Here is a 487,596-nt window from a genome sequence, read left to right as displayed (position 1 = left end):
AGCACGACCCTGCAAGCCTCATGACCCAGAAACCAGAGGCATCAGCTCATGACAAATTAGCACTGACTGATCCTCTTGTGAAATCTAGTTACTTTGACAGTTTCCTAATAAAATTCCAGTAAGAACAGCAACTGCAAAAGACCACACTTGACTCAGTGTCCTGTCTCCCCATTTCTGAAAGACAGAGTTTACCCACTGAGTCTGTGCATGAGTGACCCCCCCAAAAAACATCAAAAAGGAAAGAAAACTGTGTTTTCTCAAACCTAAAGTCTGCATATATTTAGTATCCACTTTTGTCAAGCACAAAAATACAGATAATCTAGTCAATATCCAGTGTGTCACCATTAACAACTCAGGCAGGTCAACAAAATGATAATAATTTTTATTATCTGGTATGTCAAAATCGGGGATTTCCATTTAAATAGGTGCTTTGGTTAATAGAGAGCTATCATGTACCCCTTTTGGAATAGGGATTTTAGGGGATTAGAATGCATGCAAATAATTATAAAGCTATGTGTAAGGTGACGTTAAACTTGATAATTTGGTAGGTGTGCCTTGACTTGGCTCATCCCAATGATGAGTCACCAATAATCAAACTTCCTTGCTCTATGGGTAGTCCTTGGGCCAGGGGAAGCTGGGTAACCCTTGCCACAGACCTATTACATCAGAATCTGCATTTTTATAAGATTCCCATTTAATTCATGTGCATGTTAAAATTTGAGAAACATTGCCCTAAAAGAGTAGAAGCCTTCTTTAAAGACCTGCAGTTGATAGGTAGTCAATGTAACCAGCTTCAAGTTAAATTCTACTTTTCCAATTATAGAGGACTCAAGAGATTAAAATAACTTTCCACTAACATTATCCCATCAGCAATAATTCTTCAAGATAGATGAGTGGCTTTGCCCATTAATTGGGTGTATCCCCTGTCACCCAGACTAGCCTTTGCAGTTGTTCTGCCCATTGACTCCTCTCTTCCCCGTGGCACCCACTCCCAGGCCCAGGCTTTATCTCCTGGTCCTCCTGGGTACCTTTATTTATTCTTTATAAATATTTTATTTATTTATTCATGAAAGACACACAGAGAGAGAGAGAGAGAGAGGTAGAGACACAGGCAGAGGGAGAAGCAGGCTCCATGCCGGGAGCCCGACGTGGGACTCGATCCTGGGACTCCAGGATCACATCCTGGGTGGAAGGCAGGTGCTAAACCGCTGAGCTACCCAGGGATCTCCACTCCTGGGTACCTTTAATGTGCCTGTTGGCACAGCTTTCTCTCACTGAATGCCTAGGGCACCTGACCCAGTGCCATATCACTGGTCTTCCCTCCCGTTCCTTCACTACCTACATCAAGCCTAATGGTTTTTCTCCCACTGTCTCTGGAGCAATCTCTCTATAGTTTCCAGAGACAGCAGGTAACATAGTAAACCAAACTGTCCCAAGGGGAGGGATTGTGGCCCTCCAGAGCCTACTCTTTTCTCCCCCAAAACTTTGAAATGCACTTTGAAATGACTTTCTGGGAGTATAGCTTCATCACTGTTATCTTTGCCAATTTTCTAATGGTAAAGAGAGAGAGGAAAGCACCTCCCAAGTGTGCAAAGTTCCAGTGGATAGAACGAGCCTGTTACCTTTCAGGAACCGAAAAACTAGTATGGCGATGGAAAGCGAGACCTGCCACAAGAAACAAATGGTCTGGTGAAAGGTTTAGTAATGATCCTCAAACATCGGGGCCCTTAAGATTCCCCTGGGGAGTTACTTAAAACCCAAATCTCTCAGATCCCACCACAAGATTCGGTGCCTATAGGGGTGGTTGGCCCAGGAATCTGCATTCTCCACAAATACCCTAAGAGAGTTCATGAATCACAGAGCACACTTGGACAAGTGCTGGTCCAGAACAGCTGTTCTCAACCCTGACTGCACATTGAAATGATCTCGGGGACTTAAAAAAAAAGTGCTGAGGCCTGTATCTCAATTATATGAGAATCTTGGAGGGAGGGATATAGGCCTCAACTTCTTAAGTGCCTCTGAGTTTGAGAAATACAGATCTCTAGCCCAGGGTACTCTGCAAAGGCCAGGACTGGGTGAAGCATGTTAGAAAGTGGAGAGACCAATACAGAGGATGATGGTTTAGAAAGGGAGAATGAGGGGATGGAAATTCCTAAAGACAAACTGCTCTGTTCACAATTTAACCACCCAGCCGACAAGCCTTTGCCCCTCTGGATGCCAAGTAAGGCCCTCGGTGCCGTAGGTCTCAGGCTCTTGCTGTAGCCAAAGCAAGGGAATCGGAACCGGAGATCCAGTTCTCTGCCCACACACCTCAAATCCCCCTCTTCAGTGGGTTTGGAGACAGCACAATCCTTTTTTCCCTTTCGGAAGATCTGGCCAGATACACTAAACCTTTGTGCAAATTATAAAACTGCTTCACTCTTCATGAATAAACATGAGAGATAATGCGTGGAGAGAAAAAACATTGATCAATTAAGTGTCTTCAAAACCTCCCAAGATTATGCAGTTTTAATGGCTGAATGATTTTGAAAGGGAAACTTGTAAATTGAGCTGCACCTGAACTCATAATAAAAAAGCCATTAAATTAATTGACTCTCTTGGCGCCTACCTGACAATGAGCCTGAGCTGTATATCCAAGTGAGGCCAGCCAAGATCTCAGAGGCACTTACCCTTATCCTCAGGCTCCTCCAGATGAGAGAAAGGCAGAGCAGACCAGTCCTCGCAGGGGAAATTATCTTCTTACACAGTCTTCATAATGGCTGAGCGTTCTGGCTCTTGAAGAAGGCCTTGCCATATTATTTTTGCCAGCTAGGGTTCCAAATTGGCTGGAGATGAGTCTCAGGGGACGTGGTTCAATCATATAGATTCCCCCGGAACTCGATTGCCCTTTTGGGGAGGCAACTCGTCAGCCAGCTCTGCTGGGAGCATTAGAGGAAGAGGACAAGCTGTACCCAAGGTCATGCTAAGCTGGGTAAGGCTCCGAGCAGACGGCCATGTTGGCCCCCACCAACCCCCTTCCCGGCTTATCTTTTTAATAGGAAGTGGAACATTTTGAGCACCTGTTTCTCCAGTTACTTTCAAATATTATCCCACTGAATCATTACAACAGCCCTCTGACACAGGTTATTATTCATTTCATTTTTTTCAGAAGAGGAAACTGCACCTCTGAGAGGCTAAGAGATTATCCTGTTAAGGGTGGGGAACATCTGATCAAACTTCACAAGAGGTGTCAAGGTCAGAAATCTCAAGGAGAGACGTGGAACAAGGAAGAAAAAAACTTGTCTCCATTTTTTGTCTTCTTTCTTTTCTTTCTTTCTTTCCTTCCTTCCTTCTTTCCTTCCTTCTGTTCCTGCATTCCATTCCAATTCCTTCAATTCCCTTGAGGAATTGAATTTCTGGGAAATACAGTGAGTATGTTTGACTATATAAAAATTGCCAAACTTTTTCAATATGGCTATATAATTTTGCATTCCCACGAGCAATGTATGAGAGTTGAGGTGTTCCACATCCTACTACTTCATATAGTTAGCCTTTTTCATTTGGCTACTCCAGAGGTAAGCAGTGACATATCATTGCAGTTTTAATCAGCATTTCCTCAGTAACTAATGATGTTGAGTGTGTGATTACTGGCCTTTTGTATATTTGGGAAAGTGTCTATATAATCTACCCACTAAAATTTTTTTGTCTTATTCTTGATTTACAAATGTCCTTTTCATATGTTGGATACAAGTGCCTTACCCAGTATGTTTTGAAAATATTTTCATTTAGTTCATGGCTTGTCTTTTCATTTTGTGAAAAGTGTCTTTTGAAAAACAAGTGCTTTTAATTTTGATGAAGCCCAATTTTTCAAATTTTTCTTTTGTGATTTGTGGGGTTTTTTTATGCTCTAAAAAACAGCTTTACCTGACCCAAGTTCTTTGGGTTCAGCCACAAGATGCCCCCACAGGAAAAAAAGGAAAGGGAAAAAGTGAGGTCAGGATTATTTTTCTTCTATCTCTTTCCATGCAAGGTCAGGAAAAACCAATGGAGTCTCTCAATGAGAAGTCACAGTTCCCGTCAGTCAGCCCTCTGTGTGTGGCTCTGTTTATTTCCAGGTTCTCATCCTTTCAGTGCCTTACTGTTACTAGTCTTGGGATCACTAGCCAATGATCTTTTATAATCTTCCTATACCCTGCCCACCTCAGTATAAACAATACTTTTATTAAATTCCCCACAAATTAACCAAATTGAGTGTGCCATCTTGCAATATTCACCAGGAAGTCTTCTTAGGTTCCACAAAACATTCAGACTCACAAAACCTTCACCAGCTTCATTCAGCACCATTCATTCAGAGATATATAAGATAGAAACCAAAGGCTGAGGCAATGCAATGTCACAAGTTCTGTTGCATTTGAATAGTTCTCGGAGCAGTCAACCAAACACTCTACACAGCTTCCCAGGCTCCTCAAATGACAGTTCAGGTGTGAAGGAATGAGACTTACATCTGACAGGTGTAAGAATCACACTGGCTTAGAAGCCCCATATCCCCAATAGCCAATCTTTTGTAATAACTTCACAGGTCTAGATTCCTGGGTCCCTGTAGAGACATGCCTGGATATTAATCATTTTTATTAATCATTTTACTTTAGGTGTAAACATTATAAAAAGTTCAGAATGACTACCTGCTACTGGGAGAGAGACAATGAGATTTGAGAGCTCTCTTTCATGTTGCTGAAGGCTGAGGGCAGAGCAGGAGAATTGAGGGCAAATTCTGAGGCAATCAGACCCCCGCCTCTGCTAAAGAGAAGGATTTGCATCTGTTTTTAAGTAATCTGAGACTGTGGTAAATAAAATCTAATGAAAATGATAGCAAATTCCAAACCCAGCTCAACTGCGGTCTTGATTGACTCAATCCTTCACACTAGTGGCCTGAAGAAGATATATGACCTATTCTGGGCATAAATACTACTTATTTTAGTCTATACCTTCATTTTACACATAATATCTGACATTCAATAAAAAACTAAAAGCAAGTGAAAAAGCAAGAACAGGTGACCTAACTTTAAGAGAGAAAATGGTTAAAAGAACCAGATGAAGAAACTACCCATGAGCAACGTAACATGCATGAGCAGCAGTGAAAAGAAAATTTAAAAAAAAATCTGAATACAAATGTTAGACATGAAAAACATGATAGGGAAATGAAGAATTCTTTCAATAGACGTATTAACAAACTATAATAGTGGGGAAATGAATAAGTGAACTTGAAGCCAGATCAATACAAAATGTCCAAGCCAAAGCACAAGAGAAAACAGTTAAGAAATATGACACAGAACTTTTCTGGTTATTACTGCTGTTAAAAAAAAAAATCACTGCAAACTTAATGGTTTAGGTTCATACTTCCACAATCAATTGACTTTCTGAAAAAAAAAATTGACAAAGTGATTCCACAAGGAGAAGAAAGTCTTTAGAAAATGGTGTTAGAACAAGATGTCAATTGCCAGTTGTTTGAACCTCAATCCCTGCCTCATACCACACACAAAAGTTAATTTCAGATGGACCGTAAGCCTAAAAGCAAAGACCAAAACTATAAAGTTTCAAGAATAGTTTCATGACCTTGAATTAGTCAAAATTTCTTAAACAAAATGCAGATGTACCAACTATCAAAGAAAAACTGATAAAGTGGGCTCACCAAAATTAAAAATATCTGCTTTTCAAAAGACATCAATAAAAAGTGGTTGAGCCACCAAGTGGCAAAAAATATTCATAAAACATGGATCTAACCAAGGAGCTATATCCAGAGTATATAAAGAATTCACACAAGTCATGATAAAAAGTTATGACAAAAAGAGAAACAACTGAATTTTCCAATATGGTCAAAAGACTCTAACAGATACTTCCCAGAGGAAGATATATTTATAATACGTCTATCTGACAAAGTACTAATGTCCAGAATAGAAGTATGTCCTACAAATCAGTAGTAAGACAACGGTCTGTTTAAAAATCAGGCAAACAATTTGAACATGTGCACATACATGTACACGCACATAGCCAAGAAACACAGAAAAAGTTCTCAACATTATTAGTTATAATAGAAATGTAAATTAATACCAAAATTACTTACCATCACACACTTACTAGAATGGCTAAAATAAAAAACACTGCATCAAGTAACAACAACCTCAAGTAACAATAACCATGCGGACCAACTTGGAACCCTAATATAGTGTCAGTGGGAAAATAAAATGATACAATCACCTTAGAAAAAGGCACAGCAGTTTCTTACAAAACTAAACATTCCTATTCCCTAGCAATTTAATTTCTAGATATTTACTCAAGAGAAATGAAAACATCTGTCCACCAAAAAAGCCTTGCACAGGTATACTCATAACAGCTCTATTTATAAAGGCCCCAAACTGAAAATATCCCAGATACCCATTAATAGGAAAATGGATAAACGAATACCATTGTATTACTTAACAATAAAAAGGAATGAATTGCTGGCACACAAGAGTTTGAAAAGAGTTTTTAAAACATGCTGAGCAAGGGGCACCTGAGTAGCTCAGTCGGTTCTGTGTCTGCCTTCGGTTCAGGTCGTGATTTCAGGGTCCTGATGTTGGTGTAGGCTCCCTGCTCCGTGGGGAGCCTACTTCTCCCTCTCCCTCCACCCCCTTCCCCTCGCCCTCCCTTACCTCTCCCTACTCTTGCTCTAATACATAAGCAAGTAAAATCTTTAAAATCAATCACTCAATCAATCATGGTAAGGAAAGGAAGCCTGACACAAAGGAGTACGTGCTGTAAGCCCTAGACTGAATATTTGTGTCCTTCCCATCCCTCACTCATATGTTGACACCTAATCCCCGGTATAATGGTATTTGGATGGAGCCTTTGGGAGGTGATTAGATCATAATGGTAGATTTCTCATGAATGGCATTATTGCCCTTATAAAATAGACCCCATCAAGCTCTCACTTTCTTTCTGCCACGTGAAGACACGGCAAGAAGGCAGCCATCTAGGAACCAGGGAGTGGGTTCTCACCAGACACCGAATCTGTGTCCTGATCTTGAACATCCCACTTTGCAGAATAGTGAGACATGTGTTTGTTGATTAAACCATTCAGTCTATGGTATTTTGGCTGCAACACTCTGAACTGACTAGGACAATATGTGATTCCATGAAGTTCTAAAACAAACAAAATTAATCTACGGTGATAAATTAGAACAGAAATCACTAGAATAGAGAGGAAATTGGTTGGGAGAGATATAAAAGAACTTTCTGGAATGATGGAAACTTTCTATACCTTGATAGGAGTCTGAGTTACTCAAGTAAATGTATTTTTCAAGACTAACCTACTTATACACTTAAAAATCTGTGCATTTCAATGTATGTACCTCAATTTAAAAAGAAAATAGTGCCCACTGCTGCCAAGGACTGGTTTATAGCTATCTGCTGGTCTGTAGGAGACAGACGAGTAACTAAACCAGGAGTAACTAAGCCAGCAACTAAGTTATCCTGACCAGTGACTGGATCTTTGAAAGCCATGGTACTATCATGATGTAGAAACTCCAAAAACCAGTTTAAGACAGTGTTCTGGATTAGAATCCCAGGGGCTGCTTAAAGGCTTGTGCAGAATGGAGCGAAGGGATCAGAGGAGGAGAAAGACAGGAAAACAAAACAAAAGACTTCAAAATGAGCCTGCAAACTAAGGTTTCAAATCACAGAGAGGCAGTCAACAAAATCAATACTCAGAGCATGAATTCATCTCAAGCGCAATTAATCCTTTACAGCAAGTGTAACACAGACATTAAAATAAGTATTCTAAGGATTCTCAGCAAGAGCTCTGAAGTAATCATATCTGTTAAAAATTAAACAACAAAATGCTTTAAAATGATATTTTAAAATGCTGATATAAAAGCAGAATGGAGGTGCCTGCGTGGCTCAGTCAATTAAATGGTTTACTTTAGCTCAGGTCATGATCTCAGGATCCTGGGGTTGAGTCCCAGAACAGTCTCCACACTCAGTGGGGAGTCTGCTTCACCCTCTCCTTCTGTCCCTCCCCCTGCTCATGCTCCCACTCACTTGCTCTTTCTCAAACAAATAAAATATTTTTTAAAAATAAAATGGATAAATGTGAAAAAAACTATTGTAAAAGTTGAAAAAGATTTTTGAGGTTATTGAAATTAACACACACACACACACACACACACACACACACAACTCAGTCAACTATGTAGTCTAAACTAGATACAAAGAATGAATTTGTGAATTTGAAGGTGAGTTTACTGAGAAAGTCACCCAGGATTCAGCATCCAGAGACACAGACTGTGATTTTTAAAAATATAAAAAGACAGAAGATAGAGGGTAGATCAAGGAAGCCCCTAAAAAAGGACGAGCAGAGATATAATAGCCAAAGAACTAATAAAATGGTTTTCCCAGGTTGAAAAAATATCCAAATCCTCAGATCAAAATTAAATTGCATGTACCAATCTAGATATTAAAAAATAAATTCACATCTAGACAAGAGTAATGGATCTGAAGACTATTAAAGATAAAGACAATCCTTAAATCCCTTAAAAGTCATCAGGTAGAGAGGACAGTTGGTCTGCTGCAGAGCAACAAAACTCCACCCAGATTCTTACTTTCCCACCATGGGTATCAAAAGACCATTGAAGAGCTGTCCCACTTGGACATGACATTTGGTGAAACTAGTCTTTGAAAGCGAGAGTAGAATGACATTCTTGTCAGACATGCAGAGCACAATACAACCTACCACGAATAGATCTTCACTAAAGCAACTTCTCAAAGATTGCTTCAGCAGGAAGAAATGCAAACCCAGGGAGGCGCCACAGGATACAACTAAACAGGGAGCACAAAAATTGATAAAATTTGTCAGTAAACTTTAACTATTGACCGCTATCTTAAAGTTACTTTTTGCGTTTTGAGAAAAACAAGGCAAAAGTTGTTGGGTTCGTTTTGCCTCTCCCTTTCAGCGTAGTTATGTCCCTCACTAAAAACACCCTTCAGTTCATGGGTTTTTGCTTGTATTCATTTTATTGACTTGTTTTGAGTAAGTGAAAAATTAACACGGTTCTCAAATTCTGTAGTATTTTCAGATTCTGAAGTACTCAAAACTGTTTACTCAAAGAAAGGTCCCTCCTCCATCTCATCTACCTTCTTATTCCTGCGTCTTTTCCACTCAGTTTTCTATCCACCTGCTGTAATTAACCACAATCTAATGGATATCTGGCTTATTCTTCCGGTGTATCTTTGTCTAAAAATGATCAGATACACATGTATATTCTTTCAGTGGAGTTACCTTAATCCATCAAATATGTTTTAATAGCTCTGAATCTCAGAGAGAGAAGTTTGAAATGCCAATCCTTTCCTTCTCAGAAGTCCCGTCGCGGGAAGGTTGATTTATTTTGCAGATTTGCCTGCCCTGACTTCAGAAACATTCAAATGCACTGACCAGTGGGAATTCAGGTATGACACCTGGGTTTCCTCCACTTGCAGAGGTAAGCTGTGACCTTATACCAGACAAAATGTCTTAAGAGGCTGCCTTCAGAAGGACTCATGATGAGCTCTGATTTAGATAATGGCTCTTACGGTGAGCTTTCCTAAGTAAATATGATTCAAAGCAACCTGATTTTTTTTTTATTGCTCTGAGAAGTCTCTAGGACGTAATATTCCTACTCTCTTATAGGTGGGCCCATCACTGCATATGAACAGGGAAAAAATCTCTTTAAATGGAGACTCTGTAATCCTCCATATAAGCTTCCTTCTCAGTCTTGTAAGAGCCACAAAGTTGAGAAACTCGCCTTCTACTTCTTCACCTAAGTTGAAAATGTTGAAAAAGACAGAGACAAGGGAAGCCCTCATCAGTTCTCCAGTGGAGACCTCCCTTCAGCATGGATTAGGAGCCATTAGTCCATACTCTAGAGCTATTTTTCTTCAACAAACCAGACACATCTCTGCAACATTACTATACTTTTATTCTCAGCCTCATCTTTCTTGAGGTGTTAACTATCTTCTAGATGGTCAAAAGTAAGAACAACTCTCATCATACTTTCTTTTTTGAGAGTGGAAATAGTAGCTAAGTCAATTGATCACAGAAATGAGAGGGAACATGCCATTATATTTTAACCAGTGTGTAAAGAAGGCTCTTATGTAACCAGCCAGCCCGGCTCTTCCCTCCAGAGAATTTTGTTTTTCAGCAAATTGCTGTTGGGATGAAGCTTTATAGCATTGGAGTCCTTGTAGCCATCTTCCTCTTGTGTGAGCGGCATGTCTTCGCTTTTCAGAGGTAACTCAATAGAATCTTAGGTGGTGGGGGTTTGCTTGTTTGCCCCACATGGAATCCAGTCAGTGCACTAACCTGGGAGCAAAATGTTAAAAGTTTGAAGGTCAGCTCTTTCAGAGATTTTCTATGTTGCCCTGATGAAAAGTACATTTCAGTGTAATAAGGATCTCACTAGATCTCACTAGATCTCTTTTTTTTTTTTTTTTGTTTTTCCTTTTCTGGCTCTAGTTTTATTACTGAGAGAAAGCTGGATGATACATATATTCAGGGGCTAGGGAGATTACAGAAATAGAAGCTTTTATAAAGGTGACTATTTACACTCTAACACATCACATGATTTACATTTTTTTTTTGTCTTCACACACAAAATATATTAACTGGATAATTTGTGTTAACTATGAATAACCTGACTATGGGTAACTATGAATATTTTCATCTTGTACATGGAATACAGGGAGGAGAAGGTAAAGGTATGAAATAGGTTTGGGTTGTGCGTGAGTATTTACGTGGAATATGAAAGGAAGAATAGTTGTGTTATAAAGAACACCTATGTGAATGTATCTAGTTCTTATTTAGCTTAGTTGAGTGATTCCCTGGAGGTTTTCCATCTCAACCACTTAGAAGAGTACAAATGAACTCCCATTCTAACACATAGACTATATGGCAAGTAGTTCACGCTGTGTGTCATATTGTGATTTATTACCTAGTGAACTTGAAAACGTTTAAAACTAATTTTGTTTCCTTTGAAATTATCTTATTTTTTCCCTTTGTTTTGCTTCTATGATTCTTCTCTAATCATCTCCAAGACAAATGCCTCTCCACATTTAGTGAGTAGTAAAGAGAGGAAGGACATATACCAGGGAAGGAAAATTCTTTCCAAAATACTTTCTTCTGGGGGACGGCGGGGGGGTCCTGGGCAGCTCAGTTGGTTAAGTGTCTGCCTTCAGCTCAGGTCATGATCTTGAGGTCCTGGGATGGAGCCCCGTGTGGAGCTCCCTGCTCAGCGGGGAGTCTGCTTCTCCCCTCCCCTGCTTGTGCTCTCTCTCACTATCTCTCTGTCTCTGTGTCTCTCTCAAATAAGTAACGAAAATCTATAGGAAAAACAAAATACTTTTCTGAGTCAGAAAGAGGCACAGGACAGCATTTAAGGAAACAGAGCTTGACTTGAGAGCCTGATGCTGTGTTTGTACATTATCACTGATTATTTTTTGTTCAATATGATTGTCAGGTGTCACACAACAAATTCCATCACCAAGTAACGATTGCTAATCAAAACAACATGTGAGTCAAATTGCTAGAATAACTGGTGACTGATGTCACTACGTGTTATCAATAAGCCAGATGACTATAATTTCTAAGGTCCTTGCCATTTCTAATATTTCATAACTTGGCAATTGGCTTTACTTAAAAGTAGGGGAGAGGGCAGGAGGAAAACTGATCTCAACATGTCCAGCTGGGTACTGTACGGCGGTATCATCCAGGAGAGGGGAAAAGGAGGGGACACATGGTTATCTAGCACCTGTGTCGCCTCACGCACTGGGCTCAGCACTTAGAAACATCATCTCATTAAATGCCTACAATCCTACACCCTGGGAATCTTTATGGCGATACCCAACAGAGAAGAAAACTGAGCCCTAGGAAGGATAAATCATTTGCCCCAAACCAAACAGTAAGTGTAGAGTTTGGATTCAAACCCGTGTTCACCTCACTCCCACCTGTTTCACTGCATAGCATTGGTTGTAGGATCTAGGAATTAGGAAGATAGCTCACTTGATGGAGGTCAGATTGAGTCACAGTGAGTTTGCAAAGAAGACAGGTGGTCCCGAGTGCAGCCTTGGGGAGAGGCCGGCTGGAAGTCCAGGGTCCAGATCTTCACCGTGCTGGGTCTTTGGTGGTGTGGTGCCAGCCCCTTGGCAGAGGCCGCAAGGCCCGGCCGGCCACCATCTGGAGCCTGGCATGAACTGGACTCCTAGATAAGACAGTCACTATCTTGGTAGTGTCACAAGCTCCACCAGACTTCACAAGACTGTCACAAGCTTCACCAGGTCACTTCAAAATGAGAAAGCACATGACAGTTTAGCGGATATTATGCCAATAAAGGATTTACACACAAACACACACAGACACAGACAAAGCAAAGAAATATGTGAGAATATTCCTTCATGCACAGCTTTTCTTACTATTTCTTGCTTCAGCATGTACTTTGGAGTCCGATCGATAACTCTGCTTGAAGAGAAGAATAAAAACATGCCTACATTTTAACCAGTCACGGGGTATTGAAAATACTGTCAATGTGTACTGGGAAAGGCCTAGCTGATAGCTGCAGCTTTGCGTGCGGACACGTACCTGACTCCACCACCCCCTCCACTAGAAAAAAAATCTGAACTCTTTCTGTGAGTAAAAAAATTTTTTTTTTTTAGCCAGCTGTTTCTGAGCTCTGCTTTTCCAGAAACAGCCTATTACTGAAGCTTAAAGAGAAATCCAATTTCATTCAGGCGAGAGACTTTGATGAATTATTTCTGGGGGCGAGCCCGTAACCCCTTCTAGAAAAGAGGCTGAAAAAAAATAAAAATGAAATGAAATGAAATGAAACGAAACGAAACGAAACAAAACAAAACAAAAAACAAAACAAAACAAAACAAAACAAAACAAAATAAAATAAAATAAAATAAAATAAAATAAAATAAAAAAAGAGGCTGTCGCTCTGGCTTTTCCCTAATGCTGTTCTCTGTTACCACTTTCTTGGCCTGACGCTTTTCCTAACAGCACTTGGTATTCAGGCAATGCCTTAGCAGCTGATTTGTAGGTGCATTTTGACAAGTCTCATCAGGCAAATGCCCCCGAACGAAAACAAGGACCCCCCCAAAAAAGGGGTTAAACGCGTGATCACCAGATGCCAGGGAGAAAGGCAGCAAACAAACACACGGAACCCAAAACAGGTCTCTTGCAAGTTGTCACTTGCTGTTAAAGACCATACAGTGTCAAGGGCAAAAATGAAATCCTGGCAGGAACCTCGCAACCAGAGAGAGGCATGCACTGTGTTGTGCTCTGATGACCCGTCAGGGGGGCTGTTTATTGGAAACAGGGCAGTAGGGGAAGCACAAGGGAGAAAAGGAAGGGAGGTGGGAGGGTGGAGCAGGCCTGCGGAGCGAGGCCTTCTGAACTATGACTAGGCCGCAGGCCTTGGCCCCTCTGTGGGCTTCACGGGTACCCGCCACCTGGAGCCCAGTTTATTCCCTTGCACTGAGGTCGCCCTCATATAACATTTTCATCTTAAACAACAGGGCACCAGGGGCCTTAAGACGCTGTAACACGTAAAACAAAATTGCAGCCTTGAGCTCAGTTCCATCGCTCAGAGGCGTCGCACCCGCTTTTCAAACTCAAAAATAACCTTCCAGAACCAATGGCGAGTGTGAACCTTCCCCTGGAAACTGTCGCTCAGGGCTGGAGCCTGATGAACACAATCCTGTTCTTGGAGGGAACCGTGTCGAGGCTCAAAATCTCCGGATCTGGCCCCACAGCTGCGGCTTATTAGTTGTGCAGCCTTGGATACTTTTTTTTTTTTTTAAGATTTTATTTATTTATTCCTGAGAGACACACACACACACAGAGAGAGAGGGAGAGAGAGAGAGGCAGAGACACAGGCAGAGGGAGAAGCAGGCTCCATGCAGGGAGCCCTATGCGGGACTCGATCCCAGGACCCCGGCGTAACAACCTGGGCCGGAGGCAGATGCTCCACCGCTGAGTCCCCCAGGCGTCCCTCGGGGTTTAGCTTCTTAGGAACTGTTCAGATTCCACTGCTGAGGAACTCTCCAGACCAGGGCTAGATGCATCTCTTGTGACTCCATGTCCCACCCTGAGGAATCTTGCATTCACTCCCACGTGTTCGTCCCCTGCAGGCGGAGCTATCTGACAGCATCTGAGTTACAACTACCCACCTGAAGTATTTCTTCTTTGGGTTTTAATTACTGTCCAGCCAACTGGAGGCCAGCCACATGCATGCTTGGCCTTCTTGGGAACAAGCCAGGCACCAGTTCTTGTGACTCTAAATTTGAGGAAGTATGTTCAGACTCTCCCATTACCCCTTGGAAGTCCTCCCTGCGAGGTGGGGATGAGGGAAGTAACACCCCCAAACTTCATCCCCTTTGGGAGAAGGGACACTGATAGAACTGCAACAACTTGCTCCAAAGAAGTGTTGTCACAAATCTTCTCCCTTTCTCCACTCTGACCACTTTTCATAGAATCTTTCTCATGAAGTAAGAGGACGTGGTCAGGAAACTGATCCTCAGAAACTGGGAGTTCTGCATACGGTGACCTCCCTGACCCTCATCCCATTTCCCCATTCTATTGTGTTGGCACTTGGGCCAAGCAGGTGGAGACAGGGAGTCCTGCTCGCTGCAGTTGGAACTTGCACACATTAATATTTTCTGGAACATGTTTACCCTCATCATTTTAGTCCTCGTATTTCCCAATTTATGTTTCCTGCATTTCTTTAAATTTTTTCTCCTTAAGAAAGAGGGATATAGCCATTGGGATAATACTTTTTTTTTTTAACCTGTGCTTTTTCTTTTTTTCTCCTTTCTGTTCATTAACTTTGGTCAAGTACTTTAGAGGAAGGTCCTTACCTTCTAATCAACACGACACTTCCTTTACATAGGACTGAAATTTAGCCTGTTTAGCAATGGAGACCTCACTGCTTTGTAAAAGGCGTCCCATTTCATTGTTAGCTTAAGTTGTTAGGAAATTCACTCTCAAACTAGGATTCACTCATAGCAGTCCCGACTTCATATCAAAATAGAGCTTTGAGTTCTTCGCTCTTTGGCTTGAAATATAGACAAGGGCCACAATCCTGACCCCAGCTTTTAAGACCCTTGGTGGTCAGGTCCCATCCTGCCCATTCATCTTGGTTTTATTTCCTGGTACCTCCCAACAGAAGCCCCATATTCCTGCCCAGCCAGATCCCTTGCTATTCCTTGAGCTCTGGTTTTGCTTTCCCACTTATGCATCGGCACTTAGGCCATTTCATCTCCAACTCGCTTGCCAAACGTCTACCGATCTCAGTCTAATGGCATCACTTCCCCTTCACTTTCCAGATCCTGCCCATCTCAGAAGTCCAGCTCAGAGTGTCCCCATTCTCTGATGACCTCAGCCCAAGTAACTTCTGACTTTGCATTCTTGTAACAGAGAATACAAACTTACAGAGCACTTTGCATGTTTTATCCCACATGATAGACCTTTGTATCCATTGTGGGTTAGTTTCGCCAGGCAGCAGCATCTAAGATAGACATTTGTGTGTAAGAAGTTGACTAGAAAGTGGTATTGGAACCAATATTTGTGCAGGAATTAAAGAAAGAGACCTGAGCAGAGGAGGAACTGGATAATGATGCAGTCACACGAAGCCCTGGGATCCCTAAAGCAGAGTCATTCTTGCAGAGTTATCCCAAACTGGGGCAAGGGCATATGCCTCTATAACCCATATCTATTAGACATTGGATGTGGACTGTACCTGGGAGGGGGCATGACCTTGCCAGCATAGCCTTCTTCAGTCAAGAAAAAGTCCTGGAAAGGGACTCAAGGAACAGCTGCCAACACTGGCAGACGCTGGGAAAATGATCTATTCCTGGATGGGTACCTCGGCAGCACAACGTGGCATCTCCTATGGTCCAGCCCTTGTGCCACTCAGATCAATCCACTTCAAATATAAGCTTGGGGAGCAGCTCCTCTGGGATTTCGGATTTTGCCCAGTTTTGCTGGAGGAAACATACGAGAGGAACATTAGTGGGATTCGCTGTACAGTCCACCACAGCCGACCTAGTCTTGAGACGATAACCAATACCCATCTTTTTTCCTTTTTTACAATCCATTCCGTTTTCCTTTCACCAGCAACTACTGTGGTCTAGGTGACTTACCTGGTGAGATGATCCAGCCTCTCACCTTTAAGGGTCTGAGCCTCCCATGACCATGCCCTTCTGGGCCATGACTATTGGACTAGTCTATACACGTCAACACGGGTTAAGGGAGTATTACAGAATGCCTAAGCTTATCACCTGTGGACCAAATACAGTCTTCCCGCCAGCTTAACTGTGCGAATGCAGCCCTTTAAAGCCTCCTGGTTATCCAGGTCATTTACCTCATCTGACATAACTTCTCTCTTGTGGGACAAGGAGAATGAAATGACTGGGTAGCAGCAACAACTCCCAGTTTAACAAAACTCTTGCCATGGCCCTTGTGGGAGCTTTTCTCTTCTGGGGACCAGAACTTTTAAATTTACAGAGCCACATTTGTAGATAGCAAGTAAAAATTGCCCTGATTCACCTGGCATGGTGGTAAATAAAGCCACTTCCACTTGGTTCCTGGAACCATGGATTCTAACTCGTGGAGACACCGCATCATATCATGATTATTGATTTAAAACTACATCCTGGAAGATGTTGCCCCTTTCCAAGCCAGCACCTCAGCTAATCCATTCTAATTGCTATATGAGGCTAGTAGCTTCTGGGTGGTGTGTGGGTATGTGCCCAGTGGATCCCACGGTAATGTGCCCATTCTGCGCCTCCCTTGTTGTAAAGTGGATCCCTTTTTTTTTTTTTTTAAAGATTTTATTTATTTACTCATGAGAGACACACAGAGAGGCGGGGGGCAGAGACAGAGGCAGAGGGAGAAGCAGGCTCCATGCGGGGAGCTGATGTGGGACTCGATCCCATGTCTCCAGGATCAGGCCCCGGGCCAAAGGCAGCACTAAACCGCTGAGCCACCTAGGCTGCCTGTAAAATGGATCCCTTAATCAGTTACAGTGTTGGGTGGGATCCCTTGCAGAGCAAACACTATGTAAGTCCTTGTATGGTAACACTGGTTGAGGCCCTGCAGGTGGAAGAGGCAAATACAGACCCAGAGTGGATGGGGACCAAAGTAGACCATTCCTCACCAAGTGGTTGTTTGGTCTCTTTGAGGAATGGTGCTGATTAAAGGGCTTGGTTTTGGTTTCTGTTGCTGGCAAGTTGGATGTTTGGCAACAACGGTTGCTCTTTCAATCTTGATGAGTAGCAACTCATCCTGTTGGGCCATGTGTAACTTTACCCCTGCCGTCATGTCTGTTCCATTCATGTGTCCTTTGTGCCGACACTGGTATGACTGTGACAGAGGCTGGCTGAAATCCACTGCCCAATTTTTAAAATTTTATTTACTTATTCATGACAGACACAGAGAGAGAGGGAGACAGAGACATAGGCAGAGGGAGAAGCAGGCCCCATGCAGGGGGCCTAATGTGGGACTCGATCCTGGGACTCCAGGATCACGCCCTGGGCCGAAGGCAGATGCTCAACTGCTGAGCCACCAAGGCGTCCCTCCACTGCCCAATTATTTTGTTGACATAGTTATTTAGTGCCTATTGTTTGGTGGGTGCTCTCTGTTATGTGCTACAATGTGATACTAAGGTCCCCCCACTTCCCTAGTCCCCCAAAAAGTAGACACCAAGATGAAATTAGACATACAAGAGATGTAGGGAGGAAAATGCTTGAGAGGAAGAAATAAGGAGGGGACAAGAAGAGGCTCTCAGCAGAGACATCAAACTGCGATGCAGGTTTAACCCCTGTGCAGGAGAAAGGGAAGGAGGGCAGGTAGACCACGGAAGGTTTATAGTGCAATTCTAAAAAAGGTTTTGCAAAGTTGATAAGACGGTTCTTAAGCTAATGTCATCCATCAGAAGAGCCCCTCATCTTTCAGTAATGAGCCTGCCTTGGCATCCCCACCATTTTCAGTTATTAGCTGGAAGCAGCCAGTAAAAACTACGGCCTTAGCATTAACATAGGGACAGAATTCAAGCAGAGCAGCTGGTGCCTTCCACCAATTACACATCTTACAGTTGGAGATCTTAGAGGTGTGTTCTCATGGCTACTCGATCTTCCATTAGTTGGTCATAATGGACTACCACATGTGGCACGTGTCAGTATGAGTGGAGAGAGGCATGGGTGTAACGGTAGTGGATGATGACATGTGGGTATGGGCCATCTGGTCATGCACCTCACCTGTGTCCCTAAATACTACTTGTGCCTGGTCCCAGATGAATCACTTTGGTCTCATGATGGATTTCTGATTGGCCTGTTCAACCTCATGACATGACAAGGGTATCATAGCATTTCCTATTGCTACTGTAACAGGTTAGCAAAAATGAGGGTCTTAAAATGGCATAAACTTATTATCTTACATTTCTGCAGTTTAGAAATTAAAAATGGGCCTCACTGGGCTGAAATCAAAGTGTCAGCCACCACTGTGTTCTTCTCTAGAGGCTTTGAGGGGAAAATCCACTTCCTTGCTTTTTTTCCCCGTTTCTAGAGGCCACCTTCATTCCTTGGCTTACAACCCTCCCTTTACCTTCAAAGCCAGAAAAGGCGAGTTGAGTCCTTTTTGTACTGAATTGCTCTGAACAATCCTTTTAGACCAAATCTCCCTATGCCTTCCTCTCTGTCTCCCATCTCTACTTTTGAGGATCTTTGCAAAATCTTTGGGGCTTACCCAGATAATCCAACATAATCATCCCATCTCAAAAGACCTAACTGTATTTGCAAAGCTGCTTTTCTCCTGTAAGGCAACAGGTTCACAGGTTCTAGGGTTCACACGAACATTCTGGGGGCCCTCACTGCCTACTATAGTATGATAGAACCCGGTCATGATGGGTGAGACTGGCTCCATGACCACTTGTTACCCATGGTCGGATATTCCATCTCTACCAGGGCCCAATAGCATGTTAGGAACTGTTTTTTGGATGATACATAATTCTCCTTTGCAGACATCATGGTCTTGCTGTAGGTCTCTACATTATGACTCTCCTGTTGGGACACACCAAAATCTCTACCTGGCATCTTTTCCCACCACAGATGCCTCTATTCTTTTATGGCCTGCCAGGCCATATGGCCCAAGAGACGGGGCTTCTTGTACCACATCCTGAACCTTTCGGCTCTGGGCCTCTCCATCATAAAGATGACAGTCTTTCATGTCACCAATTAATGGGTTGAAGCAATATATCTGAATGAGGTATATCCAGAACCCAGGATACTTACCAGGAATTATGTGCCTTTCTTCATCAGGAGAGATATAAAATCTTTTATTTTAATAAAATCCTTTATTTTGGAGGGAATTTCCCAGCCTATCCCAGATCACTAGACCTTTAAAATATCCCTAGCTTGACAGTCCCCTGAATCTTTACAGTATTACCCCCCAACACGCATACACACCCTTGGGAGCACATCTGTCTTACCAAGACCTCCAACACGCCTGGCACGTCTTGTTCATCTGATCTAAGATTCACATGATGTCCTTTACATAGTAGCCTGAGATATCCAGACAGGCTAGTTAGTGGAAAAATTAATTCAAGTCAAGGAAGACCCTAACTATATACGGTGTCTGTCCCAAGTAGATGTGAATTGTTTGTGATGCTTTTTCTCATGGAGATAGCTCGCTCAATAGCTGAACACCATATATCTATTAAGACTCTGCCCAGCGAAGAGATCACACTGAGCACTGTGGCTACAATTTGCTCCTATTTGGTAGTGTCTGATTGCCTACACACAACCACTAAGACCCATCTGGTTTTTGTGAAAGCCAGACTAATGAATTTAAAGTGGATTTGTGGCAACCACCATTCTTGCATTGTTAGGTCTTTAAGGGTGATGCTAATATCTGCCATTTCTCCCAGAATGCTTCTTTGTGTTTGCTTTTTCTTCCTTCTCCTGCTGAGCATGAGGGGGCACAGTTTCCCCTTTGGCTTTTCCCACTACGATAGCTCTTACTTTACAGGTAAGGACCTGATGTGGGGGGTTCTATCAATTACCGAGTATTCCATCTCGGTGTTACATTTGGGGACAGGGAAATGATCATGGGTGATCCACGGACCCAGGGCAGTGCCTCCACCAAGAGCTGGACCTAGATTTAGGGTTCCAGACTGCTAAGCATCAATGTCAACTTGGACCCTGCAAGATGACCTCAAAATGAGCAGTTTCCTTTCTCCAGTGTGTAGAGTTCCTGAGTACAGTTTCATAGGTTTCTTTAGGAAGGGACAGAGGAAGTCATGGTCATATGCCCTTTCTGTACTGTTGCAGGGTCTTTCTTTGTGGGGACTTGCCTCCTCACTTCAGGCAAGAGATTCTGGGTCTAGGGACTGGTCAACATCTGGAAACAGGGCAATGGATTATGACTCTGGATTGGCATAGCTGTCCTTAACTTCTCTCATATTCATCCTTGATTTATTTTGATTGTAAAGATTGAGCAATACTTTTGTTGGCTGCCATTTATCTTGCCCTGGGAACTCTATGTTCTCTTAACTAACTCTATAGCTTTCTGTGGGTCGAGTTCTTCTGGCTGCCACTCTGACCTTGTTGTTAATGAAAACAACTGAGCCCAACTTGTCAAAGATGCTTAAACACTGCCACCTGGCTTCTATCGTATAATGATTTCGTCATGGCCATCGCTATTGGAGAGCTCAGTTCTGTAACATCATCTCTTACTGTTAGCCCTCAGAATCTACTCCCACCTCTCCTCCTGGCCTCCTAACTGGTAGGTACGGTTAATTCATGACATAATCTGGCTGCACAAGTGCTGAGTATGCTAAAAAAAAAAAGGAAAAGGACTATATCCCTAAAGCCGTGCATTTGCCCAACATACAGAATTTGACATTCCAATTAGATCCTTGGGAGGTGGTGCTAAATGCTGCTAGGATGGTGTTTGGAAGCTGGTAGAAAACAGTGGCCTACATTTAATGAACTAGAAATGTCAGAGCTATTATGGCAGATGGTGAAAGAAAGGATAAAAAAGTCCTAGAACAGGACATGCTAGAATGAAAAGAGACTGACAAAAGACTAGAAAACCCACTGTACTCCCCTGATGGGCTCAGAGGACATTTGAAAACAACAAGGAATGTACTAGCAAAAGGGTCACTAGTGGTATAAGAAGCTTGGCAGTGGCTTTTTCATAGTTAGTATAACTTTCTAATAGCTTTCCCCCCTGATTAAGTAAGAGTTCTTTTTGGTTAATAAATAATAAAGGCATAAAATTGGGAAGAAAAACCTTTATTTGGATTTCATCACCCTGAGAAAACATCATTAACATTTTGGGGATCATTTTTTCATACATTTCTCTATACATTTATATACACCCTTGTTTAATTTTATACTCATTGAATACCGGGTCTCCTACCAGAACTATAGAGACCTTCCCTTTAAAAAACAATCTTATCTCCTCCTCCCATGTCCCTCACCTACCCAGTCTTTTAATTGTCATTCCCCATCATCCAGATAGATGTTAGCTATGTACTGCTTATTCATTCACCACTTTCTCCTCCTGATTTTAACACACGTAGTTTTCCTTTTTCTCATTTTTTTCTTCACAAAAATGGGATAATATTTTATTGGTTTCTCCATTTCTTGCTTCTCTCTTTCAGAATGTCATATAAATCTCCCGCAAGTTAACTGTTCTAAATCTAATTCATTCTTTATAATGGCTACAAAACATCCCAGAATGTGCAGACACTACCAGCATTCAACAATTCTGTTACTGAGAAGCATTCATGTGGTTTCCAGTAATTGTTACTACAAATGATCCTGCAGTACCTGCCTTTGAACATATTTCCTTAAGCACTGGCTGAATAGTGTTCACTAAAACTGTACCAGGGATTGACATAAAATTTCCTATTCTATTTTTCCTGTGAGCCAATCCTTCCCTCTTATGAAAATCAAGGCTCCACGGGCTTATTTCCAGAATTTAAAATCTTTTAATCAGGCTTTCTAAAATAAAACCACCCTCCACCCTGCTGTCAAAGTTATTCTTATAAATCACAAGGGATGTCCTTTTCTGAACTCCTAATTGCCTCTAAGACAAAGACCAGATTTCTCAATGTGCACTCAAAACCTTCTCTAGAGGAGGACGAAAATAAGTTTCAAATTCATTTTTGTTTAGCTATGATCCTATCCTACACTTGGCAACAATGAACAGCTTGCTATATCCCCAACAGCGCCTTTTTGTCTCCTGCCACGGGGCCTTTATATACTCTAACTTACTCAATCATCTCTTCCATAAAGCCTTTGTTAATAATGACAAGCGTAAGTTGCCATAATCTCTTTTGTATTTCCAGAGCTCTTGTTACATGTTTTTTTTTAAATACAATTTTTATTTGGAGTATTTTTAGATGTACAGAAAAGTTGCAAAGATATTACAGAGTTCCTGAATACTCTTCACTCAGTTTCCCCTTCCATTAGCACCTTCCATTACCATGTTATATTTGTCAAAACTGAAAATCCAACATTATCAACATTATTATTATTATTATTATTATTATTATTACCTAAACTCTAGGCTTTATTTGGTTTTCATCAGTTTTTCCACTTATGTCCTTTCTCTGCCTCAGGATCTAATCTAGGATACAATGCTGTATCTAGTCATCACATTGCTGACATTTAATTTATTGAATGCATTGTAATATAGATAGATAGATAGATAGATAGATAGATAGATAGATAGATAGATAGTTTTTGTTTTAGAGAGAGAGAATGAGTGGGAGAGGGAGAAAGAGAATCTCAAGCAGGCTCCATGCCCAGTGTGGAACCCAATACAGGGGATCGATCCTACAACCCTGAGAGCCAAAAATCTTGGCTCTCAAAAATCAAGTCAGACACAACCAACTGAGCCAGCCAGGCACCTCAAAGTCTAAGATTAGTTTTACTTTTTTTAAGATTTTATTTATTTACTCATGAGAGACAGAGAGAGAGAGGCAGAGACACAGGCAGAGCAAGAAGCAGGCTCCACTGCAGGAAGCCTGATTCAGAACTTGATCCCAGGACCCTGGGATCATGACCTGAGCCTAAGGCAGACACTCAACCCCTGAGCCACCCAGGCGTCCCCTAAGATCAGTTTTAAATAAAGAACAAAACATTTTCTTTGTGATTAAAAAATATATTTATTTAGCCCACATTTCAAAGACAATATTTGTCTAAAAATAAAAGAAAAACTTCTTTAAGTTAAAAAATGAGCTCCCTCTGGTAAATGCCACCAATATAGCTTAATTTTAATGTAAATAAAATTGTTCCTTAGAGGTAGAGTAGAAATTTGAGAATGCCATGGCTGTTAACAGATACCACATATATCTGCAATTCCTCACCTCACTGCTTCCATTCTCTATTTATCCAAATCTCCCTCATCTGCACAAATGGATGGAGAACTGCAATATGAGAAATGTTATTAAGAAAATCTTTTCTTTCTGATTAGGTGGTATGTAAAAATAAAGTCAATCCATGTTGATTCACACTAATCTATTGCCTTGGCTTTGCAAGAATTGCTAAGCAATTATTATTTATTCCCTAGCGAGCATTACAAGGTGGGAAGAAATATGACAAAGCAAAGGTGAGAAAACAAATTAAACCAGGTGTCAACTTAAAAAAGAATCTGTTGATGTAATTCATCACTCTAAGAGGTGAAACTAGAAAACTTCGTGCTCATCTCATAAAAACATGATAAAATCCACACCCATTCTTTATAAAAACTCAAAGCAGAGAGTAGAAGGAAACTTCTTCACCCTGATGAAAGGTACCTACAAAACCCTGCTACCAGCATCCTAATGGTAAAACATTATAAAGCTTTTCTTAAAAATTATGCATCATGCATATTATTTCCACTGCCATTCAACACTGTACTATAGATCCTAATCAGTGCAGTAAGGCAAGAAAAAAATCTATAAGCATTGAAATGAAAGAATCAAAATTTAATATGTGCAATTATAATGATTTCTTGCAAAGAAAAAAGCAACATTTCTACTTTAAAATGATCAAAACTACCAAGGGACCTGGATAGAAAAATCAATATATAAAAATTAATTTCATTCCTATACCTCAAAAGAAAGAACTAAGAGATGGAATATTTTACAAATCACCATTTATAAAAGAAAAAGGAAATTTCCTAGGATAAGTATAATTAAAAGTATGTAATATTTTTATGGATAAGATTATAAAACTTTTTTTGAACGTTATTTTAAAAAGGCCTAAACCAGTAGACAACTCTATCATATTAACGATAAGGAGACTCAGGAGAATACCAATTCTCCCAAATTATTGCTTTATAATAATACTAATCAAAATCTAAACCTTTTTCATGGAACATGACAAGCTGATTTTTAAAATTTATTTGGTAAAAATATACAAAATGAATAAAAATAAATAAATAAAAATAAAATTTATTTGGAAAAGCAAAATGTCAATACAAGAAAATCTCTAAAAAGAACTAGACAAGGGAGAGGGGAAGCACGAGCTTGTCCTGTAGGCTGTTAGGATTTAATAGGAATCTACAATCCCACAAATGAATGGTATCAGCCTAAGGATAGACAAGTAAATCCAAGGAACATAAAAGAGATCCAAGAAATAGACCACACCACATGAGTAAGGGTAATCCTTGATTGGCCTGTATAACTAATGCATCCTGAAATAGCTTTATTTGCCACAACAAAAGTTTCTCATTCTTCTCACCAATTGATGAAGCTATCCATCTCTCCCTGGTCCTCTCCTCCACCTTGGAGATCTGAACTACTTCCCTACTGTAACTCCCTTGATTCTCTGCTTCTAGCCCCAGGGTGAGAATACATAGCACGTAAAGACTCCCACCTGCTCTTAACTGTGGCACATCACTCCCCCCTCCCCATATTCCTGTTGCTGAGAACGCAGGCACAGGGTCTCAACACAACCACACAGAAGAATGGGGAATGCAGTGTTTTGGTGTATCCCCAGAAACGAAAAATGACATGATGAACAAGCAGTCTCTGGCAAAGAGTATGAAAACATATATGACAGAAATGGCATAGCTGATCCTGGGGAAAGTATTAGTGATTAACAAATGATGCTAAGTAGAAAAAAGCAACTCAAGGACTTCTTTCCAACGCACCCAAATAATTTTCAAATAGATTTAAAAATATCAATAAGACAGACAAAAGACAAAACTAAAAGACAACCTATTGAATGGGAGAAGATATTTGCAAATGACATCTCTGATAGAGGGTTACTATCAAAACTATATAAAGAACTTGTACAACTCAACACCAAAACAATAGAAACCCAAAGAAACCCCCAAATAGTCCAATTAAAAATGGGCAAAAGACATGAACAGACATTTCTCCAAAGAAAACATACAGATGGCTGACATATGAAAAGATGCTCAACCTCACTCATCATCAGGGGAATGCAAATCAAAACCACAATGAGCTATCACCTCACACCTGTCAGAGTGATAACAAGTTGGTGAGGATATGGTAAAAAAAAAAAAAAAAAAAAAAAGGAAGCCTCATGTACTGTTGGTGGGAACGCAAACTTGTGCAGCCACTATGAAAAACAGCATAGAGGTTCCTCAAAAAATTAAAAATAAAATTACCATATGATCCAGTAGTTCCACTATGTATTTATCCAAAGAATATGAAAATAGTAATTAGGAAAGATAATATACACCATTATGTTTATTGCAGCCTTATTTACAATAGCCACATTATGGAAGCAGCCCAAATGTCCTTTTTTTTTTTTCAAATGTCCTTTGATAGATAAATGGATAAAGAAGCTGTGATATGTATATATAAATATAAATATATATATTATATATTAGTCAGCCATGAAAAAGAATGCAGTCTTGCCATTTGCAACAACATGGATGGATCTAAAAAGTATAATGCTAAGTGAAATAAGTCAATCAGAAAAATAAATACTACATATGAATGAAATCATATGAAAAACAAATACCATATGATTTCATTCATATGTAGTATTTTTTTTAATATTTTATTTATTTATTCATGAGAGACACACACAGAGAGAGAGAGGCAGAGACACAGGCAGAGGGAGAAGCAGGCTCCATGCAGGGAGCCTGACATGGGACTTGATCCCGGGTCTCCAGGATCACACCCTGGGCCAAAGGCAGGCGCCAAACTGCTGAGCCACCCAGGGATCCCCTCATATGTAGAATTTAAGAAACAAACAAGTGAACAAAAGAAAAAAAGAGAGAAAAACCAAGAAACAGACTCAACTATAGAAAATAAACTGATGGTTATCACAACAGAGGTGGGGGGGAGAATGGGTGAAAGAGGTGAAGTGACTTAAGAATATATTTATCGTGATGAACACGGAGTAATGTATAGAATTGTTGAATCACTACATTATACACTTGAAACTAATACGACACTGTACATTATACTGGAATTCAAATTAAAAAAAAAGAAAGGCAAAAGTAATATAAGAGAATATCTTAAAGATCTAGGGATTGGGAAAAAGTTCTTAACACATAGGAAACCACAACTATAGATGGGAATGATAGATAAAAATATATCATAAAGAAAGAAAAAAGACAAACTGGTACAAGATATTTTCAATATATCTAACTGACAAAGGGTTAGTACCTAGATGATAAAAAAGAAATACTAGTCAATTTTCACAAAAGATAATTGGATGGAAATAACTCTACTTCACTAGTAAATCAGAAAATTAGAAATAAAATTGTAAGAAGGTTCCATTTCACAACCATTTGATTGGAAAAATTAAAAAGTCAGACAGCATCAAATATTAGCAAGAAGAAGCAATAGGAAATCGTTTCCACTGCTGGTGAAAATATGAAACTGGTACAAAAAGTTTGAGAAATAAAGCGGTACTATTCTATGAAATTAAAGTGTGTGTACCCCCCACCCCAAGATATAGCAATTCCACTTGTAGACGAATGCCAGCACGTGTGAACTATGGCTACATCCTTCAACACAGATGATAAACCTGAAAATACAATGTTGAGGGAGAAAAACAAGATACGGAACGATACATAGAGTGCACCGTTGTTACACGTTGTTACAGAGTTAAATGGAGCCAATCAGTCTAAGTGTAGCTTAAGAATCTACACATCCAAGGATCCACACGTGTGTTTAAGAATCCACACTGTAGAGGGACAGTAAAGGCATGAGCAAGGTGGAGATTTAGGGTCGTGGACACCTTTGGGGATGTGGCGGGGAGGCAGAGCTGAACCCAGGCCTCAGGAGCTTCAAGGACACCCTATAATGCTGGATTTCTTAAGTGGCCTAATGGGTTCCCAAGCACTCATTTAATTAATAAGCAAGCATTGACATAAACATTCCCTTATGCATCCAATATTGAATTTTTAAAATTAAAACATACCCAGGTGCACACCTGCACACACAGAAAAAAGAAGTAAGGGCTCCCATTCAAGAGAGTTATTGATCTGGCCGTTGTTCAGGAGCAGAAAGAATGAGAAAGTCTATGTTCTCTTTTTAACACTTAATCCACGGCAAGATCCTCTGTTAACAATTAAAAAGCTTGTTTCCTTTTCACTGGTCTAAGGTGTCCCATTTTCACTTTTTTACTTAACATCAAAATTCTGTTTTATTTTTTTCCCCAGTGGCCAGGTTTTATCTGCTTTTCCTAGAACCTCCAAGCAAGTGCAGATTCTGCGGAATCTTACTACAGCATATGAGGTAATTCCTTCTTCATTTATCTTTACACTTGACCCTTGAATAGCACTGGTTTGAACTGCATGGATCCACATACACACAGATTTTTAAAATTTTTTTTGAGAAATAGAGTATAGTACTGAAAATGTATTTTTCCTATGACTTTGTTTTCTTAAAGATTTTTAAAATTTATTTGAGAGAGAGCGTGCACAGAGGGAGAAGGAGATGCAGACTCCCCATGGAGCAGGGAGCCCAATGCGGGGCTCGATCCCAGGACCCTGAGATCATGACCTGAGCCAAAGGCAGGTGCTCACCAACTGAACCCCCCAGGCTCTCCTCCTTACGATTCTTAATGACATTTTCTGTGCCCTGGTTTGCTTTATTATAGGAACACAGTATATGAGGCACACAATATATGAGATACGTGTTCATCAACCATTTATGTTATCCGTAAGGCTCCAGTTAACAGTGGGCTGCTAGTAGAGTTTTGGTGAAGTCAAAAGTTATAGGCAGATTTTCAGCTGCATGGGAGTCTGCACCCCGACCCTACACTCTTCAAGGGTCACGTGTATATTGGCTCCATTATGTATAAATTTTGTGTGCCATGTTCTCTCATATGTTGTCTCACGCACACATATATATATATACACATATATATGTGTATATATATATATATACAGATATATATATACAGCTGGTATAAACTCCTCTTTTTAAAATTTGAGATAGAGCACGAGCAGGGGGAAGAGGCAAAGAGAGAGAGAGAATCTTCAGCAGGCTCCACACCCATTGCAAAGCCTGACTCAAGGCTCGATCTCATGACCCTGGGATCACAACCCGAGCCGAAATCAAGAGTCCGACGCTTAAGGAACTGAGCCATGCAGGTGTGCAGGTACCCCTAAACCCCTCCTCTTGTAGCCTCCTCCCCTTCCCCACATTTGGTTGCTAAAATCAAAACTTCTTCATTTGTGCTATTGGCCTTTCAGCCAAATTCATAATAATGATACGTAGATAATTCAAGTGCATACTTACGGAACACCTGGGTGGCTCCATGGTTGAGCCTGTACCTCTGGCTCAGGCCATGACCCTGGGGTCCTGGGATCTAGTCCTGCATCAGGCTCCCTGCAGGGAGCCTGCTTCTCCCTCTGCCTGTGTCTCTGCCTCTGTGTGTCTCATGAATAAATAGATAAAATCTTTTTTTTTTTAAAGTGTATACTTGCAAGCATGTTATGACAGTAGAAGCCCAATAGAACTTTGCTCATAAAGCAATGGTTTATAAAAGCAGCAAAACCATGAGGGAACATTTATCAAAATCTTATGCCTGGGAACCATCTCCGCAGAATGCTTACGGTGTAGAAAGCTGACAAGAGTTACAAAATGTCATGGTAGAAAATTGATGGCTCTCTATTTGTCAGTCAAGGTTCTCTAAGAAGCAGACGTCAAAACCAGATTAAAGATGCCAGAGAAGGGGACGCCCAGGTGGCTCCGTGGTTGAGCATCTGCCTCTAGCCCAGGTCGTGACCCCAGAGTCCTGGAATTGAGTCCTGCATGGGCTCCCTGCAGGGACCCTGCTTCTCCCTCTACCTTTGTCTCTGCCTCTGAGCATTAACTTCACTATTTCCAATGAAATAATAACAATAAAAATAATGACACCTGCCAAGCCTATAGCTAAGGGTAATTATAATAGGCAAAGGAAATGGGTGTGAAAGTGCTTGGAGAGAGCAGAGTCAAATCGAAAAAAAAAAAGTAAATATTATTGGAAGGCATGACCCAAAGTCCATAATTAGATTAAAGAAAAGCAATACTGACAGGATAATAATGTCAGTTCTTATTAAATTGGAATTTTTATTAAAGTCAACACTTAATGAACTATCTTTCTAGACAGAATTTCATTTCTCCTTTACACATCTGACATGCACAGTCGGCTCTATAATTGGGTCATAAATATATTCATTCACTCATTTATTCCAGTCTCACCAAATATTTATTGAGTGCCGTGTAGGTCCCAGGCTCTCTTTAGCAACTGGGGTTCCACAGAAGAATAAAACAAGCGCCCTGCAAAATAAATGTTTACACTGCCACATGCGGGAATGGTGACCCGTGGCCAGGAAATGTCCTTTTCATTTTTCCTATTGACACACTTTTATGGCTTTAGCCACAGAAGACAATGATGTGAACAAGTGTTTTTGTTTTTATCAATTTTCCCCTTGAAAATGCAGATTGTTCTCTGGCAGCCAGTAACAGCCGAATTTATTGAAAAGAAGAAAGAAGTCCATTTTTTTGTGAACGCATCCGATGTAAGCAATGTGAAAGCTCATTTACACGACAGCACCATCCTATTCAGGTAGGCATCATTCAATATGGATCGAGTAGCCGTTATAAGCAGCTATGATGCATTTTACCAGCAGATAATAGAACTGCTTCCTGGAAAAATAAACACATCGAACATGGCAACATGAAATCTCTGATTTCATGAATTCAGAGATTCATGAAATCTCTGAAGTGGCCTGGGGATGAAACCCAAGTGGCTGGAGCTCTTCGACCTTGGAGGAGTGGCTTAATCTCTCATGCCCTAGGTCCCTTATCTAGAATGCGTCAGACTCAGGGATCTGGGGAGCCTCTTATAGTTCCTCCTCATTCCTTCCTTCTCATAGTCCCTCCCTTCTGTGCCTAGACCTGAGGAACAAAATTTTCATTCATCTTAGTAGGTTTTGTTGGTATCTCTTGAAAAAGCAGCTGCTAAAGGGGATTTCTGGTTCCTTCCTTGCTTCACAAGGTCAGTGAGCATTCCTGAATGTCTGGCCCTCAACTAAACCTTGTATCAGAGGCAATTTCTGTTCAGACTCCATGTCCCCTTCCTTTTGGATTCTCCTGTCCCAAGCCTCCTTCCTGCATCCGCTACCTAAGAGCCAGTCTTCCGCCAGCCACCGTGGCACCTCCTGGAGGCCAGGCTCCCTTCTGTGTATCACCGGGCGGCCTTTGGAGAATAGGCCACGACCATTATTCACACTGTGTTATAGGTGCTCGCTGCCTCCCAGGAACTGTGCCGAGCCCTCCTACATGCTGCTTTGTTTAATTCTTATTTAGCTCTGTGAGGTACTATCCTCATTATGCAGATGGAAAAATGTTTCATAGGTCACAAAGGAATCTCACAAGATCACACCGCACACAACATAGCAGAGCTAAGAGTTGAACTCAGACTTTTCTCATGTCAAAGCCTTGCCTTTTATCTGTTGGCCTTAAAAAAAAAAAAAGAAAATGATACAAAAATGATAGTCAACACTCAAACCAGTAATCCCAAGTGACGGAACAGCTTAATTCAGTTAAAATGCTTGCGTAGTTAACAACGTGGCACTCGTTAAGAGAATTAAACAAGCTCTCTTTCTTTTTTTTTTTTTATTTTTTTTTATTGGTGTTCAATTTACTAACATACAGAATAATACCCAGTGCCCGTCACCCATTCACTCCCACCCCCCGCCCTCCTCCCCTTCTACCACCCCTAGTTCGTTTCCCAGAGTTAGCAGTCTTTACGTTCTGTCTCCCTTTCTGATATTTCCCACACATTTCTTCTCCCTTCCCTTATATTCCCTTTCACTATTATTTATATTCCCCACATGAATGAGAACATATAATGTTTGTCCTTCTCCGACTGACTTACTTCACTCAGCATAATACCCTCCAGTTCCATCCACGTTGAAGCAAATGGTGGGTATTTGTCATTTCTAATAGCTGAGTAATATTCCATTGTATACATAAACCACATCTTCTTTATCCATTCATCTTTCGTTGGACACCGAGGCTCCTTCATAGGTCAACAGATGATTTTCTGAAATCCAGAGTAACAAGGTATTATTCTACTTTCAGTGAAGGACCAAGGAGAAGCAGAAAACCTTTCCTTTTTGTTTTTCATTGTGACAATCATTGACCTGTACCCGATGCTCTGCAGAGCTAAGGACAATCAAACCTCTGGAGGCACAGGGAAAGGACCTCCCCTTTCCAGAGGTTTGATCTCTGCCTCCAGAGGTTTGATCGTCCTTAGCTCTGCAGAGCATCGGGTACAGGTCAATGATTGTCACAATGAAAAACAAAAAGGAAAGGTTTTCTGCTTCTCCTTGGTCCTTCACTGAAAGTAGAATAATACCTTGTTACTCTGGATTTCAGAAAATCATCTGTTGACCTATGTTAAAGACACCGATGAATCACAATAGAGGAATGTTGGTAACGGTGGGAAAAGGGGGAGGCCCTCCAAGATCCCACGTAGGAGCCACTTTCTCTCCAGCACCATGTGGCCCCTGAATGTCAGCACTGCTTGCTGCAGTGTCAGGGGTTATTGTGTGCGCCCTGATGAATTTTGGCTCAGTGGATTTCCCCGTGATGTTTTCCCCATGCGCACCTGTTGCTGTGCCTGCAATGGGCCACGGGAAAATGAGTCCGGTTTAGAAACCAGCTCTCCCTCTGGTTTTCCCCAGAGTCTTGGTGGAAGAAGTGAAAGATCTTATCCAACAGCAAACCTCCAACAACACCCTCAGCCCCCGGACCTCCTCCTCCTTCTATGAACGGTATCACCCACTACATGAAGTAAGTCATTACATTTCTCTCCAAAATTCCAATTTTCGTTTCATTAGCATTGCCATTTCAACCATGTGGGATATTATGAAAGAAATATAATTAGTGAAAGAGGGTTAAAAAAAATCATGATTAGGTTGATTATACAGTGGTAACTTATCCTCTTGTAAGTTGTCTTTCCTGAGAAGATTGCATCATGTTTGGTAAACTGCCTCTAGTAGGCTGTTTGTCCACAGCTGAGAGTATCTCTAACCACTAGGAGTAATACTGCATGCTAAGGAATAACCGGAAATTTAAAAATAGAGCCTTTTCATTGAAACTGCACAAAAAGTTTAACAATCCAATGAATCATGTCTTTTTGGACCATTACTTTGATTGTACTCTTACTGAAAAATTGCTACATTATCTCACTGAATTAAAGGAATTTATTCACTCGCATTTAGCACACTGTAAACAAGTGCATTTTATTCCCCCTTAGGAAGAATCTATTTGAACTAATAATAATAACAACACCTGTATTTTAATCTTTAAGAAGTTGATTTTTTTTTCTATCACTACTTACAGGTTCTAATTTTTCTAGAGGGAACCTAAGAAAGATGCTGGGGCTCAATTGACCAGAGTAAGCTTTCATGTAATACTCCATATTTGTTAGTTGAGAGGGTAAACTCCTTGGAGGACTTTCTTTTTTTATATATAGTATGCTCCAAGTAATAAAAATCCCTCAATACCTTTTTCTTTCCTTGGAGTATGCTGTTATACTGCTTAATATAAGCATTTTTATCATCTTTGGCTTGCTGCCCAGAAACTGTTGGGGACTATATCCATGTTTTTAAGACATCTAAGACTTAAGAATCAATTTTCTATTTAATCTTCAAAAGCATCTGTTCCTTTCCAGTTAGTTAAACCAGAACTCAGTCTGCTTCTCGAATCAATGTGCCTGGCTGATTGATGGGGAGCTTAAAATTGCATCCCCCTCCTTTATCTCTCCTCCCTTGTCTCTGTTCTGCTGCGACCTCTTCCCTCCAGGGTCCATTATCAGCCCTGCAGAAGCAAACTCGATGCCAGCAGTTGAGAAGCTCGGTCAGCATGATTTCCAAAATGGGGAAGATAAATATGTCACTGCTGTGCTGAATTTGGTCGAAAGACGGGAATGCCTTAAGAAGAAGGGTTTTTAAATATTTTTGAAGTATTTTTTAATTATTTTGTTCAAGAAGGTTACTTTTTCTTACCTTGTGTCCAGGACAGAGTTGGGAAGATATGGGGGGGGGGGGGGTGAGAAGGAGGGTGAAGGAAAGGCCATGGCTGTATTAGTCTGCCCTAACAAAGTGCCACAGGCTGGGTAATTTAAACCACAGAAATCTATTCTCTCACAGCTCTGGAGGCTGAAGGTGCACAATCAAGTTGTCAGCAGGGTTGGTTTCTCCTGAGGAGTCTTTCCTTGACTTGCAGATGCCTGTCTTCTCACTGTGTCCTCACGTTCCCTTCTCTCTGTATACACGTCCCTGGTTTTTCTGTGTGTGTTTATGTTCTAGTCTCCACTTCTTATGAGGACACCAGTAAGTTTGGATTAGGGCCGACGGTAACAGCCTCATTTTAACTTAATTACCTCTTTAAAGGCCCCGTCTCCCAAGATAGTCACATTCTAAGCTACAGGAGTTTAGAGCTTCAATACTTGAATTTGGAGAGGAACACAATTCAGTTCATAACAATAACATCGAAGAACACATTTTGGACCTCTCTTCCCTCCTATCCTCAATCCTTTAGGGTTCATAGGAACTGTGGCCATCTTCTCTCAGGAAATTCCAAGGCCTTCCTTCCCCTTCAGCATTGATCTCCCCTTCAGCCCCTACCACAAGGTCCCCTGGTGGGCAAGAGGTGTTCTTTTGTCATTGATTCTCACTAGGACACCTTAATCTACTATGGAAAGAAAAACAAATGGCAAAAAAAAATACTGCTTAAAACAAATAGCAAAAGAAGCAAGTTATTCAAAGGATGTTACCTTCATTACACCAGATTAGATTGTGAAATGAATCAAGGATTCGGTAAAGCTGCCTTCATCCAATGCCACCTCCTTGGTTGGAGGAAATCTACTGAACCATGAATACTGTGACACAAATGAATCAAGGATTCGGTAAAGCTGCCTTCATCCAATGCCACCTCCCTGGTGGGAGGAAATCTACTGAACCATGAATACTGTGACACAAAGTGGTTCCTTGTAGTAGATCTCTCAGATGTACTCATGCCTTAGAAGAGTGGCATGATAAACAGAGACCCATTGAGGAAATCTCTGATGGTTAGATGCCCAATACCTCAGACACAGACAGCATCGGTATTTGGTGACAGGTAGGCCTTCCAAGAGCTTCTTAATTCCCAGCACCGGACAACCACTCACCCTAGTTATATTACTCTAAGAGGATCCGTGGGCAAATGGTGTTGCAGTTCCCATCAGCTGGGATTGCAGTCTGAAATTACCTCTTGGTAAGATCCTAGAGATAAGGGCAAGGGTTGGTCATTCCCATTTCAGAAGATATAAAAATACAAGTATGGCCCTTGAGAAGTTGGTCTCCATTAAAACATGACTGAATTCCAACATTCAAACCCTGCTTTGAAGTGGGCACTACCCTAAAATCAGGGCCAGGAGGTTTTATTTTTTCCTTCCACTGTCATCTTGACAATCACCAGTACCACTAGACTTCCAGCCAAGAGAAAGTTTCTGAATCAAGCTTCTCAGAGAAAGAGAATATTTTTCCTCCAGATTGTCCTCACCCTTGCCTCCTGTCATTTTACGCATCTTGTTGTGAGTACACAGGTCTCTAGTGGGAAACAATGGCACTGCTATTTATCCTGTACAGAGAGAGCGCCCAGGACTACCTCAGGTTACCCTTGAAAAGTGAATATTAAAAAAAAAAAGTCCCATAGAAATGTGAATTCACAAATGAATGATAAAGAGGATATCACACACAGAGGCAGGGATTCAATGTAAGAGCCTTTAAAAATAACTTTCTGGAGATCTACTTTAAAGATTAACTTTTCCTACTTTGTCATAAGTTTCTTAGTCCTTTTCTTTTTTTTTTTTCCTTAGTCCTTTTCTACTCTTTCTTTAAACCTTGATGTTTTGAAAACCTTAATTGTATTGATTTTCCTAAATAGGCCCAACGGCTTTGGTTCTTCATTCTTTCTTTATACAAAACTTTTAAAGGGACCGCCTTGCCTTGAAGAAGTTGTCTGCTTCCTTTGGCCAGGGAAATGCCTTGAACTTGCTCTGTGACTGACTTCTGGTTTCTGTTGTGATAGATCTACACTTGGATGGAAATTATATCTGAAAACTATCCTGAGATGGTTGAAAAAATCCACATTGGATCCTCATACGAGAAGTACCCACTTTATGTTTTAAAGGTGTGTTGTGGGGAGACTCATTGATCTCTCAACCTTGGAGAACGTGTTAATTCTTTCCTGCTGTTTATTATAACTTGGATTTTTTTTTCTTTGAGCTATGGAAATATTTGTATTACAAGTGCTCCTCAATTTCAATATCCAGCTATTTGGGGATTGGTTTTTACCTTTACATTCTTTCCCTTACTAATGCAGCATTGGTACATGAAAACCCTATTTTTAGACTCTTCTCTGTCTCTGTTTTTTGTGACATAGATAAGCCATTTAACCTTCCTGAGTTCAGTGGCTACCTTCATAAAAGGAGGGGAGTTGTCTGGATTATTTTTCCACATTAAGTGGAATAAGGACTTTATTTACTATCATCGCCACCACCTCTGACTGGCTTACCTAGGGGGGAAAAAACAGATAGGAATCTGTTGTTAGACAAACACTGACACTGATGTAGTTTTTGGAATGAAAGAAATAATAACCAAACCCAGGGAAGGATAGGAACCAGGGCAATGTTGGGAGCCTTGGCAGTAGGGCTGATATGATAGCTTCTGCTCCAATCCCTATCCATTTGGTTATTTACTTTTAGTTGAATAAATTGACATTAGTAAAGGTCAGTGAATATGGCCAAAGAATTTTTGGGAGCCATGAAACCATACTAATTCCTGCTGTTAATTTCTAATTCTGCATCTCTTTTTCTAAGCAGTTTCCTCTGCTCCCCACGTCCACCAAAAAAAAATAATTAAGAAGTTCTAAAAAAAAAAAAGTGTCAGAAAAATACATTTGATTTAATAACACTTAATTTACATATAGTTTCCCAACATTATCTATCTAAATTGTGAGAGGAGAACCTCCTTAGTCATCCAAAGGTGAGATTTCAAGTTGGGGTTTCTGGATTTTCATCTGTTTTGACAAGAACCTGCCATACAAACTCAAGCTAGATGTATGAAACTCCAGGTCCTCTTGACAGCTGAGTTGGTCCATCAAGTTGGATCCATGCAATTGTGGTCTACCTGCCCATGACCTTTGCTTTCAGCCATATTGTGTGCACTCTTTAGAACCTGTGTTTCCAGGACCCAGATTTACACATTGGAAGATCATGCTTCCTGCGTACCTTAGCCCCAGTCTTACTTGACAAAGGATGTGTACACAACAGGAGTCTCTGGGATTCCTTCATCTTTCCAGCATCAGGACCAATACTGAGAGAGTTTGCTTGGCACTGTTAGAAAGTTGAGTCAGGAGACTAGTCCAAACACCTCAAGATTTTCTTTTACATTGAATAGATTAAATCAACCAGCTAGTTCTCATTCTGGGTGCTGTTTCACTCTTTGAATCCAAAGCCCTTTGACTTTCTCCCTTGCTTTCTTACTGGATTATCACTAGCTCCAGGTTAGTTTGGAACAAACCTCCCGAGTGCTGGAGAATGGCAATAAAAATTTAATTCTCTTTTTTTTTTCTTATTTTGGACTTTCAACTCCACATATTTGCTTAATTTTATAATACTCTTCTTCCCTTCCGTACCCTAATTGTGTCAAAACTAAGTTTTAAAATGAACCGTGACTCATTTTGTTTGGAAGTGTTTTTGCAAACACTTCTGAAGGTACCAAAGTCTATCATTGAGGACAGATTGGGAGTTCTTATTCCAGAATTGGCAGCTTGCACTAGCTCCCCATATCATGAATCAGAACAAGGCCTCTGTCCCTGGACCTGGTGGTAATAAGTTTGTGTGAACTGAGATGTGTGCTTCTTTTTGTGTGAAATGGGGAAATAGTCTAAACATAAGACGTATGCACCCTGGGGAAAATGGTGAGGGAGTCCAAGTTTATCTCTGGCACCACTGCCTTCCCTTTCCAAAACCCTTCTTTGTTCTGGTCTCCTGCAGAAAGCTGTCCACGCTACATATACCTATTTATCTCACAAAAGTGTCAAGATACAGCCTGAAATACTAGTGCTCTGGCCTTTATTTCTGTACTTTCACATGCAGCTCTGGTATGACTAGGTAATTGTGGGGGAACAAGAGGACATTAAATCAAAACTGCTTGCAAACCTCAGTCCTGACTCTCATCAGTTATGTGACCTTAACTAATATCTTTTAATCTTACCAGCTTATAATGTCCCTTGAAAACCCTCAAAGGACTGCAGGGAATATTATGTATTTTACAGATTTGTTGAAAGCATTAAATATAAGCACTATATACACGGAAGTTATTATCCTGAAACTTCTTGTTATTGTTGTTGGTTTTCCTTGGACAGGTTTCTAGAAAAGAACAAAGAGCCAAAAATGCCATATGGATTGACTGTGGAATCCATGCCAGAGAATGGATATCCCCTGCTTTCTGCTTATGGTTCATAGGCCATGTGAGTATTTACATTCTCTTAAGCCAGAGTTTCCCAATGTATGGCCTAAGACAACATGTGCAGAATCAACTGGACTGTTTATTAAATGCATTTTCCCAAGTCGCGACATCCTAGAATTCTCAACTTAAACTCTCTGGTGGCGAGGTTTGGTAATCTACAATGTTCACAAATTGCCCAGGAGACTTCTGTGCATATGAAGTTTGAGAACCATAACTTCAAGCATTTAAATTGCTCTAAAGAGTGCTCACCTTTTCCTTCCTACATTTCTGTCTAAGGTCAAACGCTGGAAAAATAATCAAGAAATATTTTGCAATTGTAGTATGTTTACTAAGAGCGATATACTGCCCTTGGGCATTGAACATGAAGTACAACATTATAGAGCAGATCATATTTTATCTCATGTTATAATGGGGGATTTTGCCCTGAAGAAGGCCCTGGCAGCAAAAAATCCATACATAAGACAAAGAGTATGGCATAAAAATGATAATGACCATAAACCTCTATAATAATTGAAAGCATAAAAATTATGCTTCAGTTCCCATATAATGGGGATAAATGTCCTTTCTATTGATTTATACAGAGTCTTTGCCACTGGAAGACTAACTTAAAATATGTGTCCTTCTTACAATGGTTCTTGTCACTGTAGTCACAGGTATACAATTATACAAATAGAGTTGTTTTAAAAAATTAAAGAAAAAAATAATAAAATAAAAAAAATTAAAGATAGCCACTTAGATTGATCTGTCTTAACAAATGAGGTACATCAAAGGTAAAAACATTTCTGCCTCTACTGGGTCTTATCAAATACAACTTCTCTACCTACCTTCTCCTACCTAGCCATCTTCTCTGTCTCCCTGATGGGAGCTATAGCACCCCTAGTCTTATGCAAAGTTCCCAGCCACCCATGGGTACCACCTCAACCAAATGAGGATAGCTCTCAACTGACTAGATCCTTAACATAGCCCCACCATTTAATAATCCTTCCCCAAGCTGGGTAGTTTTATTCATTTTATTCATTTTAGGCAGTGAATGGATCACCAGTTAGTGGAAGAAGAAAGGTGAAAAGTGGGCAAGAAAGAACTCTTCTTTTTCATTCCATCACTGACCCTGGAAAGGGCCAGAAAGAAACTCTAATTCGTATTGACTCTAATTCATATTGGTGAAGTCATCCTTACTTGCCATCCTTCTCAAATTGACACTTCTTCTCTCCTATAACACATGCCCTCCTCTACCCTTTCCACTTGCCGAACCTTTACAAGATTAAATGATTTATTCCACAAATATTTATAAATTGTCTAGGAGTTTCCAGACTCTGGGGATACCATGGGAAACAAGATACAGCTCAAAAAACTTACTGTCAAGTATTTTGCCCCAACAATGTTTATCTGGTTTTTGTAGCCCAAAGCAACACAGTCAATCAATTCCTTTTGATGAACATTTGAGAGAATCCATCCTTGCCTACCTAAAACTAATCCAGATCGTCTGCCTTTCCTAACAATTCAAACAACTGTAGTAGGAAAAATAAAATATTTAAAATTTTTGCGTGCATAGATTTTATATTTAAAAAGTAAAGAACCCAGATAAGAAGTCTTAGCTTTTAAGTCCCTATAAAGAAAATCTACACCATTCCTGTGTTTCTCCTTTCTTCTTGTACAACTACCAGAAGCACAACACTTCTGACACCAGATACAGGGGGTCATTCCCCATACCACGCAATTCTGTGACACCAGCTATATGTCTTACAATTTGATTCAATTCTGACACTATCTACCTGGAGAATGAGTCAGATGCTGTTGGGCAAGGGCTCAGTCCCACAAGACTATTCCCTTATTATTTCAGATACCAGTTCAAAGTCCAAGCTGTTATCTGTGGTGTTGACAGATCAGCTACAAATCAAAGGTTCCCACGACCTCCTCCTTAGGTTTGATTAATTTGCTAGAGCAGCTCAAAGAACTCAGAGGAAACAGTTTACTTACTTTTTACCAGTTTCTTATTGAAAGGGTATGATAAAGGATATAGATGAACATCTACGTGGAAGAAATGCATAGGGCAAGGCATATGGGAAGGGCCACAGAGCTTCCCTGTCCTCTCCAGATGAGCCACTCTCCCAGCACGTCCACATGTTCACTAACCTGGAAGCTCCTCGAACCTCATACTTTTTATATTTTTAAAAGAGGCTGCATCATGTAGGTCTGATGGATCATTAACTCAATTTTTAATCCCTCTCCCCTTCCTGGAGGATAGGGTTGGAATTGAAAGCTCAAAGTTCCTGGCTTGGTCTTTCTGTTGACCAGTCTCCTTCCAGGACCCCACCAGGAATCATCTCATTAGAACAAAAGACACTGCTCTCACTCAGGAAATTCCAAAGGATTTAAAAGTTCTGTGTCAGGAACCGAGGACAAAGACCAAACACTGGAACAAAGATGTCCTTATTGCTCTTATCATTTAGGAAATTACAAGATCTGTGCCAGGAACCAGAGTGGGGGGGGGGTAGAGACCAATATATATGTATATCACAGTCTCTCACTCTCTTCTCCAACTCAATATGATGCAGTCTCAGCTTAGGGAAACCCATTTCTCTACACTTTGGGCAGCCTGAAGCCAGTCATTTCTTCCTATGAGGCCAATTTTAGATCCCTTCTACTTCTGCAAAGGCAGGGGCCGAGGCTGGCTTTTGCATGACCGGGTCACTAGGACCAAACTCAGCATCTAGCACATCATAGAAGCCCAAGGAACATGTGTTGGGCATCACACCTTGCTCAGTACTTGGCCGGCCAACTGGCTTTTTCTCAGTGCTAACCTCCCTCTGAACCTCTGACCTGGAGAACTTTTGTGTAGCTGCACACAAAGTTGGCATCTGCAACCTCAGGGCCTCCATAGAGCTCCTTCTGCTGCCCTCACCTTAGCTGACATGTGGCTTGTGATGGACACTGCTTCATAGAACCTCTATCAAGGAGAGGAGCTGCCAAGGGATCCGAGGAGGGGATCAATGTTCCCCTGTCCTAATACAGGTTTCCCCTGCTTTCCAAAAGTTTGCAATATGTTGCTTCACTTTGATGAAAGCCCTCCATTCATATGGGAATGGCTTTCTTCATAAAAGCAAAAAAATGCCCTTCAGGTTTCTTTCAATTAGCAAAAACAGGTACCAATGTGAAAGTGTTTGGAAAGTGGGGGGCACTTTTCACTTTAAGCTGTGTTGGCTTCTGGAAAAGTCTCATAGGCACGCTCTACTTTTGGACAGCGTGGGAAACCTGTACTGCTGTTGCCTTTTTCTCCAAATTCCTGAAGTGAACCAGTTGAGCTACCCTTGTTTTCTTTTAACTGTCATCTAACGGCCTCCAGATAATTCCTTAGAACCTGGCTCATGGTTCTTTATTCTTTTCCAATGCTTGCCACTATCCTGGGTGAATTCTATCTAAGTCCGTAAGTGAGATCTATCCAAAGAATCATCTCAGCAAGTTGAACTCTACATCACTAAACCTAACCTCAACTCTATTTTAGTAAATTTGCTCCATGGCCATCCTCTAGATCTCAAAAGTAATTCTTTCCCTGACCTCTAGATCCAGAACATGGCCAAGGACGGTGACCAGAAATTATAAAAGGAACTACTTAACAATCTGACTTCTTAATTTCCTCTCCTTCTACTTCTGTCATTCCCCACACCTCTTCATCATCCATTCACCTGTATCTCGAATGGTCTTGTCTCCTTCAGGAGTTCTAACCTCAAACACCTCACAGAATTAATTGTCCTTCTTCTGAGCTATGTTGCATATCCTGATTTTATTATCATACTTAGAACACTGGATTATTGCTCTTTCCTTTCCAACTTAACACTTTTATCAGCTTATTAGGGACAAAAACATCTCTAAAATCAGTTTTTGTTGTTGTTACCCATAACTCAGTGTGCTGTTTGTTCCACAGAACCAGCATTCAGCATCCTCTTGTTATTTTTAAATTTTAAATTAATGCTTCAACTTTAGACTCAAATACAACTCGGGGCCAAAGAGTACCTAGCATTGTGCTAAATGCTTTATTGTCATTGTAGAAAAACTGGGACTTAACAGCTCTTTGCTGTGTTTCTTTTTTTAATTAATTTTTTACTTATTTTTATTTATTTTTTAAATTTTAAATAATTTTAAAATTCAATTATTTAACATAATGGACCATTGGTTTCAGAGGTGGAGGTCAGTGATTTATGAGTCTTACATAATACCCAGTACTCATTACATCACATGCCCTCCTTAATGTCCATCACCCAGTTACCCCATCCCCCTTCTTCCCCTCCAGTGACTTTCAGTTTGTTTCCTATGATTAAGAGTCTTTTATGGTTTGTCTCCCTCTCTGATTTCATCTTGTTTTTTTTCTTCTCTTCCCTTATGATCCTGTTTTGTTTCTTAAATTCCACATATGAGTGAGATCATACAATAAATATTTTTCTCTGATTTATTTCATCTATCATAATATCCTCTAGTTCCATCCACGTCATTGCAAATGATACTATTTCATTTTTGATGGCTGAATAGTATTCCATTGAATATATATACACCACACCTTCTTTGCTGTATTTCTAGTGGTAGTGGCAGTGATGGTTTATTTTAAAATTTTTCCATTCATAGCATCTTATATGCCTTTTTGTACTAATTTATTCTGTCAAATGGCTACTGGTTAATTTGTTGGCAGGTATTGTTGTTGTTGTTGTTTAGGGTCATTATAAAGACAAAGCTTTGGTGTATTCCAGGAAAATGTTGGTGAGTAATTATATGCCATAGGTAAAGCTGATAGGAATCAGACAAGCCTTTATCTCCCATCCCCTAATCTCTCACTCTTGTGTAGGCTTCTGAACCTTCTATTCTCATCTTTTCTCTCTTGTTTTTATACTTACATAGTTTTTATATTTGGACAATTCAACTATGTTACTTGTTGGTAAATCATTCCTTCAACAAATATTTATTTGCTGTCACTTGTGTGTCAGGCATAATTTCTTCAGCCAACTACCTCATTAAGGTAGTTGAATCACTATTCATTGACTAGATACAAAACCATGACTGTAAATATATTTATAAAATACCATGAAAACTCATTGGATAACACATGCTTGGAGAGCCCCATCATACACAAATTACAAATTAACAGTAAAGAATTATTAGATTCATAAGCATGTTTAATTTTGGTTGAAAATGTTATTTTAAAAAATCATGTCTTTAAACACAGGTGATATACCAAGTCAGAATTATAAGACTTATAGAATCTTAGAGGTTGTATTACTTCAATGATATGATTATATATCTAGATTATATGTTTTTGAAGTATAAATGGCTGGATAAATATCAAATCTGAAAATGTCTTAATGAGTAATAACATTATTTACAAGGTTAATTGAGAACGTTTCTTAGATTTCTTTATATCTGTGTAACTCTGCCCTTAATCCACACAATGCCTGGAAAAGAGCACAGGTTTGCCCAACTACCAAATACAACCCAATCTTACCCTCAGCCAATCAAGTAAATACCCAAAGTCCCGAGGAGGCTATAATACTAGCTAGCTGATCTGCTCAAGTCACCCTCCATTTTGGATTCACATCTCCTCTTATTGAAGAGGCATTGAAAAACCTCCTTAATGCACAATTTCCCTCTGTCTTTACTTCTCTGAAGCCTCTCCATTGAGGTCCTGGTTTTATCCTGCTATTGTTCTTCAGATCACCAATTCCCTAAATTTAAAAGCTAAAATTATAAAATTCTCAGAAGAAAGCTTAGAAGTAATAGATCTTTGTGACTCTAGATTAGGTAATTATTTGTTAGATATGATGCCAAAAGCACAAGCAACAAAAGAAAAAAGAGATAAATAGAGCTTTACCAAAATTACAAAGCTTAGTGCTTTACAAAGGATGTCATCAAGAACATGAAAAGACAATGCACAGAATGGGGGGAAATATATATAATAAACTTTTATCCAAAATATATAAAGAAATTTTACAAATAAACAATAAACTGACAAATAATCCAGTTTTGAATTGGGCAAAGTTTCTGAAGAGACAACTCTCCGGAGAAGATATACAAATGTCTTATAAGCATATGAAAAGATGTTCAACATCACCAGTCATTAGGGAAATGCAAATCATAACCATACTGAGATACCACTTCAGACCCACCAGGATAGCTAAAATTTAAAAAGGATAGTAACAAATGTTGGTAAGGATGTGAAAAAAATTGGAACCCTCATCTATTCCTGTTGGGACCGTAAAATAGTTCACCCATTATTTTACAATTTGGCAATTCCTTGAAAGGTTAGGCATAGAATTACCATATGACTCAGCAATTCCACTACTAGGTATACAGCCAAGAGAAGTAGACACGTTAGTTTACAAATGTTCAAGGCATCATTGTTCATAATTGTCAAAAAGCATGCCCATCAGTTTATGAGTAGAATAATGTGGTATATCCTTATAATGGAGTATCATTCACCAATGAAAAGGAATGAAGTAGTGACTAATACTACAAAATGGATGAATCTTGCAAACATTATGCTAAGTAACAGAAGCCAGATGCAAATGGCTACATATTTTACTATTCCATTTATATGAAATATCTAGAATGCAAAAATCCCCAGAGACAGAAAGTTAATGAGCGATTGTCAGGGCTGAGTGTGGGGATATCGGGATATCTGGAAGAGGAATAACTCCTAATGGGTAAGGATTTTTTTAGGTGGGGGGCTGATGGAGATGTTTTGAAGTCAGATAGTGGTGATGGTTGCACAACTCTGTGAAAATATTTTTTAAAGTCACTGAATTATACATTTTAAAATGATGAGTTTCCTTTTATGTGAATTATATCTTAATAAAGTTGTTGAAGAAAAAAAAGGGAAAAAAGGAACACCTGGGTGACTCAGTTAAGCATCCAACTCTAGATATCAGCTCAGGTCTCAATCTCAAGGTTGTGAGTTTGAGCCCCTTGTTGGGGTCCACAAGAAATTCTTGTTGGACTCTGACAAATGATTCCCATTAGCTCTGGAATTTCTGGTCCAAAAAGCAAGACTCCAAACAGAAGGAGTGAGTGAGGGTTCGGTTGTATGTTTCATAGATTTGTTGAAAGAATTAACATTAAAAATTTAGCTCCCCACGTTATGAGGACAATGTAGAAACTAGTCGTATCTGAGCATAGGACAAGGTTACTTGAAACTCTGATCAATATGGATAAATGAAAAAGGAGTGGGATTATATCTAGGTCTTGTTTCCTTAAATCTCTGAAATGAGCTGTATTACTTTAATAAAGAGTTCTTTTGCTTCTTGAAGAAAACTTTAGAAAATATATGGTTCTATTTTCTGCCTCCATTACATAAGCAGACCATTTTTTTCCATGTCCAAGACATTTGCCACCACTTGGCAGCGTAGCATAATGCCCTAAATTTAGACTTTTCAAGGAGTTAATACTCTTCCTGAAAGTTAAATACACAAATCTAAACATTCCAAATGACTCTTTTTTAAAAAAATAAAATATATAAAAGAAACAGACTAAGTTTAGAAGGAATTAAAAGAGGTATTATTAAACACACTTGGTTTAATTTGCAGGTAACTCAATTACATGGGCAAGAAATGCTGTACACCAATCTTCTGAGGCACGTGGATTTCTATGTGATGCCACTAGTTAATGTGGATGGTTATGACTTCACGTGGAAAAAGGTAGGTGAGGACAAAGAAAACGAAACATGCCCTATTTGGGGATACAGGATACACAGGCTGAAATACAGACTCTCGGATCTTGGCATAATGCTTTTGTTTAAAATATATATTTTTTAAATTCTTACTATGGAAAATGTCAAACATATGAATGGAAATAATTGCACGGTAAGCTCCTTTGTACCTATCACACAACTTCATCAATAATCAACTCATGGCCAGAGGCACATGGGTGGTGTAGTTGCTTAAAGAGACAATTCTTGGTTTCAGCTCAGGTCATGAGCTCAGAGCCTGTGAGATTGAGCCTTGCATCAGGCTCTGCACTCAATGTGGAGTCTGCTTAAGACTCTCTCCTCTCTGCTCCTCTCCCTGTGTACACACACACTCTCTCTCTAATAAATTATTACTAGGAAACTTACTTGCTCTAATAAATTATTACTAGGAAACTTACTAATAAATCTTTAAAAAATAAAATAATCAACTCCTGGACAATGTTTTCTTATGTATATCTCTAAACCAATTCTATCTTATTATATTATTTTGAAGTAAATCTCAGACACCATATCATTTCATCAAAAATATTTCAGGATGCATCTCTGAAAGAGACCTATTAAAAAACAGTACAATTATACCTAAAAATTAATAATACTTGGCATTATAAAAATGTCCAATCGATATTTAAGGGTGTAATTGTTTCATAATTTCTTTTTAAAATGATTTTATTTATTAATGAAAGACACAGAGAGGCAGAAATATAGGCAGAGGGAGAAGCAGGCTCCCTGTGGGGAACCCAATGTGGGACTCAATCCCAGGACCCCAGGATCATGACCTGAGCCAAAGGCAAACACTCAACCGCTGAACCACCCAGGTGTCCCTTGTGATTGGTTTAGATGTCTTTTAATTCTATTTTAATCCATAAATTCTCCTGCCATCTCTCTCTCTCTCTCTTTCTCTCTTTCTCTCTCAATTTTTTCTTTGCAATTTATTTATTAAAGGAAAAGTTTCTCATTGTATGGATTTCCTAATTGCATTGCCATGTTGCAATTTAACATTCCTCTGTCCTCTGCATTTTCTAAAACTTGACATTTGGATTATAGAGGATAAACCAAATTCAGGCTTGACTCTTTGGGCAGGACTACTTCATTGTGATTCTGTGTTCTTTATACTGTTTGGTTTTATTTCCTTTAGTGATATTAGCTGCCATCAATAATGATACCTAGATCCATCCATTCTTACTAGGAATGGATGCATAGCATTTTGATTTGTAAAATTATAAACTGCAAAATTTAGAAGAGCATCTTAACGACACTTGCATTCTGATAGAACTGCATTCTAATTAATATGTGAATTTAAGCCTTAGGACCGTTTAATTCAATGATGAGTATCTAAGTATGAGTAAGTTTCCTAGTTAATCTCATCTATACTGGAAACCATTATCAATGGTATTTCTAGCCCATCAACCTCATGATTCAGGAAATTTATTCAAGCAATATAAGTGCAGTCCTTTCCAATTTAATGAGAAGCACATAAAGCATAATTGAGCATATGTAAGTTCAGAAAAGCCTCCTTGAGCAGCACATGTAAACACCAAGGGGAATGAGAGTAATCAGAGTGATTAGAACATAGAGGATTAAACAGGAATTGTTTTAAGGAGGAGGTAATTTTTGCAGAAGAAATGAGAATGGAAAAGAGGCTTGATTGGAAAAGTCATCATAAGTGGAAGGAACGCTGTGAATAAAAGTTTGTAGGAAGGAGCAGGCAAATCCTGAACTCAAGAAATGAGAAATCCCTAGCATAGTACCTAACACAAATTTGTGTTCAATAAATGACCACATTTGGGGAGCCTGGGTAGTTCCATTGGTTAAGTGTCCAACTCTTGATTTCAGCTCAGGTCATGATCTCAGGGTCATGAGATCGAGCCCAGAGTTGGGCTCCATGCTCAGCAGGGAGTCTGCTCAGGATTCTCTCTCTCTCTCCCTCTGCTTCTGCCTCTCCTCGATCTCTCATAAATAAATAAATAAATAAATAAATAAATAAATAAATAAATAAATAATCACATTCATAGACTGATCTTATGATCAATTTATTCTTTCTCCTGAATCACACTAGAACTCAGCCACCCTTAAGATGTTGTTACTCCTTCACTGTCCTTTGTAACTTCACACACCAATTAGTCCCTGCAGTTTGAGAACCTAATTTCTCCAGGGCAATCTTTGCTTCCAAACCACAGATCGGGGGTTGGAAGGAGATTGGGAAGCTTGGCAGAAGGGTCGATGAGAGCAGGGGAAAAGGTGCCGCGTCATCCCAACCCCAGGATTTAAACAAAGCCTGTGCAACTAGGCATGATGAAATTTCCCAGTTTGCCCCAAGAACCCAGTGGGGGAATTAGCTTTATGTTTACAAATGAGGACTGAGTCAGTGAACTCAAAGGAATTATCAGGCTACAGGTGTCTTCATAGCTCCACCTCCTGAAGCTTTTAAATGAGAGAGTTGAATTCAATCAAAAGAGAACATTGAAATTCATGACTCATAGTTTTAATTTTAGTTGAAACACAAAGTTATTTTACTTTTCTCAGAAAGAATTAAAGTTAAAGCAAATGAGATTAAAGAAAACCAATAAGCAGCCTAGCAGAACCAAATGAAATTTCTGTTGGTATAGGTCAAAATTAATCAAATATTACCATTTCGTTTGGTTCAGATTGGAATAGTTTTGAGTGAACGTGATTGAGACCTGGATAGAAACAAGGGCCATGAGAAAGGAATGTGAAGATAGTAACAAGGTGGAGTGATGGGTTTGCAGGAGAGACACAACCCTGACCACGTAGGCCTTAGAAGTCGTGTCTCTGCTTGAATTGCAAACATGGCCATCCTGGTTATCACTATTTTGTTTATTTAGAATCGAATGTGGAGAAAGAACCGGTCCTATCATGAAAATAATCGTTGCATCGGAACAGACCTGAACAGGAACTTTGCTTCCAAACACTGGTGTGGTAGGTTATTTGCTTTATTTCTAGCAATGTTTATTCATTTAAAAAGGGATATTCATGAAGCGAGGCTCATAATTCAAAGTAATTCGAGGGGAAGCCTATCTGAATCAGGAATCAGGAAAATAATTTAATAAACTCTTTAGTTAAATGTGGTGCTGTGCAAGCACCCAACAACTCACCTTAACCTCTCTGCCCTGCCATTTCATCTTAAAAAACAAAACAAAACAAAAAACAAAAAAGGAAATTAGGCCAGTTCCTTTGGGTACCTTCTAGTTTCAAAATTCTAAAATTCTACTTTTCTAGAATAACAAGGAAGTGACTGTTAAAAATCCTACTTCAATGAACAAATGACATCTGTCATTAGGGTATCAAAGTAGAATTTGGGGTGGGTACCTCTCCTTTTTAATTGCATAGGAAAATGTTTACTTCTACATTTTCTTTGGTTCTCATTGTTTACTTAACATGTTTTTTTCTTTTATGAATATCATAAGCTTATGTCTAGCACTGTGGGAATTTATCATTCATTGATTTGAGTGAGTTAAAGTACTCAGGGAATATTGATTTAGGAATTCAAGGATATTGTCTGTTCTCAGGGAGGTAGGTGATGGTCCACTCTCCTCTGTGGTATTTTATGGTTACTACATTTAAGAAACAGCTACAAAACATAACTAAACCTAATTATGAACCTGAATCATTTTTATTTTTGGAAGTGGGTACATGTGGCTCTGTGGGCACTACAAAATATTACAAGTGTTGAAGCCACAAAAATCTGCTTCCAACCACCCCGTTGCCCTACACAATACTACGTACATGATTGTATGTATTTCCTTTAAAAAGATATAAAGAAGGGAAATTTTGTGATTTTGGACATTTCATCATTATCTCAGAGTACATACAAAAATTTCACAAGAGTACTTACCCCATTTCTTTAATTCTTCATCCTCTAGGTTAAAAACTTAGGGGTGGGGGTGACTGGGTGACGGGCACCGAGGGGGGCACTTGACGGGATGAGCACTGGGTGTTATTCTGTATGTTGGCAAATTGAACACCAATCAAAAATAAATATATTATAAAAAAAACTTAGGGAGGGAAGAGACCATTATTCACTACCTAATGCAATGCCTGGCATATGCAAGGTTCCCAGAAATTAATTAAGTGAATATAGAATGAATTAGTTCTTCTAAAAGAGCTGCAGATATAATAAGCAAGAAGAGGAGACAGCAGTTAATCCTGCCTGAGTTTTACTCCATTTGTTATTAAGGGAATCACCTAGTGGTTTCTCAGTGAGAGCCGTTCTTAAGATTGTCCAATAAAAGTGCCCACTGAGGCCCAAAGACTGCCATAGAAGTGATAATTGGGCAGGGAGTCAGAGAAGCAGCAGCAAATATAAAATAGGTCTGAATAGAGCTGATGGTTACATAAGTGCCGAGCTGTTTACATAGGTTTCCCCCTGGATCATTATCTATGTATCCCAGGTGGACAATCCCAGACTTAGAAGGCTAATCCCTTGCGTAAAAGCACAGACCTAGGAAGTGGCAAAGCTGGTAGATATAAAGCCACACTGACGGACTCCCAAGTTATTCCAATTCTTCTATGTCTGAGAATCACTCTTCTATTATACCTGCCCTTTTGGAACATCTTATTTCATCTTCATACCCTTATGGTTCTCCGTTTTTCTTAATATTTTTTATGGTGAAGTCAATACTACCCAATTTGAATGGCCAACATGTCAAATATATTCTGTTATTGCCGTCAAGACGTATGGTAGGCCCCTGTGAGACATGGCAATCTATTATTACCCATCACAAGAGTTAACGACAGAAACAGATGCAGCAAACATAGAGACAAAAGAGAGTGCCAAATAAAATGAAAAGTAATTGTAAGGAGTCTTTTTTTGACCAGGGCCCCAGTATTTCTTTAGTAAGCAAACCAGTAAGAAAGAATTAAATCTCATCTCTTCCTTGTCCCTGCAACTAGAATATGCCTTTATGATACTTTTCTTAAGAATCTAAAAGAGCACCTTACTTATTAACAGGAATTGACATATCAAACCTGTTTATTTCATGTTCATTTTCCTCTTTCTTTGTATTAAAATTGTGTGTGCATATGCGTACATGGGTGTGTGTGTGTGTGTGTGTGTGTTGGAGATGGGAGTGGGGGTGAGGTTATCTTAGACTGCTCAGGCTGTCATAGCAAAATACCATAAACTGGGTGGCTTCAACAAGAGAAATTCATTTATTCCAGATCTGAAGGCTAGAAATCCAAAATGAGAGGCCAGCAGGGCGTGTTTGTCCTGAGGCCTCTCTCCTTGGCTTGCAGAGGGCCACCTTCTCACTGTGTCCTCACATGGCATTTTCTCTGTGTGCACATTCCTAGTGTCTCTCTCTCTCTCTTCTTAAAAGGACACCACCCATATTACATTGAGGTCTTACCTTTATGACTTCCTTAAGCTAATTACTTTCTTAAAGGTGCTATATCCACACATAGTATATTGTGGGTGAAGGCTTCAACATACAAATTTTGGGGAAACAGAAGTCAGTCTGTAACAGGTAGTATTTTGTGAGGACCTCTAGTCTCAAACTTCCTGAGATGGATCCTCTCTTTTTCTAAATGTTAAGTTAAATAACAAAGTTTTTGTAACCAGTGTACAGTAGAAAATCATTTAGTTCTTTTCCTATGAGACTATGGTGTTTTTTCATTATTTTTCATGGTACAAAAATATATATAACATAAAATTGGTCATTGTAACCATTTTTAAAAAGATTTTACGTATTTATTTGAAAGAGAATGAGTTTGGGGGGAAGGGCAGGGAGAGAGACAGAGAGAAGCTGACTCCCCGACAGGGAGCCCGATGTGGGGATGGGTCCGAGGACCCTGGAATCATGACCTGAGCCTTAGGCAGATGCTTAACCACCTGAGCCACCCAGGCACCCCCGTTGTAACCATTTTTAAGTGTACAGTTCAATACATTAAGGCATTAAGTACATTCACAGTATGTAAAACCATCACCAATATCCATTTCCAAAATTTATCATCACCCCAAACACTGGCTTGTCTAATCACATTATTGGTCAAAAATTAATACAAATGAAGTACTTGGAAAAGCCTTGGATGTTTAGCACAACATTTTCTCATGGGGAAAAGAATGTTTAACAAACATTAAGGTTGTTTCTATTACAAACAAAAGGAAGAAAGCCGAGCAAGCTTGAGTAAGGCAGGCAGGCCCTGGAAGGATAATGGAGTAGCCCATAGAACTCAAGGACAAGGATGCAGCCGGGCCTCAGAAACAGCCTGGAGCTAGGCCTCAGCACTACAGCGTGCTCTGTGAGTCCATTCTCTCCCCATTTATTACTGTGAAGCACACTGGATTTTTTTTCTTTTTATTCCAATCCACATGATGACGGTGATGGCGACAAAGAGGAGAAACAACAGTCACTCAACACTTAGTATATACAAGGCACCACGCAAAGCACTTCATATGCATTAGCTCATGGAATCCTCATTAAGTTCTCATTAAATGTATAATTTTCCCATTTAGCAGATAAGAAACTCAAGGTATAGCTGGGTTTAAAACATTTTACCTAAGGCCATATAGCTATTAAATGGCAGCGCCAAGATTGGAATCAAGTGATTGGGTGATTAACAATATGCCTATGCCACTTAGCCTCTTATTGTAAAGGACCATTACCACCGAGAATGTTCATTTTGCATCTCCTGAAATAGCAGTATTTCCTTCATAGAGTTGCATGAGGATTACACAAGGTATTGTGAGTAAATCTTAGAGTTCGTGTCAACTGGTCATGTTGTTGGTGTTGTCTTCTTTGTTCTACTGAGCAGCTAGACAGACACTAGCATCTTCGTGTTCATTTCAAGTTATCAGTGGAGGGATTCAGATTGACAGAACACAAGCTAAGGACCCAGTCCAGGATTAATCAAATGTTCCCAGGAGGAAATGATGTGGCTCCGTGGGCCTCCATTTCTGTGCATTAAAAGGAAGAAAGGTGATGTGTTGGGAGGCAGACTACCATATGAAGGGATGGATATTTACTATAATCTCTCAAAAGGATGAATAAATATTACTCTGGCCCCCAAAATCACCATCTTATTCACCAGAATCTCTTTATTTAGTAACTTAGAAGTAGCACTGAAGGTAGACTTCTATATTCTGAATTAAGAAAATGGGGTTTCTAAAAAAAAAGAAAATTGGGTTTCTTTCTCTCACATAGCCACAGTTTTGGAGGCAGGGCTGGCTGGCATCTCTGAGACTTCCTTAGCCACTTTCACAAAGGGTGCAAGATGACTGCTCCAGGCAGCAACTGTTGGGGTGTTTGCTATGGAGGCATATAAATATTTACTGCAAAAGAAATATAAATATGTTCTTTATAGAATTCTATCTAATCCACTTCTCTAAAAATGTTGCACCATAGATAGACGATGCTTAGAATGCATTGTCAGAGAAATCACGAATTGCAATAGTTTATGCATCCCCTCTAATCCCGCTCTATAAATTTCACTTCAGAGGAAGGTGCATCAAGTCTCTCATGCTCTGAAACCTACTGCGGTCCTTACCCTGAGTCAGAACCGGAAGTGAAGGCAATGGCTAATTTCTTGAGAAAAAACATCAACCACATTAAGGCTTACATCAGTATGCATTCCTACTCCCAGCACATAGTGTTTCCATATTCCTATAATAGAAGCAAAAGCAAAGACCATGAGGAACTGGTAAGTGTTACTTAGTTTTTTTCATTAGCATTGCAAGAAATAAAATAATACCTAAGTCAAGAATCAAAAACTGTGGGGGGAAAATTTCTCCTTTGGAGGACAGTTGGGTAGATGCTTTATATTTTGGTCTACTCTACTGGGAGTCATCCTAGGTCAGGGTTCACTGAAGGAATGGAAAGAATGGGTTTTACCCTGTGGACATGGACTTTAGTCTAGCAGATGGGTCCCTAAGAAAATGCCAGACACACTGCTTGAAGATCAGAGTTGAACCATTCCACATGTAGCTGATCTACATAGAAAGCCAAAAGAACAAGGACAAGAGTCTCTGGAATTGTGGGTCTGTTTCGTGATAACTAGATTTGTACAAGGGCCTGACATAGATCAAGTCCTGGTACAACACTTATCAATTTGATATCGGCATTGGGAATTGTGTACACACTGACCTCTCTAACCCCCAGGGGTCTGGTCCTATTAAAAGCACCTCCAATGTCAAGATTGGAGCAAGAGCCCCCCCAACCTTTTTTTTTTTTTTTTTTGGAATGTAGTAGATACAGGAAGTTTGAAGAGGACTCACATAATCTGCTTGCCCTAACTACTTTTTGGTCCCAGCTGTTCTGTGTTTGGGTTGACAGCAAACGATGCAAGAGTTCTTGATGGGTCGTGGATAGGATTGGCCAAACTCTTACCCCAGTTGCTTTCCAGACAATGGAAGGGTTATGGTGACTCTTGCATGAGATCTGATCTTTATGTAGTGGTTTGTTTCTTACTGACCCCTTTTGTTTTGGTTCTCTTTTATACTCCCTCTCTCTCCTTTTATTTTTTTTAATTTTTATTTATTTGTTTTAGGTATTGAAGTATCATTGACATACAATGTTATATTAGTTTCAGGTGTACAACATGGTGGTTCTACAATTCTATGCATTACCCTCACCACTAAGTGTAGTTACCATCCATCACCATATAACATAATTATAATATTATTGACTATATTCCCTATGCTGTCTATTTATTCCATGACTTATTTATTTTATAATTGGAAGTTTATACCTCTTAATTCCCTTCACATATTTCACACATCCTCCCAAACTCTCCCCTCGGGCAACCACCAGTGTCTTATCTGTATTTATGATTTTGCATTCTTGTTTGTTCATTTGCTTTTTTTTTTTTTTTTTTAGATTCTACATATAAGTGAAATAATATATTTGTCTTTCTCTAACTTATATCACCTAGCATAGTACCCTCTAGGTCCATCCATCTTGTTGAAAATGGCAAGATCTCATTCTATTTTATGGCTGAATAATATTTCATTGCATATATATACCACATCTTCTTTATCTATTCGTCTATCAACAGGTACTTAAGTTGCTTCCATAACCTGGCTATTGTAAATGCTGCAGTAAACATAGGGGTCATCTTTTCTTTTCAAATGAGTGTTTTCATTTGCTCTGGGTAAATACCCAGTAGTTAAATTACTGGATCACATGATATATCAATTTTAATTTTTTGAGTAATCCCCCCTACTATTTTCTGTAGTGGTCTCACAAATTTGTGTTCCTATCAAACTATGCACAAGAGTTTTGTTTTGTCCACATCCATGCCAACATGTTATTTCTTGTATTTTTGATAATATCCATTCTGACAGGTATAAGGTGATATCTCATTGTGATTTTGATTTGCGTTTCCCTGATGTTTGGTGATGGTCAGCATCTTTTTATGCATCCTTTTGCTGTCTGTATGCCTTCCTTGGAAAAATGTCTATTCAGATCCTCTGCCTATTTTTTATTTAGATTATTTGTGGATTTGGATTTTGTTTTGTTTTTGTTTTGTTGTTTTGGTGTTGATTTGTATGTCCTGGTTCTCTAACAAGAAGAAACTATAGCCACATTAGGTGCTAGCAGCTGATGATGACAAATATAAGGTTATTTGCATTTTCTGAAAATAGCTCATTTAGAGAATAAATATACTTGATACTTGCAATTCTTCTTCTCAATGGAAAACCTCTAAGGAAAGTTCCCTTATTGGTGTTATTTTGGAAGAAATGAAAGATTATTTATCATGATTTGGAGATAGAATTATTCTGATTTCCCTTATTTTTGGATTGCTGTTATCACAAGTGTTTGTTGAGCATTATTTTGTATAGAATATTGTATTTGGTGGACATTAAAAGAAGCATTAGGTGGACCCTGACCTTTTAGAGAACGTGATATGGTTAAGAAGCTCAGCCATTAAAGAAGCATTAGGTGGGACCCTGCCCTTTTAGAGAACATAATATGATTAAGAAGCTCAGCCATTAGCAAATGCTATAAATAGCTATATTCTAAGTGCAGTAACTACTTAATAAGTGGCACAGATGGTAGACCTCAGTTCTGACTGGGATATCAAGGAGTGGCCTCATTCACTGACTTAGAAGGAAATGCTAGATAAGCTAGGGGATAAAGTCCCTGTCCTTGAGGAATTTATCATCTATTAAGGGGTAATACACTGTAAAGAAAAAAACAATAAAGGGCTACTGACATCGAAAAACAGATACATTTTTAGCCAGAAATGGAAAGATAGGAATTCTAGAGGCATACAGGAAAGGGAGGACATTCAATGCTGAGGAAATGTGTTGCCCACAGGAAGTGTGTTCAGGTTACTGAATGAAAGTAGAGGGTGACACCATCAGAAAGTAGACATGGTCTGCTTGTTTAAATGTTGGAATAAATGTGTATCTTATTCTGTAGACAAGGGGGTTCCATTAAATTTTTTTTGAACAAAGGAATGCTACAACTTCATATGCACTGATACTCCTCTGGGTTATGCAAGAGAGTCACAGTGAATACTAACATCAACCTCATAAGAGATCTGGATAAGCTAGAAGCAAATGTAGTAGGACAAGGGATTTATTTATTAGCCTGCCCCATACTGGGCACATAATCCTTTTTACCTGATGAGTCTTTAGGAGTTATTAGACATTTTGCACAAGAAGACAATAATAGCTTGTGAGAAGGAAATGATCTACGCATTAGGTATATGTAGTATTTAGAGAAGTCGCATTTAAAGTTTGGTGATAATTTTAGGGTGTCTGGGTGGCTCAGTCAGTTAAGCGTACAACTCTTGATTTTGGCTCAGGTCATGATCTCAGCGTAAATCTCATGATCTCATGATCTTATGACCTCAGGTTGTCATATTGAGCCCATTGTCAGGCTCTACACTCAGCGCTGAGTCTGCTCCACGATTCTCTCTCTCTCTCTGCTCCTCCCCCTGCCAAACAAACAAACAAACAAACAAACACATTAATTAGTTAATTTAATTTAATTCTCTAAAAAAATAAATAATGTTTGATGATAATTTTTTGTAGGATTAGGGTAACTCCAGGCTGTTTGCCTTGAAATACAGTTATACTTCATTTTATATGATAAATGAACTCCTGAAGCCAAAAAAGCATGTGAGAATTATTTTTCCTTCAAGTTAAATAAAATTTTCAGTGTGTTGGAAGAGTCTATGTGTAAAGCCACCCAACTGTGATTTCCATAAAGCAAAAAATATTTATTTTTTTAAAGATTCTATTTATTTATGCATGAGAGACACACACACAGAGAGAGAGAGAAAGAGAGAGAGAGAGATTGAGAGAGAGAGGCAGAGACACAGGCAGAGGGAGAAGCAGGCTCCATGCAGGGAGCCCAACGCGGGACTCGATCCTGGGTCTCCAGGATCACGCCCTGGGCCGAAGGCAGGCACTAAACCACTGAGCCACCCAGGGATCCCCAAAAATATTTATTTTAAAGTTTATTTATTATTCTAAATATGTATATTTTTCCTTTTTTTCCTAGCTCTATTGAACTATAATTGATGTATAGCATTATAGAAGTTTAAGGCATACAAGGTGATGAGTTGATACACTTATACACTGTAAAATGATTACCATAATAAACTTAGTTAATACCTCCATCACCTTACATAACTACAACTTTTTCTTTTGTTGTAAGAACACTTAAAATCTACTCTCTTAGCAACTTTCATGTATATAAAATAGTATTGTTAACTATAGTCACTGTGCTATGTATTAGATCTCCAGAACTTATTTGTCTTACAATTGAAAACGTATATCCCGTGATCAACATCTCCGCATTTCATTCACACCCCAAGCCCCTGGCAACCGCCATTCTACTTTCTATTTCTTTCTGTACATAATTTGATTCAATTAATAAATAATGGTTTTATTAAGAACTTCTACTTGTCCTGCTTTGAAGCTGCACATGAACTGAAATTCCATATTCTATTGATTTCAGTCCCTAGTGGCCAGTGAAGCAGTCCGGGCTATTGAAAATACTAATAAAAATACCAGATATACTCATGGCAGTGGTTCAGAAAGTTTATGTAAGTATTTCTTCTTAAGATCGTGGAGAATTGTGAGGTGCTAAAGAAAACCATGTGTTTGGTTTTTCTGTGTGGGTTTAATTTTTCTAAATGGACTCTTTAAACAAGATCACATGTAAAATAGTTGTATTATAACAATTAGAAATGGAGGCATAATAGCTATGAGAGCACTGAACAAGGCTATATTAATAAGTAGATACACTCAAAAGAAGCCAAAATGATATTTAAGATGTCACGTTCATTACTCTAGAGCAGAGATCCTAGAATTGGCATCACACTAGTTGAGTGACGCAGGAAAGGTCATAAAGGTTCAAGAGAATGTGCAAGATATCCAGGGTCCCCATGCAAAGTTGTGCGGGTTGAACACTATACAAATCCAGGGAACACTATTTCCATTAGATGCATTATAGTGACAGGCTGTGCCCACTAAAGTACACTATATAGTGAAATGTCTTTTGCTTGTATCGCACTGACAACAGCTTGTATATGGCAAACTCTTAAGAAATATTTTCAAATTTAATTTCTACTGGCAGATATTTATCAAGGGATCCTCTTTTGCTTACATTGTGATGGCAGACAATAATTTTTCTCTTTTGAAGCTGGAGGAGGAGGTGGCAAAAGAGGTTGCATGTTTATAGAAAATAAACATGCAACCAGGTGTCAGCAAACTATGACCCACAGACCAAATTCAGCCCACTGGTTTGTTTTTGTATAGCTTGTGAGATATGAATAGTTTTACCATTTTTAAATGATTTTATTTATCTATTTATTTATTTATTTATTTAAAGAAAAAGAAAGTGAGTGCAAGTGCGGGAGGGGCAGAGGGAGAGAGAGAATCCCAAGTAGACTCTGCACCTAGTGCAGAGCCAGATGGATCTCACGACCCTGAGATCATGACCTAAGCAGAAATCAAAAGTCCATCGCTTAACCAACTGAGCCACCCAGACACCCTCATTTTTCTATTTTTTTAAAAGGTTGAAAAAAGATTTTGTGACATGAAAATTCTATGAAATTAAAATTTCAGTATCCAAAAATAAAGTCTTATTTGAACACAGCCACATCCATTTATTTATGTATTGTCTATGATAGCTTTCACAATAGTAGAGTCAAGTGGTTGTGACATACTTTGTGGCCCACAAAGCCTAAAATACTTATTATATGGTCCTTTGGAGAAAAAGTTTGCCAATCTCTGATGTCAACAATGAAATAGTCAAATATAGTATAATTCCATTGACAAGTGAAGACAATAAAATAGACCCAAGGGTTTGTGAATGACTGTAGGAGAGAGGGGCTACTTAGTGAAAGTGGCCTAGGAGCTGTCTCTCTGTAGGTGACACTTCTGGGAGACCTACCTGATAAGTGTCTGCCAAACAGTGCTAGAGGAGGAGAACCAGGGAGAGAAAACGGCTTGTGAAACGGCCCTGAGACAATGTTCAAAGCCCCAAAGTTTTCTTTAACAAATGTGATCTACAGCAGTATAAAAACACATTCATCTTAATAATCGCATTCATATTATTTTCAATTCATTGCTTAAGCACAAGATGTCCTATTTATACAAAGTCCAGAATCTTCCTCTTCCCCCTCAACTACCCCAAAATATCTCAGAGCAAAGTGGGGCCAGCTTGGTCCACGTGAGATCTCTGTCACTTGGTACCACTGGCCCACTGCTGCCTTTGCTGACTCAGGTTCTTGCTCTATCAGAGAGGGACCCCAAGCTCCTTTTCACAATTTAGAACTTTCTTGATTTTAATCCTCTCCTCTACCATTGTTCCCCAAAGCATAAGCACAGCATCTCAGGGCTGCAGGAGCTTACAAAGCAACTTTCTGGTGTGATGAAATCAGTCTATTTCTACACATTCATTCATTCAGTATACATCTATGGGAATCTGTTCATAAGTATAAGAAAGTGGCTGGAAGAAGAAATGACATATTGATGGTGGTTGTCAGAAATATTTGCTGAATAATTCATTTAATCCAATGATGATGGATGTTTTCCAGTATTATAAACAAGACTTTGATAGACACCTTTGTAGTTAACGCAAGTATAGGTAATAGAAAGAGGCAAAAATGATCACTTTGAATGTTATATGATTGTCTACCTGGAAAACAGTAGAAATCAACCAAAAATATTAGTGACAATCGAAAGTTGAGTAAGGTAGCTGACTATGAACAAAATATACAGAAATCTAAAGCTCTCTTATATGCCAAAAATAATCAGGTAGAAAGTAAAATGGGAAAAAGATCCTACTGCCCCTCTATATGTACATATATACACATTGCACACATATATACCAAAGATACATATATGTGGATTCATTGTACACACACAAATCTATCCATATATTTATATGAGAAATCTAGAAAATTTTACTGATATACATGAAAGAAGATAGATAAAAGGAGAAACCTATCATGTTTTTGAGCAGAAAAGCAATATAAAAATGTGTGAGTTGCCCTATGTTAATCTGTATATTTAATACAATCCCAATGAACAGTTTTGAATTTCTTTTGAAAGAATAAATTTGATAGAAGAGCTTGTAAAATTTTGAAAAATGAGACTAATAAGAGAGAATTTGTCCCAATCCGATACTAAGGCACATTATAAACTTACAGTAATTAAGACTATGGAACTGAGCCAGGAAAAGGCATTCAACAGGAAGGAATCGTGAGAACGGAAAGACACTTAAGTATCTAAGAGCATCTAGCATCTCTTAAAAGAGGCATTTCTAAGAATGTTAGTTATTCAATTGAATACAGTTGGAAAACCTGACAACTTACTTAGAAAAAGAAATTAATTGATTTACTGATATATATTTCTCTAAAATAAATTCCAGATAGACAAAAATTTTTAAAATAAACACTCTGCCATAAATCAGGTTGAAAGCTAAATAACCAAATAAGAAAAAAATTCACATATTACACAAGGCTAATAATACTAATGTTGCTGTTATAAGCAACCTATAAAATCAATTGAGTAGAAAAATGAGCAAGGACAACTGATAAAAAAATATAAAGATGGACAATAAATATACCAAATAAAATGTTCAACTCAGTGGTAATCAAAGAAACAAAATAGAATGATTCAATATGATTTTTCACCCATAAAATTGTCAGATGCATAATGCATAATTCCTGTGGATGATATGGGAGAGGGAATTAGGCATATTTATACCCCGCCAATATGGAAATGTAAATTGGTTCAATTTTTTTGGAGGTTATTTGGCAACTTGTGGCATAATTGTAAGAAGTACATACTCTTAGGCTAATGAATCTACTTCTAGGAAAGAATATTCCAAGGAAACAGTAATTAGTAAAACCAAGAGAGGTCATTATAAAGTTGTTTATATTATTTAGAAATTAGAAAAAAAATCTAAAGATCTTCAAGTAAATAATTATTGAACTGAACTGTATGCAGCTTTACAATGTAGTGCTATGTGATCATGAAAAATTTGAAGTTGTTGATACATAGAGCTGGTCACATAGATTATGTGTAGAAATATTACAAAATGTGATGTGATGAGCACTGGGTGTTATACAACAAGGATATTGAACATAATCGTTGAACACTACCTCTCAGACTAATGATGGCTAATTGAATTTAAATTAAAAAAGAAATATTAAAAAACGGCATGTGTAGGATGACCTTATTTACGAAGGGAAAAATGAAGTATGTTAAAGCATGCATTGAGAAAAAAAAAAGCACTAAAATGTTAATGGTGATTATTACTTCTTGGCAGATAGAGGGGTTATTTTTATTTTCTTCCTTAACCTGTTTTTCTTCAATCTCCATTTTCTACCAAGAACTTAGGTTACATAAAAATCAGAAAAGTGCAGAGCTATTTTTATTTTTAGGGAAAAAAGATCCATTTTGTGAGTTAACTTGAAACACCTGTATTTCAAAGAGTAATTTCTTTCTTTCTTTTCTTTTTTTCTTTCTTTCTTTTCCTGTTTTTCTTCCTTTTTTTTTTTTTTTTTTTTTGTAGATCTAGCTCCTGGAGGTTCAGATGACTGGATCTATGACTTGGGCATAAAATACTCGTTTACGATTGAACTTCGAGATACAGGCAGATATGGATTCTTGCTGCCAGAGCGTTTCATCAAACCCACTTGTGCAGAAGCTCTCGCAGCTATCTCTGAAATAGCTGGGCATGTCATCAGGAATGTTTAATGCCCTTGATTCTTTCACTCTTCTTCCATATTTTGATTCTCTGGCTCCCACAACACCAAATCACTGTAGGTGCTCTAAAATTTTATCAGTAGTTTTGAGAAAAGAGTTTCCTCTTCCTTGGTTTTGCAAAAGAACAAGATAAATGCTACCTTAAAATTAAGGCGGGGAAAAAAATAAATGAATAAAAATTTTTAAAAAAAATAAGGCGGGAAGGGGCTCACATTTCTCTTTTCTAAAAAAAAAAATGTGTAAGAGGCTGGATACGAATTTGGATGCAGGATGTCTGACTACCCACCTCAAGCGACGTGAGCAACTAGGTTCTTGCAGACCCTGGGACCCCAAGGGGAAAGGTGGCTGGAAGCGCAGCAAACATCCCTGCTCCAGTTTCCATGGGCTGCTTGCGCCTCTCCAAACACCACCGCGTCCTCTTGGCTCCCCCGTTGCTAGGCAACCGCCTAGCCCGCCGGGCTGGGTCAGACCAGGACACCCCCCCGCCCGCGCCCCGTCACTGCTCAGTGCACATTTTCCGCGCAAATGAATGAACGGCTGTAGTTATTTGCAACAACAGATGCGCGGCATCGCCAACAGCTGTGGATTGTAAGAAATCATGCAATAAAAGGAAGAAACGCTTGCTCCCCGCTTCACTTTCTCGTGGAAGTTTTGGCTCTTCCCGGCTCTGGCCTCCCCTCCCTCCGCCCGTCCGCAGGCTCCGCGGCGAAGCCCAGACTCGAGGATTCCCACCGCGCCCCGCCCCCCCGGCGCCGCCGCACGAGCTGACGTTACGCACGGGGGGCGTGTCCTCCGAGGGGGCGGGGCCTGCGCGCTGACGACTAATCTGGCGGCCGGAAGCGGTCCGCTGGGGAATCAGGGCAAACACTTGACTTCCGGCGGCCTTTCGAGTGGGTCCTCCCGGCGGCCTGGTCGTGTTTTCGTTGCCTTTTCGGACCCTCCGCAGCGGCTCCTCGTCCTCTCTCGTCCTCCGGCTCAGGCTCGCCCGACCCTGGCGAGGCGGCGGGCGGGTTCTGCTTCCCAGCCGCCCCGGGGGCCCCTCGCCAGCGAAGGGCCGGTTCCCGGGAGCCGCGCGCGCACCTCCTTCTCCTGGTCGTCGTCTCCCCGGGGCCCGGCGCGGGGACACAGAGTCGCCTCCCCCGCTCCTCGGAGCGGTGGCGGCGGGAGCGCCTCGGGATTGAGCTTGCGACGGGAGTCCGGGGAGGAGGAGGTAAGCTTGAAGTCGGGGACTTGGTGTGGGTATCGGGGGGGGGGAGGCCCGGGGTGTCCTCCCCCTGCCCCCCTCCCTCCAGCGCCCTCGGGTCACGCCGGGATGTTGAGCCCTCCTGGAGCATCCCCCCGCAACTCAGCAGTAGCTGCCTGGGTTCAGGCCTCGTTTCTCGCTGTCGCTGTCATTCCGACGGTGGATGCAGACAAAGACTGTGTGTGTGTGTTGGGGGGGGGGGTCCCTTCCATTTGCGGGCTTTGCGCCCTATTCGCGTTTGTTTGCGCTGCAAGGGGTTGGGTGCTGGTGGGTGGGGTCGGTGGGCAGGAGCATGGTCTTAGCTGCAGAGGCTCCCTCTTCACGCCTCCCAGGCCTATTAGGAGAAATTGGCCCCTTGCTGTCGGTTGCATTTGGTCTTTTTGCTTATTTCCCCGGCAGTGCTGGTTGATCGGATCGACTCGGGTCCCGGAGGTCGAGGAGGGCTAGCATGGTTGCTTTTGGCAACCCCCTTGTGGGAAGCGGAGGAAGGTGGCGTGAAAGGAGAGGGGGTCAGCTGTTGAGCATCGTCTCTTCCTCCCTGGGTTCAAACAACCTAACGTGGGCTGCGGGGGTGGGGGGTGGGGTAGATCCGAAGTTGATATCCCTTGAGTGACACCGGTAGGATCTTGCGCCCTAACACACTGTTTTCGGTTATGTCGTGAAGTTCTTAGAGCATCCGAACCGCTCTGAAAATGGTAGGCCCACAGTACTAGCTCTTCAGGTCTTCGGGTTTCGGGAAGAACTAAAAGTCTGGAAAGTATCTTCACACCTCAGCTTTTGCAGACCCTGCTGCCGTCTCATCTGAATGTCCACGCAGTTACGAGCCGTGCCACGTGTGTATGGTGCCAGTGAGCGGAGTCTAGTTTTGTGATAATCTTTTTTTTTAAAGATTTTATTTATTTATTCATGAGAATACACAGAAAGGAGAGAGAGAGAGGCAGAGGCACAGGCAGAGGGAGAAGCAGGCTCTATGCAGGGAGCCCGACATGGGACTCGATCCCAGGTCTCCAGGATCACGCCCTGGGCTGAAGGCGGCGCTAAACCGCTGAGCCACCCAGGGGCCCTAGTTTTGTGATATTTAGAATTACTGGCTTTAGTGCCCAAAACGACAGTACTTCTTTTTTCCCCCACAAGAGTTTTGTGGGCAGATCTGTAGGTTTTCAAATAATTTCCACCTCCTTAATAAAAATAATTTAGGTTGTAAGGTGACAGTTTAAACAAGAGACTTAGAGCGTTGATGCAAGTATGTAGCAATTTGTGTCGGTAAAAAAATAGTTGCACCATGAAGCTTACTTAGACTTTTCCTGTGTGGACCTGGTGAGATCCAGTTTTATCAAATGCACGCCTCTTACTGGCTTGCTAATACTTGCTGATTCAAAAATGAATGTTGATTGCATATTTAAGATATGCAGATCAATGTACATATCGGTAAGCTAATACTAAAATCCATCAAGAGGATGCTATTTTCAGTTCTCTGCAAGTTGTTAGTTTTATTAAGTTGTCAGTGTTAGTTTTTATTACAGTATGCATTGGCAGTTATATATAGAGCAAAGAGCAAAATTGTGTAATTTACATTTATTGGAAGACTTGGTTTTCAGTGCGGCTTTTTAGTCTTCGCTGCTGCCTCCTCCAACCCTTGTCCATTTCATGTAGCGTTGGAGCTCTTTTAGTAGATACTTAGTAACAATTAAAAGTTAACTGATGTTGCTATTTAAAGCATCTTTATTCTTTTCGGGTAGTGTGTAGGTTACAGTTCTGTTTATTTCACTTTATAGTGGCTGCTGGCATTGGCTATTTTCTGTGCATAGTCTTTCTAACAAATTATTTTTTCTATCGTTCTATGTGCAGTCATTCATGGTATTGCCTTGCGCATAGTGGTATAGTCCATTTAGTTCTGTTAATTCTGTTTGGAATTCAATTTGGAATTGTTTTAGTCTGTCTGTATGTAAGTAACCTGGAAGACTGTTGTAGAAAGTTATTTTTTAAAAAATTCTCCCAGACTATGCATCAAATAAGCTTAATTTTTTTCTTTCAAAAATATGAAGCATAAATAGGAAGAGGCTTTATTTTTTAATACAAACCTTTTACCTTTAGAACTTCAATGGATAAGAATTTATTCTACTTTACAGCGCATTTATGTAGTTTTAATTGTTTATAATGATTTGACAGTTTTCCTAATATTATGCCGCAGCTTATCCAGATTAAAACGATTTATGCTTTCATTTGTGCTAGGGGAAGATGAGGCCTCAAAAAGATGTGGTTATGGATTAAAATGAGAATATTAGAGTTGATATGTTTTATTAGGAAGATTTTAGTAATTAGGTTTCAGGAATAATTGATCATTTAAAAAGAGGCTTCTGTATGTTTCCTGTTAGCCATATATATTTATAGTGTGTAGCTTTTAGTACATTGTGATAAAAATCTGGGGGTCTCATGACCTCCTTTTGTTGTATTTTTAAAAATTTAAACTCTTATGCCCCCTGTTTTTCTTTTCTCAGTTGAAAAGATATCATTAAAACCTTGATATCTATTTACTCTACAAGTAGAAGGGAAAATAGGACAGTAACTCCATAGACTTTCACCTGTGATACTTGGGCTTTGATAATAATGATGGTATTTGGTAAAGACATAATGATGTGGGTGAAAGTATGTTGACAATTTGAAATCAAAGATTAATTTGAAAACAAAACTGGGGGGAAAAGATTTAAAGTCTCTAAGAGAGGGAAGACTTTAATACTTACATTTTTATTTTATTGTTCCTAACTTTTCTCACATACTTTGAAGCATTTGCTTATTGAAGTCTGTTCAGGTATTAATTGGAAAAGGTTTTTCCCTCCTCATTTGAATCTATATTTTATTCGATTGTGGTATTTATTTGCCTTTGAGGACCCAAATTTTTAGATTGAAAATTCTAATTAAGTTCATTGGTAACATACTTTTAAATTAAGTAAATAAAATAAATAAATAAAAGTAAATGCTTTCCTGATATATTGTAGATTGTATATATTTAGACAAATAGGTTTAAAATAATTTTTTGTATTCTTTATAAGCATAAAGCATTTTATATAGGTCAATCATTAGTATTTCAGTAATAATATTTCTAAAACTTATTGTTGACTACTGATAGAGTTCCTAGATAGGTGATCAGAAGAATTCCTCTTCCCTTTCAATTAGAAGATTTTAAGTCCTACTTTTTCCCTTTTGCCACAGATTTTTTTTCCTGTCTACGACCTCTCTAATATAGACTTGGTACTTGAAGTCAGTGCAATTTTAGGAGGAAGTCTGTCTGACACTATTGGATGCTGAGAATATGACTTTTACTTCTTTGCTGTTTTTCCTTAAATTGGAAGACTCAACAGTAGCTAAAAGTAAAATTCCAGTGATAATAACTGTGTAGGTGAATCTTGAGTAGTTCTTGCTGTCACTGTTACAAGCAACTTTGTCTCTGTGGGAAGATACTTTTTTTTGTGGCAGTGATACATACAAGGAGGGGTATAAGATTCCATCATCAGTTCTCACTTGTTTGTCTTTGACATAGCAGTCCAGACCTTTGGAAATCTTGAAAGTTTATGTTAGTGATCCAGGATTGGAGAGAAGCCATGCCATGGTTTTCAGGGATAGGCCTGGGAAGCAGTGGAGTACTGATCCAAGCCACAGGTTATAGAGCAGAATGAGAAACAGTTAATATCTGGAGCCCTCAGAAAACAAGAAAGGAGATGCTAGATGACCAGTGTTTCAGGTATAATAGCTGTTGTAATTATGGAAAGCACTACCACTAACTTTTTTGAGGAGAGTGTGTTGGGAGTGGTGGCATGCTGGGGAGCAGAACGATTTCCATTGATAGTGGAGAGAAATATGTAAGGTTAGTTAAGGTCAGTCTTCTTGAGGCAGCATGGGGAGATGGTGTGCCTGTTTTCCACATTCTAAATAACTAATAATAGCTAATAAGGAATTTTTAGAACTCATTCAATTTTAAGTTTATTAATAAATGTTTAAAAAATTGAATTATGAATGATGATTATAGTGTACATCAGTATATTAATATATATAGCAACATAATGAAACTTTGAACATTTGTTTTTGTTCTAAACTATCAGTTTTTTGTGATATAGTCACTTTTTATTGACTCAGATATAAATTGTAAAAAAGTGGTTTTCTCAGTTAATTAAAGCTCTACATTTTCTAGAAGATCTTTTCCCAGTTCCATTTATTTTGGATTTCCTATAAAGAATTCTTCAGTTCTGTCAAACAAATGGGCATATGAAATTTTACCACATTTTAGTCTGTAAATTCACTTTTGGGCTGAGAATGAAATCAATAATAATACTAATAATACTAACTCACAATAGTAACTGCTGTGTGTAGAGTTGGCTGTGTAGTTCCTTATTTGGAGAACAGTTGATAAATATGTGGTTTTATGTTGCAACAAATTCTTACTCATTAATGTGACATATTAATGACTAATTTTCACACTAATTTTTAAAAATTTGTAAGTTCTCTTTCAACTTCTTTGAATCACTAAAAATTAGTTGCTAAAATTGTGGTATTTTATATTAAAAAATAAGAATACACATTTTTTCCCAGTTTAAAACTACCATATTATATCATTTCCTTTTTTCCTCTTGGTTCATTATCTTTGTTTATTTATAAAATGTTGTCCTTACTCTTAGGATTCTTTTAAAAATGTGACCTTAAAAGAAGTATCTAATTAAACCAAATGTCGTTTATAATATTATTAAACTTTTGATTTGGTACTATCAAGACTTAATTTCCTTTCAAGTGGTATATCTTTACTTTGAAACTACATTAAAGAGCTTTTTGAATTTGTGAACTTTATGGAGACCAGTTCTATATCAAATGGAACTTTTACTTCTTTAGCTATCATTCATTCTAGTAACTTTTGACTATTGATAAGATTTCAACTAATTGGATTATGTGAAATGTGATATGGTGTAGTGTTGTTGTCGTTTTTTTTTTTTTCTTTAGTTAGGCAATTCCTGCTCAGTTCCCGCAGTTATGTACTAATTTGTTCTAGATCTAGAATTTAATGTTTTTTTTTTTTTTCTAGCATATATCCTATTACTGTTACCTGTTGTTTTCATTTCCAGTTGAATCACCTGATTATATACTTGGATATATTGTGTTACGGTTTTAGTTTTAAATGTTTTATTTACTTTTGTAAAATATTTTTACAGTTTGTCTTTCTTGTTTCTAATAATGGTAAGATAGCCTGTTCGTCACTTTTAGGATCTTTGACTTTTATGTAAGTGTAGCATAAATTATAGAAACATCTTGAGCTCTAGTTCTATAGCCTATTATAGGCTGTATAGTCCTATTTTGAAAGAAAGTCATTTTATCAACATTGAATTTTCTTTATATTATTGGAAAATGAATAAATATCCTTGATTAGACTGTTCTTTTTTAAGCTCTGTTAAGATGAAAAAAAATTTAAATAGTTTGCACTTTTCTACTAAGCTGATTTTTAGAATATACCTAATGTCACAAACTGTTATAAAGCATAATATCTATCAATAAAATTCTTGCCTGATTTTATTTTCCCATTCTCTTTGACATGGCTTTCTTTTCCAATTAACTACCTTATGGAGGATGATAGCACAACTTTTCCTTAAAAGATAGTTAACTAAATTTTGTAAGTTTTATAAGTAACTTAGAAACTAAACATTTTTATAGTTTGTTTTCTGAGGCTGAATGTGCTTTGAAAACTGTGAATAGAATCTTATTCCTTCACTCTGCAGAAGAGTTAGGATTCTAGGCAACAGATTTCAAACTTGTTATAAGTTCACTAATGTGTGGGTTCGAAGATACCTTCTGTTTACCTGTGACCTCTCCTATGCCTTTTTTCTCCTGAGAAAAATTCCCCATAATTTTTTACAGTGTTATCTATAGCTTTATCTACATATAAGTTATGGGCAGTTAATTTAAAACTGAAGAATTTTACAGTTTTGCCTCTCTCTTTTTTGGTTAAAGTAGTACAAAATGTCAAAAATTAGAAGGAAGGTCACAGTGGAAAATACCAAGACCATATCTGATAGCACATCCCGAAGACCCAGTGTATTTGAGAGGCTTGGACCCAGCACTGGCAGTACAGCAGAGGTGAGTTGTCACTAGAACAGTCACAGGGGTTATCTTGTAATCCTGTTCTTGAATACTGATTTGTATCGTAAAAGTGAACAGGTTATTGTATTGTAGGAATGTTCAGTAAATTTTTAAAACTGAGTTTCATAAAGGAGGAGTGAAAAGAATTGTTATGTTTTTCTTTTCCTGATGTTTTTATTGTTTGGGGAATAATGTATCTCAGGGTAGCTGGAATTTTGGTAGCATTTGTTTTAATTTTGTCCCACTGGCATCTTTTTTCTAGAAATAAATATGAAATTTACATAGTAATATCTGTCTCTTAGACACAGTGCCGTAACTGGTTGAAGACTGGCAACTGCCTCTATGGAAACACTTGTAGATTCGTACATGGCCCTTCACCCCGTGGTAAAGGTTATAGCAGCAATTATAGAAGGTAAATTAAGAACTTTGAATTGTTCATATACTATTAGAAGATTATTTTGTAATTTATCTAGTATAAAAATCTGAAATACAAGCATATATTTGATCAGATTTTCTCTTTTGGTGGTGGTCTTATCAATAGTCAAAGATCAGTAAGATCTTTTTAGTTGTTAATTTCAAGATTAATAAAATGTATGCTTTAAAACTATTTGCTCAATATTTACTGTTTTTGCCAATAGATTTTTTAAATAATATATGTATGACTTACTTCCCCCCTACTCCTAGTTACATACTAAAATGGTTTAAGATTGCAGAACATCATAGATTGTTTTTACTGAGGAAAGACGGTTTTTAACCCTTAAAATTTAACAAGGATATAGTTTTAGCTTTTTAAGATGTTTTAAATTCAAATCTAAATGACATACGACATTCTGCTGCAAGCTCTGTATATTAAAATGCATTTGCCAAATCCCTTATCATAATGTACTAATGTAAATGAAAATATAAACTTGCTTACACATGGATAAAGGTACTACTTCCTATTTAAGACATCTTTTTGCCTTTAATAAAGGCAAAGCTAAATGAAAATCTCCTAATAAAGACTTTTTATTTTTCTTTCAGTTCAGTTCATGATGATTGTGTTATGGTATTTAAGTATGTAATATATGTAAAGGTTGTCACAAAAAACAGTTTAAAGTTGATTGGTAAACAAATAGTTAACCAGTTCCTATAATTGGATGTGCTGATGGCTTTGGTTATACCAATAGTATAAAAACTGAACAGTAGCATTTGTAGATTTTTTTTTAAATGGGTGAGTGTGTGTGTGTGTATAAATTTTGAAACTTAATGGAATTTAAAACTCAAACCCTTAACTGACTTCTTGTTCAATTAAACGTACATTTTAGTTTACTTGTGATGCTGTGAATACTCAGTTTTATTGTATTTAGATTGTCATCCTTGCCTTCTGTTAATGTGGGAAAACCAATTCTTACTGACATATGTTTAATTATCTGTACAAATATAACCTAGATAGTGTTTCAACAATTTTAATATTTTGTTCATATTATTACCACACTTTTAATACATGCCTAATTCATCTCTGAAGTTTGTTGTTAACTGACACAGAATTTTTATGCAAGAGGTAATTTTGAGGAAAATGGTCAGAGAATTTGTCTAAGATGGGAAAACATAGTGTCATTGCCAGACTTAGAATAAAGGATTTTTTATGTTATTTTGTGCATGTTTTTCCATTCGATAACCCCCTTTGGATTTGTCTTTTTTTCCTTTTTTTTATAGGGAAGAAAATACGGTTCATAATGTGATTCAGAGATGGAAAGAAAAGCAGTGTAATTCAGAAATGATTAGTCACAAGATTATTTATTAAGCATTCATTGTATGAAGAGCTCTGTTAGGCGCTGCTTAGGATAGAAACAAGTTCTTAATAAGTTGTTTTATTACATAAAGGAAACCAGGGCACATAAGATTAACTTGTATATCATAATTATAATTTAAAGTATTTAAGTACTGGTTTTTAATAAGAAGATACACTTTCAAGATCAGATTTAACTGTTTAAACATTTATATATTCCTATAAAATGTACATACAAATGTTAATGAGATCCTTTAAAGTGAGTTAACTGAAATTATATCTTCATTATGTGACTTGTATTGATTGATACAAGAATTGATTTGATTGATAACTATTACTTGAAATAGATCTAAATGTTTATGTGATTGTTTCTATCTTTAAAAAATACTCACACAGTGTTTTTTGGTCGCCAGTGGGGGACCTACCATTTTTTAACTTCTATTGCCCTTTTTAAAAAAGCTCCTCTAGGAATATTCTTTAAAGGCAGTGTGTTTTCCATATCTGCTTTGTTTTCTCACTTAACAATAGTGTAAAAATAATTGGGAGCCATTTGTCACATTTTCAGTATGAATTATGAAGGCTTACCAGGGTTGAACATAACTATGTATGATTTTCCTTGATTAAAAAGAAATCCACTGCCTAAACCTTGTTTTGAATCCTTTAACTATTTTCTATTCTGAAATAATTTCAAATTTAAAAAGTTATAAGAATAACATAAAACTCCTATATGTCCTGTGATTATTAAGATGGATAATTTTCAGTTGTTGATGTTGCATCCAGCCACATATATGTATGCATGATAATACTGTTGCCCCTTATTAATTTTGCAACATCGTGGTTTAAAACTTTATCTTCCTACTTTTTACTTTCAAATATAAGTAGTACATTTATGTGATTTTTAGAAAAACAAATGAAGCTGTTAATTACAAATTCCTTTTTCTTGGTTCACATATAGTTTCTTATTCATATCACCAGTACCTGCCACCCCATGGAATTTTATTGTATACATTTCTGATTGTTATGGGGAGAACACTTGTAAGTGATGCTCATATTTTTATATATTAATATTTAAGCTGAAGCAAATTAATTGTTTTTCTGAACATTAGGAGCCATGGACAGAAAAATTTTATTGAGATTCATCAGGTATTTCTGTAAATACATTCTTATAAATGTTATATAAATATAGATTTTTGTTGTTTTGTTTTGTTTTTTGTTTTGTTTTTGTTTTTTGGTTCAAAGGTCACCAGAAAGACCTACAGGGGATCTTAGAGAAAGAATGAAGAACAAGCGCCAAGATGTGGACACTGAGTCCCAGAAACGAAATACAGAGGAGTCATCCTCACCTGTTAGGGTAGGAATGAATTTCCCAAAACAAAGTTAAATTTCAGTAATGACTTACTATATATGTTCCATAATATTATGTTGTGTGCTAAATATATGGTAGATGTGAATAATACCACATTATAATGTTTATATGGATAGTGTAATTTAGGGGGGAAAAAAGTCCTCTGGGAAAACTCCTAATTCTCTGAATCAGTTCTTGGTGGTAATTAAGATGGAGGGAATTGGTTAGTGGAGCTTAAGTTCAACTTCATAGGATTTCTGGATCTTGATGGGCATCATAACTATCTAAAAGTATTCTTAAATCTTCAGAATTCAGCCAGCCATCATATCCTGCTTGTTTCCAAGAAAGGTTAAAGTGGATTATAGTAGGACACTTAGAAATTAAAACAATGAAAGCAAGGCATGGTGTTGACAAAAACTGAACCAGAGAATTTAGGTGAAGGAAGGCACATGTGACCACAAAGTTTAATGGTGGGTTTCCTGACAGTGACGCCAAAAGAGAAATCTTAATTTATGATATAGCTTATTGAATAAAAGAAAACGTCAGTGTTTCATATGTGGAAATCTGATCCTGAGCTTTTTTTTTTTTTCAAGAAACTGACCACCATCCCTAGAAGACCACTATGTCACTATAGATTTGTCTGTTCTGAATATTTCATATAAGTGGAGTCATGTAGTATGTGATTTTGTTTTTGATTTGTCTTTCACATGCCATAGTGTTTTCAAGGTTTATGAAAAATTATAGGATATATCAATATTCTGTTCCTTGTTTTTGCTAAATAATATTCCATTAATACATCACATTTTATTTATCGATTCATTAATTAATGAACATTTGGGCTGTTCCAGATTTAACTCTTATGAATCATGCTGCTGTGAACATCCTGAATAGTTTTTTGAGTGACATGTTTTCATTTCTTTGGGGTTTATATCTAGGAGTAGAATTGGCTGAGTGATATACTAATTCTGTGTTTAATTTTTTGAGAAACTGCTAGATTGTTTTCCAAAGCAACTGCACTATATTACATTCCTGCCAGCAATAAGATTTCCAATTCTCTCTTCGTCAGTGTTTGCTATTACAAACTCTTTGATTAGAATCATCTTAATGAGTGTGAAGTGGTAATCGCATTGTAGTTTTTGCATTTCCCTGATGGCTAATGATACTGAACATCAGTAATATTGAACAATAAGATGTGCTTATTGGCCATCTGTGTATCTTCTCTAGAGACATGTCTTTTTCAAATCTTTGCCCCTTTTTAAATTTGGGTTGTCTTTTTATTGTTGATTTGTAAGAACTTTCTATATATTTTAGATACAGATTCCTTATTTATGATTTGCAAAATTTTTCTTCTGTCCTGTGGGATTATCTTTTTATGTTCTTGATGATGTCCTTTACAGCACAGATATTTTTAGTTTGATGAAATAGTTTATCTGTTTTTGTTGTTTGTGCTTTAGGTGTCTTATCTAAGAAACCATTGCCTAATTCAGGGTCACAAAGATTCATGCCCCCCCCCCTTTTTTTTTTTTTCAAAGAATCTTGGAGCTTTAGCTTTAGCTTTGATCCATTTTGAGTTAGCTTACATTTATGGTCCAGCCTTATACTTTTTCATATGGATATCTCAGTTGTCTCATATTATAACCGTTTCATTAAAATTATTGAATTGTTTAAAGAGAAACTTTCTGATCATTTAAGCTGTATAGAAGCTTTCCTATGATTGTTGCTGATCCTCAATAAAACAGCTGCATTACCATTTTACATTATAGCTTGTAGAGATTTATCTTCAGGAACCTAAAGTAATGTACTTTTCAGTATGTAGCTTTCTAATGTCTGATGATAGATACATAATACTGCTTTAGAAATCTTAGATAGTAGTTCTCAGCTAGAGGTGTGTATGTATCAGAATTCTTTTGGAGGAGAGATAGTGTTTTGTGAAATACATGTTGATACTCTACCCCTGATCTACTGAATTAGAATTCCTGGGTAGGGGCTGGGCACAGGTATTGCATTTTGAAGTAACTGATTGCTCAGAATATGGAATGAACTCCATGAGTTGCTGGTAATGTTTAACAACCATTCAGGGAAAAAAGCTTTGCTTTATGGGATTTGCCAATTTCTTTAGCGTAAATACTACTATCATGGTCAGTTTCAAGCTGGCTTAGTGATATCACTGAATACAGATTTGGAAAGAGATACTCATTTTCACACCATTATATAGTATTTTTCACACATACACATAAATATGTATATGCACTCACATATAGTGTAATTAACTGCAAGACTAAAATGTACTAAAATATTTAGGAAGTGAATTTTGAATAACAGTTACCTTTGTTTTTTATTATTTGTGTAATTGTTAGCTTATATGATTTGATTTTTAATCATAGCTATGTTTAACACCGGCTTGCACAGTTCCTAAAGATTTAACAGTTGGTTCTTGTGAGTCAGTGTGAACTGACTCTAGCACACCACTAAATGGACTAGTTTAAAAGGCAAACATCTGGAATTCATATTCTGAAGACATTATTTTAGGAATTGTTTTTTAACTCTGTTGTCAGTTTCCTTACCTGTAAGTGGAGGCAGTAGCTCTATCAGTGTGTTGCTATGAAAAAAATATATGTCAAACAAGTAACATGAGTTGCTGGCTAATCCACGATGACTCTTTAATAACTGGTATGTGGGATCCCTGGGTGGTGCAGCAGTTTGGCGCCTGCCTTTGGCCCAGGGCGCGGTCCTGGAGACCCGGGATCGAATCCCACATCGGGCTCCTGGTGCACGGAGTCTGCTTCTCCCTCTGCCTGTCTTTGCCTCTCTCTCTCTCTGTAACTATCATAAATAAAAAAATAAATAAATAAATAACTGGTATGTACAGGGATTAGAACAGCTCTTGGCCTTTCCTCTCTAATATAAATTAGTGTTAGGCTCTTAATAGATAAACATCAGCGTTGGAGATTTAGGTTGTTAACAGATATCTAAATCTAAGTATATTGCTGATCATAAAGGTTTATATGTTTAGCATATTCAGCTTAGTAGACAGCAGAGTTGGCCTTTCGTTAAGAAATAAAAGCTTGGAGATCTCCGGGTGGCTCAGTGGTTTAGGGCCTGCCTTCGGCCCAGGGCGTGATCCTGGGGACCTGGGATCAAGTCCCACATCAGGCTTCCTGCATGGAGCCTGCTTCTCTCTCTGCCTTCCCTGCATGGAGCCTGCTTCTCTCTCTGCCTGTGTCTCTGCCCCTCTGTGTGTGTGTGTGTGTGTGTGTGTGTCTCTTATGAATCAATAAATAAAATCTTAAAAAAAAAAAAAAAGAAAAGAAAAAGCTTGATTCTTACTTTCCCTAGGTGAGAAAGCCCTCAGAGATGCTGAGTGTCATGCCTGCCTAAGTGTTATAGTGACAAGAGTGATCAGGTTTTAGGAAATTCCTGATCCAAAACTAGACAAAACTGTTAATAAGCTAGGATACCAGGGTGTTAATTATTTTGAGTGATCTGTCTGACAGGATAACAAATACTGATCATTTCTATGGTACATTCCTACTGCAACACATGTGTCTGTTGATCTTTACGTGATGAACTTCTATGGGAAAGTCAGATTTAGTTTAGGTAGGGGCAACTATAGGTTAGATAACATAAGATAGCTAAGACAGGTTAAGATACAAACATCAACTCTAGTGCATCTGAGTTGTGAGGTTGATAACACGTGATCTTGTGGGCATACAAATTCATAAGTAGATAAATTGTAATTCTGTAGAGTATGGTAGTATGACAGAGAGATACACAGAACACAGTGGAAGGAATAACTGGGGAACAGAGAACATTTCACAGAGGGAAATGACATTTGCATTGAGTGTTGGAAGGATAGGTGGGATGAAAGATGGGATGGTGAAAGTTTAGAAAGAGGAGAAAACCACAGGATTTTTACATCCATGTTCTTGAGAAATATTTCTAATTACAAGAAATATTGGTTTTTATACTAGGTACTTAGGTATTAGCTGACTTCTTAGTCAGGAAATAGTCTCTTTGCTTCTATTTTCTGAAAAAGTGGGGAATTGCTGTAATTTCTTTCTTAAATGTTTGATAGAATTCACAGAATCGATAGATGTGAATCCATCTGGAACTGGTGCTTTCTGTTTTGAAAGGTTATTTACCGATTCAGTTTCTTTAGCTTTTTTTTTTTTTAATTTTTATTTATTTATGTATGATAGTCACAGAGAGAGAGAGAGGCAGAGACACAGGCAGAGGGAGAAGCAGGCTCCATGCACCGGGAGCCCGATGTGGGATTCGATCCCAGGTCTCCAGGATCGCGCCCTGGGCCAAAGGCAGGCGCTAAACCGCTGCGCCACCCAGGGATCCCTGATTCAGTTTCTTTAGTAAGTACAGGCTTATTCAGATTGTCTATGAGTTTTGGCAGATTGTCTTTTTTGTAGAATTAGACAATTTCCTCTAGGTTATCAAATTTGTCATAGGATTGTTCATAGTATTGATTTATTATCCTTTTAATCTCTGGGATTTGTAGCAATGTCTCCTTTTTTGTTTCTGATACTACTAACTTATGTCTTTTCTTTTTTTTCTTAGCCTGACTAGAAGCTTATCAATTTTATTGATCTTTTTAAAGACTGGCTTTAAGTTTAATGATTTTTTTTCTTCTATTGATTTCCTGTTTTCAGTTGATTGATTTCATTGATTTCCACTCTAATTTTTATTACTTCTTTTCTTCTGCTTACTTTAGATTTAATTTGCTCTTTTTCTAGTTTTTCTGAAGTAGAATCTTAGATTATGGATATATTTTTTTAATTTTTTAAAAAAATTTATATATTCATGAGAGACAGAGGCAGAGACATAGGCAGAGGGAGAAGCAAGCTCCCTGCAGGGACCCTGATGCAGGACTTGACCCCAGGACCCCGGGATCACACACTGAGCTGAAGGTAGACATTCAACCACTAAGCTACCCAGGCGTCCCTAGATTATGGATTTTAGATCTTCTTTAGAAGTGCTGTACTTTATTCTCTAAACACTATTTTCACGGCATTCTATAAATTTTAGTAAGTTGTATTTCATTTTCATTTTTTAAAAGATTTTATTTATTTAGAGAGTGTATGTGTGAGTAGGGGGAGGGGCAGAGCGGGAGAGAGAATAAAACAGACTCTGCTGAGTGTAGAGCCCCACATGGGGCTTGATCCCAAGGCCCTGATTACAATGCAAGCCAAAATCAGGAGTCAGACACTTCAACCAACTGCCCTACCCAAATGCCTCTCACTTTTAGTTTGAAATATTTTTAAATTGCTCTTGAAATTTTTTTCTTTGACCCATGTGTTAATTAGAAGTGTGTTGTTTAATCTCCACATATTTAGGTATTTTCCAGCTATCTTATTGTATTGATTTCTAATTTAATTACATCGTAGTCTGAAAGCAGACATTGTATGATTTCCATTCATTTAGAAGTGTGTTTTATGGTTGAGAATATGGTCTGTTTTAGTAAATTTCCCATGTGAGCGTGAGAAAAATGTGTATTCTGCTGTTGTGGAATGAAGTAGTCTATAGATGTCAGTTGTATCCAGTAGATCGATGGTGCTTTTGAGTTCAACTATGTTCTTACTATTTTTCTGCCTGATAGATATGTCCATTTTTGACAGAGAGGTGTTAAAATCTCCTAACTATAATTGTGGATCATTTCTTCTTACAGTTTTATATTGGTTTTTACCTTCCGTGTTTTGACACTATGCTGTTAGGCATATATATATTAAGGATTGTTATGTCTTCTTAGAGAATTGACCCCTTTATCATTATGTTAAGCCCCTTTATGTCCCTGGTAATAACTTCACTTGCTTTGAAGTCTGCTCTGTCTGAAATTAATGTAGCTATTCCTCCTCTCTTTTAATGTTAACATAGTATATCTCTCTCCATCTCTTTCCTTTAACTCTATATTATCTTCATATTTAAAGTTGTTTCTTGTAGACGGCATGTACTTAGGTCTTATTTTTAGGAAATTTTTTGAAATTAAGAGTTCACTAATGATGTTAGTGTTTTGTGAAACGAAGTATATTTTTAGAGCAGTAGGGTTGGAATTTTTTTTTTAAGAATTTATTTATTTTAGAGATAAAGAGAGGGAGCAGCAGAGAGGAACAGTGGGAGAGGCACAAACGACTCCATGAAGAGCACAGAACCCCCACTCAGGGCTTGATCCCATGACCCCTGAGATCATGACTTGAGCCGAAATTAAGAATTGGACAATTACCCAACTGAGCCATCCAGACACCCCTGGAATCATTATTCTTTAAAAATAAGACATGAAAAAAAAATCCTTTGTATAAAACATTGAATGTTTAAAACTTGATATTCTTTAATATAATAATCATATTCTTTAATATAATAATTAGTACTATGATAATAGCTTTAGGCTAGTAATGGACGTATTTACATAGTTATTTTAAAGTAAATATTAGTACAAGGGGAGAACTTTGTTGGTATATAATTGAGTTAATCTTTGATTAAATGTTCTGTGATAATTTTTGTTAGTCTCAGAGTAAATTTCTCTAAGTAATTTTGGAAAGATGTAAGGAAATATATAAGATTATATGGGATAAATAGAAATGGTAGTTGAAGTGGATTTTTTTTCCCTTCCCATCTTTGTCTCATGTAATACGTAATAATACTGTTCCCTGTCATTAACAAAGAACAAACTTGTGTTAGGGATAAACAGACTTCATTTTAGGAACAAAATGTCATTTATAGTAGTATGGCCTAGAGTGGCTTCTTCTGACCAATGGTTGTGGATAAATCCAAGGGAAAATAGTTGGCTATACTTTAAACAGTAGGCAAAGTTTGATGTGATTGCTAAAGAATTGTTAGTCTCGTTAAGAATTGTTAGTCTTAACTTTCCCTTTCAGCATAATTGTGGACTATAAACTTTTAGGGTCTCCCACTACAGTAATACTGGGTCCTGGAAAAGTGACAACAAACACATTTTAAATGCATTGCTACTTTCTCAAAAATGCAAAACAGCAGCAAAAACAAAGAAATACGAACGGGGAATCGAAACCAAGGATTAAGTAGCAAATGTGAAAGCTAGTGGTGACCTTGAGACTTTACTCGTATTAGAGCTGTAAATAGAGACAAAGCCTTTGGTCCATCTGTGGAGAGAGAATTGTTGAATTAGAAGATGGACCTGAAGAACTTAACCAGAATACAGCACATAAAGACAGAGTTATAGAAAATGTTGAAGAGATTCAAAAATGTGGGGGAAATACTTAGAAAGTTTAATGTACCTTTAGTTGGAACTCCATGAAAAAATAGAATGTAGGAGAGTCAATACTGAAAGAAGTAGTGCTGTGAATTTTCTGTAATTGACAAGACAGAGCTACAGATACAAAAAGCACAATACATATCAAATAGAATGTTATTATGCAATTGCAAAATACCAGAGTTAGAGAAAATATTAAAATACCCCAAGGAAAAAGGCAAATCATCCTACAAAGGAGCAACAGAATGACATCAATAACAATGGAAGCCAAAAGACAGCGGGATAGTATTTCCAAAGTGCTAAATCTGTCAACCCATAGTTGTATACCCAATAAAACTATTTTTCAAGAATGAGGATATAATACAGACATTTTCAAATAAAATTGAGAGTGTTGAGTACTAGGAGACCTTCACTAAATAAAGAGTGTCTAAAAAGATATGCATCAGGAAGATAGCAGGATGACCTTAGAAGGAGGGTCTGAAATGTGAATAGTAAAGGTGAATAGGGAAAATGTTTACTAGGTTAGCCAGTCTGTTTTGTTATGGCCTTTGAAGTTGTCAACAGTGTGGCCTTGTACTTTGAAGAGGTGAAGTGTATTAAGAGTGTAGAGTAAATGGCTTTGAACTCCACAAAATCCACTCTATCACTTTTTCATTTTGTAGCTGCATTGTGTTTTCGGGGAATTGACCCCAGTTCACTGTTGGGGCCTGTTTAGTCTAATGCAGTCAAAATAACCCCAGTCTCCTTGCTGATTCAGGAACCAGGCCTAAGTCATTTCACCTGTGGATTACCTTAGTATTAGTTATTGATTGAGATGTGGTCATGTGACTGAAGTTGGCCTACTCAAACTGAAGGAAAGAATTCTTACTTCATGATTGAGGGAGAGGCACACTGGGAGAATGTAGATTGCTTCTTATTATGGTAAAAGAAATATGCCTTAATGTGAAGTCAACAGTAAGAATAGCAGAGCTGTGAGAAGGGAGAACCACCAGAAAGTTTGATCTCTAATGATTTCAGCATGTTACTAAATCACCCAGCCCTGAAGTTTGCCTTATTTTATGTGAGATTGTAGTTTAAATTTACAGTTTACAAACTTATAGTATCTTACTTAAGCTCCACCCAAAACTTATTCTCCAAAACAAGTTAGACTCGTTAATAAATCATAATTTCAGTTCTATACCAGAAGTAGAAGCCATGTGCTGTATACTGCTCTGATAAGAACAGATTAATTTTAGTTATTACATTTTATTGAAGTACATTGTCAAATTAATATGTTCAGGGAAGATGACTGAGTGAGGAAGAGTGTGAGAATCCTGAAATGTTAATATATGATCAATGTGAACTATTTCTTTGGCCTCATATAAGAAAATATTGAAGAGCTTTGGTAACAGTGTTTAAATATTTTAAAGGGCTGTCTCATGAAAGTAGTAGTATTTTTACACGATCTATACTTCAGAACTGATTCCAATCAGAAGGAATCCTGGAGAGGTATAAGAGAATTGTGATCAGTATAAAATTAGATCAGTTTTAATAATTAGAGCTGTCTGAAAATGGGGACAAGGGGATGCAACAGTGAAGAACTATCAGTGGAGATATAGGGAGTAAATTTTTTTTCTTAAGTTCTTCTAATAGGACTTTCATAAATATGTAATATTTAAAAATTTTTTTCTACATAGGGCAGGAAGTTATTGGATTATATTATTTACAAAGACCTGTAATATTTTATTATTCTAGTTACTAATCCAGTTATTGTAATATTGGTCTTCAACTCTTACCTTCAATATTTCTTTTTAAACCAAATTCTTGGTAATGCCTCCTTTCTAAGAATTCATAATGAATACTATCTATCCATACATATAATGTTAAAGGAATAAATGTGAATATAATATAAAATGAAAATAATTTAAAGTAGAAGTCCACAATCATTTATTGTATTCCTAAAATGTAAGAAATATTTAAAACCAAACATTTTTCCTAAGTTCAGCATAAACTTATTTGACAGCAAAACCTGATTTTAATTGACATGAAGCTAATTATAGTCTTTATGGCTCTGAAACCCTTTTTAACTAAATTAGTATTTGGATATTACATGATACCTGAAGTAGAAAACAATATATTTTTCAGTAATTTGGGGATAACTTCCTATAAAGAATTTTTGATACAACTTGTACTAATGTATATTTATAGTGAGTTTAATCCACAGAACACTCAAAACTTGCCTGGGGGACACCTGGGTGGCTCCGTTAGTTAAGTGAGACTCTTTTTTTTATTTTTATTTATTTATTTTTTTTTATTGGAGTTGAATTTGCCAACATATAGCATAACACCCAGTGCTCATCCCATCAGGTGCCCCCCTCAGTGCCCATCACCCAGTCACCCCCACCCCCCGCCCACCTCCCTTTCCACCACCCCTTGTTTGTTTCCCAGAGTTAGGAGTCTCTCATGTTCTGTCTTCCTTTCTGATATTTCCCACTCATTTTTTTCTCCTTCCCCCTTTATTCCCTTTCACTATTTTTTATATCCCCCAAATGAATGAGACCATATAATGTTTGTCCTTCTCTGATTAACTTATTTCACTCAGCATAATACCCTCCAGTTCCATCCACGTCGAAGCAAATGGTGGGTATTTGTAGTTGATGTCAGCTCAGGTCTTGATCTCTGGATTGTGAGTTCAAGCCCCACATTGGGCTCCACACTGGATATGGAGCCTAAAAAAAAAGTTACATGGGATGTAGATTGATAATCTATATCTATAGATTGATAATCTTTAGAATATATTTTATGAATAAAAATAGATTGTTCCTTTTTTTCCTTTTGTCTTATATATAAATAAGATCCTCCCTCCCTCCCCTCCCTCTTTTCTCCCTTCTTCCCTTTCTCTTTTTTTCTTTTGACCTTACCATTTTTCCATGGCTATCCAGTGCTTATTAAATATTTGCATTGTATATTTTAAACTCTTAGTTACTCCTTACTTCTACCAGATTGCTGTACTTTAGTAGATAGTTTTCTCATTGTGGTGCTATCCTGGAGTTTGTCACTTCTACTTAGTAAGTGATTATCTGCAACACAGCTTCTTTAATGAAACAAAGACAAAGCCAGAAATATTCTGTATTTCAGTAACCATCCCATAATTTTTAAAAATATAGTAATCTGTATGTTTGTATATGCTTTTTAGAAAGAATCTTCAAGAGGGAGACATAGGGAAAAGGAAGACATAAAAATCACTAAGGAGAGAACGCCAGAAAGTGAAGAAGAAAATGTAGAATGGGAAACTAATAGAGATGGTGAGTTTCAAAAATCTTTGTTTATATAGTCAGTTTATTGATTATTTGCATTGTAGATTTTAGGGGGATTCAAAACATTTCTCAACTGTGATCTCCTGGTTGTTTCAGAATCATCTTATTGCCTTGTTTCTACCTTACTGAGTTAGGATACAGAAAATGGCATATGGTAGTGGAACAAAAGCAGAGAATGCTGTTCACACTGCATTTTTCAACTTGCCCATCCTTTCCCCCCCTAGAACTTTATTGGGCACCATCATAGTCCTTTGAAATTATATTACTTTTCTAAATTTTTTTAGTTCCTCAATACCAAGGTGAAAAAAATTAAATCTAAATTTTGTTTGTCTTACATAAAATATTAAAGTGAGTTTTTTAAATCTTAAGGATCTGGGAAAGTTATTTCCAAGAAATTGTAGACTTTTTTCTTTCAGAAGAAATCCATTTCAGATAACTGAGACCAGGGATTTGTTGATGAAAAATAACAAAATCATCTTTGCATCATCTTAACAAATTAGTTTTTTTTTTTTTTCCACACCATGAATATTCTCTCTTCTTCACTTCTATGACCTTCTGAAAGTGAGCACTACAGCCTCACACTACCAAATACAGAGAAAGAAAACTCATATTTGTTGCTTTGAGTGTGCTGGGCATTTTTATGTAATTTATATAATATTCCTTATTAATTCAATAGCTTTGTATTTCTGCTAACAGATGACAGAATTAAAGAATGTAAAAATTTAAGCAACTTCCACAGCAGTAAACTAAAAACTTAGACCAGACGTTAAAAAACCATAACTTACGGGCCAGCCGGCCACCTGGTTTTGCAAGTAAAGTTTTGTTGGAACACAGCCATCCTCATTTGGTTACATATTTCCTGTGGCTGCTTTTTAGCTATAGTGGATGAATAGACATCTGTGAGAACCAAGAGCCTGTAAGCCTAAAATGCTTTCTGTTACATTTTAAGAGCAATCTCTGAAGACATATTCTAATAGGTGAAAAATGTGCTGAATGCCTCTCCGGTAACTTGAACATCAGTATTTTTACGAAAATCCATTCCATCTTTGGACATTGTTGTCTGCTTAAAACTTACTCCCAAGAGCACATAGGAAACTTTCCTATGATTAGTTTATAGGGATTTCATAAGCCAATTTTATACCTTCTACAAAACAGCAGTAGAAGCAGCTATGATTTCCCATTATAGTTGCCTAAGTAGTTAATATACTGAAACAAAATATTACAAACTTTGACTATTCAAGGTTGGATAGTGAACTTTATGAAGTATGAAGGGATTAACTCAGCATTTTTTTCCATCTTAATTATTTTTGGATAAAAAACACTCTGAAATGTACTGAATACTTATCTTTAAAAACAAAAATTTTTATATTCCCATTTAAAAGGTTTGTAAAAGCCTAAGACAGTTCTCTGGTTGTTTTCATAATAGCTATTTTAAACCCTCTCCTTAAATCTCCCAGTGGACCTTTCATAGTTCCTGTCAGCTGTTTACTATAGAGACGATACACTCACCATCTACTAACTTTCTAAGTGTGGTATCAAGAAGTTGATAAATTAGTCTTCTTTTCCCACCTGACCTTTACTCTTTCTCTTTTGTTCTGGGTAAGAAGCCTCCCTTCTGCTGTGTAAGATTGTATTCCCCTTTATTCTGGATTCACTTTCTTCCCAGCTCTGCAGTCTTGCTCATTTGACATACATTCTTTTTTATATCTCTAACATCCATCTGGATACACTTTCTCTTCTCTACATCTGACTCTAGCCATCACCCTGCTTGTCCCCACTTTACAATTAAATTCTTGAAGGAATTCTGTACCTTACTGTCTTTAGATTTTCACCTCAATACTTACTCAGTTTTCTGACCCATGTCTTCACTAGAACTGCTCTTCAGGGTCACTAATAACCTCCTCTTTGGTAAATAAATGGAGACTTGCTTGTCTCTCTTCTGTAATCTCTCTGCAACATTTGAGAGATTGTTGCTTTTCTGCAACAATCTCTCAAATGTCTGGAAGCACTTTCCCCTTCAGTTTCATCTATCTACCCCTCTTCAGGTTTTCTGTCTTCCTTTGAAACCCTTCAGTCTTGTACAGGGGTTCCTTGTATTTTATCTCTCTCTTAAATGTTGATTCCCAAGGCTTTGCTCTAGACTGTCATCTTTAAAAAAAACTAAAGTGATTTTACTACAAGAGGCTTTTCTGTACAAAGTTCTTTAAAAGGTGAGTAGATGCCTTCTATAGTAGATTTACATAGGAAATATACACATGGGTACTTATTACAGCTTCTCTTAATTGCAACTTAAAGATTTTGATTGTTTATATATTAAAAATATGTTTGAAGGAGGGGCACCTGGGTAGCTTAGTGGTTGAGTGACTGCCTTTGGCTCAGGTCATGATCTCAGGGTTCTAGGGTCGAGTCCTGCATCAGGCTTCCCGGCAGAGAACCTGCTTCTCTTTCTATGTCTCTGTTTCTCTGTGTTTCCCATGAATTAATAAATAAAATATTTAACAAAAAATATGTTTGAAGGAATACTGATGCGTGAATTTAGCCATTTTAATCCCAGGATAATGAGACTGTTAACTAGTTTAATAGACTTTCCTTCTACATTTTCAGTCTAAAGTAAATAGCAGGGATCCCTGGGTGGCGCAGCAGTTTAGCGCCTGCCTTTGGCCCAGGGCGCGATCCTGGAGACCCGGGATCGAATCCCACGTCGGGCTCCCGGTGCATGGAGCCTGCTTCTCCCTCTGCCTATGTCTCTGCCTCTCTCTCTCTCTCTCTCTCTCTCTCTCTCTCTCTCTCTGTGACTATCATAAATAAATAAATAAAAATTAAAAAAAAAAAAGTTTAAAAAAAAATAAAGTAAATAGCAATTTTAGCTAGATTCAGAAGAAATTGCTCTATATCAATATTTCTCAAACTTTTGGGTCTAAGGACACTTTTCACTTTTTTAAAGGATCTCAAACAACTTTAAGAAAAAAAAGATTTGAGAGAGGGAGGAGAGAGAGAAATAGAGCACGCGCACGCAAGAAGCAGGGAGGGGGAGAGGGAGAGAGAGTGTTAAGCAGACACCACACTGATGCAGGGCTCAGTCTCAGCCACCCTGAGATCAGGACCTGAGCCAAAACCAAGAGTCAGACACAACCAGCTGTGCCACCCAGGCATCCCCCTCCAAACATCTCTTAACTTGGTGGATTATCTGTTTCAATTCTTACTGTATTAGAAATTGAATCTGAGAAATTTTTAAAATACTTATTTATGAATTTATTTAATAAGGACAGTAATAAACCTAGCATATACTTTTATGGAAAATAGATATGTTTTGCAAATTAAAAATAAAATTATGGGGAGGGGCAGTGTTTTACATGTTTTTATAAATCTTTTTAACATCTGGCTTAATAGAAGACTTGTAGATTTTCATATCTGCTTCTGCGTTCAGTCTGTTAATGATATTACATATCATGTGACTTCTGGAAAACTCCACTACATACTCAAGAAGGAATAATAAACCAAATACTATAGTATTATAGAAATATTTTTGATCTTCTAAAACTCCCAGAATTGTTTTGGAGTTCCCCAGGAGTCCTCAGACCATTCTTTTTGAGAACCACTTGTTTCTATAAGTGGCTTCTGCTTTCAGTTGTTTTCCCTTTACCCTAGCCACCTTTTCCCAATTTTAATTTTTCCTTCCAGATGAAATCATGCTTTTAGGGCATCAGTAGCATCTATCTATTAAAGACTCCAGTATCTGAAGCTCTCAATTGAGGCATCCATTAAGGGATATCACTGAGTTTCTTATCTTGAGAGCAGTGCTTTTCTACTAGGTCCCTCAAAGCTAGGGAATCATTATTTGATACTTAGTCCCCTCAACCTAGATATTTATAGAGTCCCAACATTTCTACCTACTGAATATCTTTTAGAATCATCTATTTTTCTGAATGACTAGTAATATTTTAGTTACTAAGATACTTATTACCATCAAATATATTTTACCAGAATAACTTAACCTCATGCCTTGAGGTTAATCTTATCACCTAATTCATTCTCTACTTGAAAGTCAAAATAATCTTAAAAGAATTTTTTTTTTTACTATAGTATTCATTCAGAGGAGTGCATGATTCATGTGTGCAACTCATTGAGTTTTCACAAACAGAACAGACTTGTATAACCAGCACCGGAATCAATAAATAGGCAGTGATATCCATAACCTGCCTTGTGCTCCCTTTCATCACTACTTCTCAACTCCTGCCTCCCAAAGATAACTATTGCCCTGATTTCTACCACCATTGATTAATTTTATCTGTTTTTGAGCTCTATATAAATGGAATCTACCACAGTACTGTTTTTATGTTTAGCTTCTTTTACTTGAAATATCTTTTTGAGATTAAACCATATTTATTGCACATAGTTCTTTAATTATTATTGCTATATAGTATTATATGAATATACTGTAATTTATCCAATTTTGAGCTGAATAAAGTGCTAGTACTATTCTTAATCATATCTTTTGCTAAACATGTACCCATTTCTCTTTAGTTTATGCCTGGATGTAGGATTGCTAGGCCATGGAATTTGCATATGTTCATCTTTAGTAGGTGATGTCAAATTAAACACGGTTATTGTTTTTCATATGGTCTTTGTCTTTTTCATCTTAGCCATTCTGGAGGTGTGTGCTAGTATCTTATTGTGGTTGTTTTGTTTTGTTTTTTAAAGATTTTGTTTAGTTACTCATGAAAGGCACAAAGAGGCAGGGACATAGGCAGAAGGAGAAGCAGGCTCCTCACAAGTAGCCCAATGTGGGATTCAATCCCCAGAACCCAGGATCATGCCCTGAGCTGAAGGCAGACGCTCAACCGCTGAGCCACCCAGGCAACCCTCTTATTGTGGTTTTAGTGTGTATTTCCCTAATGGCTAATAAAAGAGAACTTTTTCACATTTATTGACCACTGTACAATCTGTTTTATAAACTATGTGTCCCAGACTTGCCTATTCTGTTGTATTAACTATTTTTAATTGTTAAGAATTCCTTATATTTTTTGGATATAAGATCTCTATCAGATACATGTATTCCAAATGTCTTCTTCCACTCCATGAGTTGCAAAATGCTCTTATGAGAGAATAAATGGCTTGACTTCATTCTTTTTAAAATTCAGATTTCCCAGGTTGCCTGGGTGGCTTAGTCAGTTGAGCCTCCAACTCTTGGTTTTGGCACAGGTCGGGATCTTAGGATTGTGCACTGAGCAGGAGTCCCCTTGAGGTTCTCTCTCTCCTCTCCCTGCTGGTGCATGCACGTGTGCTTGCTCTCTGTCTCTCAAATCAATAAATAAAATCTTTTTTAAAAAATTGGATTCCCATTTCCTTCAGGATCAAGTACAAATTCTTATTGTACGGAACTTTTCATTATCTTGTTGCTTTCTATATTTCCAATCCTTCACCCTCAAGTTTGTGTTTTTTATTTGGTTATTTAAATTTCCTTTTATTTATTTATCATAGGAACTAGTGTAGTACTGTGTGTCTAGTAAATCTTTAAAAAAATTTTTCAGACTTTTAATCAAATGTATATGTTAAAGACAAAAAGAAATATTTATAATCTTTTATTCATATGTATATACTTTTTATATATCTATGATTATTGCATAAAATAGATTACTGAAAGCAAAATTATTATATTAAAGGGTATGAGTCTTCTCAAGGTTTTTACTCATGTTGCCAAATTACTTTCCAAGATAGATATATGTCTAGTTTACATTGTTACCTTCAGAAAATGAACATACCTTTTATCTGTACCTTTGCTAATACTTAGTATTGTAATTAGGAAAAAATGACCCTTTAATACATGAAAAAGTCATATTTGTCTACCATTTGCATTTTTTTCTTTCTGTGAATTGCCTATTTGTTTCCTTGCTCATTCTCCATTGAATCAGTAAGAACTCTCTATACATAAAGAATGTCAGCCTTACATATTGTGTGTATTTTTCTATTTTATGTTCCTAAAAATCACTTCCTTAGGGTACTTGGGTGTCTCAGTCAGTTGAGCATCTGCCTTCAGCTCAGGTCATGGTCTTGGGGTCCAGGGATTGATCCCCAGTTGGGCTTCCTGCTCAGTGGGGAGTCTGCTTCTCCCTCTCTCTCTACCTCCCTCCTCTGCTTGTATGCTCACTCTCTCTCTCAAATAAATAAAATGTTTAAAAATTCAGTATGTCCAGTCATTTTATCTAGTAGAAATTTTATGTCCTTAAATATTTAGTAATTGCTTTCTGACTGAAAAATGTGATTTAGTCTATTTTCTGTATTTACTGAAAAATTATCTTCCAATAGCAGATGAGTAATCAATTTAGTTACACAGTTAAAGGCTGTGTAGCTACCCTCTCAGTTCCCAGACATAAAAATGGATGGATAGTTGGCATTTTAACATATTTGGTCTATGCATGACAATGATGTTCATTTTTTGTGTGCTTCAAGCAATCAAGTAGGACTATCTATTTTCATTGCCTTTTAGTTCTTCATTTTATTTCTTTACCCCAGGTTAAGGGATGGTGATCTTCAGTGCTAAAAGTATAGTTTGAGAGGGCACTTCAGTTCATAAGCAGTCAAGTCCAGCATTGTCATAGGATAGAACAATGATAGGAGACGAGTCACTGAAATTCCTTCCTCTAGATTTCATGGAATTATTTCAGAGGGTGAGAGGTGGGGTGGCAGTGTCAATAGCCACTGAAAACTCCTACATATTGTGATGAAATAGCTCTGCACACCATTCTTTCTTTTTTTGTTCCCTACTTAACCAGCTATCATATTTTTTTTCATTGGAAAAGGTGAATGGAAATAAAGACCTGGTATCAGATCTTTTGAGGAGATGGACAGTTTTAATCTGAGGAACTAGTACTCCTCCCTTATAATGGAAATGTTACAGATCCTTCAGACATTAGCTTCTATACACATTAATATTAAAATTACCAAACTTCAGTTTAGAAGCAAATCATTTGTGTCACTAATAAAGGAATATGGAAGCAATGTAGGACACCTAATGTAACCTTCATTTAATACTAATGAATCCATTAAAAAAAAAAGTCAAGGAGATAATGAAATCAGTCATACTTAGCATGAAATATTGAAGGCTTTGGTATCTTTAATATTTATAATTTACATGTGAGCTTTTAATTGTATCTTTTAAAATCCCATCTCCCAACCAAAATCCCAACCCCCAGGCAACTCAAAACCACTTTCAGAAAACTCAGAAATTTTAAAACTGTTGGGTTTTCATAGAGAATCAAACGATACTGATTTTAATCCTTCATAGAAACAGTATATATTTCTTTTATCTTTGAGAAGTATGTTATTCTTTTTTTAAATTTTTTTTATTTGACAGAGAAAGCACGTGTGCACATAAGCAAAGGAGCTGAGGCAGGAGTGGGAGAAGCAGGCTGCCCACTGAGTAGGGAGCCCGATGTGGGGCTTGATCCCAGGATCCTGGGATCCATGACCTGAGCTGAAGTCAGTTGCTTAACCTACTGAGCCACCTAATCCCTAGAAGTGTGTTATTCTAATGAAAGAATCTACCATTTTAATTTGTATAAAAAATTAGTGGAAAAAATTTCTCTAATTTTTGGTATAGAAAATTGATAGTTTCTGACAAGTAATGGAATTTTTATTTTAAAGATTCTGACAATGGAGATATTAATTATGATTATGTTCATGAGTTGTCATTGGAAATGAAACGTCAGAAGATACAGAGGGAATTAATGAAGCTAGAACAAGAAAACATGGACAAGAGAGAAGAAATTATTATTAAAAAGGAGGTATGCTATTTATTGAAATATATGTGATCAGAGAACTCATTAGCTGCTTGATCTATCTTAAATTGTATTAGGATATTGATACACTGATCAAATTATTGTATATCAACTATTTCATATATGTTAGTCATTTAATGTTCACATTATTTGGTAAATATTTTTGCTTTTGAACAGGTGATTAAACAGGTTGTCTTGTGTAGAATCACTAGCTAATATTGAACAGGATTTGAATCTATGTACGTCTATTTTTTTAAGCCTAAGATATTTCTCAAATACTTGTTTTAGAGATACAATTTATTTGAGTATAATATGTGATTTTTCTGAGGAGATTTTGAAGTTTTATAATTTTAGTTTACTTTATTGATATTATGTTATGGCAGTTATTTATCATATTGGTTATAAGCACATGTTTAGGAATCAGATTAATACATGGTGACTGTAATAGCCCATAATATTTCATCTGAAGCTTGGTATGCTTTAGAAATACCTGCTTTGTTGTTGATTATAACAGCCATAATTGGAGGAGTTTCCAAACTGACTTACTGAATACTTTTAAAAGGTTTCACCAGAAGTGATTAGATCAAAATTATCTCCGTCACCTTCTCTGAGAAAATCAAGCAAATCTCCAAAGCGAAAATCAAGCCCTAAGTCGTCATCTTCAGCAAGCAAGAAAGACAGGAAGACAACTGCAGTATCCTCGCCCTTATTGGACCAGCAGAGGTCAGTAGGATGGTAAATAATGTCAGAATGAAATCCCTTTTTCTGAAACAATGCTTAAAAGAATTAGTAGATTACAGAAGGGTACTTACAATACATTCAGTATTTAATGTAAGATTTTTCTTCCAAAAAACTATAAAGTGTTTCAATTCTAAATTAAGAAAGTTATACAGAACAGTAAAACAAAATGTCTGTGTCCCACCTACATATGCTTCAGAGCTTTTTATTTTTTAAGAATAAAACATAATACATATATATATCCTGTCTTTCCCTCTCAAATTTTTTGTTTTTGACTTTTGTACAAGTGTGTTTATAGTTTCATATGTATTATTTTTATTTATTTAATCTTAATACTTCCATAATAAAGCTTTGCTTCTGCAGCTTTCTCACTATTTTTTATATTTATATTGATGTATTTAGCCTTTTTTCACTTGAGTACTTATATATTTACTTTCCTATTGAACATTTCAGTTTACAGATATTCACTGTTACAAGTTACACGTAGTGAATGTTTTTTCTCCTTGTGCATGTAGTCATGAGATTAGATTCTTCATAGCATATACATAGCAGAATGATGATATTGTTTAGAATTATTCCAGTAGCCAGTTGAGGAAATAAAAATAGAAATGATGTAATATGATTACATTGAGGGACTAAGAGAGAAAGACTTCCATTTATTGTTATTCTGTACTATTTAAATTTTGTTTCATTTTATTTTTTTATATTTTATTTATTTATTCATGAGAGACAGAGAAAGAGAGGCAGAGACACAGGCAGAGGGAGAAGCAGGCTCCATGCAGAGAGCCTGATCCGGGACTCGATCCCGGGACTCTAGGATCACGCTCTGGGCTGAAGGCAGGCAGTAAACTGCTGAACCACCCAGGGATCCCTAAATTTTGTTTTAATTAAAGCACATACATGAATATTCTTCAAGACAAAAACCTAAACTAACCTCTTCCCGACATATTAGTTGGCAACTGTTTGAACCCACAATAAAACTCTTATTTGTCTTCTTCCTTCCTAGTTTTTAGAGGCTTTAGCCATATTTTAGACTCCAGTTACTTTCTGCCTAGATTATTATATCCTACTAACTTTATTTTATCCAATGCCCACATCCCTACACACATACACATTTTATTCAGCAACGCCAACCCATTCATCTTACAGATGTTGTGAGAGAAATCTTGAAAGAACATTAATATGCTATGCCATAGAAAAACTCAATGGTTTTCCATTCTGTTGAGTAAAATTCAGATTCTTTTTTAAAAATTTTTCTTAAATATTTTATTTATTTGAGAGTGGGCACACATGAATGTGTGTGTTTGAGTAGGGGAAAGGGCCAGAGGGAGAGAAACAGGCAGACTCCCCACTGAGCGAGGAGCCCAGTGTGGGGTTGCATTCCAGGACCCCAAGATCATGACCAGAGTCAAAATCAGATGCTTAACTAACAGAGCCACCCACGTGCTCTAAAATTTAGATTTTTTAAGATGACATTTATGCTTTGATCTTTTAGTCTTGTTAATATTTTTGTCCAGTCTTCCTTCTACTCTGTTGCACCTTTAATTTTTCAATGTCTAGCTCAAATTCTATCTTTCCATTAAATCTTTCCATTTATCTTTACTGAGCAAAATTTTTATTTCTTTTGTATATCTATCTAATTTTATTTATACCTCCCTCTTAATATTACTATTTGCTTTGTATTTTATCTGTGGCATACACGTATGTATGTATATCTGTTAAATTTAAGCTCCTTGAAGATTGGGATCTTGGTGGTTCATTGTTTTTTTCTCCCCACTGCACTTGCTTTGCATAGAGCTTTACATTTTAATAAGGCACTCTGTAAAGTTGATGTGATCCTCTCCTTTGCTCCTTGGATTAGGTAAATTAAATGTTGCAAAGAAATATGGAAGAAGTGAACTGTAGAGTGATGTGATCCACTCCATTTGTTCTTATTCTTTATCCTCTTGGCCAACCAATTATATAACCATCCCTGAATTCTTTCCATTTCTGGAAAAACAAAAAACAAATAATCTGAAAAACAACTTACCAGAAATATCCTTCTTTGGCTTTCTTATCCTTTCTTTTTATAAAATATTTGAAATCTAATCTCTTTGTAGAAAGTTCTTTTAACTGTTTAGATGAAGGCTTAGTTTTATTCGTCCTTTTTCATGCAGTCTTCTCTCACTGTTTTATTAGTAATTCATTTATTCTTAGTATTTAGCATGAATAATTACCTTGATTTAACTGCTACATTTCTTGTATTCTAGGATATTAGTGACTTTAGGATCCACCATTAATTTAATCATTGAAGTAGAAAAGCTTGGAAAATAGTACATTAGAGGTGCAAAGAAAACATTGAAGTATAGCATTTCTTTAGCCATACAGTTTACAGTGTGTAAAGTATGTCAGATCATTAGCTTCTGGTTTCATTGCTAAATCATAGGTAAACTGCTTGAAGGCATATTAAGCAAAAAGTAAGGATTAGAATTTCAGTTAAAATTCACTATGGTGGTTTAGACAATGCCAGTAAATCAACTGAGGTGACACTCAGGTAAACAGACTCCTTGGTCTTACATTGTTATCATATTGAGTAGACCGCGTAATTACAGACAAATTGGAACTCATACTTCTCCCTGACAGCTGGCAGTTTTCTTTGATGTTCATTGTGAGATATACCCTGATAGCAAGCTTTAGGCAGATATGTGAGATACAATATGGCTTTGAATTAGCAATGTGTTATCTGTCTGTCCATCTACTTGGTTTCTTAGTTTTTATTAAGTTTTTCTTTTTTTTTTTTTTTTTTGTTTTTTTTTTTGTTTTTTTTTAAAACAAACAGATTTTATTGGAGCATTAAGTTTTTCTTTATAGCTTTTTGTACAAAGATGTACAAAGGAAGTCAAAAGCTGTTCAAAAGAAATAGCTCTGAGGAAAGAGAAAGGATCTAAAAATGGTAGAAGTAGATAATTGAGCTCTATGACACAAATAGAAAGTAGGCTCGGTGCCACTAAAGAATAATTAGTTGATTCAAAAAAATGTTGAAAGATCGTGTTGACTTCAGGATGCATGAAACCAATCTTGCCCCCTGTAGTTAGAAGGTACTTGGAAACCCTATATTGTAACATAAGTATGATTTCTAACTACACCTATTTTTGAAGGTAAAGTGAAGAAATTCTGTACTTCAGTGAGTGTATTACTATAACCCTGGTTGTTGTAATAGCTTATTCCCAAAATGTGAGTTTAATGCTACAGAAGTTTATTTCTGTAAATAAATACATTTTTACTGAAGTAAAATCAAAATGGGTGTTTCTGATTAATAGGTTGCTCTCCTTTTTTTTTTTTTTTTTTAAAGATTTTATTATTTATTCATGAGAGACATAGAGAGTAGGGGGTGGGGGCATGGACAGAGACACAGGCAGGGAGAGAAGCAGGCTCCATGCAGGGAGACCAATGTGAGACTCGATCCCGGGACTCCAGGATCATGCCCCTGGGCAGAAGACAGGCGCTTAACCACTGAGCCACACAGGCGTCCTGGTTGCTCTCCTCAACATAGAGATGCAGTAAACTAGGCTCCTTGAGACATGGCTCCACTTGGGGTGTTACAGACATCAAAAAATTGAATGGGCAAAGAAAAAATTAATTGGAATATTGCTCTTATTTGGCTATACAGTTTACAATTGCCTGGAGTATGAGAGTCTTTTATTAGTTAGGCCTGGAAGTGGTGTACATCACTTTTACTCACATTTTTTGGCCGCAACTTGGTCATTTGGCCATACCTGATTTCAGTAAAGTCTGGAAAGAGTCAGTCATGGTTCAACACTGCGCCAATCACAAAATTTAGTAAACACCTAGCTAGTCTGTCATAGGAAGCAATGTGAAAATACAGTTTATATTAAGAGTTCCTCTATTATTTTATGTTTAAAATACAATAATTTTTGATAGTAACTATTGTTTTTGTTTTTTAAGTGAAAAATAGAAATGCAGGCATTTATCACTTACCTGATAGATACATTAAGAGTTTGAGTCATCTCATAAATATATAATAAGGTATGTGGTTAATATGGTTCCTAGTAGAGGACAAAGGTGAAAAATAGATTTGGTCATGCATTAGTAATTTTTGATTTGCTGCATGGTTAGCCCTCTCTAGGATAAAAAGAGATAGGGATAGGGCATCTGGGTGGCTGTCCATGAAGTGTCTGCCTTCAGCTTAGGTCATGTCATGATCCTGGGTCCTGGGATCAAGCCCCATGTCTGGCTCCTTGCTCAGTGGGGAGTCTGCTTCTCCATCTTCTCCTACCAGTCTCCCTATTTGTGCTCTCTCTCTCAAAAAAAAAAAATAAAATAAAATAAAATATTTATTAAAAAAAAAAAAAAAGAAATAGGACGCCTGGCTCAGCGATTGAGTGTCTGCCTTTGGCTCAGGGTGGGAACGTGGAGTCCTGGGATCAAGTCCCATGTCAGGCTCCACACAGGGAGCCAGCTTCTCCCTCTGCCTGTGTCTCTGCCTCTCTCCGTGTCTTTCATGAATAAATAAATAAAATATTTTAAAAAATAAATAAATAGGGATAAGGACTAAGAGAGCTAAAGTTTCTGAGTGCCCAGCATGGTCTGTTGATTTTATACTTTTATCTTTTTAAAATTTTGCCAGGAATTTTAAGGAAGATGCTGTCCATTACCTTTTCATAGCTAAGGAATCATGGGATTAGAGACCTCAGGGTTACAGGAAGCAAGTTCTAGGATTTAGACTGAGGTCATCATTTATCAAAACTAAAAGCGAAATGATTGGTGAAAACTTACCAGGTCCATGAAAATAGAGGGCTACTTCAAAACTCAGTACCAGACTAAACACTCAGTGTTGCAAAAAACAAGAACAAATTTAAATGATAAATTCATAATTTTAGTACAATTTGAGAGAATGATTGCATTGAGATGATGAGACAGTTGACACAAAAAGCAATCTGAACAAAGATATTTTGGGAGAAAAACAATTTTTAAAAAACTGAAAATAGCAGAATGAGATTCCCAAATTTAGAACAAGGAGAATGAATACTGCTTTTAAAGGAATTACTGAATTTGAAGACATATTTAGGATATTGGAAAGCAAAAGGAGAGATGGAAATAATAAAAAAAAAAAAGACATGGAGGAGAGAGATCCAGGAGATGCCTTAACTGTAATAAAGCTAACCAGAGAGACTTGGGCCATTTGGAGAATTGATGAAATAAAAATTTTTAAAAATTGAAAGACTTAAGGTTTCGGACTGAAATGGTTCACTGCATTCCTGAGGAGGTTAAAAAAAGAAAGAAAGAAAGAAAAGAAAACCTAGATATATCTTGGTGAATTTTTTAATTTCCAAGGAAGAATGTTTTATAATCTTCCCAGCTGAAAGACTGGGTAACATGCATGGGGGAAAAAATGGACACTCTGTATTTTTCATCTGCAACACTAAATGTTATAAGATATTGTAACTATTTATAGAGCTCTGAGGGAAAAGGATATTAATACTATATTCAAAGGACTGTACAGGTATGAGGTAAAGACAGACAATTTTAAGTATATAAGGGGCCAAAGTTACACCATTTGGATAAAATTATTTAAAGTGCCAAATCAAATACATACATAATAATCAATTCTAGGTAGATTAAATATGAAAGGTAAAATTCCTGGATTTTAGAGGATTGTTTTTATAATCTTAGAATTAAGATTTCTTAAACAAGATTCAGATTTAAATGTTTACTAACAGTGTTTAGGATTTCATTTATAAACGATGTAATTTTGGGTTTGTTATGATAAAACATGGAGGCCACCTAAAAAACTTAGCAATCTGAAACTGTTTAAAAGAAGTTATGGAGCATATCTATGCAATGAAATCTGAGACAACCTATAAAAATAATTACCTACATCCAGTTTTTGTCCTAGAAAAGAATTCCATGCTATGTTTAGTACAGAAACTTTTACAAAATATTAAAATAGGATTAGGGGAAGGGGAAGAGACATGGAAAAAGTATAGGCATGTGTTCAAGGTTAGCAAGGGTTATCCTTGTGAAGTGCAATTATACATGATTTTATTTTCTTCATCTACTTTTCTGTATAAGCTAAAAAGCATTCAGTTCTTGCAGTTGTCTTATTTTCTTTTTCTGAAAGAATCTCTTCCTACTTCACTTTCTCAGATAACTACCCTTTAAAATTATAGAAGTGGCAAGTTTAATAATTTGCTCATTTCTGTGTTTTTTTCTAGATATTGATTACTAACATAAAATAGTAAAAGGCAAGGAATGCTCCCATTTTTTAAATGTCCTTTGTTAAAATAAAAAAAAAAAATACACATTTGACCTTCCAAAAGTATTTGGACCCCTAATGATAGCTTTGTATTACCTTTAGGAATTCAAAAGGCAACCAGAGTAAAAAGAAAGGACCTCGAACTCCTAGCCCACCCCCTCCTATACAGGAAGATATTGTTCTGGGGAAAAAATATAAAGAAAAGTATAAAGTAAAAGATAGGATAGAAGAAAAACCAAGAGATGGAAAAGACAGAGGACGAGATTTTGAAAGACAAAGAGAAAAAAGAGACAAGCCAAGGTAAGTAGGATTGTCTGTTTTTTAACAATCTTTTGTAGAATCTAAAATACTCAATTTTCAGAAGCTTTTTTTAGTATTTTATTTTATTTATTTATTTATTTTTTTAGTATTTTAAAACTCTGTGTATGTGTATTTAATCATTCCCATGTTGAGTTAGGGACAATTCAGTAAACATTACCTTAAACATAATAAAAATAATGAAATTTTCAATCTTAATCGTTTTTAAGTATACAGTTTATAATGTTAAGTATATTCACATTGTCATGAAACAGATCTCTAGAACTTTTTCATCTTGTGCATCTGAAATTCATTTGAATACCCGTTAAACAACTCCCTTTCCCTCTTCCCCCAGCTCCCCAACCCCTAATAACCACCATTTTACTTTTTGTTTCTATGAATTTGACTATTTTAGATACCTCATATAAACGGAACGTGTGTGTGTGTGTGTGTGTGTGTGTATGACTGGTTTATTTCACTTGGCATAATATCTTCAAGATTTTTCCGTGTTGTAGTATGTGACAGCATTGCCTTGCTTTCTAAAGCTGAATGATATTCCATTGTCTGTATATCCATTCCCCTGTTGGACATATGGGTTACTTCCACCTCTTGGCTACTGCAGATAGTGCTGTGGTAAACACAGATGTGTAAGTATCTCTTCAAAATCCTTCTTCTGATACTTTTGGATATATACTCAGAAGTGTTGGATCCAGAATTGCTGGATCATGTGATAGTTCTGTTTTTAATTTTTTTAGGAAATTTCATACTGTTTTCCATACCACTTGCCTTGTTTTACAGTTGCACTAACAGTGTACAAGTTTCAGTTTCTCTGCATCCTCACCAGCATTTGTTTTTTGTTTTTTTTGGACAGTAGCCATCCTAATAGGGGTGAGGTGATACCTTATTGTGGTTTGACTTGGTATTTCACTGATGAGTGGTGATGTTGAGCATTTTTTCATATATTTGTTGTGTTATGCCCAAGATTGCGAATCCGAGAAACTACCAAGGAGCCGACACCGATGCAAACACATGAGGGTTTATTTACAAGCTTGAGCTTGGGTCCAAGTATACCTGACACAGCGGAGCAGGGACTTGAACCCCGAGACTAAGAGGCTTAGCAACTTTATAGGGGCCAGTGGCCAATGGGAATACGCAGAAAGTTGCACAGTCATGCTGGTCCACTCGCAGGTGGCCGATTGAATTACATTTTACCCTAAAGTATCCATTTGAACTGGCCTATCACTGAGCCGGATTTCCGGTTAGGGTGTGCCCTGGACTTGACTAGGGTGGGGCAGTGCCCTAAGCAATAAGCAGGTCAGCACAAGGCAGGTGCAGCACAAAATGGAGTCAGTCCTGCTCTGTTTGTCCAAGGGTAGGGGATTTTGTTAAATTTCCTGGGTCCCACAGTTGACCATTTGTATATCACCTTTGAAATAATATCTATCTAGTGGTCTACCCAATTTTTAATTGAGTTATTTGATTTTTGTTCTTGAGTTTTAGGAATCTGTTATATATTCTGAATATTAACCCCTTATCAGATATATGATTTGTAAGTATTTTCTCCCTTGTCATAGGTTGTCTTTTTATTCACCCTATTAATAATACCCTTGATGCACAAAAGGTTTTAGATTTATTGTGGTACCATTTGCCTATGTTATTGTTGCCTGAACTTTTGGTGTCATTTTCAAGATACTGTTGCCATCTCCAGAGTTATAAAGATTTTCCCCTATGCTTTTTTGTGGAGGGGTTTTATAGTTTTAGATCTTACACTTAGATTTTTAATCCCTTTTAAGTTAATTTTGTATATGGTATAAGATAAGGGTCCAGCTTCATTTTTTAGCAGGTAGATAATCAGTTTTCCCAGCACTGTTTTTAGAAAAGACTATCTTTTCTCCATTGAGTGGTCTTGGCACCCTTGTTGAAGATCATTTGGCCATAGGTGCAAGGATTTATTTCTGGACCCTCTCTAGTACTCCACTGGTCTGTTTTTCTGTCTTTATGCCAGTACCACACTATTTTGATTACTTAGCTTTCTAACAAGTTTTAAAATGAAGAAGTTTAACCCCCTCACTTTGTTCCTCTATATGAAAATTATTTTGGCTTATTTACATGTCCCTTGGAATTCTGTCTGTATTATTTTCTGTGTGAATTTTCGTGTTTCTACAAAAAATGTCATTAGGATTTCAATCATGAGTATGTCGAATCTATAGGTCACTGGGTAGTATGGACACCTTAACAGTATTAAGTCTTCTAATCCATAAGCATGGAATGTCTTTCCAGTGTTTTTATTTCTTCCAGTGATGTTTTATAGTTTTCAGTGTGTAAGTTTTTGAATTCCTTGGTTATGTTTATTCCTGAGTGTTATATTCCTTTTTTTGTTTAATTTTATTTTTTAAGATTTTATTTATTTATTCATGAGAGACACAGAGAGAGAGGCAGAGACACATGCAGAGGGAGAAGCAGGCTCCATGCAGGGAGCCCAATGTGGGACTTGATCCCAGGTCTCCAGGATCACGCCCTAGGCTGCAGGCGGCGCTAAACCGCTGCGCCACCAGGGCTGCCCCTAAGTGTTATATATTCTTTTTTTAATGCTGCTGTAAAACAGAAATGTTTTCATAATTTCTTTTTCAGATTATTCATTATTAGTGTATAGAAACAACTAGTTTTTTGTCTTGATTTTGTGTCCTGCTATTTGGCTGAATTTATTTATTCTAAGTGTGTGTATATGTGTGTGTGTGTAATCTGTAGGGTTTCCTGTATAGAAGACCCTGTCATCTGTGAATGAAGATAATTTTACTTCTACCTTTGCAATTTAGATGCTTTTTCATTTCTTTTTCTTGCCTATTTGCTCTGGTTAGAGTTTCTAATACCATGTTGAATAGAAGAGATGAAAGCAGGCATCCTTACCTTGTTCCTGATCTTAGAAGATGTTTTCAGTCTTTCACCATTGATTATGATGTTTGCCATGGACTTTTCATAAATTGCTTTGTTATGTTATGATAGTGTCTTTCTATTCTTAGTTTGTTGAGTGTTTTTACCATGAAAAAATATTGAATTTTGTCAAGTGTTTTTTCTGCATTTATTGAGATGATCGTGTGACTTTTGTTAATTCTTGAACCATTCTTGCATTCCAGGAATTAATCCTACTTTGTCATGATGTTTCATTCAATTTGATTTGCTAGGACTTTGTAGAGAGTATTTACATCAGTATTCATCAGGAATATTTGTCTGTAGTTTTCTTGCAGTGTTTATCTCAGGCTTTGCTATCAGGGCCTCATCAAATAAACTTGGAAGTATTCTCTCCTCTTTAGTATTTTTGGAATAATTCCAAAGGATTAGTGTTAACTCCTTTAAATAGAATTTGATAGAATTCTCCAGTGCAACCATGTGGTCCTATGGTTTTCTTTTTGGAGAAGTTTTAAATTACTGATTTAATCTTCTTACTCATTATTGGTCTGTTCAGTTTTATTGTTTCTTAAATGAGTCAGTCTAGGTGAGTTGTATGCCTAGAATTTATCCATTGTTTCTATTCAGTTTGCTGATACATAATTTTTCATAATACTGTAGTACAATTCTTTTCATTCATATGGCATCGGTTGTATTGACCCCACTTTCCTGATTTGTTATTTGAGTCTTCTCCCTTTTTGAAAAATCTACCTCAAGATTTGTCAATTTTGTTGATCTTTTAAAAAAATCCAACTTAGTTTGGTTGATTATTTCTATTGGTTTTCTATTCTCTATTTTGATCTCTGCTCCAATCTTTATTATTTAGTTCCTTATGCTTTGGATTCATTTGTTCTTTTTGCAGTTTTTTGAGGTGTCACATTAGGTTGTTGATTTGAGATCTTATTTTTATTTTTATTTTTTTAAAGATTTATTTATTTATTTATGACAGGCATAGAGAGAGAGAGAGAGAGAGAGAGAGGCAGAGACATAGGCAGAGGGAGAAGCAGGCTCCATGCACCGGGAGCCTGACGTGGGATTTGATCCCGGGTCTCCAGGATCACGCCCTGGGCCAAAGGCAGGCGCTAAACCGCTGCGCCACCCAGGGATCCCACTCTCTTCATTTTAAATTTAATAATTTTTTCAAAATGTAGAGTTAAGTTAGTACACTAACTAATTTAGATTCTTTCTCATAAACAAGTTTTTCCACTATTATAATAATAGTCCTTCTTAAAAATGTTTTCAAAACTGACAAATTACAAATTCTTGATTGTTAAAATTCACTTATTTAGTGCCACTTAAGAGCAGATTTCTTTTTAATTAACTTGAAAGTAATTCTGTGGTGCACAAGATTTATGAAACAAATTTAGTAGGGATGTCTTTCCCCATCCACTTTAAAAAATTAGTTTTCACATTTATCCTTTCATGAAATTAACATTTCCTCAAGAAAAAATGTAGCTTTAGAGGGCTCTCAGTCTCTGTTTTTCCTGAGTTACATTGTATTAGAAGATGCACAAGCCTTGAAGTTATACAAACAGGAACTTGTATCTTGGCTTTGCCAGTTACAGGGGGTGAGACCCTGAGTAAGTTTGTTTTCTCTGAGCCTCTATTTCTTCCACTGTAAAATATGCATGCTACTGCCTCGTAAGGTTGAGGTGAGGGTTCAGTGAGATAATGCTTTTAAAAATAAGCAAAGTACTTAATTAGATACACTCTGTCTTCCTATTTTAATGATAAATGACAGTGTAGTGATATTTAAAAATGCCTTTCCATTTGCAGATTTTCACTTAAGCTACATAGGTAATAGAATGTAACCGTAAAGATTTTCTTTCTTTCTTTTTTTTTTTTTTTTTTTTTTTTGATTTTTTTTATTTATGAGAGGCAGAGACACAGGCAGAGGGAGAAGCAGGCTCCATGCAGGAAGCCTGACATAGGACTCAATCTGGGGTCTCCAGGATCACACCCTGGGCTGAAGGCGGCGCTAAACCACTAAGCCACCAGGGCTGCCTTCTTTTTTTTTTTTTTTCTAACTGGTACTTTCACAGCATCAAATTTAGAATCAGCTGTTGGTAGTAAGGATTCAATGTGCGTGGTTGGGGGCATTGGGTGTCGGGGGAGCTTAAGTACAGAAAGCAGTAGTTTCCAAATTTTACAGCACTGTGGAAACTGCCTGAGAGTCTTTGAAGAGTATTTTTTTTTTTAACAGGAATTTTTTTTTTTAATTTTTATTTATTTATGATAGTCACATACAGAGAGAGAGAGAGAGGCAGAGACACAGGCAGAGGGAGAAGCAAGCTCCATGCACCAGGAGCCTGACGTGGGATTCGATCCCGGGTCTCCAGGATCGTGCCCTGGGCCAAAGGCAGGCGCCAAACCGCTGCGCCACCCAGGGATCCCCTTTGAAGAGTATTAATACCTGATTTCAATCCCCAGATATTCTTTCTTAGTTAGTAGGAGGAGCAGCCTTGGCGTCCAGATTTTTAAAAGCTCATTGGGTGACTCTAATGTTTAACAAAGTTTAGGAACCATAAATTGCGATTTATTCTCATTTAGAGAGAAGCTCAGAGGGAGGCAGTCCAGGACCTATATACACTGTTATGCAGAGTCATTGGTGATCTAGTACTGCATGCTTCACTAGAAAGAGCCAGCATCCACAAGCAGGGGGAGCAGCAGAGGGAGAGGGCGGAAACAGACTCCCCACTGAGCAGAAAGCCAGACAGGAGGCTCCATCCCAGGACTCTAGGATCATGATCTGAGCTGAAGGCAGATGCTTAACCAACTGAGCCACACAGGCGCCCCCATGCTTCCTTTTTCAAGGTTATCCAGTGGTTTAATATCACTACTGATGACTTAAGATTTTTCCATCCATAGTCCAGGCAGCAGAAAAATTACGAAGGGAAGAAAGCCTTATAATTTTCCTATTACTTCGTATATAGAAAAAATATGAACTTGGTTTATTTTATCTAAGGAAATGAAGCAGCAGAACTAGGAGTATGAAGAACTGCATAGGTACCTTACTTGCACTGGAGTTCTGAAGCCATATTTGACAAAATTGAATAAGGCATTTTGATTTAGGAGGAGTTAATTTAATTTCCAGGGTTTTTTTTTTTTTTTGAGGTGTTCTCTTATTTTAATATATTTCCATTACTTTGAAAGAGAACTTATTAATTCTAAAACCAGATACTGTATTAAGAATCTTCGTCATGCTTTCAGATTGATGTGTTATGTAATTAAAGATTAGCGTCAGAATTCCTTTGGAGAAAATTGTCCTTAAACATTTAGATTTTATAATGGGTTTATTCAGAATATTTTGGTTATTAGGATGTGTTGTGCTTAAGTGAAAGTATGCTAGTTCATTTATTTAGTTACTGGGTATAGGGTAGGCATTGTTCTAAAAGCAGGTGATAGAACAGTGAACAAAAATATTCTCAGAAGCTTTGTTACTACAGGTAGAAGTAATAAGTAATCATGTGTATGGAAAATAATATTTCTCTGAATATGGATTTTCTTTTTTTTTTTTTTTCTCCAAGTAAAATGTACCAGGCCTGTTGGATATAGAGGATTATTTACATTTATTTCTTAAGGATGGTTCCCTGTGGGCACCCCAGGTGGTTCAGCGGTTTAGCACCGCCTTCAGCCCAGGGCGGGATCCTGGAGACCTGGGATCGAGTCCCACATCGGGCTCCCTGCATGGAGCCTGTTTCTCCCTCTGCCTGTTGCCTGTCTCTCATGAATAAATAAATAAAATCTTTAAAAAAAAAAAAAAGATGGTTTCCTGTTTAGTTACTAGAAGAGCAGGCATATGTGTAGGACAGATGATACAACAAAATCATATCCTATGGCTTAAGTCCATTTCCCTGTCTTCTGTGTCTTAGTTCTGCAGCTTGATAGATCAGGGGCTCCTAACCTGAGATCCATTAGTATATTTCAGAGGATCTGCAGATTTCCTGATTTGTGGATAAAGTTTTGCCTGTGTGTGTTTTGGTAAAAGGGAGAGAACCTATTTCCTTCCAGAAAAAAAAAATCATGATTCTCTATCTGCCACTGATCTGGCAGTGAGATTTTTTTTGTATATTTTTTTATTGGAGTTCGATTTGCCAACATATAGCATAACACTCAGTGCTCATCCCGCCAAGTGCCCCCCTCAGTGCCCATCACCCAGTCACCCGAACCCCCCGCCCACCTCCCCTTCCACCACCCCTTGTTCATTTCCCAGGGTTAGGTGTCTCTCATGTTCTTTCTCCCTTTCAGATATTTCCCACTCATTTTCTCTCCTTTCCCCTTTAATCCCTTTTACTATTTTTTATATTCCCCGTATGAATGAGACCATATAATGTTTGTCCTCCGATTCACTTACTTCACTCAGCATAATACCCTCTAGTTCCATCCATGTTGGAGCAAATGGTGGGTATTTGTCGTTTCTGATGGCTGAGTAATATTCCATTGTATATAAAGACCACATCTTCTTTATCCATTCATCTTTCAATGGACACGAGGCTCCTTCCACAGTTTGACTATTGTGGACATTGCTGCTAGAAACATCGGGGTGCAGGTGTCCGGGCGTTTAACTGCATCTGTATCTCTGGGGTAAATCCCCAGCAGTGCAATTGCTGGGTCATAAGGTAGCTCTATTTTTAACTTTTTTTTTTTTTTTTTAAGATTTTTTAAATTTATTTATTCATGAGAGAGAAAGAGAGAGAGAGGCAGAGACACAGGCAGAGGGAGAAGCAGGCTCCATGCAGGAAGCCCGATGTGGGGACCCGACCCTGGGTCTCCAGGATCACATCCTGGACTGAAGGTGGCACTAAACTGCAGAGCCACCCGGGCTGCCCTATTTTTAACTCTTTGAGGAACCTCCACACAGTTTTCCAGAGTGGCTGCACCAGGTCACATTCCCACCAACAGTGCAAGAGGGTTCCCCTTTCTCCACAGCCTCTCCAACATGTGTTGTTTCCTGTCTTGTTAATTTTCACCCTTCTCACTGGTGTGAGGTGGGATCTCATTGTGGTTTTGATTTGTATTTCCCTGATGGCCAGTGATGCGGAGCATTTTCTCATGTGCTTGTTGGCCATGTCTGTGTCTTCTTTGGTGAAATTTCTGTTCATGTCTTCTGCCCATTTCATGATTGGATTGTTTGTTTCTCTGCTGTTGAGTTTAATAAGTTCTTTATAGATCTTGGATACTAGCCCTTTATTTGATAGGTCATTTGCAAATATCTTCTCCCATTCTGTAGGTTGTCTTTTAGTTTTATTGACTGTTTCTTTTGCTGTGCAGAAGCTTTTTATCTTAAGTCCCAATAGTTCATTTTTGCTTTTGTTTCCCTTGCCTTCATAGATGCATCTTGCTAGAAGTTGCTGTGGCCAGGTTCAAAAAGGGTGTTGCCTGTGTTCTGGCAGTGAGAATTTGAGTACCTTCTCCCACACCTTCATTGGCCGTCAACTTTGTTGATGAATCTGCTCAACTTTGTTAAAAATATACTCTGTTCCCAAAATATTTATTAATTTGAAAAGCACTAAGTTCTGTCATATTTGGAATATGGTTATTAGTTTGGAGGCCATGGTTATTAGAAGAATGTTTCTTTTTTTTTTTTTTTTTTTTTTTTTTTTTTTTTTTTTTTTTTTTTTTTTTTGGGGGAAAGAAAAAAAAAAACATCCAAAATTTATTCTCCAACAAGACAGACAGCATCAGCAGGTAAAAACTACAGGGGTTTCTCCACAGATCATACATTCACACGGGCATGATTTGCTTAACAGGGAGAAAGGCTCTGGTGTGTTCTCTGTAACAATATCCACTTCACAGTGTAAACAGGTACTAGCATTGTGTTCTCAACTTACAATTCCAGAAGGAAAGGCACAACGTGGCAAAAAAATTTTTGGATCCTAAAGTCAGGTGCAATAACACAGACCAACTTTTGTTAACAGTCTTGATCTACTTTTCCACAAAGAAGGAGATTCTCCACTTGGAAATTAAGGTCTTTCTTTCTCCTTCCTTGTTCAACCATCAGAGCATGTTTCATCATTACATATACAAAAAAGGGGGGGGGGTGAGAGTTAAAAAAAAAAAAAAAGAATCATGAAAGCATCGTCAACGTCCAGCTGCTCCCACCACACATCAACTCAGGTTTAAGACAGGGCGTCAGAACACTTCAGCGGTCATAAAATAGGAAAATAGACACTATGGCTACAAAAATAAAAAATAAATGAGGTAGATAAATTAAAGCTTTCACACCCATGACTTGCCCGTTTGAACATCGTAGCCTTCATGCAATACTCAAGAACAATCTTCATACTAACTTGGCATAAGCTGCACCAAGGACATTTTTTTGTACAAAGTAGTATGTGAACCTGTAAGAAATATGCCCTTTCCGTGAGTTTCTTCAAGAAGGAAAACCCGGGTCTTTGATCGAGTAGGCACTGGCGAACCAAATTAAGTCACCTGAGGGTCCCTGCTTAGGTGCCTAGCCCTCCTGGTGGCTCAGGAAGGAGGCATCTGGAAAGCGTAGGGAGTACATTGGCACTCTTGGGGCTCCGAATGAACTCTATTTAAATAAGCAGCAACACACATTGACTCCCTAAGGACTAAACCAGTCCATTTGAGGGTATCCTACCTAAGGTCCCAAGGTTGAAGGAATTTTGTAATTCTACAACCTTAAAGAAAAAAAAAAAAAAAGTACATTCAGGAACGAAAAAAAAAAAAAAAAAGGAAGGATGGGTACAGGGATGGGGGGGGGGGTGTCATATGAAACAGGTCCCTAAACAGATGCCAGATCTTGTCCATGTACCCGCATACAGTCACCAGGGAAGTATACAGTACCCCCTCCCCCAATTAGGCTAACAGTTGTCTTGTCCATTGTAGTTCAGTAAGTTCCAACTTGAAATAGGATAGTCTTTGGAAATAGTTACTCTTGGTTGTACAAAGGTTTTATGTATACAGTTTGTCGCAAGTAACAACGCTACTTTGCAGGACCCGCTTCTTTCCAAAATTAAAGAAAAAAAAATTCTAGTCTGTATATGTTTTAGTATTTTTTGTTTTTTCTTTTTCAATTTTTTTCTTTTTTCAATTTCTTTTCTCTTTTTTGATTTTTTTCGATTTTTTCAATTTTTTTTTTTTTTTTTTTTTTTTTTTGCAAAGCAGCATAACAACATCTGATTGTAGGACTTGCCTGAGGTTGTGATCACAACTGTAAACATCATTTGCACATCAGTAAGAAAAACAGGAGGAGATGGGTTCTTTTAACAAGGAAAAAAAAAAAGTAGAGTTCTAGAGGTCATTCTGCCTGCATTTCTCCCTCGACAAAGAGCTTAGCTGACTGCAATCTTATTTTCTTCGAGGAAGTGAGGGAATTGGTGTTTGGGGACACTGTCGGCAGCACCTGGTTTTTCCACTTCAGCACTGATGGCAGACTGGGAGCCATCCATCTTGGAGATAGTGGTGTTGTTCACGATGGAGCTGGCCCCCAGGGAGACTGGGAGGGTAGGAATCCCCCCACTCTGGATCACAGAGATCTCATTGGTCTTCATGGCCAGACCTCCATTGAGCATGGTGGTGTACTGGTTCCACACGACAGGGTCCATGTTCACCGAAGGGGCCAAGATTTCCTTTGGAAACATCTCAGGGACTCTCTTCCCATCAGTTCCTAACAGAGCCATGGTGTTCTCGATGGCCAGCTTCCTCCCACGGCGTGCCGAGCTATTGTTCGCCCCATGCGTCATATAGTGGACCTTCAAGTTGCCTTTGGTGGTAAAAGCTCGCCCACATATGTTACACACGAAAGGCTTCTCCCCAGTGTGAGTCCGCTCGTGAATTTGAAGAGCGCTCGCCGAGGAGAAATTCTTCCCACACCGTGTGCAGCCGTGTTGTTTGGCCTGTCGGCGTGGCTGGGCCGTTAGCAAAGGTGTCATGCCTGGGGACATGGTAGCAGGTCCAACAAATGCACCAGGGACTTCGACTTTCACATAGGTTGGCTGGGTTCGGATAAATGTTGATGGCAGACTGCTACGACCGCCTGGGCTGTGCGGCGGGTGGCCGAGCGCGGCCCCGGGGAACTCCTCCGGAGGCACCGGCCCCTCGCTGTCGTTCATGATGAGCACCGGTGGGGTTTTAGTGCAATTTTTCTTATGTTCTAAGAACTCCGAGAAGCTGAAGAACTCTGCACAGCATTTCTCACAGATGTGAGTCTCCTCCCGACGAGTCCTCTTTGCAGTCATTCCATCCCTGTTGGCTTCACTGCCGGTCCCCGGGTGGTTCATTGGAGCACCCGGCTCCCCCGCCGCCGGCGCCGCTGCGGCCGCATCTGCAAACTCCGGGGCCGGCTGCTGCGGGGGCTGCTCGCCCTGGTCCTCCTCCGAGTTGATGTGCTGGGGTTTCGCCTGCTTGCGCCTCGACATGGTGCGAGCATCGGGCCGCCTGGAGAGCCGCGGTTATTTGCCCACTCCGCCACAAATTCCTGGAGTTGGGAAATTTACCCCCCTTCGGCTAGAAGAATGTTTCTAATCAGTGTCTTCCCATTTGACGTAGACTTTACTGAGCTTTAATTTACTTATTTACGCATCATTGATCAAAACCTGAGTACCGCTGTTTGCCCAAGAAAAAAAAAAAGTTATAAATTTTATTACTCCAGTTTCCCATTACACTTTTGTAAAATAAACTTTTCATGACTTTGTATAGAAAATAGTAAAATCTTGATTACTTGGAACTCAACTAAATCATTTTTATTCTATAATTTGTTTTAGAAGAGGTGTAATATACAGGAAAATTAAGTTCAAATTAGGTATTTAGTGAGAAAACCACTTATGAAGGAAATATTTTGTATCAATATTCCTAACCTGTTATAGCTAGATAATTTCATGTGGATATTTGCAATGGTGTTTTTTAGTGGACCTGTAATATCTTCTTCATCAGTGAAAAATCCATATTCTATATACTTTGTTGAATTAGAAAAGTGAACCAAATTACCAGTGTATTTTAAAAACAAAGACTTAAAGAAGCACAAACTTTATGTATAACTTTATGTTAACCAGAGGAGTTAGCTAGCAATTTGTGTATATAGCTCATTCTACTCGACATTTAATTAAATATGGTTTTATTGATGGATGGTAATATGTTTTAATCAAAATGCTAAGATGCAGAATTTTGTGTTTAAGTGAGAAGATAATATTGAGAGCATAGCTATTCACTAAAAAAAAAAACTTCATTATAATTACCTGAATGTAGAAATATACTTCTTGATAGTATAAATGTCTGTATGATGAGTCTTACCCAGCTTTGAAAGACTGATGTGATCGTTTAAAACTTGCTGGCTTTGACTTCAATTTAGGAGAATAAGCAAATTACCATCAAAGTGACAGTCATGTTTCCTTTCAGTGATTGCACGTATTTATCAAAATAATTAAAATGTTTCAGATTGACAAAGAATATTATTTATTGGATTTATTCAGTATTCATGTAAAAGTACCATGATCTGGATTGCAGATCTTACCCTGTGGCCATGAGCCACAGGACAAGGAAGGATCCATTTGTGCACCAAGCATTTTCTATAGACTGAATTATGGTTTCTTGAGTAAATGTGTACTAATGCTGCTGGGCTGTATATAGAGGATGGGAAAATGTCACATTAACATTACAATTATTATGGAACATTTCACACATAAAAATACACTAGTATAATGACCTTTTTATACTCATCTTGTTTTGTGTATACTCCTATATACCTTCCCTTCTCCAGTGTTATTTTGAAGCAAATCCCAGACATTTTACTCTTTCATCCCTATAGTTTAGAATATATCTCCGAGAAAAATACACCTAAGAATATACAATCACATACCTCCATCACACCTAAAAGGAAAAAAGGAAAGCAGTATTTAATATTAAAATGGGACCTTTGTGTTCAGGTTGGAAATTGCTTATCTGAGACATTATCTTTTTTTTCTGCATTTAATCAAGCCCTGTGTGTAGACCTAAAAAGTATCCTCATGTGAGGACTGATTTAGGCTAGGGATACAAAATTAAGGCAGTTAAAATGTAACATAGCTGGATATAATTCTATAATACACTAAATTTATAGTAGACTTCTGTTAAAGAGGAGTTTTATTTATTTATTTGTATGTTTAAGCTGTACACTCAAAATGGAGCTTGAACTCATGCCCTGAGATCAGGAGTTGCCTGTGATACTGACTGAGCCAGCCAGGTGCCCCCAAAATGAAAGAGTTTTATAAATATCAAAATAACTCAGTCACATTGGGGGAAAATGAAGCAATTTCACAATAAGTCAAATTGATAAGTCTTGGGCTTTCTTTCATAGGTGATATTGGGAAAATTTGTTGAGCTATCTAGAGAATCTCTTGTTTTGCAGCCAAATCTAGAATGGTATTTATGTCCCTAAAAATTGTACTTTTACCTTTTGTCCAACATGCTTGGTGAAATTAGACTTGAGAGGGAGAACGACTTGTTCTCAAGTAGTTTCCGAGAGGCTTTTCAGCAGCAGGTGGTTGGAAAGTTTGATCCTGTTCCAGTAATTGCTACAATCAGAAGTGTATACCATGGTGTAAATGGAGGCCAGAAATTCCATCCAGTAAAAGTGTGGGGCTGCATTCTATGTAGTGAGATTAATGAAAGACACCCAAACTTGCACTAGCAAAATCCATCCCAACCTGGCTGTGGTTTGGTGCCATCTGGTGGTAATTTTTTGACTAACAGTTAGATCATGTGTGACGGGTGAGAACTTTTAGAACAGTGGCAAGGATTTTAAGAATCTGCCTTAATTTAGTTACCTACTTTGTTGGCCTTGCTAAGGAGATGTTATGTCTAGGAGATCAGTCCAGAGCCTTGAGAACTGTTCTTCACCTCCCTCCTTCCTAAGACTAGATTTTTGCTGTTTCTTGGTGTGGTCCCTCTTTCATCACCTCACAACCTCATCCCATCCCAGGAGAAAGTAATAACTTTAACTTGCTCCACCAGGTAGGGGATAGGAGCCAGTTGTCTTAATTCATGTTATGCTAGTGTGTGTTGTTTCTGGATTTCATTTCATTTGGAATACTGACTCTTATATTCCTAAAGTTCAAAAACAATCTTCCTCATATGTGCCACGGATACCAGGTACTTGTCTCTTCCGAATTTCAATAACAATGGTAGGTACAGTTTTTAGCTAAGTCATGTGATTGAGAAAATCTGTGTAAGGCTCTTGAACAAGATTCTGAAAAATTCTATTTATGGTAAATCTAGATTTGAATAACATTTAAGGATGTGTTGATTTGAGGGTTATCTTAACAGTCCTCATTCTTAAGGTTTTTGAAATTACTTCATTTCTATATAAATGCAAAAACAAAATTGTTAGAATTGTATTTGGGTTAGATTTACTCTTATGATGTCGAATTGATTTGTTTGCTTGAGTCAGATCTGTTTTATAAGTACCATTATATTTATGAGGAGACATCTTTCAGAAGATTCCTACAAACAAAAGTATTCTCCTGTTTTGATAGTTTGTTCACTTAGAAATGTTTCCCCTTCCAGAGAGTATTTATTACTTGCTTCAAAGGGACAGCAAACTCTAGGTTTAAAAAGCAATCATCACACAAAAGCATTTTCTTCCTCCATCTTAAATAGTTATTTAGACAGGTAAGATTTTTTTTTATTGTATACTTGACATAATGTTAGTTTAATTTTAGGTGTAACAGTGATTCAACATAGTGATTCAACTTCTGTATACATTATGCTATGCTCACAAGTGTAGCTACCAACTGTCACCATATGACGCTGTTACAATACCATTGATTATATTCCCTATGCTGTACCTTTTATCCCTATAATTATTGATTCCTTAACTGGAAGCCTGTATCTCCCACTCCCCTTCACCCATTTTGGCCATCTTCCCTACCCCTCTCCCCTCTGACAACCATTGGTTTGTTCTCTATATTTATGGGTTTGTTACTGCTTTTGGTTTGTTTATTCATTTGCTTTCTTTTTTTAGATTCCATATATAAGTAAAATTAAGTGGTATTCATCTTTTTTCAGTCTGACTTATTTTGCTTAGCATGATACCTTCTAGGTCCTTCCATGTTGTTGCCAGTGGTAACATCTCGTTCTTTTTTTTTAATGATTGAATACTATTCCGTTGCATATGTATACCACATCTTCTTTATCTATTTATGTACTGATGGACACATAGGCTGCTTCCATATCTTGACTATTGTAAATAATTTTGTAATAAACATAGGGGTTCATATCTTTTCAAATTAATGTTTTTGTTTTCTTTAGGTAAATGCCCAGTAGTGGAATTACTGCATCATATGATATTTCTATTTTTAATTTTTTGGGAGAACCTTCATAGTGCTTTCCACAGTGACTCTACCAACTTACATTCCCACCAACAGTGCATGAGGGTTCCTTTTTGTTCACAGCCACACTAATACTTGTTATTTCTTGTTTTTTTATTCTGGTCATTCTGACAGTTGTGACTGTGGTTTGGATTGGCATTTATCTGATGATTAGTGATGCTGAGCATCTTTTGGTTTATCTGTTGATGCCTTCTTTGGAAAAATACCTCTTTAAGCCCTCTACCCATTTTCAGTTGGATTACTTGTTTTGTTTTTGTTGTTGTTGTTTTGGGGTTTCTTGTTTTTTTTGTTTTTAGCTGTTGAGTTGTATAAGCTCTTTGTATATTTGGGTAACAACCCTTTACCAGATACGTCATTTGCAAGTATGTTCTCCTGTTCAATAGGTTGCCTTTTTGTTTTGTTGATGATTTCCTTAGCTGTGCAAAAAGTATTTTATCTTGGTGTAGTCCCAATAGTTTATTTTTGCTTTTGTTTCCCTTGCCTGGGGAGACATATCTAAGAAAATGTTGTTAAGGCCGATGTCAGAAAAATTATTGCCTATGTTTTTTTTCTAGTTTTTTGGTTCCAGGTCTTTAATCTATTTTGTGTTTATTTTTGTGTGGTAGAAGAGTGGTCAGGTTCCATTCTTTTGCATGTGGCTGTACAGTTTTTCCCAGCACCATTTATTGAAGAGGCTATCTTTCCCCCAGTGTATATTCTTGCCTCCTTTGTCATAGATTGACCGTATAATTGTGGGTTTATTTCTGGGCAGTTTATTTTGTTCTGTTGATCATGTGTCTATTTTTGTTCCAGGACCACACTGTTTTAATCACTATAACTTTGTAATATATCTTCAAATCTGGAATTGTGACACTCCAGCTTTGGTTTTTCTAGTCTATTTCTAGCTATCTTACTGTTTTTTGGTGCAGTTTTAAATGGAATTGTTTTCTTAATTTTTTTATCTCATTATTAGTGTATAGAAATGCAATCAATTTCTGGGTAGTAATTTTATATGTTGCAACTTTACTGGATCTCCACGTATTACTTCTGATAGTTTTTTGGCAGAGTCTTTAGGATTTTCTATATATAGTGTCATTTCATCTACAAATAGTGACAGTTTAATTTCTTCCTTACCAATTTGGATGCTTTTAATTTCTTTTTCTTGTCTGATTGCTGCAGCTAGGACTTCCAGTAATATGTGGAATAATAGTGATTAGAGCGGACATCCTTGTCTTGTTCCTGATCTTAGAGGAAAAGCTCTGTTTTTCATCATATCCAATGATGATCCAATTATTGTGGGTTTGTCATGTGTGGCTTTTATTATGTTGAGGTACGTTCTTCTAAAGCCGCTTTGTTGAGAATTTTTATCATAAATGGGTGTCGAATTTTGTCAATGCTTTTTCTGCATCTGTTGAGATGATCATAATGATTTTTATCCTTTGAGATCATGCTAAATTTTGAATGACACATCCCTCCCCCTAAAACTCACCAATGATTTTCTTCATGCTTATAATAAAATCTGGAGGAAAAAAAAAATCCAGACTTTACTGTCACCTACATGACTTCATATCATCTGGCCCCCGCCTACTCTCTGATCTTCCCTCATGTAACTCTTCACTTACAAATTGTAGTTATCTTTGCTTTCTGATCTTCTCGTATATTTTGATTCCTACTGCCTCCTTAGTGGTTGCTGAACCCTCTGCAAGGCAAAGTTCTTTCCCCACATTATCAATTTCTGGCTCAAATTTCATCTCCATAAAGGCCCTTCCTTCTAAGCATCTTAACATTGTCCCCCTAAGCTTTATTTTTTGGACCTATCAGTTTCTATTTTCATTACCGTTTTTACAGACTTCGTTGCATTAACTACCTGAAATTACTTTGCTTTCTTGTTGGTGGTCTTCTTCTAGACCATATAGTTAAGACAGACTGGTTTTCAGTCCTCTGTCTCAGTTATCTTAGGGTTGTTGTCATAAAGATGAAATGAGTTAATACATGTAGAGTACTTAAAACAGTGTCTTGCACATAGTAGCAGTATGTGTGTTACCTGCTGCTGTGTTATTGGTATTATTATTATTGTTACTATGTTAATGGTTTGCCTGTCTTCTTTACTTCTGTATTCTCAATGCCAAAAATATAATGCTAAGAGCATAGAAGACGCCCATTTAATATTTGCTCAATAAATTGACTATTTTATATAAAGATATGTTTATTATGTAAAATAACAAAGCCTAAATATTTCTGTAAAATCTGTATCATGTTATGTTGTATTTTACCACTGGGAATAGTTGATTATGATAGTGTCCATAGTCCATTCATTTGTTGTTGTTTTGGGTTTTTTTTTTTTAGTATTCTTTACATGATGATTTTAAATGTTATAAATGTTAGTTACACTATGAAGACATATTTTTGTATTTGAGAAAGAGAGACTACTGAAAGAAAAAAATGGTATTATAATTTTAAGAAAATCTATGGTAAACATACTGGTTTGTAGGTGAAATTATTGTATTTTGAATGAGAGAAGTTTTTCTTTATAACCTTCTTAACTGTCCCATGTTTTCCTCAAATGAAATATGAAATATACCCTGAATATTCTCATCCCACGTTTTGTCCTAATTGTAGCAGCATTAAAAAACTTTAGATTAGAATCAAGTCAGGCTAATGATTGGTGTTTTCCCTATGCTATAAACCACAGTGCTCTTGCTGATTATACAGATTTCTTTTTAACGTATTGAGCTTCTCATTATGCAATAAACTCTTTTCTTTGAGTGTCAAATGTCACCTCTTTTTTCCCCTCAAAGAAGAAACCAGCCAACTCTAAAGCCTAAGAATAGTTGATCTAAAATTACTGCTATTCTAACTGGAAGTGTATTTTAATATACCTCTGCAATAGTGTAAAAAACAACATATCAATGATTTTGGTCAGGTTTCAAGAGAGTTTTATTTTCTACCTTTTCTGAATGCAGAATGAACATAGACCCAGGCCCAATTATGTTGACATCCATAATTTGACACATCCTGTTTTGGTAACAGATTCTCTCTTTTTACTTTTCTTTTTAGTTATCAGACTTTTAAAAGAATAATAATAATAGGAAAATATAAAGATGCTGTTTTAGCCAACTTGGGCTACTTTTATAAAATACCATAGGCTAAGTGGCTTAAACAACAAACATTCATTTATCATAGCTATAGAGGCTAGAAAGTCCAAAGTCAAGGTTCCAGCAGATTCAGTTCCTGGTCCCTTCCTGGTTCATAGACGGTTGTCTTCTCACCATGTCTGCACATGGAGGCGAGAGAGTGAGCTCTGGTCTCTTCCTTTATTTATAAGAATACTAATCTCATAATGGGAGCCCTATGCGCAGGACCTCATCTAGACCATTTACTCCCAAATGCCCCCACCTTTAAATACTATCACGTTGAGGGGTTGTATAAATTTGGGAGGACATAGTCCATAACAGATGCTTTTAAATTAAACCAACAGTTCTCTTAACTTTTTTTTTTAAAGATGGGTAAGAAGAAAAATGCTGAAACCATAACTTGACAGTGCATTCGTCCTCTGACCTTAACTTGATAGGTTGATTATCCTAAGCTTGAACTGAAGTTTTTTACTCCATGCTATCAACACCAAACTTGATTAGAAATGTGATTGGACTGTATTGTGTCTTTTAAAGATAGTATCATGAACTATTTTACGTTTTGTGAACTAATCACCAAAGGGTATTGTAGACATCCTTGAAACAATTTTTGGTATGCACGATAAATAAAACTAACCAAAATGTCAATTCAATGGAGAGCCACATCTCTTCTTTTATCAATTTAGATATTTCCAAATTGACCAGAACCTGACAAAATTGAAATTGGGAAAAAACACACCAAACAATAATCATTCTAATTCTCAATCTTGCAGTATTTTTCTGTTCAGTTAAATGCATTTGAATCATCATTGATCATAGCTGGTTTTCCAATTTGAGTAAGATTCTTGAACATTTCTACTCATACCTCTAAGTAAATACATTTCTGTTCAGTCAGTTAAATTATAGTGGCTTATGGTTTTTTTTTATGAAAAGGAAATAATTTTTATGAAAAGCATGAAGGTTTAGTGGAATTGCTGATACCTAGTTTAGGTGAATGTAGTGATCTAGTTAGCTGACTTTTTTTAGTCAACTATTATCCAAAAGGTGTTTTTTATTTGCTAATATCTTTGTTCTGCAAAATTCTCTATTATATATTGCATCACTTTCCTGAATCAGTAACATATATTTTATGCATTTGAAGCTTTTATTGATAAAAGGTCTACTAAGGCATCATTTATAAACAACATAGTTCAGGGCAGCAGTTCTCAACAAGGATGATTTTGCCTCTCTAGGGACCTTTGGAAATGTCTGGAGTAATTTTTTATTGTTATGAATGGGAGTGAGAGGGAGGATGTACTAGCTTATGGTGGATAGAAGCCAAGGATACTGTTAAACATCCCATGATGTACAGGATAGCCTCCACTACAAAGAATTGCTGAATACAAAATGTCAGTACTGCCAAGGATGACAGACTCTGGTTTAGGATTAATAATGATTTTGCCACCATTGTGGAAATTAAAAAACATTTGTCATAGGTACTGAAGGTAATTTTAAAATACTTTGACTAGAAAAAATAAAATACTTTGACTAGGACTACAGAATGTTTTTGAACAAACATCTAGTCCTCAGAATGATTGAGGAATGGTACTAAATCCAGATATGTGGTGTCTGGAATGTAATTTTTTAAACCTTAGTCCTGTTTGTTTTTAGTTATTGCACAGATGTGTGTGTGTTCCAGCTTTCCATCACACACACATTTTGCATATTCAGTATAAACCAGGGCCCAGGATTTAACAGATTGTAGGAGTGATTCAGATGTACTTTGTACGGTTAGAAAAGGTAATTTGGAGGGCATAGAAGAAGCCATCGTTAAACCTAGACTTGTGAATTTAATCTGTGCTGGCTAAGGGTAAAGGCCGGTTATTTAAAATAAAGACAGTATAGCCTGTATGTCCTTTCCTTAACTGTGTCATTCTTTCCCCCTCGTAAATGTCAACCTAGACAGTGCAGACTTGAGGTTTGGCTTAGCTGATGAGGACTTTTCCCTTTCCCACAGCTTTGAATTACAGGCATTCTCACAGCCACTTTCTATCTAGATCTTATGAGTATGTTTTCTCTTTAGCCTCTTGTTTCCTGCCTCCAAGTACCTATTTCACACTGTAAGAGATTATCTCTGATAAGAGTGAATTCCATACTTTAAGTGAGGGTTATATTCTCTACCTGTGCTCAGGAAGAGTGCTTCTTGGAGCCAGAGCTTGGGAGTAAGGCCATATATATCTCATCTAGAACTGTTGCCTCAGGCTGACTTAAAATCAATGATATTTTAAAAATTACTATATAGCATTGTGAATTGAACTTTATCCTGGAATTATGACTCACACTTTTAGCTTTAAAATTCAGGGTTTTTTTTATTGTTGCTTTTCTTTACAGGTCTACTTCCCCAGTAGGACAGCATCATTCTCCTATATCTTCTAGACATCACTCATCTTCCTCACAATCAGGATCATCTATTCAAAGACATTCTCCTTCTCCTCGTCGGAAAAGAACTCCTTCACCATCTTTTCAGAGGACAATAACTCCACCTTTACGACGCTCTGCTTCTCCTTATCCTTCACATTCTCTGTCTTCTCCTCAGAGAAAGCAAAGTCCCCCAAGACATCGCTCTCCAATGCGAGAGAAGGGAAGACATGACCATGAACGAACTTCACAGTCTCATGATCGACGTCATGAAAGAAGGGAAGGTACTGTTCTTTATCTTGAATTTTTTTTTTTTTTTTTTTAGAGTTCTTTAAGTATTTTCTTTTTTGTTTTGTTTTGTTTTTTTGGTTTGGGTTTTTTTTGTTTGTTTATTTGTTTGTTTAATTTTATTTATTCATGAGAGACACAGATCGAGACGGAGAGAGGCAGAGACACAGGCAGAGGGAGAAGCAGGCTCCATGCAGGGAGCCCAGTGTAGGACTCAATCCCAGTACTCCGGGATCACGCCCTGAGCCAGAGGCAGATGCCCAACCGCTGAGCCACCCAGGAGTCCCAAGTATTTTCTTTATTAAAAAACTGCACGTTCAGATTTATTGTTATAATAAGAGAAAGAAGAGAACTATGTTGTATTAAATTTTCTATAACCGAGAAGAGTTCTTGAGGGCAATAGGAAGTGCTTTTAATGACACAGGAACATAAGCTATTAAATGCATGTAAGTGGGCATTTTTGTATATACCGAGGTAATGCTTTCTTCAGTGAAGCTATTTTAATTGAGTACTCTCAAGTTCTAGAAATTTTTGGCTATCTGATTCTTAAAACATCCTTCTAATTGCTTAGTTGATTCTTTAAAAAAAAAACAAAGAAGTGAAGGAAAGAAAGGCAGCAAACCAGGGGGTAGAGTTTGAAAGCATCAGACATGTTTTGATAAAGAGGTAAGGGCCAAGGGAACATTGAGAAGGTTGGTGTAAACCAAGTGATCAGTTTTCTAGGTGTAACTCAAAAAAGAAGTAAGCAAAGCAGTTTTCCTTTCAAGATCCCTGAGAATTAAGTTAATTTTGGATTTGCTACTCCCTGTTCAAGCTGAGATACTATTATTATCTGATAATATAGTCTAATAATTCTCATCTCTTTCTGTACTCATTATCCAAGCTTCTTGTCCTTATTTTTTTCCCCTAACTTCTCCTGAGTTGATGTTTAAACATAATGAGTACTCAAGAAATACTTGCCTACTTGCAACATTTCTGTTTAATATGCATTTTAGAATAAACCTCTCTGTGAGTATAGTATAGAAGTCTCCTGTGAAACATTTTGAATTTAGTTGTTCTCTTCCTATCAACAGCGCAAGCAATAATTAATCAAGTTCTTTTATTCAAGAAAATTGTGAATGCCCAGGTAGGGACCAGAGAGAGCATCTATTGTGTAGAATTATGTCTTGTGTACATGATTTTGCAACCAGAACAGCACAGCAGTATTTATGGAACATTGGTAAGATAGGAAAATTCCCTTAGCACCTATTAATTTTAATAAGATATTTAACTATAGTTGACTGGAAATATAGTGTACATTTCATGACTACTTGTTGAGTGAAAACTCTTTAGTGTGTTTAATATCTATGTTTTGAAATAATAATGAAGGGAAATAGTATACAGTAGTCTTAAAAGAATTTTAGTGTGCTAAGAGTGGTCTATATTACAAGAAGAATCCATTTAATAATAAACTATATGTGTTTCTTTGTAAAGAAGATGTTTCTTTAATCTTCTATATAAGAGATGTAGCAGATGTTTGTTCCTTTATTTAGATGTCATCATCTGAAATAAGAATAATTTTAGTGGAGGAGTGGGGAGGTAGGTAAAGAACAAAATATAGTAACTAGATGTATTTGTAAAGACAGATGGGAAAATCACGAAAAGGATCTGGTACTGAGTGAACATATTTTTCGGCACAGTTGGCATTGGAGAAGGACTGGAAGTTATAGATATGCACAAAAAGCAGTGGAAACTTATCAAATTTTTGCCTGGTGCTTCTGTTCTTAAATGGCATTTGTGGATATAAGTATATGGACATTGTAATTGTCAGGAGAGATGAGTTATTACTGTGAAAATATAGGGGGTCTTATGGATACTAGGTGTTTGGGAAAGTCTGAGACCTGAGAAAGTCTGTAGACCCAGCCACCTGAGACAAAGAGAAAAGAAAGTAAATTTACAACAGGCATAAGGTTACTTAATTGCTAAGGTAGCCTCAGATCTTGAGGCAGTTCCAGAGTTTCAGAGCAACACATGAAGGAATCTGGTTTAAAAACAAGGCAGTGTGTTTGTTTTCTGAGATTCTCTTGTTAATCCTTTGATTTCATATCAGATTTATGCTGTAATCAATTTATGCCTATTCTAGGCATATCTAAAGAATAGTTTCTATCCTTTGCAAATTCCCATTTGGTAAGGTGTTGCCTAAGCCACTTAGGTTCTGGGCCTCTTCTTCATTTAGACAGTGACAAGGTTGAATTATATAATCAGTGAGTTCGCTTTTAGCTTTTCAAAAACTAGAGTTCTTTCTTATTTTTCTTTGAAGTGATAGAACATGCTTTAAGGAGAGAAAACTTAAGAGAAAGGAGTAATTCCACTAAATAGTCCAAGAAAAGAGAGGGTAAAGAACAGTATCTCTTTACCAGCCAGGTTACTAACTGTAGGCCACTCTAAAGTGCTTCAAGTACATTTGAAGTGGTCATGGATGGTTTAGTCTGGGCTAATACTTGGTAGAGATCGCTAAAGTCGCTGTGTACCTCTGGATCTACAAGTAGTTTCTAAAAATAAGCCATCACTGATATGAGATCAATTTATTTAAGATCTGTAAGTATGGGTAAGTGGGCACACAGGAAGATCCTCTTCTAAGTTTATCAAGAACACGGTTATCCTGGTATTAATAAAATTACCTTTGGAATTGCAGCTTATGTATGGTTTTAATTTTCTTATTTGCCCATGTTTTTATTTTCTGCAAAGAATATGAATTACCTTTTTTAAAAAATTTTAAGCTCTCTGTATGTATTGTCTAGTTTTTCAAAGTTTTGTAAAAGGAATTCTAGTTGATTTCTGAACTTGCTTTACAGAGACCAGAAGCAAAAGGGATAGAGAAAAGGATGCAAGAGAAGAAAGAGAATATGAGCAAGATCAGAGCTCTTCTAGAGACCACAGAGATGACAGAGAACCTCGAGATGGTCGGGATCGGAGAGATGCCAGAGATGCTAGAGACCGACGGGAACTAAGGGATTCTAGAGACATTCGGGACTCCAGGGAGATGAGAGATTATAGCAGAGATAACAAAGAGAGCCGTGATCCCAGAGATTCTCGGTCCGCTCGTGATACCCACGATTATAGGGACCGTGAAAGTCGAGATACTCATCGAAAGGAGGATACCTATCAAGAAGAATCCCGAAGTTATGGCAGAAACCATTTAAGAGAAGAAAGTTCTCGTACTGAAATAAGGAATGATGCCAGAAATGAGTCTCGAAGTGAAATTAGGAATGACCGGATGGGCAGAAGTAGGGGGAGAGGTCCAGAATTACCTGAAAAGGGTAAGGTTTTTGACTTGTCAGTGAACTGTATCTTGTATGTTTATATAGAAATTATTAAATCTTTTAAGGTTTCTTTTCTAAATATATTCTTTTTTACATTCATTATCATCATTTTGTCAAAGTAATTTTCAATTAATTGAATTTTGACTTTTCCTCTAAGCTCCAAATAGAAATTGTTAAATTCCTAGGAATTAGGAATTTGCTCAAGTAGCAAAAGATAAATGGGTCCTGATTAAGATCCCCTGGTTAAATTATATCTAGTCATGCCTACCCTGTTGATTAGTGTGGAACACTAAGAAAATTACTATCAGACAAAAATGTAGAGTCCAAAAGAAATAATTTCTATGAAACAGGTCTATATATGATAAAATGATTATTAAAGTGAGACTAAAATGTGGGCTTTCAAAGTTGCTGGTATCAGAAATGACTGAATTCCTCAGTATACATGTGCTTGCTTCAGACCACCCCAGATACTTGCACATCACAATCTTGAGCCATTTTTCTTCTTCCCCTAAAAAGCATTTGCCAACACCTAGTAACTACCTACCAAAATGTATTTGTCTCCAAACTTCTTGGACTGGATTAGTTTTGACCTCCTTTCCCCTCCCCTCTTTTCTCTCCTCCCCCAAAATACTGCTGCAGAATTCTGAACATTGATTCATTCTTTTGGTCTTTTGGTCTATCTTGGGCAAAATTATAGCTTCACGCTAAGCCAAAGGCCCCTTGCATTCTCTTTCATAGTTGTCTTGGCTTTTCTTGGCCCTTTGCTTTTTCATATACATTTTTAAAATGAGTTGTTTTTTAAAAAATTTCATGGAAAAACTAGTTTTTTTATTTCAAATGCATTAAATTTATGAATTTCTAACTTTTTTCTATTAACGTCTTATATATGTATTTTATTCTTGGGTACCCAACATTTTTGGTGCTCTTGCCTATGATACTTTTAAAAGTCTTTCTCTTTTTAATAATACATTCACATGGTTCAAAATTTCAAAAATGTGAAAGAATATATTGTGAAAAGCCTTTATCCCTGACCTCATTAACTTTTTTTTTTCTTTTGCCAATTTTGTTTGTATCCTTCCAAGAAATATTCTACACAAGCAGATTTGTATGTCTTCTTGTTATCTCCCTCTGGTTTTACAAACATAATTTTTAAAATTGTACATTACTCTATACCTTACTGTTTTCACTTTTAAAATACTTTGGAGGTCATTCCAAGTCAGCTTGATAAACAAGTAACCCTTTCGGTGCACATTATCTATTGAAGATATGATATACTGTAAAGGTTTTTTTTTTTAAGTTTTTATTTAAATTCCAGTGAGTTAACATACAGTATAATCTTAGTTTCAGTGTATAGTGTAGTGATTCAACATGGCCATGCAACACCTGTTGCTTATCACAAGTGCCCTCCTTAATCCCCATCACCTATTTAACCCATCTCCCCACTCACCTCCCCTCTGGTAACCATCAGTTTGTTTTCTATAGTTAAGAGTCTGTTTTTTGCTTTGCCTCTCTTTTTTACCTTTACTCATTTGTTTTATTAAATTCCACATATGAGTGAAAAGGTATGTTTCTTTCTCTGACTTCTTCTGCTTTATTAGTGCAATAGTTTCTAGCTCCATCCATGTCATTGCAAATGGCAAGATTTCATTCCTTTTATGGCTGAGTAATATTCCACTGTGTGTGTGTATGTGTGTGTGTGTGTATGTGGTATGTATGTGTGTATGTGTGTGTGTGTGTATGTGTGTGTGTATATATATATATATATATATATATATATATATATATATATATACCTACATATATATATACATATACCACATCATCTTTACCCATTCATAAGTCAGTGGACACTTGGGCTATTTCCGTAATTTGACTTTGGTAAATAGTGCTATTGTAAACACTAGGGTGCATGTATCCCTTTGAATTAGTGTTTTTGTATCCTTTGGGTAAATACCCAGTAGTGCAATTACTGGATTGTAGGGTTCTATTTTTAAATTATTTTTTTAAGATTTTATGTATGTATTCATTAGAAAGGCAGAGACATAGGCAGAGGGAAAAGCAGGCTCCTCGAGGGGAGCTCAATGCGGGACTCAATCCTGGGACTCTGGGACCATGCCCTGAGCCGAAAGCAGACATTCAACCACGGAGCCGCCCAGGCATCCCTATTTTTAAATTTTTGAGGAACCTTATGTTGTTCTCCAGAGTGGCTGTACTAGTTCGTATTGCCACCACAGCAGTGCAGGAGGGTTCCCCTTACTCCACATGCTTGCCAACACCTGTTTCTTGTGTTGTTGATTTTAGCCATTCTGACAGGCATAAGGTAATACAGCATTTGTAGTTTTGATTTATATTTCCTTGATGATGAGTGATGTTGAGCCATCTGGAGGTCTTTGGAGACTGGTATCTGTATCTGTTGGCCGTCTAGATGTCTTTGGAGAAATGTTTGTTTATGTCTTTTACCCATTTTTTAATTGGATTATTCATTTTGCAATCCCTGTCAAAACGCTGTTGGTGTTTGCTAGAACAAATGATCATAAAGTGAATATAGTAGTTCTTCCTTATCTGCAGAGGATGTGTTCCAGGATAATGGCTGGATGCCTGAAAACTCAGATAATACTGAACTCTATATATACTGGGTCTTTTCCTGAACATACACACCTGTGATAAAGTTTAATTTATAAATTAGTAAGAAATTAACAATACCCAGTAATAAAACAATGATAATACACTGCAATGGAAGTTATGTGAACGTGGTCTTTCTCAAATTACCTCACTGTTCTCTACTCACCCTTCCTGTGATGAAGTGAGCTGATAAAATGCCTATGTGATGCGATGAAGCGAGGTGAATGATGTAGGCATTGTAATGTAACGTTAGGCTACCATTGACCTTTGAGGATATGTCAGGAGGAGGATCATCTGCTTCTGGACCCCAGTTGACCGTGGGTAACTGAAATTACAGAAGGTGAAGCCACAGATAGGGGAAACTACTGCAAATCATATATGGATAGATATTTAGGTATTCTAGTCTTTTTTGTTTTTGAACAGTGCTTCAATGAATAACTGCCTATAAGTGTCACTGAATATCTTTTTAAAGTAATTTATTTTCTACCACTTACTGTTGGTGTATGAAAATACTTGATATTTGAGTTTTGATAATTGATATTTGTATATTAATCATACATTTTTATGTTGCTGTAATTTCATTGGAGATATAATTAGATTCTCTTAAACATTTATGCCTGGGAACAGATTTGGCTCTTCTGATTATTGTTGAGCATCTGCTGATCTCTTTTAATATAGTGTTGAATATAGCGGTATAAGGGGCTTCTTTGCTCTGTTTCAGATTTTAAAGTGTTACTGTTGGCATTTTACTGTTAAGCATGGTATTTGTAAATTTTTAACATGTTTTTTATTGCATTACAGATGTCCTCTTATTTTCCCAACTTGGGGAACAACTTCTATCATGACCATTTTTTTCTGTATTTTGAGAAGGTCATGGTTGGTCTTTAGCCCCTTTTACTTATGTATTTCTTTAAAATTTAGAACTGGGCAGCCCTGGTGGCTCAGCGGTTTAGCGCCGCCTTTGGCCTGGGGTGTGATCCTGGAGACACCGGGGATTGAGTCCCACGTCGGGCTCCTGGCATGGAGCCTGCTTCTCCCTCTGCCTGTGTCTCTGCCTCTCTGTCTCTCTCTTTGTGTCTCTCATGAATAAATAAAATCTTTAATAAAATAAAATTTAGAACTATCCTGGAATTTCTAAGATAAATTTTTCCATTTTTTAAAGTTCTGGAATAGGTTAAAATTTGATTTTGAAGTAAAGTTTTCAATTAAGATTACATTTAATTAGTGGGATGATGGTAAATATTTAACAGCAAACTCTTCAGAAAAAGTCCTGGCCTTTAACTTTTGCCAATTTTCATGATATAAATACTATTGCCATAGCTGATTTTGAGCTACTAACATGAGAAGAGATGCACACAATTGACTCTTTGAAGCCAATGTGAACTGGTTCTAGCATGCCACTGCATAGTTCATTTTTTTATGTTCTTGTTTGGTTTGGGAATCAAAGTTATACTAGACATACAACATATGTTGGGTAGTGTTACTTCTTTTTTCCTCTGGAACAATTTATATATGATTAGTTATCTATTCTTTGACAATTTAATATTTGTCTATTCTCGTTTTCTGTTTTTCTGATGGTTAGAACTTTTACTCCAATTGAGTTTCTCCTTAAGAGTGATAGACTTAGATTTTTTTTTTAAGGTTTTATTTATTTATTCATGAGAGAGAGAGAGGCAGAGACACAGGCAGAGGGAGAAGCAGGCTCCATGCAGGGAGCCTGAGCAGGACTCGATCCCAGGACTCCAGGATCACGCCCTGGGCTAAAGGCAGGCGCCAAACTGCTAAGCCACCCAGGGATCCCAGATTTAGATTATTATAATAGTTACCGATTTGTTTTTTTCTTTAAAGCAGTGTGTAATAACTTACATTTTTCCAGGAAATTTGTTTTCAAATTTTTCATACAAAGATGTTCCAAAATTTCTTTAAAATCTCTGTTATATCTATAACTGCATTCCCTTGTTTTTCTTACTCAATCTTGCCAGAGATTTGTTTTGAGTCTTTTCAAACAACTAATCTTTGGTTTACATCCTTTTTTGTCTCTTTTGTTCTATTTTTCTACTCAGGTTTTTCTTTGTTATGAAATATGTGGTAATTGAATTAGTGACCATTTTAAATACCTTGTAAGTTCTAATATGATTTCTTCCTTGACTCATGAATTATGTAGAAATAGCTTTATAAATTTCCAATCTAACTTTTTAAAATAAATCCCCTTAATTTTAGTTGTTGTCAGAGAAGACTTTGAAGTCAGGTTAGCTGTGGCTCAGAAATTTACAGAAATGTTCTGTTGTGTGCTTTTAATTTTAACTGTTGGATGCAGAGGGCGTCTCAGATCAAATTCGTTATCCATAGTTTCAAATCTATATTTAATTATTTTTAGTCTGCCTTTTCTAACATTACAGAGAAATGAGTTAAATCTTTCACTGTCATAGTGAATTTGTCGATTTCATGTAATTTGATCAGTTTTTGCTTTAGATATTTTACAACTTTGCTGTTAGGTACACATAGGGCAGATTATTCCTTTTATCACTGTAGAATGTTCCTCTTTATCTCTAATAGTGCTTTTTATCTTGAAGGATATTTTACTAACATTTCCTCCTTTGTGTATATTTTTGTTTTAAATGTAACTCTGAACAGTATAGGTTAGACATGTTACACATATGTTGAATCTTCTTGTTGTATCTTCTCTGATTCTTAACTTTCAAATTTTCATGTCTCTCTTTTGTTTCCTGGGTCATATCCTCAGACATTCAGACATCTCTCTCTCTTTTTTGTAATTATCTCTTAGCAGCACCTAAGCTGTTACTTACTCATTGTTAGCCTTTTTATGTAGCTCATTTCTAGTTTTTAAAAAATGTCTTAAATTTCTTCTTTGGATCTTTAATTATTAAGATGTTTTAACTATTAAAATGCGTTAATAACAGTATGTAGAATTCTTTTTTAATTCTTTGTGGACTCAAAGCCTATTATGTATAGAGTGTGTGTAGCTCTGTGCATTTTTTTAAACCACTTTATCAGGGTATGATTGACATATAAAAAGCTGTACATACAGCTTGTATACAATTAATGTATACAACTTGATGATCTTGGAGATAAGCATATGCTCATGAATCTATCACTACAATCTGTGCCATAAAGATATCCATCTCCTGCAAGTTTCTTCTTGCTCTCTCTTTTCTATTTTGTGTGTGTGATTAGAATGCTTAATATAACATCTACACTCCTATCAAATTTTTTACTTTCTGATAAAGTATTAACTGTAGACACTGTGCTGTACTGTAGACCTCTAGGACTTATTCATGTTATACAACTGAAACTTTGTACCCTTTGACAATACCTCTCTGTTTCCTTCTACCTCCAGCCCTTGGCAGATAGCATTCTACTGTTTCTAGGAGTTCGACTATTTTAGATTCCACATATAAGTGGTATCATGTAATATTTGTCTTTCTGTATGTGACTTTTCTCATTCAGCACAATACCCTTCAGGTTTCTCTATGTTGTCTCAAATGGCAGGATTTCCTCTTTTTTTTTTTAAAGGATGAATAATATTCCATTATATGTATATACCACATTTTCTTTATCCATTTGTCTGTGAGAGGATATTTAGGTTGCTTCCTTTTCTTAGCTATTGTAAACAATGCTGCAGTGAACATGGGCTATCTCTTCCAGATCCTGATTTCAATTCCTTTGGATATATACACAGTAGTGGGATTACTTGATCATGTTCTATTTTTCTTTTTCTTTTCTTTTTTTTTTTTTTTTTTTTTTTTTTTGAGGAACCTCTGTACTGTTTTCCAGTAGGGGCTCTGTAGCCTTGCATTACCATTACTACAATCAAGATACTCAACTATGTATCATAGGACTCCTGCCCCTTTCTTTATAGCCACACTTAAACCCCCTCTTTTGTCTCCAACCCCTGGTAACCACTAATAGGTGTCCGGGATCTTATAATTGTTATTTCGCAAATGTTACCTAGTTAGAATCATGCTGTATGTATCCTGTTGAGATTGGCTTTTTCACTTGCATAATTTCCTTGAGGTTCATCCAAGTTGTTACGTGTATCAATACTTTGTTTTTTATAGAAGACATTTGGGTACTTTCCAGGTTTGGGCTTTTACAAATCTACTATATAAACATAAACGTTCATTTCCCACATTTTTTAATGAAAATTTCCAGGCACCACTTAATGTCAACAAAGTACCTTGGTTCTGTACTGGAATGTTTTTGCTATAAATTGTAATCAAAGCAATAATATATATCCATTTTTTTCATTATTTTCATATTTCTGTGAATTAGATATGAACAGATAATTTTCATTTTTTGTTTCATTGAGTTTTGGAGTAACTGAAATGAGTCTTTTTGCTTTATGATTCTGTTAAGACTTTTTTTTTTTATCAATAGAAAAAACTGGGACTTAACTTCCCCAAACCCATCATTAGACAACTTGGGTATTCTGAGCCAACGTTTAATATTCTTTTCAACGATGATTAACCATACTTTGAAACACCAAAACAAAAACAAAAAATACCAAAACAACCCAAAACACCTTCTTTATCTGTATGTTTTTTGGGAAGAAAGATTGTGACTGATGAAACTTGTTTAATAAAGTGTATGCGTTTAAACATTTGTGTGAATATCCTTTGTTTAGGAAGTCGAGGCACAAGAGGTTCTCAAATTGATAGTCACAGTAGTAGTAGCAACTATCATGACAGCTGGGAAACTCGAAGTAGCTATCCTGAAAGAGACAGATACCCTGAAAGAGACAACAGAGACCAAGCAAGGGATTCTTCCTTTGAGAGAAGACATGGAGAGAGAGATCGTCGTGACAACAGAGAGAGAGGTTTGTCAAATGGCTTATTACTAAATAATGGTCGACAGTGATTGGGAGAATTGTTTTTAAAAAACCATTATCAATTTACTTTTTAATATATCTTTTAAGACTTTCGCTTGTTGACACATTTGAAACTATTATATATACTAATATAATCTTCCTTATTTACTTATTTTAAGGGACAGTATGTAAATAACTAGCTATGAGAGTACCAGTTTGGCAACAGCATGGGTACTGGGGTGTAGAAAGTACTTGCGTACTGCAAGAACCTAGGTGCCCTACTTTATGTCCTTTGTCTTAACAAAGTAGCATACAACCCTTTAAAGAATGTAGATGTATGGGTACCCATTCTAGGCATTTCTAATTCAGGAGATACTTTCTCACCAAAGTATGCTGGCCACTCACTCACTAGCCGTGATAATAAACAGAGTTGTATACAGGCTGTCAGAAGAACAGAGAAAAATTGATGATGGTAGGGCTGCGGGTTGTTTGAAGAAACATTTTATGCATGTTCCTTCTTGAGAATTTACAATACTTGCATTAGCTAATTTTGTATTCTTGTATGTCTTAAGCTAAACATTTTTGGTTACTGTATTAGATCCTACTCTGTTAGATTTACTCTCTTAAATCAGTTTTAAAGCAAAATTACTAGAAGTCCTTTTAGAAGGGTTTATAAGTACTTTCTTTAACAAGCATTTATTGTCTATATGTATTAGGGCCTTTAAGCCCTTTAAGTCTTACTAACTTTGGTTATTAAAGTAAAGTTTGCTGTAATGCTGAGATTAATATAGTACAAAACTTGATTGAGTAGGGAATTGAATAATGATGCTTCGTAGTGGGCTAAATCACAAAGGCAATGGTATATGTTGATATGGACAATAAAGAAAGAACAAAGTCACTAAGACATCATGTATTTTGGGATTATAGGTCAGATTTGGTTGAATTGAGTTTGTTAGGCTAAGCCTCATGCATTTTAGGTTAAAGGATGTGCATGATTTCCTTAGTTACAGATGAGGCTAGAGTTTATATGTTGTGTGTTGATATCTGAAATTATATCTTTCCTAGCTCTTGATTCACCTCTCCTTAATCTAACACTATGTCCTCGTAACACTGTGCTTTTTTAATATCTCTTCTCTCCCCTCCCCCCTTAGTTGGATATCCTAGCTCAGGTTTATTTCACCTTATTCCTGAATTCAGTAGTAACATTTGGTTTTAATCTTACATTTAGTTCTCAGCCATACATGTATGAAGTTTCCAAGGAACTTCGATAGTTGTTTTATATATATTCCCTGACTTAATATTGTAAAAGATATTAAGATACTGTAAAAGATATTAACTCAGGAAATATATATAAAATAAATAAAATCTTTTTATCTTTTTTTTTTTTTTTTAAATCTTTTTATCTTTATAATATCCCCGTGAGTGTAGGTGTGATAAGAGAATTCACATTTTATAACTTTGGAGATTTGGGGTAGGAAAAGGATAGTGATTTTTCCACTATTACAGAGAAACTAAGTTCCAGAACTGGAATTCAAACTCAGATCTTCTGACTGCAAGTTCTTTCCTCTTTCTGTTTTACTTTTCTAGAATTACTTCAATAAATATCAGTTGTATGATTGAAATAGAACTATATTTTTGAGGTTACTGTATTTATTGAGTACTCATGCACTTTGCTAGGTTCTCAAAGTACGGTAGTTCTTGTGCTTATAGAATTTAACGAGAGGGAAGATACTTCTCCTTCCCCCCAAAAAGAGAAATGACTATTGAGTGCAATCAAGGACACAAAGAAGGTATCCAGATAGAATAAAGGATAAGAGAGGGACCTACTTTAGACGACTGTATGAAAAATTTAAGGAGTTGGCATTTATGCAGAAACATAAATGTAAGAGAAGCTAGCACTGTGAAGATTAAAAAACATTCCATGCAGAGGGAAGAGAGTGTGCCAATTCTCTGAGATAGGAAATAGCTTAATTACGTCCTTAAGTTTGAAAGAAGATCAGTGTGGCCAGAGTATGGTGAGCAATATGAAGATTGATAGAGGTTGAGGATAGAGATGTACCCAGGCACCTTGTTCTGTGCTCAGGAATCTCAGTATTCCCTTTAGTTCTTCACAGGCTGATTAGGATACACAGAGACAATTGGAGTGTGATGAATACTACTACTGTATGAAGTTCTGTAAGATGACCGAGGAGCAGAGTTCCAAGGAGATCAGGAAAGCTTCCTAATGAGTTTGCTAAAGGGAACAGTGGAAGATACATTTTGCAAGGAGAGGATATAGCATGTGCAGACACACAGGCCTAAAAGAAACATAGGCTTTGGAGTAGTAATAAATTATGGTGTTGGGAGTAGAGGTATGCCATAACTGGTAGACAAGGAAAGAAGTGGGGAAAAAGGATTGGTGAGAGAATGTAGGTCAGGTTCTAAATAGCCTAATAAATCAGGCCCAAATTTTTTATTCAGTTACCTTTTCACTGCCTACAAGACAACTGCTTTTAAGCAGTTTGAAAAAATAGAGTTTTCATGAAAAAAGTATAAGTGAGTGTGGGGAAGGACTGAAGACAAGGACACCAACCAGTTAGACTGTTGACATCATAGACATTTAAGAAGAGGTGATCAGAGTTTGTAAATAATACTAACTGTAGGGATGGAGAGAGAACATTGAACAAAGAGATAGTTCAAGAGTGAAATTGTTGGATAATTCAGAGATTTCCAGTTTTCTTGAATGGGTATGCCATTCATTAAGATAAGGAAATACATGAAAGAAATACATTTTTGAGGAATGTGTTCTGGGGAAAAGATAGGCAAAATAGTTTAGACACATTAGAGTGACGTTTTTATATCCTCTCCATTTCCTCTTAAATAAGAGACATTGTCTTTTTGGTTGGGGGAAAAGAGAATTTTTATTTGTCAAAGAGTGAAATAGCTTATTCTCTGACCTTGATATAACTGGAAATTTCAAATATGAATTACTACACGTTGCAGTATTGAATATTAGGTTGTTTTGTAATCATCGTGACATTGGTATGACCCCTAAACCAGGAATTAAACAGTCTAATACCATAAATAGAGTAGCATTTGGGGAATCAAAAGTGATTAGTAGACCATTTTAAGTTTAAGTTGGTTTCGGCAAAAGTAAAGAAGGGTTTAAGAGAATTGACTTCTAGTTCTGATGTCCTAACAAATCTGCCATCTCTGTGACTTTGGCCAGTCAACCCCTGGACCATAATTTCTGTGTTTTTAAGAAGAAAAGGGCTGGACAAGGTTTTGTTTCATTTTAGCTTTAAAAGTTTATGAACTTTCATATTGATCTGTAACCTCTAAAGAGTTAATATACATGTAGTTCTTGTCTTTCTCATCTGTGATAAGATAGGAAATTCAGCCTACTATATTGAACCCTTTCCTTGAAATACCCTAAAGTTATTCCGCTTAATAAGTTGATTTTAGATATTCAACTTGAAAACCTGTTCACCGTACTGTAGTATGACCTCTATGACTAACCCATCAACGTTACTACTTAATATGAAAATAGAAATGCTACAGTAGCCTAGATCCTACCACAGTGAACTACATTCAAAATTGGCTAGCTCTGTGGAAGAGTTAATGCCATTTTCATATACTTTTTTTTGGTCCCAGACTAATTTCCTGCTCCATGGGGCATTTGGGCAGCATGTATTCATTTTCTCTGTGTTTATATGATTCATGTATTGAAAAAAAAAATACTTATATAAAATGTGATGAAATTATCAGTTAACATTTTTAAGAAAACAGCTCTTCATCTGAGTGATCAGTTATACAATTAAATGAAACTTTTAATTTATCATAAATATATATCACTGAGACAATTTACATTTGATTACTTCAAGATTGCTAAGCATCAGTACCCTAAATATTCTAGATTGATAAATTAATATGCAGCGACAATTATTGATAGATGTTTTGTTCTATATTTTCCTCACATATAGCTGCACTTTGATGTGTATATATTTTGGCCTGAAATTAGAGGTGTGACTTACGAGGGAAATTTTTTTTTTCCTTCAGCTCCTATGTTCTACACCTCCTGCTGCCCCTATCCTTTGCCACCAGTGTTCTCAGGTCCTGCTGGGGGGACAGAGAAGATCAGAGGTGAAGGGTAGAGATGGCAGAAAGTGGGGTTGGAGCAGTGGGCTGGAGGTAGGGTAGGGAGCATGCAGAGAAAGCTCAAAGGTGGATCAGTGGGAGGTGGGAGGGGGGTTGTTGATGGGGAGCAGAAAACATGCTAGTTAGAGGGCAAATAAAACTTAACCTTTAAGAAAAAAAATGTATAAACATCTAGGGGTGATTATTTGGATGGTTAACTTAAAAGTAAATATAGCACCTGATTTATATTTGCTGCCAGTGTGACCCTATACACAGATAAAATTTAAGATTTGCCATTTTGTCTTACTAATAGGTTATCTGTCAAATTAATCACTGACAAAACTTGATTTTCATTGTAGATCAAAGACCAAGCTCACCAATTCGACATCAGGGGAGGAATGACGAGCTTGAGCGTGATGAAAGAAGAGAGGAACGAAGAGTAGACAGAGTGGAGGATAGAAGAGATGAAAGGGCTAGAGAAAGAGACCGGGAACGGGAGCGAGACAGGGAGAGGGAGAGGGAGCGTGAGCGGGATCGGGAGAGAGAAAAGGAGAGAGAACTGGAAAGAGAGCGTGCTAGAGAGCGAGAGAGAGAAAGAGAAAGAGAAAAAGAGAGGGACCGTGAGAGAGAGCGAGATCGGGACCATGATCGAGAGAGGGAGAGAGAGAGGGAGCGAGATAGGGAAAAAGAGCGGGAGAGAGAAAGAGAAGAACGGGAGCGAGAGCGGGAGAGGGAGCGGGAGCGGGAGCGGGAGCGGGAACGAGAGAGAGCCAGAGAAAGGGATAAAGATCGAGAGCGACAGAGGGATTGGGAAGACAAAGACAAAGGGCGAGATGACCGCCGAGAAAAGCGGGAAGATACCAGAGAAGACCGCAATCCCAGGGATGGACATGATGAGAGAAAGTCAAAGTAAGAATGAGAATCAGTTGTTTAAAGTTACATGTCAGTAAAGAGTTCAAGAAGTTTCATTTAATGCTTTTTAGTGTGCTCCTAATAATGTACTGTTAATTCTTTCGCCTCTCTACATTTTCCTATGTTGTATTATATATATTTGGTGTTTCATCTAAGAAGAAAAATACTTTCCTGTTCTGTTTCAATAGCCATGGATATAATTAATCATTCATATTAACTGTGCCATTTTTGATGTCATATTGGCTTATTTAACTTTTATAGGCTTAGTAAGGAATCCAACTAAAAGTGATAGAATCAAGAAATTTACATCTCATCATATCCACCTTATCACTAGTTAATGGAGTTGACCAGTCACCAAGAAGTATTTTCCTAATAATCTTTCATGACTTTTGTGTACTTAAAAGTCTGGAGTCACTACTCCCAGCGATGGGAGCATTCAGTGTCTTAGAACTGAAGAAAGTCCTGCAGTCACTTCATGGCTAGAAGAGAGATAGGAGTTGTCCTCTCTAAGCAGTGGAGTTATAGTAGGTTATTGGGATCAATAGATGTGTCATTATTTCAAATATCTGAGAGCAATTTCTCCTTTCTTTTTTTCCCTTTCTCTCTCTTTTTTAATCAAAAAGAATTTATTTGCTCAGGCGTCAGGAAGTCCATGGTTAGTGTTCATTTGTTCTGATGGGACTGTATTCAGACTTTCATACAAAGCATCAGGAATGCTATCTCTCCACTGTTTTCTTTTGTGTGAGTTCCAGCCTCAGAAAGGTTTTCTCCAGATGGTGGCTAAGACGGTCCCAGGGTATGCCTATCAGCTTCACAGCTGCCTCTGTATGTTGGGGCTCTCAGTAGTTGAGGAGGAGATAAGGGAGCTAAGTCAATCACTGTAGCCATGAGGGTTTTGGATCCGGTCAATTTTGAGATTTTACAGACTTAAAACCAACCTCGTTGCAGGTAACTGCCTTTTTTTTTTTTTTTTTAATTGCAGCTGGGATAAACAGTATGGTTAAGTTTGCTAAAAACAACTGTGGAAATAATTTATAAATTCAATTCTATTGCTTCTACCTCCAGTTCATTTGAATCTTGGTGAATATAGCTCCATGTTTTAGGATTTCTTTCATCATTGCTACTATAGATGATGGACAAAGAACAAAGCTCAGAACTGGAGGCTTCTTCTGTTAGGTGTTGGCTTCCCTTTAGTCTGCAGCCAGGGTTTTCTGTGGATGACCCACTGGCTTCCCTTTCCCCACTTAAAAAAAAAAAACCAAAAAAAACTTACATTAACATAAAATTCAGATACTATCTTTAACACATGTAGGCCCACAATACATATTATTTCTCTTCTCTGACCTTCTGCTCTCTAAAATCCTGAAATCTTTTTCATTATCAGTCCTGTGCTTTGATTTTATGTTTCCGTGATTCTGATCTCTGCTTACAGTGGCAAAAGTTTGTTCTGGTTCTGTGTGACTGCACGATCCAAACATTGCAAGGACCCCAGAAACTTAGGAGCCAGACAGGTCTATAATAGCTATATGAGATTAATATCTTGATGTTTTTATCAATTGTATTGTCATTTCAGTAGTTGAATTTATCCAGAACTTTTTTAACCCCTATTATGTAGAAGATTTTATTTGCTGAATTGCCATACTACTTATTTTACTCTTAATTTTGTTTCTGTAGGTATTTCCTTGAAGTTAAAAGTTCTTTTTTATATATTCTAGTTATTCACTTTATTCTAGTAAATCAGTTATCTCTTGCTGTATCAAACCACAGAAAAAGTTAGTTTAAAACAACAATCTGGGCAGCCCCGGTGGCTCAGCGGTTTAGTGCCGCCTTCAGCCCAGGGTGGGATCCTGGAGACCCGGCATCGAGTCCCATGTCGGGTTCCCTGCTTGGAGCCTGCTTCTCCCTCTGCCTGTGCCTCTGCCTCTCTCTCTCTCATGAATGGATAAATAAAATCTTTTAAAAAATAAAATAATCAACAAAGCTCATAATTCTGTAGATTAGCACTTTTGGTGCTCAGTAGAGCAGTTCTTCTGATCTTACTTGGTATCACTTATGTTTCCAGTCAGTCTAGAAGTTCTGCTGGGTCTGGGTGACCCAAAATGGCCCACTCCCATGTCTGGCGTTTGGTGCTGGCTGTTGGTTAGGGCATCTCATTTCTCTGCCAGTAGTCTAAACTTTACATATAACAAACGATAGAAACATACCCAGAGGGCAGTTGCAGAAGTTGCATTGCCTGTTGAGTCCTGCTGACTCTCCAAACTTAACACTGTTCTTTCACCACATCCTCTTGTCATAGCAAGTGAGTGGGCCAGCCCAGACTTAGAGTGGAGAGAGAGTTAGTGAGAGCTTTGGATAGGGAGTTGTACAAACTTAGGTCTGTAAGTTGTCATACTTATTTCCTTTATACCACCTGGTTACTCATCTGTGTAAATGAGCTGTCAAGGTGATAGGTGTGCTGCAGTATTTTTGCAACTTTTGACCATAGTATTTATAAACAATGTTTAAAAAAAAAAAAAAGTGGCCAAAATTTAGTGAAAAAATAGGCAAACACTGGAATAATTTAAATATCAGAGATAAAAATCACTAGTCGTTTATTATTTAACTTAAAGATCAAGATGTATAGTGAACACATGAATTGTTTTATTAACTTGCCACAAATTATTTATTCATGAGAGACAGAGAGAGAGGCAGAGACATAGGCAGAGAGAGAAACAGGCTCCCTGCAGGGACCCTGATGTGGGACTTGATCCCCAAGCCAGGATCACGCCCTGAGCCAAAGAAAGATGCTCAACCACTAAGCCACTCAGGTGTCCCAAGTGATTTAGCTCTACAAAGAGGGAAGGAACCAATTTTTCCAGTATACCCACAACATGACCAGCCTTGGGCTTATGATATAACTAATCTAAATTCATGTCTTTTTTACTCCAAGGCAAATACTAAGGTTTCTCATTTGGCTTCCCAACATACAGTATTTCTTTATCATAAAAATGTAAAATTAATAAGTTTTAGTAGATGTTGCATTAATATATTAATGCATCTGTTGTATGTTACTATCTTGTAGTACTTAAATCTGGTTATTTAATGAAGAACGACCTGTTGCCATGTATTTTAAGTCCACAATTGTGTTTCTAAAAGTGAGGAATTTTATTAAAGATACTGAATATCTTCTGTATGATATAGTTCTGACAATATTGCATTCTTAGAATTTTACATTTTAGTTATAGTAAAGAAATAATACTAAAAGCTAGTAAAGAAATCACTTTTACATCCCCTAGAAATTTATAAATTATATTTGTCCAACTTAGGAAGCGCTACAGAAATGAAGGGAGTCCTAGCCCTCGTCAGTCACCTAAGCGCCGGCGAGAACATTCTCCTGACAGTGACGCGTACAACAGTGGAGATGATAAAAGTAAGAAGAATCTAGTTTCTGTGTTTCTATATCCACATTCCTTTGTAACCATGAGACTATCCTTTGGCATTAGTGGAAAATGATGAAGTAAGATTTAAAATTATTCCTGCTCTGCTGCCTCTGAATATCTCCGTCTGACTAAAGTATATGTTAGAAATAGTTATTTTATCATACTGGCACTGTCCTCTCCTACTATTTATAACAAAGCCGTATTTTTAGTGAAATTATTGCCATTTTTAAAATTTTTAAATGAAAAGTGAGAGGTTGGGCTATTATTATTTCTGTGTAACATGCAATGTTGTTTACCTGGTGAAAGTGTGATTACTTTCATCTTTTTGTATAGATGAAAAACATAGACTCTTGAGCCAGGTTGTACGACCTCAAGAGTCTCGTTCTCTCAGTCCATCACACCTTACAGAAGACAGGCAGGGTAGATGGAAAGAGGAAGATCGTAAACTAGAGAGAAAAGAGAGTTCAAGGCGATATGAAGAGCAAGAGCTCAAAGAGAAAATTTCTTCTGTAGATAAGCAAAGAGAACAGACAGAAATCATGGAAAGCTCAAGAACTCGTGCACAAGACATGCTAGGACACCACCTGTCCGATGATCGAGACACATCTGATCGAGCTCATGACGAGAACAAGAAAAAAGCAAAAATTCAAAAGAAACCTATTAAGAAAAAGAAAGAGGATGATGTTGGGATAGAGAGGGGTAACACAGAGACAACATCTGAAGATGGTCAAGTATTTTCACCCAAAAAGGGACAGAAGAAGAAAAGTATTGAAAAAAAACGTAAAAAATCCAAAGGCGATTCTGATCTTTCTGATGAAGAAGCAGCCCTGCAGAATAAAAAGAAGAGAGGTCCACGGACTCCCCCTATAACAACCAAAGAAGAACTAGTTGAAATTTCCAATGGTAAGAATGGCACGCTAGAGGATTCTCAGAAAAAAGAAGATACAGCATTCAGTGACTGGTCTGATGAGGATGTGCCTGACCGTGCAGAGGTGGTCGAACCAGAGCATGCTGCAATAGCCGCTACTCCTGGGAGGACTCCTTCTCCGTCTTCGCTTCCTCCTCCTCCTCCTCCTGCAGCTGCTGCTGCTAGTACAACTGGCCCTGCCCTTGCCACTTCTGCTGCCACCACCTTCAGCACATCTGCCACCACCAGTTCCTCCTCTGCTACTCCCACCAACAACACCAATGAAGACTCACACAGAAAATGCCATAGAACACGAGCGGAGAAAGTAGAGACACCTCACGTCACTATAGAAGATGCACCACATCGCAAGCCAGTGGATCAAAAGAGGAGTAGCAGCCTGGGGAGCAATCGGAGTAACCGTAGTCATACATCCGGTCGTCTGCGTTCCCCATCCAATGATTCTGCCCATCGAAGTGGAGATGACCAGAGTGGTCGAAAGAGAGTATTGCATAGTGGCTCAAGAGATAGAGAGAAAACAAAAAGTCTGGAAATCACAGGAGAGAGAAAATCTAGGATTGATCAGTTAAAGCGTGGCGAACCCAGTCGAAGTACTTCTTCAGGTAATAAAATTGAATTATCATCTAGCCAAGTGTTTCCTGTCTTAGTATATTTTATACAACTTTATATTTTATACAAATTAAAATTTTAAAGTAAATGCTAAGTTAGTTACAAAATACAATTACCTTAAAGTTTAAGGAGCTTAAACATTTAACCATGCCACCAAAGTGTTACCTGTTATGACATTAATACCAACGTTATAATAGAGATACATTGAGTAATGTCCATCAGTTTAATATCAGGATATTAGTAAGTATATCTTGGTGGATGGGCTTATGTATTCAATTCCCTTATTGATGCTTAAAATTTTAACCTTCCTACTCTTCTTCCTGCAGCTAGTGTTTTTTCTTTTGACCACAGAAAATAAGGTAGGGCAAAGGAAGAGATCAGAAAATGAAGTGATCAGTTCTATTGATGCTTACCTATTCTGTGTATGTATTTCTTGGAAGGTATTCTGTGGTATAGTGGAAATACACGTTTCCTTGTCTTTTACATATTTTAATTGAGAGAGGTCAGTTTTTCCTTAAAATGAGTTCCTTGAGGGCAGCCTGGGTGGCTCAGAGGTTTAGCACCACCTTCAGCCCAGGGCGTGATCCTGGAGTCCCGGGATCGAGTCCCATGTTGGGCTCCCTGCATGGAGCCTGCTTCTCCCTCTGCCTGTGTCTCTGCCTCTCTCTCTCTCTCTCTCTCTCTCTCTCTCTCTCTCTCTCTCTCTCTGTTTCTCTCATAAATAAATAAATAAAATGAGTTACTTGAATAATTGGGAATATAGAAACTTCAAATTGTAAGATTTTCTTTTTCTTACCTCCTATTGAAGTATAGTTGAAATATAGTGTTAACATTAGTTTCAGGTGTATAACACAATGAGTTGACTTATGCTATGCTCACCACAAGGGTAGCAACAATGAAGCATTTTGTTCTGCATCTTCTCATGTGTTAACTTGTCTGTTTATTTTAGATCGCCAGGACTCAAGGAGCCATAGCTCAAGAAGAAGTTCTCCTGAGTCGGATCGACAGGTCCATTCAAGATCCGGGTCATTTGATAGCAGAGATAGGCTTCAAGAACGTGACCGATATGAGCATGATAGAGAGCGGGACAGAGAGAGGAGAGATACAAGACAGAGAGAATGGGACCGAGATGCCGATAAAGATTGGCCACGGAACAGGGACCGAGATAGATTGCGGGAACGAGAGAGAGAACGAGACAAAAGGAGAGATTTGGACAGGGAAAGAGAGAGACTAATTTCTGATTCTGTGGAAAGAGACAGGGACAGAGACAGAGACAGAACTTTTGAGAGTTCTTCTCAAATAGAGTCTGTTAAACGCAGTGAAGCAAAACTGGAAAGTGAACATGAAAGAGACTTAGAAGGCACTTCTCGAGACTCTCTTGCTTTGGATAAAGAAAAAATGGATAAAGATCTAGGATCTGTACAGGGATTTGAAGATATAAGCAAAGCTGAGAGAACGGAGAGTGTGGAAGGTGAGTGCCATACATTTTTGTCTTAGCTTCATTCCTTTTCAAATTACATAGGAAAACAAAATATTTTCTTGTGAAGGTGTTCTACTGATAGGCATGAGGAAAAGCTCTATGGTATTTGAAAAATGTGTTCCCCTGATTGGTACTATCAAGTTAGACTTGGTTCAAATGAGCTAAATGAAATAAACACTTAACTGCAGTGTCTGTAGATGTTAAAAAGTAGTTATCACTTCCTTTTCTTGGAAATTAAGAAAAATCATATAAATGGAAGTTATTTCTTGGTTTAGAGATGGACTAAATAACTATTAGTGATCCTGTTTTCCAGGGCAGTTGAGAACAAATACATGAAACAGTACACACTCCCTAAAGCTGCGTTTCCGCTCTGGCCCACTCAGAGCCAGCCTCAGCTGTGGGGAACATCATTCTCCACCGCCTCACTCTTTCTTCACCCCCAGTCTGCTCTACAGACTGACTCATGCCTCTGAATTCTCTGAAGGCGCTGCACACCAGCCGTCCTTGTACCCTGTCTTCCCATTGCCTGGTAGCTGTTTGCCCTTTTATCCTCTCTTACTCAAACGTCAACTCCCAGTCTGTACAGCATTGCCTCTGTGAAGCCTTCTCTGCTAACGGGACTGTTTCAGGTTGCCATAGCACCTCGTCTCTATAGCTTTTGCGGCATCCTCACACTGTATTACCTGGAGTTTTCTGTGGTTTTCTCCCCACGATGCTGTATTCCTTTGTTAGGGACCATAGCTTTTCACTTCTTTATCATCAAGACTATACCAAGGACATAGTAAATGGTTGATGAATGAAAATAGGTTCTCCCTCTGCACACATACCCTACATCTTATTTGTTGGCGAATTATAAGCTAGCTTAACAGTAATGGCTCCCCGGCTCTGGTACCAGCATTTATACCATTGTTCGGATATAACTTCTCCATTTCAAGTCTTCAAGAAACTTCTGGGATTACTTGTATATAAGTGGCAATATTTTACTATTCTTTTTATTTACCATATTACAACATTGGGCCCAGAGTAAAATTCACATTCTTTTGGCACTATAAACATCTTTGTCTGATTAGATATATTCCAATACACCATCTGTTTTATATATTTTTTTCTACTTGACAAACATTTCTCAGTGTTCTTCACATTACATTTTCATCTCAATTTTGGGTATAAATAGCCTCAAATCATGAGCCATGATACTAATGGAGGTACAACCTTGAGATATAATTGAATATAATTGAACTAATCATTATAATAGCTCTCTTGTGACTGGAGTCTGTGCCCTTCATCCTTAAAATATATTTTACTGGTCGTGATCACAGGATAACATAGCATAGAAATTTATAGGTGAATTATCTATGGTGAGATGAAAAATTTGATTTACCTAAAGTAGAAAAATGAGTTGGATAAACTTGAAAAAATAAAAATCCTATTATCTACGTTTATGCTTAGATGTATATTTATATAATGAAGGTATTAAAGTTGGTTACCTTAGAAGTGAATTGGTGGAGGTGTAAGATTATTACAGAATTTAATAGAATAGAAAATTATAGGATTACTAGAAACATCTCATAGTTTATTATGTTTTGTTTGCTGCAAATTTATACCTGTAAAGCAAAGTGTTGCATTTTGATAACTAGTGTGTGGATAACTGGTGATTAAAAATAATAAATTAAAAAAAATAAAAATAAATAAATTTATGGGACACCTGGGTGGCTTAGCAGTTGAGCGTCTGCCTTTGGCCCAGGGCGTGATCCCAGAGTCCCAGGATCGAGTCCCTCATCAGGCTCCCTGCATGGAGCCTGCTTCTCCCTCTGCCTGTGTGTCTGCCTCTCTCTCTCTGCCTGTCATGAATAAATAAATAATATCTTTTAAAAAAATAATAATAAATTTAGGATAATTTTCAATGCACAACTAACTCACCAGGTGACAAAGCTTATCCTTAGGTGGTAGTTGAGAAAAATTGATAAAGATAAATAAAATGTGCTTGTGGTACCAACAAAATGTTTTTAAATTATATTACAACATTCTTTTTAAAATTATGTTGGGATAGGGAAGATGAACCAGGAGATGGGCTGAGGATTAATGGCACTTTTACGTCACTGCTGTAAAGCTCTTCATATCATGAGCTAAATGTTATGAACTAAGATTTAAGTTTCAAGTAAATATTAATAAGTTTGCAAGCCTTCTAAGTTAATGAACTTATTTAGGTAAAGAAATAACTGCATCCTTTTGAAGTCAGTAAATCTGGATTTACTTGAAGTTTTATTATAAAAAATTAACACATAAGCAACATTTAATAAGTTATTGGTACCTTTTGTCATATTTTAATTGTAATCTTACAACTTGTTTTGATATTGCTATTCATACTGTGTTCTTGCCATTAAAATTGTTTTAAGTTTTCTCTTGGAATTGTCAAGTATTTTGAATAATTAAGAAATTTAGTTTTCTAAGGAAAAAAATACTTTTAAGATATTTTTAGTGTTTCCTTTTTGGTTTCACTTAGTTGTCCCTTAGATGTACTCTTTGACATGAAATTAATCTTTCCAAAGCAGGAGATGACGAATCCAAATTAGATGATGCACATTCATTAGGATCTGGTGCTGGAGAAGGATATGAGCCAATTAGTGATGATGAACTAGATGAAATTCTAGCAGGTGATGCTGAAAAGAGGGAAGACCAACAGGATGAGGAGAAGATGCCAGGTAATCATTTACAAGAGTGGCTGAACATAAAAATTATCTGATTTATGATATGAAGGTATTTTTTGTTTCCTTTCAAGCTGTTCAAGTTAATGAAAGGCAGTTAGAATTCTTCCCTTTGTGTTTCATCTAAGACTGAAAGGCCAATAAAATGAAAATTACAGTCTATATGCTCTGCTCATTTTTAAGTAGACATTGCCCATAAATTGGAAAGAGTCTCGTTTAAAATAGCAAAATTCTAAGATTTCCATTCTGCAGGTTAAGATTCATATTATATGACCTGGAATCTAACCAAATACTGATTGCCTAGCAAGGTTCTAGATAGTAGCTATATGGTTCAGAGCCTCAAAATTGTTGTGAAAGCCAATTTTTGAAACAATCATTTAAAATTTATAATCAATGAAATTATATTTAAACAGTATATACTTCTATCAGTTTTCTGAATTCAGTAATATTTTCCCTTATAGTATACTTTATGCATTGCTAGAGCTTATTCTAGTGACCACCATGAAGCAGCATCCCATCAGTGTTGCTGTTGAATCATCCCAATTAGTCTAATTGTTACAACTTTTTAAAAATCATTGTGAAGGTCTTTGCTTTATATGGGCATGTAAAATATTAAAATTTAATTGACTTAATTTGTTTATAAATTTCATAATTTTTTCTAATGTAGAAGGTATGTATGATTATCATTTTTATTATATGCCATTAAGTTCTTCTAAGTAGAACATTACTTTCATTTTTTTAATTGTTTCTGTTAGTGAATGGATTGTTTGTTCTCAGTATTAAATAGCCACTGCCTGAGTTATTTGTAGGAATACATTTGGGTTTTTGTTTGCTTAACTGTTTTCCTTTGGTGAGGTATATTGTAAAGGTCCATAGATTCTAAACGTTAGCCTTTATCTCAAAGCTTTCATTTTAAGAATAGGGTATTTTTGGTTCAAAACACTTGTTATTTAACTTGAAATTTAATGATTTCTATATTTTGCAGTGTGTTTCTCTAAAGATAACAAGAATGCTATTTCTTGGTGTTTTAAAAAAAAAAAATCCTGTTCTTAACTTTTTACAGATCCATTAGATGTGATAGATGTGGATTGGTCTGGTCTTATGCCAAAGCATCCAAAAGAACCACGAGAGCCTGGGGCTGCACTGTTAAAATTCACACCTGGAGCTGTTATGCTAAGAGTTGGGATTTCTAAAAAGTTGGCAGGTTCTGAACTCTTTACCAAAGTCAAAGAAACATGTCAGAGACTTTTAGAAAAACCCAAAGGTAATTCTATTCTACTTTGTACAGTGTCTGCTATAACTATTAATTTAGATGCCTTTGGAAAGGGTGATGTTCTTTTCTCAGGCAGCATTCACAGTAAGGAACTTTTTTCTTTCTTCCTTTCTTTTTTTTTTCTTTTTTTTTTTTTTTTAAGGACTCACTTATATCCTTTAAATCTTTGAAATTTTAAAAAGGAATTTTGACCATGAAAATTAAAGTCCACAGAAAAGTGGATGAAAATACCACAAATGATTTTTTTTTTTTTTTTAATGATAGTCACAGAGAGAGAGAGAGGCAGAGACACAGGCAGAGGGAGAAGCAGGCTCCATGCACCGGGAGCCCGATGTGGGATTCGATCCCGGGTTTCCAGGATCACACCCTGGGCCAAAGGCAGGCGCCAAACCGCTGCGCCACCCAGGGATCCCTGATCTTTCTTACCATAATTACTTTTTACAAGTAAGTTCAAATGTCAGAGCCCTCAGTGGTATTCCCTAAACCAAACAGAGCCTAGAGGAGTGGACTAGATATTTTTTTATATCTAAGAGAATTGAGCGTCTTGGCAACCCTTTCCCCCTGGGAAATGAGGAGTTCTACCCAAACGCAAATGTGTAGGTTGAACCTTTAACAAAGGGATAAAAACTTAGAAGTTGATGTCTAGGCCAGATAGTCTGGATTCCTCAATAGGCACACCGCTTCTTAGCTATTATTTAATCTCTGCGTTAGTGTCACCATTTAAGCTGGGGATAATTATTATTGACCATCAACTTCGTAAGACCTTTAGGAGGAGCAAATGAGGTAAAATACTTAAAATTCCTGACATGTAGTGACAATAAATATTTTCACATTGATTTTAGACTTTATGGCAAAACTTTTCTATAATTTTTTCTGTTTTCTAGAATATTCTTTTATTTATGCATTTTTTTTCTGTTCATCTGGTTCCTACTTTATTAATGGGAGGGAGATGATTAGATCATAAAAGAAAGAAACCATAAAAGCAACAACATTTAATTTTATATCATGTTTGTGAGAATAAAAAAGTTTAGTTAAGAAAATTAAGCTTTTCACTAATATAAAATTGAAAAAAAATGTTGAGCATTGGTTTTAACGTGTCCCAATAAACATAAAATGTATGTGCATGAAACGTATATAAATTATAATTGTGAATGTGTATTCACTTGACAAATGACCAATCTCTTGGGTTCCTGCTTCACTCTTCCTTGTTTGGTTGGCTTGTGACCTTAAGCAAATAAATCCTGTAAGTATAAAATGATGGAACAAAAGCCCTAAGGTCTTTCCCACCTTTGAAACTGTTTGCCCCTACGATTTTGCTAACCTATAGAAATGCAGTTTGGCCCTAACTTGATGACATACATTGTAAAGAAGGGTTGCTGCTTACCAATCAGATCTCTCCTATTTTTTGCTATGATAGCTTTATTAGAGAATGAGAGAACTGATACATGATGCTAAATATAAGTTTCCTAAGGAATAGGACTTAGTTTACTGCTGTATCCATTGTCTGATGATGTTAGACATTCTTAATAATTATGCTATTGCCACAACAGTACCCAACACACAGAGGTTCAATAAGTATTTGTAAAATAAAGTACTGATTTTTTCTATCCCATGATATCTTATTTCAGTGTCCCAATACTGAAGAAAGAATATCACTAGCCCCATATGTAATTTGTTTTTAAAGATTTTATTTACTTATTCATGAGAGATACACAGAGAGGCAGAGGGAGAAGCAGGCTCCCTGCAGGAAGCCTGATGCAAGACTCAATCCTGGGACCCTGGGATCACGACCTGAGCCAAAGGCAAACGTTCAACCACTGAGCCACCCAGGTGTCCCTGCCCATACGTAATTGTTTTAAAATTCTAAGGTTGAAAACCAAAAACTTTATATACTGAAATTTAAATTGTTTTCTGTGTGTAGAGTGATAGATTAAAAACAACTACAGGGGCGCCTGGCTGGCCCAGTTGGTAGAGCCTGCAGCTCTTGATCTCAGGGTCATGTGTTCGAGCTCCGTGTTGGGTAAAGAGTTTACGTTGCAGAAAAAGTACAAATAAAACAGGCTCTTGAATAATTTGATGGTAGTCATTTCAAAACCACAAAGATACTAGAAGTTTAACCATGTCTTACTTTCTAAGGACATGTGCAAGTATGTGTTTTGTATTCTGTTGTAAAAGCAGAAAATACCACAAATGATCTTTCTTACCATAATTACTTTTTACAAGTAAGTTCAAATGTCAGAGCCCTCAGTGGTGTTCCCTAAACCAAACAGAGCCTAGAGGAGTGGACTAGGCTTAATCCTTAATGATAAGGATTCCAATAAAAAGAAATTTATCATAATGACCAATTGCAAGGAAGAATGTGGGCTCAGTGCATATTCCTTTTGTATTTGTATCTATAGTGGAATGGTAGTTAATGTTTTAGGGGATTTTAGGATTTTTTGTGACTGTGTCATTGATTGGCTCAAACACAGTTATGTATTAATCACCTGAGGAACTGCCTTTGTTCCTAATGTTGTGTGCTGGTCCAACTGTGGACGTTCTGTAGATACGGTGGTAGGACCCTGGCACTGTATTTCAGAAAGCTCCTCAGATGATTCTGATAAACACCGACATTTGCAAACTGGTTCTGAGTTTTTTCTTTACGTTTGTTTATACTCGTCTTATATTCTGTACCTGTTGACAGGTATGTAAACCTATTGACCAGATACATTACATGAGACTAGTTTCTTGTTAATTATCTAATCTCGCTATACTTTGCAGCTCAGGAGATGAAAGTGAAATGTGCAGTTCCATTCATCCTCAAATGCGTCTGTTTTGTTTTTACTAGGTGTTACTTACTGTTTTCTTTTGTGGACTCTAACAGTGGCTTGTTTGATCATGTCATTCAGGCAGTTATCTGGTACCTTGGTACTTCTGGCTAGCTTGTAGAATGCTAGCTTTGAAATTACTATTCTGTTATATATATATCTGGATTACTGACTGGCCTTATTCTTTTCTTTTGACTGTTCTTTGTCTATTTTAACCTAACCTCTTTATTTTCCATTACACTTTGTAAAACTAAAAGAATTAAGGAGAGATTTAAGTGTTTTCTATCTTTGCATGTTATGACTTAAAACTAAGTGATTTTAATTTAATACATTGTTTTTATAGTGACCAAGTCTAGAATAAAATCTGCAGGTTGTCTAACACCTAATCACTTTCCTGATTTTTTTAGAGGTCACAAAATGTAGTTGTATTACTGCATTTGAATCTTGCTATAATAAAGTCCTAAAACCTATTCTAGAACTTTACATAATAGTTGATGGTAAGCAACATACTGAATTTGACTTCACTGATTCTAACTTGAACATTTCTTCCCAGTCATGAACAGGCACCAAAGTCTAAATTCTTTTTCCCTAGGCTGCTTGTGTTACATCTTCAAGTGGGTGTCTGAATATTTACTTTTGTTTGAGACTAGCAACATAACTACATGTTCAAGATCTTTCAGAGAATAGGTCTTTTAAATTTTTGCATGGAAGTATGATTAGCACTAAGTGTTATTGTTATGTTAGTTTCAGGTGTACAGCGTAGCGATTCAGCAACTCTGTCATGCTCTGTTCACCACCAATGTGACTGCCCTCTGTCACCATATGCTGTTACAATACTATTCACTATATTCTCTGTGCCATACCTTTTATCCCTGTAGTTTATTCATTCCATAACTGGAAGCCTGTACCTCCCACCACCCTTCACACATTTTGCTCATCGCCCACCCTTTTCTTCTCTGGCAACGATCAGTTTGTTCCCTATATGAATTTGTCTATAGCTTTGTAGTGTATCTCGATATCTGGGATTGTGATCTCTCCAGCATTGTTCTTTTTGCCCCAAGATAGCTTTGGCTATTTGGGCTCCTGTATGGTTCCATACAGACTTTAGGATTATTTGTTCTAGTTTTGTGAACATTATTGGTATTTTGATAGCAATTGCTTTGGTAGCATAGATAATAGTTTTCAGAGTATGGCCTCTCACCTCCTTGGTTAAATTTATTCCTATTCTTTTTTGGTGCAATTTTAAATAGAATTGTCTTAATTTCTTGTCTGCTACTTTGTTATTAGTGTATAGAAACGCAGCTGATTTCTGGATATTAATTTTGTATCCTGCAACTTTACTGAAATCATTTGTTACCTCTAGTAGTTTTCTGGTAGAGTCTTTAGGGATTTCTGGGCTAGGACTTCTAGTACTATGCTGAATAAAAGTGGCAAGAATGGAGATCCTTGTCCTGTTCCTGATCTTAGAGGGAAAGCTCTCAGGTTTTCACCATTGAGTATGAAGTTAGCTATAGGCTTGTCATATATGGCCTTTTTAATGTTGTATGTTCCCACTAAACCCACTTTGTGGGGAGTTTTTATTATGAATAGATGTTGAATTTTGTCAGATGCTATTTCTTCACTAATGAGGTAGGATTTTTATCGTTTTGTTACTGAACCATCCTTGCATCCCCAGAATAAATCCCACTTGATCGTGGTGAATGATCCTTTTAATGTATTGTTGAATGTGATTTCTTAATATTTTGTTAAGGACCTTTACATCTGAGTTCATCAAAAATATTGGCCTGTGGTTTTCTTGTTTTGTGGTATCTTTGGTTTTGGTATCAAGGTAATGCTGGCCTCACACAATGTGTTTGGAAGTTTTCTCTCCTATTTTGGGGGGAATAGTTTGAGGTGAATAGGTATTAGTAGCTTTTCTTTAAGTGTTTGATAGAATGCACCCGCGAATCCATCTGGTTCTGGACTTGACTTGGGAGCTCTTGATTACCAATTCAGTTTTGTTAGTAGCAGTCGGTCTCTTCAGATTCTATTTTTTTTTTTTATTCAGTTTTGACAGACTATATGTTTCTAGGAATTTATCCACTTCCATTCTGTCCAGTGGCATACAGTTTTTCATAGTACTCTCTTATCCTGTATATTTCTCTGGTGTTGGTTGTTTCTTCTCTCTCATTTCTATTTATTTGTGTCTTTTTTTTTTCTTGAGTAGTCTCAATAAAGATTTATCTTTTTTTTCTCTTCTTGGAGAACCACCTCTAGGTTTCATTGGCTTTTTTTTTCTTTACTTTTTTATTCTCTGTTATTTCTTTTTGCTCTGGTCTTTATTATTTCTTTCCTTCTACTCACTGTGAGATCTCTTATTTTTCTAGTTCCTTTAAGTCTAAGGTTAGATTGAGATTTTTCTTCTTGAAGCCTGTATTGCTATAAGTTTCTCTCTGAAAACTGCTTTTGCTGTGTCCCCAAGATATTGGACTATTGTGTTTTTATTTTCATTTGTCTCCGTGTAGTTTTTTGTTTTCCTCTTTCATTCTTTGTTGACCCATTGGTTGGTTTTAGTGGCATGTGGTTTTTTTCTTATAATTTCTAGTTTTATACTGTTGCAGTCTGAAAAGATGCAGGATATGATTTCAGTCCTCTTAAATTTATTTGTTTTGTGGCCTAACATAAGTATATTGCCTTTAATATAAAATAACTTTAACCAGTGTTATGGGAACTTTGATAGACTATGTGGACTACTTAAATGGCCAGTAATTCTTTGCTATTTTAGGAAAACTTAATGCCTGTTTGTTTTTATTGAAAGATGCAGAGAGTCTTTTTGAACATGAATTGGGGGCTCTCAACATGGCTGCATTACTACGAAAAGAAGAGCGAGCAAGTCTTCTTAGTAATCTTGGACCATGTTGTAAAGCATTATGCTTCAGACGAGATTCAGCAATCCGGAAGCAGCTTGTTAAAAATGAGAAGGTACTGTTGTTTCCTTGAGAAAGTATGCAAAGTATTGAATAGTATGAATGGCTTTTTTTTTTTTTTTTTTTGATTGCTTTAAGGTGAGATTAACGTCCGTTATCTGCTTTTATGAATTTGCTTTCTTAGTTTTGTACACATGTAAGAGGAAAAATTGTACTTACAAATAATTTTCATTTTACTTTAATAGTATTGATGAACATTTGTGAATGGCAGTTTGTTATTCAAAATTAGATGAAAGAGTTTATTCTTTCTGTGAAATATTTTCATTTGTGAAAAGTTACTGTTTCTAAGTTTTATTATCTAAACAAGATGGGAAATTTTCCAGACACAGAACAGTGAGGATATTTATAAGAAATAGTGTTTATGAAAATGTACCAAGTCAGAAGAAAGGGAAATAAATACAAATGATTATATTTAACCATTTACTTAAAGGGAATTGAAACAGAAGAGAAATAGAAATTTAGAGTTGGGAGAGATCTGATCATGAGAAATTTTGAAAATGTCTTAACTTTAAAAAAGCCTAAGAGAGTTGGTTTTAAAAGGTTAGAGAAACATTCATTAGCTTTTTACCTAGGGACATTTAAAGAAACCCTGCTAACAGAAAGTGTACTTCATTAAAGAAAAATACACGAAAAACCAAGGAATGAACTCAACTCCAGAGATTAACATGGAAACAGATATATAAGGCATACGAGGCTTTTAGTTCTCCCTGATTAAAGGCCTGGCTCAGAACTACTTTTGACAGAGTTGCTACAGTCATTCTTTGCATTCCCATTTCATATACTACTTCGTTCCCTTCATTCTATTGCTTAGGTACCCATTTCTCCTTGCAGCTTTTCTCCGTTGGAAATTTTTCTAAGATAATTAAATCCCAGTTAGCCCTAATAATCTTGTATGTAATGTATCACCTTCTGTTTTGTGTATCTAGAATGGTACTACTTCCATCGTCAGTATTGAGTTTGAAAAATAATCCATCACATCATTTTCTGTTGGCTTAAGTAGGGGACTTCAGTTGAGAAAGGCTGCAGGTTTTGCAGTCTCACCAGAATCCTGCCCCCTTTTTGTAAGAAATATTTTGTAACATTATCTAGTTCCTCTTCTAATATGCCATAATGCCTCTGAAAAATTGTGACAATCAAAAATACCCTTGTAAAACTCTCCTTGAGAACCTTGTAACCCTTCAGTACAGGGCACAGACCATTAACTAGCATGTGACACGTTATAAAAAGTTATAGTGGCACAGTATAAATGTCCTAAATGATCCATCTAAAGAAAGCAAACTGAAGAAAAATTTCAGATGCTAGAGAATCTCATGAAAAATGCTAAGAAAAATGAACAAAAACCTTTAAAATAAAAGTACAGAATAGGACCATTCATTGAAGAACGTGGTACTTACTGGATGATGAGGGAAAAAAAAAAAGAAAGCCATTAAACTCATATATAGGCATTGCCTTTATTTAAAGAATTAATTTTAAAATAAATAGATTATACTATGATATATCAGAAGAGATAGATGAAGGATACCAAGAGAACATTTAGCTGCTTTAAATGAGTGTAACTCTGATTTGGTATTACAGTATTGAAAATGTATACAGAACCTGTTGCAAGCTGAAGGAAAGAAATAATACCAACAATAATAGGAAAATAGAAGTAGTAAAAACCAAAATTTGACTCTGAAGAGATGAAAAAAATTGATAGTCCCCTACAAATCCTACAGATATTAAAAGGATACTATAAACCACTCTATGCATTATTAAGTTTGACAATTTAGAAGAAATGGATCAATTGCTCTGCAAGTCACAAAGCACAAAACTTCCTCAAGAAGTAATAGATAACATGAATAGTCCTATGTCTGTTTCATTGGGTTTTGTTTTTATTGGAAGAGAAGTCTCTTCACTGTCAGATGGTTTCACTGGCAAAATCTACCAAACATTTAAGTTAGAAGTAACACCAGTTCTACATAATTTCTTCCAGAAAATTGAAGAGACAGCATTACTCCCCACCTCATTGTATGATGCTAGCAGTACTCAAATGTCAAAACCAGATAAGGACATCACAAGAAAACTACAGATCATGAATGTAGACATAAATAATCCTCAAAATTCAGGCATCGGGCAGCCTGGGTGGTTCAGTGGTTTAGCGCGGTCTTTGGCCCACGGCATGATCCTGGAGTCCCGGGATCAAGTCCCATGTCAGGCTCCCTGCATGGAGCCTGCTTCTGTCTCTACCTGTATCTCTGCCTCTCTCTGTCTCTGATGAATAAATAAAATCTTTAAAAAAATCTTTGAAAAAAAAAAAAATTCAGGTATCAAATCCAGCAATATGTAGAAAAGACTATACCATTACAAGTAGCATTTATCCTCAGAATGAAAGGCTGGTTTAATATTCTAAAAATCATTCAGTGTAATCCCCATAGGAACAGACCAAAAAGAAAAGAAAATACCTAATCATATCAATTGATTTAGAAAAATCATTTGATAAAGCTCAGCATTCCTTTATAATAAGAATTCTTAGCAAGCTGGAATTAGAGTCTTTACTTTTTAGGAGGCATCTACAGCTAACATCATACTTAATATAAAAGTTTGAAAGATTTCCTGGAGAGAACAGGAAGAGGCATGATGCCCAGTCTCAACCACCCTACCCTGCATTTTACTGGAAATTCTAGCCAGTTCAGTAAGAAAAGGAAAGAAAAGGTGTACAGATTGGAAAGGAAAAAGTAAAACTATATTTGTTCACAGACAACATGATTGACTAAAGTTTTAAGGAATTTACCAGAAATACTCTTAAAACAGTCTGTAGAAGCACCTGGAAATTGAAATGAAGGGGAGAAATACGTTTTACAGTGGCTTCCCAAAAAAGAAGTACTTATGTATAAATCTAACAAAACATGCACTGAAACACTGATTTTTAAAAAATCAAGGAGGACCTAAATAATGGAGAGAGACATCACATTCATGGGTTAAAAGACTCAATATAGTTAAGATTAGGATTCTCTCCACATGGATCTACAGAGTTAACACAATGCATCAAAATCCCAGCAGGGTTTTTGGTTGGTTAGTTTTGTAGTTACAAACTGATTCTAAAGTCTATATGGAAGGTCAAAGCAACTAGAACATACAGAATAATTTTTTTTTAAAAGATGCATAAAGTTGAAGGACTCACAGTACCCAGTTTCAAGACTTACTATAAAGCCACAGTACTCAAGATAATGTACTTGCATCAGGGATGAGACACTTAGATTAATGGAACAGTCCAGAAATAAACTCACACAAATATGACTAGTCACCTGTGTGTGTGTGGGGGGGGGGGGGGGGGGGGCTGAAAAACTTTTAATTAAACTTTTTATTCTGAGATACTTGATCTTCAAAATTTTAAACTTCTATAAAAGCGAATGAGAATGAAAAGACTAGTATACTGGGAGAAAATATTTGGACATCACTTTTTGTAAAAAGGACTTGTATCTAGAATATATTAATTCTGAAAAATTAACAGTGAGAATCCAATTTTTTTAATGGGCAAGACTTGAATGGACAGTTCACCAAAGAGGATCTATAGATGGCTAATAACATAAAAAAATGTTTTAACAATATTTAGCCACTAGAGAATGCAGATTAAAACTTAAGTGAGATACCTTTGTGAATCTATTACAATAACTAAAAACCAAACAACAACAAACCTCGGGGTGAGAAGGCAAAATGGTACAGCCACTTTGGAAAACAGTTTGGTTGTTGTAAAGTATATACTTACTATATGACCCAGTAATCCCATTGCTAGGTATTTACCTTAGAAAAATGAAAACATATGTTCATGTAAAAACCTGTCCAGGGGCAGCCCGGGTGGCTCAGCGGTTTAGCGCCGCCTTCAGCCCAGGGCGTGATCCTGGAGACTCGGGATCGAGGCCCACGTCGGGCTCCCTGCATGGAGCCTGCTTCTCTCTCTGTCTCTCATGAATAAATTGAAATCTTTTTTTTTTTTTTTTTTTTTAAAGTCTACAAAAGCTTATAGCAGGTCTGTTCATAATCCAAACACTAAAAACCACCCCAGTGTTCTTTACATAGCTAATTGCTAAACTGGCAAACACCCATATAACGACGGATTACTAATTTATAATAAAAAATAACCAAACTGGCGGTACTGTCAGCGACATGGATTAATCTCAGAAGCATTGTGTGGAGTGAATTTAGAAAAGTCTCTAAAGCTTATATACCGTAGGATTCCATTTATTTGATGTTCTGGAAAAGGCAAAACGATTGAAGAGACCCTGTCATTGGTTGCCAGAGGTTAGAGCTGGGGAGGTGTTACGTGAAGCAGCACATACGTCTAAACTCAGAACAACACGTGAGCAATCAATTTACTGTATGACAACATATATTTTTTAATAGAGATATGATCAGGGACCCACTGCTCCTTTAAGGATCCCGGAAAGAAGACAAACGGCAGGGTGCTCGACATAGAACCCACGTTATTTCAAAATTTATGAACACACTTGGAGAACACTAAGCAAAACTTTCGGACAATCTCCAAAAATGCGAATGTAGCTTTAAGTTAGAGTAACAGAAATAACACATTTTAGCCGAAGGGAGGCTGTAGGGTCCCAGTACACCGCACCGATGGGCAGGCCCTTCTGGAGGACGTGTCCGCTTCCGTAGCCCTCATTTTCTGGGACAGTAACAGACCGGAAAGGAAGGTGAGTGTTCAGGGCTGCTCCTCAGAGGCCTGAGAGGTGGTCATGGGAGAGGAAGGTTGAAGCAGTGCGCGGCTAGTCCGTAGAAGAGACTTGACTTCAGCGAGCTCAGGAGCGTGCGGTGATGGTTTGTTCTGTCATTGGAGAGAACACTAGTTGGCTGACGGCAGGGACTGCCAAAGAGACCTGCTTTAAGCAGGGGACACCTTTTAAAGATTGCTCTCGTTTCTAAGGTTCGTTGAGTCTGAAAAACATTTCTTAAATTTGTTTTTAAATAGAAGTTAAAGAGAAGTTACCTTGCCTGTCTGTCCTACTGTCAACCAGTAACATACGTCTTTTACGTTTTGTTTTTGTTTTCTTCAAATCAGGGCACCGTAAAACAAGCTTATACGAATGCCCCAGTGGTGGACAACGAGTTGCTGCGATTGAGTCTTCGGTTATTTAAGAAGAAAACTACTTGTCACGCCCCAGGGCACGAGAAGGCTGATGATAATAAGCTCCCACAGCCCAGTGTCCAGCAGGAACTGTGTGTGTCTTAGGACCGGAGTCCAGTGACATTTTTGGTTCTGTGTTCCTTCAGAGTTACATACTCTTTTTTTCAGAGTTCTTTGGTTTTGATGGCAAACATCATTCATGACAAAGACAGAAAAGATTTATCAGCCGTGGTAAAAGGGTGAAGAACAACTTTGATATGAAGTTTAAAGACACTAGTTTTGGCTAACTTACGATTTTACATAAATTTTTACACAGTACTTGATATTCATGTGAAATAATGTGAAAACATCTAGATTCAGCAGTTTATCTTTTGTTAAAACTGAAGACTTTGGAAAACAGTTGCCACTGCTCTTGCAACCTACGAATATTTTTTATGAAATGGAGCCACTGATAGGTTTTGGATCATCCCAGCAGAAACTGATTTTATTTTATTCAGAAACCATGTGTTCGCAGACACAGCTTTGTGCTGTACGGAACTCTTGAAAGTGGATGCTGGTCCTGCATGCTGTCTGTGTTCGTGGGCAGACCTCCAGTAGGAGGGAGCCAAAGTCCTTTTCTGCTTTTCTAAAGTTCTAAAAAAAAAAATTACTAATGGATCTTTGTTTTTTTAAAAATATATGTGTATTGTTACAATGTATATTGGACGTATTTGGATTCCATATGGTTTTGTTTGTTACCAGAGACTGTCTACTGTTTTTATTTTTAATAAATGTACCTTTCCTTTCCTTGTTCTAGATTCACTTTGCTCTTCATTGATCTTATTCCTGATGTTCTGAAACATTTGTCATCAACATTATGTTTCATACTTCAAATATTATACTGCTCGATAATGCAATAGGAGTTGAGGATAGATTTTAAATACAGCTCAGTAATACTTGAAACAAACCGGGAGTTAACAAACCTTTGTCATCTGAGCTTTAAAATCCATAACCGTCATATTTTTCAGAGCTATAACCTTTGATTACATTGAACTGTCTAGCTTATAAAATGTAAAATGAAATTTTTTTTTAAAAAATTACGGTATTTGTTTTATTCTGTGAGTATATATGTAACTCATAAGTGGACTTTTAGAGGATTTAAAATGGACTCCAGGCTGCAGAATTTGTGGACAGACAGAGGTAATAATAAAGGAAACCAATCAAAATTAATTTTTTCCCCCATTGGCTCTCTCAGGTTTTGTTAAAACTGTAATCCTGTGTTACCTGTGTCAGTAGTTTTATATCCTCTAAAGGTAACAGTGTTACTGCTGTAAAATTTCTGCTCAAGAAACATTCACTGTATATGTAATTTATATCCGATAACTGACCCAGCACAGGAAATGGTCACATTTTCAAATGACTTTGAAAGCATGTATGATATGAGACAATGGCAAGCAGGGGTGGGGAGTGTAACCAGATTTTCCTGGTGTCTGTTTCTTTTTCCAATTGGTAGATATTTTAAATAATTAAAAAAAAAGTCTTTAACGACCCTGAAGAATAAATATCCTTTTAAAAACTACTTCCTAATCACGCTAGATAATATTCACTGCAGCACAAGCATTTAAAGTCTTAGAACTTCTAATCCTATTTCCCAGAATTGTGGAACAAAAATAATGGTTTTTCCTGTGTTGTCAGCTGACCTTAGGAATCTTTCACAAGATGTGTATTTACAGAATGAAAACGATTGAAAACGATGTACTTAAATTTGCCATATAGTCAAATTTGTTGCCTTTTCAGGTTTGAGTTTCTTTTTTGTTACGTCATCGTGAAAGAAGAGCTATGGGGAGCTAATCCTCTGAACACTGAGTCACAATATTCAGATATTCAGAGCTTAATGTTCCCAGTAGGAACATAGTGTTGTCAGGTTTCCTATTTTTTTTAATCCAAACATTCTATGTATTGCTAATCATAGACCCTTAAAATTCATTAAAGCAAATCTTAGTGAGTTTTCCATAAAAGCTCTCAGGCCATAATTAAAGTCTCAATGAAATCAATATTCCTGAAAACATCTGCTGGTCTAGAAGTTATTTGCTAGTACAGTTGAAGGTGTGTTGCCTCATAACTGACAGATCAAGTTTGTCCATTTCCCGTAACTGCACAACTGGACTCCAGCTGCTGGTAATAAAAGGGTTGGCAAGAATATGTCTGCAATCCCAAATAAATGCGTGTTTACATGGACCACTGAGTCACTTGTTGGATTTGTTTGGCAGCTGTCCTCACCATTTGGTTTGTATTAACCGACAATAGATAACTTTTTTATTTTACAAAAATTAGGGTATAGTTACATAACTTGGAACTTGATCTGCTGAAAAATCTAATGTGTCGCTTCTCTTGATCCTGTTCTGTAACTGCAGGCTCTCTTCCTCATCCTGCCCTGTGGCCACAATAGGATTCTGTGACTTGACTTCATTAACTTGAAGTTTTGTGCCATTAGCAGAATATCCCACATTATGTGTTACTGTTCACTTGGGTAAAGATTAGGGTTTATGTTATGTGTATGGTCAGTGATGCTTTCGAGTCTCAGAAGAGCCAGCAGCTGAGCCTCAACGCATTTTAAAAGATACGTGGTTTCCACTTCAAGATGGTAATAAAAGGCAGATCCTGAACTCAACCTCCTCCCACAGACACACCAAATCTGCAGCTACATACAGAACAATTTTTCTCTGAAAAACAAAAACAAAAATGCTGAGTGACTCCTACACATTGGGCAAAGACAAAAACCCACAACAAAGCAAGTGGGCTGAAATAAACCGCATCCTCGGGACAGAGACCCACGGTCAGGAGGGAACTCCCAACCCTGAGCCTCTCCCTGAGTTGTGAAGAATTTGAATCTCACGCCTTGACTTTTAAGAGCTGCACCTGAGAGACAAGGCCCCACTTTGTCTAGCTTTGAAAGGCAGTGGGGCTTCCATCCAAGAGGCCCCCCGTAGGGTTCAGATGGACTCCCCCGTCCCAGGGCCCACTGTAGAGGCAGCGTCTGAAGCATGTCCAGACTTTAAGAACTGTAAGCCTCTTTTGCATAAGGTTTGGGCCTAATTTAAAGTCTGTCTCGGGGCCTATGAAACACCAACCACGCAGCCCGGTGGGCACCATCTCTAGGAGTTCCTCTGCCTCGTCCCAGCTCACTGGTATCTCCTAGGAAGGAATTTGTACACTGGTCTGGCACCCCAACTTTCATGGCTGCTGCTCAGGAGACACCTCTTCATTGCTTGGCTCTGGTGGCCAGTGGGGTTTATTGTGGGTCCTACAGGGTTGTTAGAGATCCTACAATCAGTTACTAACTGGCTACCACTCTCAGGGCTCAGCACTGAGGCTCAGTCTTTCCGTGAGAGTGGCCCATGAGCTTATCTTGATAGCTGTGGCCTAAGGGACAGGATTCTAACTAAACAAATTTGCATTTAGGGGTCAACTGTAATCCTTTGCAGAGACCTAGACAGGGGTGTTCGGGGAACAGTTCTGACTCTTCCACTGCTGCGCTCCAGACGCTCCAAACAGATCTCCCAGAGAGTGCCCTGTACATATGTCTGGTGGCCTGGTTTTTGTGGTGCGACCCAGGGAAGCCCCTCGATTGCCTGGCTTCGATGGCCGTGGGACTTGCATTCCTGGGTCCTACAGGGCTACAGCAAATGGAGAAGTTCATCTTGGTTGGCTACTCACCGCCCCCCTCCCCTGCCCCCCAGCACAAAGCAGAGAGATAGCAGTCTGAAACACATGCCAAGTTGAGGCTTACTTGCTTGTCTTGGAGCTTCAGCCCAAGGGACAGGCTTCTGGTTTGGTGCATATCTAGGGGCCTAGTTAGGCACTCTCTGGGCATGGAGGCCACCTGTGGTTGTCACTTGTGCACTCCGCCTTTCCCTTGTGCCACATTGTGAATATGTCTGAAAAAGAAGCTTGTGTGCATATCTGGTGCCCTGGTTTTTGTGACTGTTGCCCAAAGGACATCCATTTAGAGCCTTGTTTTGGTGGCGATGAGGCTTGTGTTTACAGGTTCAACAAGACTATAGCAAAGAAACAGTTTTTTTCTGGCTATCACCTCAGGGGTCAGTGCAGAGGGAGTAGACAGAAAGCCTCATCTCCCAGTCTTCTACAGAAAAAGGTATGTTTACATATATTAAGAACCAGACCTGGGGGATCCCTGGGTGGCGCAGCGGTTTAGCGCCTGCCTTTGGCCCAGGGCGCGATCCTGGAGACCCAGGATCGAATCCCACGTCGGGCTCCCGGTGCATGGAGCCTGCTTCTCCCTCTGCCTGTGTCTCTGCCTCTGTGTGTGTGTGTGTGTGTGTGTGTGTGTGTGTGTGTGTGTGTGAGACTATCATGAATAAAAATAAAAATAAAAAAGAACCAGACCTGGTTCCCAATCAGCCTACCAAATAAGTGTCGCCAAGATCCCACTTGGGACACTGACAGGCCTTGGAATACCCTCAACTACTGGGAACCACTAAAAGTAGACTGCTTAGAAATTCACAAAGAGACAATCAAGCTACAGTGGGATCAAACGGCAGGTTTCATCCACACAAGACCGGTCCTTCAAGATTAGGAGGGGTGACCTTTACAGAGAGTTGAGGAAAATGAAGGAGCAGAAGAATATGTTCCCAGTGAAACAAGTAAACCCTCAGGAAGAGAACTTAAGGAAATGGAGATCAGTGCTTTCCCTGATGTAGAGTTCCAAATAATGGCAAACAGATACTCACTGAGCTCAGAAGAAGAATGGACAAAAAATTAAAAATTGCAACAAGGAGATAGAAAATATAAGAAAGTAGCAAACAGAAGTCACAGAGCAATAACTGAACTAAAAAAAATACAATAGTGGGGTTCAACAGCAGACTAGATGGAGAAGAAAGGATCAAAGTCAGGGCAGTAAAACTCACCCAATAAGAGTAGCAAAAAGAAACAAGAATGAGAAAGAGTTAAGATAGCTTTAGGGACTCCTGGAACAACATGAAACTAACCAAGATTCCTATTATAGAGGTCCCAGAGAAGAAAGAGGTGGAAAACTTTAACAAAGTGATGGCTGAAAATTTTCCTAATCTGGGGAAGGAAATGGACATCCAGATTCAGATCCCAGAGAGTTCCTAAAAGGAACCCAAAGAGACTCACACTGACACATTATAATTAAAGTGCCAAAAGTTAAAGACAAGGAAAAATTCCTAGAAGAGGCAAGAAAAACCATGTATAAGAAACCCACATAAGTCTGTCAGCAAATTTTTCAGCAGGAATTTTGCAGGCCAGAAGGGATTGACACAATATATTCAAAGTATTAGGGAGAAAATTTTTAAAAAGTCAACCAAGAATATCCAACAGGGGCTTCTGGCCCAACACAGTGACATAGGACAACCTTGAACTCACCAAATTACACCTATTTAAAGAGCAATTGCTCCTAAAGACCAGAGGGCCAACTGAACAGCTTCTGCACAACAAAAGAGGGAATGGAGAAAAAGGGCAGCAAGAGAAATGGGGATGGGGTACTGAAGGGAAACCCTACCCCCAGTGCTGCAAACTGTAGCAGGGAGGGAAAGTCCTGAAGGATGGGAACAGATTCCTCTGTCCTTGGGCAAGAAAAAAAGTCATGGTTTTTTTTTTTTTTCTTGTTTTTGTTTTTTAAATTTTGTTTATTTATTCATGAGAGACACAGAAACACAGGCAGAGGGAGAAGCAGGCTCCCTGCAGGGAGCCTGATGTGGGACTCAATCCTGGGACTCCAGGATCAGGCCCTGGGCCAAAGGAAGGTGCTCAACTGCTGGGCCACCCAGGTGTCCCAACCTTTTTATGGTTTTAAAAAGCAACTAGCATTTAAAGAGTCAGCCCTAGAATGCCACCAAATGGTGAGGGAGCTGCTAGAAATCTCTCTGGGTGGGAGGGCCGACAGACATCATCTATGCTCTCCCTCCACCTCAAAAGCACAGAGCATTGTACAGTCTACATGCCCTAAACAGCCTGCCTCCTCAGGGAGCCCCAGGCCCTTAGCTCATGACAGCCTCAGCCATCCCACCAAGGCAGCTGTGGGGTACACTTGGGGACACCCCTGATTGGTGCTCACTCTAGCTCCAGCCTTTGTGCCAAGGTGACACTGTGCAAAGCATCCTGAAATACTCCAGGCCCACACCACTTCACTTTCAGGCGGCTTGCTAGGGCACCTCTTGTGCAGAGTGCTCCAAAACCTCCCTGCTGACCTCTGTTTTGGAACCAGCTACCCTGCCAGGGTGCCCCTTGCCGAGGGTCCTGAGAACCCCGGGCCCATGCCTGTGTCCGCTTCAGCCTGCAAGAGCACCCCCTACATGGAAACCCCCCCACCTGTACCAGCCTCTGCTCCAGTCAAATGGCCAGGGCACCCACTGCCTGAGCACCCCAGGACACTTCAGCTTGCACCAAATTCACCTTCGGCTACACCACCAGGTTACCCTCACTCTGGGGAGTCCTGGGACAATCTGGCTTGCAGCCATTTCAGCTTCAGCTATCCTGCCAGGGCACCCAGTGCACGAAGAGCCCCAATCCACAACACCCACCGCTCCAACCAGCCAGCACAAGTTACCAAGCACACGAGGATGCCCATAAGCAAGACCATTCCTTCAAGTTTAGGAGAAGTATCTCTTCTACCTAATTTATAGAAAAGCACAGAAAGACAAGCAAAATAGGGATATGGAGGAAAATGCTCCAAAAGAATGAACAAGAACAAAAGGAAACAGAGATAATTAACATGCCTACTAAAAAATTAATAATCACAAAGATGCTCATGAAAGCTAGAGAGAGGAGTAGAAAAACTCAGTGAGATCTTTAGTGAAGATAAAATATATAAAAAGAACCAATCAGAGTTAAAGAATACAACAACTAGAAGGAAATTAAAAATACACTAGAGGGAATCAACAGATTAGCAGATGCAAAAGAATGTATCAGCGGTCGGAAAGACAGGGTAATGGAAACACTAAAACTAAACCGCAAAAAGAAAAAAGAATTTTAAAAGTGAGGATAAGCTAAAGGATCTCTTGGACAATATCGAGCAAACATTTGCATTATACAGATCTCAGAAGGAGAGAGAGAGAAAGGGGCAGAAAACTTATTTAAAGATATTTTTAAAAGTGGGGGGGGACACCTGGGTGCTCAGTGGTTGAGCATTTGCCTTTGGCTCAGGGCATGATCCCAGAGTCCCGGGATTGAGTCTCACATCGGGCTCCCTGCAGGAGCCTGCTTCTCCCTCTGCCTGTGTCTCTGCCTCTCTCTCTCTCTCTCTCTCTCTCTCTCTCTCTCATGAATAAGTAAATAAAATCTTTAAAAAAAAAAAAAGATTAAAAGATATAATACTAAACTTCCCTAACCTAGGGAAAGAAACAGATATCCAGGTTCAAGATGCACAGAGTTCCAAACAAGATGAACCCAAGGAGGTCCACACAACAACACATAATAATTAAAATGTCAAAAGTTAGAGAATTTCAAAAGCAGCAAGAGAGAAACAAAAAGTTATGTATAAGGGAAACCCTCTAAGGCTATATAAGCTGATTTTTCAGCAGAAAATTCTGTAGGGAGTGGTGTGATATATTCAAAGTGATGAAAGGAAAAAAAAAACCAACCTACAACCAAAAATACATGGCCAGGTTAGCATTCAGATTTGAGAGACAGATGAGTTTTCCAGATAAACAAAAGATAATAGAGTTAATCACAACTATACCAGCCTTGTGAGAAATGTTAAAGGTGCTTAGGTGGAAAATAAATGGCCATAATTAGACACGAAAATCATGAATAAGAAGATGTAAAATATGACAGCATACACATAAAATGTGGAGGACAGAATTTAAAAACAGAAGTTTCATTCTTTTTTTTTTTTTTTTAAGAATGTGTTTGAACTTAAAATAGGCTGCTGTATACTTAGGTTGTTATTTATGAACCTCTGAGTGACCACAAACCCAAAACCTGTAATAGATACACAAAAAATTAAAGAGAAGGATAACACTCAAGAAAACTATCAATCACAAAGAGCAAGAGAAGGAAAAAGAAACAGAGAAAGACTACAAAAACAACCAGAAAACAGACAACAAAATGACAATAAGTACATATCTATCAATAATTATTTTAAGTGTAAGTGGCCTAAATACTCCAGTTAAAAGATGTAGGGTGGACAGGGCATCTGGGTGGTAAGTCAGTTAAGCATCCAACTCTTGATCTTAGCTCAGGTCTTGATCTTAGGGATGTGAGTTCAAGCCCCATATTGGGCTCCACACTGGGTGGAGCTACTTAAAAAAAAAAAAAAAAAAGATGTAGGGTGGAGGGATAGATTAAAAAATAAAAGACCTGTTTATGTATTGCCTACAAGAGATTCACCTCAGACCTAAAAACACACACAGACTGAAAGTGCATTTACCATGCAAATGGAAGTGGGGGGCAGAGGGGGGAAGCCGAGGTAGCAATACTTATATCAGACAAAATAGATCTTAAAAGAAAGACTGTGGTAAGAGACAAAGGATGGAATTACACAATGATAAAGGGATCAATCCAACAAGAGGATATAACAATTGTAAATATCTATGCACCCAACATTGGAGGACCTAAAAACATAAAGCAAATATTAACAGAGATAAAGAGGGAACTTGATGATAATAAAATATTAGTAAAGGACTTGCACACCCCACTTACATTAATGGATAGATAATCCAGGCAGATTATCAATAAGGAAATAGTATCTTTGAATGGAATGTTGGACCAGATGGACATAACAAATATATAAAGAACATTCCATCCAGAAACAACAGAATGTACATTCTTTTCAATTGCACATGGAACATTTTCCAGAATAGATCACATGTAGAACATGCCTCAATAAATTTAAGAAGATTAAGATTATACCATGCATCTTTTTCCAACTACAATGGTATGAAACTAGAAATCAATCACAGGAAAAACATTTGAGAAAACACAAACATGGAGTCTAAACAACATGATAACTACATAACCAATGGATCAATGGAGCAATCAAAGAAATTAAAAAACAATACACAGAGACTAATGAAAAAGAAAACACATGGTCCACAATTTGGGGATAAAGTAAAAGCAGTTCTGAAAGAAAAATATTTAGCAAAATAAGCCTAACTTAAGAAATAAGAAAAAACTCCAATAAACAATCTAACCCTAAACCTAAAGAAACTAGAAAAAGAAAACAAAGCCCAAAGTGAGAGAAGGAAAAATCATAAGGATAAGAGTAGATATAAATAACAGATTTTTTTAATTAAAAAAAATCAATTTAACCAAGAACTAATTCTTTGAAAAGATAAACAAAATTGGCAAACCCTTAGCCAGACTCCTTAAGAAAAAAGTGAAAGGATCCAAATAAATAAAATCAGAAATGAGGGGCAGCCCTGGTGGCTCAGCGGTTTAGCGCCACCTTCAGTCTAGGGCCTGATCCTGGAGACTCAGGATCAAGTCCCACATCAGGCTCCCTGCATGGAGCCTGCTTCTCCCTCTGCCTGAGTCTCTGCCTCTCTGTCTCTCATGAATAAATAAAATCTTTAAAATAAAAAAAAATCAGAAATGAGAGAGGAGAAGGAATAACTGACATCACAAGAATACAAAGCATTATAAGAGAATACTATGAAAAAATTATATGCCAACAAATTGGACAACCTAGAGGAAATAGATAAATTCCTAGAAACATATAATTTGTCAAAACTAAATCAGGAAGAAATAAAAAATCTGAACAGATGATTACTAGTGACAAAATAGAATTGTTAATGAAAAAAAATGACCAAGTCATAGAAGTCCAGAAGCAGATGGATTCACAGCTGAATTCTATCAAGCATTTAAAGAGTTATTACTATATTCCCCAAACTATTCTTAAAAATAAAAGAGGGAACATTTCCAAATATATTGTATAAGGCCAGCTTACCCTGATACCAAAACTAAAGGTACCACAAAACAAAAAAACCATAGGTTAATATCCCTGATGAACATAGATAGCTAAATCCTCAACAAACATTAGGAAATCACATTCAACAATATGTTAAAAGGATCATTCTTCATGGTCAAGTTGGATTTATTCTGAGGATGAAGTACAGTTTAATACTTGCAAATCAATAAGCATGATACACATTTTTTAAAATGAGGGATTGAAATCATATGATCCTCTCGATACATACAGAAAAATATTTGATAAAATTTAACACCAGTTCATGATAAAAACTCCCAACAAAGTAGATTTAGAGAGAACATACCTCAGCATTAAAAGGGCCATGTATGACAAACCCACAATTAACATCATACTTAATGATAAAAAAAAAAAAAGAGCGCTTCTCCCCTAAGGAATAAGACAAAGATGTTCACTCTTGCCACTTTTATTCAATGTAGTATTGGAAGTCCTACCAACAGGAATTAAGCAAGAAAAAGAAATAAAAGGCATGCAAATTGTTAGTGAGAGGTACAACTATCACTCTTTGCAGATGGCATGATACTATACATAAAAAACCCTAAAGTCTCCACCAAAAATTTATAGGAAGTAATACATGAATTCAGTAAAGTTGCTGGATACAAAATTAATACCCAGAAATCAGTTGTGCCTCTATGCATTAATAACAAAGTAGCAGAAAGAGAAATTAAGAAACAATTCCCTTTACAATTGCACCAAAACAATAAAATACCTAGGACTATATTTGAAAACTAAAAGACCTGTACCCTGAAAACTGTAAAACATTGATGAAAAAAGTTCTAAATGACTCAAGTAAGTGGAAAGACGTAAATGCTCATGGATTGGAATAAATTGTTAAAAACGTCCATAGTATGCAAAGTAATCTACAGATTCAATGCAATCCCTATCAAAATACCAACATTTTTCTCTGAAGTAGAATAAATAATCCTAAAATTTGTATGGAACCACAAAAGACCCAAATAGCCAAAGCAATTTTGAGAAAGAACAAAGCTGGGGGTACCACAATCCCAGATTTCAAGATGTATTATTACAAAGCTGTAGTAATCAATATAGTATTGTCCTTGTGCCTGACACTAATAGAACACTGTATGTTAACTATATCAGAAATAAAATTTAAAAATAAAAACACAGTATGGTTTGGGAACAAAAATAGACACATGATCAATAGAACAGAATAAACAGTCCAAAAATAAACCCACAATTATATGGTCAATTAATCTAGGACAAAGGAGGCAAGAATATACACTGGGGAAAAGGTAGCCTCTTCAAAAAATAGTGTTGGGAAAAATGGACATCCATATGCAAAAGAATGAGACTGGACCCCTTTTTACACCATCCACAAAAACAACCTCGAAATGAACTGAGGACCTAAATGGGAGACCTGAAACCATAAAATTCCCCAGAAGAGAACATAAGCAGTAATTTATTTCTCTGACATCAGCCTTAGCATCATTTTTTTAGGTATGTCTCCTCAGGCAAGGAAAACAAAAGCAAAAATAAGCAATTGGGACTACATAAAAATAAAAAGTTTTTGCACAGTGAAGGAAATGAGCAAAAAACCAAAAAGACAACATACTGAATGAGAGGAGATATTTGCAAATGATATATCCAATAAAGGGCTAGTATCCAAAAATATACAAAGACTTACACAACTCTACACCAAAAAAAAAAAAAAAAAAGAATGATTAAAAAATGGGTAGAGGATCTGCACAGACATTTTTTTCAAAGACGACAGAGATGGCCAACAGAAATTTGAAATGACATTCAACATCACTAATCATCAAGGAAATGCAAATTAAAACCACAATGAGATAGCACCTCACACCCGTAAGAATGGCTAAAATAAATAAGAAATAATAAGTGTTGGAGAAAAAGGAACCCTCATGCCCTGTTGGTGGAGATGCAAACTGGGGCAACCACTGTGGGAAACAGTATGGAGGTTCCTTAAAAAGTAAAAAATAGAAATACTATATGATCCAGTAGTTTACCCAAAGAAAACAAAAACACCAATTCAAAAAAGATGTGCACCCCTATGTTTATTGCAGTATTATTCATGATAGCCAACATAGGGATGCAACCCTAAGTGTCCATTGCTAGGTGAATGTATAAGGAAGATGTGGTATACATAAATACATACACACACAATAGAAGGTTTCTCACTCAAAAAGAAAAAAGAACGAGATCATGCTATTTGCAACAACATGGATGGACCTAGAGGGTATTATGCTAATTGAAATAAGTCAGACTGAGAAAGTCAAATACCAAATTATGTCACTCATAAGTGGAATTAAAAAAAAAAAAAGACAAGCAAACAAAAAGCAGAATCAGACCTGTAAATATAAAGGGCAAACTGATGGTTGCCAGAGGGCAAGAGGGTAGAGGATGAGCAAAACGGATGAAGGGGAGTAGAAGAAATGGGCTTCCACAAGAATTAATAAACCACAGGAATAAGAGACACGCCACAGGGCATAGAGCAAATGATATACCATTGTATGGTAGCAGATGGTAGCTACACTTGTGGCGAGCATAGCATAATGTGCAGAGAAGCTGAATTATTATGTTGTACACCTGAAACTAAAGTAACATTTTGTGTCAACTATACTAAAAAAAATTTTTTGAAGAAAATTTTAAGAGTACTCTACCAACAAAATTTCTTTTCTTTCTTTCTTTCTTTCTTTTTTTTTGTTTTTGTTTTTTTTTTTTATAGAATTGAAGAAGAGTAAAGAGTTTTCCAGACAAGAAAAAGTTCATCACCCCTGGACTGCCCTGACAAGAAATAGTAAAGGCACTTCTTTAAGCTGATATGAAAGGGTACTGATTAGTAACAGGAAAACATTTGAAAGTAAAATCTCATTGGTAAAAGTAAACCTACAGTAAAATCCAGAACAATCCAATGTTGTAAAGGTGCTGTGTTAATCACTTATAAAGCTAGTATGAAGATTAAAAGGCCTAACTATATACTGTAATATATACATAGTATATACAACTATAATAATTTATAATGGATATACAAAATAAAAAGATGCAAACTGTGACATCGAACAAAATGTTGGGAATGGAGGAGTTAAAATGTAGAATGAGTTCTACTTAAGTTGTTATCAACTTAGACTATTGTAAATATAAGTCATTTTATGTAAGCTTCACAGTAACCACAAAGCAAAAACAACACAAAAGGTAAAGAGAAAGGAATCTAAGTACATTACAATAAACAACAACAACAACAACAAAAAAATCGAGTCACAAAGAGAGAAAGAACAAAAGAATTCAAAAGAACCAGAAATCAATTAAGAAAACGGCAATAGATACATACCTATAAATTATTAAGTGTAAGTGGACTAAAGTCTCTAGTCAAAAGACAGAGTGGCTTTGTGGATAAAAAAATAAACAAGACCCATTTATATGCTGCCTATAAGAAACTTACTTCAAATATATGAACACCTAGCCTGACAGTAAAGGAATGAAAAAAAGATATTCCATGCACATGAAAACCAAAAGAAAGCTAAGGTAGCTATACTTATCAGATGAAATAGACTTGAAGACAAAGACTGTAATAAGACACAAAAAAGCTCACTATATAATAATAGAGTTCAATCCAACAAGATGATATATAAATATTTATGCAACTGGCAGAGAAGCACCTAAATATAAGAGCAAATAGTAACAGATCTAAATGGATGAAATAGGTAGCAATACAGTAGTAGCAGAGGACTTTAATATGCTACTTTCATCAATGGGTAGACCATCCAGATAGAAAAATCAATGAGAAAATGACATTAGACCAGATGGATTTAATGAATATACAGAGCATTCCATTCTTAAGCAACATAATACACATTTTTTTCAAGCACACATAGAATATTCACCAGGATAAATCATGGTAGGCCACAAAATAAGCCTTAATAAGTTTAAAATTAAAGTAATACCGAGCATGTTTTCTGACCAAAGTGATATGAAACTAAAAATCAATTACAAGAGAAAACTGGAAAATTCAAAGTATGTAGAGATTAAACAACATGTTATGCACAACCAATGACTCAAAAAAGAAATTGAAAAGAGAAAATTAAAAATGCCTTGGGATGAATGAAAATGGAAATACAAGATACCCAAACTATAAGATGCAGCAAAGTGAATCTAAGAAGGATGTCCGTAGTGATAAAACCCTACCCTAACAAACAAGAAAGATCTTAGATAAAAACCTAACTTTGTACATCAAGGAACTAGAAAAAGAAGAAACAAACCCTAAAGCTAGGGAAGGAAAATTTAAAAAAAGATCAGAGGAGAAAGCAATGAAATAGAGACTAAAAAGACAATAGAAAATAACAATAAAACTAAGAGCTGTTTTTTTTTTTTTTTTTTTGGTTTTTTTGTTTTGTTTTTCAAGAAAAAAAAACATTTAGCTCAACTCACAGGAAGAAGAGTAAAATAAAAGAGTTCAATAAGAGTAATAATAAGTAAAATAAGAGTTCAAATAAAATCAGAAATGAAAGAGTGTATGTCACAACTGATACCACAGAAATACAAAGGATTATGATGCTACCTGAATAATTATTCTCCAACAAGTTGGAAAACCTAGAGGAAATTGGTAAGTTCCTAGAAACCTATAACCCACCAACACTGAGTCATTAAGAAATGGAAAATCTCAACACACTGATTACCTAGTAAGGAGAATGAGTAAGTCATCAAAAAAACTTCCAACAAAACAAAGTCCAGGGCCAGATGGCTTCAGGGATGAATTCTACCAACAATTAAATGAAAAGTAATACCAATCTAATTGAAACTCTTTCTAAAAATGGGTAGGGAACACTTCCAAACTCATTTGATGAGTCATTAATACCTGATACCAAAACCAGAAAAAGAACACCATGAGAAAATAGAATTACAGGACAATTCCTGGATGAACATAGATGCAAAAATCATTAACCAAATATTAACAAACCAAATTCACTGATACATGAAAAGGATCATATGCTATGATCAAATGGGATTTACTCCAGAGATGCAAGGATGGTTCAACATCTATAAATCAGTGTGATGCACCCCATTAACAAAATGAAGGATAAAATTCCTGTGATTACCTCAATAGATGCAGGAAAAACACTAGCCAAATTTAATGTACATCATGATAAAAATTCCTCAACAAAGCAGATATAGAAGGAACCCACCTCAACATAATAAAGGCCATATATGACACACCCACAGTTATCATCAAACTCAGTGGTGAAAAGCAAAATACTTTTCCTCTAAGATCAGAACTTGACCAGGATGCCCGCTCTCGCCACTTTTATTTGACATAGTACTGGGAGTCTTAGCCAGAGCAATTAGGCAAGAAGAAGGGGGTGGGGGAGTCATCCAATTTGAAAAGGAAGAAATAAAACTCTTTTTACTTCTTGCAGAGAACACAGTATTATATATAGACAACCCTGAACTCCATCAAAATATATTTATATTCTTTATATATATATATAAAGAACTGATCAACAAATTCAGTAAAATTGTGGGATACAAAAGTCAACATATAAAAATCTGTTGAGCTTCTATATGCTACTAGTAAACTATCAAAAAGGGAAATTGAGAAAACAATCCCACTTACAACTGCATCAAAAAGAACTAAGCACCTAGGAATCAATTTAACCAAGGAGGTAAAAGACCTGCACAATTTTTTAAAGATTTAATTTATTTATCTGACAGAGCGAGCCAAAACGGGCAGAGCAGCAGGCAGAGGGAGAGAGAGAGAAGCAGGCTCCTCACTGAGCAGAGAGCCCAAAGCGGGGCTCCATCCCAGGACCCTGGGACCATGACCTGAGTTGAAGGCAGATGCTTAACCAACTGAGCCACCCAGGTGCCCCTAGACCTGCACATTTAAACTATAGACATTGATGACACAAAAGAACAAATAAGTGGAAAGATACCCCATGTGGACTGATAGAATTATTATTGCTAAAATGTCCTTACTACCCGAAGCAATCTACAGGTTCAATGCAGACCTTATCAAAATTCCAATGGCACTTTTCACAGAAATAGAGCTTAGGTCCTAAGAGGCATGGTAGCCTTTTATTTGTTCTCTTAGATCACTTCCTGTGGATAAGCCAGCTGTCATGCCCAAGGACATTTTGAAACACTCTGGAGAAGTCCATGCAGTGAGAAACCAAGGCTTTTGGTCAATAGCCTTGTGAATGCGCCATCTTGGAAGTGGATCCTCCAGTCCCAGCCAAGCCTTCAAGCCTTCTAATTCTTTAGCTTAGGGTTTTTTAAATTTTGTTTTTGTTTTTAATTGGATTTGTTCCTCCATCAGAAGAGAGAAAGGATATGGCATTTAAGTCACACTTTTTTATGGTGTTTATTATCTTCCAAATAAGCTGGATCTAAAGATAGCTGAGATTTAAAGATTACTAGAACATAATTTGTACATTTTTCAACCTGCATCTCCTAATCATTCCAGATAAACTCTAATGGGAGGAATTCTTCTGTAGGTGCTGCTCTGGTAAGAAAACTTTGGATCGACAACAAAAAAAAAATTTTTTTTAAGAAAAAAAAAAAAAAGAAAACTGTGGATCAAATAAGAAAACTCCATTCAAATTAAATGAGATTAGCATGTAAAATTGCTGTGTAGACTGCAAAGTATAAATGCAAGATAACTGCAGCTATCATTTACATCTCACTAATTCTTTACAGAGCAGTAGTATGGGCTGAGTTGTGTCTCCCCCCTTTCCCCTTGCCCCAAATTCACATGTTGAAATCCCAATCCCAGGACCTCAGGGTATAATGTATTTGGAGATAATTAGGTTACAATTCATTACAGTGGGACCCTAATCCAATATGCCTGGTGTCCTAAGAGGAAGAGACACCATGGGGGTGAACTTGCACCAAGAAATAACCATGTCAAGAGGCAGCAAGAAGGATAACCATCTACCCATCAAGGAGAGGAGCCTCAAAGAAAGTCAGCCCTACTGGTACCTTGATCTTTGACTTTCACCCTCCAGAACTGCCTAAAAGTAAATTTCCGTGTTAAAGCTACTCAGTGTGTAGTAGCTTGTTATGGCAGCCCTAGTGAATGAACACAGGTGACATGTAGTGTGGTCACTTCTCCCTTCTGTACATGTTCACAGCCACAGTTCAAGCACAGATTCACAGTATTTTAAAAATACTTAAAGAATTAGGCTTTTTATTAAGCTTTGCATGCAATAACCTTTAAACGTACCACACGATGTATCTGCAATTAATCAAGCCCCACAGTAGTTCATTCTTGCAAAACCAAGAAATTAGGGCAAAATACTCTAGGACATATACAGGACACCTTCTTAGCACTTGCAAGTAGGGAATGGGGAGTTCTACCTTATTTCTGACCTCTATTGTGATTAAAAAAAAAAAAAAAAAAAAAAAGAAACACACAAACTCAGGAGACTTCTATGAAAGAATGATTAAGAAGAATGATTCTGATTTTAAAGCATATCATGTTTAGAAACTAACAAAAACATCAAAATGACACCAAAACGCCCGTTTACGCTAAATCCTAGATCTCATCATTTCTTGATTTGGACCATTCAACATCCTCCTGGCTGCTGCTTGTTATTCAGACACTCTCCCTCAGCCCTATCTTCCTAATCCGTTCTCTACATTGCCACCAGAATAATCTTTCTAAATTATCCTGAAATACAGACATGATTGACCTGGTTTCTAGCGGGGGTCCTGCCACTGTCTAGTAAATAAACTTAAGCAAATCACTTAATCTGAGTGTCATTTTCTCAATCTATAAAGTAAAGGAGTTGGGTTGTAGGTTGTTTTAAATTTCCAGGACTTTCTCTGCCACTCCTCTACTTAAAAAAAAAAAAAAAAATTCTGTGAATGCCTCCGTGTTCTAGGGGAACACAGTCCAGACAGAGCTTGGTCTGTGAACACCATTCACAATCTCACCCCAACCTACGTTTAGACCTATCTCCCTCCCGTCACCATTTCTCTTTCTTTTTATACCCAATAGAGCTCCAGGACTCTGTAGGCTTGTTCATCTTCTGTGAGATTGTCTTGGCTATTGTGCCTTATTTACCTTTGTGTGTCTAGAGTAGGACACTGACAGGGTTCTAAACACACTACCCCAGAACAGGGCACCTTGATGTATTGAACATTTTCAACTGAAGGAATTTGAGAAACAGCAGATGCGGGAAGATCTTGCTGACCTTCCCTCCTCCCTTGCTCTTGAAATACATCATAAGACCCTTGGGTGAGAGGTGTCCCTCCCTATCTTCAAGATGGAGGGATGCTGAGAAGAATCTAGGGTCTTGCAAAGAAGCTCCCAGTTTATTACATTTAGCTCCTACTCTTTTATCCTATTTTCCCACAACTTCTCATCTTCATCAAACCTAGCAAAACAAAAACAAAAACACTCAAGTTTAACAGTTTCTTTAGGTATTTTCTTATGAAGCCTCTTATGTTGCATAAAATTTGTATTAATTAAATGTGAATGTTTTTCTCCTATTAATCTGTCACTTGAATTTCCAGGCCTAGTCAGGGATCCTAAGAAGGCCGAGGAAATCTTTTTCTTCCCCTACAGCACGGTGCCAGACACGTAAGTAATTTCATAACATTGGATGTTGTTTCTCCTGCCTTGAATGACCACCTGCCTGCTCCTCGCTCCCATTCTCCCTTTATTTTATATTAAATCTATATTTATCCTTCAGATACAGTTCAAATGCTTCTTCTTTGATGAACCTTTTCTCATTCCAAGTTAAATGTTGTCTTCTCTCTGCAACTTGTTTTTGTCTCTCATAGCATCCCTCTACTGGACATTGGATTTATTTTTTATTTTTCCATTTTTAAAATTTAAATTCAATTTGCCAACATATAGTATAACACCCAGTGCTCATCCCGTCAAGTGCCCCCCTCAGTGTCCATCACCTGGTTACCCCATCCTCCCACCCACCTCCCCTTCCACAACCCTTTGTTTATTTCCCAGAGTTAGGAGTCTCTCATGGTTTGTCTCCCTCTCTAATTTTTCCCTTATAGTCCCTTTCACTATTTCGTATATTCCCCGTATGAGTGAAGCCATATCATGATTGTCCTTCTCCAATTGACTTACTTCAGTCAGTATAAGACCTTCCAGTTCCATCCAAGTCAAAGGAAAAGATGGGTATTATGGTCTCTATTCTGTTACTTCTCTAGTTACATTCTAGTTGGCTGGGTCTGTATGTGCCCAGCTGGTTTCCCAGACTATAAATAACTTGAATTCAGGGACTATTTTCAAGTGAAATTTTTAGTACCCATCTCATTCCAGCACGGTGAGCTCTTTGCCCTTGAACATAGGGCTACATTAATCAAACAAGGAAGCCGTTAGACCAGGTGATTCTTCCAATGTCTTAGGAAGCTTCCTAAGCAACCCCAAACCTAAGCTTGAAATGCCTCAAGGTTAAGAAACCAAAACCTAAGGAGAGCTAATCACAAACCGCCAACTAGACTTTCCCAAATAAGGCGAACACTCAAGCTATCACTGACCAGATCATTTCCTTGTTTTGCTTCCACCTCTTCTCCATAAAAGTCTTGGCCCAGGTGGGATGTTTTTTAACTCCTTCCACTGTGGCACTTCCTGTTTCCAATCTTTTTGCCCAGATAAACTCTTAAAATGTTTAAACGTGCTTTAGTTTATCTTTTAACAAAAGGGAACGCTCAAATGTTGGCTGAATCCGGTTGTGGAATAAATGAAATTTGTCTACTCAGTCATAAAATTTATAGAGTTTTTATTCCCCTTCACATTTATTCCTTGAAGTGAGGACAGGAGTTTTGTGATAGCATCATTAGAATTGGTCAGGTTCCAGTTAAGTTCACCTAAAACTTTCGTTCATTTAATGTAGCTTTTTTTTTCATATTAACATGTAAATATAGGTAATAAAGATTTCTTAGGCCTCATTAATTTTTACTCTCAATTTCCAGACTTCAGTTCTCCACAATATTTTTCTATGTTAATTAAATGACATCTGTAGCGATGGGGGGGAGGGGTGGGGAACAGACAAAATTATTTAAAATAACAAAAAAATTATTTTAAAAGGGAAGCTATAATACAGTTTTCACACTTGGGAAGCAGTCCGTCGCTATTGTTATCTCCATTCTTGCCCTCGGGGCCCCCCCATGGATAAATGCCAGTTCTTTCCATCTGTACTGGTGTCTCATGGGTAATATTCATGAATTCATTACAACTGTTCCAAATCATCAAGGGCAACTGAAGGCAGTGCTAAGCTTTGTTAAAACTATTACTGTGGTTAACCAGTGGCCTAAAACATCCACCACCATGGATTTAGCTTTAGGAAGTTAACCAGCAAACCTGTTAACCAATGTTGAGCAGTGTTACAGAGATTATTCTTAATTAATCTTTGTATTGTGCTAATAAGGTTGTTTAAATAGGTTCATCCTTGAATTTGTTCATAGAGAATATAAATTCCCTAAAGGGCAAATGTGGACAGACTTCCTATTAAAGCTAGCCATCCAAGCAAGAAGCTCTTTGAGTCATTTTGAGGTTAAAAGGGCTAGCAGGTAATTTCATAATAAGTTGATGACATTTCTAGTGGCTCTATGTGAGATATTATTACCGTCTCTCCTGAAGATCTTTGCCTCTTTGAAAGGAATCTCATATTACAATCCTTAAATAGATACTGGCTTTTATTTTCAATCAGACTCCACAGGGTATAGCATAAATTAAACTCCTAGCACTAATCTTTAACAAGCAGACTTTGGTGAAGATGGGAAACAGCACTGCCAGTGGTATCACTGTTCAATCAAGAATCCATTAGGTTAAAAAAAAATTCTATCCAAAGCTTCACATAATTAAGCCAGAGGAAGATCATGTTGGACAGGGATTTTTGTTATTGTTGTTGTTGTTTTGTTTTTGTTTTTCAACTGGGGGAGTCTAGTTGACTTCCCACTGGCTTGTCACGTGAGGTTCATATGTGGGCAGGAGAGATCATGTCCCCAGACCTCAGTGGATCCTGGCTGGTACTGGCACTCCGTGGACACTAGCCACTAGTTAATCCTTAGTGTGTCTCAGGACCTTGGTGCTGGCCTCCTCTCCCCCTGTGAAATGCGAAATAGACTAAATATTCATAGAGACATGAAGTTTGGGTGGGGTATGTGCAGGGAAGGAGAATTTATAAGCCCAGGTAAAGCAGAGATATCTATCTTCGAAGTGGCTGATAATTGCTGGCCATTCACACCATTCTCCTGTTTCCACCACCCCTACTCCAAAAACCATCTGTGTGGAATTTTCTTTCCTCTGTATCTCTCTGTGTGGGAAGAAGCAAATTCCTCTATTTATGACACAGAGGATGGGTAGGAGGCATTTCCTTGATCTAGAATGTGTTTTGTATACATAAATTGAAAGTTACTTCAATTATAAAGATGTTTTTTCCTGCTGTTGGTGCATAATGTTGAGTAAGCCTTTTTGGTATTTTAACTGTGAAAACAGCTTAAATACTGAGAATTGAAATGAACCTGCTGAGCATAAGTAATAAGTGATTTTAATGACTTTCACAATGAGGTCATAAAATACATTAAAACATAAGTTTAAATAATGAGCTCTCTGAAATCTAATTACGTAACATACTTTAAGCTGCAATTAGCTTAAGCCAGTTTAATACTTATTCAGTTGGAAACAGCTTTTAAACATTAAAAATTGTGAACTAAAGACATCTATGTTGAATCAAAAAGACTTTAAACTAACTTACCCACAAGTAGGCTGAAATTATATTTTGATTTGAATGAAAATCCCAAAAGTTAGGGGCTTTATAGATAACATTGGAATGTAGCTCATTATTATTTCATAACTCAGATTTTATTGTCCTGTGCATGATGCAGTGGTCTTAGATACACACCTTATCTACTACTTAGCATTATGATGTATTAAAATAGACCAGAGAAGAAAAAGTTAATTATTGGTGTCAATGGTTATTCTTTTTTGTGTTTCTTTAATTATATAGTCATTTTGCATAATTCTCAGAACCTGGTTGATAATGTTGAGCTTTGCCCTTTTGTGTTCCAGAAATGGCTTACTGCAAAGAACCGCCCTTCCCCACAAACTTGGGTAAGACTCATAGATGAACCCCTTGCTTGTCTATGACATGGCCAGACCCAGATCTCCAAATTCTCATTCTTGTCTCTTACATGATTAGCTGGACAGTTTGTCCCCACTCTCAATCTGTACTAAATATCTACTAATTTAACTTGACCAAACTTTAGTTGGGCTTCTCTCTTCTCCTAACCCCTGGATCTTGACCCATCCTTCAGGAGCCATTCCTCCTTATAGCCCCTTCAAAGAATCAGCGACTGCAGGGAAAATCATTCCCTGATCAACAGTACCCATTAATCCCATTGCCTACTCTTGTCCTTTCCAGCTTGTTGGCTCCTCCCTATGAAAGAAAAAAATTCTTTTGCTCAACCTCTGAGATGCTTGCAAATCTTATGATTGAGCCGTTCTCTCTATTATCATAGTCTCTCTCTCCTCTAATTGCAATAGTCCCTTTGCAAGTTTATAAAACCCTTTCACCTGTATTATCACACTTCTATCCCCTTCATGTGACCAATGAAAGAGGCATTCTGGATATGAGGAGAGAGAGCTCAGAAAGATTTGTTCAAGGCCAGTGGTAAAGCTAGGCACTTCCTCTTCTCAGGCACACTGCAATCCTATATTTTCCAGCCTCTTGACACACAGAAGTGATTCATATGACTTTCAGGCCTACCACCCACTAACTGCCATGAGAACACCCATACTCTCTTCGTTCAGCAGCTGTCTAGACCCAACAGAGAATTCATCAGGAGACATTGAGACCCTATAGAGCTGTGGCTTACAAGCTGGAAGGGCCCAGGTCCTTCCCCTGAGTCAGTGCTCAGGGGAAGGTCACTTGACCAGGGTGTTAAACTGCTGAGATTTGGGTCATTACAGCAACATACCTATCTTGGCTGAGAGAGAAGGTCAGTATATGAGTCAACAGAAACTACTCTTCCTGGTTTAAGCCAAAAAAGAATTTATCAAAGAATGTGAACAGACCAGAAAACAAGTTTGAAGTCTATACAATCAGGAGTGGGGCCCAAATCACACGTATGATCACTCCTGTCTGTAGCCCTGGACATGGACCCTACAGCTTGTCTCGGATGTGGAGGGCCTACGATGCTCCTGCTAGGAGCCCTGGTATTGCGGTCTCCCTCAGCAGAATAGAGACTGTGTCATAGCTGCTTTTCCCTTCCCTGAATGAGTTTCAGGTAGTCTCTCTGAGTCTAGTCCCATATCTGGCCCCAGCCACAACAGGAGGCTGGGAAAGGGAGTTTCTTCTACTTTGGGGGAAACATAAATTTGCTGGGCAGAGAATTCCCCAAACATAGGAAGGATATTCAAAGATGCTGAGACTAAAAAATGCAAAGATCCAAGATAGTCAAAATTCACTTTTGCTCACTGAATGTGGCACTGTTGTCAACGGACACTGGTTACCCTCAGCTCCAGAAGCATGGGCAGAGGAACTACCACTGGATGAATGATTGCTGTGTGCCAGGCAAGTTCCCAAGTTACAGGTTCCTTGTAAACCTGTAAGAAAACTATCAGCACCTCACAGTTTTCTCATGAAGAAAGGCACAAAACAATTACCTGATTGCCAAGGTCAAATAGCTCTATCAGGCTTCAAAGCACATTTTCAACCACTATGCTATCAAACTGTCATGTATGCAATATGCTTCCATTAAAGCAAGACCAGTGTCATAAAGAGAAGTTCAAATTTTAAAAGGATTCATTTTTGTGAAATTGTCATACAGATTCTGAAGTTAGTCTTGCCTTTCCTGTCTGGCCGTCAAACCCTCTGTTTCCCCCTCACTCACCCACTACAGTTCTCCTATTTACTCCAAATTTCCAGCTGTCTCTCTCTTTTCCATGCTTGCAGAATTTACCCTCAACTGCTTATCAGCTAATCCTCAATAAGGTATTAGCTGATAATTTATTGATCCTGTGAGAGTCATAAAGCCATTGACCCAAATACTTACTTAGTGCCCAATTAAGTACCAAGCAGTATTCCAGATGCTGAGAATAAAATGTTGACAAAGACAAACTCCCTATCCATATAAAGCTTATAATCCAGCAGTGTCAACAGATGAACAAATAAAACATTAATCATAAAATATATTTTTACAAAATAAGTACTATGAAGAAAATTAAAGCCAGGAGGAGAGCAGAGGTACTATCTTAGATAAGGTGGTAACCTCTCTGAAAATTAGAGACTTGAATATGATGAGGTTAGGTTACTTTGCAAAAATATTTCATGGATAGTATTGTGTGCTTCCAAGAAGCAGCATATATTGTCTAGATGTTTCTCTCTCTTTTTACAAAAATAAAATTTATTAAGATTTTATTCATTTATTTGATAGCACAAGCAGGGGAAGTAGCAGGAAGAGGTACAGGGAGAAGCAGACTCCCTGTTAAGTAAGAATCCTGATGTGGGACTCAATCCCAGGACCTTGGGATCATGACTTGAGCCAAAGGCAGATGCTTAACCAACAGAGCCACCCACCCAGGTGCCTCTAGATGTCTCTCTTTTTGTGATGGTAGCAGCCACTGATAATTATTGTCCACATCCATTGTTTTATTACATGATATGAAACAGTATGATTCTATCATTCTTTCTCCCATTTATAAACTAGAAGCTTTCCAAAAGAGGAATTTTTCCTCGTGAATTATTTGATGACCATGACGTGCAGTTCACACAGGAAGGCAAGATAAGCACTTATTTTTTCCTTCTATTTACCAGTCACCCCCAGGAGTAACTGAGTTTTTCAAATTTAGAACTCATGGATTTACACCAATTTCATCGTCTTCAATCTACTGCAGGTATTATTCATATTGATACCCCAGTTATACCATCTCTGGTCAATGGAAATCTTTTCAGGTTGGCTCCTAAACTTTTTTGGCACAACTCTTTTTTTTAAGCCTTCTTATTTTCTAGTATAAGAAGATATTTCAGGATTATTTTGTACATTTGTTGCCAAGACCTGGAATCAACCATTTCTCCAAAGATCCTTGTTTCTTTTAGTGGGAAATGACATTTATCGATCAAGATTTTTGTCTCTGGGCTTTTTCAAAGGACAGATCTATGAAATACATGTATTTCTTTGAAAAGGTTATAATAAATTATGAGATTATACTGATACAATTCAATTCAGAACTGTAAGTTTTTTACTAAATCTCTATCTTACACCAGTGTCTTCTTTATTTCACGTCAAAAGTTCTACTTCCTTCCACTCTTGCCATTTTTGTTCAACAAAGTACTGGAAGTCCTAGTCAGAGCAATTAGGAAAGAAAAGAAATAAAAGGCATCTACATTGGAAAAGAGGGGTGGCCTGATGGCTCAGTCATTAAGCATCCAGCTCTTGATTTTGGCTTAGGTCATGATCTCAGGGTTTTCAGATTGAGCCCAATGACAATCTCTATGCCCAGTTTAAGATTTTTAAGCCTGCTCAAGATTCTTTCTTCCTCTCCCTTTGCCGTTTCCACTAAAAAAAATTGGGAAAGAAGTAAAATGGTATCCATTTGCAGATGACATATTATACCTAGAAAATCCTAAACCTATAAAAAACCTGTTAGGACTAATCAAAAAATTCAGTAAAATTACAGAGTACAAAATCAATTTACAAAAATCTGTTGCATTTCTATACACTAATAATGAACTATCAGAAAGAAATTGAGAAAACAATCCTATTTACATCAAAAAGAATAAATGCCTAGGAATAAATTTAACCAAGAAAGTGAAAGACCTATACAGTGAAAACTGTAAAACATCCATGAAAAAAATTGAAGGCCCAAACAAATGGAAAGATATGCTATGCTCATGGATTGGAAGAAATAATATTGTTGAAATGTCCATACTACCCAAAGCAATGTATAGATTCAATACAATCTCTATCAGAATGCCAATGGCATTGCTCAGAGAAATAGAATTTAAAAACTCTAAAATGTGTATGAAACCACAAAGGACTCTAAATAGCCAAAGATATCTTGAGAAAGAAGAATATAATAATCAAACTATATTGCAAAACTATAGCAATCAAAGCAGTATGGTACTGAGTTCCAGTCCAACATGGCTATATAGGGAGAGCCTGAACTCATCTCATCCATTGACACACGCCAAATCTACACCTATCTACAGAACTGTAAGCAGATTGACCTGCACTGGGACACAGGAAAAAAACAGAAAAAGCTGTGGTTTAAAAAAACAACTAGAATATAAAAGATCCAGCCTTAGAACTCCACCAAATAGGAAGCTGAAGCTACTGCAACTCTCTAGGTTGGATGGGTTGGGAGGTGCCACGGTCAATGCTCACCCTCCACCTTGACAGTGCAGATAGGAGAGGGGTCCAGGCTCCCTGGCTGATCTGTTGCCTCAGGAAACCCTTGGGCCCTAGCTCACACCAGTCCCATGTGCCCTGAAGCACAAGGGGGGGAAAGCTGCAGTTTAAAAGAGCAACTAGAGTATAAAGGAAGCTGTCCTAGACCTCCATCAGTGAGGGAACTTGTGGCACTCTTTCTGGGCATGAGGGGCTGTTGAGTACCATGGTTTCTATTTCCTCTCTACCTTGACAGTATGGATGGGAGCAAGGTCTGGGCACCACAGCCTGCCTGCTTCCTCAGGGAGCCCTGGGCCCTTAGCCTGCACCAACTCTAACCATCCCATCAAGGCAGCCCCAATGCAGCACACACCAGGACACACCAGGTCAATGTTTACTATAGCTCCAGCTATTGCACTAAGGCAACACAGGACCAAAGAACCCTGGAACTCTCCAGATCTGCACTTCTTCATCTCCAGATGGCTTACTAGGGCATCCCAGGTGCAAAAGCACTCTGAGACCTCTTGGCTTTAGATACCCGCTTTAGATCCAGCTACCCTCCCAATGTGCCCCCTTCAGGGAGCACCCAAAGAATCCTTGCCTGTGCCTACCTTGGTTCCAACTGCCCCAGCAGGGCACACCCTAATGCCCTGACTCTAATCACCTCACCCGGGAACCCCTTGTTCTAAGTGCCCCAGTACTCACCAGTTTACATTCACTTGAGCTTCAGCTGTCCTCCCATGATGCACTCCATGCAGAGACCCCCAGGACTAATGTGACTTATGTTCACTTTAGCTACAGCTTTCTGCCAGGAGGTCTTCAGCATGGAATGCCCCAGGAGCCATAGGCCCATACCCCACCTCACATTCAGCAATCCCACTGAAGCTCCCCCTGCACTGAGCACCCCAGAAACCCCTGGACCACATCTCATCTTGTCTCCAGGCATCTTGCCAGGTTGCCCTCTGCATGGAGCATCCCAGGACACTAGCTTGCCCTCATGTTAGCTTCAGGTGTCCTGCTAGGTATCCTCTGTACAGAGAGCTCCAGGACTGCTCTGGCCCATGCTGACTTCAGCTCTGGCTATCCCACCAGGGAAGCCCAAGCCCATGCCAGACACAGCTCCAGCCAGCCAGCCAAAGTCATCATAGTCTATGCACATAACAACAATATAGAAGACCACTCGTTCAAGTTTAGGAGGGCAGCTGATCCACCTAATTCATAGAAACAAACACAAAGTCAACCAAAATGGGGAGACAGAAGAATATGCTCCAAAGGAAAGAACAAGACAAAATCCCAGAAAAAGAACTAAATGAAATAGAAATCAGCTACATGCATGATAAAGAGTTTATAGTAATGATAGTAAATATGCACATCAGACTGAAGAAGAATTCAGTGGAACCTTCAATAAAGATAAAATATTAAAAATAATCAATTAGATTTAAAGAATAAAATAACTGAAATGTAAAAAACACCATAAGGAATCAACAGTAGATTAGCTGATGCAGAAGAACAGATCAATGCTCTAGAAGACAGGATGATGGAAAGTAGCCAAGCTGAACAGCAATAAGAAAGAAAGGAATTTTAAAAAGGAGGATAGTTTACACAGATCTCTTGGACCAAGTCAAATGAACAATAATTTACATTATAGGGGTCCAGAGGAGAAGATAGAAAGAAAGGGCAGAGGACTTATTTGAAGAATTAGTTGCTGAGGCACCTGTGTAGCTGTCAGTTGAGCATCCAACTCTTGATTTCAGCTCAGGTTATAATCTCAGGGTCATGAGATTGAGCCCAGCAACTGACTCCATACTAGCCATGGAGTCTGCTTGGGATTCTCTCTCTTCCTCCTTCTCTCCCTACCCCCACACCTCTCTCTCATAAAATAATAATAATAATAATTGCTGAATAGTTCCCTAACCTAGAGAACGAAACAGACATCCAGTTTCAGGAAACACAGAGAGTTCTCAAAAAGATAAACACAAGAAGGTCTACAACATGACATATAATAATTAAAATGTTGAAGATTAAAGACAAAGAGAGAATTTTAAAAGTAGCTAAAGAGAAGCAAAAGTCCCATACAATGGAAATCTCACAAGTCAATCAGTTGATTTTTCAGCAGAAATATTGCAAGCTAGAAGGCAGTGGTGGGTGTGATACATTCAGAGTTGAAAGAAAAAAAAAAAAACTACAACCAATAATTCTCTACCTAACAAGATTATCAATTCACATTTGAAGGAGAGAGAGTTTCTAAGACAAACAAAAGCTAGAGGAGTTTTTCACTAAACAAGCATTGTAAGAAATGTTAAAGGGAATTCTTCAAATAGAAAATGCCATAATTGAAGGAAAATTATGAATAAAAAGATATAAAATGTGACAACATATACATAAAATGTAGAAGAGTAAAAAAACTCCTTAAGAATGTATTTGAACTTAAATGACCAACAAGCTGCTATATACTTAGGATGTTATGTAAGAACCTCATGGTAACCATAAATCCAAAACCTATACACAAAAAATGGAAAGAAAGAAAGCCAAATATAACACTGTAGAAACTAATCAATCACAACAAAGGAGAGCAAAAGAGCAGAAAAACCACCAGAAAATAACAAAATAATAATAAGTACATGCTCATCAATAATTACTTTATATGTGAATGGTCTAAATACTCCAGTAAAAAGACACAGAAGGCAGGATGGATTTAAAAACAAAACAAAACAACTCAAGATCCATCTATATGCTGTCTGTTGCCTATAAGAAACTCATCTCAGACCTAAAGACACACACAGAATGAGGATGAAAGAATGGAAAAAGATATTTCATGCAAATAGGAGGAAAAAAATAGCCAGGACAGCAATGCTTATATCAGAACAAAGTAGATTTTATTTATTTGTGGGGGGGTGGATTATATGTTGGTTTAAATTTAAATTTTTAAATTTTTTAAATTTAAATTCAATTAATTAACATAGTATTTTATTAGTTTCAGAGGGAGAGTTCAGTGGCTCATCAGTTGCATAGAACATCCTGTGCTCATTCCATCCAGTGCCCTCCTTAATGCCCATCACCCAGTTACCCCATCCCCCCCACCTACCTCCCCTCCAGCAACCCTCCATTTGTTTCCTAGAGTTAAGAGTCTCTTATGTTTTGTCTCCCTCTCTGATTTCATTTTATTTTTTCTCTCTCTTCCCCTATGCTCCTCTGTTTTGTTTCTTAAATTTCACATGTGAGTGAGATCATATAATTGTCTTTCTCTGATTGACTTATTTCGCTTAGCATAATTCCCTCTAGTTTCATCCATGTTGTTGCAAATGGTAAGATTTTGATTTTTGTGATGGCTGAGTAATAACCCATTGTGTGTGTATGTATACACACACATCTTTATCCATTCATTGGTCAATGGATATTTGGCTATTTCCATAGTTTGGCTATTGTGGACATTGGTGCTATAAGCATTAGGGTGCAGGTGCCCCTTCAGATCACTACATTTGTATCCTTTGAGTAAATACCTAATCGTGCAGTTGCTAGGTCATAGGGTAACTCTATTTTCAACTTTTTGAGAGACCTACATACTGTTCTTCAGAGTGGCTGTACCAGCTTGCATTCCCACCAACAGGGTAAGGGGGTTCCCCTTTCCCTACATCCTCACCAACATTTGTTGTTTCCTGACTTGTTAATTTTAGCCATTCTGACTGGTGTGAAGTGGTATCTTATCGTGTTTTTGATTTGTATTTTCCTGATGCTGAGTGATGTGGAGCTTTTCATGTGTCTGTTGGCCATTTGTATCAGACGAAGCAGACTTTAAAAGAAAAACTGTAACAAGAGACAAAGAGCAGTATGTAATGATAAAGGGATAAGGTATAACAATTTAAATACTGGACCACCTAAATATATAAAGCAAATATTAACAGACAAAAGGGAGAAATGGACAGTAATATAATAATAGGGGCATTAATACCCCACTTACATTAATGATAGATCATCAGGCAGAAATTCATAAGGAAACAGTGTCTTTGAAAAACACATTAGACTAGATAGGCTTAACAGATATATATAGAACATTCCTCCCCAAACAACAGAATACACATTCCTTTCGAGTGCGCATGGATTATTGTCCAGGATAGATCAAATGCTAGGCCACAACACAACTCTCAGTAATTTTAAGACAATTGAAATCATGAAATTATATCAAGAATCTTTTTCAACCACAATGGTATGAAACTAAAAATCAAACACAACAGAAACTTTTAGAACACAAACACATGGAGAACAAACAACATGCCACCAAGCAGCCAATAGGTCAACAAGAACAACAAAAATCAACCAGGAAATAAAAAGCACATGGAGATAAATGAAAACAAAACACAATTGTCCAATATTCTTGAGATGCAGCAAAAGCAGTTCTAGGAAGAAAATTTATAGCAATACAGTCCTACCGCAAGAAATAACACCTCAAATAAACAAGCTAATTTTATATATAAAAGAAAAAGGAAAAACAAAGCCCAAGGTTAGCAGAGGGAAAGAAATAATAAAGATTAGAGCAAAAACAAATGAAATAAAGACTTTAAAAGTAACAAAAAAAACTTGGGGGGAAAAAAACTCAGTATGCTCCTGACACAAAGATAGACATATAGATCAATGGAACACAACAGAAAGCCCGGAAATAAACCCACAATTACCTGGGCAATTAATCTTAGACAAAGGAGGCAAGAATATACAATGGGGGAAAGACAGTCTCTTCAATAAGTAGTACTGGGAAAATTGTAAAGCCACATGCAAAAGAATGAAGCTGGACCACTTCTACCATACACAAAAATAAACTCAAAGTGGATTACAGATATAAATATGAGATCTGAAGCTATTAAACTCCTAGAAGAAAACATAGGCAGTAATTTCCCTGACATCAGCTGTAGAAATATTTCCTTATAGATTCATCTCTGGAAGCAAGGGAAATAAAAGTAAAAATAATGAGATTATACCATAATGAAAAGCTTTTGCACAGTGAAGGAAACAGTCAAGAAAATGAAAAGGCAACCTACTGAGTAGAAGAAGATATTTGCAAATGATGTATCCAATGTTGGACTAAATATCTAAAATATATAAATAACTCAATACCAAAAAGCCAAACAATTCAACTAAAAATGGGCAGATAATCTGAATGGACGTGTCTCTGAAGAAGGCAGCCGGATGACCAACAGACACGTGACAAAATGCTCAACATCACTAATCAGCAAAATATGAATCAAAACTGCAACAAGATATTACACCTGTCAGGATGGCTAGAATCAAAAACACAAGAAATAACCTGTGTCAGTGAGAATGTGGAGAAAAATAAACCCTTGTACATGTTGATGGGAATGTAAGTTGGTGCAGCCACTGAGGAAAACAATATGGATTTTCCTGTAAAATTAAAAATACTATGACCCAGTAACTCCAGTGCTGGATATTTACCCAAAGAAAATGAGGATAGTAATTCAAAAAGGTATAATCACCCCTATGTTTATTGTAGCACTTATGAAACCTAAGATACGGAAACAACTTGTGTCCATCAACAGATGAATGGAGAAAAAAGTTGTGGTATATATACAACGGAATGTTACAGAGTCATGAAAAAGGAGGAGATTGTGCTGTTTATAACAACATGCATGGACCTCAAGGATATTATGCTAAAGTGAAACAGGTCAGACTGAGAAAGACAAATATCATATGACTTCACTTATATGTAGAATCTAAAATAGAAAAAACAAACAAAAAAAAAGCAGACCCATGATAGAACAAACGGATGGTTGCTGGGGGGCGGGGATGATGAGCAAAGTGGGTGAAGGGGACTGGAAGATGCTGGCTTCCAGTTATGGAATCAATAAGTCACAGGGATAAAAGAGCACAGGGAATATAGTCAACGGTATTACAATAGGGTTGTATGCTGACTTACGGTAGCTACCCTTGTGAGCACAACATAATGCACAGACTTGGTGAATCACTATGTTGTACAGCTGAAACTCTTCAACACTGTGTCTCAACAGACTCCAAAAATCAAGAAACAAAAAACCAAAACCATTATGGTAGTGGCACAAAAATAGACACATAGATCAATGGAACAAAATAGAGAGTCCGGAAATAAACCCAGGCATCTATGGTCAATTAAATTACAACAAAGGAGCCAAAAACAAACAATGGTGAAAGGATAGTTTTTTCAGTAAAAAACGTTAGGAAAACTAGATGGTCACACGCAAAAAGAATGAAACTGGATGCCCATCTTATATCATACATAGAAATCAGCTCAAAATGGATTAAAGACAAATGTAAGATCTGAAATCACAAAACTCCTACATGAAAACAGGTGGTAAGCTCCTGTTGGTCTTGGCTATGATTTTTTTTTTTTTGATCTGACATCAAAAGCAAAAATAAACAAGCAGGACTACATCAAACTAAAAAGCTCGGGTGTAGCAAAGGAAGCCATCAACAATATGCAAAGGCAACCTATAGAAGGGGAGAAAATATTTGCAAATCGTACATCTGATAAGGAGTTACTACTCAAGGCATATACTAAATTAATACAACTCAATAGCAAAAAGAAAAACAAAAAACAAAAAAAAACAAAAAAAACCCCACAAGCAATGAGATTTAAAAACGGGCAGAGAATCCGAACCGTCAATAGACAGTGAAAATGTGCTCAACGTTAATATCAGGAAATACAAACCAAACTACAGTGAGGCATCACTTGACACCTGTTAAAATATCTATTACCAAATAGGCAAGACATAATGAGTGCTGGCAAGAACGTGGAGAAAGGGGAACCCTTGTGCACTGTGGGTGGGAACGTACACTGGTTCAGCCACTATGGAAAAAACAGTGTGGAGGCTTCTCCAAAAATTAGAAACAACTGCCAATTAATCTATCAATTCCATTTCTGGGTATTTATCCAAAGGAGACAAAATAACTCTCTCAAATAGATATCAGTAACCCCACATTCATTGCAGTGTTTTACAATAGCCAAGACGTGGAAATGACCCAAGCGTCTGTCAGAGAAGGCACGGATAAAGGAAATGTAGTATGCGTGCACAATGGGCTATGATCCAGTGAAAGATGAATCATAAAAAGGAAGGAAATCCTGTCTTTTGCAACAATGTGGGGATCATGAGGGTATTATGCTAAGTGAAATAAGTCAGACAGAGCAAAACAAATACTATATAATCTTATCTATATGTGGAATCTTAAAAAAAAAAAAGAAAAGAAAAGACAACTGGACTCGCGGATACAGAGGACGGATTGCTGGTTGCCAGAGACACGTGGTCAAGGGTGGCAAAAGTAGGTGAGGGTGGTCGAAAGAAATACGCTTCCAGGAGTAAAACAAGTTCAGTCCTGAGGATGTGATATCCAGCATGATGATTATGGTTAATAATACCTTGTTATACATTTGCAAGTTGTAGGTCTGCAAAGTGTTCCTCACAAGAAAAAAAAAATTGTGACGTAAGATGCCAGCTAAACTTGTCATAGCAATCATGTCACAATTTCAACAAACATCGAATCATTACGTTGTACCCTCGAAGCTGATTCAATGTTATAGGTCAGTTATGTCTCAGTAAGAAAATGCTGCTTCTCAACATCAGCGTTAACTATTTATTTACCTTTCCCCACAAGAGCCCACACAACCACCTCGGGACAAGGACACCTACACCACTTAGCAACAGTAGGACTACAATTGGTTTGCCTTTTCTTTCTTTTTTTTTTTTTTTTTCCAATTTTTGGCCTTTTATTATCAACCTCACTGAATCTCTTGGTTTTAGGTATTATTTTTGACTAGAGCATAATTTTAACATGTGGCTTTTCTGTTATTCTGAAAACCTTTTTATTTTTTATAGGTGACTTAAGCCTGCTTGACCTCTCCTGCTATGGCTGACGTATTTCATATTCTTTTATTATGTGGCTCCCTGGCTTATTTATTCTCTGGAATATATCTTTTGTGTGTGGGAGGGTTTGTGTTTTTATCCAAAATTTAGCTTTATATTAATGCTATTTAATATTCTCAGTCCTGCTTTTTAGCATACCATCCCTTCTCTACTTTGAGCAATCCTGACAGTAGCAAGAAACCTCTTTTCTCCTCTCTCATCTCTATCCTCAGGAATTTAGTTCAAATTAATATTATTCTCTCACGGTTCATATTAGGAATCTGCCGATAAGCTTCTCAACCTTCCCTATATTCCCAAAATACTCCATAGCTTGATGGCCGAGCTCCGTATGCGTTGTGACTACCCCATCTCCCGTATTTGCATCAGGTATATTAGCTCCACAGGTCAGTCCACACTCAATGTTCACCACCAATGCCCGTGCCTCTGCTTCACCCCTCACTCGGCTGGAGCTCGTCTTTGTCAGGCAGGGCTCATGGGAAGGACATTCCCTGATTGCTAATAGGTTCATAACAATCCATCGGGGTCGTCATCCTCGAAGGTCAGTTGGCCTGGATACCCAGTCCTTGACTCACGTTTTCTCACCTTGGGTATTTAAAATTTCCTGCCCCTTACCTTCTGGCATAAAACACTGTCGTTCGAACATCTGATTTTCTTGTGACATTCTTTCCTTTAAAAATGACTTGATGGCCAGTTTCTGGTCAGTGTAGGATTTTGAAAATTAGCACTTTGCCTTGGTAGCCTGACAGCCCGAGGTGGGACCTGTGTTCCCACGCATGACAGCTGTATGGTCTGAGCTGTAAAGTGGGGGTGAAGCGGGCTGAGATCATTCTGACGACGGGACCAGGTAACGTCTATAAAGAACTGCAGCCCTTCCAGTGAAGCCAGCTACCACCCTCGGTTTCTTCTCAATGGTACTCCTTTTTCTGCAGAGAGGGACACATTGAAGGCTGCAGTGTGGGAGCGCCAGGCACGGGATGGTCAACGGCAGGGACTCGTGGTTCAGGAACTTAGTAAAATGCTTCTGGGATGAAAGCCCCCTTAAGGAGCGTCTAGCTTAGGGGCTCCCGGTGGCTGGGTTGGCTCAAGGTCCAGCTCTCCATTTCTGCTCAGGTCATGATCCCAGGGTCCTGAGATCGAGCCCCATGCTGGGCAAGGAGCCACCTTCAGACTCTCTCCCCCCATCTCCCTGGTTCCCCCTCCTCTCCCTCTTTGGAAAGAAAGAAGAAAGAAAGGAAAGGAAAGAAAGAAAAAGAAAGAGCATCTGGTATTAATATTGAAGAAAAATGGCAAATTTTTCTTTTTATTAGTTCCTGTTTTTCGTGAGGATTTGCATTTTGGTTTTTTGGGGTTTTTTTGTAGTTTTTTTTTTTGTTTGTTTGTTTGTATTGCAACTTTCAATCTTTGCCCTCTCCTGCTCGGGAGAGACGTCTCAGTCGCTTGAGTTCTTTAAATAATGCTTATCAGGTGATCAACACTTAGCCAGCTTTATCAGTTCTCTGGACAGGCCCGTTGACTAGTGCAACGGGCCTGTTAGCATGAAGAGCGAAGAACCACCTCGTCCTCCAGGTTGCAGCTCTCTCCCAGCATCGCGTACCGGTTCCCTACATTTGCCATCAGTGGGGCCCCCTAAGGATGCATTTCTAGGATTCAGAACAAGAGCCATCTGCAGATGTGATCTGGGCCCAGGAAAGACGCCAAACGTCCTGAGCTGCTGGCCATGGACGGGCCTCGGGGGGGCTGCGTGGAATAGTCTGAGGACCAGTCCTGGGGCCCAAGCTGGAAAAGCAGAGAGGAAAAGAGGCCCAATCCCAGATAGTGGCCCTTGTGCCCACTCTGGTCTTCTCTCCCCCCAGACCCGGGTTCTGGAAGTCCTCCCTGGAGCTGACCCTTCCAGCAAGCAGGAACCTCCTTGGCTCCTGGGCCGGGGCACCTGTGGCCAGGTAGCCTTGGTGTAGACCTCTCCCCGGGCTTGTGTCGGAATAAACTCCCACCCGCCCCAGCCTGTGTGGAGCCCCACACCTGTGGAGACGGACCTGGTTTTGATCAGTGAAACCTCTGCCCCTCCTTTAATTATCCAAGGAGCATCACGGGGTCACCGTCCCTTCTGCAAACACTCATTGCCCTGTCTTTCGTATGCACACCTAAACGTCGGAGAAACGTCCAGTGCGGTCATCAGATGGGGTTTGTGGCCTTCCGTGGTGCCCAGCAAGCTGTCTCTGCGGTGAACGGGATGAATGGGGCACACGCAGCACACCTCAGACTCCTGCTGTCCTTGGGGTTAGACTCCTGGCTTCTTGACCCCCCAGCAAGGCCCAGCTCGGTGATTCCATTTTTTTTAAAGATTATTTGAGACAGAGACGGGGGGGGGGGGGGGGGGGGGGGGGTGTGCAAGTACGAGCAGGGGAGGAGGAGAGGGAGAGGGAGGATTTACACTCCTCCTCCCCGCTGAGTGTAGAGCCTGACTTGAGGGACTTGATCTCAGGACCCTGAGCTCATGACTTGAGCTCACCTCTCCCCTCAAGGCCACAAGGAGAAAGAAACTGTCAGATTTAAGCAATCCTTCCAACCGCTTGGATCTTGACATGATTCTACTGAGGGCGCAATCACTCAAAAACCCATTTCTTGGGACGCCTGGGTGGCGCCAGCAGTTGAGCGTCTTTGCCTTTGGCTCAGGGCGTGATCCTGGAGACCCGGGATCGAGTCCCACGTCGGGCTCCCTGCATGGAGCCTGCTTCTCCCTCTGCCTCTCTGTGTGTTTCTCATGAATAAATAAATATTTTTTTTTAAGAAACATTTCTTGAACACCTACACTGTGTGGGGGGCACAGGAAATAGCAGAGAGCAAAGGGAAGAAGTTGAAAGACTTCAGGATGGCGCGGGGAAGGAGCCATCCACTGTTCATATTTTGGTGGCACTCCCGCAACTAATGTCTGAAATTCAGGGACTCCAAGTAGCCATGACAAGGTTCACGGAGGAGCATTAATCCACCAATGCCTCCCTGGCAAGGGGGTGGGGAAGCTGGAAACAAAGACTTTTTTTAAACGGACACATCAAAACTGCAATGATCTCGCCTCATGCTGGTCAGAAGGTCTAAAATTAACAACCTAAGGAACAGCAGGTGTTGGAGAGGATGTGGAGACAGGGGACCCTCTTGCACGGTTGGGAATGCAAACTGGTGCAGCCACTCGGGAGACCAGTGTGGAGGCTCCTCTAAAAATTAAAAATAGAGCTACTCTATGATCCAGCAATGCCACTACTAGGAATTTACTCAAAGAATACAAAAAAATAAAATAAATCTTGATTCGAAGGGATGTTTATAGCAGCACTATCTACAATAGCCAAACTATGGAAATAGCCCACTTGGGGTCCATCAGCTGAAGAATGGATAAAGAAGGGGGTGGTATAAAAAAGCATCAATTTCCACTCAGTCATTAAAAAAAAAAAAAAAGAATGAAATCTTGCTATTTGCAATACTAATTCATTAGTATTATGCTAAGTGAAGTCATCAATCAGAGAACAAATACCATATGAGTTTACTCAGTTGTGGATTTTAAGAAGCAAATGGGCAAAGGGGAAAAAAGAGAAAGGCAAACCAAGAAGCAGATTTTCTCTTTTTAAGACTATTGAGAGACAAAGAGCAGGGGCAGAGGGGGAGGGAGAGGCAGATTCCCCGCTGAGCAGGGAGCCTGAGGACCCGAGGTCCTGACATGAGCCTGAGCCGAAGGCACTCACCTGACTGAGCCGCCTGGTGCCCAAGAAGCGGCTGCTGTAGAGAGCAAGCTGGCGGTTACCTGGGGGGGGGGGGGGGGGGGGGGATGGGGAAACAGGTGATGGGGATGAAGGAGGGCGCTTGTGACGAGCACCGGGTGAGGCATGGAAGTGCTAACCCACGGTGTTGTACCCTCAAACTAATACAACAGCGTATGGTAACCAACTGGATTTTTTTTTTTTTTTAAGATTTTATTCATTCATGAGACACAGAGAGAGAGAGAGAGAGAGAGGGAGAAGGAGGCAGAGATATAGGCAGGCTCCATGCAGGGAGCCTGACGTGGGACTCGATCCCAGGACCCCAGGATCACACTCTGAACCAAAAGCAGATGCTCAACCACTTGAGCCACTCAGGCGTCCCCCAACAGGAATTTAAACGAAGACTTTTTAAAAATGGACATTACCCCAAATAACTAAAACAAACAAACAAAAAACCCTAAACAAAACAAGGGAAAAAACCTAAGAACCCAAAGCACAATGAATATGAACAGGGCACAGGCGCCCTTGGCAGATGTTCAGAGGCAGGCCCAGTACGCGCCCCCCGCCCCTCCGGGAGCGGACGGGGGCAGATGGGGCTTCATTGCCACCAGGACCCGAGGGCCCTTCCGTGAGAGGACTTTTGTTCAGACGTAATTTAATTACGATTAAGTTAAATCATAATTTAAGTTTCAAAAGCAGGTACAGAGGACCCAGAGAGTTCCGTCGGTGACAACATCCCAGGGGGCCACAGCACATTTCCCAAGTCAGGAAGGTGACGCTAGCGCGACACCGCTATCCAAAGTGGAGGCGCTTCAGCTTGTACGGGTTTTACTCCGCACCTGGGTGCACCTGGGCGCACCTGCAGGCCGCGGCCCTGGCACACCCGGGATGCGGAACTGCGGCAAGGGGTCTCCGAAGGGCACTTCTGAAACAGATCCCAGCAAACAGAGAGGGAGGACCCCGGGCGCCCAGGCCTCGGCTGCACCTGCCCCCCCCCCCCCCCCCGCCGCTGCAGCAAGGAGCATCAGACTTAATGTGGGGGGCGGGGGGGGGGGCATTTCCAACAGATGCTGCAAGGCGCTGGCCTCACCCACCCCGTCTAGGCCCCAAGTGGCTGCTCTACAAACAGCAGAGCAGACATGGAAAGCAAGGCCACAGCCCTCTGGCTGGGCGGGGGGGGGGGGGGGGGGCAGGGGCACCAGTCACGGGGAAGGGGACCCCACGCCTAGAGGCTATCATGCCGGGTTAGCGGGGACTAACCCCTCCTGGCCGGGCTCTGAGGGACACGAGGCCATCAGCGATGCAGATGTCCCCTTTGTCCTCCGACATCCCCGCACCAAATTACAGGGACTGGGCCAGATCACCAGCGTCAAACATCAACGTGAAAGGTGGGCCGTTCTCCGGATTTAGAGCAGGGAGGTTAAAACCCTCAAGGTCTCCCTTGTGTGAAGGCCACACCGTATTTGCTCCAAAGTACTGGCAAAGTATAATCGTTTTCCTTTGCAAAAGTTGGCTGAACGCTCAAGCCCGGACTAGGGCCTTGGGGCCAAGTGTTTAAGGAAAGCCCCAGAGGCCTTGGGGGAGAAGGGACAGCACGGTGCCCCGGTGGAAGGAGAGCTCAGGCTCGGGGCTCTAGCAGGGGCTGGGGGGTCCAGGTGACACCTGTTCGCAGGGCCCATCCCACGGCCTGGCCACGTCTGTCCCTGAACAGGATGGAGCAGACACAGCAGAGTGGGCCCAGAGGGGTCACGCACGGGGCCTCCTCTCATCGTTGGCAATAATGGGGACACTCTCTGTTCTGAATTTCCTCCCCTTGCTCTTGGGGGAAGGGCTGGGACTGCGTGGAAGTAGCCAAGAGCCCAGCGGTGGGACCAAGGGGACTTGACATCGGGACACGCTAGGTGCCCTGTCGGGTCTCCACCACAGCTTCCTCGGAGGGCCTCTGGCCTAAGCAGGAAGCCACTCTGATTACTCCCCACCTAGAGTCTGGGCGCAAACATCCTCCATTTCTCTGAGGACCTTGCCTCAAATGGTTGAGCCGTAGCTCCCCGGATTCGTCACCGCCAGCCAATACGAACACCATCGCCTCCACCCCCCGAGGCTCCGAGGACAGACGCGTGGCGAAGGGATGCTCAAGCCCCTACCGTATGAGGCCCTGCGCTAGGGACCGTGCCCATTGCACCAGGAAATCCTAATGAAAACTGCAATGGGGCTCCCACCCCCATTTCCTACCCAGGCAAATGGAGAAGGGGGGGCCTGAGGTCCTCTAGGACGCAGTCTGGGTTGGCCTGACTCCAGGGTCTGCATGCAGTCCCCCGCCGGGTGGCAGCTCTTGCCAAGACACTGCCAGTCATCGGGGGGAGGAGGGGACATAGGAGTAAGGGGACCCCTCAACTCACAGCTTGCCACTTTCCTCTACTCAGGTGTGTTCCTCCCCTACAGCCCTGGTCAGCGCGGGCACCTGCCAAGGGCACACGGACGGGCCTTGGGGCCTTCTGCTCAGGCCTCCATGCCAGCCCAAGAAGCTTCTTGCCGGCCTCGCTCTGTGGCCCACGGTGCCCCCTCCCCTCCCAGGTGCTCAGATTTCCAGCAACCTTCAGGTTTAATCCATCGAACAGCCCCAGAGGATGTTCCCCGTGACATGGAGCATGCCACCGTGTGGGGCTCAGCAATAAAAGGGGGGAAATTACCGGGCATTTAAATTCTAAAATTAATGACGAGAGGTCAGAGTCTTGAGAACATCTGTTTCTGGCATTTTCCAGGGGGCCTTCAGTCAGCGCCGAGCCATGCGGTGATGGGCAATTGAGTAGGACCCCGCACGGCTCCGTGACGAGGGCTGGGCCGGACGGTGGCACTGTGTCTACTACGGCTCAGGGCCCGGCCCCCGTGTGCAGGCTGCCGTGCCCTGGTCTGGAAAAGCCGGGGGTGTATTTCCCCCCAAGTCTAAGAGTTCTGGAACCTTCGAGGAAAAAGTCCTCAGGCCAAAGATGGGAACTTTGATGAGCCTGGTGGCTCAGCGGTGGAGCATCTGCTTTCGGCTCAGACTGTGACCCTGGGGTCCTGGGATCGAGTCCCCCATCGGGCTCCCCGCAGGGAGCCTGCTTCTCCCTCTGCCTGTGTCTCTGCCTCTCAGGAATAAATTAATAATTTTTTTTTTTTTTTAAAACAAGGAGGGAACCTAATGTGGCCTGGCGTCGCACTCCCCGGTACGGCAGCCCGTGGCCACCTGCGGCTCTTAAGCATCTGAAACGCGGCCAGTCTGAACGGAGATGTGCTTTAAGTGTAAAACACACGCTTGAATCTCAAAGGCTGTGTGGGTGGGGGGGAAAACGTCACTTTTTAGATTGTGTTGTTGAAATTAAAGTATCCTGGCTGTATTGCGTTAAAATAAAATATATCGTTAAAGTCCATCGCGGTTGTTCCGTTTTGCTTCTTTCCAGCACAGTAGTCGCGCTTGCCTTCGCGGCTCACGAATCTCGAAGGCGCTCTCGCTCTGGGGTTTCTGTAGCATGGTGTTTTGGGGCCAAGGGGGCCGTTATCAGCCCTAGAGCGCCACTTAGAAATTCTGGAGGGTTCCTCGGGGTCACCCTGACTGCCGGAGACATCAGTGACACACGGCGGGTCGTGGGCGTGAGGAAGGTGGAGAGGCCCGGCCCGCAATGACGAAGAGCCGTGTGGTGCAACACGACGGTTAGCCGTGACCCGCAGCACCGAGTCCCACCAGCCAGGATACGGGTGGAAAAATTGGTTATACCCACTGAAGCCTCGACTAAACCCCATTTAACATATAAACACAAGGGCTGGGGGGTTGCTTTTTTTTTTTTTTTTTTTTTTTTTTTTTTGGCACTAACTAGAGTTTCCAGGGACGCAGCTGCTGTGTAAATCGAGGAAAGATTGCACTTTGTTTCACTGGAACGTTACCAAATGTTGTTCATCACTTTAGAAATTCACAGCACTATTGGCAACGCTGCTCAGGGTATTGGGGTTGCCAGCGCTCACGCCGCCATCGCCACCAGGCGCCGTCATTCCCCGAGAGGTGTAAACTCCTGCCTGCTTCCCTGTGTCTTCTAGGGCAGTTGGATTTTTGAGCATTTATATAGGGAAACGCACAGCATTGTATTTAAATTCCTTTCCCTTTGTTCCTCCCATATTACAATTATAACTTGATACTGGATTTTTTTTTTAAAATGCATGTAAGTGAATCGTACTACCGGAAAGAGGTTCTTGACAAACTCCCCCCACCCCACCCCCGAAAAAGGCACGTTGCCTCTGATGGAATTACAAACCATCCCTTGAACGTGGTCATGCCCACTCTTGACTCCGGCAGGTTGACTCTTTGCCCCATAAACTTAACCCTTCTCATTCTTGAGGTGTCAGATGCAGTGGGCCTCCCTCAAAACAGTCAAAAGGTCACCTGCTGTACGCTCCCCCGCACTCCGTACTTCCCTTTGCACCATCCTTCATCCCGTGGACTGTCACTGTGCGCATTTATCGTCTTCCTCCCTGGACCGTGGGTCTCAAGAGTGGAGGAGCTGCGTGCGTTTGGTTCGTCACTACATCCTTGGTGCCCAGTGTATGACCGAGCCCCCTCGTGCGTGCTCAATGCTTAGTGAATCAATGAAAGGTAATGAGACAATGGTGGGATCTAGAGAGGCATGGGGGGACTGGGACTGCGGGCAGCAGCAGGGTGGGCATGGTTGGCAGTCCCAGGGGAGCCCAACATCTTGGATGTTGGTGCAATGGAAAGCCCCAAGTATGCAGAATAACGCACTTTGCAGCCCAGCAGATTTGGCTGGGAGTCCCAGCCCTGCGGGTCACCACGTTAGTCATCTTAGCAAAGGTCATTGACCTCTCTGAGGGAGTAAGAGTACTTGCCTCATTTGCTGAGGGGCTTGAGAACAGCTCGGAGAGCACTTACCACAGTGTCTGGCAAATAGCAGCAGGTCAGCAAGTGCTACCTGCTGTTCTGGTTATTGCAGCCCTTCCAGAGAGGCTGGATGCGGCCCTCACAGAAGGCCGGGTTGCCCCCATGTCGGTACCCACCTCCTGGAGGGAAATTCTGAGATTCAGTAGCAAACCCCCAAAATAGCCTGATTTAAACACAAGCAGAGAATCTGAGTAGATGTTTCTCCAAAGAAGACACACGGATGACTAACAGGTACGTGGAAAGGTGTTCAACATCCCCAAACAGTGAGCAAATCACGGTAAGTTGAAACCGCAATGGGGTACTACCTCAAGCCAGGAGGACGGGGTGGCTGTTAGACAGGAGGATCCCAAGTTGAGGACGTGGAGAAGAGGGGACCTTTGTGCCCTGCTGGTGGGAATGTAAACTGATGCAGCCACTGTGGAAAGACGTAAATTTTTTTGTATTTTGCATGTTTGAAAGTATCTTTATTTTGTCCTCCTACTTATTCACTAGTGTGGCCAGAATAGAAATCTGGGCTGAAAATAATTTTCCCTTGGGGTATGGAGGTTCCTCAAAGATTTAAAGAAAAAAAAAAAAAAAAAAAGAACTACCATAGGACTCAGCAGTCCTACTCCCGGGTATATACCCAAAGGAACTGCGAGCAGGATCTTGGGGAGATGCTTGCAGCGTTAGTCACAATAGCCAAGACGTGGAAGCAACCTAAACGTCGACTGATGGATATGGATGAACCGATAGAGAAAATGTGGCCTATACATACGACGGAATATCATTCAGCCTTAAAAAAGGAGGAAATCGGGACGCCTAGGTGGCTCAGCGGTTTAGCACCTGCCTTTGGTCAAAGGGCATGATCCTGGGGTCCCGGGATTGAGTCCCGTGTCGGGCCCCCTGCGTGGGGCCTGCTTCTCCCTCTGCCTATGTCTCTGCCTCTCTCTGTGTGTCTCTCATGAATAAATAAATAAAATTAAAAAAAAAAAAAAAAAGGAAATCTGGCATTTGCAACTACACGGACGAAACTGGAAGGACATTGCGCTACGTGAAATAAGTCAGACAAAACTAGGACAAGAGATACACGATACCTCTTATAGGAGGAATCTAAAATAGTCGGACTTCCAGACGCAGAGCGTAGAATGGGATTTTCTAAGGGCTGAAGAGGAGGGATATGTGGAGAGTCATTAGTCAGAGGATAAAAGGTTTCAGGAAGCATCAGATCCACAGGCTGAGTAGATCCCAGAGACCCACCGCGCAGCAGAGCGTCTGTAGCTAGCAATACGGTGTTGCGCCCTCAGCACTCTGGTAAGACGGAGGGTCTTACGTTAAGTCCTCTTCTCCCCCACATGGACACATGTGGTAGGAGGAGGCTTCTGGAGGCGATCAATACATGCATGGTCGATTATGCGGGTGGCTTCAGGGGTGTACGCTAGTCTCCAAACTCATCAGGTTATGTGCATTAAAGGGGTCAGCCTCTTGCAGGTCAACCATACTTCAGCAAAATGCTTAAGAAAATAAAGGCTCGTGGACCAAAAAATAAGGGGGGGGGCGTTATATCCACCAAAAACATCCCCAGAGAAACCCCCCAATAATGTTTGGTCAAACCTTTGGGCGCCCCGGGCAAAGTCAGGTTGACACGTAAGATTAACCCTCACGGTTTATAGGGACACGTCCCCACTCAGCGGGAGCAGCGCCGAGCTCGGACCCCCACGGTGCAGCACAGTCGCGGCAGGCAGCTCTGGCCCCGGCCAGAGAACTCCCACTTCTCCCACGCTGGCTCCCCACGACCCCGATTCCCGACTGGGGCTCTATCCCCCGTCACTGGCTTGTAGGCCGAACAGGAAGCCTGGAGGTGCTCCGGCCGAGGCGCGAGCCCGTGAAGCCCGGCGCGAGGCCTGGTGTTGGAGGAGCTTAGAGCCCCTGCCCGGTACCGACCGGCGCCCCCGAGGCCAAGAGGACAGCACGTCTCGGCGCTCCTCCCGCGCCACCCGCCGAGGGCCCAGGCCCCCACCTCGCACACCGGGGCCAGCCGGCTCGGGGACGCAGGTGCGCCCAGACATGATCGGACCGCACGCCGGACGCACGGGATCTCCCGTAATCGCCACAACAGCAGGGCTCTCCACACCCGACAGACCTAGAGCTGCAGAGAAGGGACTTGGGGACATGAACAGACGTGGGGCCCAGAGCCGCTGCTGCCTGGCCCGTGGCTCCCGGTCTCTCGGCGACCCCGCAACGCCTCCCGCAGGCGCAGCGGGACGGTCACGCTCATCTACCGATGGAAAGCCTGGGGCCTCCGTCCACGGGGGGTCTCCAATCTGCAGGCTGGTACGGGGGGCTCCCCTTCCCCAGCAGAGGGACGGAGCCCGGCTGCCCCAGGGCCTCCAGATGTGGGCGGCCCACTCTCCCAACCACCGCTGTCCACAGCTGGGGCCAAGGCTCAGACCAGTTTGATGCCCAAACACGGGCTGCTTTTCCCTGCACTTCAAGCCCACCTCAGACACGTTCCAGGAAAGGAGAGGAGAGGGGCTGCCCAGGAGGGGCCCTCTGCTCCCCTGTGCACGCCCGACCGGGCTGCCAGGGGGCCCCGCCGCTGGCTCTCCCGCCCACAATTCTGCTCTGGGCCAGGGAGCTCTGCTGGAGCTCAGCTGAGCCCGGCCTTGGCCCCTCGTCCCCACCCCCGACCCCCAGACGGCGCTTCACAGCCTACCTTCCCCTATACTTCTGACTTCACCTGCTAACCCCGGAGTTGGCAAACGGGTGTTGGTGGCCGGATGCTGCTCAGGGCCTATCGGTTTCTTACTGGGACCTGCCCAACCCTCCCCTTGCACACTTTGTCTAGGGCCGCTTTCCCTAAAATGGCACAATCGATAGTGGCCGTAGAGACCCTGATAGTCCACAAAGCTTAGACTATTTACTATCAGTCTCTTCACCAACCCACCCACCCCCCCAAAAAAACAAAACACTCCTACAAATGTTTGCCAGTCTGCACTAAACAACCCCAGGAAGCAAATGCAATACTATCAGGAAGCAAATGCAATACTATCATTTCCTAGTTACAAATAAAAAAATAAAAAAATAAAAAAATAAAAAGATAAAAAGATAAAAAGATAAAACCAAGTTGCTCAGAAAGCCTAACTGGTTTCTTAAGGACACAGAACCCATTGGCAGAGCCAAACCAAGAGCCAAATTCGTATTTAAGAGACGGGAACACAGGAAAGGTTTGCACCAGGGAGCAAGTCTCTGAGAATGCTTCTGGGCCCCATGACCTGGTCTTGGTGGGGGGAAAAAAAAGGGGAAAAAAAAAAAAAAAGAGACAAGTGTCTGTTTTTAAAACGTGGTGGACAGTCAATACCTTCTCAGCCCGTGGATCAAGAAAACCAGCCTTGAGCATGAGGCTGCGGGGTCTGCAAGGTCCTGGGATATTCAGAGTTAATATTTTATTTACTTTTTGGTTCTTGAGTCGAAGAACGAACACAATCCATACAACCCCTAGGTGCACGGGAAGTAAATGGGAGAAAGGAGCCCGTGGGGAAGGGAGCCCTGAGTTCTCCCCACGTACCCAGGGAAGCCGAGTTTTGGGGGGTCTCCTGCCTCTGGCCCAGCCCCTCACCCCACACAGAATTTGAATGGCCAAGGCAGCCACGCTCAGAGCCCCCCTTTGTTCACGCTGTCTAGAAGCAAGGTTAGGGCTCAAGGGCTGTTCTCGTGTTGGTTCCTGTTTATGACACAGGGACTTGGAGCCTTTCGTTTCTGATTAGAAAAGAAATATTGGGAAAGAAGTTCTCTCTCTCTCTCTCTCTCTCAAAGAAGATCTTGAGAAGGCACAAGCAGGAGGGGGGCAGAGGGAGAAGCAGGCTCCTTGCTGAGTAGGGAGCCCGATACAGGACTTGATCTCAGGACCCCGGGATCATGGCCTGAGCCCAAGACACCCAAGACAGATGTTTAACCGACTGAGCCACCCCGGCGCCCATGACATTTCCTAACAGCCACATGGCATCTCCTTACAGCTCCATCTCCCACAGCCTCCAGGTCCCAGGCCTCCTGGGGAGTTTAGAATGGTCCGGGCAAGGACCGGCTGTGGGGACTTGGCTCTTGGTCCTGAACACCAGGGGGCTGTGGAGCGCCAACCTGCGCAAGGGAGCCAGCCCCGTCCTGCAGCAGACGTGGGAGGCTGGAGTGCCTCGGAAGAACGAGAGAAAAAAAAAAAAAAAAAAAAGGCAAGGTCTGGGCTATGGAGGGGAGTAAGCCCCGGAGGAAGGAGGAAGGAGGCGGGAGGCTGCCAACAGGAGTCAACTTTCCTGGGCCAGGCGAGTGGTGGCCTCTGCAAAAGGCTCCTCCCGGATTGTGCAGTGTGCGGCCGTGCAACCATACACAGCAGCTCCGAGCACCACCACCTCGGCTGCAAAGATTCCAGAAATGGATTTTGGAAACCGGAGGTTGAATCAAGCTTGCTAGGTATAAATAGAGGTCTTTGGGTATAAGAAAGAGCGCAGCAGAATAAAAATAAGAGAAGCACATCCAGGCTCCTGGGGCCGAGCTGCATTATTCATGACCCCGGCCTTGCCGGGACGCCTCACCGGGTATTAAGGGGTCCGAGTGCGGGAGCAGGTCAAAGGCAAGCGGAGCAGGGAGGGCGACCAGAGGTGCAGGTTACCCCTGGCCCTCGGGGTGCCTCTCCCCTGACCAGAACCGGGAGTGGGGCCTGTATGTTCCCAGCCAGACCCATTGTCTGCTTCCACGTCAATATTTTCCATCAATTTCTTTCTAATGCCCCTAAAACCCAGATGTTATTAGCTGCAGCCAATTTTTTTTTTTTTCCAGAATTGAAGGAAATTAAATGCATGGCTCGCTGGGAGACAGGAGGGCGATGCTTCTGAAACGTGCAGGTGTCCCCAGAATGGCCCGGGGTGGGGTGGGGTGCTGGAGAACTCCCCTGACCCGGGGCCCGACCCCAGTTTAGGACTCAGTAGTTCTGTGCAGGGGGCCGGGAAAGCCGTGCTGCGGCTCGGGGACTGCACCCCGAGAACAGCTGGCTGATAAACCAAGAGGCTTGGCAGATGGGCTGCGGAGGCAGACCCCGACCCCCCGACCCCCACCCCCACCTCTGTGACCGGGAGCAAAGGACCCTACCTGCCTGGCGACCTCCGCAGCTGTGAGATAGTGCTCGACAGGGACAAGCTCGCTCACCAGGTGATGAGCCCCGGCGCAGACGCCCTGGGAGGCCATGGCCCACCTAAGCCTCCTTTGGGGGGGACAGAGGGGATCCCGTAACCCAGGAACACCCTACCACCACCCACCTCCAGCTGCTGGGAACCTCTACGTAGTCTCCTAGCTCTAGGATTGGCCTCGTCCAAGTGGAATCCCACTGCGTTGGTCCTCTTGCGTTTGTCTTATTTCACTTAGTGTGTCCTCAAGGTTCATCCGGGCCGTGGCGTGTCTCCAAATTCCCTTTCTTTTTAAGGCTGAATAACATTCCCCTGGATGCAGGGACCACGTTTAGTTCGATTCATCTGTTCCTGGGCACTTGGGCGGCTTCCCCCTTGGCGGTTGTGATACCACTATGATTGCTGTCGTACAGGTACCGGAGTCCCTGCTTTCAACTCTTCCGGGGGTGTACCCAGAAGTGAGGTTACTGGAGTACACGGTGATTTTAGGTTTAATGTTTTGAGGAACCGCTGTGCCATTTTCCACAAACTTGGAATTTAATCTTCCACCTCACACCTCAGAGCTGTTCACCAGAAACAGGGATGCTGACAACCTCGCCAGTATCCTCCCAAAGGGATTGGAGGCCAGCCTCCGCCACGGGGCTTACGGCTGGGTTGTTAGAGGCTTAACTAACCTCCACACTTATATATGCAGAAAACTAACACTGGCAGGGACCTCAGGGGGACCGTGACCACCCCTCACTCCACGAGATGAGCCAGGTTATAATCCAGAGACATGAGGCTGCTATATAGCTTTACTGGCTCTTCACTCCACAGGCCTCCGTCCCAATGTCACCTCCTCAAAGACCCCAGCCACCCCCTCCCCAGTCACTCTCTAGGCTTATTTTCTGCACATCAGTCTGGAAGTATCTTACCCGTTTGTCTCTTCCAAATGGATGTGAGCGCAGGTGCACGTATCCCCGTTTTGAAAGTTTGCACTACACTATGCTTTTATGAAAGACCCGTATTCATTCATACCTGTTTCCGCTAACATATCCAAAGAGGATTTTCAGTTTCAGGAGAAAAGCACAAAGTAGAAATAGTGCCCAGCACTTGCTGCACAGCAAGCCCCTGTGGAAGCACACACCCTGAGCAGCAAGCGGGGCACCCGCAGGCTCCTTCTCCAGAACCACGCTCAACAGCTCTGTAGTTTAGAACCATGTTTGTGAGTAGATGTGCTTTGTCACAACGTATGGCATACATTCGCTGGTGAGATGGGTCCTAAGGTATCAGGAAAGCGGAAGAGGTAATTTTTGGGGTCTGGGAATACTCAAAAAAAAGTTTTTCCATATGGATTAATGATAATTGCTTCTTTATGCCGTTGGTCTACAAAAGGTTTCATGGGAACACTAAGCTTTTGGACAGTGGGGATTCCTGTACCTTTTCTGTCTTAATCACAGCATAAATAAATAAATAAATAATATCACAGCATCTACAATTGTGCCTGGCATGTTGTAGGCATTTGGGTGCTTCCACTGAATGAATGAAATATAAATATCTTAAGATACACAACTCTGATATTTGCAAGAAAAACGTCCGGAGACGTTCACAATTCTCTCAAGTATATACTCTCTCAAAAAAGACAACCAGTTAGAAAGAAAGAAAGAACAAACACTGAGATGCTCCCTAAGTGACTGACTTCAGCTCATCAGTTCTTACAAGGAGCCCAAAGTTCAAAGGATAATTCCACAGATGCAAGGTCTCCACTCTTTCCACCGGTCTGAGATGGATTGGAAAGGACTAATATTCCATTAGAGAGTCAAGGTCTTTGATTACGATCGCACTGATAATTTCCTTTCCATTAAGAGGTTGAAGCATTGTGGATGTTTTAAGGAGGACGGTGATGCTTTTCTCAGTAATGGTCTCTCCTGGTATAAATATACTGTAGGTAATAAGACAAAGTGAGGGGTGAGTGGGGTGGGGGGAAGAGGGCCTTGGCCTCTCACCCCATCTGTATATGGGATCAGTGTTGCTATCCCTGTTTCTAAAGTTTTCATAGGAACATCACGTGGACCAGAGCAGAGTTTCCCGGAATGCTAGATGTGGTTTTATTATTTTTATATCTACTGTTTGAAAAATGAACAGAACAAGGGGAGACCTTGCCCTGAGCCTGAAGGAAAGCTAATTAGGGTAGGCCAGGAGGGGAGATCATGAACCATACACCCCAGACCACTAGAAAGTAGTACCCTATGAAAGTAGCTGTTTTTGTTTTGTTTTTAAAAGATTTTATTTAGAGACCTAGAGACCACTAGGTTCATGATGAAATTTCTGATTGTGGTTTGGGGCTTCCCTCCCCTTCCCTGTAGTCCCCACAGCCTATACCTGACACCCACTGCCTGGCTTTTCTCTGAGCTGCTTGTCTCCCACCAGGTGCAGCTTTCCTGTCACGGCAGTTTGATTAAAAGAGAAGAAGAGGCAAGGGATCCAACCCAGAGGAAGTCAGTTGGCAGGACAAGGGTGTAGCCTTATAGGGGTTCTACTCATGCCACTAGGTCCTACCTATCATACCTCCTATCTGGTATGTCCTCTCTACTCCTCCCTAGCAAGCTGTATCCCCCCACCCCCGCTCCTCGTAATGAATCACTCTACCTGACTAGGTCATTATCCTCCCTCTGAGTCACAGACTTGTATTTGGCAGGGGTCTAAGAGCTCATATGTCCATCTTTTTTTTTTTTCTTTTTTTAATCAGAGTGGTTTTTTTTTTTAAGATTTTATTTATTTATTCATGAGAGACAGAGAGAGAATGAGAGGCAGACACACAGGCAGAGGGAGAAGCAGGCTCCATGCAGGGAGCCTGATGTGGAACTCGATCCCGGGACTCCAGAATTGTGCCCTGGGCTGAAGGCAGGTGCTCAACCACTGAACCACCCAGGGATCCCTTCATAGATCCATCTAAGATGGGCCTAGATTCTTTGAGAACAGCATCTGCCTCTTCTGCTTCATCTTAAGTCCTTCCTGTATTTAATAAGTACAATGGGTGAAGGCTAGGGGATGGAGGCCCACGAGTAGCAGCATCAGAAGAGCTTAATGGGGGAGAGAAGCAACCAGAAGGGTCCTGGGGGACCAGAGCAATGGAGAGTTAAGGATGTTGATAGAGAGGGGAAGATGAGCCAGATAATGGAACTATGTAGAGACGAAGGAGAAGGCACCAAAAGGGAACATTTGGGTTCAAAAGTTAAGAGATCACCACAGAAATTGGAGAAAAGCAACTTTGGCATAGTTTCAAGGAAAAGCTAGTCTAAAAAACATTTAGTAAATGAAGGGCAGTACTCAGCATCGGTAAGATGCCCTTTCAAGCACTGCTCAAATGTAAACTGATGTGATGCTGTCGTGAGAGCTTTAAAAATTATTCCAGACATGGCATATAGACAAAGAGGTAGCATAAGAACTGTATCACAATGCTACTTATAATCACAAGAAAATGAAAGAAGAAATATTAATCATTACCATCATAACCTTTACAAAGTATAAATCACCTAGGATTACAATATCATATTTAACCAAACTTCAGAATATAAAACACTATATTCAGTAGGACTTAAATTTTGTAAAATAAAAAATTGGGTTAGAACCATCCATCCATCCACCTTATATTTTTGTATCTAGCTCCATAGATAAAAAGACTAAAAGGGAAACTTACTAGGACATTTAGTAGTCAATGGATATATCTACACTGTGGGCTTATGGGTAATTTTCATTCTTTTTTTAATATTTCATGTATTTTCCAAATTTCTGAAGTAAGAGTCATGCTTATAATCAGGGAAACAGAAAAGATTGCTTTTAAAATAGAATGAGCCTGTGGTGAGGAAGTAGAGCCAAGGATTAAAGAGTGTCTTTTAAAGAGTTCAGAAGAAGCAACGGGGTTTTGGTTCAAGATAGTAACATAGGAAGCTCCTGAACGCACATCCTTCCAAGGACACATTGAATCTATAACTACATATGGGAGAATTTCCTCTGAAAGAAATCTAGAAACTAGCTGAAAGACTTTTATACAGGCAAATGAGGAAAATCCCACAATGAAATGGATAGGAGAGGCTGAGAAGCAATTTCGCATAAAGCCCATACCCAACATGGTAACCTGCAACTAGAAAGGAACTCAGAACTCCCAGCTTCTTCCTGAGGAGTAAAGAGTTTGGACACCATACCTGGTACCCAAACATTTAAGACTTCCACCTGAGAGATGGGCTCCCAAAATATCTAGCTTTGAGAGCCAATGGGGCTTATTCAGAAGACCCACTGGGCTACAGGGAACTAAGAGTTCTTAACGGGGTTGCATGGGCTCTCACACACTCACTATGGCTGACACCTCAGGACCTACTAGAAAGGCAGCAAACAAACCCAGTCTTTCCATGAAAGAGACCTATTTGCTTATCTTAAAAGCTTTGGACTGAGAATAAGGCTACTAATTTAACACATATCTAGGGGATGCTGCAACACATTCCAGAGGCCAAGGATGCTATCAGGCACGATCTTTGGATTCTCCCTCTGCCTTGCTCCATGTTGTCGGGATCTCCCAGAAAGGACTTAACGCACATGTCTGGCATTCCAGGTTTTACATCTCCCACTCAGGGAACACTCTTTGATTGCCTGGCTCTGATGGCTAATGAGGCTTATGTTCATGGGCCCCACGGTTATAACAGAGAAACAGTACTTAACCAGGGATTCTCGAAGGACACAGCACAGGGGCAAACAAAAATACCCAACTCCCAGTCGTCCTGTGAAAGAGGGATATTTGCATACTTTTATAAGCTGCTGCCTGAGGATCTAGCCTGTAGTTAGCCAGCATCTAGGTGCTGACTGAGATCCTCCCCTTTGGGACACTCCCAGATCTCAACTACTGGGATCCACAAAGAATAAAGAAGGATGCTTGGTTAATCACAAAGATTTCAGAGACAACCAAGAGGTAGGGCATGGTTGAATGATTAGATTCACTTACACAAGTGAATAGTAAGACTATTTCATCAAGACTGGGAGAGATGGCTGTTTTATCTATGTATAGAAACCAACACAGGGTCAAGAAAAAGGAAAAACCAAAAAAAAAACAAAAAACAAAAAAAAAAAAACAAAAAAAAAACAAAACAAAAAAAAGAAAAAAAAAAAAAACCAGAGGAACATGTTCCTAACAAAGGAGTAAGATAAAACCTCAGAAAAATACTTTTTAAAAAGATTTATTTTAGGTGGGGAGGAGCAAAGAGAGAATCCTGAAGCAGATTCCCTGCTGAGTGGGGAGCCGGACACAGGGCTTGATCCCGGGACTCTGAGAACATGACCTGAGCCAAAAATCAAAAGTTGGCCATGTAACTAACTGAGCCACCCAGGTGCTCCCCTCAGAAAAAAACTTTAATGAAATGGAGATAAAGTGATATGCCTGATAAAGAATTCAAAATAATTGACAAAGATGCCTCATAAGGTAGTAAAATAATACATAAAAGTGAGAATTTCAACAAAGAGTATTTAAAAAGTACCCTAATGAAATCAGAGCTAAAGAATATAATAAAAGGTTCAAGAGTAGACTAAATAAAGGGAAAGAAAGGATCAGCAAATGGAAAAACAAGGCAATGGAATTCAATCAGAGGAACAAAAAGAAAAAAGAATGAGAAAATGGGGTTCTAATTCATGACAGTGATGTAGGAAGATTCTGAACTGACCTCTTCCATAGTATACATCAAATTACAACTATTATAGGACATAGAAACTACAAAATAATAAAACAGGTCAATGAAACCAGGAGCTGGTTCTTTGAAAAGATCAACAAAATTGATAAACCTTTAGCCACACTTATGGAAAAAAAGACTCAAAAAAAAAAAAAAATCACAAAAGAGGACAAATAACACTATAGAAACAATTATAAGAGAATATTATGAAAAACTATATGTCAACAGATTAGACAATTGAGGATAATTTCCTAGAAATATAACCTACCAAAATTGCAGCAGGAAAAAATAGAAAATTTTAACAGAGCGAACACAGCAAGGGGGCTGAATCAGTAATCGAAAAATCCCCAACAAATAAAAGTCCAGAACGAGACAAATTTTTTTAGTTTTGTAAGCAAATTCTACCGAACATTTAAAGAAGAGTTAATATCTATTTTTCTCAAACTACTCCAAAAAAATACAAGAGGAAAGAATACCTCCAAATTCATTCTATGAGGCCAGTATCACTCTAATACCAAAACCAGATAAAGATACCACAAAAGAACTAGAAGCCAATATCTCTAATAAACATTGATGTAAAAATCCTCAACAAAAATACTAGCAAACCCAATCCAACAATACATTAAAAAAAATCATTCACCACAACCAAGTGGGATTTATTCTTGGGATGCAAAGGTGGTACAAAAAACCAACAACAAACACAACACAACAAAACAAGAACACACACACACACACACACACACACACACACACACACACAAAAACCCAAAACCATTATAGGTCGATATCCATGAAGAACATAAATGATGTTCATGATGCAAAAAATTCTCAAAGTATTGTTGAACATTCTCAAGTATGTTGAATTAGCAAACTGAATTCAACATTAAAAAGATCATATACTATGATTAATTAGGAGTTATTCCAGGGTGTATGGATGGTTCAGTATCTGTAAATCAATGTGATGCATTAACAAATTGAAGGATAAAGATCATATCTTGATAGAAGCATAAAAAACATTTGGCAAATTTAACATCCATTCATGATAAAAACTTATAAGAAACTGTACAGAGGGAAAGTATTTCAACATAATAAAGCCATATATAAGCCCACAGATAATACACTCAATGGTAAAAAAAAAAAAAAAAAAAAAAAAAAAACAGCTTTCCCACCACGATCAATAAGATCCCATTTGTGCCTTGTTTATTCAATATAGTCCTGGAAGACCTAGCCAGAGCAATTAGGCAAGAAAAACTTAAAGGCATCCAAATCTAAACAGAAGAAGTGAAATTGTCTCTATTTGCAGATGACATGATATTATACATAGAAAATCTTAAAGACTCGACAACAACAAAAAAACATGTTAGAACTAATAAAGTTGCAGGAATCAAGATCAATGTACAAAAATCAGTTATACTTCTTTACACTGATAATGAATTCTCAGAGATATTAAGAAAACAATTCCATTTATAATTGCATCAAAAAGGATGAAATAAATTTAACCAAGAAGGTAAAAATCTGTATACTGACAACTTTAAGACATTAATGAAAAAACTGAAGATGATACTCAAAAATAAAGATATTTTGAGCTCATGAATTGGAAGAATATTGTTATAATGTCTATACTATCCAAATCTACAGAATCAATGCAATCCTTATCAAAATTCCAATGGCATTTTTTTCTATATAGCCAACAATCCTAAAATTCATATGGAACCACAAATGACTCAGAATAGCCAAAGTAATCTTGAGGAAAAAACGATAAAGCTTTTACAGTTTCCTGATGATAAAGCATCATACTTCCTGATTTCAAAGTCCAGCACAACACCATGGCAGTCAAAACATCATGGTGCTGGCATAAAAACAGACACATTGATCAATGGAGCAGAATAGAGAACCCAGAAGTAAACCCATATTATAGTCAATTCATTACAAAGGAGCCAAGATCATACAATGAGGAAATGCTAGTTTTATCAATAAATGGTGCTGGGAAAACCAAACAGCCTCATCCAAAAAAAAAAAAAATAATGTTGGACCACTAGCTTATCCCAAACGCAAAAATCCACTCAAAATGGATTACAGATGAACAAATATAAATCCTAAAATCATAAAACTCCTACAATGAAACAGGAGGGTAAGCTCCTTGACATCAGTGTTGGCAGTAATTTTTCAGATTTCACACCAAAAGTCAAAGCAACAAAAGCAACAACAAAGCAGCAGGGCTATAGAAAATTAACAAGCTTCTGTACAGCAAAGGGAACCATGGATAAAATGAAAAAACAAGCTACCAATGGAAGAAAATATTGGTAAATCATCTGATATGGGGTTAATTTCAAAATCTATGAAGAACTCCTATATCTCAGTAACACACACAAAAAAAACCCTGATTTTAAAATGGAGAGAGGAACTGAACAAACATTTCTCCAAAGATATCCAAATGGTAAGCAAGTACGTGAAATATGCTCAACGTCATTTATCATCAAGGAAATGCAAAGCAAAACTACATGAGATACCACCACACACCTGCTGGAAGGGGTGTTATCAAAAACACCAGTCAGTAAGAATGTGGGGGAAAGGGAACTCTTGGGCACTACTGGTGGAAATGTGAATTGGTACAGCCAACATGGAGAACAGTATGAAAATTCCTCAAAAAACTTATAAGCTGAGGGATCCCTGGGTGGCGCAGCGGTTTGGCGCCTGCCTTTGGCCCAGGGCGCGATCCTGGAGACCCGGGATCGAATCCCACGTCGGGCTCCCGGTGCATGGAGCCTGCTTCTCCCTCTGCCTGTGTCTCTGCCTCTCTCTCTCTCTCTCTCTGTGTGTGACTATCATAAATAAATAAAAAATTAAAAAAAAAAATTTATAAGCTGAGACTACCACATAACTCAGCAATTCCACTTCTGGATATTTATCTGAAGGAAGTGAAATCCCTACCTCAAAAAGATACTTGCATGCTCATGCTCATATCAGCATTATTTACCATAACCAAGACATGGAGACAACTGAAGTGTCCATTGACGGTTGAATGGATAAAGAAAATGTGATCTATTTATAGAACGAAATATTGAGCCACAAAAAGGAAGGAAACCCTCCCATTTGTGATGTCAATGGACTCTGAAACCCGAGTGAAATAATTCAAAGACAAACACCATACGATCTTACTTATATGTGGATTCTTAAAACAACCTGACTCATAGATGCAGAGAACAGGTTGGTGGTTGCCCAAGGCAGAGAGTGGGGTGGTTGAAACAGGTGAGGAGAGTGGTCAAAAGGTACAAAGTTTTAGTTAAAAGCTGAGTAAGTCCTGGAGGTAAAGTGTACAGCACGGGGGTATGGACTATAGTTTTTTCAATTAAAAAAAAGTTCAGTTGAAGTGAGGGGGAGAAAAAAAAAGTGGTTATTCAAGGGGCAGCAAGGTTTGGGAAGGATCAGTTAAATTTATTTTTTTAAGGCAGGGTAGAGAAGACCGTCCTTTTAGGCAGAGAAAAATGCAATATGGATGGTGAAACCAAAGACTCAAGGGCAAAAGTAACCCATGAGAATGACCACGGCCACGGGTGCAGAGCGGTCACTGGAGAAGAGGGTCTTAGAAGAATGAGGGACCCTTCACTCTTGGAAGGTTCCCAAGGAAAGAGGAGGGAGGGGAGAGGAGCCCGGAGCGTTCTTAGAGGAACACGGAGCATGTGCTTCCTTGGTACAGAGCATGGGGCCCATGGCTGGTGCTGGGCTTGGCCCTCAGAGAGCCAGAAGCACCCCACTTTGTCTGCATCTCCACACCTGGTACCAGGGTCCTTCTTACCTTCTCATTAAAATATATTCCAGCTACCCACAGCTCTGTGTTCCTACTGCTCTCCTTTCCACAAAATCTTCCTGAAGCAACCGACACACGGACGTAGTAGGTTCCTGCTTGGAGGTATAGTGCACGTGGCAAGTGGCTCTTGGGGGAGCACAGAGGAAATGGTGTGTCCTCCCGGAAGGTGCTACAAACTGGCCTAAAGCTGAGGCCATCGCCATCTGCCCAAGCCCGCTCCCCTCACAGATCACTGTTCTTCTCTTAAAGGCACTGATGACCAAACAGGGGGCTGAAAACCAGAACCATCTCGGGCAACCTCCCTCCTGAAGGGTCCTCTCAACTCTTCCTTATGGGGTTTTCCATGTCAATCCCAGGAATATTCTCAGTTCCACAGTTGGCCTGAGGTCCTGATCACCTCTTTGGAAGGAGGACAAAAATACCTGACAGATGGTCCATCTGCCTCCAGCCTGTTCCCACAGTGCCCCTCTCCTGCAAGGTCTTGCTCCCCTTGGCTTAGGGGCCTTGGACAAGGGACTCTCTCCCGGTGAAAGCCCCTACTACTGTCTTCTCTTGGCCAATTCCTAATTGTTTTCCAGACTCGGCTCTGACTCTGCCACTTGGGTCCAGACTCTTCCTGGCCCCAAGCAGACTTTGCTATGTAACCTTCGAAACTGTGTAAGGCCAGGCATGCATCCCTACTGGTTATCCCCGCACCCAAACTGGTCTCTGGCCCTTAGTGACTGTTGAAGGGCAACCTGAAGAAATGCATACCTCTCACAGCTTCGTCTACTCAGACCACCAGGGGATGGAAATTACATCCATGTGTGCTAGGTCTAATCCAGGCATTGTACCAAATACAGTATCCTAAGTGCTTTGGGTATACTCTTTCGGGAAGTCTCCTATCAACACAGGGAGGTAGAGGCTGTTATTTCTCTATTGCAGACGAGGAAGCTGGCTTAGGGACAGATGGAGTTGATTCAAAGGCACCCAGTTTGCACCACTGGCTCCAAAGTCCCTATAATCCTGGTCTATGTAGCATTACATTCTATCTCCCTCCCCAATTAGAGGCCCTCATAATTGCAAAGTTCAGGGAACTGGAAAAGCTACTCCTCTGCATTGCTTGGGGCTTCTAACAAATAACTTTACGTCATGCATGCATGCATCTTTAAATATCTATTTCTTAACTTCACATCAAGCTGAGAGGTCCCCACAGGCAGGAACTAGGTCTTATTCATCTTTTGTACGACCTATGGCTCTTGGCAAGCTGTACGTTATTTTGTAAATAATGACTGACGTGACTATCAATCAAATTATTTGTTGATTTATTAGGTGAAACTATGATGGTGAATTTTCTGGAGTCAGAACAGGAAGTATTTTTGAGCAGATGGCTCATTCCAGCACCCATCAAATTGCACTGGATGGGTCATGTTCTAAGCATGGGGCCAGCCCTGGGGATGTAGCTAAAACAAATTTAAATTCATGATGAATTCATTAAAAATTCCAGGGCAAGACATCTTTCAGGAGCGCTAATGACATCCACATTTAAGACTACATTCATTCTGTATGGTTTAAAGGTTATTAAAATGAAGTGCAAACAAACAGAATGGTGACAGGGCCCTGCCTCTGAAAAGGAGCCCATCGAGGGGCTCAATCATCCGTAGCTCAGCTGTTCTTTAATACGACTTGACATCTTCTATGTTGCATCATTTTTCTCCGGTGAGTTACCCAACGTCCCATTTATGGGACACTTGTCCAAACAACGCAGGGAGCTTGGGGAAGGCAATGCGACCAGAAGGCATGATCCCCGTGTTGTAGGTCTTGGCTGTGCCATGGGTGGCCTGAGAACCAGCATGCGGAGACTCGAGGCCACCCACTCCAGGCTATTACTGCCTCAGCCTCCACCTGGCGTGGCCAAGCAGTCTGCAGGGACCGGGCACTGAGTTTAGCTCCTCGGGCAACGGCCGAGGATGTCCTGGACAACGGCCCACAGAGTCACAAGCGAATCGGAGTTCCTGATAGGACTTCTCCAACAGCCCTCGTGATAGGTCTTCTCCCCTGCCTCCCGGGGTCTTCCTCTTGGATTTCTTGAAGACAGAACTCTCCAGAAGCTTAACAAAGTTCCACTCTTTTCATTTGAATGTACTCATCTGGCCTTACTCCCAGGAAGCCCCAAAAGCCCTACTCCACCCACCAATCCTAAAGGCGTGTGCCCAAGCTCCTGCAGCCCTCTGCCTGCACCCTGCCTTGACCTCCCCAAGTGTCCCCTCAAGGCATGCTGTGGACCTCCTCCAGGACCTGTGGGTAGTAAGCTTATTTCAAGTTCCTTTGTGGTCTTTTGCTGAACTTCTGCTTCCATCCCACACCCCAGTGTTCTACTGGATATTCATCTGACAAGGACACAACATAGCAAACAGCAGGGACACCTGGAAGCTTGTAGGGTCTCATACCACACCCCAGACCTCTGGAATCAGGATCCCCAGCTTAACAAGATCCGTAGGTGACTGGAAAGGTCCTGGAGTTTGAGAAGCACTGTGGAAATCTCTATGATTCAACTGGCCATGCAGGACTGACAAAGGATATAATTTCTTAATCTAAAACCTTCTCAATAAGGTCTGTCTCATACATATACCCCTTTGTTGGATGCCTTAAACTTGTGGAGGCATAATTGACCTAACATTGTATAAAGCTGGAGGGGAAGAGGCCTATCCTGACTATTAACTTCTACAATGTGAACCCCCCACCCCACTGCACTCATCATCTCCTTACCCTGATTTCCCCTATGACAGTTGTTCACCTTCTATCATAGGTCATACATTTATTATATAGTTCACGCTGCCTCCTGCTAGACTTGAAGTCCATAAGGGAAGGGAGCTTTGTCTGCTTTGCTCACTGGTCTACCCCAAGCATTACAGATTTGAGCTCTGCAAGGGCAGGGATATTTTTTATGGTCTTCTAGCCCCCAGCTCAGCCAGAGGCTAAGTACAGAACTAATGATTCTTAATAATTGGAGGAAGAAGTGGCTGGTGCTCCCAGGGCCCAAAGACCCTTCCGTAGTGCAGGACTTGCAGCCTGTCTTTTTGTTCTAAGTCAGTGAAGAGTAACCTCGCGTCTATACCTCATGCGTAGCAGGACCAGGACATGCAAACTGGAACCGCTTTGAGATTAGTGGTAGGGTGGGTAGGAGACTTAATTCTGCAGCTGCAACAGCTGTGCAGGAGGATGGTCTCAAGGAGCTGTGACCTTATTTACGGGGCCCACTCAGTTATCTACAATCCAGCTCCAGGAAGATAGATTAGAGAGTGGTCTCCATGGGAGTTCTCAAATGCGCTCAGATATTAATAATTTGTGGCAAGATAGTGCCACATTGCCCCACTGGCATTCCCCTGTGAAATAAAGTAGGTCAGCTAGATTGTAAACTTGTGTCTTGTTCCCACGGAATGCAATAATGCGGTTTTTTATTTGAAAGAGGGAAAATGGAGGGATCCCTGGGTGGCGCAGCGGTTTGGCGCCTGCCTTTGGCCCAGGGCGCGACCCTGGAGACCCGGGATCGAATCCCACGTCGGGCTCCCGGTGCATGGAGCCTGCTTCTCCCTCTGCCTGTGTCTCTGCCTCTCTCTCTCTCACTGTGTGCCTATCATAAATAAATAAATAAATTAATTAATTAATGAAAGAGGGAAAATGTAAACACATGTGTTTTTCCAAAATTGACTTTTTACGCAGACAGCGTTGTGTATCCCAACATGGAGAGAAGACCGGGAGCACAAACATGCATAGGGGTAAGTGGTGGGAGGTAGGAGTTCCCTTTTGCTTCCTGCCCAAACACAGCTCAGGCCTCAGTCTCAAAGCAAAAATAGAAACAAACCATCGGCCCCCAACATTCCTTTCCTTCCTCTTCACAAGTCCCAAGTTTTATATAGATATAAGACTTTTTTTTTTTTGAGGGAAGCACATTTGATTTTTCATGAATATTTAATAAGCGGCTGTGAAGGAGATACCTGTATTATGTCCCTTTCAGTAAAACAAAGGGTGACAAAGAATCTTGTCACCAAACACACCATCTGCATTAATAGAGGTATCACATGATGGTTTCTGTTGTTAATCTACTTGGTCCTGGTACTTCGAGTTCTAAGCTCGTGAGGGAGGGGATCAGGTCTTAGATTTCTGCCTCGGTGTGGAATCATTTGGTTGAAAGAAAAAAAACAAATCCAATTGAAACGAGGTCACCTTAAAAAAGTGTTTTGTTGGGAGGTTATAGGAACGCCTCACAGAATCAAGTATAGGAGGTAGAGCCAGGTCGGAGTTCAACGGGAAAGGTGAAAGACCTAGAGCTACCCTGTCATTCCTCAGGGCCAGCGGTCACAGCACTGGCTGGTTATCCATGCCTGTGTCCCCAGCACCCTAACCAATTCTTTCTTAGGGAGGTGTTGGTTTTTCCCCAGTGGGAACGCCATTGGCAGCTTGGGTGGGGCAACTCTTCATTGGGCTAATTGTCCTGCTCAGAGCTAGAGATTTAGCATCCCCTGCCCCGGCCCAGTGGACGCTAGTAATGGCTCCTTACAAATTCATCCTAGCAACCTCAAATACCCCCATGCCTTTCCAGACACCTCCCAACTCTGATAGCAGAGGTACACGTCCAACACAGCGTCTTAGCTCACATTCCCCGGAGAGAAAAGGATTGGTCATTCTGAGCCATTAAATCGGATCCTCGTCCACTCAGCCATGACCGTACGTGTGAATCTTAGCCAACCACAAATCAAAGGATACACCCAACGTTGCCAAGACCTCCCTCTTCCGTGGGCGCTAAGGGCAGGGATAGTCCCAGAGAAGGGACTGCGACTAAGGACTAATGGTCTAATTTGGCTAAAGCTCGGGACCAAGGGAAGGAATGCTCAGGGATAATTTCATTTGCTCGGGAGGCTCCACCAATGTTCAGTATCTTGCCATCGGTTTGTAATCAATGCCTATAGGTCATCGAATTCCCCTTCCCTTCTCCTTTGAATGCCAACTTTCCTCCCACTTTTTTTCTCCATTTCCACTAGCTCTCCTCTTGTAGTTGCCTGGGTCTCCTCCCACCATTTAGGTCCAGAAACAGGTGATCTTCGTGGTCCCGGTGCCCTTTGCACACCAGATAACATAGCGTTAGTTTACTCAGACTTGTAGGGACTGTTTTGTAGTCCTAAGAACATAGGATAATGCCCTAATTTACTCCCCAAATTAACATACTTTTTGCTTATGTGTTTGCCTTGCCCAGCTGTTCGCCATTTAAAGAGGCCATCACAGTGCTCAAAAGATAATCAAAGAAGCTACTTAAGAGAACATGCTGCCTTTAAAAAAACAAAAAAAACAAAAACAAAAACAAAACAAAAAAAAAACCACTAATGCCCACGCTGAACTCAGAACGGTAATGAGCTCAGGCAGGAACCCAACTGAGACCTCCTCGGCCAACCCACCCAGCTGGGATATTTGCATTTTATACAAACCATTTTTATGAGGCTATAAATTTCCTACTTTTACAGTTACAGGTCTTAATTGTCACAAATACCATTTCTGCACGTATCTTCGGCAGACGGAATTAAAATTTCCACATGATCTGAAAATGCTAAATTGTTAATAGCTTCTCCAGGGCTTTGGGACTTCTGACCTCTTTGATGATTTCATCATTGTTTATACATATTAAAAAAAAATCTAGGCTCATGAGCCTAATATAAGTCTCTAGGCTTTTTTTTTTTTTTTTCAGTCCACTTTTGCTGCTCTTTGATATTCAAGATAGAGGACTGGGTTTGAAGAGTAGAGAGTGTATTGGTTGAGACTTATCAATCCCTTTCTCACACCAAGTTATGCTATAAGCAATCAGTACAAAATAACGGAGGCACCAGTTTTTAACCCAGCACAGATTATGAACACGATAGTAGTTCACTTTAAAGTATTGGTTTGTAACACGCAATCACAGTGGGTAATCCATCATTTTTGGTTGTTTCATTCAGTATTGGGCTCTTAAATCTGCCTTTCCTCTTACAATCTTTTTCCTGGAGGAGCTTTAACCACATTCATTTAGGGGGTTTTGAAACTGCTCTATTATTTGCCGATGTTTTAAGGTCATAAAGCTTTTTGGAGTGGACTCAAACTTAAGTCCCAATTAGCATTTAGTTTAAAAATTATCTTTGAGCTGTTTAATAACTATTTTCGAGCATTCGATGCTATCCTATGGGAATTCTTCTGAGTTTTTCCATTCGCTTGTGTTTTATCGGTTCTGTAGGTTTGGGGAACATAGAGAACACGTTCACAAGACAATAAACTTAATGAGCAGAGTTTGATTCAACCATGAAACAAAAGCTTGTGCTTCCTGGAAAACCTCTTTTACATGAAGTCAAGGTGTAGTTTCTTGGTATCGTCATTATCTGCCCGAGTTGATCAATGAATACTTGGTAGATACTAAGCTGACTGGCTCAGGATCCAGGTCTTTTTTTTTTAATATTTTATTTATTTATTCATGATAGACACAGAGAGAGAGAGAGAGAGAGAGAGAGAGAGAGAGGCAGAGACCTAGGCAGAGGGAGAAGCAGGCTCCATGCCAGGAGCGTGATTCAGGACTTGATCCTGGGACTCCAGGATCACACCCCAGGCCAAAGGCAGGTGCTGAACACCAGAGCCTCCCAGGGATCCCAGGATCCAGGTCTTTACCCACCATGTGATCTTGAGGATGAGGGGTTTGACAAGCAGTGTATTAAGTGACGCTCATAGACCCCTTGTCACACCAGGTGGGCATGGCTGATGGAACAAGGGAGCGATGGGAATATATGGAAACTGAAGAATTTGGACACATTTGTAAAGGGTCTGATGAATCCTGCCTGTGTGTCTGACTCGGCCATGTTGTCCTTAAAGTATTGGGTCTTCAGAGACGCTTAGTCAGTCTTTTAAGTTAATGGAAGAATAATGTTGGAAAATCCTAGCTAATCTTGCCGGCTGCAGCCTCACAGCCATGCCCCTAGTTTACCCTTCTCAAATGTAATTCAATTACCTCCGCTCTGAAACTCTTCGAAGTTTTCCTATGGCTTTGCAGGGAAAATCTACAAGTGAGTTGGCAAGACCTGTAAAGCTGGTTTCATTTGGCCTCTGGCCACATGTCAAAGCGCTTCCCATTGGTTCACACCATTCCAGCCACAGGGAACGGCATGGAGCTCCTGCACTGAGCCATTTTTCCCTCGCAGGTGTACACATCTATCCAAAAGAACTCTCCCATCCCACCCAGCTTTTACCTGCCCTGGTAGGCTCCGAGCAAACTCCTTTTCCACCCATCGCGACCCAGTTCTAGCATTACCTCCGTCAGGTTTTCCCCAACCACCAGTCCCCTTCAGACAACTGGGCTCAGCGTTCCCTCCTTGCTCACACAGCTCAAGGTTCAGGCTTCTATTCCAGCAGATAGCGTTGCAACTATTTTTCCTCCAACAACCGATAGTTCTCTCCTTGATCACATAAACATCAACCGGGAAGATTTTTTTCCTCCCCAACAATACCTATTGTTAGGCTGCATTCTTGAAGATTCAAATTTAGTAGGTGGGGTTAGGCCCAGGAATTCTGTAAGTGCTCCAGGAAATTCTGATGGCCACTCCTGTTTGAAAGTCACCTACTGAACTGTGGGTTCTGAGCAAGGCCGGGACTGGGTCTTTTTTAATATTTTAATTTATTTGAGAGAGGAAGAGCATGAGGACCAGCAGGGGGAGGAGCAGAGGGAGAGAATCCACAAGCTAAGCATGGAGCCTGATGCTCAGCTCTATCCCAGGACCTTGAGATTAAATAAGGGCCACGCAGGGCTAGGTAGGGAGAGAGATAGGGGGCTGCAAGATCAGGCTCACGGAAATCCCCAAATGTTGAGATGTAAGGAAACCAGAGATAAGGGAACCAACCGGACCACCCTGCCCTAGGGGTGGGTGGGGAGGGTGTGTCTCTTATGACAGTCACCTGTGACCAATTACCAGCCCCAAAAGGAAGCCATTAAAGAGGTCATCAACCAGTCCTTACTCAAACCAGGATGGCATGACAATGGTAAAGCCACAAGCTCCCTGGTCAGTTTTAAATAAAATACCATTGGTGGGGGCCCTCGTTGGGACCCCTCTCACTCCTGAGCGCCTTTGCTGTATATTCACTTAACTAAACTATCACATTGCTCACTCTCCCCTGTCTGGGACAGTCGTTCTTCTACTCTGAGAGACAAGAACCTTACACTCCCACACTTCAAGATCACGACCTGAACTGAAAGGAGGGGTCAGACCCTCAACCAACCAAGCCATTCAGGCACCCTGTGGCTTGTTCATTTTTGACCTATAGCAGGATGGTACTTAGACTTTCAGTCAAAAGGCGATTAAAAAAAAAAAGGGGGGGGGGCGGTTGGCAGAGGGGTGAAGTAGAAGTGTTCTAGGCTCATTGGAAGAATGGTACCCTCTGGGGGAAGATACAAGTTAAAAACAGGAGTTTTGCGAAAAGAAATTTCCCAGTTTAGCTGTAAGGACCGGATCTACTTCTCAAGAAGATGGGAGCCAGCAGATACACCGAGAAAGGCCTACTGGTATCTGGCGAGTGGACCACGGCCAAGCCATGGAAGCTATTCCTGGTCTTCTAAGCCCCGATCTCAACCATCCACAGGACACACATCAACCAGCCTGCAGTACCTCCCCTCTCTTGTCCTCTGACACCCAGCTTAAAGGGCTTCCACCTCTACCACACGCACAAATTATTTCCAAGCCTTGCCAGGTGTCCCTATGCTCAAGCCAATGTGGGGGGCAATCAGGCTGCCCTCATCCACTCTGCAGAAAGTGGGGATTGGCCTCAGGGCTCCACTGGCCAGGCCTGCCCCCTCCAGGCTGGTTTTGCTCTGAGATCACATCTGCCCTTGGATGGCATCTTGTAGAAGAGGATGAGACAGGCAAGAAGAGATTCTGGAGTGGATCTGGAAAGAAATCTTCCCGCCTCTTGAGTTTCCCCCTTGCCAGGAACACTGCCATTATTCCCTCATACCAGGATTGGGTCTCAGCGCCATGCAAAAATCAGCACCCCCTCCCCAGGACTGCCAGACTGGGGCAAAAACAGATCTTTCTCAACTTCTGGGAAAACTCTCTCAACCTCCTGGTTTTTAGGGTCATTGGAAAACAGCCCCCAGGATCTTAGCAGCCAAGAGGCTCAGTATAAGGAGTCGGGTTAGAGCTGACTGGAATTGCTAATGACTGTGGGGTTTTGTTTTTAAATATATGCCCTGGTTAGGGAAGGAAAACTCATTGTGCAGGGTGCAGCATTTCAAGCACAAAAGGTGACACGAGGAAGAGTTATGATCACAGCAAGCGCAGTGCGACTCCACTTTGGGGCCCTGCCAGAGTTCCCATAAAACCCTCCTTTTTCTTGAGTCTACACCATGAGCTCTTATGTGATCAATTTAAGAGGCTTTTATGAGATGCCAGAGCACGTTACTTAAAGCATTCCCATTTATTTTGCTTCACTTTATGTTTTTATTACATAGAATTTGAATTAAATCCATTTGGCAACAGTTTACCATGGAGGGAGGTGGGGGGTCCATTGGGAAGAGAAAGGAAATTTGTTGTCGAGGGGAAAGCTCCCTCAGTCGAGCAGCTCCAGCCTCAGTGGAGCAGAGGGAGGTAAGGGTGCCTCTGGACAGAAAGCACACTCTCCCCCCACCTTGGGGAGATTTGGGAAGTTCCTTATGTGTCCCCAGGGCCTCCCTCCCTCCTACAGTGTGGGGTGATTTTTCTAAAGTTTTGCCCATGATTGTTCTGTTCCAAAACGTCCAAAGACCTCACATTGTCATCAGAATAAAGCCCAGGTTCCATACTGAGGCCAGATCTTAGATGACCAACATCACAATCTGCCTCCACAGTTTGATTTAGGATTTTTTTCCTTTTCTTGCCTCTTGCCCTCCAGCTACATGTGAGCTATTTCCTGTTGATGCCTCCTACTCACCAGCCTTTAAATCCTACCCGATGGTCAAGGCCCAGACAAAATGTCACCTCAGCCTCAAGGTTTCATCTAATTTTTCTGGAAGGAAGTAGTCGGTTCCTGCTCTGAATGTCTATGGCATCATATCTGTGCTTCTGTAGGATAATGATCACTTTCTAACCTTGGTCCCTATGGTGCTGCATTCTTCAAAATTGTAAGTCTGGAGCAACAGCTGCCTGAACGTTTCGTCTTTGAATCATGCTCAGCACCTAGTACAGTGACTTGACCAGCAGAGCGACCCAATAAATACTTGTTGAATAGTTATGTACATGCTGACCCCAGAGAGCAACTTTAGAATTAGGAAGCAAACCAAAAAAAAAAAAAAAAAAAAAAAAAAAAGAATTAGGAAGCATTTGCCACTTACACTTACCTAAAAATGGGCCGTAAGTGCTTGTTTTAGAGGATGTTCCCTCTAACTGTTCCCGGAGTCACAGCTTCTCACATACCACTCCAAGAGCAGGCCTGGCGATCACATAGATTGACCCCAGGGTTCCCCTGGCCAAGCCGGGACCACCGCCAGGCTGGCTCGTTCCAACGTCAGAAGGCTGCCCTTGGAGGGTATCTTATAGGAGAGTACTGATTAGCAGGATTGGGATCCGCTGGTGGCAATAAAGGGACCCTCGCCCAGCCAGCAGTATTAAAACAGGGTTCATCCTCAGTGATCCACAGGCAGCTGTAATCAGGCCCAACTTTAAAAGATGCACCTGGAGTCTGGGTCTGGGGACCTTCACTTTGGTCAGGCCTGGCACTCACATCTGCTTCCTTCTGCAGGGCCACCGGCAAGCAGCCCCTCCATCAAGGCAAGCTCCCCCCATGTCTGCTGCATGACTGGCCAGCGGTAGCTCTTAAAACCAGTGGGTGAATGTGCTATCTCTATTTTTGTTTTTAGTTTAAATTTCTGAACAAGGGAATTTGATTGGTTTGGCCATTTTTGGAAACCAGGTGACTACAGCCCTTGGATCAGGTGCCTCCCTTGGGGTCCTGTGGGCAGAGGCCAGGGTGGAGGGATACCTGTGCACCTGCAGGTCTGTGCACTGGACACTGTTGGTCAGTGACCACTGCATGCCTGTGGAGTATTGCTGCCTGCCCTGTACAAGGAGGACCCTGCAGCTGGCGGGGGCATGGTGGGGGGATGTGGGGGGTGCTCTGCAGCCTGTGGGAGCAGCAAGAGAAATGCAGTAATCAGAAGATGGGGTGGCTAGGTCACCCAGGTGTCCAGGCTCTGAACACACTGTGTGAGAGTTGAGGGGGGAAAATGAAATAACTGCAGGTGACCCCAGATTTGTTGGGAAAAATACAAACTAAAAACCCACACAAGGGACAAAAAAGGGGGGAAACGAAGTATTTTAAGTGCCCAGCTAGCAGCTGACGCGTGAGGACAGTTTTCTGAACTGATACACTCAACCCCTTATTAGAACCTTAGAGTTCATTTGGTCACGGGTCCTTATTTTTAAGACCTTTGGGATTTGGCTTTGGATCCCTCAAGAGAAAAAAGGGAACCATCAGGAGCCATTGCCTGATTAACGCCTAAGACCCAGAAGTTTCTGAGGTTCATTGCCAGCTTTGCCTGCAGAAGTGGCTAATGCTGGTTCCGCTCGTAACAAGCTCCCGGTGCTCCCGTCCCTGGCGCCTGGATAATCCCAGATGGAGAGCCGGGCTTAGCTGCTCAATCTGGGGACCACAAGCACGAGTTATTTCTTTTTTTTTTTTTTTTTTACAAGTTATTTCTTTTAGCAGAATCGGGCGATCGCCCTCCTGTATCTCTGAGGAGCGGCAGGGTTGCGGGGTGCAGGGAGGAAGTCTGCTAAGATCTGATTGCGGGGCACTAACCATTGCGGGGGTGCCCACGGCCCCTCCCCAGTGCTTTAGCAGCTTCTTTCTCCTTCTCCCTCCAGGGATGCTCCAGCTTGAGAGGATGAATCCAATCATGATAAGAGCCAACATCTTCTGGACGCTTCTCTATGTGCCAGGCACCCCTGCAAGCGCAGCTCACAATTACCTCGTTGGATTCCCACGACAGCCCTGGTGGGGGGCGGGGGGGTGCGCTGTGCATGGCTCTAACTTCCAGATATGCTCTGCTTTCAGAGGGGGGCTTCTGGAGCAGAGAGCGGGTGAGCAGGCTGTCCAAGGTCCCAGCCCTGGCAGGAGGGTGGCACCCTGGTCTCCTGGAGTGCCTCCGCTTACGTCGGTGCTTCTCCCAGTCTGGGCTGGGAATGGAGCCCAGGGGAAGGAGGGCACGGGAAGGCAGGGCCCTCGCCACACACAGGGGACTGGACGAAACCGGCAGGATCTGTGACATGAAGCAAGTTACTTGACCTCCCTGTGCCTCATTGTCCTTATGTGCAAAAGGAAAAGAGCAGCAGTGCCTGCTTGGTAAGGAGGTTGGGAGGACTAACTCCCCCCTGGAACAAACCTGGCCTTGAAGGGAGGTCTTCGGTATTGCCATCGTGTTGTTTCCCACCCCGGCGCTGACTGTGGCCCATCCTGGGGGGCCCCCTGCTTCCTGGGGCAGCTCAGTAGTAGGAAGCCATCTGAATGGCTGATTTCCAAAGAGGTGCACCACGAGGGAGGCTTTCTAAGGATGGGACTTTTGGATCTACAAGAAGGTGACGGAGACAGGCGGTGGCACGGGATATTAGTTCATTTAATTTGCACAGCTTCTGAGACCATAGATGCTCTTATCCTCCTGTAACAAGTGGGAAAAGTGAGACCCAGGGAGACTAATCAACTTGCCCACCATCAAAATCGGGTAAGTGGGAGAGCCGGCTTCCCACCCCGGGCCCTGAACCCGTAGCTACCTCGTCTCTCTGCTCATGGAATCACAGTGAGCGAGCAGGGACCCCTGGGAATGTACCCCAATGGGATCTGCAGTCAATCAAAGGGCCCCTTGCCTGCTTTTGGTCTTGTTTTCCATCAAGCAAACCTGCTGCCTCCTGCTCCCGAAACAGGCACCCCCGCGGTGTCCTGGGGGAAGCCCAAATGCTCTGCAGACGCACCTCCTGGGGCTGGAGGGTGGGGGTGCAGGTGGGGGCTCCATTTCTCCTCCTCCATCATCACCCCCACCCCACACAGAGCCAAAAAAAAAAAAAGAAGAAGAGAGAAAGAAAAATATCCTTTGTGTGGCCCACAAGATTTAGATTTAGGCATCGATCCTGCTTCAGCACCGAGACCACAGAGACATGGGCTGGTTCCTGGGCACTTTGGTCAATGATTTTAATTTCACCTTATTTGTTGTTTGCTTTCTCGGGAAGACTTCTACAATCGCCCCGCTCTGTCCCCTGGCTGGCTGTCTCAGATCTCTTTCATGTCCCTCTTATTATTTGTATTTTTATTCTCTGGGGGGAAAAAAAAACCCAACATTTTTTCACTTTGTCATTTCTTGGGGTTTGCACGAAGCCCGCAGCCCCAGTTAGCACCTCAGAAGCATGACACTTGACACCTGAGTTTCCAAGTCTCACCTGCCACCTGCCGGGGCTGGGACCACTGCCTCTTCCTCCTCTTTTCCCAAATCTGCTGACCCAACTCTGCTTCCTTTGGAGGAAGACAAAAGCGGGGAGCCCGCCGCCTCCGAGGCCCCATCACCACCCACGTGCAGAGCTGCAGCTCGTCTGAGATGAGCTCAACGTTTGCTCAGGCAGCTGCGGTGCTTCGCAAACAAAAAAGTGCACGGTTATTTCCATCTCCCGAAAAAGAATTCAGCTTCGTCCAATTCACACTATCTTCCTTCTTCCGATAGAAAGATCCTCGGGGGGGGGGGGGGGGGGTTGCCCTGGGCATTTCAAATTCAGGCGAATTCCATTTCATGCCGAACTCCCTCAAAAACAGGAGACCCCCAGCCAGTCGAATTTTGGGGTGGGGGGGGCTTCACTCGCCTACCCCCTGCCCCACTCCTGCCTGAAAGCAGGGGGCCCCTGACCATGGGTGTGCTGTGCACTCCTCCTGTCTTGAAGGAGGAAAAGCAGAGGCCTCCTAGCCTGGAATCTGAGAAATTCGTTATTCACCACGGAGAGCATCTCCTGCATGCCAGGCACTGGGGTGCCTGGGGGGGCTCAGACACTGGGGTGCCTGGGGGCGCTCAGTGGCTGAGCATCTGCCTTTGGCTCAGGGTGTGATCCTGGGATCGAGTCCCACGTCGGGCTCCCTGCATGGAGCCTGCTTCTCCCTCTGCCTGTGTCTCTGCCTCTCTCTCTCTCTCTCTCTGTCTCTCATGAATAAATAAATAAAATCCTAAAAAAGAAAAGAAAGCAGACACTTCCTTGGTTCTAGGAGAGAAAAAAAAAATTAAGACTCCTGTTCCGGTCTTCTAAGTTGAGCATCAATGGAGAGAACCTTCAAGAGGGTAATAGATGGAGATGAAATACCAGCTTTACTCTTGGTAAAGGCCAGACTGAGGCTGTGTTTGGATACGCAGCCTCCTACCATCTCCCCCACACCCGTCCAGTGCACTGGGGCAGAGCCAGACTCCCCAGGCCCCCCAGGGGTGGAGCGTGCCCCCAGCTCACTGCTGGGCCCAGAGCAGGGAGTCACCCCGGCTGCCCCCCAGGGACCAGGCATGCAAGAGAGAGGAAGGGGAGAGCCCAACCCGGCCAGGCCCTTGGCCGAGTGCCCCGGTGCCTCGCGCTGGTGACTCCTTGCAGAGAAGGGGTGAAGGAGGGTGGGGAGTGGGCCAGGAAACGTGGGACATGGAGCTGGAGATGCCCCCCAACCAACCCACTGCCTGCCCCCCCGAAGAGGACAGACAGCCCTGCGTGGAGAGGCCAGGAAGCAATGAGAGGCCAGGAAGAGCTCGGGAAAGCAGGTGGCCTCGGGGCTAAGCCTAGGATGAGCGGGCCCGGCCACCCGGCCACGTGGCACAAGGACGAGGACGGGCCGGGGCTTGGGGCAAGTGCGCCCAAGGCCAGGTGGGCGGCCTAGGTCGGTCGGGCCCTCGGAGCAGCAGCCTCCTCCCTCGCCATCCCGCCTGCAACTGAGCCCAGCCGCTCCCCGGGGTGCCTGTCACAGCAGGTGCTCAGCAGCTGTCCTGGGGGCTCCCCTCATATCCCCGGGGCCGGGCTGGTCCCCAACCGCGGAGCCCGCGCCCCGAGTCACCTGCTCCCCCCGAGCCTCCGCAACGATCCCTCCAGGAGCGATGTTTGCACAAGCCGGCTGCGCTCGCAGCCACGGTCCTCGGTAAATACAGAGTTTTATTATTAGAAGGTGATGAATTTTTAAAATGCCAATTCTGGCCTTTTCACCGAGGCAGAGGATAACTCCGGGCTGCACACGCTTGGCTCCTCCGTCGTCAGAAACCTCACCGGTCTCAGCTCCGGCCGAGGACATGACCTCGTGCCCGGGTCAAGGCTGCACCGTCCAGGGGATCAGAGACAGCCTGGGGGGCCCGCCAGGCCGCTCGAGTCCTGGGGAGGCCCAGGAACATGCGTCCAGCGTGGCATGGTAAGGAAAAGCAGAAAAAACTATATTTTATGTAAAATTTCCTGAAGGTTAAGCAGGGACCTCAAACTCAAAAACTTAAAAAGAACACGGTGAGGCCTTAACATGACACATCCGAGGGCCGGGTTTGCTCCCTCCCGCTGCTCCCCACCCCAACCCCCCGCCTGTTGGCTTCTCATCTCTGGAAACTTGGCCCTAACGTGCACATCAGTGGACCCGGTGGCCGGAAGGTCTCAAGGAAGCGAGTCGTGGTCACCCAGGGGAGGGCGAGGTCTGCACTGTGCATATTTGCAACTACTGGTTCTTAATAGTTTCAGCTTTCCACTCATTTTCCCTTCTGTGTTTTCAGTGGGATGAGTTGTCCTAATTCAGGTTTTGGCTCTGTAGCCCTGATTCTTAGCCGAAAGGGAAGGCTGTCGGGGTGAGGCCCACACGCAGAGCCCATGTGGGGCCACGGGTCTTGGGTTGAATCATGACTCCATCACTTTGTGGCTTTGTGATTTGGGCAAATCTCTTCATCTCTCTGGGCCTCATCAGCCAAAGAGGGCTGGTTACAATCCCTCTTTCAAAGGACAACTATGAGAAATACTCACAGGGAAAGCATTGAGCTCCCTCTTGGGCAGAGTTTGGAAACCCCAGCTGTAGGATCTCTTTCTCCTCGATGCCTCACTCCTAACCTAGAACCGCAAGGCATGTGGAAAGCCAGGTAGATAACTTCTAGGGAGAGAAAAATAAGAGATCAGAAGCAGCCAGCATTTGGGACACATCCCTAAGTCTCAGCAGGTCGCTGAGCTAACCTGGAAACAATCTGGCACATGCCCAACAAGCCTCTTTTACTGATGGGATCAAACAACCTCACGAAGACATAAAGTTTGAGGCATGGAGTCCCCATAACCACTGGGACCTGTGTGGGTATAAAGAGATTCCTTTATCTCTTGGATGAGATGATTTCCCTTCTGCCTCTTGGGCTTGCACCAGAAAGTTCAATGAGACCCTCTCCCATGGCACACATCGTTCTACCCCATTTTGCTGTTGTCTGTGGACATTAGAACGTAAGCTGGTTGGACAGTGGGCAGAGTCTCCATTTCATTCATCCTCGTACCTCCTTCCTCCCCCATAAGCCTGCCTGGTGGCTGCCAAGTACTTGTGCCAAGAAAAACCTCAAAAACCAAAGAACTTTATTAAGGATTGGGCCATGGAGCATTAACACCTAATACCTAAATTCTCTGCTAATCCCACTCTAGCTTTTGTCCTTTGATAGTTTCCTTGTCCTTCTCCAGTTTAAAGCTCTTGATGATATAAATTATTGCCTCTACCATAATATTATTGTCTGTCTCCCTCATTACATTATAGATTCTTTGGTTGCCCATAAAACTTTTTTAAAAGATTTTATTTTATTTATTTATTTATTTATTTATTTATTTATTTATTTGAGAGAGAGAGAGAGAGCATGGTGGAGAGGGGCAGGAGAGGGAGAGAGAATCTCAAGCAGACTCCCTGCTGAGCATGGAGCCCGATGCAGGACTCCATCCCAGGACCCATGAGATCATGACCTGAGTCAAAACAAAGAGTTGGCCACTTAACCGACTGAGCTGTCCAGGTGCCCCATGAGTGTCCATAAAACTTTAAATGTAACACTATTTAGAAATAACAGACTGTGAAGAGGAGGAACTGGTTCTTTTTACAAAAATTCTTTACTGAGGTGAAATTCACATAACACAAAATTAACTGTTTTAAAGTATACAGTGAGGTGCGTTGAGTCCATTTGCACCTGCAACTGGTTCCAAAACGTTTCCATCATCCAGAAGTAAATCCTGTACCCGTTAGGCAGTCACTCCCTATAGTCCTCTCCCGGTCCCTGGCAACTCCAACCTGGGTCCTGTCTTCGTAGACTTACCTGGACATTTCCTATAGGTGGAACCATATGACCTTTTGTGTCTGACGTCTCTCATTTAGCATAAATGTTTTTAAGATCCCACCATGCTGTAGTACGTGTCACCACTTCATTCCTTCTTACAGCTAGCCGGGTAATATCCTATTGTATATGCCACATTTGATTCATCCATTCCCTTGCTGAAGAGTGTTTTAGCTGTTTCCACCTTTTTGTGTGATGTACATTTGTGAGGAACTGGGTCTTTGTCGCCATTGTACTTCCAGCACAAGAGGCTTGTAATAGATATCCGTGGGTAGATGTCCAAAAACTGGTTGTGAAAAAAAATATGCCAATGTAATAGATTTACATTTCCCTATAAGCTTAAAGGGTCCTGCTCCCTCATCTCTAACTCCAAAGAAAAGAGCCACAGTGTTCAGTGCTTGGCAGATGTTACGAGTGCTGATGTGATGACAGTCATGGCAGTAATAACGAAGAACATGGGAATAATGTAGTCCTGGGTTTCACAGAAACACAGATGGTGGCAAGATTGGGTCACTTACCTATTGTCCTTTTTAAACAAGATTTACTTATTTATTTATTGGGATGGGTGGAGGGGCAAAGGGCGAGAACCCCAAATGGACTCCCCACAGAGTGGGAAGCCAGAGTGGGGCTGAATCTCACGACCTTGAGATCATGACCTAGGCCAAAGCAAAGAGTCAGCCACTTAACCGAATGCACCACCCAGATGCCCCAAGATTGGGTCATTTAAAGATAGGCCACCGGGCCCCTGGGTGGCTCCACTGGTCAAGCGTCTGCCTTTGGCTCAGGTCATGATCCCAGGGTCCTGGGACCGAGCCCCACATCGGGCTTCCTGCTGAGCAGGGGAGTCTGCTTCTCTCTCTCCCTCTACTGCTCCCTCTGCCTGTGCTTTTTTCTCCCTCTCTCTCAAATAAATTAATTAAACCAATTAATTAATTAATTAAAGGCTGCCTATGTTGTAGATGTTCCTCAGCGCCTGTAGAAATCCAGAAAAAGAACACAAAAGGTCTAAGATTGGAATAAACCTTCTCATCAGGAGCCTGGAGAGCAGAGCCAGAACATGCTGGGTGTGAGCAGTGGGGTCAGGCCTGCTGGAAGTGACTGGTGGGCCCTGGGGGGGCTGGGATGGCACCAGGCTGACCCGGAGTCAGAGAGAAGCCATGGCCAGAGCAGGGACAGGCCCCTGGGATGAGAGCAGCACAGCCTCAAACTGGAGAACAGTCCCCACAGGGAGAAAAAGCTGGCGGGCGTTGGCCTTTTCAGTGGCGCCTGAACACACCATCAGGAACTATTTTCAAGGTGTTTGCATGACTAGAAAGCATGTCCTGGTCAATGTCATGTTTCAAAGTCTAATGAATCACACAGTTTTGCTGGTGGGGGGCCACTCTGCCATTGTGCTTATGGAGAGCTTGAAATAACCAGTGATCCCACGTTCATGCACTTGCTCTTCAAGCATTTATGGAACACCAACGGTGTGTGTGACACTGTGCTCCATGCAATAGCACGGCCACGGGGAGCTCAAAGCCTATGGGGGCCTACGGTGTGGTCTCAAAGATGGAATCAGAATTTACCAGAGCAATGTGAGCTGCGGAGAAGAGGCACGGGGTTGAAAGTCCACCTTTAAGGAGATGGAAAGATAGGACGCAGGTACAAGGGTTTTCCAAGTTCAGATCATACAATTATTCATTTTAAAACATTCGAGATGATCTATAGTTGGCCAATATTTGAAGAAAGGAATTTGGGAGTAAAATACTTTTTTTTTTTTTTTTTTACATGTAAGTTATTATACAATAGTTACCTGCCCATGTTCAGAAAAGTAATTGAAGTGATTTCCAATAGGAATTCCTTGTCTGGGAAAGAGAAGGCTCCGTGATCTGATGTTGTGGCAGAGCTGCTGGCAGTCCACCCGTGGCTACTCACTCTTCCTCCATGTGGCCATTTCCTACTGCCCGAGAGCTTTCAGCCCATGGGAAAGATGGGGGTTAAATTCCCCAAATTTCCCAGGTGGGACCACCTCTGAGATGCTGTTGACATTGTCTCCTGGAGGCTCCCAAGATAACTGAGGCCCAACTGCCCACTACCACATCTTGCTCATTAATGCCCTCCCTATTGGTTCCCTTCCCTGCTCTTTCTCACTTCACCACTCACTTACCAGGACTCCTGGGGAGCCCCTCACAAATAAACTCTCTGCATTCAAATCTTTGTCTCAGGGTCTGTTTCAGGTGGAACTCAACTGCTGTGGATTGAGCTGGGTCTCCCAAAAGGATACGGTGACGGACTGATCTCTGCTCCCCCATCTGCGCTGGTGATCTTTCTTGTCTGGAAATAGGATCTTTACACATGAAATCACATTAGAAAGAAATCACTCTGGATTAGGGCAGGCCCTAAGGACTGGCGCCCCTAGAAGAAGAGAAGGGACAGGGACTCGCATAGGGGGACAGCCCCGTGAAGATGGACACAGAGATGGGAGCGACGCATCCACGTGCCGAGGAACGCCAAACATTGCCAGGAGCCACCCAGAGCTACAAGAAACACATGCAAAGGATTCCCCCTGAGAATTTCCCCCAAGGAACCAATTCTGTCAATACCTAGAGTTTGGTTTTCGTGCCTCAACATCTGTGAGAAAATAAATTTTTATTCCTTTGATACATCCAGTTTGTGACCCTTATTATAGCTTCCCTAGGAAACCAATACACCAACCTATGATAAAATGAATGTTTCATTCTTCTGAATTTTCTGAGTCTGGGGCTCTTTGGTTATATTTAGCATCCCGGGGGGCGGGGCGGGGGGAGACGGTGGTCAGACTGTGATGTCAGGAGAAATCAGGCAGATAGGAATGAAATACAGGGGTAGGGGTACATAGACTCTTCTGGAGTCCTCCTGGGTGATTACACCCAGTGAAAATAAGAATGTGATCCTATTTTACAAACAGAAAGGACTGGAAGTGGCTGATAGTTCTATAACATTTGTAGCTCTCTTCCACACACGCACATAACTAAGCGGGCACAGCTTTTCAACACTAAGGTAAGTTGTCTGCCATCTTTCGATGGATCACAGCTCTAATTAAATATGGTCACAGGAGTCTGTATAACTTTAATCTCACTTATGACAAATTATATATTCCAAACCTTTTGGCTGTGTGTATTTCTATTCCATTTATAGAAAGAGAGAAGGAGGGAGGGAGGGAGGGAGGGAGGGAAGGAAGGAAGGAAGGAAGGAAGGAAGGAAGGAAGGAAGGAAGGAAGGAAAAAGCAAGCAAGAGGAGAGAAAGAAAGAAAGAAAGAAAGACAGTCATTAAGCTCTCTGAAAAGTATCTTAATTTTTTATTAAAACCCAATTCCAGTTTTCAAACCTTCAAATGTTTCTCTCTTCTTTTATCCCCCTTTACTGAGTCAGCTACCTCTTCCCTCACTTGCGTGCCAGCCCTTTTCTGTAAGAAATACATCTCCTTTAAAGTGTTTGACCTTGAGCCTGGAAGGCGGAGGACAGAGGAGAAGCCCCACAGCCCCACAGAGACATTGCAAACCCACTCCTGAGGCCGGGGGAGACGGAGCGGGAGCACTTCCCCGGAGCACTACCACGTTTTGGTACCACCGACCTCTCCTCCTGGCCTCCCATCCATCCCCTAGGCCACAGTCCTCAACCTGGTACCCAGAGCAAAACACTTGGTGGGCCTGTGGCTGCAAGTGGCCACCCCTCTCTCTTTAAAAATATGATGGGGTCTTGCAGACTGGGGTTGCCATGGTAACTCTCCAAGGCCATTCTCCACCAGACAGAGACATCCCAACAGGCAGAGAAGGGCGGTCAAGGAAATCTATCTTGACATGCAGATGGTATTTTAATTTGAGGCAGAGTCAGAAACTCTGCCTGCAGCTTGGGGTGACCCTTGGAGCAGGAGGATGCAAGTGATCGAAGTCATCTGTAATGCCTCTAATCAGACTCCCTAAGGGGGGAGAGCACTGTCTGGAAGCCCTCTTGGGGTGGTGGGGGGGAGGTCTCTCCATAAGAGAGAAGCCCAGCTGAGCTATAGAATCGGTAAGTGCTGTGAAGAGCAGAAGTCAAGGACGCTGATCCCTCCTGGACAAGGAGACCAGCCCAGTCTGGCTCTTTCTCTCTGACTCACTCATCTACTCACTCACTCTCCCCATCTCCCTCCTAGAATCTTCCCACCTTACTGGGTTCTTCCGTTCTTGAGGGGATATGCCATATTGGACTGCGGTATTCCCTGGATCATGGAGTTCAGACCCAGCCATGCTTCCTTGTTGCTTAGCTTCTCTGGACCCCAATTTCTTCACCCGTGAAATGGAGCGAGCGTGGTGGAGGACACTGCTCAACAGGACATGGAATGACACCTGTAAATAGCACAGAAAGGGCACAGAGCCCCCAGCAAATGTTGGTTCCTTCTCCTCTTACGTCGTTTCTTCTCCTTGGTAGTCTCTGTGTTAAGAAGAGTGACTATAAATCAGAGATTACACATGTCCCTCTAGTTTAGGGGTGCTTGGTGAAAGCAAATGGGTTTTGCTGTTAATTATCGTTCAGTTGGAGGAGAGACTTTCACAGCATAAACACACAACATCCCAAGAGAGTTGGGAAGGGACAAGCAGAAATATCACCCAACAAAATCTTGCTGTGGCCCCTTCTAGTGAGTCAGGACCACCGAGGGCGGGGGTAGGAGGAAGCACAAGTGTCCCCAGCAGCACAATGTGGATGAACCAGATGCCACTGGACTGTACGCTTAAAAATGCTCAAGATGGCAAATTTCACGTTATGTGTATTTTACCACAGTTTTAAAAAGGTGTGTCACTGTGATTTCCTGATTTTTTTTTAAGTCACATGATTAATTCATTAAGCTAAGAAAAAAAAAATCCATTTAGGTTTTTTTGGTTTGTTGTTAATGACCACAGTGGCAGAAAAGAGGCACTGAAAGACTTTGAAAAGCCAGGGAGGGAATGAAAAGTTGTTAACTCCCCAAAATCACAAGCCTTTGAACTAGGATCGTAGGCACACACGATCCTGGTTTGTCTGCAGGCTGCCTTTAAAATACGGTTTTTGGTTTTCTTTCTGAATGCACCCGTATTCCACCCCTGAAGGTAAATTAATCTGCACGAAATGGCAAAGTTATTAAATGAGTGCATCTCTGATGTCAGAGCTGGAAAACATTTGAGGGCTTCTGGCTTCCCCGGCGACCAACCCAGACACCCACCCCAGGGAACACAGCTTCCTTCCCGAAAGAAGGCGGCTTCTCACCTGCCAGAGGGGCTCCTGGTGAGGCCCTAGGAAAATTTGGGGTCATAAAGGTGGCTCGAAGGCTGGTTGTATTACATGACCACTTAAAATGGCAGGTGCAGTCAATTCTTTAATGACTTCCGCGGCAGCATTTGGGCTTTTGTTTGCTTCAAATTAAAAATGAAGGTGGGCAGAAGAAAAGCAATTTCAGAGAGATTTTGCTGAACATTTTCCGAGCCTGTGGAGTTTCATTAGCATCGCTACCCCCAGAAAAAAGTATGTCAATCACAGATCCAGGAGTCGAAAGGGGGTAGAGCTTTCCAGAACGGCTGTGGCCCAAGGCATGGGGGGTAGGCACTGGCGTCATGAGGGGGTTCCTGCCGTCCTGGGACCGATGAGACCAGACATTGGAGGCCACTCAGGACAGAAAGGGACAGTGAACCCTGAGCAGGGTGAGCCTGGTGGTCCTGGCCCCCTGGCTGAGGAACAGAGCGCCTCTGGAGGCCCATCTACGACGAGGGCTCTCTGTGCCGGATCCTTGAGAGAGTCCGCATCAACCTCGTACAGTAGGAGTAAAGAGCTTACGGAAGTGAGCCCAGGTGGTAAAGTGTGGGACTAGGAGGGCCCGAGAGCCCTCTCTCCTGCCACCAAACCCCAAGCTCCATTCTGTAACCTGGGAGGAGGTGGTTTTCAGGTCAGGAGGACAGTGTGGGGGCCGAAAGTGCCACCGAAATGCGGTGCTGCTAAAAACAAAACAAAAACATGAAAACCCACCAACACACCAGCGAGACCCCATCGAGGCCACGTTCTTACTGCCCGTGTTGAGTGATTAATGGGGAGCCCTTGAGGATGTCTATGCCACATCTTTAGGGGGTTTCTCCAGCCACAGGGTGGGCGCAGGCTCAAGTGGAAGGATTTCAGGAGAATGTCAATGGTGTGGCATTGAGTTGGCTTCAGGGTTTGGACCTTCTCTGTTTTCCGAGCAGTTAGTTATACTTTTTCTTTTCTGCACCTGCTACCCCTTCGTGGGGGCAGGGGGGGCAGCATAGCGAGCCGGTCACGAGTCTGCCAAGCCCTGCCTCTTCGTAGGTGCGTGACTTGGGGAAAATTACTTACATTCTCTGAGTGTACGCTCCTCTTCTAGAAAATGGGAAAAGTAATATGTGCCTCCTGGGGTTACTGTGAAAGACACAGGAGGAAAAGCCATGTGACACTTGGCAGAGTGTCACACAGGTCTAAGTGACAAATGCCATTTTCACTCTTAGGAATGGATGGGAGCCCCTTGCTCTTTCCACATGGCTTGGGCGGCAGGTGTGCCCAGAATCGAAACTGTGAAGTAATGGAATTAACCTTTGTTCTCCTTCCAACCCTCCCATTCACACACACACCGCCCCCCCCCACAACCCTGAGCTCTGAAAACACATTCAGGGGCAAAATCTGACCCGAAGTCGAGGGAAGCCTGGCGACAGACGTCATCACAGTGGGCAACTCGTACCCTCTGCTGAGGAAGCTTCATGTGTTTGGCGATGGGAGCCTAGGGTATGGGGCCCAGGTGTTTGGCTGGTGTCTAGTCTAGAAGTTGCTGTGAAGGTATTATTTTTAAGATGCAATTAGTGCTTGTGATCAGCTGCATCTTATTTTTATTGTTAAAACTTTTTTCATTTTAAGTAAACTCCACACCACACGTGGGGCTCGAACGCAGAACCCAAGACCCAGCGTTGCATGCTCCACCACCTGAGCCAGCCAGGTGCCCCTCAGCTGACTTTAAATAGAGGAGATTCCTCTCAATAATATGGGTGGGCCGCCACAACGAAATACATTAGGCCCAGGGGCCTAAACAACAGAAATTTCTTTCTCACAGTTCTGGAGGCAGGAAACCCAATATCAAAGTGCCAATGGCTTTGGTTTCTCCTGAAACCACTCTCCTTGGCTCACAGATGTGCCCCCCTTCCTGTGGCCATGTGAGGCCATGCGCTTCCTGCCACCCCACCCTCCCCACCCCATAGTTACTTCCTCTTCCTATAAGGACACCAGTCCTGTTGGATTAGAACCCCAACCTGTGATCTCATTTAACCATAATTATGTCTTTAGAGACCCTATTCCCAAATACAGTTAGGACTTAAATGTATGCAACTGGGGAGGATGCAATTCGGTCCACATCAGCCCCATCCAATCCGTTGAAGGCCGTAAGAGCAAATGTTGAGGATTCTCGAAGAAGATGGAATTTTTGCCTCAAGACCATAACACATTTGAAATCCCACCTGAGTTTCTAGCCTTCCGTTCTGCACTGCAGATGTTGGCCCTACCAGCACCTACCACCACGTCAACATCCCTTAAGTCAAATCTCTCTCCATCATCTATCTATCATCTATCTATCTACCTATCATCTACGTATCATCTATCATCTACCTATCATCTATCATCTACCTATCATCAATCATCTATCTACTTATCATCTATCATCTATCTATATAAGATCTATCAGGGAATCCTTGGGTGGCTTAGCGGTTTGGTGCCTGCCTTTGGCCCAGGACGTGATCCTGGAGACACAGGATTGAGTCCCAGATCGGCTCTCTGCATGGAGCCTGCTTCTCCCTCTGCCTATGTCTCTGCCTGTGTGTGTGTGTGTCTTTCATGAATAAATAAATAAAATCTTTATATATATATATATATATATATATATATATATATATATATATAACATCTATCATCTATCTACCTACCTATGATCTATCATCTATCATCTATCATCCACCTATCTATCATCTACCTATCTACCTATCATCTCTCTATCATCTACCTATCATCTATCTATCTATCTATCTATCTATCTATCTATCTATCTATCATCTATCTCTATCATCTATCACATATATGTGTGGCATGGAACATATGACAAATAGGGAGCAGTGCCGTGTACCCCTGCCTTCTGGCCTCAGGCTCTCCAGGCCGTGCTGTCCAGCAGCTGAAGGTCCAGCACCTGAGACCTCAGGGTGGAGCGCCCTGGGACCAGAAAGAATGTGGGCAAATGTGGGTTCTCCAGAGTAGCTCACTGAATACACCAGTCCTGAATCAGTAGGGGACAGTCCTTAGACAAGTGAGCCCCATTTGAGTCAATGGAAAGTCTTATCACGTTATTTCCCTAGATAACACTTTTCTCAGTCTTTGGTGAGCGGTAGCCCCGCCACCTTCTCTTGTCCGTTGGACTTACAAACCGTCTCAGTTGTAACTCCGAGCTGCTAATGAAGTCCATTAAGCACTGCGAGAGTTTGGCCTGCAGCAGTGCTATAGAAATCGAGGGTTTTGCCGGTGACTAATCTGTCCGGGTATATTAATTATTGCATGAAATGTTAAAGCTTTGAGAAGGTTCTCAAAACATCCTAAGGACACCTTGATAACAAAAGATCTCCCCCTCCAATTGGCCTTTTCGTGGGCAGGAGAATGCCTCGTACCACAGGAGAGCCTCCGTCTGTGGTAGCACACCCAAACATGCACGAATGTGCTTTCACACTTGCATCTGTGAGGGCTGGCCAGGTGGTGGGGTAGCAGTCATCTCCCACCGCCCCCAATGGGGCCCAGTACAAGTCTGGGGAATGAACGAATGAATCATCATCCTTTCCCTCCCCTCCCCTCTATCCTGAATTTTGTTTTGAATGAAGGGGAAGAGTTCATTGGCTACAGGTATCCTCCCTTTACGTCTTGTGAGAAAAGTTTGGGGGAGCTGTTTAGGATAGAGTCCAGATGACCTCTTGCTGGGAAGGCCCTCCAGGCACCAATTTTGCCAACTGAATATCCAGTCCTGCTCTGCTCTGGGAATCTGTGGCCAAAGTCGGAAAGGATTTCTTCCTCGCAAACATCTCTCTGTGGCCAGCAGTTCAAGTGGCTGAGATTTCGGGGCACCTGGGTGGTTCAGTGGTTGAGTGTCTACCGTGCGGATCCAAGCATCGGAGGGCAGTGGGGAGGAGGTGCCTGGGTGAGAGGCAAGAGCACTCTCGGAAGACTCGAGGTCCTGGGATGCACTGTGTCTCTCTCACAGTGATGTCAGGGCAACCCCGCCCAGCCCATGTGCCAATGAGGCAGAGAAGCGCAGCCTGGAGACGCAGGGGCCTCTGGAAGAGCATCTAAGGTGGGAAAGGTGGTCAGGCTTTGGAGACTGACAGGCGGGGTTCAAATTCCAGCTCCAGCTTGCTATATGATTCTGGGTGTGTTCTTTACTTTCTTTGAACCTCAGCCCTCCTTTCACATGGGATTTACCATATCTCACAAGGCTGATGTGAAGATTTAGGGGAAAGCACATGTAAAGTGATAAAGTGCTATGCTCCGGGCATGGCAGGTAACAAGGGCTCGATAACATGAACATCCTTTCATCCTTTATTCTCCTGCTTGGATTTCCTCCAGGCTCACCTCCACCACCACCACCCACCCACACACACACAAAGCAATGCAAAAATTGTGTTGGTTTTATAAAAGGCCCATTCTTACCTTACGGTCTTTAGACAAGTTTTTCAAATTTCTGGTCACAATCCATGGTCAGAAATACATTTGAATATGGGACACCTGGGTGGCTCTGTGGTTGAGCGTCTGCCTTTGGCTCAGGTCATGATCCCAGGGCCGGGGATCGAGTCCCACATCGGGCTCCCTGCATGGAGCCTGCTTCTCCCTCTGCCTGTGTCTCTGCCTCTCTCTTTCTCTCTCTGTCTCTCATGAATAAATAAATAAAATCTTAAGAAAAAAAAAAAAAAGCCAGGGGCTGATTATCATAAAAGTCAGGATAAGGCTGCATCTGGGGTGGGGGTGGGGGGATCGAGGTGAGGAGGGTCAGCCAGCTAAGGTCTCAGCCCTGTCCTAGTTCCCAACCATGGTGGTGGGAATTTGGGGTGTTGCCTAATTAGTCTTTAAAATAGAAATTGTATATATATGCTGCTGGGAGTTTAATAGTATTTACAATTAAAATAGAGGTGAAAAAATAAACAGAAATACATTTATGCCCCTGTACCAGTACACACATTTATCTATCTAGGTGTGTTTATACTAAAATGAAAATTTCACAAAGAAACCAACCTTTGGGGATGCCTGGGTGGATCGGGTTTGAACGTCTGCCTTTAGGCCCAGGGCATAATCCCAGGTCCTGAGATCGAGTCCTGTATCGGGCTCCTCGCAAGGAGCCTGCTTCTCCCTCTGCCTGTGTCTCTGCCTCTCTCTCTCTGTGTGTCTCTCATGAATAAATAAATAAAATCTTCAAAAAAAAAAAAAAAGGAAAAGAAACCAACCTTTATTACATGAGGTGTACCCCTATATGTCTATTCTATTCTATTTGGTTCAATTCTATTTTTCAATGTAGTTGTGACCTACTAAACTGATTTCAGAACCCTCTGGTGGGTCATGACCCATAGTTTAAGAACACTGCCTTGGACTGATGATAAATGCCAACATTCCCCCCAACCCCCTTGCCTAAATGAGAAAGGCTATTTGAAATATTTGGCAAAGCCCGATGTGGTCAAGACAGACCTTGTTCTTGGAAGGGATTTACTCACTTTCGATCAGCCATTTGCAGGTCAACGGCAGAGTTTCTCCTGGGGAAGCCTGCCAGTAGGTGATTGCTGGTTGTGGCACTGCCACTGCCGAGTCACACACCCTTGTCATCTGATTCAAACAACTGAGGAAGAAGAAGGCTGAATGCAACAGTCTCTGAGGGCCAATGACCGTGTTTCCAAGAGAACCAACCAAAGTGTGCCATCAGGAAACACACAGCGGAAGCTACTTATTGATGCAGCAGGGAGTGGGAATCGCAGCAGGTGCATCTAAAGGAAGGGAATGCTGAGATGACAATGGAGCATAACAGGGCATCCCATAGAAGAGCGTTTCATCCTGTTGCGGTTGGCAAATGATGTGGAAGGAGCAGCCTGTGGAAGAGAGAGGGGCTCGCTGGCTAGACAACAGAGCGGCAGTAGGACCCATCACTCAGTAGGAGCCTAAGGAAACACTCCTTAGGGTCCAAATTACTCAGAATGTTCCTCTTCAGTGCTTTGGTGTTAGTGTTGCCTTTAAGTCCGAGCATGACCCTGGGCAGAACTGACTCCCACAACTCCGATCCATACAAATCGTGCATTTGCTCTAAGAGAACAAGCACCTGTTTGGATGGTCTCCTGCTTTTCCAGGATCCCTCAAAGGGATCCATCCACTCTCTGGCTTTCTTTTAGGCTCCCGAGTTCAGTAAATGATGACTCCTTCACCGGCTCTAGAACCCAGACTAGAGTAGGAGCCAGTGGGATGCCGTATCCGGGGCCCTCAGCCCATCTAGCAAACCCCATATGGGCTATTTCGGATGCCCCCTGCAGTGGGCTAATCCTAGTCTCCTCTCCAGGGAGTGACCAGAGTAAGAACTCTGGGACGTTCTGCTCAAGCCTTGAAAGGCTAAGTGGATGGAGCATCAAGGTGTTACAGTGGGAGAAGTCAGAGCTCAGCACTGCCCTATCCCCGACCTGAACCACAGGAAGGCAGAGCAGAGATTCTGATAAATACCTGGCCGGTAGATAGGATCAGAACTTCTGATGTGAGCTGCCAGGAGGCAAGGACATCATGTGGGCTCCAGATGGCCTCAGTAGTGACGTCCGGGTGGCCAGAGTCCCACCCAGTCATAGGGAGTGGTTGGTGGTAAGACAAGGGCGGGAATGAGAGAAAATGAGAAAGAGGAAATGAGAGAACTCTCACATTCCTCTCTTTTCTTGACAATCACTGCAAATTTATAGCCAGAACAATACAACTTAGGTTCCCAGATCCTTTTCATCCCAGCACTTCTCTTCCTAAGTCAGAAGGAGAAATGTCCTGCCACATTATCGACGCTCTAGTATCATCTGATTTGCAGAGAAGACCACCCCCAAGTGTAGCTGGTCCACAGCACTCAGGGGCTTCCTTTCACATCACGGTGTATGGCAATGAGGAAATCAGGAACCTTCTGTCGTCTGAAAGAATCCATGAGGGAGGTTTGCCAAGATGACCTGAAATGTGTCTCCTTCATCCCCAGAAAACTATTCATGCTTCTTTGTTTGTGTTGCATAATCGCAGCTCTGTATGTGTGCGTGCGTGCATCTGCATCTACTTGTGTGCGCATGTGTTTGTCCACAAATTGGAGACAGAGGGAACAAGCTTCTGAGCAAGACCAGAAAGGAACAGAAACGTGGTCTGGTAAGCAAATGTTGACATAATCAGGACCCAGGTATCCCCTTGCAGGTTTTAGCTCAGAGAGGGGGCCCTGTCCCTAATAGCTAGGGCTCTTGATCAGTCATGCCTGCTTCTAACCTACTTTATAGAAAAGACTTACATGTGGGTGTTCGGTAGCCCCTAAAAGGAAAAATCAAGCTTTGAGAAGCTTTAATGGAACAAAGACAGTGATTCACAGTAAATACACATTTCTTGATAATAACAGAAATTAAGCTATTGCGGGTTTTTCCTCTCCTACTTGTAAATGCGTCCAGAGGGTAATAAGCCATGAGCACATCCAATAACTCCAATAATTGAATAATAAATAAGCATCGAGTCAGCACAGACTGTGTGAGGGAGCGATGCCAACAGGCTGGAGCAGCACCTCCCCAAGTGGCACAAGGGCAGATTGATACAGATCAAAGAGGAAATATTAGGACAACCCTCTATAGATTTCCTGACCTTGGCATTTGTCCAGGACATGCAGCTGCAAACAAACTCCTCAACGCACACCTAGCGCACACCACCGACCCCCTTGCAGCTCTAAGTGAGTCTGTTGAACACATGGTTGTTATAGCATGGGCTTAAGGCAGCCACTGGCAGCTGCAGGCCAATTGCCTGAAGTACTTAGACCATCACAAAATTGGATGGATTCTGACTTCAGCATCAATCAGCTTCTTCTCTGGGTTAAAAAAAAAAAATGTGCGTGTGTGTGTGTGTGTGTGTGTGTAGTAGGAGGGTAGAATTAGGTTATTGAGTTAGAAGAATTAACATAATGGAAGGAAATGAGGAGCTACATAAAGTATATGAATTCATTGCCATATATAACTCCCTCCCGGAAATTTCTTTTTCCCTTTATGATTCCTGGCAGATTTGGCCCAATGATTTGGGGCATGTCTGAGGCTCTGTTTAAATTTGAGGTAAGGGAGAGTAGAGCTCCTTCACTAAAGAAAGATCTACAGGCAGCTGATGAGTTGGGAAGGCAGGCTGGTGAGCCTGTGATGGAATGTGGAGCTCACACTCCTCAGGGGAGCCCACGTTGGCGGGTGGGGGGGGGGCTGCACTACCCAATTACAGGGCCAGCCTTCCTCTCCCAGGAGCTTCCATCAGGGAGACCACGGCCCCTTTAATAGAAACTCCTGGAGCCTGCCTATGCCCATGCTCCTTTGGAGCCTACGAGAGGGAAAGAGGCCCGGGGCCAGCAGATTGTTGCACATTCCATTAATGTTATTAGCATGTCCCTCAAAGTAGACAAAGCACCAGGCTATCGTTAGAAATGGAAGATACAGTCTCTGTGTCCATCCGCAGGGTAAACCTAAACCATGAAAACAGTTCTTTGCACATACATCTATCGATCTAACAGGTCCCTGTATTCACTTTACATGCTTCGCATATAGTGCTCTGTACACAGAGCCTTTGGTAAAAGTTGTGGCTGATGATTAGAGGAGGAGGAGGAGAGGGGGCAAGGGGAGGAGGAGATATTGATGATGACGACGATGGTGCCTTGGAATGGCTTGGTGCAATCTCCTGTAGAAGGGATGGATTACGTTATCTATGCATTGTCTTGTCATCTATGACTTTATTGGTCAGTCCCCAAATTGATTTTATTTTAAGGATGTTTATTCATTTGAGAGAGAGAAGGAGAGAGGGAAAGAGAGAGCACAAAAGGAGAGCGAGAGGAAGAAACAGACTCCCCACTGAGCAGAGAGCCCAACCCGGGGCTCCATCGCAGGACCCTGAGACCATGACCTGGTGCCCCATCAGTCCCCAAATTCTGAGGATTGTGTCTCTCAGTGTTGTGCATGTAATAGTTGAGTAACAAATGCCCCTGAGCTGATTTTATGAATCCATTTGATAGGTTGTAGGTAGAAAGACTAAACCTGTTCCACCAACAGAGTTTGTTATTGGGGGGAGGGAGGTGGCTGAGAAAACCTGATTAGACAGAGTCTGAGATGGAGAACAGGTTCTTGAATAACGAGTCCATTGGATTCATTACTAAACTCACCTTTTCTACTAGGAAGGGAAGAGTAAGAAAGCATCCAAGCCGTGACGACAGGGATATCGGAGCCAACTCCTTCCCTGAGAGGGGACAATCCCACACATCCATTACACACCATCAGGGGATTGGTGGTGTCACCATCAGCTGTTTTGTTTTGTTTTGTTTTGTTTTGTTTTTAAGATCTCCAACTTCTTGTTTTCTCTGTTAGTGGAAATGAGTAAATTTTAAGTGCCTATGGTTTATTCATCCATTCATTCACTTATTCAATGATTTTTTTTAATTGGAGTTCAATTTGTTCAATGATTTTTTTAAAGAATTTATTTATTCCTGAGAGACACACACAGAGGCAGAGACACAGGCAGAAGGAGAAGTAGGCTCCACAGAGGGAGCCTGATGTGGGACTCGATCCCAGGACCCCAGGATCCTGACCTGAGCCAAAGGCAGATGCTCAACTGCTGAGCCACCCAGACACCCAATCTGTCCCTGATTTTTATTTTATTTTATTTGTTTCACTGAATACCTGCTAGGTATTGTACATCATTGATGCTAAGCCAATCAAGAGACTGTCAGGGCCCTCAGGGAGCTTGTAACCTAGTAGAGCCTAAGAAGTATTCATGCATGAGTATCCTGCCCAAGGCAGGAAAAGGGGAATGTCCTGAGAGAGATGTAGGCAGGCTAGTAGGTGCTCTGAGGTGGGAGAGATAAGGCAAGAGAAGAATCTCCCATCTCCATCATCGCGTGAGAGTAGAGCCAGGAAGGAGGTTCATCAAAAAGCAGAAGCCAATTGGGGGATCCCTGGGTGGCTCAGTGGTTTAGCGCTGCCTTTGGCCCAGGGTGTGATTCTGGAGTCCCGGGATTGAGTCCCAAGTCGGGCTCCCTGCATGGAGCCTGCTTCTCCCTCTGCCTGTGTCTCTGCCTCTCTCTCTCCCTGTGTGTCTCATGAATAAATAAATAAAATCTTAAAAAAAAAAAAAAAAACACAGCAGAAGCCAACCTGACATTGCAGATATATGGGCAGGATGTTGGCCTTCCTGCCTACGACCCTTATCCCCTTATCTTGCCTCACTATTTGGTCTCTCTCTTTAAGAAACAGAGTGACTTTGGGCCTTCTGCTTTGTGGTTCAAGATCTAGGAGCCTGAGACGACTTCAAGTGGTCTTCATATTTGTCCTGTCAAGAGACAAAAATCTCTGACTACAGCTCAACAGCCCAAAAGAAGGACAGGGTGACAGGACTACATGCTGACACTCTCTGCATTGTCTGACTTGCAACATGTTTTCTAGGTTACCTACCCTATGGGCACTCAGGGTGAGACGGCCCAGTGTAACCCAAGAAATAGCATCATTTCAGGCCCTGCCATTGCAAACACTAAGAATACCGGGTCCCATGATCTGCCAAAAGGAAGAAAAATATCAACTCCTCTTACGGAAATACCCACCTGTCAAGGTTTCTCAGTGTTCCCCTTGTTTATATTCCTGACTTCAGGTTTTTGCATTAACCCCAGAACCTTCCTGAGGAATTCATGTTAGCAAACCTCAAAGAATTAGTCTTTCTGATAATACGGCTGCCAGGGCCTCCTTCTGGGTACCACGTACATGGCAGCTTTACCTTGCAAGGGCTCATGATCTAGACTCTTCGGAGAGAACTGCCTAGTGTTAGTGTCTGCGATGTTTCTTTCTTACAGAAGAAAGAAAATCAATCTGAGGGGTTACCATCAACCCTGATGTCAAAACGCCAGTGGACTCTGAGAAATAACAGAAATAATGCCAAGAACAGTTTCCCTCCCCGGATGTCCCGATGATTCTCAAGAATACACGGAGCTCCCACTTGTAAAATCAAGGGAGGGCAGACCGCAGAGAAGTAAATAATATCTCAGGAGGGCATTTTCCGCCTTATGTTTTCAGGTATTCAAGCAATCATACGCGCAATGTAGAAAAAGAGAAAACACAGATAAGTAACAAGATATTAGAAGAGCCAGCCAAAATTCCACTACAGAGTGAAAATCGCTGTAAATATTTTGGTGTATATTTATTGATGGAATAAATCAATATTTATTGATGGAATGCTTGTGCGTCCCCCTCCCCATCCCCACCCAAATTCATATTTTGAAATCCTAACCTCCAATGTGGTTAGGAGGCAGGGCCTTTGGGAAATGATAAGGCCATGAGGGGGGAACTCTCGTGAACGGGATTAGGTACCCCTATAAAAGAGACTCCAGAGAGCTCTCTCCTCCCTTCTTCCACATGAGGATGGAGGGAAAAAAACGACCATCCTTGAATCAGGAGGTGGATCCTCACCAGACACTGAATGTGCTCGCGCCTCGATCTTGGACTTCCAACCTCCAGAACAACGAGGGCTACACTTCTGTAGTTTCTAACCCATCTTGTCTGTGGTGCTCTCTTATAGCAGCCTGAACAGACTAAAACACCTGCCCAAACTTTTTCACATGTTTGCGTGTGTTTATTTTTTTAACGGAATTAATGCTCCATTCAATATTTAGTGACCTACGTGTCCTCTTCACATATCATGAGTATCTTGTAGTTACAGGCGTACACACAGGCCCATCATCATTTTATTATCTTTATTATCTTTAACGTTTCAAGAATTCTATTCTCGAGATGAACAGCAGTTCAGTCCTGTATACCCGTGGACATTTAGGTTACTCGCAGCTTTTTGCTATCGAAAGATTAGAATGAGTGTCTTCGTATGTACATTTTGCATACTCGTCCATTGTTTTCTTGGCATAAAGCCCTTAGAGTGGAATTGCTAGGTACAGCCTACCCTTTTGAGACAATGACTACATATTTCCAAGCTGTACTGTGGGATATTTGCACTGATTTACACTTTCAGCAACAGTGTCTAAGAGAGCCTCTTTCCCTAGACCATGAAAGGCACCTTTGAAGATCTTGTGTGTCATCTTTGCCCTTGGACTCCCAACCAGGACACACTCCTTTCCTGACAGCAGAATACAGAAAGGGCTCTGGGGCGCTCGTGTGCACCAAAGAAAGAAAGATGGGCAGGCAGCCATAAACTGGAGGAATAATTGAGAGGCGCTGTCAAGACAGAGTGAAATTTTGCTCAAGAGAAAGAAAGAAAAGAACCAGGTGTCAGCCTCAGAGATATGTGGCTTGGTTCTCTCTTCCCTTCCTCCTGTTTTAGAAGCAGCAACACAGGGCATCTGGGGGGCTCAGTGGTTGAGCGCCTGCCTTTGGCTCCAGTTGTGATCCTGGGGTCCTGAGATCGAGTCCCACATCCGGGTCCTGGCATGGAGCCTGCTTCTCCCTCTGCCTGTGTCTCTGCCTCTTTCTCTGTGTCTCATGGATAAATAAATAACATCTTTAAAAAATAAATAAAGTAAAAGCAGCAATGCTTTCTGTTTCTATGGCACCACTCCTCTGAAAAAGTTAGATTACCCCAGCAAGGCTTCAGCTGACAACCCTTTCTCCAGATTCAAGCACAGTTAATATTTGTGTGCGTTTACAGGGATCCTCATAGCAGATCCTTCCCATGACTATAGTGTTTGGTGCAGGTGTAATCATCCGCTTCGCTGCAGTTTAGGACACTTGCCTAAATGGCAGGGTAGAGCTTTGAACTTCTGGTCCTCAGTCTAGCACTCCCTTTAAATAGTCTCCTCTTTCATTTAATATTTAAGACATTGGAATAAATATATAACAGCACCAGGATCGGTGGTAAAAATTGCATTTTTTTTTTGCATAATTCCTGCTTATCAACTTTTGTCATGCTTCGACTTCCTCCTAAAGAAGGAGACAGCAGCAAAAAAAGTAATAATAATAAAATAATAATAATAATAATAAAAGAAGGAGACAGCACAGGGAAAGAAAAGCTGAGATCTGGTCCCAGCTATTCTGCAGGTGCCATGACTCTAACCGCACCAAGGGGACCCTAGACATTGCGTGAGTGACCCTCTGGGGTCATGGTTACTGATTTGGGAGGAGATACCAAAGTTTGGACAGTGCCCTAAGGACCCTGTCAAGGTTAATTTTTCTGGCAATTTGGTGAGGCCATGATACATCAAACATTATTCTAGATATTTCTGTGAAAGTGTTTTTTGTTTGTTTGTTTGTTTGTTTTCAAGGAGTTAACATTTATATCAGCAGAACCTGAGCGAAGCAAATTACTCTCCGTAAGGTGGGCAGGCATCATCCCATCAATGGAAGGGCTTCACGGGAAAAAAATGATCCCTGAAGATGAGGAAATTCTGTTTCCAGCCTGCCTTTGGACTTAAACCATGGCATCAAATCTTTCCTGCACCTGCCAGTTTGCCCTGCAGATTTTGAACTTGCTAGCCTCCACAACTGTGTGAGCCAATGCCTTAAAATAAATTCACTCCAATTCCTGCTGACAGATGGATAGATGATAGATAGATAGATAGATAGATAGATAGATAGATAGATAGATAGATAGACATATTGATGACATCAACTTGTGACAGAGCTTTCTGGCCAGGGTTTTTACCTTATCCAGTGTCACTTCCAAATCCAAGAAGCAAGGATAGGTGAACTCCATTTCTTCCCACTTGTCAAAGACAACTTGAAATGACAGTGATAATAGTAGTAATGTCCCAGGTGCTGTGCCAGGTTCACAAGCCAACAGCGAGAGGTTGGCCTTGGAGCCTGCACTGACAGGAGAGGAAGCTAAGGCCAGGGGAGGCTGGGCTACCTGCCGCTAACCTTGTAAATGTGCCTCCAGCTAAAGGGCATGGGCAGCTCCAGGTGTCAGGTCTGGGGCCCTGAGTCAGGTTCGCCTGACCCCCCTGACTTCCAAGCTCAGGCTCTTTGACCGATCTAAGCCACGCTGCCTTGTTATATATGTGGTTTGGCATTTGAAAAAATACTCAGTTCCAACAGGGCTCTAAATTCTCTACTTCTGAGCATGTGAAAAACCCCTGAATACTGTTTCAGTTCTGAAGACACAAAACGAGGTTCAGGCGGGAAGGAGAGACCCCCTTCCCTGAGCCAGTGTGTTGGAAGGCTCAGTTTCTCCCCTTGGAGAACGACTGAGATGCTCCACGTCTCCCACCCGATTGTTTACAAACCTCCGTCTTCATCCGTGTCTGTGTCCGCCTCTAATCCCTCTCTAAGGTCCTAACATGCACAGCTGGGCTCCTGACTCAGCTCTTCCCCAGCGTCCCCATGGGGTCACCTTCTGGCCAGGTCGCCTGTTGGCTGCACTAGCCGCGGGCTGAAAATATCTCTAGCACATTCCCCAGACCTGCTGTCCTCTCTCTCTTCTCGCTGCCACACTCTCCTTCCTTCATCCTCTTCCTTTGCAGCTAAAAAGAACCAGAGGCAGGAGCCAAGGGGAGGAAAAGAGGAGGAGGAAGACCAACGCCATTCCTTCCCTCCCTTCTTCCCTCTCAAGTCCAGACACAGCAAAAACATAATAAGCATCTTTCAGCCTCCTGAATAGATGCCGCGGTAATTGTCACAAGAAAACGTCAATGTGTTTTCACACTCAAGGGGATAGAGCTGTAAGAAAGCCCTGCCTGCCACTGCTTGGAGTCATGGAAGGGAGAATGACAAGATGACAACAGGCACTGGACTCCTAGTTGGGTCTAGGCAGAGGAGAATGTGAAAAACACCACTTGCCTTTCCCTGATGACACCTCGCACGTCACGAAAGTATGTTCACCCAGAAAATATTCAATATTTTATAGCATTCTTTCCTGTTTTCTTGGGAAAGATTTACAGAATCATTCTGCTTCTTCATTTCTACTGTTTTCCCCCCTCCCCCACCCTCTGCAACGACAGAAGCAGCTGCTGTTGCCTTGGCAACATTACAGAATAAACTTGTTGCCTTTGGACCATCTGTACCCAACCTGAGCTATGTCGAGCTGTGGGTTTCCTATTCCTGGTTATCATCCACCAAAAGTCAGACTTCGTATTTAGTTGCTGACCTTATGAAACAGTTCTTTGAGAGCTAACTGAACTTCTCAGTCGTTCTACGAGAACTATCTCAAAGTTAGAAGGGCTGGTCATTCCTTCAAATTGGGGTCTTTTCCGTAGGACCCCTCGTAACACATATGCCCACAACTAGGGAGGTGGGGCCCACTGACACATTACAATCCAGTGGGATTTGTCCATGTTCTTGCAGAAAACAGAATCTCAATGGACAGAATCACATGGTTGTGAGAAAACAAGTACTTTATAATTATATGCACTTTTTCCTGACTGGCAGACATATTTTCACTAATTTATCTATTTGTCTTATTCCAAAAAAGAGACAATGTAGTGATTAGAAAATAATATTTGTATCTTAACACAGATTGGGCAAATATAGAACAATATTTAAATATTACCAATAATCCTGTTGCCCACAAACACTGATATTTTTTACATTTTTTTCTTCTGTATTATTATGTTTCCTTAAAAAATAAGATAGGTTTATTTTATAAATACAATTTTACATCCTGATTTTCCTAATTCAGTATACATTGGACATTTTTGCATGTTATAAAAATTAATTGAAAAAAATTAATTGAAACCTAATTTCTCTCTCTCTCTGCAATGTATTTGTTGTCTGTTAAAGAACCCAGTCACTTTTCCTACAACCTGGATTTTGCTAGTCAGATCCCCATGTTGTCATTTATCTTGTTCCTCTGTCCCCTATATTTCCTAAAAGTTGGTAGTTAAATCTAGAAATTCGATCAGAGGCATGTTTGTTACTTTAGCAAGAGTGCTCTGCAAGCAGTGCTGTAGATCTCCCGGGTGGCACACAGTACCTGACTGTCTTTCTGTGATGTCAGCAGTGATACTTGCTGCCCAGATCCATTGCAGTATTAGAAATTTCAAAAAAAGTATATTCTCATTTTATCATTATTTCTTCATTTGGGAACTGGACTACTTCTACAAAGAAAAACTTCTCATTGGCTAATTATACTTAGGTATAATTCATAGAAGACAGGCAGGATAAATGCCCAATTTATTCCTTTTATTCACTGGTTATCAAAATAATGAATTAAGTGCCAAGTGTGATCCAAAAGAAACGAATTCGTTTTTCTAGTATCACTATGAATGCAGGGATTTAAACATATTTGATGCGTTTTAATTCATTACAGTTATTCTTAATCATGCTTCAATTGTCCCATCTTCAGCTAGTAGGGGCCTCTTGGCATTATTTTCTGAGTCCTTAAGAAGGCCCTAGCATTTTTTTTCTAGTATTTTTTTTCATTGCATCCTTCCTTTCTGGTGTGATAAGATGTTCCAGGCTCATCTTAAACATTTTCTGCTCCAGATCTGGAATTAGACATTTCTTCAGAAAGATCTAGTTTGTTTTTAAGTGGGAAAATGTATACGGAAGCCGCAACCTGGGTTTTAATGTACTTGTTTTTTCAAAGTCTTTTCTGTGGACAGAATTAAGAAACTTTGCTTTTGCTCTCCTTTTCCTCCTCCTCTTCCTCCTTCCATCTGTCTGCTCCTCAACATAAAATAGACCATTGCAATTATTGCCATTTGAATTCAAGACTACAGTATTTTTCAACCTCATCAATCTTAAACCTGTGGCTCCTTTCTCTTACCTCACAACACCAGCATAATTATCCATTTGCTTCATCAATGATACACATACAGACATCAAATTACCCCAAAACTTAATGGTGCAAAGCCACAATAAACACTAAGAATGTCATAGCATCTATGAAGGAGCAAATCAGAAGCAGCTTGGCTGTGTGGCTCAGGGTCAGAGTCTCTCATGAGATTGCAGACAAAATGTTAGCCAGGGCTGCCATCATCTGAAGGCATGACTGGGGCTGGGAGATCTGTTCCCAAGGGGGCCTACTTACATGGCTACCAAGTTGATGTGGACATTAACTGAAGACTTCTTTTGCTCTCAGGGGGCCGTTGGAGGGTCCTCACAGCATGATTTCCGGCTTCCCCCAAAAGTGAGTATTCAAGATGGCAATGCTCTCAATGATCTAGCCTCAAAAATCATACATTGTCATGTCTATTGCATTCTGCTATTGTAAGTGAATCACCAAGTCTGCTCATATTCAAGGGGAGGACAACTAATCTCCATCCATTGAAAGGGAAATATCAAAGAATGTGCAGGCATATATTTTTCTACTTGCTGGCTTACTGGTTTACATTGCAAATGTAAAATACACTTACTTTTCCAAAGACTCCCCGAAATTCATTCTTTTACAGAATCAGCTTGAAGTCTGGAATCTTGTCACCTAAATCAGGTCTAGGTGTGGAGAAGAAGCCTGAAGACCTATGAACTAAAAAAGAAACATTATTGGCCACCTCCTCACACATACACGCACTTAACACATAATACATACAAAGGTGGGACAAGCATAGGATAACTACCATGGACCATGGCCCCCAACACACACACACACACACACACACACACATACACACACACTTTCAAAATAGAAGAAAACGGAGTCACATAGGAGCCTCTGACCCACAGCAAAACCATCAGGGAAAATGTTGGAAGTTCCTTGACTAGGACTCCTGACTCTTAACTAGGCCTGAAAATGAGTCTCCTTAGGTCTCAGCCCCAGCCTCTGTGCTCTTCATTCCATCCTCTAGATTGAGGGTGAATGATCTCTGTTGAGAAAGGCAGCCCAGGTCTTCTGCAGAGGAGTTTTCTCAGCTTGCTTCCCGCAGACAGCAGCTTCAGAGTTCAAAGGCTTCTTACCATTTTATACTGATTCTGCCCCCTTTCAATCCAAGCTTGTGGCATTTCTGCCAATTTACTTCTCTTAAAAACTGCATGGATCTCCTGCGATTCTTGTGGCGCACTCAGACAACACCATACTCACAAACTCCTCCAAAATAAGCCCTTCTTGAGCTTAGGCTTCTACTCATAGTTCTTTCAAGGCCTTTTAAGGCTTTCATGAATACTTTCAGCTTCTGTCCACCACCCAATTCCAAAGCCACTCCTACACTTAGGGTTTTGTTAGTAGGCAGCACCCTCCTCCTAGCACAAATTCTGTAGTTATCTATTGCTGCCAGACAGATTATCCTAAAACTTAGTGGCTTAAAGCAACATGAAACATGGATTATCCCACAGTTTCTGTAGGTCAGGAACCTGAGAGCAACTCAGCTGGGTAGTTCTGGTGGGGATTTGCCCATAGCGTTGCGGTAAGGAATATGTCCAGGGCGACAGTTATCTGAAGGCAGGGTTAAGGCTGAGGGATCCACTTCCATGGTCTCACTTTCATGGTTGGCAAGTTGGCACTGGCTGCTGGCAGGAGACATTAGTGCCTTTCTGTATGGGTCTCTCCAGGGGGCTAATGGAATGCCTTCATGGCATGAAGCTAGCGATCCATGAGAACGATGGAGAAACCACAATTCCTTTGCTAATCTGGCTCCAGAAATCCCACGTAATCATTTCCACACTTTTCATTAGAAGCACTCACTAACTCTGTCTCACATTCACGGGGAGGGGGCGATCAGGCTCCACTTTTTGAAGGTGGTGCCATACTTTTAAACCACTACCAATGCTAGCGTTAACAATATGATTACCTAAAGTAGTTAAACTTTTATTTTTTGTTTTTTTTTAGATTTTTATTTATTTATTCATGAGAGACAGAGAGAGAGAGGCAGAGACACAGAGAAGCAGGCTCCATGCAGGGAGCCCGACGTGGGACTCGATCCCAGGTCTCCAGGATCAGGCCCTGGGCCGAAGGCGGCGCTAAACCGCTGGGCCACTGGGGCTGCCCAGTAGTTAAACTTTTAACTTATTTTTGCCCTTTGGGCATATTTTACTAAAGAGTTACAGTAATATTATCATGTTCCAAAATCACCTAAAATTGTCCTTTCTGTGTGCATCTACCACCAAATTGAAAAACAGATTGTTTTATCTTGCTTTCAGCTTTTTTGGTGGGGATCTCTTTTATATTTTTGTTTCATAATTATATAAAGTAATTTCAAGGTTTCAAAGCCAAGTTATAGAACAAGATATATTCAGAGAAGTGTAGCTTCATTTCTGTCTTCTCCTCCGTCTTCCTCCTCTCCTCTGTAAGTCACCTTGTTTATGGTTTATTATTTATTTTTCCGCTTTTAAAACATAAATAACAAATACATATCCCCCATTCTAAGATAAGCACTTTGCATGCTATGCACAGAATTCTTCACATTTCTTTTTTGTATCTACTAATACCACCTGAATTCATTGCATAACTATTTGGAGATAAACGTCATTTCTTTTTAAGGCTAATGGCCACCATTATATAGAGGGAAATAGTTTAGTCAGCCAGTCCCCTACAGAGGGATAAAGCGGAGGTTTCTAGTCTTTCACTATTAAAAATAGTGCTGCAAGAATAGCTTTATGCACATGTCTTTCTAAATTTTTTCCCCAGAAACATATTTTTATAGCTATAATTTATTCCACATTTTGAATAGATGTATCTTAAATTATTTAAGTGTACTTCTCTTGTGGCCACATAAGTTTTCTCCATTTATTCCACTGGTATAAGCGATACAACAATGAACATCCTCATTGTTAAGTCTTTTTTTTTTTTTTTCGTTGTTAAGTCTTTGTTGACATTTCTGGTTATAGCACAAGAACAGATTCCTACAAATTTAGTTAGTAGGTCAAAGTTTATGCATCTTTTTAGGCATGGATATATATTTTCAAATTGTTTTCAAGAAAGGGAACAACAAGTTTACCTTCTCAGAGGCAATAAATCCCAGTATCTGACACTGGAGAAGTCTAGGCTTCAAGTCCTATTTTCACGTGTGCTAGTTGAATAACACTGGACAAGTTCATTTTCCTGAGTCATGGCTTCCTTGTCTGGAAATAAGAAAAATAATGCTTATCTCATGGAATTGCCATGAAGAGAAAAATAAGATATCAGATTGTGGATATACTTGCGAACATAAGCTGAGTATTTAGCAGAGTGCTTGACATACGCCAAGCATGTGTATGTTTGTTACTATTAGTCTTTTCACCAGTAGATGAGAATGTCAGTCTCACAGAAGATTCATCAACGCTGGATACTATTGTTTAAAAATAAAAAGAGCCAATTTGACAAGTAAAAGATGCTATCTTGTTTTGCTGGCATTTCTTAGAATTCTAGTTCTATTAAACATTTTCCATTTATTAATATTTTTATTTCTGGGGTGGCTGGGTAGTTCAGTCAGTGAAGCGTCTGGCTCTTGGTTTTGGCTCAGGTCATGATCTCGGGGCTGTTGAGATCGAGCCCTGTGTTGGGCTCCACATTCAGGCGGAGTCTACTTGAGATTTTCTCCCTCCCCCACCTTTGCCCATCTCCCCCCATCACACACGCTCTCTCTCTAATAAATAAATAAAATGTTTAAAAATATTTTTATTTCTTCTCCTGTGTAATTGATTTGCATCCTTCATCTAGTTTCTCTATATAATTTTAGTTCTTTAAAACGTGTATGCAAAAAATAATAATAAAAAAAATAAAACGTGTACGCAAAAGTTCTTCACCAGGAATACAAATCTTTTGTTGTCACAATTGCTGCAAATATATCCCCTAACATGCTGGTGGTTTTTTTTTCTCTTCTTAATTTCACTTGTTAGACATCATTTGACAGAATTTAACATTCTATGTAATAAAGTATTTCCCTTTTTACTTCAACAGGCTTTTAAAATCTTATGAAGAACCTCACTATTTTGAAATGCAATTAGGTGCTCATCCACATGTTACTTCAGTATTATTTGGGGCATGTATCTTACATACAAAAAAGGTGCCCTGATGGTAAGTTCACAGCCTAAAGAATTTTCACAAAATAGATGTATCCACTGTATTAGTTTGCTAGGACCATCACAACAAAGCACAATAAACTGGGTGGCTTAAACAACAGGAATCTATGGTGTCACAGGTCTGGAAATGAGAGGTCCGAGCTCAGAACCGCAGCAGGATTGGTTCCTTCTGGAGGTTGTGAGGGACAATCTGTCCCACACCTTTCCCCTAGCTTCTGGCAGTTTGCTGGTCATGCTACGTGTTCCTTTGCTTACAGATATATTGCCCCACTGTCTGCCCTCCTGTTCACATGGTTTTCCCCCTGTGGATACTTCTCTGCATCCAAATTCTCCCTTTTTATATTAGAACCCTATTGGGGAAGAGCTTGCTCTAAGGACCTCATTGTAACTCGATTACCTCTGGAATGACCCTATTTCCAACTAAGGTCATGTTCTGAGGTAGTGGCAGTTAGAGCTTCAGCACAGCTGTTTTTAGGGAAACAATTTCAACCCACAACATTCATAGAGAATTAGAACACAGACCAAGAAACAGAATATACTTTGCTTTCTAAAACCTACCTTGTGTCCACTGTAGCTCTAACCCCTTGCAAAGATTATCACTGCACCGGTCGCCCACACCATAGACTACCTTGTCCATGTTCTTGAACTTCATATGAATAGAACCACACAACCCATATGCTTTCATACCTGACTTCCCTACCTCAAAATTACATCTGTGAGATACACCCATGTTATTGCATTGTTGCATGTAGCAGATACTTTGCTTTTTCATTGTTATATGGTATTTAGCAAAAGGGGGGCAAAAAGAAGGTAATTTACCCATTTTATTGTTGATATTTAGGTTGTGTCCAGTTTCTTAACCACAGTGGATATAGCTGCAACGTTGCAGTGAAAATCCTAGTGCAAATCTTTTGGTGAGCCAATGCTCACATTACTCTTGGGCACATGGAGTAGGCTTTCTGGGTCACACATAGGGTATGGATATGTTTAGCTTTAATAGATATTCCCAAACAGTTTTCCAAAGTGGTTTGCAGTAGTGCATGAAATCTTTGGTTGTTCCACATCTTTACCAACATTTTGGGTTGACTTAAAAATAGTTTGGGTGAAAAGATGATGATGATGATGATGATGATGATGATGATAATGTTGATGATGATGATGGGGGCTTCTCATTAAAATTATTACGAAAACCAGGCACTGGGCTGGTCATTTCACCTCTATTATCTCATTTGATCTTTAAGCTACTTTTCAAAAGCATGATTAGCTTCGTTTCACAGACACCAAAACTAAGCATCAGTGATATAAATAATTCACCCAAAGTAACAGTAAGTAGCAATATTGGGTTTGAACTACAATTTGTCTGATTACTAACTTTTAAGTCCAGATGAAATGCAAGTCTGATTGCTACAGAGATGAAGGGGAAGCCCTGGGCATCATGGTGTAGAATGAGGGCATTGGTGTGACCATTGCAGGGGGGGCCGACTTAGTGGTAAACAGTGACACAGCTCTACATCTCTATTTGAAGGCTGGCTCCTGCCACCCTATTTTGGAGACATCAAGCATGAGCATCTGCCGTTAGGGTTAATTCCAAACATTTCTCAGTGGATGGTTATTTGGAGGACTGGACTGATTCTGAGGACAGATGATGTGCTTATTAATATTCTAAAATAGAATGACAAAAATCAGTTTTGGGGTACAGAGCTTGACCAAAAAAGTCTAAGTCTAAGACCAAAAGGGGCTCAAGTCTAAGACCAAAGAAAAGCATCCACGAGAGCAGGTCTGTGGCGCTGCCCTCACTGCTGACATCAACACACACCCCTCAGCTCCTGGCCCTCACTCCCAGGCCCGGCCCCCAGGTCATCAGGAATACCTACCCTTGAGAACATAGCAGGAGCCCAGTCCACTGTATTTACACCCTCTGCTTCTGTGGCCCTCGAGGGTAGGGTGACTATCCATAGGAAAAATATTTCATGGAGCAGAAAGAAAAAAACATGCTGCCAAATAATCACCCTTCCACCAGGGATCTGCAGAAGACTCAAATGTTGAGAGTCTGCTTCGAAGCAGGCACCGTGCCGGGACTTCTCCATACATCATCTTAGTCTCCACAATGACCCTGAGAGACTAATTTCTATTATCCCCACATTGCAAGTGTGGGAACCAAGCCTCCGTGAGGTTAAGAAACCCGTCTGAGGTGATACAATGGGAGAAACAAACGACACAATAGTTCCATTATAACAGAGGATGTAGAAAGGGGAAGTCTGGACTTTTCTGAATTGCAAATTGTGTCTTTAAGGAATCTGTGGGAGTATATGCTTACTTTTATTTGATTGTTTTTTTAAGTGAGGCAATGAAAGAACACTGAATGCTTTCCCAGTGAACCGCTAAAAGCTTGTTCTGGCAAATGAAAACTTCAGAAAGCAAATTCAGGTGTTGTGGCCCAGCAACGCTTATTTATGAACCACATAATGAGAGGGTCCGGGCGCTCATCTCCTATAACGTCATATCACATCGCCTGAGCTTCTAATCAGTTCAAATGTGGTTACCTTCTCGTTTTGTGTCAGTGCAATTATTTTTTCAAAGTATAAAGTTTCCGTTAATTAAAATGGAAGCAGAAATTAGGTGTTTGGCTCACTTGTTTCTCAAAACATTGACTTGGTTTTAAATTCAAGTTAAAACTAACATCTGCTTTTGTCCTGGTTTTAGCATATCCTACGAGGGGTTTTTCCTATTTTAACGGTGTTGTTTTTATTGCCTGACCAGGTCATAGATGCGGGTGTCCTAGGTGTGCGCATGCTTTGCCTACATTACACCCCAAGCACTGTAGCCAGAGGAGGGTGACAGCCATTCAGAAGGATCACTGGGCTCCCACTGTGGGTGCAATTCACCCACAAGGCTGATGCGTCCTCACCCGGGTGCCAGGTGACTTCGCCACAGAGGAACCACTAAAGACAAGGGGAGACACAGCACACTCAACTCTCGTGGTGTGTTAGTTGCGAGGATTGACTAAAGCCATCAGAACTCGTTCCCAAGATACCTTAGGGCATTCTGTGTACTGTTCCGGAGACTTTCTTCCAGAACCAGCTTAGTGCCCTCACCTGCCCCACTCTGGAGAGGGAGCTCGGACAGAAGCCTGGGATGCCCTCTGCCTGCGTCAGCACAGAAATGTGCTGCCTGCATTCGCCGATGTGGTGTGTGTGCTCCTAATCCCTATTTCAATGTCTCCAACAATCTAGTGGTTAATTAGCAATTTGCTGCCCACCAATATGCAAATGGATGACAAGCAAAGGCCCTCCACATCTGTAATTATTTTGCTGATTTACAAGCCACTTTCCTCTCTGTGTAGGTTTTTGTGTGTGTGTGCATTCATGCATCAGGGATTTCATTATTTTTAGCAGCATACTCTGTGCATTTTTATGCTTTAATATTCTCAGGCTTCGGTAATTACAGTATATATATATATATATATATATATATATATATATATATATATATCCCCCAACACTACCACCTCCAAATGCTTTTGTTAGGGATTCTTTGCTTTGATAAAGATTGGAAAGTAAGATTTATCAAGGGGCTGAAATCCAAATTACGGAGAGCACAAGATTGAAAGATGCACGTTTCTATGCTGCCAAATCCCTGATCTGGAATCGGAGTCTTGTAATATTTGATTTTCTCCCAAGCAGCTCTGGTGAGTCGAGCCCCGATCTGCGTTATTCCATCTGCCTACTTTGGAGCAGGGTGTTTTACTATTTCGCGGTTTCAAAATGCTTTATGTTTTTGGTGGGGTTTTTTTTGTTTTGTTTTGTTTTGTGTGTGTGTGTGTGTGGTTTTTTTTTTTTTTTTTTTTTTTTTTTGCCGGCGCATTAAGAAAGGCTCTCATGTTAAATTAAGTCAATTAATAAATGGAGACACATTAAGCAATCAATTTTGTCAGCCTATCTCCGCAGCATTATGTACGGTCGGCTGTAATCGCAAGATAAATGCAATGTGCTGATCTATGGTAATGTTCAATAATACATTCTCCGCCAGGCTCAATTCATCTGGGAGTTTCGGGAGGGGAGGCATTTGTTATTGGCTGTCTCTGCACCTCAAGGATAACATTTCTGTCCTTTTGATTGGCCGCCTCACTGCTGCAAGATTCTAACCGTCTTATTTTGATGATGAATCTGAAGGCACGCTGAGCTGAGCCGGGCTGGAGCGGAGGGTCCTTGCAGAGCCCAGGACTTCCAGCTCCTGACGCCCCTCGCCGAGCCAGCAGCATCCCTCCCCCCCACCACCCCAAAAGTTGTGATGCTTTTCTTTACCCAGTGCTTTGGGGCTGTGTTAGATCTCATTCACCTCCGCTTTCAGCACTACAAGGCTAGACGGGTTTTCTCCGCTGCCGGGCAACTTGTCTGCGTGGTAAACCCCACGCACAACCTAAAGGTGAGTTGCTGTGGATCGTTTGACATTCGTGCAGCTGGGGTTAGGGTCCTTCCCCCTCCCCCGCCCCGCCCCCCCCCTCGGGGTTAGAGACCCTCTGCGCGGGGGGGGGCGGGGGGGGGCGCCTGCGCTAGGGGACTCGGAGGGGGTGCCTGGGGTCTTGGGGTGTCTTGGGGTCTCGGTGATCGCGCCTTGTGTCCCCCCCCATTGGCAGGAACGACTGGAGTGATGGCCTGGCCTCTCCGCCCCACCCCCCACCCGCACCCCGAGGTGTCAGGGTCAGGGTCGGGGTCAGAAGCGAGGGCGGTGGAGGGAGTCAGGGGGGCGTCCTCTCCTGGATCCCATATATTCCCGGGGCGAGTGTTCAGCAGCCAGGATGTGAGAAGTTGCCCACGCTGCGGACCGTCCCGCGCGTGCAGGAGAGAGCAGGCAGGCAGTGGATTTCGGAGGCTCCTCCTGGGGACGCTGAAGTGGGGAAGGGGGACTTGGGAGTTGGTGAGGGGGCTCCTTCTGCGAAATGTCTCTCCTTGTGCTCGGACTAGGCGCGTGAGGGTGGGGGGTGGAGGGTGGGGAGGGGACATCCGGAGGAGTTTGCTCGCTGGGAGCTAGCTGCACCCCTGCCGCGAGGACCCAGGGGGCGGCTGCTGCATTTGTGCCTCCAGGTGGATGCCCTTTAAAGAAGAGCCGGGATATGGGATCATCTGGGATCTGGGAAGACAGCCGGCTGCACAGCCGAGACTGATGGGGGAATGAGTGCAGAGCCCGCCTTGGCTGGGGTGGGGGGAGCCAGTGCAGGGGGGGTCCGGGGATGCAGATGAGCTGCTCCCCACCTTGGACCCTCCGAGCCACCTTGGCTCTGCTTTCAGATAAACGATGGACTGGTTAGGGGTCGCTTGCGGGTCCTGGTCGGGGTGCACAGGGCTGGGCGAGGGGGGGGGGCCGGGGGCAGGGGGGGGCCCCGCAGCCTGGGGGGGCAGCAGTCTCTGCGGGGAGGGGTCTGGCATTCTGACCACTGTTCTTGGGGAGGAAAAAGTGTTGCTTGTTGCTCCTCACTTTGTAAACTCCTATGAGGCATCAGACTGTCCTCAGGCAGCGCCCTGCAGGTCAGCACAGATGGGTGCCTTCCCCCCTGCCCCCCCTCCCCATTCCTGGAAGTCCCTGGGAGGGACCACCTGCCTGCAGGCCCTGCAGTCTAGAGGTGGCCAGGCCTGGGGAGGGTGGGGAGGGGGGTGATGGACCGCCCTGGGGCTGCTAGGGTGCACAGACTAGGAACTGGCTCCCTGGGGTACCCAGTCTGTGACCAGCACCCTCCCGCTCAACTGCTCTCGCTCCCTCCTTCCTACGCTCCCTCTTTCTCTCGCTCTCCCTCCCCTCATCCCACGGTCTCCTTTTGCCTCCGTGGCTTAGTTTTATAAATGAGAATTCACTGCTGGTCACCCTTGGCGAAGCAAGGGTACGGCGTACATACTAAGATATGATTCTGAATTCCATTTTATGGCCACTTTTGAGACCGCATTCAAACTCCCATTATTTTGTCACTTTACATTAGTTACTTCCCTGTGGCAAGAAATTTTGTTTACTCCTGTTTTGCATTTTAATACCTTTAAAAATTGTTTATGAGACTTAGCATTTCCAAAGTTGGAATTTATATGGTTCATGGACTACAGCTGATGATGGAGGAGAGAGGTGCTAAGATCTTGGGGGTGGGGTGGGGTGGGGTGGGGTGAAAGGCATCCCTGTACATCTTTTCCGTGAGGTCTGCGGTCTGCCCAGATCGTGCTAAATAGTCCTGCTGCCCAAAACCCAGGAGTTCAGAGTCAGGGTTGGAGGCTCTGCATCAGCTCTCACCAAGCTCAGCCCTCAAAATAGTCAATCTCTCTGAGCCTTCCCTTCCTCACCTTCGAAATGGACATATGAATGAATATCTCCATGGCTCTGTGAGGCTAAAAAGAGTTACAAGAGGCGGATGATGTGCTGTCTAGCACTCTCCTCAAAAAAAAAAAAAAAAAAAAAAATCATGCTAGTGTACATATAACCTGTGGGGTTTCACTAGGAACTTGAAAAGTCGTCACTTCAAGTCTTTAGCCCACTTAGAAACCATATAAAGTGACAACATAAAAATAGGTGGCATATGCCTTGGGAGGCTGTTTTCCATGGCTCAACTTTTCAAACATATACTCATTTGGCTTTTCATTTCCCATAAAAATCCACTTAGAGATTTTGCTCGGACAACCATCACCGAGGTAAACAAAGCAAGGTGAGGGCTGCTGATGCTGTGAGAGGGTCTGGCAAGGTGCGCGGGACTCGCAGAGGCCGTGCCGAGCAGAGAGCCCTCTGCAACCCAGGGTACCTTTACAGTGTCTCGATAAGGACCATGTATGTGCTCTCCCAGGGTCCAGGTAGCCCATTCAGGTAAATGTTACCTGCTTTGCAAACCGGAGGGCTAACAGCCATGTGCAGAGCTTTTGAAAAGAACAATTCTATAGGAGCATTGCTGCCCCCATCATTCGCATTAAAAAGTGAATAAAACCTCAAAAGAAAAGTGCTCCTTCTAAGCATTCATTTCCATAGACAGACCACAGAAATATGCCTTGGATATAATAAGCTGTGATCTACACGGAGGAAAAAAAAAATCTTTTTTTTTTTTTTTTTTTTTTAAGAAAAAGAGATTGTGGCAATGTTAACCCAGAAGAGCTATTGATCTGTGGTGCTTCCCTGCACTTTGTATGACAGGCTGCTACATGAAATGGTGACCAAGGACAGAAACTGCAACCTTGCTTTCAATTTTCTAGGTTGCGTGCAGCTACAAAGAGGGCTGGGAAGCCTGTGTTTTTCTTTGTGGAAGCATATTTGCGCTCTGTCCTTTCCCAGGCTTCCCCGAGAATTGCTAACAGTATTCGAGGACCGGAGGCAAGTGCTGAGTTATAATGAAAATTCACTTACTGAGCAGAGAAAATCGTGTATTTACCATGCTTCTATAGGTCACCTTCATTCTCAATCTTATTATGGCGATTACTCAGTAACCCGGGATTCCTTCGAGCAACCTGATGCCTTTATGCTTCTAAACGGAAAAGCAGACGCCCTCCTGGGAATGCAGACACCCTGGGTAGAGCCATCACACCCCTTAAGCCCATCCTAATTAAAAGGGGGCAGTCGCCAGGGCTGGAACGTGAGGGATGGGAACCCCGGGGACCTCTGCTCTAAGCGAGGGGCAGGCAGAGGGAAGCTGCATGGCAGGGGGCCCCCCTTGGAGTGCAAAGGACATTCCGTGTTTCCCCATGTCCGTCCTTCTGTCTGCTTGAACGGATGGCTCCGGGCACAGATCAGGACCCCCCATTCCTCCTTCCCACTTCATGAAGAGTGACCACCCAGAGCCAGTGTTCTTGGCTTGCTGCCCCGGCTTCATTCAAGAGGTTACATAGATGTGGCTACAGGCTTCAGGCCGGCGGCGGGGCCCCAGCTCCTGCTCCTGATTCAGCATTCCTTCCTCCCTCATGTTTTTCCTTATTTCCAAATCAAGGAGGCCTTTCTCTACTGGCGCCTCTCCCGCTGGCACTAGCCCCTTCTATAATGCCCTGGCCCCAGGCAGCCCTCCCCCTCTGGCTCCCCACCCCTAGGGACCTCCTCCAAGGGCTGGGATGGCCAGGCCCTGCACCCAGGCCCTTCCAGCCCCTCCAGGGTCGGTCTCTCGCGCTTCCCAAGCAGACAGTACCTGAGCCGAGGCTGCTGGACCACTTCCTCCTCTTAACTACAGCTCTTGATAAACTGGATTCTGAAAGACTAGCAAAACGCTTTCTGGCAAACTTCTGAAGAAGGCCCTGGCCAGTACCAAAGTCGTTGCTGAGACCCCCAGCGCCCTCCGTAGCGTCTAGTACAGAGGGTATAACCTCCCCACTTGTCGTGGAAGGCTACTCATGCCTCCATCCAGCTGCTCCTAGACCTCTTCTTCTTGTTTTTTGTTTTTTTTTTTTTAAGATTTATTTATCTGAGAGAGTGAGTGCACTGCGTGGGCATCATGGGAGGAGCAGACGGGAAGGGGGAAGGGAGGAGGAAAGAATCTCAGGCAGACTGTCTGCTGGATGCATAGCTGGTCGAGAGGCTCCAGCACACCACCCTGAGATCACGACCTGAGCAGAAACCAAGAGTCTGATGCCCACCTGACTGAGCCACCCAGTGCCCTCTTCTTCATTGTACCCATTAACCTTGGGCTCGCAGACAGACACACACACACACACACACACACACACACACACACACGCATGAGGCGGGAGGGGCATCCACATGCCTTTCATTCCAAGACCCATTTCATCCCAACTGGACCCGTGTGGATGAATGTGTGTTGAGTGATGGGTGAAGGGGGGCAGGGGTGTGGGCTGCACTGAGAAGGAGAGGGATTACCAAAGGGAGGGAACAGAGGAGAAGAGATCTGTGGCAAAGCCAAACATCGCCTCTCCTGTTTGTGGGATAATCTTTGGAAATCCCGTTACCGCCCTGAGGCTTTCACTAACTCTGCTCGACACAGTGCAGCAGGCCCCTGAATGAGAGCTAAAGACCCGAACATTGTTTTTTAGAGATTTACAGGTGGCCTTTGGAGTGTTCAGCCTCAGTACCTGTTTTAAAGCAGTTAAAGGCTTCTGACAAGATTGTTTTGTTAACAGCTAGCGCGTGTGGGTGACTCAGCTCTTGTTGACATAACGCGCCTCGGAGGATCCCATTCCCCATCCTCTGGAAATGTCACCGTCTTCCTTCTGCTGCCCTCTCTCAAGTCCCCTCACAGTTCATTAGCACCTTGGAGGAGCCCAGGCCAGGATGAGGGAGGGGCTGAAACTGGGGGTGGTCGCTCTCTGGGCTTTATTCTCAAAGCTTCCGCGTGCAGCCTCTTCCAGCCCTTGGGTTCCTGTGAATAGTCTGACACCACTCCACCGGCACAGAGCGGTGGTGCAGCGCTTCTGGTTGACGATGATTGCAGATGAGGCTCCCGAGTCACATAACCAACAGCCCTGAGCCCCGAGCCCCGAGCCGTCGTTCGCTGGCTGCGTGCTAGTGATGGAGGGGCAGGCAGGCTGCAGCGCCCCGAGCTGCTGCGGTGAGCCGATTACCGCCCTGCTCCATCTATCCAGCAGCCCCAAAGCAAATTTTGTGTGACTCCCTTAGCCATGGTCCCTCAAGCTGCAGAAAACTGTGGCCGAAATTAGAAAACAGGTACTGAAAGCTTTCCTTAAAATCCACAGAGAGGTCAGAGCTATCTGGATGACTTCCCTGGGGTAAGGCCGAGTATGTTTCTAGCCACTAACAATAAGAAAGAATAAATAAGCGGCCGTCCACGAAGGGATTTTACCCTTAATGGAGTCATCTGGATTCAAATAGTTCTGTTCCTCAAAGGCGAGAGGTGGCCCGTCTAGACGCTCCCTTGTGACCTGGAAAGGGTTGGTTCCAGAGAACGGAGACCTGTCCTCCCACAGGGGCCTGACGCTCTGGGAATGACACAGAGAGTGTCAGAGCTGGGAGGTCAAACCTTCTCACTGCATAGTCCAGGAAACTGAGGCCAGAGAGGGGGAAATGATGAGTATTCGTTTCCGAGGACTGCTGTAACAAGTTGGCACAAACTGGGTGGCTTAAAACAACAGAAATGTATGCCCTCGCAGGTCAGGAGGCTACAAGTTCAAAATGAAAGGCGTCAGCAGGCCCGTGGCTCCCTCTAAGGCTCTCCAGGGAAGAATCTGCTCCTTGCCTCATCCAGCTTCCCGTGGCACCATGTGTTTCTAGGCTGGTGGCCACATCCCCCCAGTCTCTGCCCCTGTGGTCCCGTCGCCTCTGTCTCTGTGTGCCTTCTCCTCTGTGTGGCTATCTTATAAGGATACATGTGACTGCCTTTAAGGCCTCCCTGGTTCATCTAGGATAAGCTTCTCCTTCCAAGATCCTTAATTTAATTCTACCTTTGGTCATATCATATTCACTCTTTTGCCATATAAGGTCATCTTCACAGGGGCCAGGACATGAACATATCACCTGGTGGACCACCCTTCAACCCACAACAGGACTTTTGCGGAATCAACCCCAGTGACAGAAATGGAACCATGAGTTAGGTCTCTTAATGTCAGGCTTATATCCCCTACACTGTCCCAGGCTGCCTTCAAATTAGCCCAAACAAAATATCCCTTGCTTGGGTGCATGCTGTCAGAGCAGAAAATTGCAAGGATCTCCCCCCCCAACTTCCTGTACCCCTATCAGCCCTGGGCCAGCAGTAGGACCCCATAGGTTGTACCACATACCCTACCATCCCCGCCCTTCACCAAACCCACGCCCTTCACCAAACCCACGTTCCCTTAGCACATTGGAGCCTCTGCATCATCCTGCCCCCTACTCCCCTACCCCCGGCCATAAATCTCCTTTCTTTTTCTTTTTTTTTTTTTTTGAATTCTTTTAAAAATAATACAATTAACATGAATTCACGCAGACTGTATTCTGTAAATCAAAGGATAAAGAGATACATAGTCAAAAGCATAGACCTTTAAATCCACCAGAACAAGATGGGGAGAAGCAGTGGGCACAGGGAAAAAAACAAACAAAAGCATCAGTTTGGGGGCAGCCAGGCCTGAATTCAAATCCAGACTGTGCCACTTGCAGATGTGTGACTTTGCACAAATGATTTAGCCTCCCAGAGGCTCCATTTCCTCATCTTTAAAAGAGAGAAAATCATGTCCACCTGCTACGGCAGCATGAGGCCAAAATGAGCTCACATGAGGAAAGTGTCTGCGCGAGAGAGAGAGAGAGAGAGAGAGAGAGAGAGAGAGAGTCCGGAAACAGCAGCAGCAGGTACTGTCAACATGGTCATTACCATGAAAGCCGCTCCTAGGAAGCTGGAGGCAACTCCCTGCAGCCCCACCTGGCTGTCTTTCTCTGCCCTCCCTCCCTCTCCACAAGCCTCCCGCTTGCTCTTTCTTGATATTTGTGCATCGCCCTTGGCCTTGAAGAGAAATTTGAATAGAACAATTTCTTGCCTTATATAAAAGTCCAATTTGTCCTTAGTGCATAGCTTCAACAACAGCCCTGCTATATAGCACCGCTTGGGTTTTCAAGCCCATGCGGCCACGGGAGAGGGATTGGGTCTCGGGAGGACACAGGTGGCTCTGTGGGGACGGGAGCTGAGGAGCAGGGTCCCCTTGTCCTTCACAGAGCCAGGAGCCGTGCAGAAAAGTCCCCACCTCCGCCCTCCTGAAACCTGCCCCTCATGCCTTATGCATGACTTCATTAGTGGCAGCTGAGTAAGCACAGGGGTAAGTGGCCCTGTGGGGGGGGGGCATCTGATCTAGGGGGTGTGGGCCTGAGCTGAGCTGAGACCCGCGGTGGGAGATGGAGCGGCGGACGCTGCACGCTGCCTGGGACACTGGCCGTCTTCTCTTTGCCCCTCAGTTCATTCTGCCTTGAGAAGCAGCTTCCCTCTGAGCAGGGCAAGGATGAAGGGGGACCACACTCCATCCAGGCCACAGCCCCTGCCATTGAGGGAGGGCAGGAGACATGCTCTGACCTTTCAGAGCCAAGAAAGCATTCCTGGATCCTACTGTCATCAGAGAGTTTCTTTTTTTTTTTTTTTAAGTACTGAGTGCAGGCCCAGGTCCCCTGCACTCCAGCCTGAGTCTCTATGCACGCCCGCACACTCACACACACTCATGCACACAAGTCAATGGCGATTGTGAGGTGCCAGGCCCTCTGGACCCCGGCGTGGCCTCTGCAGGATGGCAGGAGACAAAGCCCAGAGCTGGGGACAGGGAGGATCCTGATCCCCAGCACAGTGGAAGGAAGAAGACGATGGAGATGAACCAGATCCTTCTCCCCTGTCCAGTCTGGGACTGGCCACTGCCGTCTCAGGAGGGAGGTTCAAGGGAGAAAGTGGTGTTGGCAAAGAAAAGGGGCCACTCTAGCTGAGGCTTTAAAGTACAGGTTTTGGAGTCAGACGGATCTGGGTGTGAGTCCAACGTGGCTGTTCTCCTCGAGTGAGCTCTCTGACCTCCGTGAGCCTGCGTTTCCTCACCTATAAAATGACGGTTGGGAAGATGAAGAAATGTGATGGACATCGGGTGCTTAGTGCAGCCCCTAGCACGTGATGCGTACTCCATAAATGGGGGCTGTCGTGACTGTGAAGCCGTGTCCCGTGGTGATGCCACCTGGTGTCACAGGAGCTGACCAAGCTTCTTTTGCCCAACTCGTGTGGGTGACCAAACTTCTCCTACTCCAACTGGATGGGGGGAAGGGTCAGCAGTAAGATGACCTGTGTCAAGTGACTAGGATCTTGAAGCACAGTCTGCTCAAGGTCAGAGAGCTAGAGCGATGCTCAAGTGCCAGGGCTGGGTCTGAAACACAAGGACCAAAGGGATGAATGACTTGCCCAAGGTCACAGCTGATAAGGGCCTCTGTGACACCACACTGCGTGGGGGTGAGGACGCTGGTTAAGGACACTGCCTCTCCACCAGGACTCTGTGGCAATGCTGGACATCTTCCCAGGGGCTCCTTGTCCCCAGGAATGTGCCATGATGTAAACCAGCCGGGCAACGGTGGGGCAATTAAGAAAGTAAATGTTCCTTGGGTCTCTTGTACTGACACAAATACACAGTGAGGACGGGGGTGAGGCTCCCAATGAAGTCACCAAAGCCATGAAGCCAGAACTGCTCTTGCAAAGAGCAGTTTTTAATGGGTGCACAGTGGAATCAGGTTCTACGACAAAGGAGCCCCAGATGAAGACGCCCTCAGAAGACAGATCTGAAACCAGCCTAGTGTCTTCAGCCATAGAACAGGCGTCCTTGCGGATAATTTAGACCTGTGGTCTAACTGGAAACGTCAGTTTTACTTGCAAGATGCGGTATCTCAAAAAAAAAAAAAAAAAAAAAAAAAAAAAAAGATGCGGTATCTCTTCATAATTTATCTGTCCTTTAATGTATTTTTAATCAGGAATTCGTGATGAGGAGGGAGCTGTGTGCTGCAGGGCTGTCTCCAGCCGAGGCACCGGGAACTCCAGCCAGGGGAGAGCGGCCCATGGAAGGGGCAAGGCTGGGTGCCCCCCCCCCCCCCGCACCCAGGACAAGGCTGGCAAACGTCCTCTATGGAGGGGAGAGGCCACTGCAGACCACACTGGAGAGGGAAGATGGGGTTTGCTCAGCATCAAGAAGGCCCCCAGAGACAGGCATTTAGATTGATAACAGATTTTGTAAGACTGGCCAGCGAGGCTAACCACTTGCCCTGCTTTGCAGCCAGACACCAAGACACCCCCTCTTCCACCCCCAGAGTTAACTCCTACAACCTCGCTGAAGGTGTGCCAGGAGGTCTGATGCAAATAGCCACCCGGAACCTCGGTTTCCCTTCTATAAATTGGAGGTATATTGTGACTTCTACTAAGCTGAGCCAGCTACGCATCCTGAAGCCCTTAGTCCTTTTCCTGCTGTCTCAGAGACGCACGTCGGAACAGCAGTAATGACAGTAGGAGCCACGAAACGGCCACCGTTCACTGAAGGCGGGCTATGTCCAGGAACTACGTTGAATGCTGTACATTCAATGCTCGCTAGGAAGGGGTATATTATTACCATTCTCCATTATATAGAATACCGAAGCGGAAAAAGGTGGAAGAGCTTGTTCACTGGGGTGGAGCCTTCTTAAATTAAAACCCTGTGCTTATTTTAAGCGCTTCTTGCTACTTCACCCTTAGTGCTCTCTTTTCACAACAAGCAACTGAGCCAACAGGCTTGGCCATAGGACTAGGACTGAGTATATTACGTTTCATTTAAAAACCCTGAGGTGGGACCCTGTCTTACCCTTGCATATATACATCAAATCCACACCTAGATGCTCCAGCTCTTGACGGACAGTCCTAGGAGGCATTCTCCAGGCTTCTCTGTGCTGCCGGGTAGAACCAAACCCCTGTGGCCTATAGCAGCCCCTTTCCTCCCTCCTGCTTCCCGGAATCGCCTTCCAAATAAATTACTGCATCCAAGTCTTTACCTCGGGCTCTATTTTTGGAGAACCCAACGTAAGACTATGTATGTGTGTGTGAGCTTTTTTTTTTTATTAGCTAATGTTTATTGAGCACTTACAAACTGCCAACTGCTGTGCTAAGTGATTTACCTGAATTGCCTTTTTTTTTTAAACACGCTCAGTACAATGCCATCAGCCTATCCCCACTTTGCACAGGAGGAAGCCAAGGCAGAGAGAGATTAAATAACCTGTCCAAGCAGTAGAGTTGAGCTGGTGCTTTTAACCTCTATCTTAAGCTCTCTCTCTCTCCCCCCCTCCCTCTCGATAACACAATTGCTTATCTGTAAATGTCTACAAAGAGCAGAGCCCTCCAAATTCAGACTCAGTAAAAATTAGGATTGGCATCAAATGGTTCAGGGAAAACTTTGCAACAACTTTATCTACACACCCAATTCTGAATTACCCTGCATGAAAGAAATGTGTCCCCCATGACCATTCTTTTTAATGGGTGCACAGCAAAGGAAACTCGCCAACAAAATGAAAAGGCAACCTCCCGAAGGGGAGAAAATATTTGCAAATCATATATCTGATGAGGAGTTAATATCCAAAATATATAAAGAACTCAATTCAATTGCAAAAATTACAACAGCAACAACAAAAAATCCAATTTAAAAAATGGGCAGAGGATCTAAATAGATGTTTTTCCAAAGAGGACCCACAGATGGCCGGTTCGCGAATAAATGTTCAACATCACTCCTTATCAGGGAAACGCAAACCAGAACCACAGGGAGATGTCACCTCATGCCTGTTAGAACAGCTATTATCAAAAAGACAAGTAGTCACAAGTGTTGGCAAGGATTTGGAGGAAAAGGAACCCTTGTGCACTATCGGTGGGAATGCACATTGGTGGAGCCACTGTGCAAAACAGCATGGAAGTGTCTCAAAAAACTAAAAGTAGGTCTGCTTCCTGATTCAGCGATGACACTTCTGGGTATTTATCCAAATGAAACAAAGACACTAATTCAATAAAGATATAGGGGCCCCTATGTTCATTGCAGCATTATCTGCAACGGCCAAGATAAGAAAACAATCTATCCATCGATGGACAAACGGATAAAGAAATTGTGATATCTATCTATCTCTGTATAGATAGTTATAGAGAGAAATAGATATCACACAATGAAATACTAGACAGTCATAAAAAAAGAAGGAAATCTTGTCATTTGCAAAGACATGAATGGACTCCGAGGGCATTATGCTAAATGAAGTGAGTCAGATAAAGACAGATACCATATAGTCTCATGTATACATGGAATCTAAAAAAAAACAAAACAAAAAACTCAGACACACAAAGAACAGGCTGATTACCCGAAGGGAAGGAAGGGGTTTGCAGGTGGGTGAAAATTTTGCAAAGGGGGTCACTTGTAGGGTGACAGATTGGGAGGGACTATGCTCACGTGGCAAGCACTCTGCAGTGTACACAAAAAAATCAAATTATTAGGTTGCACACCTGGAACTAATATAATGTCATATATCAATCTTACCTCGATAGGAGTAAAGAGAGAAACGGTTATGTGTTTTATGTGTTTTAACAGGCAGACAGGTGTCTGAACCTAGTGCGACCCCCAGATCCGGGGCATGTTATTATCTTGTCAATGCGTCCCTTGCTTCTCCACGACCACGGGAGCTAGGTGACCGCGTCACAAAGGCAAATGCTTTCTGAACACGGGGACAGCATTAGACCAGCCACATTCTCTCAGCAAGAAAAAAAAAAGGAAATTTCTTTTATACAAAAGTGAACATGTCCTTTAAGAGAATGTGGCTCTTCCCATGTCACACCCGTTCTCTAAGAAGATCCACAGGCTTTTGAAATTCCCTGTCTCGTTCTCAGCCATATTTATTGCTAATTTTCTTTTCCCCCTAAAACCAAAGAGAAATGCAACTTTAATGACCATGTGCTACCTAACCTAACTCAGCCTCGGTCTTGATTTCTGGCCAACCTTTCTCCTAGTCCCTTGCAAGCATTTTTCTCTTTCCAAAACTGCTGTGAGGTGAACTGAGGGAGGGAGGCATCAGCCCAAGAGGTGAGCTTAGGGAGAGGAAGGAGAAGGAGGTCTGTGAGCTTTGCTTCCAGGGTGCCAGCTGGAGAAACGCAGGGTAATGTTCACAGGGACCTTGGAGGGCAGGAGGGAAGTCGCCAGGGTGAGCCCCGGGCCCCTGCCCCAGCAGCCCTGACGTGCGGGGGGGTCACGGGGGGGCTGTACAGGGCTTGCAGGGGACCCTGCCGGGGAGCCAACGACAGGACCCCTATGCGCGTCGTGCCAGGGCACCCAGGGCCCTGTGAGGCCTACTCAGCCCGGCCTCCCCGGGAGCAGGGGGGCCTCCAAGCGCAGTGAGGACCAGCCTCACTGCAGCCCAAGTGCTGCAACTGTTTGTGGTAATTAAATAAATGCCAGCTGGACCCTTCTGGGCCCGCTGACTGAGGCAGGCGCCAGAGACACCAGGCTCTCCAAGACTCCCGGGGAAATCCGAGGCGGGAAGGCGAGCGCCCAGGCACTTACCACCCACTGCTTGAAAACACTTGGCTGAGGAGCTCTTCTCCGCACCCAGAGGCTGAGCTTTTCTCTGCAGGCTGGCTCAGGTCCTGGCGGGTCTTGTGCAAGTCCCGTCACCTTGGCTTCTCCACCTGTCAGGGGGGAAGGCGCCACTGCTCTGTGCGTCCCTCCCAGGTAACCCTGATGTGCCCGTGGAGGTCTGAGGCCACCTCCCCCAAGGGCTGCCGGGGCAAGGGAAAGACGATGTGGGGGGCAAGTGGGCTCACCGTGCCAGCCTGGCCCGTTTTTTACAGTGAGTGACAGCACCTTGGTGACACTGGGAAACCCCGCACACATGTCTTAAACACCTCCGAGTACACTGGAAAGATCGTAGCCCTTGGACTCCCACGTGCCTTCCGATTTAGCTCCCGTGTTCTTCGCTGTGTGACCCTTGGCAAGTGCCTTGACCTCTCTGCACTTCATTTTTTTGTTTGTTTGTAAGAAGGCGTGCGGTGTGCAGCGGCCGGAGCACATGTGGCAAATAGATGGAAAAGCACCTAAATGGGGCCTGAGCACGTGGCAGCGCCCTCAGAAATGCTGGTTTATTTTTCCTGCCTGCCTTCTTCTTTCCTCTCTTCCTTCCTTCTACCTTTCTCCTTCCTTGTTTTTTTTTTTCTTTTCATTTGTCTATCCGTGTTAAATAAGCAAGCCTCCCAGAAACGCTACTGCCGTGACCTGATTAGTGGGTTCAAAGGGCCTCTCAGGCGATGAGAAAGAATTGGGAATTTATGAGAGGAAGAAATGCCTGTCGTGCGGGGAAGGGGAAAATTTTAGAGATGGGGAATGACTCAATTAAGCTTATCCAGAGTCACTAAAAGGTGGGCCTTTTAGATTTTCCGCATCTTATTTTTGTTTTCTGGGTGAGGGGTTAGTAAGATGGGCTCCCTCGTATACGTCCGATCTCGCAAAGGGCTCTGGAGTTCAAGGGACACAGAGGGTGTGCATTGCACACGAGGCCGGGAAGGCCGGGGCACGGCTGCAGGACCACAGCCAGCTTCCCAACAGCAGGGCGGCCCTCTAGAATTCCAGGCAGCCGGCAGGAAGGAGCCTCTGCTGCCTGGGCCGCGAAGCCCTGCCGGAGAGCCTCCTTCCCCAGGGGGAGCCAAAGCTCCCTCACCTACTCACATCCGTCCCTGCGGCCGTCTGCACATCTGTGTCCCTTCTGGACGCTGAGTCCCCCAAGGGCCCGTGTCCCCAGCCGTGGCGTAGATAGACGGCACGCAGGTGCTTAGTAAATGCAGGTCTCGCTAACACGCAGATGGCTCATAAGAACAAGGCAAGGGAGTGAGAGACCTGAGAGGGTTATCCAGAGACCCAAAAGATGGAGCCCGTGTCCTGGAGCCTGCTCTAAGCTATGACCCCCCACCCCCATCCTTCCTGCCTGAGAACACGGTTGGGTCTCTGAGCCCGGACTGGATGTGTGGGCTCATGGGTGAGGCCAATGACTCAGGAGGAGGTAATGCGATGCTAAGTGATGGACTCTGGAGCCACCCCGCCTGGGTTGTGCAACCCCTGCCTCCGCAGCTATCAGCCTTGTGACTCTGCACTTGTCACTTAGCTTGTCTTATGCCTCAGTTTTCCCACCTGTAAGATGGGGATGATAATAGCACCTGCATTCCAGGGGGGCTGTAAAGACTGAGTTGATATGGTAAAGTGCTTGGCACACAGTGAATGGGGCACAGGTGTTCGCTACTCTCCTTACTGCTGGTGGTTGGTGGGGTCATTACCGGATGCAAGAGGGGCGGGGGGTGCACACAGTCAGCCCAGAGGTCCTGAGATGCAGAGAAAAGAGGGAAGAAGCTCGCGGGTTCTGGCTCCCGTCCACCCACCGTATTACAGCTGCTCCAGCTTTAACTGGTTAGGAGCTGATCATCTGAAGATTAGCTCTCCACGTGCTGTTGGCAAATGTTTTGAGTTCCACTCTTGGAGAGCCTGGGGCAGTCACTACTACCCTGGTGCTGCGTGGGTCGACTTTTTGAAAAGAACACGGGTTGGAGATCTGTTTGCTGATGTCTTCAAGTGAATCGGGGCAGTGAGGGGGTTGCTTCGCGGTTTAGGGGATGGTGGAGCAAGCTTTCTGTCTATACGCTATGTCGTGGGCTCTCAGGCCTAAAGGGGACAAAAGAACATGAAAAACCCCTTCAACTGCTAAAGGGAAGTTCTTGTTTATTTGTGTCTAAACACATAAAGCACTCGGTGCCAGGCACATGAGTCTAATGATAAATATTCAATCTTCAAAAATAACCCCAAGAAATAGAGCTCCCCTCAGCCGTACTCTACAGGTGAGGATAGGTAGTGGGCACCCGGCCACACAGCAGTGCGAGGGGAGCCTGCCCCCCAAGGCTGCTCCCGTGTCCTTGCCACGCCGCCTCTCTGGAAGGCCTGTGTTTGGGGAACCGCACAGGAAGGTAAGCGGACCCTACCCAGCCCAGGATGAGTTGAGCTGCCTGCAATCCCACGTCCCCCATCAGAGCAGCCGTGCCGTCCTTGCTGGAAGGAAAGAAATCCCACAGACCGCATCAGATTCCCAGGTTCCTGCTGACTCTGGGGGCCCAGCTTTGGAAGGAAGGCATGTCTAACAGCCGTGCGGTCTCAGCTCCCAGCGAGCACTGCCCTGTACCCTGGGCCCCACCCCCACCCCCACTGCCTCTGCCCCTTGGAGGTCTATCTTCTTAGTCCCTGTGGGAAGTCCCCCAGGTAAGGTTTGGGGTCTGGGGGACTTCCTCCCTCTTCTCCAGGCGGAGCAAAGGAGCCCCAGGGAGGCTGCCGATGTCAGTAAACAGGGCTATGTGATCGCGGGGCCTTCACAATTGGACGGCCTTCTCTTTCCCCTGATAGAGATAAATGTTGATAACTCAATGATGATGAAAACATTGTAAAGTGCCAAGCGCAGCATGTTTAGTTACAAAAGCCAGGAATAATTGCCTCAGCCTTGCTGCTAAGAAAACCAGTTGTTGAGTCCAGAATAATTCTAGGAAGAAATTGGCATTCAGGGATTAATTGTTTAGAATGTAATGACTGCTACAACCCAAGCTAATGAGAACAGAAGGCAGTTTCCAATTTGAATTTCGGGAATGAAATAGGCTTTGCCAGGCTGGCTGGTGCAGAAAAAGAGAGAGAGAGAGAGAGAGAGAGAGAATGGAAGGGCCTTTTTTTTTTTTTTTTTTTTTGACCTCCGTTCTGATTGGGCAAAAATAAGAAAGCATTTTGCAAGAACAGCTTCTGAGGAGACTAGCCAAAAGTCTGTGCAGACGCCTCAGGAAAACTCTTGATTGATTATTAAAAGCCTGGCTGAGCTCTTCCTAGGGGCCCTGAGCAGGTGTGGGGGCAGCAAGGCAGGGGTGAGTCATGACTGCAGGTGGAGGGTGAGCGGGCCCTGGGCATGGAGTCAGACCCATCCCTGACACTTCTGCTCCGACCTTCGGTGGGTCACCTGTCCTCTCTGAAGGTGTTCCCCTGCAAACAGTACTCACCCTGCCAACCGCAGTGGCTTACGGTGAGGCTCAGATGAGAAATGGCAAAGTACTCTGCGATCTTTATATCACAGTGCGGCTGGAGAGCATTATTTGGATAAATTACTCCCTTCCACATCCATTAGAACAAGCCCTGCCTTGTTCTAGAAGGGACTCAGGGCAACCTGCCCCCCCCCCTTTTTTTCCCCTAATTTCTTGCACAGCTGTGAGTACCCTGTAGAGTAACTGTCAAGGCAAACAGTGGTTCAGTACCAGAAGAGACCAGAAGAGACCCAGATGGTTGGCAGGGTCCACCAGACAGGAGCCTGAAGGCCTCTTAGGGAGTAGAACGCTCGCCTGGTCTTCGGAAGGGGCTAAGGATAATAATAGGCGAGGGAGAAGGGACAATGGGGTGGCTCACTCATTCATATGTCTATTTACTGGGCTCCGGCTAGGAAGAGATATTTATTTATTGAAGGGCTGTTATGGGAAGCAGCGCTCTAATGGGGAGATTAAAAGGACCCTCACAAGACCTATTTAACGGGAACCCAGTGGGACAGGCCTCAAATTCTCCACGAGTTTCCCAATTCTTTTTTTTTTCTTTTGAATTATTGGTGTTTTATTACATTTACTACAAACTCTGGCTTCCTAACGTAAGTAATATGAAATAGACCCAGTTATATAACAGAGTTTGTGTTACCTGTAGATTTATTTCATTATTTTTTTGGCAATCATAGTTGCTATTTTCTTATTTAAATTCAATTCAGGGATCCCTGGGTGGCGCAGCGGTTTGGCGCCTGCCTTTGGCCCAGGGCGCGATCCTGGAGACCCGGGATCGAATCCCACGTCGGGCTCCCGGTGCATGGAGCCTGCTTCTCCCTCTGCCTGCTTCTCCCTCTGCCTGTGTCTCTGCCTCTCTCTCTCTCTCTCTCTCTCTCTCTCTCTCTCTCTCTCTGACTATCATGAATAAATAAAAAAAAAAAAAAAAGAAAAAAAAGAATAAATTCAATTCATTAACACATAGTGTAGTATTCGTTTCAGGGGTAGAGTTCAGAGGCTCATCAGCTGCATACAACACCCAGTGCTCGTTCCATCACGTGCCCTCCTTAATGCCCGTCATCCAGTTACCCCATCCCCCCACCCACCTCGCCTCCAGCGACCCTCGGTTTGTTCCCTAGAGTTAAGAATCTCTTATGGTTTGTCTCCCTCTCTCATTTCATCTTGTTTTATTTTCCCCTCCTTTCCCCTGTGATCCTCTGTTTTGTTTCTTAAATTCCACACAGGAGTGAGATCATGTGGTAATCGTCCTTCTCTGATTGACTTATTTCGCTTAGCATAACACCCTCTAGTTCTATCCATGTCATTGAAAATCGCAAGATTTCTTTTTCTTTTTTCTTTTTTGATGGCTGAGTAGTATCCCATTGTATATATATCCCACATCTTTATCCATTCCTCTGTTGATGGACATCTGGGCTCTTTCCGCAGTGTGTCTATGATGGACATTGCTGCTATGAACATTGTGCGGGGGGGGGGGGGCAGATGCCCCTTTGGATCACTACATCTGTATCTTTGGGGTAAATAAATACCCAGTAGTGCAACTGCTGGGTTGCAGGGTAGCTCTATTTTCAACCCTTTGAGGACCCTCCATACTGTTCTCCAGAGTGGCTGCACCAGCTTGCATTCCCACCAACAGTGTCAGAGGGCCCTCCTTTCTCTGCATCCTCACCACCATCTGTCGTTTCCTGACTTGGTAATGCTAGCCATACTGACTGGTGTGAGCTGGTATGTCATCGTGGTTTTGCTTTGTATTTCCCCGATGCTGAGGGATATGGAGCATCTTTGCATGTGTCTCTTGGCCACATGTACGTCTTCTTCAAAAGCTTCCCAGCTCCTTACCCAGTTTCTTCCCATCTCCATCCCTGCCTTCTGGCTGACATTGCTAGTAGAGATGCTGAACAGTGTTCCCCTGACTTACTTCCATGGGAATGTACCCTCTTCAAAATCCCACCGTAGGTGAGGACTCCTCAGACTGCCTGCCAGACTTGAGGTCAGAGAAGGTTCTGAGGGAGGACTTAGATGTGATGCTGTTAGGATAAAGACAAAGTCACTGGAAAATCACAAGCGTTGGCCAAGGAAGGATGTGAAGAACTGGAAACCTTGTATGCTACCAGTGAGAATGTGAAATGGTGCAGTGCCTATAAAAAACAAGGGGCGGTCAACCCGGGTGGCTCAGCTGTTTAGCACCGTCTTCAGTCCAGGGCGTGATACTGGAGACCCGGGATCAAATCCCACATCGGGCTCCCTGCATGGAGCCTGCTTCTCCCTCTGCCTATGTCTCTGCCTCTCTCTCTCTCTCTCTCTGTCTCATGAACAAATAAATACAACATTTAAAAAAACAAAAACACTGAACTCTACCCCTGAAACGAATACTACACTATGTGTTAATGAATTGAATTTAAATAAATAAAAAAATAGCAACTATGCAAAAAAAAAGTGAAATAAATCTATAGGTAACACAAACTCTGTTATATAACTGGGTCTATTTCATATTACTTAAGATAGGATGCCTGGAGGAAGGGTCCTCAAAACATTTAACATAGAATTACCATGTGACCTCACAATTCCACTTCCAAATATACACCGCAAAGAATTGGAAATAGGCTCAACCAGGTATTCATACACTGATGTTCGGAGCAGCACTCTTTCCAACAGCCAAGCGGTGGAAACCACCCAAGAGCCCACCAACAGATGCATGGATAAACAAAATACGGTCTACACATCCAATGGAATATTACTTAGCTATAAAAAGGAATAAAAGCCTGACACACATGTTCTGACTCTAAAATATGATGCTAAATGAAATAAGCCAGGCACAAAAGGACAAATATGATATGATTCCACTTATACAAAATACCTCAAATAGGCAAATCCATAGAGACAAAGGTAGATTCAAAGTTACCAGGAGCTGAGGGGAAGAGGAAGCGGAGAGTTATTATTGCTTAATGGTCACAGTTTCTGTTTGGGACGATAAAAAAGTTCTGGAAATAGATAGTGGTGGTGGTCATACAACATGATGCATGTAATTAACGCCACTGAACTGTACACTTCAAAACAGTAGAAAATGGCAAATAGTGTGTTTTATATATTTTATCATATAGAAACTATATACTTTGCTTTAAAAATAAATAAATAAATAAAAGGCGGAGTCCCTAAAAAAAAACTGGGCCTGGTAGGGCCCTTGCCTTCCCCGTGGTAGGCTGTGGGGGGTTACCTCAATTTCCCTCTCTCCCCCTGCCTCTCCAACCTTGCTGCTCACCTTGCTCCCTGCCACCACTGGGCCTTTGGGATGCTCTTCCCCCCACCCAGAGCAAGCCACCCCAAGTCAGGTTCCTTGCTTACGTTCTCAGAGACCCATGCTCCTTCTTCACAGTACGAGCTCCAGTGGTGGGGTATTTGAGTGACGTCTGGCTCTCCCATGAGACATCAGTGCTGTGGTAACAGGCGTCTGTGGGGTCTCTCCTGCCCACAGCAGGCCCTCGACAAATAAATATATCCTGGATAATGATACACATTGAACAAATGAACTCCTCCATCTTTTCCCCGCCCCCCCCCATCTCCCCACCGTCATGTCTATCCCGTTATTTGTTATCCATAGCACTTACATCTATCAAAATAATGTGAAGTATTTATTCCCTTACCATCTACGGTGTCCTTGCCTTCTCATGAGGATGCAAACCCCCTGAGAGCAGGGACTTTTGCTACCTTGCCCCTGGCAAGGGAGCAGCACCTCCAGGATACAGCAATGCCTGGCACGTTGTGGGGCTCCATGGGTGTCTATTGGATCACTGAATAAGCAGACCTTCGTTACCTCCCGCCTGGATTATCTTCTACTGAGTCTTGTGTCTCCATAAGGATGCCAGAGTCACGTGTCTACATGTGTCAATTTGTCCTTGTACCCCTTCTGCCCTAAGCCTCCAGGGCTCCCCCAGGGCCTGGAGCCATGCTCCTGGTAAAGCATACAGTGGCCTCTCCTGACGCGACTCAGGTCACCCCTCAAAACCTCCCACACCCTCTAGATAGACCATTCTTAACACATGCTGTTCTCCTCCCCACTTCTTTGGCTTGTACTTTCTCACTCCCCAAGCCCGCTCAGAGGTCTTCTCCTTCCAGAAGTCCTTCCCTGAATGTGTGTGTTTCCACCATGTTGACGGCCAGGCTCTCCCACTAGACTGGAGGCCCTGGAGAGCTGGGAGTCACTTCCATGCATCCCCATCCCCATGCATGGCTCATCCCCATGCAGCCTGCTGTATGGCAAGCCCTCACTGAAGAAGGATTTAGCCAAACTGAACTCTTCAGAGTGACTTTGAAAACGAAGAGGGTTTTCTCCTGATGGAGACAGATGATCTCAGTTCCGTGGAGTCACCCTCGGACCAGACAAAAGGGCGAAACCGTGTGCTCTGTAGGTGTCACCTGGCTCTCCTCAGGCTGTGCCCCACACACACCATGTGGGGTGAGGAACCTGCAGCCCCAAGAGAACGTTCCTACCTGGAGCTCGGATCTTCCCTTCTAGGCTTCTCTCTGTGTACCCAGAACCTGTCTTCCGCAGATCTACCCTTCTGAGGCCACACAGTGCCACCAGCGTACGTGCCCCTGGGCCGGACAGGTGGTCAAGGCTTCCTTTCTTCTGGAAAACCATGACAGAACCTAGAATGTACAGGCTGGGGTGGCCACACGCGTACGTCAGGTATGGGACAGAACCAGAGAGGGGAAGAAAAGGGAGGTGGGACGCCCATGGCTGACTCACTCTCCACCACATTCTGGAACTCTGAGGAGTGTGAACCCTCTAAACTCAAGGCTGGCTTGCCGACGTACTGTGAAGATGTTTATTTATTAAGATAGAAAGAATATATGTCTTTTACATAAGTCTCCTGGCTCTGCATACAACTCTGAAACTTCTAGACAAGTGGTCTGTGAGCCTCCGTCTGACCCTCGCCCTGAGTCTTGCTAATGTTGAGGGTAGGCCTGCACCTCGGCCAGAAAGAGGGATGTCCTCACCACGGGGTGAGGGAGATCATAAGACATGAATTTCATGTCCTGAACAAAAAGCCTCTAAAAACACAAGGGAATTGCTGCACTGAATAGGTCTTTTTTGATAAGCGAGATTCAGCGGCGGGCTCCCGTGGCCCTTCGGATTGAATGTGGTTGCCCTGGAATGCCGTGAAGGGAGAAGCTTCGCCTTAAAGACCTTTCTAGGGCCGCCCGGGTGGTTCAGCTGTTGAGCCTCTGCCTTCGGCTCAGGTCACAATCCCCAGATCCTGGGGATCTGTCTCTCATGAATAAATATATAAACTATTTTTTAAAAAGACCTTTCTAGGGCCGCCCGGGTGGTTCAGCTGTTGAGCCTCTGCCTTCGGCTCAGGTCACAATCCCCAGATCCTGGGGATCTGTCTCTCATGAATAAATATATAAACTATTTTTTAAAAAGACCTTTCTAGGGCAGCCCGGGTGGCTCAGCGGTTTAATGCCGCCTTCAGCCCAGGGCGTGATCCTGCAGACCCGGGATCGAGTCCCATGTCGGGCTCCCTGCATGGAGCCTGCTTCTCCCTCTGCCTGTGTCTCTCATGAATAAATAAACAAAATCTTAAAAAAAAAAAAAAAAAAGAATTAAAAAAAAAAGACCTCCCTATATGCTTGAGCATACATCTATATATCTGTATAGGTGCATGTGTACACGCGCACACATATATATGATTTATTAGCAGACCTGAGACAAAGGAGCACCTGTTGGTCTTCTCTGAGGAAAAAATGCAGGAAGGGACACAAGCAAGACTGTTGTGCCTCTCGCTATGTGACACAGACAGGTGTCAGAAGAGGGGTTACCTAGAAGTGGGTGCGAGGGAGGGAGGTTGGGAAGGAGCGTGAGACGCTCCCAGGGTGCTCGAAGGGTCCTACATCTTGACCTGAGTGAGGGTTCCTGGGTTGCGCACAGTGAAACTCCACCAGGCTGCACACCTGAGATCAGTGCACACCTGAGATCGGTGCACTTTACACACACGCAGTTTTGGGGAGTCCATCACCTTGGGCTTGCTAGCCCAATGCCCTTGAGCGGGTTACTTATCCTCTTAAACCTCAATGTACTTACTACGTGGTGGATCCCCCGCTCCGCGAGGAGTCAGCACACAGTCAGCGGAGGCCCTTCATCCCATCAGCTGGATAAACCACTATTGAATTAGCTGGGGTGGCTGGTGCTTATGAAAACGCTCAAAACTTTGAGATGTATGGATTTTTGTTTTTAAGGTGGATTTTTTTTTTTCTCTCAGAGCCACAATAACAACAACAACATGAGTTCTCTCTATCCCAAACCCTCCTCCCTTTCAGCTCTTCCGTTCACACCGGTCATTCTCGGGCACTGAGCGACTTTACGCAGCACTCGGCCTGTGTGTGGACTGTTCTGCGTGGGAGGCAGGGTTCCCTTCACCATCAGGCATTACTCTGCAACAGAATTCAGTCCCCGGGGAACCCAGAGCACTGTGCAGTGGCTGCTGAGACTGGCTTCTTGAAAATGGCCTTTATTGCTCTCGTGGGGAACGTCACCTAGGCCCCAAAAGAGGCCTGGTCCCCGGCTGCCTCTGATTCCTGTGCTAATGCCCTGGCTCTTACCTCACCCCACCCTGGAACCCCAGCGTGGGCGGCAGGGACACTTTGTTGTCACCGCAGGTAGGCCGGAAAGCTCGTTCCTGAGCCTCCAAAATGCTGAACACGCCTTGCTTGGCAACCGCTGTTCAACTAGGCAGTTTCAACTCCAGATCAACCTGGAAAGGAGAAGTGGGCTTCGACTGAGCTCCGGGAGCTTCAAGAGGAGCATCTTCATACATTCGTCAGACCCCTCCCGGCACAAGGGAAATAAAGAGGCTCTGGGCCCTCAAAGAGCATTACGGGCCCTGTTCTAGACGAGGCCCTGCGAATGTGAACGTGAGCCCCGCCGCCGGCTGGGCGCCCAGCACCTTCCCATTGAGTCGGCACAAGTCCACACCCGCGGGAGGGGAGCCCAGCAGAGCGCTGTCAGGTGGGGCGTCGGGGGGCTGCTGTGCCCACGACTCATTCCGTCCTCCCCGCAGCCCCGCAAAGCAGTTCTCATCATTCTCATTTCACAGATGGGGAAACAGAGGCAGTACAGAGAAGCCGGGTAGTGGCCCAATGTCACAAACCTCCTACGTGGAAGACTGGCTGCGTAATTCATGGGGTACACAAATTTGTGGATTTGTGGGGTTCACATAATCCGTGAAAAGTGAAATAGGGAGCCTTGGTTAGAGATTCAAGAATTTTGCAGTAATGACAGCTGCGTCTTAAATCAAGCCTGGGGCCCTACTGAGCTTGGGGCCCCAGGCGGGTGCACGCGTAGGACGTCCACGCAGCCTACTTCCAGGGGTTGCAAAGAATTAGGGGAGCAGAGGAGGCAGGAAGGGACTAATCTTTGTGGGAAAGAAGAGCACAGTGAAAAGCCTTCTTGGGAGACGTGGCAGTGAGCTGGGCATGGAATGTGGCTTCCGTTTCCTACAGACAGACGCGAGGCTGCCCTGGGGACCCTTCTGGACCAGAGCCAGGTGCAGCCAGGAGCTGGGGTTTCTCCTGAAGCCTCTGGGACTGAGGGGCCTGTCCTGGGAGCAAGCCGCCTGGACCCAAGGCGGGAAGGAATCCTGCTCTTCGCCTCCTCCTCTGCTGTCTGGAACCTTCTCCATCCCTCGATGAGCTCTGTGGCCTCTGGACCAGCCCCGGGGCCCGGACCTGCCGTGTCTGCATGATTCCCCATCGGTTCGGGATAACATCGATGCGAGTAACGATGACCAAGCACCGGTTTTTTGAACCGGCGCAGGGTCTCCGTCTCCCGGGTTGGGACTGGGAGGAGAGAGCTTCCAGCGCCAGTTCACCTGCTGCACATCAACAGTGGCCTCTCGGTGATTTTCTTGCTCTTTCCCTTGGGGCGTCAGCGTTGCAGTTAGGAGGCGTCCCTGCCGCTCTAGCCGTGGCTGCACCCAAGAGTAACATCAGGGAAACGAGGACACTGCGCCCCAAAGGGAAAGCAAAAGCTCCCTCGGAGCCCCCACCTCCCCTGACCCGCCCTGGGTCACGCGGCCACCCAGAACTGCCAAGAAGGCCGGGGAAGCGCAACACGGGGGCTGCCACTGAGCCCGCTGAGCCCCCCCCCCCACCAAGCCCCACGTACCCGTGGCCAAGATGCTGGGACTGGTACCTGCGCCCGAGCTCACCCGGCCCTTGTGCGCGACCCTGAAAGTCCTAGGGGGCCCCGAGGCCGGCTGGCCGGGCGTGACCCCACGGGACCCCTGTCCCCGCGCTCTTCCCCCGGGCACCCCCCACTGCCTTGCAGGCCAGCGGCCTCCTGAGATTGCATCCCGCCCCCGGGTCGCAGGCTCCGGGGCAAACGCGCTGCCCCGTGAAGAGGGGACCTACCCAAGGGGGCCGCCCCCAGAAGCGCCGCGACCCCCACCCCCCCGGGGCGTCCCCGACCCTGCCGCTGGCCCAGGATCCCGGGGACACACACCCACAGGGGGGCTGAGAGGCAGCTGAGGCGCTCGGCCGCCAGGTGGTGCTGGCACCTCCCTTCCGCTCCCGGACGCCGCCTTCCCTAGTGGGGTTCCGCGGGGAGAAGGGGGGGGTGACCCTGGGGAGGAGTTGGGGGGGCTCCGCGGGGAGGAGGATGGGGGGTTCCGCGGGGAGGAGCGTGCGGGGGTTCTGTGGGAAGGAGCAATGGGGGGGGTCCCGCGGGGAGGAGTGTATATGGGGAGGGAGGGGGGAGGGGGAGTAGTATCCCGGGGTTCCGTGGGAAGGAGCATGGGGTTCCGCAGGGAGGAGTGTGCAGGGTTTCTGTGGGGAGGAGTGTGCGGGTTCCCCAGGGAGGAGTGTATGGGGGTTCCGCGGAGAGGAGTAGGAGGGTTTTACCGGGAGGAGTAGGGGAGTTCTGCGATGAGGTGTGTGCAGGGGTTCCATGGTGAGGACTAGGGGGGTTCCGCAGGGAGCAGCATAGTGGGGGTCCCTGGGGAGGAGCATGGGGGGTTCCGCGGGGAGGAGTGTGCGGGGGGGAGGGGGGGTTCCGCGGGGAGAAGTGCGAGGGTCCCACCGGGAGGAGTAGGGAGTTCCGCGGGGAGGTGTGTGCAGGGGTTCCGCAGCAAGGAGTGTGGGGGTTCCGCGGCGAGGAGTGCGGCGGGAAGGAAGCGCTGGCGCGGCGGCCAGTCCCTTCCCTGCCTTTTCTCTAGCATCTTCATTCCCGTTTATTAGCGTGATGCTCCCGGAGTCGAGATAATGATTTAAAAGCTCTAATTTTGTTACATTCTGAAGCCTGTCTGCCATTGAGGCTGATGGTAATGAGATTTGGAAAGGAGCCGGGCTCTTAGCCGGGGTCAATTCATCTCTGGGAGAAAGTGCTACCATCAAAACGCCCAGGAATTATTAGCACTTAGAGGACAGCTGAAGAGGCCTATTAACCTGAGATGCCAGGGGGAGTCCTGAAGTGTGAGGTGCAATTACATTTCTGCTTTATTTCCCCCTGGCTTCATATTTAAGGGTGAAAAAAAGATGGGTGAGTAAGAGCTTGCGGAAATCAATAAATATTTATTAGGCCCCCAGAATGCCGTCATCCCACCTCATCTCTGTCATCCCACCTCATCTCTGCATGCCGCACCCGCGTGCATGAATATATGAACACGGTAGCTCCCTAACTCACTTCTCAGCCCAGCCCTGGAGACAGCAGGCCCACCTGTTTTGCTACTTTTGTGTCTTAACCAAGGGGGAATTCAGGGCACAGCAAGGATACTTCCCTGTCTCTAGTTGGCGGTAGAGCAGGATTTAAGTCTGGATTTCCCAATTCCAGCACGCTGTCTGCACAAGCACATGCCAGCACTTTCTCTAGGTGCCAGGCTCTATGTGGAGAGGCCAGGCGGCGAAAGCGCCAGCCTGTGGTCTCTTTTGTAACAATGGGTCTCACTCTGCCTGCATGTTAGGCTCATCTGGGAAGCTTTAAAAAAAAAAAAAAAAAAGGAGAGAAAGAAAGGAAAGAAAGGAAGAAGAAAGAGAAAGAAAGAAAGAAAGAAAGAAAGAAAGAAAGAAAGAAAGAAAGAAAGAAAGAAAGAAAGAAAGAAAGAGAAAGAAAGAAAAGAAAGAAAGGAGAAAAGAAAGAAAAGAAAGGAAAGAAAAGAAAAAAGAAAAGAAAAGAAAGAAAAGAAAAGAAAAGAAAGAAAAGAAAAGAAAGAAAAGAAAAGAAAAGAAAAGAAAAGAAAAGAAAAGAAAAGAAAAGAAAAGAAAAGAAAAGAAAAGAAAAGAAAAGAAAAGGAAAAGAATGCTGAACCTGGGTCCCTCTCCCAGAGATTCTGCTTTGATTAGCTAAGGGCAGACCCAGACCCCATGAGCTTCTAGAGTGTGGGAGAGTGTTGTGTGCCCATCTCAGCTCCTCAATAACCAACGTTGCAATTGGGCAGCCCTCTGTGGCCTTAGCACGATGGCAAGATGCCTGCAGCAATAACCATCAGGAAACTGGAAAACTGAAGGTTCATCACTTACAGGGCCTGGAAATTATACACACGGCAGGTCCTATGTAGAGAGAGGGAGGGAGAGGGGGGGAAGCAAGGTAAGGGAGGAAGAGAGGGAGACCCCAAAGAGGCCTCAGGGTGGGAGGCTGCGTGGCTCGTGGTCTAGTTGTACATATGGCTGGCAATGTGTTTCTTTGAGATACGCATCTTCGAAGTGGATGCTTAGGCACTCAAAGCTTATGTTGGGTCCTTGCATTACAAAATGCAAAAACAAAACAAAGTAAAACAAGAATGGTCAAGATTTACACTAGAGAGAGAGAGAAGGAAAAAAACATGGTAAGAGACCCGTGAGTTGAGGGGGTTGGGGGGTAGGAGGGGCTGTGGTTACTCTGTTTTTATCAATACAGGCAGTTACCCTGCCTGCTGCCAGGCCTTACCCCCTTCAATCCTACCAACCACCCTTTGAGCCAGAGGACATTGCTCACCCTTTGAGGGAACATCATTGCAGAGTGAGACAAAGAGTTTGGAATGAAGAGGAACTGACTTCAAAACCAAGTTCTGCCAGTGGCTATTTGTGTGATGTTGAACAAGTCACTTAAACGTCTTTAAGTCAAATCTGTCTACTTTATAAATGGGATGTAAAAATGTGCCCTAAGCTAGGTTGTGTGAAGATCAAACGGAAGAAATCTATCTTTGAACTTCGTAGGGTCTACTCCGTAGGCCATATAACATCATCCCAGTGATACTACAATGGGGGAGAAAACTGAAGCTCAGAGCCAGGAAGCCATTTGCCCAAGGTCACAGGCAGGCGACCCATGCTTCCGTAGGGACAGACACACTCCTTTTGATATGATTCAGCACCACTCCCTACACTGAATGGCCTATAATAGGGTGAAGCCACCAGAGGCACACTTTCAGGGCACCTGCTTGCCCAGAAGGCATTCGCGTCTTTTGGCCTCTGCCTAAAAGAGAAGGTAGGACAATTTTTGGGTGGAGAGAAGCTGGAGAGGCTTCCCATTGTCTTTGGATAGTGAACGTTTTGGGGCCAAAATGTTTCCAGGGCTTGGAGTATCACAGAATAAATAGACTAAGCTCTAGATACAGTTGAGAATTTACATTCAGGTAATTGAAGAATTTTAAAGCTGGAAGGCATATCAATCGTAGCTTTCACAGAAAAAAAAAAAAAAAAAAGAAAGAAAATTGGAAAAACTCCAGAGGTAGAATGAGATTTAAGGTTTCTAAAGTAGTGCCTATAAAAAGACTTGCCAGGGAAACTAGGGCAGACTTTCCTTGCAGACAACGGCCCTCGCCCATCCGCTGAAACAGTGGACAAGAGCTTTAAAAAGTCGGAAGCAGCAGTTCTCAGCCGTGACTGCGAAGTAGAATCACTGGGGAAGCTTCATGAGACCCCAGAAGCGGGGCCCCACCCCGGAACAATTAAGTCAGAATCCTGGGGGTAGGGCCCAGCAGTCACAACATCTCGGGCAATTCAACAGAGCAGTTGAAGCTGACCAAGGCCCCTCTGAAGCATCGTGCAAATATGAGTCATTAGCATGCAAGTGATCTAGGCCTATTACGGAATAAGATGCCCACCTTCTGCCAAGGTTCCAATAAGGACTAAGGGCTTTAGTCTACGGCAGGAGGGACCAACTAAGCCTAAGGAGCTGATGGTCCGGAGGGAGATTAAGAGAGTCCCCAGTGTTTGCCCTTCTCCAGCGTGATCCAAGTGTAGACTACCATGGAAAAGTCATGACCTTCATCCGGTCTTCATCTGTTCTTTAATAAAGAAAATAAACAGACCTGCGCACAGGGAATATTTAAGGCCGCGGCTAGCGGCCAGGGGGGCAGGAGGTGGAGTGTGAGAAAACAGCAGCTTTAAAACCAGCTCCTCTTTTTTTTTTTTTTTTCCCTCCTTTAAAACCTCTTCAAGAATGAGGATGAGTTGGTCTCTTCCAGGCCTGCAGCACACCCAGCTCTCACACACTATCTGCCACCTACACTGAGGGTATGGACTCTTTTAAAAACAATGGATTTTCTGATTGTGTCTAAAAACTGCATGTTTGTTTTCAAAATTTGGAGATGAAAAAACATAAACAGCTTAAACCTCCAAATAAATAAATAAACCAACAGTTTAAATCACCCATAATCTCATGGTCCAGAGGCAATTATTATTAACACTATTTTCTGCCTTTTGTCCTCATGATCATACGGATATTTGGTCGTGAAAACCGAAGCTCTCTTTCTCGTCTCACAGGTCACTCTTGAGTAATAACTCAGAGCTGAAGCTTAGATCACAAAAGATTCCAATTCAAATACAGCTTATTTGGCTACAAGATCATTCCTCTTAGTGCTGTGTGTTTTCACATGATCCAATAGGCTGCCTACTATACTTTTAAAAATTAATGAATTGTTGGGGAAATATATTCACCCCTAAGAAAGTTATATGACAGCTGAAGCACAAGAATCCAAATCACAGTCCTGAAAGATTGCAATTTTCCTGCTCACGGTGCCCAAGTTTATGAGAGTGGGATAGTATTCAGGTCTGATGTGAGACCTCAGGGTCTGCGGAGAGCACCCTGGCCTCCTTCAGACTGATAGCTCCAGGAGCCAGACTTCTCTGGGATGCCCTGGGTACCACCCCAAGAGCAGAGGCATGCAGTCTGAGCCAGAAACACACAGGTATGATCCGTTTCCTGTAACCGCCCCATAAATCACTCCTGGCAGGCATTTCCCTCAACCGGGGGGCCCTCAACCCCGCTTCCCCGAGGGTGATGCTGAAAGAGAAGCCCCAGAAATCAATTCGGGTGCATGAAAAAGAACCTCCAGGTATTTCCCAGTGAAAGAGCGTTCTGGTTCTCTCTTCCTACCCAACTTGCAGAGCAGAAGGCCTCCTCACTCCCCACACTGCACTGCCTCCCCGACCCACTCCCCTTGATCAGCAAACCCATAGTCAGGAACAGGTATCTGCTCTATCTCGGGGCCATAACTAGGGGATGAGATGATCTGTCCTAGGGCCACAGAGTCACTTAAATAACACTTGCTCATTTTCCTCAGCCCTGCCCCGCCAAAGCCTGACTTCCTCTTTGATTTTTTTTTTGTTTTAAATTGGCACCACTGATTTCTTGTAGAGGCCTTTGGTGGTCTGATTCTTCCCCAAGGACCGCACTCCTTGTGTGTACCGCGCCCCCAGCCATGCCCAACACTGTGCAGCCCCCAGACATACCCGCTTCCTCTGGCCTCTGTGAATCAGTGCCCACTGTCTGTCCTTTCTTCCTGACACGCTCTTCCCATCTGGTATCTGCGAGAAATGAAGTTCAATGGCAAATAATACCAACCGTGTTGCTGTGTCACAGCAGGCTGGAGGCCGGCAGGCGGCCCCACAATAGATGGTAAGCGCACAGGCCGGCAGGGCCGGGCTCCTATGGGGCTTGCCTCCTTTCTCAGCAATGCAGACGGTCCACAGGTGGCCCTGGCCATCCGAGCCAGCACACCCACGGAGGAAGGGGTTAAGGGCACATGCACTGAGGTTGCTTTCCCTCAAAGAGCTTTCCAGAAAGTCCAACTGACAGCCTCCACTGACATTTCTATGCCCCTGCCCCATCTAGATGGCAGGCAGGAAAAATGTACCATATATGGCCAAGCACATGAGGACCCCCAACAAAACGCAGGCCCACTTCTGAAGGAAGACAGGGAGACTGGAGGCTGAGCGGTTACTGGCAGTTTCTGTTCTACTAGGGCCCATCTTAGGGTTTGACTCAGGGGGCACCTCTTCCAAGAAGCCCTCCATGCCTTGCACGGGCTCACTTATGAGCCCTTCTTGATCTCCCAGTGCCCTCTTCGTGACTCTGGGTCAGCATTTAGGTAGTAGGTTTCTTGACCATCGCTCCTCAGAACGTGAGCACCAGGGAAGAAAAGAGTGCTTTATTCATCTGTGTCCCTAGCCCTCCAGCACCTGACAGGGGCTAAAAGTAAAAATATTTGTGTGTGATTACTGTTTTATTGTAGTAGGCTGATGATGGACCCCAGGCATGCCCACGTCCTAATCCCCAGGTCCTGGATATGCTACCTTCTATGGCCGAGTCTTGGCTCACGGGATTGAGCTCAGGATCTTAAGATGGGGAGGTTGTCCCACGTTACCGGGCAGGCCCCGGGTGCACTGGCATGAATCTTTAGAAGATGGGGCAGGGACAGATTTGGCACAGATGTATAGAGGGGAGGGTGATCTAAAGGGAAGGTGAACACGCTGGCTTTGGAGACCGGAGTGATACAGCCCCAACCCCAGAGAGAGGCCCAGAAGCTTCTCCAGAAGCTGGGATTGGCGAGAAAGGACCCTCTGCTGGAGCCTCCAGACAGACACGGCCCTGCCGCCACCTGGATTTCAACCTCGTGCTACTACTTCCAGATTTCTGACCTCCAGAACCATGAGAGAATACATTTCTGCTGTTTGAAAGCACCCACCAAGTTTATGGCTGTTTAAATTTGTTACCGCAGCCCTGGGAAAATATCACGCTTATTTACCACTTTAAAAAGTCATTATTGAACATAACTGCGTAGAGAAACACATCAAATACATACATGTGTGTGTATGTGCCTTAGTTTGGGTTCTCCAGACGCAAACCTGAGACAATGACATCGATGCAGGTGGTTTATCAGGGAGGTAAACTGAGGAAACGCCTGTAGGGGAGCGAGTCCATGAGACATAAATGGGAGGGAGCCATACAAGGTGCTTGCGTGAGCACACCACCACCATCAGGACCTGTTGAAAGGTGCAGGACACACCTCAGAGTCACCCCTTATGAAGGAGGAATCTGGGTATTTTCTTCCAATTTCTGGTCATTGTATGTCAACAGCTGCCCCTGGGGCCAAGTCAAAGATACTTGCAGTGTGAGGCATCGGCAGTTTGGGAAGGCGAGGTGGCTGAGGGGTGTGCGCAGGGTACCTGCAGACCTGCTGGGGATGGGTCACGAGCAGGTGGTCTTCCCTGCACATGTGTGGGAGGTGGCCATGCGGCACAGTGCATGAGAGCAGGGGCTCGGGGCTCTAACCAACCTCCTGTCATAGTCTTATCTGTAAAATGGGAATAGCAATTGCTTCCTAACTCATGAGATAGTTAGGAGGAGTAAAAAATACATATAAATATAAAACTGTGTATAAAATATGAATATACATTATATTTATTAAAGCGCTTACAGTGATGCAGACACTCTTTTAACTGTTTTATACAAATGGCTGGTTTAATCCTCAGTAATCCTAAAAGGCTGGAGGTATTATTACTCCTAGTTGCCTATGAGGAAATTAAAGCACTAGCTAGTTAAGTAGCAGAGAGAGGACTTGGTCATCTCATACCAATTCCTAATCACGACGGAGTATGGCCTTCTTTCAATGAAATAATATGACCTGATTTGAGGTAATAACTACCTGGTTGGTAACAGGCTCTCATAATAGTATTGTTGTTGTTGTTGTTCCTGTCATTATTGTTTACTACTGCTACCTCTAGGCACGTGTGGCTACTACAGACACTCTCGGAGCCCTCTTCTCCAGCCACAATGGAGGGCGGGTGGGAAACAAATGCTACCCAAAGCAGAGAGAGCCCCCTGCTGAAGTCATGTGAATGCACTGAGCAGTCCCACCGGCCTTGACCATCTTGGAGGCAAGGCAGGTGAAGGTGAGCGGAGCACTCTGACGCTGCTCTACCTCAAGCAAATCAACCTCAGGTACATGGTGTGGCCCCAGAATCCTACTGATATGAGGGCTGTGTTAATATTTATACTCAGATGAATGCTACCCCTCCAGGGTTTTATAGCTCAAAGTTTCTATTTATGATGAGACTTTTAAAGATAGATGCATATGCATAATTTTCCAGTCCACATGTCAGTGGAAATAAGTGGCTATAGATACCTGTCTTTTTTTTCTTTTTTTTCTTTTTTAAGATTTTATGTATTTGTTCATGAGAGACACACAGAGAGAGGCAAAGACACAGGCAGAGGGAGAAGCAGGCTCCCTGCAGGAAGCCTGACGTGGGACTCGACCCCAATGTGGGACTTGATTGCAGGACCCCGGGATCATGACCTGAACCAGAGGCATATGCTCAACAGCTGAGCCACTCAGGTGTCCCAGACACCTCTCTTCTCTAGCTGGGATATTAGCAGGTTTCCCTGGCTAGGCCTCACTTCACTATCTTTATTCCAGTCCAGCCATCAGGACCCTGAAGTGAAGAAGCCAGCAGAAGCAGGGTTATCAGTTCGCCAGACTGCAGGGCACCAGTCCCTGCAGGCTTGTGAAAGGAGGAGAGGGCCCCCTGGAGTTGTGCAATGTCATGGCACAGAACAGAAATACAAATTAGATGGAGCTCCAGCTTCAGCTCCTTATGCTCTCAATCCAGGTCTAGCTAGCACAGTTGGGCAAGCAGAAGGGCCCAGCCTAGCGACCTCAGCTTCCTGAGAACCTGGGCGATGCAGCTGAGCTCCATGCCTCGGTGTGTTCTCATCTCCAGAGTAAGGTTGATGAAGCACACATGGCTTTGCTGTGAGATGATGCATGTAACTTGCTTAATGTGACTCTTGGTTTTTGGAAAACATTATATAAATAATATCTGTTGTCATTTTTATTGTAAGCATCCCACACATTGCTGTGTCACCTTAACAATCTCTGTGGGTTGTGTGACAAATGAAGAAGAGACTCCTAAGAAGTTCATCAACTTGTCTAAGCCCTGGAGTCTCACTCCAGACTGGGGCAAGAATGGAATTCAGGGATGTTATTTCTACCAAGCCCTTTGAGATCATAGTGTGAATACTGTAATCAGTGGGAAAAGCCAGAAAGGTTAGTCTTCCCTGGTGGATAAGATGTAATGCTTTTAAATGAATCAGGCAACCTAAAGGTGCCAGGGCTTATCCACGGTATTAGTCAGGGTTCTCTGGAGAATAGAACCAATGCCAAAAGAGAGAGATTTATTATTATAAGCAATTGGCTCATGCGATTGTGGGAGCCGTCAAGTCCAAAGTCTGCAAGGCAGGTGGAAGACCGGAGACCCAGGGAAGAGTTTGTGTTGTAGCCGAATCTAAAGACAGTCTGCAGGCAGAGTACCCTCCTCCTCCTGGGAGCTCAGTCAGTCGGCTTTCATCCAAGGCCTTCAAATGATTGGATGAGGCCCACCCACATTATAAGGAGTGATGTGCCCTACTCAAAGTCTACCGATTTAAATGTTAATTGTGTCCAGGGGCACCTGGATGCTCAGTTGGTTATGCATCCTACTCTAGATTTCGGCTCAGGGCATGATCTCAAGGTCACGATCTCAGGCTGGAGAGATCGAGCTCTGCGATGAGCCCCATGTCTGGCTCCACACTGAGCATGGAGCCTACTTAAGATTCTCTCTCAGCCCCTGCCCCTCCACCCCCCACCCCTGCTTTCACTTTTTCTCTCTAAATATAAAAAATTAAATACATAAATAAATATTCATTTTATTTTAAAAAATCTTTTCCCAGAAACATCTGGACTGGTGTCTAACCAAATATCTGAGTACTTTGGACTTGCCAAGTTGACACCTAAAATCAACCATCACACCCAAAAAGATGAAATATTTCAGTATGACCCTTCCCCAGCAAGCACCCACAGTGATAGATTTTTTTTATTTCTGCTAGATCTTTTTTTTAAGATTTATTTATTTATTTATTTATTTATTTATTTATTTATTTATTTAGGAGAGTGAGAGTGCAGATGAGCAGAGGGAGAGGCAGAAGGAGAGGGAGAAGCAGACTCCCCACTGAGCAGGGAACCCCCACAAGACAAGGGGGTTCTGGGATCCCAGGGTCCTGGGATTATGCCCTGAGCTGAAGACAGACCCCTGACTGACTGAGCCACCCTGGCAGCCCTATTTCTGATAGATCTTTATGGACAAATAAACTTGGAACTTCCTCCAGAAGTCTAGAACAATCTGAACAGCATGGTGCTGTGGGGCAAGCTGAGGTCTGGGAGGGTGAGAGAGAAAGAAGCCTATGGATTGCTGAACTACCTTTGCAAGCACTGTTCCCCATGCCAACAAGTCTGCTCCCCTGTTTCTTCTTGCTTGCCCAGCTCTTGCATACTCTCTTGGAGGCCACTTCTGGGGAACCTTCCCTGATACCCCAGGATAATGCTGGTTTTCCTATTAAATATCCTCTGGCAGCCAGCACGCTCCCGGTGTATGTAAGTCTGTGATTGCTTAACAGCTTGTCAGTTTCTCACACTGAATTCTCTTCTTTCCTTTTTTTTTTTTTTTTTTTTTTGAGAGAGATATTGAGGAGAGGGGCAAAAGGAGAGGGAGAAAGAGAACCTTAAGCAGGCTCCACACTCAGTGCAGAGCCCAACGAGGGGCTCAATCTCATGACCTGAGCCAAAACCAAGAGTCAGATGCTTAATCAGACTGAGCCACCCAGGGATCCTACTCCCACTGAATTCACAGTATCTTGGGGACTATGCTCCAAAAACACTTCTTGCGTAGATGGATGAGTGTTATGGACCGCATGGTTGTACTCTCTGCCCCAAAACCTACACATTGGAACCTAACTTCCAGTGGGCAATATCAAAAGGTGGAACCTTTGGGGGGAAATTACATTTCAATGAAGTTGTGAGGGTGGAGCCCTCACAATGGGATTAGTGTCCTCCCAAGAAGAGAGAATCTAGCGCTCCCTCTGCCATGTGAGGATACAAGGAGACGGCCATCCGCGAACCTGGCGGAGGTCTCTCACCAGACACTAGTCCTGCTGCACCTGCTCTTGGACTCGCCAGCCTCCAGAACTGTGAGAAGCAAAATGCTGGTGAAGCCGCCCAGCATACGGCCTTCTGTTAGGGCAGCTTGAACTAACCAAGAGAGAGAAGCAAACAAGAGAAGGAATGACTTTGGAAGGCTAGGGAGAAGGGCTCATCATTACAAAGCTGGCCAAGGGGGTCTCGCAGAACAATGTTCTCTGTGTCTTAGTCTACTCGGGCTCTTATAACAACATGCCACAGACAGGGCATCTTATAAGCAAGAGGAGCTTAATACTCCCAGTTCTGGAGGCTGGAAGCCCAAGTCAGGGTGCCAGTGTGATCAGATGAGGGTCGTCTTCTGGGTCATGTCCTCGCATGGTGGAAGGGGCGAGGGAGCTCTTCAGAGCCTCTTTAACAAGGCAGCAACCCCACACATGATGGGTCTATCCTCATGATTTAAATACCTCCCACAGGCCCCACTTCCTAATACCATGATGCTGGGCGTTAGGATTTCAATATATGAATTTGGAAGGGAGAAAAACATTCAGACCATGACATTCGGGTTCCCTGGCAGCAGGTCAGGGCTATTTTTTTCTTGCCCCCTAAACCTTTGGAGCCGAACAGCCTCCTTCCCACACTCGACCTCTCCCCCTTCTCAGCTATAGGAGAGCATCACCACGCAGAGCTGAGGCCAGCCACTCCTGGCCAGGCTCACGTGCTCTGTCTGGGTCCAGTCAATGTGCTTGTGAGTGTGGATGGTGCCGACAGCAAGGGCCAGGTGCTCTCTCACTTCCCAGCAGCCCCCACGGGAGCCTGGAAAGCACGAGTGGACCTCCGTACACGAGCTTCCTCCTGCTTCTGAGAACAGACAGCAGCCTGACATTTCCAGCCCAGGAGAGGCTCGGCACCTTTAACTGCTACCTGCACTCGAGCCTACGCAGATACCCAAAACTTGTTCTCATGGCAGGAATGCCCTACGTGTGTCATCTGCAAAGGCTTCTGTATCACTGGAGCATCAGAAAATCCTAGGGCATTTCTGCTTTCTCGTTCCCGGGGCCTCAGGCCTTGCTGCTAGCATCCAGCTGCCTCACCAGGCTGCTCCGAGGTGCAGGGGTGTGTGTGGACGTGTGTTGCGGGGCGTGGGTGGATGTGGATATATGTGGGGGGCTATGTATTATACACACACACACACACCCATGTGTGTCACAAAAAAGCCAGACATTAAGCAAGACATACCCTGGGCTCCCAGTGATTCTGTGTCATGATACTGATCATTATAATCATTATAATATTAGCCACCCGCTGCTTCAGGATGCTGGTAAGGATTAATGGGATGCTGCTAACAAAGTGCCGTGAGTCCTTGGGGAAAGCTCTTTAGCAGGCACTGGTTTGAACCTCTTTCGGGTGGGAAGGAAAATATAAACTAGGAATGGAGCCACATCTGGCCACTGCCCTGCCATGTCTTAGCTGTGGGGCCTTAGGCCAGGATTATATCCTGTCTCTGATTCCTCCTCCATAAAATGGGCTCATAGGGTATGTCTGTTTTCTCCCCTGGGGACTGAGCAGGACAAAAAAAAGAGATCGTGTGAGTGAATACCCTATGAAAACTGGCAAGCTTGGGACATATCCCCAAGCTTGGCACCATCAACTCTCAGGCCAGGTCCCTGCACCACCAGGTTGGGGATCCACTGGCAGCTCTTCCTCAGAAGTCCCTATTCAAGTTCAAACGTGACTCACTTTCTTCACCTCCACTGGTGCTGGGAGGGGTCCTTTGGATGAGTGGCTTTAGGCTAAAAGGAGCACACGGGGAGGATCTAGCCCTGTTCTCTATGTCCTCAGCGTCTGTGCCCAGGTGATGTGTCCCTCCCCAGTCGACAGCTAAAGACTCTCTGAAAATCCAGATGGCACCTTCCCATGGGGTCCCCGCGTAGAGCCACTCTCACAGCAGGATAGGGCTAAACATTTACTGATTTCCCAGAGGCAGGATCGCCTTCCCTTTGGAAGACTCCTTTCTCCAAGTGACTCCTGAGCCCTAGGTCACTAGTGGTTGGTGTACATGGGGAGCAGAAGGTAGACCCAAAAGCCGCCAACTCCCAGGGAGGATGGGCTTGGGAAACCCTTGGGAAGAGAAACTGGAGCAGGGTGACAACAGAAGCGACCATCTCCTGTCCCCCACCGTAGTTTCCTAGCCCTGAGATCCTCAAATGGTCTCCTGACGCCCAAAGAAAACGTCACCCACAAGGTTTCACTTAGAAGACACGAAAAGTACTTTTCCAGAGTATCTATTGCTCCTGTCCACAAAGCCTGACCGCAGTTTTCAAAATCCATTTAGGCTGAAAAATTCCTTTCCCCTAAGAAGCGTTCACTGCCCCCCGACCGTGGCCAGAGTACCAACGGCGACCATCCTTAATCCCCTCCAACTAGTCCTGCTTCCCTAGGTTCAGAGAATCATCATCATCATCACTACCACTGGCACAGATTCACCACTCCTCTATACCAGGCAGGGTGCTGAGGTACACGAATCTCTCTCTTCATTCTGGAAATTACCTTATGACAGAAGTTCTATTACCGGCCTAATTTTACAGGTGAAGCTCAGAGAGCTTAAGTAACTTTCCCTAGATGAGCATCTGAGCAGCTGCACTGGGACTCAGCCCCAGGTCCCCCAAAACTCACGCTGTGAACTTCTTCCCTGTTTTGCTTCTCTTGGGCATAACAGAGTAGTTCCTTGACCACAGTTCCACGGAAGCCAACCAGAAGGATATGGGCGTGCAAGCTGTATATTCATTCTTTCTGACTCAGTGCCTGATTTCTGGAACGTCTGCCCCAGGCCCTTTCAGTTCCTGAACATGCAGACCTCATTTTATTTTTATTTTTTTAAAGATTTTATTTATTTATTCATGAGAAACACACACACAGAGAGAGAGAGAGAGAGAGGCATAGACACAGGCAGAGGGAGAAGCAGGCTCCATGCAGGGAGTCCGATGTGGGACTCGATCCTGGCACTCCAGGATTACGCCCTGGGCCGAAGGCAGGTGCTAAACCACTGAGCCACCCAGGCTGCCCGCAGACCTCATTTTAACTAAAAGTTCTGTGGAGACAATGAATCAGAGGGTCTAGAGCAAATTTGCTGCCTCTGGTCTCCAGAGCTGCCTGCAACTATATCAGGAGTGAAGACGCACAGCCAAATTTTAGCAGAACTCGTTCAAAGGAATCATTCTTCTAGAGTTTCAGTTCTAGACTCCAATAGTCTCAGAGTATTGCAACGTATTATCTCTCTAAGGGGCAGCCTCTGACTTGCAGCTTAGAAGTGTTCCAGAAATCAACCAGCTCCAGGCAAACGCTGGGCTAAACCTCTAGTCCTTCATCGGCCCACGTCCTAGCACTTTTCTATTTCCAGAGGGTGATTTGCTCTGATTCCAGGACACAGCAATACCCCACGTCTCAGCTACTCAACACCAGCTGCTGGTAGCAGGGTTTGAAAAATGCCTCCCAGATTTTAAGTATCCGGAGTGGTTTGCAGCAGCGCTCCATCAGCTCGATGACACACAAGAGTCGAGATATATGTGAGCTCCTGGTGCAAACCATTCTTCACCCAGGCTCCGTGCGAGAGCCGACTCGACGTGAGGTTCATCCCTCCATTTGGCCCACCAGCCATCACAGAGCAACCCCAGTGCCCACAAGCCAGGGCTGGGCCTGTCCCTCACCTCCGCTGGAATGCAGATGTGGGGCTGAGCAAGTGGGTGGGGGGACCCTGGCATCTGTCTCCCAGGGAAGGACGCGGAGCTCGGTTTCCTGGGAAGGTCCTGAACAGAGCACCGGCCACGTGTGCTAAGCTGAAGGCTTCTCTGCTACCCTTGATGATTTATGCCTTCGGCTCTTGCCCCAGGACTCTGCACTGGCTTAGGAACTTTGGGTGCTGTGGGTCAGGACTAGCAAAAGCAGGGACCCAGTGACGCCTCTGAGCCGGGCTGCCGAGAGAATTCTAAACCCAAGTGTTGGGGGGGAGGAAAAAAAAATAAAAATAAAAAAATAAACCCAAGTGTTTTGGGTTTTGGTTGCGCTCTTTCCCCTCCTTCCTTCCCTCTCTCTCTGCCCCACCCCCACCGCAACACATTATTTTCAAAATAACATTTTTCTAATTACAAAACCAGTACATAGAGGGGTGCTTGGGTGGCTCAGGCGGTTGATCGTCCGACTCTTGGTTTCAGCTCAGGTCATGGTCTTACGGGTCCTGAGATCGAGCCCCACGCTGGCCTCCACGCTCAGTGGGGAGTTGTCTGCTTGGGATGCTCTCCCTCTGCCCCTCCACCCACTCACACTCCTGTGTGGGCACACTCTGTCCCTCTCTCTCTCTCTCGAATAAATAAATAAATCTTTAAAAAGAAAAAAGTGTATACCAAAAAAAAAAAAAAAAAAACCCACTAAGAAAACCGTCATCTATCCTCCCACCCAGAGATGGCTGCAATAAGCATTCTGATATTTGTACTTCCAGTACATTTTTAGTGCCATCTACTTGATTGTATTTTTTCTGTAAGAAGAGAGTTAAATAGTGATATGCCTGTACAGTCCTACCTGGTTTTTTAAAAATATTTTTTTAAGAAAATAACATATTGTAAACACCTTACGAGGTCCGTCTGAAGGCACGGGCTCCTTGGGTAAGCGCTTGGGGCCCTCCTTAGCTCCGTATTCCCTGACTCGAGTCTCTGCCAGGCTAGAGGAACATGGGTCAAATCACTGACCTCTAGGCTGGGGCTCTCCTTGCCATCAGGAAGCCGCCGATTCTCCCCGTGGTCAAGAGTCATGCCTGGCAATTCGTCCACAGGGCACCGCTCTCCATCTTCGGCGGGCACACACTATTTATCTGGGATGTTTCTTACAATGTCCAGAGATACTGATTTCCCAGATCTACAGGCACAAAAAACCACGTCTAGTACTTGCAGTGATTCCCAAGCCATAGTCTATACATTTCCAGTGTCGACTTAAGTGTGGAATGAAAATTATGGAGTCCATTTAAAGGTCTTGGTTCTGGGGAGCCCCCAACACACCCATTCCACTATCTCAACGCCAGCAGCTCAGCCAATTACCTTAAGGCAACCACCACTGAGAGGTCAAAGGTTACACAGGGCAGCCTCAGGATTTATGTCCACCTCAGGACTCATTGACCCTCATCGACTTCTTTTATGAGTCAGGACCAGGAAGGGACCATCAATATTGTTACAACTGGGTTGGAAGCCCACTCGTCTACCATGTGGGACATACCACCCGAGGCATAAACAGACGGCTCTCTGGCTTCAGAGGCTCCTTACTCCACTAGGCTCCTTTAGATGAGAAATGGGTATAAGTTGTAAGCATATTGATCATTTGAGGAGTGCATTAAGTGTAACTGGATTTAATACATACTTTAGGTTCTCACTGCATCAACAGAGGAAGGTTAATCTTAGCCATCCTCAAGATTCCCCACTTTTTCCAAGTTTGGAGGGGCCAGTGAAATATTCTAGTAGATGTTTGACAATCAGCTCTCTGGGGCGGGAGAAGGGGAGCGGCAGGGAAATATGCATATACATGTGTACATAAATTTATGTTAAATTTTACTGACATAGGGACGCCTGGGTGGCTCAGCAGTTGAGCGTCTGCCTTAGGCTCAGGGCGTGATCCCAGGGTCCTGGGATCAAGTCGCATATCAGGCTCCCTGCAAGGAGCCTGCTTCATCTCCCTCTGCCTGTGTCTCTGCCTCTCTCTGTGTGTATATCATGAATAAATAAAATCTTTTTAAAAAAATAAAATAAATTTTACTGTCATAAAGGATGTACGACACAATTTTAAAATAATCGTAAAATATGCAATATTTTTCACTTTGAATTCCACACAGCTGCACAGAATGCCTTCCCTGGTTTTGCTGAACTCTTGTACCCCTACGCAGCCTATGGTGGTGATGCAGCCATTATTTACCAAAATCAGATTACAACAAGAAGCCACCACATCACTAATGAATGTGTGTGATTTCCATATGAATGTTGGTATTTTATGTTAACATACAAGTGAAACAACAAAGGTAAATGTCAGAATATCACTCACTCATCAGTGATGCGAACTGGATAATGATCTTACAATACTAAAAGAATATTCCATCAATACTGTGTGCTAACACAAGGTAACAGCTACACACATGACACACTTAAAAAAAAAAAAAAAGATTTTATTTGTTTATTTGAGAGAGAGCCTGAGCAGGGGGCAGGGAAAAGGAGAAGCAGGCTCCCTACTAAGCAGGGAGCTCAGCTCAGGGGCCAATCCCAGGACTCTTGACCTGAGCCAAAGGCAGATGCTCAACCAACCAACTGAGCCACCCAGGCACCCCCACATGACATACTTTTAAGTTTAATTTGCCTTATTAGCATTTTTTCCATCACCTTCTTCAGTCTGTTCTAGACAATCAAAAAACCAGGAAATCAAGCCCTGATTCCCAGCATTTGTCGATCCCTGAGGTGCAAACACTCCCATCCATAGCTAATTTCAAGCTACCAACATGACATTCTTCTGGAGGAGATGCTTACCATTATTTAGTATTTCCACCATCCAAATAAAGATACAGATTTATAGATAGGTAAATAACTTCAAGAATGCATATAATAGTAAAATAATTAGAAAGTGATGAGTTTGGGGTATTTATTGCCTTTGTTCTCTATATAATTTATCTAATTATCAGTTCACATAATTTGATTTTAACAACAGCTGTATCGGGGATCCCTGAGTGGCTCAGCGGTTTGGCACCTGCCTTCAGCCCAGGGCCTGATCTTGGAGACCCGGGATCGAGTCCCACATCAGGCTCCCTGCATGGAGCCTGCTTCTCCCTCTGCCTGTGTCTCTGCCTCTCTCTCTGTGTCTCTCATGAATAAATAAATTAAAAAAAAAAAAAACAGCTGTATCTAACAATCAGCTCCCAAAACTCCTGAAACTTCAATAATTAGCTCTTGTGAGCTGATATACAAGGGGCCTGAGCACTGTCAAATGGTTGGATCTGGTGGGCATTCTTTCTAGCTATTGCCGTCTATCCATAATGACACCTGCTAAGAATTCTCGCTAACATCTAGCTTCTGGTCATTGGTCTAAGCAAGGTCACTGCTATGTCTTGATTTCTCTATACACTGTCTTCTCCAGGTACACGAGCTCTCCCTCAGTTCACTTCCATGGATAAATGGAGATGCAGATTTTAAAACTCATTAGGACAGTTGGAGAATCTTCTAGTAATACGCAATGCTTTCTGCTCCATTAAATGTACTAAATAGACTCATATCTATTTAAGTTTATTTTTGGACTCTATGCTGTTCCATTGGTCTGCTTGCTTTTTTATGCAGCAGAATCACACTGTTTTAAACTCATTCTATGTTTTACAAGTTGGTTGGCTGTTCTCTTTCACTGCTATTCATTTTTCAGTAATATCCTAACTATGCTTTTGTGCTTTTTATTTTAAGATTTTATTTATTTATTCATGAGAGACACACAGAGAGAGGCAGAGACACAGGAAAAGGGATAAGCAGGCTCCCTGTGGGGAGCCCGATGTGGGACTCCATCCCAGGACCCCGGGATCATGCCCTGAGCCAAAGGCAGACGCTCAATCACTGAGCCACCCAGGTGCCCCTTTCATGCCTAAACTTTTAAAATTCACCTTTTTTCGTTGTGCTTTTTAACTTATTGGCATATTTGTTATGCAAACAATACAAAAATGTCAACATATTTATGATATTCAACCAACCTATTCATGAATAGACTATATATATATTATACTTTTTACTTACTCAATTCTTTGTGTTCTTCAGTAGCATTTTAAACTTTTTTTTTTTTTTTAAGATTTTACCTATTTATTTGAGAGAGAAAGAGAGCACGAACAGAGGGGAGGGGCAGAGGGAGAGGGAGGAGCAGACTGGGGTTGAACAGGGAGCCCAACATGGGACTCCATCCTAGGAGCCCCAGGATCATGACCCGAGTTGAAGGCAGATGCTTACCTGGCTGAGCCACCCAGGTGCCCTAAACTTTTTTTTCTTATAGCTGTGAATGTTTCTAGTAAAATTTATCCTAGGTATTGTTTTTAATGTGTATAACTAGTTTTTGAATATAACTATTAACCTATATTAAACCTGTGCTTTCCTAAGTTCTTTAATATAATACTTTATTTTTCTACTTATGCCTCTCATTTCCAAATCTTTATAACTCTTATTTATTTCTACTATCAAATTGCATTGGCTACTTCCTGTGGAATCTTAATAACAGTACAATGAGCATTCTTGGTTTGTTCCCGATTTCAGTGATGCTTCCAGAGTCTACCCATTATAAATAATGCCTGCCTACTTATTAAGAAAGTTTCTATCTAGTTCTATTATTTATAAGTCTTATTGAAATATAATTTGCATACCTTCTAAAGTATATAATTCAGTTGGTTTTCATATCTTTACAGAGTTGCACAACCATTACTATTAGCTAAATTTAGAAAACCCTCAACACCCCCAAAAGAAATCCATACTTATTCGAAAGCACTCTCATTCACTCCTCCCCCCACCCCCTGGCAGCCTTAAATTTACTTTATAGGATTTACCTATTCTGGGTATTTCATATAAATGGAATCATACAATTTGTGTCTTTTATGAATGAAATTTTTCACTTAAGATGATGTTTTCAAGGTTTATCTATGCTGTAACATGTATTAATACTGCATTCCTTTTGTTGCCAAATAATATTCCTTGAATGGATATATACTACATTTCATTTATTCATTTGTCAGTTTATAGGCAGTTGATTTGCTTTTTTTCAAGCGTTGGCTATTATGAATGATACTACTATAAACATTTTTTTAAAGATTGTATTTATTTGAGACAGAATGAACATGAGTGAGGGGCAGAGGCAGAGGGAAACAGGGAAGCAGGCTCGCCACTAAGCAGGGGAGCCTATCCCAGGACCCCAAGATCAGGACCAGAGCCAAAGGCAGACACCTAACCAATGGAGCCACCCAGGTGCCCCTGCTATAAACATCTTTGTAAGTCTTTGTGTGAACATCAGTTTTCACTTCTCTTAGGTGTGTACCTGGAGTGGATTATATGGAAACTCTACTACGTTTGACCTTCTGAGGAACTGATCGAATGTTATCCAGAGCAATCGCACCATTTTATATCTCCATCAGCAGTGTGTGAGGGTTCCAGTTTCTCTAAACTCTTACCTACACTTGTTATCTTTTTTTATTTTAGCCATCCTAGGAGTTAAGCTTTCTTACTGGGGCTTTGAATTACATTTCCTTAAAAGCTAGTAACAAAGAACATTTTTTATATGCATATTGGCCATTTATATATCTTCTTTTGAGAAATGCATTCTCATATCCTTTGCCCATTTTAATTTTAAGTTTTTATTCAAATTCCACTTAGTTGGGATCCCTGGGTGGCGCAGCGGTTTGGCGCCTGCCTTTGGCCCAGGGCGCGATCCTGGAGACCCGGGATCCAATCCCACATCGGGCTCCCGGTGCATGGAGCCTGCTTCTCCCTCTGCCTGTGTCTCTGTGCCTTTCTCTCTCTGTGACTATCATAAATAAATAAAAATTAAAAAAAAAATTAAAAAAAAATTCCACTTAGTTAACATACAGGATAATACTAGTTTCAGGTGTACAAGATAGTGATTCAATACTTCTCCTTTACTCATTTTTATTTATTTATTTGAGATAGAGAGAGTACACAAGCAGAGGGGAGGGATAGTGGGAGAGGGAGAAGCAGAGTCCCCACTGAGCAGGGAGCCTGATACAGGACTCTATCCCATGACCCTGGGATCATGACCTGAGCCAAAGGCAGATATTTAACTGATTGAGGCACCCAGGTGTCCATACTTTACTCATTTCTAAGTTGAGTTATCTGTTTTTTTGTTGTTGAGTTGTAAGAGTTCTTTATATATTATGGATATAAGTCCCTTACCAGATACATGACTTGGATATTTTCCTCTCACTTTTCACTTTACCAAATGTTTTTCAACAGCAAGGAAGATCTTTTTGATCTATTTAAATGGTGAATCATATTAATAGCTTTCTAAATATTGAAACATCCTTATATTCCTGATATGAACCCTTTTTAGCCAAGGGATATGATTCTTTCCATATGCTGCTGCTGTATTCTATTTGCTACCATTTTATTTAGAATTTTACAATGACATTCATAAGTGAGATTAGTCTATAGCTTTCTTTTTTTGTATTATCTACATTAAATTTTATTATTTTATTTAAGTAGATCATTTATTTGGTAAAGAATCCCTCCAAAACCATCTGGCCCGATGGCTCATCTTGCTAGAGCTATGGGCAAGGAGTGAAAACTGTCTCTATTGCTTCTTAGCAACTGATGCATTTAGATTTTTCTATCTTTTCTGAGATTACTTTTGTTAATTCATCTTCTTTAGAGAAAGTATACATATACTCATAGAGGATGAAGCAAAATACAGTTTTATAATTTCTACACATTTCCTCTCTGCCCTGATTCTCATTTCATATTTTCACATTTTCCTTTGATAATGGCTCAAGTTGTTCTTTGGGATGGCAACATGCTGAATACAGAACTGAAAGTATCTGAGTGCTTTCATGAGTTTCCCGAAGGCCTCTGACCTCTGTTTTAGAACACTGTGTTATCCACAGCATACCCCCTGCCTATTTCAAGACATGAACAGTGGCTCCTAGTAGCAACAAATGTGGCTTCCCTGGCTAGTGTATGAATATCTTCATTGAGGAATTATTGTAATAATCCAGAAGCCTTCCCTACTGTTCTTTCTGCCCAGGGACCACACTACCAGGTCCAGAAGAAGGGTTAACTCGATAGCTCCTTCCCTGCCTCACCCCACCTAGCCCTATCCCCTCACCATCATCCCATCAAGGCCCAGGAGCTAGAAAAAACTAGACTCCTGTCACCCTCCACTTCACTGAATTTTCTTACTCTTTGTACTGATTTTCTGGTGGATTCTCCTATGTAATATCTCAGTCCATAGACAAAGCACTCTCCCCTCCTGCTACCTGTGTCTCTCAGAGTCAGCACAGACAGGCACAATCTCCACCAAAACTCAGCCTCACTGCCTCTTAATGTTTTCATCTGTTGGCTGAGACCAATGCCCTGAACGTAGGGAACACCAGGTAACAAATGTTATCAGCTGGCTGAGTGGGCAACCTTACCTATATTCAGGATTACCTGAAACACTGGATGCGAAAACACTTTTTTAAATGCTAGTGATGGTTCAAAGTAATGGTTGCTGACTGGAAAGATGGCGTACGAATGAATAATGTAACATGTCATTAAGTATCTGTTGAAAACCCTGCTGTGTGAAAGGCTCCATACACATCCATGTGCCAATTATGATAATTTATCATAATTTTTTTTACTCACTTGTGTTAGAAGGCATTCAATAGATGGTCATATATGCAGGATATGGAATGGATCAAAAGTGCTGTGAAACCCTCTGCCACCCCTCCTGCTCCCCACCATGGTCTTGTTTTCAAGGCTCTCAGTCATCGGGGTATATTGTTCCTGCCCAGCCTTAGTTCTCATTCCTCTGCCGAGGCCTCATGAGGCTCCTGTCCATGCTTGAGGTGTACTCCATCTTCCAGGAGTGTTCCCATCTCGTCCTTCCACCACCCAGTCTTCATCTAATATTTCTGGCCCATTTCTGGAGTCTCCACCTACCTAAGCCTTCCCTACAACTCAAGCCATTTGATGCCGATGAGAGCACAACCTGCTTCACTCCATGAACTTTTACACTGCAAAAACATATGGCTTCACATATGGCAGGTGCTGCTGAGCTCCCTGATGGACAAAACAGCAATGTCAATGGCCGTGTCCCCTCAACACATCACCCAGCAGCCAGCGTATTCTAATTACCGGTGTATGCTAATTGTTAGGGACCCCGGGAGGAAATGGCTCTGAACCTACAATCAAAAGTTGACATAGGCAAAATCTGCCCCTCTCATGGGATAGGGGGACAGTCACGGGAGTGAGGCCCCCTTCCCCTCCCCACCACGAACATGGCGCCAGGAGAGGTCACCCACAAAGACGATGTTCTATCTCATTACCAATTCAGTCCCCGTGGAAACCCTCGCCAGGGCCCTTAATTTCTTGTGTTAAAACAACAAACGAGGTGACCACAGCACAATCTCTAATAGGTAGCATGGGTCAACAATTATTCATTTGTACTAGTGCTTTTCGCATGACGGGCCGAGATGAAAATTTGTCCTCTTCCTGGCAAGAGCTATAAATTAGTTTTATGCTACTGTTAAACCCAGAGGCAAAAAAGGGAAGGGACTGGAAGTGGGGGAGGGTCAGGCAAATAAGGCCTGACCACTTCCAGCGACAAAGCTACTTCTTGGACCGTGTAGACAAGGGGGAGGGAACAGCAGAAGACAATGAAATTGGGCCAGTAAAAAAAAAAATGGATGCAGAGTCTCTTACACAAGACAGCAAACTCTTCGAAGATCTGAACTCAGTCTTATTTTTCTTTTTATCCCAATATCTGGCAGGTGTGCTGAATGAACGAACTAATAAATGATGGGCTATTTGCAGCAATTGTGTCCCTCTCAGCCACATCCGAATGCAACCAACTATGTCACATCCCTATGAGTGCTCTGTGAGTTCTCTGGGGCCAATGGAGCCAGTGCAAATGGTGGTGTTAATCAACATTTTTTGACATGTATTGTTCCATAAGATACTAAGCAGAAAAGAAAACAAATTATAATAATTTACGTATAGGTATTTATGTTTAAAAGCACCGGAAAAAGTATGCACCAAAATGTTAATGGTGGCATTTGCCAGGACGGCGGGGCATTCTGAGTTTTCTCTTCTTCATACCATGCAGAATTCTCTAAAATTGGTGTGATGAGAATACATTCCCTTCTAATCAGAAAAAAAAAAAAAAAAAAAAAAGGTTGGTTTTGGGTTTTTGTTTTTTAAAACTCTCATCCTCCCTTAGTTATCAGCTAGAAAAAGAAAACAGTGTAGATCATCTAGGAGATGGGAAAAACCACCCGTGCTTGACTTTGGAATCTGCCACATACATTTTTCCCCCCCAAAAGATTTATCTCCCTAATTATGCTTTGCTCTTTACTTAATATTAGGATTAGTTCTAAGTCCCTGAGCTCCCTTGCCAACTAATGAGCTGAACTACATGGCAGGAAAAGTCAGGTTGGAATGAAATGAAATATGAGCTGCAGATAATCCGCAGGCACATAATTGAGCTTCAGCGGCACACACAGAGGTGGGTAGGAGGAGGCTCTGGGCAGGGGGCTCAGTTCCCATGCTCCAAAGCCAGACTCCCGAGGATCAAAACCCCAGTTCCATTGCTGCTAACCCGGAGGTCTTAGGAGAGACTTTATCCTTTCGGTGCTCTCGTTTTCTTGTTTCTTCATTTGCAAACTGCTAGAGATGATGGTCTCTACCTCCTGGAGCCCAGAGGAGGATTAAATGAGACGAGGCGTGTAATGTGTTTAGCGCAAGCCCTCAGCAGGTGCCCGCCGGGACAACTGTGCATTCGGGGCACACCCTGCCATGATTTGCATCCATATAATACCTCCTTCCAAACGGATTTCACTTTTTAGAATACATTTTAACATATTCCTCTTATCCTTCCTCTGGGAAGGGAGGTGGGTTTCGTCATTCGCATTTTACAGTTATAAAAACGAAGGCCTGGAAAAGTGAAAAGAGTTGCTCTTGGTTTTGTGAGGAGGAGGAGGTGTGAGACCACATCTCAGTTCTCCGTGAGCCAGCTTCGCCCTGTGCCCCTGCCCTGCTGCCATGGCGCATAATCTATGCCTCTGCTCCCTTTCTTAGCCAACGCAAGGAAATGTAGGCTTTCATCCCGAGGCCTATTCATCAAGACTTGTGAAGATGAGCCAGGGAATTACTGTTAAGTGCTTGGCCAAGATCAAATGCTGTGCACATGCCGAATTCTAGTAATAGGGAGAAACTGAAGAGACCCCAGTTCATGGTGGTTCCCTGTCACGAGGCTGGGACGTTCTCAGGGCTGGGATTGAGGACCTGTCATTTTTGCGTTTTACAGAGGAAGGCTTTGGTGCCATTAGCAATTTATCTTCCTTCTGAAATATTCTCCAACACTGGATTCATGGAAGAATTTTTCAGCATAATGGGATGGGGGAAATGAGGAAGATAAAGTCCTCCCAGACTCCCCTTCCTAATTCATACAGAAATCACTTTCCAGACCCTTTAAATGCATCTTAGCTCCTTCCTCAACCACTCCCGTCCAAGGCTTTCTTCTTTTCCCTCTTACCTTCCCTCTCTTCCCATTGGGTTTGGCATTAAGACAAGAGAAAGTGAAAAAGGACAGGGCAACCTGCACTCAACCCTCTGCATGAAACTGGACAAGGTGCCACCCTAACCATCCTCCTACAAACCCCTTCCTGGCCTCTGACAGCATTTGCCACCCTTACCAGAAAAACCAGGTCTGTGACAACAGGAACCATACCATGTTGGTTTTGTTCACTATCTTATCCCCAGCATCTAGCAACTGCTTAATGTATATTTGTTAAATGAATGAATGAGTGGGTGAGTGAATGAATGGATTCCCTGTGTAACAGAACAGCATGGAAATCATTGGATGCTGCCCAAGAGAGTGATGTTTCTTTATATGTTACTACTTAAAACAAGAGGAGGGGGCACCTGGGTGGCTCAAGAGTTGGTTGACTATCCAACTCTTGGTTTTGGCCCAGGTCATGATCTCAGGGTCCTGGGACTGAGCCCGGCATTAGGCTCTGTGCTCGGCAGGGTGTCTGCCCCCCACCCCCACCTACATGCCCAGGCTTTCTCTCTCTCTCTCTCTCCCCTCTCTCTGTGAAATAAATAAATAAATCTTAAAACAAAACAAAACAAAACAAAAAACAAAGAGGAGGGAGCTGCTTCTAACTTCTTAACCCAATGAAAACCCAATTAAATGAAATAGTAGGAAATGGCAGGCAGTCATAAAAATGAAGAATTTATTAATTAAAGCTAAGCTCTCTGAAAGAATGAATTTAACTACTTTGCAAAGAAAGAAGATAAACCAACTTCCCATCCTGTGCTTAACACTTCTCTCAGACTGTAATTCCTTCCTGCCCCTCCTGTGAAGCCAGTCTGTGTTCCAAGCTCCGCCCGGCTATGCAGGCTCTGAGGACTGACAAATTAAGTGGTGTCCTGTGGAATCAGGCAGCCCAATTGCCTATGTTATAAAGGTACTTTGGAACCTGCAGGGATTGGAGGCTGTTGAGGAATCAGAGGATTAAGAGGAATGTCTGAGATCACTAAGAATCCTCTGATTCCAAAAGGGATGCCCAGCAGGCTGCAGTGCAGGGGTGGGGTGGGGTGGGGTGCTAGTCTAGCTCCTCCTCCTCCTCCAAGTGTTGTCTGTGACCCAGCAGCTCTGACCTGCAGGCTGGTTAGCAATGCAGTCTCAGCCTCGGCCCAGACCTGCTGACTCAGAGTCTGCACTTGCCCCAGATGCCCAGGACACCCGTGTGCACACTGCAGTGTTTAAGGCGCCAGTCTAGCCTGCTTTCTGCCACGCAGTGAAGAGTTTTGCTGCTTGTGACACTATAAGGGATGTTATGGGATTTATATAAATGTAAGGTACAATATCAGGTGCTGTGGATCGCTCAGAGCTTCACATGTGCCTTTCCTTCTACAACATTCCCCTAGAGCATGGGAAAAAGCAAACAGATAGGGGGCAAGCCCAGCCCCCTGGTTGACCCTAGAAATGACCCAAGCTACAGGTATCATCCTAGCCCGTAGATGAGGGGGGACTCAGGCTCCTTCCCCTCGGGCTGGTTGGAGAGTCTGAGACACTGGTAGAAAGTGAGCACCCTCCAATGGGGAATGGGAGAGATGTGAACAAAATGGGCCCAACATTGAAAGGTAGCCATGGTGAATTCTGGAAAGAAATACACTTACGGGGACAATTTCAATTGCCTTGAAGTACATGGGGCTAATTATCTTAGTGGACACTAATAAGTGTGTTCCTTAGAGACACATGGTGACTGTAATAACTCAAAGATGAATATTGGATGAATGAGTTATTAGGGACTGGCCAGACTGCTAACCTCTCAAGCCCAGGGGGCAGCTATTCTCCCTTCTGCCTTCCTAGACCTTTCCCTGAAGCCTAAGATTTTTATTAAATATGTACCCAGCTACTGGGAAAGCTTTAGAGTCAATAAAACACCTGCCCCACCCCGCTTATGGGTATTTACTTGGAGCTGTCAGCCACTTTCCATGGAGGTACTAGTCCTTGGACTGGGGTGAGGAGAGCCACACTGCAGAGAGGGGAGGAGCCTATATGCAGCCAGGCACTCACCCCAAAGTTAGGGTACGCCTCCTCTAACCCGTTGACATGCTATGGTACCAGTTGCAATCGTCAGCCCCTAATCTCCTCTCAGAGGAGCCTTCTGCCCCAGAACCAAAGGGCTAGGCTGCACCACTCCAGGCATGACTGTGAATACCCTCAACTGCTCCTCCCAGTTCCAGGCCCTGCATCCCCCCTGAAGTGTCAGCCACAAGTGGACTTTCCAGCCCCGTGGGACACTTAGGTACCCAGGGCCTGTCCCCTCTGTGACTCTCATTCCCAACCCACAACCCCCTAGGTATTAGCATCACAGGTGACCAGATCAATCCATGGATCAAATGAGCACATGGCAAAATGAAAGAAAAGCCTTTCTAGGGTTCTTTCTTAAGCTTTATACAATGTGCCCATTTTATAGTGACCTAGAGACAATGGCCACATCCACCATGCCCCTTCTTCTGTTTGTTCACATCTAACATGCAGTATATATATATAGCATAGCAATATCTTGATGGATTTACGTGTATGTGTGTGTGTATCCATATAACCACTACCTAGATCAAGAGTTAAAATAGGTCCAGCCCCCCAAAGAGTTCCTCATGTCCATTCCCAGTCAGTATTCCCCTACACAAAGATAACCCCTGTTCAAGCCTCTGTCACCATAGATCAGTTCTGCATGTTTTTGAACTTCATATAAATAGGATTATTAAGTATGTGTTCTGTGTCTAGTGTTTCTTTATTCATCTTACTTTTGAAATTTATCCACACTGCTGTGTGTAGCAGGAGTTCTTTCTCTTATTACAGCTGTGTAGCATTCTATTGTGTGAATTTACCACAATGTGCCCCTTTAAAGCACACTGAAGTGGTTTTTAGGTTTGGGGCTGTTATGAACTAATCCTTCTGTAAATATTCGTGTGCATGTTTTTTCATAGTATAACACTCATTTCTGGCAGGTGTTGAATATAACCATAGAAGGTCTGAGATATTCTACTTGTAGGTTCCCCAAGGAGCCTGCCCCAGTTTCATAGTTGCCGGTGGAAGACATGAGACTCTTGGGTCAGAGATGAGGGGCAGTTTCTTAACCACAGCAATAGCAACAGCTAGGGTATTTGCATCTTTGCACCAATTCCTTGAAATCCAGTTTCCACAGGTAATGCAGAGAGGGTAGACGATGTCTGCACACACAATAATGTTGCATTATAAAAGCTCAGGGAACTCAAATCTCTTCTAATGCACAGTGAGCATGCCTGCCCTTAATTCCGAAGGAAGATGTGGTGTCTGTGTACCAAAGCTGTAAGCAAACCTATCTTTTGCTCCAGAGACACTATGTCTATAGTTAAGGTTATTCACTACAAAAACATCCTTGAAAACAATGGTCTGGAATAAATGTCATTCAGTGCCATGCTTGCAAGATGTGCAAAAATGCAAGAGATCAATGAAGAATTGTTTCCCAACAAGTATATGCCCAGGAGTGGAGTTGCTGAGTCAAAGAGGCTGGCATATATTTAGCTTCAATAGATGCTAAATAAAAAATTTAAGAAAAAAATAAAATCCCAAAGTGATTGTATCAATTTACACTCCCATTAGCAGCATATGGGAGTTTCAATTGCTCCACATCCTTGCCGACACTTGGTATTGTTGATCTCTTTCACCCAAGCCATCCTGATATGGCCATACCTCTGTTTTTTCAGGGACTCTCCCACAAAGCGGGGCTGCTTACATGTTATCTATAATGATGGTTCAAATCATGGTGAATACCACTGCCGAGGGCAATGTAGATTGGAGGCTCTTGGAGAAGCAGAAAGACGCACAGGGCAAACTTCTCTCAGGAAATGTGCTTCAAAGATATAGAAAATATGAGGCAGTTCCTAAGCAGGGAGAGCTGGTCTTAGGGGAAGGCACTGCCTATTCAATGCTCTTCAGGGCCTGCCACCATGGCTGAGAGACCTCAAAGAGGAAAAAAGGATGCATGAGTGGGGAAGGTGGGAGGACCAATGACCGGACCTGCTCAGAGGATTGTCTAAACTTTTCTAGAAGCACTGCACTGGCCAGGATGCTAGGAAATGATGCTGGCAATGCAGATGATGAAGAAAGTGATAGTAATCACTGATTGAGTACCAACTATGTTCCAAGCCCTAAGCTAGGCTCTTTACTTATATTAAACTACTCTGCATTGCAACAGCATCCACTGGCCAGTGGTGAGATGGAAATGGTCAGTAAAAGGCTTTTGCTAGTGAAAACATCTGGTCTTGGGTGAGAATCGTCAGGGAGCTTTAAGGGACATCTGGAAGGGCTTTCGTGTTTTTATTATTTCATCTAATTCCTATATGAGCCTAGAAATTATGCAGGGTGAACTGCCTTCGCCTACATCTCAATCAACTAGCTGATTGACAATAAAGATAGTAGCAGTGAACACAAGGATCATGGTAATAATATCTTCTTACTCTGGGCTAGGTACTACCCAGTGTGCTTTGTATCCCATTCAGTCCTCACTTCAACCCTAAGACACAGTATGATTCCCATCTTATAAAGAAACTGAAGCTTTAAAAAGTTAATTAATGAACCCACAGTCACAGTTTTTAGTAGCAACGCCAGGATTCATTTCCAAGTTTGTGACTTCAAATATGTTTTCTTTCTACTCTGAGCACTATCTTTCCATCTACTCTTGATTAAATGACATACTTCTTATTTTAAGGATAAGCTTATAGGAAGGCCTAATTTGCTAAAGCTGATTATTTGGGAATTTAGCCTTCTGTTGCAAGATTTGTGTGAAATGACCTGGTCCTCTGCTCTAGATTCATGCATTTCTGATATTAGCATATGGATGTGAGTTGATGATCATTTTGGATGGATTATAGGCTACATCCATGCCTGTGTGTAGGCACAGTGTTTTCTGACAGTGAAGCCATTCCCAATCTTAATCATCCAGGAAAGAGGCAAGTCCTCAGATAGCAAACCAGAATCCTAACTGGGGGTCCTAGGCAGGCAGAGAACCCCTGCTTCTCTCACAGCCTTGCCATTATGGGCCTAGAAGACTTTGAGGAGTACAGTATGCAGGCATGAATTCATCAGTGGTAGAAAATTTGGAGACTGGGAGCCAGGATGGACAGACTGGAAAGTCCTAGAGGACAAGCCTACTATTACATGCAATAAACTAGACCTGCCCCTAAGCACTGGTCCACTTTGGAAGTTTAGTCAGAGTGAGCTCAGGAATGCTTCTGCTACATTTTACTTTGAATCTGCAAATAAATAGCTCAAAGAGACACCTGGGATCAGGGACACACATGAATGAATGCCTCTCTCCATTGCTTCCCCAAGTCCCTACAGATGCTAAAAGTTCCACAGTTTCAGCAGTCACAGGCTGAGAGAAATCCACCAGGTCAGAACTGCCCAAAACTCATGAGAAGAGTTGGGGTAGGGTGTTGGGAATGGGGATAGTCATATCAACATTCTAGTGACATGTACACTTTCTTCCTCTAAGATGGAAAAGGTTAAGACCTAAAGGAATTTATCCATTGATTCATTAAAAACAAAATAAAATTACTGCACTTTTAGGTACCAGATAATGTTCTAGAGATACAGCAGTTAACCAAGATGGCCAAGTTCCTATTCCCAAGAAACACTGCAGTAGAGAAGACATAGTACAGTGCACATGCACAGACATGTGACTCCGACTATATAATACATTATAGTTATATAGTATTGATAAATACCAGGAAGTAATGTAAAGCAGAATAAGAGGAGTGAGAGGGTTTTTTTTAAGTGAAGGTAATTGTGGAGCAGAGATGCAAAAGAAGGGGGAGAGGGACCCACATGGGAATCTCAGAGTGTTCTAAGCAAAGCAAAGAGATAATGCAAAGGTCCTATGGCAGGTAGAGACAGCATGTTAAAGAACAGTGAGTGGTAATGTGCTTAGAGCAAAGGGAGCGAGGGTGATACAGGTGGAAAAAAGATGAGGCCAGAGAGTTAGCTGGGGGCCAGAGTGTGTTGGCTCTTGATGGCCATGATAGGGAGTTTGGGCTTCATCCTGAGTGTGATGGAAAACTATTAAGTTATTTAGGGAGAAAAGTTACAGTCTGTCTGAAGCAAGGATGGACACAGGGAGACTTGTGTATTAGTTTCCCAGGACTGCCACACAATTACCACTGACTTGATGGCTCAAAATAACAGAAATTTATTCTCACACACTTCTGGAGGCCAAAATTCCAAAATGAAGGGGTCTCTGAGGCCACACCCCCTCTGAGGGCCCTAGGGGAGGGAATCCTTCATTGCTTCTCCTGGTTCTGGTGACTCCAAGTATTCCTTGGCTTGTGGCCACATCATTCCAACCTCTACCTCAATCCTTACATGGTCTTCTCCTCTGTGGCTTTCTCTTCTATCTGTGTCTTCTCTTCCCAACTCTTCTAAGAATATTTGTCATTAGATTGAGGACCTATCTGGGTAATCCAGGATGATTTCATCTCAAGATCCTTATCTTATTTATGAATACAAAGACCATTTTTCTCAAATGAAGTCACATTCATAGGTTCCCAAAGTTAGGATGTAGACATATTTTAGGGGGTGCCACCTTTCAACCCACTTCAACTAGTCAGGAGGCTCTCATAGGAGCCCAGAGAGGGATGAGGGGACTTGCCCTATGGTAGTGGCCCCTAGATGGTAAAAAGTGGTTAGATTGTGTTAGGGTGACAGTCAATGGGGAGCAGTCATTTATTCACCCTCTTCACAAATATTTCTTGGCTACCTACCATGTTCCAAGCACCGCAGGGGTAAAAACAGATATAATGCTCACCCACCTGGAGCTCACATCATGGTACAGGAAAACTGGATATTAAATAAGCATGTTGCATGTTATAAAGGAAGTAGGCAACAAACAGACCTGACCTAGTCAGAGTACCGAACACCTCAACAAGGATACAACTAGGGATTGTATCCTAAGGGTAAGGGATTGGGAGGATATGGAGTCCTGGCAGAGAGAGCTGAATGTATGAATTATGGAGTTAAAGACATCATTAAGTCATGATGTCTTTAAAAACAAACAAATAAAAACAACCAGACAAACAGGGATGCCATATGGCCTTGGAGCAGTCTGGCCATCAGAATGTCTTAGGCCACTTGGGACACACCTCTGCCCCCTCACAGCTGCTGAAGTTTACATCTGTATACATAGCCATTTCTAGCAACCCGCTCACTCTCTCAAGTTATGGCATGGACCCTTATCATACTATGAGTGGTACTGTTGCCCACAACCTGCTCTTGTCTAGACCACTTGAAGTAGTGCTCTCCCAGCATGCTTGGCACACCTCCCTTGAGCCACTCCCTCAGTACTAGAGTCATTCTATGGAGATGCTCATGTTAATGGGACTTCAGTTAATTTATTTTTAACCTTTAAATTGCCAATTGCAGATATAAAAATCTGACTACACAAAAAGTTGCTTTTAAGAAAAAGTCTTTCCTCTCCAAGATTCATAACACTCATTAGCAGGCTCAAAATCTCGCAGCTGAAAGGCAGAGCCAAAGAATAAATGAAGATGGAGCAGCGCTGCTCTGACTCTGTGGTTTGACTGCAGGCCTGCCCCTAACATTTGCAGGGCTCGAGGCAAAAGTGCAAATGGAAGTCCACAGACTTGCAAGTCCAGATACTTAAAAGTAAAAACCAAGGTGAAAGAGTCTTAAAATATGTTCTTCCCTCCTACTTTAATAATTATGCCTTCGGGGAAGCCCTGGTGGCTCAGCGGTTTAGCGCCGCCTTCAGCCCAGGGTGTGATCCATGACCCAGGATCGAGTCCCATGTCGGGCTCCCTGCATGGAGCCTGCTTCTCCCTCTGCCTGTGTCCCTGCCTCTCTCTCTCTCTCTCTCTCTGTCATGAATAAATAAATAAAATCTTTAAAAAAAAAAATTATGCCTTCATAGTGACCTGCATGGCCACAGCCCCCAGCCAATGATCTGTCTCACTCTCTTCCTGATAAGGCTTAATCCTGCACTGTGATAGGTCTCAGACAAAGGCAAGTGAACCCCCACAGGCCATGCATCCAAATTCTGTGCATATCCCCCCAAAACAGTCACCCACTGGCCACATCCCATGTCTAATGGCCCAGCTTCTAGATGTTGGATCCCAGAAATAGCATAGCTGCAGACAGTTGACCTAGAGCCACTGGGTAGGGAATTCTAGGACCCCAGATATCTGGAATATAGTCTACAAGGGCCAGTTCAGGAGCTCTGGGTAGGCACAACCCACTAGTGCCTTATCTCATGAGGAGGAGATAGCTGGAGGAGGGCCAGTAGGCTTTGGTTGGATTGAAGTTACTTCCTGTGGATGGGAAGCAGAAAATAAATAATAAGGAAATATGGGGGCACTCAGCCTTCTGTTAGGTCAGTGGTCCTGCCGAAGTATGGGAGGGGAAAGTGGTCTAGATCGGTCTAGCAGGTGGGCAGATTTCCTCAGTTGACCTAGCCGACTGTCCTTCCCAAACAGCTGTAAAAAGTAATCTGCTATTGATAAAAGGAATGCCAGAGGCTTAGAGTAATCTCTGTGAAAAATAAAAGCAAATAAAGTACCTCTCTGACATGAAAAGTTTGTTCTTCAAAGTTTCCTTTTACTTCCTATGATGGAAACTGAGTACACTTCAGGGCCCTCCTCCTGGCCAGAGCCCAGTACATACTCTATATCCCCTCACTGTTGGTTTCCGGGCCGAGGGCTGCCAGGAGACCTTCTTGATAAGCCCTCAGCAATGGACTCACACAGACACACACATCCACACACACACATATTTCTATAGGAGCTGAGAATAAAAGGTAGAGGACAGAGCCTCCAACTGAAAACAAAGAGCTTTTCTATGAAAATGGTCCAGAACAGGGTTCCATTTAGAGATCACTTGTGCATTCATTCACTTGAGCAGCAAAAATTTATTGAGAGTCTCCTAGAAGCCAGACATTGCAAAGTGCTGCATTTGCCTATCAGGACCAAGCACTAAGGAAACTAAACATAGCCTCTGCCCTCGATGACTTCCAGCCTAGTTGAGGAAAGAAGGCCATGAGCTAGTGATTTTCAGTATGAGCTGCTCTAAGTAATGGATTATATGGATAGGTCTTAACTGCTGCTGGAATTCACCAGGCAGGGAGAATGGTGGCATCCATCTCACAGAGGCTGATTGGTCTCAAACACACAGCACCAGCTGGGACTGGGACTGACCTGTCCAAATGATATGAAGGACAAGAATCAGCACGATCCTCACATATGAAGCTGTCACTAAGGCATCGATGAGCACAGCAAATATTTATCAAGCATCTGTTGCATGTCGGGTGCTGTGTTAGCAGTGAGGACACATGAACAATGTGTTCCCCATCCTGAAGGCTCTTGAAAGACAGGAGTGTCTCGTCAGATATAAATCAACCAACCCTGGGAAGCCGAGGGCCAGGATCTAGTAACTAACGAAGGTCCCTAAGATCTCAAGGACTGGGTCATATTTTTTGTTTTCAAAATGTCACCCACATATTCCTTCCCAGTCCCTCACAGAGTGTAATGTACTATATTTATATGATGACCAGATTGGTCAAGAGGCTTTTGAAGTCATAGGACTGATAGGTCCTACATAGACCTACATAGGTCTGTGGAGACATTTATATAGACCCCTCTTGTTGCTCTTTGCCCATGGACTTTGGTTTTAAAATGCTTTGACCACCAAAATTTTCATGTTCCTCTTTTCTAACTAGTTAATGGCATACATATCCCAAGACCCACAGCTTTTGTGTGCCTGATAACTGATAGTTCCTTGCTCGATTTAAACATAATTTTGATCATCAAGAAACTGTGTGCAGCGATATAACAGAGGGAAGAATCAGATACTCTCAGAGATGGTCCTCGACTCAGTGGCCAGATATAGGAGTATTTAGGGAATAAGCTTCCAGGCCCATCCCTAAAGTGAAGAATCTCTCTGAAGTATTTAAGCCAATCTTCACAGCTTGAAAACCACAAATTTTATCAAGGCAAGTCCATTTCTAACATTTATTATTCTGATTAACTACTAATTTTACCAATGAAAACCTCTGCGAAATGTTAATTAGCAGCATCTGGTGGGGATCAGAAATATGGACATTAATTGAGGCAGTTGGAGTCGTTATCTGTGGAGTGTGGCCTTCCTGATAAAATGTTGGATGATCACCTCAAAGCGTGAATTTCTGATTAGGGGACTGACAGCCCCTAGAGTGTAGGTTAAAAAGTTACACATTTATATCACATTCCCTCCTCTAAAGTATTTTAAAGAAAATTATAGACATTATCGGTGCTGTCCGTAGGAAAAACCTCATCCATCTGTGTACCAAGTATAACTAAGTCTGGGGGAAATGGTGCATGAGACACATTTGCTAATGAAGATGTTTTCTATTCCAGGTGATAAAAGCCCCACTGTTGTTTTCTATCTTAGCTTATTATTTTTTTTAACTGTTTGGAAGGCATTCCAGAGTCATTCTGAGTTTTGTATGCATGTGTACATTCTAGGTGTTGGGGAGAAGATGTGAAGAGCCAGGGCAACCCAGGAAAATGAATAGGCAACATCCAGCCTTCAGCCTTGACAGTCCTTCCTTGGAACAGTGAGAATTCTTAAGCTCTACAGAGTGGGACCTAGGAGTAGCTACAATTATTCCTTTTCTTAGCAGGCCTGATTCTCAACTTGGTCCAGGCCTTGATCTTATCCCAAAACTCTGATACCTGCCCTGAAATGTTACCCCCTCCCCTAGCTGCCCTTCTTCCATGTGTGTTTGAGATGTGCCTATCACGCCAGCATCACTGCCTTTGCTCCTTCACCAAGCACTGGAAACCCTGGTGAAGTCACGGCTTACATCTGAACAAACTCAAAGCGAACGCCTGTCATTTGAAACTGAGCACAAATCCTCCTTCAGCTGAAATGCAATAGCCGATCACAGAGAACAGACACTGGAAAAAAGGGGTCACGCGATTTTCCAGGGGCAAATGTCCTCCTTGGAGGCCAGGATTTGGAGGGATAGCCATTACCAACCATGGAAGTGTAGCTGATCAAATTAAGGCAGCCGGGTTTTTTTTTTAAATTCAATTACACCCTCAGTGGAAATGGTTTCCCTAAATGCTTGGGGAAAGAATTATACCTAGTCCATAAAGCCTAACACTTCTAAACCCAATTTTGCACATTATTCTAAAGGTTAATTCAAGATCTCTCTTCCAAATGGGAAGTTAAATACAGCCAATGGGAGGAAGGCATCGCTGACTGACTGAGGAGTTTATCCGTCTGTAAGAGTTCATTAGTTTTAATTAGCGTAATCACTAATATTGCATTAACAGTTTAGTGAAGGAAAGTAATTACTCACACATCCACTGTATTAGATGGGAAGATTAGAATTCATTTTCCAAAACGATTAGCATTTTGCCAATTAAAAGAACCCTTTCTCCCTGCCAGGAGCCCTGTGACCCCACTCACCCAACGATCGTTTGAACGAAACATATTTTGCATCAGAAAATGCAGAGGGAAGAAGTGAAGAAATAAGGCTGTGTTCATTCTTAGAGCCTTCTTGGGGCCCAGCAAGTGCATGGGCTCACTGAGTTGATAATGTCATGCTCTATTTGCATAGCCATTCACTTCAGTCGCTTTGGAGTCTCCCACAGAAATTAAAAAATGAAAAGAGGCTAGTTGAAGATGAGGACAAAAGGAAGCAGCAGAGAGTCCATGTGAAATGGCCATTACCAAGGCCCTCTGGTTGGACAAGTGTGGGGCCTTGCCACTGGCCCCATCCTGAGCCCACAGGAGAGCTCCAAGTCGTGAGGCTGTGTTCCTTGGGCCCCCTAATGATTCCCCTGAGCACTGGTGCCATCTGGGTGCCTCCGACTGCTCTCCAGCACCATGGCCACCTCCTGTCCAGCTCTACCAGGACCTCCATCTACCCAGCCACACGGATCTGTGCCCCATCAGCAAACCTCTGACCTGTTTTGGTAGGGCATTTACTCTTCACACCTTGCCCAGTGTACATGCTGCTTCACGGTAACTAAATGAGCTATTCCCCCCACTTTGTCCTCAGGGCCCCCCTCCCCACATCCTGCAGTTTTGTGTTCTATATTATACAAACTCATAGTGAGCTTCTGAGGCAGGAACAGGGATCTTCCTCTGTTGGGGATTCTCAGCCCCTTGCACATATTAGGGGCTGCATACATTTTTATCAAACGGCCAACTGAATTGTAGGCATGTACCCATCTCCCTATCCCCCACTCTCTATCAGCCTAGTCAGATTTCAGCCTAGGAGGCCCAGCCTGGTCAGATCAGCAAATTTATCCCTCAGGAGGGAACTGAGACATTTGCATACAGGGGGGAAGTCCCCTCTTCACCTGTATCTCTCACCCAGCACTATTTTCAAAAGGAGCCGGCCTCTGAGTGCATCTCTAGCTCCCTTCTGGTGGGTCTCTGACTGGTTTTGGCCAATGGGAGGCGCTGGCAAGGGTTCGGAGGGAGGGAAGAAAGGGAGGCCAAGGAATTTCTTCCCAACTCCTCCCTACTCTGACGTCACGTGTCTGGTATTAGCTGCACCGAGCAGGGTGCAGAAAGGGCAAATGGATCAGGAGCAGGGCTCATGGAGAATAACTAGCCCAGAGATCCCTTTCTGAGATGGGAAGTTCCAGATGTTCTGTTGTGGGTCAGTGTTGTGACAGGAGGCCCCAGGGCAAGTGTGATGTCAGGGTCTCCAGGCCCACACGTTGGCCTGTGCTCCGCCCAAAGTGCTCCCCGAACACAGAGGTCAGCCAACCAGGACCAAGAGGCAGGCACCAACTGAGGCAGAAGGCCATCAGGGTAATCACTCAAAACCACATCTGAATGGAGAGGCCATCTTGATGTCATACTTGATGTAGTCATTCAAGCTGTCTCACAGGCAGCTCATTTGATCCCCAAACAACCCTTGGAGAGAAATATTTTGTTGATAGGGGAACTGACTTAACCAGGGCCGCTGGACAAGTAAACAGCGAAACAGACCAAAGTCTGCTGACATCCGGCCCGGGATCTCCTCAATCTATGATCTATGTCACCTTTGGCTGATTTGGGCTCTACTCCCAGCTGCACCCCTATGAGCCATGTGACTTTGGGCAAGTGACTCAACCTATGTTTCTTCATCTGAAAGACAAATGTAATCTGTTTCTCTGTTGATTGTTGTAAAGACAAAGTGAGAGAGAGGAGCTCCTCAGAGGCTGGGGGAGGGGACCGGGCTTGGGGCTTTCTGTGAGAGGCTGAGACCAGGCTGTCTTGAGCTTCACAGACAATGCCGATCTGCTGCCAGGCCTGAGTCTGCTAGAAGGACCTGGGGGGGCCTGGTACCTGTCTGACAGAGTGCGTGAGCCTGGGTTTTGGTACAGTCCCAAGGGATGGGAGGAACTCCCCATCGCCCACTGATTAATGGTACATGCCACAGCAAGCAGGCAGGAATGAAGCCAGATTTCATTTTACTTTTTTAAACAAAGGGGAATTGATCATTGCTGTGAAAAATTAAATGAAATTATGCAAAAAAAATAAAAAGCAAAACCATAAAACCAACTTTTCACAGTGTCTAATTCTTAGTAGAGGCCACATAGTAATTAGTTCCCTTCCTATATTTAACACTAATGGGTAAATCAGACTCCTCACTAGCAGGACTCTGGAACACAGCCTATCCCCTCCTGGGCCTGGTAGGTGTGCAGGATGGGTGACAGCAGGCTGCCCATCAGCTTCCATCCAGGAACAGGGCAAGGACTCCTAAAGGGCCCCTGGAGCACATACTCCAGGTCCACTGCATTCCCTGGGTAGCACACGGAAACTGGCATCTAAAGCTCACAACTCTGGGAGTAGAGCTAGTTTGACCCCCACCTGCCTGTAGATCACCTCGGCCACACAGTGACCACCCCAGCACACCATGTAGGTGTCTACAATGGATGAGGGGGTCTGTATGCCCTAAAGAAAGGGAAGCTAGCCAGACCTCCACCATCGGCCATCCTCTGAGCCCCAAGAGACAGAAACTCTGGCAGCCCTATTGGCCAGGGTGAAAGGCAGACCTTCGCCCTCACCCCTACACACTGGAGACAGAAGGAAAGGAGGGGAGGAGGCAGGGGCCCAATCAGCGGTGGTCCTTCTGAAAGGGCTTGGAGAGTTAGGGCAGAAGGGTCACCGCACCTGAGGGCAGCTCAGAGAATGGCTGCCACATAGTGGCCTTGTGCCTCTCGGAGGTACCATCCTATTGCATGGTGACCTGCATTCTAATTCAAGAAAACAGAACTGGAGCTCCAGAAATGGAGGCGGAGATGGAGTGAGAGATGACCACAGGGTGGGGGAAGGAGGTGACTAGCTGCTATGTTCAGAGTCAGGAGGCCTGCAAACAGACCCTAACCTTTTCCCTACGAGCCTTGTGACCTTGGGCATGTTACTATGGGACCCTGTTTCTTCAGCTGAAAAATATGACTCGTAGTCCTCGTGTCACAGGGAGGACCCTTGCAAAAATCACAGTTAATGATAGGCACGCTAATGTCTGTGCCCCACACAGCCAGAAACACGGTTTGTTTTGCTCACAGCTGCACCCCTAGTGGCCTCCTGGTCTGGCCATCCATAGAAGGTATTCAATAATTGTGTACTGATAATACCTGATCAGAAGGTGCCATCACAGCTCCTGGTGTTTTTGAGGGCATTTATGGACACACTGCCATAAGGAACGAAAAGTCAGGAGAGTGTCAGGGTGGAGGGCTCCTCGTGTTCAGTCCCCAGGAAGCTGCTCTGGAGCAGTGAGCCTGGAACAGGGCAGAAATGTGCCTGGTGAGGTGGAGTCCTCAGAATCATAATGAGGCTCCCTCCCTGGGTACTGTGGCTCAACTGCACCTAATCAGCCCTGTATCCCACCTCAGGACCCAGGAGAAGGACACCCAAGATAGCACAACTCCTGGTATCATGGGAAGGACAAATGGGCACTTACTGAAATTTTGTTCTAAAAATAATAGCAATGAAAGAAAGAGAGGCAGGAATTCCATTGAACTCTAATGCACAAAAATATTAACAGTATCAAAAGAGGAAAAACTTTTTTTGTTTTTTTGTGGATGTTGTTCTTTAGTGACCATCATAATGCATGCTGAGGGGGAAATTACCTATTTGTTTCAGTATCTTATTAAAGAATCAACAAGACACAAATAGTGTATTTTCTTGGACTGAATTCTCAGAATCTCAACTACCCAAGGCATCTACCTCAATTAAAAATTTTTTTTAATATACTATCAGATTTGGAAAATCCCTTTTTTCAGGAGGAATCTTTTAGAGGAGCTTCTATTTTTAATTGGAAAAATTTAAATTCTACACCAAAATGAAATGTTATGGAGAGGACTTAACAATGCCTCATCATCTAATTCTGGCAAAACACTCAAAATAATCAATTTTGTCTCATAGAAGTATTTGTCAAATTAGATAATCACAAGTGTTGGCAAGGATGTGGAGAAAATGGAATCCTCTTACATGGCTGATGAGAATATAAAATGGTGTTGCCACTTTGGAACACAATCTTGCAGTCCCCTCATTTTTTAAGAAACAAAGCTTTCTCTAGACACCTGGGTGGCTCAGTCGATATAAGCGTCGGACTCTTGATCCCGGCTCAGGTCATGATCTCAGGTCATGAGATTGAGACCCACGTTGGGCTCCACACTCAGCATGGAGTCGGCTTTGAGATACTCTCTCCCTTTCTCTCTCCACCTCTCTCCTCCTATGTCTCTCCCTTTCTTAAGAAAGAGAGAGAGAGCAAGCAGGCTTTCTCTATCTGCACTGGGGAGTCTGCTTTCAACACATGGCATACCTGGGGCGTCTCAGCCAGGCTGAGAGACTGGCCTCAACCACTAACGCTCTGCTCTTCCTCCCACAGTATGTGTCCAGCCGACGCACCGTCACCCAGAGTGCACCAGAGCAAGGCAACTTCCCCCCTCATCACCTCACCCACCACCACCGCCATCACCGCCCCCACCACCACCTCCGCCACCATGCTCACCCACACCACCTCCATCACCAGGAGGCAGGGCTGCACGCCACCCAGGTGACGCCCTGCATGTGCCCCCTGTTCTCCTGCCAGTGGGAAGGCCACCTGGAGGTGGTGGTACCCCACCTGCGGCAGATGCATAGGGTCGACATCCTTCAGGGGGCTGAGATAGTCTTCCTGGCCACGGACATGCACCTCCCCGCCCCAGCCGACTGGATCATCATGCACTCCTGCCTGGGCCACCACTTTCTGCTGGTGCTTAGGAAGCAGGAGAGGCACGAAGGGCACCCCCAGTTCTTTGCCACCATGATGCTGATCGGGACCCCCACCCAGGCCGACTGCTTCACCTATCGCCTGGAGCTCAACAGAAACCATCGGCGTCTCAAATGGGAGGCCACCCCTCGGTCTGTCCTTGAGTGTGTGGACTCAGTGATCACCGATGGGGACTGCCTGGTCCTCAACACCTCACTGGCCCAGCTTTTCTCCGACAATGGCAGCCTTGCCATCGGTATCGCCATCACTGCTACGGAGGTCTGCTCCTCAGAAGCTGAGATGTGAAACCAGAGGCTGCCAGATGTTTAGGCACAGCCACCATCCACCCAGACTCTCTGCCTGTGTCCCTGGGATCTCTGAATGCCAGGACTCCAGGCTTCTTTTTAGTCTTCTCCCTCCTTCTGTCCTTCCTTCCTTTTTTTTTTTTTTTGGTCTCAGGTACTTTGTGGTATTTAGTATTTGTCTGCCATGGGCATTACAGTAGGTCAACAGCCTGTGATTCAACATCTTGGTGTGATGCTTGTCCTGATTTGTCAGTATGGCTTTAGAGAGCATTTGTCATCTAATTCGGTCAGAATGGTTATTTCCTATACCCCCAGCATCCTTCTTCACTACTTCCCACGTGAGTAAAAGACACCAACACCACAAAGCAGACTGTTGGGGTTGAAAGGGGACTTAGGGTCCAAATCATTTCTTCCTTTTCAGTCTACTTCAGACCAAGCTAACTCGGAATTGTGTGAGGACAGCAGGGTGGGGAAGGGGACCTGGGCAGCTCAGAGTTCTACTTCAAACCAACCAGTTACAACTCTGACCCCCTCCCAGAAAGCTGAGGGTCAGAGCTAAGCTTCCTGGACACAAGGAGATGGGTTTTCCTCCAAAAGCCAGGGTACTGGGCTGGAGGTGATATCATGCCATGAGGCCACCAAAGTGACCCTGGGACTCATGGGGGTGGGTAGATGTTTAACTCTCTGTTGGCAGGCTGCTGTGGGCTTGCTGTCAGCCTGGGCTGTCAGTTCCTGTGCTGGAGTCAAAGTCCTCATGTTTTTGGTGCTTTCTTGAAAACCTCTTCACCCTCCATTGAGCAAGTAGGAGAAAAGAACAGGCAAGATGCAAAGGAAGAGAAGCCACTGAGAAAAAAAGATAAAATTAATCTCCCACTTCTGGGAGGGCGTTCTCTCTTCAGAGAGTTTTATCATCAAATTGTAAAATCCGTCAATCCTGCCACTGGGGTGGAACTCTTGTATCACACCAAGAACCCACTTTACTCTTGATATCCTGTGAACCAGAACCACAGCTGAGCATCAAACCCAAGGAATTGGGAGGGTGTGCCTAGGACCTCTGACCTCGGAGGTCAGAGGTGGCTCATACACCTGGGACAGGGGGAGAGGGGGTCCTCTTTCTCTTACTTTCTAAATGCTCCAAGGACCCCCCTGTTCAGCACACAAACATTGTCACTGGTCAACTATTATCAGCTCCCTGTTGCAGCGTGAATGAAAAGGTGACAAAAATCCATCTTGCCTCTACGTAGACTGCTTTCTTATATTTGCTGTTGGAACAACTGAACACCTTCTTGTGGAAGTCTCTCTTGTGTATTTGAAGAAAGTAAGCATGTTTAATCGACTTTGTCCCTTCTGTTCAATGGTGAACACCTTTCAGCCTTCCCACTAGACCCCCTTCTCCCTCCTGTCTGACATTTCTGTTCTCTCCTTGGCTGCTCTCTAGCCGCTGTAAAGCATGGCACCTGAACCCTACACAATGCTCATTAGAATTGAGTGAGCCTTGCGCCATTCAGACGTCGCTCTCTGCCCTTTTCCCTCATCTCGGCCAACTTGGCTGCATCTGGGCAGGCCTCCAAGTGAGTACTTAGTTTTAGGCAATTTGCCCTGGCTGGCCATCAGCAGTCTTTTCCCCACTAAAAATAATTGATCCCAAAACGTATCTCCCTTCCCCTCACCAAATTAGGAAATCCTCTAGCCACCCGTGCTGCCAACCCATACCCCAAGCACCAGAAGGGTGGCACTAGTCAGTAGAAAATGTCTTAATGCAGCCCCCTCTAGTCACACAGCAATCGCTGAGACCCTGGGGCCAACCTTTTGTTAGGTTAGAGCCCTAAGGGGGTCAATAAACATCGCATCACTGACTGAGGCAAATATCAGGTCATGATCCCAAGGAAAGGGATTGCTCTTGTTTTGTCAGAACATCCTACCAGGGCACCAGCTCTCCCCTCAACCACACAGACAGCCCAGGAACAAGCTGAGGCTGGTTGGTCAGCACTGGGACAGACTGGCTCACTTGGTTCCTGACTTTATCCCCAGGACCATTCCCAAAACCTCAGATCTCCTTGCCCGTATGTTTGATTCTTTGAGAAGCCACAGTTCCTCCCCTGGTTTCTGTTACTCAACTACTCTGAAACATTTCTATAGCATCACAGGTGCCCCAGATAAACAAACAGACAAAACCTCAACAAGAATATAATTACAGTTCACAGGGGCCTTAGAATTCCTAAAAACATCACCTCTGCCTTCTTGTTGTGCTGTTACCTGAGCCCAACTGGAAATAACTTCAGGCCATTATTGCACACAAGACTGTATTATGCCTAGGTGACCCCAGGTAGGAACTTGTATTTTCGGTACTTAGAAATGTTTAGAATAAAGGGTAGAAATGTTTTATTTTCATACATCTGTGGTGCTCCCAAGAAAGCCTTCCTCTCTATATCCACATGTGAAGAATTGTAGAAAAAGGAACAAACCAAAAACAATGACTAGAAAAAACAGTACCAACAGACTGCGCTGCGGCAAGCTCTATAGTCAGAGTGCTCTCCCATTCCAGTCTTGGGTTACTTATTATTGGCACCCTCAATATACTAGAAAAAACAGAGACTCTGAGACATGAAATGACCTTCCAAAGGTCACACATCAAGTAGGACCATGATTAGAACTCAGACAACTGAGTACACATTGATGTTCTTGAAAAAGAAAGGCTGACCCCTAAGGTTTCAGCAGTGTTCCCACCTCATCCGTCAACTGTGGGCCCAAAGGTCAACCCGGTCTTTGTTCTGAGATACCTGAGTGATCAAGGAGAGAGAGAGACTGGCCTGGATTTGCTTTTAAAGGCAGCTCAGCTTGAAGAACCAGTCCACCTGGAGGCAGGGGTGGGTGTGGGGAGTGAAGGATTAGCTGTGGAGTCTTCAGTGCCCTCAGGCTCATCACCCACTCCAGGGTCCTCATTCTCAGATTTCCCGGGAGTCTGGAGAGTCTGTGGGGTGAAGAGCCCTGGCATCCCATGATCTCATTCACACCTAGGTGCTGACTTAATGACTCACCCTCTAAGGGGTATCTGCACTCTAAAAGTAGGCCTGGGGAGAAAGCCACACTTACCACAAGAAAGGAGTCACCAGTACTTAAACTTCAGGCATCTGTGAGAATGATTTTTTTCAGGATGTGTAGACATCCCTCCCCTAGAGGTGTCTACATACCCGGTAGACGCTGATACGGAGGTCAGCCCATACAAAGGTTGTCTTTGACAGTCTTTGCATGGACCTGCATCTGAGATAGATCCCATCACAACCTGTGGCTACTATGGACATTTTAGAAATAGGCCAGATTAATAATAATAATAACAGTACTGATGGCTACCATTTATTGAGGGTTTATTATGTGACACAGTAGATTGAACACTTTGAATATATTATCTCATTTCATCCCCATAACAACCTTATGAAATAGGTACTGTTATTGTACCTGTAAGAAATTTAAGCTGGGAGAGTTTGGACCTCATTTAAGATCATACAGCCAGCAAATAGTGAAGCTGGGTCTGTAACCCACATGTCTAACTCTAAAGTCCAGGCTTCTGACCAATAGCAACTTGTGCATTTCTATAAATTGGTGGACCCAAGGCTCAGAAAGTCTGAATGGCACAGAGGCCTTTTAGTACTAACTGTGCCCTTTCATTTCTCTTTTTTTCCTGCTCTTCTCCCAGCCCAAGACAGCTGCTATGCTAAAGCTGGTTTGTATATTAGTTGTTAAATGTTTTGGGAAATCTGCAAGCTAAGTACAGCCACTACTAAAAATTAGATTATCTAAATTTACAATTAGTTATATTAAAAACAAAGGTGATAAATATTCAAAACTCGCCACTTCCTTTTTTTTTTTTAATAAATTCATTTTTTATTGGTGTTCAATTTACCATCATACAGAATAACACCCGGTGCTCATCCCGTCAAGTGCCCCCCTCAGTGCCCGTCACCCATTCACCCCCACCCCCCACTCTCCTCCCCTTCCACCACCCCTAGTTAGGAGCCTTTTTCTTCTCCCTTCCCTTATATTCCCTTTCACTGTTATTTATATTCCCCAAATGAATGAGAACATACACTGTTTGTCCTTCTCCGATTGACTTCACTCAGCATAATACCCTCCAGTTCCATCCACATTGAAGCAAATGGTGGGTATTTGTTGTTTCTAATGGCTGAGGAATATTCCATTGTATACATAAACCACATCTTTATCCATTCATCTTTCGATGGACACCGAGACTCCTTCCACAGTTTGGCTATTGTGGACATTGCTGCTAGAAACATCGGGGTGCAGGTGCCTTGGCGTTTCATTGCATCTGAATCTTTGGGGTAAATCCCCAACAGTGCAATTTCTGGGTCATAGGGCAGATCTATTTTTAACTCTTTGAGGAACCTCCACACAGTTTTCCAGAGTGGCTGCACCAGTTCACATTCCCACCAACAGTGTAAGAGGGTTCCCTTCAAAACTCACCACTTCCTAATTGTTTCACTACTCTTGTATTTTCTGTGCTCTTGAGATTATTCTCACCCACCATAATTGTATGGTGAACATGCCACACAATGATGTGCCACCAACTCCATATTGAGTGACGTCATGGCAATAGCTGGAAATCGGCTGTGGTGGTAGTGTTTACAACCATTGGAAACTGGCAAATATTATAAGTCAGGGCTTTTCCCCCATGGAAAACTAGCTGTTAAACGTTTACCAGCACACCAATGCCAAGACATCCCTTTTGCACACAGCAGTATGGGAGAGAGGGGACTTTGGAAGGAGAAGTAAAATTCTGTTGGCCACAATGACAGGGACACAGATTATGGCCAACCTAGTAGAACAGCAAATTATGGGGAAAACACAATCTGTTCTGTAGAAGGGAGTCCGAGTCTTCTAAGTAGCTTCACAGGCATTCCCTGCCCTTCTCCAGACCCTGCTCTACTGCTGTTAGGGTGGGACGTGCTATCTGATGATTTTCACGTACAAGGCATAGCTCCACAAAACCAGCCTCTTGGCTATCCCAATCCAAAAAGTAAAATCACACTCTATAAGACTAGACTATCTTGTTACTTGTTCTTACAGGTCATCTTTCTTATCTCTACATGTAGACCAGAAAACCTCGTCTAAAGAAATATTTTACTTTGAAATTAGTGATTGGAAATGGCCTACACCTGAGGGCACCATGAGCAGTGGTTTCAAACATCCCATAAAATGTGTTACCATCAGAGAGAGTAGGACCTTTATGCAGCACAAAGGGACAGAAGAGATAATGAGTCAAGAGATGGCACCTTACTTTCCTACTCTGGCTGCTTCACTCCACTGCAACCTGACAAAGGATCCTGTTCACAATCTGTAGCCCACTCTAACCAATACTCTTCCTAAATTAGGGGCATGGTTCCCGCTAGGGTGAAAGTCAAGGGAAACTCTAGGCTGTGTCTGGCAGCAGGAAGAATCTGAAGGTCAACAGTAAACCAGTTACTCTGGTGCCAGTAGTTTCCCTGTGAGGGAAGAAGTGAGGTTTGCCAAAGCTTCCACGGGGATTGGATTTCTGGTGGAAGAGGAAGGGATTGTGGACGGGACATCGCAAAACTATGCTCTAATGAAAACCTCCCCTACAAGTAGCATCAGAAGTAGAGTCTTCCAGTAGATTGTTAGGCCTTAGATGATCTGTTCTGAAAATTTCCTTCAGAAACTAGTGAGTTCTCTGTTACATTAACCTGGAGAATGGCCAGCCAAGAAGAACCTCATGGGAAAGAGATCCAAGAGATCTGTTGTAGATAAACATTGATTCTTTTCCCCCAAATCAGGCTATCACATGGGTTACCTACAGGAGTTAGAGTTTGTCTTTTCCAGCATTGTGTGAAAATATTTTACCTTGAGTACTGTAAACACTCCTCTCTTTTTTTTTTTTTTTTAATGTTTTTTCTAGGGTATTGACATAAGAAAGAGAAGAGAAACTGAGAATCATTTTACTTACCCTGAATTGATGTATATATACTTTTCTAAGCTTTCTTATGATGTTAAAGACAGCAAGAAGCAAACTTAGAATGCTACTTTACCTCTATCCTGTCTCCCATGAAGAGTGTCATTAAAGTGCATTTGATACTGTTTTCCGGAATTCTTTGGAGTTGTTTTTTGTTGGTGGTGGTGGTTTTTTGTGTGTGTGTGTGTTTTTTTTTTTTTTTTCTCTTCCCACAGGCTACTGTGCAATATGCGGGAACAGAAATGAAATGCTACAAGGAAAAGCAATTATCAGAAATTCGCCAGCTGCCATAGTTGACTTATGTTTCATTATCTTCCTCCCCTTTTCATTTTTGCCTCTATTTTAAAGTCATAATTGGATGTAAGGAAGAGAGTGCTACTAGAGGTGAATAAAAGCCCTGGCAACTCATTTGCCCACAACACTAGCTCAGCATACGGTGCGGCCCCGAGGGGGTCACTGGATTGCAAAGAAAGAGACAGGCGTCCACTCCCCTTCCCTTCCTCCCTGGGCCCCTTATCTCTGCTCTCCCCTCCTGAAATTTACTTCTGGGCCTATCAGATCAGTTGTCAAGGGAGCCTTCATGGTTTAATGCTTTAATTTCAGGCCACTGTTGGTTACTCACAAGATCAGGATTGAGCAAGAGTACTAATCCTATTGCCTGTCAATTCAAGTTAACCTCTATCTTCTTTTCTACTTCCTTATTCCCAGAACCTGTTTTGTGCCCTCACAAAGGCTACAGACACTGCCCTGAATTAATCGGAGTGATCAAACTGACCATGTGGCCAGCATGAATATTCATGAGCCAGGTGAATTCTCTAGCCAGGGCCTCTCTTAGGACAATTCTGCATCCCACGCTATTCCAGACAGGTGACCCTTCCCTCCAAATACCTTCAGAGCCCTGCAGGAAGGTTACTCAGTGCTAGACTGAGACTCCACTAAGAGAAGTGAGAAGCTGACCCACCTGAGATTTGACATGGGAAGAAAGGCCCCTTGTCTCTGGCCCCATCTGGGACCCAGGATTTTAGTTCCCAAACTTCCAGGTGCTTAAGAAATATCAGGAGGGTCACCTGGGTGGCTCAGTGGTTGAACATCTGCCTTTGGCTCAGGGTATGATCCTGGGGTCCTGGGATCAAGTCCTACATCAGGACTCCCCCCCAGGGGAGCCTGCTTCTGCTTCTCCCTCTGCCTATGTCTCTGCCTCTCTCTGTGTGTCTCTCCTGAACAAATAAAATCTTGAAAAGAAAAGAAATATCAGGAGAATTTAATTTTGGAGTCCCAGATCCAGAGATTCTGATTCAGGAGGTCCAGAGCAAAACCCAGTTCTGATTTTTAACCCTCTCTTCCATGGGATTCTGCTAAGGGTGTGGCTGACCATTCAATTCTCAAATGCAGGGATGAGCTCATTGGTGAGAAAAAGAGCCACAGAAAACAAAGGAGCCAATCACAACACCTGAAGAAGAGAGCTGGTCCTTCTATAAGAGGGAGGAAGACAGGAAAAGAGGTGATGGGGAAGTGGCCAATATTTCATTCTGATGGCGAAGCAGTAAACACTTAAATGGAGATCAGAAAGGATCTAAGAAGGGAATTAGGGAGGAGTTCCCTGTAACCAGGTAGTAGAAGAAATTATTCTTCCATCATTTGGGGTGGTGGGGACAGAGAAGCAGGAGAAATGGCTATGCAGGTAGGATGCCAGAGCTCATCAGCCATGACCCATGGCCAGCTGATGGAGGCCAGAACAGAATGATCCCCAGTACTGAGTGTCACCCAGTGACAACCCCCACCCCGCAGCCTCGTACCCATCAAGGGACTGTGTAAATCTTCCCACAAGCACAGAAGGGGCTCATCAGTAAATCCCTGCCACGTTGGTATTTAAATCTCTGCCCCCCAGCGCTGACAGGGAGTTACCTAGCGAATCCCCAGGGAGGCATTTATTTATCCTGCAAACCTCCCCAGGACGTCTGAGCAGGGTCACCATTTGGGGAGGGCCCTCCGTGGGGAATGTGAATCTCGGGACATTTTCTGAGGCAGCTCGGAGCTAAGCTCCATGTAAGCCTTGCCTATGGGGTGAGAGAAAAGGAAATCACTGAACTGCTTTCTTATTAGCCTGGAAGAAGACAAGATATATATATCCTCTGCAAGGGTGGAGGGGTGGAGGGGGCCAGTGGGAAAAGCTTCCATCAAGGATCCAAGTTGGGGATGTGGATTACCACCCCTCTGGGGGGCAACTACATCCCCCATCCTCTCCTCCTCCTGGGCTCCAGTTTGACTTTCATTAGTAACACAGGAGATTGACTTTTTTTTTTTTTAATTTTTTTAGACTGGATATGACAGATAATTCTGGGAATTACAGATAAAAAAAGTAAAACGGGAAATCAAGCACCCCCAAAACATCCAGATCATTCAAAACGCAAGCCCAGCTGCTACCACTTGGTCCTGCTTTCTGTGAACACTGATAGAAGACTGCTGGGCAATATTCAAGGAAATTCTCCTTGAAGGCTCATTTTTTCCCTAAACACCCAGCCACCAGTCTGGGTTGGTAGTCCTGCCCATGTGAGGGGCTTGCTTTCCCTCCCGCAGCACCCAGCACCCAGCACCCAAGGACGGACTTCAGGGGCACGTTTAGTGTCTAAGACCTGCTGCTGGAGACAGTGTCTGCAGAGGCTTCTGCAGCAGTGGAAACGTTACAAAACACTTTGTTTAAAGATTTTATTTAAACTATTAAGAATCAACATGCAAACAGCCTACTTCTTCACGAACGATTCCATTTTATTGACTGAACTTTTCTCATATTTCCACATTTACCAGTCCTGAAGACTAAGGAAAACAAAGTGATGCCTATTTTGTATAAAGTTTCTGACTCTGTCTTGAAAACAAAAAACAAAAACCCAACCCAGGAAAATGTGCTCTATGGATGAGGGAAAATCTGAAAAACCCTTATCACTAGGGCTGGTTTACAGTAGGGACCACATCCTGAAGAAGAGGCTCAGTCGCAGAATGGGCTATAGTGAGGAGACAGCAGAGAATAGGGCTATGTAGTAAAATACAGGATGCCTGGTTAAATTTGAATTTCAGATAAATAACAGCAACAAAAAAAACTTAGTATATCTTTTGCAATATTTGCAATACACAATATGCAGACTCATGCTAAAAAAGTATTCATTGCTTATCTGAAATTTGAATTTAAGTGGGTATCCTGTATTTTTATTTGCTAAATCTGGCAAACCTAGGAGAGAAAGAGTCCATAAAGTACATTCATTTTATTGTGAGTACAGTTTGCTATCCACAGCAAGCACTCAGGAGGAAAGGTCTCCCCCCACCATAACTTTGCCTCCAATCTAGGGAGCCAAGGATGTGGCCAATTCTCTCTGGCCACAGCGCTGGTGGAGCTGTTTTCCTTTGGCCCTGCTGCCACATCCATGGTGGGCTTGTTTTCTAAGTGGGCACTGGTGGGGTGAAACTGGCCTCTCCTTAACAAGACTAGATGGCTTCAGATCCCAGAGTCTCAGAGACACCTGGGTAGAGGGAAGCCATGGAAATTTAGAAATAGTTCCAAGTCTTTGTGCCCCACTAAAAAAGAGTGTTTCAGAATAGGATGTATAGGTGCCTTTAGCTTGAACAACCAAATACTATTGAATGCCTACTATACGTTGGGCTTGCCGGAAGATATGAAGGGAAGAGAAGATGTGGGCCTTGCCCTTGAGGAACTTCTCAGTGAACCTGAGGCTTGAGGCCACAAACAAATGCACTTACACCTGCATCTAACAACTGTCAAGCACTCCTGCAGCTCCTAAGCAGCCGCACAGGAACAGCGGTGGGACTGGTTTGCATGCATCCATAGATTCAGCCATAAGGGGCAAGGAGCCCAAATGGGTTTAGACAGTTTACTATTTACAGCAATAAGAACATTTTGCTCCAGGTTCCTTGAACCCGCATTCCAACAGGACAATACAATGAGGGCCAGGGTGTTGCCTACACACAGAGAGAAACCTGGTATTAGGAGGCTCTGATCTTACATGGGGTTGCCATCAAACCTGCCCATCCTCCCTTCTGGAGGGAGAGATTATTTTTATTACCCTGGAATGTAAGCAAGTCTGAGAAGGGCATACCTCTTTCTAAATGTAAATAAATTTGCTCTAGAAGGAGTTGCTGTCTCCATGCTTCTACCGACATTCCTGACAAGATAATTCTGGAGCAAATTGGCTGTTCGTGCCTTGACTTGTAAAACCATGAGAGATTCGTGGACAATTGTCTTCCAACAGTAACACACAGCCTTACATAATGAAGAGTTAATAAGATGATTAAGACTTGACTGGTACAAGGAGGAGCTAATTAATTAAAGAATGCTTCAGGGAGCAGCACCTGGGTAGCTCAGTCTGTTGAGCATCCAACTCTTGTTTTCAAGACATGAAGGTCAGGTCTCAAGCCCTTCATCAGGCTCTGCACTCAGTGTGGGGTCTGCTTGAGATTCCCTCCTTTTCCCTCTACCTCTCCCCTGGCTCATACACTTGTGCTCTTGCTCTAACTCTCAAATAAATAAAATCTTTAAAAAAAGGAAAAAAAGAATGTTTCATGGGAAAAGAACTTGAAATTGTCCCTGAAGAACTTAGAGATAATATCTAAGACTACAGCTTGTTTTATCCAATAGAAAAAGGGCTGGCAAACTCTTTCTAGAAAGAGCCATACAGTAAACATTCCAGGTTTGGCAGACCATACACCCTATATTACAACTCTTCAATTCTGCCATTGTGCTGTGAAAGCAGCCACAGACGTAAATACCTAAATAAATGAGTGTGACTGAGTTCCAATAAAACTTTATTTACAAAAACATGCAGCAGAATGATTTTTGTCCCATAGACTATAGTTTGTCAACTTTTTCCACTAGAACACAATTAACATTCAAATAGATGCAGTGCATGATCAATTGTTATAAATGGTGGGAGGGATTCATTCAAGGGAAAGACAGTTGGATGAAGTACTGAATAAGGAACAGTAGTAGAGGAAATACCCAGACTAGGTAACTCCCGGAGTTCCTTATCACTCTGAAATTCTACAACGGTTCAGAGATTTGGTAGAAAAACTACAAACTATGTAGGCATTTTGAGCTTTCTCTCAAATGTTAGGACGAAGTTAGAGTGCTATTAGAATCTTTATATATTCATCTCCAAGATTCTAGAAGGACTAGAAGATTCTAGAAGGCCACAGGCAGCCTTGTTCATATGATAGCTACTGGGTGCCCTGAAATAAGTGAGGAAGGGGTCTTTGAATCTGATGGTCAGTGGCCTGTCTGTAACACTAGGATTAAGCTCCATCCTAACAATGAGGGGGAGTACATTGAGGGATAATTCTGCAAGTAACTTCCCTGAGGCAGAAATCAGTCAAAATACAAAGGCTCTGTCTTGGGAAATCCAGTTTATCATAAGAGATAAAGGCTTTGGAATATGATAGTACATAGTAGAGCTCAAATACCTTCTTTCCCAGTTTTTAAAGATGTACCAAGATTTGTTTTAATCAGGTATGGTAAAATGACAGACATGGAGATAGCTGCCTTTGAAAGAAAAATGGACTGCTTACAATTCCCAAGAGAAGGGGGCACATCATGCCATACAAGGCCATACAAGGTTGATCAGGGTTGATCAGGAGACAGAAGGAGAGATGGAAAAGCACAGGCAAAGCTTTTAATGTGGGTTTTTTTACAGGAAGGAATGGCTGTGGCAAAGTAAACATCTGAGCAGGTTTAGGATTGGATAGTTTCAATTGTTTCAGTGGGCTCTAGGCTACAAAGGTGGTCTCAAATTTATCTGTACTTGGCACTGGGGTGATTTAGGGCAGGGGGATAGTGTCAGACTTGAAAAGCCTGATAAAAGAAGTAGGGTTTGGGTGTGGATTCAGGATTGGTTGGCTTGCATGTTGAAGGCAGGCTCATAGACAAGTTGTTTGCTATCTCTAGGAATTAGCTAACTTTGGGAGGGGCGGTCCCTCTCCAGGTGCTCAAGACCTTCAGGTATCAAAGCATCCTAAACTACAAAAAATAAAAACATGATTAATGGGCCCAGCCCCTGGAAAAAATTTTTTTCTAAGGGTTTGTACAGAAAAAAGTACATTCTAAAAGAGTTTTAATCTCTTGAAGAAGGTAATATGGGCTGAAAGAGTTGTAATCTTTATAGAAAATTCTCCCTTCACACTTGGGTGGCTAATGTACAGATTGTGGAGTGAGACCCAAACTAAGGCGGTATGGGCAGCAGAGCTTAGTAACAGAGAACAAACAGGCTTTCAAGAAGGCAGCAATTTGTAGGGCAAAGTTGCTCAGTGTATGTGAATGGTGTCCTTTGTAGTTGTGCGGTGTACGATCGAAATAGCTGTACACAGTAGCCTTGAGTGTGAACCACCCAGAACACACAGGGAAGGGGAGGGTATATCAGCCAAGTCATAGATGGTAAAATCTACTTTAGCGGGTTTAAGCAGGAAGTATATTAGGAAATTCACAGAAGGTTTAGAGAGTCACACAGTCAGAAACAGAGCCAGAGAAAACTCGGCTACAGTACAGAATGCTTCTAGCAGAAATACCACTGTTGTTGCCTTCTGCTGCTTGACACCTTGGTGCTAGAGACCAAACACTAGGCTCAGAAACTGTCGCAGCTGCCCCGGAAGAGGGAAGAGGAGCAGAACAAGCCACTCCAAAATATGCCTGTAGGAGTTCAGGACATGCCATCTCAAAATAACACTTGGATATACTGATATTTTGAGCTGTAGATGCTTTTAAAAAAACAGCAAAAGCAGGAAGAGACTTTCTCTGAACTCATCTTATCTGCCTAAAGACAGGTCCTCCAAAAGGAACTCAGTTGTCATACATACCCTCCCCCAGAGTTTCATCAATGGGGGAAGACTGACTCTTATCATGGGGAGAAAACTTCCAAGTCAACACTGCACTCAAACTTTGTCACAAACTATAAGTCCCTACTACTTTTCTCTTAAGATTTATTTATTATTTTAGTGAGAGAGATGGGGAGCGAGCCTGGGTGGGGAAGGGGCAGAGAGAGTCTTAAACAGATTCCAAGCTGAGCACGGAACCCGACACGGGGCTCAATCTGATGACCCTGAGATCACAATCTGAGCCAAAATCAAGTCAGACGCTTTACTGTCACCCAGGCACCCCCTACTCCCTACTACTTTTCTAAATGCCCATTCATCTCTATGAAAAATCATTCACTTTCCCTATGAGGGCTAAATCCATCCTTTCCTTTCCCTCTTTTTTTTTTATTTATTTATTTATTTATTTATTTATTTATTTATTTATTTATTTATTATTTATGATAGTCACACAGAGAGAGAGAGAGAAAGAGAGAGAGAGAGAGAGAGGCAGAGACACAGGCAGAGGGAGAAGCAGGCTCCATGCACCGGGAGCCCGACGTGGGACTCGATCCGGGGTCTCCAGGATCGCACCCTGGGCCAAAGGCAGGCGCTAAACTGCAGCGCCACCCAGGGATCCCTCCTTTCCCTCTTAAGATGGTATTTAAATCTGAATTTTAAAATCACCTCTTCGGCTTACTCATTTCTCCTGAGTATCTCCCATGTATACATGAGGTATACGTATTTGTAAACTGCATTTCTCTTGTTCATCTTTTATTCCAAGCATCTCAGCTAAGAACTTAGAAGGGTAGAGGGAAAATGATCTCTCCTCCCCTACAAGAGCCAGATGTCCCTTCTTCCATGCTTGCCTAAGGATCAAATCCCTAAATTATATGAAGAGCCCTACATGCAGGAGTATGTAGTATAGGCTTTCAGACTTAGCTTTGGTCAAGAAGGCAAACTGGTGGGACACCTGGGTGGCTCAGCGGTTGAGTGTCTGCCTTTCGGCCCAGGGCATGATCCCGGGGTCCCAGTATAGAGTTCTGCAACAAGTTCCCCACAGAGAGCCTGCTTCTCCCTTTGCCTGTGTCTCTGCCTCTCTTTGTGCCTCTCATGAATAAATAAATAAAAATCTTAAAAAAAAAAAAAGACAACTGGAAAGGGACTGGCATCTGCACTAAGCGAGGCATCTTAAGCTGTCATGGTAAAGAACGACAGAGTTTCAAGAACGAGACTGGTGATAAGCAGCAGCTACCACTGGAATTGTCATCTGAGTTCTGGGCTGTCCCCATGCTGGTGGGGCCTGGGGAACAAGGGGTTAGTAATCTGCCTTGAGGAGCACCAAGACCCTTTAAGTAGGCTGCATTTTGCCAATAGCCCTATTCCTGAAACAACAAACGAAATCACATTCTAAGTGCCACATATAATATTTATTACTGAAAGAATCCCATTGTGAATCCTTTTGCAAAGTGAGTAAGTGCGCTTCTATATTTCTTTCACGTGAAGCTAGATTTAATATATTGAGCTTTCTTAAATCAAGGTATACCATCCCCTTGGAGCCTTTAAAAGGATGGAACACCACAAATCTCATGAAAGATGGCCATAAAAAGTCACAGTTTTGACACAACAGGCATGACATAACTGCAGATGGTAACTGGCAACTGTCAATGCCATTGTCAGCTCCCTGCCTTCCAAACTGGGAGCTGGAACCCATCAGCTTGGACTGGAAGGAAAGCTCTGTGTGGCTCTAATGCCTGGCTGCGTCCACTCAGTAGTAAAAATCCTCCGAGTACCAACTCAAATGGAGACGTTGGGCCGCACATCCACAGCACGTGTGCTATAAATACCAACGGGCTGGATGGGAGACACAGGTACTCAGTGCTCTCGTAAAAAGCAGCATGCAGATGGTAATTAATGCTTCACCCTGTCCCCAACGCGCAAACCAGAGTTTCTACAGTGGCAGCAACACTGATTTCTGATTTCTTTTTTAAGATTTTTGCCCAGAGAGCTGGAGGCCAAAAGCAGCACATTATGAAAGATTTCTCTGTCAGCTCCCTCAAACCTCAGCTCATAATGGAGATTGGTTCTCGTTAATAGATTCATGTACTCCTTCCCCAGTGCCTTGTCAAATAATAGCACAAAGCAATAAGAGAGGAGTGAGTCCACACTCATAAGCAGCTCACAAGTCCGATGGTGAGGAGGGGGCTTGTTTATGACCCTGTCCGGAGCTGAATCAAATTATTTATGGACCATTTAGATGCAAATGCATCATTCATTTAGCAAACATGCTGCATATGCAGACAATTTACCCAAACAATGGATCTATAAGGACATCCCACTAATCTGGGAATATCCACTGTGCCTTTTCAAAGGGGATTTGGATTTTCTCTGAATTGATCAAACTTGACAAGTAATTTCTACCTAATGTTCAGGCTAGCCTCCTCTCTCTTCACCATCTGTAGGTGAGAAATCCTATTTTCTGCTGGTGATGGGGTAATGCAAAAGGCTACAGATGCAGGTTGAAGAAGAGGAGGTGGTTTTGTGCCCACGACTCTGTCTCCACAGAAAATAAAACCGTTCTGAAGGATCTATTTTGTTCGGTTGCTTTGAAATTACAAAATGTTTCCATTCGACACACGCCCCATCCCCCAACCCATTTATGCTTCCTGAGCTGTTGCAGGAGAGGAAGCTGGGAAGAAATCTAAGCCATCTTTGTACAAAGAGAGTGTTTGCCCCCACCTGCTCTCCGGGAAGAATGTCTCAGTCCCTGCCCGGGAATTGTAAAAGAGTAACTCTCCAAATCAATGAAAACCATATTAGGGGAAAAGACGCTAAATTTGAAAACTCTCCCCATCTTGAAGTTTACTATCAAAATGTCAGCTTGATTCAGTCGTTTGAAACAACTGGGTGAGTGGGAGAAAGGCAAGTTATTAAGTCCAGCAGGACAGAGATGTAAAATGGAATTAGATGAAATTTTCCGCCACGGGCTTGGAAGGGAAGGAGCTCTGAACCTGAGCCTCTCTAAGTATTCTGATCTCAGGGCTCAGTCCCACATGGATTTCTATGCGGGTCCTCTGTGATGGACCTTTTTTTAAAAAAAAACAAAACAAAAAACAAAACAAAACAAAACAAAAAAACAAAAACAAAACATTTTTCTTGTTCATATCCAAAAGGAGAGATGATATCTACAATCTGCCCGCTGCCTCCTCCAGAAGCCTTAGTCCAAGAGAGGCTGCCTCTGCCGCCAGGAGATTCTTTGGCCTGGTCACTGGAAAACAATAATTCAATTGCCACTGAATCCTTTAATTAGGTTACCTCCATTTTACTGAAAGGCCAGCCACACCTAGGTTCCATTGACAATAATAAAGCAGCAATACTGTGGACCAGGAACACTGGGCTTTGATGCCTTTTAAGAAAAAAAAATTGTTGTTATTGTTGTTAATTCAATGAGCTTTGTAAAATGTTGGTTAGGGTACGATTCTCTAAGTTCTAAATAGAACTCAAATCACATGAACTGTAACTCATCCTCCTGGATCCCTGGCTCTACTTCCCCAGACCCTTCTGTGTCTGCTGCACCTGCGCACGTGAACACGCGCAGTCTGCCCGTGTGCTCCCCACCCCTTCCAAAGATCCAGACTCTTAAAATCTGCAGACTCTTAAAATCTACTTCATTAACTTCCAATATCTTCTGTTCTGCATTCCAGCTTCATCCCTCACAGCTACTATTTTCGGCTCTTTCAAGTCACAAGCTCCCACTTACTTCCCTGCCAGATACAGTCACTCGCCTCTTTCCAGGCTTTGTTGTACCCAAACTCTCTGCCACATTGGATGCCGTGGATGCTTGTGGATTTCCAGGAAATTCCTAAACACCGCACAGGGAGCTCCTCTAGGCATCTCAAACTCAGTTTACCCAGGTGAACATTGACCTGCATCCTCTACCTGCCCCACGGGGCATCCCCGGCAAACCTTGTGTCCTTCTGAACTTCCTGCCTTGGGGGAAGGTCTGCGCTCAACTCAATCACCTGGACTACAAGACTCGGAAACACCTTAGACCCTTCCCTTTGCCTCAGCAGGCTTCTCCAGACACCCTGGCATCTTCTTGATCCTTCCCTTATACCACTGGTTCTCCAAATCTTGTCCATCACAAATGGCAGTATTACTCAAGGTACGCAAATTGCCACATTAAGATGCTCCATATGATGTCATATTATGTTGGCAAAGTGACGCTTTCACAATGACCTTAGTATAAGTGACAAGATCTGATGAGTTGGTGTTGAGATGCAGGTTATTTGACCATAAAGAACTTTGTTGTTTTTTCTCCTTTATATTATGCTTAGTGCATGATTCTTTCTCAAGTTATGAGAGTAGATTGGATACGTTAATGCGGTTGATAAATACTGCTTGCTTCCAGCATATATTTAATGTTTCCTTCCCAGGCCCACCACTTCTGTCTACATTCTCACCCAGATATGAAAATTATCATCCCCTATCCCATTCTTCTGTGTAGAACTGCTTGTCTCTGATCTGCCCTTTCCACTGCCAGAAAGATGATCTTTATTCTGCACACGTCAGACCATGTCACTTTCCTCCTTCCACGTCTGTAACGAGAGGCGATTCTAACTCTTGAGTGTGGCATGTAGGACATCATAATGGGGTCCCTGCGACCTTTCCAGTGGGTCCTTCACGTATCTCAGCACACTTGCTAGGCATCGGTACCCGGGATGAGTTTACTCCTCTAGACCTTTGCTTATGGTGCTCCCTCCCCTTTAACCCCCCTTCTCTCTTCTCGAGCATCCAAGCTCCAATATGACGGTCACCCCCTCAGTGTTGCCTCCCTGCCTCCAGACCCCCTACTCTTCTTGAATGCTTTGCTTAAACTGCATTTGTGGGCCCAGCTCATCCCTCCTTGTACCACAGTTTAGTGGTTTACATATCTCTCCCCTAACGTGGGTGTCGTCCGAGCCAGGACCATCCCACTTACCTCTGTACCCCCTTGGCACCCTGCACTTTGACATCGTGTCTGCTCAAGAAATGCTTACTGCACGCAGTTGAAAAAGCCAATCCTTCTACACTCAAGACATTTCTGGAGAAAGACCAGTTGGGTGAGCCTGAGGGAGGGGAAGTCTGGCTAGCCCTATTAATGGAGCTAAATTCAGGGCTTAGGGCTCCCCCCAGGGAAGGCCTCAGACATTTCCATCCTGTTATTTTAACAGAAATTAAAAGCACACATCAATAAAACAAGGAAAGATAAAGCAGTGCTTTCTTAAGAGGCCATATTGTAATGCCAATTCGGCTTCCTCCACCCCCACCCCTCTGTCTGCCCTGGAGGTCCCTCCCACAGGTACTGTCAGAGTCAGGGTGACTCTGTGGCCAATGTTCTTCCAGCTGCGAGTGGGGTCCATAGAACCCATCCGGCAATGGGCTTCAGGCCAGGGGTGCCCATGGGGAAAATGCTCCCCACTGTCATCTCTAACCAGGAATGATGGACATGACCATTCCTCTCTGTGTGCCTCCATGGCCCCTTAACCCCCATCTGCATCCTTCCCAGTGCGGCAGGTCCCCAGTCTTCCCTTCTGTCTTCCGGCTCTACCTGGCCCACACCGATCCTGCTTTCTCCACTAGCCTCATTCACCCACCTTCTCTCACTCTGTTCTTTAACTTTCAAGCCCTGGGACGTGTGTGACATCCTGTCTCCAGGGTCCTCACGCTCTTGCCACTGCCTGGAAGATTCTCCCTCCTGCCCACCCACATTCATCTGAATAAATCTCACTCCTTTGTGCCTCCTGCAGGGGGTCTTGCTTGACATCTCTGATTTAATGAAGGCTCACACACAGATTTCTCTTTTTAAGATTGATTGATTTTAGAGAGAGAATGCACATGGGGGAGAGGGGCAGAGGGAGAGAGAGAGACTCTCAGACTCCCCACTGAGCATCCATCTCATGCCCCCAAGATCATGACCTGAGCAGAAATCAAGAGTTAGATGTTTAACCAACTGAGCCACCCAGGCACCCCAGGTTCCTACTGCTTTAAATCCTGCTGCTGTGCAATGCTCATCACACTTGCAGTACCCTATTGTGTTCCTTCCCAGATCAGTGTCTGTTCACCATTGTTTCCCCAGGGCCCAACACGGGGGTTGGCACACATGAGAAAAATCAATAACTATTTGCTGAATTGAAATGAGTTGCCTGCCTGGTTGGGTCTGCTTATTTCACGTGAATGTCTAACCACATGCCTGACCGTTGTTCCCAAAGTGTTGGAAAAACAGCCCTGAACTAGGCAGCAGGGTCTCTGTTGTCAAGGGCCCTGTATTACTGGAAGGAGATAGACTTTAAGACATAAATAAATGAAAAAGGAATAGGATTACTTTTTTGGAATAGGATTACTTCCAAAGGTGATGTTTTTGAAAAAGTTAAAATCCTCCCTTTCTTCATTAACCTGTTGTCAATGTTATGTAAGACCCAATTCCCTTGATGCCCATGATCACCCAATAAGGGGGTATCACAAAATGAGGGTGATTGTAGCTGGGAGGAAGGAAGACCGACAGCCCTTGGGTGGACAGCCAGGGTATCTGCCCCTTCCCCACGCCGGACCCCTCTCCTGGCACCCCTGCACTCTATCACCGCTCCATCCAGCTACTCTTCCTTTCCAGTTCTCCACGGATGTCTGTCTCCAGTGGTTATCAGCAAGGACCACCACTTCTTTAATCGTTGCACATGGCCCAGCATATAGCAGGAGCTCAATTAACATTTGCTCCTTCTGATAGAGCTGAATTTGAAGGCTAGTGTACCAAAAGGTAACTCCAGAGAAATACAGAAAGCAAAGAGCAATGGGACTTTAGCAAACACTGAGAAGATGATTCCACATGAATCACCCTCACCCTTTCTGACATTGGGTCCCTGTCAAGAGATTTGAGGACTGGCGGATGTGACACTCATACAATTCTGTTGTCACTCAACTATCCTAGCTCTTCAGTTTGCGGTGCTCCCTCTCCGTGCCTAAGCCCAGACCCACCACCTATGTTGATGAATAACCTCCTCTGGGGCCCATCAGCAACATGCCCCCTACCCGCACGGGTTTGGGAATGCGGCAGTCACTACAGACTCTGCTAACTGCGGCTCTACACAAACTGTCATCATTCCTATATAAGTCAGAGCCAGGCCTGGTGGACTGGGGATGTCCAGCGTGTGAGGCAAAGCAGGAGCGTCTTGGGAGCCTGGATCAGAAGGCAAGTGGCTTTTCAAGAATGTGACATCAAGTTGTCCTGTTTCTCTGCCCTGGGGGGAGGGGGCATGAGGGGGGGCCTCAGGGAGAAAGAGTACCCACTGTTAACACTCGAAGGGGGTAATGGTATGAGATGGGTCGGGCGGTAAACTGTGGAGCCAGAGACAGAGTTGAGAATTAGACCAGAGCCGTGCTTCTCAAACATTAGGGTACCTGGGAATTGCCTGGGCAGTCCTGTCAACATTCGGGCTCTGATTCCATACAGCTGGGTGGAGTCTCAGATTCTGCACGTGTGACAAGCCCCCAAGGGACACCCCCATGCTGCCGGGCCTTGGGTCACACGCTATATAATGAAGAATGAGATGACTTCTAAGACCCCCATCAATGCTGGGCTTGGGCCTATGATCTTCTGCAGGGCTGGACCGAGGCCGACCACGCTGGCTCGTGGAGGCTGGGAAGAAGAGTCACTGCTCCTATGGCCAAATGCCCGGAAGCACTGGAAGCTTCTAGTACCGTGTGAGAAGGAGAGAACAGCTTTTGGAAGATGTGCCACATCCTGTGCCACACGAACCCCGAAGCCACTTCCTGTGTGCTGAGCACGGCACTTTCTGCTCTATACGTACCAAGTACCGGGTAGCAGAGCACTGCCTATAAAATGGGCACTCCTGTTAGTCCCCTGCTGTAGCTGAAGAGACCCGGGCTTGCTTAAGGAGGCTTCAGTAATGTGCCCAGTCACCCAGTTTGAAAATAGCCAAATTAGATTTTGAACGCAATAGGGCTGAACCCAGAGCCAGGGTTTGTAATGACTTTGCCATGGCCAGGTGACATGAGTTTAAATAAGGCCTCTATCTCTTCCTGGCTGTATAATCTTGAGACTAGAGTAAGGGCCTGATAACAGGGTCTATTCTTATGACCATTAAATTGTTGGAGGCAGGAATCCCCTGGGATTTAGAAAGCAAGAGGAGGAAGGGAGGATCTGGGATGCTCTGAACCTCTGGGACAGAAATAAACCTCTGCTCAGGGAAAGCCCTGAACTGAGGCGCATTGGCTCCTAGCCTCATTCTCTTGCCCTCAATCTGTTATTCTTCCTCCGCCAGCATCGGACATCTACGGAAAATGACACGTAGGGCAAAGGTTCACCTTAACCTCAAAGCCATCGTTTTCCTCACAGGCATCAACAAGGGATGAGATGCATTTACTGTCGCAGAAAAAGGACCAGAGAGACACAGGGGAGGCTGAGTGCTCAGCAGCTGGTTGGCTCGTGCAGGACCGCAGGGGCCAGGCCGTGTAAGGCAGGCAGCTGTGAGTTTGAGAAGACCTCGAGAGCTGGCATGGCACCAGGAATAGGGTGAGGAGAGTGAGGCATTCACTTCAGGTGTGAAATTTAAGACGGTGCCCCCAAATCAAAAATGAAAATAGATATTTTAATGCAATCTTAAAAAAAAAAAAAAAACTGATGCCAAAAAGTCCATGATGGAAAAAAAAAAAAATCAGGGTGATCAATAAAGACCAGATCTGACCTTGTACTTTGCAAGTGTGAGCTTCTCAACCGGTTCCAGCCTTCATTAGCTGGGCATGGATAAGAGACCAAGTCCCCCACATTGGGTATAGGGACAAAATGAGGAGATGTGGTCCCCACCCTTCAGGAACTTGCCATTTCATCCCAATGAAACAAGGAAGCAATTGTTCACAACACAGGTGCTTGCCAGGCCAGCAGAAGTTGCAGCGATGTTACAGAGAATAAAATGTCAACACTGGTCAAACCCTTCAAAATAGGCAGGCCCTTGAAATCAGCAATTTCACTTCTAGGAATTTATTGTAAGGCAGTAATAACACATGTGCACAAAGACACTCATCATCGCACGGTTTGTGTGGGAGAAATTTTAGAAGCCACTTCAATGGCCAGACATAAGGAACTGGTTTTAAAACAATAACAAGATCCCTGTAATAAAAAATACTATTCCGCCATTTAAAATGATGCTTTTAGGGATCTCTGAGTGGCTCAGTGGTTTGGCTCCTGCCATCAGCCCGGGGCGTGATCCTGGGGTCCCGGGATCGAGTCCTGTGTCGGGCTCCCAGCATGAAGCCTGCTTCTCCCTCTGCCTGTGTGTGTCTCTGCCTCGCTCTGTGTCTCTCATGAATAAGTAAATAAAATCTTTAAATAAATAAATAAATAAATATAAATAAAATGACGCTGTTAGAAGAATTGTTAACGACATGCGAAAAAGCTCCTGGCACACTGTCACGTGATGAAAGTAACTGAATATGTACATATGAAAATCATCACTAAAGAGCTAAAAATGATTACCTTTGGGGGCAGTGGCATTATATGCTAGCTTACATTATATTCTTTATTACCAATATCTTCTAAAATGAATTGCTCTTAGAATTAGATCTTAGCCTAGTTTGTGTTTTTGTTTTTGTTTTTAAGAAGCAAGGGCTTATTTACGGGCCAGCAGAATTCGGAGAGGGATGGATGTAGAATGCTGTCCTCAGAGCTGGAAAAGCCACCCAAGTGTGGTGGCCCATGAGAGGGGAGGAGAGCATTCCAGGAATGGCCATGGGCACAGGCAGTGGGGGCGGCCGGGATGGCTGGAGCAGGAGAAATGCCCATCCAAGTATGGTGTTGTAAACCACACTCGTGGCTGAGGGACAAGGGAGCACAGAGCCAGGAGCGGAGGGAAGGTTCTTTGCACTCAGAGCAGGAAGCAGCTGACCACACAGCTGCCAATTCCAAAAAGCCCTGATTATCCTACATCCCGTGCACAAAGGATCCAGTGACCTGCTCCAACCAAGATGTAAGGAGCCACGGGCATCACTCAGAGGCCGTGATGAAAGTTCCCGCAGCTCCTCTGATTAAAACTGCAAATCCGCAACTCTCCACCTAATCCCTTGGTGAAAAGGACAGATTAGCACGAGTCACAGCCCTGATAACTTCTTCTATCCCTTTAAGTTGCATGTAAAATTTCAGGCATCACCCTGGAGACCCCAAGCTGGGCTATGGCCATGGCTCTCCCACTAATTGGAAAACTATAAGAAAGTAAACATTGAAAAAAAAAAAAAAAAAAGAAAGTAAACATTGCCGATTCTGTAATAACCTGAATAATAGATCAGCCTGCCTTGTGCTCCCTGATTACTCTATCCGTTTACTAAATACACTTGCAGGGCTTGAAAGGATGAATGATGGGGGCTATTGTAAGCCCTTGATGTCACTGCATTTTTCATTATATTAAAACAATAACATCTGTACTGGGAGAGATCATTTGGTCCAGAAAACCTTCGGCCTCCTGCAGGCTGGGAAGGAGGCTTTGCCAATTTCAATGACTCCCTTTGGGGACATAAAGACATGCAGCTTTCTTTGCCCACAACTGAATCATTAAACCACAGCAGGAGGAGGCGGCGGCATGAACACAGGCGCCTTGGCGAGGCAGTGGCTTCTTCCTCCCTTTTTGTTCCAAAACATTTCATCTCTGGCGTCTCCAGCTCTTAGGAGGCCATAGCCGATTGAGGCAGAGGAGGCGAAGGGAGTCCATGGGGCAGGGAGGGGTTGGAGCACCTCCAGGCAGGAGTGGAAGATGCTCCCGACCCAGTCGTGAAGTCCAGAGTGCTGTGCAGTGGCCGCAGCCTGCCTGCTGCACCTGCTGGAGACCTAGTTGTCACCAGCACGCCATTGAGAAAACTGCATTCCCAGCCCTGGGTGGCCTTGATCGCTCAACCTACGACACAGGGATCCAAAGACTCCTAATGCAGAATCCACTGATTTCCTGATAGTGTCCCCAAAATTGCTACTTTTATTGCTGATTCTATAGGGCTAGTTCTATAGAGGTGTGGGAACGGGACAGGGCTGTGCAGAGTCCTGTGTCAGGATGGTTACTCTAGTTCAGGCATTCTACACATTGCTTTTTCTTGCATTAAGTGCACAAAGGTATTATAACATTCCAGGGCTATTAAAAGAGTGGACAATATTAATGGAAATATAATAGAGCAATATGCTGTTAAAAGTATCCCACTTGACACACTCGGGAAAGGCATTAATGAAATTTTAATGAGAAGTCAGATTGCAGTAATTTTAAAGGTAATGATTATCTTCCTTCCAAAAAACCATTTTGAATAACTGTCTCCACAGTGATGCCCGTAGTTGGAGAGGTATGTATTACTAAAAGAACCGGGCCACAAATAGGCCACAATGGTTGTTTTTGCAAAAGAGTGGCAGAGGTGTTAATTGTGAGGCTAAGGCTTTACACAAAGGGATGCATTTTTTAATGTCTGCTTGGTTTGAGATAAAATTACAGGTGCTGTTACATATGTAACAAAAGAGGAAGCCTCTAACAAGCGTAAAGCCAATTTCCGCAGCCTACTGCAGATAATACCAATTTTGCTTTACCTGGAATAAGCATTGGACAATCAGCCATTCTTGAACCACAGAGAATGCTCAGGCCCAGGAATAAAGAAGCAGTCCCGAAGCAAGGTGCATATTAGCCTATAGGCAAGAAGCGAGGAAATGCTGAGAATGGAGGATGGAACATAGCAGGAGGAGGAGAAAAGGATGCTGCTGAACAGGTGTATGGCCGCCCTTGGTACTGTCCCTCATCAGCCTAATCCCAAAGCCATCCCATTTTGTAAAACCCTGCAGGTTGAGGCGGCACAAAATTTTCAGAAAGATGTTTTCCCAAATGCAAGACGGTTCTCCTCTATGCCATAATAATACCTAAAGCTCATTAGAGCAGTATTTCTCAAGATTTAACAGGCATACGAATCACCTGTGGATCCTATTAAGATGCAGATTCTGATTTGACTGGTGTGGGTTGTGGCCTGAGATTCCTGCAAAACTAACAAGTTCATAGGTGACATGAATGTTCCAGGTCCCATACACCACGCTTTGAGAAACAACATTATGAGGTTACCATGAGCTAGGCGCTTTCTGCATAGCGTTTGCCTGTTACGATAAACCTCTGAGGTGCACGTACCATTATTTCTCTCCCCTTCTGCAGATGGAGAAATGGAGACACAGAGAAGTTATGTAATTAGCCAGGATCTGACCCTGGGCAGTTAGGTGCCAGAGTCTGGATCTCTTTGACAGCTGACTTTTTAAAATCAGCTTTATTTCTCAGAAGTAGAATTCTCTGTAGATCTCTAATCTGCTATGAAGCCATACATACGGGGTTCAGATTTCTGCTTGAATACATTTCTTAACACACTTATTTGACAACACTTATGGAGCAACTGTTCTGAGCCAGACCCCATACCAAGTGCTAAGCTTGCAGAGAGCCTGTCTGAAGGAGCAGAGGGAGGCAGGTGGGGCACTGAGACCACTGAGCTGACCACCCACCCTGGGGTCACCAGATGCACTGGCCCTACTCTCCTTTCCAACATGGACGCAGCCAGGCCACTGTTTTCTTTTCTCCAAGGTGGAGGGAAGGGAAGACAAGGGAAACTAAGATTTTTTCAAATGCCTAGTACCTGATAAGCTTTGTACACCTACTACATTTAACCTTTACATCAACCTGAAACACAGGTGGTATCTTCCCCACTTGAAAGCTGTATCAGACCCTGTCCAAGGTCACCGAGCTAGCCAAGTAGAAGATGACATTCGAACTGACCTATAACTGACTCCAAAACTGGTATTTTCCCCATATGCCACTGTCCTGGTTATATATTGCTGCAAAACCCCACAACTTTGTGGCATAAAACCACACCCAATTGTTTATGCTCAAGGATTCTATAGGACAGAAATTTGGAAAGGGCACAGCTGCTCCACAGTGTCTGAAGGATCCACTCTCAAAGAGGCTTCTTTATTCACAGGTCTGGTGTCTGGGTCAGGAGGATGAATTTGGATGAATTTGTTAAGGATGAATTTGTTCAGCTGGGACTGTCACTTGGAGTACCTCCCTGTGCCCTCTCCAGCATGACTGTCTCAAAATAGTCAGACTCTTTACAAGGTGGATCAGAAGAACTCCAAGAGTGAGTGCTTCCACAAACAAGGTGGGAGTTGCCTGACAGTTAGTGATCTAACCTCACTTCACCTTTCTCTATGGGTATGTCGTAGTCACAGAACCCGCCCAGGCTGAAGGAGGGATCTGGAACCCAGCCTCTCCTTGCCAGATGTGTCAAAGAACTTGTGACCACGTTTTAAAACCACCACAGTCACTCTTACCCAGAAGGACCACCCTTAGGTGTAGTCCTGGTCTTGGGGAACCACATAGGAACCTTCTGAGGACTCAACCCATGAGGACCTCAATCAGTACAACACAGATTTACTTGGACCAAACCCCCAAACTCACCAAAGGGTGAGTTCCTGAGTGGCTAGAAGATACCAGAAGGATGAGTTCACCTCCAATCCACCCTGTGGGAGTGCCCTGAGGACCACATTCATAGAGAATCATGGAACTGACCTGACGTCAGATCCTCCCCAATTAACACCCAGTGCTACTGCTGAATGCCAAAGCGGAGATATTATTGATGAGCAGAAATAGCTTTTGACCTATCCAGATCTTTCTTGGACCTACCTCCTCACCACAGGCAGCAGTAGCTCTTATATGAAATGTAACGGGATAAAAGCTTCCAATTCAGGCTCACAGAAGCCAGTATCCCCAGAAAAGCTTGGTTTCCAAAGGACACCTAGAGTGGGGACTTCTGGCTACCATCAGGAGAGTCTATCAACCTCTATGTAGATGAGGGTCTACTTCCACCCCCCTCAGAACCTCAGGTCACAAACCTCATAGCTTTGAAAGCCTGACAAGGAGCCAGAGGAAGCCTTTCACCATTCAGTATGGCTGATGGGTGAGAGCAGAGATAATAACTGATGGAGAGTTGATTAGACAGGAAGCCGTTTAATCAATCTGCGCAGGTGCTGCAGACCACTCATACTGAGTTCAATCAGAAACAACTGACATGTGAGAAATGCCTCCTTTACTGGTCCTCAGAAACGTGGTGCTCTTCCCTCCACTCAGTGCGAATTTATGTTGATTTTGCCTTAACAGCTTTGGTTGTAATATTTAAGGCTTCCAACAAAATGGAATCCTTCCTTCCTTCTTTCTTCCCTCCCTTCCCCCTTCCTTAACAGTTTACTAGATAGTCTAGGAAAGCATTCATGAAGCAGCCAGACCAAAGCCTCTGCCTAGGTTCCATTCTGGTTGGGAAAATATATGACCAATAAGCACAATCAATAAGTAATGTATACATTGTGTGAAAGTGTGGTAAATGCGATGGGAAAATTGGGGCTGGGCAAGATTAAGTGTGCTGGTGGGATGGTGTAGTTTTAACTTCAGTGGTGAGGGAGGGAATCACTGTGAAGATGGCACTTAAGCAGAGGGGTTCTCCGCAGGGCACTTCTTGGGGAGAGGTGAAGGTACCAGGCATGAGTGTGACTTGGCAAGGTCATCGAAGCAGATTGAACAAGATGTAGTCACAAGTGAGGTCACAGAGATATAGAAGAGCCCAGTTACAGATTTAGGCTTTTACTCTAGGAGAAATGGGAGGAGGAGTTGTTGTAGGGTTTTTAGCAGCAGAGTCACACCATCTAACTTAACTTTTCAGAGGATTATCCTGGCTGTTATATTGAGAATAAACCAGAGGAGGCTGAGGATGGAACCAAGGAGACCATTACAGAACTGCAGGGGACAGATGATGGTGGCTAAGCCCAGGGAGGAAGCAGTGCAGGTGCTGAGATGTGGTCTGATTCTGGCTGTATTTTGAAGACAGGGTGAATGGAATTTACAGCAGATGGGATATGGGATGCAAGAAGAAGAGTGGCATGAAAGGTGGGTGACTCCAGAGTTTTGGACCTGAGCATCTGGAAGCATGGGTTGCCACTGCCCAAGATGGTGCAGATTGGAGAGAAGATGAGGAGTTCTGGTTTGGGTTTTTGAAGTTAAGAGATGTCCACTAGACAGCCAAGAGGAGATGTCAAGTAGTTAGATAGTGGGTGTTAGCATTAACTTTTGCAGGAACCACCTGAGAAGCAGCTATTTCTGGAATGATGCCTGGGTGTTCACAGGTGACTGTCAACAGGAGCAGATTTTCCTAAAGAGATGAAGACACTGGTCAAAATAGATAGCAACTCTAAGGTCAATGGATCAATCAGGGTGCATTTTCTGGGCACCTGCCATGTGGCAGCACTATTCCAGGCACATGAGGGATGGAGCAGGAGCCTCAGACACAGATGTTTCCTTCAGGATATCTTTAAACTTTCAACTGACACTTGAGCTGCACCAAATCAATAAACTCAAAGATCTCCACAGGGCACAGATGATGTGCTGGGCACAGAGGAAACACAAAATTCCAAGACACAGCCAAGAGAGTCATCTATAGTCAAAGGGGCAAGACATAAGCCATGAAAAGTTAAGGAGAAATCTTAAAGAAGTCAATAGTGTAAAACAAAAGTAGGAAAATACCCAGCAAATGGCCTCCTACTCAGGCATGTTTCCTGAGGATCTGAGTATAAAATTGGGGAAAGCAGGTAACTGCTTGGATTTCAGGAAGCTCTCCCCCAGTTAGGCTTTAGAACACTCTACCTCCAGTTTTATAATCTTTAAAAGGTGTGAGCCTCCTCCTAGCTGATAAGGGAGTGTAGGAATCATTTCATGTGTGGACATTCAGTCAGTGGTTTTCAAACATCGGTGTTTTGGGAAACTGAAAAAAATGGAGAGTCCTGGACCACATCTCTAGGGAATTTGGTTCAGTAACTTACTTACTTCAGTCTCATGGTTCTGGGCTCTAGTAACCTATCGCCACAGCCACAAGGGGAATGAGCAGGAAAACTGGCAGGTCCCCAGGACTAGACTTGGGAAGAGGGTGGTCAATAGAATGTAAGGGGCCTTTGTTTCGGTAAAAGCCTGTGATTCTCTGTAATTTCGATTTATTCAGAACTCATGAGTCTCTATTTCAACCACATATCACTGTCATATCTCTTACTCTAATGAAAGAGAAAACAAGAAATATGATTTAAATCTATTTTCTGGAAAACGCAGAATACATTCACCCAGAAGTGCACATTCTTCTCTTTGATGACACAGGAATAAAAGCAACCCCTTCAGTTGGACCCTCTCTCTTCTTGCTCTTGATGCATTTGGATGTTGTAATTTTAACAATCAGACTGCTTAGAGTCAATAACGTGACAATATCGGCCCCACCCCACCCCTGGCTATTTTGACATCTCTCTCCTTGAAGGTCTTTTTACAAGTGTAAAAAACTCAACTTATTGATCTCCTCAATGTGAAACACACTGAAATATGTAACCACAGTTCTTTGAAGGGGAGGGGGTGACAAGTTCATGTAAACATGTGTCTTCTGGGCTTCACGTACTGGACCTCAGAAAAGCCCTGTGGGTTCACTGCCATAATAATCCTACTACAGTTCCTAACATGTTGGAATGAGAGACAAGGTCATGGCAGTCAAGCATTTTCCTTATCTTACGTCTGTTTAAAGAAACAAATTCCTGAAGCAGTTGTTGGCAATGAGTTTTGATGGTTTACAAAGGATGAAGACACAGATCTGCCCAGGATCACAGGCTACTATGTGGTTCCACTAAAAACTGAACTTAGGTCAGTATGACTTCAGAATCAATTCCCTTTCCTCTTCTTCCCCATGGAAAATACACCAAGATCAACCACGTTTGCTGTTCAGCCTTTTCCCCATAATCAGTCAATCTGAGACATAGTGACAGGTCTCATACCTCCTCTGCTCCAGGTCAATCCAGAGTCAAATTTGATAGCGAGTCCCTATGGGGTGAAAAGCTGCATTGTACAAACACCAAAAACAGCAGACAGAATTAAATTATTCTATTGCATGAGGGGTAGGGAAGGAGTCCCACAGAGCCTCCTCTTGTGAGCACAAAAATCAGTGGGTGGCACATAAAATGTTTAGATATATTCTCATTCTTTACCCTTTGTAATCACAGTTTCATTCAATCTTTTAAATCACGACAAATCAAAGCTATCTTGAAGCCTTGCCTTGTGCCAACTGAACAGCATCACTGTTACAATCTTGGGACCTGGCAGGTGGATGGGGGCAGGAGGGGGGGATCTCTGCGTGGCTCAGCGGCTTAGTGCCTGCCTTCGGCCCAGGGCGTGATCCTGGAGTCCTGGGATCGAGTCCCGCGTTGGGCTCCCTGCATGGGGCCTGCTTCTCCCTCTGCCTGTGTCTCTCCTCTCTCTCTCTCTCTCTCTCATGAATAAATAAATAAATAAAATCTTAAAAAAAAAAAAAAAGCAGGAGGGACACAGGGACAAATGGATGGAGCAGTCACCGAGATCAGGAAAACCACGAGCTCAACTGAGTGCTTTCTAATCTAATGCATTTAAGTCAGACTTGATAAAGCTTGGCACTGATCCCTGTTCACTGTGCTACCAAGATCTCTGCAGATTCTGATTAGTACATTGGGAGCTTTCCAAAATCCTCTTTCTCGTAGTTGTTCGGACTGAACCATGTGGAGGTCATTAATGCTGTTTGCCAACTACGGCTTGTCCTCCCCACTTTGGGCCCATGTAAGGACTGCACGTCCTGGTCTCCTGTGGTTGCATGAGGCCATGAGACCAGGTTTGGCCCATGAATTGTGTGCTTCTTACAGGCAGAACTTTAACTACAGGTGTAAGAACTTTCAGGGTGTTCTTTCTGATGGCATAGCCACCGCCAACTTTAAGATGGTGGCTGCTCTATCATCCTGGGTCCTTGAAGGATTTTTAATATTTTTTAAAAGTTTTATTTAGTCATGAGAGACAGAGAGAGAGAGAGAGAGGCAGAGACACAGGCAGAGGGAGCTCCCTGCATGGAACCTGACATGGGACTCGATCCCAGGTCTCCAGGATCACACCCTGGGCCGAAGGCAGAGCTAAACCCTGGAGCCATCCAGGCTGCCCCCAGCTTGAATGATTTTTAGGAGCAGAGGCTACTTGGTAACCTGAGAGAGCATGTCACATGCAAGTATCTCTCTACACATCCATGACCTGTGGGCATGTATCCTGCGTGAAAAGAAGCTGGTGATAAAATGTTATATTCTATAATATATTATGTTCATTATAAAATATACCCTAGCCTATCCTGACTGATTCGGTAACCAAGCTTTGGAACCAGGGACAAGCAAGGAAACAGAGCTTTGAAATTGTAGGAAGCCATTGCTGGAACTATGAGGAATTACATATGGTTAAGATTTTTGCCACTCTGGCAAAAAGAAATTTCTGGAGAGCTGTAATACGAACATCCAAAGCCCTGTTGAAGCCTATTGAGTATAACGACTCTCTCATGATTCCAGAGGATGCAACTCCCAGTACCTGATACGTGTCACAAATCCCTGTAGAAGTGCTCAATAAGGGTGCCTGGGGGTTCAGTCAGTTAAAGCGCCTGACTTTGGCTCAGGTCACAATCTCAGGGTCCTGGTTAGCGGGGAGTCTGCTTGTCTCCCTCTCTGCCCTCCCACCCCCAGGTCTCTCGCTTTCTCTCTCTCAATAAGTAAATAAATAAATCTTTAGAAGTGTTCAGTAGACATCAACATAGTCCAAAAAGTAAGTAGCTAGGGCAAAGATAGTGCTCTATCCTGTCAACTGTGGTCCCCAATTTAAGATCCTCTTGGGGGATCCCTGGGTGGCGCAGCGGTTTAGCTCCTGCCTTTGGCCCAGGGCGCGATCCTGGAGACCCGGGATCGAATCCCACGTTGGGCTCCCGGTGCACGGAGCCTGCTTCTCCCTCTGCCTGTGTCTCTGCCTCTCTCTCTCTCTCTCTCTCTCAATGTGTGTGACTATCATAAATAAATAAAAAATAAATAAAATGACTCCTCTTAAAAAAAAAAAAAAAAAAGATCCTCCTGGGATTATGAGCATGCAGTTGAGCTCCACCACAAGGGTTCCAATCACAGCTCCACCGTTTACTGGCTGCACGACCTTTGGGCAGATTGCTTAATCTCAATTGTTCTCATCTGTGAAGAGGATCTACTATATCTCCTAGGGGTGTTGTAAGGAACTAACAAATCCATGTAAGTAAAGTGGACCAATCATTGGCACATAGGAAGTATCAGCTATTAATATCACCAACTCAAAAAAAAAAAAAAAAAAAAAAAAAAAAAAAAAAAAATAATATCACCAACTCATTATTAGTATTATCATTAATCCATGTTTCCAGCTGTCAGTGAATATCTTTTTTATTAGATAGGTAAATCTGAGTAATAAAAGATTTTCCTAACTGTAAAAAGAAATATTTTCTAAATTTAAAATCGGTATATTTTTTTTTAAGATTTTTTTTATTTTTTCATGAGAGATTCACAGAGAGAGAGAGAGGGAGGCAGAGACACAGGCAGAGGGAGGAGCAGGCTCCACACAGGGAGCCCGTGAGACTCCATCCCAGGTCTCCAGGATCACGCCCTGGACTGAAGGCGGTGCTAAACCACTGAACCACCGGGGCTGCCCAAAATCGGTATTTTTTTTGAAAATGTATTTAAAATCAGTATTTGGGGGCAGCCCGGGTGGCTTAGCAGTTTAGCGTCACCTTCAGCCCAGGGTGTGATCCTGGAGACCCAGGATGGAGCCCCACGTCAGGCTCTCTGCATGGAGTCTGCTTCTGTCTCTGCCTCTGTGTGTGTGTGTCTCTCATGGATAAATAAAATCTTTAAAAAATAAAAAATAAATAAAATCAGTATTTCGAAAATGCCAATTTTATTTTTTTTTAAATTTTTTTATTTATTTATGATAGTCACAGAGAGAGAGAGAGAGGCAGAGACACAGGCAGAGGGAGAAGCAGGCTCCATGCACCAGGAGCCCGATGTGGGATTCGATCCCGGGTCTCCAGGATCGTGCCCTGGGCCAAAGGCAGGCGCTAAACCGCTGCGCCACCCAGGGATCCCTGAAAATGCCAATTTTAAATACATTTTTTTTCTGGCCCCAAAGAATTTGCTAGCATTTCTGCTATAATTTCTGCTATAATACCACTAGCTGCACACATGCATCTGTCTAGGTGCTTGATGATTCACAAAGCCAGTATAAGCTGTTGGCTATTGTCCATAAATGGCTATCACTATTCTTGGCCCTAGACACCATCATTTTAAGAGTTCTCCTTACTGCATAGCTTTCAAGGTCCCCGGTTCTATAGGATGCAGTGAGACATTCAGACCTTTAGAAGTGGAGACAGTTTTTAACTTCTCATTGAACTTGGTGCTCCATTCTATGAAAGGGTTTAAGCACAGAGAAGCTCAAGGCACACCGAAATGGTGCATCAACTTTTTTCAGGTGACACTCAGTCCCACTGACTTTCCAAGTATCTGTCACCAAAGCATCTAACACACTTTGGAGAAACTCCCAGAGCTCTGTGTGCTCACAAACACCACAGGCTTCAAGAATATCAATCTTCCCTTGCTAGCCCTCAAATTGCTCTCAGAGGTGCTAGGGACCCATCATATGGCACTCAAAATGTGGAGCCCTGGCAGCCTGCTCCATGCTGGAAAGTTCTGGCAGATAATCATCCCTGCATCCTCGGTCCCATTTAACTCCTCCGGTTCTATTCTCTCACCCAAATGTGAGTCTGCTTCGTGGGTTAGAGTGAAAAAAGAAGAAAATAAATTAATCCTAATTTCATCCATGGAAAATTTAGGACCATTCTGTTTACCTACATGTTTTTAAGCCACGTTGCTTGAGGTATAATTTATACCGAGTAACATTTATCCTTTTTAGGTTTACACAGCTCTGCTGTTTTTAATCCAAAAATTCAGAAACTCCTTCTAACAAGGGTCCTCCTAGGATGGCAGGGAATCCACTTAGAACCGCAAATACAGCACAGGTCTCTAACTTCTGCACTTACATTTTTGCCCTTCAAACCTCCAGACAAGTGATAAAAACCGCTTTTGAACACATAGAAGTAAAGGGCATAGAAATTTCGGTTTTCTATTAGGCCCTGAGAGACTGAAATGGCACCTTTGAACTCAGTAGAGCTATTTATATATGTATTAATAATGCCTTTTTATTTTCTGTATTTCTGTTGCTTTGACACCTGGGGCTTTGCTGACCCTCGAGGGACTGTCCCTCCCACGGCTAGCCAAGTCTCAGAGGCAGTAAATGACTTGTCTGCAAGTGTGCCTTTTATATGCAAACCAACCAATCCAAAGCCCACCCACCCACTCCCCATACACACACACACACACCTCCTCTCTCAGACTCTTCCATACTGAGCCACTATCTCCCTGTCCTAATCACCCCAGGGCCATGTATTGGACAAGTAGGATGGGCCATGTACTGAACAAGTAGGATGGTCCCTGTAGCCCAAATTCACTGCAATTGTTCAAACTAGCCGATCCTAAGCCTACTTACCCTGCCCAGCTTGCATTTTCCTGCAGAAACTATAATAAAGACACTTGCCTACATTTTCCCTGCACTCACTCCCTCTGTGTCCGGACCAACTCTGGTGCTTTCCCATGTGGCCCTACACCGCACGGCGTGCCACCCTCCTCTCAGGAACTCTGAGTCATAGCTATCTTTTCAATGGCTGTCATCTCCTGATCTACTGGCCTCACCATGCCCACATAATAGTAAAATGCACATTTTAGAATGATACAAATCCCCACGTTACGGATGTTTTACAAAGTATACGTCCTACTGACTACCCAAAGGGCTCTTCCCAGGACACATGCCAATGACTGCTCGGAGCCCGTTAATAGCAGCACACAGGTGGCACAACAGGCCACCTCCAATTCTCTGTCACCGTACCCTTAACAGTATAAACAGTGCAGGAAATGGTTTGGTGAAATTTAACATAAAATTCATTCATTCAGATATTCACTGAACATCTACTATAAACCAGGTAGTACCAGAGACTCGGGAGAAAAAATACATTGTGATCCAGACTTCCTTGAGCTTCTAGCATTAAAAAAAAAAAAAAAAAAAATTAGAAACCACCATCACCTTGTGTTCTGTAGAGTGCAATGGACAGTCATCCTGCTCCTGGCCTCCTAGCTGTGGTGTCATGGGAGGCGGGGGGCAGCTCAGAGACTCCAGCAACAAGGCAGCCAGAACGGAAGCTAAAGGTATTGGCAAATATAAAGGATGAACAAAAAACTCTTTGGCTTTGTGAATGCATTTCTTCTGCTTCCCAAACCTTAGCCTCTGGCCTTCCCAGTTATCTTAATTCATTAGTATTTGACCTCACACTTCCAAGAAGTCTCTATTTCTAAAAAATAATATGGTTCACCTTCTGGGTCATATATTGTGATATTTGGCACATCTGCCTCCCATTTCTTGGCCAAACAAGGAATGGAGTCGAGCCAGAACAGATGGCTGGCCCAGAAGACTTTCTTACCAGAGGAGGCACCAGCCATCGGGATGTCCTAGTGAAGGGCAGTAAGGAGGGCTTGCTGGTCGTGACTGCTTTTTATCAAATATTCCCACCACTCTATACTAAGGCACAAAGAAGAATTGGCCTTGCTGGCTCCCTCTGGTTGGATGGAGCCACTTGACCAATTTTATCCAGTGAGTTGTAAGCAGAAGAGACATGGGTAGTCACTTCTACATTAAGAATATGATTGTCGGGGATCCCTGGGTGGCTCTTCCTGGGATGCCTGGGTGGCTCAGCGGTTTAGCGCCTGCCTTTGGCCCAGGGCGCAGTCCTGGAGTCCTGAGATTGAGTCCCGCATCGGGCTCCCGGCATGGAGCCTGCTTCTCCCTCTGCCTGTGTCTCTGCCTCTCTCTCTCTCTCTCTCTCTCTCTGTCTGTCATGAATAAATAAATAAATCTTAAAAAAAAAAAAAAAAAAAGAACATGATTGTCAAAAGGGAACTCGAGGGCTCTGCTGCCCAGGGTGGTCGCCAATCACGACATGTGCTTCCTAAGCCCTTGAAATGGGGTTGGGCCAAACTGAGATGTGCCATAAATATGGAATACTCACACTGGATTGCAAAAAGCTGGTATCCAAAAACGAAAGTATATACAAAAATGCACTAATAGATCTGATACTAATTACATGTTGAAATTATGTTGGATTCAATAAAATCCGATAAAAATTCGATAAAATTTATTCAAATCAACTTCACCTTAATCATCTTCCCTTTACCTTTTTAATGTGGCTACTAGAAAATTTAAACTTACATATATAGCTTATATTGTATTTCTACTGGACAGTGCTGCCCTAGAGCTTCCCCCCCGCCCCCCCCCGCCCCGCCACCACAGCAACTGGGAATGTGCCAGATAAGGCTGACTTCTAATGACCAAGGGCCTGGGGTAAGAACGACAATGATGTGGAGAGAGCCCTGCAGCTCCCCTCAAAGGCCATGCAGCATAAGCAAGAAAAACCCATTTATCACTGTAAGCAGCCAATTGCCACAACATGATCTAGTCTATTCTGATACAAAGAAGAATGAAGACAACAAGACACCAGGAGCCAATCTGGGTGAAGGTGAGGCAAGACACTTGGTAGGAGGGAAACACAGAAGGAAGAAAGGTTCCTTATATCATGACCTTGCCTATAATCACTTCCGTGCATGTGTATACATGTGCACGCACACACAAACACACACACCTGTTTATTTCTATGGAAGAGAAGAAGCCAGGATGTGAAGTGTTCTTTTTTGCCTTTTTGATTCTTCAGACCACAGGTCTCATAAGGAACCTGGCTTGCACAAGTAGTTGATGCTGGAGCTGTTAGCTTGGCTATATAGTTCCCATGCACGATGACAGGTTTTCACCTCATTCCTGCGCACAGAACCACTTCTGCTATTTTACTTCTAGGGCTGACAGTCACCATAATGCCTCATTCAATGTGTCCTCTTAAGTTAATTCAAGACTCATGGTGATAGTGCAGGAAAAAATAACAACAACCCTGGGATGAACAGCTTAATGGAATTCTGAAGGCACAATATAAGGGTGGACTTAGCCATTTGGTCTTCAACAAACATTTAGGAAGGGAGATCATGAAGTCCCCTTGTAAAGGAAGTGTGAATGGTATCTCTGAAGATGAGTTCACCAAGAATCAGAAATCCAGATTCCTCTACCATTCACCTATCGGCTAGCTCCCCATTCCCTTCATCCATTATGGGTATTTTGGCAATAATAGAACCTTTAACGGTAGTTTAAAATAGGGATTTATCTTTCTCATATAACAAGAGGTTTGGGAGTTGTTAGTCCAGGGCTAGCCTAGCAACTCCACAGTCATTGAAAACCCAGACTCCACCTATCTTTCCTTCCACCTTCCTAAGCAGATTAAAGTGTTGTTGCCTCATGGTTATAAAATGACTGCTTAGCTCCACCACCATGCACACTTTCAAGACAGTAATAAGAAAAGGTGGAGGAATTAACCTAGGTCCCATCCCTGTGGTACAAAAGGTGGGGCAGATGCTCAGGCCTCATACTTGGGGTTAGGAGCATATTTTAGAGAGACAGGTACAGGAGAGATGTACTTTCTTCTCCTGAATCTATTGGCCTTGACTCAGGGCTTCATGGGCTGGAAAGAAGGGACACCTTGGTGAATTTTTTCTGCTCAGATGTTCTTTTTGCAATACGTACAAAACACCATATATGCTGGTGACCTTGGACCTGATAGCCTTGGTTGAAGGGCCTCTGCTTCACATGCTTCCAGAGATGCCCCCTGCCACATACAATGATCATTTTTACAGGAAAAGTGACCAATAGTTTAGAAAGCAGCACCTTAGGATTACAGTATATAACCTGTGATGGCTCATCCCTGGACTGTCCTGCTAATCCCACCCCTTACCTCTTTCCCACACCATCATCAGCACCAAACAGAACCACCCAAAAATACAACAGGTTCTTACCTCATGGCAGCTGATTGGCAATTCATCCCCACCAAAATCTTAGCAAATAATAACCAAGCATCATGTCCTTAGGAGCACCAGATATTAACTGGCTACTGTAGAAGTATCCAAAGCTCTTTCTAGAGCCTGGGAGTCATGGGTAGTTACTGCCCTGACCTAAGAGAAGAGGTCAGTTCTCTGGAGGCAGCCTGCCTCGCTCCCTTCCATCCCACTGTTGGTTCTGGTTCTGGTTCCGGTTCCCCCCAGAGGCTGGATGGGATTTTCCGCCACTCCAGACTCGAGAGGCCAGCTGCACCCATTCAGCAAAGACAACTCTCACAAGTGGTGTTTCTGGCTGCGTAAATTGCCCTGCAGCAAAAAGAGCTAGTGCTAATTTAGTGTTCGTTTCTCATCAGCTGAAATGTTTTTATTTTAGGAGGGAATTGGTGAGCCATAATTATTATTGATCTCTGTGACAGCAATCAGAGAAAGCTTTCGTGTACCCTCAAAAGAGCAGGACCAGAAATAGATACAGTGTCTTTCTTGGCCAATCAGAGTTTCTTCTTGCTCTAAATTGATTTTATAGCCATCGAAAGAAAAAAAAAATGAAGTTCTACATAGTAAATGTCCTAATCCCTCCCCCCTTACTCCCCTGCCAGTATTTAAGAGGCTTTCACTAGGACCCTAGCCATAGTCTTAGAGAATGTCTTACCTGACTTTCAACAGATGGATGTTAATGGGATATTTATTTACAGAGTAAAATTAAATTGGAGCTGCATCTTAATGCACAATTTACATAATCAGCTTTGTTCTGAACTGATGAGCTGTTTTCAACAGCACTTGGGACCTTGCCGTCACAGCTGCCTCAATGCTGTAGCCACTGAGAATAGAGATTAAACAATTTCCTAAAGCTAGAAGTCTTGATGAGGATCTATTATCCCATCCTGGAGACCTCATAATTTCTCTAGACACTGGCATGGGATCAAAGTTCCATGTTCACTTCTTGCCACCATTCAGGATCAAAAGAAAGATGTTCAATGTGCATTTGGAAACCATTACAGTCATGGCTAATCTCCACGCTAACCCTCACTTCTAAAAAGTTGATGGCATTTCTAGTTTTAGAACACCTCACACTCCAAACAACACACATAATTACCAACTTGCCACACCATGTGCTTGAGGAGCCTGGAGGAAATCTTTCTAATGATGAATTTCATTGTAATACCTGTGCACATACGGCTGGTCTCCAAGGAGAGCAGATCATAGGCAAGACAGGTTCAGAGCCTGGAGGGGCACAGGGAGTAAATGTTGAGGCGGAGAGCCAGGCTGGCAAAACTGGATCCTTAATAAAGAACTGTCATCTCCTTATCCCTACCCCAGCCCAGAGTGCAGTACATTGACCATATGCTTCCTGTCTTTCCAACCCATATGAGCTCGACCAAGGCTATGAAAAGCACTGCTTCTGAGACAAGTCAGAGTAATAAACACTTCCTGAAAACACGTTAAGTTTGTTTTAACTCTCTCAACAGCCTTAAGAGATAGCAATATTATTCCCCTCTCCTTTTACAGATGAGAAAACTGAGTCCTAAAGAAGTAAGTAGGCCTCAACTCCCCCAGTGAATTAAATGGAATAATCAGAATGTGAACCTAGGCTGTCTGGTTCCAGAACACAACTTTCGCACTATGCTCTCTGCAGTCTCAGGGGGCAAAGTCTCAGTAGACCAGAAGTTCCCGCTTAACAGTAAGAAGAGGCTTAAACAAGACTTCCATTCCTTGGGGCTGTGTTTGCTAATGTCCGTTCTTACATTGGGCAAACACATAAAATCCAGAAAAGGAAGGTTGGTTTATTTATTTTTTCCTTCATTTGTTTATTCATTACAAAATGGCTTGTAAGGCATACTTGAAATATAGTAGAAAGGGCAAAGCCATACCTCCTGGAGAGCAAGCAGTGTACACCACTGGAATCTCTACAAATGTGGGATTTTGTGATGTCAACTGTTTGTCTAAAGAAAGTCCAATTCTGACAGAAAGGTTTATATACATGAAACCTGTTCCTAAAAATCACTGAGATCATTAGAGAAAACCAAAGGTAGTAGGAGAAACATTCACCTGGGAGTTAGAGGAGTCCAGAGACTCTTCTACTGGTTAGGCATTGAACTCTCAACTCATGGATCTATGTTTCATGATGGGTTAAATGGCTATTGAAATCTTGTTCGTGCGTAAAATCCCAATTCAATTCCATTGCAGGCTTCACACTTGCTCTGGAATGTTCCAGGAACCACGAGATGAGAGAAGAAAGGTGGTTAGCTTCCTTGGTCAGGTAGTCAGTCAGTCCAGGCAGGAGAGCACAGCACAAATATGATGCAAAATTAGGGAGTACCTGGGGACTCAGTCGGTTGAGCATCCAACTCTTGAGCTCAGCTCAGGTCTTGATTGTAGGGTCATGAGTTCAAGCCCTGCATTGGGCTCTACGTTGGGTGTGGAGCCTACTTTAAAAAAATATATGAGGCAAAATTAGGAATGTATTTGCCTCCTAATGGGGATGCCCTTTCATGGGTTCAGTCTGTTGAGGTACAACATCTTCAACTGAACATAATCCAGTCATTTACCCCAGAATGCCTGGTGTACCAGAGCCTCCTTGCCTCTCATTGCTTTACTAATATTTGCCTTGTCTTTCCCCTTGCCCCAGGATCCTGCTGTTTACCCATACTAATGGGTACTAAATGTTTAAATGACCTTTCTCAGAGATATTTTACTTTTTAATAGGGGCCTGCTAGAGAGATAGTGATTAAATTTCAGTTGCGTTTCTAAAACAGTAGCAATTTGGGGGCAAGACAGCAAGTTGGGAGAGAGATGACCATTGTAGTAGGTTGAATGATGGCCTCCCAAGACATATGTCCATTTCTAACCCCCAGAAATTGCAAAGGTGAGCTTTTTGATGACCTTATGTATCTTTGTAGATATAATTAAGTTAGGATCTCAGAATGAAATTGTCCTGGATTACCCAAAAGAGCTTTAAACCCAATGATAAGTGTCCTTATAAGAAACAGAAGACACAGGGCACCTTCGTGGCTCAGTTAGCTAATCATCTTGACTCTCGATCTCAGCTCAGGTCTTGATCTCAGGATCATGAGTTCAAGCCCTGTGTTGGGCTTCATGCTGGGCGTGGAGCCCAGTGGAGCCTAGTGGAGCAAAGCCTAGTGGAGTGGAGCCGAGTAGACTGGAGTGGAGTGGAGTGGAGTGGAGTGGAGTGGAGTGGAGTGGAGTGGAAAGGAAAGGAAAGGAAAGGAAAGGAAAGGAAAGGAAAGGAAAGGAAAGGAAAGGAAAGGAAAGGAAAGGAAAGGAAAGGAAAGGAAAGGGAAGACACAAGCGTAAAGGATGTAAAGATGGAAACAGAGACCAGAGTGGTGTAGCTATAAGCCAAGAAATGCCTGGAGCCCCCAGAAGCTGAAAGAAGCAAGGAGGAATTCTTGAGCCTTCAGAGCTTAGTCATGATCATGGAAGCTATCTGCCAAGTTGCAGACCCACGCTCTTTGTGGCATGCTTCCCCACCAGCCCTACATACCTACATTGAAGATGGGGAGTAAATGTCTACATTCATGAGACCCCAAATTGGGATCATGAAGAAAAACTCAGAGGAATAAAATCTATAGTGCCAGGACATGCTGAAGAAAGAACATCATAATTTCCTAAAATACTACAGGAAGGTTTAACATAACAAAGGAGACTAATAGAATAAAGAAATAATGGAATTAAAATGAGAAAGGAAATACTTAGACAAATATGTGACTGTCAAGAACTAAAATTAGTCTGCAAGATGATTTCTATAGGTAGGTGATGGAAGACTTGTCACTCGGAACAGTTAAAGCTAAATCAGTCTGCAGGATACAAACAGAAGTGAAATGCATCACCAGGGCCATATTCAAATAATTCAGAAAGAAAAAGAAAACTATTCTTTGAGGTAAAACAGTGCTCTCTGAAAATCTGCACTTAATCTTTGTGCAAATCAAATTTACCTGGCAATTGCTTGTCTACTTCTTTGCACAAATCAGGGTTTTTTTTTAATGCATGCAACTTTCCTAGGAGTACCTAGTCAAGGTTAGGAAAACATCCTCTACCAGCAGGACAACCAAGTTACCATAAAGATTATTTCAGCAGACTCCAAGATCTGACTTCTAGACACCAAAGTCTCTCTCTAGGTGCTCAGGTGGTACAGGTGCAAATGTGGGTGGGCCCTGTGGCTCTGGTATAGCCCCATCTTTAGCCCACAGCTTCATCTCTCTGTGTCTCCCTCACCTACACAACACAGCAGATTACTCCGAGGGCAACGACATGGTTGTTTGAGCTAACCCACCACTGTGACACCACCTGACCAACCTGCTCTGGCCACAGTGTGCCCATCTATAGAAGGAGGAGGAAAGATGGGGTGTCCCCCACCCTCCCAGCACTCAGGCCCAGCTGCCCTCACAGATAAAGCCTAGAGAGGGAACACGCTTCACCTCCTTCGTAAGTCAGGGAGGCTTTGCATAAGCTCCCCATCATAAGTGATTCCCAACAGCAAATAAGGGTCCTCTTCTAGCATGCTTGTTCAGATCACGTGTTAACATGCTAAGAGACACGTACAAAAAGGCAATGACGTGGGGCATTTTTACTATAAATTTTCTAACTCTATTGTATGTAAATAGTTATCAGGAGCATGCCATTTAATCTCATCTTTTTCTCCAAAGTAAGTTACTTCTATTTAAAATGTGAAACGTTCCTGTCTCTCACCCTCCCCATCCCACCCCACCAGCAACCCCCCCCCCCACCCTTGCAGCCCCTCCATGATCTAGACCCTGTCTCTATCTTGGATTCATGTCCTCTTTCCTTCTGCCTCACCCCTCAGCTCAGCCACACTGGCCTCCACACCAGGCTGCTCCTACCCCAGGGCCTTTGAATGTGCCACTCCCCGCCTGGCAAAGTCCCCCATCCCCGACCCCAGTTCCTCACATGGCAGCTCTTTCTCTTCATTCATCTCAGCTCAGATATGTCAAAGAGCCTTCCAACGTCTGCTTTCCACTCCAGCACATAAAGACCTTGGGCATCTTCATTCCCTTCCATTCTCACAAGAAAGTCTTTAAAGACTAGAGATCAATGACTCTTCTTACAGAAATCAGAGAATTGGGGTTCCAGGGAAAACTGCCACCCCTAAGCTGGAAAGACAGAAAGGAGGATACAGGGAACCACAATTTACCGGCACAGAAACTTCTGTGGGAATCAATCCTGTACTAGGGTAGGAAAATCAGAACTGTGGACAACTCTGAGAGGGACCCATTTATGGAGGACCCTCACGTTTTTGTGACTTTTACCTCTAGGAGTTCCACCAGATTCTCATATGGAAGACTAGGGAAAAATCCGCTCACGCTTTCTGCAGAGAGAGGAGAAGCAGTAGCCATTTTGAAAGACATCAGAACATTCTATTCAGGCAGCCCGGGTGGCTCAGGGTTTTTTAGCGCCACTTTCAGCCCAGGGTGTGATCCTGGAGACCCGGGATTGAGTCCCATGTCAGGCTCCCTGCATGGAGCCTGCTTCTCTGCCTGTGTCTGTGCTTTCTCTCTCTGTCTCTCTCATGAATAAATAAAATCTTAAAAAAAAAAAAAAAAAGAAAAAAAAGAACATTCTATTCTCCTTAATAAGGCCACTCTCAAGAGAAATGGTTTCATCAGAGCCTACCTAACCTGCTGGGGTTTTATCAGAGCCCACCTGGTCTTGGAAAGGAAAATACTTAACTCCAGCCCCTCCAGCCATCCTGTCCCTCCTAAATGAGGGAAATCTAAGGGGCACCTATGAAGGTCAAAGCCACCAGCCCCCTGAAAGACGGAGACTACAGGACACTCTCTTGCCCACATACCTTCACATCACATGGATGAGGATCCTGTATAATAATCAGGGAATATAACTAAAGACCTGCACAACTTGGATCTTATTTAAAAAGTCTCAAAGAGGCCTTTCCTGACAATCCTGTCTCAAACTGCCATACACACCTTGCAACCTAACAGCTCCTTCCCTATTTCTTCGTAGCGTTTAGCATCACCTAAGATTATCCTGTGATAGGATTACCTGTTTGTCTTCCCTACTAGAATGTAAACCTCATGTCTGCACTGAACCTCAATGAGCCCCCAGTGTCTATGACAAAGCCTGGAACATAGTCAGGTGTTAAAAGAATATATGGCAAATTACTGAGTAGCCCATTGGCGTATGCCTCATTAGCCTGCCGTTTTCACTCATGACGTATGTTTTGATGCGTTCCTCTTCTTTGGATCTTTATACACACACACACATATATAAAGTATGTGTACGTGCTTTGTGTACGTATAGATAATATGTGTATTTTATATATACACTGTACTCTAGCTAGCTATACTCTAGTTCTTTGTGATGAAGGATGACTTAATGCTGCTATCCATACACACACATATCAAAACTGTTCCATATTGAAAGACGTCAGCCGCGGTCACTGGGCAATCTCTATCAGGTACACAGTCATGGAGAAAGGAGAACTTTGTAGTGCAGGGTAAGATTTAGGGTTAGAATAAGATTTGGGATCATGTTTGCCCTCATATCCATTAATATTTCTTTGATAGTGCCACCATCCACTTGCTCTATTTAAAAGATCTTTTTTTTTTTTCAGTATATGGGAGCATTTCAATTCTTAGATACTAAAATTAGTTAATGTCAAAGAAAGCCTTGGTAGTTTGAATATTAGCAAACCCCTGGGGCCCCTGAAATCAAACAAATGAGTTAGACTATGATGATCACGTCTTCCCTTGCTAACACCATAAGGATCTGTTGTATGTAGCAGATGGCATACAGACTTGCTCTCTCATTACACCTTCCCACAGTATGCCACCCACATCAGGTCAAAGTTAATTCTTGGGGCAGCCCCGTTGGTTCAGTGGTTTAGCGCCACCTGCAGCCCAGGGCATGATCCTGGAGACCTGGGATCGAGTCCCACGTCCGGCTCCCTGCATGGAGCTGGCTTTTCCCTCTGCCTGTGTCTCTGACTCTCTCTCTTTCTCTCTCTCTCTCTTGAATAAAATCTTTAAAAAAAAAAAAAAAGCTAACTCCTCCCCACCAAGAGAGCCCATTATCCAAATCACTGCTGTAACCTCTGTCCCCTTTCTCACTTAAATATCCAGAGGCATCACTGCCTCCTTCTGAGGATGATCAATGAAGTAAAGGGGTCATTGTGACCTAACCACAGTGTCCTATTAGAGCTACCTAAGGAGGACATTTCCATCTTAGTGACCTCTAAACAGTCTTGAGTGAACATTTCTACAGCTGTTGGGCTCCAACCATAGTTCTAAAGGGAGCATGTCCTCCAAACGTGTGTGTGTGTGTACATGTTTGCAAGATCAAGATGTATGATTTTTATAAACTTTTGGTTTTTACAAATGACAGCATCACTCTCTAATCTTGACCCTGAATCGGTGTTTATATATATATAAATAATCTTGGAAATGGTAGTTTTCTACCAGCCAATAGCCTACAGACTCTAACAACTAAAAGAACACTAAATCCTCAGGGCAGCAGCAGTGGGGATATAAATCACCATGAGCATCAGTATCAGACCGTTTCCTTACTAATGCACAATTCTCTCTCCTCTTGTCTCCCTGTTTGGGATATCATGTTCCTTCTCAACCACTGCTGTTAAAAAACAGTAAGATTGCTAAGAGAGAAGTGTTCTGCTATATATTTTTAATGCTACTGACTTCAGTATTCCAATATTTTGAGCCTTATGATCCATTGCTGGTGGACAATTTAAATCAGACCCCATTAGCAAAGGGCACAAAAGCACTGAGTTTTTAGCTAAACTACCAGCAGAAGAGTACTATGGCTGTCGTCCACACAACCCCTTGTGTTTCTTAGCTACTGAGCAGCTACTGTGTTCCTACTGCCTGACACTGTGCCAGGCAGTAGGAATTTCTGGATGATTAGCCTTGTCCTCAAGGAACTGTAAGATCAAGAGGAGGGACAGATATAAAAACAAACTACTTCTTGGGACGCTTGGGTGGCTCAGCAGTTGAGGGTCTGCCTTCGGCTCAAGGAGTGATCCCAGTCCCGGGATCAAGTCCCACGCCGAGCTCCCCACAAGGAGCCTGCTTCTCCCTCTGCCTGTGTCCCTGCCTCTGTGTGTCTCTCATGAATAAATAAAATCTTTAAAAACAACAACAAAAACAAACAAAACAAAACAACTTCTTGGAATATGCGATGAGTTGATCTGGTAAAAAAAAAAAATCCCATGGTTAGGAATAGGGAAGACAAAAAAGAGGGACCCTTGGCCTAACCTTGAACATTAGGAACATTTTCTGAAACAAATGATTCTTAAATTGAGTCTTGGAGGATAAATAAGAGTTGCAAGATACAGGAAGAGTCAAAACATGTTCCAGATACAAAGAATCACATGAGCAAAGAATGATACCTAAAAGGCTGAAGACATTTCCACATTATGACCACAAAAAAGCCAGAGTGGTGGGAGGTGGGGCCTATGAAAGGAGAGAGGTCTGAGCAGCTTGGATTTTACGTCATAAGCCTTTTTTCCATTGTGGCACACGTAGTAAATTATACCTGCGTGGAATATGGGGGGGAAGGGGTGATAAATGAGGCTGCTCCCAACCCTTTGAGCTAAAGGAATCAATATTTCTGTACACCTATAATCCAATCCAGCATACTAGTAGGGAAGGTCCGCAAAAAGAAATAAGGAGCCATTAAAAGCTTTAAGGGAGAGTTATAACACAGTCCAAGTTGTGTTTTAAATGGCTCACTCTGGCTGTGGCGTGGAAAATGGACTTACTTAGGATTAGACCACAACAGACAAGCCAGGAGCTGAAGCAGGTTGATGGCTATACAGATCAAGAGAAAGAGACAAGTTCAGAAAACTTGGAGGAGGTCAGACTGGCCAAATTTGGTGATTTATTACATGTAGGAAAAAAGAGAGAAAATGAAGTATGTCTCTCTGGTTTCTAGCAGAGGTGTTGAATGAATATATAAATACATACATTTATTTTGTCCAAAAGATTAAGATCTTTCTCCATTAATCACACCGCACATACAGAACTAGAGAGTTTTGTTCGTGTTTTAAAGATTTTCTACGACAAACACACACTAAGGGTGTTTGACATCCTCTCTTCTTTTCCCTCTGACTACCAGAGCCAATACTCTTAAAGGGATACAATTTTAAATGTTAAGAAATAAATCTGATTTTCTGTGTGACAGGCTGACATTAAATTCTCCTTAGCTTGGGGCCCTTGCCATCTTGCCAGATCTAAGAGCACTGCAGGGGGCCTTCCTCGGCTTAAATAGCTCCTTTGCCTCTATTCTTTCCAAGATATCAGGTGTCAAGATAACACCATGGGTCTCAAGTCCTTCAAACGACCTTGAGATTAATGAAGCTAACCATTGGGCAATATTGGTACATCACATCACAACTCCAGTGAACACCTTTCTGAAGAGTTCTAAATCAAAGGGGCTTTAGACACACCAAATGATACCATTAACATTCCCTGGAAGATACAAAAAAAAAGGTTCAGGAAACCACACTGGTTTGCACCTATACTGAGTGCATCGGGCCCCTTTCAGGTCCTCGGCAGGCCAGACTACAAATAATATTCGCCCATGCTGGATGGATGCCCCAGGAATTGCACAGAATTCTCCTCCTGTAAAACAAACTTAGGTTTCTTACATAATACATGGATCTAGTTTGACTCAGATGCACAATGGGAGAAGTTATATTGTAGACTGGGTATTAGATGCTATTGAATTGGGTTAATTTGGATATAGGTATGACAATAATATAGTGGTTCTATTTTCTTAAAATGAAACAAAATGTCTATCCTGAAGTACTTATGGGACATCTAGGATTTGCTTTTAAAAACTACCAAAAGAAAGAAAGTGTGGGGGGTAGGAGATAAGTGAAGATGGGCTGTGGATTGATCTTGGGAAGCCACGTAATGAAGGCATAGGGGCTCATTATAGCTTCTATGTGTGTGTGAGAAAATTTCCGTCCTAAAGCTTTGTTCTACTTCTACTTCGTACATTGACCACCTATTAGATCTGAGTTCTCAGAACCATGTTAAGCCGATCTGCATTAGTTTTGGGCAACAAACTGGGGCTGGGTAAAGGCAGATCTTTCCAAGTCATTGACCCTGCTGCAGTAATATAATAATCATAGCCACCATTCGTTAGTCCTCATTATATTCCAGATGCTGAGTTAATCATTTTGGGCACATTAATTTATTCAATCCTCACACTAAATCTGTATTTAAGAGCATAATAAGCAGCTCAGATGCCAACTTTAGACAGCCTTTCAATACCATAAAAAATTATTGTAGCTAAATATACTAAAATTTTTTTTCAAAAATCTTTGAAGCAGTTTTCTATGAATTATTCTAAATTCTATAATTTTTTAGACGCACATAAAAAGAACCATGATGAAAGTGGGTAAAACTTCTTGAGTGTTTACAGTGTACTAGTCTCAGTTCTAAGCACTTTCTATGTATTTTCTTATCTAATCCTCACAACAACCTGTAAGGTAGTATGATGGATTAAGTGTATTGATGGTCCTAATTAATGGATGCCCTATATCCATGAGGAGCTGGGATGCATTTCACATCCCTCGAAATCTGAACTGGCCTCACAACTTGCTTTTGCCTATAGAATGTGGTCAACAGAAGTAAGGACAGACCAGTTCCAGCCTAGATTTCAAGACACCTTGCCTACTGCTTTCTTTCTTCCTCTTGAACCCTTGCCTCTGCCATGGGACTAAGTTTGGGGCAACTAGCATGCAGATGAGACACCACATGAAGGAGAGCTAATGGGCCCTGTCATCCAACCACTGGAAGCAGAGCCACCACCTAACAACCTGCCAGCTAACCAACAATAGGTTGAGCAGATCCAGCCATGACCAGAACTGCCTGGTTGAATCCAGCCCAACTGAATACATGATTAGAAGCCATTAAGTTTTGGGATGGGTTTAGATGCAACAACAGCTAACTAAGTGAGATAAGCAGGTGCCACTTGTTTTCACTAGAAAAAGGAACCATGATAGAAAGGTGTCTTGCCTGAAGCCTCATAGTGAGTGGTGAAGCTTTGAAACGTACTCAGAAGCCTGACTCTGAATTCCACACTGCTAGTGCAGAGCTCTTCAGAGTAGATGATCTTCACTAAAGACATGGCAAGATGGGAAGCTACTGGGCTCTAACACCCAATAGCCCAATCATGACCAGAGATTACTTCCAACCACCTGGCAACACAGATGTCCCCATCCTTCCTCACTAGGCCAAGTACATCTTCCTAGAGCTCTGCTAGCCCTTCCCAGGAGAAGGGATCTGAGTATAATCTCCAAGAGACAAAGAGGCCATTTGGTTAAATTTATATTGAATTCTAAAGGAGCCCAGTAGGGACCCTGAGAAACAGTGATGTGTAACAGAATTGCGAAGGCCAGAAGAATATAAAGTAGTAGCTGCACTCAAGTCAGAGACCCACAGTAAACAGTAAAGTTTTATTTTATCCTAAAGACCTTGGAAAGCTAGTGATGCATTTTAAATAAGAAAATAGTGGGATAGCATCCACACATTTAAGAAAATCAGTCTGACTGCAATTGCAACATGGAGAATGGGCTGAAGGTAACCATGCAGATCTGGAGATGAATGCAGAGTTGAGCAGTCACCCAAAAGATGACGGTAGCCAGGACTAGGGTCATGCTCATGGAAATTGAAGGAAGTATAAGGATCCAAGAGCTGTTTAGGAGGAAGGATCACCAGGACCTGGTAATGGATCAAATGAGTGAAGGAGAGGGAAAAGGCGAGGATGCCCCAATCATCAGGCCACAAAAGGTACTTACAACCTGGTAATTCTACTCTGTTCCACAGTGTTCCTGAGTGATGACTAACCAGTTTCTGAAAACGATTTGGGCTCAGTCTTGCCATGGTGAGAAGAATTCTGATGGAGGGCTCTGAGTCAACATATCTGCAAAGAATAAAGGCAGGCTTAGAGAGAGAAAATGTCAAAAATTAAACAGCCACTTGTCTTGACAGCATTAAAAATAATCTGTCACCTGCTCCTAACTTTGTTCTTGGTTACAAAGGCCATTGTTTGAGTGAACAAAGAGGGTTAAGGAATTTGGAAGAACTATTTACCCAGAGAAACTGAGAAGAGCTCAGGCTGGAGGAGATTTGCATGTGAATGAGGAAGGGGGTGGGCAGCTACAAACACAAACATTCTGTGCATAGCAAATAACACAACAGCTCAAAATCTCATTCACTGGAGAGAACATGGTTTTCAGCAACTGCTGTGGTAGTTTCGGATCTGAAAATGACCTGGCCTTTTAGTAAGAGCCATTTCCCATCTGATGAATCAAAAATTCAATCCAAGGACAATAAACTGGTTAGTGAGGACTTAGGGTCTCCACCTTCCTCCATCAGAACCTTGCCCCAGCATGCCCTCCTCTCAGCCACTCCCCATGCTGCCCAAAGTCACACTGGACTCTGTCAAGCATTCACCACGTGCAGACTGAGGTCACTCCATATTATGAAAAGTCCTTAGAAAAAGGGAGAGTTCAAGAATAGAATCTGAGTATACAAAAGCAAGAAGATTTTCTTCAGAGTTGTTTTGATTCTGGTTCCTCTCATTGGCATACTCTGCTACACTCAGAATGCCTGTTCTTACATAGGTGATTTTCCTACTGGAATTCCTTCCCTAAACTAATTCTGGGGAACTTTAGTTCCCATTAACTAGCTAGTTGTTTTAGGTTGTGAATATTCTTCTCTATTTGACCTGACCCTTAACTCATGGGCCCTACACAGGCCTACGGATAGGACTCAGCCAATTCAGTAGGAAGATTCAGTTGACCCCAGCAACCAAGAGTGCCAGTTAGCCATGCCAAGAGCCAAATGGGAGAGGGATAATGCTTAGCTCTCTAAAGCCAAACCCTAGAGGCTCAAGCCAAAATCATCCCTACAAAGAGAAAACAGACTCAGCCATTAGTGACGGACCCAAGGAGGCAGAGTGGAAAAAGGAGCGGAGATGTTTAAAGGAAGTGCTCCCTGAAGAACGAAATTCACTGTGTTCCTCAAGAAGTTAGCTCCCACCAAATGTTAGCTAATCTGTGACAGATTGCACCATACAATGAAACATTGTTTTGAAGTAAATCTTCCCCACTCCATAAAAATGACATTTTATGGCTTTTCTTGCTAATTTTTCACCCATTTAGATTCTGCTTGACAGAGAAAGTTGACATAGTTAAGTAGTATTAAGTCCTCTGAGCTCCCTCAGCTGGCAAAAAGCCCCCACCTGCTGTTATGTAGATTAATCCAAGTTAAATATTTGTCACACACACATAGGGAGAGTCTGCCTTTTGTCTTCCAGTTGTCTGGAGTCACAGAAATCAATTTGATTTCATCCAAAAAAAAAGAAGAAAAAGAAAAAAATCCTACACCCTGGGGTTATCATATTTACTTAAACATATGGCATATCATGATGCCCTGCATGATGCATTTACCAAATGGAGGAAAAAAACAACTCCCAAGGGCCAGAGGCCCATTAGCAACAACTTCCTATTTATCAAATTTGGGTGGCAACAAGGGGATGAATTACTGAGCTTCTATGTGCACATCAGTCCCCTCTCCTCCTGTGTATAGAATAGATGTGTAGTCACTAATTGGTAAGAGAAAATACTATCCTTGTTTTCCTTCATTTGGAATCTCTGACACTATTTTGGGTAAGACTCAACAACTTCCCAAATCTGGAAAATAGGCACAAAAAACATTTTTAAACTTAATTTTCAGAGGCCAGGCTTACTTGGCAACATGATCTACTAGGAGTTTGAGATCTGCAGCCATGAGGTCTGTGTTGAAGTCCCTGCTTGGCTCTTATTAGCAGGCTAACCTCTACTAAATCCCTGGCATTCCAGTCCCTAAAGCTGCAGAAGAAATGGTAATGTCTGCCACACATGTACCGAGGATCATGGGGGTCACACCAAGTGCAAAGTGCTGGGCAACTGCCTTTCACTCACCTTCTGGAGGTTACCCAAGGCTCAGAAATCTAGCCAGCATGAGCAATGGGTTAGGAGTGAGGATATTCCAGTCTCTCACTCACATCGGTCACAACAGTTTCCCATCAACAAAGTGGATAAAACTCCTCCTTTCCCTCACATGTCTCCTCCTGGAGACCCATTGCTAGTGAGTGGAATAGGATACTGAGAATCCGTTTAGCTCAAGGACCACTAACCTAATCCCTCAATTTTGTAGCAGAGTGGAACACCTGGGGAACTTTTAAACATAAAAAGTAAGGAATTTGGAAAGAATTATCTACCCAGAGAAACTGAGGAGACCTCAGGTTGGAGAAGATTTGCATATGAATGAGGAAGGGGATGGGCTGCTCCAAATACCAACATTCTTGAAGTGCTGCAAACAACTCAGAGGCTCAAAATCCCATTTGCTGAAAGGAACACAGTTTTTAGCTGCAGCAGTTTTTTTCAAAGCCCTTGAGGTGGCTCCACTATATAGTAAAATTTGGGAACCTCAACCTAACTCCCTCTAGAGTCACCCAAGTGTTCCTTTCAACCTCTTGGTTCTATACTCTGTCCTAGAATCAAAGCCCAGGACACTAAATTTTGAGCCTCTGTGCCTCCCTCCAGTAAGCCTGGGAGCCATTTACCCCATCACTTACCTCCAGCTGGGTAATGTGAACCATGAGTAAGTAGAGGGCACCCAGGGAATAAGGTGGTGAGCCTCAAGTTGGGGAGAGCACAGGCACTCCTTTCCACATTGGGTGAACAGCAGGGTCACATAAAAAGAGATTTTGAGGTCAAATAAAATTGGGCTATTCTCAGCTTACCAAAGTTAAGCAGATTTCTTCATTGCAGGACTTCTCAGATTCTTTAAGTTTGATTATAAGTCTGTGAGAGAGGATTGTGACAGCATTTCTCCCCATGGAGCATGTCAAGGACTAGTGTTTCAAAGAATATACTCTGAGAAACTTAGAGCAATGTTGGGGGTAGGGAAATTTGGCAGTATCTGGAGACACCCTTGGTTGTTACAGTTGGGAGTTGTTTACTGGCATCCAGTGGACAAAGGCCAGGGATGCTGATCAACATCCAACATGGAGGGATCCCTGGGTGGCGCAGCGGTTTGGCGCCTGCCTTTGGCCCAGGGCGCGATCCTGGAGACCCGGGATCGAATCCCACATCAGGCTCCCGGTGCATGGAGCCTGCTTCTCCCTCTGCCTATGTCTCTGCCTCTCTCTCTCTCTCTCTCTCTCTCTCTGTGACTATCATAAATAAATAAAAATTAAAAAAAAAAAAAACAAAAAAAAACAAAAAAAAACATCCAACATGGAGAACCCCCCATGACAAAGATTTACCCGTCCCAGATGTCAATAGCATTGCAACTGAAAAGCCCTGGCCCAGAGTGACCTCTTCTCCTACAGGCCATCCTTCATGCCATAGCTTCAGAAATGGAAGACGATGAAAGAAAAAGACAGGAGAGAGCAGACAGGAGTAGGGGGGAAAAGGAGGAAAATAATGAAATGAAAGAGGAAAAACAGACAATAATGAAGGAAGAGGCTAGGGGGTGGGGGACAAAAGAAGACAGATTCATAAGTGCCTAAACTCAGAAGTGACCAAGATGTCCTCCCGCAGGTTGAATGGATAAACAGTGGTACAGCCACACGGTGGAATCTTACTCAGCACTAAAAAGAAATGAACTATCAAGCCATGAAAAGACATGGAGGAAACTTATACACATACAGCTAAGTGAAAGAACCAACCTGAAAGGCTCCATACTATGTTTTCAGTATACAACATCTGGAAAAAGCAAAACAGTGGACACAGTAAAAAGCTCAGTGGTTGCCAGGGGGTTAGAAGGGCAGGGTGAAAACACAGAGCACAAAGGATTTTTAGGGAAGTGTGAATACTCTCATACTATTAACAGTGGATATGTGTCATTATCCGTTTGTCCAAACCCGTTGAATGTACGATACTGAGAGTGAACTACAATTGAAACCACAAACTCTGGGTGATCATGGGGTGCCACTGTAGGTTCGTCAGTCTTGACACTGCCCCACCCTGTTGGGGATGTGGACAACCCGGAGGCCAAGCATGCCTGAGGGTGGGGATCTATGGGAACTCTCTGCACTATCTGTTCCATTTTGCTGTGAACCCAAAAACTACCAGAAGGAAAAAGAAGCCAGAGCAGCACACTGATGTTAACTGGCCCTAGCCTTTTCATGCCTTTATTACTTCCCCGCGTTTAGGAAGGTGGTAATTCTGCTCCTCAGCAGGCACACACTGGTGGCTGAAGACCAGGAGACAAGTGGAAGGCAGGAAGTTTTCTTTGGCCGAGTTTCCGTGACCAGTGCTCCTTGGAGGCCTCAGACTCTGCTGGGCTTCTTGGGGTCCTTGTTCTTGGCAGGCATGAAGGCATAGAGCTCCTCAATGAGCATCTCCATTCGGGCAGTGACCTCAGTCACCGTGTCGATGACCAGCTTCTGCTGCAGCTTCAGCTTGTTGTTCTCCCACAGGGCCTTGTTCTCCTCCTGGAAGATTCTGTGCTTCTCGCGAAGCACGTGAAGGGCCCTGTTCTCCTCCTGCAGGAGGCGGTTCTCCTCCCGGAGGATCTGCAGGTTCTGGTTCTCCTCCCGCAGGGCCTGCAGCACCTGGTTCATCTCTCTCAGTAGCTCCAAGGACTGGCTTCCATCCAGCAGGCCTGAGCCGGCTTTCATCTCTTCATCCCCAGAAGACCCAGACAGGTTACCGACCATCTGGCGTAGGACCCGGAGTGTCTTGGAGTCCTCCTGGGGGGTCGACGGCCCCTTGGACTCCTCAAAAGGTGAGGAGAGGCCTGTGCTCTGGTCTGGCAGCAGCCCAGGCACATGGGCCTCCTCATGAGGCAAGGGGGCTGTCTTGTTTTCCTCCCCGGGGCCTATCTTCTCCTCTGTCTGCACCCAGTAGGCCTTCCTCTGCTCCAACAGCTGCTGCAGGGCCCTGTTCTCTTCCCTGAGGAGCTGAAGGGTGCTGTTCTCCTTGCTGCGGTGCATCTGCAAGGCTGTGTCCTTCTTCACCACCTCCAGGGCCACACTGTCCTTGTGCAGCAGTGGCGAGGATGCCCTGCTCTCATCATGGCCCAGTGTGGCCTTGTGCTCCTCCCAGAAGACCTGCAGGATCTTGTTCTCTTTCCGGAGGGTCCTGTTCTCCTCCCGCAGGGCCTTGTTCTCCTCCCGTAGGGCCTTGTTCTCCTCCTGCAGCAGGTACTCCTTGGCCAGCCTCTTGTGGTGCAGCTTATGGTGGAAAGAGGAGGATGGAGAGAAGTACGGGGACTGGAGGCGGCAGTTTTCGTTCACCCACCGCCCATCCTGGAAGACAAACATTTCATCGCTGAGCTGTACCCGAGGAGGGTTGTAATCCAGCTCGAGGTCTGCCTGGGATGTGGGGCGCTCCATGGGGTCCAAGGGCACAGAGGAGAAGCGATTCAGCGGGTAGGAGTGCTGGCTGACCACTCTGCGGTTCAGCCTAGGCAGGGCAGCCTGCCTGGCACAGCGTGGGGTCGGGTACAAATTGTGGAGCCTCAGGAAAGGCTCGGCTGTGCCCCTCTGTGGGAGAGAACAGAGAAGCCCAGAGTTAGTCAAGGAGCTAACATACCCAAGCTTGCTGACCCGATAAGAGGCCAAGATAACCCACAATTAACTCAGTTTGATAGTCCAGTATGGCCACAGAGGACACTTTTGTTTGGTCTCTTGGGAGTCCTCATGAGAAAATACAATTGATCCTCATTCTTCACAGCAGCTCTGTTTTGTAAGATTAACTGCAAAGACTAAATCACAAATACCAAACCACTGCTCCTAGGAGAAATGTAGGGTTAGGTTCCTGACAGCCTTCAGCCACGGTTTTGTCAATCAATACATAACTTTGTATTTATATGTACTTCTGTTGAAAGACATCTTACTTAGTATGCATTATGAATTCATTCACATTGAACTTTCAGCCAATAGCACTGTCTCTCATGCCTGAACAAAGCTTATCTAACCCATGTTTTTTCTCTATAAGGCACATCACACCTTCTTCCATTTAGGAACACTGGACAGACCTTCAATATGCTTGGGGGCCATTTGAAACCATGAAATCACCCCAAGAAAAGCACAAATAAACTGTACGAAGGACCCTATTCTACAGTATGAAAGCAGAAACAAGGCTTCTTAGCTAGAATGTGCACATCAGGTGACTTAAATTTCTCATCACTCTGTGCATGTCTGTAAATGACCACCAAAGTGCCACAGGTATTGACTGGGTGGTTACAGATTTCAGTGAGTGGGCAAATACACACATAGGGAATCCATGACTAATGGCAACTGCATATGTATTTTACAGGTTGAAAGCATTGATTTGGAGTCAACAAATATTTTGATTTCGGGCCCCACTATTTTATCAGTTACAAGGATATGGCAAGTTATTTGAGTTTCTACATTTTCAACTTGGGATAGCTACATCAACTGCTTTGCCTTACAGAGATATTTTTAGGATTAAAAAAGATTATGTATGAAAGCATGAAACATGGGCTCTGGCACACTTCTGTCACCTTAGAGGAGGAATAAACACTCTTCTCAATCAACCCCAGCTGCAGATATGGACCCATAACAGGCACAGGCAGAGAAGCAGCATGAATCTCCCCAAGAGACACCCAAATCACTGTGTCTGAAATGGTGGTGCTGTCCACTAGCAGAGCCTGCTCCCTTGTCCCATTCAGGCTTGTCCTTCACTCTTAGCAACCCTGAGGCCTGTCCTTCCAGCAGCCCCTTTCACATCCACCAACAGAGTGTTAGGCTCAAAGCAGAGTCCAGCTGGTAATTTTGGAAAAGGAGGGTACCATCACGGACATATCACTGAGCCATGAGGGTTCAACACAGTTGTTGATAATGAAGACAGCAAAGGATACCAAGGAATTCATAGAGAGGAATTCATGATGGTGGCCCATACATCTCAAGACCAAGGGGATCAGAGCCACAGAGCTTAAACCCAATAAGCTAGTAGCTCTTATACTTTCCATTTTAGAATAATCAGCTGAGTGTGTTTAAAATTCAGACTTATTTTTAAAATTTATTTATTTAGTTTTGAGAGGGAAGGAGCAAGCATGAGTAGAGAGAGAAGGTCAGAAGGAGGGGGAAAAGCAGACTCCCCCCTGAGCAGGGAGTCCCATACGAGGCTAGATCCTGGTACTCCAGGATCATGACCTGGACCAAAGGCAGATGCTTAACCAAGTAAGCCACCCAGGCACCCCTTAAATGCAGATTTCTGAGTTCCCTACTTGTAAGACTGATTCACTTAGTATGGATTATGCTCCAGGAATCTGCATTTCCAATCAGCTCCCTCAAGCAATTCTGGCTACAGGTGGTCAGGACAGTTCTGAGTCAGCTGGAATGTGCAGTTTGCCTAGTTGGAGGTTACAGCAGGGTTAAAGGCTGAGGTATCAAGACTGGAGGTCATAAGAATTCTCATCCTCATTCTGTTGCTGATGGGCAGTATGAAACTAGAAACTTTTACCCTGAGACCCAAACATTTTACTAGTAAAAAAGAGAAAGCCAGACTCCCTGATCTTAAAGGCACCTTCAAGGGGTGCCTGGTGGCTGAGTTGGTTGAGCATCCAGCTCTTGGTTTTGACTCAGGTCATGATCTCATGGGTCGTGATCTCAGGTGTTGTGGGATCAAGCCCCACCTTAGGCTCCATGCTCAGCAGAGAGTCTGCTTGAAGATTCTCTTCCCCTGCCCCCACTCGTACAACATGCACTCTCTTTTTCTCTAAAATAAATAAATCTTTTTTTAAAGACACCTTCTAACATTTAATGTCAATGAAATATACTGTAAAATGGAAATAAAAACACATGCCCTGTTTGGTTCACCACACTGTTGTAAAGATTGAATGAGATAACGATTGCAAAAGTGTTTTTAAAACTGCCAGGTGCCATGGAAATGTAAGGTATTGTAATCAAGAAATGTATAATTTGCTAATGGAAGAATTCTGAGGTGTATTCAGAAGGTGGTGAACAGGTGGAATGTGTCCTGGAGAAGAGGCAACAATTGCAGCAATGAATTTAAATAAAAATAAGATCATGATAGCTATTTCTAAATACACACAAAAAGCATTTCATCTTAAGTATATTGCAATGTTCTCCAAATATCAATTCCTCATTTCTTAGTTATTTTCACAATTTTACAGATAGAGAAGATAGAAAACAAGTCACATTGTCTGCATTAGATATATGGGTATAGAGAGAAATATAATTTGCACGGTGTATCATGTTGGCTAGGATTCTTTAAGACCCAAAGAGCTAGATAAATAGAAGTCACAGTTCTATGCTATTAACTTTGCAATAAGCACATGTCATTAACTTTATAAGGATGTGTTTAATCTTCTAGATAGTGAGGGTAAAAGAACATTCTGCAATCAGAACGAACTTACTTTAAATAAATCCAGCCTCCATGGTTTTCATATTTCTCAATTAGGAAAGCACATTGGCTCTTGTGGCTGAACCTATGGCCAGACTGAACCTCACTGTGGGCAGCCCAGCCCATTTAAAGTCCCTGGGTCCCAGATTTCTGGGAAGATTAACCATAGTCACTAAGGAGTGGATCATGAGAGGACCTCTCCATCCAATGTGGGGCGGGGGGGGGGGGGGGGCACAGCAGGATCTCATTCTAGAAAACATTACCATGGAAATAATGGCTTTAGTCAACAGTGTGTATCCCAATCCTGAGAAGAAAAAGGAAGAGGGAAACAAATATTGAGCTCCAATTTCATGCCAGGCCTTAAGCTGAGCATTATGCCCACAGAATTAATTTAACCCTCGTCATACTGACTTAATGTTGTTATTATTATTCCCATTTTGCAGATAGAGAAACAAACTCAGAATCTAAGTGAAATTATCAGTGTGAGTTCACCCACTAATGTCACAAACCCAGTCCTGGCTGCCTGAACTTACAATGTGTGAATCACGCACACAGGAAATCACCATGGATTTCTCAAAGGACTTGTAGTAGTTAGGGGGTAAAGATAGTTTTGTTAAGTTTGTACTATGGAAAACTTCAAACAAACACAAAAAGAAAGAGAAGAGTCCATTAAACATCCATGTACCCCTCACCCAGCTTCTGCAGTTACCAAGTCCAGGCCACTCACATATTTCAACTGTACGTCCACTCAACTCCACCACCACTCCCCACCCATTGCATTGTTTTAAAACAAAGTGTATAGACATCGTGTTATTTTACCCATAAATACATTAATATGTATTCTTTTGACAAATCGTCAATACCATTAACAATGATCACTTAATATGGGCAAATACTGAGTCAGTGTTCTAATTCCCCCAATTTTCTTATTTCTATTTGATAATTATAATTATTTCATTTCAATGAGAGATGCACATACCTTGATCCAATTGAACATCCAAAGATAAATCACTAATGCTTTCTACTGTTTATTACTGCTCAGAGTATTCATGATGGTCTTTAACTCATCATATCCAGCTGCCTTTTTTCTGCTTTGGGTACCCGAGGAGTTTTCAACTGTCCTCTCAGCAGAAATGCACTAACTAAAACCTTACCATGTGGGTGACAGATCCCTCCCTAGCTACCAACAATCTGGATATTTGGACTCATATCCTTACACATGCCATCAGGTGACCTTGGTCACATCCTCTCACCCTCTGACCTTGGTTTCCACATCTGTATAACGAAGAGTCGGTGACATGATCTCTAAATGTCTTCTTGGTCTAACATTCTCTGGTCTAGTGGATCCATGTTTATAAATGGGCACCACTATGGCCTCAGCTACCCTCTTTACCATCCTTAACATCTTGCCCCCTTCCTTTAAATGGCCAATGCTTCCACACAGACTCTATGCCTTCTCTGTTACATGCCCACAACACCCGATCCAGAAAATGTTGACAGGCTAATAGGTCCCCTCTTTACTTCCTTCCCCAGAACCAAATTCCCCTTTCATGACTAGTCTTGTATCTTCCCTCCAATTCCCAGACAGGATCAAGGAGGTCAAGTCCAGCATTGCCTCGTTAGCCTAGTGTCTTAGAACAAAAAACATTTAAAAATTCTTTAGCAGTCATGGATTTATTTTCATGATTATTAGAAGAACATACCTGTTTTATCAAACCCAAAATCCTATGAGTAGTATCAAGATGAGGTTAAAGTAAATCAGTACCTTCTTCCGAAAGTGAGATTTATAAGGAAAAATACCAAATATCCAGGCATTTCAGAGACTCCAGGAATCATGATTAAAGACAAGAAAAAATGTTAAGACTAGATAAATTCTTTCTTTCCCCAGTTCCAGTCAGACCTAGCTGGACACAGTCCTTAAAGAAAGGCTCCTCCCACCCTAAATCTGTTTCTACTCTGAATATTCTTGCACCAATTCTTGCTCCACATTTGTGTTGATGAATCAACTAACATTAATTTGGCACCTGGTCTCAGACCCTGCCTTCAGTGAACTTCTGGTCAATTTGAAAATTCAGTGAGTAGCACCAATTACTGCTTGGTGCAAATGAGGGAAGTCAAAGAGCAGCAGGCAATAACGTAGGCTGTACAATATGGGGGTCAAGGGACCAGGCATCATAAAATCCAAAAAGAGTCCTAGCTTTACACTGTATGAGTGCGTGACCTTTACAAAATCATTTCATTTCTGTGCCTACATTTCCATATCTAGAAAATGTAGAGGCTAACGTAATTCAGAGCCACCCTGTATGTTTGTACAAATAACCAACTTTAGGGGATCCCTGGGTGGCTCAGCGGTTTAGCTCCTGCCTTCAGCCCAGGACGTGGTCCTGAAGTCCCAGGATCGAGTCCTGCATCAGGCTCCCTGCATGGAGCCTGCTTCTCCCTCTGCCTGTGTCTCTGCCTCTTTATCTCTCTGTGTCTCTCATGAATAAACAGAATCTTTAAAAAAAAATCAAAACAAAATAACCAACTTTAGAGGGTGCCAGTCACAACTGCTGTTGCAGTGCACAACCTGTATAACCATCCACAAACAACCTTACTAACATCTGCCCTATTTCTTTTAGGGAGTTTGTTTCACAGTCCAAAAGTGAAAGGAGAATATGTCACCATTGGTCATGGGTTCATTATACCTTTCCATCACCTTGTTAGGAGGACAACCGAGAGACTCTTCCTCAGGAGTGCCGTGGTTAGGTTACTGTTGTAACCTAAGATGCATTAGTGCCAGGGATCCCGAAAGGGGCTTGGGCACAGACATTTCCCTCCCAGAGCCCGAATCCCACCTGTGGATGGGAATCCCCCCCTTAGCATAAGGCCTGGCCCTCTCCCTGGTATCTCCTTTTTAAGTACAAGTGGTCCTGCAAGGGAATTGCTTGAAACCACCAACTACCAAGTGTCTTTGTCTATTGGCCTTGTGGCAAATGGAGAGCATGGGGGGAAGAATGGCCAATGGGAAGGGGGTGGGCGAGAACAAAGGGGAGGTAATAAGATCAAGGTCTCTTACTGATACTGTGGAGTTTCTAAGGAACAGGACTGTCTGAATGGGACCTTCCAGGATGGAATAGGCAGGCTTAGCTGACATGCTCTACAGTTCTCTCCACTCCTGGAAAACTATGGCTACCACAGACTAGAAGAGATGTCCAAATGCCCCAGTAGACTCCAAACCTGCTGACCAAGTTTTCAGTAAACACCTACTCTCCCAACATTCCTGAGGGTTACAATCAGAGAACATTAGCCATGTGAGGTACTATTCAGACATGTGGAGCTGAGGCCCCAGGATGCTGAGAGGAAGAGCCCGGTATGCTACTAATTTTCAGATGGAGGGACAAGGCTGAGTCTCATTTTCCTAATGTTAAATTAACTCAGCTGCCTAGCACCATGATACAGCCAACGTTGGTTTTAATAAATGCTAACAGGTAAGAGGGTCATTCACAGGTCAATGTGAATGATTTTGAGAGAATTATAAAATTAACAGCAATAAGGATAAAAATGTCACCATATGTGATAGTTTCAGGTAATTGTTTAACACAGAATCTCCTGGAATCTTTCTCCCAAATTGGGAGAGAGATGGGGATTGTCAGCAGATTCCATAGCTTCTTATTCTTGAAGAAGCCCAAACAAAGGAGAGTGAGAACAAGAGTCCTTCATGGAGCACTGGAAGGTGCTGTTGGAGCTCATTCTGATCTGGTATAGACCCTTGCTAATGATCTAGCCATAAACAATCCCTTCATGAGAAGTCACCCAGAGCACTCATCAGGGAAATAAGGAAGCCTGTGAGAATGGGATGGTCATGCGCAGAAGGAACCAGGTCGGCTAGCTTGGGCAAGAAATAACAGTGATGGCTGGCAAGTTAATGCACTGTTGGGAAATAGATCCAAAACCACAAATATTTAATGTGAGAAGAAAAACTGGAAAGCGATTAAGACCTGAAAAGACCTAAGGGTGATAACAAATAGTGAACCACAGGCATTTGCAGTGTAACTGAAAAGCCCAAATGCCCAGCATAACTGGGAGCTGGGAAGCCAGAGGCACTTTCTGGAGACACAAAAACGGATGGGCTGCATCCCAGAATAAAGCAGCATGTGACAAATCCACACAAGGAACTTAGAGGCAGGCAGTTAAGGTGCCCACAGAGGAGGCGCTATTTCCTAAAGGCAAGAGAACAGAGAGAGCTAAGATGTGACCTGGCCCCACCAGGTGGCATAGGCCTAGCTTGTGGTGTAGCGGAGAGAGTGGACACTGGCCTGCTTTCAACCCCCTATCTAGCTCTGCCATTACTGGAGAGGCTGCTGGGGCTCAAGTTTCCCATGCCTATACAATCCCTACCTCACACTAGCATTGCCCAGTGCCTGCCACATGACCAAACCAGTGCTCAGTCACTATTTTTCCTCCCCTTGTTAACCAGGTCAATTTCCCCTGAGTCATGCACAATTTCATTTGGGGAGGTCTAACGAGTACACTGGTCCCTTCACAGTCCTGGTGGTGGCACAGTCCAGATAATCTAAATTTATAGACACCCACACCCCTCCCTCACAGTTTCAGCCTAGAGCATCCTGGCAGGTGTCTGAAACTTGGTGTATGACTTGGGTCTCCCTGGCAGGTGTACCCATGAGGGGTATACATTCCGTGCCCTCCGTGCCCTCCAAAACCACAACAGCAGCACCAAGTCCTGCAGTGCAGGAAGTGAATGGCCCCAGAACAAGCTTGAGCCTTCTTAAACCACCCCCCAGGTTCTGTTCACCTTCTCTCCTCCTTCAGGCTGGCCTATCTCTGGGACCTACGCGGGGAGAGTTGTACTAGGTATAGACAGAAGACTTTTTCCAATCTCTTTATCACATGACCACTATTTCAAATCCTATTCCTGGGGCACCTGGATGGTTCAGTGGTTGAGAATCTGCCTTTGGCTCAGGTCATGATCCCGGGGGGCCCCTGAGTCCCACCCACATCAGGCTCCTTGTGGGGAGCCTGCTTCTCCCATTGTCTGTATCTCTGCCTCTCTCTCTCTCTCTCTCACGAATAAATAAAATCTTAAAAAAAAAATCCTATTCCTGCCCCTATCCCCAACCTCACCCTCAGGTTGGCACCCTCTTCCTGTCCCTTAGTGAGGCTGTGAACAAACCAAAGGCACAACACCCACCCTCAGGGGAGTAGTGGCCAGCAGAACTACATGGCATTTCAGTGGAAAGAATCAGACCTAAAGCAAGGTTCCTTGAGCTGTAGGAACCCTGTGGGCAAGCCATCCTGTCTAATGATCAGGACAAAGTAGCTTATAGTCTAGGCTTCATGAGCTGAAACTGATGAAGTGGCTGCTCACTACAAAGTTATAAGGATAAGGGGAAAACAAAGAGCCAGAATGTTCTTTTGTCCTGTCTTTCCCTCCTACTGAATATACTTGCCCAGACTGTTACAATTATCTCCACCTATTGAAAGAATGACAGAGTTCTTCTTTGTCATCTTGTTCTTCACAAAATCCTTAAGATACGGCTTTAGAAAACATGTATATATCATTTTGTTATGTGTACTAGATATAATTATGTAGTTATATATTATATATGTAATTATATATTAAATATATGTTACTATAAATAAATAAGTATATATATAGGATGCCCACTGGTACTCGATCCTGTTCCTACACACCCTGTACCTCGCTTTCAGGTAGTTACCTCTGCATTGGATTCCTCCAGCCTACATTTCAGCCCCTCTGGTTGCACAGCCATGATCTTCCAACAGTGCCTTAGGTGACTCTAGAGAAGCAAGGCTGCCCCTTTGTGACATAGCAGCAGGAGAAACAATCCAGTCAGGAGAACCCCACCAAGGAAACGGCTGCTTAGCAGGACAACACCTGAGACTCTCCAGACTGTCAAGACTTCATCCGTTTACGGGCCTCCTTTCTGAGTTCCCCTTCCACTCTGTCTTTGTATCCAGCAGGCCTCAATTCCCTTGGCACCTCCAAATCACCCTGTACCTCTTGGTCCACGTCCTGGGCTTTCTACTCATGGATTCAGTCATATGCATTTGGTTCCAAGTCTCAGTTCTAATTCTCTCCCAGAAATCCGGAATGGTTGTACAATAGCAAGCACCAAAACATTGAAGTCTGGGAAGAATGTGGCTTACTTCAGAGTGTCATAGAAACTGTAAGCATTATGAGGGCTGAGAGGTCTTACCAGGTCACCGAACCCACCTTCCTCATTTGAGGGATGACAAACTGAAGACCCAGAGTAGCTAAGTGAATTCCCCTTGGCACACAGCTAGTTGGCAACTAGAGGTCCCGACTACCCTGTTCATTCTACAATATCTTGCTACAGTCTTGAAAGAGGAGGGTTATTCCGGTTACAAGGAAGTTGCACCCTTCTGTGATTATCCCTACCTGAGGCAGAACCACATTGATTGGAATTTCTAGGCTTTCAGATCTGGTATCTCTTTTTCTTGCAATACTTGGCCTCGAGTGCTGTGGGAAAAGAGAAAATAAAACGATATCTGCTTCCCAGCCCATCCTCTGAGCTTCAATTGCTCAATCTGAAAAACAGATGACTTTCTATTCACTTATCCCCTCTTGTCAACTATGTACATTATGAAAATCTGAGTCTGAAACAATGTGAAGATAGTATCTGAAAAGATGCTTATCAATCTCTAGACAGAAATTAAGACAGATTTTATAGTTGGTGTTAAAAACCTTCCAAAAAGTCTTTGGAGCAGAGATACCCATACCTAATACCTTTTCTAAGGTTATTACTTCTATCTCAAGTAAAAAGCCATACCAATGTTAGGTGCCAGGTATAGGTCCTATGTAGGAGTTGGTCACCAAAACACTCAGAACATTCCAGAGGTGACATCACAAAAAAATACGGTGTTTTTCAGGGCTCATGGTCTCTCTGAGCATCACAGGTGGGAATGAGGCACCTGACAGGAAGAGTCACCCTGGTTATGTCTACCTGGCTGGTCAGGGTCAGTGTGACACACAATAACCCAAACATTAGCCCCCTATTTGGTCATCTTTGCTACTATTCATATCGCCACTGCCTGGCTGGGCTGTAAGCCCTACCTTCTCTCTAGAGCTAGCATCTTCTACTTGGAGAAATCCAAACTGAACTCATTTCAGACCAAGAGAAGCCACGGAGTCTGAGATATTTTCTGACACCAACCAATTCTCCAATTCTCTGAGGCCAACTGTATGTCCTATAATTCAATTCAATTCTTAGACAATCTACTTGGAGTGGGTGTCAGGTCACCTAAGTTAAAGGCCTCAGTCCCACAAGACTGCCTACACCAGACTTTAGACACCAGTCACAACTCTCAGGCCACGAGTATTTCTGAATGACCAGCTATGAATTGGCGGGGGTCCTACAAACCCCTCCGCACCTCTGTAATTTGCTAGGATAGCTAACAGAACTCAGGAAAACACCTTACTTACAATTACTTTTGTTATAAAAGATGCAGCTCAGAAACAGCCAAATAGAAGATGCTTAAGTCAAGGTATAGGGGGAGAAGGACATGGAGCTTCCACACCCTCACAGGTCATACCATCCTCCCAGCTTCTCCATGTGTTCACCAACCCAGAAGCTCTCCTAACCCTATTAAGGGTTTTTATGGAGGTTTCATTACCTGGTCGAGGTTGATTAAATCACTGGCCATTGGTGATTAAAGATTTCCAGCCCAACCCACCCCCCATCCCCCATTTCCCAGAAGTGGAGAGGTGAAATACTTGAAAGTTCCCAACCTCTAATCACATAGTTGATTCTTCTAGCAACTAGTGCCCATCCTGAAGCCATCTAGGGGCCACCAAGGGTCACTTCATTAGCATAAAGTCAGGTGTGTTCGGGGGCACTCCTTGTGAATAATAAAATCCTGCTTTAAATTCTTTTGGATATATACCCAGAAGTGGGATTGCTGGATTATATACAGTTTTATTTTTAATTTTTTGAAGAATTTCCATACTGTTTTCCCGTAGCTGCTGTGCCATCCTTTTACATTCCCATCAACAGCTCACAAAGGTTCCAGTTTTTCCACATCCCTGTCAAAGCCTGTTTTCTGTTTCTCCAAGGGTTTCTAGTGATTAACTCTCACACCACTGGAAAACTCAGTTCAGCTTTCCCTTATAGATGCACCTCATAGAAGCACCTGTACATCGCCCTTGGGCGCTGATCTAGGAAATCTAAACAAAGAGGGAACCAGCCGTGCTCATTTCGTGGGGGTGCCCAAACAAAGGACCATGAAATGGGGACGCCTGGGTGGCTCAGCAGTTGAGCATCTGTCTTCGGCTCAGGGCATGATCCTGGGTTCCAGGATGGAGTCCCACATTAGGCTCCTTCCTTGTGGGGAGCCTGCTTCTCCCTCTGCCTGTGTCTCTACCTCTCTCTCTGTGTCTCTCATGAATAAATAAATAAAATCTTAAAAAAAAAAAAAAGGACCATGAAATTAATGGCTTAAAACAACAGAAATTTATTGTCTCACAGTTCTGGAGTCCAGAAGTCAAAATCATTGGCAGGACCATGCTCCCTCTGAAACCTATAGGGGAGAACCGTCCTTTGCCTGTCCCCTGGCCTCTGAGGGTTGTTCACAATCCTTGATCCTCCCTCAATTTGCATGTGCAGCACTTACATCACTGCCTCCACCTTCACATGGCCTTCTCCAGACATGTGTCTACAACTGTTGTCTCCTGGAGACAGCAGTCATACTGGATTAAGGTCCACCCCATTCTAGTAAAATCTCATCCTAATCACATCTGTAAGGACTCTATTTCCAAATAAGGTCATATTCTGAAGCATTGGGGGCTTTTAACTTCAACATATCTTTTGGGGGTTGGGGGATACAATTCAACCCATAAGAGAAGCTAACACTGAACACCTAATGAGCACCAGCAAGGTGCCAGATACTTTATTTGTGCTATTTTACTTAATCAGAGTCATTGGCACATATATCAAGTCCTCCCCCCTTGGTTATAGCCCATCCTTGAGGTCCCTAAGACCACTGCCCTGGCCCATCTCCAACAGGTTCACTTGAACCCCTCCCGCCCACAAAAGATAGCTGTGCCAAGGAGCACAGCTCTTCACTGCAAGGCTCCTCATGGACCAAGGTATCTGGTAGTAAGCCTTATGTATTTTATTACTATTATATGTATTATATGTTATTCTTATTTGTTATGATTTTCATTTTGTGACTTTTGCCCGGTCTCAGTCACCCTGCTTGGCCATGTTCCACCCAGTGTAGCAAAATCCTTACCTCTGTCCTGAGGCCATCTCTGCATAAAGAAACACCCCACCTCTTTTTAAGCTCCTCTTGGCTTCTTACTGTGACACACTCCCCCCCAGAATGATACCCATAACCTCAGGAGAAACAAGATATAATTCATCCTAGAAAGGAAGTCTTGCTATTAGATGATCACAGAAACTCCCAGGATCCAGATGATGGTGGAAATCATTCCTTTTTCCATTTCAGTGCCAAGTGGTCCAGCAGAGTTCTCCTCTAATGGGTATCTGGGGACCTTTCTTTTTGTGGGTTCCCTTCACCCTCACCTCTGCTTTAGTCCTCTGCCTTTATTGTGCTAAGAGGCCTGGCTCCAGGTGAAGGAGCAGCCACCATACTGTGGCTGACAGTGATAGCTCTCACAGCATGACAGTGACTCATTATCCCATCATCTGAACACAGATCCTCTCTCCCCATCCATCTTGCAAGGGGGAGTGCTGGAGAAAGGGAAGAAAACGAATGGACGCATGGACTGTCCTACCACATTAGCAGAAAAACAACTTCTTTTATTGAACCCAAAGGAAGGGTACTGATAATAAATGAGGATGGTTGGGCGCCTGGATGGTGCAATCAGTTAAGCATCCAACTCTTGGTTTCAGCTCAGGTTGTGATCTCAGGGTTGTGAGATTGAGCCCCATGTCTGGCTCCATGCTCAGCACAGAACCAGCTTGGGATTCTCTTCCTCTTCCTCTGTCCCTCACCCCGCCCCCAGTATTCTGTCTCCATCTCTCTCAAATAAGTAAATAAATCTCAAAAAAAAAAAAAAAAAAAAAGGAGGAGGAGGAGAAATGAAGATGCAAATAGCCAGGTCATGGACATTAGTATCAGCAGTGTGGAAATCTGGAGACCAAGAATTAGTTACTTACTGTATGTCTTAACATGTCTTAACTCAGTGTATCACAACAAAATGCCACAGACTGAGTAGCTTAAACAACAAATACTTGGGGCGCCTGGGTGGCTCAGTCAGTTAAGTGGTTAAGCCTCTGCCTTTGGCTCAGATCATGATCTCCAGGTCCCAGGATGAGCCCCACGTTGGGCTTCCTGCTCAGCGGGGAGTCTGCTTCTCCCTTTCCCTCTGCCCTTCTGCTTGTGCTTGCTCTCTTTCTCTCTCTCTCTCTCTCTCAAATGAATAAATAAAATCTTTTATTTATTAAGTATTAAAATAAATACTTATTTCTCACAAGTTCTGAGGCTGGGAAGTCCAAGATCAAGGTGTTAGCTGATTTGGTTCCTGGTGAGAGCTGCTTCCTGGCTTGCAGACAGCTACCTTCTCACGGTGTCCTCACAGAGAGAGTGTTCTGATCTCTCCCTCTCTTATAATCCCACCCTCAAGACTTCACTAAACCTAATTACCCGCCAAAGGCCAAACCTCCAAATACCATAACATGGGGGATTAGGGCTTCAACATACGAATTTTGGAAAGACACAAACATTCAGTCTCTACACATGTGACTTGGGCAAGTCACCCCACCTCTCAGAAGTTCAGTCTTCTCATCTCCAAAAGGAGTAAATGATACGTAATTTGAGATAACATACATAAAGAAGCTGACACTCAGCAAGTTCTCAATACTCACTGCCTCAGAGCCCTTTTACGAGTCTTGCTTCTTTTGACTTAAAATCTCAAGCAGCTGACACACAATTGGCGCTGCTGTTTAAAAAAAGTTTTGATACTACAGCTTCTGAGAAGGCTCTATGGTTGCCGGATTGATAGGGTTTTTTGTTTTGAAGGGAGAGCGTTTGGAACAGGGCCATCCTAGTACTGGCATCTATCTACAGTTGCCTATTAGCTGGACTCCTTCCCTCTCCAAACACACGTACCCATGACTCAGTACGGAGAAGCTTCCTTGAGATTGCACCCAAAATGCCTGTTATTACTCAGATTAACACTGTCATCAATCATCCACGTTCCATGAGCATCCACAATTGGTGGATGCTACACGGAAAATGGAGGTAGACATGCCTCATGGGTGTCTAATCTAAACAGACAGGTAGAGCAGAGCCAAAGGAAAGGGCAAGCGTGCATCTAAGACTCTTCAGGCTTTCCTCACCCGCAACTATTGGATGATGAATCACAGAGAAAAAAATCAGTGTGCAGGAGGGTCCATTAGAGAGCACAGGGCCCCTTGCCCTTCCCCATAGAGTCACAGAAACTGCAGCCGTTGGTCCTGGAGTCAGAGGTGGTCAAGGGGTGCGGGGTACATTATAGCCTTTCTCTCCTCATTGGTGGAGACGGGGATGGAAGGTTGGATGTATTTAGTAATTTGTCACGATGCCTGTCATCTCCAAATTGCATGACATGATTTGCAATGATGTGTTATTTTTGCTACATAGGGCAGGGTAGCTCTACTTTGGCACCAGAAGAGCAGCCTACGTATAGCCAGGCTTTGGCCAAACTCTTTAGGGACAGCTGGGAGCCCTCACCTTTTGAGGAAGCAGAAGGCAGCAGCCAGGGAGTGCAAGAAAGGCTGCACTCCAAAGTTCGAAAGATAACCAGGATAAGTAAATCCTTGAAGCCAGAAAGGAGATCATGTGCTAGACTGGTCCTCAGAAGTAGGGTCAAAACTTGCAAATCTCTAGAGCTACAAGACATCCTTACAACCAGACTTTTCCTTCTGAATCCAGGAACGGCTAGAAATTCCCCCAAAATTCTGATGTTTTCCTAATCTTAGTCATTAGTTCACTTGAGCCCAGAGAGAGGCTCTATTAAAAGCTATCCTATGGAAAAAACATTCAGTCTCTAAGAAATTCTTCTTTAGTTTGGAAAAAGTCGCACCTGGGGATCCCTGGGTGGCTCAGGGGTCTAGCGCCTGCCTTCAGCCCAGGGCGTGATCCTGGAGTCCCGGGATCAAGTCCCACATCGGGTTCCCTGTGTGGAGCCTGCTTCTCTCTCTGCCTATGTGTCTCTCTCTCTGTCTCTCTCATGAATAAATAAATAAAATATATTTTAAAAAAAGGAAAAAGTCATACCTGAAACGAATATAACATTGTATGTTAATTATACTTCAATGATTTAAAAAGATATAGGTGTGGGATGCCTGAATGGCTCAGTCGGTTAAAGCAAACGGATCTTGAAATTGGCTCAGGTCATGATCTCAGGGTCAAGAGATGGAGTCCGGTGTCAGGCTCAGCACTAATGCTTAAGATTCTTTCTCTGCCCCGCCCCCACCCCTGCTTGGAAAGCATTATCTCTCTCTTAAAAAAAAAAAATTGTGACTGTGTGGTCTCTGGCCCTAGTCAAAGATGGTGATTGGTCTTGTTATCGCAGGCAGTTAGAAGCCATGGGAGTGGATGCTTCCAAAGGAAGAGGTGGGGAGTCTCTACTTCTGACCAACAGGGGCAAAACTGAAGGTTTTATTAGTATAACTCTAATTAAGATGTATGTGATTCTGTACATTTCAATCTGACCAAAATTTAAAAATCATCAAATTAGTTGTGTGGGTAATCCCTTCAATTAATTATCCATCCTTTGCTTCTTAATGATAATGGAATGCTTACCAAATAGCTTGTGATCTCTGAATAGTGCCAAATAAATTGATTAAAATATTTTTTCAAAAAGTAACAAAGATTCCATTTGTTCGGTTTGCTCAGTGAATTTTTTTTTTTTTTAAGATTTTATTTATTTGTGTGAGAAAAAAAGACACCAAAGTCAGGGAGGAGCAGAGGGGAGATTTTATTTGAGAGAGAGAGCATGAGGGAGAGAGAACACAAACAGAGGGAGGAGGGGAGGGAGAAGCAGACTTCCTGCTAAGCAGGGAGCCCAAAATGGGGCTCCATCCCAGGACCCTGAGATCATGACCTGAGCCAAAGGCAGACGTTTAACTCACTGAGCCACCCAGGAGCCCCTGCTCAGTGAGTTTTAAAGTGTTCAGTCTCAAAAAGTGGGTCTGAGATTGGACTTGCATTACTATGTGGAACAACGTCTTAGGTGACAGTGTCTGAGGAGACATTCACCTCCACACTGGGCATCGGACGGGCACACAGACTCTAAGTCAGAGTACCTGTGTTGGAACCTGTTTCTACTTCCGGCTAGTTTCCACCCCTGCTGCTTACCTTTGGCTAAGCCTCAGTTCCTTTGCTGATAGAATGACCATGATCATTCTTGGGCTTTAGGGTGGGGTGCGAGGAGAGACTCCAAAACAGTGGTGCACAGGCTCTGCCCATACTCTGCCCATACTGGTGCTAATAAACACTTACTGATTGGAAAGTTCAGGTGAACTGAAATCCTAATGAATGAACACTTGAGCACTGTCTCTGAGCAAGGCTATGTGCTTGGTAGTGGAGACAAGGAAGGAAAAGGGGAGAAGAAATCAGATGCCATCTGTTGCTCCCAAAAGGACTATAATCTAACAAGAGAACAGCATTTGGGGAAGCAGGAGATAGAGCATAATAGCCAATATTTATGGAGTGCTTACTATATTCCAGGCACTAGTATGAGCCCTTTAAGTACCATTTAATCTTCTCAACAATTCAGGAAGAGAGATACCTGTTAATTTGAGCCCCATTTTACAGTAAGAAAAGTGAGGCAGCAAAAAGTTAAGTGATTTGTGCCTATTGTTGTCACACAGCAAGTGCCAGAGCTAGGATACGAGTTCCAGTTCTGCGCCCTTAGTATTGCCTGCATGTTGGGGCCAAGAGGAGGAGGATCCTGGACTTGGGACTTGAAAGTCCCCAGTCTGCATCTTCCATGCCATCTCTGCAGTCCTACATAATTACTTCTCAGAGCCAGAATCTCCTCATCTGTAAAACGAGTTAACAGTCCCCACAACATGGTTTGCTGTGATTCTGAAATAAGGTAAGAGTGCTATGCATTGTGCCTGGCATGCAGTAGGTGTCTAATAAAGTTTCCATGCATCTCATTCTGTATTGCCATTATTATTTATAAACTAGAATTTCTATCAGCTAAAGTCATCCTGTGTCCCTCAGATAAAACCTGAACACTAAATGTTTCAGATTCTCATAATAAATAGTGACCCACACTATTTCAAACACCATTATCACAGAATTACACATGATCATCGGTAATCTAGTCAGTGAGCTACAAAATCTTTTCCTAGTTTTCAATTATTTGAGTGCAATCCTACCAATCCTACCAATCAATTATTTTGAGTGCAATCCCTCACAAGTCTATTTCCTAATTTACAAATGTGATGCTTTTTAAAATATGTTTTATGATTGCACATTATAAAATAGACCCAAATTGAAATTTTTACAAGATAAATGAAGATAAAGTAAATATTTCATAATAATGCTGTTGTACCTGATTCATCAATAATACAAAAAATATTTTGCCTCCACAAAAAATTATCAATAATATTTTTAGTGAGCACAGTGTAACTAAACATGGTCCCCTGTTTCTCAAAATCTTAGTTTTAACACAGTGAGTCCACAGTTCTACATTCAGTTGACTCAGATTTTTTCATTTAATGGCTGTCCTCATGGAGGACAGAACTTCACGAAGATCTGTAGATCCAAACGGTGAAATACACTATTGACTGCGATTTCCAAATAACAATACTCAATATTCAGTCTGTTGTGCCCAAGATTGCTATGGAGGCTGAGAAAATTAAGGCCATTCCACTTTAAGTTCAGTGTTAGCACAAGTACAGCCATCCCAGGCCCCTGTGAATAAGAGCTGAAATTTACATTACTTCAGTTACAGGAAAAAAAAAAAGTTTACAGCTTAAGGTCCTAGAAAGCCCCATATTAGAATGAGAACAGAGCCCAAGCCTGTGGCAGGAAGCCCCATATCAGAATGTAAACAGAACTTGAGAAATTGCTCCACCCCTTCTGGAGGTCCCCTAGACCAGCCCTTAAAACTAAGCTGAAACCCACCTTGGGGGTCCAAGTCCCTGCTCTGCTGTGTCGGGTACACTTGGACCCAAGCTCGAGCTTGTAAATAAACCCTCGTGTGTTTGCATCGGTGTCGGCTCCTTGGTGGTTTCTCGGATACAATACGATACGTAATCTTGGCCACAACATTGCCCTGCTCTTATTGACAGGGGCCTGAGATGGCTGTACTTGTGCTAACGCTGAACTTAAGGTAGAATGGCCTTAATCTTCTCGGCCTCCACAAATCCTATCGCCAAATAATGCAATTTTTTTTTTTTTTTTTACTAAAATGTGCACTTGTTTTCAAAACATTTTCTTCACTGAATAAGCTTAGCTTTGTTTTGTTGTTGTTGTTCTTTCAAAAAAATTCTAAACTCTCTCACTTATTGCTTTCCATGAAGGCAAAACATAATTGTGGTTTTTTTCTTTTTAAAAATGGCTTCTAGACTGCACACTGTTAACAGTCAATTATCACCCCAAAAAGGGTGAGCAAATTTGGAACACTTGTTTTTTTCTGTAAAAAGAGACAACTGCAAGATTCCCTGCAGCATGAGAGACTTTTATGGTTATTCTCCATCTTGGGACAAAGTACTGCAACAGTCCTAGCATTTTTTTTTGAGTCCTAGCATTTTTATACAGCTTCCTCAGTTATTAAAATCAGATTAATCGCATTCATAAGCTCTTCTAGCTCATTGCACACTCTCGGCTTCAGCTGTTTTGCAGCAAGAGTTTAACTAGGAATCACCAGGGGGAAAGGGGTCAATTGTAAAGGTGATGGATACTGACCAGACTTGGTGGCGATCACTTGGTTGTGCATACAGATGTCTGATTATAATGCTGTACAGCTGAAACATATAATGTTATATGCCAATTTTATCTCAATAAAAAGAAAAGAAGAAGATGGTACCACCACCAGGAAGCAATGCCCTGAGCATAAGAGCCACAGCCAGCCCAAGGAGATGCTGCAGGCCAGGGGGAGGTACGTAGTGTCAAGAGAAGGTATGCCTGTATGCCCGTCTGCACCACATTCCTCCCTCCTGTTGAGGGTTCCCTCTGATCAAGTCCAAGAAGCCAGAGCACAAGAGTGCTCTCTGATGGAGCAGCATCTCAGAGCAAAAAGAAGAGCAAAGTCTACATGTAAGGAACAAACAAAATAACCACAATTCCCAAAAGGATTTTGACTGCATCAAAATCTACTGGAGGTACATTTTTAAAAAATATATGAACTCCCCAGAGCCAATCTCCAAAATTCAGAGTTCATATTGCCTGGGGTGGAATCTTAATAGTCTTATGTTTTGGGGGCTTGGGGGGGGGTGGTGTGCAAATTCCTTAAGTGATTCCAATGCACAGTTAAGTTTGGAATCCCTAACTTTGTAAGATACACAAATGACCTTGAAGATTTCAAAGGAGGTCACACAGTTCCTTCTCACCACCTGGTCCAAACCAACAGGGCAAATCACCTTAAGAATCTTCTATAAAGGAGGCAGCCTGGGTGGCTCAGCGGTTTAGTGCCACCTTCAGCCCAGGGTGTGATCCTGGAGACCGGGGATCGAGTCACATGTCAGGCTTCCTGCATGGAGCCCTGCTTCTCCCTCTGCCTGTGTCTCTGCCTCTCTCAGTCTCTGTGTCTCTCATGAAAAAATAAATAAAATTAAAAAAAAAGAATCTTCTATAAAGGGACTGCATTTTGACCTATTATGATCTTCAACTGCAGCAGCATTCGCCAATCAAAAAGAGAGAACTGTCTTACTCTCTACAAGTACTAATCCTGAGGATAGCTAAGCCTAAAGATACATTCTGTACACTTGAAGTTTATTGTCCTTTTACCTCCTGAGTAGAAAATACAAGTAACAAGAAAGACCTGAATCCTTGAAAACTCTTCATACGAATCCAGACCCTCAACTTTAAACGATAGCAGGCTTGAGTGGCTAAAGGAATTGTATTTCCACAAGGACCATCACTGGCAAGGCATGTCATTCAGAAGTCTCACTTAAAGATCATTTTTTCCATTATAATCATTGAAGTGAAGCCAAGAGGGAAAAGAGTTGACATTCTGAACTCTAGAATCTTGGCTTCAGAAATGCCTATTAATACAACACAATTCAATTTAATAAAACTTACAAACTCCCGGTAATCCTCAAGGTGCTCTTAAAATTGAAATTGATTCTGTGAAACTGCTTTCACCTACCATCATTAAGGAAAATTCCATTTTAACTCAACTCTTAATAGGGAGGTCATGAAGAAAACTATTAAGTCCTGGAATACAGAATGTTAGGAGCACGTGGCCCGGAGGAAGCCGAAACAAGGTGGACACCCAGTCCAGGCCTTACACTCACCTCACACTGCAGGTTCTGAGTCTAGCAGCTGCTCGTTTTCCTAGGGAATTAAGTGGAGGAAATCACTTATAATTTCCAATCACACAGCGCAGTTCAAAGGCAAAGTGTTTTCCATAACGTCATTTTACCATAAACATGCCCATCATTAAAGGAAACTTGGCTGGCGGGTGGAGGAGGGGCAGGGAGTAGACATTTATTTACTAACATGGACAGGATAACAAAAAAAACTTCATGGACCTGCAGAAGTTGGAGCTTGAAGGCAAAGTTTAGGTTCATCCATGTTGTGAATGGCTCCCGAGGGCCGTGGTTGGGATCGTGAGGCTCCTGGGTCCTGTTCCCTTACAGTCTATTAATCTGTAACCTTGAGCCAAGGATCTTAAATGTTTCTTATCAATTTCCCACCAGAATAAATGCAAATAAAAATAGGCCTACCTTAGAAATGCTATCAGGGTCAAACTTCACTTTTCTACAGGTATGTCTGACTTTACCCAGTAGGTATGTCCCAGATTGCAATGAAATGCTTTACAATGAATGAGAACTCAAATGGTTGTCAAGTGGTAGTTTTAGATACTCTCACAGAATTGACTTTAAAAGCACTCATTCATGGGAGTGGCTAAAAGGCCAGGTGCCAGAGGTAGACAGCTGTTTTCTTAATGTAAAACAATTAAAAAACTGTTTGTGATAGATTAACCAACATTTTTCCTGTCCCCTTAATTTCTGTTATCTCACACCCCTTCTCCTCCATGTGCTAGGACCTTCTACATTTACTACTGTGTCCATGGCAGCTTACCAAGCACCAAAGATGAGCACTCCTGCACCTGCACAGAGTGAAGGCATCTCTGGGCAGTGACTGCCCAGCCCCGGACTGCAGCACCTTGAAGCCCCCATGAATTAGGCTGAAGCCATGTGACGGAGTTCTGCCCAAAAGAGTATGTGTAGAAATAACACATACTGCTTAGGACCATCTGTGCACAGCCACCAGAAAGATAAGGAACAGAATAGGACACCTCATTCCTCAGGGACATTCCCTGAGTCAGTCTGAGTCAAGAAAATAGATACAGATCTCTTTTGTGAGTCCTTTAGGATCACACACTGCCCTGAGGATTCATGCATGTAGCTGACTCCCTAGCCAGGACCAAGCACACGCTTCTGTAGAAAACACACTAGGCATCTACTCGATGCCTGTGATACACCAAGCTCTCTCACATATAAATACAAAATCTCATTTTTAAGAGTGGTGGAATCATCTGCATTTAACAGAGGGGAAACTCAGGTCAAAGGGATGCAGAGGACTTGTCCAAGGTCATTCAAATAGAATGCAGCCATGTGAGGTTTGAAGCCAGGTTTTCTGGCTTGGATGCAGTGATGGTAGCACCATTCTACAGATCCCTCTTCTGGAGATGGTACCCAAAGGGATCCTCAGCTCTCCTTCAGCTGTTACCTTCAAAGGCTCAGGCATCCAACGGAAGATGTGAGGATGACTAATTGCAATACATCTGTCTCTAAGGGCATCCTACTTGAGATTCTGAGAAAGAAAAAAAAAATGTTTCCTACAAATTGTTTGATCCACGTGATGAATGCATGGGCCACAGGGCCCTACCATCTGTCCACCATTATCCTTGTATGACTGACCACCGCCAGGTGCCATGCCAGCCGGCATGGATTAATTAGTTGGTATAAAACAAGTTCAATGTAATCAATCACACAAACTTGATCCCTGAATATCCAGTATTACTAAAAGTATGCCATAACCTTGGAACACTAAAGGATTAATGACCAAAGTGGACATGCGAATAAGGCCTTAAATGCACCTGATTCATGTTCGAATCAAGTCTGATACTCATTTGCCCTGCAGGGACTCTCCCAACTCACTATTGTAATCAATGAAAAATTCATGTGGCCCGAATACATATAGATTTCTGATCATGTGACTGATCCACAGTAGCAAAACCTCGAACAACCCCACAGTGAACCCTTCCTTTGGCTTGTTTCGACTAATTAGCCCAATACATTCCAGAACTACTAGTGAGACACAAGGAGCACACTGCTGACGTTACCATGGCAGCCCCCCAACATCCCCCTGGAGAAGGGCCTCCATTTGCAGACCCCGTCCGCTCCCATTATGGGACTACAACACATTTATCACCTTAACTTCCCAAGGGGGCTTCCAGACTGTCTGTGCTATTGATTGTTTCAGCAATTTACCAGGTAGAGAATTAGAATTATGGGTTAGTGATTTCCTGTGTGCTTCTTGCTCCACTTCTGAAAGTTTGGTGCTAATTTAATCCTTGTAAGAACACTGCACTGCTAGGATGCCCTGATAGCCAGCTGATTATTTATCTGCAAGACTTAGCAAAACTCACTGACAGGGATGTGTCCCTGGCTGATGTCAGACTCAAGTTCAGGCCCCAAGAGCTTGTTCGGCCACAAGAAAGGAATAAGAGCGAATAAAAGACCCAAGTAGACAGAAAATGCGAAAGGCAGGGAAGGGAAACTTTGCATTCTCTGAAGGATCCCAGAGCCCGGTTTTGCCAGGGAGTAGGGAAGGACAGGAGTGAAGTCCTGCAGGGGAGATCCCAGGAGACAAGCATTCCCCCACCTCCGACACGCCCCAGTTCAGTTCCCAAGGCAATGTTCCAGTTTAGCACAAAGCATAAGTCAGACATGTTCAACCAAGAAAAGCCAAGAAACAGGGATAAATAATCTGCACAGGAAATGCCTGTATGTCACAGCTGCTACTGCTGTTGCTGCTCCTTCTTCCTCGTCCTCCTCCATCCCCTCTTTCCCCTTCTCCCTCTCCTCCCCTTCCTTCTTCAGTTTTTCCTCTTGCATAATTCTGAAAGTTCTCATTTCCTGGGCTGGAATGACTCACTGCATTATACATTCAAATTTTTACCCTATTCCTAACTCATGGATAACTGAGACTAGGCACTGGTGCACAATAAATTTCTTCAACCTCTTTACCCCCAAAAGACTCTTGCCACAGCACTGACCTTCTGGGAAGTGGCCCCTTTAACTTGGGCCAAAGCCCTTCAGACGTTTCCCACCTGGATTTTTCCTGCTGTACCCACCATCATACCGGGTCCTCAGACATACTTTTCCTAATTTCTCCCCACCTATGAAATGTTAGTATCACAGATACACAGATTCTGTGTATCTGTTTGGGCACTGTATGCTTATCTGTTTTATATATTAAAAAATAATAATTTTTTTCACCTCCCAAGAATAAAATTTTGTTCCCTTGAGAGCGTGATCACCCCACACTGCACCCCCTCCCCTTAAGGAGGGAGAATGGATACTCCTAAGTGCAGACTTACAGGTGTGATGATTTACAGGCTCATTCTGTTGAGTAGAGAAAACTGGGAGCCTGGTAAATGGAAAAAGGAGCCACTTAGGAGGAAGAGAATACAGACAGAGCAAGGGGGACACAATATTAGGGAGATTCTTCAAGAAGCTCCCAATTTATTGTGCATCAGCACCTGGTCTCATTCCTGAAGAATGTCACACTTGTCCCACCTTGGGGGGGATCATTTGTGGGGTATCAGCCTGTGCTTTGTCCTCAGCTAGCTGCCCATTCCCCATCAAATATCACTTTCGATTTTTTTATAATAAATTTATTTTTTATTGGTGTTCAATTTGCCCACATACAGAATAACACCCAGTGCTCATCCCGTCAAGTGCCCCCCTCAGTGCCCATCACCCATCCACCCCCACCCCCCGCCCTCCTCCCCTTCCACCACCCCCAGTTCGTTTCCCAGAGTTAGGAGTCTTTATGTTCTGTCTCCCTTTCTGATATTTTCTAAAAGGACCACCTTTCCCCACCGTTTGACAGTCTCTGAGGAAATATTATGCCAGGATGGACTTTGACAAACAAGGAACATGTTTTTCAGAGCAGATCCAGGCCTTTCTTCTGCAAGTCTCTACTGCCTTCTCTTCCTCTGTTCTCACCCCTGCTGTGCAACACCCAGGTGCCCAGCAGTCCCCAGCATGAGCCTCAGGCCCTCCACAGTGCTCTGGGCCATTCAGAGTTTATTACAGCATTTTGTAATTAGCTGGGAGTATTTTAGACCTGTATTTTTATTCCTCATCTCCCTGATTGATTTTCTAAATTATGTGTCAGCACGAAGGTGTTAAAAAAAAAAAAAAAAAAAACACTTAACTCAGCAGCAATTAACTGCAAAGCTTTTAAAGCTTCCTTTTCATCTCGTAGGTCTTCAAGAGCCAGAAATAATATCAATAATACTGAAATCAAGTTGTATTTTACCCCTGGTTTAAAAGGCAGCAAGTGGCTTGAGAGGCACTATTTATCTAAGGCAACATTCGCTTATCTTTTTTTTCCTGCCTCATGCTGTTAGAATTTCCTACACACACACACACACACACACCATGGAGGAAAATGTAGTTGGGCAGGATTTAGCTGAAGTGGGCATTGCTCATGAAGACAGCATTTGAGAATGTTCTTGATCCCTGAACACTTTTGGAATGCCAACATTTTGTCTTGGGCAATGCTTAGGTTTAGGACAGTTGGTGACATCCTCATCCATTTTCTAGAGCCTCTAAAAGCATAACCCTTGAGGTTATTCTCAGACAGTTTAGAGTAAAAAACATAAGCAAGCAAGACAGAACTGCCCAGATGCTTCTTTGTTCAAATGCTGTTAAGGAGCCCCCAGTTTGCAGGGAGGGAGCATGGAGACCTGGTTATTTTGCAGCAACAGTGAGCAAAGAACTCTTTCGGGAATTTGGCATTCATCTGGAGATCAGAGCTTGCACCTGAGGTAAGGGGTCCGTTCACAGTTGAAGATTGTAAACATCCAAGCAATACTGCAAAGTTGGCGAGAAAGAGGCTGAAATCACTGGTGTAAGAAGAATCTAGAGTTCATCATATATTGCAGAAAGAAGTAATAATATGAAGCAAAATGTCCCCTCCACTGCCTTCCACCTGCCAGTCAGTCACCAAGTGGCCACCTACAGCTTTCTATTCCCATTGCGCCTTTTAAGTCTGCCCTCAATGTTAATGTTAACCACATTTCACCTTCAACTTTGAAGTACCAGAATGTGAGGATGAACGGGTGGGGGTGTGTGCATCTGTGGTGTTTGGAGATGACCAGCCAGCCACTCTGACATTTGGCCTTAGGATACCCCCTCAGAAGATGCAAAATAAAACCTTTATTCCTAGGCTAATTTGTCTGCCTGAGCTCACACACCTAAATCCTCTTGTCTCAGAGCATATTTTATTTTAGTGATAGAGATCTTCGTAAGTCATCTAGTTTTCCTTTTAGCCTTGACTGCCGGGAATCTCAAAGCTGAATGCCTTGCTCAGTTGCAGTAACTGACTTTAGCACACATTTTCTACCACCATATCTCGTCCCACCAATTGGCCCCTACCCCCTGTGCAGGGCATGACATTTGGCCTTTGTTCTTTTATCCTTACTTGGAAATAACTTCTACCATAAGCTACCCTATAGCTTTTTTGGTGAAAATACAAATAAAAGAAGAACTGAATTATCTTTAAATGACTTTTCATTATGGAGCGACGTCCTGGCGATACGCCTGAGTTGACATCCTTATTAAGAAAGGCTGATCTGCAGTGGTGATTTAACAGGGTGATTAGCACACACACCAGAATTTACGAAACCTCTACAGCATTACCTGCTCCACATGAACAGAAAGCCATTTCTGCCTGCCTGTTAAGTTTCCCCATCTATAAAATGATAACAATGCTTGCTCTTTCTCCCTGTTACACTCATGCTATGAGGATCAATGCCACAGCATCTATAAAGTGCTTTGAGCTCCTCAGGGGACAGTGCTCTATAACTATAATTACCATTATTGACAGCAGCGAGGAACCGCTGTAGGCTTTCCAAGGAGGGGTTGGTTGTAGCTCGGGCACCTGCCTGGTCTTTTCCTGGAGCTACAGATAGGCTGGGGCACAGACTGCGTTTTCCTTCTGCTAGGGGGCATACTTACCACCAGCTCCAATCACCGATATAAAAGAGATCTCAAAATGCAGAAAGGTTCCAAGCAGGCTGAAAGCAACACATCACCACCACTGCCATTAAAAGAAGGCTAGAAAAACCCAACAGTACATCCACATAAACAGGCATGTTGTGAAGACAGCCGGCAGCAGGTGGCATGGGGCCTGGATGCGTTCAGTTGGTCTATGCCAAGATAATCCTTTTCCTAGTTAGGGAATGCTCTTATTCCCATTCTTTACACCAAAAAAAAAAAAAAAAAGTAGATGATGTCCACATCCATCAGGCTGCCAAGGCTTTTATGACCTTTTTAAGACTACTTCTACTGGAAGCCTATATTATCTATCTCAAGGAGGCACCAGGACTCGAGTCCATAACTTTATCATCTGCCTCCTGACTGTGACTGCTCTCCTCTCTCTTATCTGGCTGCTGCCACTCTACATCATTCTCAGCTCCGTCAGAATTCCACAAGCAAACTCCTCCTTCCAACAGCTCCGATTCCTCTTCTAATCTGAACTTTGCAACCAAAGGAATTCTCAGATTATATTTTCAAATATGTTTTCTGGTTATTTTTCTCAAGACCCTCCGTTTCGAATATTTTCTTTTTTTAAAAAAATGTATATTTTTAAAGGTTTTATTTATTTATTCATGAGAGACACAGAGAGAGGCAGAGACATAGGCAGAGGGATAAGAAGGCTCCTTGTGGGGAACCTGATGTGGGACTTGATCCTAGGAACCCGGGATCATGACCTGAGCTGAAGCTAGATGCTCAACCACTGAGCCACCCAGGTGCCCCTTGAATATTTTCTTTTAAGTCTTTTTTGATACTAAAAAATATCAGGATAAATCCTAAAATAGGACATCATTTACTTGGTTCCAGGGAAAATACAATTGCCTGCTATTTCGAAAATCTGGGTACAACTCATATAGTAATGTTGGCGCCGTAGCAATAGCTAAACAAAAACTTCTAGAACTAAAAAAAGGGAGACAGTGTCTGGGTCAGGAGACTATAAAGCCAAAGCAAAAAGAATTGGAAAAAAAATACATATATGCGTATGTATGTAGTTCCAAGATTCATTTGGATGCAAAAGAAAAATATACCGTACTTAGCAGTCTGCTTTCAGTGTAGCATCAATGAATGCCAGGAAATGGGATTTCAGAATATCTGAAATTCAACTGCAAACTTGCATTAACACTTGGGAGAAAGGAGGGGAACATAAAGTGACAAATTTACTTGGAGTCGTGCAGACTCCTTTTTAGCCAAATTGCTGGTTTGAGACAGCTCATCATCTCTCTAAGAACATGAACTGCAGACTTGTCACTTTTCCCCACTCTGTGCAAATACAAGCTGAGTGATTATGTGTCTGCCCTCCCCAATCAGCAGCCCAGTTCCTGTTCTCTGCGAGGCAGTCAGAGTCAAAGAAGAGCCCTCTCGGGGGACTAATGAAGAACTGTCATCAGGGCTCTATGACGGGATAATGGCGGAATAAATGTTAATGGACGAGCGGCACCTTCACGTGAAAGTACAAGGCTCACTAACAAAGAGAACTGGCTCGGTGATTGAAGGCCCCTCTAGAGCAGCATTTGGCTAACGAGGCACTGTTCTTAGTTGCTTCTGTCCCCTGGCCTGTCCTCAGGGACTGCGCCTTCTTGTCCCAGATGATCAGGTTTATTTCAGTGCAGCCAATTACTTAAATTGGGAGCCCACCGCCAACGAATGCTCTCCCAGATACTGCAAGAAAAACTGGAACCAGGGCGCCTCGGTGGCTCAGTTGGTTAAGCATCTGCCTTCAGCTCAGGTCATGATTTCAGGGTCCTAGGATCAAGTCCACATCAGCCTCTCTGCTCAGTAGGGAGTCTGCTTCTACCTTTGCACCCATGCTGCCCCCTTGCTCCTGCTTTCTTCTCTGAAAGAAAACAGAGAGGGGAGGGAAGGGAGGGGAAGGGGGGAGGGGGGAGGGGAGGGAAGGAGAGAAAAAAACCTGGAACCACTGGTCATGAACTCTTGGGAGGTGGCTATTAGCCCTGATCCAACTCTACGTGCCCAAAAGGAGTTCAATAAATGCATGGTGAGAAGCAATGTATATAAAGTGATTTATTAAATATGTAGATTATGACATTCTACTTCATATGAAGATAGCACTGAATCACCATACTAATCCTAGGAACACCCCACTGGCCTCCTGTTAACGGAGGAAGAAGCAGAAACATCGTAAATGACTTGCCCAGTGTCATGCAGTGAGTGAGAGTCTGGCTCCACACTCCTGGCTCCTCGTGTCTACACTGCACTCCTCCCGCATGGAAATACAGGCCTCCCCTCCTGTCACTGACTCCCTGGAGCCAGCAATATATGGAGGCAGACAGCTACACTGAGGTTCTGTAGGAGATGCACACAATAGGAAGTCTGAGGGGCTCATCACAACATCCTTTCTGCCCTCTCTCAGGCTGTCCCACATCAAACGCAGGCCAAGGGGAGTGAAGGCCAAAGGACAAGCCAAGTACCCTTGAAAACCCATCTTCTTGTCCCAAATGAGCACCCTTCTCCCTCCCTTTCTACTACCCCCTGTACAACACAATTGTACACATGCTCCCACACCAAGGACTATTTCTCCCAGCCTTGCTGTTTTTGTCACCTGTCCTAACAAAGCAATGAAGAGGAGGTTATACCCTAATGTACCTCCATTCCAAATTTCCAGAAGTGAAGTTCCTCCTGGATCACCGAGGAAGTATATAAGCCAGTCTTACAGGCAAGCTGCAGGTTAGGGTAGACGCAGTACCAAGGCACCCCCACAGAAACAGGGCGTTCTGGTGCTTGGCTGACATCGGGTAAACTGTGTGCCCTGTTGACATGGTCACGTAAGGTCATGTAAACCCACCATTAAAGAAACCAGGGGAAGGGGCTTAAGGCCATTTATTTCAAACCCCTGCCTCATGATGGGATAATTTTTCCAAACCAATTCTCAGAACTTGGTTTAGTTGTGTCAAATCCTTTTGGCTTGTGGTGGTATTCTTTTTCTTTTCTTTAAAATCAAAAACTAGGGAGGTCTCGGTGGCCCAGTCACTTGAGCATCTGACTCGTGATTTCAGCTCAGGTCATGATCTCAGAGTCGTGAGATTGAGACCTACATTGGACTCCTTGCTGGGTGTGGAGTCTGCTTGAGATTCTCTCTCCCTCTCCCTCTGCCACTCCCCACTGTGACCTCTCTAAATCAATCAATCAATCTATCTATCTTTTGAAATCAAAAACTACAAATAGGTAAATCCTCAAAGGGAGCCCTCCATGTCCTCAAAATGTGACTGCATTTGATAGTTTCAGTTCCCTCCGTGGATTTTATTCCTGCTTCTTACTCTCAGTTCAGGTCACAGGGGACATAAGGAAGGTTGATGCCTTCCTCCCTACTGCCGTGGCTGCCACTCAGGCATTTGCAAAACCAGCACCTCTGTTGTACCTCCACAGCCTGGCATCTGGGGACATATGCCCTTCTGTCCCTCCTTGCCAGGCCACTGAGAAATCTAGGAATCAGGAATCGGAGACTAAATTAACTTCTTCAAAATTTACTATCACAACATGACATCAATTGGTGAAATTAGGGGATCCCTGGGTGGCGCAGCGGTTTAGCGCCTGCCTTTGGCCCAGGGCGCGATCCTGGAGACCCGGGATCGAATCCCACATCGGGCTCCCGGTGCATGGAGCCTGCTTCTCCCTCTGCCTGTGTCTCTGCCTCTCTCTCTCTCTCTCTCTCTCTCGCTCTCTGATGACTATCATAAATAAATTAATTAATTAAAAAAATTTTTTAAAAAAATTGGTGAAATTATTTTCACATATAAACTTAAACCAAAGTTTGGCTTTAGTTATCAGTAAGTCTATATGCTGATTCAAATGAGATAACAGATACCAAACTACTTTGAAAAAGCTGAAACATTGTGCATGACAAGTCTCAGCTGTGTGTGCTATGGCATATATGTGATACATATGTGTGTACATATACATACATGCCTGTGCACTATATATACATATATATTTATATGTATCACATGTATTTAGGTAACTTACTATAAGAATTGGCAAAAAATTTTTCTTAACTACCCCCACAGGAAAAAAACTCTTCCATCCATTCATATTGGTCACATTTTTTGCATATGTTCAAATTCTCAGTTGTTTGGGCCTGAAACAATTTTTTACATTGGTTTTACCAGGTTTTGTGAGGGGATGGCTGAGTATCAAAGGGCCAGAGGATTCGCCAGTACACACTATCTGGGCTGATCCCACATTCACCATCAGTGGACTCACTGACCAGGCAAGGAACTGCTGGCAGAGGCTACTAAGCACTTTTTTAATTGCTATGCTATTCGGTGATCTTTTCTTGTAAATAATTTCCTTCTCACAACAAATGGAATGATCGATCAAGAGAGGTTTTCTGCAGGGAAAAGAAGAAATTTAACATTCCAATAAGGACAGTTTCTCACAATTGTAGCAGAGGTTCCCACAGTTCATGAATAGCGGTTGCAAGAGCTCATCAGGAGGCCCAGGGGTCATGGTGGGCAAGGCCCTAAGGACAGCAACGGGCTAACAGCAGAGGCTCCATCCAAAGAGTCAGAACAATCTTAGCTGACAAATTCAATAAATCCTTAGATCTTTAGTCCACTAGGCAATGACCATGGCTTTCAAGCTTCTGCCTTCAAAAAATCCAAGCCCACAAAAACAATTCAAACAGAAAATTCACCTCTCTTGCTCAGCAGGCAGTCTTCCTACCACCACCACCAACCACTTCATTTCTGCCAACTGGCAAATGCCCAGCACCCTCTAGTGATAACCGCAGATGGAGCCAGCGGCACCTTTGCACAGCATCACTGGCTTTACGTGGCCTTCAATTGAATGCAACAGAAATTTCGAGGCCTTTAATTATTCTTTATTTTGTCCTGATTTTTTTTTCAAAGTTCAGAAGTCACATGCTCATTATAATGCATGAAATGACATAAAACTGTATGAAAACAATATTAATCTCCACACACCCCTCCTCCATCAAGCCTACTAAATCCAATAAATAATCCATCACTCTGGGGAATCCAGAGTCCAGTGTATTCTCTGCACTCATGCACATGTATTCATGAAGACATGCACATATACCAGACATTTTCTAGCTTTTGAGTTTTTTGCCAAAATTAAAAAATCGCGTTCTACACATGATTCTGCAATTTGGCATTTTCACTTGACCATCATGGACAAGTTAGTGATTGCCGCTCTAATTACTCTGTTCCAGTTAGTGATTACCGCACAACTGACTAGTTTAGCATGGGTTACCAAACTACAGCCAGTAGGCCAAACACCTGTCTTTGCAAATAAAAGTTTTATGGCAGCACAGCCATGCCCATTCACTTCCCTCCTGTCTATGGCTACTCTCATCCCACAACACAAGTAAGTAAGTAATTGAAAAAATAAAATAAATAAATAAATAAATAAATAATTTTTTAAAAAGAAGTAAGTAATTGTGATAGAGATCCTATAGCCCACAAGGCTAAATTTTGGACCATCTGACCCTTTAAAAAATGTTTTGCCAACGTCTGCCTTAAAAGAGCAACCATTAAAAAAAAAAAAGAGCAACCATTTATTTCCTTGTGATTCTATAAGTTAGCAATGTGGGCAGGGCTCAGCCTGACAGTTCAACTGCCAGTCTCACTTAGGGTCACTCTTGTGAATACAACCACTTAGTAGCTAAATCATTCAAACAGCTTCATCCCCATGTTGGCAGCTGGTTCTGGCAATCAGCTTGGTAACATGGGTCCAGATTTCTATATATGATGGCAGCATTCCAAGAGAGCAAGCCCAATGTACATACAAACCTGTGCTTGCATCCATAGCTTCTACTCATATCGTTTTATTCATTTTTCTTCTAAGTTTTTTTGTCTTGTTTTATGGTTTTGTCAAACTTGTAGGAGATCACTGTATATAGAGATTTCAATACATTGTCTATCAAAGGCACTTTTAATCTATGTATTCTCTAGATTATATAGTCAAACATTTTTTTTTCTTTTAAAGATCCTGGATTATCAATCTTTGTTACGAGCATTTCTCCAAATCCTGGACTGTATCTGTATTTTCCCAGATTTTTTTTTTTTTTGTAATTGTTATTGTTCTGTTTTTTCCTAGAGAGAGAGAAAGCACATGCTCATGAGTGCACATGTGCATGAGTAGGAGGAGGGGCAGAGAGAGAAGGAAAGAAAATCTTAAGCAGGCTCCCCACTTAGTGTAGTGTGGAGCTCAACACAAAGCTTGATGCCATGACCCTGAGATCATGACCTGAGATGAAATCAAGAGTCAAATGCTTAACTGATTGATCCACCCAGGTGTCCCTTTGTTCTCTTTTTATATTAACTTTTTAATCCATTCAGAATTATATTCTAGACTATGATAAGAGCTAGGGAACCAAACTGATTTTCTTCCAAATAGAGAACTAGGTGGGCCAACATCTTTGATCAAATAAATCAAGCTCTTCCCTCTGAGTAGAATCCATTTTTGGATTCTCTATTCTATGCTAGTTTCTCTTTGTCATTATATCAAGTTGGCTTTCTTGGCTTTAGAGTATGTTCTGAAATCCAGTATGGGAAAGACCATCTTATCATTATCTTCATATTTTTTAGCGACCTCAGATACAACTTTTCTTCCAAATAAATTTTAGGATCACGTTATCCAATTCAAAATCAAGCAAACACATAAACACAACACTGCTGGATTTCTAACTGAAACTGTATTATATTTATATTAATTGGGGGAACTGACATTTTAAAATAATCGTGTCTTCCCTTCCAAGAATATATGACTTTTCATTTGTTCAAGTAACATTTTTTATACTTTCTATCTTATATTTTTTTCATTGGCATGTTACAAATTTTGTAACTACTGCTAATAATGTTAATACCCAGGCCTTAACCAGGTATTGTTAAAATGGCGAAGAATTATTGACTTTGTACATTTAGTTGGTATCTGAACACTTTAACAAATTATTCTGGTAGATCTTCAGAGAAAATAATCACCTCCTATGCAAAAAAGCTTTCTCTCTTTTTCCTCATTGTTTAGATTGATTATAAAAATAACAATATAGGGATCCCTGGGTGGCTCAGTGGTTTGGCGCCTGCCTTCAGCCCAGGATGTAATCCTGGAGTCCTGGGATCCAATCCCACATCAGGCTCCCTGCATGGAGCCTGCTTCTCCCTCTGCCTGTGTCTCTGCCTCTCTGTCTCTCATGAATAAACAAAATCTTTAAAATACAAAATAATAATAATAATAAATAACAATATAGTCTGTAATAGGGGCATCTGGATGGCTCAGTTGGTTAAGTATCGGTTCAGGTCCTGATCTCAGGGTCCTGGGATCAAGCCCTGCATCAGGTTCTGTGTTCAGGGGAGTCTGCTTGAGGATCTCTCTCCTGCACCCTCCTGCCCCTCCCCATACTAATAAATAAAATATTTAATATATATAGTCTTTAATATATATATATATATATATATATATATGGCCATATATAGAGTCTTTAATAATGCAAATTCTACTGTAAGACAATAAACAATCAAGCTCAAATAGGAGGAAGATAACTTTTTATCTAGGATGAGGGAGGATAAGGAAGGAAGGTGAATGGTGGGTACCCATAACCCCATTATTCTATTGGACCAATTTACCCAATGAAGCAGGAACCAAATATCTGAGAAATTTCTGGATAATTGCCAATATCCTGGAAAGTCCAGCCCACAGATACTTAAGCTGAAATATAGAAGTTCTATAAAGTCGCACCAAACTACAACTTAAGAAATAATTAGAGAGCACAACTTAACCCCTCAAATTCCTAGCTGGTTATATAACTGATCTCACTTAACTCAAAAAAAAAAACAACTTCACAGTGTACAAAATGCAAAATACAAAAATATGACTCTGCAAGTTAATTTTCAGGACTTCATTTATTGCATTAGTTTTACTGTTTTTGTCTTGCAGTATGTGTTGTTGTTGTTGTTGCTGTTGTTGTTGTTGTTGTTGTTGTTTTAATTGGTCTTCTGGGATTCCCAAAAGCCTTCAAGAAAATTGTTGAATAATAACAGGAGGGGCAGACATCCCCATGCAGTTCTTGCTTGATTTAATATAAATTGTTTTGTGTTTTATTATTCATACTAATATTTGTGCTTGTGTTTTGAACAACTGATCTTCACCATTTTTAGGTACCTTTCAATTAAGTCAAGAATGCCTTTGGCTGAAAGTAACGGAAAACCTAATTGTGGCTTGCACCCGAAATTTAGAGGTAAACAGTGTCTTGCATTCAGTTAGCAGTTCAGCAAAGTTGAGAATGGAATATGCATAAGTAGATGGCCCATTTCTATTGTATAGAAGAGACAGGATAAAGTGCTCAAAAGAACTGTGAAGCCAATGAAGAAGAATAAGGAGACAAGAAAAGGAAGAGGCAGGGTAAGGGGTGGGCTACAGATAGGAAAGAGAAAATCCTCTGATGGGGAGGAAAACCATTCTGCAGCATTTCCTGAAAGACTACATGGACAACCACATAGAAGATATGATTTTGATTTAAAAGCTTTAGATCACACTGAACTTGCAAACCTTCATAGCAGACTCCAAAAAAATCACAAAAGTTAGTATTACTAGGTAATCGTGCCCTTCTATTTATTAGTCCACTCTAGAACACTTAAGTACAACATCTCACATTTCAGGAACAAATGAACAGAACTGGTGGGCACTCCCACTCAGAGACCTAGAAATAAAAATTCTCTAAGATGTGACAGCACCGGATCTAACGGGCTTGGAGCTGAAAGCAAGTGTCGACAGAGTCCTCTGTGGTGGTTTCTTAATGAGATGTAGAGAGCCAGCCCCTGGGGCTTCGAAATAAAGCTAAGCTTTCTCAGGAGCCCAACACTGAGAGTATATATGTTCAGCATCAAATACCTCATGCAAAAATAACAAGCGTGGCTCCTGAGGCTTCCTTGAGTATTTCAGCGAAAACTCAACGCAAAGCTTCAAGCACACATGCTACCATCATAAGGAGATGTGGATCAGTTAAACTGAAAGGTAAACTATTTCTGGCTGCTATATAGCTTCAAGTTTCCCTTTATTTGACTAGTTTGACTAAGTCTAAGCTGTTTAAGAACTCTTTTTTACCCTCTAATGTAAAAGTAAACCAATTTTTAAAAGATTTTATTTGACACAGATAGACTACAAGCAGGGGGAGCAAGAAAGAAGGAGAAACAGGCTCCCCCCATGAGCACAGAGCCCTATAGGGAGCTCAATCCCAGGACCTTGGGATCATGACATGAGCTGAAGGCAGAGGCTTAACCGACTGAGTCACTCAGGTGCCCCAAAAGTAAACCAATGCTATCAAAAATATTTAGAAAGTAGAGATGCCTGGTTGGCTCAGCAGTTGAGCATCTGCCTTTGGCTCAGGGAGTGATCCAGGAGTTCTGGGATCGGGTCCCACATCGGGCTCACTGTAGGGAGCCTGCTTCTCCTTCTGCCTATGTCTCTGCCTCTCTCTGTGTGTCTCTCATGAATAAATAAATCTTAAAAAAATAAAATAAAAATATTTAGAAAGTAAAATCATCATTAGGGAGTCTCAAAGTTACATCTTAGACTGAAATAAAACATACTGTATGATTTGTCTTATGAAAAATCAGCTTCCCAGCTGGAACCTGAACAAGCTCCGACTTAATGGTGCCCTGAAAATGTTCCCTGCTGTACCATGAGACAAGATCTCATAATTCCTTTGTGAACTATGAAAGAAATCTATCATTGAGGCCTTGTGGGCAGGAACACAGATTTAGGGGGTCAAAACACCAAGCATTTCCATTCATGACCTCACCACATGAACCCCTAATTAATTATGGGTATCCTAATGTGAAAAATACTTTCATAACTGAAGGATGACCTCCTCCCATTCATAAGCAGACCACAAATCTGTCATGACTCCCCAAACACCATGAAAGAGCTGCTCAATTTGTATCTGTGTTGAACTTCAAGTGTTGCATAATTTATATCTAAAATCCACTCTCATACATCTGCTAAAAGACCCACTCTGACCTTCGCTCCCAATCCCAACTGCATTAAAATGGACTATAAATCACTGGAACACAGCACCCAATCACAGCCCAGTTCTCTCAAAGCAGGCAAGTTTCTCACCTTGATGAGTTCATCATCCCCTAAAACAAGTTATAAAAATTGTTCACATTTTGAGGTAATTCAAAGACTCTTTGTTTTACCCGTGGTTCACTACTTACCCAGGTGAACCAGGTGTGCACAGAGACAAATGGAGCAGATGGGTCCCACTGGGCCTTCCATTTATCCCTCCCTTGAGAAGACCAAACCTCAGATCCATGCTTGCAACCAGCAGAGGCCTGTCCTCAATTTAACAGAGCTCTGCCTTAGACTCAACAGACTTATATCCAATGATAGCACAAAATATAAGAAGATGATCTTTACATCTAAAGATCTCCTTGACTCTGGATCAAAAGTGAGTATACAGTTTTACAGGAAACGCACCTTGTCCTTTTCTTATAGCAAAGCTTGCTTTCAAGTACAAATATTTCTTGATCCTTAATATTTTCTCTGCTTTGTCAGGGAAGGAAATCTTGAAAAATTCTCTCAATCTCTGGATACTTTACATCAGTTGTGTTGATAATGCAGATGGTATGAAGTCTACTCCCACCCCAAATCACTATAGAGAACCAGAAGCCCTGCAGCAAACAGGTGCAGCAAGGAGAGGCTTCTCCTAGCAGTTTCCAGGGAGATTTTTCCCAAAGAGAACTATGAGGAAGTCTTATTACCAACTGCCATCCAGCAGTAGGGCAGCTCAGGATTTTCCTTGGCAACCATGGTTCATACATATCTTAGAAGGGGCTTGGTCCATCCAGCGTGGCAGAGGAGAGCTGGTAGACTGCGACCAATGGCCAAGCTTGGCACCCCATAAGCAGGTCTACAGAGAACTAGTGTTCTTCAAGTTGACATCTGTCTGTCCTATTCAAGGGGCTCTGGGTCACTGACACCCACAGTAGGGTATTTGACTAAGGCTCCGTCTCCACAGTCTACCAGGAACACATGTTGTTGCCTCCCTGAAGAGGCACACACAACTTAGGAGTATCCTAAGTGCAAGCTGGTCACCCTGCTAGAATAGAAAGAAGGTAAAGGAGTTCAGAAGAGATCTCTTTACCTTCCAGTTTTTTAAAGTTTCCTAGGTGGGATATAACACAACCTGGAGAAAAATTTCCCAAATGGGCCACCATCTACAGTACAATTAGATCAGTTATACAAGCAAATATAGGCCATAGGAAGAGAGTCTCATATGGTGTTTCATTTCTTTTTCTTTTTTTTCCCATTTTTACCTATTCCTCAGCAATGACTTCTTTCTTGTGACACCCTCAAATGTGGTTAAGGGCTCTGTACAATAGAGCCAAGTTAGCAATGTGCTGCTTTGTCTATTCTTCCTGTATTTCCAGGCCTGGAGATCTTCCCCCTGACCTGTGTTCCCCCGGGGTACACTTGGTATGGCTAGAATATATAAGAAGATGCCTACCAGAGCTGTTCAACCTGGAGGTTGTTCTTCCATTCTTTACATAGAGAAAGTACAAGAGAAAAATAACCTACAGGAGAGGAAAAGCTGATTGTACATGAAGAAGCAGGATTTTAAAAATATTTTTGCACCCCTGTTGTCCTTTAGAAAAAAAAAAAGTTCTCTGAGTTTCAACAGTCAGGCCAAGTTACTCGTAGAATGAGAAGGTAGAAATCTAAAGGAGAGTAAGAAGCAAAAACAATTACCTACCACTAAACAGAATGTAATGTATGGTATTGAGTGAAGACCTTGGTGAGGGTTAAAACAAAAGCCCCAGAGCCTGGATTCTAAAAGGAGATAAAGGTGGTGCCCAGCTTTCTAAAGGACAGTAGTCCTTGGCAATTGTCAAGTGTTCTGTCAAACTGTAGTATCTAGAAAGCTGTTAAAATGCAGGCAAAGAGAAATCACTGGCATGGGTTTGTGAAAAGCTTATGAGCAGGCTACCTTCACTTGACTCCATGGTAGGATGACAGGCAGATGCTAGAAATAATAGACGCTATCTTCAAAAACTTCAATTAGGCTCTGGGAGCTCTTATTGCCACTAGCAACCCAAGGAATTGGCCTTTGAATAACTGATCTTGGGAGCTGGGAGTCGGAGAGGACAGAAAGCCCAGCTTTGGGGATGAAGAGAGGACAGAAGGCAGGGGACTCCCCACCAGGCTCACGAGAGGCCCATTCACCTTTGTCCCTGCTTCAGGTGTAAGTGGACAGCAGCAGGATTTCTCTGGGATCCTGGAAGTTACTCTATTTGGTATTGTCTGGTTAGCTCCCACTTCATCCTAATGTATTCGCTGCTTCCTCCTTTCCAGGGTTTCAAACTGCTCTGCCAAAGCCAATGTTGAGAAGTAGCAACAAAAGTCAACCTGCTTATTTAACCCTTTCCTAACACACAGGAACATGTCTTCATTTGGTGCTGGTGGCACTTCCAGGAGCTTTTGTGGATCCTGGCAAAGGAATTGATTTCCTTATGCTCATTTCTCTCAACTTGAACCTAAATTATTTACTATTTAATAAATATTAACCATTGCTAAAGTGGCCATTTGTCCTTGTTTGCTCAGACAGTCCCTGTTGAGCCTATTGTCCTGGCAAAATTATTCATCTCTCCCCTCTCACTGACAGTGGGTCCTGGTGCAGAGGACACATCATGTGCTCATGCTGGCCAGGCAACACAGGCAGTGCTTCTTCCCCTGCCAGCCTCTCTTCCCTCCACCTCTCCTCCTCATCACCTATTTCTCTCTAACTCATTACAGTCATACTGGGAGATCATGAGTAATTTATTATTCATATCCCATTACTTCCAAAAAGGATTAAAATAGTATACAATGCATTCACTTGGCAAATATTTCACGGAAGCCTAGAGTTCTGTGAACACTACCCGAAGGCATAGAGATACACAAAGTTGTTCAAATAAAAGTTAAAAGTGAAGGCAATGAAAAACACACGGAGGGGAAGTTACCGTGTCAGAGACCATGGGGGAAACAGTACTAATAATTTTCTCTATGTTTGACTTTGAGCTTCCCAGTAGTAAAACCAAAAAGTAAATTACAATGTGTAACATCAATCACTTGCCTAAGGAAGTACAACTTTGACCAAAAAAAGATGCTTTTTCTTCTGACACTAATTCTCATAGAATTTAATCATTCATTCAATATTTATTGAATACTTACTCTGTCCCAGGCCATGTCCTAGGTAGTGAGATCCAGAAGTGAATAAAACAGAGCAAACAGACAAAAATATCTGCCCTCAGGGAGCTTCCATTCCAGTAAAGCAATAAATAAGATATACAGTGGGTCAGACAGTAGTAAGTGCTATAGAGAAAAATGAACCTGGAACAGAGAATAAAGAGAGCTCAGAGAGGTGCAGTTTTAATAGGGTGGTAAGGAAACTCCCCACCCCTAAGAAGGTAACATCCAAGGAGGAATGTGAGGGGAAGAAAGAGGGATCATGCAGCTATCAGGGAGTAGTCTTCAAGACAGAGGCCTCAAATTGGGAGCACAGGAGACCAGTGTGGCTCCTATGAGATGAATCAGAAGCAGATTATGAGGACATCAAGCCACAGATGGGAAGGTGGGGGGAGCAGGAAGTGGAGATCTTGGATTTTTCCTTCCAATAAGACAGAAAATCATGGGATGATTTTGAGCAGAGAAGGGTCACAATCTGACATATTTCAAAGGATCATTCTGGATGCTATAACAAGTATAGATGTAGAGGAACAACATATAGAAGTAGAGAGACCAGTGAAAGCATTTGAAATTTTCCAGGCAAGAGATGGCAGTGAGAAATCGCCAGATTCTGGGTATGTTAAAGGTAAAGGCAACAGAAGTTGATAACTGGTTACATGTGAGAAGAGAGAGAGAGAGAGAGAGAGAGAGGCCAAGAAGGTTCTAAGATGCTTGGCCTGAGCAGTGGAGTTGCTGTTTCCTGAGAAGACTGTGAGAAGAGCAGATGGTAGAAGAAGATCAGGAGTTGCTTCGGGCTATGTCAAATAAGATGTGCCTACTGGACACCCAGGTAGAAATGTCAAGTCAGGTGGTCAGATAGGAGTCTGGAGTTCTCATAAATCCTCACATAAAAGGATAGAGAATGGTAAAGTGAACAAGGTCTTTTAATAATTGTTTTTTGTCAAAATACAAACATTTGTCTTATGACCATTTTCTTTCTTTTTTTTTTAAAGATTTTATTTATTCATCAGAGACACAGAGAGAGAGAGAGGCAGAGACACAGGCAGAGGGAGAAGCAGGCTCCATGCAGGGAGCCCGACATGGGACTCGATCCTGGGTCTCCAGGATCAGGCCCTGGGCTGAAGGCAGCACTAAACTAACTGCTGAGCCACCTGGGCTGCCCATGACCATTTTCTTTAGTCTGAGATAAAAATCAAGATTATACTCTTCAATCACAGCTAAGTGAAGGTATTTCTGGAAACAGCCAAATTCATACAGTAAATGTCCTAAACATGTTGCCTTTGGGAATCTAACTTAGAACAAGGGTAGGGAAAAAAAAAAAAAAAAGAAGAAGAAGAAGAAGAAGAAGAAGAAGAAGAAGAAGAAGAAGAAGGAGAAGAAAGAAGAAAGAAGAAGAAAGAAGAAAGAAGAAAGGAGGAGGGGGAGGAGGGGGGAGGAGGAGGGGGAGGAGGGGGGAGGAAGAAGGAGGAGGAGGAGGGGGAGGAGGAAGGAGGAGGAGGAGGGGGAGGAGGGAGGAGGAGGAGGGGGAGGAGGAAGGAGGAGGAGGAGGGGGGAGGAGGAAGGAGGAGGAGGGGGAGGAGGAAGGAGGAGGAGGAGGGGGAGGAGGAAGGAGGAGGAGGAGGGGGAGGAGGAGGAGGAGGGGGGGAGGAGGAAGGAGGAGGAGGGGGGAGGAGGAAGGAGGAGGAGGAGGAGGGGGAGGAGGAAGGAGGAGGAGGAGGGGGAGGAAGGAGGAGGAGGAGAGGGAGGAAGGAGGAGGAGGAGGAGGGGGAGGAGGAAGGAGGAGGAGGAGGGGGAGGAAGGAGGAGGAGGAGAGGGAGGAAGGAGGAGGAGGGGGGAGGAAGGAGGAGGAGGAGGGGAGGAAGGAGGAGGAGGAGGGGGAGGAGGAAGGAGGAGGAGGAGGGGGAGGAAGGAGGAGGAGGAGAAGGAGGAGGAAGGAGGAGGAGAAGGAGGAGGAAGGAGAAGAAGAAGGAGGAGGAGGAGGAGGAGGAGGAGGAGGAGGAGAAAGAAGAAGAAGAAGAAGAACAAGAAGAAGAACAAGAAGAAGAACAAGAAGAACAAGAACAAGAAGAACAAGAACAAGAACAAGAAGAACAAGAACAAGAACAACAAGGGTAGAGCTTACCGAAGCTGAAGGAAGGGGCAGTTTACACAGACCTCTATCTGTTTCTCTCAACTATGTTTCAGATTTGCCTTTGACGAGGAGTGAGCTCTTTGATTGTACTTATTCTCTGGGGCAGACAGGTGGCGGAACTGACATTTTGCAATGAAAAGCAAAAAAAGAGTCTGATAAATTCTCACCCAGATCAAAGTCCATCTCATTCATTCTTACTTGGAGGCAGGTCACTAGAATACCTGAAAGATCTACCCAAATGTTTTCTTTAAAAGGAGCTGTGGGGATCCCTGGGTGGCGCAGCGGTTTGGCGCCTGCCTTTGGCCCAGGGCGCGATCCTGGAGACCCGGGATCGACCCTGCATTGAGCCTGCTTCTCCCTCTGCCTGTGTCTCTGCCTCTCTCTCTCTCTGTGTGTGTCTCTCATGAATAAATAAATAAAATCTAAAAAAAAATAAAAATAAAAAAAAGTACAGATCAGAAACATAAATGGGAAACCTCTATCACAGCTGGGTTTTACATCTGAAAGTATAAAAATCACAGTCTTTTAAAATTCCTTGGAACCAGAGACTTGGTTTGTCTCGTTCAGTGTGCGTCCCCAACAGCTCCTGGAACAGTGCGTCAGCGCACAGTAGGCATTCATTAAGATACTGACAAAGTACCTAATTGATCAATGTTGAAAAATTAAACCAAAACCTAAGAGCGCCATCTTGTGGAAGGCCTTACCATGACGCCAAGCTCCCAGCAGGCAGAGGAATGGACCCTGAAATTCCTGTGTGGCCTGAGGGGCCATGGGCTGTTGGGAGTAGGGGGCTCGGAAACTGCCTTGAAGCTGTGTTTGGAAGCCAAGTACACGCTTTACTTAGATTCAGGTGAGCTTAATGGACATCGCAGGGGGCTCTAAAATTCTCCCAAGCCAGCCCTGGCACTGGCCTTGAGAATAACTAAGGGGCGTAGCTAACGGAAGTAGTCTTTGGCCAGTCCTCCTCACCAAAAACTGTTGTGATAACAGAGCCTCAAATTATTCCTTTGTGTTTCAAGAGATCTGAAGATTCACAGACCTCTTTGGACATCTGGTAGCATGCTGTCTTTCGGTTTCTCCTACATTTCTCCCCAACTCACCAAGGCTCCTGCTGTCACCTCGTAATACTGGTGTGAACCTGGCCTCTCTGTGTTTCTCCAACTCTCTCCACCAGGGAAGAGGAGGGGCATAAATAATTATCTGGTCACCTTCTTATCTCCTATGGGACCACCAAGTAGAGATTGAGACACCAAAAACCACCAAGTTTCTCTGTGCCCCGCGCCCTCACACTGGACTCCTCTTTTCTGTCACTCCCACCCCCTTCCCAGAAGCCTGACACAGCCCACTGAGAGACAGTATGAAGAAACCCAGAATATGCCTGGTATGCACAGGTACTCATGATTCTTCAGTTTTGTGGATACCTGGAACTTACACAATATGATGAACCTTCTTCAAGAAAAAGAATTCAAAATTATAAATATAAGTGCAGGTACAAACATGAATATTTATTTAAAATGGGGGGGAAAAAATAAAAAAATAAAATAAAATGGGGGGGAAAGTCACAGAAAATTACTGACATTTCAAAGATCTGGGACCTTTTCTTCTGAATTGTGTGACAACTGACCAGGCCTCCTTGCCCTACCTGGGCCACTCTGCAACTCCCAGCAAATGCACTCAGAGTGGCCAGAACATGTGAACTTCACTGGCTTTCTCCTATGGACTCTGTTCTCTGGGCATAGCTGGCTGCCTCCCCAGGCCCCCCAAAAGTACCCCAGAGAGAGCAGAGCATCCTCTGTCCTCCAGGTCGCTGGTGGGGGTCTTTGTCCTGGGGACCAGCCCAGGTCAATCTATTCAGGGTGTCTCGTGGGAATAACTCCCCAACCCACTCTGCAGCTCACAGGCAGACCTGAGTTAAAGGTTGTCAGCTCTGGAAGCCATAGAGCGCCCCACACCTGCTTCCATCTTAACAGCCACCCACCAAGCTCAGCCCTGGGCCCCAAGATTCAGGCAAGCTAACCCCACTGCACGATTTGGTAATTAGGAAAACAAAGCTATACAAATGACACAGCATTAAGTAAATAACACCAGGAAACAAAACTTCATCCAGTCTTTGCTGGCCCTCCCCAGCCCGGGGCCCAGTAGGGCGGCCCCAGCCTGCTGCGGTCCGGTTCCCCCTGGGGGACACCTGGCGCAGGGGGCCCTGGCACACGTAAGAAGGCAATTTTCCGGCCCAAGCCCTCCCCCCCTCCGCCCCCCCCCCCCCCCCCCCGCGGGAGCCGGGGCACCGTTCTCATGGTAACCAGGCCACCACAAACGCAGGCAGAGGGGCCTGGCGCCACATCCTCCCTCTGCCCTTGGGACAGACAAGCTCCGGTAAGGCTCCGCACTGCGGCCCCGAGGAGCACGAGTGGGGCGCCGGGTGGCCGCCCTGGGGCTCGAACCAAGGCGCATCAGCGTGCAGCCTCCTTTGTTCTCTCCCCTTTCTCTGCCCTCCCTCCCTGGGCCTTTCTGCTCCCTGCTTCCCTCCACGCAGGGTAGTCCTACAAATAGAGGAGGCCGGGCCCCTTCCTCTCCAGAACCTCGGGCTCTGCGTTTAAGGAGAAACTAGGGCGTGTGTACGGGGTCGCTTCTTCCTCTTTGCCCCACACAGCCCGGCCAATGAAGCAGAGAAAGGATTCCCCAGATGGAAAACTTCGGCTGTGCCTACAAACAGGTTCCTGTGACCCAAAGCCAATGGCGCGGTTTCCCTGCGTGCCCTTCCCCCACCTCTAAAATGGGAGAGCATCAGTGGGAGACGGTGCTTCCCAGGTGCTTCCTGGGAGACGGTGAGGAGGCCAGTGGCTGGGGTTCCGCAGGTGTTCTGTGAGGGGTGTCTGCTCAGGGCCCCCCTCCTTGAAAGCTCAAACCTGAATATCTTTGAAATTCTATGTATGAAAAAGGCCTTAGGAAATGACGTTTTAATGAGTATACTGGGGTGTCTATATTGCTAAAAACTGCACTGACTGGCCTAAGGGAGGTTAAGAGACCTTTTTTTGACTTCTGTGCTGTCCCCTGGCATTTTTAAATGTGGCTCCAGATCGGCCTGGGCACCACACCACAGAGCTCACCAAAGCAGGCCATCTAGTTCTTCCCCCAAGAGGGACGACAGCTGCCCACAGCAAGAATCCTGCCAGTTACAGAGGTTAGAACCGGCAACTGAGGACAATAATCACAGCAACCAAAAGGCCTCGCATCTGCAGGGCCCCGGAGAATGCCCGGGTTCCTTCACAGAAAGGGGGCTCCTCCCCTTGCTGCAGCCAGTTTCCAGGCCTCTGCCAGCAGCACCTGTGCCGCCCCCAAGGTCCCGGGACCCACCCCATGCTGAGGCTTTGCTGTCGGAGCTCATCCACAGCCTGGCTCTTGGGTGCCTCTCCACAGCAGGAGGGGAGGTTAGGTGAAAAATGCAAACCAGAAACTGGATGTGCAGCCGGTCTCCTGTGGACCATCTGTCCAGGCACAGCCGTCTGTGGCAGTGCCCCCCTCCTCCTGTGCCAGGAGTTGTGCGAGGCTACCCACCCCGTGGCTGAGGCGGACCTGCAAACAAGCGCCAACAGGGCAGGAAGGAAAGGGCAGGAGACTGTGGAGGGAAAAGGACACTCCTTCCAGAGGAGCTTGCCCATTGTTACATAGGAGGTGACTTGGAGTTGGGGTTCTAGAGAATGAACAGACTTTGAAGTCTTTTAGGAAATTCGAAAGCCAGCTGGGGCCCCAAAAAAGAAATCTCACCCTGGAAGAGTTGGCGGAAATGTGGGCCGCGTCCTCCAGAAAAGCAAGCAGGACTGTGAATATACTGAAGTACAGAAGCAAGAGGAGACAGAAGGGAGGTCAGGGGGTGGCAGGGCCAGGAGACCGATGCCTGTAGTCCCCACGCTAACTAGAGACGCTCCGTGATGGGCCATGCCTGGCCTTCTCCCCAGCTGATGGCTACTTACTCGTGGAACCCTGTGGAACCCTGTGCCAGCCTCAGCGTGGCCCTGCACGAGGACAGGAAATGCGTGAGCCCCACAGGGAGTGTGCTGAATAGCTGCACTGTTCTAAAACCAACCTGCTCTCCAGGACCTTATGGCAAGAACTCAGACGTCTATCTACCAAAGATCGAGGCTTCGCTTGCACTGTAAGAGGGGTGAAGCCCTGCCCTCCCGTCTCCGCTTTTGTAGTTGGACTGAAACATACGGTTAAGTAGAGCCTTGGCAGCCGAGAGTCCTCAACCTCACGCTTGCTGGCCTTCTCCTGGGATCTTAAGGGTTTACCCAACCTCTTCACTTCCAGCTGGGTGGCTCAAAATCGTTTCGTCTACGAACATCTGCCTCTGTTCTTCCCGTCTCGTCCAAGCTAGGAAGTGCTGGTTCAGTAACAAGAGTTTGGTCAGTTTTTTGTTATTTGATCACTCCCAGCTCCAAAGATCCTTGCCCTTTTTGACTGATGCCTTTACCTTTTTAGAAGACATGGATGCTTAAGCAGCACACCCCAGGTCCTGAACTTCCTTCCCAGCTCCAGATCCACTGAAGCCACACCACCACCACCATCACCCCAGCATATTCCCCCCACCGCCCCCCACAGTTGTGCTAAGCTTCAGCTTTATGTTGGTTCCCAGCTTCGAGCCATGCTCCTGGAGCTCAGCCCTATGTGTGCACTCTGTGCCCCGGGAGTTACACCAGACCATGTTCACAGACACAGTCTGGAAGGCAATAAACACTATCACACTCTTCAGTCAGGCTAGAATGTTCTGAACTGACAACAAGTAGAGCTCCTCAGCCCTAACCAAATCCGTCTGCGCAACCGACTTTCTACAGTGTTGCAGGGATTACGCGAGGCACTGTGGAGAGATTCAGCCTAACAAATGTGCCTACAACCCACTCATTCCCAGATTTTGTCTTGCTCCTGAGGTTTCTTTCCTTAGGAGGGGCTCACTGCCTCAGAGGGATCCCTCTTTGAACAGGCCATGGGGCCAACATGGGATAACAGATCCAGCAAGGTCACCTGTTCTCTGTCCTAACACCTGAGAACTTGCAGGCTCCCAGCACCATCCTGGGCTCTGCAACATGAGTAGACAAGCCTTCTGCCTGGATTCCTGAGGATTCCAGTCTTCGTATTCACATTCTATAGGACTAGGTAATTATGCTTAGAAGAACCCCACAAGCAGTTATAATGAAAAGTCGCTTTGGCCTTGGTCTTATCAGCCCTTCTAGTGACTAATAGCATTTTCAGGGCACAAATGACTCCTTTCCTCTCTCAAACGGTCCCTCCCTGGTTTCTTATTGAAATCTAGAATGCTCCCCACTTCTCCAGTCTGCCATGTGAAAACAGACCTGCTAGCTAAGCTAGCTGAACCTGCTTTTTAAGGAGGTCTCCCCGGGAGGTGGGGGGGGGGGGGGTGGGAGGAGCCACCCTGGCCAGGCAGGTAGGAGAGAGAAGGGGCTGTATCACTGAGCAGTAAATAGCATACCCCTTTCATCACTGAGTTCCCCTTACCTCCCTCTACACAGAATTCTCTTCCCATGTCTTTATAGTGGCTAAAGCCTACCCACTGCCTTCCCAACACCAGAACATCCTTGGCTCACTTTTTAATTAAGTGGGGACAGCCCATTCCCCTCCTGGGTCCCACAGCCTAGAAGACAGGCAGAGTCCTGGCCTTCTCCTAGCTCCCTATTCTTTCCCCTGGCAGATTCTCTTCCAGCTTACAGTGACATTCACCTCCTCTGTTTTCATTCATGACATCATCATTCTATACTGTATTTTAATTTATTTTTCTGTTTCCCTGCTTCAGCAAGATCTTGAGGTCTATAGATGTGCTTTATGGCAATCCTGCAGTCCCAATGCCTGACAGTGTCTGGCACATAGAAAGTCAATAATTTTTTGTGGCACAAAAGAGGAAAAGAAGAAAGGGAAAAGGGATAGGAGGGAGATGTGGAAGGTTATCATTTTCAGTAGCACATTTTTATAAAGTCTGGTTAATACACTGAGTGATAGAATCAGATTCACAAATATTTGAGCAGCTTGGAAGAGGGAGGCAAAGCCAGCAAGATGAAATTTAATACTGATCTACATAACTACTTAGGTTCAAAAAATAAACCTCAGTTTAGTAAAACAAAACAAAACAAAAACCCAACAAAACAAAAGGTACAGAACACAGAAGCTGTGTTGCAATATCTGTAGCTTGCTGTGGAGCAAATCTGTTGTGAGTAGCTCCAGAGAACAGACCTGGGAAGGCTGGGTGAAAGCCCAAGGGAGGAAGATTTAGCAGAAGTCTGTGTAATTTGTTATGTGCTAAATACAGTGTCTTGAACATAGAAACAGTGGCTGTGATCTTTCTTATCATTATTACCAGCATCATCGCCATTATTTATTATTTATAAGAGCTGTCCAACAGTCTGCCTCAGGAAGCACTGAGCTGCCATCCCTGGATATCCAAGGTTATCATTGAATAACCACCGGCCTGGGATGTTTGTCAACCTGATTCCTAACCCCTGGTCTCCCTTTCTCCATAATCCCGTGATTTGAAGAACAATGCTCTGTATGTACTGGGTAGTAAAAGCTACAGATAGAATTCTTGGCTGAGTAAACTGTCTTTTATATAAAGAAGCTTTGGCATGCCCCACATTTGTTGCAGCATGCCTCCTTCAAGCAACCCCTCCAAAGCATCACTTTCATGTTGAAAAATAAAATTGCTTTGTGTGAAAGCTCCTTTAATCTTACATAGATACAAATGCTTTGTATCTTGAGGGATATGCCAAACTGCTTAGTATTTCAGAATTAATCTCGTTAAAGAAATCTCTGCTTAATCCCCACTGCTGTTGGCCAGAGATGTTGAATAATTCCACACCTGTTCCTGCTGCCTCTCCACTTTGCGCCCGACCTGGATTTGGTGGTATCTCAGAAAACACATCAGTGGGTTTAGGCTGGATCATGGCATTCCCATGTTTTGTTCGATGCTGTTGTTATAGCAATGTTCCTTTGTACATCTTTATCTCATTTTCCTAATTTGAAAAAAGTAAAGGAAGAGGTAGGAGGAGCTTGCCTGTTAGGAAAATAACAAATGAAATGATGGGAGTTGCTCATTAACTATCTAATTCCATATAAACTTATGATAAACCATCAGTATTGCTAAGAAAAATGGAGTTCAGATAACAAGCAGTTGTCTCTTTTCAAAGAATATAGAAAACTCGTAATTAGAATACCTAGTTTATAAAACATTTTGTATATAAATGTATATTTTACATACATATACATCACTCAGTGAAATTACTGACTTCCTCCTCTCGACACAAATTCTGGATCTTCTCCATTAGGAGCCATCAGCAAATGATCCAAAGTTAAACCATGTGAAATAATCACTCATTTATTCATTTCAACAAATAGTTATTAACCTCCTCCTGTGTACCAGGCATTATTCTAGGTGGCAGGAATATAATGGCAAACAAAAAGGAGCAAAGTTTCTATCCTCCAATAAACAGATCAATGAACATGATACAAATGTTATAAAGAAAATAAAACAGCATGAAAAAAAAAGAAAATAAAACAGCTTGGTAAGAGGGGTGCCTGGATGGCTGGCTGAGTTGGTTAAACTTGTCTGACTCTTAACTTCAACTAAGGTCAAGATCTCAAGGCTGTGATATTGATCCCCACATTGGGCTCTGTGCTGGGCATGGAGCCTGCTTGGGATTATGTCTTCCACTCCCTCTGCCCCTCCCCCTACTCTCTCCCTCTCTCCCTCTTAAAAAAAAAAAAAAGAATAAGATACATAGTGATACGGTACAGGTGGGGTCGGGGGCGATTTTAGATCAATTGCTCAGGGAAGGCCTCACTGGGGAGGTGACACTTAAGGACAGCATTTAAAGATCTAGAACTTTCCAGACAATGGGAAGGGCCACGGTGGGCAGAGGTCATAGCACAGTGAGCAAGGGGAGAAAGAGACTCTGGAAAGGTAAGAAAAATAGCAGGAGCCAACACGGGCAGGCTTTGGAGTCCTTTGAAATTGAAACGGAAACCACTAGAGGGTTTTAACCCCTGGAGTGACATGATCTAATTTATATATTTGAAAGATTACTGGAGCACCTGGGTGGCTTAGTCAGTTGAGCATCTGAGTCTTCATTTCTGCTTAGGTCATGATCTCAGGGCTGTAAGCCTGAGTTCAGAGTCAGGCTAGGCTCCATGCCCAGTGGTAGTTGCTTGAGTTTCTCTCTCCTTCTCCCTCTGCCCCCTCCCCCATTCTCTCTCTCTCTCTCTCAAATAAATATTTTTTTAAAATTTTCCCTTTGAAGAATGGGTTATCAGAGAGCAGGAGCCAAAGCACACAGAGGTAGTTGTAGAAGATGGTGGGCTAGACAAGGGTGAGCACAGTAATAGCAGACAGAAGAATGGATTCAAGACATTTTTTGGAGGATAATGCCAAGAGGACTTACTGATTGGTTAGCAGATTTGGGAGAGTGAAAGAGGGAGGAATCAAGGATGACTCCATATTTCTACGTCTGAGCAACTGTGTGTATTATTCCAGAGGTTCCGAAACTTTCTCAGTTCACGGCACCCTTACTGTCTCAGTAAATTTTTCATGGTGCCCCTCCACCCCAAAAGAAATCTGTACAGTTTTCATTTATTAATTATATCCAAATAACTTAATAAATATTGTGTATATTTATGTCACAACTTAGAGAAGAAAAAAATAATGCGTTTACTTCATTCTTGAATAGCCATGATGACTCTCTAACGGAATGCATGTGCCCATGGGGCATTGCGTGACTTCTCCATTCTTGGAATCTGATTGCACGTGGCCACCCTCATTTTCTACTTCATGCTGATTTTTGCGTGATACTTCCTTTTCATCTCAACAACTGCCAAAAACCCAGCTTTGCAAAATATGCCATCATTAAAAGGAAGACAGCATAATCAAAAATTAGGTTTTCATACAATACCCAACAGATGTTGAGTATTGCGGTTTTCTTAAAAAATGTAAAACCCACAGCAGCATCCCTGTGAGTTCTCTGCAGTGCCCAGAGAGCATCAGTGCTTGGATTGGCTGAACCATTTAGAGATGGGGGAGAAGGGGATGGAAAGGGAGGTTCTAGAAGTGAGGGATGCTCAGGTTTGATTTCCATGGGGAACATTCAGGGACAGCTACTGATCCAAGAAGGTTAATGGAGAAATGCACTGTACCACAAAAGTAAACTATTCCAAATTATCATAGGAAAAATAACCATTTTCTAATATTCTTAGAGAATGAGGTATTGTCTGGCTAATTTTCTGTGTAACTAAGAGCTAACCAGAAAACATTTCTCTTTCAGCTGTTATTATTGAAAAATCTCTGACTTGGACTCAGTTCATTCCCTGACATTGTAAGTACTGAGCCATGAGCATAATTGGTCATAACTACAGCTGCATTGTTCCCAGGTCTTGAAGGCTGCACGGTCATGACTGCAAATAATTCTTCCTGTGCTCCCCATTAGACACACTGTAATCCCAGAAATAGCAATGGAGCTCTACAAAGTAGATTTTATCTTCCTAGAGTAATTTTTAACTGCACTGCATTTCCCATTAATGACACCACATTAGGTAATTCCTAGACGTGAGCACCAATAAGAAATACAAATGCAAGATGAAAATGTCTTATCCACAAATTTCATAATTGAAAAAATTTCTGAAAACTTTAAGTCTTCTTGATAAGTTTGTGGCAAACCCATTTGGCCACAAAACCTGAACTGCTAGAGCTCGGTTCAAAGCAAAATCCAACCTGAACTGATGTGGAGCTATTGAAAATTTCTCTTTATCCCACTTATTGTGAAAATTTACATGTTTTGCTATAAAAATACTAATAAGATTGACTACAGGGTGCTGCCCCCGCCCCCCCAACCCCTCTAGGATCGACATGTATTTATGACATAAACATCATAAGGGCAGCCTAAATCAGAAACAAAAGTGAATGCCACAACACAACTGGCTCTAAGGGTTTTGCATAAGGGATAGTCTTTAGAAATGTAGGGCTGGGAGGAGCCTGGAGCCCTTCTAGGTCAATCCACTGATACTACAAATGAGAAGAGAAGCCTAGACACCAAGTGGGAGAACAGGGAGCACATTCAAAATCACATATTCAGCTTCAAGCTCAGCCTAGTCAGTGCCCTCTCTCCTGCCATCTGCTGCCCACAGCCCTGTTGGGCAGCCTTCATGTGTGCTCCTATGAGTTGAGAACACAAGTAGCTCAGCACACCACTAGTGTCAACAAGGCACACCCAAAATATGCTTCTACTGAGATCCTAAGTTGAACTATCTGAAAATGAGTATGTCATCTGTTATAACAGTTCTCAGTAATCCCACTTCATGTGTCACAATTTCAAAGATTTGAAGAAGGTCAATTCAAAGGGCATTCTATTCTATAGGACTCTTCAAAATCAGTCCAGCAAACTTAACTGGTAATGGCTTTCCATCTAAATGAATTTCCCTTTAGCAAAAAGAAACGCTAAATAATATTCTTCAGTTCTCTTAAATAATTACCATTAAGGCCTCTACATTTGAGGGAATCACTAAAAATTTGAGTTGTCCAGACTGAAAGATGACATACCTTTCTCATCTCTTTGCAGTTTGATTTAGACTTGGAATCGAACAGACCTCGTGTGGAATCCCAAATAGGTGAGCCCTGGTTTTCTACATTGAAAAGTAAGTAACACTTTACCTGATTTTTGTGAATTTAATTTTTTTTTTTTTAAAAGCCTTATTCTGTTGTAGGCACAGAGGAAATGCTCAGGAATGACACAAACCCCTCTTCCCCCACCTCCCGCCATCTCACCCTGTTTAGGCGAGAATGATTGTTTAGCCTAGGGTGAGGGGGGTGGTAGCTGAGAACTAAAGCCAGTGCCCCAGGAAGGGCTACCCTCCAAAGAATACAGTCTCTCAACTCACATGATAGTCCAAGTGGGGGGAAAAAATGCCACTCTGCAATGGCACACCTGTGTCCAGATCCTAGTTTGGCTACTTTTTTACTTGTCTGACCTTCAGTAAGCCATTTGATTTCTTTGAACCTGACTGTTGTCTGTAAAATGGAGATAATCATATTTGCTGCTCAAGGATGCCATGATGAACAAATTCAATTAGGCACATTTGCTGGTTTCGCAACTCAAAGGATTATATAAATAGTTGGAGAATTGAGAAAAATTAGCATAGTACCCCAAATCTAGAAACAAGAGAACATTGTCCTGATTTAAACAAAAGGAGAAGAGAAGGCAAGATGTGGCAAATCATGTCCCAGTGAGTTTGATATTGATGCTGCATACAATTCTAGAACATTTCCTTTAAGAGCGTGGGAGCACTTGGGAGAGATGACAGGTAGCACAGATTCCTGGAGAGCAAGTCATATGGGACTGGACTTCTCCAACCATCCCCTTAGAGAAGTGGGGAGATCTGGAGTGGAAGTCCTAGGGAGCCAAAGAGGAGGACCCCCCCAGAAAGTAGAGAGAAAAGAGGCTTCAGAGAGATAGGAAGCAGGAGGGGACCCCAGGGACACACAGGGGGAGGGGCCTTATGAGTCAAGGGGGCAGGGCTAAGAGAGCAGAGGGGAGGAACCTCAACAACTAGGTACTGCCAGCTGCCCAGAGAAAGAGCTTTATTCCTTAAAGACTTCTTCCCACACACACACACACCCGCGCCCCCAGCAAAGAAATGTCTGTGGTAAGATCCTCTTTCTCCCTACTTTGGTTCACTTTTGATGCTCAGGAAAAAAAAAAACACAATTTTTCCCCATAAGCTACTTTTTGTCACTGTGACCCTCTAAAGATTATAAACCCTTCTGTTTCCCTTAAGCACTGAGCCCCATTCCCTCATCCAGAAAGAGGGTATGATTGTACCTACATCAGGGGTTGTTATGAAGGCTAAGGAGGCGGAGCACTGTAGCTGACACGGAGATGTTAATTCCCTTCCCCCAGCCTCTCCTGACTGATGGATGAAGATGGCAGGTGAGGCTTGGTCCCTGCCCTTGGGGCTCTCTGCTTTGACATCTGTATCAGTGATTTGGATGAAGACACACACACTAGGAAGCTGAGAGAATTAAGAAATGACTGGCAGTCCAATAAAAAAAATTATTGGGAGGAGATGGAGAAAATGTGAAGTCTCAGTGAGAGAGGAAAGAAACCCATCGCCCTTTTGGAACGGGAGCTCTAAAGATGTTGACAGAGCTGCCACTTAAGTGTTCTCAGGCATGCCACACGGTTTCAGGGAGATGGCTATGCTCAACTGGGCCTGGGCTCTGGGCAGGGAGGAATCAGGAGTCACATGTTCATTCAATAAATATTTATTATTTCCTACTCTATGCTGGGCACAGTTCTAGGCACTTGGGCAAATCAGTGAATAAAACAAAGATCCCGGCCCTCAAAAAATTTACATTCTAGGGAGAGGAGAGACAATATACATAATAAATGAAATCAAGTACTTAGTATGTTAGGAAGTGATAAATGCTCTATAAGAAAAAGGAAAAATTAGAGCTAGTTAGGGGGGATCAGAAGGACCATGGTACCTGGGGAACGGGCCCAAGGGACAGTAGAGTGAGGGTCTCAGGTGGAACAGAGCCTGGCAATGTTAGGGACAACGCTGAGACTAGGGTGGCAGGAGAGGAAGGAGAAGGCAGGAGGAGACAGGTGGGAGAGGAGATGCAGGCCAGGCAGGAAGGATCTGCAGGCCTGAAAGGGCTCTGGCTTTCAATGCGAGATGCGGAGCCATCGCAAGGTTCTGCACAGAGGGGTGAGGTGATGGAGCTTCAGTTTTAAAAGCAGTCTACCAGCAGAGAATCAGCCACTAGCAGAAGGCTGCAGTGTGGAGGCAAGATGCCTTGCTGGTCAGACCAGGCACAGGTCAGAAGGGGGGGATCCTTTGAAGGAGGAACCAGCCTGACTTCCTGGTGGCTGGGCTGCAGGCTGAGGAGGAGAGAAGGGAGGATTCCAAGGGTTCCATCAGCAGCTGAGGGGTGTGGGGAGGAAGAACAGGATCACAGAGGGCTATTAGACATCCAAGCAGAGATGCCAAGAAGGTGGCTGGAGAGCTGAGCCTGGGGCCCTGGAAAAAGGTCTGCCTGGGACCTCCAAACACTTTAAACACCATCAAGGGTGAAGAGGAGTGAGAACCCTCCACTGCGGCTCCCCTGGGAACAAAAAGGACAGACGTCAGAATGGAAGTCAGAGAAAGGGCCTGATTCAATCCAAGCACCACTGAATCAGAGCCTCAGCAAAGGTGTCTTATGTTTATAGATAACAGCTTCCTGAGATCAGGGACAAGGGTCAGAAAATGGACTGACTTATTCTGTAGGACACTGTGTCTTGGCCAACAAAGACATCATCATAAACTTCCCTTGGGCCAGGCAGTCTTCTGAAGGAAGGTTCCAGCCTCCCAAGGAAGGATAAGGCAGTGTACTTCTGGAAATACCTGTGGCCATCTTTTCTCCCAGAGTCCAGCCACCAGGACCTGGACTGCACAACAGACAGACCCTAATCTCTCAACCTCTCACTAGGCTGTAGTCACTACCAGGGAGCAGGGGAGCACAAAGCAGCCTCTTTTCTCTCTCCCAATGCCATAAACTAATTAAAGCCTGCACACACACACACCCCCCACACACCCACACTTAGACCACTACTAGACAATCTCCAGAGCTGGGCAGCAAGTCCTTTGAAAGGAGGTCTGGACAGCACCCTCTCAGTTCACCACACTGCCTCAGGCAAATGCTATCAAAATCCAATAATCCAAGGGTTCTAGCAACCCTGCAGGTGAATAGATGAGCCCACTGGCCCACTGTGAATGTGTTCGCACATCACACTTCTCATTTTGGGCATCACATTGCACACATGTTAGCAAGAGATCCATGATCTCATCTTGCCGGTCCCTAAAACAAAGCTTCCTGGTCTAAGATCTGAAAAAAGGTAGGCCAAAACACTGATCCATTAAGTCCTTGGAGCAAACAGGAAGATTCTGGACAGTCTGCCTCCAATAGGAGCAGCAGCCTCTTCAACTTATCTCACTGTGCAAAAAAAAAAAAAAAAAAAAAATCTTTTTTTAAAACTTTGGGACACCGTGCTCTAGAGCCATCTATTCTTGCCTTTCACTCAGTTAATGATCATTTATTCACTGGACATGTATTTAGCGTCAGGCACCAAGCTAACCATTGGAGACAGAGTGAGGAACAGTCACTCTGTCATAAGGTCACTGTCACTGAGACACTTATTATCTAGTGGAAAAGGAAGACTGGACAAGTAAACAGAAACCAGAAACAGTGTAAATGCTACAGGAGAGACTAAGAGAGTGGGAGGAAAGAGGAGGAATGGCAAGAGATAAGTCAGAGAGCCTGGCAGGTGCCAGACCTTACAGGGCCTGGAAGCCATTGGGGGATTCCAAGTACAAGGGAAAGCCACTGGGGGATTTATAAGGACTGGATATCATGGATCTGGTTTCTATTTTCCCACAAGTACTCTTCACGGAGAATGACAGGGGGCTGGGCAGCCGCGGTCCCAGGAAGGCCAGTTTAAAAAGAGCTGCAGTAATTCTGCCTGGAGAGGACATGGCTCACTGTGGGCAGACACAGTGGTGATATAGAAGAGTAGAAGGATTCAAATATATTTTTAAACAAGAATCAATCCTTCTGACCCTCAAAAAGTTCACACTCTGTTGGAAAGACGGATGTGTAAGCAAATCATGTCATCTAGCAAAATTGTTACTTTAATGGAAATACAGAAGCTATGCAGGGAGCTTAGGATGGAGCTCAGAAGACTTCTGGGAGGGAGTCAAGGTGCTCACAGCTGCATCCAAGCTGGGAAGTAAAAAGAAGTGTTTGCCGAATGAACAAACAGTGGGTGGTGCTTCTAGTCAAGGAGGGGGGCCGTCTGGCGGCAGACTCCCAGCTGTGAGGCCCCAGTTGCCATGACTAGACCACCTCACCCATGCCTCTCCTATCGCTCTTGACACTTTGCATATGGAAACCTGTCTACAGGACTATTTTTCTCACCAGATTTCAAGCTCCTGCAAGACATCCTGTCTTGTTGCAATAAATATTTCGTAACAAATAACTAAAAGTCCTCTCTGGTGACTGTACCACTAGACACTGCAACATTGCTTCACTTCATACTGTGCAGTCATTGCAAAGGTGTCGCCTTTAGTTGTGGTCTTTCCTATGAGCTCCTTGAGGGTAAAACCTTCATTCCCCCTTGTTTGTACCTTTTCATGTGCACTGATCTGCACACTTTCCAAAGACTGTGGAATAAAATGAGTGAACAAAAATGTATTTAAATCAACATGCAGTAGGCAATTACTGACTAATGGGATTTTATTCCTTTCTTGGTTACCAGGATGGTAAAGCAACTGCCCACTGCTTGCTGAGGGGTCTCATTGGCTCAATGCTGCCCCAGCATGTCTGCTGAAAACAATCCATCATCAAGAGAAACATCCCCTCCCTATGAACCTTCAACATCCCAATATTCCACACAGACCTTATCTTCAGAGGAAGAAGATAAAGAGGAAGACGAGAATTCAGAGAGAAAATCTCTCTCTCCTGAAGACAATGAGTACCTGGAAGACGGTGAGTATCTGGAAGAGGAAATCCTTCTAGAGGAAGACGAGTACCTGGAAGAGGAAAAGTTTCTGGAAGGGAACACATATCTGTATGAATCAGAGTATCTGAAGGAGAGAAAGCATCTACAAGAGAAAAAGTTTCTGGAAGAAAACGAGTTTCTGCTTGAAAAGTATCTAGAAGATGGTGAGTATCTGGACGAGGGGGAAGTATCTGAAAGGAAGAGTATGTGTATGAAGAAGAGTATCAGGGAGGGGACATTCAGAAGAGGGCCTCCTAAAAGATAGCAACTCTGGTTCACCACACACCCAGGATAAAAGATCAGACTTGGGAGAGAGCACAGATCAGTCTGTCAGCCCCACCCACGGTGCTGACAGGCAGGCACACTCATTCTTGACCCAGGTCTCTTCCTGGCCTCCATGGCCGTGCCCCCAAGCATGGTACCGTCAGAGCAGACAGGCTTGATGAACATAAGATAAGGCCCCTATTCATAAACAAAATATATCCTATATTGTGTGTTTTTTCCTTATTCCACAAGTAATTCATATTTATTGTGGATGTCTGAGAAACTATATATAAGAAAAACGAAGAAAGCAAAAAATCACTACCATCCGTAGGGGAATAATCACTTTCACACTTTGGTTTATCTTCCCCAGACTTTATAAAATGTGTGTCACAGGGCACCTGGGTGGCTCAGTAGGTTAAGCGTCTGCCTTCAGCTCAGGTCATGATCCCAGGGTCCTCAGATGGAGCCTCACATCTAGCTCCTTGCTCAGCAGGGAGTCTGCTTATCCCTCTCCCTTGGCTGCTCCCCGCCCCCATGCTCTATCTCTCAAATAAAATCTTAAAAAAAAATTTTTTTAATAAAAAAGTGTGTCACCTAATTTTTAAGGAATATTATGCTTTATATATATATAATTACAAATAAATATACTGTAAAAAGCAGGTAACAGATAATAAATATACTGTAAAAAGCAGGTAATCTGATAATAACAGATAATTTAATACTTATATTAAATATTTACATGAATATATATAAGTATTCATACTTATATGAATACATTTCACATTAGTATATTTTCTGCAAATCATTTTCATAGCTACATCACACTGAATTGTATTTTCAAGCGGTGGTATTTTTAATTGATTCCTGATTATTATCAATTGTTCATTGCTTCTGATTTTTTTGTTACTTTTTCAAACAGCACTTTGATAAACATCCTTAGAGCTAGATTTTATCAATGACTTCTAATTATTTCCTAGAATACATTCCAAAATCTATTGCTAGGTCAACAGACACTAGTATGCTGCTTGGAGCACCCACTCGGCCCCAGGAAGGCATTGTATATGAGTATTTAACTTCAGAGTTATTTCTCTCACCCTGGGGTTGACATTTTCCCAATACTGTTTCCGTGACTGGCACCTTTTCCTTCAGTTGGGTTTTATTATTTGGCAGTGGACCCCTTGTGCTATTGTTAAAGGTGGCTGACTCCCACTTTCTCCTAGGCCCCGTGCTGCTTTCTCTTGCTGTCATGACTACATGGCCATATCCAACCAGGTTCAGGAAGTTACAAATCCAAGTCATCTTCATCATCTTCATATTGACCTAGAAACAGGACTACATTATTTTCCTGGATCTGATTCTGTTACCAACTGCGAGCAACTCAGGCAGCTTGAATTTTTAAATCCCAGTCTGATCACACAGCCTGCATCTGGGTATTCTTAACAGCCACACAGGCATTTTTGCCTTTACCTCCCTCCTCAAATCAGATGCACCATCCTAGATTCCTACTACCCTCATGTAAGTTTTGTCAGGGTACTGTAGAAGTAATTCCTCTATTGCTGGGAAACTCTCTTTCATGTGTGCCTCTGCTGTGAAAGTCCCACTCAGAATCCTAATATTCCTGCTGTTCAAATACCAAGTGTTAATTCTAATTCTGAAAAATAGCATTTGGACCATTTCTCTTGCACAGTATGAATCAAGCATTCTTAACATGTCCCCTGTATGCACTGGACCTTTGTAAATATATTACCCACTACAGTAGGACAAATACAATGCTGTCAAGTGAATGGAACTGTGTATAAAGCAAAAAGCTTCGAAAATAAATGCCCTGCTAGCAAAATTTGGAGAGGCACTGAAAAGACTGTAGAGGAATGCTAAAATGCCTTCAAAGACACATGGAAGAATGTCTTGGTCTATGAAACCCAAGGTACCAAGCCAGACTGCCCAAAACAGGCTAAATTAAGAAGAGGTCTACAACAGAATTTGGAACTTTTCAAAAGAATTTACATCAAGATTTCTTAATGTGGAATATTTTGCCAATACCTTTAAGAGGAGATTTGTTTAGCCTTGGCACAGGAGTGCCTTCCTGACCCATAGCAAATGCTCAGTACATGCAAACTGAATCAAGTTCATTTATTTCATACAGTCAGGTACATTTGCACGCGTGGGTGTGCACACGCACATATTTGTGCACACACCTGCATTTATTTTTAGAAACACCTTTTATAAATTTATTGGCACCTATAAAATGAGCCCTAGAAATGACAAATGGCCTTCTCTCAGGTTGATGGATTAATTGCTAGAGACTAGTGGTGGAGCCCTATGTGGAGAAAGATTCTGAGCGCCAACTTGGGCTCAGCAGGAAAGAGCACCACGAGGGGCTAGTATTGTGGGCCACAGCATCAGATGGGGATGGAGGAGTAGGAGTGCCATTTATTTGTCTGTTTGGTGGTAGATGTGAGTCTGTCGCAAAGAACACTGTTTCCTTCCTCTCTCTGGAGCTTAACTGTCTTGAGTTCGAATGTCAATTCTCTCCCACTTATTAGGGAAGGAACTTGGGCAAGTCACTTAACTCCTCCGCATGCTGGTTTCCTTAACTATAAATTAGAAACAACAGACATATCTTATAGGATATTTGTGAAGATTAAAGGAATTAAATTATACTAAAGCATTATAAACTATGACTATGACAGGCACATAGCATTCGAAGACTTTCCAGCGTTAGTTATTACTGTTGTTGTTATATTGTATTTTATGATTCCCCTACCATTGACTTGTGAAGGGTAGTTTACACTTCCCATCACCACATACCCCACCCAATTTGTGGATTGGACGTAACAAAAAAAGATGCAATGAACTGGGGTATAGGAGGGACCTGTGCCCCCAACCTAACTACTCAGCAGGCAGCTCAATTTAAGAGACTCCTATTGCATGGGACAAATCAGGATAGGGTCACACTAGCAACCTATAACCCCCTTTCTCTTCTTTAAAGAAATCATTTTCCAAAGAAAAAATGTTTTCCCCATGATTTGTAGAGAAATCCAATAAAATTAGATAAGAAACCTGAATATAAATGCAGCATCAATCACCACTGAATAATCAATAGCTCCATATGAGCAATCTCCCTGAGAGATTCCAGATAAGTTTTGTAAAATGTGGGTGTCCACACTGTGGTGTCAAGAGTCAGAAGATCCAGCACATGGCAAGGCCTTTGACCTTGAGCATGTCATTTACTTTCTCTCAGTATCAGTTTCCCCATGTACAAAAATACCTTTCTTCACAGTGTGGTTGCAATATTTACATGCAAAAACATACTGAAAATGCTTTGAAAACTCTCTTATACCATATGGTGTAAGATGCAAAAATGCTCTTCTGATCTCACATGGGGAGGAGGTGCTAGAAGGAAGTACCATCTATGTTACTATCATGCTGTCACAGAACATGAAACCACCCCATATTGAGGCCCCTTTTGAGTTTTTGGGTTTTGTTTTGTTTTTTTTTTAAACTCAAGACCTTCTAAAAGATGAATTCTGTTCTGTGGCAAATAATGTCATAGAGATATCACAGGATATTAATTTTGATTTATAATGTTTTTTGCTCAATAGTATTTTGATATGCATAATATGCTGGATTTGATTTTCTTTACCCTTGCAACCTCCTCTTCCACAGCTCCGAATGCTGTTTGGCCTAAATGCTATTATAACTCCTTTGCCATTTCCAATTGAGAGTTGCTGCTGCAATAACTCTTTCCAACAGGGCATCTAGCAGTTTTCTGCATATTTAAGAAGAAACGTTTGCAATATATTGATAAGGCATGGATGGGAGAGAGCCAGCCAGTTTGTCAGGCAGGAAACTTCACAGATGATGACAGAGCTCCACAACTAGTGTGCCCTGAGTACAACTGGTGGGGGAGATGCTGAGCCCCGGGGCCAGTCGCTCACAGCCTCCACTCCACTCCTGAACAAACTTCATCATCTTCTGTGTCTTGCCCAGAAGGTCAGGAGCACAGTCCAAGGCATAGGGCATGTATTGTATATTTCACAATCTTTGTCTTCTTTTTTTTTTAATATTTTATTTATTTATTCATGTGAGACACAGACAGAGGCAGAGACACAGGCAGAGGGAGAAGCAGGCTCCTTGTGGGGAGCCCGATGTGGGACTCAATCCCAGGACCCCGGGATCATGACCTGAGCCTAAGGCAGATGCTCAACCACTGAGCCGCCCAGGTGCCCCTGATCTTTGTGTCTCCTTAAATTCACCCAGCCATTATTTATCCCCATGACACAGGTGAAGAATCTGGAGTCAGAGAGAGGGTATATGACTATGCCAAGATCACAGAAAATCATGAGAGGAGCCAGAACAGTCTCCCCAGGCTTCCCTTCTCCCTCTTGTAATCGCCTCTTTCTTTTCTTCTTTCCTTCCTCCTGTCCTTCTTTGTTCAGGCTTTTTAATAAATAGTGTGCATATTTTAATTTTAGGAGAATGACATAAAAAGAAAATTTACTTTTGCTCATTTTAATGGTTAATTTGAAAAGCAGAAGGTATAAAAACATCACACCATTGACCAACACTCAAATATAAATAAAGCTGATTCAGTCTTTAGTGATTTTTATTCTGTCCTTCCTGCTCTTATTTTTTCCATGTTTGATTGGTGGTGGTGGTCCTTGTTCTGTAGCTTTGTTTTTATAGTTTTAAACATGTTGTATGTACAAGTTGGTATTTTACTTTTGTAACAGAAATTGCGACTTCAATATTTGCCCCGTATTGCTTAACTTTTGTAGACATCATTTTAACAGCAAAGTAATATTCCTCAATATATTCTGTCTCATGGATAAACTGTGGATAAGTGTTGAACATTTAAGTTTCAAATTTCAATTTCTGGTTTTCATGTCTTTACTACTTCCACTGTGCCAGTCTCTATTATTAGAACTAATGGCCTACTTTATCCCAATTGTACATGAAATTCCTATCATTCAAGGTAAATGGGTGATTAAATGACACAAATAAATATTAAAAAATATTTAGATCCTCAACTCTGGGAAACAAACAAGGGATGGTGGAAAGGGAGGTGGGTGGGGGTGACTGGGTGATGGGCATTGAGGGGGGCACTTGATGGGAGGAGCACTGGGTGTTATGCTATATGTTGGCAAACTGAACTCCAATAAAATAAAAAAACAAAATAAAATAAATAAAAATTTATATCCTCTGAGCCTCAGTCACCTCTTCTATATAGATACCTTTCATCTATGACAGAAGGAAGCTTCTGTGATAACCCAAAAATTAACAGAGCAAACTTGAATTTCCAAAATCCATGATTTCATGAAAATTATCTTAAGTTCTCATTGACTTTACGATATTTAACCTTGTAGTTTCTAAAGGAAACCATTAAGAAAGACAACACTAATGAAAAGTAAAAATAGAAGAATTCTATAAACTGGGGCCTCACCCCCACAAATCCAGCATCACACACTTAGCAACATATTTTTAAATAGAAGAAAGATGCCTTCTTTTTTTTTCAATATTATCTTTCTGTTCTTTTTCCAACAGAATTCAAGAGTATGTCTTCATACCAAACTTTGCCTCATCTTACCACAAGGTAATAGTTTTCTTTTTGGATAAATCAGGTGGAAATTCATGCTTAGGGATGATGCTTCAGGAGCCTTAGGAGTCCTGAAGACAAGTGAATTGGGGGGCTGGTGGGGTGGAGGTGCAGGGTTCAGGCCCCTTGAGGAAGGAGGGATTCAGGTAGGGGTGGGTATCTCCAAGAGTCACACATAAGGGTCCACCACTGCCCCCTCTACCACTCAGCTAATCACAGGGTGAGGGACAGGTCCCAATATCCAAGTCCTGGGCACCCAGAACTACAGAGATGAAAGGGCAGGAGCCATCTGAGTCTGCAAAGAAGTTCTCAACCAGGGAGAGATAACAAAGGGCTTGTGGCCATGCCCTCGGGGGACAGATGAACGAATGCCCAAAAGACAGTCACCACCTTCCTTATTCAGGCATGTTTCTAAGGTCTAGGTCACCATTCAGTGAGCACTCATTAAACTGCCACAGGGCTTGGTACATGCAAGATGGTCACTAACATACCTATGGAATAAATAAATAAATGCTTCCTTCCATGTGCTCAGCTCTGTAGAAACCAAGGTGGGCAGTACCCGCCCCCCCCCCCGGCCCCCCGCCTGAGTCCTGAGTCCTGTAAGGACTATGTGTTCACAGTCCTCATCTTTGTGTCTCATCCCCTACAGTCCCTCCCCAAAGGATGACTGCAGGGCATTTGCATCCACTGGTGAAGTGGGCTGATGCTAGATACAAAGAAAGCAGGAGGCCAGTTCCATTATAGTGAGAAATAGGAATGAGATCCCTGCTCTGCAGCACAGGGCAGCTACAGGCTACCATTTGAGGGCTACCCTTCAACCTGGTGAGGCTGAGGCCGGCCCCCATGGCTGCTCTCCACTGGCCCCTGAGCTCCACACTTCACCCTCCTAGGGGCTCAGCAATGTGGATAAGATGAGGTGGCTCTTTGGAGGTCCCCTTCACCTCAGGTACTGACACCCACAGCATACTGAGGAACGTGTGAGTGACCACGGGAAATTCTGTGACTGAGAACAGGGACCCCGGAGCCAGACTGCTTGGGTTTGAATCTCTGCCAGCTGTGTGCCACAGGGCAATCACATAATCTCCCGGTTTCTTCAGCCTCATGAGGCAGTGGTTGAGATTAAATGGGTATTAACTCACGGGGCTCACTGAGAGCAGTGGCTAGCACACACGAATGTTCAGTAAGTGCTACACTTCATTGTTATTGCTGGTTCTGCCCCCCCCCACCCACACCACTGTGTGGCAACTTAGCATGCCTAGAACGTGAATCATGATTCCAAACATGGGCACCCATTCAATCCTTTATTCGAGTGGCTTTCCTGTCACCGAGGAACTCACAGGGACCAGAGGGGCCCTGGGGCCTCACCTGTGTCTGCCACATGCTCTTTGGCTTGGCTCCTAGAGTCCAGGTCTGGGCTACGGGTGCTCAGAGAGGCCCTGGACTTTCCTGACACAGGCTGCTGAGAGATTGAACCTGCACAAACCACTTTAGGCAAGAAGTGTTACACTCATATTTGTTTGTTAAGCCAGAGGAGGGAAAGGGAAGCAGGTTCAGGTCAAGCATTTCATGGGTCCCTAATAAACAGGAAGGCTCCCTTTCCCACTTCTACACGCATGCCCTGAAGATCCCCCTGGCACACACCAGGCCCGTCCCCCACTCTGAAACAGCGGACGAAGCAGGCCTGAAACCATCCAATCTCCCCAGGATCTAGGATCTAGTGGCTCCTCCTGCACCCTTCCATTGCAGATGGAGCAGGGAGCTGGTGTTTGGCCCAGGTAGGCCAGAACCCTAGTCCTGCTTCCATAGGTGCCCCCAGAAGCCCTCACCATGTCTCAGCCCAGAGCAGGTGTGGCAGAGAGGATGCTGAGTAAATGTAGTACATGAAGATGGCAATGAGCAGATAAGCCCACCATTACCTTAGGTATGATCACTCGGTGTGTTTGGCAGCTTTAACTTCTCAAAGTCCTTTCACGAGGACTTGCATTACCTCTTTGGGTCCCAGTGACCACCTGGTAAGTGAGGTAGGACAGGCATTATCCCAGGAAAAGGATAAAGCCCAGGAGAGTCCCCTGATCTGGCCCTGAGGCCTGGAACAGGGCAAGAGTCGACAGTCACCTAAAGAGCCTACCTGTGTTCCCTAGTTCTTTATTCCTGTGGTCACCTGATCTAGGATCTACCATCTTGCCACTTGATCCCATTGCCCCTTTTCAATGGTGCACCCTGAGAACACAGCTGCTGTGCCCTAGCCACAGGCTGCACAGAGCCAGGCACTTCCATGGGTCCCCTGGAAGAGAAACAAGATCTGTCTGTAACTCCCCCTGATGCTGAGCCTCTCAGGTAGAGCAAGCGGCCTCTTTTTCTCTCCCTCAGCCTCTGCCTATAGCCCCTCACTCCCTCCCTGTCCCTCTCTGTATGGGGGGAATGCAGACCCAGGCAGGGAACAGGCCTGTCTCTGAAGGGCCACTAAACTGCTGAATCTCCAGTAACAACATCAGCAGCCAACAGTGCACTTGCCCACTCTCGCTGTCCTCTCCGGTGGGGACCTGTGAGGGAGGGATGATGAACAGAAAGAACAGAAACTGAAGCGCAGAGACATTAAGTAGGTTACCCAGTTACTCCTCAATAGCACTGGAGCCAAGATTTAAGCTCGAGTCATTCGACACCAAAGTGTGTACTTTTTCTACCAACCATAGTCATTGCCCGTTTATGTGCTGGGCATTCCTCCTTATGCTTGTCCCTGCCATTTCAGCCAGTTTACATGAGATGACTTCAGGACTGAAACACCCCAAGACCTTTCTCATCCCTTTGGATGACAGTTTCTTGCCCCAATTAAGAACCAGAGCTTCCTGAGGAAGGATACAGTGTGGGTCAGTGTGTTGGGGTTGTCCCCTTTTGATCCTAAGCTACCAGATGGCAGGGCCTCTGCTTGAGAGCCAATGTTCTGTTGTCAGGCCCTGTGGAAAGCTTTCTCAGTAATGGGCAGTATTTGTATGTGGGTAGACTAGAGGGGAGAGATCTTCGTGCTTGATTTTAAGCTGCTACAGCATCTACTTTTGTATTTTTTCCATTGAGATAGCAGTAAGGCAGGAAGGACCACTGGGATGGGCAGGGTCATGAGCCAGGAAGGACAGAGAATGTTCCCGAACATGGGACTGCCACTTATAGAAGCCGGGCCCATTGGCCTCTGATGGCATCCATAGAGCCTTTCACTATAAATGAAGGAGCAGTTGGCAGTGTGGGGCTCTGCTGCCCAGAATGGCACACAGACCTATTTACCATCATCTACTAGATGGTCCCTTCTAACCTGGGACACTCACCATCTGAGATGGGCAGCGTCTGCAGAAGCCAGAGAGGAGCCACCCCACCTCCCCAGCAGGTCCTCACACCGAGTGCCTAACCTGGCCCTTTTGGAAGTTGACCTGCCCCTGTGCTTCCCCTCTGACAGGAGCATAGTGACTGGCCCCTCTAAGGGGACTACCCTCTCTGCAGTCCCTCCTTCCACCTCTGAACTTCCCTATGAGTCTCTGTACAGTGACTCAACACCTTCTACCTCATACGTACAGCGAGATGGAGAACTTCTGGCCTGGCAAAACCAGAGCACACAGACGGAATGGATCTATGAGAGTAAGTCGGGGAAGGGGGACTGCATCCTGAGGGCCATCACACAGCGGGCTGGAGGGGGAAATGCATTCCATGCGTGGGAAATATTGTGGTTCCAGCACTACCTATCATGCTAATGATGCACCCTGCTTCCTGTGCCGTCTGAAGTGGTATTTTAGGTAAGAAGTTCAACTCCTCTGCTAGCCCTGCTACCCTCTTCCTCCCTCCCAGGACCCCCTCAGAGAAAGAACATCAGCAAAGTGCTGAAGCAAATGCCTTTTTCAGGCTCTCCCTCCCTTTTCATTAGTCTTCCTGTTCTTGTTCTATATGAACACAGGCCTTGTTTCCCTCAGGGACACAGGCTATTACCTTCCCAGATTACAGACTGGTTCCTTGGGGTGATGGGCTCTATCCAGATGATCACGTGGACGTTGGCCAGTGGGACTCTGTCTCAGCAGGCAGTCAAAGCCAGCCCTGATTCAGAACCAGCCAAAACCATCTGTAGTGTGGACTTTTGTAGCCACAACTGGGAGATGCTCAAGAGAGTTTGGCAAGATTGCGCTGAGAATCTTAATCCTCTACCCAATTAAGCCCAAAGTCCCCTCACCCTAAGATCCTGGGATGGAACACTGAACAGCATTTCTTGCCATTATTAATAATTTAAATCCCGCCTTCGTGAGATTGATCCATCATGGGTTCACAGATTCATTTCACATCTGTAGTCATGGCAGCAGTAAATTAGATTCCCCCAACACCTCACTTCTCCGCCTGCATCCGTGCCTGCTATATTTTGTAGCTCAAACGTGGTTAAATGAAATTAGGAGCCAGAAACCCTATGAGGGAGAGGAGAGAGGCAGAGGGCAGGCCCACACAAGCCAGGAGCTCAGTGGCACAGGCAGCTCAGGATGAGGAGTGTTTTATAGGTTTACATCAGTTCATGTGGGACTTCCATCCACATGTGTGCTCCGGCAGAGCCCTGAGAACTGGAACCATTTCAAAGTCAATAAGCATGACAGCTGGGAAAAATCTGAGCATTTATCTAAATATTCATAAGCAGGATTCTAAAAGTCATTTACTGGGTAATAGCCTGTAAAGTGCCAATGCTAAGCTTGAAAGGATGTGGGAGGGGAGAAAAGGGTTGGAAGAAGGCTGAATGGGCAGGGGGGCGGGGGGGGGGGCAACAGTGCCTATTCATACCACTGTGAACCCACCTCCAGAGACAGAGCCTCCTGCAGTCATTGTTTCATTTGACCTGTTCGTTCATGATCCTTTTGGTCCTGAAACTTAATTTACAGAGCTAGTCATGTCTGTATCTAATTCGGATTTTAAGCATTCTGTGTATCTGGTCTGTAGGGGCATGTTCTGCAGCTAAGTGTCTTCCTAGTACTGAATTCCTTAGAGCTAACGTGTTTAGTGCTTAGTAAAAGTCCAGCCACCCACAGGAAATACCTACTGATCAAATATGGTGACATGGGTGGCCTGGACCAAAGGTGTGCTCGGTGTTGGAGCCTCTAAGACCTGGTCAGTGACACACTCCAGCTTCCTGCAGTTATGTGAGAGGATGGTGGGTACAGCAGAGATTGAAACACAAGGAAAGGCAAGCAATTCTCTAAAATTCACCAAGGTTTTTCTTCCCCTTCTGCCTTTGGTTTGCAATCTCTCTTTGGAGAACATTGATAATAGGCAAAACTTTTCTATAATATGTACATGATTGTGTCTGGGCCACAAAATGGTCAGCAAATGTATGACAAAGATATTTGCTTCTGAGGGTTAAAGAGTTGTTAGAGAAGTGATGGGGTGCAGGAAAAATGCAGGAAGGATGGCACTCCAGGAAGGCAGAAGTTCTCAAAACCACGTCAAGAGACAAAAGAGGAAGGAAACATAGGGAAAATGTTATGTGGGGGGGGGGGGGGATGGGGCCCATGCCATGGAAGAAAGCCAGTCCTTTTGCAGCTGGAGTGCAGAACCCTGAGGATTCCCAAGCATGGCAGGTGCAAAAAAGAATCTGCTTTCAGCCCAGGACAAAAGCCACCCATCCACTTGTTGGAGAAATGCAGACAATCAAGGCAAAAGCAATCCAAAATGCTGGCTGGGGAGGGTTGAGAGCAGGAGCAACAGTGGAGATGAGAGTAGGCATTAATATTGCTGTGCAACCCTATCCCAGTTGCCTATAAGGATGCAGCCTTCCAGCCTACAGGATCCCTGTCTGCCTTGTTAACAAGACCCCCAGAGAATTCATTGGTGAACCAGAACATTGGTGAACCAGAGAACCTCAAGTGTAGGATGAATTTCATGGGTACTGGGTTCCTATTTTTAAAGCATTTGTAAATTATGGGAGTGTTCAACCCCAGAGGGCCAGAAACTGCATTTTACTTGGCAGGGTTCTTCTCAACAAATAAGACTTTGAACTGAAAAACACCCAGATAAATCCTTGAAATCTATTCCTACCAAGAGTGGTAGGTCTGATACGGAAAGAATGCTAAAGGCACCAGAAATGCCTCATGACCCACGTAAGGAAGTGTTCCGAATGTGGTCCAGAAAGACTATTTATGGCCTCGGGCGTCTACCTATCCAGGCACAGAGCAGGGTCATAACTGCAGAAGTTCTAACACAGAGTATTTATGCCCATGACTATAAAAATCCTCAAGACTTAGTGCCTGGAACATAGTAAACCTATAAATATTAAATACTTGCAGAATTGTTGTTGAATCCTCATCTGATTTGAGATCAGACATGGTGATGAGAGGGTGTATCCTACCCCCAAGAAACAGTCTAGGTAGGTAAAAATATGTACATAAAGAGACACTATCCATATAGAAATGTGGGTAAGGATAAATAGAGGGACACAGTGCTGTCAGTGGAGAAGTTTGCTTCGAGCTACCTGGCCAGATGGAGAAGATTGTTGGAAAACTCCCAAAAGTGCAAACTAGCATTTGTGCAGTTTCCTGCCTGGACTCAGATCATATGTGTAGGTTTAAAAAAAAAATGATAAAGTTACCTGTGGTAAATGTAGGAAACTGGTTCAAACCTTAAGAATAGTGCCAGGAGGGACCTCTGAGTGGCTCAATGGTTGAGCGTTTGTCTTTGGCTCAGGGTGTGATCCTGGGATCCTGATCAACTCCCACATCGGGCTCCCTGTGGGGAGCCTGCTTCTCCCTCTGCCTGTGTCTCTGCCTCTCTCTCTCTCTCATGAATAAATAAATCTTAAAAAAAAAAAAAAAAAAAGAATAGTGCCTGGAGAGGGGTGCTTGGGTGGCCCAGTCAGTTAAGCATCCGACACTTGATCTTGGCTCATGCTGTAATCTCGGGATTGTAAAATCTAGCCCTGCAGCAGATTCCAAGCTCAGCCAGGAGTCTGTTTGGTGTTCTCTCTCTCTCCCTCTCTGTCTGCCTCCTCCCCCACTGCTTGCACACTCTCTCTAAATAAAATCTTTAAAAAAAAAAAAAAAAAAGGAATAGTGTCAGAAGAACTGAAGTCCAAGATAAACTTATTCTTACTGAAAGATCATCCTTGTCATTGCCACTGCCACCACCACCGCCAGCACCACCACCACTACCACCACCATCATCATCACCACCATGCAGGCAGCCACAAAAGAAGGGGCCCTTATAAAATATGATTAGGGCAGGGGACCTGGGTAGCTCAGTCAGTTAAGTGTCTGCCTTTGGCTCAGGTCATAATCCCAGGGTCCTGGGATCAAGCCCCACATCAGGCTCCCTGCTCAGCAGAGTCTGCTTTTCCTTCTCCCTCTGTTTGTGTACTCTAACACTCTCTCTCTCTCTCTCTCTCTCAAATACATAAATAAAATATTTTAAGTAAATAAAATAAATAAGATATGATTGAGGCAAAAGGAAGATCAAGGTAGACAGGTTACTGTTTGGTACAATGAGGTGGAATGATTCAGAGAAAGCCAGATTCTTCACTTGACTTCGCTATGAGGAAAATGACCTCCGGATTGAAATGGGTGCAACAAAATTAGGCAAGAAATAGCAGAAACCAAAGACTGGTGAAAGAATCAAAAGGGAATAGTAACTGCTATGTCCTGACCTGGATAAAATATCCACCAAACTATCTATAGACCAAGAATAGCTTAATTGCATTTACAGTTTCTGAGGAATTGGGGAATGAGTCTGTGACCAATCCAGGACAAATATTAAGAGCAGAATGACAAGAAACCAGCATAGGATCAATAAGAACAAATCAAGTGATATTGGCTTTTAAGCTGTTTTTTTTGTTGTTGTTGTTGTTGTTTTGTTTTGTTTTACAAAGTAGATAAGGGAACAGTGATAACCCAGTAGGCTCAAATTCCACAATGGACTTCATTTTCAAAGGCTTCCTGATGTTCCTGTGGACAAGACAGAGAAAAATCAGGAGGATGCTAATGGAAGATTATAGAATGGTAACTGATGGATAACCACCCAAAGAGACTGCTTAAAAATCAGTTAACCCAGTTTCCACTAGGAAACTACAGAGCTCCATCTGGCACAACATTTTATCATAGGCCTGGACAGAGATGTAGGAGGAATATTTATATTTGCAGATGACCTGAAGCTGTTGGTTGATGGGAGTAATGTAATCAGATTCTAAAAGATCAAGGGGAGGAGGGCGGGGGGTGGGAGTGAATGGGTGACGGGCACTGGGGGTTATTCTGTATGTTAGTAAATTGAACACCAATAAAAAATAAATTAAAAAATAAAAAAAATTTAAAAAAAAAGATTCTAAAAGATCCTGACAGGAGGAAAACATTGAACTGGGACCAGCTAGATAAAATATAATGCCAACTTATATTAGGTCCTGCTCTTGGGCCCACAAAAATAATAGGGTAGAAAAGTACAAGATGGGGAAGCCCTGTTTGTTGTAGATCCTTGACTCATCCATAAGTTCAGTAAGTCAGTGGTATGACTGATGTGAGAGAAACGTTAACGTCACCAAATATAATTAAAAGATTACATAAACAGAAGACAGTCCTGCTTTAGCTCATGCTGGAGCGTCAGCCCTGGGACACCTGTTCAGTGTTGGAGCTGCCACACTCCATGACAGCTTAAAGCAGACTTGGAGGAGAGTGGTTGTAGGGGGACCTGGAGACCACATCAAACACAGAACTGTTGAAGTGAAGGGGGATGGTAAGCCCAGAAGACATGTGGCTCTGAGATAGGATTGCCTTCAAATATCTGATGATCTGCCACATAAAAATGAGACCTGACTCTCTGCATGTGCCCTGAAGGGCTAGAAGAGGTCCACCTTCAGGAAAATATGCTAAAAAAAGGCAGTAGTTCCTACCAGTCAGAGCTATGCCACTGTAGGTTGAGATTTCTTAAAAGCCAGAGAGCTCCTTGTCTGCACAGGGCTCAGTTTCAGCTTAAGAACTAGTGGGTCCAGCGGATCCCTGGATGGCTCAGTGATTTAGCACCTGCTTTTGGTCCAGGGCATGATTCTGGAGTTCTGGGATCAAGTCCCACATTGGGCTCCCTTCATGGAGCCTGCTTCTCCCTCTGCCTGTGTCTCTGCCTCTCTCTCTCTCTCTCTCTCAAATAAATAAAATCTAAAAAGAAAAAAAAAAAAAAAAGAACTAGCGGGCCCTGACACTGCCTGTGTGCTGGAAGCTTCTCATCGAGGCACCTCAGACCAGGCTTGAGTCCTGCCACCCCTGGGAGTGGATGGAGCAGTTTGCCTCTGCTGTTTCCTCACTGGTCTGCCACTCTGCTATCAAGATTAGTATATCTAGGGTGTGTGTGGGTACATACGCGTGTGTGCACATGTGTTTAGGGACAGGAAGAGGGAGAGGTGGGGGAAGGCACAGAAAGGAATAGGGACTACCATACTGCAGAAGACAAAATAATGGTACCCATGAACTTACAAAGGTTCTCAAAAAATACAGTGGCCTCCCACTGGTGTATCTTAGCGGATCTATGCTAGATAGCCCCTTGTTTCCCAGCCAGCAACCACCGAACACTTTGCATTGAGCAACAAAAGAGCAGACATGCCCACTTCCTATAGAGTTGAGCATACCCCATAAATGTCTCCATGTGGCCTCGGAGCTACTTGGAGCTCTAAAATCTGCCTCTCCCCTACCCACCGCCCTCAACCAAGCCCCAGCCATTCTCTCTATCCTCTATCCACCAACTGGCCCATGGTGAGTGGAGGAGATGGCCACAGAGGGGCTACATCTCCCAACCTCTGGTTTACTGCAGTCTTGGAATAAGTCAGCAAAACTAAAGAAGAATCAGGGAGGCAGGGGACACATCTAATATATGGCCATAGTGCCCTCCAAAGTGCACTTCCCCTCTGTTGATCAGCCTTGGGCACCAAGGAAGAACCTCAGGCCCTAAATGATATGAACTCCCTAATTTAAAATTGTTAAATGGCCACCTTCTGTCTTTTAACAGCACCTACAAAATCAAGACTGAAAGCACAAGAAATCTCAAGAATCTCTCTATCTTCTTTAAAGTCAGGTTCAGAAGGTATCTAAATTTTATTATTTTATGATGATTTTAAATGACTTACAGGAGGTACAGATCCATCCATGAGAAGGTAAGAAAAACAGAATTAGCATGCCCCCAGCCAAAGAGAGACCTCTTTTGACCCCTTTAAACTAAACTAATTTTAATTAAGGCCTGAGGCCAAGGCATTATTTCAAGGGCTAAAGGCTTAGGGTTCAGGGAAGAAACTGACCCAAAGAGCAAGTATTTTTCAATCTGAATTAAAATTGAATTTTGAATAGGGAGGAAAAGTATTTACCACTGGAATTAGAAGGAAAGATAATAGGTTACCCATACTCAGTTTATTCCATGACACTACCAACATTTATTGTATACCTACTGCATACTAGGTAGGATGTAAGATGAACGAAACCATCATACCCTCTGACAGATGGTAGCCATGCTTGTGGTGAGCACAGCAGAATATAGAGAGTTGTTGAATCACTATGTTGTACACCTGTTCCTCCGGGAGCTCAAGTTAAAAAAAAAATCACACCTTCTCAGAACTTAAATTCTAATGTGCAAGATGAAATATGAACAGAGGGAGGGAAATCAATATTTGTTGAGCGTAAGCAACAGGCCTCAAACTGCTGAAGATTATGGAATCCACGTATCCCAAAACACATGATCTCACCCAGCTGTTTAGGAGATGCTTTTTAAATCGATTCCCTCGGGGACCAAAAGGTCCAGATAAGTTCACCATAACACACAGCCTATTAATAATTGCTCCTATTCTTTTTCAGTGTACGTTATCCCTGACACATCTCACGAGGAAGAAAATGGTAAGCACTCAACCTAATATATCTGAAGATCCCTGTTCTCTGTGGAATGACCTGGGCTGGGGGTAGTTGCCCCGGAAGGGTGGGTCCCTTGCTGGTCCAGCTTCCACCAACTCTTTGCTAGGACTTGGGGACATGCTGGGCACACAGCTCCTGAACTTGAATGGGTTTCCCTGTCCCTTCCTGAAGAAGGATAGGATAATAGAGAGTCTTTGGAGCAAGACAGAATGACCTGGGCCAGAAGTCCATCTCTGTACTCAAGAGCTCTGGTATAGAGAACCCCACATTTCAGAAGGTCCAGTCAGTTGCTGGGCTACCTGAGGTCTGGGCAGCAGAGCACAACTGGGACGCATGGGCCCCTCCAAGTAGACTGATCATGGCACCTTGGTAGGGAATAAATTGGAGGCCCTACAACTGGTACCTCTAAAGACTTAATCCTTTATTAAGGAGGGGTTGGCTGAACCCTCTGAAGAGGAGAGACAGGAGAGAATCCCAACGGTGGTTAGAATCTCATCTTATACCTACCACTCCATAAAACAAAAGCCCCACAATTAACCAGGCCCTTCCTATCAGAAAACAATTTAGGGACTATGATCTCTTGTCTTTCAACATGGTGGGGGCAGAGGGGAGGATTGAGTCTCATACACACAGGTATGAAACACACATGTTGAAATCAGGAAAAACCATCAGAGGAGAGGAACTGATTGGTTAGAGAAAAATTAAGATTGGTTAAGATTGGTTCCTGATCAGATCCAGAGAAGACACACTCTACATTAGGGAATCCTGTATGCCTGGCATTTACTTACAGTAGCACTCTGGTCCGCCACCCTGAAGACGAGTCTTATCGTTCCCATTACACAGATGAGGGGACCAGAGAGCCAAGGGGCTGCGCAACAGGCTGCAAGTGGCCCATAGGGGCCACCACTCAAAGGCTTGCAGCTTCCCCCCACCGCCTGCACAAACCCTCCCACAGAGGCACTTCAGGGGAAGATAATGATCTCGCTAGAGCAAAGGTAGAGGTGACAGAAATCCCCAAAGGAAAAGTTAATTAGGCAGAAAGCTTTTCCTTCTCATTCAGCCCCAGTTACAGCTCTTACTGTGTATTTCCTGTGCTTGTCTGGACATGTAGACAGTGCCCATTGATGTTAATAAGGTTATTTATTACGTTGAATCGAACACTTCTGAACGGTGGCTATTCAGGATTCAGGACTGCCGGGTCACCTGCTTCCCTTGATAAACATCTAGTTTTGTTTCCCTCAAATTAACTATGTATTATTCAATAAAGCCTATTAAAATACGGTAATCACAAATGATGGGGATTTGCTAAGCTCTTAGGGCCAGAGCCAGACTCTTGTTCTCCATCTAGGGCAGGGACGAACTCCGAGAATCTTACATGGGAAGATGCTGCCGATCAGTCCGTCCAGACCCGTTCTCCCAGTATCCTCCCTCTCCTCTCCAGTGACAACCACAAAGGAGCTTCCTCCTAGGAGCTTGCTGGAATTCCCATGGATTCTTGTCGAATGAATTCCTGAACGATTTTTCAAAACGTTTCTCAGCTGTTTCCATGGCAGGCAGTCTGGGGACACAGTGTTTTTTGGAATCGAGCTGAAAAGGGCCCCGGAGCCTTGTCAGTTCTGAGTACTCCAGTGTGGACGCGAGAACTAGCAGAATGAATTGCTACGAATTCTCCCAGCACAGGCTCTACCACAGATGTGTCAGGTTTCTGTGAGAAATAACTGAAGCTGGGGTAGGGGGTCTGCAGGCAGAAGGGCCCTTAAGCCCCGTGTGGGTAAAGGCAGATCCAGCTGAGTGGTGTTGTCAACAGAGTTTTTTATTACTGAACCAAAATTGGGAAGAAGTGCAAAGTTAACATGTACAGAGATCATGAAGAATGTCTCTTCTCCACCCCCAGAGACACAGAATCAGACAGAATAAGTTAGCCCTGCACCAACCTGATGGATTTTCAAGGGCTCTCTGGATGGTCCAGCTTGAAGGGGCTGCTGTCATCCTGAAGCTGAGACAACAGGCTGCAGAAATTTCCCCAGGGGCCCAATTACCATGTGAGACCCCATCCTCTGAGCTCTCACCTCAAGAGTCACACCTTCCCGAGAGCAGGAGATGGGGCCCAAGTTGTAATTATCAATTCCTCGATTCAATTTGCACCCCGTCAACACTGAAGGCTCCAAGCCCCTCTCCCGGCCCAGAGTCATCAGGCTGTAGCTCACCTTGAGAACAAAGGCATTTGCTCTCAGGACTTTTTATGAACTCACTGGCTTGAGAATACATGTATTATGCTTTAGTTTGCAATTATGAATCATATGCAAGTACAGAAATCGGCAATTTTTTACAAAACTGGCAAGAGATAGAAATATTTCTCAGGCTTTCTGAGAGAAAAATCACATTCAGAATAGATCTCTCCCAAAATAAAACCAAAACTCCTTCCCACAACCTACAAGGTGCTCTGTGAGCTGGCCCTGTACCCCACCTCATTGCCACTCCTGCTACCTTCCATACTCACTCCTTTCCAGGCATACTGTTTGTCGAGTGTATCAACCACACTCCCATCCACTGTCACCACCAGCCTTTGCACCTCCTCACCCCCTGCCAGGAATGTTCTTTCCCAGATATCTGCCTACTTGCTCATTGCTTTGCTTTATTCAGGACCCACTCAAATGTCACTTCGTCAAATGAACCTTTGCCATCCATCAGGAACACACTTTTTCTCAAGTCAGCCACTGAAACAGGACCCTTTTATTCCTGTCTTATTAATATCCCCAAGTTGAATTTTGGGTAATTTGGTGAATTTACTTCAAGTCTTACCAATCATGCATGCATTTTTTATTTAAATCATCAAGGATAAATGCTGTAACTATTTCCTTTTGGTTTTCTTTTTCTGTTTCTTGTTATGGTTCTTTTTTCCAAATGCCTTTCCTTCTGCTGTGCCTTCCAAAATCAAAAGTCTTGGATTTTGTTACTAAAGAGAGCTTTTGGGACGATTTATTAAATGAGCCCACTGACTCACTGGAAGCTGAGGGCTTAGATGACAAGGTAAGTCAAAAACTCAAGACCATGTTCCTCCAAATGTTCAAGCAGGGCGGCCCAAAGCCATCCAGGAGCTGCCTCTAGAGTGCAGGGACTCATAACTTCACTCCATTATTAGCCCAGCCCAAGGGAGTTTTTCTTAAAACAGAAGTAAGTTTAAATGACACATATTAAATCAAAGTGGGTCAGAAGAAAGCCAAATGTAGCATTCCACGGCCCTACTTTCAGAGCCCTGCTGGTAATATAAACACCCTCCAGATGACTTTTGAAGGCAGCAAAGCACAAAACATTTAATTTATCTAGATATCAAGGCAAGTCAGTCTTTGTAGAAACCCTCAATAAAAATGAAATTAAATTCTAGAAAGATGGACTAGATGTACTCTTCCCACTTAGTACAGCTTAAAACCCTAGACGTTATATGTAAGACAAATGGAAGAAACTTCTTAAAGGTGGACAGAAGTCAGACTGGCTAATAACCTCAGGACCCAAGGAATGACAGGGTGGTTAGTTCCCAGAGTTTTCATTTTGCTTCATATATCCCTGGTGACGAAGTGCTGAAAGACAACTCAGAAACCCTAACAAGCACAAAGCCCCAAGAAACGCCTGCTATCTCTAACCAAAAAACCAGGAATGGGGCTGGGGCAGCCTGGCAAGACAGACACTTTATTATTATTATTTTTTATTTGACAGAAATGGAGAGCAAGCACAAAGCAGGGGGAGAGGGAGAAGCTGAATCCCCATGAAGCAGGGAGCTGGGCCTGGAGCTTGATCCCAAAACCCTGGGATCCTGACCTGAGGGAAAGGCAGACACCTAACTGACTGAGCCACCTAGGTACCCCAAGACAAACACTTTAGTCAACAGCCTCTGCCATGCAAACACCAAGCAACTAGCAGCAGATGACCCTCCCCAGATCTGTCATCTTGCTGCTACCACCTGCAGAGGAGCACAGAACCAGCCCTGAGCATCACTGGATGTTCTTTCCCTGGGTGGACCCCAAAACCTGAGAGGAGATGGGAAGTCACAGTATGTTACATGGTCTTCCCTGCATGAATATTTTACCGCTACTATAGCCTGGTAGCTCTAACTTCCTGTGTCAGCTTACATTAAGACTTATATGTTAATATAGGTAGAAAGATTAGTATATAACATTTCCATTAAAGCTAAGAAACTTTCTCAGAATTCTAGGTACTAACTACAATCACAAGAGTGAAATCTTGTGTCCCTGGAACTCAAAATTAAGCAGATATATTTTTTCTAAATTTACAATAGAAAAAAACCTTTTCAAAAAATAGGTATTTGGGTTTTTTTTTTAATTGTTTAATCAGGAAATTTTCTGGTCTCAGTTCATATTTAGCCCTAAATTTCTTCCTGTCCACGCTTGCTTCTGTAGACATAATACTAATAAGAAATGCTTTTCAAATACTGAAAAATCACACTGAAGAGAGAAAAACAATTTCTGGAACTCAAAATCACCTCATTGAATTTACTAAGACAGGAAAGTAAGCTCAGGCCTTTTAGAAAGACTTTTCAGCAAGAGCTGAAATCTAAAGGAATTGTTTTAATTAGAAACTTAAATTATTCAGAACCCATCAGCCTGTCAGCTGAGGTTCACTGTGCTGGACAGAGCTGCAGTCACAGGCAGAGGGGAGACAGCACCCGTGTGGTTGGTGCACAGCACACTGCCAGGGTTCCGTGCCTAGATGCTGGCATTCTCATGATAGGCAGCTGTACAGCTTGGAAAGCAGTACTCAGAGCAACACATAGGTGGCAGATGTGGACAAGCAGGGTCAGAGCAGGACAGAAAGAATGAAGTAAATGCCACATGGTACCTGCAGCTGAAAGACTTGTTTGCATGGACTTCAGAAGTCCTTTTTGGGGGAATACCAGAAACCAACAGGTTACAAACTAAAGAGAGGGAGCTAAGTCCTTCTATTTGGATAGGAGCTATCAACCTATACTTCGGTTCTTCTGACAATTCAACTCCTTTGCTATACATGCTTGTTTTATCTCCATGGCATCCCATGCATCACAAACATTGCTGTGCAAATGCTTTTGGTTGTAAAAACCAGAGATTCACCCAGGAGAAGTCTTGGGCATGGCAAACTCATCACTGGTGTACTCAGTACACCTACTATGGTGAGGAGGATAGTTCTACTCTACAGGCAGGGGAAGCAAATGGGACAAACCTCAAAGATGTTATGGGTGCTGGCTAAATCCAGTGGGGTGGCACAGCCTAGATGGGACGAGAACTTCAATGAGGCCCATCCAAGGGGTGTGTGGTCTGGTGGACCTCAGTGAACACCATATCTTCTGGTGAACAAAACTTAGAATACAAAGGAGATGGTGAGAGATCACTGGCCTAAACAGAAAGTCTCTCCACCCCAAGGGAAGAACTGTCAACAATGAGAAATTTAGAGGGACGCCTGGGTGGCTCAGTGATTGAGCATCTGCCTTCAGCTCACGGCGTGATCCCGGGGTTCTGGGGATTCCAGTCCTGCATCAGGCTCCCTCTGCCCATGTCTCTGCCTCTCTCTGTGTGTCTCTCATGAACAAATAAATAAAATCTTTAAAAAAGAAAAAAAAAAAAGAAATTTAGAGGCAGACATATTGGTACCATGAGCCTTAACCTCAACCTGCTCTGAAGCTCTGAATCCAGTGTTAAAAGATAAACTAAGGCATACAAAACATTTTAAGAGCTTGAGCATATATTGATTTGAATTGTGCATTACCAATCAGAAGTGATTAAGGGGCACTCTACTGGCAGGAGCTGGGGAGAGGCTTTTATAAATAAAAGAGCACAGCAAGGCAATTTTTGATTGGCCATCACTTAAAGCCTAATTGGCTGCTTATGATTGGTTGTCCCTAGGTTTTGATTCATAATGAGGAGGCATTTATAGGCTTAGATTTTGGTGTGCTTACCAAGGCCCCACCACGTTAGAGCCACCTCCATGTAATAGCCTGCTCATTTAATTAACACCAGTGTGCAGCAGCTGGGAATTGGGCAAGCCAGACAGGAGGCAACCCAGCTTGTCCCCCAACCTAGAAAATCCAGCCAAATACAAGCCGTTTTCTTCTATTTGTCCCAGCTCACATGCAACTTTGGATATGCCAGCCTTCCACTGGCATATAAGTTAATGGCATACTATACATGATCAGCTGTTGAACAACCACCATAACAACCGTAACAACTTCAACTTGTAGGTGAGCAGAGCAACATGAAAGCTCCATGGTTTGTTTTGTTTTACATCAAGCCAAATTTCACCTTCTGTCCAAAGGGATCCAGAAGAGAAACTCCCATGAGAACCCACCTATGAGTCAGTCCTGGTTATTAGCATCACAGACTTGGGATAGAATGCACCACAATTTTACAAAATAAAAAGGCAGCTTACAACATCATTACTCTAGAAGAATCTCTAAACACAGAACTGTCCACTTCTATAACACACTAGGTGCTACAGTGTAGACTATAGCTTCCTGTAGACTTTCCTTTAGACTGCCTTCCTTCACAATGAAACAACCACGAAATAAGCAACTGTCCTGCCATTGGCCATTTCTGCAACTCAGAACGCCTGTTATGCTCTTAAATCATGGAAGCATTTTTATGTTCTATAACCATCTCCACATTTGGAAAGGGGGTAGTTTTATGCTCTGAAAAGATTTCTTGGCATACTGCTGTTAAAAAACAAACAAACCTTGTGCATATTGTGGAGTGAGGAGTATGAAGACAATGGAAATATTCTTTAAAATAACTCTTGCTAGCCACCCTATTATTCCCACTGTTTGTGTTTTTCTAATAGCATGTTGAAATCTCACCTGGCACCTTTGAGAGTCAGCAAAGTACTTAATTGGTAAGCCACTAATTCCCTTTTTCTGAGTATTTCATTTTGTTCCTTTTGTAGCTTTTCAGCAGTTCTTATCAGGCAGTGTTTAGGACGATGCTCAAAGAAATGGCTGCTCGCAAAGAACTGGAAGAGGATATTGATGTCCCCCTGACCGGGATTCTGGAGAGTGAAACCAGAAGGAAACTAGGAATTCTGTAAGTGACTGGTAAGATCAAGCTATTGGTCAGTGGGCTCAGGTAGGCCAGCAGTAGCAGAGAAGTCTAAGTGGGGCCACCATAGAGAAAAGAGCAAGGCCAGGGCCAGGCAGGTCCCCTGAGTCAAAGGGCAGGCACATGAGCAAAGGCAACCTCAGGGGGCAGGTGAACAGAATGATCTGGCTGCAAAAAAGCCAAGAGCAAGGAAATGTACATGCATGGAGTTTCAGGATAGTATCAAACGCTAGCTGTGACAGAGGTTGGAAATCCAGGGCAGGAAAAGTCTTAGAGGGACCATAAGCTTCTACAGAAGTCTGGGGGGCAAGGCTCAGAGCCCTAATCTTTTAAGAGAGGGGATAATGGGGGATTAAGATCCTAGGCATCTGCCAAAAAACTCCCTAGCTTCAACATAGGCTAATGTTCCTCCACACTCCCTGGAGTGGGAAAAGCCATGAGCTGCACTGACCTGGGAGTCATGGCCAGAATCCCCATTTGAAGTCGGGAACAATAAGGTTACTGCAGACTTGCTGGCACCACGTCTGTCATGGTCCCAGGTCACAAAATGCTCCCGAACTCCATTTGTACATCTAGTCTGTGATGCATGGAAACCTGGATTTTCATGTATTCAACTACCAGAAACCTTAGCAAGCATGTTAAGGCCTACTAAACGTCTACTGCAGACTCTGACAATGGCACCAAGAAACAGGCTGTTGGCACAGGGTGCCCTGCATAACCTTCTTGATGAGTTGAAGCTTTCACAAAAACCAAGAAGAGAGGTTGACTGCCAGCAACTTCTGCTTTGGGCTGAGTAGAGTCCTGGAGCCAGAGATCCCTGAGGCTTCTCTAGGAAAGAAGAAGGCAAGATACACAGAACAAAACACAGAGACTACCCAAGCTTTCAGACCCTTATACAGCTACAAAAACAAATGCAAAGTAACTTCCCTGTAAGTTATCTGGCCTCACACGTAACATTTTCCCCACCCATTCCATCCCATTGAGGCCTATGACCATCCCATTGAAGCCTATGGAGCCCCATAGGAAGGGATCTAATCTGACAGCACTCAACAAATATTTCCTGAGCATCTACTATGTGCTGATCTATTGGGTGCTGATCAATAGAATAGTGTGTATCTCAGAGTCTCCTCCATTGAGGGAACTAGTTGGCAAGGATTCCACCAACTTGCAAAGGTTGGCAAAAGGCAAAAAGAGGAACCTTTCGAAAAGGGCTTTGGGTCCTTCTGGCTGGGTCCCTTCATTGGAATTTAACTCTTGTATCTTCCTGCATCCTGCTGTCAACCTGCAGGTTAGGTTTCACCCCACCACTAATTCAGTCCTTACTCTTTCACAAATGATGGCAGGCTAGATAACTGCTTTAATTCCATTCAAAGTGCCTGTAGATAAACAACATTTGATACAAATGGGCCATAAAGAGCTCATTCTCAATTGAGTTCCACCATGCTTCTAAAGTGCAAACAGTAAACCTACTCCCTGACAGGGAAAACAGCTCAGCCCTTCCCAACAAAAGGTATTTGCTTTCTGGAGTGACTTGGGGTTAACTTATTCTACTCTCCTCATGGAATCTGAACGGAGAACTTAAAATCTGCCTGTCTAAAGGCCTTCTTCTCAAATCCAATTAAGCCTGGGAAACTCACTCCTTCCAGCATATCCCCTTTTAAATAAGCTGTGATCTGAGAACCAGAAAGCACAATGGTCCCTGGAGACCACTCTTATTTGGAAGTAAAATAGCCCAAGCCATCAAGGCCCCAACATGACTCTCCTTATATATTGACATGCAAAGGGGGTAAGGGCTTGATCATTTTGAAGAGTTGTACTTCAGTGTGGCTTTCATGATAAGTCATTTTGAATGGGATTATTGGAAATGTTTCCACTAAATGTAGACGGGCTTTGAGTGACTCTGTCCAGGTCACCGACGGTGCTGTTCCTCATAGCTACTTCCAGATGTAACCTTCACTGGGATATGCTCAAGCCATAGAAAGGTCAAGCTGCGCGAGCTTAGCTCATCGAACCAGCTTGCATTTGGACCTCCCAGCCCTGCCCTAGCTCCCAAGATGACCCTTGTTGAATTCATTCTGAAGGCTTTAGGTGTCAGCTTGGAGTCCAGGAAGCAAACACTGAGTCAATACCATGTGCTGTCCCTTTATTCCTGAGTACCGACTGGAAGGAGAACAGAGTCCAAACACAGAGCCAGGGGTCTGATTTTTCAACTATGAGAAACACCCAGCAGGCTCTAGCACTGTCTACACCATGTAGCATGACCTATAAACATGAGTCAGTCCCAGCTTTTAAAGGTAATTCGCATTCCTTTTAGGTTGAAGAAAAATTTTGGAAACTACAGGGAAACGATCCTCTGGATTATGAAGAAACGTGAACGTAAGGACCGTTCTCCCATTTTGCATCCTTTGATGGGCTCTCCAGTGGGCATCTGGCTGCCTCTCACCTTCTGCCCTATACCCTAAGGGAGGCATAAATGTTCCTTGCATAGCTTGAGCACTTATGAGCAAGCAAGGTCCTAGCTGCCAGGGATAAAATACCAAGCAAGATAGACACAATCTGGGGCCGCCTTACCCTTTTTTGAGGAGCATGGGTGAGGGGAAATAAGCAAGCAGAGGCTTCACGTATGGAAGGGTTAAGTGCTATGGCAGGAAGAGGTGGCTATGGAGCCCATAGGAAGGGAACTAACCTAGATCCGAGGGGCTACCTAGATTATTAACACAAAGTTTGGGAAAGAGTTGGCCCCTTTACCAGATACTGAAGTCATCTGCGGTCCAGCTGGTAAGATTTGCCAATGAAGGGGGTTGCCAGTGTTTTTAAGTCTAATCATGGAAAACTTGGGCCAAGAGTCTAAAGCCACTGAGGCCACTTCATTCAGAAACACAAAGCCACCACACACCTTTCAGATTACTAGATCCAGCTAACATAGAAATGGCAAAAGTACCCATGGCAGACATAGCTAACCAGTCCTGGTGCTTCTTCTTGAGCCTCAGTACTTCCCAAGACCATGTTCCAATCCCCCGATACTGACATGCCCTTGACCTAACTCTTCGAGAATAATTGCTATGGACTAAGTACTTTCACATACTCTATCTGATTCAAATGTATCTTTGTAACCACGTGAAGCAGGATAAAAAAGCTACAGCTCAGGGAGGCTAGGAGACTTGCCTGAGATCACCCAGCCATTGTCTGGGCACCAGCCACATTCTGCCCAAGACCTCTCAGGCCAGACCCGGGGCTCATCCCTTTGGCGTGTTCAATGAACAAAAGGCTAGTGTGTCTACAGAAGAAAAAGTGGGGGCCTTCTAAGCCTAGGTGTCATGTCCTCACTGGAGTTAGGAGGCAAGGAGAGGAAGGAAAGACTGCCTTCGGTTTTGATAGTGAGAAGGCCCTATCTCCCACCAAGACTCACACAGTGGGGTGCCCCCTAAAACAAGGAGGGGGGGTTCAGATGCTCAGCTGCCAAAACACAACAAACAATCTATTCCACTATGCCTACTACTGTTCAGAGTTCTGTTCCCTCGGGGCTGTAGACATCTGTGTCTTCCATCCCGTGGCATCTCAGCAAGGTACACAATAGGTACTCAATAAGCATTTTGTTTAATGGAGATAGGCATGCACAATTTATTTTGCTCCTTTGGGAATTAAGGCCTCCCAGGATACTCTACCGTCACACACCCAGGGTAGGACTTCCAATTGGAAAATGAGATCTGATATGGCCGGATCCCCGTTCTGCTTTACCACCACCCCTGCCAGCTCCCTGGCCCCTTTGGACAACTGAAGCCTAGAAGGTTTGAGCTTTTTCTACAAAGAAGCAACATTTCATATAAATAAAAGACAACTCCATGTTCTGGCTGTAACCAGTCCCCAAAAGAATCTCCCAGCCTCTTTTAAGATACAAACTCATTTCACTCCAGTACGCAGACCATTCCTTATTCCAGGCGCACAACCCCACGTCTCTGCAGGCTCCGGATTTCTGAGCCCAGGCGTCCTGCATGGGCGGAGGACCCGCGGTCAGGCACACAGGGCTCCATACATAGGCCCTGTGCTTGGTTTAATGCTCTGCTGCTGTCACTGTCTTGAAATCCTTAATAATTTTAGAATAAGGAGCCCTGCATTTTCATTCTGCATGGGGCCCCTCAAATTATGCAGCCTTTCCTGTTGAGAACCATCTAGGCTGGGGGAAGAGGCAGGAGAACACTGCGTAGCCTGAATCATGAGCCATCAAAACTCAAAGCTCCCTGCAAGAAGGCCACAGAGGTATGGCCCCTCTATGGGGCGCCCGGCGCTGTGCAGGCACTATTCACAGTAACCCCGAAGGTCTCTATCCACAGCATGACCCCATTTTAAGGACAGCGAGGCTCAGAAAGGTGACCTAGAGCCTCACCCTCGTCATGGCAGTGCTGAAAGTACAGCACAGACCCGAGTGTCCAGGATTTGAGCATTCTGACAGGGAAACAACATGGGCATATAAATGTCCTCTTTTATCTCTACCTTTTCAGGAAGGTTTTCTATTAATTTCTAATTGATACTCGGGGACGGTGGCCAGGCTCACTCCAGCTTCTTCCCTCTAACAAATCATCATCATTTGTAAGCAGTCACTGGGGCTGAAGTGCTCCTCACAGAGACCGAGACCACTCCCAAACTGCCCACTCAGGTCTCCCAGTGACCCTGCCCTGCCACCTCTGTCTCGTTTTCCTGAGGAATAGCTTCCTCTCTGAGCTCAACTCCGTGGCTTCTTTCGTCCCTCAGACATGCTGTGGTTCTAGAGTCTCCATTTCCCACCTCCCAACCCTCCTCCCCATTCTCACTGACTCTTCCTCAGGTGCCTTCATCTCTCCCCTAGAAGCAGCTCTCCCTAGTCTCCCCGACTTCCTTCTTCTCCTCTCTCAGTCCTTCCTTCACATGGTTTCCAGAACAATCTTTTTAAAACTCCTCACTGCCCCTCCCTTGCCTCCAGGAAAATGCCCAGAGCCCTCACGTGGCTTAGAAGGTCCTCACTTTTCCCTTTCCAGATACACTGCCTTTTTTTGCTCCTCATGGAATAGGCCAGGCATCCCTTGCCACAGGGCCTTCGCCCTTGCTATTCCTCTGCCTAGAGCACTCTTTGCTCCAATATCCCTGTGGCTCACTCCCTCACTTTACTCAGGTCTCTGCTTAACTGTCACTTTCTCAGAAATAGTTTCCTTGGCTACCCTGTATAAGTCAGTGCACCCACACCCACATGCACAGACACACACCCACACACACAGGGTAGACCCTTCTCACCCTGCTTAACTTTTCTTGGAAGCACTGCTGGCCACTTGGCATGTTATGTTGTGTCTGTCCACTTGTTCAGCATTCCTCTACTAGAACGGAGAGCAGAGACTACAGCAATCCCCGATACCTAGGACACTTCTCAGCACCCACATCCACAATCCATCTTTACTAAATGAAGGAATGAGGGAACACTCTGGCCCTCGTCTGAGGTGTCACCCATCACCTCTGACCCGGCCTCACTGTGGCCTTCACCTGTACAGAGCTTATGCCGGGCACACCCCCTACCTGGTGGAAGCTTCACTTCCCCAGATGTTGCCTCAGCCTCTGGGCTGGCTCAGGTCCCTTCTGGGAGCTCTCCTGGCCCCAGTGTGGTTGTTCCCAAACTTGGGAGTTCTCCAAGTGAAATTAGAAGCTGGGGGAGGGATCCCTGGGTGGCGCAGCGGTTTGGCGCCTGTCTTTGGCCCAGGGCGCGATCCTGGAGACCCCGGATCGAATCCCACGTCGGGCTCCTGGTGCATGGAGCCTGCTTCTCACTCTGCCTGTGTCTCTGCCTCTCTCTCTCTCTCTGTGATGACTATCATAAATAAATAAAAATTAAAAAAAAATCTTTAAAAAAAAAAAAAAAAAAAAGAAGCTGGGGGACAAGGAGACACTCCAGAAAAGCCACTCCAGACTGGTAGGTGGCCGTCCCCAGAAGCCAGGGAACTTACGAGGCTCTTCTTCAGCAGCCAAGAGACAAGTAGATGTTCATGCCCACCCGCAAGGACCTTGAGAGTTTGCACAGAGGCCCGTACTGGGTTCAGTCCCAGCCTGCTGTTCAGGTGGTCTGAACCACACGCGGCTCTCTCAGGGTGGCCTCCTTGAAAATGGCTCCAGCTGTGAGAATGGTGGGCGGACAGAGGGTACCTTTCAAGGAGGGGATCAGGTTAGGAGCCTCTGATGGCCTGGCTCTAGAGGTCAGCCAGTGGTCACGTGCTCCCATTAGCCCCCTCCCGCAGAGTTGACCCTGGTGGTGGGACCGTAAGCTCTCTTTTTTTAAAGATTGTGTTTATTCTTGAGAGACACAGAGAGAGAGAGAGGCAGAGACACAGGCAGAGGGAGAAGCAGGCTCTATGCAGGGAGCCCGATGGGGGACTTGATCCCGGGACTCTAGCATCAAACCCTGGGCTGAAGGCAGCGCTAAACCGCTGAGCCACCAGGGCTGCCCACAAGTAAGCTCTCTTAACTGACTTCCCCCTGGACCTAGTCAGTTGCCTAGGGAACTGGGCTGCTCTGGCCCCTCTGCTCCCCCTGCTTCTCTGATGCCATGGACAGGCTCAGGCTGTGATCCTGGGGTCCTGGGATCGAGTCCCACATCGGGCTCCCCACAGGGAGCCTGCTTCTCCCTCTGCCTGTGTCTCTGCCTCTCTCTCTGTGTGTCTCTCAGAAATAAATAAATAAAATCTTAATAAACAAATATTTTTAATTTATTTTATTTTTTTAGAGACATGATTTCTTTTTTTTTTTTTTAAGATTGTATTTATTTATTCATGAGAGACAGAGAGAGAGAGTGAGGCAGAGACACAGGCAGAGGGAGAAGCAGGCTCCACACAGGGAGCCCAACACAGGACTCTATCCTGGGTCTCCAGGATCAGGCCCTGGGCTGAAGGTGGTGCTAAACCGCTGAGCCACCAGGGCTGCCCAATATTTTTTAATTTAAAAAATTAAAAACTACTTTAAATTAGATGCAGACAAAACATACATTAAAGATTGGGGAATAGGGACACCTGGGTGGCTCAGTGCATGATCCCGGGATCCGGGATTGAGTCCCGCATTGGGCTTCCTGCATGGAGCCTGCTTCTCTCTCTGCTTATGTTCCTACTTCTCTCTATGTCTCTGATGAATGAATGAATGAATGAATGAATGAATGAATACTGGGGAATAGATAGCATTTTTTTTTATTTTTTTTAAATATTTTTTTAAAAATTTTTATTTATTTATGATAGTCACAGAGAGAGAGAGAGGCAGAGACATAGGCAGAGGGAGAAGCAGGCTCCATGCACCAGGAGCCCGACGTGGGATTCGATCCCGGGTCTCCAGGATCACGCCCTGGGCCAAAGGCAGGCGTCAAACCGCTGCACCACCCAGGGATCCCGATAGCATTTTTTTTAAAGTCTGGAATTCTGTGTTCAGACTATTTAGAAACTAGCAAAACTGAAATTATAGATAATAAATTATGAACATGCTTTGGGCAAAAATCATCACAGAGCCCGTCATCAGACCTATCCACAAAGTTTCCTACATTTTAAAATGGCATGCTAATACATATTTGCCTTTTAAGTTAAAATAACATGTTTAAAAAAAATAACATGTTTAGAGTATGTTTCTTTTTTTTAAATGACTCTCCACTTTCGCCTATTTTTAAATTGGCAGAATTAGCAGCCACACTTGTTATTGGCATGTGGCTGGTAAATCACCTCTGGCATCCCCAAGTCTGGACTGTGTGGTCTTCACCAGGGTGTTTGGCATCTAACACTGAGCTGGCACACTGTAAGCCCTTGATAAATATATGCTGAATGAATGAATGCAAAAAATGAGAAAGGTGGAATTCAGTGCTTACATTTCTCTCTAAAGGCTTGTTCTACTTATCTGGCAGCTTTCATTATTGTGAGGAGGGTGGATATAGCCTGTATCTCAAACCTCAAACTCTTTGATGCCCTGAGAAAGATAGGTCTAAACTTTCTTTCTCTTCTCTACCAGACTTACTCAATGCCAGAGCCACAAATACGTCCACTTTCACATTTCAATTATGGAATCAACCCCCACAAATCAGGGCAGCCGTGACTGAAGTAAAAAAAAGTCATCCTGTTGTTGTTCGTCCTAAGAAGAAAGTTGAAATAGATACAGAATGGATACAGAGCACGATTAAGGTAAGTATGGCAGCACAGTGGTGTTTTTATTTTGTGCATGGATGAGACACACATATTATCAGGGAGCTGTCAAAGCTAACATACAACGTGAATACAGTAAGAAAAATGTGCTCAACATACAGAGGTACATCTGAGTGTGTGGATTATAGGCAGATTAAGTGGGGTTTTTACTAGGGTTCACTGAAACTCCTCTCCCTGCAGGGCTTGATTTAGGCAACTGGATGGGATTATTATCATGTATAGTTCCATCCCCTTATAGATATAAAATCTACATCAAAAATCAATCACATAATGAATGGATAAATAAACTGTGGTACATCCATACAATGGAATATTACTCAGTGCTAAAAAGAAATGAGCTATCAAGCCGTAGAAAGACATGGAAGAAATTTAAATTCATACTACTAGGTCAAGGAGACTAACCTGACAAGCTGTAGGAATCTTACCATATGACACAAGTCATATACTCATTCCAACTATAAGACAAATTATACACATCAGTAATTACTTTGGGCTTAAAAAGAGGGATGAATAGGTGGAGCATGGAGGGCAGTAAAAATACTCTGTATGATACAATAATGGTGGATATATGCCATTATACATTTTCCAAAGCCACAGAATCTAAGCCACCAAGAGTGACCTTAATGTAACCTATGGACTCTGGGCGATAAGGATGTACCAGTGTCGGTTCATTGACTATAACGGACACTGTGGTACAGGGTATAGATAGCAGGGGAGGCTGTGGATGTGTGTAGGGACAAAACACATGAGAATTTCTGTACTTACTGCTCAATTTTGCTGTGACATGCTCTAAAAAATAAAGTTTATTTAAAAAAAAACACATGATATATTTATAAAAATCCATATTGTAATATTTGGATTCTATACATAAAGGAAAATATTTCAAAATACTAGAGTCATTCAGAGAGAGCTAACAACCACATCTGAAGCTCAAAAAAGAGTTGCTGAAGTGGGAATTAGGAAGATGTGACATGTTTTATGCCTTCTGAATACATAAAATAAGAACATACTATGCTCCAGGGCCTCTTCTAGGTGCTGGAGGAGATACAAGGTTGAACAAACAAAGCCCCTGTTCCCATAGAACTTACATTCCAGTTGAAGAGGCAGCCAACATGTAACAATCCTGTTCAGTGCCATGTCAAGTATCACCAGGAAACGTGGATAAAGCAGCATAAGGACTCATGAGTTGTTGGCTTAAGAGAACTGCTCTCATACCTACAGGGTAGGTGAGGAAGTACCATTTGAGTCTAGACATCTAGAGATGAGGGGCAGAGCAAACAGCTCAAGAATAGCTGTCAGCAAGTGACAGAAGGATAGGGAATGAGCTCAGATGCCCTGGTCAGGTAGAGCCTTGTGGGTCATAATAAGATCAGATTTTATCCTAAGGATGAATTCATGAAAAGGATCTGGAGCAGGAGAAGAGCATCATCTGGTTTATGCTCTAGAAGAACCTTTCTGGTTAGGTATGGAGAATAGATTTAATGAGGCAAGAAGAGAGGCAGGATGTTCAGCTGAGAGCCAGGGCACCAATTCAGGTGACAGATGATGGGCGTCTCAACTAGGGTGGTGGCAGTTGAGGTGGTAGAAAGCAGTCTGATTGAGGACACTTTCTGAAGGAAGAATCAAAAAGGCTTTCTGTTAAATTGAATGCATGTGAGAGAAAGACAAGACAAAAGGATGAATCTAAGAGTTTGGGCCTGAGCAGCTGTGTAAACACTGCATTACTATTTACTAAATTAGAGAACACAAGAAGCCTAATGGAACTTCACATTTGTGTAACGCCATGCAGGTTATAAAGCATGTCTATGTGTAATGTAAACTGAGCTTTTTCCAACAATCTCATGGGGTAAGTATGGTATTGCTTTCTTCACTTTGCAGGTGAAGAGAGTGAGACCCAAAAAATCTTAAATAGCTGTCACATGGACACAGAGCTCATTACTTTCTGAAACAGTTCCCAAAGCTAAGAGGCTTAATAACCAGATGTATGTTTCTTGCTCATGTCACATCTGATTTGAGTCTCCTAGCTCTTTTGAGTGGTCTCTTTGAGGTTAGCTCCTGGGGATCTGGGCTCTTTCATTACGGGTCTCTGCCATCTTGGAGTCTTTTGTGTCCTGTTGCGACCAGGAAGTGAAGTCATGGTCTAGGCTTAAATTCTATCAACCAAAAGAAGTCACATGACATCACCCGGATGCAAGAGAGCTGAGAACTGTATTTCTGCCGTGCATCTGGAAGAAAATGAAAACAGTCTGCTAAGAGGAAAAGCAACCAAACATCTTAATGTAATGAGGGTGACCTCACCTTGGGGCAAAAGTAGGAGAGAACCAGAAATCAACACTGTCAACCAAGGTATGACTCTTTCAGCCTCCATGGAAGGAAGGGAAGGTTCAGTGTCCCTTCATCTCGTGGGCCTGCATGAAGGGAAGTCGGTAAAGCAGCCAGAACTACTGGCTGTAGACGGGCCAGAGAGAGAGAGAGCAGACAGAGAACTCAAGGGAAAGCCTCTCTAGGCTGTACCAGACATTGAATGGTGAGGGTGTAAGAAACCCTCAGAGGCCTTCAGCTTCCTCATCGCTAATATATCTGTGAAACCATTACTTGCTTTCTTACTCTAGCTGGGCTGGTGAACTCTGTGTTTCCCACAATCCTTGAATTCGGAGCTTTTGCTCCTGCAGCATATCTGTCCCCAATTCAATCTTAAATGTCCTTCCTGCAGCCAAGGGGAAGAAGGTTCTCATCAGGACCTTTAAGCAGGGGTTCTCTCCTAATGTGCCACACACGTCAGGCTGCCCAAAAGGCCCATGAGGAATGGGACACTGGGTTTTTTTTTTTTTCCTTTTTACAGATGGGCACTAAATTCTAGGTAGCTTGCTAAGTCAGGTAACCCTGTTTGTAAGTGTGTGCTGACCTCCAGGCCGAGTCCAGCCTGGCCAGCCCAGGAGCAGCAGCTCCACAGCAGGCGGGAGGGCTCAGGGACAGACAGGAGTTCTTTCATAGCACAGGGCTCTGCCTGAGAGGCCAAGTTTCCTCCACAGCAGAACTGAAGGAAGGGCCAGATATGGAGTCCCTTCTCTCTTACCTGTTAGCTCCTAGTTTCATACTTGGTCTGTCCCCATGCAAACAGAGGTGAGATTTGGGTTTATTTAGATAAACCACTTATATAATTCCCAGTGAGGGAAAATGTGACCACTCCACCTCTACGTCAGAGATTTTGCTTTGCCTGTGGGGTCCTCATCACTAGGAAAACGTCATTACATGACAGTTGAATTTGACAGGCAGAAAGCATCTCGATAAGGTCTGGCTTTCAGGGAATGTCTGGAAATAAGACCTAAAATACAAATATCCTCTCCTGTGAGCAATATCCAGAAACTTCCTACAGGCCATCAGGAACGAACCAACCCCAAATATCTTTACAAAGCACTTTTTTTTTAGGGTAAAGGGAAAAAGAGCAGTGATTTGTAGATTGAATGTGGAAAGTAGCTAGGAGCTTAATGGTCGGAGGTGGCATGTTCCTCGAGCCTGCAGGCAAGGGTGGGCTCTGGCTGGGCTCTGGCTCTCCTCCCACTGGATAAATCTGTGTAAGTTCCTTAGCCTCACCTTAAGGGGAGCCAATGATCATGCCTACTTCGTAGGGTCCTCGTGCTAGAAATAAAGTGTTCACCTCAGTGGGTGTGAGGATGAAACCAGTTTTCAGACCTTTGTAACCTCAAGAGGAGTGGTTTTCACCCAGATGGTTATGTTCCCAGGCATTCCAAGACATGCCCTAAGGTGCCCACAGCTCCAGCTCTTCAGATGGTTGTCTTTTTTTTGATTGTCCTAGATTTGGATATTCTGCTGTAAGCTTTCTTGAACAAAGGGGTCTTCAACTATTAAAAATAATAGTAGGAGAACCACTGACTTCCATTTAGAGCAACATGGGACACTAGATGACCCAAAAAACCTTCCCATTGCAAACATCTGAGAAATGTAGATGAGATGTAAAAAGCATCAGATGCAGAGCAGAGTGTGTAAGAACGGAAGAAAAATCATCAACACCAGAAAGAGAGAGAAACTGAAACATCAGAAGAGTAAGAGCGTGAGCAGGGTGTGAGTGAGGTGGGATGGTGTGGTGGGGAGCCGAGGGCGAGAAGTGGGAGAACAGTGCATCTTGATAATCCAGGCACTTGGGTGTTAATGCCCAGATGGGAACGCAAGACAAGGACATGTGTCCTTCGCAAGGAAATCACCATATGTGAAACAGCTCCAATAATTGATGACACACTGGCCACAAAATAAAACAAGCCTCAGCAAACACTAAACAGCTGATATCACATAGACTATGCTCTCTTACCTCAATGAATTTTAATAATAATAACATCACCCAAAGCAACTCATGCATTTGCTAATTTAAAAACTCACTTGCAAATAACTTGTGTGTCAAAGAAGAGATCATATTGGAAATTCAAAAATATTTCAAATGGAGTGAAAGGTAAACATCTCTACACGTGGGAAACAGCTAAAATGGTATTTTGAGAGCAACGCTATACTTTAAATGCTTATATTAAGAAGGAGAGGAGGATTGTGAAGAAGAAAAAAGATGAGGGGCGCCTGGGTGGCTCAGTGGTTGAGCATCTGCCTCTGGCTCAGGTTGTGATTCCAGGGTCCTGGGATCGAGTCTCACATCAGGCTCCATGCAGGGAGCCTGCTTCTCCCTCTGCCTATACCTCTGCCTCTCTCTCTCTCATGAATAAATAAATAAAACCTTCAAAAAGGAAAAAAGATGAAAACCAAAGAGCTCAATATATTCAAGGAATTAGAAAAATAAAATTGAGTACTATAGAAGACCCACAGAAGATAAAAGTATATAAAGGATAATAATAAGACTAAAAATTGATACAGTGGGAAACAAATAGAATAATCAAACCAAAAGCCAGCTCTCTGAAAGGCTAGTAAAATAGGCAAATCATCAGATGAGGTTTATCCAGGAAAAAAAAAGAGAGAAGATAGTCATAATAAAAAGAATGAAGATAATAAAGGGTTTTTTCTTAAACACCTTATGACAACAGTTTTAGGACTAAAATTTTGAAAATCTACCTAAAACAATGTCCTAGAACAATATAATTTACTAAAACTGATTCGAGAAGAAATTTTAAAAACCCTAGATAATGTTAATGTTATGGGTTGAATTATATCCCCCCCCCCAAACAAAAAGATACATTTAAGTCCTAAACCTGGTGCCTCCAAATGGAACCTCATTTGGAAAACTGGTCTCTAAGGATGTAGCTAAGAGGAGGCTGTGCTAAAGCAGGGCGGGGCCCTAACCTGGAATGACTGGTTCATCCAAGAAGATGGCCATGTGAAGACACAGAGACACAGAGGGGAAAGCACATGAGACAGAAGTAGACATCGCAGTGATGTATAGGCAGGCCAAGGAACCAGGATCCCATGTCATCACCAAAACCCAGGAGAGAGGCATTGAAGAAATTCTTCCTTGGAGCCTCCAGAAAGAACTAACTGTGCTGACACCTTGATTTCAGACTTCTGGCCTCCCCACCTGTGAAACAATAAGTCTCTGTAGCTTTAAAGCGCCCAGTGGTGTTACTTTGTTACAGCAGCCCTAGAAAACTAAACCAATAACTGGGGCACCTGGGTGGCTCAGGTCAAGATCTCGGGGTCCTGGGATAGAGGTCCACATATCCCTCAGTGGGGAGTCTGCTTCTCCCTCTGCCCCACCCCACCCCTCCTCCCAACTCATGTTTTTTTTTTTTTAAGATTTTATTTATTTATGATAGTCACAGAGAGAGAGAGAGAGAAAGAGAGAGAGAGGCAGAGACACAGGCAGAGGGAGAAGCAGGCTCCATGCAGGGAGCCCGACGTGGGATCCAATCCCGGATCTCCAAGATCGCGCCCTGGGCCAAAGGCAGGAGCCAAATCACTGCGCCACCCAGGGATCCCCCAACTCATGTTCCAATAAATAAAATATATTCATCAAAAAAAAAAAAAAAAAAAGGAGGGGTGTCTGGGTGGCTCAGTCAGTTAGGTGTCTGCCTTCCACTGAGGTCATGATGCTGGTCTTGGGATAGAGTTCTGCTTCAGGCACTCTGCTCAGCAGGGAGTCTGCTTCTCCCTATCCCTCTACTACTCCCCCTGCTTGTGCTCTCTGTCAAATAAATAAAATCTTTAAAATAAAAGAAAAAAGTAAAACAACCAATAACCATCAGGATTTAAATGATAATTTAAAATGCACAAAGAGTGATCCATTTCAGCCTCTGCCTCACCTAGACAAGTAAACTAAGGCCCTGAAAAGTCTCCTAGCCAGAATCCTCAGCAAGGTGGTGGTAGTGATGGGGGGAGGGGGTAGTGACAGGTGGAGTGGCAATGTGGGCATTCAGAGAGTAAATAGATCCCAAGCACTCTAGTGACAACCCCATGCTCTGAATCGGGATAGTGAGCCCCTGTGCACTTTTTATAAGCTCATCTTTTCTTCCCAGGTGCATGCCCATGATGGAAAATTAATTCTCTATCCCAGTGAGACTGTCTTCCAAGTTCTCCTTCCTGATGGATCAGGCCAGATACAGTATCCACTGAAGCCCAGGAACATTCACACTGACTCATATGGCACCTCAAAAGTCTGTGGTTCAGGGCTGGGGCGTGGGTTTTCCCAAGGCCCGCATCCTCTATGGGGCTGCTTGTGCCTTAACTGTCTTCCAGCTACCCGTCAGGAAGGCTGGCTATGCTCATCCTCAGCACAAAAGATAGAGAGTACACATACATCATTCTGGAAGACAGTGAAGAAAGATGTGTCCGGGCCCTTACCAACAACTGTGGCCATGCCACCTTCTATGATGAAAATGGAGAAATCTGGTAAGTTTGGGTCATGAGTCCCAAACATCCCTCCCCACAGAGAGGCAGTGTGGTTAACATTTGATTCCCAGTCCACATGGCCGGCCTCCCTCACTGGTTACGTCTCTCCCTTATTTGCTTGTGAATTCGTTTCTCTGACCCACACATGCTGCAAATGGGGAAATGGGTATCATGATGGCAGCAAGGCAGGTCCCTGACCTCAGGAAAGGCGCTCTGTCCTTGTTGCTATTGCTTCCCCAAGGGTGGAAGAGCAGAGACTCACAGTGACCACCAGTTCTATTAGCTCGGTGTCCTCTACACTTCCTGGTGAGAATTACCTTAGAAAGACCCAGTGCCCCTCTGTCCCACGTGTCTCAGAGAGGAGGGTATGGTGAGGGCTTCAGAGATGCATGTACTGTGCACAAAAACCAAACTTCTAAATATTTCATGATAACTGAACTTAGTTCTTAAGTTCCCATCTCTGGCAATTGTGGAAACCACCTTACCAGCCACTTCAAAATCTTTCTCCACCTTTTTGGGGTAAGTCCTCCATTTTTTTCAGGATTTCCCCCTTCCCCACTGAGTGATCATGGAGTGGGAAATGCCTACCATCTTGCATCAACTTTATACTTTCTTTCTTCTTGATAGTCAAAACCAGACTTTTTGCTTTTAATTCCAAAAAAATATTTTCACTCTCCCAAAACTGGTTTTTAAGAATATTTGTTTTAAAGATTTATTTATCTGAGACAGAAAGAGAGATGGGGGATGGGGAGGAGACAGAGGAAGAGAGTCTTCAACAGACTCCATGCTGACGTGTGGCTCAATCCCATGACCTGAGCTGACACCAAGAATCGGATGCTTAGCTGACTATCCCACCCAGGTGCCCCTTAAGAATATTTTCTGAGGTTGCCTGAGTGGCTCAGGAGTTGAGCATCTGCCTTTGGCTCAGGTCATTCATGATCCTGGGATCGAGTCCCTCATCACGGTCCCTGCATGGAGCCTACTTCTCCTTCTGCCTATGTCTCTGCCTCTCTCTCTGTGTCTCTTACAAATAAATAAATAAAATCTTTTTTCCGTTTTAAATAATATTTTCTGAAACATTCTTTGAGTTTTTTATTTTGTGGAGTTTGGGTTTTTTTTTTTTGTTTTTTTTTTTTTTGGCTTTTTGGGTTTGTTTTTCATTTTTTTTCTTTGAGTTTTTAAAACACTATTTCCTAGGTGACAACCTTGTTCTCAGAGCTCTCTGACCTGCCCTGAGGGCCTTTTGTATAGAAACTGATGTCTGAAGGGTAGAAAAAGCTACTGGATGCAAGAAGTACCAGGTAGTGATTGGGGGCAAGAAACTCAGCCAATTATCTCACATAGTATCTGGCCACATTCTGTAGGGCCTCTTCTCCATAATGACACTTACTTTCATGCCCTTAGGGAAATTAGAAACTACTTGTATTTTCTTGACAAAGAAACTTAGATTCAGAGGATATAAGTAAGTGACTTGCCCAGAGTCATACATAAAATCACGAGTAAAAAATTTTATGACATCGGACCTAGCCTAAGATAAAGCACTTAAAAAAAATTCCCAGGTAAGGCATACAAGAGATACCACATCTTCTCCCTCAATCTCAGCCCATCAAAACCCAAGGGAAAGGGTGACGCTCAGACTGGGGAAGGGCTGACCCCTCACCTTCTGGATTCACACTCTGTCCATCTGGTGTGGGCCTACAGATCTGCATTCTGTAAAAGCTTCCCAGGTGACTGTGCAGGTCAGCAGGGGTAGGGGAGCCCAGGCCAGGAGGACAGAGAGAAGGAAGGAGGCAGGGGAGGGAGGCTGGCCTGCACGCACCACAGGAGGGGGCTCTGCCCCTTGCACAAGAGGCCAAGTGCCATGGTTGCTTGATCCCTTCTTGGTCTAGGTTGAGCATGAGCCAAAACTTGGGTTACTACTTCCCCAAAGGCAAACACCAGAAGGCCTGGAACTGGTGGAATCTAACTCTTCATGTCCACGCACCTCCTGTCCAGTCCATCTCCTTGAAAATCAACCAGTACATCAAAGTACAAATAAGGAGCCAGGATAAGATCGCCTTCTGCTTCCGACACCAAAAGAAACACGTGTGCTTAAACCTGGGCACCAAGTACAAGGTAAGGTCTCAACTCCCTCTGCCAGGCCAGCACCCACTGGGCCAGGCCACAGGCCTCCCTCTGGGCCACATTCTGCATCACTGCAACCCACAGAGAACACGGCCACCTTCGCTGACCTGATGCTCCACAAAAGCGTTCATTTAACTTCTGAGCACCTCAAGGTGTGAGCTGAGGAAACAGACATCCTCAAGGAGCCCAGCCGCAAGCCAGACAAAAAAACCCCAAAGATGTCAACATGTGTTTTCTCTCTGACTCCCATCAGCCCTGTCAGTTGGCAGGAACAGAAACCAGGAGGAAGGAAATCTATGTCCGCAGGCCTGCCACTGGGGTCCTCTTCTCTTCTCTCCCAACACACTCATCTCAACATAAATGAGACCCTGGAAGTTCAGGGAGCTCAGCCCAGGCCAGGCAAGAAAGTAGCAAAGTGTGTTCATATCCTAGGGCTGCAGGACAAATTACCACAAACTGGGTGGCTTAAAACAGAAACTTATTCTCTCACAGCTCTGGAGGCCAGAAGTCTGAAATCCAGGTGTCAGTAGGGCCACACTCCCTCCAGCCGGCTCCAGGGGTGAATCCTCCCTTGCTCCTCTCAGCTTCTGGTGGTCCTGGGCGTCTACTGGCTTGTGGAGGCATTGCTCCTATCTTCTACAGTCACACAGCCTTCTTCTCTGTGCCTCCTGGGTGTCCAGTCTCCCTCTCCTTTCTCTTATAAGGACATCAGACATCGAATATAGGGCCCGCCCTAAGTCCAGGATGACCTCACCCTGAGATCCTTCAATTAATTACATCGGCAAAAACTCTCTCTCCAAATACAGTGACCTTCACAGGTCCTAGGGATTAGGAATCAGACGTACCTTTTGGGGGCCACCGTTCAACCCACTACAAATGGGGAGTGTGCATCCTGAAGTTCTGATTGAGTAGACAAGAAGGAAGGCTCCTGAGACCCTTCCCTAGTCCCAGAGCTCAGGAGAGGAATAGGCTGTCCTTGCCACCCCCCCCCCCCCCCGCAACACACAAGGCAGGCCTCATGCACTTTTTATGCCCATTATTGTCATAAAATGTACACCACATTGTTGTAAGGCTTAAATAAGATAGTGTGCATGAAAACATTTCATAAGGTGGATACACAAACCAAACATACTGGTACGATCCTTTATTACTTCTCCCTCCAGGAGGCCCTTTGCTCAGCCTCTATAGGCTACAAACCAAGGCAGAAGTTGGCCTAGAGGTGGCTTCCCTGGGGAGCAGTGCCTCATCCCAGCAAAATCCAGACATGCTCCAAGGGAGCCCAAGCTGGAAGTGGGACCCACTGGCAGACACTGTGGATGGCTTCTTGGCTGTGATAGGGCCTCGGCCTCCCTCTGTCCCTGTGGTAGGAATCCACAGGGAGAAGCCAGACACTCCCAGGAAGACACAAGGCAGGCCATACAGAGGCCCAGGAGCTGGTAACCCTCTGGTTAGGGGTCAGGCATGAGTGTGTGGCCTCAGCTCCCATCTCTGTAGCAGTGCTGTCACAGGCCCAGGCCAAATGAGTGAAGTGATGCTGGTGGGAGGGCTGAGAGCATAGATTTGCCCTGGAGAGACATTGCAGGGAAGACTTGGTCCTGTCAAAGGGACTCATCCTGGGGTGGGAAGCATGATGTCCAGGCAGCAAGTGTCCTCACCGAGCCTTCTGTGAATTCCCACAGTTCATAATGCCAGAGGTGCTGAGTGCAATGAGGCAGAAAGCCATCCTGGAGGTAGAATGTGGTTCAACTGCTCGGAAGATACAGGTCCTCCTGGGGAAAATGAGTAGGATCCTCAACTTCCTGACCATCCCTGATTTGGAAAAATTGATAGAGGACGCCCAGATTGTGCCAGTACAGCGCCTGGAACTGAAAAACAACCCTCACCTCCCAGAGTAAAGCAGTCACCAAACTGGGCTTCTCCAGCAACCGCTGAACCTCTCAGGAAACAGGAGCACCAAGGAAAACCCCAAAGCCCTATTTATATCTTTTGAGTATTGATTTGTAATTTGGACCTATCACAGCTCCTTGGTTTGAGAAAACAATCTGTGGCTGGCCGCAGAAAAAAACATAATCAGCCCTGACCTGAGAGCTCCGGAAGTAAGCCGCTTCAGGAGGCAGCAATACATGTCAACACCTGTCCCGCGTGCTTCCACTGGTCACTTGAACGCAGAAGCTCTTTTGCAGCCTTCCTGTACTCGGGTTGACTCAGGACCCAGGCTGTCTCAAGGCCTACCTGTGCCAGTTGTTGGCTATGTGGCCTTGGACAAGTAGCTTTATGCCTTAGTTTCCTCGTCAGCAAAACTGGGTCTAGATATCCCCGGAGGTTCTCAGTGACCCTCCCCTCATCACAAACACCCGTCTCCCACGCCTTCCCAGGCGGAGGGAGACCCACACACAGCAAGCCAACATCAAGCTACAGCAGGTCCCCTACACCGGGGGCTGGTCGGGAGCCCAAAAGGACACACACTAAAAAAAAAAAACCTTCCGCTAGTTGGGGCCTTTTTTTTTTTTTTTTTTTTTTTGTAAGATTTTATTTATTAGAGAGAGAGAGGCAGAGACACAGGCAGAGGGAGAAGCAGGCTCCACGCTGGGAGCTTGACGTGGGACTCGATCCTGGATCTTCAGGATCAGGCCCTGGGCTGAAGCGGCGCTAAACCGCTGAGCCACTCGGGCTGCCTAATTGGGGCCTTTTTGCTCATGGGTGACAGTCCCCAACTCGCGCAGGTAAAGGAAAACAGGAAATGAGTCACCTTGAAGGAAGGTGCAGTGGGTCCCAGGAAAGGATCGGAGGGAGGGAAGCCGCCGAAAGCTAGGGGGACTTTCGTCCTCCTCGTCCTGAAGACGCCATCTGCGCGCCTCACATCACGTGGCTTTGCTTCCCCGACGTCGCTGCAAGACCCCAGAGGTCACCAACCGGCCTCCTCAGGAGGCCGCTCCGGGCGCAGCCCCACGTGGGCCGGAAGGGCGGAGTTAGGTCTTGACGCCTGCGCACCGGGTGCACGCAGAAGTTTCTAGAAAAAGCGGGCACTCGGGCGCTGGGCGGCCGTGTGGCGTGGCCTTCACGCCGCCCGCGACACCGCCAACTTCCCAGGATGACCCGCGCCGCAGCCCTAAACCAAGACCGGAAGGGAAACCCCTTCCTCGCAGTCAGCCCTGGCAACCGGCCGTGACCCCGACCGCGACCCCGGAGCCTGCCGCCACCTTCGCGGCCCGGCTCCCCTGCTCTCCTCACGTCGCCACCGTGCAAGGCAAGGAGCCCGACGCCGCAGGGCACAGAAGCCCTTACCAGCCGCTGGAGGGGAAAGCTTCTAAGAAGGTCTCAGCAACAAGCAAGTCCTCCCCTCCCCCCCACGCTTGTGGCCGCTTGTTGCCGGCACCGCGCTGGCCCGGTCGTGTCCTCAGGCCCGCGGAGGACCGTGGAGGACCACGGAGGGTCGCGGGCACGCCCCCCGGCGAGGGGGCCACCACCCCAGCCCGCAAGCTGTGCCCACTTGGGCCGAGCAGCCAGCCCGTCTCCTTACCTGTGACAGGAGGGCAGTCACCGGGCTCACCTCAGACGCACACACCCGGGGGGGGGCGAGCGGAAGCAGCGCCTCCGCCCACAAGGCCCTGCGCTCGGCCTTCCGCCGCGTGGGTTCTCGCGAGCTCCAGCCGGTTCCCACGCCGACCTTCCTCCTCTCGCGAGGGCGAGGACATGTTCACGAACTTGCAGAGCTGGTCAGCAGGCGGCCTCGCGGAGGGGGTTTTGAGGTTGTTTTGTTTTTTTTGTTTTTTTTGTGTGTGTGTGAGAGAGAGAGAGAGGCAGAGACACAGGCAGAGGGAGAAGCAGGCTCCATGCAGGGAGCCCGACGCGGGACTCGATCATGGGACCTCGGGGTCACGCCCTGGCCCGAAGGCGGATGCTCCCCCGCTGAGCCCCCCCTCCGCCCCCAGGTGCCCTCGCAGAGGTGTTTGGTTTGGTCAGCCCCCTTTTTAAAATCTTTGGCTGCCGACATTTAAAAGACCAGAGACTTCACATAGGAGTAACGGGGGCTATGCACCAGCGTCACCAGAAACAGGACAGAGTCACACGGTAATCAGGGGCTTTGCACAAGGGAAAGCGAATCACCTCCCAGACTGGGAAGGAAACCAGGCCGCCAGCCGGGTGGCCGGGAGGTGCGCGAATGGAGATCCCACCCTCCGCACGCCCGCGGGAGGCCCACGCTGGGTGCCCGCCACAACACAAACTTGCTGGGCGTGCTTCTGGAACCCGGAGGTGCGAGAGCTTCCCTCCAGGGGCGCGAGGGGGGGCCTGTGTTTGTTCCAGCCTCGCCCGCTTCTGGTGGGTCCTGGACTTGAGGCAGCACACCCCAGACCTCACCCGGCCTTCTCCCTGCCTCAAAGTCCTTTATTTATAGGGACACCAGCCACACTGGATAGGGCCTGGTCCGCCTCGGTAGGGCCTCATCTTGACTAATTACATCTGCAACAACCTATTTCCAAATAAGGTCACGTTCCCAGGTACTGGGGTTAGGACTCCAACATAAGAATGCGCGGGGTGGGGGTGGGAGGGCATAATTCCACCTCCACCTGTAGCACCCTCTACGCGGCATACCCTGGGCCCTTCCCATCATTCTATCTTCAGTGACTTGGCAGGAAGAGGTGCTTCTCCTGAAAACGAAAATGAACTAAGTTGGGCTGTTTAGGAATACCAACCTGTTCAGTTGCACACAACCCAAGGGTTCCCTGCTGAGTGACAATCAGTGAGCACCCAGAGGCAAATGGAGCCTTGTCCAGTGCCCACAACATTACTAATTAATTCAGTCACTAATTAGGGCATGCAGCAAATACACACTGAGCTTTCACCAAGTGCTCAAGGCCCAAAGAGGAAAGAACAGGTTGTCTGCCTCCAGGGGAACTACAGAGACATCAGAGCAAGCAGTAGCAAAACCACAAAAGTGCGGCTTTGTGGAGAAGCACAGCAAAGCAGAGTCCCTGGCTGAGAGGGAAGGGACTGCAGAACAAAGAGGAGTGGAGGTGAGGGACAGGCTGCAAGTACCCAGGACAGAGGGAAGAACCTCAAAGAGCCCCCTCATCCCCCCACCAGCACCAAGGCTGAGGACAGAGCTGGAGCTGTGGCCTGCTGGCTGGTGGGGAATTTCACTGGAGTGCTGGGGAGCTGCAAGCTTCCCATGAGGACACCAGGAAGAGCACTGTACAGCGAGTGTCCCCAGACCCCCACACGCTGCCACAACTGCCGTGCAGAAGGAAAGAAAGAGGTTTGAGCAAGAGTCCCCTTTCCCCGTGCCCGGCAGCGTACCTCCAGCACCCTACAAAGCCTAACTTTGCACCTGCTTGCAAAGGAGCTATGTTCTCAGGGTCCAGTTCCAGAGTCTTGAGCTGAGAGGCTGTAAATCAATAGCTGGCACAGAGACTGTCTTCCTGAACCTGTCCCAAGACGAATGTGGTTGTGGTGGTGACACCAGGACCCTGCTACAGCACTGGAGTCTACACTATCTCCTGCTTTGAAGAACTATATACATCCGTGGTATTTCCTGCTCTTATCCCTCTGGTTCTCTGAGCCTCTGGTCTGTCCCTACCCAGTCCCCCATTTCCTCTGGGCAGAGCCCTTTCCTGCCAAGTGACAGTGATGTCTCCTGTTGTGTGCACTTGGAAGGACCTGGACAGGTCCAGAGGACGAGGAGTGGGGAGTCGAGGCCCGAAACACAGATGGGCAGGGGTCCCCATGCTGGCAGATTGTCAAGCTGCTGGCCAAGCCACCCGCAGGACAGAAGTGCTCCAGAGAGCAAGTGACAAAGTTCCTCTTTTCTGAGAAGCAACATTCTCTCACCAACCAATGAAAGATTCTCTACGGCCCGAAGGTTGACTATTCTTTCTTTTAAGGTAATAAATAGCAGAAGAGAATTTACAGATACGGGATTGGTGGGGATCCCTGGCTCAGGGTGGCCTGGGCCTTTGGCCCAGGGCGTGATCCTGGAGACCCGGGATCGAGTCCAACGTGGGGCTCCCTGCATGGAGCCTGCTTCTCCCTCTGCCTGTATCTCTGCCTCTCTCTCTCTCTGTCTCTCTCATGAATAAATAAAATCTTTAAAAAAATAAAAATAAAAAAATAAAGATATGGGATTGTTAAACCAGGGAGAAAATAAAAACTCATTTTTATTGCTACTTCCCTAACATTAAATTACCTTCCAACTAATGAAGCATTAAGAGGCTTAAAAAAAAATGTCTTGGGATCCCTGGGTGGTGCAGCGGTTTGGCGCCTGCCTTTGGCCCA

The 487,596-nt window shown here is 42.8% G+C and overlaps 5 protein-coding genes, 4 long non-coding RNA genes and 1 pseudogene across 36 annotated transcripts; 4 read left to right on the top strand and 6 right to left on the bottom strand.

Moving 5' to 3' along the window:
- Window positions 1-9,948: 9,948 nt before the first annotated feature.
- Window positions 9,949-12,590, bottom strand: LOC140608163 (uncharacterized). The gene is made up of 3 exons (XR_012010188.1): window positions 12,457-12,590; window positions 12,047-12,325; window positions 9,949-10,351 (listed from the first exon to the last, which is right to left on the bottom strand). It is a non-coding gene; the product is annotated as an uncharacterized lncRNA (long non-coding RNA).
- Window positions 10,121-62,154, top strand: CPB2 (carboxypeptidase B2). The gene is made up of 11 exons (XM_072783064.1): window positions 10,121-10,279; window positions 27,686-27,761; window positions 29,957-30,081; window positions 32,207-32,315; window positions 35,598-35,699; window positions 37,938-38,042; window positions 45,607-45,717; window positions 48,611-48,704; window positions 53,221-53,423; window positions 57,695-57,782; window positions 61,766-62,154. Exons 1-11 carry the CDS (start codon window positions 10,206-10,208, stop codon window positions 61,948-61,950), a joined length of 1,272 nt encoding a protein of 423 aa, XP_072639165.1. The 5' UTR covers window positions 10,121-10,205; the 3' UTR covers window positions 61,951-62,154.
- LOC140608164 (uncharacterized) lies at window positions 56,290-62,434 on the bottom strand. The gene is made up of 2 exons (XR_012010189.1): window positions 62,246-62,434; window positions 56,290-56,666 (listed from the first exon to the last, which is right to left on the bottom strand). It is a non-coding gene; the product is annotated as an uncharacterized lncRNA (long non-coding RNA).
- A 320-nt stretch (window positions 62,435-62,754) lies between these two features.
- On the top strand, window positions 62,755-156,978 carry ZC3H13 (zinc finger CCCH-type containing 13). Of its 6 annotated transcripts, none has more exons than XM_072783059.1 (20): window positions 62,755-63,169; window positions 69,194-69,316; window positions 69,622-69,731; window positions 72,327-72,438; window positions 82,842-82,950; window positions 90,607-90,746; window positions 91,303-91,463; window positions 97,837-98,034; window positions 118,787-119,097; window positions 121,936-122,400; window positions 129,671-129,862; window positions 133,892-133,975; window positions 134,329-134,878; window positions 138,187-138,290; window positions 138,634-139,827; window positions 140,784-141,305; window positions 143,864-144,016; window positions 145,083-145,283; window positions 150,897-151,060; window positions 156,116-156,978. In XM_072783059.1, exons 2-20 carry the CDS (start codon window positions 69,200-69,202, stop codon window positions 156,284-156,286), a joined length of 5,058 nt encoding a protein of 1,685 aa, XP_072639160.1. In that variant the 5' UTR covers window positions 62,755-63,169; window positions 69,194-69,199; the 3' UTR covers window positions 156,287-156,978. The 6 variants fall into 6 exon arrangements, with proteins under 6 accessions (XP_072639160.1, XP_072639162.1, XP_072639161.1 ...); XM_072783061.1 differs by having other exon boundaries at window positions 62,795-63,169; window positions 69,191-69,316; window positions 133,892-133,945; XM_072783060.1 differs by having other exon boundaries at window positions 62,795-63,169; window positions 69,191-69,316; window positions 143,867-144,016.
- LOC140608159 (sal-like protein 4 pseudogene) lies at window positions 106,616-109,449 on the bottom strand (annotated as a pseudogene).
- Window positions 156,979-228,770: 71,792 nt separating the features above from the next.
- Window positions 228,771-242,136, bottom strand: LOC140608158 (uncharacterized). 4 transcript variants are annotated; one of them, XR_012010185.1, is made up of 7 exons: window positions 241,301-241,448; window positions 237,682-237,821; window positions 237,356-237,418; window positions 235,184-235,365; window positions 232,812-233,345; window positions 229,695-229,818; window positions 228,771-229,124 (listed from the first exon to the last, which is right to left on the bottom strand). It is a non-coding gene; the product is annotated as an uncharacterized lncRNA (long non-coding RNA). The 4 variants fall into 4 exon arrangements; XR_012010186.1 differs by having other exon boundaries at window positions 229,695-232,969; window positions 233,166-233,345; XR_012010184.1 differs by lacking the exon at window positions 241,301-241,448 and adding an exon at window positions 241,774-242,136 and having other exon boundaries at window positions 229,695-233,345.
- Window positions 242,137-261,291: 19,155 nt separating this feature from the next.
- Window positions 261,292-333,803, top strand: SIAH3 (siah E3 ubiquitin protein ligase family member 3). Its single transcript, XM_072783057.1, has 2 exons — window positions 261,292-261,564; window positions 327,026-333,803. The coding sequence occupies exons 1-2, from the start codon at window positions 261,430-261,432 to the stop codon at window positions 327,692-327,694; spliced, it is 804 nt and encodes a 267-aa protein (XP_072639158.1). The 5' UTR covers window positions 261,292-261,429; the 3' UTR covers window positions 327,695-333,803.
- On the bottom strand, window positions 268,070-377,333 carry LOC140608157 (uncharacterized). Its single transcript, XR_012010182.1, has 11 exons — window positions 370,449-377,333; window positions 367,569-367,948; window positions 366,685-366,743; window positions 325,770-325,913; window positions 291,335-291,409; window positions 284,231-284,382; window positions 280,970-281,124; window positions 280,485-280,535; window positions 275,948-276,227; window positions 274,086-274,210; window positions 268,070-270,422 (listed from the first exon to the last, which is right to left on the bottom strand). It is a non-coding gene; the product is annotated as an uncharacterized lncRNA (long non-coding RNA).
- A 4,368-nt stretch (window positions 377,334-381,701) lies between these two features.
- Window positions 381,702-484,959, bottom strand: CBY2 (chibby family member 2). Of its 8 annotated transcripts, none has more exons than XM_072783054.1 (5): window positions 484,844-484,959; window positions 428,986-429,154; window positions 392,357-392,437; window positions 391,653-391,753; window positions 381,702-383,084 (listed from the first exon to the last, which is right to left on the bottom strand). In XM_072783054.1, the coding sequence occupies exons 4-5, from the start codon at window positions 391,704-391,706 to the stop codon at window positions 381,867-381,869; spliced, it is 1,272 nt and encodes a 423-aa protein (XP_072639155.1). In that variant the 5' UTR covers window positions 391,707-391,753; window positions 392,357-392,437; window positions 428,986-429,154; window positions 484,844-484,959; the 3' UTR covers window positions 381,702-381,866. The 8 variants fall into 8 exon arrangements, with proteins under 8 accessions (XP_072639155.1, XP_072639156.1, XP_072639157.1 ...); XM_072783055.1 differs by lacking the exon at window positions 484,844-484,959 and adding an exon at window positions 484,073-484,225; XM_072783056.1 differs by lacking the exon at window positions 484,844-484,959 and adding an exon at window positions 483,405-483,419.
- On the top strand, window positions 427,066-483,461 carry ERICH6B (glutamate rich 6B). 13 transcript variants are annotated; one of them, XM_072783039.1, is made up of 16 exons: window positions 427,198-429,176; window positions 429,253-429,924; window positions 434,091-434,141; window positions 435,381-435,456; window positions 440,118-440,524; window positions 446,169-446,217; window positions 449,666-449,844; window positions 456,208-456,282; window positions 457,044-457,082; window positions 460,039-460,127; window positions 464,022-464,158; window positions 466,488-466,549; window positions 472,169-472,338; window positions 478,827-479,199; window positions 481,130-481,314; window positions 483,003-483,461. In XM_072783039.1, exons 5-16 carry the CDS (start codon window positions 440,179-440,181, stop codon window positions 483,216-483,218), a joined length of 1,920 nt encoding a protein of 639 aa, XP_072639140.1. In that variant the 5' UTR covers window positions 427,198-429,176; window positions 429,253-429,924; window positions 434,091-434,141; window positions 435,381-435,456; window positions 440,118-440,178; the 3' UTR covers window positions 483,219-483,461. The 13 variants fall into 13 exon arrangements, 12 of the variants coding, with proteins under 12 accessions (XP_072639145.1, XP_072639139.1, XP_072639146.1 ...); XR_012010179.1 differs by lacking the exons at window positions 427,198-429,176; window positions 429,253-429,924 and adding an exon at window positions 432,671-432,736 and having other exon boundaries at window positions 478,827-478,912; window positions 479,047-479,199; window positions 483,003-483,141; XM_072783046.1 differs by lacking the exons at window positions 427,198-429,176; window positions 429,253-429,924 and adding an exon at window positions 432,671-432,736 and having other exon boundaries at window positions 478,827-478,912; window positions 479,047-479,199; window positions 481,089-481,314.
- Window positions 484,960-487,596: the final 2,637 nt, after the last annotated feature.

This window comes from Canis lupus, chromosome 17 (genome assembly GCF_048164855.1).
Source record: "Canis lupus baileyi chromosome 17, mCanLup2.hap1, whole genome shotgun sequence".
Taxonomy (NCBI): Eukaryota; Metazoa; Chordata; class Mammalia; order Carnivora; family Canidae; genus Canis; species Canis lupus.
Note: the sequence above shows the minus strand (reverse complement) of the source record. Positions and strands in the feature narration are given on the sequence as shown.

Coding starts and splice junctions, on each gene's coding strand:
- CPB2 (XM_072783064.1), top strand. CDS start 10,206: ATGAAGCTTTATAGCATTGGAGTCCTTGTAGCCATCTTCCTCTTGTGT. Junction 45,718..48,610: donor ATGACTTCACGTGGAAAAAG/GTAGGTGAGGAC, acceptor TTGTTTATTTAG/AATCGAATGTGGAGAAAGAA. Junction 57,783..61,765: donor CAGTGGTTCAGAAAGTTTAT/GTAAGTATTTCT, acceptor TTTTTTTTGTAG/ATCTAGCTCCTGGAGGTTCA.
- ZC3H13 (XM_072783059.1), top strand. CDS start 69,200: ATGTCAAAAATTAGAAGGAAGGTCACAGTGGAAAATACCAAGACCATA. Junction 129,863..133,891: donor TCGTGACAACAGAGAGAGAG/GTTTGTCAAATG, acceptor TTTTTCCTTCAG/CTCCTATGTTCTACACCTCC. Junction 144,017..145,082: donor GGATGAGGAGAAGATGCCAG/GTAATCATTTAC, acceptor AACTTTTTACAG/ATCCATTAGATGTGATAGAT.
- SIAH3 (XM_072783057.1), top strand. CDS start 261,430: ATGCTTTTCTTTACCCAGTGCTTTGGGGCTGTGTTAGATCTCATTCAC. Junction 261,565..327,025: donor ACCCCACGCACAACCTAAAG/GTGAGTTGCTGT, acceptor TTCCTCCCACAG/TATGTGTCCAGCCGACGCAC.
- CBY2 (XM_072783049.1), bottom strand. CDS start 392,822: ATGTCACCTCTGGAATGTTCTGAGTGTTTTGGTGACCAACTCCTACAT. Junction 392,438..392,747: donor ATACCTGGCACCTAACATTG/GTATGGCTTTTT, acceptor CTTTTCCCACAG/CACTCGAGGCCAAGTATTGC. Junction 383,085..392,356: donor TCAATGTGGTTCTGCCTCAG/GTAGGGATAATC, acceptor TCTCTCCCACAG/AGGGGCACAGCCGAGCCTTT.
- ERICH6B (XM_072783044.1), top strand. CDS start 440,179: ATGTCTGCTGAAAACAATCCATCATCAAGAGAAACATCCCCTCCCTAT. Junction 457,083..460,038: donor ATCTCACGAGGAAGAAAATG/GTAAGCACTCAA, acceptor CAAAATCAAAAG/TCTTGGATTTTGTTACTAAA. Junction 460,128..464,021: donor CTGAGGGCTTAGATGACAAG/GTAAGTCAAAAA, acceptor TTCCTTTTGTAG/CTTTTCAGCAGTTCTTATCA.